General features: G+C 40.1%; 6 protein-coding genes and 1 long non-coding RNA gene across 10 annotated transcripts in view; 2 read left to right on the top strand and 5 right to left on the bottom strand.

Annotated features, from left to right (window-relative positions):
- Positions 1–20,049: 20,049 nt before the first annotated feature.
- On the bottom strand, positions 20,050–305,146 carry DNAH9 (dynein axonemal heavy chain 9). Of its 2 annotated transcripts, XM_070739679.1 has the most exons (69): positions 304,697–305,146; positions 293,017–293,213; positions 292,557–292,715; positions 291,762–291,892; positions 284,466–284,677; positions 278,747–278,980; positions 273,999–274,166; positions 273,737–273,853; positions 273,291–273,441; positions 272,639–272,753; positions 271,154–271,222; positions 269,122–269,248; positions 267,586–267,841; positions 266,599–266,840; positions 264,496–264,631; positions 263,647–263,843; positions 263,128–263,552; positions 258,933–259,155; positions 257,646–257,812; positions 255,376–256,246; positions 254,100–254,230; positions 251,863–251,989; positions 250,448–250,600; positions 247,829–247,954; positions 243,872–244,111; positions 243,360–243,520; positions 241,298–241,454; positions 240,377–240,481; positions 238,933–239,090; positions 235,820–235,958; positions 234,654–234,941; positions 232,607–232,817; positions 229,143–229,270; positions 228,124–228,232; positions 226,782–226,929; positions 218,997–219,171; positions 196,914–197,087; positions 192,994–193,201; positions 181,448–181,613; positions 180,506–180,608; positions 179,519–179,758; positions 171,453–171,614; positions 170,802–170,998; positions 161,595–161,757; positions 158,690–158,813; positions 157,292–157,434; positions 155,250–155,411; positions 154,377–154,610; positions 143,742–144,002; positions 123,713–124,138; positions 118,886–119,005; positions 114,484–114,672; positions 110,190–110,425; positions 108,871–108,993; positions 107,676–107,880; positions 99,340–99,504; positions 96,593–96,733; positions 90,358–90,528; positions 89,103–89,225; positions 74,929–75,122; positions 67,059–67,207; positions 63,459–63,586; positions 48,618–48,845; positions 46,124–46,315; positions 44,387–44,578; positions 43,346–43,516; positions 38,112–38,294; positions 36,189–36,578; positions 20,050–22,415 (listed from the first exon to the last, which is right to left on the bottom strand). In XM_070739679.1, the coding sequence occupies exons 1-69, from the start codon at positions 305,093–305,095 to the stop codon at positions 22,188–22,190; spliced, it is 13,443 nt and encodes a 4,480-aa protein (XP_070595780.1). In that variant the 5' UTR covers positions 305,096–305,146; the 3' UTR covers positions 20,050–22,187. The 2 variants fall into 2 exon arrangements, with proteins under 2 accessions (XP_070595780.1, XP_070595781.1); XM_070739680.1 differs by lacking the exons at positions 251,863–251,989; positions 254,100–254,230; positions 255,376–256,246; ... (17 more) ...; positions 293,017–293,213; positions 304,697–305,146 and adding an exon at positions 251,570–251,723.
- Positions 305,147–308,299: 3,153 nt separating this feature from the next.
- Positions 308,300–355,211, bottom strand: ELAC2 (elaC ribonuclease Z 2). Of its 2 annotated transcripts, none has more exons than XM_070739677.1 (24): positions 355,193–355,211; positions 341,865–341,915; positions 339,652–339,722; positions 337,288–337,352; positions 336,926–336,983; positions 336,506–336,574; positions 333,658–333,783; positions 332,948–333,006; positions 332,501–332,559; positions 332,344–332,416; positions 331,290–331,402; positions 328,285–328,383; positions 322,900–323,041; positions 322,704–322,789; positions 321,349–321,467; positions 319,486–319,582; positions 318,329–318,467; positions 317,402–317,440; positions 314,364–314,473; positions 313,369–313,468; positions 313,167–313,287; positions 312,982–313,060; positions 312,137–312,281; positions 308,300–309,072 (listed from the first exon to the last, which is right to left on the bottom strand). In XM_070739677.1, exons 2-24 carry the CDS (start codon positions 341,876–341,878, stop codon positions 308,836–308,838), a joined length of 2,220 nt encoding a protein of 739 aa, XP_070595778.1. In that variant the 5' UTR covers positions 341,879–341,915; positions 355,193–355,211; the 3' UTR covers positions 308,300–308,835. The 2 variants fall into 2 exon arrangements, with proteins under 2 accessions (XP_070595778.1, XP_070595777.1); XM_070739676.1 differs by lacking the exon at positions 355,193–355,211 and adding an exon at positions 343,779–344,246.
- On the bottom strand, positions 349,787–362,698 carry LOC139161051 (ketosamine-3-kinase-like). Its single transcript, XM_070739678.1, has 6 exons — positions 362,474–362,698; positions 358,824–358,975; positions 357,965–358,056; positions 357,435–357,511; positions 355,193–355,315; positions 349,787–353,695 (listed from the first exon to the last, which is right to left on the bottom strand). Exons 1-6 carry the CDS (start codon positions 362,612–362,614, stop codon positions 353,357–353,359), a joined length of 924 nt encoding a protein of 307 aa, XP_070595779.1. The 5' UTR covers positions 362,615–362,698; the 3' UTR covers positions 349,787–353,356.
- An 8,335-nt stretch (positions 362,699–371,033) lies between these two features.
- On the top strand, positions 371,034–399,834 carry RAB40B (RAB40B, member RAS oncogene family). The gene is made up of 6 exons (XM_070739671.1): positions 371,034–371,860; positions 389,930–389,990; positions 393,420–393,480; positions 394,755–394,832; positions 396,175–396,397; positions 398,780–399,834. Exons 1-6 carry the CDS (start codon positions 371,719–371,721, stop codon positions 399,049–399,051), a joined length of 837 nt encoding a protein of 278 aa, XP_070595772.1. The 5' UTR covers positions 371,034–371,718; the 3' UTR covers positions 399,052–399,834.
- A 3,971-nt stretch (positions 399,835–403,805) lies between these two features.
- On the top strand, positions 403,806–430,494 carry WDR45B (WD repeat domain 45B). The gene is made up of 10 exons (XM_070739675.1): positions 403,806–404,217; positions 412,365–412,439; positions 412,916–413,017; positions 416,047–416,134; positions 417,003–417,097; positions 420,109–420,299; positions 423,534–423,619; positions 423,920–424,021; positions 427,865–427,986; positions 429,296–430,494. Exons 1-10 carry the CDS (start codon positions 403,896–403,898, stop codon positions 429,400–429,402), a joined length of 1,290 nt encoding a protein of 429 aa, XP_070595776.1. The 5' UTR covers positions 403,806–403,895; the 3' UTR covers positions 429,403–430,494.
- Positions 430,495–435,563: 5,069 nt separating this feature from the next.
- On the bottom strand, positions 435,564–484,003 carry FOXK2 (forkhead box K2). 2 transcript variants are annotated; one of them, XM_070739670.1, is made up of 10 exons: positions 483,991–484,003; positions 483,431–483,717; positions 451,983–452,177; positions 447,719–447,866; positions 446,086–446,232; positions 444,800–444,993; positions 442,132–442,307; positions 439,798–440,094; positions 439,471–439,680; positions 435,564–437,644 (listed from the first exon to the last, which is right to left on the bottom strand). In XM_070739670.1, exons 2-10 carry the CDS (start codon positions 483,697–483,699, stop codon positions 437,448–437,450), a joined length of 1,833 nt encoding a protein of 610 aa, XP_070595771.1. In that variant the 5' UTR covers positions 483,700–483,717; positions 483,991–484,003; the 3' UTR covers positions 435,564–437,447. The 2 variants fall into 2 exon arrangements, with proteins under 2 accessions (XP_070595771.1, XP_070595770.1); XM_070739669.1 differs by lacking the exon at positions 483,991–484,003 and having other exon boundaries at positions 483,431–483,875.
- Positions 484,004–497,850: 13,847 nt separating this feature from the next.
- Positions 497,851–499,738, bottom strand: part of LOC139161045 (uncharacterized) — a 2,114-nt gene continuing 226 nt past the window's right edge. Inside the window, exons 1-2 of the long non-coding RNA XR_011558060.1 lie at positions 499,564–499,738; positions 497,851–499,185 (exon numbers count right to left, since the gene is read on the bottom strand). The exon at positions 499,564–499,738 is cut by the window's right edge and continues 226 nt beyond it. This is a non-coding gene — a long non-coding RNA (uncharacterized lncRNA). The remainder of the gene's footprint in view (positions 499,186–499,563) is intronic.

Genomic DNA, 499,738 nt, shown 5'->3' with positions numbered 1-499,738 from the left:
ACTTAATTCTGTTCTCGTCCCATTTCAATATGTTGAATGTTAAATGTTAGATAAATTTTAATATTTTAAATTTGATTCCTTGGGGCTATTGGAGCATTATGAGAGTGATTTTTAAGTTCAGTCAATCGAGCCATTATCTTGCGTAACTTAGGACTATCATTAAATAACAAGAAAACAAGTCCTCAGTCAGGGGCTGAGTGGAGTTTTCTTGTACTCTAAATACTTCTCCAACTTCCAGTTATTATTTGTTTGTTTGCTTGTTTGCTTGTTTGTTTGAATTAGTCAAACAAAAACAGGAACAAGAAAAATAGAATACAAATACAATGACAGGGATGATAGCAGAGGTGAGTTCCTTCCAGTTCAGACCAGTTCGACTGAACCGATAGCAACTCGCTGCTAACATCATGATGACATTATGGAACCAGTTCTGTCGGTGCCAGTCCATGGACGGCACCATGGTTTTTAAATATATATATGTTTTCTTTTGTGGGGGACTTTTTTCCATTTTTTTCCCTTCTGTGCAGAAGCCAAGTTTCTGACACTGTTTATGCATCACCATCTTGTTTTTGGCTCTTTTAAAAAAAAATTTTTTTTTCAGCACTGCGCATGAGACAGCCAATCAGCTGTTGAGAAAAGAGGGGGGAGGAAATGGGCCCCCTGCAACTCCTGACGGTGCTGGTCTCCCTGCCACTTTCCGAGGAGGAGGATGGGAGGGGGGGATGGTCAGCTGGAACTGGGCACACAGCTTCATTTCCGCTGGTGGAACTGTGTTCCGCCCCATCCTGCCTGATGCCCACCCCTGCCTACGTGTGAATGCAAGCGACACAAGTTATCTAAATCGAGAATGATTTAATGTCGAATTTCTATAGCTGCAATACTGCTAACACTGCCGCCCTGAGTCCACAGAGAGGGGTGGCATACAACTCCAATTAAAAACAAACATCAATCATGAAATATTTATGTATGTATTTATTTATTTATTTATTTATTTATTTATTTATTTATTTATTTATTTATTTATTTATTTATTTATTTATTTATTTAGATTTGTATGCCGCCCCCCTCCGTAGACTCGGGGACGCTCACAACATACAATAAAACAATTCATGACAAATCTAATAGATTTAAAAAGCATTTTAAAACCCCATTATTAAACCAGACATACACACAGACATACCTTTCATAAATTGTATAGGCCCGGGGGAGAGGGGGGGGATGCCTCAACTCCCCCATGCCTGATGGCAGAAGTGAGTTTTAAGGAGTTTACGGAAGGCAAGTAGCATGGGGTCAGTTCTAATCTCCGGGGGGAGCTGGTTCCAGAGAGCCAGGGCTGCCACAGAGAAGGCTCTTCCCCTGGGACTGCCAGACGACATAGCCAATTTGGATATTGTTGTGATTCCGTCTGAGGCCCCTCAGGGAACGGCTGATCCTCTGCCGGCTTCCTGCTCAGAGGGGGAGGATGAGGAACAGGAGGTTCAGGCAGACGGGGAGGAGGAATCTCAGGCTGAGGGAGAGGGAGGACAGCCAGAGTCCCCCAAGGGGGAGCTCTCCCCAGCAAGCAGCCTGGATTCCTTAGATGAAAATGCACAAGCAATCATCGATCTCCGGCAGAGAAGAGCAACACAACGAAGGGGACAATTAGCCAGGTACTTTCAACACTAAAGAGGCAACAGCTGGGTTTGGGTGTGGTGCTCTCTGGAAAGGCTGAAAAGGCAGACCCACCCTTCCTGGCTTGTGGAGTATTATCTTTGGGAGTCCTGGGACCTGGCTGTGATCTTTGGCGTCTTGGAATTCTGGTTTGTGACTTTGAATACTGAAACCTTGGGGGGAAAAGGTGTGGGTCTTATTCTCTACAGTGGTGGGTGTGCCAGAAAGAAGTCTGCTGTATTGTCTGGCCGTCAGGATTCTGCTGTGAAGTCTCATAGCCTGCCTGTTGGGAAGAACAGGTTTTTCTCTGTGTTTATTTTTCAAACTATAAAGTGCCTTTGTTTGTACCAGCGTGTCTGGCTGTTTTTTTCCAGTTGGTGTTGATTCCAGTTGGTGTTGAAGTCTGGGGGCACCCAGACAGAACAGATATACTCGTGGATATTCCTTAGAGGACAATGGTTTATGGCATAAGGCCCAGTACATTTGAAAGCTGCTATACAAAAATTTTCTCTCTCAAAAAGCATATGTCTTTGAACACTGATGGGTAATTTCAAAGAAAAGAATGTGTAAAATTCCTTTTAATTTAAATTGCCAAGTGATCATCACAATAATCAGCTCGGATATTATTCATCATCAGAAAGTCTGAAAATAACAATCCACCAGATTTGGAATTCAAAGCAATCATTGTTTTAAACAAGAGTTCTTCTACATTAATTTTAATCATGATTGTTTTGTGTTCTTGTAGAGTTCTGACATCAATAGCTATAATATATCTCTAAGGAGTAATGATATAATTTGAGCACTGAATGCTCACCAGATATTCTTTATAACTACATGCTGATAGCTATATAGAATAAACATAGAAATAATAGAAATACGGAGTAGAATGTAGTATGATATAGTGTAGTGTAGTGCATTGTAACAATAGTATAGTATAGTATAGTATAGTATACTGTAGTATAGCATAGTATAGCATAGCATAGTAATATATAATATAATATAGTACAATATTATAATGTAATGTAATGTAATGTTATGGTAATATAATGATGATTTGATATGATGATGGATATGATATACTTAAAATAATAAAAAGTACATAAAATAATAACAGGAAAAAGAGAAAAAGGAAATAATATAATAAAAAAGAAAAGATATGTAAAAGAATGACTTCCAATCTTCAATGCTACAAGTATAAATAAATGCAATAAATCTTCACCTCTTATAAAGTTATAAACAGAGAACTCTTCATCCCGTATCCTGTCATTCACCCATAAACAAATCCATAAAATATTAACTTTTCAATCCTGATAGCAGCAAAAAGTTCATAAAGGATTGTCAGAACTTTGCAAAAAAAGTTTTCTTTTAATCCTGATAAAATAAACCAACTTTTTTTTAAAAAAAGGGATTCCCCCCCCCCCTTTCACTTCTTTTAGTTATCTTTTGAATATATTCCATCCATAGAATCAGATATCATTACTGATAGTATCATATTTACTAATTTCTGGCTCCATTCTTCAAAGATTTCCTTTAATGTTTTTGATGACATAAATGACTTTATGTCATTTTTAAAAATCCCTGTATTAACTGACATCAAGAACAGGCTTTTTTATCTTTTCTGCTTAGGGTTGGGTTTAGTCACTCTAGTGTCCAGTTTCTAAAATCATAAAATGGATTATCTTTGTTATGATTTACAATAGCTAGGATAGCCAAAATAAGTCTGTTTCCCAGACTAATTATTAGCTAATCATTTTATAGTTCATTCAAAAACCTTATAGTATTCCAAATTAATCTGGATTCTTATTTCATTTATAATTGCCTTATATCAAAATCTTATTCAGCATTTTTTTCCTATTTATTTCAGTTTTTGTGTTCTTAAGCTAATCATTTGTCTTTTGTTTAAAGTTGAAAATAAACTCACCCCTGGCTTTTCAAATTTGTCCTAACTTTAAGATAGTTAATAGGTGATTGTTTTCCGCTTCTACTCATGCGCAAAAGCTCACTTTTTAGCACTGCGCATGTACGTGCCTGCCCACATGATGCCCACATGTGGCGTGAAACCCACATGCACCCACACAGCTAGGGGTGGGCTGCTGCCCTGATGGGGGGGATGCAGTGGGGTAGCAAAAATGGAGCTCCACCCCAAAGCACCCAATTTGCACTGAAAATTGAAAGAAAATGCAGGGCATCCTGCATAAGCCACGCCCACAGTGTGGTAGTAAAAATTTTGGTAGCCCTTCACTGCACACAGCTCATGAGGAAGTAACCCAGCAATGAGGTAAGTCAGAACTCATCCCTGCTATGTGGTCACTCAGAGTCAGTATGTCAACTGCCATCTCTTGCTTGTGCTTCACAACCAGTTGATAACAGCTGCCAGAAACTTGGAGGGGGGCTGAATGGGAGGATGCTTTGAGGAAAATGAAACTTAACTATATCTCACTGAGATGGGTTTCAAGGACATCTGGCTGGGAATGGAATGCAGCTGCATACCAAACTTATGTCTTAAATGCTCGTTCAAAAAACCATTTCATTTGAATTTGATTGGACAAGGGGCCCCAATTGTGGAGGTAACTAAGGAAGGACAAAGTTAGAGTTGAGGATTTTGGCACACAATTTCAGTTCTGGCTATATGTTACAGTAATTCAATTGACTTCTAGTAAACTATATCTTTCTCCATAAATGGAGGTAAGGATCATTCTTATTTAGGAGTTCAAGCTGAGGCAAGTCTGACCCAACACTGATTTGTTGGCATTTAATCAATCAATTAATATTCTAGCCTATTCTAAAATGAAGGAAATAAATTATGCAGGAGAAGGGAGTAATGGAATTGGAATTAGGAAAGGAGGCTGAAGGTTGACTTTGCTATCTGCAGGAAATCTTATGACAGTATGGGTTCCCCTGGAAATCTGATGGAGAAGAAATGAAATTGCGGCACCAGATTGCTTACGCTTAACACTCATGATATGTTCAGCCACAATATATGTAGGTATAAATAAGCCTTATATTGTAGAGCAGGGATCTTCAAACTTGACAACTTTAAGACTTGTGGACTTCAATTCCCAGAATTCTATAGCCAGCATACCTGGCTGGAGAATTCTGGGAGTTGAAGTCCACAAATCTTAAAGCTGCCAAGTTTGGGGATCCCTGTTGTAGAGGCTACATAAGCCCCTGTTTCCCTCTTCCCATGGAAATTACACCCTACACTGAGACACTTTATCTTAAACTCAGGTACATGTACATAAGAATGCTAACAGATTAATATGTCAATATATGATCAGTTTTGGTCAATTGTAAACTTGACATAACCCTACCTATTTTTTCATACTGTACAGTCACCAGTACTGGAGTTTCATATTAAACATCTCAAAAGCTGGACTTTATTATTAGGATTCACCCAATTCAATTGTTTGAGCAATTGAAAATGTCTGCAAACAGGAAGCTTTCAAAGCACAGCTCTTTCATGCAATTGGGAGACAAATGCCTACAGCCTACAACAAACAGCAGTTTGTTCCTTTATTGGATTTATATCCATCCTTCCCTCCAGTAGTTTCAGGAGGCACACATAGCATTTCTTCTCCCCCACACCCCAACACAGCAACATCCCTGCGAGAAAGCAAAAGCTGAAAAAGAGTGACCAACATCAAGAGCTTCTATACATGTTTCCAAGGATTCAGATGGCTCAATCTGATTATACTAGCCCTAATACAAATCATTGAGCAGCATAGTGGCTCAATATTTAAGTTTGGGCTTGTCTGCTGGAAAGCCAGCAGCCCAAGTTTGAGACTCAAGCATGATGGGGTGACCTTCCATCTTTGCCCTGGTTACTGCCAACCTAGCAGTTCAGAAGCATGCAAATGCAAGTAGATAAATAACTGGGAAGGTAACAGCGCTCCATGACATTATGCTGGCCACATGACTATGGAAATGTCTTTGCATAGCACCATCTCTATGGCCTTGAAACTGAGATGAGCACCGCACCCTAAAGTCAGCAAAGACTGGTGGTGTAAAATCCTATCACCATTCCTTAACCAATCCACTGCACTTTCCTAAGGTCTATCATGCAAAACAATCTTTGATTCAATAACATAGTCATCTTCTTCCTCCATATTCAGCGGTGATTATACGACTGATCCTGAACTACTAATTTGGGTGCAGCATCCGCAATGTTCTTGAAGGATGTCCCATTGATTTTGTGTCTGGCATCTGCCTGGACTCTCTTTATAAATTGTCTAATTTGGCACTGCTTGTTGCATATTTTCTTGGGGTATAACATGATGCAAATGTTTAGTACAGCATTTCTCCCAAAGATGCTGGCAAAGGAAGGAGGACTAGGAAAAATGAACAAAGAATTTATCCTTAAGTTACCTTGACGATCATTTAATACCAGGTGCAGCAAAACATTATTTAGTTCTTTTGGCTAGGAGAAGATGCCAGGAATATGAGCAGGGATAGGCTGTATTATATGAGGCCCCTTGGAAAGTTCTACAACAGTTGTTCTCTATCAGGCTCATGACTGTATTTCTTCTTCTGCCATGGAACAGACATTTTTGAGCCCCTCTTTCCAGATAAAATCTGCCTGCTAAATGTGGGTGAGCAGAGAATACCTTGCTTTCCGAATATCTGTTCTCCGAAGGCACAGAAGAAAACCATTTGGGAGGAAATTTCTGCAGTAGCTTGCCAAACAGTTGAGGGAAGTCCCTTCCCTCATGATTTTCTGGAAATATGTTAAAACCTGGTTGTTCTGGAAGGGGTTAGCTGTGCATTGTCATTGCAGCACTTGATTGTACTGTTCAGCATATCGTACATAACGCATACTCTATGCATGTAATTTTGAGTGAAGTGGTACAAAATATTAGTCCATTCATAGATACAGAGACAGAATAGACAGACAGAATTAGGATGATAACCGAAGGACAGGGAAAATGCTTCAATCAAATGCTTCCTCATTTCTGCCTGGAATATGACATGGGTGATACTTCTCAGCAACCTCCCAAAAATTATAATATCCAAGGATCTTACAATAATAATACAAAAAGATATGAAATAGTTCCCAGTTGCTTGTGTGGCAAAATTTAAAGGATTATACTAATTTTTAAAACCCTAAATAGTGGCAAAGCCTGAATATAGTAGAATATATTATATGTATTCAGGTCACCTCCCAATGACCTTGACCTGATAACTTATCACCAAGACCCATTACAAGACTTGCTGATGCCTCACTGATGACCCATCACTAGACCCTCACTTGGCATACCCATACCTGAAGCCTTATACACAGAACACTGACATCCCCTAAATTCCACTGAAGATGTTATCTAGCCCAGTAATGATATCTTCGGAAACCAACCCACAAGTTCAGAGAATGAACCCTCACCCTCATAATGGAATATATCTCCCATTGCTAACCCGTCTAGTTATTACAATATACGAACTGATTCTTCTGAAGATGGTCCTGCAGTTCCAGGCTGCAAAAGCATCAAGATCCTTCAGGACCATCTACTCTGTTCTCCATTCTCCTGACTCATCAAGTGAGGGATCCTCTTAGTGCCTCAGTTCTATGAGATAAGGCCAGAAAGCTCTGCTTTTCCATTGTGATGCCTATACTCTGAACCATCCTCTTTTGAAACTAGACTAGTCCCTAGTTTCTGGTCAACAGAGAAAATCAAATTCTCAGGGTCTTGGAGAACTGATTTACAGTATATTGCTATAATATATTGTTATTTATTAGTTACAGGTATTTCTATTGTATTTTAATGTATTATGGCTTTTTATGCTGAGGATATATGCTTTTTCTCGAGACATAATATAACATAACATCATAACAGAGTTGGAAGAGATCTTGCAGGTCTTATAGTCCAGCCCCTGCTTAGGCAGGAAACCCTATACCTTTTCAGACAATTGTCCAACCTCTTCTAAAAACCTTCAACATTGGAGCACCTACAACTTCTGGAGGCAAGTCATCCCACCAAGTAATTGTTCTGTCAGGAAATTTCTCCTTAGTTCTAGGTTTCTTCTCTCCTTGTCCTGATTTCAGGTGCTTTGGAGAATAAATTGACCATCTCTTCTTTATAGCAGCCCCTTAGATATTGGGACACTGCTATCATATCACCTATAGTCAGGTAGGAATATGGGGCATAAAGATTGATTAGTTGATTGATATTATTAGAAACATAGAAACATAGAAGACTGACAGCAGAAAAAGACCTCATGGTCCATCTAGTCTGCTCTTATACTATTTCTTGTATTTTATCTTAGGATGGATATATGCTTATCCCAGGCATGTTTAAATTCAGTTACTGTGGATTTACCAACCACGTCTGCTGGAAGTTTGTTCCAAGCATCTACTACTCTTTCAGTAAAATAATATTTTCTCATGTTGCTTTTTATCTTTCCCCCAACTAATTTCAGATTGTGTCCCCTTGTTCTTGTGTTCACTTATTATTGCTATTGCTTTTATTCTAGCCCAGGAAAGAGGAATTTCTGCAGCTTATAACTGTGTAATTCAGGAGCTGTCCAGAAATTTATGCCTGACTTTCTCTGTGCAACTAAGAAGCATTCATTCAACAGTTTTTCAGGTGTTAATGAAATTTGGTTCAGATTTTAATCCATGTCTTTAAATCCTCTCTGTTTGTAAGCTAATTGCTGTGAATTAAATTGAATTTAGATGAACTGTACTAAATAGTTGGAGATAAAATAATTGGATTTGAGAGGTACGATATAAATCTAGTAAATTGATAAATCATCACATTTCTTGGAAGAATAATGTCCATAAATGGCTTACAAAGATATAGACGAAGTACTGTTTTGCTCAATAGGGATTTAATTGAAATTGCAAAAGTTAGCTTGCCTACTTTCTATGCCTCCCTGCAAATGAGGTGCCCATGAAATAGGGACGAAGGGAAGCACCCAGTGATGAAACCGACTTTCCAGAAGGCTTTGCTTTGCATTCTATTTGCCGTTTGATAGACGATCTTTCAATTCCTGCTTTGAAACTTGTATTTGAGCTGGCTGTCTCCATTCCAAATTCCCTACTTCATGGGTGGCTTTGGATTTAATGCTGGGGTTTGTTTTAACTGTTTGATGTTATTGTCTAATTTTATATTTTCCTGTAAGCAGCCCAGAAAACAATTATTAGAAGAGGGATAGCTTTCTAAATATAAATGCAAATCAACCAATAGCACAAATCAGTGCTGGGGTGGGTGGGTGTCAAACCTGACAAGGCAGAATGCTCTTTTGTTTTACTTCATACCTCTCATTGCTTAAGATTTTCAGTCGTTCCATTGAGACTGTGAGCTTTTTTCTTCTGACACAACAACAGAAGAGCATGAGATCTGCTGCTCTGAACTGAGAAAAGCCTTACTCACTGAGTTTCTACCTGTCGTGTAGACAGAATGACCAACCTATAAATGGGGAAAGGAGAGGGATGTTTAGATTCTGTTCATTGTGTTACTTAACATGTCATAACAAAGAGGCTAACGGGGCTGGAAAATCCTCCCTGGGCTGTTTTCCATAACCTCAGACTATCCCTGGTAAGCTTTCCAGCAGGATTAAGTGATGTACAGCCATGCAAGCTGGTGTCTGCAATTTCAGGGAGATGAGAAGAAAACTAAACACAATAAAACTGGCAGCAATCAACAGACCCTTCAAAAACAAATTATATCAGCCTTTCCCAGCAATAACAATGAGCACAGTGATCATAGTACGGTATTGAAATACTGTCTGGTGTGGAAGATGTGCCACTATAGCTTGTTGTCTATTCCCCTTGGCTTTCTTCCCCAGATGTAAAGAGTGTCTTACCCAACATTTATGAGGAACAGAACTAGATGGGGCCCTGGAACAAGCTTGTCAGGTCCCACCCAATGCATCTGGTGGGGCTTTTTCCATCACACAGGCATGATATCTCACTGTAGCCCAGCGATGAAGGAAGAGAGACTGAAAGAAGAACTACAGATTGGACCATCTCCATGTAAATGATGTCTCAGCTCACATAAGGATGTCATTGTTGTGGTTGGCTCTTGTCCAGCTCCTTTGATCGTGGACTTTGAGGAGAATGAACCAGGTCCATCTGGTATCAAAAGCCAGTGTGTTTACCAGAGGAATTTGAAAGTGAGAGTGAGGGAAAGTTGGTGCCTGAGGACCCTCCAGAGACTGCAGAACCCCCAGGTGTGATAATGTTTGAGTCAGATGAGGAAGGGGATATTGTGGACCCAATATTATATGCTAGGGTAAGAAGAATGTGAGGGAGATGAGAATATCTCCAGCAACATAAATCTAGGCATTGAATACTTCTATGCACAACTTGTCATCACTGATAGCATAAAAAGGAGGATTGTGGGAAACCTTGCTGCAGAAGTTCAATGTTCCTATAGAGAGAGAGAGAGAACTAGCAGCTGAAGTGTCTCTCTTAAATCCTTCTGCAATCCTGAAATCCTGGTTTTTGAAGGCATTTGTGAGTACCTATCAATGTCGAAAACTAATGACTTGAATTTATTACCTTATGTTGGATGCTCATTATTAACTGTGCTGATAACGGTGGACTTTTGACAGTCGAGAATGACATTCCTATGATTTCATTGCTGTTTCCAGCACGTTTCTTTGTAAATAGACAAATATAAATAGTGACCTTGCTTTTGAGTCTTCATTGGGGATCATTTATTGATAACTGGCCCGAACAGAACAGTCATCAGATTGATATTAGTCCTTCCAAATAGTCCAGTCAAGAAACATAGTCATTTTCTTATTGTAAGGTTACTTTAACAGAATCTTGCAACACTGGAAGTATTTCTCTCCTCCTTTCCTTTTACTCTCCAAGTAAAACTAGGAAGTGAAGTGCTTTTCCTCTCCATTTCTATCTACCTATCCTTTTGTCTGGGATAATGAAAAATGGATACCCAACTCATTATGACATGGGTGTCAGGTGTTAATTCTACCTCTCTTTATATAAAGGTCAAACATTGTCTGCTTGTCAGCTCTCTCAGGTAAAACAGACAGGAAACATGATTAAATGAACTAATTACTTTATTGTAAGAATACGTTCACAGAATCTTGCAAGTCTCAAAGTACAAATTTCCCAATACCACTTTTAATAGAATAATAGAAGGGAATTTTTTATTGGGCAAGTGTGATTGGACGCACAAGGAATTTGTCTATGCTCTCAGTGTACATAAAAGAAAAGATATGTTCGTCAAGAACCATAAGGTACACGATACAAATAAGCAATCAAATCATATTAGGAATCAGTCAATATAAATCGTAAGAATACAAGCAACAAAGTTACAGTCATAGTCATTTGTGGGAGGAGATGGGTGGATGGGAACAATGGGAAGATTAATAGTAGTGCGGACTTAGTAAATAGTTTGACAATGTTGATGGAATTATTTGTTTAACAGAGGGATGGCAAGAAAAAAACTGTTCTTGTATCTAGTTGTCTTCATGTGCAGTGCTCTACAGCTTCGGTTTGAGGGTAGGAGTTGAAACAATTTATGTCCAGGATGCGAGGGATCAGTAAATATTTTCACTGTCCTCTTTTTGACTCATGCAGTATACAGGTCCTCAATGGAAGGCAGGTTGGTAGCAATTGTTTTTCCTGCAGTTCTAATTATCATCTTTATCTGCCTTGTTGGTTTCAGAACCAAACCAGACACTTATAGAGGTGCAGATGACAGGCTCTTAATTTAATTTAAACTATCTGATCAATTAGAGTGAGTCCATCCTAAATTCCTTCCTTTTGTAAAGCTGCTGGCATCTCCTGCCTCTCTTGTCTGATTGTTTTCTAGCAGCATTTCTTCCTCTCATTCCCCAAGGTCAGCCACACTTTCTTTTACAATGCTTGACCTTTAGTCTAAGCCCAGCATAGATAAATATTGGGAAGAAAGCTGCCAACGGACAAGATGATATTTGTTTCTTCTACAGGGAATCATATAAGTCTATTGACTGAGGATTCACACCTTATATTTGTTTGAGCCACTATTTTGACCAGTAGGGCATCAGCAGACTCTAACTGGAGAATGAGTTTAAGAACCAGTGAGAATTTTAAGCAAGGACTTCAGAAATCAGTCAAAACTACTTCTAGTGCAAGGATATCATTATAGACCCAGCATTTGTGGGTTATATACTGTTTGGGCTTTGAAAACTGTAATTGCTATAGGTACATAATTGTTTCCCTTAGATTTAATGATATCTGGGTATTTATAGGCCTTTATTCTGTTTGGATGTTTAATGGTTCAGATATGAGGTATTGTAGGTTTCTACTCCACTTAGTAAATACCATCATCCTCATTTGGCAGCATTTGGATCTGGCAATAAATGCTAGCATGTGAAGGCATCAATTTCACAACAGCATGAAAACATGCTCACATACATACCCAAATTATCAGTCTGGAAAGATTGCAGCAGTACTCACTGAGCCTAAGCCTTGATTTCAATTCTGTCATACTCTATGTCAAGAAAGATGCTCCATTAGCATGGATATAGAAGAGAATGAATAGAAAACTGTTCTGGGGATTTATGATCAAGATACAGCACTGATCATTTTGAAGTCTGTTATTGTCAGAGTTGCTCCATGTGAGATGAAGTTTCTATGCGCCTCATCCATTTCCTTTGGTGATATTTCATAAAAGTTGCTGCAAACAATATAACATGATATCCACAGAGATATTGGGGGGAGGGAGTACCAAAAACAATGGACAGTTGGTCTTTGAAGAAAATGCTACAGAGAACTGGAGCTTATGAGTTTGCTGCACCTCAGGGGCATAAACTAGAAAAGCAAGATGCTTCATGTGACCATTGACAAAGAGACTTTTTAATATTTTTCTCTTTCATGACAATGTGGATAAGGATAGAAGCTATACTTAAATATACATCTATAGAGTGTACCAAAAGTCAGCTCCCATAATGTTTTATTAATTTTTTTTCCCAGGGAAAATGTTACTGTACTAAGAGATGTTCAAAGGTCATGCAATAAAGTGTTTAGAAGAAAATGGCAAACTATTCAGACTTTTAATGTGATTAAAGACTTATAAATTCTCTATGGGGCCTAAATTCTTGGTATGGCCTATATATTGAAGCAAACTGTGTATTCAAAAAGGAAGGCACCCATTCTTTACTAGAAGTTGAAGGAAAAAATTCCATTTATGACTGATCGAATGACACCATAGTTATTTGAATCATGTATTAAAGTTCACCTAAAATGTGGCAAAGTTAGAGAGATTGAAAGACAGATTACAGAGAATATGATATTTCATTCATTTACCTTTGCTAAAACTACAGCAAGATAATATGGATAGAAAAACATCAAGGAGTGAGAAGAATATGAGAATAAACATGAGTTGAAGATTTATTTGTTACTGGAAGGATAACAGACCCAGAAACTAAAAAGAATCCCCCAAAGTTGTACAAAATGCTAAGGTAAAGAAACCCCCAAAGCAATTTAATAACTCATTTTGAATTCAATTATTTCTATTTTAAGAGCTGTGCATAATATCAGTTCTACACTTTCATTTTCTATGTTGACATTGCAAATTTTCTATCATGAGACGTTATACATCTTGAACAAGATCAGCTTATGGATTGTAATTTTAGTAGTATTGACAATGCATAATTGATAGACTGGATTTTATCATGGATTTCATCTGTTATTTATCATTTTATCCTACAACTTTTGATTGTGTATTGACTAAGTGTTTTTATTTGTTTTGGTCTATGACTGTAATAATAAATTTGATTTGATTTGATTTGAACAAGATCAGTGATGGTGGAAAAGCTGCTCAATTCAATTGAAAGGATTTAGGTGGTACCGATCCTACTCTACTGCAGGGCAATTCAGCAGAATGTATGGTTCTGTTTATACCCGATACCTAATCAATGCCAAATTGTCTGTTAGACTCTGTCCAATCAGTTGGGTTGGCAATATATAAACCAACAATGTATGTATGTAGAGTTAACTGTGTTATTCTGTTATTCTGACTATTATGTGTATGACCTGGACTGTTTATCGGACTGTGCTATTTCTAAAAGTAAACTTTAACTCAAGTTAGTGTATCTGTGTGTGGCTAAATAATTATTCATAAATACTCTCATGAACGTTTCTGTGTGCATATTTATTTATTTATTTATTTATTTATTTATTTATTTATTTAGTTAGTTAGTTAGTTAGTTAGTTAGTTATTTGTCTATCTATCTATCTATCTATCTATCTATCTATCTATTTATTGGATTTGTATGCCGCCCCTCTCCGTAGACTCGGGGCGGCTAACAACAATAATAAAAAACAGCATATAACAATCCAATAATAAAACTAAAAACCCTTATTATAAAACCAAACATACAGACAAACATACCATGCATAACTTGTAATGGCCTTTGGGGGAAGGAATATCTCAACTCCCCCATGCCTGGCTTGAGTAGTTTACGAAATATCCTTGTTATTCAAGGGTTACTTCGTGCATCCATTAACAGTCTATCTTTTGAGGATTGTTTCTTCTGCAATAGAATGGAACTCCTCAGTAGACACATAGTATAGATACAGTTCCTTAAAGGAAAGTTTGAAGCTTTCCAAACTGAGATGGTAAACCGAAACAGATATTTCAGTATGTAAATGCAGGTCCTCTATTTTTTCCACTGTTCTCTTTAAGGTAAAGCTATTGGATATTCTTAAACTTCTTGCCATGGTGATCTTCATCCAGGTGAAGCTGAAATCAGAGCTGCTGCCAAACTGTCATTAATCAGAGACTCAATTATCTCTTCAAAGCCAGGCAATCTTCAGAACATACTCAATAAGATCCCACAAACAGCAATTTATCTCTAATTATCTAATCATCCTTCTCTAAATCTGCCACTTCTTATCAATAATCTTATTACTGTAATTAATTGCAGAGTTCATTAAGTACACAGAGCACGGTAAAAGTATACACAACACCCAAATTCCTCCCACATCCAACAAGGAGCAAAATGCCTGAAAAAAATACCTTCGTTCCGGAAGAAAACCCAGTATGATCTCTTTAATATTAATAAAGGGGAGGAATAAAAATAGAATGGCAATTCTCCCAGGTCTCCATAACGACTCTGATACATAGTCCTTACCTTTAGTGAAATACATCACTATTCCAAAGCCACACAAAAATGTTTCAGTGTAGGTGGATTTTGGTAGCAGTTGTGTTCAGAGACCCTTATGGTCTCCAAAAATAGTAGAGATTAGTGATGGAATATAATTTAATTTCTGAATATGAAATAAAGAAGGCTACTAAATCATATTTAATTGGGTTGTCAAATGTCTATGGATTTGAAAACAAAGTGAGACCCTTTAAACATAAGACTACTTATACATATTCAGGATATCATTATGTAGATAGAAATGCATCAGAAGAAAACAAAAAATAATAAGAGTAAAAGCAACAATAGCAATAGATTTTGAAGTGGCTCTATGAACTTTTGCAACCTGTGGGTTTTCATTCAGGATATAAATAAATCAATTTTCTTGCTAAATTGGCAAATTTAGGAAGCTTCTAATCCCTTAATATTTCTAAGGATTCGTGTTATCTTGGGCACAACCATCATTAATGAACCTTTTCCACATTATTCATTAATCTGCATTATTGTCTAAAAAGACTCTGCTCAGTTCTCCATGAGAGGCCTCCATACATTTAGGAAACATTTTAAATTAAGGTCATTTATAAATGTGAGCACAGAATTATCTGGCCAATTACAGACATTTAATGAACTAATTGTAATAAATAAACCGTGTGAGTCCTAACCCAGTTTTGGCTATAAAAGCAGTATTGCCCCTATACTTGGTAGGAAAGATGTCCAGGATTGAGAGCTGTATTGCAAATTATATATGGATTTTATATATAACATTTATGCATCAATGAGTCAGATGGCAACCATAGTTATTTATTATGCAAGAGTGTCAAATATAAAATTAATAAATAAATTCTGTTTCTCCCTAAAGAAGCTCTCTTTCTCATAATTTAATTTAATTTAATTCAATTCAATTTAATTTAATTGACTTCTAGGCCGCCCAATCCCAAAGGGACTCAGGGCGGCTTACAACAATACATAGTACTGTACAATTCAAATAATCAGACAGTGCCAATTGTCAGCTTTCCTTAAATTGTTTGTTTAAAAGTGGTCCAGATTTCCCAATTCCTACGAGTGTGTTTTGTTGATTAGACTAAGAGTCCTTTCTGAACTTCAGCCCAATGGCAAATAAATCCCAAGGTGTTTAACATTACTTATCCCTCACTTTAATCGTTCAATTGGCTAAGAAAGATAAGGTACTTCTGGAAGTACAGTCATGCCCATCAAACCAGGACCTAAGGGCTGGTTTCCTCACTTTGATGTTCTGCAGCTACACAAAAACTAAAACCCCCACAGCCTGTGGTCAACATAACTACAGCCTTTGAACAGCGCCATTTATAAGCAAGTTTTTATAAGAAATAATAGTCCATGGCTGCCTTTTTATGTGGATTGTAAAAGCTTTATAGGTCACTTACTTTGGTGTCAGCTCAATGAACCATTAGCCTAAAATATGAGTATTTGTTGCTGAGACTGATAGCATTACATCCAGTGGTGTATACATCCAATGCATTAGGGTTTGTAATTGGCCTCTGGATTACACTGAAACTGAGATACCTCTTCAAACAGAATACCATGAAAGTGAACAGGCAGGATGGATTTTCCTATCATTTTTCAAGCCACTGTAATCACTTGATTTCTTTCCAAGGTAATACATAAGAAATCCTTAATGATTTTATCAACTTTGAAGCTCTCCTTGGAGTTTATCAGAAGATGGTATTGGAATGGAGGAAGATGTTATTTTAACATCAATACAGCCAAGGGCAGGGGTGAAATACTACTGGTTTGGCCTGGTTTGGGTGTACCGGTAGCAGCAGCCACCAGTGGTTTGGAGAACCAGTAGCGGCGGCTGTGTGAGGCTCCGTCCAACCACCCAGATGTCGCCATTTTCTTTTTTTAACCCTCTGTGCATGCGCAAAGCCTTCTGCACATGTGCAGAGTGAAAAAATGCATACGTTGGGGATGCACACAAAGCAGGTGTGCAAAGTGGGTGCAAAGCTAAAAGCACAAAGTATGCATTTCTGAACCAATAGAGAAGGTAAGTATCTTTCACAGCTGGATGAGGGACATTTAATTCCAATTGAATCAGAGATTGGGATATGGAAAGGAAGTAGTGCCATAGAATAAAGTTAGACCAAAATGTTTTCAGGTCCTATTTGTGCTAGAGTCAGGTGCAAGTTGGGAAAGGCCTAAATCCTCACTTCAGTATCAAGTTAGGGGTACCTTCTTCAGTCTTCTGCATCCACAAGTTGTCAACAAGAGAAGTCAAGATGGACCAGACAGAACCAGTCAACAATCATTGCTTTTTTACGAGGGTCGCCCAGAAAGTAATGCACCACATTTTTTTCTTCAACAATTATTTATTGAACACAATGAAACTTACACACAGGAAAGAATGATGTTTCTTCTACACTCCCTATTTTTCCATATCCCGTTCTATGGCCTTTCTCGAGCAAGATACAAGGGCAGTACCTTGTTCTGGTCATGAAGCCATTTCTGCACTGTGTGAATTACCTCTTCCTCATCCTCAAAATGTCTTCCACGAATGTCATCCTTTAATGGCCCAAACAAGTGGAAATCTGAGGGAGCCAAGTGAGGGCTGTAGGGTGGATAGGTTTAGGGATGTGACACACTGCTTGTAACGTACATCACTTACAGATGCCATTTTGAAACACTGCTGCAGCTATCTGTCTGAAGAAATGCAAAATTTACACACGCACTCCTGACAATTCAGATAATTTATATCTAAAATTTCACATTCTGACCATTGCTGTAGGCTGAGAAAAAAATGTGGTGCATTACTTTCTGGGCATTGAACATTGCAGTATTCATCACCTTAGAGCAGTGTTTCCCAACCTTTTTTGAGCCGCGGCACATTATTCATGTTTTCAAAATTCTGGGGAACACTGAAGGGGGGGCAGGGGGGGCTAAAGAAAAGTTTGGACAAAAAAAATATCTCTTCCTCCATTTCACTCTATTTCTCCCTCCCTCTTTCTCTCTCTTCCTTCCTTCCCTTCTTTCTCTCCATCCCTCTTTCTTTCTTCCTCTCTTTTTTGCTCTCTTTCTCTCTCCCTCCTTCCCTCCCTCTATGTCTTTCCCTCTCCCTCCTTCCCCCCTTTCTTTCTCTCTCTCTCTTGCTTTCTTTCCCTCTCTTTCTCTTTCTTTCTTTCTCTCATTCTCTCTCCCCTCCTTTTTCTCTCTCTCTCTTTCTCTCTCGTTCACCACGCCAGCAAAAGAGAGAAAAAGAAAGAGCGAGAGAGAGACGGAGAGAGAGTGGAGTGCGCAGCAGCCATCAGCCTCCTCGCCCTCCCAGACGTCCCCAGCGCCCGGCCTCGCGCCGCCTCCCGTTAGCCCGGCCGAAAGCCACACAGTCCCGGACTCCCGGATTGCTCGCTTCTCCGGCCAGCACGGCGCTTTCCTGGGCAGATGGCTTTGCTGACCAGAGAAACGAGCGATCCGGGAGTCCGGGACTGTGTGGCTTTGCGCCATGAAGAGAAAACGGCAGCAGGGAAAAGTCGACCGTTTTCTCTTCATGGCGCAAAGCCACACAGTCCCGGACTCCCGGATTCCTCGCCCCAAGGCAGGAGGCGGTGGCGGAGAAGAGTGGGCGGATCGGGCAGGCAATGGGGCAGGACGGAGAAGCCAGGGGCGCGTTTGGCCGGAGGCACCGTGGGGAGGCAGGGGCAGGGAGGTGCGGCAGTAGGAGTAAAGGGAGCCGCGGCTGCCCCTGCCTCCCCACGGTGCCTCCGGCCAAACGCGCCCCTGGCTTCTCCGTCCTACCCCATTGCCCGCCCGATCCGCCCACTCTTCTCCGCCACCGCCTCCTGCCTTGGGGCGAGGAATCCGGGAGTCCGGGACTGTGTGGCTTTGCGCCATGAAGAGAAAACGGGAGCAGGGAAAAGTCGGCCGTTTTCTCTTCATGGCGCAAAGCCACACAGTCCCGGACTCTCGGATTCCTCACCCCAAGGCAGGAGGCGGTGGCGGAGAAGAGTGGGTGGATCGGGCGGGCAATGGGGCAGGACGGAGAAGCCAGGGGCGCGTTTGGCCGGAGGCACCGTGGGGAGGCAGGGGCAGGGTGGTGCGGCAGTAGGAGTAAAGGGAGCCGCGGCTGCCCCTGCCTCCCCACGGTGCCTCTGGCCAAACGCGCCCCTGGCTTCTCCGCCCTGCCCCATTGCCCGCCCGATCCGCCCACTCTCCTCCGCCGCCTCTCGCCGCGGCACACCTGACGGTGTCTCGCGGCACACCAGTGTGCCGCGGCACACCGGTTGGGAAACGCTGCCTTAGAGCAGTGATGCCGAACCTTTTTTCCCTCAGGTGCTGAAATTATGGGTGCACATTACTATCATGCCTGTGTGAGTGCCCAGACCCATAATTCAATGCCTGGGGAGGGTGAAAATTGCCTTCTCTGCCCCCCCCCCATCCCGAGGCCTTCTGACGACTAGAAACGGCTCATTTCCCAAATTCTGGTGATCCAGTAGGTCTGTTTTTCACCCTCCCCAGGCTCCAGAGGCTTCCATGGAGCCTGGGGAGGGCAAAAAACACCCTCCCCCAGTGCCCAAGAGGCCCTCTGGAAGCCATAAATGCCTCCACAAAGCCTCCTTGTGAGCTGAAAATCAACTGACCAGCGTGCATATGTGTGCTGGAGCTGAGCTAGGGCAACAGCTCATGTGACGGCAGATATGGCTCTGTGTGCCACCTGTGGCACCCATGCCATAGGTTCACCATCACTGCCTTAGAGCCTATGTCTTCACATTTAAAATTTTGAGGTCACTTCATGCCTTTCCCCCTTCTTTGTGTGTTAAAATACAAGCACTTTAAGAACTATTTTTAAAAAAACCACCCAGGTCTTTAACCATGCAGTTTGTCAAGCTTTCAATTTTAGACTTACCATGGTTGGCCTTTAATATGCCATACCTTTCCCATTACAATTCTCTTTCAAGCCACTGTAATGGGGAATATAAGACAAGATTGTGCGGTGCCACTGAGACCAAATTGCTTCCACTGAGTATGGATGACCAATTCATCCACTGTGGCGGCAGCTTTTACCAGCCTTTTCATCATGCTGTTCTGTTGAATAAAGGGAGCTTGCATTTTAGAAGAGCCTGAAAATATTAAGATTCAGACAGTCAGGACTTGCCTTTAATACTCAAATCTCACTTTAATTCCCAGAAAGCTATATTATAGTGCTTGATATCTCGCTATGAAGAGTGGTAAGTGGAAATCTACACAGAGGGATAAAGACCGTACACTATTTCTTTGTAGAAATAAAGTGAGCACAGTGGGAAACTTTTAAAAATGAAACTAATAGTGTCATGATACCAGCAAAGGTTATTATTGAGTTCCTTTATTAATGACATTTAATTTTTCATCAAAGCAGTGAATTGCAAGAGAGTGCATTACATATCTAGTCGATGTAATTGCTCATATCTGTATCCTGCCTTTGCCATTCCATTAGATTATTTCTAAGAGGTGGAGAGGGGGGATCTGCTGCTTGGGTAACAATCTATCCTCCATACTAACTTACCCAGGTTCATGCTCTGGGGAGTCCAGAGCATGATACCATGGTCTTTCGAGACAGAAGGATGCCAACGCAAATCCTGCCATATTCCCTTATATATCCTTTTACAATTTTTTTTAAAAAAATAGAAAAGCAGAGGGAGCTACAAATAAGTTTCTCAAGCATGGATTTTAAAGTGTCAAGATTCCCCCCCCTGATATTTTCCCCTCAACAAATGCTTAAGCTTATCAAAATAAGAAGGCTGTGTTTGTGCTAGAGATTTAAGATTCTTGGTGCATTGTGTTTATGATGCAAAGCAATTCAGATTCTAACAAAGCATTTGTACTGCCAATAATCCCACACACTAAGTGCACACTGGTATTTTTTTGTCAGTAATCAAATACATTCCTTGGAGACAAATAGATCTGGCCTCTTGCCATGGATTTTGATAATAGTTTACCAGCCCCCATCTGAATCAGCTATTATAGTTGGAGAGTCTTTGGATGACAAAATATCTCCAGAAAAAAACATTTTCATCCATTTGGGAGGGGAATGTATGCTGTTGCTCTTCTGTCACCATTGTTGATATTTTATTAACAATAATTACAGTAGGCATTCTGATGACATTCTTATCTCATATTTTCACCTAATGGGGGAGCAGTATGTTTAACTATAGTGAAAGTGTAAAAAGAATCCTCATAGAAACTTCAAAAACAGCAAACAAGCAACTAGTGTTTTGAAATTATGGGATCACTCAAGGAAAATTACTGGAATTCTTTGTTAAGCTTTTAATATGAACTCTCTTCTATGGTTTTTTTCCCACTAAGTCAAAAAGCTGTAGCATGAACTTAACATGTGCAATCAGACACATATAATTTGAGCAATAATAAAACACAGTATCATTGCAAAGTTGGGGGCAGGAGAAGGCCATTGTTGACAACAGAGTAGATATATATATATCTTTTATAAACAAATTAGTTCCGTTCCAAACTCTTACATTTACCTTCTTCATTAGAGATTTCACCTTCATTTTCTCTGCATTGCTAGGACATGAATTGTCAATAATGAAACGTATTCATTTATGCCTGCCTCAAAGTGCACGAAAGACTCATTTTTAAGCCAATGCCAAAATTTGGCTCTGGAGGGGAAAAAAAATCCAGCACAACAGCACTTTCTCTTTACATCGTGCAACAGTAGTATTTTCTGCATTTGATGACTTGAAGCTTAATTAGCCAATACAATTATTCAGAAAATGGGTTTTGAACCGCTTGCTGTATGTTTTTATATGCAATTCAACACAGTGGTGTTGATCATCCAAGCTTCTCACGGTTTAGGACCATACACTCAAAAGACCATTCATTTCAAACACTTGCCCATCTGTTCCATTCTAAGTCTCCCCACCAAATGAACTGTGGCTGAAAGGAAACAGGGAAGAGAAGCTTTTTAGGATCTGGATCTCTGTTGATGGAAGGGTCTTTCCATTGAACCTTATACAATATTTATGTCACTATTTGAGAATGTTTTAACTGAAGCCAGTCTTTCTCATGCTGGCAGTATACACCAAGTACCCCAGGATTACAACTTCCTGAAATATCAATTAGCACAGCCATCCTAATTGGGAATTTTGAGAATTATAGTCCCAACATATCTGAAGACCTAAGACTGGCTTACATGAATTTCTATGCCTGTTTACCTATTATTTAAACATGTCCTGTTTTGTAAATTGGATAATAGTTATTACTTATTTATGGTACATAAACCAAGTAGGCACCTTTTATTTAAAAATGTAATAAACTTGAAGCCCTGTGGTGTGCTTGAAGATAATTCAACTCGTCTTTCTTTTTTTTTTTAAAAGATGTATGCAAGCATGAAACAACACTGGGCATTCATTCATTCTCTGAAGAAAATACCAAATAAGAAAATATGACTTCTCTTTTTTTTTGCAAGAAGAAGAGAAATGAACTGAAGTCTAAGCTTGCAGGAGGAGAGCAACCCCTGCTAAAATCCATTTGGATGGTTTCTCTTTAGTCTTCAAGTTAAATGTCCAAATATAGGTAGGACCCCGTTGGCAGGTTTTATATACCGGACAAGGATATACGTTGCGTGTATCTTGCTTGTCAACAAGGATGGCTTTGATGAAAATAATCGGCATGGGTGGAGTCAAGTCCTTCAGTCTGGCATCAGCAATTAATCCAGTCTGCAAAGAGTAAATTAAAAAAATGAGATATTCAATTCAATTTATTAGATTTATATGGAGCACAAATTGCTAGCTCTGCCTATTCTTCTTACAGAGATGAATCATTCTGAGCACAGAACTTCATGAAAACAACCTGTTTTGATTACACTACCAAAATATTCATAACAGCCAGCTTCACACTAGATGCATCAAAGCAAGACATTTCATGGTTACACACTTAGAAGTGATTCAAAGTAAAATATTTTGCACACCTTACCTTTAATGCGGTGTCCAAAACCCTCTGTGTGAAGTACTGTATATTAATTTGTGCAGAGCTTTGAAAATAATGGCGCCAACTATGTAATCACTTCTGCAGATATTTAACCGTTCTGAATTAGCTAAGTTTGAATTCCTTAAAATAGGTTAATCCTTGCAAACATAAGCCTGAACAATAAGTGGACCAGAAAGCAGAGCAATTACCAAATCACAGAAGTATTCAACAGTGTCTCATTAAATGCTACCTGATTCTCGGGAACAGAAATCCAACCAAATATGACTGAGATACTCAACACTAGATGGGAAGGTAAACAATACTTATGTTTGTTTTGTCGTTGTAAATGCTAATAGCAGCTTCAGAGAGTGCAACTTAGGTGAAGAAAATATGACGCACATGTACATGGATTAAGCTCCTCTCCTCCGCATGCTGCTGCTGTGATTAGATTTGGACTTTTCTGCAGTTGTTTTTAATCAGACATTAAAGCAGTGTGATATATTGCTTGAAAGGAAACTTTGCCTTTGCATGCAGCATTAAGAATACAAACTGGTCACTGAGTAGGCAAGCACAAAGCAAACAACAGACCTCAAGCTGGATTCAAAGAGCAGCACTATTAAGCACAGAGACTAGAATAAAAAGTGGAAAGGATCACAGAATTATAAGATTATATTATATTATGTTATATTTATTTATTTTATTTATTTTATTTATTTTATTTATTTTATTTATTTTATTTATTTTATTTATTTTATTTATTTTATTTATTTTATTTATTTTATTTATTTTATTTATTTTATTTATTTTATTTATTTTATTTATTTTATTTATTTTATTTATTTTATTTATTTTATTTATTTTATTTATTTTATTTATTTTATTTATTTTATTTATTTTATTTTATTTTTTAATTTAATTTTATTTGTTTGTTTGTTTGTTGATTAATTGATTGATTGATTGATTGATTGCCCACCTGTTGTGGCCTGTCAGCCGCTGGCCCCTCTAGCAGCTGAATCAGATGAGGAGGCAGCATGGGAGTCAGGGTCAGCATCAAGGCAACGTAAGAGCTCCATGGGGGAAGAGGGAATGGAGGTGTCAGAAAGAGAGAGAGTGAGACAGAGGCAGAACCTGGGCCATCCATTAGCCATCAGATCAGTAATGGGCAGCCAAAATTTTACTGCCACACTATGGGTGTGGCTTATTTTGTGGGTGTGGCTAATTGGTCATGTGACTGGGTAGGATTGGCTTGCCGGCCATGTGACCAGGTGGGAGTGGCTTGAATGATCATCATCGTTCAAGTAAACTGTTAAGTCCTCGACTTACAGTCTTCTCAGTGTCGCTTGCTGGGGTGACAATTTGCTTTGCGTTTCCCGCACTCTCCTTCCTGGGTCACCCCCTGCCTCAGGCTGGGTAGCTAGGTGAATGGGTGCTGCCAGAAGCATAAATGCTGCCAGCGCCGCTTCCATCCACCTGCCTCAGGTGAGAGGTGGTCACGTGAGGCTGGAGGGGAGCCGGGCAGGAGAGAGGGAAGCTCATCTGAGGCCAGGAAGGAGGAAAGAGGAAAAAAGCAAGGAGTGCAGACACAGCAGCAGCAGCAGAGAAAAAAAGGAGAGCTGAGCTGAGACCAATAATCCAGGAAGTGACAGCCGCCGACCAGCTGGAGCTGCACACACATCTTCATTTTCACCGGTGGAACTGAGTTCCACCCTGTTGTGCCTACTGCCCACCCCTGCACCTGATGGAGAGTCCCCAAGTCTGGAGGTGGCTGATGAGGAAGAGTAGGAACAGCTGGGTCCAGTGCCTGACAGGTGGATGCACAGAAGGGAGAGGAGAGCAGTGGAAATCCGTGGGCCAATCCTTGGGAAGAAAGAGTCACCACTGCTAGCAAAGCTTCACCCTAACTTTGGGGGGAAAGGCAGGGGGTGGAGATGAATAGATGTGGCAGACATTCATCTCCTTGCTGGATAGACTTGTTAGCCTGCAGTGAAAGAGAAACTTTTTGCGCTCCTAATAAAGGAATCATTGCTTCAGCTAGTCTCTCAAGAGTGGGCGGCCTATAAATTCAATCAGTCAATCAATAAACAAGCAAACTACGGAGGGTTTTTTGTGCTTGGAGAGCTGGGTTAGAACACCGCCCATTTTACCACTGGGTCATCCTGGGCAGCTTACGGTATGAAATTGTAATTATATTGCCCAGTCAAAATAGGTAGTCCTCAATTTATGATTGCAACTGAGCCCAAAATGTATGTTGCTAAGTGAGAAAATCATTAAGTGGATTTTGCCCCATTTCACAACTTGCTCTATTTATTAATGAACCCAGTTTCCACACTTATTTTCCTTGTCAAAAGGTTGCAAAAGGTGATCATATGACACTGCAACCTTAAAAGCTATGAATCCGTTGTCAAGCATCCAAATGTAAATAACGTGACCATGGGGATGCTGCAATGATTGTTAAGTGTGAAAAATGGTCGTAAGTCCCCTTTTTTTTCAGTGTCATTGTAATTTCGAATGGTTATTAAGCGTAATGTTGTAAGTTGAAGACTTTCTAAATAAAAACATGGAAAAGAGAGATGAACAAAGCTATTAAAATGATACCCCACAAATCAGTATCTAAACACCTCCACCTTTCCAACCAATGGTTAAAGATAGCTAATGAAGATGGAAGAGGAATCCCTGCACGGATAATTAATGGCAAAACAGGAAATTCACTAACATTCAATTCCTGCCTTTGCTTTAATTAAGGCAATGCTTATTCTTCGGAATATACCCTTCCATTAGCTAGAAGGCAAAGGCAACTTGATGATTAATTATCAATACAGATCAAAATGAAAGGGATGTTGTAGAAGACTTGGCTGAACTCAGTTGGTAAAGTCCCACCTGAGAATGATATTTACTCTAGGCTTTTGTGCTTTATAGTGTCTTGGAAATCTCTCCTTAAATCCTGTTTGAATAGTACAAATTTGCCTCCATAAAGTTTCTTTCATTCTCATTTAAATACATGAAACCAAAAAAATTAAAAAAATAATAATTCTGACAGCTGGCCAGGCCTAAACCTGGTGTAAAGGAATTCTAAACAATCCCTTTTGGGGAACAATTCCATTTTAGCAAGGCATTTCTTTTTAAAATGATGGCTACAATCAATGCTGACAGTTCTCCTAACATCCTTTCCAAAGATTAATTTCTAGTGGCTACGTATCCCAGAAAGATTGGCTACACATCGCAGAGTAACTAATTTTTAAACTGGCATCCATTTGATCCCCCACAGGAATACATATGTTGCTACTGGATGGAAATTCAGGTGGTTTACTTTAACACAGAAATGCTTTTATTCTCTCACTGTATACTGGTATGTCCCTAGTTGGAAAAAGACATGCTTAAGCACTAAGAAAGAACATAATTATTTTTATGTTGTGCTTCACAGCAAAACATATCCATAGGAAACAACTTTAAAATAGGTATTGTTTGTTATTGTCAAAGACCAGGTGAAGTCCCCACTGATTTTGCCTCAATTGCAGGGCCGATGAGCTCAAAGAGGAATTGTTTTTTGGGGGAAGGTGGGGAGAATTGATCCTGATATGTTTGAATAGTTTTGCTTGAGAAGTTTTGTGTGGCTGAGAAATTCTTCTTCAGTGAAGTAGCCAGGAACATCTTTCGAGATTTCTTTTCATGTCCCAGAATCAATCTATTTTATCCTTTCTTCTATTTTATTCCTATTTTATTTTATGCCCAAATGCACAAAACAGTTGCTCTTTTGAAACCTAGACGTTTCAAGTCACGTTTGGAGAGCTCATGAATTCTTGCATTGTAGAATTCAGTATACACAAATGGGAGTTTATCCTGCTGTTGCAAGAATTATCCATTTCCTGCTCAGATACTTAGGTTTTTTTCAGTGCTGCATTTCTTTTCTTTGTTTTCCTTAGACCCATGAGGGCGAACCTATGGCACGCATGGATACATGAGCTCTGTGTGTACATGAGCTGTTACCCTAACTCAGCTACAGCGTGCATGCATGTGCCAGCCAACTGATTTTTGGCTGGCCCTGCCCACACCACCCCTCCCCTTCCAGGAGTCTCCATACAGCCTGTTTTGAATGCCAGGTAAGGACAAGGCTCGTGCGGAGGCTCCAAGAGGGTTTGTCTGGAATCAGCTCCCCCGGAGATTAGGACTGCCCCCACCCTTCTTGCCTTTCGCAAACGTTTGAAAACTCATCTATGTCGCCAGGCATGGAGGAATTGATATATCCTTAGCTGCCTTTGATTTTATGTATGGTGTGTTTGGGCTGTATGACTGTTTTAATAGGGGGTTTTTTAAGACTGTTTTAACATTGGATTTATATATGATGTTTTATTGTTGTGAGCCACTCCGAGTCCTCGGAGAGGGGCGGCATACAAATCTAATAAATAATAATAATAATTATTATTATTATTATTATTGTTGTTGTTGTTGTTGTTATTATTGTTATTGTTGTCAGCCTCCAGAGGGTCTTAGGGGAAGAGAAGACCATTTTTGCTCTTTCCAGAACATAAGAACATAAGAAGAGCCATGCTGAATCAGGCCAAAGCCCATCAAGTCCAGCATTCTGTGTCACACCGTGGCCCACCAATTGTCCTTGGGAATCTTGAGCAGAAAGAGAAGTCAAGACCCTCCCTTTCCCCAGACCCCCAACAAATGGTACTCAAGGGAATCCTGCCTGCCTCAACCAACATAGAAGCAGCACATTCCAGGTTCCATGAAAGCCTCTCCAGCCCTCATTCCCAACATGGGGCCCACGCCCCACAGGGGTTCAATTTGATTTTTAATGGGGGCAATTGGGGCCTTGTTTAAACCAAGTTAATGGCCTTTTAGGCTTTCTCTGCGCTTGTAGAATTCATTTTTGGAATAGTAAGAATTATATGTCATGCAAGGGGAGGGGGAGGCAGCAGGATTTTAGAGATGCTTCTGTGGGGCATGGCCAAAAAAGATTGGGAACCACTACGTCTAGAGCCTGGGAAGGATGAAAACGCGCCTAGGTCTACCAGAAGTCTAGAAACGGGCAAATTCCAGCTATCAGAGGCTTCAAGGATGCCTGCTAGGCCCAAAATGGGGTGCGGGGGGGTCATGCATGCATGCACAGGAAGTTGTGCAAACATGGGGGTGAGGCACATGGAGGGCATTGAATTATGGATGTGGGCCTGCATGCGCACACTCATGCTTTCAGCACCCGAGGGAATAAAAGGGTTGCCATCCCTGCCTTTGACCATCCAAGGACATCTTGTATGCCCAGAGAGCAGGGTTTTTTCTTATAGCCTCCGACAGATTGATTGCCATCATGCAGTCCTTATTTTGGGGGGGTACCTTCCATGAATCAATAAACTTTTAACTTTGGGAAGCCTCGTATTGTGGTTCAGTCTGCTTCCAAATGATATTGTCTTGAGTCCCTTGGACATTCATTCATTCATTCATTCGATTTCTATACTGCCCAATCCAGAAGGACTCAGGGCGGCTTACAACAATATAAAATGCAAATACAGTGATCCCTCGATTATCGCGGGGGTTACGTTCCAAGACCTCCCGCGATAATCGATTTTCCGCAGTATAGTGGTACGGAAGTTAAAACACCATCTGCGCATGCGTGCCCTTTTTCCATGGCCGCGCATGCGCAGATGGTGGAGCCGGGGAGCGACGAAAGTGCGGAAGCCGACAAAGATTGCTTTGAATGTCGGCTGCCGCCGCCCTCCCAGCACCCACCTGCCCGCCCAGCTGCTCGCTCGCCTCTCGCCCGTTCACCCGCCCGCCCGCCTGGCCGCTCGCTCACCTCTCGCCCGTTCACCCGCCCGCCCGGCCGCTCGCTCGTCGCTCACCGCTCGCCCGTTCACCCACCCGCCTGCCCGCTCGCTCACCGTTCACCCACCTGCCCGGCCACTTGCTCGCCGCTCACCCCGTTCACCCGCCCACCCGGCCGCTCGCTCGCCCGTTCACCCCGCCCGCCCGGCCGCTCGCCCGTTCACCCGCCCGGACAGCCGCTCGCTCGCTCGCCGCTCGAGAGCAAGAGGGGGAGAGATAGAGAAAGAGAGAGAAGGAAAGAAAGAGATGAGAGAGGGAGGAAGAGAGTGTGAGAGAGGAAGAAGCAAGATAGAGACAGAGAGAGAGAAAGAAAGATGAGAAAGGAAGGAAGAGAGTGAGAGAGAGGAAGAAAGAGAGAGAGAGAAGAGTGGAAGGAAGAGAGAGAGAAATGATAGAAAAAAGGGGAGAAAAAAAGAGAAATGAGAAAATGATTGAAGCAGAGAATGACAGGAAAGAAAGAGAAAGAGACAGAGAAGTGACTCTTGGTGATGACGTATGACGTCATCGGGTGGGAAAAACCGTGGTATAGCAAAAAAACCGTGGAGTATTTTTTAATTAATACTTTTTGAAAAACCGTGGTATAGCGTTTCGCGAAAATCGAGACCGCGAAAATCGAGGGATCACTGTAGAGTAAAAAGAAGTCAAATGTACAATCTAAACTATAAAACCCTAATTAAAACCTATAATTACCTATAAAAAACCTATAAAAACCTAATTAAAACCTCCTTGCCTTTTGTAAACCCCTTAAAACCCACCTCTGCCGTCAGGCATGGGAGAATTGAGATATCTCCCCCAGGCCTATATAGTTTATGCATGTGTATGTCTTGCTTTTTAAATAAGGGGGTTTTAGTTACTTTTAAATGTTAGATTTGTTGTACATTCTTTCATTATTGCTGTGAGCCGCCCTGAGTCTACGGAGAGGGGCAGCAATCAAATCAAATCAAATCAAAAAACAAACAAACAAACAAACAAACAATTAAACAAACTATCCGGTCAGCATATATGCATACATTCATACTATTTGGCCATGACAGTTGTTAATTCATGGCCCCCAGGCCTGCTGGCAAAGCCAAGTCTTCATGGCCTTACAGAAGGCCAGAAGGTGGGAGCAGTACAGACATCGGGGGGGGGGGAGTTGATTCCATAGAACTGGGGTGGCAACAGGGAAGGCCCTCCCCTGCAGCCCCACCAACCTGCATTGCTTAGTCAGCAGGACCAGGAGGAGGCCAACTCTGTGTGCTTTTATTGGTTTCTGGGAGGTATGCGGCAAGAGACAGTCCCATAAATAGTCTGGCCCTGAGCCATGAAAGGCTTTATAGGTAATAACCAACACCTTGAATTGTGCCCGGAGACTAAGAGGAAGCCAGTGCAGCTTGCGGAAAGTAGGTATTATATGGGTGTACCGAGGTACACCCATGACAGGTCGTGCGGCTGCATTCATGGATGCATTTGGACATCCATGGACTGCCCAATTCTGGCAGATAGAAATAAAGCCTTGTAGGGGTTTACATGTGGAGAAGACAACAAAATACGATCTTGTCTCTTATACCATCACTTTACTTCCTTGCTGCTGCTTCCTCTTATTGTTTCCTTGGATTAGTCAGATTCCATTACTTTTTGGCTCTCCATTCCAAATTTATTGATAATGATTTACTCAGATATTTAATTTACTCAACTTAGTTTGTGTTTTATGGCCATGAGTATAACCCCTGTCCCTGCCAATATTGCCTTAGAATCTTCTCTGGATAGGTAATCATCCCATGCTGAATTAATAAACATTTTTTAAAATTCTCTGTTTGATCTCTATACATTACCAAATATTCATCATTCTGTAAAAAGGTACCCGTGTCACCTGATTTCTCTAAAGATCTCAGTTCTCCTTAATAAGGAGGAATAAGGAATAACTCTTAATTCTTTATCTTCATTTCTCTCTCTTGTATGTTGCTACCAGAAATATTTGCTGATCTCAATGCTAGAATTACTAACCCACTCCTTTCCTATTATGAAAAACTGGGCGAGGAGAAAAAAGAGAGAGAATGGAAGAGAGGGAGGGAGGGAGAGAGAGAGATGCCATTTCATGTAGTGCAATAACCGCTTATTGTTCCTGAGTTAATTTCATTATCGTTTGTCATTCTCAAATTAATTTTCTCCATCTGTTGAAATACAGTGCACACTCTGTTGTGTTTTGCCATACCTATAAAATATTATTACTGTTCTACAGTTCCAAATAGTTCTCAAACTACATATCAGTTCACGCACATGTGAAGGAGGAACATATGGTCACACAAATATTGTAATGCAATATTTGTTAACTTAGATTACCTTTTTTAAGAACATAAAGATTTTCTTTAAAAAAAATTAACAAATGGGGAAAAAACCCACAGAAATAAAAATGTACATAATTCTGGGATACATAGGCCCATATGCAAGCCAGTATAAAACAGTTTCTAATGTATACTTTTCTGACATTCAGCAAATTTCTTGTATATTTTGTTTTCCTCTTTCCAAAAGGGGTTGAACTGAGGGACCTAAATAGCCCATTCCCATTCTGTCATTTGATGATACTTCAAATAGAACTTAATAAGCGCTAATCTTCAGCAGATCTACCTTATTACTTTGGATAAATACTTCATTAATTTCCCCCAAATTTGACATTATGGCACCTGGAGCCTAATTCTCACTATCAGCCTACCACCAGAATCATAAATGCTTAATTTTTAAAAATCGTCAATATCTTCCAGTATTATATACCTTTGACTCCCAGCAGCCCACAGACATAAAAGTCCTGTCCAGTCTGCCACTTTTATAGGTACAATTTAAAGATATAAAAGGAACAGATACATATAGATAAAATATGTACAGAGGACAATCTAGACAAAAACACATAAAAAATAAAGAATTAACATCGTCTTTATTTTTAACTGGACTCCAAAAGGCTTGTTAGAATAATCAGCATAATCAGTTCTAAGATTTCTGGTACACATTTATGTTGTTAAAGTTAACAAGAATCAGATGATTATGAATAGCTAGTATAGTCTCTCAAATATTGCTTAAATTTTTGCTTTATTCAATTATACTTTTAGTGTATCACATATACCTTGGGGAAAACAGAGTCTATGGAGAATCTTTATATTATTACAAAATCTACCCATTCCCAAAATTTCATTCTATTGTTTTCATTGTTTATCTGTGTTCACTTTGGTGTTTGGATTTTGGCAGGAGGTGTGTACCTTAAGATTGCACTAAAAGGTGTGATGGCAGAATTTTAGGAACCCCTGTCCTAGAGAAATACAACATCTGAAGGGCAATTATTAACGGAAAGATATCCTAGGACAGTGATGGCAAACATCTTTTCCTTGGTTGCAAAAAGAGCATGTGTGCATGCTATCATGCATGCGTGCGTGCCCACACCCATGATTCAGTGCCTCGGGAGGGCGAAAACAGCTTCCCCAACCCTCCTGGAGGCCCTCTGGAGGCTGGAAACAGCCTGTTTCCCAACTTCTGGTGGGCCCAGCAGGCTCATGTTTCACCCTTCCCAAGCACCAAAGGCTTCACTGGAGCCAGGGCAGGATAAAAACGTCCTCCCCCGTCCCCCCCCGAGAACTCTCTGGAAGCCAAAAACATTCTCCCAGAGCCTCTGCACGGGCCAAAAATCAGCTGATCACACATGCATGTTGGAGCTGAGCTAGGGTAATGGCTCACGTGCCAGCAGGTATGGCTCTGCGTGTCACCTGTGGCACCCATGCCATAGATTTACCGTCACTGTCCTAGGAAAACAATCAAATACAGTAGTTAAAGGTCCTTGATCCTTCAGGAAGACTTTGAAGAGGAAAGTCTTGGGAGTTGGAGGAAACAGAGAGGACAGCTGCCTCTAGATGCAGCTCAGCAGAAACTGCTGAGTAGAAAGTGTGGCCATGTTTATGAAAAGTATTCCCAAGAATCACAACAGTCTGAAAAAGAGATTCGGAGAAGTCTGGTGTTTTTCCCAGCTTTTGTTACTCCTCTGAATTTTTAGTTATCGTCCAGGTTCTTTAATACTTTATTCTGATTGCTGGACAAGAGCATCACTCTTACTCTGCCATTCATTCAAATATCTTGTTCCTTTTTACAGGAAAATGATGAATGCCATCCTTCACTGTTCTACCTGCTCAGACCTAGCCTTTTTCAGCTTATGCTGACACCTTTTGGAAAGCTCCGTAGGGCCTCCAACTCCTAGCCTTGGTTCCTCTTGCTGGGGCACATGCAAGGTCAAAGAACTCAGCAATGAGATGGCTCTGACCTGACATTCTGAAAGGGACAAGGCTAAAGAATAAAAGACATTGATTGGAATGCTTCAGAAATGTGATAAGAGCCAAGGAGCTTTTCAGCTTCAAGGCTAGCAGCACCAGCTGTTCCTTTGGCAAGGGTTTTCTGTGTTTCCTGCCAAAAATAAAGAGCTGTGGAGTGGGAGGTAAAAGAGGTGTAACGCACAATATAATGCAGGTGTAGTGCCTGTGGAAATGCAAATTCTGATATCAGTAATTTTACCTTCTTCTCACTAAAGCATGGGATTTCAAAATAGGTTTTTCAAGATGTCTGGGTGGGAAGAGGATGGAAAAAACAAAAGTTCACTTTTGCAACAGAATGCAACAGTCAGAACAATATCAAAATAGTTTATATTAAGTACTATTTTATTGAAAAGTGTTTGGAGTGTAGCCATGTTTATGAAAATGATTCCCAAGAATCACAACAATCTGAAAAAGAGATTCGGAGAAGTCTGGTGTTAGTTAGTTAGTTAGTTAGTTAGTTAGTTAGTTAGTTAGTTAGTTAGTTAGTTAGTTAGTTAGTTGGTTATTTATTTATTTGTTTGTTTGTTTGTTTGTTTGTTTGATTTTTATGCCACCCTTCTCCTTAGACTCAGGGCGGCTTACAACATGTTAACAATAACACTTTTTTAACAGAGCTAGGCTATTGCCCCCACAATTTGGGTCCTCATTTTACCCACCTCGGAAGGATGGAAGGCTGAGTCAACCTTGAGCCGGTGATGAGATTTGAACCGCTGACCTTCAGATCTACAAGTCAGCTTCAGTGGCCTGCAGTACAGCACTCTACCTGCTGTGCCACCCCGGCACTTCCCAGCTTTTGTTACTCCTCTGAATTTTTAGTTATCATCCAAGTTCTTTAATACTTTATTCTGATTGCTGGACAAGAACATCACTCTTACTCACTCTTGGTTCCACCCATTACATGTTGACTGTATTACTGTAACTTGTTGCTTATATCCTAAGATTTTTATTAATATTGCTTCTTCATTGCTTATTTGATCCCTATGACAATCATTAAGTGTTGTACCACATGATTTTTGACAAATGTATATTTTATTTTATGTATGCTGAAAGCATATGCACCAAGACAAATTCCTTGTGTGTCCAATCACACTTGGCCAATAAAATTCTATTCTATCCTACATTAAATCTAGTTTTCATCCACACCCTGGATGATTGAAAGCAGCACCATCAAGCCCTGCAATTTATTTTTAAAATCCAAAATGCCTCCTGTGCTGCTTTCAAAAATACCTCCTGGGGAGAGCAGCTATGGAGAATCTAAGCTTCCTAGAATCAACCTTTGGATTGGTTCGATTCTGCAACCCGACAAGACAGACACAGACTTCAGAGGATAATTAGAACTGAAATAAAAACAATTACTGCCAACCGGCTTTTCATTGGGGACTGTATACTGCATGAATCAAAAAAAGAGCCGTGAAAATATTTACTGACTCATCGCACCCTGGAGATAAATTGTTTCAATGCCTATCCTCAAAATGACATTACAGAGCACTGCACACCAAGACAACTAGACACAAGAACAGTTTTTTCCCAAATGCCATCACTCTGCTAAACAAATAATTTCCTCACCATTGTCAAGCTATTCACTAAGGCTGTATTACTATTACTATTAGTCTTCTCCCCGTTCCTATCACCCATCTCCTCCCATTTATGATTATATGACTGTAACTTGTATCCTTATGATTTATATTAATATTGATTGTTTCCTGACTGCTTATTTGTACCCTATGAGTTAAGTACCCATTAAGTGTTGTACGTCATGATTCTTGACAAATGTATATTTTCCTTTATGTACACTAAATCTTATGCACCAAAGACAAATTCCTTGTGTGTCCAATCACACTTGGCCAATAAAGAATTGTACTGTATTGTGTTGTGTTGTGTTGCATTGTGTTGCATTGCATTGCATTGCATTGTACTCTACTGTACTCTACTCTACTCTATTCTAGAGGAATAGGACCCACAATTGCAAATGAAGATCCAGATTAGGCCTGCACCCTGGAAATGTCCTCTACCTGCTTTATAGGCTCCTTAGGCCTATAACTCTATGTAGGGTGACGGGCTGGACAGTGCATTGTGTCACAAACTAGTTGGCTACAAAGAGATTTCAGAGCAAACAAAAAAAAATATGGACACGGTTTTTTTCCAAGCTGCCATAAGTGTTTCACAAAGGAAAAACATAGAGGAATTCTTTTGAGGTCTCTGCTTCTTGTTTAGCTATTTGACATAAATTTCTTCCTCTCTGAACATGCAAGCCACAGCACAGAAATGAAAACCCTTTAAAAAGTGTAAAAGCAAAAGCCAGGTAAAACGAATTGGTAACGCCTTGAAGTTTATCCTCCCCGTCCACGTTACACCTACCACCTTCTGCTATTTGTTTTATTTGTCACTTGAAACAATGATCAGCTCTTCCCTGGCTTTAAAGATTGTGCCTGAAACGTTCCACACACTATGTTTTTAATGCAACCGCCCCAGTTCATGATTACAGTTTTTAACTTAATCCATCTACAGTATCTTAACATGATGAATTCCAGGAAAATACCAATTTTGTACTTGTAGAAGAAAGCTATGAGTATGCATGGCAGAATTCTTACCTCAAGCTTTTAGTGACAAAGGGCATACTTACTTACTTACTTACTTACTTACTTACTTACTTACTTACTTACTTACTTACTTACTTACTTACTTACTTATTGGATTTGTATGCCGCCCCTCTCCGTAGACTCGGGGCGGCTAACAACAGTAATAAAAAACATCATATAAATCCAATATTAAAACAACTAAAAAACCCTTATTGTAAAACCAAACATCCCTACAAACAAACATGACATGAATAAATTGTAAAGGCCTAGGGGGAAAGAATATCTCAGTTCCCCCATGCCTGACGGCAGAAGTGGGTTTTAAGGAGCTTACGAAAGGCAAGGAGGGTGGGGGCAATTCTAATCTCCAGGGGGAGTTGGTTCCAGAGGGCCGGGGCTGCCACAGAGAAGGCTTTTCCCCTGGGCCCCGCCAAACGACATTGTTTTGTTGACGGGACCCGGAGAAGGCCCACTCAGTGGGACCTAACCGGTCGCTGGGATTCATGCGGCAGAAGGCGGTCTCATAGATACCCTGGTCTGGTGCCATGAAGGGCTTTATAGGTGATGACCAACACTTTGAATTGTGTCTGGAAACTGATCGGCAACCAATGCAGACTGCCGGAAGTGAGTTTGAATTCTCCCCGGAGAAGTGGCATATCTAAGTTAATGGTGAGCCACAGCCTTGGCCATGAACAATCTAATTATTCTGGTATTTTTGTTTCACAATAAGGAATGCCCCCTTCCCTGATTTTGGTGACTTATCAAGTAGCAGCAACCCTTAAATCTTAGCATTTACCTGAGTATCCCAGCGTGCACCCTCCATGAACAAGCCATGAATATAGGCACCTTCCCGCGGAGGGCTGGTGAACTCTTCACGGTTTTTCTTAGTCACGTCACATTGCAGCGTCATTTTATCCAGAGGCCACTCATTTTTTCGGGCCATGGACTGCATGATGGCTGTCAAGAAAGACTGTGGGTTAAAGAATCCTGCGAGCCACACCACCGATGGTAGCACAAAGTCTCCTATCCATGTTTCAAACTCTCTGATGCGGTTGAGAAGGTCGGTGAACCAACTGCCTAAACCAGACATGGAAGGATAAGCTCTCCTGGTCCATGATTCAGGCACCATATCTAAGAAGATGGCGTTCTGCAAAGTCTCCATGTCATTGGTCATGGTTAACTCACCCTAAAACGTGTAAGAAAAAGGAGCATGACAGACAAATGTCAGCCAAAATGCACTCAACATGGGAAAATAGCACATTTGATAGAATTTGCAATACATCTGAAAATCATTTACCCTTCAGTTGCAAACAAAGGTATAGAAATAGAAAATCAGCTGTTTGTTTTTTTGTTTATTTACACATGCATGAGAATAACAGGTATAAGTATAAATATGAATATGAACACAGAAAATGGGTACGAACTAGTTTAACAACTTGAAAAACTCCTAAAATAACAGGAGATATTTGTGGAATAGTATAAATACTTCTGCTGTATCTCAAGCTTTTATCATTATTTGATTGAACTGGCACTTTCTAGCTTTTGCTTGGTTTTTTAAAATGGTGATAGGGGAAATTATTAACTTTTTTTGTGTTGTGTTTGGGCCTGGGCCAGCCGTTGCCCCCACAGATGGGAGAGACGTGGCACACACTGAATGCGAAAGCCTGGCTGACAGCCAGAAAGATGTGGCAGACAGCCAGGAGGACGAGGCCACTCGTACGCAGGAGTCAGCAGACAGCCCAGGGGATTTGACATACAGTCCCTCAGACAGTCTTTTGTCTCTGGATTCTTCTGCAGATCAATATATTGATCTGCATAGCCGAAGAGCTATGCAAAGAAGGGATCGCTTTAAGGAGTATTACAAGTCATTATAGGAGCACCTGGGCTGGGTGTGGTTCTTATACTGAGGGCTGGGTGTGGTTCCCTTAATGAGGGCTAAAGGTATAAAAGGGAACAACGGCCCAAGGCAAACTGTGGCTGTTTATCTGTGTTATTTTGTGGTTCCTGCTCTGAAGTTTCTCTTCCGTGCCGTTGGAGTTTTCAACCCAGCTTTTTCAGACAAGTGGGAGGTGAAAACTCTGGGACTTGCTGTTTCCTTCAAAGATTCAAAAGGACTCCTGAAACGTCTTTGCTCATTCCAGGTTGTCTTTGTTTGTTTTTTCCTGTGTTTTTGTATGCGGCTGAAGTAAGCCTTGCAATATTATTGTTTTTGGACACGAAGAACTGTTTTGAGTAACCCTTTTTTGTTTATTTAATATAAGTTTGCTGATTAGCAGAGCACGTGTGTGTTTGATTTCTTTTCCTTGGACTATTAAGCATTTCCTGAGCCAGTCAGGCAGAACATTTTGTATATTTTAATATATATTTATTCCACCTTTACTATTTTTATAAATAACTCAAGGCAGTGAACATTCATAATATTCTTTCTCTTCCTATTTTCCCCACGACAACAATTGTGTGACCTGGATTGAAAGAAAATGACTGGCCCAAAGTCACTCTTGTGGCTTTGTACCTGAGGCAGGACTAGAACTCACAATCTCCTAGTTTCTAGGCCAGCACCTTAACCTTTTTAATGACATTCATTTACATGGGTTTATAAGTTCTTTTTTTATAACATTAGGTTTCTAATGGTAGACTGCCCCTCATAAACTGAGTGTTTTCCTGTCATCTCTAAATTGTGTTCAAAATTGTACGAAAAGAGAAGGGAGGGGTTCTGTACCTTCAGTCCCAGGTCCAGCTCTCTCAGTGACCGCTTAATCTCACAAGTGAGAAAGTTCATGCGTTCACATTCTTGGAAGGCAACCACAATGTATGGTGTTCTCTCTTCTACTTTGGCCATCAGCTCAGGAATGTTAAACTCATCCGTTAATTTCTCCAGGATGTCATCCAGCAGCGCCTTCACCTACATGCCAGAGTGAGGGAATATTGCTGAAACTTAGCTATACAAGTTATTAACAATTTGAACTAGGCTTAGAGAAGTTAATTTTGTCGCGGTTTGTGAGTGATTAAAGTCCGTTAGAACCTTAACCCCGCGGAGTCGATGGATAAAAGCCTTAGTCATTTGTTCAAAACAAGATATATTTATTGTAAAAATAAAAAATAAAACATGTCTCAAGGGACAACTCAAATATAAGTCTTTACATAATGGAGGATAGAAAGAGAAGGGAGTGAGGAATGAAGAAGGAAGTGACTTGGCAGGATATTACATCATAATAGCAGGATCTTAATAAGGCACACATAGTTAACTATTTCATTACTGAATGTCTCTGAGAGGCTGTCAATATTCAGCGTGACAAATTTCCCCTTATTGAAGAAAAGCTGAGTAAGTCTAAGCTTGGCTCCTTTAATCAAGTCATTTGACAGACTATTTCATCTACAAGCATTCATAAGATTCCATGTACATAAATGGCTTTGAAAATGGCCACATAGTATGCATATATTCTCTCTCCCCCCCCCCTTTGATTCTCTTTGCCTGTGCCTCAATTTCAGTTCTAATCTGAATATAGCTGAAGTTATAAAAGGAAGGGGGGAAGAAACATTGGAGCACACCTCCTTAAGAATCATTTTATTCAGCAATTACCAAATGCAATTACCAAATGCAATAATTCAGAGACAGTGGTATTCTAGTTTTATTTTATTGTGGACCTTTCTTTTGCTTCAGGCTACAATTTGGCAGCATCAATTGTTGGCAGGATTTGAAACTTGGACTAGAAGATCACTGCTGAAAGAGAATGAGGAAAGACCAGGATGAACTGAAGATCCCCGGCACCAACCTACCTAGGTTAGGTCAATGGAGTTTGAATATCTGAGCAGTATTAAGACTTCATATACACCCTATGAAATGTTCAGTCTATCTGCAAATGATTCGAAGGAATGGCCTCAAAGGTGAGAGGTAGTTGATTAATAAACTTCCTTCAAGGTGAGAGGCAAATTGGGGTTGAAGCCCAAACCGCTCAGGTATAAATAACAAAGTCCCTGAAGACCCTGGAGGGTTACACCATGGTAACGTAGATGTAGGAGATAACCAGGCTGAGCTTGAAGAAGGGATCAAATAATCAATTTAGAGTTCCTTTGCATCCACAAAAGATCAAAGTCCAGCCTACCTGAAATTCTGTTAACTTTTATCCATCAACAATTTGCTTTGATCATTAGTAGTTCAGATTCTTGTAGGAAGCTTTAGCTTACAACAAACCTATACATTCATTTGAATCAGCCCAGATTCCTGATTTTCTACACTTGACAGTAGGAAGGGTGTGATAGCTGTACACAAATGGGATTGGTTGCAAGGGGAGGCTAAGCTAATACTCCAATAATTGGCCTGAGTTCTAGAGTTCTAGAAATCATCCTATACACATAAGCTCTCGCTTAATGATCAGCAAATTAAAAAATAAATTTGAAAAAAAATTGAATGGATGATTGAAACAATATACAGGGCAGACTAGATGGACCATGAGGTCTTTTTCTGCCGTCAGTCTTCTATGTTTCTATGTTTCTATATTTTTTCGGGAAAGCCAATGCAATAATAAACAACTATATCACAAGGCCATTCCAAATAATGAAAGGAGTCTGTTAGGGATGCCCACTGTCACCTCTACTTTTCATCTTGACCTTAGAAATATTATTAAATAAAATCAGATCAAATTCAAGTTCTATTAACAATAGAACTTACAGGACCAAAATATTCAGATTATTATGGAATATGGGGAAAGTGGTATGATTGGACCGAGGATAGAAAGTTGAAGAGAAAGTGTGGGATGAAGATGTAGAACTAGAAAATATTGTAAGATAACGTATAAACTGTATAAATACAAAAACAATATACAAAAGGCTGTAGATCTGCTTAAAGAATTATTGTGATATGTAAAATGTGAAAAACTAATAAAGATATATTTTTAAAAATAAAAATGGGCAGAGTCATATGGTGACCCACTTAATGACTTACAAACATAATTCTGGGCTCAATTATGATCATAAATCAAGGACTTTCTGTAGAGCATTTCAGAGGAGGAGAGACTTCCAATGTGGGAGCAGTGTCAACCTGCTTTCCCCAACCTGCAAACCAGATAACTGCACTAATGGTGTCCTTGGCCTCCAGATGCTGATGATTAATTCCAGATCTGTCTGTAATAAATAACTGTTTCAAAGAGCATTCTCTTAAGTTCATGCTCTACACCATCTGTTATTCTAGTTTAATATACAGTAGCTAAATTGTATGTTCGTTTTAAGGGTGTTATGACTGTTATTAAATCAATTATTTTAACCATAGCATAAATGTTTTATACATTTATCTAAATTATGGGATATAGGCCACCAAGAGTTGTTACATTGCCATGGGATACAAATGCAATCAATCAATTGTAACATGAAACATTGCATTACTGCTACTAACTGTACAAGAAATATAGCTTAACTGCCAGATTTTGGATGAGTTGGATGATAATGTAATTAGCATTCACTAAATGAGACAGAAGGAGCTTCAATCTTCTTCCTAATATACTTTGAAGCATTTCCTGCAACTACAGAAAATGTATCTCCATTTCTCAGCCCATCATTTCTAATCAGTCGGAACTAATAATTGCAAATCAGAAACTGAGTAAATCCATCTAAATTTTGGTTCCTACAATAAGGGTATGTAATTTTCCCTGGAAAGGCAACTAAAAGCAGCTTTTCAGTGACATCTCAAGAACTGCAATTCCAAAAATAGTAGGAGAAAGAGGAGACAGGACAAAAAAAATGAATTTGAAGGGAACCCCCATAAAGAAGTATGATGTAACAAAACCCTCATGTTCGTGCTAACAAGAATGAATATTGAAAAATAAACTCCTGATAACGGAAATAATATAGAGTAACTAAGAATTATTTATAGTTTTATTTTGTTTGACTGGGGAAAGCAACAATCAGTCTTCCCAAAGAAGTGAGTTTGTACATATTCTCCACAGTCCATGAAAAAAGTGTCCTATCAGACAGAATATCCAGATTAGAACTATTCCAATATTCCCTCTGATGGCAACTCTGAATTGTGCAGTAAAATCCAAGATCTTTTTAATTAACAAATTATTAATAACTGGGTTAACTAATCTGTTTACATAGCTTTTATTTAGAGTTCAATATATGGAGTTGTTACATTCTCTTAGTTTACTTGGAACACTTCCAACCATTGTTACAATGAAGACTGCATTTAATTTCTTTGTACGAGGTGTAATGACAATGAATTAAACTGAACTAAACACTGGTGACACAGGATCCTAATTTTGATCATGTGACCCTGGGGATGCTGAGATGCTGGTAAGTGCAAGGACCAGTTGTAAGTCACTTTTTTCAGGCCTATGATTAACTTTGAACAGTCACCTAGTGAATGGTTGCAAGTTGAAGATGACCTGCCCATTTTTTTAAATAAAGTCTTTATTGTTTTTCTCCACAATACAGTACATCCATACATATACCTAAATTCTTAACAAAATACACATAGTTATACATTTCTATTTAATGGTACATGGTTCAGTATTTTAATTTGCACCTTTTATACATTAAATTCCCAAATTTTTACTACGACACTGTGGGTGTGGCTTATGCAGGATGCCCTGCATTTTCTTTCAACATCTTTCAGTGCAAATTGGGTGCTCTGGGGTGGAGCTCCATTTTCACTACCCCCCCAAGCCCGGTTTGGGCAGTAGCCCAACCCTGCTCTCCTCCCTCTATCTCCCACTCTTCCCTCTACCTTCTTTCTTCTTCTCTCCCACTTCTTTACTTCCCTCCTCTCCCCTTCTTCCCTTCCTTCTCTATTTCCTTTTCTCCCTCTTAGCCTTTCTATGATTATATCTGTTGACAATACATCTTATAGTTTACAGACTATAACTCATGCCCCTACTCCTTATTGGTGCATCTCTTAAACATATTTTTTTCCCAGTATTCATATCTATGTTTAATTCTTATATTTTCCTAGGTATATTAACTGCTCACTTAATGCTGCCTCCTCAACTGCCAATTTTGGATCTACCACCTTCAATTTTTTTATTTTCCTCCAACTTAATCTATATTACTTTATCTTCTATACATACTCATTTTCTAACCAATCATAAAATTTCCTCCATACATTATAGTATTCAGAATCTTCCTTATCTTTAATTTTTATTGTCAGTCTATTCATTTCCGCACAATCCAATTTTTTTTATTACCTCCCTTTCCTTTTGTTGTTTTCCACTTTTGCGCAAATGCAATTCTCGCTTCTGTAATTATATGAATGCCCATCTTGCCTAGCTAAAATTCCTAACAATGTCCTAGTTCTCCATTAGAACTAGGCTCTCCACTTTCCCATATCAAATTTCCATTTTCCCCCTACACATTGAAGCAGAAGGCATGAAAGGAAAATCTTCTTCTTCCATCTCTGTAAATAAGTACAATTCATTGCATGTAAATATATACAACAAATTGTACTAGATTTTTTAAAGAGCTTCCTCTGCTATTTAGAATAACAAATCAGAAGAAGTCATAAAGCATAGTTATGTATTATGTCTGTTAGTGGATGGCAGCCTGATATAGAATGTAAAACTCCTAGAATCCCTGATGACCCCAGATTGTGGTTGTGGCTAACAATGAACTCTCTGTGTGGGCATCTCATGACCTGAACATCTTGGGGATGAAATTAAATCAGATAAAATAAAATAATCTACATGGAAAGGAAGCAAGTGTGGTGCAGTGGCCTATAGGTGGAGTTCTCATCTCACAATCAGGGGGGTCTGAGTTTGATCCTAGGTAGAGGCAGATATTTCTCTCTCTGGGCATGTTGAAATTATATCTGCTGAATATAACTCCACATTGGTGATAGGAAGGGCATCCAGCCAGTAAACACTAAGCTCTATTCAGCTGCTCAGACTCCACCCTGCAAGCAATTATGGAATCATTAAATGATGATGGTGGTGGTGGAAAGGACACAAGTATGTCCTCCTCACTCACCTTTTCTTCCCGAGTGGCTCCTGCACCTTCTCCAAGATTGGTGTCTCGGGGTTGTAGCTCCAAAACAGTACGAAAAAGCTTCTCTGATGTTTGGGTTAAGAAGCCAATTTCTGCATTGGGGTGGAGGCCATATAGATATGGAGATTCAGGAGGTAGAGCATCATCTATATACTACGCAGGAAAAGGATATGTACACTCAGCAAATGACAAGTACCACATATTCATTCATTCATTCAACTCACTCACTCACTCACTCACTCACTCATCATATTTATATAGCTGACGGTCTCATAGTTTAAGTGACTCTGAGTGGCATATAATGCCATCTGCAGTCATCTGCAGTTCTATTGAACCTCTAAGTTAAACTAAATCATCACGATGGTGCATTTGTAAGCAGATGAGCCAAATTAAAATTAATTGTAATTAATTACAATTAATAATTAGGCATTTTCAACTGAGATACATTTTTCAGTATATTTTGGTATGCATCAGTCACAGTCCTAATTAGAATACAGTTTTGATGACTAAATGTCCAAGGTGACACTAAAGAGTCAAAAGTATAAAATTTTCAAAAATATTCTAGTGAAGATGAAGACTCCTGCTAGGAAATTCCTATATATGTCTAAATATAGGTAGATGTACCTGTATATTGTATAGGTAAAATGACAGAGAAGTTAGCATCTTCCAGATATTTTGACCCAAATCCCTTTAGTTCCAGCCAGCATGGTCAGTAGCAAAGACCAATGAGAGCTGTGCCCAAAACATCTAGAGAAACTTCATACCCTGGATTGCAATTTGAAACTATTTTTGAGGTAACAGATAAAAATTGTCAATAGGACTCCTAAGGCTGGAGAAACACAAGTGTTTTCCCCCCTATCCTTTTATGACACGGATATGACCATCTGTCATTTTACAATCAGAAAGCATTATGAAGACAAAAACCAGCAGATCTTGCCTAAAGCTCTGAATCCCTAAATTGCTTCTTTGTATGGCTATGAACTCCAACACAAATCAGGGCAGGTTGAATAAATGCAAGACTACCTGATGATAACCATTGTAGTCCATGTTTCCTGGGAGGGGAAATCCAGAAGCCAATAAGAACTCTCCCTCCAGCATTTCAGACTTGATAAATTCTTCTAAGTAGGATTTACAGAGACGTCTATCCCAATCGTCTGTAATGTGACCCCCGTACATGATCTCTCCAAAGAGATACCGGAGGTCATCGTAGGGCACCTAAATGCCAAAAAGGAAAGTTAGTTGCGGCAGTTCCTTACAACGTAGCAGCAGGCAACTCTTTCTGCACAGCCTTTGGAAATCTTAAAGCAGAAGCTTGTTTTTGAAGGAAACTATATATATTTATATTTTTATTTATTTATTTATTTATTCATTCATTCATTTATTTATTTATTAGATTTGTATGCCGCCCCTTTCCGTAGACTCGGGGCGGCTCACAACACAATAAAAACAGTTTATAACAAATCTAATAATTTACAATATAAAATATTTAAAAAAAACCTTATTAAACAAAAATACACACAAGCATACCATACATAAATTGTATAGGCCCGGGGGAGATATCTAAGTTCACCCATGCCTGACGACAAAGGTGGGTTTTAAGGAGTTTGCGAAAGGCGAGGAGGGTAGGGGCAGTTCTAATCTCTGGGGGGAGCTGGTTCCAGAGAGTCGGGGCCGCCACAGAGAAGGCTCTTCCCCTGGGGCCCGCCAACCGACATTGTTTAGCTGACGGGACCCGGAGAAGACCCACTCTGTGGGACCTAATCGGTCGCTGGGATTCGTGCGGCAGAAGACGGTCTCGGAGATATTCTGGTCCGATGCCATGAAGGGCTTTAAAGGTCATAACCAACACTTTGAATTGTGACCGGAAATTGATCGGCAACCAATGCAGACTGCGGAGTGTTGGTGTGACATGGGCATACCTAGGGAAGCCCATGACTGCTCTATAAGATGGAGGACCCGGATTGTGGGGGCAAAATGCCGGCTGTGTTAAAAAGTGCTATTGCTAACATGTTGTAAGCCGCCCTGAGTCTAAGGAGAAGGGCGGCATAAAAATCGAATGAATAAATAAATTAAATAAATAAATATTATACAGCTCCAGGCATCACCACATAAATTTCATTTAGAGATGTCCCAGACTGTGGAACAGACTTTGTATGTGTGTATAGGTCGGGGCGGATTGCTCTTACCTACTGCTACCAATGAACTGTGCACACAACATGGGGATTCTTGCATGCATGCATCCACTACACATACATGTGTGTGTTATGCATGCATGCATGCATGCACGCATCCCCAGCATGATGTTGCTTCCACACATGCGCAGGAAGCAAAAGTGAGTCAAAATCTTGTGAGGGGACGCGCACACGAGAGGGATTTTGGCGTTTTTTTGCTTCTGCACATGCGCTGAAGGAAACAAACATGGAAATCTCACATGAGCACGTGTCCCCTCGCTTGATATTGCTTCTGCACATGCACAGGAAGCAAAAAAGACCAACAATTAAAGAAAAAAGATGGCAGCGTCTAAAGGACTGGCACTGGAACAGTAGTACGCAAATTGCACAATCTGGCAGCCTCTACCGGTGCTAGTTCGAGCATAACCAGGAACATTCACAGAAATAGGATGATTCAGTAAGAAACATATTCTTTTCTTAAGCCACAAACAGAAGAAGGGAAAGATGGCACATTGATAGAGGACGCTGCCCCTCCCCCTCAAGTGATTAGAATTTGTTGCACATGATTCTAGTATTTGATTCAGTTCACCTTAGAAGAGGCCTCCAAGTAATTGTATAGAACATTGACAGAAATGGTGAGGTCCCCAATATTAAATGGGTATGAACGATTCCAGCCCTGAGGGCCAAATTTGCGCCTTTCTGCTACCACAGCGTGGAAATAACAGAGGGCAAAAAGGATGCTCTTGAACTCATTCTCACGGGTGCACATCTCCAGTGTGTCCTGCAGAAAAAGAGAAGTTGGTTTTCATAATAAGTACGAACTAAGTGAGGTGTGTTCAGCTCACAGCCCTGGATAGCTATTAATTCATCCCTCACAAGATTGTAATAAAAATATTTTAAAATAAAGGAAGCTTGGTATTTATATACATTAACTATATTATATATTTCATATGGGGTCCAAGACAATTCCTCTTCAGTCAGTGCAGACCAGCCAAAATGTTGGACAACCATGATCTAAGTCTTCATGAAATGAAGAGGAATAATGACACACTGATTCATTCAAAAAATTGGATAACGGTATCTGGAAGTATGAAAATATCCAATCATCCTCATTACTTGCATTGATCTGAAAAGTTGTGAGAAAGCCAATGCTGATTTCCAGACTTACTCAATTTATTTTCTATCGATAATCCATTTTGGTACCTTTCGTGCTAATGTTTTTTTCACAAGTTATTAATGAATAAATTACTTGAAGATTTTTCTCTGTACTAATGTCACTTTAGAGTTGTCACAATGCTTTTAAAAAGTCACCTAAAAGCATGCTTTCTGAATATTTGCAGCTGAATAGACACTCTCTTATACAGCATGATATTTTATTTTGTTTGTTTGTTTGTTTGTTTGTCAAAATATGTACAAGATAATAGATATGGTATAAACATAAACAACAGCAAAGTAGGTTTAGGTAAATTTGGACAATAGGACGGAAGGGCAGGGACAGTAGGCACAATGGTGCACTTATTCACACCCCTTATAGATCTCTTAGGAAAGGAGTGAGGTCGACTGTAGACAGTCTAATCTTTTATGTTGCATAGGAATCTCTATTAGGCAATGGCTCTTCTTATAGTCTGTTTATAATGTGGTTTGAAGACTAGATGAATGATTGCAGTAGTGATTGCAATAGTGCAACAAAAAAGGGCTTGTTCTATTTCAACTGTTTAGAGAACTTTCTGCTCTAAATAAAGACACGGGAAAAGAATCTCCATGGACTGGAGTTGGGATCAATGAACATTATCAATTGATCAAATTTATGCTCCCCTATCTGCCATAATGATGTTCAAGTGCACTCTTGATTGTTTGTGACACATTAACTGAAAATCAAAGAGCTGTTAGATGGTTAACCAACACTCAAATATTATTTCCCCTGTAAGTTAGAAACAGTGCTTACAAGCCTTGGGAATAATTCTTTCCCACAAATGTGCTTAGCTTCCTGGATGAAAAGTGAGACAAAGACCTGAGTCATAATATTAGGACAAATATACCCTGTGCTTGTTTATCCTCACACATTTCTCTAGTTGCAAACTTGAAAGAACAACAGAATGATTATGCAAACTAGGTAGCATAACCTACCTTTTCTGTTTAAAAGGAATGTGGTAATAAACTCTTTGTAGCCCTGTTTGTTTGTTTGTTTGTTTGTTTGTTTGTTTGTTTATTTAAAACACTTAACATAGCCACCCATCATATAACTAGCTCTGGGCTGCTCCAATTATGTTTCAGCATCTCTAAGTCAATATGTTTTGTAGAGATGGAACTAGAAGCTCAAAGTAGTTAATAGAGGTACAGAGGTACCTTCATAGCAATATTGTAGGCTATGAAATGTTTTGTTTTTAAAAATCAGCCATTTTGAGATACTACCTGATTTGGAAAATCAAGAAAAGAAATATTCCATCCCATCTCTGTTTCTGGAATATAGAATTTGTTTGTTGGTTGGTTTCTTGCTTGCTTGTTTAATAATTCACTTTTAATTTTTATAAATTCCAAGGTGGTAAAATATGCCTAATACTCCTTCTTCCTCTTAATTTATGATGAATTATGAGTGATAGAAGATAGAATAAAAGAAGCATAATAGCATTAATCCCCATCCAGCCATGCCAACTCAGACATCTAATGCTTTTCCTGAAGAGTACTGAGTAGTAACTGTTAGAAAGCTAAAAAGCAGAGTCCTTTCCCCAAAAAAGCAAAAATGCCAATGCTTCAAACCTCCTACATTTTAGACTAGGCTGGCTGAGAGTCTTAAATTCAGAAAATTCATTCCCTTCTTCGCAGCAAGACTAGTTAACATATAAGAGAAAATGCTATGCTAGTTTAGACAAATAATGTTGGAAGGGACTTTGAGATGTGCACAATTCAGTACCTGAAATGAGGTTCCAATTATGAGAGCTGCCTCACTCCAACGAGCTAATACCTTGACTTACATTATAATAGGCCTAAATGGAGTTATCTAAATCCAGTTGCATAGCATTTCCTGTCCCTGATTCTGAAACAGCAAGAATCTCCCTGAGGTGGGAGCATGGGTAGAGGGATACCTGGTTGAAGTTGTCCAGAGCCTTGTGCAGGTTGGCATGCATCCCTGTTGGAGGTTCATTTGTGATTTTGATGGAATTCTCAAGGATTCCCTGTGGTATCAGATGGCTTTCAGCAGAAGCTGCAGGTTCTGCACTGATAAAGATCCGGAAATCAGGATGACTACCTTGGCTGTGTTGCTCCAATTTCTTCTCCAGAGAACTCAACCACTTGGCCACCAGGTGAATGTTCTAGGAGAGAGAAGCAAGGTTATTAGATACTTCTAATAATCAGATGCTGCATCCATATCTTCTGGAAGATGAGAAGCACTGTTTCTCTCTCTCTCTCTCTCTCACACACACACACTACAAGAAAAAACACCTTACCTAATAGCTCTGAGCACTATAATTCACTTCCCCAGGAATTATCTGCACATAAACAATGTGGATTTTCTACACTTTGAAATGCAAATAATCAAGACAAATAACTAGCAATTAAGGAAACAGTTCAGAGCGTTTGTTTTCTTAGGGGTGATGATGGTATTCTGTTTGTTAGAATAATGTACTATTACTGAAGTAACATTATTTCCTCCAGACAAAACAAATATCCCATAAACAGCTGAAATAAAATTGCTTGATTATTTTCAATGAAATAATCCAACCTTGAAATCTAAGCTAGTTACCAGAAAATCATATTTCACATCCTGCTCAGCTGAGGTCTTCAAATATTTGCAGTGCTGGTATTTTTGTTCATAATTACTCATTTCAGTTTTCCATCATTCCATCATAGATTAGGCTGCGAAAGACTGAGAAAATCACCCAGTGAGTTTTATATGACAAGTTGAGACTGAATCTTGTCACCAACTTTGATACCCACCCTACAGCATATTGTCTGATAGGTTGAAATGACATGAACTTTTGATGTTATCTGAGAAAAATTTAAACAAGACACCAGTATGGATGCTATAAAAGAAAACATTTTTCCCTGGTTCTTTGTATGAGTTATTCCATTATGGAAGGCAAAAGCAAAGATATATTTATTTGAATAAAGATAAGAAAAGATAAATAAGAAATAAATCTAAATTAAGGAACCTTTTATCAACATCTAAAATTTGATCTATGAGTGAAATGAAACGAAGGCTTAAATTATTCTAGCAAGATCGAGAAATCCAGAGCAGACATCTATCTCAAACAAGATATATTGACGCATAGAACCAAGGAGTAAGGATTTATAAAAGCAGGAGATTTCTAAACATCTTGCTTATTTCCAGCACACAGAAAAATGTAATTTCCGACACTGCCCAGATTTCAATAAATAGGCAATGCTCATAACAATGGCGGGACATTAGAGAAATATGAAACGGGACACATCCTCAGCAAGGCATATTATTTATCACAATCCACAGATCAGAGTGATAGCTTTAAGCTAGTAGAGAGCCATCAATTTAGATAATCAGGGTCTTTGTGTGAGGAAGAACAGCTGAAAAGTGTGAGGAAATTCTTATCTTAGAAATGGGAATGACTTTAAAAACCTTTCACTTCCAGAATAAAAAAAGGCTATTGTTTGGTAGCTTTCAGGTACAAATTAAAGCTTAGCTTCTGGGGATACATCTAAAAGACTTAAGAATACAACACAGCACAATCCTATGGCTAATAGTAGATAATGTTCCTTTTTTAAAAATGTTATGGCCTTTTGGGAATGAGTGCTATTTCAAAAGCCAACTGCATGCCAGTCCCTGGTAAGACCAAGTGCAGCAAGTCAAAGTGAAGCCATTCTAGGACAAGGAGAAAATATATATATTGGAATTTTCCCATTCACTCATATCAGAGAACAAGTCTGTCCTTGTGACATTCCCGGCGCTGCTGCTGCTCCTCAAAGGGAAACTGCCGCCACCGCCACTATCCTCTTGTCCTGGCAAGAGGGATGGAATCCACCAGGCCGTGGCAGCCCTATCCTTTGGGAGGGCGGGGCTGGAGCAGAGGGGCGGCTGCAAAGGTGCTGGCTCGGCAAAGTGCTCACAGCAAAGGGGCTGTGAGAAGGTTTTCTCCGAGTGCTTCGGGAACACCTGCAGCCGCTTCGCTGGGAGCACTTTCTGTGAGCGCTTCCAGAATGCCCACCCCACCTCATCTGCAGCCCCTTCACTGACAACCCTGGACGAAAGCGTTCCCAGCAAAGGGGCTGCAGGAGAGGTGGGGCAGGCATTCCCAAAGCACTCGGAGAAAGCGCTCTCACAACCGTTTCACTGGGAGCGCTTTCGCCAAGCGCTTCCAGAATGCCCACCCTGCCTCTCCTATAGCCCCTTCACTGGGAGCACTTTCATCCAGGGCTGTCAGTGAAGGGGCTGCAAGAGAGGCAGGGCAGGCATTCCAGAAGCGCTCAGAGAAAGCGCTCCCAGTAAAGCGGCTGCGAGAGAGCTTTCTCTGAGCACGGAATCCCGGTGGGGGCTGTAATCAAATGGGAAATCCTGGTGGTGACAGTCACAAGGCAGGGAAATCCCTGTGGCAGTCAGAGAACGCATGCGCAGTACGAGAGCGCACACGCAGTACAAGAGCACATGCATAGTAAGAGAGTCCACGCACTCGGGCTCGGGTTCATAAAACGAAAATGGTTCTTAAGGCAAGGTAAACAAATCGTAAACCCCGGGATCATATCTCGAAAAGTTCATATGAAGGGGCGTTCTTAAAACAAGATTTCACTGTATAACTTATCTGTGAACAGGACTAAAGCATAAAGTTATTATGATTTCTTCAGGTGAGTCTGGTATCCTCATTTTTAGGCAAACTTCACCAGGACCTTTTATTGGTAATATTGGTAGTATTTACACAATGGGGAAAAAAGTATTGAACAAGACACTCCATCCCAACAAAACAGCATTCCCATCCAGTCTAATATTTACTGTATGCTGCATTTCTGGAAGGCACATACTCTTTCTACACCAACTCAAAAAGCTAAAACCGCCCAAGGAGCTGCTGATACAGTTCTACAGAGGAATTATTGAATCTGTCATCTGTATGTCTGTAACTGTCTGGTTTGGTTCTGCAACCCAACAAGACTGACACAGACTTCAGAGGATAATTAGAACTGCAGAAAAAACAATTGCTGCCACCCCTGCCACCCATTGAGGACCTGTATACTGCACGAGTCAAAAAGAGGGCGGTGAAAATATTTACTGACCCCTCGCATCCTGGGTGCAAACTGTTTCAACCTCTTCTCCCAAAACAACACTATAGAGAACTGCACCTCAGAATAAGTAGACAGCAGAACAGTTTTTTCCCAAACACCATCACTCTGCTAAACAAATAATTCCCTCAACAGTGTCAAACTATTTACTAAGTCTCCACTGCTATTAATCTCATCGTTCCTATCACCTATCTCCTCCCACTTATGACTGCATGACTGTAATTTTGTTGTTTGTATCCTTATGATTTACTGTATATTGACTGTTCCCTAATGTGATTTGATTGGTTATTTATATCCTATGACTATCTTTAAGTGTGGTACCTTATGATTCCTGATTAATGTATCTTTTCTTTTATGTACAATGAGAGCATATGCACCAAGACAAATTCCTTGTGTGTCCAATCATACTTGGCCAATAAAAAATTCTATTCTATTCTGTTCTGTTCTATTCTATTCTGCTCACTTTCTAATTTGGAAAGCAAGGAGAGGGGCAGAGCATACATTTCTCTTGTCTTATCACCACAGAACAGATCTGAACTATGGGACATAACCAGACATAGTCAAATTCAATTTGTCTACCAGTGATGTTTCTGCCACTTCAGCTCCTGAAGTCATCAGAGAACCAAGGGCAAACTGGGATTGGCCAAAAAAGAGAGGCCATTCCAAAGTGACTTTGTCAAGGAACCAAGTCAGCAGTGAATCAGGTCCTCAAGATTATCAGAAGTGCAGAATGCAGCTGCGAGAGCAGTCATGGGCTTCCCAAGGTATGCCCATGTTACACCAACACTCCACAGTCTGCATTGGTTGCCGATCAATTTCCAGTCACAATTCAAAGTGTTGGTTATGACCTATAAAGCCCTTCATGGCATCGGACCAGAATATCTCCGAGACCGCCTTCTGCTACACAAATCCCAGCCACCGATTAGGTCCCACAGAGTGGGCCTTCTCCGGGTCCCATCAACTAAACAATGTCGGTTGGCGGGGGCCAGAGGAAGAGCCTTCTCTGTGGTGGCCCCGACTCTCTGGAACCAACTCCCCCCAGAGATTAGAACTTCCCCCACCCTCCTTGCCTTTCGTAAACTCCTCAAAACCCACTTTTGCCGTCAGGCATGGGGGAACTGAGATATCTCCCCCGGGCATATAAAATTTATGTATGGTATGTTTGTATGTATGTCTGCTTAATAATAGGGTTTTAAAAATATTTTAAATTGTAAATTATTAGATTTGTTATGAACTGTTTTATTCTGTTGTGAGCCGCCCCGAGTCTACGGAGAGGGGCGGCATACAAATCTAATTAATAATAATAATAATAATCATCATCATCATCATCAGGAAACTCCCTATGTGCATGCTGAAAACCAAGTAACTCCGTGAAGCATCTGAGACAGATTCTCTGAGTGGACATGGCCATGTGGAGGAAATGGGCAACAGTTGTATCCAAATCAGAAAGTATTCTGCTTCAGCAAAGGGCAGATGGTAATACTTTCTACATCCGGATCATCAAGCAACTACTCAGAGGAAAAGACATGCCCCTCAAGGCCATTCCTTCCATCCACTGCACAGGGATACATGCCAAATCAGCCCATTCATTGCCACCAAATTGTGGATGGATGGAGCTTTCTAATAAACAGACCTGGCATTAACCAGCACCAACTGAAGGCCAGGTGGTCCAACTAAACAGTCCCCAGATCTACCGATGGAGGAAATCAAAGAAGAAGCTACCAATAAATTTAGTAATTTTCTTCCTGTGAAATTAACTGGTCATTTGATATTATATATGTGTATATGGGTTAGACCAGGGAGAGGCAAAGTTGGCTCTTCTATGACATGTGGACTTCAACTCCCAGAATTCCTGAGCTAGCATGATTGGCTCAGGAGTTTTGGGAGTTGAAGTCCATAAGTCCTAGAAGAGCCAACTTTGCCTTCCCCTGGGTTAGACTATAAGTGCTTGTGATCAAATGATAAGAAAAAGAGTGAAATATATTCACCAACCAATAAACATAAGGGGGAGCCAATATCTCATTTTGAAAGAAAGTTCCGAAGGAGAATGCAAGCTAGAGTTTTGTGGAAAATAAGATAGAGAAACAAATGTAAGGTTTATTTATACTGCATATTCAGTTATTGTAAATAAATTACGTTATGAGCCGGGGTGGCAAAGCAGGTAGAGTGCTGTACTGCAGGCCACTGAAGTTGACTTGTAGATCTGAAGGTCAGTGGTTCAAATCTCATCACCGGCTCAAGGTTGACTCAGCCTTCCATCCTTCCGCGGTAGGTAAAATGAGGACCTGGATTGTGGGGGCAATGGCCTAGCTCTGTTAAAAAAGTGCTATTGCTAACATGTTGTAAGCCGCCCTGAGTCTAAGGAGAAGGGCGGCATAAAAATTGAATAGATAGATAGATAGATAGATAGATAGATAGATAGATAGATAGATAGATAGATAGATAGATAGATAGATAGATCGATCGATCGATCGATCGATCGATCGATCGATCGATAGATAGATAGATAGATAGATAGATAGATAGATAGATACATGGATGGATGGATGGATGGATGGATGGATGGATGGATGATAGATAGATAGATAGATAGATAGATAGATAGATAGATAGATAGATAGATAGATTACTGGTTTAACTAAAGTTTGGGACATTTTATTTTTTTTAAACCCACAGATTAAAGAAGAATGTAGTAACACTAGAAACATGAGTCCTAAATGCCCCAAAGGATATAATAGCAGAATTGAATCAAATACAGCATTAGGTTGATCATCATGGTAAACTGACTTAGAAAAAGATCAGGATTTGGATCCAGAGCGTTTCCAAGTGCTGCACTACAAATGCACTGTCTGGATGCATAGACATTTCATATGCTTGGATTGAAAGCCTGCGCCCAACACTGCGTGCACTGGATCAATTAATAATAAGTGGAACTGGAAGAACAGAATGTCTTTATGAGCCGCAACTGTGCACTCTGACAGTCAGCAAAATCTTTCTCATTTCAATTATAAGTTCAGAACAGCTCCTAGAGTTCCAAATTGCGAGAATAAGACAAGAAACAAGAGTGTGTGGGCACAAGCTGAAGAGTGCAAACAGTGCTCAGATTTCTGAGTGGAGGGGGAAAGGCAGGGGAAACCCTGACAGAACACAACAGGCACTTGTACACAGCATGATTAAGACAGCATAATTTAGGAACTTGGGCTTTTTACTGTGGTCTCCCAGGCAATCTCGGGAACGCAGCTTTCATCATAATGAACCAGGCATGGTGGCTGTTTTTCTTCTGTTGCATTATATTTCTGGAAGATTATTTGGTTCAGCTGCCTGGATGACATGTGACTGATTAAAACTGTCCAGACGCCAAGTTTTGTGTATCCCAAGACAGTTCTTGGAGCTTACTGGTGTTCAAAAAACAACAGACAACCACCCACACTCCCCTGAGTTATTTCTCACCAATCTGCTAAAGCCACTTTACTGTTGCACTTCAACATGTTGCAAAACCCACCCGTTCTTTCTGCTCAACTTGGAGCTTGGTGGAGTTTCTCTTGTTTATAACGAACTCTCCTTTTTCTGGATCATTTGCAGAAAACACAGAAAAAAAGAGATTCAATGGATGAATGACTCAGAAGTCAAAGGAAAGGTTGCCCTTGACTTACGATTGCAATTGAACCCACAGTTAGTGTCATCACGAGACCCCATCTTTTTAACAGTGGTCATTAAGCAAACACAAAGTTGTTAAACAAAGTCATTTTTTACTATGGACATTTTTTTTTTGCAAGAAACCAGAATTAAGAAGAAGGTTCTGGCAAAACGGCATAAATTTCAGCCACCTGACCATGGACATTGCAAACAGCTTTAAATCCAGGCCAGTTGCCAAGTGTTCACAATGCAATTATGTGAGCACAGAGCAGAGGCAGCTGTTGGGACTTTTGATTCCAGTCTTAAGAAGCTCCTGGAGGAATCCGTTGTAAGTTCAAATGATCACTAAATGATTGGTAGTATGTCAAGGACTACTTGTATCTATTGAACATGTTTTACAGATAGTTCTTGACTTATGGCTGGTTGCTTAATATCGGCTCAAAGTTATGATGAATCTCTCCAGGGGTTCTTATGATTTGCTTCTGAAGTTCCAATGGTCAGGATTTCCCTGCAGACCTGAGATTGCTTTTTTCATCCTCTGCCATCCCCTTCTCCTTTCACCTTCAATTCATACGGAGAATTAACTTCTTAATAAGGAATCAGTGTTTTGAACATTTTAAAACTTACATTTCACTAGTATGTTTTTCCTAATTCCATGGTTCTTTCAAAATGTTAATTTTTATGGTGTGATCATCAGCTATTCCTGACTTTTGATATAGAAAATTTCATAAAATGTACATGTACTTTCTCTTCGAAGATTAACTTTGCTATGTGGGAGAATTTGAGCATACGCAAGCTTGCTCCTCTTAGAAAGGCACCTACAGGGTAGCATTGAAAGGGAAGAAGCTGCTTGTCTAATTTACCAGGAAAATGTCTAGAGATAGAAAAGGGAAATGCACATACAATAGACATATATAGGTATTTATTTTAAAATATTATCTGAAAAAAAATTGGTGTTGCAATGGACTTCCATGCAAACCATGGTGGACAATTATTTGCTTTTTGTGGATCCGACAACATGGAGAACTCTAGATTATGGGGAGGAGCTGAGATCATCCATAGTGGTCCATATAGATGCCCCCTACAATGAGATTGTAAAACAACAATCTCTGTCAAGTCTTAGAGTTCTTGGAACCAAGAGCATCAGCTTTGAGTAAGCTGTACTTTGGAACCTTCAAAAGGACAGTGTGTTTGCCTTAATACCTTAATCGCTTTAAGGATTGTTTCTGAGTTTCTTTTATTGTTGTTTACTTGATATTAAGAACCTTCAGAAGAACAAGTTACATCACACCAGGTGATCCTCCTCTAATCCTTAGTGAAAGCAGCTTCATAGGAGCATTAAAAATATTCTGAATGTAAGCAGAAAAAGGATATTTAGAATGTTGATTTTAGAAAGGTTTGAACAGCCTAAGGCAGGGGTCTCAAACTCACGTCATCACAGCAGTGTCACATGATGTATTGGGATTTTTCCCCCTTTGCTAAACTGGGCATGGGCATGGTCAGCACGTGATGCAACCAGCCCATGGGCTGGGAGTTTGACAGCCCTGGTCTAAGGGGTCAGATGAATTTAAAATAAGACATTGATGTTGCTATGGTAACTATTAGAAATCCATTCCATCTTTTACAGCTCCCCCCCCCCCAAAAAAAACCTGGCACCGTTTAGATCAGTGATGGCAAACCTTTTTTCCCTCAGGTGCCGAAGGAGCATGTGTCCACACCCATAATTCAATGCCTGGGGAGGGTGATAGTTTGTTATCAATAATGATCAGTAATGATTGCTTACCATATCAGAGGGAATAAGCGTCACAACATTAGTTGCCAATTATTGGATCATGATCAGAATGACTCCCGCCATTACTGTGACCTTCCTGAACACTTTGATATATCACTGCAGCAAACAAGATGCCAGTTTAAGCTAATCCACCAGCTCTCTTCTATTTTGGGGAGACTTTCCCTACTTTGAACTAACTTTAGCATAAATATGTTTTCCAACATCTTTTGTCCTCTTGACTTCCATCTTTTCTCTAATATATACACCTAATAGACTACAGCTTTAAGTTTTCCTTAGGAGTTCCAGGGTTAAAGTGATGTTTTACCTCTTCAGCAAGCAACAAGCCATTGGAAATTAGTGTGGGTACAACCTCAGACCATTCTATTGGACCGAAGGGATGAAATAAGTCCAATACCTTCTCAAGAACAAATGTTATGCCAGTGTGATTTAGGGTGGGTATCTTTCAGTCAAAGAAATGGCTCATATACCTTTTATGGCATGGGTGTCAAACTTTATTTCATTGAGGGCCATGCTAGGGTTGTGTTTGACTTTGGGGGGCATGCCCAGGGTAAGAGTGTCCAGCTTGATGTGACTTGCTCTGTTTTCAGATGCAACAGTCTCTGGCAATCTCTGCCAAGGAAAATGTAGCCCGGGTAGCTAAGTGTGGTCCTCCTGGGCTTCATTTTTGCTGGTAGAGACACCACAGATCAATCTTTCACTGATTCCAGGGTGATCCCGTGGGCCAGATCTAAGCACTGCACAGGCCAGATCCAGCCCATGGACCTTGACTTTAATACTCTAGTTTTAGGGGATGAGATACACCAAACTCATGAGTTTTGAAGCCTCTTTTGTGCAGTCTCCCCTCCTAGAATCCTCCAAAATAAACTGGTGGGTTAAGGAGAATAAGTATGCTAAGCTTCCAAGCAGCTGCTGTAAGTCAAATTCCCCCTATCTTCATTCAAATATGGAAAAATAGGTCAAAAAGACTCTCATCAGCTCTTAGCTAATAAAATAATAATAATTTTAAAACTGCAGGTCCAACCAAAAATAATTGCATGCCTCTGTCTTAGTGGTATTTTTCCATTTTACTGATTATTATAAGGGAAAACTACAGCACTAAAGTATCCAAGTTACAGCATCCCCCCCACTAGGCAGCTCGCCCCCACACTCAAATAGACAATGCATTAAGTAAAAGCCTCAATAAAAGTATCCATAAATGAACATGTAAACTATTTCCTAACATGTCACACACCTGTATCAGATATCGATTGAGAGGGGAGCATCAACCTTACTTTTTGGTGCATGTCAACAATTCTCTCATGCTACATTTGAAAGACGGAAAGGAGTTTTCAAGTGCAACTAATAGTCTATCATTCCTAAGAGGTAAAAAGCAGTGCAAATTTCTCCCAAACCATTCTGTTTCCTATTTATATTTCCATTATATCACATAAGGTGTTTTCTGACAGGAAAGAAACCATCTCTGCAGAGTGCCCAAGTGCATTTTATTCTGGTGGCGGGAAAAATATATAGTTTATTCATGCCAAAATATATAGTTTATTCTGGTGGTGGGTAAAATATATAGTTTATTCATGCCAGAAGGCACATGGTGAGGTTTATTTATGTTAGGATGCTAACATGTTAGGTTTCTATTGGCAAAATAATACTAAGTTACCTTGTTTTGTTTCTTAAAACCTCTTTAGGGCTGCAAAGTTATCCTTAGAGGACGATGCCTAAAGAAGAGTCAGAAGCATGGTGTACTGTTGCTACCCTGATGGCTGGTGAAAGCCAAAGACATACAAAATAACCATATCCACCAAAATGCTTTCACATGTCCAATTTTAACATAGTCTGGAAATTCTGGAATGCAAATTTGGTTGACAAAGAACTGAAGGTTGAAAGTAATTGTTTCTTAAGGGAGGAGGGGTGTTTCGCTGGTTTCATATGCAAATAAGCCTTCCACTTCTAAATGCTTAACAAGTAAACCAATTATTTAACATGCAACAGGGAAATTTCTGCCAAGTCTTTTGATCAGTGCGCTGCTATGTTGAGCAGTTCATTGTGATTTAATTTAGTACACGAACCCAATTCAGTTTCCATATTAACGTATGAAAATGGGACAGAACATAGGAATTTTGTTAAGTAAATAGGGGAAGGAAGATGATGGTGTTCTGATTAATAAGCAAAGACTATGGTTAAGTTAAGAAAAGCTACAGTAGTGCCTATATTCTTTTCCCCAAAAATTCTGTCTTTCAGACAAAGATGTAGTTCACAAATTACCACAGGAAACAGGATTTAAAGAAAAAAAAGAAAATTTCAGATCAATGACAAACATATTCTATCCTATCCTATCCTATCCTATCCTACCCTACCCTACCCTACTCTATTCTGTCATCAGTTTCTTCACACACAAAATATCAGACAGAAAACAGCTTGCTGTCTCCAGACCCTTTGCATAAGAAATACAGACCAGAATAAATATTATTGCAGTTAAATTATTATGGAATAATAATATGAATGAAAATACACCGTGAACAGTAGTAGAGGGGATGTTTCCATCTCATTTACTATATCCTCTCAGTACTCTGGGCTAGAAGAGAAACATACTCTGAAAAGTGTATCATTGACTAAATTCTTCAAAAACAGCAAAAATTAGGTACATCAGATTTAGTGGACTTATTTAAACTTGAGTACCTGATTAATGAAAATATGTATATAGTTGGCATGGCTTTAATAGTTAATGAAATCATTGAAATTCCCACCCACTCATCAATCCATCCCCCATTTAAATGAGCCCACATTTGCATGATTAGTGATGGGCGAACTGAACTTTGCGGTGTTCGGTATGCTGAACACGATCACGAATTTTTTTGAAACTTTGGGCAAAGTTCGGGGTTGCGTTCGGTGTTCGGAGCTTTGACATCACCGGCAGGTTGCTAAGGATGCCAAGGTGATCACTTCCTGGATTCCGGGAATCCGGTATACGTGATGTCAAAGCTCCGCCCCCGGAGTCTCTTGGTGGGATTCCCCGTTTGGGTTCGGGTTTGGTCGAATTTTGCATAAAGTTCGTCTGAACTTGCCGAACCCGAACACAGTTGGGTTCGCACATCACTATGCATGATTAAATAGAAAGAGCCAATATATAAGCAATTGTGTGGCTCAGTGGTAGTTGCCATCCACGTTCTTGAAATGCTATCATCACAACCTCTTCCATTCTCCCTGGGACTGAGAACAAGAGTCTCAATAGCTTAGTGTCTAAACTAGGGGTTCCCAATGTGGGGCCCCACAGGAGGGCAATTTGATTTTTAATGGGGGCAACTGGAACCTTGTTTAAATAAAGTTAATGGCTTCCTCTGCATGAGTTCACATTTTGAATAGTAAGAATTATATGTCACAAGGGGTGGGGGGGAATCAGGATTTTAGAAAGGTTTAGGTGGAGCATGGTCAAAAAACTGTTGGGGACCACTGCTCTAAACACAGCTCAGCCTTGGCAAAGAATTAAACTTGCTGAGCATTTCTTACACATTTTCTTTGAAATTAATTTCTGTACCTTGAAACTATCATAGTAAATTGCAGTGAATAATGCCTGATGCTATGTCAAAACAACAAATGATTATAGGGAAAGGATTTTCAGGGATCAGAGGGCACAATTTCAGGGTACACTTGATATTGCTCTCTCTATCCTAGGCAGATGCCAGAAAAATGAAAAATATGCAGAATATGCACAGCTAATTTCAACTTTTCTTGGTGAAGAAATTGAAACTTATATTGGTATATCTTTTCTACACACATACACGCACACATTATGCATAATACAATAATATACATAGTCATATCTGTCATTAGAATGTAAATTTTACATTCAGCAATATACTGTATTTTTCGGAATATAAGATGTACTGTTTTTCATCCAAAATAGGGTAAAAACCTGATTGTGTCTTATACACCAAATGTAGCCCCAGTCAGCCACTCCTACCCTTTGGCCTCTGCAATTTACTTCCTTGCAGCAAACAGAACAGAGCATGTTAAGCCAAGCAACTGATTAACAACTTCCCAATCATCAGCTGATTGAAGCTGCAGGCAGGCCACATGCTAAAACTGAAAATAAAACTAAAGCTGCAAGGAGGCAAATTGCTGGGAGGTAGAGGAAGAAGCAGAATTTTATTTTCTTGTGCTAATCTGATTTCTGAAACTGGATGCAAGGAGGTAGGTCAGTAACTATAAATATCTGTAGAATGTTCAAATTATTAGACTTATTTTTAAAAGTTTATTTATTATTGTTTTATTATTGTTCTAGAAACTTTAAAAAATGAAGAAACTTTTTAAAATAAATGCTTGATCTGAAGAGGCCCATTGCTTTTGTATCTTCTTTTAAATAGTAGAGAATTATGTGTACTTCCAGAAAGCCACATCCATTTTAACAGCATCTTTAAAAGTGTAGTCAAAATGTAATAGTGTCCTGTTTTAATATTAAGATGGCAGTTGAATTAAACCCTGACTTAGTCATGTTTGAAGTAAATCTATTTAAATAATTGGAAGGAGTTAATATGACTATATTTAAGAAAACTTTCTGGAATTAATGTACTGCCATAATGTTTGATACCCAGCTTTACATCTCCACCCCATGTCCAGTCAGCGAAGCAGTGGAAGTGATGTGCCAGTGCCTGGAGGCTGTTGGGGCCTGGATGGGTGTCAACAAACTCAAACTCAACCCAGACAAGACGGAGTGGCTGTGGGTCTTGCCTCCCAAGGACAATTCCATCTGTCCGTCCATTACCCTGGGGGGGAGAATCATTGACCCCCTCAGAGAGGGTTCGCAACTTGGGCGTCCTCCTCGATCCACAGCTCACATTAGAGAAACATCTTTCAGCTGAGGCGAGGGGGGCGTTCGCCCAGGTTCGCCTGGGGCACCAGCTGCGACCCTATTTGGACCGGGAGTCACTGCTCACAGTCACTCATGCCCTCATCACCTCGAGGCTCGACTACTGTAACGCTCTCTACATGGGGCTACCTTTAAAAAGTGTTCGGAAACTTCAGATCGTGCAGAATGCAGCTGCGAGAGCAATCATGGGCTTCTCTAAATATGCCCATGTCACACCAACACTCCGCAGTCTGCATTGGTTGCCGATCAGTTTCTGGTCACAATTCAAAGTGTTGGTTATGACCTATAAAGCCCTTCATGGCATCGGACCAGATTATCTCAGGGACCGTCTTCTGCCACACGAATCCCAGCGACCAGTTAGGTCCCACAGAGTGGGTCTTCTCCGGGTCCCGTCAACTAAACAATGCCGCTTGGCGGGGCCCAGGGGAAGAGCCTTCTCTGTGGCGGCCCTGGCCCTCTGGAACCAACTCCCCCCAGAGATTAGAATTGCCCCCACCCTCCTTGCCTTTCGCAAGCTACTTTAAACCCACCTCTGTCGCCAGGCATGGGGGAATTAAAATTCCTTCTCCCCCTAGGCCTTTACAATTGTATATATGCTATGTTTGTATGTATGTTTGGGGTTTTTTTTTATATTAAGGGGTTTTTTAATTTGTTTTTAATATTGGATTATTACTGTATATTGTCTATGATTGCTGTTAGCTGCCCCGAGTTTTCGGAGAGGGGCGGCATATAAGTCCAATAAAAATAAAATAAAATAAATAAAAGTATATTTCTCATATTATTCGCTATTTCTATGGGTCAGGCACACATGCACAGAAATAAACAGCAAACAATGTATATCATCTGTACTTTTTGCTCTGAGGCAAATTGCTGTGAGGCAGATGCACAATTTTTCCCCTTGTTTTACTCCCTCAAAAATAAGGTGTGTCTTATACTCCGGTGCATCTTATTCTCTGAAAAATATGGTATGGGTAGAAATCCCACCTGTCATTTTGGAACAAAGAATATAAACCTTTAAATTCTTCTCAAGGTCACAATAGCAAAAGGAGAGTTAAACCAGTGGTTTTGTTTCCATGGGCTATGTGGCCCTTTCTGAAGAAATTAGCCATTACACCAATTTTTAAATTAAATGTACAAAGCTCAATGAACACCAGCTTTTCCCAAGATAACACCATCCAGATGGCTTTTTAGTCTGCAAACTCCACTATTCTTAGCTCCCAAAATAAGGGTCACAAAGGCTGGTACTTCTACCAGAGTTCTAAGCAGCAGAAGACTTGGAGATTTGTCAAAGAGTGATTTCTTCTACTCCCAATTGCTCCTGTTTTCACCTCTCTGGATAACAGATGGCCTGAAGGCAGGCAAGAGACCTCTTTTCCCAAATCAAAAGAGAACACAGACCTGCAAGATAACCCAGTGTCCTTCTGCTGCTGCCAGGTCGAGGGCTAGTTCTGCTACTATCTCTTGACCTTGCCCCAGTGAAACATTATGGAAATTCCGGTTGTTAAATGTGTAGCCAAGTTTCTTTCCTGAAAGGAAAAAGTAAGCATTTCAGTCCAAAGAAAAACAGTGCCAGCAATTCACAATACATTGGCAGCCACAGATTTAGCCTTCTACCAGATATTCTACCTTGATTAGCTATGCAGCCTGATCCAACTGGGATTGCAGTGCATAATAAATAGGGGTGCGTGGGTGTTAATCCTCACCCATGTCTCTTCCCATCTAAAGTCCCCTGATTAAGTCTCATGGCCAAATCTGCTGTTTAATTCCCCATGTACACTGTTGCACACAAATTCGCGCAGGAAAGAACGAGCGGCAGACACTCAGGAATCATTCAGCACCTTTATTTCTCCACAGCTGAAAACAATACAAACTGCCGGCAAGCTGCAGGAAAGCTTCTTTTAAGGGCTTCCCTGTAGCTTGCTGGCCATTGACAGTAGTTTATTTCTCCCACCACTAGATTAGCCAATCAGCAGCAGCTATGCAAATCTGTGCACCGTACGGCAATACGTAACAAATAGCACTTTATCTCTTCATAGACTGCAATGGTTTTTGGGAACAATACCACTCTACATCCTAAAATGATTGTCTCCCATAGTGCTCCTGTATGTTTCTTAATGCAACTGCAGTAATTGCAAACCAAATTGCTGTAAGCTAGCAATGGGGCCTGAATGGTTATCCCCTTGCTTCTTGATCCTTCCATCCATGCAAAGAAAGCAAGCCTCTTTAGATGACTCCCAGGTAGTCTTTTCTAACAGTTCCTGTCTTTAAGGACTGTTCCATCCTCACAAATCTCTTTGCCTTTCCTTTTTCCAGAAATTTGCACACGGATGCCTTCATACCACAGTTCCCACAGTATCTCCTTTTATACTTTTATACTACACAGACAATTTTTTTTTACTTTTTTCTTGCGCTTACTGTGCAATTATTGCTCAGATGCTACAGTAATTAAAGAAACAAGAAATGGGAAGTTCTTCTGCTCCTGAATTCTTTTGTAAGATAATGGCAACTTTCCAGCAAGGAGGTACTGTAGGAAAATGATGGGCTGGATGGGGAATGAATGTAAGGGGTGAAAAAAAGCACAGAAATAGGGTAATTTTTTTAGAGATATAAGTAAGGTTTTTAAAATATTTTTAAAAATAGTTATTAATTCTTGGCCATAGTGACCAGCCATTGGAGAGAAGAGGTACACCAAGCACCACAGCCAATTGGATCTGGAGTTGCCCCTAAAATGCTACAGGGTTTATCCATTAAGGGCTTAGGAGAGCTTGGGTCAGAAAGCAGAAGTTTTGGAGCAAAACTGGAAGACACTGGTGCTGATGCATTTGCAGTGAATTGGGATTGGAAGCCAAGCAGAAAGTGGGGATGAGCCTTTTGTCCAATGCTCCAATGGCAGTTCAACTTGCTATGAGTCAAATGGAGAACAAGTGAGACTGAGTTTAATGCAGTATGAACAAACTCTTAGGTGGAATGAAGACATTTTAGAACAACCCAATATGATTATTTTTTTGGGGGGGGAGGGTGTTGCAACTGACATTTCAGAATTGCCAGAAGGGTAAGAAAAGCAATGTTCTGTTGTGGTGAGGAACTAACACACCTTTTTGTGATTAACTGCTGCAGACATTTCTAATGAGCTTTTCTCTATTTAGACTCATGCTCTTTGGCGTTGCAGTGCAATCAGAGGTGCATTAGATCCTTCCAATTAAAAGGACAAAAAGCTCAATGTCTTTACTGCAGTTGAACAAACAATTCATACATCAAAACCAGACGTTGACATCTGGATCTGTCCAGAGAAAAATATGAGAATAAGCCATGGGATTCTTTCACACATCTGGAATATACAACTGCAAAGATTTATGGTGCAAATCCATCTGTATCCTGAGTACTCTGATTGGCATATAGTCCCATCTAACACAGCATGCCAACACCAGTGCTTGGTGTAAAAACTGTGATTATTTTCAGAAGTACAAGTTGTGAGTTCAACGAAAAATAAAGGGAAGGCTGTAACTCTTGTTGTGTGTTGCATATTAATGGATTATCATGACCCACAGGGTCTGCAAATAAAGATCCATTTGCCAAGTCTGCACAATAGATGCTAACTTCAAAAGGTATCCTTTTTATAACATGGATTGCATACAAGCACCCGGTTTTGCATTGAATCAAAATCCAGTAAGTTTCTCGGTGTCATATCTTTCATAGGAGTGTGATAAACGTATGATTGCACATACTGAATCAAACTGAAATCCAGGTGGATCTAGCCTATCTCAGCCAACATTTTGCAGCTCTTCACTTCATCCTTTTCTTTATGGGGATATATGATTTTGCTCAAATAACTTTCAAAACACCTTTGAGTCTTGATCTTTATTTTTTTTTTTAAAAAAAAGATTTCTATTATGTTGCAAATTTCCCCAAAAGAGAATGTAAGATATTCACATCATAGATCTTTCATCATTATCACATAGGTTAGCAAATATCATACTAGTAAATCATGTCTATCTGTATCTTGTACTCTTAGGATCAGAAAAAAAATTCCCTTTGGGATTATTCACTCAGTCTCTGGAGTTCCCAACACAATTGTACTTTATGTAAATCTTCATTATCAGCGGTCTTCTCAAACCTAGTCAAAACAGAGGTTGCAACAGGCTCTGTTTTATGCTGCTAGACACAATTCAAGAGTCAACAGAGAAATGTGAAAATAGGACTGCTGTGCCAGGGGTTTAGTGGAAGGGACAAAAAATGGAGGTGTAAATACCATATTTTTGGTATTTCTTCTCTAAAAGAGGCTGATAATTTGAGTGCGTGTTATACTCTGAATGTAGCTTTTTTTCCCCAGCCCTAACTATCCGCCAATGTTCTTTCCAGCTCTTGCCTTGCAGGTTATTTCATTGTTTCTCTCTGAAGAATGTTTTCCAAGCCCTAAGTCTTTGCAGGATTTTTTTCATTTCTCTAACTTGCTCTGAATAAGTTTCTTTCCAGCCCTAACTAGGTGCTAACAATGTTCCCAGCTCTTACTAGCTTGCAAGCTCTTTCATTGTTTCTCTCTGTGAAGAATGTTTTCCAAGCCCTAAGTCTTTGCAGGTTTTTTTTCATTGCTCTATTTGCTCTGAATGTTTCTTTCCAGATGCTAATGATGTCCCCAGCTCTTACTGACTTGTAAGCTCTTTCATTGTTACTCTCTCAAAATAAGTTTTTTTAAAGCTCTAACCAGGGGGTAAAATAATGTGCTGAAGCTGACCAGACTAAGGACGCTAGCCAGATGAATTCTGGTAAGCAGATTCTTTTCCCCATTTTCCTCCCAAAAAACTAAGATGTGTCTTATTCTACGGTGCATCTTATACTCCAAAAAATATGGTAAATTATAAAATGGTGGCTTTTATGGCAGTGTATTAAATTGCAAAGATGTCTCTTCCTGGGATCAACAAAGAAACAGGATTTTATTTGTTTTGACAATGCAAGTTTATAAGCAGTAGTGTCATTTGGTTTCTGATGAACTATATTTACCATGTTTCTCTACATCTTTCAACGGATCCACTCCAGGTGAAAGGATAAAGAACATGGGGGTCGCAGGTCCTGACTCTTCATAAGATGTTGCAAAATCCAGAGATCGTCCTGCCACATATTTGCTTCCAAGCTTTTCTTCCACAAAATCCCTGTTGAAATAGATTGGTAAAGAATTATATGTGGGCAATTGCAATGTGTTTATCAAATTAAAGAAACAAATTACTATATGGGAATTACGTATCCTAGACTGAAGATTCAATATCTCCACCTCCCAAATCCAATACCAGAAAAAAAAAATAAGATGTGGAAGAAGTACCAGCTTATTCACCTAATATGCCAGCTGGCAATACTGAAAGAGAATATTGACTTGAGGTCCCAGAGAGAAAAGTGAATGGCTTTTTTCTTAAGCATTGCTTTGACCAATTGTATGCTTTGCCCTTGAGAAAGGCTAGATTTCCAGAAAGCTCAAGGTTGCAATAAGAGCTATTTATCCATCTTATAAAAGCAATGGAAATGCATTTTAAGCAAGAAATATTTATGGTTTTAATAAGAGGTCTTAATATTGCCAATACTGTGGCACCAATATTGTTATTGCTTATTGCTACAAGCTACCCAAATTATTAAAACTATAAAAACATTAGATGCATTGAATGCAAGATATTTAAACTTTAAGAGTCACAGTGGCGCAATGGTTGGAATGCCCTACTGCGGACCAGTGTTCCCTCTAATTTTTTTTCGGGGTGAGCGGAAAAGTATAGTGTCTGAGCGGCAGTCCCTTTGGCACTGGGCGGCATATAAGTATAAATAAATAAAGTAAGTAAGTAAGTAAGTAAGTAAGTAAGTAAGTAAGTAAGTAAGTAAGTAAGTAAGTAAGTGTGGGCGTGCGCTATCACACATGAGCAAGTTCTTGCATCCATAATTCTATCCTTTCTATGTCTTCCTCCCTCTTTCCTCCCTCCCACTTTCCTTTCTATCTCTCCCTCCCTCTTTTCTTTCTATCTTTCCCTCCCTCTTTCCTCCCTCCCTCTTTCCTTTCTATCTCTCCCTCCCTCTTTTCTTTCTATCTTTCTTTCCCCCTGCCTTTCTCCAAGCCCTTCCTTTTCCCTCTCCCTAACTACCCCCTTCTCCCTCCTTTATATCTCTCCCTCCCCCTTCCTCTCTCCCTTCCTTCATCTTTCAATCCCTCTTTCTCTCCATCCCTCTTCCTTTCTCTCTTCCTTCCTTCCTCTCTTTTTTGCTCTTTCTCTCTCCCTCCTTCCCTCCCTCTATGTCTTTACCTCCCCCTCCTTCCCCCCCTCTTTCTTTCTTGCTTTCTTTCTTGCTTTCTTTCTTGCTTTCTTTCTCATTCTCTCTCCCCTCCTTTCTCTCTCTCTCTCTCTCTTTCTCTCTCGTTCACCACGCCGGCAACAGAGAGAAAAAGAGAGAGAGAGAGAGATGGAGAGAGAGTGGAGGGCGCCGTTGTCTTCGCCTCTGCCCGGCGGCTCTGCAGCGAAGAGGAAGCAGCCGCGCACCGCCTCCCGGGAGCCCGGCTGACTTTTGGAGCCGTTTTGTTTTGGGCCGGGCGGAGGTGGCGCGCGGAGGCGAAGACACGGCGCCCGGCCAAGCTCCGCCTCCCAGGAACCCAGCCGACTTTTGGAGCCATTTTGTTTTCAGCTGGGCTCCCGGGAGGCGGAGCATGGCCGGGCACCGTGTCTTCGCCTCCGCGTGCCGCCTCCGCCCGGCTGAAAGCAAAACGGCTCCAAAAGTCGGCCGGGCTCCTGGGAGGCAGAGTGTGGGCGGGCGCCGTGTCTTCGCCTCCGTGCGGCTCTGCAGCGAAGAGGAAGTAGCCGCGCACCGCCTTCCGGGAGCCCGGCCGACTTTTGGAGCCGTTTTGTTTTCAGCCGGGCGGAGGCGGCGTGCGGAGGCGAAGATACGGCCCCCAGCCATGCTCCGCCTCCCGGTATCCCAGCTGACTTTTGTATCCCAGCCGACTTTTGGAGCCCGCTCGCCGTTCGCCGCCCAGGCGGGGCGGCGGCGGGGCGGCGGGGCAGCGGCCAGGTGTTCGGGGGGCAGCCGGCGCGCGCTCCCCAAATCTCCCTGCCAGCCCACCCGCCCGGAACATTCAAAATAAGAAAACCCTTCGCCTTCGCTCTTACTTTGAATGTTCCAGGCGGGCGCGCAGGCAGGGAGATGGGAAGAGTGCGCGCCGGCCCGCGCGCCCGCCAGCCTCTGGAGAACGCCTGCCCCCCCTCTCTTGCAGCGGAGGAGAAAGAGAGGCCGGGCGGGTGGGGGGCAGGGCCGAGAGGCCTGGAGCGCGAGGGGGCCGGAGGCACCATGGAGAGGCAGGTGTGGCCGCAGCTCCCTTCTACTGCCCACGCCTCCCCCCCGCCCCCCCCCCCACGGGCTGGCAGGGGGATGGGGAGTGCGCGCCCAAGGAAAAGGGTGCGCGGGGGGGTGTTTTGGAGCACACGCGCGCTCACGTGCGCAGCTTACAGGGAACGGTGCTGCGGACTATCTCTGCTGATTGCTGACTGCCTGCAATTTGGCAGTTCAGATCTCATTAGGCTCAAGGCTGACTCAGCCTTCCATCCTTCCAAGGTCGGTAAAATGAGGACTCAGATTGTTGGGAGCAATATGTTGACTCTGTAAGAGAGGGCCATAAAGCACTATGAACTAGTATATAAGTCTAAGTGTCATAGCAATTGCTAAAATGGTATTTATTTTTAGAATTTTTTTCTGGTTTTTTTTTTTCCTGTGCATGTGGAGAAGATAAGTTTCTGGCACTGTGCATGCATCACCATCTTGTTATTGTCTTTTTTTGTTAATTTTTCAAGGGGTGGTTGCATTGCATATGTGCACACATGCAAAATATGCATTTGCCCATGAGGCATGGTCACACGGCACGGGAGCAAGCGAACCAGCAGTGAGGTAAGTACGAAGTCACCCCTGATTGAAAATGAATATCTTTTCCTTCATTGCTATTCTACCAAGTGCTGGTCTGTGTTGTATTTCTTGACTACTGTATTTAATCCATTATTTTGATATCTTCGTTGTCACTTTTAAGTCTGTTTGTTGCAGTTCTTCATATTTAATTTTATTTTCATTTCCCCCTATGCTTCTTGCATTTTATTATAATAGTTCCATGTCATTTGCATTTTCATCATTCAGAATAATGTCATCAGCATGGTGAATTTATTGTTACTTCTTCCTCCAGTTTTAAAACTACACTCATTTTCCACTCCTTATGTAAGAGGACAGGAGAAGAGGAATAAGTAAGGGGGGAATACTGTATACAGCTTTGTCTTATTCCTTTGCCAGTCTGGGGCCAACATGTTCAGTTAATATTGTGACTTCCCAATCTATCCATAAGTTTTACATTGGGATCATGAGATGTTCTGGGATTTCTATTTTTCCAAATGCATTTCAAAGCTTCATCATGAGCTACAAAAAATGCTGCTATTAACATGTCATAGAATTTCTTTTACTGCAGATGTCAAGGTTGGGAACTCACTGATAAATCCTCTACATTAGATGTGTTCAAATTTATTTAGAAGAAAACTGGGCAGACATTGCTTCTAATTCAGAAAGGAACACATGGAACATTGTTCTTACTCATGCTATTCCTTATAATTCTACTGGTCAAGCGATTGTGGAACAATCTAATCACACTTTCAAACAATATTTAGAAAAACAATTAAAAGGAGTGAAAATTTGTACGCAATGCCTTGCAAATATTCAACAAGTAAGTAAAGTCTTATTAACTCTTAATCAAATTAATATTTCTTTTCATAATTTGATGGCTTATGAGAGTCATTTTAGGCACCAAGAACTGTTGCCTAGACCATTGGTTTATTATCGAGCTCTACAGGATAAAACCTGGTTTATTGGATAAAGCTGTACCTATAATATGGGGATGGGGTTTATCTTGACATTATATTGACCAATCATCCTGTTCCTCTGTTCTATTTAAGTTTAAAGGCTACTTATTTACTTACTTATTTATTGGATTTATATGCCGCCCCTCTCCGAAGACTCTACTCTCTGTAATCTAAGATAAAGGTTACTACTTATTCAGCTCTTCTATTATTCCAAAAGGTTAAATTAGCAATCGTGTGCTCCCCTGCTTGGTTGATCTGTATGCTGTATATTAATCTGTTACTATATAACTATCTTTGGGGTAAGTTAATCATTGTAATTGTGTGCACAAAAAGTTTCTAAAAAAAATAAAGTTGTCCGAGCAAACAGATCTTCTGAACACAGAGGCTTCTCAACTCAGAGAGATTTCTTCCTATCTCGGAAAAGCTTTGTTCAGAAAACATGTCTCCATGTCTATGATTACTACACTTCAATTCATGAGCATAGGATTGTTTTTCTACAACAATCACGCAGCTGCTGAAAATCAAATTAGAATCTTTTGAGTCCGGGGATAAAATCAGATATCCAACAGATGACTAAACTGTTAAACCATTGTTAAACCAAACTTGGTGAAATTACCCAAAATGTCTAAAGGTAGTTTTTCTTCAGGTAACAGCACACAAAACCAATCACAACAGGGGCATTTAAATAAGGACCTTCTGATCATTGGTTTTGGGTAATGAAGGAAAATATTCTGGAAGCACTGTGTTAAACAATAAAGAAATCCTGGTGGAACAACAGCATTTTGCTCTTCTCAAATCACTTGTATCATTGTTGTGGGACTGCCTGTATACTGCTAAGCATGTTTCATTAAATAACTTATAACCACAACTGGCTTCTTCATATTATTACTTATTTATTTGTGGGTTTTTCCCCTATAGGGATAAATAATGCTACAAAACCTTGGAGAAATAACAGACTAAAATGTTACAATAAATTATAGAGCTTCCTTGTGCCAGAAGAGTTTATTTTTAACGTTTGAGAGATAGAAGGTATATGTCTTGCCCTCAGATGTGCAAGAATGCAGAAATGTGCTTGTCGTGAAGATGCCAGTACGGGCTATTCTTTTCCTTGCTGGCATTTTTTAATAACAGAAATTATTGTAGAAAGGCAATAATGTTTAATGAGAAGATATAAAGGAAACCTTTCTGTAAAAGCAGTTTCATTTTGCAATAAGCCAGGAGAGTGCAAGGAGGATTGCACAGGATAGTCCAATAATTATTACAATTGTTTCAACTGACATGCCGGGTTTTTTTTAACCTGATGCTTGACTTGCATGGAATGCCCCCAGGACAATTCCAAAACCTTACAAAAAGGCAAAACACTATGTATCAAGTAGGGTGTGTGTGTGTAACTTTGAAGTTATTGTTATGATTTAATTAAATGGTTGAAGAGAGGCCCATGTTAGCCAAATGTCAGGTTTATGTATATTTTATTGGGAGCTTTTCTGTAGAATTTATAATCCATTAGGGGAAAAGTCTGAAATTTTCTCATGATTCCTCTCCTACAAGTGGAATCTAGATTAACAGAGTTGGAAGGGACCTTGTAGGTCATCTAGCCCAGTGTTTTTCAACCAATGTGCCGCGGCACACTAGTGTGCCGCGAGGCATGGTCAGGTGTGCCGCGAAGCTCAGCAAGAGAGAGAAAGAGAGAGAGAGAAATAAAGCAAGAGAGAGAGAGAAAGAGAGGCAGGGAAGGAGGGAGAGAAAGAAAGAGCAAAAAAGAGAGGAAGGAAGGAAGAGAGAAAGAAAGAGGGATGGAGATTGGGAGGAAGGAAGGAAGAGAGAGAAAGAGGAATAGAGGAAAGGGAGGAAGAGAGAGAGAGAATTTTTTTTGTCCAAACTTTTTTAGCCCCCCCCACTCCCCACTCCCCCCCCCGCTCAATGTGCCCCATGATTTTATATATGTAAAAAATGTGCCGCAGCTCAAAAAAGGTTGAAAATCACTGATCTAGCCAACAGACACACACCCAACCAAGGAGGAAACCCTACATCATTTCTGACAGATGACAGTCCAGTCTCTTCTTGAAAGCTTCCAGTGATGAAGATCCCACAACTTCCAAAGGCAAGCTGTTCCATTGGTTGATTGCTTTCATTGTCAGGAAATTTTCTCCTTATTTCCTGGTTGAATCTCTCCTTGTTCAGTCTATAAGGATACTGTAAGATGGATGTTCCCCTCTTCTAGATTCCAGTTATTTAGCCACTGCTCCATTTCCTAAAAGCATGCTGATATGTGCCTATATTAGTGTTTCTGTGCCTTGGCCATTTTAAGAGAAGTGGACTTCAACTCGCAAAATTCTGCAGCCAGCTGACAGGGGAATTCTGGGAGTTGAAGTCCATTCCCTCTTAAAGTGACTAAGATTCAGAAACACTGGTCTATATCACAACTGTTGCATTATAAATAGTATTTTTTATTATGCGCAGGGCTCTTTTCTGACTGAAAGGTTTTTTAAGAATAAAATATACTGCTCAAAAAAATAAAGGGAGCACTCAAATAACACATCCTAGATCTGAATGAATGAAATATTCTCATTGAATGCTTTGTTCTGTACAAAGTTGAATGTGCACAACAGCATGTGAAATTGATTGTCAATCAGTGTTGCTTCCTAAGTGGACAGTTTGATTTCACAGAAGTTTGATTTACTTGGAGTTATATTGTGTTGTTTAAGTGTTCCTTTTATTTTTTTATTTTTGAGCAGTGTATAGGTTCCTTTATTAGGTATATAGGTTCCTTTATTCTAAAAGTAGTTGAAGAAATATCTGCTCAAGTGTTCCTGTTGTAATAGTTGTTTTTCTCTTAATGTAGTGGTTAATACAGCAGGCTGTATGTCATTGTAGATTTTAGTCTAATCCTAGGCTCAAATCAGCTGACTTTGGACCGGTCACTCTCAACTTTAGAAAGAACAAAGCGGTAAGCCACTTCTAAAAATGTTGCCAAGAAAATTGGAGGGAGTTGATCAGGCAGTTTCTAGGAATCAAAACTGACTTGAAAGTACACATTTTATTTTACGTTTTGCAAAGATATAAGTCCAAGAATTCTCAATAAAGTACTCAAACCCTAAAGCCATAGATCTAATTAATCAGGAGATCACCAAGTTGGGATCCTGCTGTATAAAGCTACCCAAAATTTTACTGTGTATGGAAAAATTATTTGCATGTATTTTTAAAAAATCAAATGGAAATTGGGCATTAGATAAATTCAGCATAATTTTCATGTAGTACAAAATACTTTCAAAGACAGTCACCATGAAAATAATACAATTGTTAGCATCAAGTATCAGTAACAAAAAACTGATGTGACTAGAATATATCCTTACTAGAATAAATCAGATCTTCATTGTTCCTTGCACCAGTCAAGACCTTAAGCTAGCTAAAATTTGGCTCACAAACTTTGAGCAAACTCTTATGGTCTGTGTTACCTGGAAACACAGAAATAATTTTCTGTATAAATCAGTCATTTTGAGAGAATGGAATTGAAGAGACCACATTTCCCCATATTATTTAAAAATATTCCTTTTAGGTGGAAAATAAACATTTAATCTGACATTCAGAAATGGTTTGAAATCTTTTTAACATTTCTATATAAAACCCTGCTGGCTGGCTTTTAAAAAATAATTATTTAATTTTGAGTTTTTGAAATGTTGGAAATTTTGTTTTTTAATTAGAAAACCATCCAGTGTTAATTTATTTGCGGGGGAAGAAAGACCGTGACAATAAATTTTGCATTATTCGCAGCATGTTCTGACATTCAAAGCTGAAAAGAGTAACAAATAAACGGACATTAAGCCTATTCTGATTAAATGGAATATGAGGAGGAAATCACAGTGCAGAATTAAAAATGATTCACAGTACGCCAGAAGTGGGGCTCTAGAAGGACAAGAGATATGATTCATCTGGCATTTCTTGGATACTTAGCATCAGAAGGTTAGAGCTTCACTCTATTGACTAAGGCATTGATCAGTACTTTATGAACTCACCAGACAGCATAAGTCATCCGATCAGGTCGTAGTGCTCTCATCATACACAGATGCTGTAAAGCTGACTTATTCTTCCACTCCTGAGGGAACTTCTCCTTTTCAGGGCATTCGGACTCCACAAACTTTTTCCAGCGCTTGGCAGAGCCTTCAATGTCACGATCCAGGTTCCGAAATTGTTCCATGGATGACAAGGCCTGGGAAAAGAGAAGTGCCCGTAAATGAAAACTGGTATGGCTTCGCTCAATGGTTTCTAAAGCCAATAAAAAGGAAACAACTGCTGGAAATTCAAGAATCAAGACTTAAAAGCATTTTGTAACACTGTCCCATGCCACACACCCCAAGATGGGAATTGTAGATTTCAGAATTGTTTGGTTTTAATCATCCAAATTTTAGGGACATCCATGCAAATTTTTCAGAACTTTTTCAAATTTTTCAGTTCCCTATCAGATACGGATAACTCCCATCCTGATAGCATTCCAAAGTACCTTAAAAATCTGGCTATAGTCCTAGGCACTGAGTTAGAATGGTTGGAGCCCTTATGAGTTTTGCTGATATAAATTCCTTGTGCTGTCAGCTAGATTTGCTATCTTATTATTTATTTTATTTTATTTTATTTTATTATTTTATTTTATTATTTTATTTTATTTTATTTTATTATTATTAATTAATTAATTAGATTTGTATGCCGCCCCTCTCCGGAGACTCAGAGCGGCTCACAACAACAAAATAGTACAAATCCAATAGTTAAAAACAATTTAAACCCTTAATATAAAAAAACCCCAAGCATACGTCTCATACAAACCATATGTAAAGTGGAAACGGCTCAGGGGAATCAATTTCCCCATGCCTGACGGCAGAGGTGGGTTTTAAGGAGTTTGCAAAAGGCACGGAGGGTGGGGGCAATCCTAATCTCTAGGGGGAGTTGGTTCCAGAGGGTCGGGCCACCACAGAGAAGGCTCTTCCCCTGGGTCGTGCTAGACAACATTGTTTCGTCTACGGGACCCGGAGAAGGCCAACTCTGTGGGACCTAACCGATTGCTGGGATTCGTGCGGCAGAAGGCGCTCTCAGAGTTATTCCAGTCTAATGCCATGAAGGGCTTTATAGGTCATAACCAACACTTTGAATTGTGACCAGAAACTGATCGGCAACCAATGCAGGCTGCGCTATCTTAGCAGACAAATGCTATCTTAGTTTTATCTTTATCTTATCTGTCTTTGTTGGGGGGAAATTTTCATCAAATGTTATTTTCATATAAATATTGTGTATGTAAAAAAGTACTTTAGAAGTGAAAATAGCTGAATGTCTAGATCTCAACTTGTTTCACTACAGGCAGGCTATGTCACTCAATATTGGCAGCTGGGACTTATCAATAATAATCTTATTCTTGTTGAAGTTTGTCAAGATAGGAAAAACCACCTGGATTTAACCAGCCCTGTGCAATATGGACAATGCTGAACTGAATTTGCACTGTCCATGACAGATGTATAAATGGGACAAAATACCATCGACCGAATTGTGACTGTGTGGTCGGAAAATGAACTATCCAACATATAGTGTCAGCCTGCCGGAACACAGCTTAAAATTGAAACTTTGCTGATTTCCTGGCTGTGACAAATAAAACAAAAAAATATACCTGTAATCTAGACATATGTATATAATATTTTAGATTTTATGCTTTGTGTGGTGTGCTCAGGGAAGGGTAGCACCTCTGCTGTAGGGGCATGTTGTGTCCTTTTATGGTAGCTCTAGCTATGCAGCCAAGCAAGTAGGATGCTTGGTTGTATAGCTAGAGGTATAACAAGCAGGAAGAGGGAGATTATGATCCCACTATATAGAGTGCTGGTGAGACCACATTTGGAATACTGTGTTCAGTTCTGGAGACCTCACCTACAAAAAGATATGGACAAAATTGAATGGGTCCAAAGACGGGCTACAAGAATGGTGGAAGATCTTAAGCATAAAACGTTTCAGGAAAGACTTAATGAACTCAATCTGTATAGTCTGGAGGACAGAAGGGAAAGGGGAGAGATGATCAAAACATTTAAATAGGTTAAAGGGTTAAATAAGGTCCAGGAGGGAAGTGTTTTTAATAGGAAAGTGAACACAAGAACAAGGGGACACAATCTGAAGTTAGTTGGGGGAAAGATCAAAAGCAACATGAGAAAATATTATTTTACTGAAAGAGTAGTAGATCCTTGGAACAAACTTCCAGCAGACATGGTAGATAAATCCACAGTAACTGAATTTAAACATGCCTGGGATAAACACATATCCATCCTAAGATAAAATACAGAAAATAGTATAAGGGCAAACTAGATGGACCATGAGGTCTTTTTCTGCCGTCAGACTTCTATGTTTCTATGTTTCTATTTTGGGACAGCTTTTAGGGCAGCTTGTTCACCTTTGGTCCCCTGCTGTCACTCAGCTCTCACCTGTAGCTTCTAGTAGCTGTAGCATGTGCAGCAGCCACACCCCAGGCAACAGCTTTGACAGGCTGGCCAAATCAGGTTGAGAGTATGCTAAGAGCACAGCAAGACATGAAAGACATTAACCACTAGGAGGAGGGAAACTCTGACTGCAAACCTCCACTGCCTTGTGGCTATATCCATCATTGGAAAAGGCTACAGGAGTAAACCTTGAGGCAAAATCCGGAGCTGGAGTCCCGGAAGGAGTTTGTTACCGTGTTCAGCCACGTTCTGATAACTCCTGCGACATATTTGGAACCAATCGTATTGGCCTTTGCCACCCCATTGGATTATTTCAGAGACATGAAGAGGGGTGAATCTGCTGCTTGGGTAACAGTCTATCCTCCATCCTAACCTATCCAGGCTTCATGCTCTGGGGAGTCCAGAGCGTGATATCATGGTCTTTTGGGACTGAAGTTGCCAATGTCATGCTTTGTGTTTTGTATTTTTATCTGTTATTAATGACATGTGATGTGAATGTGCCATATGATAAATAAATAATACAGTGGTACCTCATGATACGAACCCCTCGACATACGAACAACCTGAGATACGAACCTGGGGTTCAAAATTTTTTTGCCTCTTCTTAGATTTTATGAACGTTTTCCATCTTACGAACCCGCCACCGCCGAGAAGCCCCGCTGCCTGGCTGTCGCTTTTTGAAACAGCCGTGGGGCTTCTCAGCATCCTCCTGAACCCGAACGCCAAACCCAAACTTCTGGGTTCGGCGTTCGGGAGGCCGTCGAGAAGCCCCCCGGCTGTTTCAAAAGGTGACAGCCAGGCGGCGGGGCTTCTCAGCGGCCTCCGGAACCCGAACTTTTGCCGAACTTCCAGGTTCGGCGTTCGGGAGGCCGCCGAGAAGCCCCGCCGCCCGGCTGTCGTCTTTTGAAACAGCCGGGGAGGCTTCTCGGCGGCCTTCCGAATGCCGAACCCGGAAGTTTGGGTTTGGCGTTCAGGTTCAGGAGGACGCTGAGAAGCGCCCCCCCCCCCCGGCTGTTTCAAAAGGTGACAGCCAGGCGGCGGCGGTTTTTGGCGGTTTTTCCCCCTGCACGGATTAATTCATTTTACATTGTTTTCTATGGGAAACAATGTTTCGCCTTACGAACTTTTCGCCTTACGAACCTCCCCCGGGAACCAATTAGGTTCGTAAGACGAGGTATTACTGTATTTTTGTTGTTTTTTTCTTTTTGACTTGTATTGTATTGTATTTTATTCTCTTTATCACACTGTGAACTACCCAAAATCATACTGTATTCAAGCAACACCTATACCAAGTAATTAAAAAAGTAAAAGTAAATCATTAAGGCAAGTGAAACATCTCTTCTTTCTGAATAGTTTCCAGTGGACCACTGTGAAGTTTTCAAATAAAATATCTTAATGCAACAGTTCTATTCAGTTCCAAATCAGCAAAAATATTTACAGTATTTTCATGTGTGTGCTTTAACGTATCCCACTATGAAAGTTTGCTTTTAACAGCATATAGCTTGCCAGTCTGATAGAAAAGTGGATCCTGGCCTATAAGGGAATGACTTTTCTCTCCACTACAGTTCCTCTCTTTCCTTCCCCCAACCCACTTTCAGTTTTATTTTGTGTGGAGATTACTTGGATGTTTCTGTGTTCAAAGAAGTCATAAAAGCTTAATACTTACTTCTCATTTTACCTTCACTTTTGTTTGGACTAACAGAGGAAAGGGACAGATGGATTATTCAGCCACATCCATTCCTATTCATGTAACTTAATTTTTATTAAAACAAATTAAAAACTTTTAAGAAGGAAAATAATATACTCCAATGGCATTCCCAAAAGGAATCTTAAACAGAAATGCCATTTATTTATTTGTTTGTTTGTTTGTTTGTTTGTTTATTTTGTCCAATACACAATGAGGGTTTTAGGGGGTATATATCTATATACACATAGTAAAATACATGATGAAGGTTATAGAGGATATACTCATAGTAAAATATATCTATGAAAGAATAGAAAAGAAGGTATAGTAATAGAACATACCAATGAAAGAATAAAAGAAGAGATATAGGAATAGAAGAAAGGTATAGGAGATATAGGAGAGCAATAGGACAGGGGGTGGAAGGCACTCTAGTGCACTTGTACTTGCCCCTTACTGACCTCTTAGGAATCTGGATAGGTCAACCGTAGATAATCTAAGGGTAAAGTGTTGGGGGTTTGGGGATGACACTATGGAGTCTGGTAATGAGTTCCACGCTTCGACAACTCAGTTACTGAAGTCATATTTTTTACAGTCAAGTTTGGAGCGGTTAATATTAAGTTTAAATCTGTTATGTGCTCTTGTGTTGTTGTGGTTGAAGCTGAAGTAGTCGCCGACAGGCAGGACGTTGCAGCATATGATCTTGTGGGCAATACTTAGATCTTGTTTAAGGCGTCTTAGTTCTAAACTTTCTAGGCCCAGGATTGAAAGTCTAGTCTCATAGGGTATTCTATTTCTATTTTAAGAAAGGGAATCTAATCTTTCATTTTCTGATCTCCAGATGTTCAATCATATGGTCCAAATTCTCCTTTTTCTGAACTGCATAGAGATAATTTCAAGAGTTTTCATGCCGAGTGACCTATCTACTTTCACTATAAAACCATACAGAGAGAAAAGAAAAAGAAGAAGAAGCTCCAGGCATCTTTACATTAATCCAGGATTGTATTAATTTACTCATTGTGACACCTGCATTCCCTTCTAATGAAATTCCATGATTATTTTATGTAGCTGGGATACTGCCTGGTAATCATCCACTTGAAACTATCCTTAATACCTAAGATGTCACAATGCTCAAAGAAGGGGGTGGATGAGGCAGCAGAGAACAGATAAAGGTCAAGGAATTCATAATCGGTGCATTATATCAGAAAAGTTCTTCAAAAAAAATCAAGCAACAAAATGGAAAGATTAAATTATGACTCTGACATTCTAGAATGTTAATATTTTTTAACATAGCTGTTCAATAAAGCTATAGGCAGATTTTATCATGTAATCTTCATTTTAAAAACTGAAAGCATTAGCAAAATTCAGTGAGCATGCATACATGGAGCACTGAAGCAAAATTACTTTCCTCTACATTTATTACACAATACCTTTGCAGTAACTTTTTCATTTCTGCAAAATGATAGAAATGATTGGACTGATAGGGAAGAAGAAAATAATTCCAACTATCCAGGCATACTCAGCTTGTAATAAAGTGTTACCTAACTAATCTTAGTTTGGTTGGGAGGTTAAGGAATAGGCCTAACTAGGATTTGCAGAAGTGACCACCACAGAAGGCCAGGGTTTAGGATCCACTGGGAAAACAAAAGTGTAGCTAGGATGAGCAACACTATCTTGATGTGAGTATTTAAAAATAATCTTTACAACGAACAACCTTAACAGCACAGAGAAAGAACAATACATCCAAAATTCATCAAAGCAGAACACCTTGGCAGGAGTCGAAATATTATCCACCATGCACCATATTTCAACTACTTCTTTTCTTTCACTTATAATTCAACTCAAAATACTTTATTAATGAATACAGCAGTATAGTATATGCAATTACGAAGAAGGTTAAATAAGAGTAAAAAGGGATGTGATACAGTTATACAACTTCTCTTATGCTATCCAGATCCTGTAACTGAAATCTGAACATTTCTTTATAGCTGTCAATTTTTAATCCAATAGTTAACATCAGAGCCTCTTGCCAATTTTGTCATTCCTTCACCTTTCTGCAATCAATTCAGGGGTTTTCCCCACTAGAAACCCACTATCTAAAACTATGTACATTTCACATTTCTTACTTTTAGTAAGAACACCTTATTTTCCCATTAGGGGCACCCAGAAAAATCTCACTTGAATTAGACCTTTGCTGAGTTTCTCCATGAAAACTAAAGAAGTCTATAGCTTCCTTCTAATATTTTTTTTTTCATTTTCCTTGCTGAAGAAGCAAGAAGAAACACTGTAAAACCTCATTCATTTTAATCTCCCACAATTATTTAGTAAGTTAAAACTCCCCCCCCCTCCCACAAAGGCAGGAATTGTCCCTAATGGGAGATAAGCAACATGTTTGGCTAGGGGGACATTTGGAATTTGGAGACCATAGGGACTTTGTGTCAGCAAATGTGACACCAAACAAGGTGTAACAAATGGTACAACTTTGTTTTTCAAAGTTGCCCCAATTTATTGGTATCAACATAGAAAAGCAAAGTTCTCTACCTTTGTGCCTCCCATCAAGTCAGCTCTGCTAAGACTTTCTTTGCCTGGTTACATAACTCCAAAGGAGAATATACACTGTTGCAAGGTCAGCAAAATTGTCATTTCAACTTAAGAACCTAGAAGCAGGGGCATTGTTTTCCTCTGTGAAAGTATATCCAAATGGCACTTCATCAAAAGTCCAATAAAAGCAATGCATCTCTTGGAGGCATTTGACAAGCCCATTAAATCTACCTACCTACCTATGTATCTATCCTTTGCGTGCTCTCTCTCGTTCTCTCTCTATTTCTTTCTCTCTCTCTCATTCACACACGCACACGCGCGCGCGCACACACACACACACACACACAATCATATAGATCAGGGAACCTAGAGACATTATATCACCTACTTCTAGACTATAAGGATGGTCAGAATCTCTCTTGATAACAATCCAATGGCATTTTGCTCTTTCTGGAGGAAGTTTCCCTAAAGAACTTGGATGATGTCTAGTACACTTCCAGAAGGAACAGCATATATCAAACTTAAAGCATGCTTGGATTTAATTATTTTATAACAGAATGGTTAGTTAAAATTGTTTTGACTAAATAAAGTCATATTTCAATGTAGCCTGTATATTTCAGAAGTTTTCAAATGTCAAACTTATTCCTAACTTTTTTTGATCGGATAACAGCAGGTCTAGGTTATATTCAAATAAACACAATCTGCAAAGATAGCCCTGGATTTTATGACTATTCTAAGAGGTCAGAACATCCCTGATGAATAGTTTGAATTGAACCCATCTGAGCTACTCTCCCACTTTTACTTCTCTTATCTTTGATTGTCTTTGTTTCCAATCCATTCCAGCATTTGATGGATTGGATAAGAGATATGATGAGACCACATCTTTTTTATTTTTTTATTTGCCAATTCTATTCACTAACAATTTAAGGCTTGACCCTGAGTTGTTAGGTAGAGTCAAGCACTTTCCTGAAGTTGATGAAGCAGGAAAGTATTTCCTTCTCTTCTTAAAAGAACATGTAAGAATTTTGTATTGTAAAACTGATTGGTGCTATGAGACCAATTTAGTTTTCATGGATCATTTTTCTACTTTATTCTTTCATGGAAGACACTGCAACACTATTTGCTGATATTCCAGTTGTTCCTCTGGGGGCAAGCACCAGTGTTCCCTCTAATTTTTTGGGGGGGTGAGCGGAAAAGTATAGTGTCTGAGCGGCAGTCCCTTCGGGACTGGGCGGCACAGAAATTATAAATAAATAATTAAATAAACAAACAAACAAACAAACAAACAAATAAAAAACCCACCCTGTTTTGCCTTAGAGAATTTCAAAATAAAATAATGTACTGTGTGTCTATAACAGTGAGCTCATAATAGGGCAACTCTATCAATATCAAAATGCCACTTAAATAGTTGAGCTAGTTTCAAATTAGATTCTGATTTTCTTTCTCTCTTCCTTACTCCCATTCTTTTTCTTTCTCTTTCCCTTCCTCTCTTTTTTCTGTCTGTTTCTCTCTCTTCCTCTCTTCCCCTCTCTCTCCTTCCCTCTCACTCTTTCCCTCTCGGCTTCTGGGCAGGTTTGGAAAACTCTGAGTTGATGATGATTTTTAAGTGAGCGATTGCTCATTGCTCAGCTTAGAGGGAACTATGGCAAGCACTGACCCATTCCTACTTTACCATTAAAATATGAAAGGCTGTTGGTTGATGCGACCATGTATGTGTAAAATGCTGCGTTCCTATTGCAGATTACAGTTCAGAGGGAGGAGAAGGGAAGGAAGTTGTGATCTCTGGTTATCCAAAGTTTTTTTTAAAAGACAGTACCGTTCCTCTGTATTATAAGGCAAGAGCCAGTGATATGAGTCTTCATCAGAAAAGGCAGAAATATTGCTTTTTAGCAACCAAGAAATGTTTTATAAGGTGAAATAGAAAAAAGTAGGGAGAAGATTTCTGGGGTGACAGAAGAGAGAAGGACATGGTCATTATTAGAAAAGATGTTGGTTGCTCCACTACAACCTTTCAGGTTGCCATGATGACAGTCCCAAGATTCTGAAGCTGATGACTAAATTACAGAATTGGGAATCAGCCATTCAAGAATTCATCCTAAAAAGCATAACAAATTGTCTTCTATTGTGAAACCTAAATCATAGTTCCCTCTAAGCTGAGCAGTGAGCAATCGCTCACTTAAAAATCATCATCAACTCAGAGTTTTCCAAACCTGCCCAGAAGCCGAGAGGGAAAGAGTGAGAGGGAAGGAGAGAGAGAGGAAGAGAGAGAAACAGAAAAAAGAGAGGAAGGAAAAGAGAAAGAAAAAGAATGGGAGTAAGGAAGAGAGAAAGAAAATCAAAATCTAGTTTGAAACTAGCTCAACTATTTAAGTGGCATTTTGATATTGATAAGAGTTGCCCTATTATGAGCTCACTGTTATAGACACACAGTACAGTACAGTAGTCCCTCGCTATATCGCGCTTCACCTGCCGCGGCTTCACTTCATCGCGGGTTTTGAAGTCAGCTTCATTTGAATGATTTTGCCATACAAACAAGCGCTAGAATCCCCCAGCGGGACTCCCAAATGATGAGCGGGGCAGGGACTGAGCTCCGGCGGAGGCCCGTCCCCTCGTTCAATCCCCCTCGCCAGTGCCGAAAGGAAAAAAAAGAAAGGAACGCGACGCGGCGGGGATTTCCAGACTGGGCTCGAGGGCGGAAGAGGAAGTGCTCGAGGGCGGAAGAGAGAGAGAGAAAAAAAGAAACAGCCGGGGCAGCTCACCAGGGACTTTACAGCCGGGGCAAGGCAAAAAACACAACATTTGGCCGAACTGCTGCAAAGAACAGAGTAAGTAGTAGTGGGGGGGAAAGGTTAGCCGGCCGTTGCTCGCCTCCAGGCATCCGGAGCTGGTGGGAAGGAGGATAAATTCCCCATCGCGGATTTCACCTATCGCGGCAAGGTCTGGAACGTAACTCCCGCGATAGGTGAGGGATTACTGTATTTTATTTTGAAATTCTCTGAGGCAAAACAGGGTGGGTTTTTTATTTGTTTGTTTGTTTGTTTATTTATTTATTGATTAATTAATTATTTCTGTGCCGCCCAGTCCCGAAGGGACTGCCGCTCAGACACTATACTTTTCCGCCCCCCCCCCAAAAAAAAAAAATTAGAGGGAACACTGACCTAAATGCAATTGACTGAAATGTATCTGTCATGTCACACTCACTCTGCTTTGCTTGCCCAAACACTTGTGACTCTAGGTGACTAACATAAGGGTGTGGTTTTTTTAAAATAAAAAATGAATAGCAGAAAATAATGTAAACATGAATTGCATTCAAAACCCATAACCTGGGGGGGAGGGGTGCAGTGGGGTAGTGAAAATGGAGCTCCACCCCAGAGCACCCAATTTACACTGAAAGATGTTGAAAGAAAACGCAGGTCATCCTGTATAAGCCACACCCACAGCGTGGTAGTAAAAATTTTGTTAGCCTTTCACTGCCCGTACCCTAGGTCAGTGATGGTGAACCTTTTTTGATTCACATGCCAAAGGGGTGGGGGCATGGGGGTGGAGCATGTGTGTGTGTTCACATGCATAATTGCATACACCCCTCCCCACGCATGTGTGTGTGACTTACACATACCCTGCTCCCAGCATGCGATGGCACACCTGTTTTTCGCTCTCCCCAGGCTTCAGAACCTTTCTAGGAGCCTGGACAGGGTGAAAACAGCCTTCCCCACATACCCCTGAAGGACCTCTAGAGGTCAGAAATGGCCCATTTCCCAACTTGAAGAAGGAGGGACTCCAGGGGGGGAAGCCTTTTTTGTCCTCCCCAGGCTCCTAGAAAGGCTCTGAAAGATGGGGAGAGCAAAAAATTGCCCTTCCCCAGACCCCCTGAAGGCTGAAAAGAGGCTTTTCCCAACTCCCAATAGGCCCAGAATGCCCCAAATATCAACTAGCCAGCATGCACATGCACGCCAGATCTGAGCTCAGACCGGATGCCCACTGATATGGCTCCATGTGCCACTTGTGGCACGCATGCCATAAGTTTGCCATCATGGTCCTAGATCCAACAAACACATATATACACACCCACCAAACATGCTCATCTGATATTTAGCCTCATGAAAACACAGGTTTTTAACACTTTACCATCAAGATTTTAAAAATAAGAATCTCAGAGAGAATGAGTTCTAGAGAGCAGATATCACCACAGAGTGGGCATAGGTCCTGCCAGATAGCATTTTCAAGGATTTCATAATGGAAGAGGTCACCCTACAATGAATGGATCAAAACCTCAAGACCATCATGGCAAGCAGAGGTCTCTTCAAAGTCTTCACACTGAATGCTAGACATAGGTGGTCCTTGATTTAAGACCACAATTGGGACCAGAATTTCCATTGCTAAGTTGTGTGAGTTGCACCCAATTTTGTGACCTTTTTGTCATGGTTGTTAAGCAAGTCACTACAGGTTTAAGTGAAGAAGTAGTCACTAAACAAATCTGGCTTATGACTTTGCTTGTCATAAGTCAGTTGGAAAGGTCACAAACACGATCCTGGGACACTGCAATTGTCATAAATATATACTGGCTGATCACATGACTGTGGGGATGCCGCGATGATTGTAAGTATGAGGATGGGTTATAAATCAATTTTCCCTATTAATTTGCTATCAGGTTTTCTATAAATCTAGTTGACATCTGGAATGGAGATATAATTAACATGATGGTTTCTGGGTCCTATCTTAAGTATAACCAAATGAGTTTCCTGATTTTCAAATGTAATTTTGGTAGAAAACTCAAAATAAATCTAGCAAACAATTCAACTCATAGTGGCTATTTTGGGGAAGAAATTGATCTTCCATGTTACAATTATATCTGATTAAAATTGTCCAATTGAATCTCTTCAGAATATTACTGCATTTTACTCTACCCGATTATCAGTTGCAATTACTCAATTGCATCAACTGGGACCTACATTAACACTGCTTTTTTACAATAAGAAGCTATTTCATCATACTAGAACAAATAGTAACAATTCTGGTTTGTTGATTTTTAATCATCCAGATTCCCATGTTGTTTGATAGTTTCCAACCATACTAAGGCGAGATGCCCTAAGATGCTCTCTACATGGGGCTATCTTTGAAAAGTGTTCGGAAACTTCAGATCGTGCAGAATGCAGCTGCGAGAGCAATCATGGGCTTTCCAAGATATGCCCATGTCACACCAACACTCCACAGTCTGCATTGGTTGCCGATCAATTTCTGGGCACAATTCAAAGTGTTGGTTATGACCTATAAAGCCCTTCATGGCATCGGACCAGAATATCTAAGGGACCGCCTTCTGCCGCACGAATCCCAGTGACCAGTTAGGTCCCACAGAGTTGGCCTTCTCCGGGTCCCGGCGACTAAACAATGTTGTTTAGCGGGACCCAGGAGACGAGCCTTCTCTGTGGCAGCCCCGACCCTCTGGAACCAGCTCCCCCCGGAGATTAGAACTGCCCCCACCCTCCTTGCCTTTCGTAAAGTTCTTAAGACCCATCTCTGCCGTCAGGCATGGGGGAATTGAAACATCTCCCCCGGGCCTATACAGTTTATACATGGAATGTTTGTGTGTGTGTTTGCTTTTAATAATGGGGTTTTTAGTGTTTTTTAAATTATTAGATTTGTTTTTTACATTGTTCTTGTTATTGTTGTGAGCCGCCCCGAGTCTACGGAGAGGGGTGGCATACAAATCTAATAAATAAAATAATAAATAAATAAATGTCACTTGGACAATTGCAAAACATTTTTCAAGGGCTAGTCCTGAAAAATGTTCAGAAATTTCAACTAAAAGGTGCCACAAAGGCAGAGGTTAGTTATAAGAAGCACATTTTTTAAACTTCCTTGTTTAAAAAAGTTACACTGGCCATTAGTTTATTCCTTGACACTCTTATTAAATGGTTCCAAATAATGTAAGACTGACCTTAATAATCACATAGTCCTTGATGTTTTCATTCAAGAAAGCAAATGTATTATAGGTCAAGACAAGAAATCCTCCTCAGGGCAGTCAATTTATGTTTTAACCTTTTTTAATTTTCTTAATCAGTTCTTTGTTTATTGCTGAAGGACAACTTGAGCTCTTGTGATTAGCTGGCCATACAGATCATGCTTTTCCTCCCACTAAGGATGGTGAATGTAGCACAAATGTCTACATTCAATCACACCATGGCCTTATTTTGCTTTAATAATTTGACCTCAAACTGGAAGCAGTTAAGAGTAGTGGTGAAGGTGCTGGCCTAGAAACCAGGATGATTAGATTAGATTAGATTAGATTTATTGGATTTATATGCCGCCCTTCTCCGCAGACTCGGGGCGGCTCACAACAATGGCAAAAACAGTACATAGTAACAAATCTAATATTTAGCAATCTAATTTACAGTTTTAAGTTAAAAGGTCCATAAAAGCAACCCCAATATAAATAAAAAAACAAGCACACAATCAATCATAGACCAAAACTACATGGGCAAGGGGGAGATGTTTCAATTCCCCCATGCCTGACGGCAGAGGTGGGTTTTAAGGAGTTTACGAAAGGCAAGGAGGGTGGGGGCAATCCTAATCTCTGGGGGGGGGCTGGTTCCAGAGGGTTGGAGCCACCACAGAGAAGGCTCTTCCCCTGGGTCCCGCCAGATGACATTGTTTAGTCGATGGGACCCGGAGAAGGCCAACTCTGTGGGACCTAACCGGTCGCTGAGATTCGTGCGGCAGAAGGCGGTCCCGGAGATATTCTGGTCCAGTGCCATGAAGGGCTTTATAGGTCATAACCAACACTTTGAATTGTGACCGGAAACTGATTGGCAACCAATGCAGACTGCGGAGTGTTGGAGTAACATGGGCATACTTAGGATGACATGAAAGCCAGCTGATAATTTGGAGCCAGCCACTATCTCCCTACTCACCTCACCTCACAAGATTATTGTTGTGGAGAAAATAAGGAAGGCGTATTGGCACCCTTGCCACCTTAAGTTGTATATGAAAAAATGGCAGGATTTAAAGAAAAACCAGTTCTAGCAACTGGGTGTAAAATGGCTTAATAGCAGAAATGTTCTGTCATGAAATGTTTCTGTGCATATGTATACATACATATATACCCACATAGATACATGCATACTTATTCAATACAATCACTACATAAGTGGTTTGCAACTGGTTCGGAATGGTTTGCCCAAACTGGCAGCAAACTGCTGGTGATGCTACAATGACATCCGGAAACGATTCAGTTGATGCTGGTCTGTGGGTGCCACCAACTTTTTGGGGGGGGGTTCAATTTTTTTGGGGGGGAGGGAACCAAGTTTCTTGCACTGCACATGTGTCACCATCTTGGTTTTGGCTTTTAGGGAAGCAATTTTTTGCACCGCACGTGTGCACACACATGAATGACATGCGTGTCCATGAGGTGCACCCACGCGGCACTGGAGAAAGCAAACTGACAGAGGTAAGTTAGAACCCACTCCTGAATCATTAGTAATAAAGACATTTGGCATATAAATGTTACCTTGATGCCACCCCATGATTGATTTGCCAAAAAATCTACAGGACTGGTGACTCCTGTTTGGGCAGGATATCGCAGCAGGAAATTAAGTTCCATTGCACTGATTTCTTGGTTCTTCAGAAGTATCTGAAACAAAAAACCAGAATGAAATTTGCCAACATTTTATGGAGGCTACAAAAGCAGAAGCAAGATTCTGGATACTAAGAAATATCAAAATGCTAGCAAGTGAGTAGAATTGAAATCATTTCGTACTGAATTGTTTTGGTTCAATTTACTGAACTACAATACAATGAATGATCTAGAATAGTGGTGTCAAACTTGCGATTACATGTAGTCATGTGATGTGACATATCACAACTTTTTCACCCTTCACTAAAATGGGGGTAGGCGTGCCAGCATATGACACATCCGGACCACGGGCTGCGAGTTTAACAGCCTTGATCTAGACCAGTGTTTTTCAACCAGTGTGCCGTGGCACACTGGTGTGCCGCGAGACATGGTCAGGTGTGCCGCGAAGCTCAGAGAGAGAAAGAAAGGAAGAGAGAGAGAGAGAAAGAGAGAAAGAAAGCAAGAGAGAGAGAGAGAAAGAGAGGGAGGGAAGGAGAGAGAGAGAAACATAGAGGAAGAAAGCAAGAGAGAGAGAGAGAAAGAAAGAAAGAGAAAGAGCGAGAGAGAGAGAAAGAGAACAAGAGAGAAAGAAAGAAAGAGAGAGAGAAAGAGAACAAGAAAAAGAAAGAAAGAGAGAAAGAAAGAGAGAGAGAAAGAGAGAGAAAGAAAGCAAGAGAGAGAGAGAGAGAAAGAGAGGGAGGGAAGGAGAGAGAGAGAAACATAGAGGGAGGTAGGGAGGGAGAGAGAAAGGGAGCAAAAAAGAGAGGAAGGAAGGAAGAGAAAGAAAGAGGGATGGAGAGAGAGAGAAAGAAAGATGAAGAGAGAGAAAGAGGGAGGGAGAGAGAAATAGAGCGAAAGGAAGGAAGAGAGAGGGAGAGAATTTTTTTGTCCAAACTTTTTTTACCCCCCCCCCCCCCGTTCAATGTGCCCCAGGGTTTTGTAAATGTAAAAAATGTGCCACGGCTCAAGAAAGGTTGAAAATCACTGATCTAGACCACCAATTTAACCATTAAGCAGAGATCTACCACTGAAAATGTTACAGAATTTCTTATTTACAGTCCGGTATGTCCTAAGCAAAAAAGACCATTATATACTGGTGCATACCGCTTAGAAAGTAACTGGTGTGAGAGTTAACAAACCCACAAGATACCTGGAAAGTGACTTGGGCTGTGTAAGTCAGTTTGTCACATTCAAAGAGTCCACGAGTTGTATATTGGAATATTGAGAATGTGATGCTATCAATTAGATTGTTTACTCGCTCTTTCAGGATTTCATCTGCTGGAGCTCTTGAGACAGCTTTCTGGAAGACCACATTAAATGCCTAAATGTAGTGAGAAAGAAAAGACAGTGAGAATGAAACACTTCAAATATTTTTAGTAGATTTCCATTGCCCCCTGGCTTAATAACAGGATAACAGAGTTGGAACAGATTTACATAAAATGATTACATATTTGGACATTTTGGATGGGAAAGGAGAAATAAAAGAGATGCCAAAATTAATAAAACAAGGAGTCAAAATAGATTGGTGGCCCTACTACCAAATTAAATCAATGTTAAAAGATGAGAAAAATAAATTTGGAATCGTAAAAGAAAAATCAGAATTGGACAAAATTTTATTATTACAAGAGGGGAAAACAATAACAAAAGCTTATACATTTCTAATAAATTATAGAGGAAGAAATTGTCAATGGAAATATATTGTTGTTAGCCAACCCGAGTCTGCGGAGAGAGGCGGCATACAAATCCAATAAATAATAATAATTAGCTGGGCAAAATATTCTGGATATAATATAGAACTAGACCAATGGGACAGAATCTGCAACAAAAACTATAAATTACTGGTTACAAGGAAAACATTTATAAAATGCACTACAGATGGCATTTATCCCCAATGAGATTGGCCAAAATGTACTCTAATTTGACACCAAAATGTTGGAAATGTGGATATAGAAATGGGAGCTATTACCACATGGACCTGTCCAGTGATACAAAAATTATAGTATAAAATACAAATATGGCTAGAAGAAATAACTAAACAAAAAATTAAAAAGAAATCACAACCATTCCCCCTCGGGATACTAGATCCAAACATTAAAAAAATAATATCATTATATTATATTACACATTCTCATGGCAGTAAGAATTGTTTTGCACAATACTGGAAGCAAGGAAGGGTACTAACCGAAAATGCTATAATCAAAACGTTTTTGGATTGTGCAGAACTTGATAAATTGATGACAGAATTGAAAGAGAAAGAAGATTCGGAACATTATAAAACTTGGGATTTACTGTAAGAGTGGCTTGATAGAAGGAAATAAATGATATATTAATTATTAGGATATTGTTATTGAAATTCTAAGAACATTATAATACTTTAATATATTAATATTTAGAAATATATATATTAAGTAATGGTGTTACAATTAAGATCCTTAGAGATATATAAATTACAATGATAGTAGAAATAGTAAATAACCCTAAAATATTAGTTGATATATGAACCGCAAAATAACCGTAGAGGTATAAATGTGTGTATGTGGGGGGGGGGGGTTGGGGGGGGGTTGATTGTATTGTGCAATGTTTCATTTGTTTGTTTTTACCTTTATGTTTATAAACTTTATAAATCAATAAAAATTATTTTTTAAAAAAATGGTTGGAAGGGACATGGAAGGTCTTCTAGACTCTATACCAGTGATGTTGAACCTTTTTTGGCTTGTGTGCCAAAAGGAGTGGGTGTGGGTATGTTACCATGCATGCACACCCCCACAGCTCTTCCGCCCACCCCCAGGCATGTGCACAGGCATTTCTAAAGCCTGGTAGGTGAAAAAAATAGCCAAATGGGCGAACCAGAAGTTTGGGAAAACACACTTTTGGTTTGCCATTGTGCTGTTTTTTGCACTCTGGAGGGCTTCGGGAAAGCTTCCTGAAGCTCCAGAGTGCAAAATACAGTACAATGGGCAAACTGGAAGTTTGGAAACTGTACTTCCAGCTTGCCCATCGTGCTATTTTTTGCACTCCAGGGCTTCAGAAACCTTTCCTGAACCCTCCAGAGTGCAAAAAGCAGCACAATGGCAAACTGGAAGTGTGTTTTTCTGAACTTCCGGTTTGTCTTTTGGGTGGGGGTTGGGGTTTTTTTGCCTCCGGGCTTCAGGGAAGCTTCTTTGAAGCATCTGGAGGACAAAAAAATCAGCTGGTCAGTGCACACATGTGTGCTGGAGCTGAAACATGGCAAAGTCTTGTGTGCCCTCCAATGTGGCTCTCCGTGCCACCTGTGGCCCACATGCCATAGTTCGCCATCACAGCCGTATACCATTTCAGACAAATGGTTGTCCAATCTCTTCTTAAAAACTTCCAGTGTTGGAGCATTTCCAAGTTCTGGAGGCGAGTTTTTCCACAAATTAATTGTTACAACTGTCAGGAAATTTCTCCTTAGTTATTTTCTCCTTGATTAGTTTCCATCCTTTGCCTTCAGGTGCTTTGGAAAATAAGTTGATCCCATGTTGATTCCATTCTAGCCTTGGAAATTACAATTCAAACAATATAATTTATGACATAAAATATCGTTCTGGATCTTATTCAGAAAATTGAGAAGAAAGCAGTATATAGCACTAGGTAGTATTCAGGCAGTCTAAGAATACGTAATCTGCATATAAGGTTGCACCCATGCTTGGCTCACAAGATCTTTATGTAGAATGGAAGGATTCCAGTTTTCAATTTCTTGCAGACCAAAGATATAAACCTGTTATTCTACTGTCATAGGCATTAAGAAAAGAAGGGTTAAACAGAACTGGGCCACACCGTCTCCGTCTTTATTGTTCGCAATGATGTTATGCATTATAGAAAAACTGAGCTGCCCTCATAAGTTAGCAATCTCCTGTCAAACTCCATTGCAGCTGGGCCAAAGCAATCATTCTGCTTCAACTGCATGGCATATTTGACTCATTAGTTCAAATTTGTTCTGAGCTGAAATTCTGACTTAAAAGAAATAAAAGGAGAGGTGGGGCGGGGGCTAAGGAATCATTTAATTATTTCATCTTACTAGGAAATTTTGTCATGCATACGGTAGTAGAACTCCAAAGCTAATTTACATGGCATATCACATTTTCTGTGGTACCTGAGCTATGTTTTGCTCTGGGGATGCATTGTGATTTTTAGTTGCGTTGGCTGCTCTTTTCAACTGTCCATTTTTCTTTTCAGTCACCCTTACGATTTCCCCCAAAATAATTTAGTATCTCTTTCTTTTTCAATTCCTTGCAGCTTCACCTGTCAGCAAATCGTCATTTTCTTCTTTTCATATCTTTCAAATCCCAGGATTTTAGTCTATAACTAAAGCTTAACACTGGGGCAATTTTTATGGATCTCACCATGAATACATTTGGCATCCAACACTAAACTGTCATTCTTGGTGGCAGGGATTACTTTATGCAATATGTCACTGGTCTACTCCTTGCTGCAGATTGGAAGCGCTCTCAAAACATATTTATTCTCTCAGGCCTTTTATCACTGCTATTTGGCTTTTGTATTTTATGACAGTTATCTTCTACTGTTGTTGTTTTTTATATAAATCCCTTCACTGTTCTTTATGAGCCATCCAGAAATTATTTTCATAGGTTTCATGAATTTTCAAATTAAAGGCTTATAACAAACCTACCAATTATTAATCTATAGATTTCTGAAAAATATATGCACATCATGCATAGCATTCTATGTGTGTGCTATTAATTCGTGGAAAGCTGGCAGAAATAAGTTGGCTTGTAGGTTAATTATGAGATCCGAGGTCCAATTTGCATTGAATAGCATAAACATACATGAGAAGAAAATTGGGGAGTGATTACACATATGGCACACTGACCAAAATGTGCCAGAACTGGCCACTACTGTCCTTAATGTTAATCTGCAATGCTTCCTGTAACAAAGGTACCACAATGGGTTGTGACTTAGTGTTCATTTTATTTACATTATTAAAAAGTGTCAAGTGAAAGAATTGTTTGAATGAAGCCATAATGGGCCCCAGAGATCAACATCTATAGGCATATTATGTGACAATCATGATATAAGGAGTATGCATTAACACAAGATAAAGAAACTAGGAAGGCAAAAGGGCAAGCAAGCAAGATAATAAAGTAAAAAAATGCCAAAGAATGTAAGAGATTTAAATGAAGATCTCTTGGATCTTGATTAGTTGATGCCTAGATGCATGGAAGTGAATATGAATCTTAATTAGAATGAAAAGACTAAAATTAATATCAGAAAATGTAGACTGATACAACCTAGATTGTTATGAGTACTTATAAAGCAAGGAATCTATAAATTAGTTATAATTACATGTTAGGCTCCAATGAATGATGATAAGAGAAGAAGATGATTTTTCAAGAAAACTATACAGCATTTTAGGTGAATATGATCCAGGGGAAAATCTCTGTTAGGTGATTTAAATCTAAACCTGTTAGGTGATTGCTGGAATGGGTGGAAATGAAAAGATACAGAGGATATAGAGAAAGTGATTGGGCCATTCCAAAACCTACAAATGGATGAGCAGGTTGACTCATGGTGAACATATGCTTACAAAAGGGTCTACAGTAATGATTGCTGATTAGTGATTTAAGCAATATCTACTGAATTGTTAATATCCAGAAGGATCCAGAAGAAGAGCAGTTCTGCCATGAAACATTACAATTATTGTTCTAGTGTTTCATAGTGCATTTTAATTGAATGCCTCTAAGCTGCCTAGAGACACCTCTGGCGGGATGAGCAGCATACAAGAAGAATGGATGGATAGATGGATGAATGAATGGGATTTGATTACTGGTACTCTTCAATTCTTTTTTATCCCATTGCACAGATTTCTTGGAGGTTTTAACAAGCTTCTTTTGTGGATTCAATAAAAACATTTTCCAGATTCGTTCTCTTGATTATTTGTATTCCCCTTTTTGTTTTTAAAGCTTCAGCCAGTTTCTTTTGCATATCCAGCTCAGTAAAACAATACAAGTTTAGTCCATTTCTGCTGCACTTTTGTGATTAGTGGATTTTTTTTTATTCTAGTGAAGAAGCAGGACAATAAAGCCCAAAGAAAAAACACTCTATCCCAAGTAGCACATGCAAAAATCAGGATAGTACCCATTTGGGAGTGTTTCGGACCAGAAGCAACAGAAGCAAGATAAGGATTGGCAAAAGAAAAACAAATTTCATTCAGATATTCTTTCTGCCTATTGAAGGCTGGAGATCATATTATAGTAACTAAGAATTATGGAAAACTTACGCACACGCACACACAGTATCTATTTTCCCCAAGCAAAATAATTGTTTCCCTAAAATGATCTATAATAGGCAAATCACCTTGAATTATATTTCCTCAAGAGAAAACTAAGCTCACTAAAAAAAAAGCTGTTTTCATATAAAGTATCCTTATGTACTTACTGCAGTAGCTGAAATATTCAAAACCAGAAAAACAAAGAATTGGGGGGGGGGAACCTTGAGCAAAATAAAAACCATATGCAAAAGTCATCAGTTGCCATCAAATGGAATATACAATAGAGCAATTATGGATGGAAAGAAATTTAGACTGAATTTTAAATAGTCATATCTTGCTCTTAAGGTAAATGCCTGCCATATTAACCCTTGAAGAATGTTATTTCATAGGAATGAAAGTCTCAGCAAAAAATTAAAAAGTAATATTTTGTTTAGGCATGCAATATTGTTAAATTACTCATAGGACAGGATTTTTTTTCCACTGAATGTTCTTGGAGCTTTCTGTAACTTGAGCTATTGCAAATTGTAAAGAACTATTTAAATCTCTGGTGGGAACTTAATGCAATAACATTTGTTTCTCTAGTCTTCTATAAAGTGAAATTCAGCAGATTTCTACAAAAGTTTAAACTATTTAATCTGCTGCATTCAGAGTCTGAATATTATAAAAACATGAAGAATGGCACAAGCAAAGGCCAGGAACCTTTTGGTCATACATTTTTATAATGCACAAAAAGAACTGATTAAAGATGACATAATTCAGAGGCCTGAATATCCTTAAATGGCTATCTAAGACAGTGATGTGAGAGTATATGCACCAGAGACAAATTCCTTGTGTGTCCAATCACACTTGGCCAATAAAAGAATTATATTTCAACTTCAGGATGTACAGCTTAATGCAGTGTTTTTCAACCAGAGTTTCGCCAGAAATCTGACGACACCAAGGGGTTCCCCTGAAGAAAAAAGGTTGAAAAACACTGCTGTACACAATAATGTTTAAAGTACTGGCAAGATTTCCTGCCCCCTCCTGGTAGTGGGTCTCTTTAGTCAGAGACTAAAATTTAGAGAAGAATTGGAATGGAAAAAAGAAAGAAGGGGGGAAAGAGAGCCAACTCTTATTGTAGATGAAACTATTGTACCTTTAGAGAAAATTGGTACATGGGATTGATAGTGTTGAGATCATTCATGATGAAATACAACAGGGAAGCACGAGTTGCTGCAGGACGGTAATGCTCCCTTGCCTCATTAATCTTGGTTTCTGTTATCTTGGATTCCTGGACCTGAAAGGAAGTAACAATAAAATTATGAAGAGGCAAGATAGCCACACCTATTGTAGTTATCGATTTTCTTAGTTGGCATGGAGATGTTTTGGTTTTAGATAAATGTGTGTACATGTAGCACATGAAGTATATCTCTTGCCTGCTTCAAATCCGAGCATTTCTGGATGTAGAGCACAACATATATTCAACCATCACTTCACCTATAAATATATTAAAAAGTCCCTCTGGTGAAAAAACAAAGCAGGCTATGTAGCTAACTTCAAAAACTGCTACAAGGATATATGCCACCAAATAAAGACGGAATGCTCCAACTATCACAGCAAACAAGAGGAAAAATCTTCTGTGCACAAAATCCAACCATGCTTTCTACAACTTCGTAAATAACAAACTCAATGTCTTGAGACCCCTCCCACCACTAAAAGGATCCAACAACAAAATATGATAAGATGAAACAGTCAAAGCTAATCTCTTCAACACATTATTTGGCTCAGTCTTTGTAAACAGCAATGGCTCATGCCCAAAATTCCCTAGACGTACCACAAATACTCACAATGATTTAACACAAATTGACTTTACTGAAGACAACATTGAAAAAGCATTGTGAGGCCTAAAACCTTCTCTGTCAATTGGACTTGATGGACTATGTGCATGCTTCCTAAAAAAGCTCTCCACTGCCATAGCTGAACCACTAAGCATAATTTTTCAAAATCCTACAGGACCAATTCCCTACCAAACCTATGGTCACTAGCCATGGTCATCCCCATCTTCAAAAAGGGAGATCCCAGTCTAGTAGAAAACTACAAACCAATCTCTCTATGCTGTGTCACATGAAAAGTCATAGAATCAATCATAAACCAATCCATTACCCTCCACCTAGAAATTAACAACCTACTTTCAAACAAGCAAATCGGTTTCAGGAAAAAAAATATACTACAGTGGAAAAACATATGGACTTCAAAACTTGACCTGGGCAAAACAATAGACACAATTTATATAGACTTCTGTAAAGCCTTTGACTCAGTGATCCATGATAAACTATTTCTGCAACTGAAATCCTATGGTATCTCTGGACATCTACATGACTGGTGAATTCTGTTCCTGACAAAGAGACAAGTGGTCAAAATAGGGAGTGCCCTATCTAATCCCGTTCCTGTTAACAGCAGTATACCCCAAGGCAGTGTACTAGGACCAACACTCTTTATACTCTGTATGAATGACCTTTGCGATCACATTACAAGCGACTGCCTTCTCTTCGCTGATTAAGTAAACTTCTTCCACGCTACCGATAAAACTGCTACCCTCCAAAAAGACCTTAACTCTGTGTCAGAATGGTCAAATATCTGGCAACTCCAGATTTTAACCAACAAATGCTCTGTCCTGCACATTGACAAAAAGAATCAGAACACCAACTCCCTATCAGATTCTCCTCCTCTTTCCAAGGTCATTACTATGCCCATATTAAATTTTTACATATCTTAAAATTGAGGTGTTACATAACTTATTCAGGAAGGATGTCTGAGTCCTAGCTACCAAACCTTGAAAGTTCGCTCTGCACAAATAGTTCAGAAACATCTCTCATTTGTGCTGAAGGGCAAACCTGGCAATGCCCATTCCCATAGCAGTTCAGTCTAGTACAGGTGAAAGATGTCACCAGTATTTGCAAAACAAATCATCTACATCAGGTGAGTATTAAATAGATAATTTTCAAAGCCAAATTTTCACCCAGGGAGCAGCCAAGTTGCTGAATTCCAGCCAATTTAATACAGACCGCAGAAACTTCAGCAGATTCTGCCATACTGTGTAGCCTCCACTCAATTCCTAATTTAATTCAGTAAATGTAATACCGTGAATTAACTCAAGTAAAACCCTTTGGTATTAAACTTAAATGCTTTAAAACATCTTGTTAGAATGCTGCAGTTGTATGGTCTTTGCATCCAGTACTACTATTTCTCTTAAATTGCTCGTTAAAGGCATCTGAACTAAAACAAACATGCTTAGTAAATCTTGCCAGAATGTGGTTTTATTGTGATTTCTAGCCTCCAAGCTGCAGAACAAACAAGATGCATTTAACCAATTCATTTACTTTTAAATTTTGTTTACAAATTGCCAGAAAATTGACAAAATACCTAACTGTACCAACACAAACACCTACACAATTAACAAAACAGGGGGGGGGAATAAATTAAAAAAGATTAATAAAAAAACCCTAAACAAACTAAAAATGAGACAATAAGGAAAAAAATATTATATATTATACTTACCAACAGTGACTAACATGTGGGTTTTTTCCTTATACTCAATCATGTCCGATTCTCAAAGACTGCCTAAACAAGTTCCTGTAGGGTTATTTTGGCAAGGTTTTTCCAAAGTGGTTTACCATTGTCCCCTGCTTAGGATTGAGAGAAAGTGACTGGCCAAGATCTCCCTGCTGACTTTGTTCCTAAAACAGGAATCATTGATTCCTGGTTTCTAGTTTGATGCCTTAACCACTAAACAAAGCTGGCTATCAATAAATACCAACATTTAAACGATTCATATTCTGCCAGTGTCTCTTAACATAGATTTTTTTTCCCCAGTCACATACCAGACTCAATTTAGCATTTTACCTTATCTTCAATTTCCGCAGCTGTTTGTTTAGTGACTTCCAGATTCTCCACCAAGGCAGTATCTGCTAAAAAGTTCCCTGAGGCAGAGGAGAGACGGGACAGCAAGTTGTCCTCTAAAGTTTTCAAGGTAATTTTGTAACCATTCTGCTGCTTTGTGAGATCAGACTGTAAAAAGTTGAGATATAGAATATATATATAGTGCATTGTATCATTTTCAAAGCAAATCAAGGCAAAGATTTTGTTAAATCATGGATCTCCAGACTTAGCAACTTTAAGAATTGTGGACTTCAATTCCCAGAATTCCTCAGCCACCCATGATACTAGCTGTTGTAAAATTGTCAAGTTTGGGAAAATGAAATGCAATATGGCATAACCCTCTAAATTTAAATGGATGCTGTATGGGAAAATATTTATGCAGCATATAATGTACTACAGTTAAAAGTAAGAATTGCAGCTACCCTTCATTTCCATTCAAGGGATCAAAGATCTGTATTGGCATGATTGTTCCAGAGACAGTCCTATTTGATAGCTAGATCTGGCAAGAATTATAGAAAAAGGTATTATGAAGAAAAGCCACAAACAGAGAAAATTCAGCTGAATTTTAATTTTAATGACCTGTAATCCCTTGCATCCATGTGGAGTTGGGGCAACTGAATGGGGATGAGTGTTTACTGGCCAGATGACCTTCCTATTGCCAATGCAGAGTTCAGAGCTGATACTTACTCATTTACTGAACTCTCGCATCCTGGACATAAATTGTTTCAACTCTTACCCTCAAAACAATGCTGTAGAGCAGCGTTTCCCAACCTTGGCAACTTGAAGACATTTGGACTTCAACTCCCAGAATTCCCCAGCCAGCATTTGCTGGCTGCGGAATTCTGGGAGTTGAAGTCTGTTCTGTCTGGGTTTTCCCAGACCTCCACACCCACTGAAAAATAGCCAGACACTCTGGTAAAATCCAAAAGTAATTTATAGCAGGAAAAAATAAGCACAAAGGAAAACCTGTCTTCACAGCAGACAGGTTACAATACTTTACAACAGGGTCCTGATGTCCAGTCAATTCCAAAAGCTTCTTGCTGGCACCCCCCCCCAAGGTTTCAAGAGTCCAAGGCACAAACCAGGATTGTAGCCACCAAAGTTCACAAACAGGTCTCACGAATCTCCAAGATAAAACTCCACAAGCCAGGAAGGGTGGGGCCGCCTTTTATCCTTTCCCAAGCACCACACCCAAACCCAGCTGCGACCCCTAATGCTGGAAATATCTGGCCAATTGCGTTCTTCTCTCGTTAGCTCTCCTCTGTCGCATATCTATGAAGTCACTAGCATCTTCCCCCAGGGAATCCAGGCTGCTTGCTGGGGAGAGCTCCCCCTGGTGGAACTCTGGCTGTCCTTCATCTTCAGCCTGGGATTCAGCTTCTTCATCAGTCTGCCCCTCCTGGTCCTCAGCCTCTGAGCCGGACACCGACAGCAAATCAGCCATTCCCGGAGGGGTCCCAGGCTGAACCACAACAAAGTCCAAATATCTTCAAGTTGCCAAGGTTGGGAAAAAGTGCTATGGAGTACTGCACTCCAAGACAACTAGACACAAGAACAGTTTTTCCACAAATGCCATTATTCTGCTCCACAAATAATTCCTTCACCACTGTCAAACTATTCAATTAGGCTGCAATACTATTACTATTACTATTACTATTAGTCTTCTCATCTCCTCCTACTTATGACTGTATGACTGTAGCTTGTTGCTTGTATATTAATATTGGTTGTTTCTTGATTGCTTATTTGATCCCTATGACAATCATTAAGTGTTTTTAGCACATGATTCTTGACAAATGTATCTTTTCTTTTATGTACACTGAGAGCATGTGCACCAAGACAAATTCCTTGTGTGTCCAATCACACTTGATCAATAAAGAATTCTATTCTATCTATTAAAATCTAAATGTGCCCAGAGAGAGAAATACTTGCCGCTACCTAGGATCAAACTCAAAGCCTCCTGATTGTGAGGCAAGAGCTCCTCCTGTAGGCCACTGCACCACTAACACATTCTGCTGGATGAAAGTGGATAAAAATGTATAGTGTTTTAACTTAAACTAGAACATTATGGTCAAATTTTCCAGAATCTACAGGGGTTTTCTAGGTCCCAAATAAATGCCAAAGACTGAGCAGCACTGGAGATGAAACAAATGGAAAGAACATAGATCTCTCATAATCCCAAATATTTCTAATTCTAACTGGTCTAATGTCAATGTGTATTTACCCATGTAGTATGTCTGTAGTATTATTATTTATCCTTATTGTCTTTCTTATTACACACACACACACACTCAAATGTTATTGGGATGATGATGATTGTACATACTGTACCCTGAGAGTTTCTGTGTAGGACTTGAATTCATTGTGTGTCTAATTACACTTAGCCAAATAAAGTATTCAGTTCAATTCAATTTCTGTTGCAAGATCATGTGATTAATATAATCAACAATAGTTTGCTCATAATGATCATTCTGCTTTGAGAAGAGACCAACAATCACTGAATCTAAACCCCATTTGTTTCTATCATGGCATTTCACTCAAATGATAACTTGGTTTGTTCTCCTCTTTCCCTGCACTGCCCCCACCTCCCAACAAGTGTTTTTGGAGATGGAGGAGGTACCTCTCACTGCAATGTCCTTTCAACAAGAACTTCAGAAGAAAGAGATGTTTAGGATTAAACATTTACTGACTTCACAAACAAACATCTCCATGAACATCTGTTCTAAATTCCCCTCTTCCTCCTGTTACTCCTCCACTTCAAGTGCAAGTTCTCCATTCTTACCTAAACTCTAATTTACTGGTCAGGTTTGTTATTCTAACATTACAGATGGGAAGGGAAAAGTCTTGGATACGGGAAGAGTGGAAACAGGCTTGCCGAATGCTGGGATTTGTTTAAACCACAAATGTTTCCTTCTTTAGTTTTTGAAAACGTTGCTTTAATTAAAAAGAACTTTTCTTATAAAAGCTACTATGATGAAGTAATTAATAACTTTTTTACTCAGGCCATAGGCTAACCATAGATCTGTTTAGGAAAAAAAAGACAAAGCAAAACTACAAAGCTATTATTTTTCTTACTTCAAAGAAGTAATTAATTTAACTGAAAAGCATTGCTTCTTCAATAGATTTAATTATTTTTCACAACTGCTTAGCCCAATTTGGTTTTCTTTACATAGCCAGGTTGGGAATAGATATACGGGATAAGAAATTTAATATGTAACTTCAGAATGTTACTTTCTGTGTTTTTTTAATATACAAAAGAGCAATATGGAGAACTCAGCCTTTTCCAACTTTCTCCGTAGCAATACCAATTCTCTGAAATAAAAATTGGCAGCAATTAGAATAACCTAAAGTCCTGTTGTGCTGCTAAAATTAGGAGGCCTAAATCCTTAGTTTTTATGTTTTCCAACTGTACAGGCAGATTCTCACATTCCCATTAATGACCCATTTCTTCCCAAACTCCATATTCATTAATGTGAACTCTCTTCCCTGCACCTTCAATCCCTAGGAGAAACCAGCAGGTGGTGGGCAAACGATCCAGCAGGAAAATTTGTTTTTCAGTGCTATATATTAGGAAGCCTGATTCATTTTTAAACTCCTCCCCATTTCTCAAACCAAGGGCTTCCTTCTGTGCTTCTAAGCAAGATATGGGTTTTACACAGAGGTGTGACGGAATGTGTCCTCCTGCATTATGTGAGTTGAACTACAGTTTATAAGAGATCTGCCCTCCCTCAATTTGGCCATCCGAAAGGATCTGAAAATCTGGACATCTGATTTGGTTGGTAGATTTGGCTGGTAGATTAGGGTACCATTGCATTCAGTAGTGAGTTCTAAAACCCATCACTACCGTGTGCATACTCGCTCACAGGCACGACGCGTCTGTTCAAGCACACAAGCATCCTAGGTGGGTGGGCGAAGCTTCCTGCCACAGGCGTTACCAGTTCAAAGAACTGGACCAAACCAGGAGCAACCCACCGCTAATTATACTTTCATCCCATCTATACATTGGTTCTTTTTATCCACTTCATTGTCAATTTTAATATTTTACCTTTCAATGCCCAACGTTTTACTCTTTTTATCCTTTTAATTATTTAATACATGAAGAGGACTTACAACTGTTCCTTTAGAGAATGTTCAAAGTTACAATGGCACTGAAAGAAGTGAGTTACAACTGTTTTTTCAGTTATGACTGTTGCAACATCCCCATGGTCACATGACCAAATTTAGCCGCTTGGCCGCTGACTTATATTTATGACAATAGCAATGTCCCAGAATCATGTGGTCAATGTTTGAGACCGTCTGACAAGCAAAGTCAAGGGGGAGTCCAGATTCACTTAACAACTCTTTTATCTAACTTAATAAATGCAATAATTCTAGAGAAGTGATGGAGGAAGAGTAAGTCTGAATCCGATCGAACACTTGTAAGAGCTCATATTAAGACTTACAAAGTGGCGCTCAAGGCGGCAAGATGCGCATATCATGCCACCTTGATTGCATCAGCGGAATCTCACTCAGCCGCTCTGTTTAGGGTGACCCGCTCCCTTCTTAACCAGGGGGGAGTTAGGGAGCCCTTGCAGAGTAGTGCCGAGGATTTTAACACATTTTTCGCTGATAAAGTCGCTCAGATCCAAGCGAACCTCGACTCCGATTGGATAACAGAGTAACTGACAATGAGTCAGTCAAGATGACTGGGGCCCGTACTTGTCCATCTGTTTGGGAAGAGTTTTATCTGGTGATGAAGTGGACAAGGCCATTGGAGCTGTAAATTCCACCACCTGTTTACTGGATCTGTGTCCCTCATGGCTGGTTTCGGCCAGCAGGGAGGTGACACGGAGCTGGGTCCAGGAGATTGTCAATGCTTCTTTTGGGAGGGGGTCCTTCTCGGCTCCCTATAAGGAGGCACTTGTGCCCCCCCTCCTCAAGAAGCCTTCCCTCGACCCAGCCATTCTTAACAACTATCGTTCAGTCTCCAAACTTCCCTTTATGGGGAAGGTTGTTGAGAAGATAATGGTGCTCCAGCTCTAGCGGTCCTTGGAAGAAGCCGATTATCTAGGCCCTCAACAGTCAGGAATCAGGGCCGGCTACAGCACAGAAACTGCTTTGCTTGCGTTGATGGATGATCTCTGGTGGACCCAGGACAGGGGTTTATCCTCTGTCCTGGTGCTTCTTGACCTCTCAGCAGCTTTCAATACCATCGACCATGGTATCCTTCTGCGCCGGCTGGAGGGGTTGGGAGTGGGAGGCACTGTTCTTCAGTGGTTCTCCTCCTACCTCTCTGGTCGGTCGCAGTCGGTGTTAGTCAGGGGGTCAGAGGTCAACCTCTAGGCTTCTCCCTTGTGGGGTGCCTCAGGGTCAGTCCTCTCCCCCCTGCTATTTAATATCTACATGAAACCGCTGGGCGAGATCATCCAAGGGCATAGGTTAAAGTATCATCAATATGCTGATGATACCCAGTTGTACATCTCCACCCCATGTCCAGTCAACAAAGCAGTGGAAGTGATTTGCTGGTGCCTGGAGGCTGTTGGGGTCTGGATGGGTGTCAACAGACTCAAACTCAACCCTGATAAGACGGAGTGGCTGTGGGTTTTGCCTCCCAAGGACAATTCCATCTGTTCGTCCATTACCCTGGGGGGGGAATTATTGACCCCCTCAGAGAGGGTCCGCAACTTGGGCGTCCTCCTCAATCCGCAGCTTACATTAGAGAACCATCTTTCAGCTGTGGCGAGGGGGGCGTTTCCCCAGGTTCACCTGGTACACCGGTTGTGGCCCTACCTGGACCGGGACTCACTGCTCACAGTCACTCATGCCCTCATCACTTCGAGGTTCGACTACTGTAACGCTCTCTACATGGGGCTACCTTTGAAAAGTGTTCGGAAACTTCAGCTCGTGCAGAATGCAGCTGCGAGAGCAATCATGGGCTTCCCTAGGTATGCCCATGTTACACCAACACTTCGCAGTCTGCATTGGTTGCCGATCAGTTTCCGGTCACAATTCAAAGTGTTGGTTATGACCTATAAAGCCCTTCATGGCATCGGACCAGAATATCTCCGGGACCGCCTTCTGCCGCACAAATCCCAGTGACCAGTTAGGTCCCACAGAATTGACCTTCTCTGGGTCCCGTCGACTAAACAATGTCATCTGGCGGGACCCAGGGGAAGAGCCTTCTCTGTGGCGGCCCCGACCCTCTGGAACCAGCTCCCCCTGGAGATTAGGATTGCCCCCACCCTCCTTCTCTTTTGTAAACTCCTTAAAACCTACCTCTGCCATCAGGCATGGGGCAATTGAGACATCTCCCCCGGGCCTATATGTTTTATGCATGGTATGTTTGTGTTTATGTCTTGCTTTTTAAATAAGGGGTTTTTAGATGTTTTTATATATTAGATTTGTTGTACATTTATTTTTATTATTGCTGTGACGAGACCCGAGTCTACGGAGAGGGGTGGAATACAAATCTAATAAATAATAAATAATAATAATGCACTTAACAAATGTTTTACATAGCAACATAAATATTGGGCTCATTTGTGGTCATAACTCTAGGTACTACCTCTACTGTGTTCTTCTTCATTTCACAAATGTATAGTGATTCCTCCTGATTTCTCCATTACTGTTTCCATATGTCATAGAGTTTAATCTGAACTCCAAACACTGTAAGCATTAATTACAGAATTTCCCTATTTGTTTACCCAATGTCCTTTCTTTGATCCATTTGTATAGTTGCTCTCACTCAACAAGTTACTTTTGGATTTTTAAGGCTAATTTTACCAGCTTGTAGAAGGTTTCTACTTTTTCAAATATGCAAATTGTTAAGGGAGATTTTGGCTTTTCCTGGTTTTGCAATACAAAATGGACCTTATGATTAGTTATTTTTTAGCTGACAAAATATTCCCTGAGACGCCAGAGAATGGAGAGAGGAAAAGAGAAATGATTTGCTACATTGAATGGAAAATCTTTATTCCACCTTGAGTTCTTCTCTAGGGGTTATTGTCTGTGGCAGCAAGTTGCTCTAGTCTGCTGTTTAGCAGCTATATTATGACGAGCCACACACAAATTTATTGCAAGAGCTTCTTATCTGTCAATAGCAACATATTGTTCTGCTAGAAGAAAAAGGAGGAGGAGTTTCAGTGGAACCAAACATTCTTGGTAAACATGTCTCAATTTGCTAAAGTATTTAAAGGACGGTTCTAGTTTGTAATGTTTCATGCCCAGCTTGAGAATTAATTGAAGTAACCACTTTAGGACATTTTATGTTTAGGACATTTTATCCCCATTCTACTGCATCTCTCAGCATTATTACAACCAGGGCAATGGTATTAGCTGTTCATTGATTCAACATATGTATATTTATTTAGTCAAGGGGTAAAAAAAAATCACTAGCAAGAAAAGTTATAAAATGCCTGAACTATATAATTTTGTGTATCTCCTTTGGATCATAGAAACACTCCACAAAGCAGAATTAATGATGCTGCTACCAACGGTACCTAATTGAAGGAGTCATGTTGCCATCATCAAAAAAAAATTATCTGGTTTTCAAAATAAAATTAGTTCCAGTGATAGGAATTTTGAAAGCTATCGACCAAATAATATATGAAGGAATTTCCCGCTTTGGATAAAGCTATACTAATAATCTATTTAATGTTAATTGTCAAGTACTGGTACTAGATGTAGATTAAATGGCCAGATGTATGTTAAACATTTTTATAACTGGATACAAAATCTTTTTAACATGTTGTTCCTAAATTCTTCTACAGAGCACTGCACACCAGACAACTAGACACAAGAATAGTTTTTTCCCAAACTCCATCACTCTGCTAAACAAATAAATTCCACACCACTATCAAACTATTCACTAAGACTGCATTACTATTACTATTAGTCTTCTCATTGTTTCTATCATCCATCTCCTCCCACTAATGACCATGTGACTGTAACTTTATTGCTTGTATCCTTATAATTTATATTGATAGGTTTCTAATATGATTTGATTGCTTATTTGTACCTGGACTATTATTAAGTGTTCTACCTTATGATTCTTGATGAACTTATCTTTCCTTTTATATACACTGAGAGCATATGCGCCAAGACAAATTCCTTGTGTATCCAATCACACTTGGCCAATGAAGAATTCTGTTCTGTTCTGTTCTATTATATCCTTCTAGCTTCGTGACTGTTGGGAAGGCCAAACTGGCAGAAATACTACTTTAAGAATGTTTTCTTTTCTTATCTCTGATAAATAGATACAGATGGATAATGCTAAAAAGATCAAAAGGAAATTAATTCAGTCCATCTTGGATTCTGTTGGTTACCTTTAATTCTTCTAGGTCAGGCCTCTCCATGCTTACAACCGCTGCCAGAAGCTGATCTTCTAGCCCATCCCGAGTCACAGTAAAGTTGATGAGTGTGCACTGTGCTTGCATTTCTGGTTGGTAATGAGGATTGGCTAGTTTTGTATGAAGAATTAGTCGGAAGCTGGGGTTGTACTCACATTCCTTATCTCCAATTTTAATGAACCTGAGAGAAGATCAAGCATGATTACTCATGCCTGCTGCATCAATATGGCATTATAAGATAATTCATTAGATTCCAGAGGTGTGCATAATTTTACAGTGCAGTGAGAATTGATTATTCTAAATCAGCTTTCCATGATAAAAAATACCCTCCAGATATAATAGACTGACTCCCACAATCACCAAAGGCCCTGCTAGCTTTTGAAGTCCAACTTATTTGCAGGACACATTTACCATTGCAATGCATTCCTTGTCCTTTAGGAAAGGAACAAAATGTACTATGCAGCAGCTCCTATAATCGATGCCAATTAAGTTAAATCAAATACATCAGTGTCCCACACTGGTACTGGACTACAGGAGCTCACTGGGAGAGTTTGGGACAACCACAGTCTGTTAGCCCAAACTACCCAAACTCCAAAGGCTTGTGGCGTGAGCGACCTGAGCAATTGGGGGGAACCCGTCTTTGGGTCCCGCCCATTTAATTCCCCTTGTAGGGGTTAGCCGGCAGGACCTCCCACATGCAAGTGCATGGCAAGGTCTCAGGTGAGGGAGTGGTCCCTCACCTGGATTAGCATGGAGCTACGCCCATAAGTTGCCCCGGAAGTTTTTCTGACGTCATTTTCCGCCCCGGAAGCAATTGTTTGACCCCGCGAGTCCTTGTTAGGGTTATATGTTAATTATGCTAATTATGCTAATTTATTTAAATAAATTGTGCAAATTTAATTAATAAAAATGACCCAGTTTTAAATCCAGCTCTTGTGTCCATGTCGTTACTCCGCCTCTCCTGCAAAAGGTAGGATATAAATAGAATCGATAAATATTAAATCTGTCCATTAGACTGGTTGTGAACAGTAGTTTTACATCGATTTTGAGGGCTTAAGAAAAGTTTTTGAACCCTAACCACCGTATCATAGGTCTTTGGGGTGGGGGAATAGCAGATGTCATGAACATCTTTCAGAGGATAATGGTCACAGAACTTTGTCATTCATCTCACCTTCCTTTTTTTATTGTCTCTTGACCCAGCAATGGACTTAACACAGGATCGACGGATTCTTCCAAATTCTCAATCAGAACAACTTCCCCAGCAGCAAGAGCTTGTTCCACAATGTCCAGATACCTAGGAACATCGGGATGATACATGTTAAGGAAAATCCTGAGAAACTCCCAGAGTAAAGCGAAGGATGAAGTTATTGCTAAAGGTGTAGACAGGGAAGAGATAGTGATTGCAAAAGAGAGAGAACAATGATCTGCTCAAGATAATTATTGTTATATTCTTACTTAAGCAATGTGATTCACCAGTTAGAACAGTATTTCCTTAAAAAAATGGGTTTTGCCAAATTCTAGAGACTTAGAAATTAACTGAAGCCAAAAGCTTTTTTTTATAGAGAGAGGTGCCTTAGTCTTTTTCCATGCATTTTTTTAAAGAACACAGAAATCCAGGCTTCCATAACATGGTCCCCAGAGGAATTCCAGATGTTCTGGAATTCCATGATGGCTGGGAATTCTGAGGATAATAGTTTCAGTACTTTGGAGAATGCTAGGTTACATAAAATAGCTTTATCTTACTAGTGTATTCTCTCCCTCCAAACACCAAATTGAGTTTCCCTGAAATCTGATGGCCTAGGCATATAGTTATAAATAACAGAAGAATAACTGTTTAAATTAAACAAGGAAGCTGAAGAAAGAATTCTAATGTTATGTTTTTAAAAGTTCACCAATGACTGTGGATAGGCAGGCCTCTTCAACAGGACAGAACAAAACAGGAGATAAAATCAGCCACCCCTATGAGTTTGCTCTCTTTGAATTCCTTTTAAATCTTCTCAAAGATAATTTGTTAGGTGATCTTCTAAGCAGGGAACTAATGCATTTCTTCCGCCCTCACGCTAATAAACTTCCTTTTGAGAACTCACAAAAGCACAGCCTGGAAGACCCTTGTCTCTCAGAGGACTGGATCTCTATTCCTTTATCTGAATTACAGAAAGAATAGAACAGAGATTAAATCACTGGCACTTAAAACTTCACTCTGACGTACAGCGTGTTGGTACCTTCTTCTCATTCTTCATTCAGTTTCGGGTTTCTATAGCAACCATGACAAGTTCTACAAAGTTTCTCCCCATTTAATCAGAAATTTCTGTCATTTTGATAATAAACAAAACAGGTTAATGCCCCAAAGTATGATATAGCGTCAAATTGGAGAGCTTTTTTGTCCCCCCAAATCTGAACTACATACATCAAATGTGATACCCAGACATGAGGCTACTATTGAACACACCCATTATTTTCTTGCCGTTTTGTTTAATCATGCCTGCTCACCCCTTCTGGCCAATCCGAGTCACTCTGAGGTCTTCTCCATACTTGGCTTTTATCCACTTGATGCCCTGCAGCTGGGGGTCAACCATGAGTGGCCAGCGTTCACAGTTGGTGAGAATGGTAGCATTTTCAGCAGACATGCGGTCAGCTGGTAGGCCTTCATTTTGCCAAGCTGCTATGTCAGCATCATCAGTGAGCATCTTCAGGGGGTCCAAGGAGGGCGTGACAGGAATTGCAACCTGGGACAATCAAAACATGATCTTATTTTTAAAGGTTTTTAATTTTTATTTTCCTCCTCCATACATCAAATAGTCACATCACCATAAACAAAGCATAGTAAAAATCACTAAAAATACCTTGCTTTGGCTTCAATCTAAATCATTACTATCTGTGTCTGCCATCTGAACTTCTATTATCATTTCATTCAACCATCCTTTCCCTTCCTCTCCTCCTCAATCAAAACATGATCACCTTTAGTCAAGAGACAATAACTCTGCATTTCAACTGTTCTGCCGGCGTGTCCCAACCGCCCATAATTACAGGGTAATTAGTCCAAAAAGACACACACCACACAATAGAAGGAAAACCAAAAGTCCTTATCAACAGAAAAGCAGAAAAAACTCCCTTTTTAAATGTCAAAGGGATTTTCTGGTACATACAAGGCACAGGTTAAATGCAATCCAATTTCTCACCTAGTAACTGGGAAATTGAGTCCAATTCCAAAGTCCAGAAAGTCCACATACAGTCTTGAACAGGGAAACAGCTAAACCATGATCTTGATGAAACTATGAATCAGATAAACTTCCACAAGGCTAAACCAGCACGCTGCTCTTTTTATCTGTAGCACTAATTACAGCAGCCCCACCCAACCACAGGTGGCCTCACTTATCTCCTGTAATAATCCTTCAGTTGTTCTCTCCTATGCATCACTCTACGCATGTGTGGATCCGTCATAAGTTCTTGTTCAGAATCCAGGGATGATAAGGATGATTGATCTCTTCCTGGGCTGTCTGCCAAACTCCCCTCTTCCCTGCTACTCACGCTTCGTCAGAGGAGCCTTCATCGGGAGATTCTATCGGGAGCAAAACAGGCCTGTGGCATGTGGATGTTTCCCCCACATCCATCTCCACATTCCTTGGGGCAGGAGCTGGGCCAGAGCCAACCACAACATCAACTATGCACAAAAAACGACATGTGTCCTGGTTATAATGAAAACGGTAATCCAAGAAACCAAATTTTCAAGAGCAAGAACAATGTTCAAGTTCAAGAACAATATTCGCTTTAATGACTTTTATCTAAGAACAATAGTTTTTATTTTTTCCTTATTATTCCAAGGAAACAGAATAAGGCAGAAGCTTCCTTGCCATGACTTCTTCCTTCAAGAAATACTCATGCTTCTTCTTTTGAAAATGGTAAAGAATCTGAAATAGCTGGACTAAAATAGGTCCATCATATTGTCATTCCAACAACACAGATGACAATATTCCTTACTCTTAATAAGTTAATTGCAGCAATAGGATCAAATATACAATTTATGTACTGTCAGATTTATATTACCTGTCCTTGTACATAAGGTTCTAATTGCACCTCAGACCTTTTTTCCAGCTTTTGGCACCAATAATATATTTTAAAATGCCATCAACCAGCTTTGAGATCTGACATCGTAGGAGGGGAAACCTGTTACTTTATGGTAACCAAAAGTCAAGAAATTTGGTAGCACCTTTTCCAGCTAAAGAATTTTATTAAACCGCAAGTTTTCATGAGATGTAGGTTATTTATTCAGATTCATCATCAGATCTGATTTGGGGCTGAGGGAATGTATGCTTTCATTGGTTCGAAGAAGCACAGAATTCCCCTTGAACAATAGGAGAAATTTAGCAGCAATGGCTTCATGAAAGGGATTGACAGTTTGCCCTTGGATATTAAAAAAGAATTACGGTAGCTTACAAAAGGAAGTAATTAGATTATTTTTCTCTTACACCCATGGTATATTGTACTTTTCAATTTTAATTAAAATATATAGTAGATGAGCTGAAAGTTAGTATGTACTATATAGCTATACTAACTTTTTGCAGATAGCATATATCAAAAGTCAGTGGGCTGGAGGCAACCAACAACCTGTGTACCTTTATGTACACAGTTACCAGTCAATGACACAGAAATCTCAAAGAATGAAGCCTGGAGCAGACAAATCTGACAACTTGGTAAAGAAAGATCTGATTATGATTACAAATTGTTCTTTAGAAGAATGTAATTAACACATTCACACATCTGCTGTTCTGCTGCAAGGCAATATTCACAGTTCTGAGAAGATGCAAGTCCTACATGCCAGCCCACACTGAAGCCAATCAAGCACTGCTATAAGATTAGGGACTAGAGTCATTAATGACCTTTCATATCTTTTCAATCAAGATGTGATTTCGCATTGCAATAATAAAATATTAAAATAGTAAAAATTACAATTGCAAAGGTAAAAACTAATACATACTAAAACATATATTAAAGAATAAAAAATAGAAGAGGCAGGAAAGGAAAAAAATAGAAAAGAAAAAGAATATAGTAAAGAAAAAATAATATAGTAAAGAAAAAGAAAGGAAATAGATATGTTTTCCCCCTTCATCACCAAGTATATACAATTTTAGTAAGTTAACTTCTCTTAAAATACAACAAATGATCTCTTCTTCATATAACCTATCTGTTATCTATAAACAAATCCTTAAAACCTCATCATTTCATTCCTGACTAGCAAAAGTCTATTAAGGTTTGTTTGTTTGTTTGTTTGTTTGCTTGCTTGCTTGCTTGCTTGCTTGCTTGCTTGCTTGCTTGCTTGCTTGCTTGCTTGTTGTTTGCTTGCCTGCTTGCTTGTATGCTTGTTTGTTTGTTTATAAAAAAATATTAGCCACCCATATTACCACAGGATAACTCTGGGCAGGATTACCAGAGATAACAGTATATCAATTTTAACCTTGACCAAATAAACCAACTCTATATTCCTTTCTTGCACAGCACAGAGAATTAGCAGCCATATTGAATGCTATTTCTGTGTGCCGCAGCGCTTTCCAGATAGGACTTAGAGGAAAGTGGCGTCTCACAGCTGCTAAATTGCATAAGAGACACTCTCTCTCCCAGCAAGAGCAGCAGCAGAGAGAAGCAGCCACTGCCTCAGAAAGCAGAGATAGAGGAGAGCAGGCCCTGAAAGCCTGCTCAGTCAACCCTTACTGCATGGCGGAAGCCATGCACACGTGCATACACAGAAGTCATGCATGCTCATATGCACAGAAGCTGTGCATGCATGTACAGAAGCAATGTGCACATGCCTGCACACAAACTCACATTTTCAGCAAACCAGTTGTTAAATGGGTTGTTAAATGGGTTGAATCCCACCACTGCTTCCTTTTATTTTTAATTATTTTGTGCTTTTTTCCCCATCAAAAGAAAGTCGTTGTTTTTTCTATTTTTATTTGTCCCTTCTCATAACTTTTACAAAGTTTAAACAAGCCTATTTTGTAAATCCAAGATAGAAAAATTATCAAGTCCACTCTTTTGATTTGTTATTTCTTTATTCCATTTATTATTAAAAGATCAATCAGTTTCTTTCACATGTCCAGTGTAGGTTCTTTCTTCATATTATCCTTATACCCTATTATTTATAAAAGTACTTTCAGATCAGTCGCAATATTGTCATGTAAAACTGGGCCCTCTTTCATAACATATTTTAAACAAAGTCCCTCTATAAAGGCAGATGATCTGACACTATGAAAATTAACATATGAGTCCAAATCTGTCCCATATTAAAATATTCTGTATTAATGTTAATTTTCAATATTTCTGTTTTAATTGTAAGTTTTAGATCCTTCCTAAACCTGCCAGTCACCTGATGAGGAACAACTGTATGAAGCACTTGTGGGCTATCTCAATTCCTCTCCTTACCCTAGAGGGAAACTGCAAGGAGCCAGTATACTAGCCAGCATTTCATTCTGCTATTGTTGTCAGCTCCTCTTTTAGCAGAGCTGTCTTCAGTTCATCATGTCTTCCCCCGAAGAGCAACAACATATTACTTTTGGCATCAAGTCACAATATGAAGGATAGAAGCCAGAAAGAGAGAGAAAATAAGATGAGGAAATACCTTTCATTCCCACAGAAAACAACCTATGTAAAAAGGAAAGTCTCCCTAAATATTAATTCAAAACCAGTTTTGGCAACTAAAGAAGTATTTTCCAACACCGTCCTGGCCAACAGCAGCTAGGGCACATTCAAAGAGAGGCATGTGAAAATATAACATTTGCCTTCTGCTCACTTTTAGTTGGTTTAAGTATGGTTTCCATGCATGGTCCATCAGGTCTTGTCTATATTTCTTGCTGAAATAACCCAAGTAGGAGACAAAGGCAGTAATCAACAAGACATCACCACACAATGCATTTTCTTGCAGTTTGAAATCTCTTACTGAATCAGCCCATCTCACATTTTCAGAGGCCAGGCCCCCAACCTAAAAATAAATAAATAAACAAACCCAGAAAATTAGACTTCACCCTTAAGTATACAGGTAGCCAGTGATGGGCTCCTACAGGTATGGTAAGGAATGCAGAACCAGTAGAAAAAAATTGAATTGAATTGAATCCCCTAACCCCCAACATTTTACCTTTAGACTGTTCACGGTTGACCTCTCCAGATTCCTAAGAGGTCAGTAAGGGACGTGCATAAGTGCACTTCCGACTCCTGTCCTATTGTCTCTCCTATATCCCATATATCTTCTCTTCTATCCCTATATCTTTCTTCTATTCTCTCATTGATTTATTTTATCCTATATTCTCTCTTCTATTCTTTCTCTAATTCTATTTCCTCGAAGGTGTCCTCTAGTACCTTCATTGTGTATTATTGTCTATTGGACAAAATGAATGAATGAATGAATGAATGAATGAATGAATGAATGAATGAACGTATGAACGTATGAACGAACGAACAAACAAACAAACAAACAAATAAATAAATAAAAACATTCCATGCCTGACGTGTTGTAGAATTTCCACCACAAGAATCATTGTGGAAATGGTAGAGAAACAAAGAATTGCTTAAGAAGAGGGAAGATAGTTTTTGGTTTCAATTACCTTCTATTCCTAATCAACAGTAAGACAGCAATTTTAGAATATATGTGCCCCCTTAAATAGCCAAGACACTTGCTGGAAAGCTATGGAAACAGCTTGCATCTCCACTGGAACTCTCTGAATCTTCCTTAGGGAATCTACTTCACACTGTTATACAAGGAGATGAGCCAGGCCATTTAGGAACATGGTATATTTTAACTCCTGTACCTTTGACTCTTGGAAAACATGTTTCTTTTTTTTTTAAGCTGGACTTTATCCTTGAGTTAAATAAAAATCACAGCTGTTAGTACAGAACATTTAAAACTCAAAAGGAAGAAATAGTACAGCTTTTCCTCTTCCTAACCCTCAATGGGAAAAAAAGGTAGCATGTCTTTATCCATAACAATGACTGAGTAACAGATACAGTTGGACCATTAAAATTCTCTCTCTCTAGAAGGTGATTTGACCCAAAGGAGGCAGACTGTACCTCACCTTCATATGTTTACAGTCAGAATGGATATTCCTGATTGTGTCAATTTAGGGTGCCAAAATGCCAAGTTGGTCTTTTTTTCTCCTAACCAGTTATAATGAATCTTCTTACAAAAGGATAAGTGTATGGCCAAATAACCAAGGGACTTCAAATGACAGTTCTGAACCAGAAGGATAAGCATTTGTTAAAATGTAGACATTTCATCATAAATAAATTAAGATGTATAGTATAAGGGTCAAAATTGTCCATGTTTATACTTAACAGAAAGGCACATCTATAGCACACTGTGGCTCATGCTTAATCTCTGGTCTATCAGCATACCCAAATCACAGACATCCTGTAATTTTGTGTTTCTATATTTATAATTCTTTATATTTCTATTTTTGTTGCATTATATTGTAAGCCATCCAGTGTCACTCTGGATATTATTTTTATTTTTATTTTTATTTTTATTTTTATTTTTATTTTTATTTTTATTTTTATTTTTATTTATTTTATTTTATTTTATTTTATTTTATTATTTTATTTTATTATTTCATTTTATTTTATTTTATTTTATTATTTTATTTTATTTTATTTATTTTATTTTATTTTTATTTATTTATTTATTTTATTTTATTTTATTTTATTTTATTTTATTTTATTTTATTTTATTTTATTATTTATTTTATTTTATTTTATTTATTTTATTTTATTTTATTTTATTTTATTTATTTTATTTTATTTTATTTTATTTTATTATTTTATTTTATTTTATTTTATTTTATTTTATTATTTTATTTTATTTTATTTTATTTATTTTATTTATTTTATTTATTTTATTTATTTTATTTATTTTATTTATTTTATTTATTTTATTTATTTTATTTATTTTATTTATTTTATTTATTTTATTTATTTTATTTATTTTATTTATTTTATTTATTTTATTTTTTATTTTATTTATTTTATTTTATTTTATTTTATTTTATTTTATTATTTTATTTATTTTATTTATTTTATTTATTTTATTTATTTTATTTATTTTATTTATTTTATTTATTTTATTTATTTTATTTATTTTATTTATTTTATTTATTTTATTTATTTTATTTATTTATTTTATTTATTTATTTTATCTATTAATTTTATTTTATTTTTTTATTTTTTTTATTTTTTTTATTTTATTTAATTTTATTTTATTTATTTATTTTATTTTATTTTATTTTTTATTTTATTTATTTTATTTTATTTTATTTTTTATTATTATTATCATCATCATCATCATCATTATTTATTAGATTTGTGTGCCACCCCTCTCCAAACACTCAGTGCATATTGAGGTGGGCAGAATATAAATTGACTAAATAAATTATTTTCACAAGTACTACTGCCAAGTCAGGTACCACTTATTGTGTACCAAGGCATCTGGCTGTTCTTACCTAAGTGCCCTGTCATTTTGACAAAATTAATGGAAAAGGGTATCAATCATCTTCCCATGCCAGACTGTACAAAGAGTGAATATATGAAGTCTAAAACAGAAAGAAGGGTCCACAACCAGACTACAAAATGAAAGATTTAATTTTATCAGCTTCATCTTAATCATGTTCACTTTCCATGCTAATTAATTCTTATTGCTTTTTTTTCCTGATTTCAAATTTTAACTGGCTCTTCTGCGACTGACCTCTTCTGCAACAATTGTAGCCTAAACTTTCATTCCTTTCTAAATAAATGAAAACAAATATGGAAATCATTAGCTTGCTTGGCAAAAATGCATAATGGCCTAAGATTTTTACTAAAACTCATGATGGGAAAGATGTCATATATGGCGCTTGTTTTAATTATTCACAGGGTACTATTCAACTATATGACATTTTGTGTTCAACTTTTAATTAGGAAAATTATGAATGGATGTACCCAGTTTAAATTCGCCATGACATCCTTTATGGCAAAAAGCCAATCTGAGCTGTAGCGGCAGTTATATTCCATTGCATTAATAACACATTTTACCAGAATATCTTCAAGCGTCTTGAAGTATTTCAAAAATAATGAGGGAAATAAAGTACCTGGTAGAATACTCTTAAATCTCGTACAGTGAAATTCACAGACCACTTAAACCATCGCCCTTGCAGTTATACTGGCTTCATTTCATTAAAAAGCAATCCTTATGTTCAGACTGGAAAGAATTGGTACACTCCAGCAGTCGTTTTTATATGGCCTTGTAGCTATGAATTGTGATCCCAACCTCAATTACAGTTGGTTAGTAAATTTAGAGGACACCGCATTGTCAGTAGTTTGAGGGTTACAGACGTAGAAACTGAAAATCACCCGAAAGCCAGAGAAAACTGCCCATGCACTGGCAACAGTTTAAACTCTATTGCTTTTTCTTAATCAGGCAAATCTGATATTTTGCATAATATAAGGTTATAGCATTGTACACCTGAAAGAGATTTATTGCAAAGTTAAAAGGGAATGGTGGTTTTTTAAAATCCTGTATGCTCATTAAAAATACAAATTAAAACCTTCCTGTCATGCCAGCTGGAGCTGATGCGCGATTATCATGCTATTAAAAAGCATCACAAAATTAGCCATACATTTGTATAAATGATTAAATATGAGAAGAGTATTTACTGAAATTAATGCCTCTCACTTTGATGGTTAGGCAGGGTTCTATATTTGTGATCATAGTCAAGGAAGATCTCTCCATTGCTCTTGTATGATGCATGTGCCATCACTGAAGTACTGTTATGTTCCTATTAAATCCATTTCCACTATCTCTAATGCACTTTAAATAATTAGTGCTCTCTTTTTTTATGTACTCTCGTGAATTAGATCCCTATCATCTTTTTCTTGCTCTGCTGCATGCCAATTCATTGGAAAAGTAGGAAAACCTAGCAGTTCTTTATTTTTCTCTTTGCCAGCACTAAAGAATGAAATAATACACATTAAAAATAAAACAGTATAGAAATCCAGACTACTCCCTTGTGTAGATTTAATTTAGAAATATTTAGCTTAAATTTAGACTTGGAGTCCTAAAATTTTCTAGACTTGCAAACTCTTCTAGTTTTTTCTCCAGCCATTCCGACCAAGAAAAACATACTTCAAGAATATTTCTACCCCCACCCAAAGCTTCAGCCAATGATACTCACCAGGCGATTTGCAAGGGAAATCGTATGTGCAGTGGCTTCTGCATCTTGCTGACATTTCAGCTTTTCCACGGTGGCCTTCTCAAATTTGGCTGTCAGCTTTGCCAGATTTTCATTAAGGTGCTACAATTGAGGGTGTAGGGGAAAGGAGGAAGCCATATCAGACGACATAAATATCATAAAGAAATACAATCTCAATACAGGCATCGGCACATTGTAGCCTCTAATTTAGATAGCACTGGAATTTTTTGCTCAAGAGGCGATTCAATGAATAATTTCATTATTAATAAAATAAGTCAACCAAGTGGATTCACTTTATGGGGGGAGAGTGAGATAGGCAGCCTACAAGGCCATTCAGCTGTGAATAAATATTTAAAACCTAGAAATGCTAAGCCTTTAACAGCAGACAGCTAATACTTATCTGCCCTGTCAAGTTGCCCCATCATAAGTAAAGGCTAACAACTGTTTCTGAAAGACAGGAACACATAACATTGTCCTCAGCTTGCCCCCTGACCACCATAAATGTTTATTTCTGCCAGTGTTTTCTTGCTCTGCATTTGAAGTAGTATTTGTTGATTTAGGCCAGCTCAAATGTAGCTGTTGAGTTTCCCTTCTAATGAATGGACTGAAGGCGAATATGCAGTATATCTCCTAGGTTAATGTTGCAGAATCCAATCTGGGTTGGTGAGTGGGATAAGAGATTTCAGCAGGTTCTGACCAGTTCTGGAGAATCAATAGTGGAAATTTTGAGTGTTTCGGAGAACCAGTAGTGGAAATTAGTTCAGAGAACCAGAAATACCATCTCTGATAGGCCCTGCTCCCATTTATTCTCTGCTTCCCAATTCCCAGGAGGAAATGGGGATTTTGTAGTAACCATCCCCTGCCATACCCACCAAGCCATGCCCACAGAACTGGTAGAAGAAAATTTTGAATCCCACCACTGGACCAGAGGTTTGGTCTTCTGAACTTTCAGACTCATCCTTAAGTAACTTCTCTCTAGCAGTTTGTTTCCTTTCTGATTTTAATTTTCTTCTAAGCAAACATCTGTACTTTGGATCTGCACAAGGACAGCAACGCCCTCATCTCAGTTGCTCAGTTCACCTAAGTAAAGACTGCTGCAGCTTCTGCTATAGGCCTTTCCTAGTAACGCAGTGGTTATTACATCTGATTGACATGCAGAACTGCTCTTATTTGAAATCTATCATTTTATCATGATAAAAGGTTTATCGTTTTTCCTTCCACCTCAAAAAGGTTTATCTCTACCCCCCAAACAGTCCAAATGAATAAATAAAATCCATCTACCTCAACTGACTCGAAAAAATGATTGAACAGTACACTAGAGCAGGGGTCTCCAACCTTGGCAACTTTAAGACTTGTGGACTTCAACTCCCAGAGTTCCTCAGCCAGCAGCTGGCTGAGGAACTCTGGGAGTTGAAGTCCACAAGTCTTAAAGTTGCCAAGGTTGGAGACCCCTGCACTAGAGGACCTATTTAAAAAGCAGTACAGGGAGCCTTTGCTTACCAACTGATTTGCACAATGTCTGTTCAAAGCTATGAGGTGCTAAAAAATTTTTAAAAAACTTTGCAGCCAATCACAGCGACCCACACGCATATGATGACCATTCATGTTCTTTGCAATCAGCTTGCAAAGACAGAAATAAAACCATAAGTCATGATTTTCTGCTAAACAACTGCATCATTTAATGACTGAGTTGCAGGACTCAATTATGGTCACTGTAAAAGAGCTATCTGTAAATGGGTAGTTTAATGGGTAGTTAGTGAAATTCTAACTATAATCACTAAATACTAATGCTCTGGCAGACCTTATGGAGCACAGCTAGGAAAAGATAATCGTATTTTAAAATTGACTGCTGTGCCTGCGTTTAGGTACATTTTGATACTTCACCTTTATATGTATATCTTTAATGTAACTTTGCATATATTTGGCTGTGCATACATATTTATAAATTTATGCATGTCCAATAAAAATTGACCGGAAGAGGAAAGTGAGAAGCAATTGATTTCCTAGCATGGAAAATTTGGGGAGCACAGCAGCAGGAAGACTTCACTATGGAGCCAAAGTTGCTGCAAGTCTGCACTGAACATCTGGCAGCTTGTTGCCAAAATGTCCCCATCAGACAGAGTTTTCTTCAACTGATTTGGAATCTGGTGAAAATGTTTAATCTCTCTAGCTACTATTCACCAGTATGCATTCAACACAGCTTACTTTGTCTTTTTTTCTGTTCTTAACTTCATAATATTTCTACTTCCATTTCTATTCAAACTGCCCAAGGAGCTGCTGATACAGTTCTACAGAGGAATCATTGAGTCTGTCATCTGCACCTCTATAACCGTCTGGTTTGGTGCTGCAACCCAACAGGACGGACACAGACTTCAGAGGACAATCAGAACTGCATAAAAAACAATTGCTGCCAACCTGCCTTCTATTGAGGACCTGTATACTGCACGAGTCAAAAAGAATGTGAGGAAAATATTTACTGACCTCTCACATTCTGGGCACAAACTGTTTCACCTCCTACCCTCAAAACGTCGCTACAGAGCACTGCACACCAAGACAACTAGACACAAGAACAGTTTTTTTTTTCCGAACGCCATCACTCTACTAAACAAATAATTTCCTCAACACTGTCAGACTTTCTACTAAATCTGCACTTCTATTCTACTTTTTTTTCTCATCATTCCTATCACCCATTTCCTCCCATGTTGACTGTATGAATGTAACTTGTTGCTTATATCCTAAGATTTTTATTAATATTGCTTCTTCATTGCTTATTTGACCCCTATGACAATCATTAAGTGTTGTACCACATGATTCTTGACAAATGTATATTTTATTTTATGTACACTGAGAGCACATGCACCAAGACAAATTCCTTGTGTGTCCAATCACACTTGGCCAATAAAAATCTATCTATCTATCTATCTATCTATCTATCTATCTATCTATCTATCTATTGAGTTAGATACAAGGAAATTGTACAAGGATATCTTATAGCTTTAATAGCTGTACAGAAATAAAATATTGGCAGGTGTAGCTTGTTAAATTACATTGTCCTTTGCATCTTGTACTGATTTCTGGCCATTGATATAAAATTCCTGGCCTAAAAGTACTATTTATAGCCTGAGTGAACAAAACTGCTCATGGGAGTTATTTGGAAAGCAAAGCGGAAAGGCTCATGCAAAAATGGCTCCATTAGCTTTATTTCACGGGCTGAGAAGTGGCTTTCACAATGGGTCTCCCAATCTCTATCGCTCTAATTGATCATTTTTGCTACTTCGCCTTAAAACAAAAGCAGAATGTTCCCAAATTATTTTATTCCTGTGACAAAAGAAGTTAACAATTGATTTTTATCAGCCTTCACACCAATAACTTAAAGTTAAATGCCTCTAAATCATTTTAATACTGCTCAAACAATACTTGAAAAATAAACTTGAATTTGAAAAAGGTACGTACATGGTTAGTAGCGCTTGGAAGGACTAGATGTATGAACAGAATTGTCCCTAAAATCCCAAGGTACAATTTCTATAATTGAATGTCCTTCTTCCCTTTTTAAAAGTACATGTGTACACATGTCTATATGTGTGCTTGGCCTCTGTACAGTAACCATTTAAATTAAGCATACCATTTAAATTAGCTCTGTCTTCAAACTTGAGGAAGCTTCTGACTTCTTCAAGCAGGACTTTTATTTGTGAAAGTGGTGCTTTTGCACTACATGAATGTGTTGTTATACAAATGATGGACTTTCACTAACCTTTTCTCTGTACCCCATCACACCCCCCCCCCACCAGCTACTTCAGAGGAAATTCTAATCTACTGTACCAGATTTGGAGGATCTGGATGGAAGACTCAGTTGGGGAGGAGGAGGAGGATCTGTTCAACTAAGGATGTCAATTCTGCTGAAATTCAGTCACAAATGATTTGCTCAGCCTGGTTGACAAGTAAACACCCTAGTAGACAGCCTACTTTCAAACACAGTAGGAATAAGTATAATAGTTTCTGCCTATCATATAATTCTTAAGAGTCACCAGGTCTATGTTTATAATACATAGTTTTTTTAAAAGTCCCACTCCCCAAACTAACAAAAATACTGTGTTTCCCCAAAAATAAGACCCATGTCTTATATTTTTTTTTGAACCCTGAAATAAGCGCTTGGCCTTATTGCCTTGTACTCAAAAGCCTAATTGGGCTTATTATCAGGGAACGTCTTATTTTGGGAAAAACAGGGTGGTAGCCAACTCTGTGAAAATATTTCATGATTTCCCCCTTCTCTAATATACATCTTAACTACTAAATATTATAGTAATAATTTGCAAAATCCGTGCAGCAAAACCTTAAGTGTCATTAAATAATCAATCACCTAGACTTGGGATTGCTCACCAAATTGCTCTTTAGACTGCAAATAATTGGAACTTTCTCTATGGCTGATGCATTTGAAGAATTTAAAATGTTAAGTCCAAAAAAAAAGCAAAGCAATTTGGTGAGTGGTCAATCGCCACTGCTTTTCTGGTCATTTTATGCTGCATTTTAATTTCTCAGAAAACCCTTAACTTACATAATGATTACTGCATGATTTTTTTTTAAAAAAAAATTATTATTTAAATATTACTACTGTACAGGCACCACCCTGTTTTAAAATAAGCCATGGTACTTTCTTTAGGCAAAATGCAGAGTGGTTTCCTACAGCAGCTACGTATGCAAGAAGCCCATGTTTAAGGCTCTGTAGAGTAACAGATGCCAAGAATTTCAAGGTGCAATACTGATTTCAATTTACACTTGTTCCCCAGGTTGTTTTTTTGCATTCAGACTTACTGCAATTTTGGCCTTGATGTTAGCCAGCTTTTCCTGGGCATTAGCAAGCTCAGCATTGGCTTTGTTGAGAGCCTGACGCTTGGGCTCGACATCACAGTAAACATTGTAAAAGCGCACAATGTTGATGACCCAGGAGCAGAGTCCAGCAGCCGCATTGGACTTTGATGCCACCAGTTCTGGGTTGAAGTTTGTATCCTGAAGATACGGCTGCAATGCTCGGAGGTTGTTCTCGTGTATATTCTCTTTGTTGAAGTGAATCAAGGAATCTAGGAAGCTGTCAACCTTGGCCATGGTCACCTTAGCTGCTTTCCAGCTTCTGTCCTTGGGGACCTTACCATCCAAACCCATGAGTACCATTACGGCCGCAGTAACATTGCTGACAGCAGACGGTGGCGATCCAAATGACCTCAGTTCTGTCAGATTGGTCTGAAAGGGAGAAGAAAAAGACCAAGCCTGTGAGATGGAAATGAATGGTTTTCTTTTTTTTTGTTTTTCTGGTAATGGAGTAACCTCTGGAGCAATTAATCGGAGAGAGAAACTTTGAAGCCTGGGACGGCACTCTGAATTTTAAATATTATGACTCATGCTTTGTAAAGCAATGAATCCCTCTAGTGGCTTGGGGCCATTACCCGCTTGTTAAGTGTGAGAACCAAACACATTTCTTTGGCATTTCAGCCAAATTGCAGGACACTGAAAAAGCCCAATTAGATTTCAGATTTACATGATATGGAAAAATAAGCGTAACCAGGAAAAGATCAGCCTGGCCTGAAATGGACAGTGTATGTCTGCAGCTGCAGGAGGAGTTTAAACATGGGCCTTAATGGAAAATTCTCAAGGAAATGTCTGCTTTGTGAATCTTTAGCCAGCATCAGTTAAAATGATTTGGGTCATGAAGCACCATTACTGAACTCCGGGGCTGCAATCATACTGGGAATAACGCACCACAGCAGCAAACCCACAGAGTGGAAACTATTCCTATGTACTTTTGATAAGATCAGTCTTTCTGGCTGACCAGTCTCTGAGCACAATCCTTATGAGCACGGATCCTTATGTGAATGTAGGCAGCACATGGCAAGATAACAGAATACAGTGCTACTTCTACCTAAGAATGCCTCTACTTACGAACTTTTCTAGATATGAACTGGGTGTTCAAGGTATTTTTTGCCTCTTCTCAAGAACCATTTTCCACTTACAAACCTGAGCCTCCAAAACTGTAACCGGTAAAGGCAGGGAGAAGCCTCCGTGGGGCCTCTCTAGGAATCTCCTGGGAGGAAAGAGCGCCAGAAAAGGCAGGGGGAAGCCTCCGTGAGGCCTCTCTAGGAATCTCCTGGGAGGAAAGAGGGCCAGAAAAGGCAGGGAGAAGCCTCCGTGTGGCCTTTCTAGGAATCTCCTGGGAGGAAATAGGGCCGGAAAAGGCAGGGAGAAGCCTCCGTGGGGCCTCTCTAGGAATCTCCTGGGAGGAAAGAGGGCCAGAAAAGGTGAGGAGAAGCCTCCATGTGGCCTCTCTAGGGATCTCCTGGGAGGAAACAGGCCCTCCACCCTCCCTGTGGTTTCCCCAATCGCACACATTATTTGCTTTTACATTGATTCCTATGGGAAAAATTCTTCTTACAAACTTTTCTACTTAAGAACTTTGTCAGGAAACGAATTAAGTTCGTAAGTAGAGGTACCACTATATTTACTATGTCATGCTATGACTTCCGAATCCATTTTCATACAATCAAATGAGATATTATGATCTGACAAACTCAAAAGTATCTTAGGATTTCCTTACAAAATATTTTTGACTAACTAGTTTATATGAGGGGAATGCTGAGAACCTGGATACTGAGAAACTGCATTCTCCATGAGTGGCCAAGGCTAAAATATCACTGATTTCAGTGAAAGACACTAAAGCTCAGGCCTTCTGGTGAAACCTATAACAATTAAAAGTACTCAGACAGACTAAGTTCTCAAGTCCTTTGTAAATTCTTTTCTTGTTGAAGTTGTGGGTTTAGTTTCTTCCATTACAGAACAAACATAGAAACATAGAAGATTGACGGCAGAAAAAGACCTCATGATCCATCTAGTCTGCCCTATACTATTTCCTGTATTTTATCTTAGGATGGATCTATGTTTATCCCAGGCATGTTTAAATTCAGTTACTGTGGATTTACCAACCACGTCTGCTGGAAGTTTGTTTCAAGCATCTACTACTCTTTCAGTAAAATAATATTTTGTCACGTTGCTTCTGATCTTTCCCCCAACTAACCTCAGATTGTGCTCCCTTGTTCTTGTGTTCACTTTCCTATTAAAAACACTTCCCTCCTGGACCTTATTTAACCCTTTAACATATTTAAATGTTTCGATCATGTCCCCCTTTCCCTTCTGTCCTCCAGACTATACAGTTTGAGTTCATTAAGTCTTTCCTGATATGTTTTATGCTTAAGACCTTCCACCATTTTTGTGGAACGTTTGGCATATCATATATTCAAACACATATGTGGCCCTGTCTTAGCTGCATTATGCAACATACTGACAAAGAAGCCATTGTAAAAACTCTAATTTTACATCCATATCATGCAGTGGATTCCTGATTTTCATTAACTCCAGTCAAGTTATTAAAAAGAGCTTATCATTTCAATATTGGAATATGACACATAGTGTTTCCCTAAAGCAATTAAAAAGAAACATTCAGCTAGAAATGGTTTGTGTAAGGCCTCTTCTGTCACGCAATGGCAAGTTCCAAAGCAGAATCTTACCTACCACTCATCATGGGACTGACACCAAAGTTTGCTAAACAGCAAACTTAAGAAAATGCAGATTTTTAAAGCCAATGGAGGCATTAGTATGGACCGGCTATTATGAGCAAATGCTATCACATCAAACCAAGAAGAAATGTATATAACCTGCTGCCATTCAACAGACATAAGAAACCTGGCAGAACAAATGGCACTCTGCACATAGATTCTTACTCTGATAATCAATGGACGTTGACATTTTAAAAAACGAAATCCATTTTAAAAACTGCTTTTGACCTGAATGCCAGGATAGAGTTTAGAAGGAAATCAAAGTCACAGAATTGGAAGGAGCCACTGAAACACTGAAGGCCATCCTGTCCCTGTGTATTTAATTCCTATTTCTTAAGTACAGTATATCATTTGATTCAAATTTCTTCCTGCTTTTTTTCCAAGCCATTTTTACTAACTTACCAAGGCTTATTTCCATCTTCCAGGATATCAGCTATCCAACACTATCTAGTGTCATTTATAAATTTGATAATGATTTCCAGCACTTCTTTCATTCAAGCCATTAATAGAATTGTATAGAAGAACAAAAGATGCAGCATTGAATCTCAGTGCCTCCCATTAGTTTGATGAAGAACCTTTAGTGAGCATTCTTTGACTACAGTTTTCAGGTTAAGTATACATCAATTTCATAGTGATTCCAACCACTCTTAACTGTTTTGTTCATCAAATGCTGAAGTTGTCAAATATATGCATAGTACCCATATAGCCAGCTGGAGAATATAACAATCTCCATTCTGAGCTTGCTTGCTGGATTTGTTTGCCTGTTTAGTTATTTTATATTATTAATAACCTACCCCAATCTTAATGGAATCTGGGTAAGAACTGTAGGCAGTCACACATATTTGAATAGTATGGATACTGCAAGATACTGATTTGTAACAATTTGGACAAGCAGCAGCATGTTGTTTTCACTACAAACCTGATTGGTTGGGGTCAATGTCAGCATAAATCCTTTTCCCTGTTTTCATCTCATCAGCAATTTTCAATTTAAAAACACATGAGTGAACTTTTGATAGAAAAATGATATAAGCAGTGCATTGAACAATGTTTAAAATGGAAGACAATTCAATCACGATCCATCATTCTCAGCTAGGTTGCTAAATCTTTATGAATCTGAAGTCCCAGTATATCTACCGGGACACCATGGTGGAGAAGCCAGTTTCGGTAAATTAATTGCCTAAAAATTTGTCTAAATTATTTTAAAGAATCATGGTCAGAGCATTGGACCCAAGCTCTGATATTTCATCAACTCATGTGGATCTCTGGGTGATCCTGGGTTAATCCATTTCAGTTCTTTGTCAATAAAATGGAATAGTATTGAAAAATGCATTGAGACAGAAAATAATAGCATGTGTCATGATAACACATGCAAACTTTTTTTAAAAAAAAAACAGTTTAGAGGAACAACATTTTAAGTAAAAAATGGGCTGTTAGTTCAGGCTATTGGATGCATCATCCCTCATCCATCAAATTGTTCCTTCATGAAGCAGAATGGAGGAAGGATCTAATTTCCTTCTCTATTCTACTACTTCTCTGTACAGTATATAAAATATTTACATGCAGAACAAACAAAATCCAGTCCTTTGGGACTGTCCATACTAATTTCCCACACTATTGTTTTCAGTGGTTAGGAAAGTTCTGTAACTTTTGGTATATAGATAATACATGCATCGCTTGCTTATCATCTCTTGTTACTCTCATGTTTCCTCTCTCTCTCCCTCCCCCCCTTAATGTTTTCCTAATGTTTAATGAATAAAAATCAAGTTATAGTTTTGCTGGATGAACTGAGTGAAATCTATGCCTCCTCTGATCTGGATACAAGGATTGGCTAGAAATTACTAGAAGTAGAAATTGCCCACTGCAATTTTCCAAAACAGACAATAGCACACAATCAAGACTGAATACAGCACTTTACAGTGGGTGAATTCAATGCTCACCCAGAATTTTGTTGCACATGGACTGAAATCTGTGAGAAAATAAAGACCTCCATTCAGGTCCAGCTGCAGTGAGTATTCATTTAGTTTTCAAATGACTGTATGCTTAAAGTTACAGACATGTGTAAAGAACCGTCTGTCTCATATACAAAACTGAAAATGGATGCCACACTGCAATATGAAAGCTCTTCCTGTGATACGGCTGTTGCATAACTGCAGTTGGTACCAAAAGGTGTTGCAGCTAGCATGTACACATTCATATTGTTATTTCACCTGGATAATAGATTAACAAAAATCAGAAATACAGCAAACTGCTGTCTTTGTGGTCTTAACACAGATGCCACTGTTCCTTGCTAGGAAATAAATGAAAGTATTTCGGCTCCAGGTAGACTCCACTGTCAGATACTGTAAATCACCCCAACTTTTGTTTGAGAGTGGCATTGCCAGAAGGATTTAGCTGAGATACATTTCAACATGTTGTACTTGTAACCATTTCCCACCCACACAACTCTATTTCAGGCAGAGGAGTAATTTAGCAATGCTGCTCAAATGGCTTTCACTGTGGGACTTCCCATATTCATCAGACATGATATATGTACTAGAGCTCCACAGAATTAAGAGACCGGGCGATTTCGCCCGGTCGATAGTTGCGCCGGCGGGGAGGGGCGAGAACACCGCCTCCCAGCTGGGCGTGCCTGCGCAGAGCGCGGGCGCGCCCACGCGCTGCTTTAGGCAGCAAAACTGCTTGCCCGGCCAGCAGGGGGAAGAATCCCCCCGGCTGTAAGTCCGCCGCAGCTGGGAGGGGCAGGACGCCGCCTCCCAGCTGATTGGCGGGGCGCCAAGCATCTGAGCCACCACGAGCTGTGGTTGGCTCGCAGGGGCCGCCGGGAGCGAGGGGAGGGGTATTTCAGGGGCTGCACCCCTCGCCCTCGCCCCTTTGCTCCCGGCTCGCCCTCCAGATCGGTCAATTGTCCTCTGAGGTCCGGAGTCGCCTTTGGCCTTTTCGCGGGAAAGCAGGATCATCGGAGGACGTCTCGCCGCCATTGCTTGTGACCGCAAGTACTTGGGTGGTGTTGGGCTCTTGGTTTTCTTTTACTTTCTTTTAGAGTTTAATTAAGTTAAGCTACTGGGTTAACACTTGGGTTTGCATTTAAAAATTTTTCCTTGTGGTCCTTTAAGAAGTTTAATTGTGGTTATTAGCAGGATTAGCCTTTTAACCCGGATTGCCCTCGGAAGGTCCGGAACTGCCTGCAGCCTTTCGGATCGAAAAAGAGGAAGTCAGGATCACCGGAGGACGTCTCGTCGCCATTGCTCGTGGCTGCAAGTAGCTGGGGGGGGAGTGTTGACTCTCTGGTTTCTGTTTTGGCAGCTAATTTAATTTTGTAGTCAATTAGTCGGGACAAGCTAATTTGATTAGCCTTGTTTTCTTGTGTTTGAGTCGGCCTGGTGTTTTGTTTTGTTGGTGGAATTTGCATCTTCTGTGCTTTTCTACAAATACCTCTCCTTCCCCTAGAATTTGTTTGGTGATTATTAGCAGGCTCAGCCTGTTTATAGTTTTAATTGTATAATTTTGGAGGGGTCTTTTTACAAACCAAGCCGAAGTTACCTTTTGGAATTCGCATAATCTTAAGAGTTATTAAACTAAGTGAACTTTAAATTTATTATATATATATATATATATATTTAAACAATTATACTTTAATTGCTTAATTGAGGCAATAGTCTCCTCTGTGGGGCTAATTTAACCGAGGATAAGGCAAGTTTAAGCCAGTGCCAATTAGGCCGGAGTACTAGCTGAGACATAGCCTTTTATTACCGGCATTGTTAATTTTTCCAGTAATCCAACAGTTTGGTGCTTTCATTTGGGTGTTGCCTTGCATTACTTTCTCATTTATCGTGGACCACATCATTTTGGGTGCGTAAAGGGCAATTTACCGGTCGTTAGATATATACATTTAATTTTATTTTATTTTATTTTAAAAAAAAAAAAAAAAAAAGAAAGAAAGAAAGGGGGGGTGTTACCTGCCTAAGGCTTTGTTCTTGGATTTAGTTTTGAGGCATTGTTACTTAGGCTAAGTTGATTTATTACTTATTCAGAGACATTGGCTTTACGGTCACGGTTACTGTATTATAGGATACATTTTCAATTTAAGTAAGCGTTGATAGTATTGGCATTCATGGCTCCACGAAAGGATAAGAGAAAGAATGTGGAGCCTCAGGCCATATCCCGCCCCAAACGTAGAGCGGTTCCCACGCAAAAGGCTAAAGAAGCCAATGCAGCCAGAATGGCGACGGGTAGCAATAGTGGGAGAAACGAAGGTGAAGGTCTCAACAATAATTTACTTTCTAAGATATTAGACCACATGGAGGTGATGCAAAGTTGGATGCGAGCCGGAGGCAATCAAGCATCAGGAGGAGGTGCTGGGCCTACATCCCAGAATGTAGCCGGGACATCAGCGGGCACCAGTGGAACTTCAGAGCCTCCTGGGGTGTCAGGCGGGCTCCCAGGGAACCTGCAGGGAGAACAAGGCAGAGTCGCACTACCAGTGGGTGAGTATAGCAGCACCACACCGATCTCGAACACTGACTTGGTTTGCAACAGGGTTTGGTCTGGTGGGCAAGGCACAGGGGCACAGCCTGCAGGCATTTTTACTGGGGAGACAAACTTGGGGGCCCCCCAAGGCATCAGTACACCAGCCCCAACCCCGATCATGGCAATTCAGAGCGGGGCACAAGCAAACACCCAGTCAGGGGGGGAGGCAGAAACTTCTCCCTTGGCCTGGAACTACTCGCCCACGATGCTCGGGTTCCATCTTCACCCCACTGTGAAGGAGAGAATTTGGAGGGGGGAATACGTGGATGTGTTCTCTTTACTGAACAGGGAGGTCCCCAAAAAGGAAAAAGAGGAAGAGGGGGGCACAGAGAAACAAAAAAAGACAAGGGTGGACAGAAGCATTAGCTCCTGGTTATATGGGTTCATGACCTATTTTTATGTTAAATTGGAGAAAGAACCTAACCAGGCCAAAGCCATGCTGAAATACATGGACACGATTGTAAAGACCCACTACGAATATGATGGCCCGGCCTGGCTTCAATATGATGAGATGTTTCGTATGCGGGCCGCAATAGACAAAAGACTATCATGGGATGGGATGGTCAATGATTTATGGACTCATATAACGCATTCATGCCCCCCCCGCAAGGGCGAGCGCACAGAGAGTGGACATCTTATACTGGCAAAAAATAACACACCGGCAGCACCCCGCCACTGGGCGGGGCAGGGGGTTCGGACACCCCTGCTTTGTTATGAATTCAGCGCCAAAGGTGTGTGCAGCCGGAAACAATGCAAATACCGCCATGCGTGCTCCAACTGCGGGGGAAGGCATGCAACGCATGCATGTTCCAGACATAGGCCTGGGAAATTTAATCAGGACGGGTCAGCGGGGAACAGAGCCCACCCGCAAAATCAATGAAAAGGGACCCAGCCCAATTAAATTGTCACGCCTTGCACTCTGGCTGCGGGGGTATGGTGTGGCGGATCACGCAAATGAGTTAATTTTGGGTTTTAAAGAGGGGTTCAGGATACCATACCAGGGCCCCAGGAAAGTATTTGTGGCAAACAATTTAAGGTCTGTTAGAGGTTTGGAGCATGTTGTCCGCAATAAAATACGCAAGGAAGTAAAAGAGGGTCGAGTAATTGGCCCATTCCTGTCTCCCCCATTGAAGAATCTCAGAGTGTCCCCACTAGGGGTAGTGCCCAAGAAAGCCAAAGGCGAGTTCAGGCTGATTCATCATTTGTCATTCCCCCCGGGTGAGTCAGTAAATGACTTCATTCCAGAAGCAATGTCTTCGGTAAAATACACCTCGTTTGACGAGGCCATAAGAATGGTCCGTCGTTGTGGGATGGGTGCTTTGATGGGCAAATGTGACATCAAATCCGCTTTTCGGCTGTTACCCATCCACCCCGATGATTTTGAACTTCTGGGGTTTCGCTTCGAAGGTGGATACTATATTGATAGGGCCCTACCCATGGGATGTTCAATCTCATGTTCCCTCTTTGAGCGTTTCAGTTCATTTCTTGAATGGGCGCACAAGCAGTGGACGGGCTCTGATTCCATTGTCCACTACCTAGATGATTTTATGATGGCCGGCCCGGCTGAGAGCACCCAATGTAAATGGTTAATGGATGCTTTTAAGGCTCTGTGCGCTGATCTGGGCGTACCCCTCGCGGATGAAAAGACGGAGGGGCCCTCTCCTGTTATTACTTTCCTTGGTATTGAAATAGACTCTGTGGCCCAAACTTGCAGGCTTCCCCAAGATAAATTGATTAAGCTCAAGGATAGGATATCAAGAGTATTGACAGCTAGAAAAGTGACGTTGAAACAATTACAGGAGATCTCTGGCTTGTTGAATTTTGCGTGTAGGGTGGTAGCCCCGGGCAGGGCCTTTGCCAGGAGAATTTTTTCAGCAGCCAAGGGGCTTAAGAAGCCACACCATAGGACCAGAATCAGCCTGGGGGCCAAGAGAGATCTGCGTGTGTGGGAACAATTCCTTGACCAGCACAATGGGGTTTCCTTTTGGAGAGAGGAACGCAGGTTGGAGGCTGAACTACAGGTCCATTCAGATGCTGCAGGGGGGGTCGGTTTTGGGGTTGTCCTGTCCAACCAATGGTGCCAATCCCCCTGGCCTCTGGATTGGCGGGAAAAAGGCATTTGCAGGGATCTGACATTCCTAGAATTTTTCCCCATTGTAGTGGCTGTTGAGATCTGGGGGGAAGAGTTTAGGAATAAAACTGTCCTGTTCTGGTGTGACAACCTAGCCGTAGTACACGTCATTAACTCATTATCATCCAAGAGCGAACGCGTGATGCGTCTAGTTCGCCACTTTGTTAGCAGGTGCCTCGAAATCAATGTTTTATTCATGGCCCGTCACGTGCCGGGCGTGGAGAATGGCCTAGCTGACGCTCTATCACGGGGACAGCTGGCCAGGTTTCGGGAGATGGCGCCGGATGCGCAGCAGTCTTCACACAACGTCCCACCTCACCTGTGGCAGCTTGGGAACTTGAGGTCAACAGAGCGGTAAGCATGTCGGTGGCCCCTGGCACCAGACAAGCATACTTCAAAGCAGGTGAGGATTTCTGGGCTTTCAGGCAGGGCAGAGGATACACACAGAGCTGGCCCATTCCGGTAGAACACCTGCTGGAATTCTGTGTTGAGAAGCACCAAGCAGGGTGCGCTCCCAGGACAATACATGGCAAATTGGCTGGTTTGGCATTTCTAGCAAAAGCTAATGGCTTCCTAGACACAACCAGGGAGTTCAGAGTTAGAAAGATGCTGGAGGGATGGTCCAGGGAGCAGGTGCCAAGAAAGGTTGACCTAAGGAACCCGCTTTCTGTTGCCCAGTTAGCGAGGATCTCTCGGCAGTGGGAGTTGTTATGTTCCTCAGGTTACGAAACACACCTGTTTCGGGCGGTAGCTTCCATACTGTTTTTTGGGGCTTTTAGAGTCAGCGAGGCCCTCGCCTCTTCCCGCAATGATGCCTCCTTAAGAGCATTTCAGGCCAAAGACCTGTCTATGGCCAACGATAGGGTGTCGCTACACTTAAGATTCTCCAAGACAGACCAATTGGGTAAAGGCAAGGTGGTCCACCTCTCGGCAGCCGGAGTTAAGGAAATATGTCCTGTCTCGACTTTAATAAGTTTTTTAGAAGCAAGAGGAGACAAGGAAGGTTACCTTTTTTGTCACCAGAATATGGCACCTTTAACGATATATCAGTTCTGGACCATCACCAAAAAGGCCCTATCAGGTATTGGTTTGGACCCCCAGCTATTTGGGACACACTCATTCCGGATTGGGGCCGCATCAACAGCGGCTAGGTTGGGGCTCCCGGCGAGCCAGATCCAGGACATAGGCAGGTGGAAATCTTCGGCCTTCAAGGGATACATAAGGACAGCAGTGGAAGCATCCGCTTTGCCCGGTAATTAAACCTGCTTTGTTTTTGTTTTCTCATTGTTCTAGGTCCTGGCCCAGCTCCACGGTGTGTTGTACGACGGGTGAAGGAAATACCCATGAGGCCGCCCACAATACTGTTGTGTGGACACAGTATGATTTTCTGGGCTGGCAGAAGAGCAGCAACATCCCATTGGGGAACACAGTTGGCGTTAAGTCGCTATGCGAAGGTGGAGTGGCTGGGACGAAGAGGGCTGCGTTGGGATGGACTCCTCCCACTGCTGAGTGGCTTGAGCCGTGCAAGGGCTGAGCCTGGTGTTTTGGTGTTGCATTTGGGTGGCAACGACCTCGGACTGCTGAAGGGCTTGGCACTGGTGGCCCAAGCTGGTGAAGACCTTAAGGTCATAAGGAAGTGGTGGCCGAGCACGCGGCTGGTGTGGTCTTGGATCCTGCCTCGCAAGGTTTGGAGGTTTGCACAGCATCCAAGTGCGATCGACAAACAAAGGATTCAAGTTAATAAAGAAATTGGGAAACTAATTTTGGCAGAAGGGGGATTCATAATTAGGCACCCAGACATTCGCATTCATATTCCCGATCTTTACAGACCAGATGGGGTACACTTGACAGATGTTGGCAACGACATCTTCTTGACAGACCTGCAGAGGGGCCTGCTGGAGCTGGTGCAGGCTTAGGGAGGGAGCTGGGGGCCAAGATAGAGATCTGACCCCCAGCTGTGGCAAAAACGGGGTGGAAAGGGTGTCAGTTGCAACCGTGTGTTCTCCCTTGGGCATCTGTTAAAAGGTGATGGGCTCCTTCTTCTCACAACTCACGCCTCCTCCACGGACGGAGTTGTGGGAGGGAGGAGCACTTGGGGCTCATCTACGTCACTTCCGGTTCCGGGTCATGGAGGTGAGCCCTCCCACTCGCTGGGCGTGGCTTTCAATTTGGGTGAAGGCGGGGCTCGCTTCACCCTTACCAAGCTAGGAGTTCGCCCATTGGTTGCCCAAGTATGTTTTGTTCAGGGTTTTTCACCCCATTTAGCACCCTCTACAGGTCTATTACTGTAATCAATAAAGTGACCCATTTTCCATCCAGCTCTTGTGTTCGAGTTTCATTCCCTGTCCGGTGCAATTAAGAGACCGGGCGATTTCGCCCGGTCGATAGTTGCGCCGGCGGGGAGGGGCGAGAACACCGCCTCCCAGCTGGGCGTGCCTGCGCAGAGCGCGGGCGCGCCCACGCGCTGCTTTAGGCAGCAAAACTGCTTGCCCGGCCAGCAGGGGGAAGAATCCCCCCGGCTGTAAGTCCGCCGCAGCTGGGAGGGGCAGGACGCCGCCTCCCAGCTGATTGGCGGGGCGCCAAGCATCTGAGCCACCACGAGCTGTGGTTGGCTCGCAGGGGCCGCCGGGAGCGAGGGGAGGGGTATTTCAGGGGCTGCACCCCTCGCCCTCGCCCCTTTGCTCCCGGCTCGCCCTCCAGATCGGTCACCCACCCACCCTCCGCTCTATCCAGGGTGTCTGGCAGAGGTCGCCCTTTGGGGCCGAGAAGGAATTTTTGGCAGTCTGGAAGCTTTATTTCGGATTGTTTTTTCGCCTTCTCCATCCTGGTCAGGTGTGAGGTTTTTTATTGGGTTAGGGGGTGTATCGCTGTAAATAGGTTGATTGAATTTTCTTTATCTGGTCACTATTGGCAAAAACGGGGTGGAAAGGGTGTCAGTTGCAACCGTGTGTTCTCCCTTGGGCATCTGTTAAAAGGTGATGGGCTCCTTCTTCTCACAACTCACGCCTCCTCCACGGACGGAGTTGTGGGAGGGAGGAGCACTTGGGGCTCATCTACGTCACTTCCGGTTCCGGGTCATGGAGGTGAGCCCTCCCACTCGCTGGGCGTGGCTTTCAATTTGGGTGAAGGCGGGGCTCGCTTCACCCTTACCAAGCTAGGAGTTCGCCCATTGGTTGCCCAAGTATGTTTTGTTCAGGGTTTTTCACCCCATTTAGCACCCTCTACAGGTCTATTACTGTAATCAATAAAGTGACCCATTTTCCATCCAGCTCTTGTGTTCGAGTTTCATTCCCTGTCCGGTGCAATTGATTATTTAAGCCCAGGATCTTGGAATCTGCTGCCATTGCTTGATTCCTCTCACATGGTCCACTTCTGAAGATAGTAGGACTTGGAGCATCCTCTAAAACAGGGATGTCAAACTTGCATCATCATGGCGTTGTCATGTGACTTATCAGGACTTTTCCCCCCTTCACTGAACTGACCAAAACAGGCCGCAAATTTAACACCCCTGCTCTAAAACTGCTTTCATCCTTCAGTCAATCAGAAAATTCCTAGGAAGCCCATGAAGGCAACAGGCTTCTCTCACCTTTGAACTTGGAAGTTCCATTGATAGCTTCATCTACCATGAATGTGTCCATCCTCCTTTAAAACCTCTTAAAGAATAGCTCATCTGAAGCATTTCAAGCTGTTGCAGGTACAGAGAAGATGAAAATGTCTGCCCCCTTGGACTTATGTGCAACATCATGACTTAAGAAGATCAGGAGTGGGACTTGGTTTGATGCTACAATGCTGCTGTCATCATTCTGAATTCCCTTGTCTCTCTTTACACTTCCTCCCCATCAGATGCCACTGTAACTGACTGAGATGTGAATTTACATTCATTAACTTTCCTAAATCATAAAGCTAAAAAGATTTACATCTTACTCCATTATTATTATTATTATTATTATTATTATTATTATTATTATTTAGATTTGTATGCCGCCCCTCACCGTAGACCTATAAGAAGCATCATTTCTTTGTATTCTGTCTCTCTGATAATACTCTATTGCTTCTGTTTTCTGAAATACAAAATAAAACTAGGCTTGGGTAGAGCTTCTCCAATGATTGGTTTGATGCTTTGGTGCCCATTCAAAAGTACAGGAGGACAGACATATTTTTTGGGGGGGGAGTAGGAGAAGGAGGAACCACATTTTTGAATAGCATTTTTTGGACATTCAAGTTCTAGCTAGGAAACTAGAACTTAGTAAAGTTGGTTTATTATTAAAGTTAAGAGGTAACATGTGCAAGATGATTTTCTGTAAATCACACAAGCCAAGGGGACTGAATTGCTCTCTTACCAGTGAAAAAGCAAAAATAACGTCTCAAAAAAGAAACGGAATCCTAGAAATACACAATTGACTAGGCAAATTGTTAGGAAAACTCTTAAGTTCCAGACAATGGCCTATACTACCGTCATAAAAGACTCCAAGGAAGTGACTGGATATAGTACATCTCATAAAAACCAAACAGAGAAAATACTTAGCAAGCAGCCGGGTGAGATCAGACCATAACAAAAGGGACGAGGGGTTGGCAAAAGCCCAGAAACAAACAAGCAGTCAAGTGTTGGGGCCAAGAAAAGAGAACATGAAAGAGGAATGAGAAGACCTCATTGGGGACCAGACTTCTTCTGCACTTACAATCAAGGTGGCAATTGGGGGCATTCAGGTGTTCCTATGCCAACACCTAGAGTAGGGGAAGTAAACAACTAGAAATCCTACTTTGAGAAGACAAATACGAAGCCAGGTGTGATGGTATTCATGATTGGCACAAAGCAACAGAAGGCTGCACTAGGAACAAATCTAAAAGAAAAGGGCAGCGGAGTTGCATGTTTGCGTATAAATAAAAAACATACCTTCTATAGAAATACGTGAATCAGAGCATGGTGTGTATTTAGGTTAGAATAAAGGAGGGGGGGAGGCAATCCCATTGTGGGAATTTATTATAGACCACCTGGGCAGGCAGAAGAACAGATGAGGTCTTTCTGCATCAATTGGCCAATCTTTCAAAAAGGCATGCAGTATTGCTAATGGGAAGTTCAGTTATCCTGACATCTGCTGGGGATTTGCAAACAAATTATTCTCTTTCCTGACAACAACTTCATTTGTCAGAAGGTGGAAGGAAGAACAAAGGGTTCTGCTGCCCTGGATCTAAATCTCATCAACAGAGGGGAGAAAAATTGAACGAAGAAGTAAATGTGACTGCCATCCTGTGGGAAAGTATTATCCTCAAAGTTGTGACATCAGATTGGAGGAGGAAGTGAAGAGAGTCAGATCTGTATATTGGGTATTAGAACAGCAAATTCTGAAAATTCAGAGGGAAGCTATTTCAAATCCAGTGGCTTCAAATCCTGAAGGACAAAAGTATCCAGGAAGAATAGGACATATTCTAAGAAATCAGATCCTGATTTCCATTGCAAACAACTCCTATGTGAAGAAAAAATGGGGAAAATATAATAAGAACTCTCTAAAACAATGAAAAAAGCGGGAATTTCTAGGAAATGGGGGGAAAGCATATCATAAATAAAGAATACAAGAAAATCTCCAAAGCCTGTAGAAACTTTGTGAAAAACGTTAAAGCTCAGAATGGGCTGAGATTTGCAAGAGATACCAAAGATAGTAAAATTTAAAAAAAGGAAAGAAATAATTTGAGCTTGTTCAAAATAATAAATCAAAGTGGAGAAGATGCAATGGGGATGGTGCCACGTTTGTGAGTTCCTGCTTAGTGGATACCTTTCTGTAATCCAGGGCTGGCCAAATTCCTTGTCATTTCAATTAAATTTGCTAGCAAGGATTTGTGTTTGTTTTCTCCCTTAATATCATCCAGCTACGAATAAATAAACACAAGGGCTGAAAATTATGGAGTTGTGATCCCCATATCTAAAAGGCATATGCCTCGGTGGAAGCAACGGTATTCCAGTCCTAGAATGTCTAGCAGGCATTATCTTCTTGCCTTTATCTTGAATTTCTAAGAGCATCGTGTAGATGTCCAGTATGGGCCTAAAAAGAAGTTAGGCTGAAATCAGCCAATTTAATTTAATTTAATTTAATTTATTTGACTTTTATGCCGCCTAATCCCATAGGACTCAGGGCAGCTTGCAATAATACCGAACAATACAATAATACAATAATAAAAAGAAGTCAAATATTAATAACAATTATAAAAGCCCATTATAAACCCATACTAAAATAACCCCCTATAAAATCCCTAAATCCAATCTAAAAACAACATACAGTACATACCAATCAAATGTACATACCAATCAAACGTACATACCAATCAAACAATAACTCTAAAAGTCCAAAAACGTTTTCTATTTTGGCATTAATAATTTTAGCCTAGAAAGTATCTGTAGCAGGACACATATTCCCATAAAGCAGCAGGGCACCAAAGCCAGGTGAGAATAGGAGCATGGGGAATCCTTTTTTAAAAACTGTCTACCAAGTAACAGAGCATTAATGAGAAACTATTCCACACAGGTAGCAGTTGATTCCATTAGTTATGATTAAATTTATTAGATAGCAGTACAACTGCATGCTAAGCAATTGGAAGCTAAGTCCAAGCAATCCATTTCATTACCTCCTCCCCCTTCTCCTTTTCTGACAACCTGCATTTTTCATTACTTTTACTTAAAAAGCAATGCTGATAACATCCCCCTGGTGCTGCTTCATTAAAAAGCACAGGGATACGAGATCTGGATTAGTGGCTGAAACTTATGAATAAACACACATCCACAGCCAATCACTCATGTCAATTGATGGGCTAAACTCTCGGGTGCAGGTGAGAAGGAGCATGTGGTGTTTAGTGTCTGCAAATGCTGCCACCTTCGTCTCCAGGGAAGCTTTAGGCTTCCCATTAATCTTGCCTTAATGAGATGTTGTACAGAAGCAAATGGAAAATTGCCTCTGTTTTGTACTTTTGCTTAGTTGCCACCTCTTTTTGTTTGTGTATTTGTTTCTCAGCTCCCTGGGTTTTCAGGGAGGGGTAATTTAGCTGACTCATAACACAATCAAGAAACAATTCAGCTGATGAACAGCTAATGGAATATCAACATTGGCTTATTAAGGAACTTCCCCACACCAGCCCTATTAAGAACGCTATAAAGTACCAACTTTCAAATCACCTCCTCTCCTTATTGTTGGCTGAAGTTGTTCACTGATGTGAAATGATCCCCAAATCACCTTCTCAAGTACTATTTGTAAGATAAAATACAGGAAATAGTATAAGGGCAGACTAGATGGACCATGAGGTCTTTTTCTGCTGTCAGTCTTCTATGTTTCTATGTTTCTAAGAGTTATCTATCAGGGGTCCCCAACAACTGGGCTGTGGAAGTGGCAGCTGAGCACACATCTGCATCTCCACTCATATACGCAGCTCCATTTGTGCAAGCAGTGTGTATGCGTGTCCATCATTTGTGCAAATGGAGCTGCAGCAATAGTTGGTTTTCAATTCTTTTGCTACTGGTCCACGTGCATGCTTGCATGCACAGGCAAGACTTCTGCGCATTCACAGAAGTGTCCCGGGTGGGGAGGCAGAGTCTCCTGCCACAGCTACTGGTTCAGAGAACAGAGCTGAACCAGGAGCAACCCACACACCACTTGTGCAGAACCATCCTTCCCCCACTCCTGAAAGCTGAAAAGATGGAGACAGCTGATCTAGACCATTCCAATTTCTACAATGAGATGTCTCTGTACATGCCCACTAGATTACCTCAAACCAGTGGTTTTTCAGCTGTGGTCCAAAGAAATCTTCCAAGTGGCCCAGAGACAATTAGCTTTCTAAAACCTGCCCAGTCAATCAGCATTCCAGTATTTGAGGGGCTGCCACAAAGAAGAGGGGGTCAAATTATTCTCCAAAGCACCAGAGGCCGGGACAAAAAACAATGGTTGGAAACTAATTAAAGAGAGAAGCAGTGAGGACAATTAGCCCGTAGAAGAGTTTGCCTCCAGAACTAGTAGGCACTCCATCACTGGATGTTTTTAAGAAGAGTCTAGACAGTCACTTATCTAAAATGGTATAGATCAGTGATGGCGAACCTTTTGTTGTTCAGGTGCCAAAAGTGCGTGTGCTATCATGCATGTGAGGAGTGCCCACACCCATAATTCAAGGCCTGGGGATGGTGAAAATGGCCTCCCCTTCCCCCCGCCCAGAGGCCTTCTGGAGGCCTGAAACAGCCCATAACCCAAAATCTGGTAAGCCCAATAGGCCCATTTTTTGCCACCCCCAGGCTCCAGAGGCAAAAATGTCCTCCCCAATCCCCCTGGAGACTCTCCGGGTGAGCCGAAAATCAGCTGGCTGGCACACACATGCACATTGGAGCTGAGCTAGGGCAATGGCTCACGTGCAAACAGATATGGCTCCGTGTGCAACCTGTGACACCCATGCCATAGGTTCGCCATCACTGGTATAGGTTCTCCTGCTTCAGCAGGAGGCTGGACTAGAAGATCTCCAAGATCCCTTCCAACTCATTCTGTTCTGTTCTGTTCCTATCACATTCTATCCCAATCCATCCCATCCTATACTATTCTAGTATATTCCTGTCCCTGCTTGCCCTTCCTGTTCAACCCTTTGCCATTCAATTCCTTCGACATCTTACAGTTTCTCCAGCATGAGACTGGACTAGTAGATCTCCAAGGTCCCTTCCAACTCATTCTGTTCTATTTTGTTCTATTCTGTTCTATTCCATTCCATCCCACCCCATCCCACCTCATCCTATCCTATCCTATCCTATTCTAGCCTATTCCTCTCCCTGCTTGCCTTTCCCGTTCATCCCTTGGCCATTCAATTCCTTTGACATCTTACAGCTTCTCCAGCATGAGGCTGGACTAGTAGATCTCCAAGGTCCCTTCCAACTCATTCTGTTCTGTTCTATTCCATTCCATCCCATCCCACCTCATACTATCCTATCCTATCCTATTCTAGTCTATTCCTCTCCCTGCTTGCCTTTCCCGTTCATCCGTTGGCCATTCAATTCCTTTGACATCTTACAGCTTCTCCAGCTTGATGTCACACAACTTCCATTTCTAACAAGAGTTCGCTCTCAGCCCTCAATCATGCATCATGCCTCTCGTTGCCTGGAGCTCATGAGTCAGTCTTGCTAACAGGAAGGCGACGTAGGAGGCTGCAACTCTGCCCCCACCGCCTGCTTTCTGCAAAGTAAAGGTCACAGAAGCAGCTTGTGTTTTACAGAATTATTTCCTACATTCACTGAGTTCACTTTTGAGTTGCTTATCATGCTAAGTTGTCTTTACTGATTCAAGAAAAATGAATCCCTGGTTAAAAACAGGTTTGCTTAAGTGTACCATGTCAAGTCGAATCGTAAAGCTTAGCCTGGTGAACAGGTTTTGAGTTCAAGACTATGAATCCACGCCTAGCTATGCCATGTGGAACTAACATAACTTTCACTGACAACTCACAAAGAACGGTATGAATGAGAAACATAATCAACATCTAAAAAATTTCATTGGGATGGAGAAACATTCAACTCCAGCTCTGTGCATTTTATATTATGAAAATTTGCAAATGAGGCTACTGCTGCTACTGAATGTCACCAAGTATGTAAAACAATTCAAATGTACCGGTATATTGAAAAGTCTAGCTTTAAATGTTAAGTCAATGAGATTAAAGAAGTATATTTACAGAGAGACCTCAACTTCATTTAGCGACCATTTGAAGTTACCATTTAGCACTGGAAAAAAATAGCTTATAGCTGGCCCTGAGATACTTAAGGCCATTTGAGAGCTTGGCAACCGTCATGTATTCCTGTCAGTTGCAACATCCCAGTGTGTGTGTGGGTGTGGGTGTGGGTGTGTATGAGCAAAATTAATGGTGAAAGTTGGATTTGCTTCATGACTGCATGGCTCCCTCAAAAACTGTGTGTTTAACAACCACGGCAAGTATAGGTACATGGTGGACCACATTCAATTTGAAATTATGGATAAAAGGATGAGTTTGGTTAATGAAACTATCTTGAGACAACTGATGGAAAGGTGGGACAAGGTAAAACGATATATGGAGAGCAGAATCCGAGACCAAGCTACAAGAAATAATATGTAAATAGATATTTTGCTCTTGAGTTAAAATGGTTTTTACAAGAAACACCCCCGATTTGGTGGTGGGGTATGAATGTTTGTCGGGTGGTGGGCACTTTTCACTAAACACTCATTTTATGTTGTGTGTATCTTAAAATTGTAAAAAATCAATAAAAATATTATTTTTTTAAATAACAACCACGGCAAAAAAAAGGGTCTAAAATCAGGCATGACTCTCTTGTTAAGCACACTGCTTAGCAACAGAAGTGGTGATTGTAAGTTGAAGACTATCTGTATATAAAACCAACACAGGGTTGTTGTTTTCTTTCTGAACTAAGGACGAGCTCATAATTAAATAATAAAGAGAGGCATTTCCTTTCTTCATGCTTTCTTTTACATCAATTAGTCACCACAAGTGAAGGAAAACATACAATATGAAAGTATGGATCTCCCTATATGGGTGCAGAGATCTTCCTAGGTAAACAGGATATTAAGAAACCCTTCTTAAATACCCTATTCAACGTATTCAGGGCTTGCTGGGCAGCAGCAAGGGCAGGTTCAGCTTGTGCCAAATCTTTCTCACAGTCCTTCTGTTTCTGCTGGACCTCCTGGGTAATCAAGGCCACCTTCTGCTCCTCTTCATCAGCAATGGCCTTCTCCTTACTGACTTTCTCTGTCTCTGTGCCCACCACCTGAATCAGCTGGTCGGCATCTTCGTTCTTTTGCTTCAGCTCCACCTCCTGAGCTGCCAGTTTGGCCTTCAGATCATCTACCTGCAGCAAAAACCAAAGAAAGCCAGTCAGGAATCTTTACACAACACACACATACACAGAGGGGGGGGAGAGGGAGAGAGGAAGAGGGAGAGATAGAGTGAGTGAGAGAGAGGAAGAAATCAAGAGAGAGGGAGAGAAAGAAAGAGAGAGAGAGAGAGGGAGAGGGAGAGAGGGAGAGGGAGAGAGAGAGTTAGTGAGAGAGAGGAAGAAATCAAGAGAGAGAGAGGGAGAGAGAGAGAGAGAGGATGCAAGGTTCAAATGAAAAAGAATAGATGTTTCAAAACCAACAGAAGCGAATAAAATAATGCATTATAATACTGTAAAGGTAACTTATAAAATACTAATTACTACTTATAAAATCATTTTAACAAATAAACAGGGTTAGAAGAATATTTTGTGTGATTTTAAAAAATTATAATGTTTCTAAATATTACATTGTCTTGTGTGTGTGTATCTGTGTCTATGCGTCGGTGTATGCATATAAATCTTGTTAGCGTCAGTGACTGGTAAAACATAGCAGTGGACTAGAACAACCTGAAACACATTTTTTTAAAAAATTGAATGGCCCATTTTGCAGGGGTCCTCCTCCTTTCTTCATTGGTGATAATGACGTTATCTAGTTTGGGCAATGGAAGGTCTTCAAGACAACAACTAAAGCTCAGAGAGCACCAAGAAACTTAGAAGAAAAGTTTCTAGCATAAAATAATGGAAGTCAAAAAATATTTTCAAGTGCCTTAGAGATGTTATGATTCCTGCCCAATGGTAAGAAGCAAATGAAGTCATCCTCCCAACTGGTGAGGCTACTAGTAGAAAGTGGAGTTATAAGGATAGGATGCATCTTACTATAGAAAATTGATCTAAGAAAGGCATGAGCTTAAAAGTTTCAGGTTCTTCCAGGATCGGTTCGCTCTGCAAAAGGGTTATTAATAACACTTTCCCTCCAAGATTGCAAAGGGCAAGGCATTAAAATGAGCTAAGAAAAAAGCTTGTCAACATACTGGACAGGTAATATTGCATAGATAATTTGTGGCGTGAATGGTTTCCTATTTATATGTTGCCAGAGTCAGTGACCCAATTTGACCTGCTTTACTTGGAAGGCTACGTCAAATGCCTGTCGCCAAGTAGCATCTCTAGCTCTTGGAAACATCTCAGCCAAGAGAGCTGCACTTGAGCAACCGCACTGGCATAAATTTTTTCCAGGAAGAGGAAAATTTATCAAGTTGGCTCGTAGCAGTCAGAGAGTTACTAGAAAAGTGAAAATTGAGCCAAAAATAAATCAGCATATGCCAGCCTTGGATTCTAGGGAGATCATTTGGGTTTTTAAACTTGAGTGCTACTGTTGGAGACAGCAAAGTACTTGGAATAGTGCTTTTAGGAATCTGGACTAGGAAATGTCTAAGGACTTTAGGCTATTCTAAGAAGTAGAATTTTATTTTTTACTTGTGAAATTTATTTATTTTTACTTACCATATTTTACTTATTTCTCACATTTATATGGCCACCCATTTTGTTCTGAGCAGCTTATAATAAAGCCTACTATTAAAACCTACTACAAATCAATTAAAACCATGAGTCCTTAAAAACATTTCTTGGTGCTCTCTGAGCTTTAGTTGTTGTGAAGACCTTCCGTTGCCCAAACTAGATAACGTCATCATCACTAATGGAGAAAGAAGGAGGACCACTGCAAAACAATGCCTCCTACTACCAATCCCTGAAGTTGGACCAGAAGAATGCCATGTTCAATAGGAGGAGGCAACGTATGTGCCTGAAAGGGAGAGGAGTAGCAATGAGGGGGAGGGAGCTGGAAGAAATACCTCCAAAGCAATGCCTGATAGTTCTGCATTACCCCACCCCATCCACCCCGAGGAGGGAAAGAGGCAATACACAATAGGGAAGGAGGTAATAGAAATCGCATTGCCATCCGTCAGCATGACTAAGGTTAAAATAAGAGAGCTAATTACAAGAGGGAGGCAAGGGTGTGGACCTTTTGAGTGTGCAATGACTCGATTAAATAAAAGTAAGCATCTGTCCAATGGCATTTTACACTCTGACGATATTAGCAGAGGGGCTAACAAAAGCTTAGTATAATAAAAATATTCTAAACGTTCTGGAGATCATGATGTCTATCGTTTGTCTTAGACTCCATAGTGTCATGACTGAGGGATCCGGTGACACCACCTCCATTTTGAGCCCTCCAGCCAGTAGTGAGTCTGCGGAGAGGGGCGGCATACAAATCCAATCAATCAATCAATCAATCAACAAATAAATACCGTATTTTTCGCTCTATAAGACGCACCTGCTGATAAGACGCACCTAGATTTTAGAGGAGGAAAATAGAACAAAAATATTTTGAGCCAAAAAGTAGCTATCACACATGAGCAAGTTCTTGCATCCATAATTCTATCCTTTCTATGTCTTCCTCCCTCTTTCCTCCCTCCCACTTTCCTTTCTATCTCTCCCTCCCTCTTTTCTTTCTATCTCTCCCTCCCTCTTTCCTTTCTATCTCTCCCTCCCTCTTTCCTCCCTCCCTTTTTCCTTTCTATCTCTCCCTCCCTCTTTCCTTTCTATCTTTCTTTCCCCCTGCCTTTCTCCAAGCCCTTCCTTTTCCCTCTCCCTAACTACCCCCTTCTCCCTCCTTTCTATCTCTCCCTCCCCCTTTCTCTCTCCCTTCCTTCATCTTTCATTCCCTCTCTCTCCATCCCTCTTCCTTTCTCTCTTCCTTCCTCCCTTTTTTGTTCTTTCTCTCTCCCTCCTTCCCTCCCTCTATGTCTTTCCCTCCCCCTTCTTCCCCCCTCTCTTTCTCTTTCTCTTGCTTTCTTTCCCTGTCTTTCTCTCTTGCTTACTTTCTCGCTTTCTTTCTCATTCTTTCTCCCCTCCTTTCTTTCTCTCTCTCTTTCTCTCTCGTTCACCACGCCGGCAACAGAGAGAAAAAGAGAGAGAGAGAGAGGGAGAGAGAGTGGAGGGCGCCGTTGTCTTCGCCTCTTCCCGACAGCTCTGCAGCGAAGAGGAAACAGTCGCGCACCGCCTCCCGGGAGCCCAGCCGATTTTTGGAGCCGTTTTGTTTTCTGGGCTCCCGGGAGGCGGAGCGTGGCCGGGTACCGTGTCTTTGCCTCCGCGCGCTGCCTCCGCCCGGCCAAAAACAAAACGGCTCCAAACGTCGGCCGGGCTCCCGGGAGGTGGTGCGCGACTGTTTCCTCTTCGCTGCAGAGCCACACGGAGGCGAAGACACGGTGCCCGGCCACGCTCCGCCTCCCGGGAGCCCAGCTGAAAACAAAATGGCTCCAAAAATCGGCTGGGCTCCCGGGAGGCGGAGCGTGGCCGGGCACCGTGTCTTCGCCTCCGTGTGGCTCTGCAGCGAAGAGGAAACAGTCGCGCACCGCCTCCCGGGAGCCCGGCCGACTTTTGGAGCCGTTTTGTTTTCGGCCGGGCGGAGGCAGCGCGCGGAGGCGAAGACACGGTGAACGGTGCTTCGAGACCTCCCCGCCTCCTGAAGCGATTTCCGTAGCCTTCCCAAAGGCTCGGAACTGCCAACGCTCCTCCGGTGCCGCTCCGCCTCCTAAACCTGCGCGGTGGAGGCGTCCCCCGGCCGAGCACTCCCGGAGGCCGAAAGGCGCGGCTCTCTTCAGGGTTGGGAAGAGGAGAGGCGGCGACAGAGGCGGGACACTTTTGGTGAGTATATCGCCGCCCCCCCCCCCTCTGCTCCAGCACCTCCCCCCCCTCCCTGCCTGCAGCTTCGCTCCATAAGACGCCGCTGATTTTTCATCCTACTTTGGGAGGAAAAAAACTGCGTCTTATGGAGCGAAAAATACGGTACTTTTGCTACCAGTTCACGTTGTGTGGATAAGCATCCCAGATGGGTAGGCGGAGCCTCCCGCTGCCACCTCTACCGGTTAAGAGAACTGGGCTGAACTGGGAGCAACCCACCGCTGCTTCCAGCCACACAAATGTGTCTAATTCCGTATCTTCTGTAACCCACAAAAAATGTAAAAAGATGGACTGGATGGAGAGAGGGAAAATATATTACCAAGGCAACAAACAGATAAATGTGGTTTAAATCCATATGAAGGTAAAGATTTATGATAATGTCTAAGATATACATCCCCCACACCCACATACACATACACACACACACACAAAACTCTCATGAAGATAAAAGGGGGAAGAGGGGAGGAATATTCAGACTTGCAAGATTCTCTTACTGCAGGCGCCATTCCCATGATCTACAGCTTTGCTGAACAGTTAATCTGTTCTCCAGCCCCATTCTTCTGATAGGAGGCATATTTACTCTTTGTTTGGAGGAATGGGATAAGCACTTCAATCAGCAAAACTCTGTGGCAGCATTTCATTTATTTATAGATCTTTGGACAATTGAGGGGAAAAAATGAAGAAACACTTTTTCTTCCCATATTTCAGATACAGCTCATAACTTTTAGACTGAGTAGAATAACATTGTGGTGGTGAATATGTATATGAATAGAACATTTATCAGTTTTTAAATATTCTGATGAGGCATTGAGGTTTGATTTGTAAGGCTCTACCAAATCCATAGATCGGGTACATGAAAAGAGGGAATCTAAAGTTGCCATCATCCCTTTCTCTCCTTGTAAGAAGAAATAGAATATATAAAGAATACTGAGAGAAAATCATATTTTTAAAAGTTTCGCAAAGCTGCAGAGCATACAGTAGGATTTAACAACAAAAGGAGGCAGTCTGGCTATTAGAAAACATACAATTTTTCTATTCTGTTAAGAATGGATGTAAGAAAATGCAACAGAGCAAAAGTATTCTGTCTTATGGACAGAAACTCTAGGGGAAACTTTTTCAGAACAAAGCAAACCCCCACAATATTTATGCTCAAATAACATAGTACATGTCACAGTAGGTGACAATATTTGTCCAATATCTTTTTTAAAGAGATTATCCCAGTGGGGAGCAATTTGCGACTGTAGAAGCAGCAGGAGCAGTGGCACTTCTGCTTCTTGGCCTAACATTTTCCTCTTTCAATTCACTGAATAAGGCTGGTTTTTTTAACCCCCTGAGAAAGTTTCAAATGTGCATTTGTCTTTATAAGTGTGCGCTGAAGGCAGATGGTGACATTCAAGATACTGGGATTGAGAAATGGTGGGAGCAGAGGTGGTTTTAACTTAACTTTGCTGCCGGTTTCCGTCCTGCTGCGCCGTGTGGGCGTGCATGTATTTCATGCATGCGTGCATACACAGTGGCAAAAAATCCAAAACATTTTTTTTTAAAGCCAAAAACAGGATGGCGACTGCATGCACAGTACTGGAAACATGGCTTCTGTGCATGCACAGAAGAAGAAAAAAACCCTGGAAAAAATTCCAAAAAAAAAAAAAAGATGGCAGCAACCACAGGCGGGCACTGACCGAACCAGTTCCCTGACATTATCATGACGTCACCAGTGGGTCACTACCGGTTAGGCTAACCAGTCCAAACCAGGAGGAACCCAACTCTGGTTTGGAGTGAATATGAAAGTGCTCTTCCTCTACATCACCCCTCTGCTCCTCAAAATTGTATCTCTTGTTTGGAAAAAATATTATCAAAAGAAACGTATATCTATCGGCTGATTTAACACATTTCACTAAACCATAATGTGCCTTGTTTGGGACTTAATTGACACAAAAGCTGACACTGTGATGTATAAACCAAAGTTTATGGGGGAGTGAATTATGACCCCAGCTAACCAACCTAAGAGTTTGGAATAAATTCTGCTATCAATTATTTTAAAAAGTCTTCAGAAAGAGCTCTATCTTACAAAAAAAGGACTATGGGCTATCATTCCTAGGGCTGAAGAAGGAAGAATCTTCTGCTTTGGGGAAGATTTGGGCAAGTGTTCCTTTGGATCAATTTCTTTATATGCCAGAAAAAGCTTCAGTAGATACAAAGCAACTGATTCAGTCAGATCAACCCAATAGTTCTCTGACACAGAGCAATTCACTGAAATAACAACACACAAGATGAAGCATCTCATCAAGGGAGGCTGACTATTAGCTGCTCAGGTTTAGAACTTGTTAAAGAAAATAGTTGGTAAGTAAAAGGCAGGTGCTTGGCTTCTCTCATGTTATGGTTTTGGGTTAATCTGGTTAACAGCTCAACTTTGTCATCCCTGTTCAGAAGTTGATTTTTCTCCTGGGTTTAACAACACCTGCACACACAAAGAGGCTAACTAGTAACCAAGGCAACGCAAACCAAAACATTTTAAAGGCCAGAAATTATATACAAATCCAGAGATAATCCTCCCGCTAGCTTCCTCTGTACAGGCAGAACTGGGAGAACCGAAGCAAATCATCTCACTTGACTCAGTAGAGATGATTCGTAATAATCACCAAATTGTAACTAATTAATGGGTACAGATTGCTTTTTAGAAAAAAAAGGGGGAAGATCTGCCTGCTTTAAGAAACCTTAGATGGAAAGGAGAAGAAAAAGCGTGCTGCGTTTAAGCAAGCCTTGTAATTCAGTGTGTATAGAAAGAAAACCCATGCTCTAAATTAAGAACTTGAAGAATGTCAGCATGCCTTTTGATTCCAATTGTCTGTGTCAAACATCAGAAAGTTTGGCAGTTAATTGTTAAAGCAGGAGAGTGTGGAGCTTACAGTGCAATTTTATTTTATTTTTATTTTTTTTGTTTAAAGTAAAGCAGCACCAACAGGTTGCCACACATACAGAAAGACTAGTACAAGGCAACCTCTCTTTCACAGCAGGAAGCAGGCTTAAAAATAAAGTGATTGCCCAAAGAGTTCTCTTTCCCAGCACGTCTCATGTTCACAGGAGGAAGGAGGAATGAAACCTCAAACATTTCTGGAAATAAGGAAATAGTTTCAACAAGGGAGAAGGAAAAGAAGCAAAGGTTATTCCCCCAAAAAAGAAACCCAAAAACTCAGAACTATCCCAATTGGCCAAAAGTTTTTCAAGCTAAGCAGTAAATGGTTTAAAGTTGTAAATCAGAAGCTGGCAGCTTCCAAAGTAAAGCAGTATCTCACTCAAAGGAAATCATTCACCACAATTATGTTCAGCAAGAAACCAGAAAAGAATAAGACCAGGGAAGCTTAGTGATGCTTTCAGGCAAATTACAACTTATAAACTGCTCTGAAAGTGCTTTAAAATATGCCCTATTTGGGGGAGGGGGGGAAATCTTTGGGTATGCAGAATATATTTTTATTTTTCTCTGCCTTAAAAATAAAACATACATTGATACAAAGCACATAATCATTATATAGCAATGTACATATCTAAAATTTTCTTATCTAATACATCCTGATGGAGCATCTTGTGTTTCTATATTCAATTAAATTTTCATAAATTCATCTCTCCAACATTTTCATGTATTAAACGAAACTGAATATTTAAAAGCTAAACAAAAACATTTTAACACCTAGAAATTTGTCTCTAAATAAACTTTCTTAGCATCCCCTAACTCTCCAACACTTAAACTAAACAAATAGCATTAACTTTATTTATTTATTTATTTATTTATTTATTTTATCTATTTATCTATCTATTTATCTATTTATCTATTTATCTATTTATCTATTTATCTATTTATCTATTTATCTATTTATCTATTTATCTATTTATCTATTTATCTATTTATCTATTTATTTATTTAATGGATTTGTATGCCACCCCTCTCCGAGGACTAGGGGCAGCTCACAACATATCAAAAGTACAAAACAGTATACATCTCGAAAAAATCCAATTAATATGACTAAAAGAACTTAAAAACTGCAATATAATTTTTTTAAAAAAATTATCACCATTCACTCCATAAATACACTAAAACAGGTTTTCAAATCATATCTACTTTAAACATGTGTTAGCTCCTTAACTAGTGCTGCCATCAAATCTTTTCTTGTCATCTGGGTTATAAGTAGTCAATAGTAAATAGGGGGAGATCTTCATTTCTTCCTCCGTAATACAGTACCAGCAGGGGTAGTTTCCAGATTCTGCTACTGTCTGTTCATTCAGGGATGCTCCACGCAGGCACATCCTTGCATGCGCAATACTAAAAAAAAGCTTCTTTGCATGCAAAGAACAAGGTGGCGTCACCTATGGCGCTACCAAGAGAACTGGCTCAGGGGCATGGTAGGCCTGGGTTGCTGATGGTTCCAGCAACCCAGGCAGCCAAGTTACTAACAGTTCCATAGAACCAGTCTGAGCCAGTAGGAACCCACCTCTGAGTACCAGCATTCTTCTTCAAATTTCAACTAGGTTAATTCTTATTAATAGTGATGGGCGAACTGAACCCGCACAATTCGGGTCTGTACCGAATTTTGCGGTGTTCGGTATGCCAAACACGAATTTTTTTCAAACTTCAGGCAAAGTTCAGGGTTGTGTGCAGCGTTCATAGCTTTGACGTCACCGGCAGGTTGCTAAGGACGCCAAGGTGATCACTTCCTGGATTCCATGGAATCCAGGAAGTGATCACCTTGGCGTCCTTAGCAACCTGCCGGTGACGTCAAAGCTCCGCCCCCGGAATCTCTTCGTGGGAGGGATTCCCCAATCGGGTTCGGGTTCAGTTCGGGTTCGGCTGAATTTTGCGTAAAATTCGTCCGAACTTGCCGAGCCCGAACACCGTTGGGTTCGCCCATCACTACTTATTAACCCATCTATAAGAATATGAAAGCAATATTTGCCACAAATTTGAGGGGTGCTTTTAAAGGCCATATGGGTTTTAATTTGGAAATTATTATCCTGAAGATCCAATTTGAAAAAAGAGTGAAAGGTGATAGAGCCGGGATCTCATTTCACACTTCTTATATATTTTTGTTGTTCATGTGTCTTTACAACACTCCCTTGATCATAGATTTCCATATATCAGGTCAGGAATCAAACTATCTATAATACAAAATTGGCTGTGGGATTTCTGGCTGTTCATGTTGCGAGGCCTAAATCCAATGGAACTGGTTTAAAATCTCATGAACTACTGAACATAGAGAGAAGTAATCTTTAGATAGATACTTAAGGACTTACTCTGGGCTGATACACACTTTCTGCTTGGCCTTTTTCCAATTTAAACCACTCACTGCTTCCTGAATGCAGGAGTGGACAATCTTCCCACTCCCAGCCTATTGAAATGCATTCAGAGCATATGCTGCCCAGCTTTGAATCAGAACTGTATTTTCTGATCTGAGCAAGCTTGAGACTTTCAGAGTTGATGACCTCTGTTGATTAGTTCTACTCTGGTGGCAGCCCCAGGTCCAACTGGTGCCCTGCCAAACGTTTGTTTGTTTTCAATCTTGCAATTGAGGCAATGATGGACTTTTAAGTCCCTTTTTGACCCTAGAAACTTATGTCCGGTTCTACCCTTTCAACTCCCAAAAGACACCCCATTGATTTCTGCTCAGTTGAATGAAGCTGGCTCCTCTTGCTTTTTCACCCTCTGCCCACAATACTGCAAAACCTCTTTTCCTTTTAAAACCAACTTTAAGCTGAAATATTGCTACTTTATTGTTATACAATACAATACTTTTACCCCCTACAAATCAGTCCTTCCTTACAAAGTTTCCATAGACATATAAAGGAATGGAGGAACAAAAAGAGCAACCTGTTCCTCACTGATTATTGGGGCACTGAAGCAGCAAATACTATAAGAAAAAAAAGCAAAGGCTTGCATTGGTGTCAAAGCAAGTGTGTGTGTGTGTGTGTGTGTGTGTGTGTGTGTAAGCATTGTTAAGCAAATCACTGTAGGTCAAGGAAGCAAATAAAAATAAAGCAAAATACTGAGGCCATGTAAGATATGTCAACCCCCAACATTTTTCCCTTAGACTTTCCATGGTTGACTTCTCCAGATTCCTTAGAGGTCAGTAAGGGGTGAGCATAAGTACACTAGTGTGCCTTCCGTCCCCTGTCCAATTGTTTCTCCTATATTTATATATCTTTTCTCCCATCCATATATCCTTCCTCTACTCTTCATTGATGTATTCTATTCTCATATCTCTTCTTCTATCCCTTCCCTGATATTTACTACTACACGTTTTTATTCTCCTTAACTTTCAATTTGTATTGGACAAAATAAATAAATATTTTTTTTTAAAAAATGTCAACCAAGCCATATTTTTTCCCCTAAGAGCAAAACAACACATCTTCAATTCCTGTTGAGCAGAATAAGGAAACAACAAGACTGAAAATGGCAGGAAATAAAATGGCTTTCTAAATGTATTGTCCCTCCAATTGAAAAGGTTACCTGCTTATTAACATCTTACTACATCTCATGTGAGAGTACCATGAAATCCAACAAAAGCTCATGCAACTGAATGCAAATATCTCTCCGCTAGCATTGCACAGATCATTCTTTACTTCGTTTTAGAACGGTTGCATAAGTCTCCAACATTCCAGCTAAAACGGAAACCTTCTCACCTGTGTTGATGTACTGCTGAGCTTCTGTAGGCCATTTTCTAGTCGCTCCATCTTTGCTGTTAGTTCTTTTCTCTTTTTAAACAGCAAGTTCTGATACAATTTGATTTGCTCCAAGAACGACTTGGGGGTGGTGTAATTATAACGACGTTCATTAGTCAGGTAAGAATAAGACATCTCATTAACACTGGTATGAACGTAAGCCATGAACTTGCTGATAGATTCTTTCACAAGAGGCTTGTTCACGGTGATGATAATGATGATAATGAAGATGATGATGACAATGACAATGACAACAAGAACAATGTTAAAAGAGAAACTATTTCAAACTGAATAACAAAGTAGTTTGACTAAGGTTCAATGGATATGTCTTACATAAAGCACTGATTACCAAACTGAAATATATATAATATTCTAAAAAACACACATGAAACTCCTTTTCATGAATTTCCTGGTTTTGATATGACATGTGAAACTTGATTAGATTGCACCAAATTATTTGTAACTTCAAAATATCATTTTTATGCATGTATTTTTTTCCAATTAGTACCCCACTTCCTTTAGGAACTTTAGGTTACACTGCCCTTCCTCTTTTTATTCTTTTTCCCAAAATAACAATCTAGGAGCTTTCACAGTTGACGTTGGACTAGAACCTGAGTTTCTACAACCCTAGTCTAACACCTGAATCACTACATCACACTGCTGGAAAACATCTACACATAGTAAACACTACTTATGTAAAGATGGGGTGAGTTAGAATTTTCTCTTTGCCTGCAGCCATAAGGTGCCAGAAGCACCAGATTCTTACAAAATGAACAGCTGTTCAGCCTTGGCTGTTGTGAGAAAGCATTTGTCGTGCTCTTAATATTCACTTACCTCGATACCTCCTGTCCCTTGCAAGAAGCGCAGGCTGACTGACTCCAGAGCTTCCTTAGGCCATTCATGGAACCAGTCAATCGCTGTACAGTTCACAATGGCTGGAAACTTCCGGCTACGAACTCTCAGTTTGTTCCCCACTGGAGAAAAGCAAAGTGCCACCTGAGGAAAGTAGAACAAGCAATGAGGAAAATAATGTGAACAGAATTATGAAGGAAGAAGGTGTTTGCTTTATGACTTTCTGTTACATACTGTCGTACAGATTAAATTTGCTTAGCTGCCACTGACTGGCCAATATAGCACGTCAGAAATCAACAGTTGTCACTGGCTGGCTGGTTTCAGGGAAGCCCTTAAAAGCAGCTTCCCTGCAGCTCTCCAGCAATCCCAGTGGGATTGGGTGGCATAGAAGTCAAATAAATAAATAAGTAAATTCGAGCTGATTTCAATAAAAGGTGCTCAACTGTACGTCTCAACTCTTCATTGCCGCACAAATCTAACACGTTCAAAACTTTCAAGCTATTCTAAAGTTTTCCAAAGATGCATGGCCCAAAATTGTTGAAATAAAAACATTTACTTGTGCACGTGAACATTCTTGAACGTGACAATATTCCCTGAGCAATTATTAGTAAAGCAGGGTTTTACAATTGTAACAGAAAAGTGATGCACAAAATAGCGATAGGCAAAGCTTAGGCACTAACTAACTACATCCCACCGGGAAGAAAGTCAAAGAACAGGAGCTCCAATGCTTGCATATTTGGGGAAGACAAGCATTACTAAGATTAGTTTCGTATAGACAAAGAATGATACACAAAGTGGGAACACAAAGTAATCCCTCCTAATCTTGCAGATTGTCTTTCTAGTCATGGTCCCACAGCAATTGAAATGCAGTATTGCCAGATAACTTTGCCAGCTCAAGGCTGACTCAGTTTTCCATCCTTCTGAGTTCAGTAAAATGAGGACCCAGATTGTAGGTTCCCTAAAGAATATTGTTGTGGTGGTTAGCTCTGGCCCAGCTCCTGCCCCAAGGACTGTGGATGTGGGGGAGACATCCACATGCCGCAGGCCTGTTTTGCTCCCGGTGGAATCTGCTGATGAAGGCTCCTCTGACCAAGAAGACATGAGTGACAGGGAGGAGGAGAGTGTGGCAGACAGCTCACAAGGAGATCAATTATCTAGCTCCTCCTTGGATTTGGAACAAGAGTTAATGATACAGCCACGCATGCGGAGAGCGATGCATAGGCAACAACAACTGAGAGGTTATTATCAAAGAAAATGAGGCCACCTGTGTTTGGGTGGGGCTGTGGTAATTAGTGAGACTGCTATAAATAGCAGCCTGTGGGTTTTGGCCATTGTGGAGGATTATCTGATCATTGTGTTTCGTGACTGCCTTGCTGACTTCAACCTTTGTGTACTGATTTTTCCCCACTTTGAAACTAAACCAGAGCAAAGTGTGTTTCACTTTGTGAAGGAAGAAGGCCTGTGAATTGCCTCACAGCTGCAAGCTAAGTATCTCAGAACTGATAAGGGACTTGTACAAATTACCAGTTTGTTTGGAGACGAGTGCTCTTTGCGTTACAAAAAAAGTGCTTAGCTTATTTGAATTTTCGGTATAAAGAACATTGTTTTGAATTTTCTAACGTGTGTATGTCTGAAATTTGTATCTGAATTTTTGGGAGGATTCTACCAAAGAGCTCGACAGAACAATTGTAAAGCACTGCGAAGCAGTATCTAAGTGCTATTGCTACAGTCAGAAACTTGTTCAGAACAGTAGATGCCACTGAAGTCACCTTTCCAACAAAAAGAGCAAGCCAGAAACAGTAAGGCACAGCACCTCAGCCAAATTTCTATTATTTTTCTTGCATGAAAGTCTAGTTATTATTTTTGTGTTACCGAAGAAACTTGATATCTCTCTTCCTCCCCCCCCCCCTCCTCCCAAAAAAATACAGCATTGATTGGAGCAGCAATACTTCATTGATTGGAGATAAATTTTATAAAGATCATCTTCAGAAGAAACACACATGCACAGAAAAAGTAGTTCCTACCTTGAGTTGTCGTCTAACCCGATCAATGAAGAATTTCCAACAGGCCTCCCTCGTGTCCATCAGACCATGGGTTTTTACTTCATTCCTCATATTACTTATGATATTTTCTACTTCTTCATCAGGAAAAAGATCAGGAATTTCTCCTAGAAACGCAAGATAACATTTGATTCGTCACAAAATTCCTTACCTGCAGCAGTCCCTACCTTGCTGAGGATGAAGGAAAAGAATATTGAGAGAAGTAAACAAATTAATTTTTTTTAAATCGTTATTGATTGATATTTATTAGCTTATTGTCACGGGTGGCTCAATGTTGATGCCTATTGTTTTAGATCTCACAATAGATGTTTTATAGTTTAGATATAGAAGTTTTCAATTTTGTTACATGACTCTAAATGGAGTTGGCAGCCTATAAATAAACAATTATGTATTGGATTGTTTTTTCACTTGTTGTGAGCCGCCCCGAGTCTTCGGAGAGGGGCGGCATACAAATCCAAATAATAAATAAATAAATAAATAAATAAATAAATAAATAAATAAATAAGTAAATAAATAAATAAATAAATAAATAATAAATTAAGAAGTAAGGAATTGTTCCACTTTAGTATTAGTTAAACCCCGCCACACATTATTGCACCATATTTGAAGAAGAATTCAGACAAACTGGAATTTGTTTAAAGAAGCACAATGCTTAGAAATTAAGTTTTATGAAGAGAGAGACTGAAGAAGCTGGGAACGTTTAGCCTTTACACAAGAAAAGTGAACAAATGTATGTGATGCCTCTTTTAAATACATGAAAAGCTGTCATGTGGAAAATCAGGAACTATACTTTGTTGCACCAGAGGATAATGGATTTTAATTGCAGCAAGGCAGATTCCAGATTTTTGAAGAGCAGCTTGATATTAGAACTTATTACCAGAGAGGCAGATATTTGAGCAAGTCTAGCCACCCACTTGTCTATGGTGCTCTGATTTGGATTCTGCACTGACCAGGAAGTTGGAAATGATGCTCTAAACAAACTGTCCCAAATTTAGAATTCTAACTAGTAATGCATATGCATATAAACAGAGAAGGGGTGATGGAAATTGTTACATGGCAAATAATTCTGCTGAAATAGAAGCTGGAATGACATGTAAATTCATTGTATACATCTGCTAGCTTCATGGTATAGTCACAGAAGATGCTATGCCCTATCCTCAGTTACCTCAGCATAATACCTGGGGCATACAATATGTTAATCCAAAGGCCAGGTTCCCACAACGTGCTGTACCACAACCCAACCACCAACACCATTTCAATCTAACAAGCATGTTGTGTGACTCAGACATTCTGGGGCACGTTTTTCACAACTCGGGTTTCCTTTTTCCTATAAATGAAATTTAAATTATTATGAATACATACCTGAAGCTAGTAAGTCATTTACCAGAACTAAGAACCTTTCATCGGCCAGCTGAGTATCAGTCAGAAGAAAGACAGTGCCCACATTTTTCATTCCTGCTGTAATACATTGTGCTGCTAAGTCAGCCTGTAAGTACATGAATATTTCAGACTCCAATTTTTGGATAACAGCTGTAAAAGGAGACTCAAGTCATCTTGAGTACTATTAAATTGAAAATTTATTGATTTCTCAGAATCAAGTCCACATCTTTAAAATCACACTGCTGTTCATGAAGTTCATTGCTAGAGACATAACAATTATATTTGAAGGAAATACATAAATACATTCTGCATACCAACATGCTTAACTCTCATTAAAGTATTTGTATAAAGTCCTTTTCATTAGGAGGCCAATCCCTACTACTGTAATGGAATTTTCTCTCTCTCTTTCTCTTGGAACTTTCATGTGTTTCGTAAACACATCTTCATAACCTTGATTTTTAAAGAAAAAGGTGCTAAATTCAAATTCCCTTGCTATTTGCTATCATTCTGAGGTGAACTTAGAGCAGAATCGGGTATTCTGAATTAAACATTCAAGAAGGTTATCACCTTCTTAGATCACCTTCTTAGATCACCTTCTTAGATGGTCTTAAATCACCTCATAAAGCAAAAGAGAAAGAGACACTGTCATATGAAAATATCCTTCCTGAGAAAATTCTAGCTGAGCATTATTGCTCAAAAAGTTTAGTTTACCATTTACAGATTCTGACCCAGAATAACGTTCGAGTAAAGCACCCCTACATATTCTCTGAGATAACATAGTTATATATATTCCTGGATGGGAAGGAGAAGTAGGGGGGGGGGGATCATATTTTTGACTGATGTTCTTTGGAAATTCAAGTCCAGATAAGAAACTAGGAACTATTAAAGTGTTGTTAAGATGTAACATGTACAAGGTGCTTTTTTTGTAAATCTGCAGTTAATATAGTCAAAATATTTAGTTCCTATAAAACTGTATGTGTTTGTTATGCTGTCTAATGCACCCATAACTACAGGGATGATTATGCAAAATCTTTTCCATAATCTATTTTGATTGTTCACTTGCTAAATTCTGTAACTTTTCCCAATTCTTTTTGCTCAGTTCTGTTGTCCCTGCGTATTGCCACATCCACAAAAATTACTATTTTCTTTTCTTTTGATTATCCTTATACCTGCTGTGATGCATTCCAGGTGGCAAGTAGTTGTTATATGAATGTGACATAAAATGTTAATGTCATCATTTTCCACAACTGTATCAGTGTTGTGATTATACCACATTCTGAAAACTCAGAAATTATATTTTTTTCTACAGATACCAATGCATTATAGTAACTACTCTATCGTGGCATACACTATAGCAGGTGCAAGCAATTTTGTTTACAACGATGATTATGGTTATAGTTATAGTTATGGTACAGTATTTATTAATTTCACATTTACATGATGTCACAGAAACAGATCATCCATCAATTCATGATGAGGCATCTTCAGTATGATCATAGTACTCAACCATGCATCTCATACCTGGAATTGGCTAAGCTATATGGTTGACCTCTTGTCTCAATACCTGGAAGCAATAGAGTCTGTGGGTGTAGGAATGAGCTCAGACTCACTTTTAGCAAGACTGAAGGGTTGTGTGTGTTTAAGTCCCCTAATACTGAGAACTTTCTATCTTTGGCCCTGATTGGGCATCTACTTACATTTGGGTCTGTTGTGTTTGGGCCTGGGCCAGCCGTTGCTCCCACAGATGGGAGAGACGTGGCACAAAGTGAATGCGAAAGCCTGGCTGACAGCCAGGAAGATGTGGCAGACAGCCAGGAAGACGTGGCAGACAGCCAGGAAGACGTGGCAGACAGCCAGGAGGATGAGGCCACTGGGACGCAGGATTCAGCAGACAGCCCAGGGGATTTGACATGCAGTCCCTCAGACAGTCTTTCGTCCTTGGGTTCTTCTGCAGATCAACATATTGATCTGCATAGCCGAAGAGCTATGCAAAGAAGGGATCGCTTTAAGGAGTATTACAAGTCATTATAGGAGCACCTGGGCTGGGTGTGGTTCCCTTAATGAGGGCTAAAGGGATAAAAGGGAACAAAGGCCAAGGCAAACTGTGGCTGTTTATCTGTGTTATTTTGTGGTTCCTGCTCTGAAGTTTTTGTTCCGTGCCGTTGGAGTTTTCAATCCAGCTTTTTCAGACAAGTGGGAAGTGAAAACTCTGGGACTTGCTGTTTACTCCAAAGATTCAAAAGGACTCCTGAAACGTCTTTGCTCATTCCAAGTTGTCTCTGTTTGTTTTTTCCTGTGGTTTTGTATGCGGCTGAAGTAAGCCTTGCACTATCAATGTTTTCGGACACTAAGAACTGTTTTTGAGTAACCCTTTTTGTTTATCTAATACAAGTTTGCTGATTAGCAGAGCACGTGTGTGTTTGATTTCTTTTCCTTGGACTGTTACGCACTGCCTGAGCCAGTCAGGCAGAACAGGGTCTAGTGAACAATCTGGGTTGCTCTTGGAATTAGGGGTCCTGTTTGAAGGCAGCAGGTGAGAAGTATAGACAGGAGGGCTTTTGCACAGATTCACCTTGTGTACTATTGTATCTTTTCTGACTAGAAAGCCCTTCTCAAGTCGCTCATGCCTTAGTCACCTTTATAGTTGGACTACTGCAATGCATTCTACATTCTGCCATTGAAATCTATTCAGAAACTACTTTTTGTATAGAATGTAGTGGTACAATAAGTAAAAAGTCAATCACACCTTCTCAGGAAATGCCCAAGCTCTATGAATGCACTAATTCCAGTTGGCTTCCAGGTATAATTCAAAGAACTACTTGCCACATTTCAAACCCTACTAGCATAGAACCTGTGGTTAGGCTCTTTTTGGTTAGAAGCCTCTCACCTTCAGATCAGGAATCCCATAGCCTTTCCTCAAAGTGATTTGGAAAATTTCCAGAGAACTAATGAAAGCTGCCAATCTTGTCAGACTCTGCTTGCCACTTCCGCCAACACCCACCAGCAGAGCATTCCCTCTGGGAGATTCCAGGATACGGTTGATTCTGCAACTAAACAAAAAGATACACAATCCTTTCACATCTAATGTTGCTTCTGAGGAATAATATCAATATGTGACACATGGACTAGACCATTAGATTCCAACTTTGCAAAAGTCATTATGTGTCTTGATTAGCATAGAGAAGAACAAAGATAATCTGAAACAAGATATGCAAGAAATACCAATATCACTTAGATTTATGCTTCACGGTTCTTTACAGCCCACTCTAAGTGGTTCACAGAGTCAGCATATTGCCCCCAACAATCTGGGTCTTCATTTTACCGATCTCAAAAGGATGGAAGGCTAAGCCAACCTTGAGCTGCTCAGAATTGAACTCCTGGAGTGGGTTGTGGGTTAGCCCTGCAGAACTGTATTCTAGCCACTGCACCACCATGGCTCTTAAGTAATCTTCAACTTAGTCCTTGAAAAGATGATAGGATAAAAAAGAAATTCAAGATAACCCTGCCTTCATCCTGTTTGATATAAGAGGGGGTGGAGGAAACCTCTGACAGGCTTTTAAGATTCTGTTTATTACACCCTACAATAATAATATTTCTATAATCCTTGTGGGGTCTGACTTCTGACCTGTCCTCCTGAAGGGCTAACAATTAGAAACCTCATTATCAGTTGCAATACAGGGGCCTTGTGAATTTTGACTTCTTCTTTTTCTTCCCAAACTAATTCTTAATGCCCATTTAGCCATATCAATGAACGTTTGTCATGTTGTTGACATATACCAACCTAATTATGTTCATTTGAGTCTCCTTAAAATATCATTTTAATTTACACATATGCTAGATCTTCTCAAAAGAGTTTCAGTTAGCCAATGCCAAAAATATACTGCAAATGCAGTGGCACCTCTACCCACGAACGCCTCTACTTATGAACTTTTCTAGATAAGAACTGGATTTTTTTGCCTCTTCTCAAGAACCATTTTCCACTTACAAACTGTAACCTCCAAAACTATAACTGGAAAAGGCGGGGAGAAGCCTCCATGAGGCCTCTCTAGGAATCTCCTGGGAGGACACAAGGACAGAAAATGGGGGAGAAGCCTCCGTGGGGCCTCTCTAGGAATCTCCTGGGAGGAAACAGGGCTGGAAAAGGCGTGGAGAAACCTCCCTGTGGCCTCTCTAGGAATTTCCTGGGAGAAAAGAGGGCCTCCACCCTCCCTGTGGTTTCCCCAATCGCACACATTATTTGCTTTTATATTGATTCCTATGGGAAAAATTGCTTCTTCTTACAAACTTTTCTAAAGAACCTAATCACAGAACGAATTAAGTTCGTAAGTAGAGGTACCACTGTATCATTTTCATCTCGGAAGCCTCCTTGTTTGTTTATTTTTTAAGATTAGGAGGATATTTATTAATGGGTAGAGTCCTGACTTGGAAACAAGATAGCAGAATGAGAGAGTAACCTCCTGAGAGATGGCAATCACCCATTAATTCTCATTTTGTCCTTGTGTCAGGAATTCACAGCTGCTGTGAAGTCATCAGGTTCTGAGATGTTCCCCCCCCCCATTTTTTTGGCCTGTTGGCCGCCATGTGACATCTGTATTTATCACAATTATTTCAACTTGCTGCTTTGTCGTCCTGGAAAATGAAGGGCACTTGCCATACCCCACTTTTCAGAAAGAAGCTCATCTGGTTGGCTTATCTGATTCAGATACAAAACTAGTTAATATACCAATGCCTATCTTGTTTTTTTTCCCCAGGCAAAGATATATATCCAAGAGCAGAAAAATAGCTTGGGTTCATTGAAAAACCTTTGAATCCAACATGATTGCTCATTTATTTCTGTTTGTGAATTAGATAACCACACTTCCCTGATTCTGATCAGAGCTTAAAATAAGCTCTGAATAATCTACAAGTTTGTTTTCAGTGTTGCGGCAAAGATATTCACTTCAATTAGGAATCAAAGGGGTTAGAGATAAATGCAAACAAGTATCTTTTAGTGGCATGCACAAGTGTAGTGCTTGCTAGAATCCTCACTAAAGAATTGCAGAAGAGCCTGAAAAGAGAAAGGTTGTGTACTTTCGGTTTGTTACATAGGAATGATAAAGAAAATATTTTCAATCACAGTAAGAGCTCTAAACTGGAATGCCTCTCATAATACATTGGGGATGGCCTTATTGTAAGCGCCCCTGCGTTCCTCAATAGTATCTGAATTCCATTCATCTCAGATACTATTATTAAGTTCTCTAAATAATGGTACTTATTGTGCCCACGTATTGACCCTTTTCGCACCTTTCAGGTTGTTAAAAATGACAACAATCTGAGTTTCATGATCCATCTCCATTCCAGGGTCACAGATCCAGCCTCCTGCTTTATTTCAGGAATGATTTTATTCTTTCTGAAGCCCCTTTACTCATTGAATTAAACTGAATCAAATGAATTAAAATTCCCCATCAGAATCACTGGAATGTAACAGTGCATTCTGGCTGGCCACGCATTGTTCTTTCTATTAACCATATGTTTTCATTTTTCTTGAGAAGGCTGGGATGTGGGGGTTGGTATGAAAGGTAGCTGCTCTGACCTCTGTTTCCCCATGTTGACTGGGAAATGAAGACTATTTCTAATTAATGAAGTTGCAATATCTATGAGAACGGGAATCTGGTTTCCTGTAGATAGAAATCTTGTTATTGTGGTAAAGATGTGAATGCAGTCAAACTTCCTCTCACTTCAGATTATTCCCTTTGACAAGGAAATTTTCTATCTTAACTCCATGTCTTTTTCCTGATGCATGGAAAGAATTTGTCTCATAAGGAGTATGTGCGTGCGCACACACACACACACACACAAGAACGCCTCTACTTAAGAACTTTTCTAGATGAGAACCCGGTGTTCAAGATTTTTTTGCCTCTTCTTAAGAACCATTTTCTACTTAAGACCCCGAGCCCAGAAAAAGTTCCCAGGAAATTTTAAAACGGCACGAAGACCCGGCCAGTTTCCTGCCATTCCACCTTCAATCCTGGCCATCTCGGGCTTTTCTGGGCTGCCAGAGGAGCCTTTCAGTGGCGCTTAAGGAGGCTTTGGCAGACTAGAGCAAATGGAGCATTTTCCTTTCTCCAGGCGCTTGGAGAGGAAATAAACCACTTCACTGTGGTGACTCCCTCGCACTGCCTCCAATGCACCCGGCGCAAGGTTGCCTCCTAGAGCGTCTAGGTGCAGAAAGGCAAAAGGGGGCACTTCACCCCAGCCAGATCAACTCGGCTTCAGCCAAACCGAGGAGTCAATACAGTGAAGGAAAGCCGCCAGCTACAAAGTGAGCGAGCAAGAAGAGAGGGGAGGCCTTCAGCATAGGAAGGAAGAGGAAGCAGGTAGCAGCAGCAGCAGCCACCTTTCAGTCAAAGGAGTGGGAGGTTCCCCCCTCTCGCCCACCTGGGTTTCTCTCTCTGGTGCAGTGTATGGGAGGCAGCCTCACGCTGGGTGTATGGGAGGTGTGTGCTCCTTCTCGCCGCCTCAGAGTCCCTCTTTTTTTAAAAAAAAGCCTTAAAGTTTTGGATTTATTTGATTCCCCTCACTTCACCTTCTTCCTTCGGCAGCGACTGTCTTCCTCCTCTTCATCCTCCTCCTCCCACCCAAATTCCGAGCTTTTATTTCTTTCCTAATGGGTTTGCACACATTATTTGCTTTTACATTGATTCCTATGGGAAAAATTGCTTCTACTTAAGAACCTGGTCATGGAACAAATTAAGTTCTTAAATAGAGGTACCACTATATATAATATTACATATGTAAAATACACACACACACACACACACACACACACAAACTATTTCTTCCATCCCTGCCATTTTTGTGATACATAATATTGCTAATATCTGACTACCTACATACCAAGAAATTGTTCCTGAGCAATTCTGACAAAATCCAGTAGTTATTAAGGATGAGGAAGTGCAGAGCAATCTTTTGCTGTTTGGCAAAGATGGACATTTTTTTTAAATAATAATAATAATAATAATAATTATTATTATTATTATTATTATTATTATTATTATTATTATTATTAGAGTTGGATGGGACCTTGCAGGTCATATAGTCCAACCCCCTGCTGGTGCAGGAGACCCTACATCACACTAGTCCAATAGTAGTCCAGACTTTTCTTGAGGGTCACTAGTGTTGGAGCATTCACCACCTCTGTGGGCAAGCCATTTCACTGGTTGATCGCTCTCACAGTCAGAAAGTTTCTCCTTATTTCCAGGTTGAATCTCTCCTTGGGCAGCTTCCAACCGTTGTTCCTTGTCTGGCTCTCTGGTGCTTTGGAAAATAATGTGTTCCCCTCCTCGCTGTGGCAGCCTCTCAAGTATTTGTAGACTGCTATCATGTCCCCCCTGGACCTCCTCTTTGCTAGACTATCCATGCCCAATTCCTGCAACCTTTCCTTGTATGTTTTTGTTTCTCGTCCCTTTATCATTCTGGTTGCTCTCTTCTGCACTTTTTCTAGAGTATCAATGTCTCTTTTGTAGTGTGATGACCAAAACTAAATGCACAGTCTAACTAAGGCATTATAGCGTGGTATTAGCACCTCCCTTGTCTTGGAGTGTATTCCTCTATTTATGCAGCTTAAGATTGCGTTGGCTTTTTCAGCCACCGCTGCACATTGTTGGCTCATGTTTGGTTTGTTGTCCACTAAGACTCCAAGATCTCTCTCACATTCACTGCTGTTGAAAGTGTTTTCGCCCAGTTTGTATATGTGTTTTGGGGTTTTTTTTAACTAGGTTTAGGATCCTACTTTTGTCCGCATTAAATTTCCTTTTGTTTCTTTGGGCCCATTGTGCTACTCTGTCTAGATCCCTCTGTATCTTGAGCCTATCCTCAGGGATATTGGCCACTCCTGCCAGCTTGTTGTCATCTGCAAATTTGATTAGTTCCCCTTCTACTCCCTCATCAAGTCATTAATGAATATGTTGAAAAGTACTCGGCCTAGGACTGATCTTTGTGGTACCCCACTACTGACTTCTTTCCATGTGGACATGGACCCATTTAGGACTACTCGCTGGGTGTGGTTGACCAGCCATTTGCCAATCCATCTGGTAGTGTTGCTGTCTATCCCACTTTTCTCTAGATTGTGGAGTAACAGATTATGGTCAACCTTATCAAAAGCTTTGCTGAAATCGGAATATACTAGGTCCACTGCATTGCTCTGGTCAATTGATTTGGTCACAGTATTGAAGAATGAGATGAGGTTGGTTTGGCATGATTTGTTCCTGACAACACCATGTTGGCTGTTGATTATTAGGTTATTTGTCTCTAGGTGTTGGCAGATCTGTTTCTTGATTATTTTTTCTAGTATTTTCCCGGGTATTGACATAAGGCTGATCAGTCTGTAGTTTCCTGGGTCTGTTTTTTTGTCTTTTTTATACATGGGGGTCACGTCGGCTCATTTCCAATTGTCTCGTAGTTCTCTTGTGAGCCATGATCTTTGGAAGATGTGATAAAGTGGTTCGTCGATGACCTCTGCTAGTTCCTTTAGGACTCTGGGGAGTGGTCCATCTGGTCCTGGAGATTTATACATGTTGAGTTCTGACAGGTGGTCTCTTACTGCCTTTTTGCTGATGTGGAGTTGAGTTCCAATTCTATATCCTGCAGCTGTGTTATTTGTTTGTTGGTTTACAGCTTCTTTTTGAGTGAAGACAGATGCTAAGAATGTGTTCAATAGTTCTGCTTTGTCCATATTGTCTGTTATTTCTTTGCCATCTTCACCTTTTAGTGGACCAACAGTTTCTTTGGGGTTTTTCTTACTGTTTATGTGTTGAAAAAAACTTTTTTTATTGTCTTTGACTTTTGTTGCTAGGCTTAGTTCATACTGGGTCTTTGCGGTCCTGATTTTTTGTTTGCAGATTCTGGCTGTCTGATGGTATTCAGCTTTGGTTATGTGTCCTTCTTTCCATTTTTCTGTATTTGTCTTTTTTCATTCAGTTTGTCTCTGAGGTCTATGTAACCATGCTAGTTTCTTTTGGGATTATGTGTATTTCTTTTTCATTGGGATGGTGTTGTACTGGGCTTCAATAATCATGTTTTTTAAAGTCTCCCAAGCTCCTTGTGTGGTTTTGACTTTTGGGGCTTCTGTCCAAAGGACCGCTCTCAGGTTTTCTCTTTGGAGTCAATGATTCGAGGATTAAGAATTCTATCTTCTGGGTCTAACATTCAATTCATATCATATGAAGTTTGAAGGATTTTTTAAAATCAACAAACACTTCTATATCAGCATAAACCAATATTAAAAACAAAAGTCACACACAAACAATAAAATCAAATATTATAGATATGCTAATGCTATCAATGAGATAGAAATTGTGTCTGGGAAATACAAAAATGTGCGTTGTTGTTTTTACAGATTCATTAAACAAATGTGTTTTTAGAAGAGGAATAAGAAAGACTTACATATTCTGAAAATCTTATAAGGATAGATTTTGATGTGTTTCCTTAGGCTAAGAATGTTGGAGCATGAGGATGCCATCCAAAAGGCACCCGCTGTTTAAATAAATAATCTTTCCTAATGTAGAACCTATAAAAATATCATTGTGAACATTTTAAATGGATGGACATGCTCACAGTTGATTTTCCAGACTATGAACAGAGGCCAAATCGCTATGACTACTTCAGTGCCATTGCTTTTCAATCCAGGTACTATTTTGCCCTGCTTGTATTAAATGGATCTGCAAATAAATGCACAGCAGCTGACTTTGGTGGCTTGTTCCCTTCTGGAGAAGCAGAGATAAAAGAATCCCTTGTAGGGTTCTGGTGAGGATTAGACTCAAAGTTTGACAGATAAAGTCACTTTGATCCATTTTGGGTTGGACTTCAATTGGGATGCATTCTTGTTCTCTTATCTGGACTACATTTGACCCAATTACTTCTGAGGAAGTGGATGAAATTCTTCAAGTACTTATTTCTATTACTTATGTCAGAGGTCTTCCAAACTTGGCAACTTTAAGACTTGTGGACTTCAACTCCCAGAATTCTCATACCTGGCTGGAGAATTCTAGGAGCTAAAGTCCACAAGTCTTAAAATTGCCATGTTTGAGGACACCTGACTTATCCATGTCTCTCCCGGCTAGTTATGGTGACACATAAATGAATTCAAACAATGGAAAATGACTCTATAAAAATGGGTAGTTCTGCCCTCCTTGAAGATGATGGTCAGCCCTGTCCTCAAGAGAGGGATCCTTTTTAGGGAAGGCTGTTGAGAAGAGGAACCAACAGTTTCCAAGGGTACTGGAGAAACAGATTATCTGAACCCATTGCAGTTGGGGTTCAGTCCAAATTTCAACTGTGAGACAGCATTGATCATACTTATGAAGTACTTTTGGTATACTTAGGGCAGAACTAGGTACCCATTCTCTCCCTTTTTGATCCCTGAATAATTTTTGATACCACTGGTTATTATATCCTTCAGAGTCAACTGAAGAGGTTGGGAGTTGGTAGCATTGTTCTTCAGTGCTTCTCCTCCTTCTTTTGAGGCTACCATTCAATTGGTGTTAATGGAAGGACTGAGGTACAGCCCTAGGCTTCTGCAAAATTTGGTGCCACAAGTTTCAACTCTCTCCCCAGCCCTATTTAATATCTAAATGAAACTACTGGATACGTTACCTATTGGGTTAAGTTTTGTTGACATACCAATGACCTAATTGTACCTCTCTGCCCTGGACCATCCAAGTGATATTGTCAATGTGTTTTTGTAGTACCTGGAGACTCTGTGGGCACTGTATGGGGAGGCAGACAGACAGAGAGAGATACAGATAGATGGCAGACAGACAGAAAAACAAATAGATAGATCCCTGCCAAATAATTTTCAATTTGAGCAGATGAAAACTACAAGTCCTCTTTTGCCCAGATTGAAAATTTAGCTGTATAAAGCTGTGCAAATTGGTTCTTAGTCACATTGTCTGTTCTTCAAGGGAGAACAAGTGTATTATTAGAGAGAATAGAGCTGGTGCCTCGGCACTAGGCAGAGAGTCTCTGAAAGAATTTTTTATTTTATAAGCCTAGCATGCAAATTCACTGTGGGGACCTGCTTCTGAACATTAAACACCAGGTCCTAATATAACCTGGTTGACATTGAGCCACTGAAGATGTTTGCTGGTAACCAAATGGAATAAAACTTATATTGTTATTATTATAAGTTAAATTATAAAAGCCCCATAACACGCACAGCAGTGCAATTATATTAAATTGCAAGGCCCTCTAGCGTGGGAAGTGAAAGGATGCCTCACCTCCAACAGAAAAATATAAGCAGCAAAAATTAAGGACTGTGCTTATTGTTTGCTTTTGTGAGCATGACTGAATTTGCTACCTAGAGTTGGAGAAACAGGCAGCCTGCCCTTTGCACTTATTTCTAATGGAAGAAGTATTTGTAACAGCTGAGAGAAGGTAGTGAACTGTTCTAAAGTATATGTGCTCAAACACACCTAGATTATTTATTTCTTGGACAAAACCTACTTAAAACTGAAACAAAGTCCTTAAATTCTGGGATAATGATTGACAAGTAATACAACATTTCTCCCTTAGACTATCCACGATTGACCTCTCCAGGTTCCTAAGACGTCAGTAAGGGGCGTACATAAGTGCACTAGTGTGCCTTTTGTCCCCTGTCCAATTGTCTTTCCTTTATCTCATATATCATATATATTTTCTTCCTTTCATATATCTTCTCCTCTATTTTTACATATTATCTTTATATATATTACTTCATGTCTATTCTCTTCCATATGTATTGTGTATTGGACAAATGAATAAATAAAAATAAATAAATAAACAATTACATAAAATAATGTATTTCTTGGCCCTCGTTTATACTTGCAAGCATAAATCCCACCACTCCCTTTCTTAGAATGACAGTAATCAATGAAAGATGATTGGTATTCTGTTAAAACATGGACCCTTCCTTCTATATAGCTGAAAATTGAGAAAAATAGGTTAAGATCCTCTGTAGAGACAGTGAATTCAGGACTTCTTGATAGGTCATCCATTGTTCCTACTTCTGTGGATACCACCCAAGACCTACAGTACCTAAGGAAAATCACAATCATCTGAAAATCAAAACTCCCCTTACATGTGGAACATGGCATCTTCAAACAGCACCAGGTTCATGGCAGCATTAACTTCGTTGTGATTCTCCAAAGCTTCCCCAAGAATCTGGCTCAGTGATCCCCAACTCTGGACAGGCATGTATTTGGGGTCCCCTATCCCTTTTGCGAAATGGCAGTAGATATTCATCTTCTTGGTTTGTTCCAAAGTTTCCTCTATGTCCTAAAAGGGGAAAAAATACAACACAGTGTTCTGGATTAGCAGAGATAAACAAAAGTGTCACCAAGCATTAAGATTTAAGATTTAATTGGATTTGTATGCCGCTCCTCTCTGAGGCCATTGCAGTCTCTCAACTCTAGAGAGAAAGATGGATAAATGTAATATCTAGGATCTTCCCATCAGCCAAACTTCTTGCAGACCACATGTATCATATACTTCTCTTTTGCATTGATATGCAATGATTGTCAGCCATAGAAGACATATTTCAAAGGATTCAAAAGATAGAGAAGCAGGAAGCCCCACAACACCCATAACAGTTTAGAAAATACAAAAGGCTTCTAAATTGTGCAATATTTCTTCTTTACGATGAGGTGGAACTTTATAAGATTAATAAGTTTTGCTTTTTTGCAACACTCATATCAGTCATTTTGATTTTGGTGAGTGATTGAACACTTACATCATAGAACTTCTTCACTGCCTCTGCTTGCATTTTATCGAAAACAATCAAATCCTTGTCATCAACCATCTTGTCACGGTAAACACGACTGGATTCGTGTAAATATAGCTTTACCAAATCCTGAGGAGTCTTCAAACATTCAGGAGTTGAAAACAGAATACCCTGAGGAACAGAAATACAGAGGATGATGCAATCTGCTTGCTGGATGGATTTGCCATGCAAACACAACCGATGCATATGGTTGTTCTGCTATTGGGTAATGTTACTTCCAGTCTGCCATGCCACTTTTGATTTCTGCGACATACATTAAACTGGCATCCATCCATTTTAATTTGTCTCTGTATATGATAGCAAAATCCTAAGCAACCAAATATATAAGGCATAAGTACATGTACAAAAGTAGGTTTGACAAAAGTAATATACAAAGTTCTTAATCTTCACTTTCCTTACATAAATATTCAACCCAATTCTAACTTCATTGTCACAATGAGAATTGTCACTCCATAGTGAAAATGTAAAATGAGAGTTCATAATAAAACAAGACTAACCTAACATAAATGAATTGTTTTGAGAGTTACCAAGTCAATGTGAAGTAATTTAAATGTTTATTCTTTGCTCAGATTTAAGGGTAAATTGCTCCACAGTGGCTGATTTTACATTTCAACTAACACTCAGGAACAAACTGCAAATAAAAACAAAATAATAATGCATGGTAATCAGTGTTCCCTCTAATTTTTTTTCGGGGTGAGCGGAAAAGTATAGTGTCTGAGCGGCAGTCCCTTTGGCACTGGGCGGCATATAAGTATAAATAAATAAATAAATAAATAAATAAATAAATAAATAAAGTAAGTAAGTAAGTAAGTAAGTAAGTAAGTAAGTAAGTAAGTAAGTAAGTAAGTAAGTAAGTGTGGGCGTGCGCTATCACACATGAGCAAGTTCTTGCATCCATAATTCTATCCTTTCTATGTCTTCCTCCCTCTTTCCTCCCTCCCACTTTCCTTTCTATCTCTCCCTCCCTCTTTTCTTTCTATCTTTCCCTCCCTCTTTCCTTTCTATCTCTCCCTCCCTCTTTCCTTTCTATCTTTCTTTCCCCCTTTCTCCAAGCCCTTCCTTTTCCCTCTCCCTAACTACCCACTTCTCCATCCTTTCTATCTCTCCCTCCCCCTTTCTCTCTCCCTTCCTTCATCTTTCATTCCCTCTCTCTCCATCCCTCTTCCTTTCTCTCTTCCTTCCTTCCTCTCTTTTTTGTTCTTTCTCTCTCCCTCCTTCCCTCCCTCTATGTCTTTCCCTCCCCCTCCTTCCCCCCTCTCTTTCTCTCTCTCTTGCTTTCTTTCCCTGTCTTTCTCTCTTGCTTGCTTTCTCGCTTTCTTTCTCATTCTCTCTCCCCTCCTTTCTCTCTCTCTCTCTTTCTCTCTCGTTCACCACGCCGGCAACAGAGAGAAAAAGAGAGAGAGAGATGGAGAGAGAGTGGAGGGCACCGTTGTCTTCGCCTCTGCCCGGCGGCTCTGCAGTGAAGAGGAAGCAGCCGCGCACCGCCTCCCGGGAGCCCGGCCGACTTTTGGAGCCGTTTTGTTTTCGGCCGGGCGGCGACCGTGCGCGGAGGCGAATACATGGCGCCCGGCCAAGCTCCGCCTCCCGGGAGCCCAGCCGACTTTTGGAGCCGTTTTGTTTTCAGCTGGGCTCCCGGGAGGCGCCGCCTCCGCCCGGCCGAAAACAAAACGGCTCCAAAAGTCGGCCGGGTGCCGTGTCTTCGCCTCCGTGCGACTCTGCAGCGAAGAGGAAGTAGCTGCGCACCGCCTCCCGGGAGCCCGGCTGACTTTTGGAGCCGTTTTGTTTTCAGCTGGGCTCCCGGGAGGCGGAGCGTGGCCGGGCACCGTGTCTTCGCCTCTGCGCGCCGCCTCCGCCCGGCCGAAAACAAAACGGCTCCAAAAGTCGGCCAGGCGCCGTGTCTTCGCCTCCGTGCGGCTCTGCAGCGAAGAGGAAGTAGCCGCGCACCGCCTCCCGGGAGCCCGGACGACTTTTGGAGCCATTTTGTTTTCGGCCGGGCGGAGGCGGCGCGCGGAGGCAAAGACACGGCGCCCGGCCACGCTCCGCCTCCTGGTATCCCAGCCGACTTTTGGAGCTGTTTTGTTTTCAGCTGGGCTCCCGGGAGGAGGAGCGTGGCCGGGCGCCGTGTTGCAGCGGAGGAGAAAGAGAGGCGGAGTGGGCAGCGAGTGGCCGGCGGGCGGCCAGGTGTTCGGGGGGCAGCCGGCGCGCACTCCCCAAATCTCCCTGCCAGCCCACCCGCCTGGAACATTCAAAATAAGAAAACCCTTCGCTCTTACTTTGAATGTTCCGGGCGGGCGCGCAGGCAGGGAGATGGGAAGAGCGCGCGCCGGCCCGCGTGCCCGCCAGCTTCTGGAGAACGCCTGCCCCTCCACCCTCTCTTGCAGCGGAGGAGAAAGAGAGGCCGGGCGGGTGGGGGGCAGGGCCGAGAGGCCAGGAGTGCAAGGGGGCCGGAGGCACCATGGAGAGGCAGGTGTGGCCGCGGCTCCCTTCTAATGCCCGCGCCTCCCCCCCGCGGGCTGGCAGGGGGATGGGGACTGCGCGCCCGAGGAAAAAGGTGCGCGCGGGGGTATTTTGGAGCGCGCGCGCACACACATGCGCAGCTTACAGGGAACAGGGATGGTAATAACATGTTTCAACAAGGAAGAGAATAGCTTTTTTAGTTTAAAAAAAGCTTTCATTTTTGAAAGAGAAGAAGGAACTTGTTTTAGGAAGTTCAGTTTCAACAGAGACTGTAGCTCGCTCTCTGCGTGTGTATGTGTGTCTGTGTGTTATTTTTTGTCGATAATTGTGGCCCAGTAAGGGTAACGATTTCTGGAACATTTAAAAAATTATTTTAAAACTACTAAAACACTACTAAGCTTTCGTCAGTCCCTGTTGACTTCTTCAGAGTATAAAATCCCCATTGAAAAGATGCTTGCTTTTATGTAATGTCACTCAATTTAGTCCTTGCACACGTAATAGGCCCAGACACTTTCTTCCCTCCTGTAATTAACTTTGTTGTTTCTGCCTTAGTCATGCTGACAGATGACAATCCGGTTTCTATTGCCTCTTTCCCCCTTGTGTGTTGCCTCTTTCTCTCCCTAGGGAGTAAAGCAGGGCTATTAGGCATTGCTTTGAAGGTACTTCTCCCTGCTCCCTCCCCTTCATTGTTATTCCTCTCCCTTTTGGGCACACACATTGCGTCTTCTAAAATCTATCTTGTCCATGATCTTGGGATAGATCTTCATTGTTCTTCTTTGCACACACACACACATCTCTCTCATTCTGCTGCTCTTCTAGCGTACTCTCTTGCACTCAGTTAGGGTTTATCACACCTTCATTAGGCCCATCTCTATGCCTAAAGTGGGGGAATTGTCCCTGATCTCCATTCAACCATAGTGACCAGTCCCCCTTAAGTCCTTCTTGGTGTCTTAATGCCTGGTATACTGGCAATATATGAATATGTCTATTGAGAGAGTTGTCATTAGAGAACCAGGCTTCTTTCAAGAGGGCCTTCTTTTGTTTCATTGTAAGCCACAACTTCAGTCTCTTGGAAGTTGAACTCATGACCATGCTCCTCCATATGCATCCAAATCTGGGAGCGCTATTCCTTGCATCGGACTGCTAGTTTGTGTTCATGCACCCTAGTTTTAGTCGTTTTGCTGTTTCTCCTACAATTGATCAGGTTAATATCGTAGATTATTGAGGCAGTCTCCTCCTTCAATAGAGCTTCTTTCAGGCACATTACTCTCCCACAGCGTTTGGTCAGGTTTGTGTACCACTTTAACCCCATATTGTGCAAGAATGCATGCAGCAGTTTCAGACACACCCTTTACGCATGAGAGCGCCTTCGACACTGATGTTCCACTTGAGCCCTCAATGGGCTGCCGGGCCCTGGGCGTGATACATTGGTGGATAAATAATACCGTATTAACTGAAGCAATTGTGCAAAAAAGGAAGCAGTATGTTCCCCCCATATATGGGTATACCAGGGTGATTTGATGGGGAAAAAACATATAATTCTTCCCTAGTACAAGCTGAGAGGAGGAGAACCTGTAGTGCAGAGATTAAAGTTACTGCCTTACAGGCAGACTCCCCGGGTTCAAATCCCAGTAAGGGTATGGCTAGCTGTTGAAAGCAAAATAGCTTGAAATATATCTATACTAGTCTCCTTTCCTTTTCATTATCAGAAAAAATATGTTACACACACACACACACACGAAAATGGGTGCGCGCACACACACACACACACATAGGTACTTAACGTTTCAGATTGAAGTGGAATTATTCAATAATAATTAGGCCCAGGATTGCCCAAATGGTTTAGTGTCAACACCCGAACAAAAGATGACCTTGGACGCTAAGAAAGGAATTTGTTTTGGCTATCAACTTCTCTCCTACCCCTCCCAATTCCCTTATGCTGTGTTACTGTGGCAGGTCAAAGCCTCTAACTCCACATGATGGCTTTCGGCCTGACAAGTAGATTATGTAGGCTTGTTGTTTACTAAACTCTTTATCCTGTGCTGATTTAAACTGAAACCTGCAAAAATGGAGGCTACATAATTGCCTGAGATTCAATCTGTCCCTAGGTTAGCCACATTACTGAAGTTCCCAATCCTTTTGTAGAAAGAAAAAGAACCAACATATTACACTATGGTGATAACTTAAAAAAAGAAAGTGTAACAAGAAGGTTGCTGCCTAGAGCTTGCATTAATTATTTTCAGATAATTGTGACAAGTTTACAAGCATGCACAAGCAGATGTCTCTTTTAAAGAGAAATAAATTTCAACTGTATCTATTATTTATTATTTATTTATTTGTTTGTTTGTTTGTTTGTTTGTTTATATTTTGCCCAACTCCCCAAAGACTTTGGATGGCTTACAATAGGATATAAAATACATTTTAAAACATCATAAAAGGTTAAGAAAAAACAGTTAAAAATCACATACATACATATCATTCAAAACTGGACCTTGTAAAATTGCGAGATCAGTGGCCCCAAGCCTGCTGGAAAAGCCAGGTCTTCAATGCTTTCCAGAAGACCAATAAAGTGGGGGCAGAGAGCAGGGATAGCCAAAGAGAAGCCCCTTCCCTGCAGATCAACCAGCTGACACTGTTTAGCTGACGGGACCAGGAGGAGACCAGCTCTGTGGGATCTTACCGGTCACTGGGAACTATGAGGTAGAAGGCGGTCTCAAAGATAACCTGGCCCTAAGCCATGTAGGGCTTTAAAGGTAATAACCAGCACCATGAATTGAGCCCAGAGACCAATAGGGAGACAGTGCAGCTCACTAAGAATTGGTGAAATGTGAGTGCACCTAGGTGCACCCACAACCACTTGTGTGGCTGCATTCTGGACCAATTGTAGTCTCCGAACACTCTTTAGGGGTAGCCACATGTAGAATGTGTTGCAATAACCCAACCATGAGGTGATAAGGGCATAAGTGACTATGCAGAGAGTCTCCTGATCCAAGTAGGGTCGCAATTGGTGCACCAGACAAACCCATGAAAAGGTCCCCTCAGCCACAGCTGTTAGATGTTGGTCCAATCTTAGTTGTGAGTCTAGGAGGACACCAAAATTGCAAACCCATTCTGAGGGGGACAATTTTTTCCGCACACACACGCACACACCCCGAGCCAAGGATGGACAGTCAATACAGTCTTTAGGAGACAATGTACACAGCCACTCGGTCTTGTGTGAGTTAAGTCTGAGCCTGTTGACACTCATCCAGACCCTCACAACTTCCAGGCATCGGCACATCACATCCACTGCTTCACTGAACTGACGCTGATACCTCACCCCAAAACTTCCTCAGGAATCATAGGCTCAAATTCATCCCATATAATAGGACTAAGACCTGCCCCTGTCATCTCAGTCAGTACTGCCCAATCAGAGTCCAGGACCATCCAAATCTGAGTGATTTTATCCAATAGAAACTGAGCAAACTTCTCAGCTTTTACCCCATTCCCCCTACATTAAGAAGGAAACAAGTCACCCTAAATAGGGCAGCTGGGTGCAAATCAGCGGATGCAATAAGTGGGGGGAAATGTAAGCATTTTGCCACCCATATCATCATTAAATAAGTCCTAATAAAGGCTCTTAAGACTGTTCGGTCAGACTTATAGTTACTGATCCTCCAGCATCACTCTAGACATCTCTTTTGGTGCGTCATCTCCCCAGATGAAGCACCTGGATCCATCGCTGTAGAGAGGTTGCAAAGGTGCAATCCGGTCCAATGTCCTCGATGCTGCTCTATTCCATGCAGCCACCAAGGACTTGGCCGGATTGTGGACAAGGGAGTCTGGTATCACCCCAAGCTCCTTCTGGAACCCTTCAGGATCCATTAGGCATCTGGGGCAGAACCACTTAATCAGCTCCGCCTCCCTGTGGTGGGGAAGTAGCATCCTAAAATCTAACTTCAGTAGAAAATGATCTGGCCATGACAAGGGAAAAGAATCTATACCCTTAATTCCATATCATCTCTCCACTGCCCCGAGAGGAACACCAGGTCAAGTGTGTGTTCCCCCCATGAGTTGGACCCTGAACTACTTGGGTCAGGTCCATGGTTGTCATGGAAGCCATGAACTCCTACAGCTGCATCCAAGGGATCACCAAGTGATGGCAAATTGAAGTCCCCCAGTACCATAAATCTGGGGAACTCTACCACCAACCCGGCTACCACCTTTAGCAACACAGCTAGGGCTCTTGTAATGCAGTTGGAAGACAGGTACATTAACAACAAGCCCAACTGAACCCCTCAGTCCACCCTCAAAAGGAGAGACTCATACCCAACTATCTCCGGGGCAGGGATCGTATGAGGACAAAGGCTTTTCCGGACAATGACTGCCACTCCACCACCCCTTCCCTGGAATTGCGGCTGATGTAAAACCTGAAACCCATCCGGGCAGATTTCTGTGAGGGGAAACCCCCTCCCTCTTGGCCCAGCCAGGTCTCAGTTATGCATGCCATGTCAGCCCCCTCTTCCAGAATTAAATCCTGAGTGAGGGGGACTTTGTTGACAACAGATCTGGCATTAAGCAAAAGCAGCCTGAGGCCAGAGCCCTGACATCCCAAGTCACCAGGTATACAAGAGAGGCCAGAACAAGTAATTGTTTTGAAACAGCGAGTCCTAGTTTCCTGAGAGCAGCCTACCTCTTGCTCACTACATCTACCTTCTTTTGCCTGTATATTCAACAATATGATTTATAAGTATTCAACTGAAGGGTCATTCATTCTCAGGTATCATGTGTTTTAACTGTATCAATTAACAATACCTAATAACTATTAGCGTCCCCTATCAATTCCACTAGTACCATTGCTTCCCATCATTGACTGGTTGAAGCTAAGATTGTCACCTTCCTGTCATAATTGTAGGGACAGAAGTGGATCTTGCAAAGAAAGATAGAAGGCGCAGAGTTATCTGTCTCAACCAAATCCTATGGAATCAAATCATTTAACATGTTTAAATGCTGTAAGTGCTGATTTCTATTTGTTTCTGGTGATACATTAGAATCTAGTACAATTTAAGAGAATTAACTCCTGACTAGACACCCGCCTCACACATAGGGGGTTGGAAGTTCAATCCTAAGCAGCGACAGATGTTTCTCTACCAGGGCGCAAAGAGAAAGTATCTGCTGCAAACTCCACCTAGGTGGCAGGATGAGCATCCTTCTACTAAATGCTCAGTTCTATTCAATCACCCGACTCCATCTCAATAAAAGGAATTACAGCACGGGTCTCAAACATGCAACATTACGTTGCCATCACATGAGGTATAGTGACTTTTTTGCTCTTCACTAAACCGGCAAAAAAAACAACTGTCCCTTTTAGCAGGATATTGGTTTCTTCCTCTTGCTTTTATTTTTTACTGTTTTACTTATTTTTTATTATTATTATTTTGCCAAACTGCAAACTGTCTCTTGGAGAGAATATGGTTGTACATCGCCAACATAAATTTGACTTAATTGCAAAATCTACCCTCTTTAAGCAAATACACAGTCAAAATAATAAATAGTTCCCCAAAGAGAACGCAACCTACTTGGAAGACGTTAGAGAAATCCCTGAGATTGAAGTTGTAGTGAAATTTTATAGCTGTTGGGAGGAATGTGGCTGCTATTTTCAGGTGCAGAGCAAGAGCCAGATGTATTAACTGCTGAGATGACTTCTGTAAGGCTGCAGAGAAATTCTCCGATTTTAGATGCTGAGTTAGGATGGTACTGTAAATGGTGGAAAGAGCATCTGCCCCAGGAAATGAGAGAGCAAACACACAGAAGTGGCGCTGCAAGAACATAATATTTAAATAAAAAACCACAATCAGTAGGCATTATATAGAAGAGAAAGGGTATATGTACTATGTATATTATGGTCATATAACTGCAGTTCTGGCATTTGGCAACCATTGGACATTTACAACTATGCCACATGTACATAATTGCCATTTATTTGCAATCTTCCCGGCCAGCAAAGTCAATAGGAAGCTAGCAGGCAGTCACAAGTCATAGTGACATGATGTTCTTGCTTAATGACTACAGCTGATCTGCTTAATAACTGCACCTGAGACTGAGGGGACTGCTGTCACTAAGTAGGGAAATCACAATATTTTGCTTAATGACTACTTCACTTAGAGATGGAGTTGCAGTGATGAGGACTTTGCATTCATCACAAGAGTGGGAGTGGGGAAAACCTGTGGTGCTGCTGTCCAAAGTACTGAAATATTGTTGACTTACTCTTCTTTTGAACCTAAACTGGAGGCACAGAGATATGATGTATTAAAGAAATCCAGCAATATAGAAAATAATGAGTTAGTTCTATATAAAGGATGGCCGTTCCAGAAAACCACCAATTTCTGCTGACCACTCCATCCCACTCCTCTCCTATCAAGCCTTAAGTTTTGATTTGTGACAGATACATAAACTGTATTCCATTCCTGTAGCTTCTCTTTGCTTGAGTACAATCTAATCAAGCATGAAAAAAACCCTAAAGGTAATTAACAAAACCAGCAGTGTTCTAGATCAGCAAGCAATACCTGCAAACGTGGGTTGATAGTAAAGCTGCCTGCAGTGGGATTCATGCATGACACGTACTGCACATTTGTGATTTCCTTCAGGGACAGCTTGTTTCTGTCATACCTTTGCCAGAAAAAGAAAAAAAGAATGCATCAACCTAATCACAGATTATTAGTGACAACAGCAGTGTGCCTGCTAAACCTTGCCAAGACTGAAGCAGCATGTTGGAGGTGCACTAGGCACCTGCTGCATCCCAGCTGTTTTCAATTAATATTCCAACAAAGACTGTACAATTTGAGGGCAGGGGGGCTGGATGAGGTTAGAATTCACATATGTTTCCATTACATCAATGCATTCCATAATGATAGTGATTCCTCTAAAATCATGCATATCCATGATGGGACCAATTCTTTAAAGCCACAAGTTACATTCCATTCAAAAGGCAAAGCTGGGGGTTGGGGGGAGCTAAAAAGAAGCCAATACATACCAATAAAAAAGGATATATTGCACATTCTATAGTCTGAAGTGTTGAAATAAAAACAAGAAGTGTTCTTGGGAGTTTTGCAATAACTAAAGAACTTACCATGGGGATAAATGAAGAATTCAATCTTCATGAACAATGCCAAAGGACGTGACCACATCTCATGGATTAATGTACAGTTCAAATTTATCTAGAGTATCCATCAGATTTTATTAATGTCCAAAAATTGTGATGTGATTCTTACTCATGCATGTATATAGAGGGATAGAAAACAAACTGGAGCTATAAATAAACTCATATAACAGTGATTTAAATCATAACTAAGATGATCCATCCCAAACTTAGCCTCCTAACTAGTCTGAATATTTGTGTTTGTTTTTTATGTTTGTTTTTAATGTTGGTTGGGTGAAAACAAAATAAAGTTCAGTATACAATCATGATCTAGATCAAAAATAGATCAATTCATCCATCCCTAACCTACCAATGCCCATAGTCCAGATGTTGCCGGATCAGTGTGTGAGGTTGAACTGTTCCATAGGTATCAACTTCAGGCATATTCATATCATCTATGAAGTAGATGAGTTTCTTTTTTCCAGGAGGACCATAATTCCTTCCAGCCTTTTTTTCCAGTGGCTTCTCAAGAACAGCTATGAAAAAACAAAGGCTCAGAATTTTTAGAAAGCAAATTCTTAATATAAATACTGTATTGTCAGGCTGCCAGTTAATCTACTTGTGCTATAAGGGACCTATGTTAAAAGAAAAACCATGCCAGTATCAAGCCTAGTGATGACTGGATCACATCACATAAATTCTCACAAAGGAAGACTTGCAGCAGCAAAGAAGCCCATGAAAATAGAATAATAGATTAATAAATATTGGTTAATAGATTGCAATTGTATAGAAGAATTGCAGGGAATGCATAATAAATATCTAAAGATCTGTGGTTATGATGCTTAAGATCTTGGGAAGAACAAATACAGTAGCAGTAGGTTAATGGGGATATAGAGTGATCCAACAACCATATTTTTTACTAATACGTGGAGCAAATAAACTGGTTTCCTATCTTGTGAACACTTTCAAAAATTAGAAAAATGGCCTACCTATCTGTAATTTGGTGTCTTCTAATAGTCATCTATACATTCACAAACATGGAGTTAGCATCTGCATAGATGTTTTTATCATGAACATTTCATAGCTAAAGATATTTGGTGCAGGAAGGGCACCCTACATACAGGGGTGAAATCAGTGAAGGTCTACCAAAATTTTTACTACTACACTGTAGCCGTGGCTTATGCATTTTCTTTCAACAACTTTCAGTGCAAATTGGGTGCTCTGGGGTGGAGCTCCACTTTTGCTACCCACCACGTCGTCCCCCCTGGTCCAGGCAGCATCCCACTCCTGGGTGAAATGCTACTTGTTTGGGCCAGTAGCGGCGGCTGCCAGTAGCAGCGGCTGCCAGTGGTTCAGAGAATCAGTAGCGGCAGCAGTGCAAAGCTTCACCAAACCCCATGGATGCTGCCATTTTCTTTTTTCAACCTTCTGCACATGCGCAAAGCATTCTGCGCATGTGCAGAGGCTGGAGAAGCGAAGCATGCACTTCCGAATTGGTAGGAAAGGTAAGTAGATATCACCACTGCCTACATTGTATGACTAGAAGTCTTCTGCTCATTTTTCCTTCATTTCTAGAGTTCTGCAACAAACATAAGAATGCAACATATCTACCCAAGAAGGCATCTGCACAGTAGTGGGGGAATGAATGCACAGATAATGCAGATAACTGAATAACTAATTACAGGTAAACCACCTGTTATTCTTGCTACACACACTGGTAATAAGCTAGCTCAGGGGCAGGCAAAGTTGCTCTTCTATGACATGTGGACTTCAACTCCCAGAATTCCTAAGCTAGCATGATTATCTCAGGAATTCTGGGAATGGAAGTCCACAAGTCATAGAAGAGCCAACTTTGCCTACCGCTGAGCTAGCTTCCTTTATGCCAAAAAGAACATGATTAATCAATCAAACGAACTATTAAATCTAGCACAAACATAAATATAGAATAGAGTAGAGTAGAGTAGAGTAGAGTAGAATTTTATTGACCAAGTGTGATTGGACACACAAAGAATTTGTCGTTGGTGCATATGCTCTCAGTGTATTTAAAAGAAAAGATATATTTGTAAAAATTCATGAGGTACAAAGATGAGACCAAAGGCCACCCTTTGCTAATGGATATGATATTGTAATGGCTTCCACTAGCCACTTAGAAAATCACTGGGAGGAGAACAATACCACTACAATTTCAGCCCATTTGTTTGTTTTCAACTTAAGAGTGACTTAAATTGCATTTAGAGCAGGGGTCTCCATTCCCTGATCTATGAACCAGCACTAGGTCTCAGTATGCCAAAAACCAGGCTGTGCAAACAAGTTAAACTCCACCTGCGGGAGACAGGCAGCACATGAAACCATGCCCCCTTTGGTCCACAGAAAAATCTCTCTCCATGGAAACGGTCCCTGGTGTCCAAAAGGTTGGGGGCTCCTGCTTTAGAGGAAGATTTCTTCTTCTTTTTCTCCCCCTTCATCATCTAGACTTCTGTAAAGGGCCAGTGAAGGAATACAGGGATATTTGTCCAGTACAGAATTGACTAAGCTAAATTCTTCTATTTGTAACTGACATGAGAGCCACACAATGGGAGACAGTTCCCCAGCTACTGATTATAGCAGTGTTGCTCCCCTAAGGGAGCTTAAAAAGACACAAGCAATCTCTCCTCCCATGTTCACTAGATGTCTGAGAAGGGACACAGGCACTCCCGACCTGTCCTTCTTCTAGAAATAATAGATAGAATGACTGTCAACTGGTGGGAATTTACTGCCAACTAGGTGCATGTGCATATCTTTTATTATCCTAGTGAAATAAAAGAAATTCCTCTCCGAAAAGCAGAAAAATCAGTAATCAATACTGACTGAAATCAAATTAAGGAAAAAAGATAAGCCCTTAGCTTTGCTTTTTAGACAGCTCACTATAAGGTATGTAGTGAGTTGAAGAACTGAGAAAAAGTCTGTATGTTCTCCATAGACATTGAGAAAAAATGGTTTTTCTACCCATCAAAACACTCTGTATGGAAGGTTGCTAATACAAATTCTTTGCAGGAAGAAATTCCATAAAGACACATAAACCCCAGAAAAACACTGGTATGGGGGTTAAGGTCATTAGACTAGGACCTTGGAGACACGTATTTATTAATAATCAACTTTATATGCAGCTCATCTCACCAGGAGCTGTGGTGGCGCAGTGGTTAGAATGCAGTACTGCAGGCTACTTCTGCCAGCTGCCAGAAGTTTGGCAGTTCGAATCTCATAGCTCAAGGTTGACTCAAGCTTTCCATCCTTTCAAGGTCAGTAAAATGAGGACCCAGAGTATTGGGGCAATATGCTGACTTTGTAAACTGCTTAGAGAGGGCTGTAAAGCACTGTGAAGTGGTATATAAGTCTAAGTGCTATTGCTATTGGTATCTCACCAATGCAAGCCTACTCCTGGCCATGAAAACTCATGGAGTGATTTTGGTCAACTCGTGTTGACCAAAACTACTAAGTGGATATTGTGGCATGGAAAAATTAGAGGAGGAAACACCATGTATACATTTTCCTTAATGGAGAAACAGAGAAAGGACATGCCCTAATGGATCAAGCAGTTCAAAAAGGCGGTGAGAAGTTTTGAACTTTCAGACTTTCAAGATTCTGTTGATGTAGCTTTACAATAAAGTAGGTTTAGCATATGTAGTCATGTTTCCTATCTGGTTTACCTGGGAGAGCTGACATCTTTCTAAGTTTCTCTCTCTAGCTATTAAGCCATTGGGGAGTTCCTGCCTCTTGTATGATTATTTTCTTTTTTTAAAAAAAATATTTAAAATATTTTATTTTATATTATTTTCTAGGCAGCTTCTCTTCCTCTCCTCCTTCTTCAAGGTCATCCTAATACTCCACTGCAGTTCTTTGTGTAGCATTGCTATTTTGAGAAGCAGCCTTAAAAAATTAACATCATATTTAGCTCCACTCTTAGGCAGCATTCTTAAATGTAACTATTCTAAAATATGGTTTTAATTATCCAGGTTTGCTTTATATTCCCTCAATGGAACCAGAAAAGTAGTCTGTTCACCCATAAAAAAATTGAAGCAGCATTGGGATAGGGTAAGAATTAAACAGCAGAGAGGAATATTCAATTCTGAGTAAGTTAATTAGCAGAATGGTTACAATTATCAGTGAGGCAACAATTTTCAGATTTGTGTATAATTCATTCAATGTACAAATACTTTGATTTTGGCTGCTGAACAATATGTTGGCTTATCAGAATCATTGATAAATGGGAAAAGGCCTTGGAACTATTGGCAAACTGCCTATAGGTCTGTTGAGCAATTACTAGTGACAAGCTTCTGTAGTACAACTTTCAATTTCATTTCGGATATAGTGATGCATTCCAGGGACATGTTATTTCAATTTGACAAATGCTGCTCTGCCAAAACCTGAATAAGCATTCATTTTATCTGAATGGAAGTTTATCCTTCTCCAGGTTAAAGAAATCAATGGTTATAAAAACAGACTGCTACTTTGTTTTATTTTGCTTCAAAATTATTGAGTAAGAATCCAAGCTAAAAGTAGTGAAAATAATGAACTCCTGAATGTCTCTATCTAATCTATGGCTCCATGTCAGGAACGTTGCCTGGGAATGGACATAAATCCCTCTCTGGCAGGGCATAAATGCTCCCACAAGCTTATGAGAAAATCCAAAGAGGAGGTTTTGGATAAATACATTGCTTTATTGCAGATACCAAGCAGTCCTGATTAACTTGAAGTTATCTGACAATCTAACTCTATATGTCCCAAAATTTAAGCCTTGGGTTTCATTTGTCTTTCTGACCATACTTTTCTACATAGGAACTTGTGTTTATAAAATGGTTTAGCTTTGATGGCGCAGTGGTTAAAATGCAGTATTGCAGGCTATTTCTGCGCTGGCTGCCATTAGTTTGGAGTTTGAGTCTCACTAGCTCAAGGTTGATTCAAGCCTTCCATCCTCTATGAGGACCAAAATTGTTGGGGGCCATATGCTGACTCTGTAAACCACTCAGAGAGGGCTGTAAAGCACTATGAAGTAGTATGTAAGTCTAAGTGCTTATTGCTATTCCTCACTTTGATAGACAATATATCAAAGTCCTTTCAACTTTTTATGAATATTTATTTTATTTATTTATTTATTTTATTTATTTATTATTTAGATTTGTATGCCGCCCTCTCCGCAGACTCGGGGCGGCTCACAACAAAGTGAAACAATTTACAACAAATCTAAATTACAGTTTAAAAATATTTTTAAAAAACCCATTTTCTAATCAAACATACATACAGACATACCATTCATAAATTGTATATGCCCAGGGGAGATGTCTCAGTTCCCCCATGCCTGACAACAAAGGTGGGTCTTAAGGAGCTTACGAAAGGCAAGGAGAGTAGGGGCAGTTCTAATCTCCGGGAGGAGTTGGTTCCAGAGGGTCAGGGCTGGTTCCATGGGTATCATGCTGCTTTTTTAGATGGAATTCTGCTTCTGCTATTAATTATCTAAAGGTATCACTTTCCCATACATTTCACTGTTATTGCTGTTTTGATATTAACTCTGCTCCATGTAGCATATATTCATGTATGGATGACAATATAAATATACAGATTTTCAACATAGAGATATGCACTAGATTATATTATTTTCAATAAAATTACATCCTCCAAAAGGTTAATACAGTATATAGAGCCACTGCTATATATGTATATATAATAACCTGTGTGTTATATAATATAATAATATTATATAATATATATAATAACCTATATGTGCGTGTGTGTACACACACACATATACTTCATATACATAAACCAGCAAACAGTTTTAACCTACAATTCTATTCACATTTATTCAGCAGTAAGGTGTCCCATTTCCCAAGTAAGAGGAGGCAGAAGTGAAGACTATATTTTGTGCTATACTTCAGTAAAACACTAAAACTAAAAGCAATCCTGCAAGAATAAAATATCTTCAAATATCTGCATTTTAATTTCATGACGTAGGCAAACAATTAAAAAAGATTTATAATTTGCTTTTCACTACACTGATTATATATTTATGGGTTATTAAAGTGCTTTTTGCTTTGCATTTAGCAACCATGCAATGTATCTGATTTCTCAGGTTTTGACAGCTTGGGGCACAAAAGAATTTGAAACACTGGGTGAAAGCTGACACCTCTGTCTCTGCAGAATTTTCTCCTTTCAACAACCTAGCACCATGACAATTTTGAAATTTCTGGAAGTGAGATACGGTTTTCAAATAAGCATTTAATTAGAGCTTAATTAACATAGAAAACAACCCTTTTAGAGTCTTAACAAGTGTAGAAGAGATACATCAAATTGAAATGCAATTACTGAGAGATTAAATGACATGTTCGTGAAAACAGTGTTTTAATTTGAGAATGCGCCTCACAATAATATCATAAGCCACATGTCTAGTGCAGACACACAGATCCCAATTATACAGGAATAAACAGTCACTGTATTTAGAGTTATTAAGCATCTGCTGTGTTTCCTAGAGGCTGGTGGGCTGTGGAATTCTCCACGGGTAAATTCGATACATGAAGAAACTTTGCAAGGAGGCTCAATGGCCTTTTGCAGGATTTTCCCTGACTTACCTTATGCTTGGCAGCTAATTACATCTGGAAGTCTGCTGAGCATCATGCCCATCTTAGATAATATCAACATTCTGTAAAAACTCCTGAATGTCACACAAACTGTCCTCCCATGTTGCCTTTCCCAATACTTAGTTATTTGCATCTGTCCATCCATGCTTGCTTGCATGGGCTTAATACCCCTGTCACTTACATGTAGAGAATCAGTATGAATCCTTGTGCTGTTGCATAGATATAATAAGCATCATTTACTGCTGCTTATAAGAAAGGTGGAATGGAACAAGGACTTTCTTTAAAACACAAAAGTAAAAGAGATATTCTCAGCTACAGTCCTGTGAGTCGAACAGAATTTTAATAATTGAATCCTGAACCCAGTGGATGAAGAAGGTTGAAGGATGATACCAAATCTAGGAAAATTACAATTTCTATTCTTAGGCTACTGTGTTCTTTTTCCAAAAACGGCCATTTTTTCCCTAGCTGCTACCCCCGATGAATGTACAGTATTTCCATCCAGCATTCATGCATTTGAATCTCTCTCTTTTTTCACATTAATTTTAACAAAACATAATTGAATGCATTGGTCTGTGACAGAATGAAAGCATTTACAAGAGGATTGTTTACGGGTGAAGATAATACAATTTATAAAAAGAATACTGAAAAAAGATGATAAATTTAGAAACAAATTTCTGGTCCAAATATTAAACAAAAGTCAACTATTACTAATAAGATTTGAAGGAGTTGTTAACAAAAAAACCTTCCAAATATAAAAGTAAATGAAATGTATCTGAACTTCCAAAATGGCAAGCAAAAATTTTGTAACTTGTCAAATAAAAACTTGAAATACTGAAAAATAAGAACCTAATTTAGTACATTTTCTAAGAGCAATTTGATTTACAACAGTTAACAAAATTAGAAATCATCTGAAAAATATTTATATTACACTATAATGAGAAATTCAAAATTAGAAAATATTTAAATAAATTTAATATTATTCAAGATTATAATGATACTTTGAATGCCTTATGAGTTCAAATTAATATAGGGGAGTCATATAGGATGTAAAATCTGATACAACTCTGATGGTTGACAGTTACTGATGAAATGTTATTAGTTACTTTATTATATTTCAGTTCACTACTCTCTTTTGTCTTTTAATTATATTTTGAGAATACCAAAGTCATGAAAATAAACATGAATAATACTGTTATGCTAATTTAGAAGCAATAGATATAAATGTCCATTTTTTCACTAATCAGGACCGTAAATGTTTATAAGCATTTTAGCAAACAGATTTGCAAAACTCACTCCTGAACATATTAATGAATCCAAGCAGGTTTCATTATAGGTAGACATAAAATAGAACAAATATAAAGATTCATTTATTCAATTTGTTGATGTGAAAAATCAAAAAACCCTCCCATATTAGATATTGCCAAGGGTGACCTTAGAAAAAGATTAGTTTATTATTGAAGCATATTAATTTTTGAGCTAACTCCAAATCATTCATAATTTATATTAAACTAAAAAAGCTAGTTTACATTAAATTGTACAGATTCTCTCTTATTTAACACAAGGGACTTTGGACTTGCCTTATTATCAGCAACTGAGGATGGAAATAAAAAATTTCCACGTAAAGAACTGATAATAGCAATAGCAATAAACTTATATACCATTTTACAGTATTTTACAGCCCTCTCTAAGCAGTTTACAGAGTCAGCATATTGCCCCAACAATTTGGGTCCACCTTTTACCCACTTTGAAAGGATGGAATGCTCAGTCAACCTTGAGCCTGGTGAAATTGCAGGCAGCCGGCAGCCGGCAGACAGCAGAAGTAGCCTGCAGTACTGCACTCCAACCACTGCACATCAATGTCTCATAATATTTGTGTTTCTGAGTCCTGGATAACGTTTAAGTGATGCATGAAAGTCAGAGAATAATCTTTCAATGCCAGTTTGGACTAAGGATTTTTGCAAATAACCCTAATACTAACTATAGCTAACTTTTAAAAATGAGATAAAGACTTGATTTTAAATGTTTGGTACAATTTAATTGAGTATCTGCAAGGTAATACAAATTCATATACTCCTCCAAGCATATAAAGGCATCTCTGGTCAGGTTTTTCTTCATTTAAGAAGCACAACACAATATATTGCTCAGGGCTATTGTTAATTATTATACTTGATATATCAGGAAAGGGTGTTCTACAATTATCAAATTTCATCCTAGAGACAGTATCTAGGTTGTTGCTAAAGATGACACCAATTTGATGGCTCATAATAATTAAATCAATCACAAAATTGTCTGATTATATTATGCACTGTAAGAATTTAAACTGTAAAATTAAAACTCAGAAGCCCTAAACCAAAATATTATTAAAAGCACCCCCTTGGACATTTTGATTATCATCAAAATTCCATTCTCCAAAACTGATTTTGTTTTCTTAAATATATTTTGTCAGGGTTGTATTAATTGGGTTAATACTTAATTAACTGTCTTTTCTGGTCCATCATGCACAATATTTAAATCTGATGTCTACAGAGAAAATCACTTGGATCAATGTGTACTAAAAGTTGTGAAATGTCTCAAAGTTGTGAATTATCTACAAGTACAAATAGTGGAGGAATTCAAGAGGCCAAAAAAAGGGCTTCAAAGTAGGACAATATTACAAAATAAATTGCCAATCTGCGCGAAAGCCTAAATGAAGCATTTAGTTCAGAAACTGAACGGTAAAATGGTATACCTGTATTTATTCCTACAGGCCCCACATTTCTGGATAAACAACAAAGATCACTCTTTGTCTTACAGGCCTCTTTTTACAATCCTCATAATGACAGATTTCAACATGAAAATACTGGATGAAATTATGGAAATACAATGTATCTGGAGGGCATCAATTCAAGTAAGGTTAATTTATGACATTTATTCAGCTGTAACCAGATTGTAGCTGGGATGATTAAGGAATGCCAGAAACCGCAAGAACTGACAACTTGCCTGCAGCATTCTTCTTTGCAAAAAATATTCTAGGTAGAACTTTTTCTTCTGCTGCTGCTGCTGCAGTTGCATAAACTTTGAATTGCTCATGCTCAAATATTAAAGCAATTTCAATTATAGATAAAAGCCTCATATATATATATAGTATGTTCATTTTGAACATTATATTGATGAAATGATTGCCACAGAAAAGCTTATAAGGATCTTTCCCCATTTTGCCATGAGAAATCCTTTGTTCGAAACAATACAGTCTTGGTGCATTGTGTTACACTTTAAATACTCTGGCACTAAAATAGATAACAACAGATTTTCAGATTTAAAGGGCAAAAAAAAAATCACAGCAAAGTGGATTGAACTGACATGGCCTATGCTTGAATATTAAAGAACATGGAGAAGTCCTTTAAACACATTAAGAAACTGGCTGGTTCAGTCAAGGTCTGCTGAGCTACTACTGAAGAAGACAATACTGTACTCTGAATATTGATAAAATAGATGATGCACCATATTTTCTTGGAAGAAGTTCAAATGCATCACCTAATGACCTTAGCATCATGAAAGGTATAATTCGGATAGTTAAAACTTTTATCTGCTCTACTATCAAAACAGAATTGAAAAAGATATTTAGGCCATATTGATCTAAATGACCCAGATAATTCTTTGACACATCAAACATTATTTTAAAAGCTATAATTTTAGTTTGTTGCAATTTAAATTTTCTTTAGACTCAGAAAGCAACACAAGAGTCCCAAAAACCAAATGTCACATGTGCTGCATGAAGTTAATCAGCTTAAGGTTACAACACTGAAGCCTTTTCAAATAGTTTGCGAGTCCACGAGAAGGGCAGCCTATAAATCTAATTATAGAAACATAGAAGATTGACTACAGAAAAAGACCTCATGGTCCATCTGGTCTGCCCTATATTATTTCCTGTATTTTATCTTAAGATGGATATATGTTTATCCCAGGCATGTTTAAATTCAGTTACGGTGGATTTACCAACCACGTCTGCTGGAAGTTTGTTCCAAGCATCTACTACTCTTTCAGTAAAATAATATTTTCTCACGTTACATTAATTAATTAATACAGGCAGCCCACAACTTACAACAGTTCTTTAGTGATGTTCAAAGTTACAACAGTGACAAAAGTGACTTACAATCATTTTTCACACAACTGTTAATCTGCATGGTCATGTGATTAAAATTCAGGTGTTTGGTAACTGCCTCATATTTATGACTGTTGCAATGTCATGTGTCGGGTTATGGGATCACTTTTGTGACCCGACAAGCAAAGTCAATGGGGAAGTCAGCTTAACTTAACAATGATGTTGCTAACATAACAACTGCAGTGATTCGCTTAAAAACTGTGGCAAGAAAATTTGTAAAATGAGGAAAAGTTAATTTAATAACTGTCTCACTTAGCAACAGAAATTGTGGTTGTAAGTCAAGGACTATCTATATTGATACAAAAGTGTCTAGTGACACAAAAAATGAAGATGATAAAGAGCATCATAGTGTGCCATTAAACATAGGTTAATCAAATAAAATATTCTTACTGTAAAACAGAATTGCAAAACAAAGCCATTCGTTAGCTGACAGAATTTATGAATTTGAGTCTTTTGCTGTAGTGTCTGAATTATTACCTGATTGTTTGGCATTTCAATTAAATAATAGACTCCATTAGTTAGCTGACAGAATTATTAACCAGAAGATCTATATTTGGTTTAGTTATCAGGCTGACATGTATTCTTTTCCAAGATCAGTATTTACAAAGTATTGTTGCAATTTACTTGTAGTGCTACAAATGCCCATAATTTATGAATTTGAGTCTTTTGCTGTAGTATATTACCTGAATTATTACCTGATTGTTTGGCATTGCAATTAAATAATAGACTCCAAATTCTACTTTCTCGGTTCTGTAATTCTTTTAAAGTAGGTTCTATACTGTATTAGTGATAGCAATATCACTTAGACTTATATACTGCTTCACAGTGCTTTCCAACCCTCTCTTAAATGGTTTTAAGAAGTCGGCATATTGACCCCAACAATTTGGATCCCTGTTTTACCCACCTTAGAAGGATGGAAGGCTGAGTCAACCTTGAGCCTGGTGAGATTCGAACTGCCAAATTGCAGTCAGCAGGCAGTCAGCAGAAGTAGCCCGCAGTAATGCATTCTAACCACTGTGACTTTTATGCCACCCTGGATTTTTATTTTATTTTTTCCTTTGGCCTGCAGTATTCAACAACTCTTAGCACATTTCTATCCTAGCTAAATAATTGCCTTAGCAAATTTGTCCCCTTCTCCCTCTTGCCCTTCACCCGATAGTTTACCTTGCAACATGGCAGAGGTGGTATAGTAATTAAAAGGGACATTCTTCACCAGGTACTGCTCAGAATCCAAGGAAGACAGCTTATCTCCGACAATCACAGATTTTCCCGTGCCTGCGTTTCCCACCAGCATGACAGGCCTGTGTCTCTCCAAGAGATGATCCATGAAATAGCGCAGCCGGATGGTTTCATTGGTATGAACCAGACAGGCCTGAAAGGGATATTTATTTATTTTATTTATTGGATTTGTATGCTGCCCCTCTCCGGAGACTCGGAGCATCTTACCTTAACAATAAAACAGTGTACAACAGTAATCTAATACTAAAAACGATTAAAAAACCCATTAATATAAAAACCAAACATACATACATACATACCATGCATAGAATTGTAAAGGCCTAGGGGAAAAGAGGATCTCAATTCCCCCATGCCTGACGGCAGAGGTGGGTTTTAAGTAGCTTGTGAAAGGCAAGGAGGGTGGGGGCAATTCTAATCTCTGGGGGGAGTTGGTTCCGCCACAGAGAAGGCTCTTCCCCTGGGTCCCACCAAACAACATTGTTTAGTTGACGGGACCCGGAGGAGACCCACTCTGTGGGACCTAACTGGTCGCTGGGATTCGGGCAGCAGAAGGCAGTCCCTGAGATAATCTCTTCCGGTGCCATGAAGGGCTTTATAGGTCATAACCAACACTTTGAATTGTGACCGGAAACTGATCGGCAACCAATGCAGACTGCGGAGTGTTGGTGTAACATGGGCATATTTGGGAAAGCCCATGATTGCTCTCGCAGCTGCATTCTGCACGATCTGAAGTTTCCGAACATTTTTCAAAGGTAGCCCCATGTAGAGAGCATTACAGTAGTCGAGCCTCGAGGTGATGAGGGCATGAGTGACTGTGAGCAGTGACTCCCGGTCCAAATAGGGTCGCAACTGGTGCACAAGGCGAACCTGGGCAAACGCCCCCCTCGCCACAGTTGAAAGATGTTTCTCTAATGTGAGCTGTGGATCGAGGAGGACGCCCAAGTTGCGGACCCTCTCTGAGGGGGGCAGTGATTCTCCCCCCAGGGTAATGGACGGACAGATGGAATTGTCCTTGGGAGGCAAGACCCACAGCCACTCCGTCTTGTCTGGGTTGAGTTTGAGTTTGTTGACACCCATCCAGGCCCCAACATCCTCCAGACACCGGCACATCACTTCCACTGCTTCGTTGGCTGGACATGGGGTGGAGATGTATAACTGGTTATCATCGGCGTATTGATATGAAAGGCATTTGCTAGGAGACACAGAACATCCCAGCCTGAGAAGTGAGGTAAGTGTGCTCAGTAAGTGGCATTGCACGACAATGTCTCATAAGCTAGTATTCTTAGATTCCTTTTATCTTTAAATGGCTTCAGTCATATTCAAAGTGTGGAATACAGGTAGTCCTCAACTTGCAACCACAGCCGGTACTGGAATTTGTGTCGCCAAGGCCCAATTTTACAACTATTTTTACAGCAGTCAATAAACCAATCATGTGGCTGCTGAATGGATCACATGGTTGTTCAATGAAATTTTGTTTCCCAGTTGACTTCGCTTGTCAGAAGCTAGTTGGGAAAGTCACAGATCATGATCGCATGACCCCAAGATACTGCAACTATCATAAATGCAAGCTAGGTCACATGATTGAATTTCAATCATGTGGCCTAGCAGGTGGTGCAAAAGTCACAGCTTCAAGGACAGATCATCAGTCACTTTTTTCAAGGCTATCATAACTTTGAGCTGTTGTTAAAGGAATAGTCATAAGTCAAGGACTACTTCGATATGTGTGGGGGGTTCTTTTTTTGCAGTTCCACTGGTGTTGTTTGTTTGTTTGTTTGTTTGTGTTGGAAGGGACCTTGTAGATCATCTAGTCAACCCCTTGCTCAAGCAGGAGTTCCTACACCATTTGAGACAGGTGGCAGTCCAAACTCCCCTTGAAGGTTGCCAAGTGTTGGGGCATCTTCTCTATCATTTTGCAAAGACTGACCTAAGAATCAAGCACTCAGTTCCAGTGATGTAACGCCACTAGATAGCAAATTCAGAATTAGGATAAGGAACATAGGGGGTTTTTTTCTATCAATTTAGCAGTAGGTTTCTTCTACTTAGACTTTTTTTGTTTGATTGGCTCATGGCTAAGCTGCTTTACATTTTTAATATTTTGATTTACCAATATTCTCATCCAAATTAAATTGGGCAAATGATGTTCCATCTAACTCCAGGAAAAAGTATATATATTGCTTCCCAAACTAATTTTGATTTACCAATATTCTCATCCAAATTAAATTGGGCAAATGATGTTCCATCTAACTCCAGGAAAAAGTATATATATATTGCTTCCCAAACTATTTCCTTCATTACCCAAAACTGTTTGTCAGAAAGTCTTTGTTTAAATGTCCCTGTTGTGATTGAGTAATTTCATTACCCAAAGAAAACCCACTTTTATACAATTCTGGATATTTTACCCAGGTGTGGTAAGCACTGCTGTAAACGTTCTCTCACAATGGTAATTTTCAGCCAAATATTATGTAATGAAGGCATCTAACAGCATTTGCTTCCTGTCTTCTGTTACCAAAATCCACAATGACCCTCCCGAAAATGACTGGAGATGGGATCATTGCAGTTGCATTCCTACTGTCATAAAGACAACAAATGGAGACCCAAACAACTAACTGTAGAGTGGAATCAGACTATAATGCCTGTAAAGACTTTTCAGCTAAAACTGGTCAAATGACAAAGCCTCTTCCTCATTGTCAAGAAGGCCAAAATCAGGGTGAGGGGGGGGATTCTCAGAATGGCCTGGTTTGCTTTTTTTGCCTCCCTAAATCATGCCAGCATCATTCTTCTCCTGTCACCAGCTTGAGAGTTCAGCATTAACTTGTAGCAACTGCAGAGCCTCAAGCAGAAAAACAACAGTTCAAGATATCACTGCTACAGAGAGAAACAGATGATGCTGAACGGAGCATGGATGATGTATACACCCTTCTTGCCCAGTATTTTCTATAGCTTAAGAAACCGGTGTGCAAAAAAGGCAGAGGCCTCCCATATTTTTCCAGTTTAAGGCATGCAATTGTACTATAATTATACCGTATTTAAATAAATACATTATAAATACAAATAAATTATAACTTTGATTAATAATGATACTAATGTCGCATGGAAGGAGGTTAAACGTATCCTGATGACCCCTAGTGAGCAATCCAACCTTGAAAAGACCAAATCTAATGGAAATACATATAAATGAAGTCAAGTTTGGCAAGAAAACAGCAATTGCTTCATTATTATCATTATCTTTATTTGTGTGTTACATGGTACCAAAATGTGGATACCAATAAATGAATATGAGCAGAGGAGGAAAAGGAAGAGGAGGATGGATTTAAAAACTGGGCTAAAACTGGGTTTTCTTTGAAATAGCATTCCTGGAAAGAAGGACAAACACATTCCTTGCACTAATGTCGATAATAATGGAGCAATTGCTCTTTCCATGCCAAATTTGGCCCCTATTGCGTGTGTCTCCATTGGATTAAATCAGAACCTGTGATAAGAATTACATGTTGATACAATTAGGTAAAAGAATTACCTACATAAACATTAATAAAATCACATCACGCTAAATTCCAGGTTCTTCCAGGTACACTCTGTCTCCCTCTCTTATGACACAATTCAGATTAAGTTCTCATCAAATGGTTTCTGTATGAGTTTGCAATAAATAAACTGACAAATCCTAATAGCTTATCAGTATGTGTTCAAAAATAGACAAATATACTTCTCAGTGTAAAGATTGGCTTCAAAAAATAACGTGTAAATAACATAATTAATTTGGAAACTGATTTCTCACACATTCTTTTCTGACTACGTTTTTGCCTTTAAAACTCTCTGTCTCAAATACGTGCATAAAATATATTACTCACCTGTAATGGTATTTCTCGGTCAAATTCAAATTTGGGGATCAGCTTGGACCAAGGTTCAATTTTTTTTGTTTCTGGATCAATATAAAAGTCAAAAACTGTTCCTTGGGAAGGAAACTTGATGGTCTTGAATTCAGTCATCCACCATTTACTGAATTCCACTCTATAGTCTACAAGCTTCCAAAAAAATAGAAAAAACACGTTTTAATGAATATATAATTTCTGTTTGATATATTATTCTAATAAATGCTGCAAGGCAATCCAGTGAGTTATTATCTGAGAGTCAAATCCTATTTACAATTTGTTTGAGAAATATTGGATATTTACTTGTCCTAAATTTGGGGAGAGATCTTTTCAGGATCCCTTTGAGGTCTGATTTTTCTGACCTCTATGAGGATGCCCTAAAACAGTGGCTTTTAAAATCAGCCAAAAGAATAATATATAATGGAGGGCATTCTGTGGACATAAGAGGGAAACAGGAAGATCCAAGATGACAAAAGAAATGGGTGAAGATAACTTTCATTCCTGGTTGGGTGATGACCTATCTCCAAAGACTTATGCAAGGGTCTTCTTTGTAGACTTCAGCTCAGCATTCAATACCATCATTCCAGATATTCTTCTAACTAAACTAAATAGCCATCTGTACCTGACCACACTTGTAAGTGGATCATAAATTTCCTAAAAAATAGGAAGCAGCAGGTGAAGCTAGGCAAAAGCACATCAGATACTTGTACAATTAGCACAGGGCTGTGTGCTCTCTCCACTCCTCTTCTCTCTATATACCAATGACTGCATCTCCAAAGATGTACTGAAGTTTGCAGATGATACAACATTGATTTGTCTTATTCAAGTCATGGGAGGTTGTACAATTAGCCTTGTGGTGTGGCAGGAACTAAGCATACTCAAAACTACAGGAATGCTGTTAGGTTTTAGGAGAAACCGTCCTATACTATCCTCACTTACTATACTAGACCACACAGTATCAACAATAGAGACCCTCAAGTTTCTATGTTCCATCATATCTCAAGACTTAAAATAGACACCTAACATCAAAAACATAATCAAAAAAGCACAACAAAGAATGTTCTTTCTGCGCCAACTCAGAAAGCTCAGACTGCCCAAGGAGCTGCTGATTCAGTTCTACAGAGGAATCATTGAGTCTGTCATCTGCACCTCTATAACTGTCTGGTTTGGTTCTGCAACCCAACAAGATACAGACTTCAACAGATAATTAGAACTGCAGAAAAAACCATTGCTACCAACCTGCCTTCCATTGAGGACCTGTAGACTGCATGAGTCAAAAAGAGGGCTGTGAAAATACCCTTCACATCCTGGGCATACACTGTTTCAACTTCTACTCTCAAAATGACATTACAGAGTATTGCACACTAGATCAACTAGACATAAGGACAGGTTTTTTTCCCCATGCCATTACTCTGCTAAACAACTAATTTCCACAACACTGTCAAACTATTTACTTACTATTTACTAAGACTATATTCTCATCTCATCTTTCAAGACTGAAGGATGCCAATGCAATGCATATTCTCATCCTTCCTATTACCTATCTCCTTTCTGATTATAACTATAACGTTCTTGCTTGTATCTTTATGATTTATAGTTTTATTTAGTTTCTTAGTATTATTTAGTATCTTATGACTATTACTTAAATGTTGTATCTTATGATTCTTGATTAATTTATTTTTATGTACACCAAGAGCTTAAGCACCAAAGACAATTCTACAGTCCAATCACACTTGGCCAATAAAGAATTCTATTCCATTCTACTCTACTCTACTCCACTCCACTCCACTCCACTCCACTCCACTCCACTCTAGTCTATTCTATTCTATATAGGTGTATTTCTGTATTTGTCCCCAATTTTCTAATGGCAATTTTATAATTCCTAAACAAGCAGCCCTATATAAGGCATATAAATCCAATAAATAAATAATTCAAGAGTGCAAATCTAATTGAACATGTATAGAATTACCCTTTTGGTAAGATGGGTGGGTGGATAGAAAGAGAAAGAAAGAGACAGACAAACAGACAGACAGACAGACAGACAGACAGACAGACAATTCAGTCAGTGAATTCATTCAAATTTGATGAGTGAAGAAAGTCAAGGATTAACATTAAGCTATGCCAGCAAAATCTTCTTCCAACAATCAAGGCATATTTTCATTTCAGCAGGTAACCAAAAAACGTAGGTGCAGCCATATTTTTGTCCTTGTACATAGCTGTTATAAAATATCATGATCTATTGACAAATTGTACAGCAATGTGCAAATTAGAATGTGACTTCTGCATAGTAGATGGACATAATTTTCTACAAGTCATTCAGAGTAACGCACTGTACTAGAGATATCTTCACAAACACACAGGTTACAACTATGTGTAGTTCAAAAGTTAGCTACTTGCTACCTAGAATATTGTGGTTGTTCCTTTGGTATCCATAATGCTATGGAAGAGACATTAGTTGCCCTGTTGCTCTTTGGCTAGACTATATTCAAAAAAAGCTCTGCTACTTTAACTTGAAGACTTATTAAGTCACTATGTAATTGTTTTCTTGTTATTCATTGATTATCCAGATAGAGTTGAAAAGATTGGTTCACACATATAGTACATTATATACTATTTCTCTGTATTCGATGAACAAATGAACAGATTATATAAGGAAGCAACCTCCCAATGTGTGGACCTTAATTTCTATCATTCTTCAGCTAGCATGGTTATCTGAAGATTACCAGGTTAAGGAAGCTTGCTGTAAGAAATACTGGTGTTGGAGAAGATGTGAATTTGTATGGAGTCTTTTTTGTTATTACTCTACCCTCACATCCTGGACATAAACTGTTTCAACCTTCAAAATAACGATATAGAACACTGCACACCAGAACTGGACACAAGAACATTTTTTCCTGAATGCCATCGCTTTGCTAAACGAATAATTCCCTGAACACTGTCAAACTGTTTATTAAGTTTGCACCACTATTGATCTTATTGCTCCTATCACCCTTCTTCACTCACTTATGACTACATGATGTAACTTTGTTTGCATGCTTACAGTTTATACTGACTGTTTCCTAATGTGATTTGAATGCTATAACTATCATTGTGTTGTACTTTATGATTCCTGATGAATATATATTTTCTTTTATGTACATTGAGAGCATATTCACGAAGACAAATTTATTGTGCATCCAATCACACTTGGCCAATAAAGAATTCCATTCCATTTCATTCTATTCTATGATAGCCCATTTGCATATAAAATACAGTATACACTTTGTCTACATGTTTAGTTTAGTCTGTTATTACTGAGAAAAGTTAGTAGGATGGTTAGTAATCTATTCAGAGTAAGCGAACAGATCTAGAGTGAAGGTCGTATTGAAATGTGCCTGGTGAATATTACTGTGAACCAAATGTTCCTGCAAAGTCAACTTCAAACTCTTACTGGATTCTTTAGGAATTATTTTTCTTAGATATGTTGGCTTCAGACACTTTTCCAATACAGCCAGTAAGATGAAGCCACAAGTTCATTTCACTGAGGCTATGAAACATCCCCGCAGGGAATAGTGCTGCATTAAAAACAAATACAAATAATTGCAGCAACTTCAGACTTTTTCTATGGATATACTTAGCGGAGAAGGAGGAAGTCCTCTTACTAAAACCCAGCCATCAAGAAATCTGCAATATGTTGGCTTTTTTAACTTAAAATAGCATAATTCTGGCTTTTTTATGGCTGCAGTATATCTGAAAAGAGAACTGTGCTGTGAATATCAAGTCTCTCAATCTCCCTAACCAATTTCTAAGTTTTAACCTTTTTTTAAAAAAAATAGAACTGCTGCTTTTGCTTGGCTCCTTTCTCTACCCGCCTCATTTTCTGTTACCACTATTAAGTTCCATTATAGATTTATTAAAAATAAAAAAGAAGGAAATCATCCACATAATAATACATCCTTTCTCCCAACATGGTTTGCCTAAAAGGGGGGGGGGAGAAATCAGATCAATAGAGTAACAACAACTACTACTACTGCTACTACTACTACTACAAAACAAAACAACAACAGTAATTCTGTTATGAATCCCCCCCAAAAAAAATAATAGGACTGAGAAAACTGATTATCTTTAGCACTAAAATAATGTTAAATAGCAGGAAATCAAGCAACCCACACTATCAGATCAGTGATAAATTTTGGTTGTTTGTGTAATGGGGAGGAGAGCTTGCTGACTTTATGTTCTTCTTCCTACCCCTTTTCAGAGAAGGACCTTGCTGCCCACCTACCAGCCTGCAACAGTGGGAAAGCATTCATATTGTTTATTCTGACATTTCAGCTGCAAAAGGTCAGAGCTAAGGGCAATTTCTATAGCAAGCAATAAACAGATTTTATATTGGATCATTTTTCACCGGATCTTTGCTTGTTCTTATTCAGACTACAGCATTTTGGACTCTTCACGCTGACATTTACAGAGAAGCTAAGAAAGGGACACGGAGTTCACTGTCCAGAACTACATTGTAGAGGTACATTTTGTTGGGTCTAAATTACAAATGCAACTTGCAAAATGCTTTTATGTAGTATTGCAACAAAGATTAAGATTCTCAAGGACTTTAGTGCACACAGCAAATTTCATCGGAAGAGATTGAGAGAGGCTTCATGCTGAGTCCTAAAGCAGGGTCATATTCCTATTTTGAAAAGGGCCATAATCCAAATTAGGACCTTTTTCAGGACAGAGGTGCAAGGAATCCAAGCACAACATTTAAAATTAATTCCCCATTTGGAAGGACAGCAATGGATCCCCCCCAACAGTACTAAGGACTGCATGCATTCTTGAAGTTTCAAGTTGAGTATCTCTGCCCTTAATGAAAATGAGTGCTGTTAGCCACACCTCTTTTCCCGAAGGCCACACTTTTTGACATTGTTAAGAATGAGAAGCACTGATTTAGGAAACAGGGCAGGACCAAGACTAAGTGGAATAGAAATAGAATAAAATAGAAAACAAGGAGGACAAAGTCCTGACTTTTGAGTAGGTGAAGATTTTCCTGCTTGTCTCAGCCAGACTTTCTATTCCACTTAGTCTAGGTCCTGCCCTGTTTCCTAAATCAGTGCTTCTCATTCTTAACAATGTCAAAAAGTGTGGCCTTCGGGAAAAGAGGTGTGGCTAACACCATGATGAAATGGAGTTCCCTGCGCTCCACTGCAGCATCACGAAGCTTAGTACCGGGAATAATACATGCATTAATGGGAATAAGGAGATCGCTGACCATTTCAATAGCTACTTCTGTTCAGTTTTCTCAAAAGACACCTTACAAAATAATACTATAGAGGGATATAGCATTGCTTCCAGCTGTACAGATTCAGCTCCAGTGATCTTAGAAGCCGATGTCTTAGAAGAACTTGAACGATTAAAGATAAATAAGGCAATGGGTCCAGATGGCATCCACCCCAGAGTTCTTAAAGAACTCAGATCTGTCATTGCTACCCCCCTGACTGATTTGTTTAACCAATCCTTGTTAACAGGAGAAGTTCCTGAGGATTGGAGAATGGCCAGTGTTGTGCCTATTCACAAGAAGGGCAGTAGAGAAGAAGCTGGTAACTACAGGCCAGTTAGCTTGACATCAGTTGTAGTTAAAATGATGGAGACTCTACTCAAAAAGAGGATAAATCAGCACATAAAAAACAATAACTTATTAGACCCAAATCAGCATGGCTTTACTGAAGGCAAATCATGTCAGAGTAATCTCATTGATTTCTTTGACTATGTCACAAAGGTGTTGGATGAAGGTGGTGCCGTGGATATTGCCTACCTGGACTTCAGCAAAGCCTTTGATACGGTTCCACATAAAGAGCTGATAGATAAATTAGTGAAGATTGGACTTAATCCCTGGATAGTTCAATGGATTTGCAGCTGGCTGAAGCGTAGACATCAGAGAGTTATTGTTAATGGCGAGTATTCTGAGCAGAGTCAGGTTACAAGCGGTGTGCCACAAGGATCTGTTCTGGGTCCTATTCTTTTTAATATATTTGTGAGTGACATAGGGGAAGGTTTGGTAGGGAAGGTTTGCCTATTTGCCGATGACTCTAAAGTGTGCAATAGGGTTGATATTCCTGGAGGCGTCTGTAATATGGTAAATGATTTAGCTTTACTAGATAAATGGTCTAAGCAATGGAAACTGCAGTTTAATGTTTCCAAATGTAAAATAATGCACTTGGGGAAAAGGAATCCTCAATCTGAGTATTGTATTGGCAGTTCAGTGTTGGCAAATACTGAAAAAGAAAAGGATTTAGGGGTAGTGATTTCTGACAGTCTCAAAATGGGTGAACAGTGCAGTCAGGCGGTAGGGAAAGCAAGTAGGATGCTTGGCTGCATAGCTAGAGGTATAACAAGCAGGAAGAGGGAGATTATGATCCCGCTATATAGAATGCTGGTGAGACCACATTTGGAATACTGTGTTCAGTTCTGGAGACCTCACCTACAAAAAGATATTGACAAAATTGAACGGGTCCAAAGACGAGCTACAAGAATGGTGGAAGGTCTTAAGCATAAAACGTATCAGGAAAGACTTAATGAACTCAATCTGTATAGTCTGGAGGACAGAAGGAAAAGGGGGGACATGATCGAAACATTTAAATATATTAAAGGGTTAAATAAGGTCCAGGAGGGAAGTGTTTTTAATAGGAAAGTGAACACAAGAACAAGGGGACACAATCTGAAGTTAGTTGGGGGAAAGATCAAAAGCAACATGAGAAAATATTATTTTACTGAAAGAGTAGTAGATCCTTGGAACAAACTTCCAGCAGACGTGGTAGATAAATCCACAGTAACTGAATTTAAACATGCCTGGGATAAACATATATCCATCCTAAGATAAAATACAGAAAATAGTATAAGGGCAGACTAGATGGACCATGAGGTCTTTTTCTGCTGTCAGACTTCTATGTTTCTATGTTTCTAACCCTGATATCCTCATCGTTAGGAGGTCTGGCTCAACTACAACCAGAGCAGAACCATCCTGAAGGGGTAGGGGCAAAGAGAGGTGCCTGCCGGCAATCTGGGGGGCAACAAACCCCCTAGGGAGCTGACATAGTCCTCTCAGCCAGCAGTGACAGAAGACAACATTTAGAATGTTGTACTAGCTGCGGCAGCCACAAATGGTTTTTTGAAGAGTGAAATCACCCAGGAAGGAAGATACAAGGTAATGTTCTGGAGAACAAGGGGAATGTTGAAAATGTTCCACACTGGTGAGTGTGAATGCCAATAGAAGCTTTAAAAATTTCTAAGAACTTAAAAGGGAACAAAAGGACTGAAACTTCAGGAAGAGGCTAGTTAGCTTATAGAGAACCACGAAGTCTTTATAAGGGGGGGAAAGGAGACAGATGCTCAATTGATGTTCAATTTCTGAGAACTTGGATTTTAGCTAAAAAGCCATTTTTAAGAATCTGGCAAAGAAGATTATATGAGAATATTTTGTGGTCAAAACTGACTTAAGCATAGAGGAACATTACAGAACAAGAAAGAGGTTTTGGGAGCAGTGAGTGCCATCTATAGGCTGAAGGAATTACCGCAATGGTGGAAGATATCGGTGGACAATTTTACAGCTGTTGACCTTCAACAGGGAAACTATTTTGATATCTGGGAAGTACTGTGCAAGGAGTAATTCGTTATTGAATTGAAAGAGAGCTTGGACTTGTTTGAATTAGATTGAACTTTGAAGGAATTTTAATGCTGAAAGAATAAAAAGATTGGGACTTTGATTTGATTTGATTTGATTGGATTGGATTTGTATGCCGCCCCTCTCCGTAGACTCGGGGCGGCTAACAACAGTAGTAAACATCATATGACAATCCAATATAAACAGTTAAAAACAGTTAAAAACCCCTATTGTAAAACCAACATACATACAGACATACCATGCATAAAATTGTAAAGGCCTAGGGGGAAAGAGTATCTCAATTCCCCCATGCCTGGCAGCAGAGGTGGATTTTAAGAAGCTTATGAAAGGCAAGGAGGGTGGGAGGAATTCTAATCTCTGGGGGGAGTTGGTTCCAGAGGGTCGGGGCTGCCACAGAGAAGGCTCTTCCTCTGGGTCCCGCCAAGCGACATTGTTTAGTTGACAGGACCCGGAGAAGACCCACTCTGTGGGACCTAACTGGTCACTGGGATTTGTGCAGCAGAAGGTGGTCCCTGAGATAGTCTGGTCCAGTGCCATGAATGGCTTTATAGGTCATAACCAACATTTTGAATTGTGACCGGAAATTGATCGGCAACCAGTGCAGACTGCGGAGTGTTGGTGTAACATGGGTATATTTGGGAAAGCCCATGATTGCTCTTGCAGCTGCATTCTGCACGACCTGAAGTTTCTGAACACTTTTCAAAGGTAGCCCCATGTAGAGAGCATTACAGTAGTCGAGCCTCGAGGTGATGAGGGCATGAGTGACTGTGAACAGTGACTCCCGGTCCAAATAGGGCCACAACCCTGTGTACCAGGCGAACCTGGGCAAACGCCCCCCTCACCACAGCCGAAAGGTGTTTCTCCAATGTGAGCTGTGGATCGAGGAGGACGCCCAAGTTGCGGACCCTCTCTGAGGGGGTCAGTAGTTTCCCCCCCCCAGGGTGATGGACGGGCAGATGGAATTGTCCTTGGGAGGCAAAACCCACAGCCACTCTGTCTTATCAGGGTTGAGTTTGAGTCTGTTGACACCCATCCAGGCCCCAACAGCCTCCAGACACCGGCACATCACTTCCACTGCTTCGTTGACTGGACATGGGGTGGAGATGTAAAGCTGGGTATCATCAGCGTACTGATGATACCTCACCCCATGCCCTTTAAATGTAATAAACTGATATTAAATAGAATATATTAAAAAGGTTGTGGAAACAGATATCTGTTAGCAGCTGGACTGATTGTAACATTAATGAACTTTGATATTGATGACATGGGGAAAAGTGATTATGAAGAATCGGTGGCAATTTTAAAAATCTTTCATGAGGATATAAAAGACATACAAGAAGCTTTATGGGATTTTAAAAGATTCTTCTTTGATCTGAGAATTGGAAAAGAAAAGGGGAAAAGTGATTATGAAGAATTGGGGGCAATTTTAAAAATCTTTCATGAGGATATAAAAGACATACAAGAAGCTTTATGGGATTTTAAAAGATTCTTCTTTGATCTGAGAATTGGAAAAGAAAAGGGAAAATAACTAAAGGATAACAATGATTTTAATGATGAATTAGAGAATAATAACATCAGTTACAATGAAAGGAAAAATAAGACGACAAGGAAGAAAAGACGCATTTAAAAAAGAACAACCAGACAGAGGAATACATAGAGAGTTACAGTGATAAAAGGAAAAATGACATCGTAAGTGGAGAATTGATGATTATACTGAAATTTATGATGATTCCACTGGGTTTTACAGTGACCAAAAGAGAATGGGGAGAAAATACTGGTATTGGATGAAACAATTTAAAAAACAAGGAGGGAATATAGACAAGAGAGTAAGAAGAATTGAAGATAAAATTAGACAAATACTATTTTTAAAGAGGAGGGAAAAGGCTTGGAGGAAAAGAAGCTGGGAGCATAAACATAAAAAGAAGAAAAAGGAGGGGAAAGAGCTTAGAAAAGTGGGATGGAAACAAGAAAATGGATGATTGAATGAAGAAAGGAAATATATTTTCTTATTTGTTACTTTTTAATATTATGGTATTATACTGTTATAATTATTATGAATAGTGAATAAGATTTAATTAAAAGATTAATTACTTGAAATAACGGTAGGATTTGTATTTAAAAAATAGCATAATTATTGAATTTAGAAAGATCTCTTTTAAATATTACATTTCATATTAGATTAGCTGTACCAAATGAATTTACAAATTAACTAGTGGAAGAAAGTATAATCTTTAAAGCTATCACTGTTATGTAAAAGTCGTGTTGGTTATAATGTGAATAACTCACAAACTCGATATAATTTAATGAAAGAATTTTGATGATTACGGGTGTTAATTAAATATAATATGACTATTCATATATTTTCTTTTTTCTTTTCTTTTTCTTATATTTTAGTGTCATGATATATAATACTGTTGTAATTACTAGTAATAGTGAACAAGATTTAATTAAAAGACAAATGACTGGATGTAGGTTTAGATTAGATAAATAATATGATTATGGAATTAAAAAAAGATTGTTTATTCACACTTCATGTTAGATTGATGCAAGATTGGCTGTATTAAAGGAATTCATTATATAACTGTTGGAAGAAGGCATAAACTGTATAGTTACTATGCCTACACATAAGATATTCTTGATATAGGCTATGAATAACATATAAATTTGAGATAATCACAATGCAAGGATTATGATGATTACTGATCTTACTGATGTAAAATATGATATAAGAGAATAGTATTATTGTTAATATGAGACCACAGGATAAGTTGAAATTTACAATTTTGATTTTTCATTGGACGCTTAGAGATGGTTGAAAAAGAAAATAAAAGATGAGTTAAGATATTAAAGAAGGAGGGGAAGCAATGAGGCCTAAAATTAAGAAGCACAAGAAACAATACTTAGCTTGTAAAACCTAGTGATAGCAACTAATTTAGAATAAAAATTGAATTGATTGGCGGTAGACCTAGGAGACAAAATTGGGAATAAAGGAGGCAGAATGAGTTAAATAACATATACCGAAAGTAAAGATAAAAATAGAATGGATAGTAGACTAAGAAATAAGAGGGGTGATCATAAAAGATAAAGGGGTGATAAGAGGGGTGATCATAAAAGAAAGCTCCTGAAGACCCACCTATGTCGCCAGGCATGGGGAAACTTATACACCCCTAGCTATTATGGTTTTATGTATGGTCTGTTAGGTTGTGTGATTGTTTTTCTTTTTATAAGGGTTTTAAATTGTTTTTTTTTACATTAGATTTGTACATGGTCCTCAGAGAGGGGCGGCATAAAAATCTAATAAATTATTATTATGTCAGTACAACACAGCAAACGAGATCACTATGCTGGATTTCGTATTTCATCACCAGTCAGGCGCTTCCCAAGCACCTAGGACTGCGTGATGTAGCAGCGGATTATGTTTGCCGATCCCAGTAAAGCAGCCTTTTGCAATTGAAAGATGGAGATTTTGTCAATTCCGATGGTTTTCAAATGTCCGCTGAGATCCTTTGGTACTGCGCCCAGCGTGCCAAGTACCACTGGGACCACTTTCACTGGCTTATGCCAGAGTCGTTGCAGCTCGATTTTTAGATCTTTGTATTTCACTAATTTCTCTAGCTGCTTCTCCTCAATTCTGCTGTCTCCTGGGATTGCAATGTCGATGATCCATACTTTCTTTTTCTCCACGATCACAATGTCTGGTGTGTTATGCTTCAGAATTCGGTCAGTCTGAAGTTGGAAGTCCCACAGTAGTTTTGCTTGCTCATTTTCGACCACTTTTTCGGGCTTATGATCCCACCAGTTCTTTGCCACTGGTAAATGGTAGTTCCAGCACAAGTTCCAGTGGATTATCTGTGCCACAGCATCATGTCTATGCTTGTAGTCAGTCTGTGCAATCTTTTTGCAGCAGCTGAGTATGTGATCGTTTGTTTCATCTGTTTCTTTACAGAGTCTGCACTTTGGATCATCTGTTGATTTTTCAATTCTGGCTTTGACAGCATTTGTTCTAATGGCCTGTTCTTGTGCCACCAGTATTAGTCCTTCTGTCTCCTTTTTGAGTGTTCCACAGGTCTTTTCTTTATCCACTTTGCCTTCAATCTTCTCCAAGAACTGGCCATGCAATGCTTTGTTCCGCCAACTGTCCATACGACATTGAGTTACATTTTTTCAGGTTATTTTTTAAAAATAATAATAATAATAATAATAATAATAATAATAATTATTATTATTATTATTATTATTATTATTATTATTATTATGTAAGATGTAGAGAAGCCTTTCAGGCTATCATGTAAGCGTAATAGAACTATCCACTTAGGGAAGGATTTTAAGGGCAGATGGGGAAGTAGGAAGGAAGGAGAAAAAGCGGAGAGAGTAGAAGAAGTATAGGAGAAGGAAGAAGGAAGGAAGGAGAAGAGAATGGTAGTAGAAGGAGAGAGAAGGAGTAAGAAAGTAGGTAGTAGGGGTGGAATAGCCGCCTAAGATAGAAAGAGGGAAGTGGAGAGAGGAAAGATTGATACAGACTAAATAAGAAAAAGCAAAATTGGAATGTGATCTAGCTTATTGCACTTAAAGATGATATATGCTTATTAAATGGTATTGAAGATATACGTCATATGTATATTTTTTAAAAATATACATAAAATATAATTTTTTTAAAAAAAATTACGAAATGTGTAGCCTTCAATTCCCAGAACTCCCCAGCCAGCCAGCCAGCCAGTGGAAGTCAATGGTTTTTAAAATTGCCAAGATTGTGAAACACTGTCCTACATGTTTAAAATCCTATGTGCACCCCTTGAATCTAACCATGACACCCTAACTTAGGATCCATGTGGACTAGTTGCTGTGGATTCGGCAGATATTCAGTAGATTAATTTTGGCATGCTTACTCAGTCAATTTTCTTTTCTCTGTTATTTCGCTAAAAATTGCTCTGGCATGTGATTCTGCTCAGCTCTCTATTGTAACTAGTATCAAACTGTTAATTTGGTAATGTTATGTTCAGGGATTTTATTCAAAGAATCACTATTCTTTAGGAAAAAAGATTCTGTACCCTACACAGAAGAACTCAGAAGACATAATGTTCTCTAGTTCACGCCTTGAATGAAATGTCAAAGTAAGCAGTGCAGTAAATGTGAAACACTGAGATATAAGCCCCGGCTTACTTAATTTACTGAATAAATAATTAGAGTGGAATGTGGGGGGGGGGAGTAATCTACATGAGAAAGTTTTTCTATTCTCAGACTGAAAATATGTTGGTATATAGAAAGATCTAAGGACCGTCAATATGCTTTTCCATTGGTCATTTGGAACAATTATTCAGGTATATCTAGTAATCTTTACGTCGTTTTATTTATTTTCAGTATTTTTTGTATTTTTTTCATTTATTCCCTGAGAACACTGTTATGATCTTGAGCCTTTTATAATCAATAAATCAAAAACATACTTTAAAAAAAATCCATTGCCTTTTTCATTATCCAGCAAGAGTGCATCTGATGTTCCTAAAACTGGTACATTCTCGAATACCGCTCATCTGTCTGGAACCCGCACTACATATCAGACATTAATACAATTGAGAGAGTCCAGAGATATTTCACGAGAAGAGTCCTCCACTCAGAGGTGGGTTCCTACTGGTTCGGACTGGTTCTATAGAACCGTTGGTAACTTGGCAGCCTGGGTCACTGGAACCAGCAGCAAGCCTGGCCTGTCATGCCCCCAAACTGGTTCTCTTTTATTATTGTTATTATTATTTATTAGATTTGTATGCCGCCCCTCTCCGAAGACTCGGGGCGGCTCACAACAATAATAGAAACAATATAACAGGCATACAAATTGTTTGGTCGATGGGACCCGGAGAAAGCCAAATCTGTGGGACCTTATCGGCCGTTGGGATTCGTGCGGTAGAAGACGATTCCGGAGGTATTCTGGTCCAATGCTATGAAGGGTTTTAAAGGTCATTACCAACACTTTGAATTGTGACCGGAAACCGATCGGCAGCCAATGCAGGCCACGGAGTGTTGTAGAAACATGGGCAAATCTAGGTTCGGGCCACAAGTGCCACCATCTTGTTTTTTGCTTCTGTGCATGCACAGCTTTTTTTTAGTACTGCACATGTGCATGCAAAGTGCAAAGCACACTGGCCCACCCAACCGGTGCGTTCCTGAGCGAACCAGCAGTACCAGAATCCCAAATCCACTCCTGCCTCCACTCCTCTACTCACAACACAAATATACCTTATGCCACCAGACTTGAAATTTTGGGCTTAGACCATTTAGAACTATGCCACCTTCAGTCTGATCTAAGATAGTATATAAAATTATATACTACAATGTCTTACCTGTCAATGACTACTTCAGCTTCAACCGCAATACACAAGTGCACAACAGATACAAACCTAAGGTAAACCACATCAAACTCGATTCCCAATCACAATACCCTTATTGTGCATCTTGCAACAGCCATACCACATGTTGTCAGTGTCCTGTATTTCACTTGAAGTTATTTGTGGGTTTTTCTTTGCATCCCGAACAATTTTCCTGGCAGTTGTGGCTAAAAGTTTAGTTGGTCTACCTGGCCGTGGTTTGGTTTCAACACAACTCCTCAGTTTCCACTTCTTGAATAGAGTTTGAACACTGCTGATTGACATTCTCAATTCCTTTTTATTTCTCTTTCCTGTTTTATACAATTCAACTACCTTTTCCCACAGATCCTTTGACAATTTTTTTGCTTTCCCCATGACTCAGAACCCAAACACGTCAGGGCAACCCTAGATGAACGATGCAAGGCTCTGTCAGAAGGCCAGAAACTAATTGGCCTTTTATACATACACACTGATTACATACAAACAAATCACAGGTGAGGATGGTTACCTTTAATAGCCATTCACTTCCCTTTGTGTCACCCTGTGTGCATGTTATCACACCAACAGCACCAGGGTATGTAAACTATTTATCAGGGTCATTTGGGTAATTTCTGTTGTCATTATGACTGCAAATGAGTAAACCCAGTTGCCTGATAATAAATGGCTGCAGCCAAACACTAACCATGAGTGACAGAAAGGTTTTCGTGTTATCCTACATATTCTCTGAGAAATGACCAGGAAATCATAAATTCTACCAGGGTATGTAAACTTAGGGACACAAGTGTACATTACACACATATAGACGACATGCTATATACATACTTGCTATATACATACTTATGTATATAGCATACATACATACTTACATACAAATACATACAAATATTAATCACTCCCCATCTTGAATACCTAGGGGGAAATGGAAACTTGAGAGTTCACAAGCTTGATACTGTATGGAACAAAATTGTGACTGAATCTAGATGTTCTGCTTCGGGTACCATAAAGCCTCCTCCGAGAAGGTAACAAGAAAAGAGGATGTGTAGCATCCCAGACAATGCTTCAAACCCTGCTCAAGCAATGTTTAAGTGCCATGTCCTGGATAGAAGGGAGTGAACTGCCCATTATCTTTTCTGTTATCCTCACCACTCTCGGCACTGCTTTCCTGTCTAAAGCAAGTAATGCTTCCAACCAGACTGTAGTGCAATGTGACAGGATGCTCTGGATTGTCCCTCTATAGAAAGTGGTAAGGACAGGGGAAGGAAAATGTACTTTTCTCATGAGACACAGAAAATGCAGGTGCTGCTCTGTCTGCTTTACCAATGTCTTGCTGTTGAGCAATCAGGCCAGCCTATTAATTAGCTGCACACCCAGAAATCTGATGCTGCTAACCAACCAGCGGTGCGTGCAATTACAGATGTAGCAAGGTACGTCCATTTTACTCCATCTTTACGCAAGCTGCATTGGTTGCCAGTCATTCTCTGAACACTTCAAGGTGTTGGTTATTACCTTTCAAATCCTAAAAGGCCAGACTATTCACGGGACCACCTCCTCTCTCATTCCTCGCTGCGGTCAGTAATTATTATTATTATTATTTATTATTATTATTATTTATTCGATTTGTATGCCGCCCCTCTCCGAAGACTCGGGGCCCACAGAGTTGGCCTTCTCCAGGTCCCATCCACCAAACCACGTTGGTTGGCAGGACCTCGGAGAGGAGCCTTCTCTGTCACGGCTCTGACCCTGTGGAATCAACTGCCCGCAGAGATTCGCATTATCTCCTCCCTGCCGGTTTTCCGGAAAGCTGTCAAGACCTGGCTTTTCCGGCAGGCCTGGAATTAGGATTGACTATTAGTACGCATGGGTTTTTTTTTTTAATGATATAGTAATTTTTATGGTATTGTAGATTTTATCAATGCTTTTATTGCTCTTTTAACTTGTATTGTATTTATAACTGTTGTTAGGCGTTCAGAGTCCATTTCGGAGTGAGCAGCATATAAAAGCAATAAATAAAATCTCCACAGAGGAATCATTAATACACAGAGGTATGTGATTGTGCCTGCCTTTTTTGAAATCGACAATGCTCTCTTTAGTTTTCCCAATGTTTAAAACAAGGGTGCTTTTATTGCACCAGTCCACAAGGAAGGTCACTATCAATAAGACTCTGAAATTTTATTTTTCTATTTCTAAAACAATCCTGTTTTTTACCTTAGTTATCCCTGTCCTTCCCACAACTTTCTCCCCTTCCCTACAGCTATAATTGTGCGTACGCACCCAAAAAAAAGATATGTCAGGACTTTATCGCATATAACTTACCAAGTGGATTGAGAGCTATGAAAGCTTGGGTATTGAATAAAAATGGTAATTAATTCATTAGCAGTTTCTCCAAAACTCTAAAAACAAAAAAAATCTTTTTTTAAAAAAATTATCTTTCCTATAATAAATTCTTTGAAACAAGCAAGTAAACTTTGGAGCAACTGACATACCAATTAGTACAAGTTTTTGTAGTAAAAATCGAAAAAATAAACCCGGAAATAAGGAGAGAACTTCAGGCTCAGGGTAAAATGATATGAAATATAAATTGACAACAAAATAACAGCTGAAAAACAGGATTAAATAAATAATTGAATAATAAGGCTAATTTAGATGCAGCAAATAGGGACTTTCTCCCAGTCCTCTTTTCCCCCCCTTGTTTTAGAAGCACCACGGGGAGGGGGGGAGAGCTGTCTTATTATAGGAAAGAAAATCAGTGAAGGGGTGTTTCAGTGCCCCCACATGGATTAAAATGGAAGAGAAGAGAACAGTGTCTTTTGCCTCCCTTCCCACAAAGAATGCCCTGATGGCAAAGGATTTCAATTAAAACAAGGAGAAAATGGCTTAGTTCATTTTTTTCCCCAATACGCAGACGGAAGGAAAGAGTTGGAAATTTAGTTGTGGAGCATAGTCTTGAAAATATTTGAACATTTTATGTAATGCCTCAAAATCTCCCCAAAATCAGCTTTGACATTAACATTGCTTTCCTGACAACTATATGGAAGTGGTTTGTTTTTCTGGATATTCCTCAATATTTGGTCAATTTAACCTACAACCCTGGACCTATCCAAGTACTAACCAAATCCAATTCTGTTTAGGTTCTTTTGAGGTCATCCATGATCAGCTGGACACTACTTAAGAATTGCTTAAGATATTGCCTACCTGGACTTCAGCAAAGCCTTTGATACGGTTCCACATAAAGAGCTGATAGATAAATTAGTGAAGATTGGACTTAATCCCTGGATAGTTCAATGGATTTGCAGCTGGCTGAAGCGTAGACATCAGAGAGTTATTGTTAACGGCGAGTATTCTGAGCAGAGTCAGGTTACAAGCGGTGTGCCACAAGGGTCTGTTCTGGGTCCTATTCTTTTTAATATATTTGTGAGTGACATAGGGAAAGGTTTGGTAGGGAAGGTTTGCCTATTTGACGATGACTCTAAAGTGTGCAATAGGGTTGATATTCCTGGAGGCGTCTGTAATATGGTAAATGATTTAGCTTTACTAGATAAATGGTCAAAGCAATGGAAACTGCAGTTTAATGTTTCCAAATGTAAAATAATGCACTTGGGGAAAAGGAATCCTCAATCTGAGTATTGTATTGGCAGTTCTGTGTTAGCAAATACTTCAGAAGAAAAGGATTTAGGGGTAGTGATTTCTGACAGTCTCAAAATGGGTGAACAGTGCAGTCAGGCGGTAGGGAAAGCAAGTAGGATGCTTGGCTGCATAGCTAGAGTCTGGAGGACAGAAGGAAAAGGGGGGACATGATCGAAACATTTAAATATATTAAAGGGTTAAATAAGGTCCAGGAGGGAAGTGTTTTTAATAGGAAAGTGAACACAAGAACAAGGGGACACAATCTGAAGTTAGTTGGGGGAAAGATCAAAAGCAACATGAGAAAATATTATTTTACTGAAAGAGTAGTAGATCCTTGGAACAAACTTGCTAGATAAATCCACAGTAACTGAATTTAAACATGCCTGGGATAAACATATATCCATCCTAAGATAAAATACAGAAAATAGTATAAGGGCAGACTAGATGGACCAGGAGGTCTTTTTCTGCCGTCAGACTTCTATGTTTCTATGTTTCTATGCTTCAGGTTTTATTTATTTATTTATACAGTGGTACCTCTACTTAAGAACTTAATTCATTCAGTGACCAGGTTCTTAAGTAGAAAAGTTCTTAAGTACAAGCAATTTTTCCCATAGGAATCAATGTAAAAGCAAATAATGCATGCAAACCCATTAGGAAAGAAAGAAAAGCTCGGAATTTGGGTGGGAGGAGGAGGAGGAGGAAGAGGAGGAGGACAGTTGCTCCCAAAGGAAGAAGGTGAGATGAGGGGAATCAAAAAAATTCAAAACTTTAAGGCTTTAAAAAAAAAAGAGGGGCTCTGAGGCGGCGAGGATCACACGCCTCCCATACACCCGGTGCGAGGTTGCCTCCCATACACTGCCTCCCATACACTGGCTGCTGCTGCTGTTACCTGCTGCCTCTTCCTTCCCATGCTGAAGGGCTCCCCCCTCCTCTCGCTCGCTCGCTTTGTAGCCAGTGCTTTTCCATCGCTGTGGTGACTCCTCGGCTGCCCAGAGCGAAGGGAGCATTTCTTTTCTCTGGGCGCTGGCAGACGTTTATTCCTTGTCCAAGCGCCCAGAGATATGAAAATGCTTCATTCGCTCTGGACTGCCAAAGCCTCTTTAAACGCCACCGAAAGGCTGCTCTGGCAGCCTAGATGGCTGGGTTTAAAGAGGGAATGGCAGGAAACTGGCCGGGCCTTCGTGCCGCTTTCAAATTTCCTGGGAAATTTTTCTGGGCTCAGTTTCTTAAGTCGAAAATTGTTCTAAATTAGAGGCAAAAGAAATCTTGAACACCTGGTTCTTATCTAGAAAAGTTCTTAAATAAAGGCATTCTTAGGTAGAGGTACCACTGTATATTAATTGGATTTATATGCCACCCTTCTCTGAGGACACGGGGTGGCTTACAACATATAAAAGGAAACAGTGAAATACAATAAATAAATAAAATTAGTTAAAAATAGATAAACTATTCTAAAATCCCAATTTTGTTAAAAAATCAATCATAACTATTCAGACAACAATAACAAATAACATTCATCGGCCAGGGGGCTAATATCTAATCTCCCAAGCCTGGCAACATAAATGAGTCTTAAGTCTCTTGCAGAAGGCGAGGAGGGCGGGGGCAGTGTGAACATTGTAGAGTTGATGGGACCTGGAGAAGGCAGACTCTGTGGGACCTAACCAGTTGCTAGGACTCATACGGCAGATAATAATAATTATTATTATTATTATTATTATTATTATTATTATTATTATTATTATTTATTAGATTTGTATGCCGCCCCTCTCCAAAGACTCGAAGATAATATGGAACTCAAAGAAAAAAAAATATCTATAATAAATAGTATCTTCAACTAATTCAACATTATTAGGTCCCAGTTAGGTCCCACAGAGTGGGCCTTCTCCGGGTCCTGTCAACTAAACAATGTCGTTTGGCGGGACCCAGGGGAAGAGCCTTCTCTGTGGCGGCCCCGGCCCTCTGGAACCAACTCCCCCCAGAGATTAGAATTGCCCCTACCCTCCTTGCCTTTCGTAAGCTCCTTAAAACCCACCTCTCTCGTCAGGCATGGGGGAACTGAGATATTCTTTCCCCCTAGGCTTCTACAATTTATGCATGGTAAGTTTGCATGTATGATTGGTTTTATAACAAAGGTTTTTAGCTGTTTTAGTATTGGATTGTCACATGCTGTTTTTACCACTGTTGTTAGCCGCCCCGAGTTCACGGAGAGGGGCGGCATACAAATCCAATAAATCAATAAATCAATAAATAAATATAAAATCCCCAAAGTAAGAATTGAAAAATTGGATTTGCTCGTATGATTCAATCGTTGAGAGAGGGCTTATGGAATGGTGCAGTGGCCTAGAGATGGAGCTCTCACCTCCCAATCAGGAGACTATAAGTTAGATCCTAGGTAGCGGCAGATATTTCTCTCTCTGGGCACAATGAGAAAATATCTGCAGCGAATTCCACATTGGCAACAGGAAGGGCATCTGGACAGTAGACACTCAGCTCCCTTCAGTTGCCCCAACTCCACCCCAATGCAAGGGATTATGGGATGATTAAAAGACAAAAAAGGCTGAGAGAGGGCTTATGAAAATCCCCTTCTCTTAGTGAGGTGCATGGAGATAGTAGACTTCTCTGTATGGGGATATTTTTCCACAATGCAGAAAACTCTCCTCCCCGGACTATATACAGCCCCTGGTATGCTGTATCTGAAACCAGACCCATTAAAAAAAAACCTAGTATTCATCAGCCTCTGTTGAGAATCAGTGCTTGAATTCTGCTTTTAGTTTTCTGTCTTTTTAACTATCAAATAAGGACCGTTACAAATAGAATGTGCACTTGTAAGTCCCTGAAAAACCAGCTTGGCAGAATTAAACTAATAATGGATAGTTCATACCCTGTTTCCCCGATAGTAAGACACCCCCGATTGTAAGACGTATCGGGGGTTTCAGGGGGGTCGGCTAATATAAGCTGTACCCTGAAAGTAAGACATATGTCTTACTTTCAGGGAAACACGGGGGTATTGCCGGGGGGGAGCCTGATGACGTCGCTTCCAAGCTCCCCGTGTGCCCCTCGCCTTCGCCTCACCGCGGCGCCACCCCCTCTTCCCCGGCTTGGCAAAGCAAAGGACGGCGCTGGTCTGAAGCGAGCCGAGCGGGCGGCGGCTTGCAGCGAAGGCGCTCGTCCCAGCAACCGAGTCCTGCCGAGGCTCGGCTGCAAGCGGCCAGCGAGGCCGACGGCTCCGAGGCGAGCGGCCGGAGCTGCACCCTCCTTCGCCCGCCTCCTTTCCAGCAGGCAGGTGGGGCTGCCCAACTGCGCAGAGCGGCTCCTCCCCTCCAGACACACGCTTCCCCGACACGCGTCTGCGGCTCCACGTGTGCACGCCGCTTGGAGCCCTGAGGTTGAACTTGGAAAAGGGCTCACGAGGCTCCTGTCCCGCGGCTGCCCTTCTGGACTCTGGGGAGATGCCTTCAGGAACGCGACCCTTTCAATTTTTTTCCAATGTAAGACATACCCCGAAAGTAAGACGTAGTGGGGCTTTTGGGGGTAAAAAGAAAGTAAGACACTGTCTTACTTTCGGGGAAACACGGTAGCATCAACCATATGATTTGAACTAATATAGAAAAAATACAGTTCCATTCCAGCTAGCTCATCTATAACATTTTAAGAACTTCTTGTGTAAATCCCATGATACGTGGCATTCAACATCACCTGTAACTGACTTTAACAGAGGCGAAGGCACCATTATATTTTGGTTAGATTGCTTTTAGCAGTTCCAAGTGCATGATAGGACTGTGGTCATCAAGATTTGGAATGCCTTGCTAGGACAAAATAAAAACAACCTCTTGAAGGACTATGTAGGGCACAGAGAGTTTCAGTAATAGTAGACTCCAAATGACTACACATATTTCTTCTATAATAATATTCTTACAAATGGGTAGATTTTAATGCTTTGTTTTTTCTCCATAAGAATCTCTGGATGTTTATGGAGAGTCTCAGTCATCCAGGTCATGGTTGTCTCAAAGGTGCTTTTTCAAGAAGCAAATGGACTTTCTGGTTTAAACAGTTGCCTCTCGAAAAATCACCTTTGGGACAATCTCTGGATATATTTAAGTGGCTTGTGAAGCGGCTCTTGTCAAGAGATATGGCTTCATTCATCATATTAAGCTATCCTCTGGTTTAATTATGGCCAAATACCAAAGATAAACTGAGAGTTTGTGGTTTATAATAGCCAATCATTACTTAAAATGATCTGTCAACCAATTCATTGAGTGCCCAGTTTAATATATGAAGCTGTGGGATCTCTGGTGGAGCTTGGTGATTTTCTTGTAGACTTTTCATTACCAAACTAGATAACATTATCAGCACTCAGAGAGCACCAAATCCAGAAAGGACCCTGCAGTTTAACCCTGAGCTACAAATATTGATTCAGGGAATCACTTTTCTTACCTGATCTTGGAACAGAGCACCACCAAAGGCCCAAATAGCAGCAAATACAAAATAAAGTTCATAGAGATCTTTAGGGCAATCTGGAGGGGTATTCTCCTTGGTGAGGAGGCATTCAAGGAGATAACACAACATCTGAACCATGTTCTGCTCAGGAATGGGAATAATCTTCTTAAATCTATAGTAGAAGAATTGAACACTTGTGAAGTTTAATTGGATTTAGCATGACTGTCATAGAACAATGCAAGCAGATATCACATAAATCCTCTTTTCAACTGTTAACGTTTTTAAAATGTTCATTGTTTATAACTTCCTTATCCACTCCTACAGAGTGGAATAAAATACCATCAGCACATAGCCAAGTAATAACTGTAATCATATATTTGAGTCATTTTAAAATGTTGATCCTCTTAAAAGAATTGAAATGGAGGTCTTGCAAAGGCCTGATCTACCGCAAATGCAGTGAATTCAGAAGTGGTCAAATGAAAAGAATAATGAAACTGATCCTTTTATTTCATATTTTTAATAAGCTTTAGTTAGGTTTACAAGTACAGTGGTACCTCTACCTACAAATGCCTTTACTTATGAACTTTTCTAGATAAGAACTGGGTTTTCAAGATTTTTTTGCCTCTTCTCCAGAACCATTTTCCACTTACAAACCTGAGGTTCCGAAACTATAACTGGGAAAGGGAGAGAGAAGCCTCCAGGGGGCCTCTCTAGGAATCTCCTGGGGGAAAACAGGGCTGGAAAAGGCAGGGAGAAGCCTCTGTGGGGGCTCTCTAGGAATCTCCTGGGAGGAAACAGGGCCTCCACCCTCCCTGTGGTTTCCTCAATTGCACACATTATTTGCTTTTACATTGATTCCTATGGGAAAAATTGCTTCTTCTTACAAACTTTTCTACTTAAGAACCTGGTCACGGAACGAATTAAGTTTGTAAGTAGAGGTACTACTGTATTGTAATTCTATATTTTCCCAAATATATATAACAGATAAATCATTCAAATTTCCATCTCTCAAAGTCTTTAAAACATTAATTATAAATCAAAGGATTTAGGTATTGAGTCATTCTTTGGACTAGACACTCCGGTAAACTGTCTTCCACGCTTCTTTAAATTTGGATTATTGTACAACTTTACTTTTCATGTGATTCTGGTTCAAAATTCAAAAAATATGCCTAGCAACTTCGACTAATAACTCTGCAGCTAGTAAAATATTTATTCATATATTTGTCAAGTGTGTATAGCCACCTGTCTGGGTAGTACACAACAATTGAATAGAAACAACAAATATTAAAAAAAACAGACATAAAAGTAAACAGTAAAAAGTAAAATCTGCATTAAGGGAAAAAACAGGATAAAAAAGAAATATACAAACCCTTAGGAAAAGAGAGGATATAAATGGCCACCTCAATAATGGTGCCATCTAAGTGTGTCTCTGGTACCCTGGGAGCCCTAGTCCCGATAACATAACCAAGTTTTGAGGGACTTCTGGAATATCAAAAAAGATGAACTAATCTGATCTCAGGGCAATAATGTTCCATAAGGAAGGCAACACAATAGAAATGAGGTGTCTCCTGGGATTTGGCAATGTAGATCCCTATGATATACACAGCATGTCTTCTCTGCCAGACTTAATGGAGCAGGCTGATTGGGGGTAAGGCAGTTCCTCAGATATCCTGGTCCCATTCCATGAAAGGCATTAAAAGTTAAAACCAGCATCTTGAATTGGACCCAGAAGCAAACTGGCAACGGTGCAGCTCATAAAACAGGTGTAACACGCACTGCTCTAGGATTATACATAATTGCCCATGCTGCTATGTTGTGTAGTACTTGTATATTACTAATGTAATATCAGTAATAAAGAGAGTACTAAAGTAAGTAAAACTTCGATGATAGATAGAAGATAGAGATAGATAGATAGATAGATAGATAGATAGATAGATAGATAGATAGATAGATAGATGATAGACAGACAGACAGACAGACAGATAAAATACTAGCACTGATTATGTTACTTGATTGATTATGAAATGTCTGCAAGAAAGCAATCAAGCTTAGAAAGCATCAAAGGACCCCATAAATAAAATAAGCTTCTAAATACTCTTTGAAGGACAACCACGTGTAGAGCACAAATATTCCATATAATTCATCTGTGTCATTTTCAGCACTAAAAAAGGTTTTTAATTATCTTTTCTAACTGTACAAGATTAAAATATCTACGTATTTTGTTGTTGTTGTTGTTGTTGAAATAGTAGATCTGTGTCTTAAATGTGTCCCAAAAGGTTAACTTAGTAACTGTGAGAGGGATCTTGGAGTCCTAGTGGTCAACCATTTAAATATGAGCCAGCAGTGTGCAGCAGCTGCCAAAAAAGCCAACACAGTTCTAGGCTGCATCAACAGAGGGATAGAATCAAGATCACGTGAAGTGTTAATACCACTTTATAATGCCTTGGTAAGGCCACACTTGGAATACTGCATAAAGGTTTGGTCACCACAATGCAAAAAGGATGTTGAGATTCTAGAAAAAGTGCAGAGAAGAGTGACAAAGATGATTAGGGGAATGGAGGCTAAAACATATGAAGAACGGTTGCAAGTACTGGGCATGGCTAGTTTAATGAAAAGAAGGACCAGGGGAAACATGATAGCAGTGTTCCAATATCTCAGGGGTTGCCACAAAAAGAGGGATTCAACCTATTCTCCAAAGCACCTGAGGGTAGAACAAGAAGCAATGGGTGGAAACTAAACAAGGAGAGAAGTAAATTAGAACCAAGGAGAAATTTCCTGACAGTTAGAACAATTAATGAGTGGAATAACCTGCTTCCAGACGTTGTGAATGCCCCAACACTGGACGTTTTTAAGCAGATGTTGGATAACCATCTGTCTGAAATAGTGTAGGGTTTCCTGCTTAAGCAGGGGGTTGGACTAGAAGACCTCCAAGGTCCCTTCCAACTCTGTTGTTGTTGTTGTTGTTGTACTCTGGTATTTCTGGGATTAAGTTATGCATAGGTTTTAAACAGCAAAATTAAACTCATTGGGGAATCTCTGAATTAACTAACACCAACTTGACACTCTAAAGCAGGAGGATTTTTAAAAAATAAATAACTTAGTCTAGAATAGTTTTAGTACATTTCTATTGTTGGATTTAAAAAAAAAAATTGCATGTCTTAAATTCTGTAATGTATTACATTACTTCCAGTTTTTCTGTCTCACTGAGGATCCAGGTTTAGATTGAATTCACCAAAAAGAGTTAATGACAGAGGGGCAGCATACAAATCTAATAAATAAATAAAATAATTTTGAAAAAAATCTATGGACTATTTCAGAAGTGTTCTTAGTGGGGCCATAAAAAGCAATGTCACCAGCTATCTGCATTAAAAAAAGATTTTGTTTCCACAACAAAATACTCATCTTCCACATCAACTTTAGAGTCACTATTAAAGTTAACAGATATCCCACAACTTTTATTCGATACCTGCTAATAGAGGTTTATCCAGTTCAGTTCCCAGTTCTCAAGAAAAGCTGCTCATCTAGGATTTCCTATTTTTCCAGCTTGTTACAAATGTGTTTGTTCTGGGTTTTTTTAAAATCTAAGTCATTTTATATTCCAGTTGATTACTTAAGTGTCATGTCTCCATGTAAATAAAATATTTTTCAAGGTCAATCTCCCAACATTACAGACATACTGTATTAAGTTTGGTAAGCACCACATACATTAAAAGGAGAAGCTTTAAGTAATGAATATGGATCAAATTAAAAAAACATAAAACAAAAAGTGTCAAAATTAGGAAGATACCCTGCCCAACTATCATTAACGATTAAAAAGAAAAAAAACCATCTTAAACCTTTAGTTTGACTTGGGTATTGCTGATGCGTACACAAGCATGGGGGATGAGAGAGGAAGACAGAGAACGGGAGAAATACACATTCATCCTGCGTTGGTAATAAAGACATAGGAATGCAAGCTTCTATATTCATACAGCAGTAACAATTTTTGAAAGAAAGAAAAAGAAAACACAAGCTTGTTACTTATCAGACAAGTGCAGAGCCTCTAAAAAAATCCACAGCAGCAGATGGGCTTTTAAATCTTTTGATCTCTTCGGGAGAAAGGCAGAAGATTGCTGGGTACAAAAAAAGTATTTCGCATTCTTGTTCCTTGCTAATTACGTGCCAAAGCAAAGCCTCTTCTTAAATTTGACATTTATGATGGAAGGTACAGAGAATCATTATTTAATATTTATGATATTTCATAAATCTATTAAGTGGTTAGAAGGTGGTCTCTGGTGCCGGACTTCAGAAATTTAGCAATTAGAGGGGCAGATGTCCATGAGGGATTGTCTCTTGTTTTTCATCTGTAGGCAGCCAATATTTCAAGTTTAATGTCAGCTGGCAGTAAGATTTGCTGAAAACATTCTTCCAGGTAAAAGAACAATAGCTTATATTCCTCTACATCAGTGTTTTTCAACCAGTGTGCCGTGGCACACTAGTGTGCCGTGGCACACTAGTGTGCCGTGAGACATGGTCAGGTGTGCCGCGAAGCTCAGAGAGAGAAAGAAAACAAGAGAGAAAGAAAGAAAGAGAGAGAGAGAGAAAGAAAGCAAGAGAGAGAAAGAGAGAGAGAAAGCAAGAGAGAGAGAAAGCAAGAGAGAGAAAGAGAGAGAGAAAAAGAAAGAAAGAGAGGGAGGGAAGGTGGGAGAGAGAAAGACATGGAGGTAGGTAGGGAGAAAGAGAACAAAAAAGAGAGGAAGGAAGGAAGAGAGAAAGAAAGAGGGATGGAGAGAGAGAAAAAAGAAGAAGGGAGAGAAAGAGAGACGGAAAGAGAAATAGAGCGAAAGGGAGGAAGAGAGAGAGAAAAAATTGTCCAAACTTTTTTGAGGCCCCCCCCCCCCCCTCAATGTGCCCCGGGGTTTTGTAAATGTAAAAAATGTGCCATGGCTCAAAAAAGGTTGAAAATCACTGCTCTACATCTTGAGGTAGAGTATTTCTTTTTAAGATGCTTCTTATCAAATATCCTTGAGCTTTAAATCACAGAATTTGCAAATGTGCAATGAAATTTTTCCTTTACATCTAAAATGCTAAATCTGGTTTCATGAAAAGTAACAATTTTCTTCCAAAGCTTTGTCAAATTTAATAACTTGGGCTTTCATAGTTTTAAATTCCCCATGGATCTCTGATATACCAGAATCCAGGCTCATAAATTTATTTGTTTGTTTGTTTGTTTGTTTATTTGTTTATTTGTTTATTTGTTTATTTGTTTATTTGTTTATTTGTTTATTCAATTTTTATGCCACCCTTCTCCTTAGACTCAGGGCGGCTTACAACATGTTAGCAATAACACTTTTTAACAGAGCCAGCATATTGCCCCCACAATCCGGGTCCTGATTTTACCCATCTCAGAAGGATGGAAGGCTGAGTCAACCTGAGCCGGTGATGAGATTTGAACTGCTGACCTACAGATCTACAGTCAGCTTCAGTGGCCTGCAGTACAACATTCTACCTGCTGTGCCACCCCAGCTCATATACAATCCATCCATTTAGGAGTTAAACAAAGGTTCACTTTTTATTCAAAGCTCATTATTTCTTCTTGTGAAAGTAGTGGTACATTTGGGGTTAATATAGCTCTGTCTTATCCCACAATCAGGGGAAGCATTTATGATGCCATCCACTCTGTGAAGTGCAACAAATTGCATCACTCATTCAACTTTCTTCCCTCCCCATCATCAGTAGAGTTCTTTGGGATGATTGAGAGAGAGAGACCCATCTTCATCATTTTATGAGACACCAAAGAGTTGTAAGAATTTACCTATAGATTACTCACCAATGTGTGAGCAATTTTGTTGAAAGGATTGGAGCAAGATAAAACTGCTTAACTGCTTAAGCAACCATCAAAACCAAAAGTTCACAAAACAGCTTTTTTAATGTGAAGCAGAAGTACATACTTCATGAAGGTCCCCCCACATATTTGAGATCACAGAAATGAGAGAGGCATTTTTATGCTCTTGTCTCAGGCAGGAAAATATAATTTATCAGACCTGTCACTCCATCTTCAGAAGTTAGCTCAAGTTGTAAATTCCTGAGGATTACTCATTCCCCTATGAATAAGTCTTCAAACAAACAATAGGTGTGCTACTGTATGGGATTTCCATGGTATTACTTTATTACATGAATAGACTCTAAATAAGTGGTGCAATGCCTTTTTCTGTCTTAAGATGAGCACAGCTATAGAAAATTCTAACTCTTGTCTGCCATCTAGTGGCGTTCTCTCCCTCTCCCTCCCTCCCTCTCTTTCTCTCTCTGTCTCTCTGTCTCTCTCTGTGTCTCTTCCTCCCTCCCTATTTTCAACTCAGCTCTGATCACCCCGTTCCTTTTTGTTTTTACCAGAGGAAAGGAACAATCTCTCCAATCCATAAGGTTAACACTGAATTCAAACAAGAAATTAACTGCAGAAAATTATTAATGGTTAACCTCATTCATTCATTCATTCATTCATTGGATTTGTATGCCGCCCCTCTCTGAGGACTCGGGGCAGCTCACAACATAATAAAAACAGTATACAATATGAAGTCTAAAATCCAATTAATATAATTAACTACCGTATTTTTCGGTGTATAAGACGCACCTTTTTCCTCCCTAAAAGAGGCTGATAATTAGGGTGTGTCTTATACTCTGAATGTAGCTCTCCCTCCCTCCAACCCTAATTAGCTGCTAACGATATTCCCAGCTCTTACCTTGCAGGCTCTTTCATTGTTTCTCTCTGTGAAGAATGTTTTCCAAGCCCTAAGTCTTTGCAGGGTTTTTTCCATTACTCTAACTTGCTCCAAGAAATTTCTTTCCAGTCCTAACCAGGTGCTAACGATGTTCCCAGCTCTTACTGCTTGAAAGCTTTCCCACTGTTATTTCTGCAAAGAATGTTTTCCAAACCCTGTCTTTAATTTTTTCCCCCCATTCTCTATTTGCTCCAAATGTTTCTTTCCAGCCCTAACCAGGTGCTAACAATGTTCCCAGCTCTTACCGACTTGCAAGCTCTTTCATTGTTACTCTCTGCTAAAAATAATATTTTCCAAGCACTAAGTCTTTGCGGGGGGTTTTCCATTGCTTTACTTGCTTGGACTGTTTCTTTCCAGATGCTAATGATATTCCCAGCTCTTACTGGCTTGCAAGCTCTTTCATTGTTACTGTCTCAGAGTAAAGTTTTTTTTAAGCCCTTAACCAGGGGATAAAATAATGTGCTGAAGCTGACCAGACTAAGTACCCTAGCCAGATGAATACCTAATAAGCAGATACTTTTCCCTATTTTCCTCCCCAAAAACTAAGGTGCATCTTATATGGTACTCTAAAAACCCTGGAACATTAAAAAGCATTCATTCACTTTCAACAACAAGCATATTTCGCACTCGTCAGCCAGAAACTAGGATCTAGTAACCCCAAGCCTGGCAGCATAGATGGGTTTTCAAGTTCTTACGCAAGGCAAGGAGGGTGGGGGCAGTACGGATCTCTGGGGGGAGTGATTCCAGAGGGCCGGGGCCCCCACAGAAAAGGCTTTTCCTCTAGGCCCTGCCAAGTGACATTGTCTAGTTGACAGGACCTGGACAAGGCCAACTTTGTGAGACCTAACCAGTCTCTGGGACTCATGTGGCAGAAGGCAGTCCCGCAAGTAATCTGGTCCATGCCATGTAGGGCTATTAGGAAACATTTGCAAATATGTGCTTCTTAACACTTATCATCACTTAATAAAAGCTCATGCTAAATGCAAAGCATTTAGAACTCTGTCCTAATTCTGTTTTACCATACCTGGTTCGAAGTGTATCCAGACAAATTGGCAAATACTTGTCAAACAAAATGGTCAAGTTAGCTCGTTCTGACTGAGTTTCTCTTCTGTCAATCCAGCTACTCACTGGGGGATTCCAGCCTAGATCAGCTGGGTTGATATAAAGGATCCCTGAAGATGTAAAATAGTGGTGTTAGTCTAGAATTTCTACATCTAACTTACTGTAGAAAGTTCCCTACAAGTTAAACCTACTTCCTGGTGATTTCGTGCATATGTCCATGTTGTTTCTCTAACAAAACAATGGAAATGGGTAGCTAATGCCTACTTCTAGGATATATATTTTTCCAACCTTGTATATAGCCCTGAGATTTCACATGTACTTCCATCTGAATACTAACTGGCTTTGATCCTGTTTTAAAAAAGTCATCTAGATGCTACCGCATAAGAAGACAAAAAGACTAAAATGTAATACATTTTGTGCCAAACTCTTAACTCGTTTAAACCTAGTGCCTGCCCACTAGGTGGGTTTGAATATATAGTAATTACCATAATCTTACAGAGGGACTGCCTATGCGCAGGCATTGGCTTGTTTGGGAACTTGGATTTATGATCTAAAACTAAAGTAGGAACCTAGAGTTGGATACTAGGTAAAACATATCTGGGGTCACTTTTGCTTTAAACCAAGCAAATCTGAAAGGCGTAGATTTTAATACAAAGGCTCCCTTGGTACGGGTGCAGATACCTAGATAAGTGCTACAATTTGTGATAAAACTCACTAGGCAAGACTTGCAGTATTCAATCTTATCTACCATACCAAAAAGAAACATGTAGCCCAGAACAAGTACTGGAGGCAGCTGGGAGAGATCAGCAAAATCAAGATGGCAGCTACAATCACATAATCCACCCCACTTTTTTACATGCATCACCTCCTTGTGAATATCCTAACAAGTACATATACCAAAACAAAAACAAAAACCCCTAGACAAATCAGACTTGGCAATCACATTGTTGTTAAGTGTAATAAGCTTGGATAAAAAGCATTATATTCTTAAACACTGCATTCTTAAGCATGGCTCATAGTTTAATACAAAGCTCTAATTGCCTCTGGGCACAAATTTCTCTGAATGCAGTTCTAAAGAAAAATATATTCTTTAGTCTAACCTTCTCTTATCAGGTGACTAGCAATGGAGTTTAATCCATTGAGCAGCATATATACTACTCTATCATGACAGTGATTGATGCCTAGCATAGTCAGTTCCTATGTAAGATTATGGCAGTTATAACATTTCTAGATTTCCTAGAGTTAAGCCATATTTTGCCATGTTTAAGGATAAAGGTGCCTTCTTTCTTTCCTCTGTCAACTACCTGCTCGAGATACAGTGGCTGGAGTGGCAGTCCGTAGGTGACTGATCTCAAACAGAAGCCTCATGGTGGGGTTGAGCGGGATCCGTTCGTTGCTTGCTAGTGTTAATACCTGCAAAAGAAGGCATCCAGGTTGGAAATTCAATATACAATGTGACCCACAGAAAGCCCTTGGAAGAAAGAGTATAAAATGTACACCTCACATTTTATTTCTCCAAAAGAGGGCTCACTAAAATGTCTTATGAGCAAGGCAAAGCAATGTTAAATTAAATGAGGTATGAAATCAGTTTATTTAAAGGAATGTGCTCTTAAATTAGCAATGGAAGAAAACCTGACCCTTCAGCAGGGAAATCCCACTTTAGAAAACATTCTTACCACATATGCTTAAGAAGGAAATGGAACATGTTAAAGGGGCCAAAATAGCTGAGCTTCAAGGGAACGTTCCTACAATTTTCCCCAAATCTATCATAGTTTAAAAGGCATTGAATAGCAACTTGAATTCATTCAGAAAATGGCCAGGAAGTTATATCTGGTAGAATAAAGGGATGATCTAACCCTAGCAGCTCATAACATTTTAACAGCAACAATATTTTGTACTGATTCTCAAAGGCAGCTCAATATAGATAATAAATCAGAGGCATCTGCACTGGGAGTTGAAAAGAGACAAGATGGCAGCTTTGCTTAGAGAACTGAAGGCCTGCCCACATTGCACATTCCCTGTAGAAATCCTATTGACAACACTTCCATTGCTCTAGCAGTAAATGACAGAAGCAGAAACACTTCTGCTGTTTACAAGGGTCACAGAAAGAATATGTATCATTTTCAGAACTATTTCCCAAAGGAAAGGGGTACGTAACATTATTTCAGAATATTCTTCTGAAAAGTCAAGGTAGGTTTTTGAAAACTAAGATAAACATTATCTGGTTTAATCCATTGTGACAAAAATCGCTATAAAGATTATCCATAGCTACATATCCATCCTACATTTAAAAATATTTATTACCATTGAACTTGTCTTTTACCTTATTGTCATCCATGACAGTGTTGAGAGATTCAATCCACATTGGATCAATATCACCATCCAACACAATCCATTTGGTGCCATCATGTGTAACGTTGGCTAAATCTCGCATAATCGATGAGAACAATCCTAAAGACATCACAGGCATCTTTTCTACTCTTAATAGTAACTCACAAAGGTTTTAATCAACATACATGCATGCAAATGAGCAAAATAAAACCAGATGCAGCTAATTTAATCGGGTAATTAAAAACAACAGGGTATGGATAGAATTGCATTCAGAAGTAAATGAAGAATTATTATCAAATAAATAATAAATGATATCATTGAAAAAAATCTTACATTAATTTACACAGATGAAACATATAGAGCAATAAAAACTACCATAGACACTCTTATTAAGAAAAAAAAAGGAAAGTAAAAAAGAACTATGGTTTTGAAAAGGATTTTGCTAATACTTTACTCATTCTCCCTAATTTTTCAACTCAATATTATTTTCATGAAAAGAACATAAATACAGTCAAATGTTCACACATTCATAACTCTGAAAAATAACAATGTTATTAGCACACAATCGTATTTTTCTTTTCCACTGTGAGGGATTTCTCTGAAAAAATACTTTGTAAGTGCAGGTGTATTTTAAATACTCATACTTTAAAATATTGATTGATTGATTCAATTTGTATAGCCTACCATTTCAAACAAGTGACTCGGGGCAGTAAAAACACCTTAGTATCAGGATAGCCATGAAATATGTATATATAAAATCCTGTCCTCTAAACTGTTTCAGCATCTTAGGAACAAAGTACTGTATATTGACTTTTCAAAAATAAAGCCTTTGCTTAGAAAAAGATTTGAGGACATTGTTGTGGCCCATCCGCATCCCGCGCAGCTGGTCACGGATCCCAAGGATTGAGAGACGGGTGTGGACTGCTACCCTAAGCCCGTGTATCTGGCACCTGAGTCCGATAGTGAGGAGGTCCGAGAGGATGTGGTGTCAGAGGCTAAAAGCCAACCAGGGCCTTCTGCACCTCCTGAGATGCACATGAGTGACTCAGGAGAAGAGGAGGAGCATCTTATTGATGCTAAGGCATGCAGAGCTGCCAGAAGGCAGGAGTGGCTAAGCAAGAGGTGGTTTCTGTGTGAATAGATCTGTAGAACAATTGGCCACATCCTTAGATTATTTAAGGCTTAGCCATGTGACACTTCAGTGTGGAAGTCAACTTTCATTATATTCCAGCTGTTCGCTCAGATTTTTCTCTTTGGATATTATTGTTTCAATGATGAATTACCGTATTTTTTAGAATATAAGATGCACCAGAATATAAGACGCACCTAGATTTTAGAGGTGCAAAACAAGAAAAAAAGTATTCTGAACCAAATGGTGCAGTAATATATTATTTAGTATAATACCAGTGTAGCAGAATACTTTTTACAAACATGTATACTTTTTACAACCATGGACAATTTTTACAAACTTCAAACTTGACAGCTTTAAGACTTGAGGACCAACTCCCAAAAGTTGAAGTTCATTAGTCTTAAAGCTGTCAAGTTTGAAAACCCCTGGGTTAGGGATTAGGGGTTGAAGGGTCTTCAAACCTGGCAACTTTAAGACTTGTGGACTTCAATTCCCAGAATCCTCCAGTCATACTAGCTCAGGAATGGGAGTTGAAGTTCATTAGTCTTAAAGCTATCAAGTTTGAAAACCCCTGGGTTAGGGATTAGGGTGCACTGCAAGGGTATTCAAACTTCCTGAGCTAGTCCTCCTCTAACTGTGGCTACTTTGCTCTTTAAACTTTTTAGCTCTATTTACAAAGAGCCATAAAGATTATCACCAGAGGTTCAGGAAAGTGGGGAGGACAAATTTACAGTCTTTTGAGAAGGAGGGAAGGAAGGAAAGAGGACCTGCTTATCTCTCCCACCCCACCCCCCGCCCCTACTTGCAGAAAATATCGAAAATGATCTAACAGGAATAGTATCTCCTTCTGTAGTCAGGGCAAAGCTGGGGGTTGCTTTAGTCCGATCTCACTCTGGGAAAGAGAGACGGAAGTCCAGATCGCTTTAATACTAGAGAGGTTGGTGAAAGAAACAATGCTGAATTCAGGTTTCTTTCATTGTGATAATTTGAAAGGGAGGTGAAGTTTCTGTGCACATGCGTTGTGTCTCTCTTTTCATTCTACTTTGGGCAGCCAGTGACGTGGGCGGCGCTAGGCTACTCAGTGATAGAAATGAAGAAAATGTGCATTAGCTACCCTACAAGGAGGCTGCTTAGGAGGCTTTGCATAATGATACAAACCCTTCACCCTTCTGTCCTCTTTCTCTCTCTCTCCTCTCTCTCTCTCTCTTTCTCTCTCTCTCTCTCACACACACACACACACATACACAAACACACAAACACCCACGGCAGAGTCTGGCACTCGGACCATGCAGGGAAAGCGCAGGGAGAACAGCTTCTCCCGTCCTTTCCAGAAAGCGTCTCTGCTGATCGGGGGCATGGGGGGGTGAGCATTCCCCCAAAGCCTTTAGTTGCAGCTGAGTGTTTGCCCTTTGAAGCTGCCTGCTTTCCTTCTCTCCCACCCCCACGCCCCCACTGCTCCTCCATGTTGCTGTCCTCAAAGGCTGATTGGAGCACACTAACCTCCACCCCAGGCACTGGAAATTAAGCCTTGCATTTTCTCTGGTGAAGCTGCCTTTTCGATTGCTAACTTCACTATCTTCCCCTTCCTTTCCGATTGGCGGTTGGATCAATCTCCTGGAATACTGCCAATCAGCTGTCTGTTGCCACCAACTGCGGCTATTACCACTGTCCCGCCAACCTCCTTCTCCCTCCCCAGGTACAGCATTCGGTATGTAGGACGCAACCAGTTTTTGACCCTCTTTTGGCGGGGGGTATACTCAGTACAAACTGGCAAGTTGGACTAATTATCTGAGTGAGTCAGTGAATGAAATTTGTGTGATCAAAGAAATGGTTTGTTTTGGTTTCTGTTTGGACTCTGGTCTGTTGTGGGAACTCTAATTAGTAGCTGACACTGAAAAGACTTATTACCTGATTTTTGCTGAACTTTTCAATCCAACTCTCACTGCTCCTAAAATGTTAGAATTAAATACTTAAATTCTGCAAAATTAGTGAGGGGGTCTATTTCCTGGGGAGCTCATCACAGGGACAGAACAAACACCTTCTATGTATGCTTGGGAGGCTTCTGTGTTGTTATTATTTGTTCCTGACACAACAGATCTGAACACAGCAGAGACCATTTATAACATAACTGCATACCCTCTGTATGGCCATAGTTAATAACATGGACTATTTCCTAGATGTCTTTCAATCATACTTTGAAACTCTTCTGTTCTAAAACTTAAAGCAAACACTTAGAAGTCGGATTTTGGTAATTGTTTTTGTGATTTGGCAAGTTTAATGAACAAATAACCCTTTTATTGGATTTCAATGCACAGCCGTGACCTTACCATCTTTCCATTCTCTGGTAGTTGGATTGATGATGCCAAAGAGTTCATCATTGGTCACTGCTTTTGGATTGAGGTCTGCCCAAACAGGTCTCCGTTTCATGATATGGTAAGTCTTGTTCAGAGATTTCAGCACTTGTGACTTTCCTGTGCCTGCGTTGCCCACTACGAAGACAGAGTGTCGAACAGCAAGGAGCTCTTCAAGCTGTACTACCTTGAGTAAGAAGCCAATGAGAAAAAAACACCACATTGTGGTCACTTATTACTTGTTATGCAGACAAGCACAATGTGTACACTTCAAAAGAAACTGAACAGATAAATTCCACAAGACAAAAGCAGAGCAGGATGTAACAAAAATAGGTAAGAAAAACCATGCCAGAATAGTCGGAAGTGGGGGGACACGTCCACTATTTGGTGGGCCAATCACTAGCATTTTACTTATTCTCCATGAATGTGTCTAATTCCCTTTAAAGGTTTACTAAGCTGACAATAGAAAATTCTACAAGTTAACTCTGTGTTGCATAAATAACATCATTTTCTTTTTCCTGATTCTCTTAGTGCTTAAACTTTATATGAGATTTAGAATGCTGTCTTCATGTTTTAATTTTTATCATTTTCATATCCCCTTTTAGTTTCTTTTACTATGTTAAGGGATACAAAGCATTGGAATGGTTCCTTGAGAAGGAGTTCATTCTGTTTGCCATTTTCCAATATTTAGCAGACCTACCATAACCTCTTTGAGGAATAAAATTGGGAGATATTGAATTTAAATCCTGCCTTAGCCATGAAAGACAGCTGGATGATCTTGGGCCCATTATTTTATCTCAGTCCAACCAACTTCGCAGGTTGATGTTGTGGGCCAAATAGGAGGAGGAAGGAGTATTAGATATAGTGGCCTCCTCGAGTTATTTGTAATAAAGGAGGGATACAAATAAATAAACATTTCAACATTTTTACATTGCAGAATTCTAGAAAAAAAATAGAATTTGCTTTCAATTCTTTCCTAATGTTCATAAAGAAATAATATCATATCTCAAGACCTAAAATGGTCACCTAACATCAAAAACATCATTAAAAAAGCACAACAAAGAATGTTCTTTCTGCGCCAGCTCAAGAAGCTCAAACTGCCCAAGGAGCTGCTGATACAGTTCTAGAGAGGAATCATTGAGTCTGTCATCTGCACCTCTATAACTGTCTGGTTTGGTGCTGCAACCCAACAGGACTGACACAGACTTCAGAGGACAATCAGAACTGCAGAAAAAGCAATTGCTGCCAACCTGCCTTTCATTGAGGCATATGTATACTGCACGAGTCAAAAAGGGGGCGGGGAAAATATTTACTGACCCCTCACATCCTGGACACAAACTGTTTCAACTCCTACCCTCAAAACGTCGCTACAGAGCACTGCACACCAAGACAACTAGACACAAGAACAGTTTTTTTCCGAACGCCATCACTCTACTAAACAAATAATTCCCTCAACACTGTCAGACTTTCTACTAAATCTGCACTTCTATTCTACTAGTTAGTTTTCTCATCATTCCTATCACCCATTTCCTCCCATGTTGACTGTATGACTGTAACTTGTTGCTTATATCCTAAGATTTTTATTAATATTGCTTCTTCATTGCTTATTTGACCCCTATGACAATCATTAAGTGTTGTACCACATGATTCTTGACAAATGTATATTTTATTTTATGTATGCTGAGAGCATATGCACCAAGAGAAATTACTTGTGTGTCCAATCACACGTGGCCAATAAAATTCTATTCTATTCTAGTGAAACATTATGGGGCAAAAAGTGAAAAATCTGAAGAACTATCAATGCAAAATACTACATCAATGATTAATAATTAAATGCTTCCATTAAATGCATGCATGCATGCATGCATGCATACATACATACATACATACATACATACATACATACATACATACATTCCCTTTTAAAGTAGACAAAAGAAACTACTCTCTCTCAAAAAAGTAAGAAAATAAAGGCATTCTGCATACAGTCTGAAAGCTAAATGAATGAAAGTCACCGTCTTACTTTGAGTACAAAGTTGTCCTCCGGTTGAAGTTTGAGTTCCAGCACAGCTTGTTTTACAAAGGATTCAAAATTGAGGTCTCGTTTTCTTGGAACATCCAAAGCAGGAAACAGGTCTCCAATCAGACCCATGAATACTGGCATGTCATCGGTCACAATCTTTGGAATGTTAAAGTCCCGGAGAGAGCGCATCAGCACCTGATCTTCAGGACGGTCTGGGTCTCCTCTCTTGAGGGACCCAGCTACAACCAAGACTGATTTGATTGCACGTAATCCCCAGTCATAATGATCCTTATAAGGAGGAGAAAAGAGAGAAGAGGATAATTCATTTCAACTCATACACACACCATGCTTGAAGGTAAATATCTCTGCATATCTCCGCATCCAGAAACCAATACTGTAATATCCTTGCCTTGATCCTCAATTTCCTGTTGAAAGGACCTAAAACCCAAACTTTCTTGTAATCAGTCTGGAATTATCAAGGTTAAGGAAGTGATATCATGAGACAACTGGTATACAGTGTTCCCTCGATTTTCGCGAGTTCGAACTTCGCGAAAAGTCTATACCACGGTTTTTCAAAAATATTAATTAAAAAATACTTTGCGGTTTTTTTCCCCTATACCACGGTTTTAACTGCCCGATGATGTCATATGTCATCACCAAACTTTCGTCCACCTTTAATAAATATTTTTTTAAAATAAACTTTAATAAAGAAACATGGTGAGTAATAATCTAAATGGTTGCTAAGGGAATGGGAAATTGCAATTTAGGGGTTTAAAGTGTTAAGGGATGGCTTGTGATACTGTTCATAGTCAAAAATAGTGTATTTACTTCCGCATCTCTACTTTGTGGAAATTCAACTTTCGCGGGCGGTCTTGGAACGCATCCCCCGCGAAAATCAAGGGAACACTGTAATGGACTTGATAAGAAATGTCAAAAATTAATACTGTGCCTGGAAGATCCTAATTCCACAAACAGCAAGAGTAAAATCCACATCCCCTGCACCTTAGTTATTTGGTAAATTCAGATAGGACTAAAAACAAGGAGAACAATTGTTCCTACTTTATATTCCAGAATGCTAAACGTATTCATAATGTATCACTGAAGTCATTCTCAGAGCTAAAAATTTGTCTACATCTGATACGATGTAATTATTTAAATCTACTTACCTGCTTGGAAAGAAGTTCTTTACATAACTGATAAAGGGTAATGAACTTCCTAGCTAATAACCGGGCTTCAATAAATCCTTCAGCCACCAGCATGATTTCACAGATCAGCTCAAAATCTGGCACAACCATTGCACAGGGTCTAGAAGAAAAAGAGTCCATAAAATGCACCAGGAAAGTGCCTTATACAATTCCAAAATGTTTACCCATGCCCGAGTACTCACACCCATAATTCAGTGCCTGGGGAGGGCAAAATCAGTTTCCCTTGCCCCCCAGAGGCCCTCTGGAGGCCAGAAACAGCCTGTTTTCCAAATTCTGGTGGGCCCGGTAAGCTTGTGTTTCGCTCTCCCCAGGCTCAAAGGCTTCCTTAGACCTGAGGGAGGGTAAAATGCCCTCCCCATCCCCCAAAGGCTCTTTGGAAGCCAAAAACAACCTCCCAGAGCCTCTGTGCAAGCCAAAAACCAGCTGGCTAACACACACATACACATTGGACCTGAAGTAGGGCAACAGCTTGTGTGCCAGCAGATATGGCTTCGCGTGCCACCTGTGGCACCTGTGCCATAGGTTCACCATCACTGTTCTATAACTTTCTCCATGCAAATATTAAACAAACTAAACTTAAAGTAAGTCTTGACAAATTAACAATACTTCCCCAGACCTGCTGTAGTAGTATTTAAAACTATTCATCCAGTCTCACATATCTAGAGTTCAAATAACAGTATAATTTCTTCAAGGTTAAGTAAAGGTAAATACTATGTTCTATGATGTTATCACATAAAACTATCAGAGAAAATTGGAAGGGAACTTACAGATCTTTTTTTTTCCCTTACAGTCCTGGAGGGGAATGTATGCAATGGTGGACCAAAGAAGTATATAGAAGATATGCATATGCTGCAAAAGGCTGAGGGCTGTGTTGAGTTTTGGGGTACTCTTTGTATCACTGGATTCTGTGGAAGCAGTTTGCTATGACTATTTGGAGGTCACAATATGAAAGACCTCCAGGGATGAATTGTTCCAGTATGATGAAAAAGAACAGGATTTGGAGTTGGTTTCCTATCTTCATTTGCAAACCTTGCCTCTTTGCTGTCAGTATTGAAGGCCATCCCAATATTTCTCAATGAGAAAGGTGGCCAAGGAAAACTATACAGTAACCATTTTATGGACTTCTCCAACCAAATGATAGGACCACCTCTGAAGGTTAGTGATTGGAGATATAGTAACTGGCAGTGAGGCAATCTAAACAGTATTGGGTATAATATAATGACTATCTTTTAGAGGCTGGTTAATTCATTCTTGCCTCTTTCTACATTTTTAACTTTTATTTACTGTTTTTATATTTTAATATTTTTAGCCCTTCCATGAGAGAGTTGACTGAATAGGCTTTTCTTAAATAAACTGCTAAATCACACTGCTTTCTTATTTATTCACATTCAACTGGTTTATTATCACTCATATTCCTGTATCATGTTTCCAAGGCAAAATTCCCCAAAATCTGACCCTGTGCATTTGATTTTTTTCTTTAACAGAAACAGGATTTTTACAACTGTCACCAGTGGACATCAATCTGTTGGATATGACTAGCGGTGGGCTACAAGCCAGAAAACTAAATTGTGGTCGCCGCGGCGGCTTGTGAGTTCTTACGGAACCAGTGCGATTTTGCTGCTGCACCTGTGGAGGAAGCAAAATCGCGCACAGAGCCGCAAGTGTGCCCGTGTTTCAGCACGTGCGGAAGCAAAAAACCTCACCGAAACACAGGCACATCTGCGGTTCCGTGTGCGATTTTGCTTCCTCCACAGGTGCAGCAACAAAATTGTGCTGGTCCCGCAAAAACCTACGATCCGCGGCAGCAAGCACAATTTAGCATTCTGGCTCATAGTCCAGCGCTGGATATGACAGCGGTTTTGAATGGCACAGGTCAAGGAAGGATTCTAGGGATTCTGCTTTCCTTCAGGGCAAAGCAGAACAATGTCAGATAGTCATTTGGGTGAAGTTGTTATCAATCTGTTGCCTAACTTTGCTTTATCTTGAAAGAGATTAGTAAGGATTGAAACAAAGTGTCCTGATATATTTGGTTTTATTTGACCAGTTAAGAGCTCTTAATCATCAAATAACTCAAGGCAGGATAACCTAAGGAAAACCCAAAAATTGTACAAAATGGATTTGCTTTGGAGGTCACTGTCCCATGCTACATAACTAACAAATATTCTTTGCACATTCTCTGTGTCAGCATTCCAAATAGCACCTGAGAAATAAATCAAGTCCCAATCCAATTCTCTCAATCAGAGCTCAATTTATTAACCATGTTATGCTATAGCCATTCCGATTCTGAATACTTCCCAGAATCCCACCTAGGTTAAGGTTCATCTTACATCCTCACAACCACAAGTTCATCACGAGAGCCAGTCCATGTGCAGGGGTTTATCAACTTCCTCTTCTCTTCAGTTGAGGCAGAACATACGGTGACCTTGGCTCGGAGAAAGGAATCTTTGGTTGTGTCTAGTAATTTTCCCACTGACTACTCACTACCCCTCCCATCCCCCCTTATGCTGTGGCAAACTCCACATGATGGCTTCGGCCTGACACTCTGTCAATTCTTTATTCCGGCCTGGTGGAATTTATGGCCATCTTTGCTGCTAGAGATAAGATTTAACACATCTCTGCACAGGACAGAATCTCCTGTACTCACTTGAAGAAAAAGAATCAATAGCTCCTGTGTTTCCACACTGCCCCCTTTATACTGTATGTCAATTCGGTGTCATAAACCTCCCCTCACATGAACTTTGAGGAGCTAGTGCCCGCCCTCCTTTTAACTGACAGGTCACAAGATAGCTCCAGAAGTACACTAAATTTATAGCAATTGCCATCACTATTACACGCTCAATTGTTTAGCAATTCTGGAAACCTTAAAACATTTTCTGTAAGCATTTTGACTATTTATAATGTGTTTTGCTGTTTTCTGCTACATTTGTTTTTGGTCTTTGTCCATTAAAACAATTAAAGTACACTACACTAAATTATGCTGAATTAAGTTCCACTAACTGTTGCCGCGAGAAATGAGGTAAATACTTTTAATAAACCACAACTATAAATTTCACAAAATTAGGGCATTGGCTTACCTAAAAAGAGCCTTTAAATTCTCTGGAAGTTCTGTACGTCCTGCATAGCCTGGATTCATAGTTATGAATATACCGACAGAAGGAACTAATTTAATGTCTTCTCCAAGGAAATTAAAGTTCTGTTTTTTGTCTCTTATAGCATCCTGTATGCTTTTCACCTGACAGTAAGAGAAGATAGTTTGTTAACAAGCTTAGCTGATTTAATAAAATGTATCAATATTTTAGAAAAAGAGAAATAATGGTTCTATAGATTTTATTTGATTGAGTTACCTGCTTAAAAGCTAATGCTGGGACAGAAATGAGTTGGCCATTATCTGCCCAAAATAAATGAGAACTTTTTAAAAATTGCATTTAAAATCATTTGATAGGCTGCAACTTGAAAAATACATTAAAAATAATTAAAGTTGAGGAATTCTTCAATCCTGTTTTTCAATTTTAATTACTTATCTATCATTAAAGCATAACATCAAACATAACAGATCTAAACTAAATTTTTCCTTAAAGTATTCAATGCCTGAACCTTAACATATCCTGTAGCAAAGATTTATTTTAGAGATAGTATCTCTTGAATATCTCCTCTTATTAAAGCCTTAAGAAAAAGACAGCTCCTTTCATTTCTATGCATTTTTAATCAAGTTCTGAATAAGAAGAATAAACCAGATGGAAGCAATAACATTCTAAAATCAAATAGCATTTGCATATTTTTACCAAGTTATTTCACCCCTAATTATTACCTACTGTCCTATAAAGCCTGTCACAATTTCAGCGTTATTAAGATGAAAAATACAAAGACAGGTGTCCTTCAGGAAAATTAACTCTAATTATAACTTTGAGAAGATACTCCTAATTCAAAAATGGTAGAGCTATATATTATCAAGATTATTATAGGCAACTTTGTGTCAAGCTGCTTAATAGTTATAATTACTGAATATTTCTATCCATTAATCATTAAAGAGAAATTCAGAGAAGATTTTTGGCCACGTATTATAAAGTTCTATGACTCTTTGCATCTTAAACTCCTTATTTCAAAAGATTAGAAATGTGGAAGAGATTTTTTTGAGCATTTCACAAATTTCAAGAAATAAGTGCAATTACTATCCAGATCTGGCAATTTTTCTGTAGATGTTTAATTTAAAAAATTTCAGCAATCCAGAAATGAGTTCCCATGAATAAAATATTTGAAAGTATGTGACAATTTCCTTAGGGCAAGCAAAAATAGTAAATTCCAATATTGGCTTCTACCAGAGAGGAAAAATAGCTAGCATGACTAAGAAACCTCCCAGAAAATGATGTAGAGAAAGAATGGATCATTTAGAAAGATCACTTACATTGAAATCCGTACCCAGATTTGTGATCAACATGGTCAAATGGGTCCAGTCTTTCGACTGTCCTGCTCCTCTGATTTTTTTTTTTAAATTGCATTTAGGACATGCGTTTTACCTACCTGTACAGCTACAACTGAGAGGACTTCAACGGAGATTCTGTTAAACTCATCAAAACAGCCCCATGCCCCCGTCTGGGAAAGACCTTTATAAATGTTCCCACATGACTGCAAGAGAGAGAAAGGTAGTAGTGAAATTACCCATAGAATCTGTTTAGTGAACAGCATGTAATCCATTTCCAACTTCATAAACAATTTAGGAGGTTCAGTAGACAGTGATTACACAAGATGGAAAGGAACATAGAAGTTGCACTGATAAATATGAATCATATGTGTTTCTCAAGTGTACATCTTTATTACTTAGGGGAATATTTCTCTCAGGGATATTTTTTCTGGTCCTTTCCACATAGCAGAAAGTTACCCATTCAAAAGAAGTATTAAAATTTTTATATGGTTACAATAGAAGAATTAGATCATTTTTGTATTTTAGATCAGGGGTAGGCAATTAATTTTGCCATGGGGCCACATCAGAAATTGGGATGGTTTTAGAGGGCCGGACTAATATAATTAACTCAGTTCTACCCAATACTGTAAAGACCCAGACCCTGGCCTGACCTAAACACACAGACCCACTCTATAGACCCCTAATTGTTTGCTTTACAGCAACACGGTGCACCCCGATCACTGTGCTGGAGTGTCCGTGTGGTTTCTATGCTCAGCCGCTCTCAGTAGGAAGTCGGGGTCCACTCCAGTGAGAGGATGAAAGAGCTCACCGCATCTGCCGGGACTCCTCCGGTTCCTGCTTTCCTCATGATTTATCAGGAAAGCAGGAACCAGAGGAGTCCCGGCAGACACGGTGAGCTCTTTCATCCTCATACTGGAGCGGACCCTGACCTCCGCGAACCGGTCACAGATAGCGGGTGGGCTGGTCACAGGTCTGCTTTAGATTGACACATTCAGTATCAATCATTTTTCGATCATTACCTTATAGTCCATTTGCTCTGAACAGTTGAACACATATACCATGATGCCAAGAGCTCGGCCCAGGTCTTTGGTTGTCTCAGTTTTCCCAGTACCAGCTGGTCCTGCAGGCGCCCCACTCATTGTTAGATGCAATGACTGTGTGAGAGTGATATAACATCTTCCATGTACAAAGAGAAGGGAAAAATAAGAAACAGAAATGAATAAAGTTGGCTGCATACTATAGAACAGAAAAGAACAGAATAGAATAGAACAGAACAGAATAGAATAGAATAGAACAGAACAGAATAGAATAGAATAGAATAGAATAGAATAATAGAGGTGGAAGGGACCCTGCAGGTATTCTACTCCAAGCCTCTGCTTAGGCAGGAAACCCTACATCACTTCAGACAAATGGTTATCTAATATCTTCTTTAAAACTTCCATTGTTGGAGCATTCACAACTTCTGAAGGCAAGCTGTTCCACTGGTTAATTGTTCTGTCAGGAGATTTCTCCTTAGTTCTAGGATTTTCCTTAGTTCTAGGTTGCTTCTCTCCTTGATTACTTTCCACCCATTGTTGGAACACTGCTATCATGTTTCACCTAGTCCTTCTTTTATTATTATTATTATTATTATTATTATTATTATTATTATTATTATTTATTAGATTTGTATGCTGCCCCTCTCTGAGGACTTGGGGCAGCTCACAACAACATAAACAGTGTACAAATCCAATTTTAAAATACAATTTAAAACCCTTATAATAAAATAAAATAATCACACAACCAATCAAACCATACACCAGCCTTGACAATTGGGGGGGGGGGTGTTAGTTTCCCCATGCCTGGAGGCAAAGATGAGTTTTTAATAACTTACAAAAGGGGAGGAGGGTGTGGGCAGTCCTAATCTCTGGGGAGAGTTGATTCCAGAGGGCCAGGGCCGCTACACAGAAGGCTCTCCCCCTGGGTCCCGCCAGATGACATTATTTAGTCGACGGGACCCGGAGAAGGCCAACTCTGTGGGACCTAATCGGCCGCTGGGATTCGTGCAGCAGAAGGTGGTCTCGGAGATATTCTAGTTCATAGATAGTTCCTGCAACTTTCATTTACTTCCATTTTTACTGATAACCCACCAATGGCTCCTTTATAGTTTTAGGTAGAAATAAAATAAACGCCATAGAAAATTTGTGAAGTGGAGATGGATTTGAGTGGATTACAATGCTGGAATAACATCAAGCAAATCAGTCTACATCCATTGTAACCATTTAGAAACAAAGTGAGTTGGCTTCTCTCTGATTAAGTAGGCAAATTAGGAAACACTGTGAAGCCTACAGATAATTATGAAAAAGGACCCTTAAAAAAACAAATATTTGTATTAAAAGATTTTAAATATTTCATTATTTTTATTGAATAAAAAAGCAGAGAAGAAAGAAGATAAAGAAAAGAAAAAGAAAATGAAAAACAAAAAACATGAAATGCACATGAGACTTCCAATTAGCAGTCATACTGTATGTAAACTCTAACCAAACTACCTGCTCCATAATTTCATCATCATTCTGTTCTTTCTATAACCTATGCTTTCTAAAAAATACAAACCACAAAAGTCTATAAGGGGCTTCCAGTCATTGATAAATGTCAACAATGACCATTCTGATAAAAGCAGTGCTATTTGCTTCATAGGCAAGTTATTTAAACCAGGAGTCTCCAACCTTGGCAACTTTAAGTCTTGTGGTCTTCAACTCCCAGAATTCTGGGAGTTGAAGTCCACAAGTCTTAAAGTTGCCAAGGTTGGAGACCCCTGATTTAAAGCATTGCACTGGGACATAAAATCCTCACATTTGTTCAATATCTTTCTGTAGTTCTTCTTTCAGGTCCAAGAAGAGAAATGTCTTTAAGAAAGACAATAGGTGGATCTGAATTAAAGCTCTTCTAATCAAGACTTACATGCACAACTTCCTATTGGAAGCGAAAATAATCCCGCCCCCGCCCCCCCCCCCCCCCACAAAAATTATATAACAACCATCCAAGTTTCATGGTACTTTATCAATAGTGTTTTCTCTCCCATGAAGTCATATAGACCCTTACCTGTCTGTTAGAGGAGTGATAACTAGCCGTGGCGTGTTCCCAAGGTATTCATAAGAATACAAGAACTGGGCATCACAAATATTTGCGTAACAGTGCTTCTCTTCTTCTGCCCACCTGTGTCGGAGTTGTGATAACCATAGAAAGACCTGTGCATTGTCCACCTTTAAGTGCAAAAAATGAATAATGTGAAACAAAAGATTCAGCCTAAACACAGATGTAAATCACAACTTTGATATCTTCTACTCCTTCTACTCCTCTCCTACTCTACATTTAAATTAGAGAAGCTCACCAAGAGTAATTTTTAACTGTCAGAAAGAGACCATGAAATTTCCATGCATTTAAGATCAAGATCAGTGAAAATATCCCTTGAATATAATCCCATTGCCACTTTAATAACTTATCGTTTTTATTTGCAAAGCCCAACCTTAACAAAGCAAGAACTACTGTATAGTTATCCTACGATAAACAATGGGCAAAAGCATCGGTGCTGTTCCTCGGGTTGCAGGACAAACCTTTTGAGCAATCATCTTCGCTACCACATCCCGAGCGTGCACATCAATGGTGCAGATGGTCATGATCTTCTGCCTGTCACCCTTAGAGAGGTGTCCAATGAGCATTGTGATCAGGGTGTTGAGCTGTGTCACTTGTTTCTTATAACAGTCCTTCATGGCATTTTCATAGCCTTCTTCCAGCCTGGCAAAGGCAATCCCAACCTCTGTGGTCCACCAGATTTGGGTACAGGTCAGTGCCACCTTGAAAAAGAAAAGCAACTTAACCTCCTTCACAAAGTCACTAGCTGGACCGATTTCTGTGTGTGTGCATAGGTGTATTTTCATTTGCAGAAAAATAAAATGGGAAATCTATCAGGAAGTAAAAAGTATACTTAAAAACAATATCCGCAGAGGCCTGCAAGCTACAACGCGTGATCAATTCCCCCAAAAAGCCACATGGGATTTATCACTTGATAAGAGTGTTTTATTTATTTATTTATTGCTCTATAAATGGCGAGATGTTACAACTGTATTAGCAGGATTTCGGAATTTCTGGTTTAGGTTGGGACCCATGTATTTGTTGTTCTAGCCATTTCTATTCCCTTTTGTATCATAACTTTTCCTAACTTTATGGAAAATATAAACAGGAAGGGGTGGAAACTCATTAAATAAAAAATTATAAAAGGAAGAAAATCAAGTCAAAGACCATGATAGATCAATTTTACATTCACATAAAGACTAAATAGTCAGGGTATAATCTAAAAGCTGAGATTAAATATTTCTGATTTTAAAGATATTTCTCGTTACCACCTGCTTTAGGTAATCTATGAGAAGCCAGTAAAAAAAGCTCATAAGAAGCATGAAATATAGAGCTTAATGTCTGTAAATGTCATGGGATAAAAACAGGGTGTTAATAAGTGTGAAGTAAACCATTAGGAGGGCATAATTATTTTTAAACGGCAACAGATAGAAAAGCTTGCACTGCGGACTTATGCAGAGAACTATGGGAAAGCTCTGAGATATCTACACTATTTCTTTTAAAAATGAGAAATAAATCAACCAGACTGTTCAATGTCCGGTATCTAAATCAAGTTTAGACTAGAAAAGCAACCTTTGCCCAGTATATTATAAAAAGAAAACTATTTTCCCTGAGCCCTTATTTATTAGATGCTTGGAGGAAATGGCTTTTCTTTGCTTTTTAAAGCAAAGCAAAAACTTCTGAGCTGTAAAGCCATTTGATAATCTTTCGTGGCTGGCAGCCTGATTCTTGTTGCACTGATCTGGCTCAAGAGCTATTAAAGTGGAAACAATGTTTATAGAGGGAGCAAAAAGGTTAAACATTTAACAGTTAAACTTTTACTGGTGGCCTTGGCTGTTGTTGTTTTTTTCCCAAGGTTTGGCGCTGATATTTTTTTTCCCCCACTGACTTAACACAAAAGCAAGGCTGCTGGCCCTGTAATAGAAACTTCATTTCCCATTATTTTTACAACAGTGCCTTTGACAATGACCCTTTAGGTTGTTCTTAATCTCTGAACTCTGATACATAAACCAGAGTCAAGCAAGATATCTGCAGGGTTCCTAATCCAGTGGTAGGATTCAATTATTTGTTTGTTTGTTTGTTTTGTCAATTACGTATTAGAGGTATACAAAGATATAACAGTGTTTATATACACAATACTAGTAAGAGAGAACCATTAGGACAGGGGACGGAAGGCACTCTGGTGCACATATGCATGCCCCTTACTGACCTCTTAGGAATTGGGAGAGGTCAACACTGGATAGTGTAAGGGTAAAGTTTTGGAGCTTAGGTGATGATACTACAGAGTCTGGAAGTGAGTTCCGTGCATCAACTAATCCGTTAGTTCAAAAAATTATTCAAAATAAAATTCAAAAAAATCTCTATTTTCTCCCAGGTGGGACCAGTCAGAGGTGGTATTTACCAGTTTTCCAAACTACTGCTGCTACCGCTACTGCTACCACTTCTACAACTGGTCAAAATCTGCTGAAACCCACCTCTGGTTCCTATGTTGTCATAAGCCATGACATGCTTGTTTGCTTTTGGCTCAACATGTTAATGTTAAAAAAATCATGGCTTAATGCAATGTGTAAATGGTAAAGGTCATATTTATTTAAATATCTTCTCTTAACCAACAAACTTGCTGAGCTCTAGAGAAAAGATGGACAATCTTTTGTTCAGGCCTGCTCTTAACATCTGGAAGGGATTGGAGTCATAGATTTGACTACACCATCTATTGCAGTGTTTCCCAACCATGGCAACTTGAAGATATCTGGACTTCAACTCCCAGAATTCCCCAGCCAGCATTTGCTGGCTGAGAAATTCTGGGGGTTGAAGTCCAAATATCTTCAAGTTGCCAAGGTTGAGAAACACTGATCTACTGTGATGATTTGAGGCAATTGAGAAATAACACAGGCAGCGGGCAGTTCAAACAGCCCCTTTATTGCTCCAGATTGCCCCATACACTCCCACATTTCTGGCAAGTCCCAGTGTAAAGTGATGACAAACACCCACACAGACCTCAAGCAGCCTCTGGCTGCAAATAGTCCAACCCAGGGCTGCACAGCAATAAATCCAGCAGGGCAAATCAAGGATTTCAGGAAGCAAAGGATCCAGGCAATTAGTCCAGAAAGCCAGAAAGAATACAAGGACTCTTGTAAAGTTCAAACATCGGCACTCAACACTTCAGGAATTCAGTATTTGTTCCCAACATATGCCCTTCCCCACAGCATCTCCTTAAGGTATCATTCCCCAGGTGTGCCTTGTGAAGACGGGCGGGGCATTCTTCTCCAGAGTAGTCTGCTCAGTCTGTGCTGTTCTTGCCTTCTGTGCTCTTGGATCGCAAGGGGGTGGTCCTCGCTCATCGCCTGAGCTTTGTCTCTCGTGTTCACTGCTTAGCCTCTCTTGGTCTTCCTGTCCCTGTTCCTCTCTGCCTACAAGCTGTCCTAATCCTGAAAGGCCCTGGCCTGACTGGTCCTGCCCTTCCCCATTTTTCTCTGAAGCCAAGGAAGCCTCCTCCCCAATCTCTGGCAGCTCCAGTTCCAGCTCAACTTCTCCCACAGTCAGGTTTATATTATTTTATTTATTTGTTTATTAGATTTGTATGCAACCCCCTCCGAGGACTCGGAGCGGCTTCCAACAAACAATACAGTCTACAAATCCAATATTAAAACTGAACATATTAAGAAACCCTTATTAAAAACAATCACACAACTCAACAACCATGCATAAAACGGGACAGCCGGGGGAATCAATTTCCCCACGCCTGGCAACATAGGTGGGATTTAAGAGTTTGCAGAAGGCAAGGAGGGTGGGGGCAGTTCTAATCTATGGTGGAAGCTGATTCCAGAGGGCCGGGGCTGCCACAGAGAAGGCTCTTTCCCTGGGTCCCGCCAAACGACATTGTTTTGTCGACGGAACCCAACGAGGTTCCAACAGGGGCATAGCAACCTACTAGGCTAAGATAGTAATTTACGAATAGATGGAAGAATTCCAGGAATTTTAACACAGAAATATGAATTACAGATTTTATATTACATACACATTATTCTTCTTCTTTTTTCTTTTGCAACACAGAATGCTACCAGTTTTCAGCAGTGGTGCTCCCGGGGAAGGGAGGGGGGGCACTGAGTATTAACGGGAAATTATTCAATATCTTCAAATAGAAGCTAAAGTGACTTTAAACTATGACTGATAGGCTGACCATATACAGTAGAGATGAAAAATGTTCCATATTAGAGAGTGTATCTGTCTATTCCATCAGTCTTCCATATATGCTGGACTTGCAGCAGCTGGCATTTTCAATCCACCGTGGCAAGCAACTGGCTGGGAAATCCAAAACTAACAATCCTATTTATCAGGACTGGAGGTGGCTTCTTGGGGAAAATTGGAGCAAGTATCATTTGCTCAAAAAAAAAAAAAACCCTGCATATTGTTCCTCAGAAGGAGAAGCAAAGCAATACCTGGGCAGGATAATCAAACAGCCACTGTTCCCTGGCCTTTTCCTCATAAGCCACCACAGCCTCTGTCATCTCATGCCTTACAGTGGCCCGCATGTGGTCCAACACACGGTTCAGCCAGCATTCCACCTAGAGAAGAAAATGGAAAAGTAAGTCAGTGGCCATTTATCTATCTATCTATCTATCTATCTATCTATCCATCCATCCATCCATCCATCAATCTAATCTATCTTATATATCATATCTTTATCTATCTATCTATCTATCTATCTATCTATCTATCTATCTATCTATCTATCTATCTATCCATACATACATCCATCCATACATCCATCAATCTAATCTATCTTATATATCATCTATCTATCTATCTATCTATCTATCCATCCATCCATCCATCTATCCATCCATCCATCCATCCACCCATCTATCTATTTATCTATCTATTTGATTGGCTGCCTTTCTTGTGGACGCAGGGCGGCTTATGGGATGAAATAAAAACAATAAGAATTGTACAATACAGTTAAAACGTTTTAAAAAGTAGTAATAAAAACCCAATTTAAAACAATCAATCATCCCTCATTCCTACTACTGGCTGGAGTGGAACTATCGCTCACAGTCCCAGGCCTGCCGGCATAGATGTGTTTTTTCACTGTATAATTTTTTTTATTTTTTTTCCTTCATACACTTTAGTACAATGTCAAATAGCTTCTATTTCCAGTACAATAAAATGCAGTAAGTGTATTTTGTTAGTAACTCTTGTATAATCCCACAAAAAAAATCATAATACAAAATTATTATCTTTTGTCCCTTATTGCAAAAAAATATATATTTATCTAATCTTGTCATCCAGCAATCACAATCATCATGTATTACCTCTCTTCATTAATGTTCCCTCAAATATATACTGACAAATAATATTTCTAACATTCTAATTAACTGATAGGCCACAGTGCCTCCTAATTCTCTTTACACATTTTACTTAAATCTAAAAAAACCCTATATCAAATCACAAAATTGAAAATACGGAACATTGAAAATACGGAAGGTAAGGAGATTGGGGGCGGTATGAATCTCTAGGTGGAGTTGCTTCCAGAGGACCGGGGCCGCAACAGAGAAGGCTCTTCCTCACAGACCCACTAGTCAGCATTGTGTGGCCGACAGGACCTGGAGATGGCTGACTCTGTGCGACCTAACCAGTCCCTGGGACATCTACAATGGGTCCTTCTCTGGAAATACCAAAGAATGTTGCTAGACACCAGATGTGGGTACCTCCCAGTTCAAACCAGTTTGCCTGAACCGGTAGCAAACCACTGGTGACATCACAGAGCCGGTATGGTCAGTGTCGGTCCATGGATGACGCCATCTTTTTTTTAGATTTCCTTGAGGATTTTCCTTTCTTCTGTGCATGTACAGAAACTGAGTTTCGGGCACTGTGCATGCATGGCCATCTTGTTGAGCTTTAGGGGGGGATTTTTTTTCTAAAAGTGTGCATGCACCTACGAGGCAAGGCCACGCGGCACAGGAGGAAACGAACCAGTGGCGAGGTAAGTTAGAACCCACCCCTGCTGGATACCCACCCTGGAACAGATCCCAATGGTTGCACCACCTGGAACTGGCCCTCTTGTTATCAAACTCCTTGTACCATAACCTCATATTGGGGTGAGAAGAAGTAGCTGAGAAGTAATATATATGTTTACTTCTTTATTTACAGAAGCAGAATTGCGTAGGTTTTTTCCAACTGAGAGCTATAATGTATCTTTCCAGAGGCCATGCTCCAAATGAGGTCAGAACAAAAATTAAATTAGACTCCATTTCCATTTCTTTAAAACTAAGTACTGTATTGTAAATATAATTATGCTCCAGACTCTCATTACATGTGGTATTATCAACTTTTGGGGGTGTCTAGTGTCCATTTCTAGGGCTTTTATGAGCCATAGATGAGGCAACTCTCCTTGATTAGCATTTTCTGTAGAAAATGTTGTAACTATTCATATTCCACCACAATTTATGAAAAGGATAATTCTATATTATTCTGAGCATCATCATCCTCATTATCATTATTATTAATTGGACTTTTATGTCGCCCCTCTCCAAGGTCAAATCAGTGAGGAAGCCTCCTATGGCTATTTGACTTCGACTCAAGAATTGAAACTAAACTTCATGATCAATTAAAGATAAAGCTGGACTCTAAATAACCATTGGTGGTGTGATGTTTCAAGTTGCCCATATGATCATTGCTTTGAAAGGCCATTTTTAAGCAAATACTTATTTAAAGCATTTTAGTTTATCCCCACTTGCCCCCTCCCACATCTCCAAATGTGGTTTTATAAAATATTAGCCTCAGAACAGATCTACATCTTAAAAGATCTAATACATAAAATTATTAAATTAGAAAGAAAAATACAGCCCTAGTGATAAAAACACAACCCTTCACATCACAACCAGCTCAGAAAGCATATTGGAAAGTCTGCCCTACATGACAAAGAAGGATGCTGACCACTCAGCACAATTTCTTTTCTTTCACTTTGTTTTCCAGGCTGCAGGAATAGTTGTCACAGGTGGCTTACTGTTCTCGCTCTCTCCCAAAAGCAATTTGTTTCTTGACACTCACTTACTTACCTGCCCACTGCAATCACATGGCTCACTAAAATCAACATATTCTTCCTCTTTACTGTACATCCCTAAACCCAGCTTGGTTGGGTTTTGCCCAGAATCCACATCAAACTTCATTTTGGCCATGTTATCAAAAAGTTTTGAGAGATGGCGTTGAACCTGCAAAATGAATTAGGATAAGTTGCTCATATTTCAAGGAACACTGAACTTTCCTACATTAGGCCCAAACGAGGACTTAAAGAAATATCAGCTTCCATCCACTGCTGGTGTATTCACTAAGACTACTCTTGTCAGGCTTTGAAACTAAGAGAAACACAACTTACACTTTTCTTAGTTAATTTTCATTTTCAGAGATCTAAATTTTAAAGAACGACCATCAACTATAATTGATATTTAACAGCTTATAAAAAGAATTTGGCAATCTTAAAATATATTTATGCAAAAAGCATCTCTCCCACCATATGATAAATTGTGTTTAAACATTCTTACCTGCCACAACTAAATCTTTCAATTGCTCTTAAAGCTTTGCTAGTTTAATATAAGGGACACTAAAATGAAATCACTGAACAGTTAATCCTCTCCGAGAATCAGTAGACAAAACTCCAAGACAACAATGGAAAACTGATATATAATATTTATTTTGATTTTACACCACATTTCTTTAAATAGGAATAAAATACAGAATTCAAAATGTTCCAGCTTCTACCAGAGAACATTTTAAGGCATTATTCTTCACTGAGTTTCTCTCTCCTTCTGATGCATTTAAACCTGCATCAGATAAAAAGGTTCTGGTGAATCCAAGGTAAAACTGAAGACCATCCTACTTTCTTTCTTCTCTCCTTTACTTTTATATATGCAAAAATAATTATATCCAGAAGGCAACAGTGGCCTGATATTAAAAGCTATTGTCCCTTGGCTACCACTATATTCGCACTTCTGATATCAGTGGATATGAATGCTTAAAGAAATAGCTTCAATTCATTTTCCACCTTATTCTTTCTCCACTACAAATGATACTTTTTCCAATGTGTCTTAACAAACTTCTCAATATCTATAGTCAACTGGAAAAGTCAGGCATAGTACAAAATATACAGCAAAATGTGGTGTTCCGCAATTTACTTGGCATACCTATTCTTCATCTCCAATGGTTTGCATAGGGAAACTTTTCACCTCTTTGCTCTCTCCTATTACAAACCAATGTTGACTTTATTGGAGTTTTGGGGAAAGAAAAGTTCTAGATGTACAGGCTGCCATCTAGTGGGAATTCAAAAATCCAACATGCCTTGAAAGGGAAGATTTATGGACAATGTCACAGAAATGAAAGAACAGGCTCTTTACAGCCAGTGTTGAGGAACTGAATCCAGCATATTTCCCAAAATGCCATGTTTACAACTGGGGAGGGGGGAATGGAAGTGACTTACCAGCTGTGGATTGGTGCCATTCGAAAGAATATCAAGTAAATCAGCAGAAGAAATAAAGTAAAACCTAGGGAAGGCCAATCTTTTGGTGTCTAAATATTCAGCCAAAGCTTTTTCACACAAAGACAATCTGACAAAATCAAACATAAAACAGTATAACTGTATGGAATAAACAGGAAATATAGCAATCTAAGTGAACCTGACATGCTGATACACATTTATCCAATTGCGCCCTCCTCCTAGGCTGTATATCTTAATATATTCACATTTATTGAAGTAATGTTTTATCCACTTGCATTGCACACTATATCTGATAATACATTTCATTTTTTAAAACAAGATTCTATTATTTTTTCCAACTCAAGAACTACTTTTGAATAGTTGGTCTGCATTGGGAGAAGTACATGCAAAGATCAAAGAAAAAGGAAGCCAGTACAAGAACTACAGGTGGTCCTTGACTTACAATTTGTCAATTAGAAATCATTTGAAGTTACGATATAGCTACGTGGGGGGTTCTTACAATACAAATGTGAAGGCAGTGCACCCACCTTCATCAAGATCATATGATGCTGCAAATTGTCAGGATTTGCAATCTGAGGTAATATTCTAGTTGGATTAGATTAGATTACATTTATTAGATTTATTGGATTTATATGCCGCCCCTCTCCGCAGACTCGGGGCGGTTACAGTGTTACAGTGGAAGGAATGCTGAGTCATGGTGGATCAGCAGAATATGCTACGACTTGATTGGTCAATACTTGTATATATTGTAATGCACCTTTGCATAGGTGTGGTCTGTTGTGGTTGGTTGGTTAGTGGTTGGTCTGTTCTGTGCGGTTTGTTATAATTTGTGGTTAGTAGTTATAGAGTCCTCTAGTGTAATAGTTTGATTAGGTGTTCTGTAATATAGTAAAGACTAAATAGTTTTGATACTAAGAAGAAGTAAAAGTCTTCTGAAGGAAGAACTCCTGCTGTAGTGTCTTATTCTGGAAACTTTCCAGTGCCTGATATCCTTCCCACTTCCAAAGCAATTTCTAAAATTAACTCTGACACAAATGGCCATAAATGTGACCCAGTTGCAGAGCAACCAAAGTGTAGTCACGTGAGCAGATTTTAAACTGGTTTTGCAAAAAAAAGGAGAGGGACATTTTTTTAAAGAATAAAATGGCTTTTAACAAAAGCATACCTATACAGTAGTCCCTCACTATACCGCGCTTCACCTACTGCGGCTTCACTTCATCGCGGGTTTCTGAGGAAGTCGATCGGCAGATTTAAACAGCCCGCCGAACTCGATCGGCAGGTTTTTTTTTAAAAAAAAAAAATCTAAAATTGTAAATACTGTATTTAAATACTGTATCTAAAATAAATACTGTGTGGGAAGGGTTTATAAACACTTAAAACAATGAAAACTACCAAACAATTACAATATAAATACTTAAATAAGTACTATCAGTTGATAAATTCCCCATCGCGGATTTCACCTATCGCGGCCAGGTCTGGAACGTAACACCAGCGATAGGTGAGGGACTACTGTAGAGCATAATTGTTTGGCTCAACAACCTTGATTTGTTTAACGACCATCACTAAAAGGATTATAAACTCTGCTTTGTTATATGACCAACCCTTTTTATGACCAGCATGAGTTACATGATTGGTAGGTTCCATTATGGCCATAATTGTGAGGACTATCTGTACATCTATTGTGCTTTAAGTTGAACATTAATTAATGAAAAGGGATTATTCTTCATGTTCAGAGAATAATAATAAAGCAGAGATAATAATGATGTTGGACTAAGAACTAGGAGGCCCAGGTTCCAATCCATAGCCAGTCACAGATACTGACCAAGTGATGCTGGGCCTGTCACTCTCCCTTAGCCCAATCTCCCACACAGGGTTGTTGTGGAGAAAATAGGTGGAGGGAGCACTGCCTTGATCTCCTGTAGAAAAAGGTGGGATTTTAAATCTAATAGACAAATGAATACTATCCTTTACAAAATGTTGGAATTTTAGGAGTTCTACTCATTTGGGGCATTCCAGAGCCCATGGACACAGGGCACCCACCTCTGTTTGTAAATGAAGAACTTAACTAATTTTGCATATTATCAGAAGAACAGTTCAAGTGACTGAAAAGTTATTTTAAAGCCAGATTTAATGGCTTTAACTCAGAAAAGGAAACTGTAAATAGGGCCATCTTTACCTACCTAGGGAAGCACACAATTCAGGTATGTGTATCAACGCACCTGTTTTGAATATTTTCTAGTTGCTCGTATAGCTGTGGCTTCTTAGTTGCCTCTATTACATTTGGAGTTTTCTCAGCATCATAAGCCAGTTCTTTAAAGTCAGCATCAATTCCCTCAAAACGTTTGGAATCCTATAAATGAAAAGACATGAATCTTGCCGATTTCTTGCACCTGTCTCTCAAATGTGTTTTTTATTATTACATATTCAAATCTTTTGAGCAGTGCCTTATCCCAAATATGCAACAGGATGCAAATCAAGATGAGGAATTCCTCTCCAAACATAACCCAGCCACACATTTAGTTACAGAAAACATAAATTCTAGTCTGGAAATTACAAGATAAGCAATGACCGTTTATTTAGCAAAGTCTGTGCATCAGCCATTTTATCCTTTGCAAGAACTCCAGCAACTTTTTATCACGGTATATTTGCATCCTTTACTTCTGCCCTCTTATGCAGCAGAGCTGCCTACATTAAATATTTAAAATCACTCATGTTGCTTTCACTGTCACAGTTTCCCCTAAAGAATTGTAATCCTGGGACTTGAATTGCTTTACTTGGTTTGGTACTGCACAGATTTATTAACACCACAATTCTAAGATTTCTAATACAGTGGTACCTCATCATACGAACTTAATTGGTTCCAGGAGGAGGTTCGTAAGGTGAAAAGTTCGTAAGATGAAACAATGTTTCCCATAGGAATCAATGTAAAAGCACATAATGCGTGCAAATCCTTCAGGAAAATCCCAAACTTTAGAAGGGAGGCGAACAGAGGGCAGGGAGGAGCAGCTAAAGAGGGCGGGTGGAAGACGCAAGGCTAGGCTAAAGGGTGAGTGGGAAGGAAGAAAGGCAAGGGGGGCGCCCCTCCCTTTTCTTTCTTCAAAAGACACCGTTTCAGTGCCTTTGCAACCACGTTGTTCTCTGCAAAAAATTTCCTCCCCCAAGTTGCCCCTCCCTCCTCCCTTTTCTTTCATAAAAAGACACCCTTTCAGTGCCTTTGCAAGCACGTTGTTCTCTGCAAAATCTTCCCTACTCCAAGCAAGCCCTCCCTTTTCTTTCTTCAAAAAAGGGGAAAAAAAGAAACCCCTTCATCCCAGCAGCAGCTGCTTGGGTTCGTAAGGTGAAAATAGTTCGGAAGAAGAGGCAAAAAAATCTTAAACACCGGGTTCGTATCTTGAAAAGTTCGTTAGAAGAGGCGTTCGTAAGATGAGGTACCACTGTAATTGCTCTCTGACAGCTACGTAGTATTTCCCATAAAAAGGGAATGATGATTTTTACCTCAGGAAGTTGCGCTCGGATATCTTCTGACCCAATGAATATGCTTTCTAGGTGAGACCAGCTCCGTTGAACTTCAAACCAGATGGAAATGACCGAGTCTGCTGTAGACAACTTCCTCTGCCAGGAAGACACTTCCTCTAAGAAAAAAGCAATGTATTTGGATGTCATTAAGTTTTGTAACTGCACCTGGTTGTCTTCAAGAGTCTCAATGAGCTCTTCATCTGATTTCAACAACGGGACATTTGTGCGTGAATGAGGTTCATACTGGAACTCCATGCTAGCCCAGGTTGTTTTCAGTTCTTTCACAACTTTCTCCATGCTCATTTCTTTCATGGCTTTGTCAACGATGCTCCGAACTTCATCTTCGAAATTGTGCAAGTTGAGTTTGAGCAGGTCTGCCAAGGTGGTGTCGGCATCCATTGTGAAGTACACGCCTGTCGCTTGCATCAATTGATTCCAATGCCTCTCCCGGATGGCAGGATTTTGCAGTTCCGACACTGCCCTCAAGGAGGTCAGGGTGTTTTTCACCCTGTTATCCAACCCTGAGAAAGCATCCCAAGCTCTCATTTCTTTATCCAAGTTCCGGATGCTTTTGGCAAACTTTTTGCATTCCAGTTCCATATTTTCAACATTAATGTCAACCCATTTTGTGGCTTCCCATTCATTCATGCTAGAGATCACTATGGAGATCATATCCCAGAGTTCTTTAAGAATGCACATTTCCTTTCGGCACTGTTTGAGCTGCTTGTAGTCTGGAACATTGACTTCAAATAAATCTCCTGACTTATAAATTGAGGTCATGGTGTGTTCCATTTGCTGCAGCCCTGCATGGGAGGCATCTAGCATTTCATAAGGGTTTGTTGCATCAAATCTAGGAAGCAAGTTTTAACTCAGTTTAATCATTTTTGTGTGCTTTTCTTCCTTAAAAATGCAATGAAATGCTAAACATTAATGACTAGTGTGTAAAATTAGAACAAGTGGAAATTAAAGAATATGGTATGTCCAACTGCATAGGGATGAAATATAAACCAGTGTTTCCTAACCTTGGCAACTTGAAGATATCTGGACTTCAACTCCCAGAATCCCCCAGCCAGCATTCGCTGGCTGGGGAATTCTGGGAGTTGAAGTCCAAATATCTTCAAGTTGCTAAGGTTGGGAAACACTGATATAAACAACTGTCATTTGTCTCCACCTCACAATTTCCTCTGACTTGTTATGCCTGCTCCTATCTTTCCTGAATGTTGATTCGAAACAATTTCGGAACCATAGACTTTGCACCTGGGGGGAGGGGGACTAATAAAAGACAACAACACAACATATTAAATTTAAACCCCAGAAAGCTGTCTATAAAAATTACAGGCTAGACTCTCTTTCAGAATTATGCATCCTGAAGTAAGATTAACTGTGCAGCAAAAGCCAGAGGACAAAGGTCAGAAGAGTGGCTTTTTAGCAATTAACTGACCAGAAAATTTCAGGAGAGAGTTGGGTCAAACTGAGGTGCCAACATCATTTAAGTATTTCACACCAAGCAAGGAAAAGGCCAAGACCAATGCATTAGAACTGCAAGCATAACGTAATGGCAAATAAAAGGTAAGATATCAGCAATTACCCATGCCAGGAGCAAAAAGACGCCACATGCCTATCTTTCAATGATAGGTAAGGTAAAGGTTCCCCTTGCACATATATGCTAGTCATTCCTGACTCTAGGGGGCAGTGTTCATCTCCATTTCAAAGTCCAAGAGCCAGCACTGTCCGAAGACATCTCCATGGTCATTTGGCCGGCACGACTAAATGCCGAAGGTGCACGGAACGGTGCTACCTTTCCATCAAAAGTGGTCCCTATTTTTCTACTTGCTTTTTTTTTTACGTGCTTTCAAACTGCTAGGTTGGCAGAAGCTGGGATAAGTAAAGGGAGCTCACTCCGTTATGCAGCGCTAGGGATTTGAACTACCAAATTGCCGATCTTTCTGATCAATAAGCTCAGCATCTTAGACACTGAACCACCACATCCCTCTCTATTACAGATATGGAAAGATGCTTTTTTTAAAAAAAGTAACTGTTTTAACCTTTTCTTGCTACTGTATTTGGCATTGAGAACACAAGAACTGCAATAACAGGATAATGATTCCGGTGCAAAGAACAAGCCAAATAAATGTGCCGCCCCATTATACAGATGATTTAATCTCTTTATATTATCATCAGACAAATATATGTTACCTTCAGTAAACCCACAAGACTTCCATTGCTTCACAGCAGTGATTTTCCCTCACCTGAAAGGCGCCTCTTTACAAAAACTTTCACGGAATTTATTCTGCTCCACATCAAACAGAGCACACTTCCTGCGAAGAATGGCCACTTCATTTGCCTGCAAGGGAGCCACCTGCTGTTTCATATTTATGGCCAACTTCTTCACGTTGTTCCATTTTTCTGGCAGTTCCTGGAAGCAAAAAAATAAATAAATAGAATTATGGTGGTCGCTAAAAAAAAATTTATTTTGTTTCTAACAGAGGAACCATGCTGTTTAGGTACTTTGCTAGTTACAAGTTTTCCTCAATAAACATTGTTTCCCCTGCTTTTTTTAATTAGAGAAAATCTACATCTTGCATCCCATTAAGAAGCAGGGAATAATTTTTCATGGTCCTCAGTACCCCTCACTGTCTTCCTATTTATCCTACAATTCATATTTCTGTATCATGATCTTAATGCATGTTATTAGATTAGTAACAAGCAAAGAAGAGGTCTTTAAATAGAATAAATGTGGCATGTTTTTAAAGAATTATGTCAACAAAAATTAACTTTGAGCTACCATTTCAACAGAAGAAAAGCAGTTAAGGGGCTCAAGATCTTGATGTTTTCTAGCTTTCTAGCTTTCTCTCTCTCAATTCAATAGAAAGGCTATGTAATACAGATATATCTGGGCTGCAGGATCCATTGGTAATATTTCTACCACCTTCTACCGCACGAATCCCAGAGGCCGATAAGGTCCCACAGAGTTGGCCTTCTCTGGGTCCCATCGACCAAACAATGTCGTTTGGGGGGCTCCAGGGGAAGAGCCTTCTATGTGGCAGCCCCAGCCCTCTGGAATCAACTCCCCCCAGAGGTTAGAACGGCCCCCACCCTCCTTGTCTTTCGCAAATTACTCAAGACCCACCTTTGTCGCCAGGCATGGGGGAGTTAGGATATTCCTTCCCCTAAGCCATTACAAGTTATGTATGGTATGTTTGTGTGTGTGTATGTTTGGTTTTTATAATAAGGGTTTTTAGTTGATTTATTAAATTGGATTGTTACATGTTGTTTTTTATCATTGTTGTTAGCCGCCCCGAGTCTGCGGAGAGAGGCAGCATACAAATCCAATAAATAATAATAATAATAATAATAATAATAATAATAATAATAATAATAATATAATAATAATAATAATTTGCTAAGAATTTAAAACACCAGTCCTAACTCACATTGTGAGAACTTGTTCGGAATAGGTAAAAAAGAGAATGGTGTCCATAAATCAATCAGTGAGCTTTTGCTGGATTTAGGATTCCATCTAGGATTTCACTCACCTCCAGTTGCCTATAGACATCCCCAGGCAATTCTTGCTCATAATTCTTCAATAATTCAATAGTTTGTTTCAAGGGCTCAAACATCTCATCGGTGCTGGACTGTCTATCTTTAACAGCCATCAGTTGACCCATCACTTCCACCAAACCTTCATAATCTCCTTTCTCCAACTTTTTGTTCAAACCTTTCTCAGCAACCTTTGCAAACTCCTCAAGGTCAGACAAACTAAAGGCAGAGCAGAGGAAACAATCACAGAAAAAAAACCCCAATATGTTGAGAACAATAAATGTGATAACAAATTATATCATCCTTCAAGCAAATAACTGGAGGAAATGTTTACCTTAGCAAAATAAAAGTGGGGGAGGGGGGAGAAGAACCATCCTGGCTGCCAAATTATAACGGCTCCTACTTAGCAAATCACCTGAACCAAAAAAAAGGGTAGCAATGCAATCCTAAATCTTGGAGTGGGGGGGGGGGGAGAGAGACCATGCATGAAAAATGAGCTGTTAATTAACAAAGCCCAGGTGCCTAATAAGGGCTAGGACAAACAAGGGAGGCAGGTTACCCACAGCATCTTTTCTCTTTTTTGAAATTGAAACTTTTTGTATGTTTTTCATCACAACCTTAGGGAAAACATGGAGAAAGAAATGGGTGCAGTCCTTGGATCTTAGAGTAATTGAAAGAAGTGTATAATTATTGGATTGATTGATTGATTGATTGATTGATTGGTTGATTGGTTGCTTGGTTTGGTTGCTTGATTTATTTATTTGTTTATTTATTTATTTATTTATTTATTTATTTCTTAGATTTGTATGCGGCCCCTCTCCGGAGACTCGGAGCGGCTCACAACAGCAAAACAGTACAAACCCAATATTTAAAACAATTTAAAACCCTCAATATAAAAAGCAATCATACATCTCATATAAACCATACATAAAGCAGAAACGGTCCAGGGGAATCAATTTCCCCACGCCTGATGGCAGAGGTGGATTTTAAGGAGTTTGTGAAAGGCAAGCCTCTGGAGCCTGGGGAGGGCAAAACATGAGCCTACTGGGCCCACCAGAAGTTGGGAAAGAGGCTATTTCTGGCCTCCAGTGGGCCTCTGGGGGGTAGGGAAAGTTGTTTTCACCCTCCCCAATCATTGAATTATGGGTGTGGGCACTCACGCGGGCACGATAGCAAGCACACTCTCTCTTTTGGCACCCAAGGAAAAAAGGTTTGCCATCACCGGTCTATCCCTAATAAGAGCAGATAAGATGCACCTTTTTTTTGCAAGGCTCTTCATTATTAAATAATGGGGGGTTTTGGGTAGTAACTAAGGCATGTGAAACTCATGGCCCGCGGGCTGGATGCATCACGTTCTGGCTCCGCCCCCACCCAGTTTAGCGAAGGGGGGGAAGTGCCAATATGTCAAGTGATGCCATCGTGGTGATGTGAGTTAGGCACCAAACTAGAAACTGGGAGACTGTAAATACTAGTCCAGGCACAAAACCTTGGACCAGGCACTTTCTCCCAGCTCTAGGAAGGAGCTAGTGGCAAACCACTTTGAAAAAACCTTGTCTGCAGGGATTTTTCCGCGGAGTTTCTGAGAATTGGACACAATTGAATGGATGAAGAAAAATACATTATTTATTTTAATTGAGATCTTTCCTGAAAAGTAGAAAAGTGGGCTATAAAATATATAAATTGGCACCATAGATACTAGGCATGCCCATGAATCTTTTGAAAAACATATGTCCTCACCAACACCGAATGCCTATCAACCAGCAAGATAGTCTTAAAAATGGATTGGCCCTGAAATAAATCTGAATTCAAACTCCATTTGAAATGAAGAGGTGGATCCAGGAGATATTGATCTACTCTTTTAGTAAGGTATGTGAGAACTGGTTTTCTAATGTTAAGTGTTAAACAAAGGTCACTATTATGCCATCTAAACATAATTTTAAAAGCTATATATGATCCTTTTGGGGGGGGGAGGTTAAACTTAACTCAACAACCCTTGGCCAGGCTAGAGGTGGAGTCCCAGCCTCCAATTCACAGTAATACATCATGAAATGCCCACTACTGGAAAGCCACAGCAGCAAATCGTTCTCTCTTTAAACCACATGGTCGAAAAAGGACTATATGGCTTTTTTCCCATTCTAAAGAAAGAATAGCAGCTTAATCTTCTTCTTTTTTGCACTGAAGGAACTGAATAATTGATTTGACAAAATGAATCCCTTCTACTCAGAAAAAAGATCCCATTTTTAGAAAACATATTTGATATGTTTATTTTTCTTTCCACTAAAAGAAATGGCCAATTGCTTACAATATTCCTTGAGCTCATTCTTTTCCACTCTTGAAGGAAGCTGAAATCCAAAACATGTTAAATGTATGTATTCAATGTTAATATAAGTAGGACAAAATGCCAGTAACTCTACATAACTCCTGAAGTTCCTAATTACTTGAAAAACGATGACACGATCTTCTCTTGGGAATAATCAGGCATTCTCATTTAGCATTTTTTTTGACGATTCTATGCTCATAATTTGGAAATATAATTAGTGTCCCTCACTTTCTCCAAGAATAAACTACAATTACGGCATGATATTTCCAGCTATATCCCGCAAGACCTCTCAGAGATTGCTGTACTATAATCCCTTTAACAAGGATTCAGTCATTGTCATTTGATTATTGTTTTGCTGGAACAATTAGTCATGACATTTAAAGCATAGCCATGGGAGTACACAAAAATAGAAAGGACTTTAAGCCAGCATTGAAGACATTTAATGATGACATTGCTTATCCCTTCAGATCATGAAATTATGCATAGGATGAGGCAATTACAAGAAAGAAAGAAAAGAAAAAACTAGCAAAGAATCCATCAAGCTAATGGTTCTCAGATCATTAGATTACAGAGTAAGATTACAATTTCCATAATCAGACCTAACTTTAGGAAGTGCTCCAGCTGGCATAGTTTAGAAAATATGAGATTCAATTAAATACACAGTAGCACTTAGTAATTACTGTGATTCTGGAGGTGAAGGGCCTGCAAAACTGTGACAAACAATGGCTAATCGATTCCAAAGATTTGAACTTTCCTATCTTGATCTAAAGGTAGTTTGTATGCATCAGGTCCAATCTACTGTTACTGCCTGCTGTTTAAAGCAACTTGGGAATAAATTCTTTTATACTGTCTTCTTTGAAAAAAAAGTAATGATCAACTGATACTGCTCTACTTTTCTATTTAACATTTCAATTTTACCACTAATAAAACATTTCCTAGTCTGCCTAATCATCTCAGTCTTTGACGCTTCCTTAATAAAATCTTTGAAACAATAATTAGTACACGTTATATTCCCTTCTTTATTTTTGTTAAAATTAAAAGCTTTTAATATTTAGAATATTTAGAATCAGCATGCTATCCATGTATTAGGCATTGGTCATGCTAATTAAACAGTTTTTCCCCCTTTGGAAAATGTGTAATTGTTTCCCCGTAGTTTCTTTTTTCTCATGTCTATAACTTTGGAATTGTAATAATTGCAATTGCCTGAACTAATTCTTCTCATTATTTGTTAGTGTGGGTATTAATTGTGCTAATTATTCCAATCATATGTGAATTTTAATTCCCCCCAAGTAGAAATTACTCCAGCAAATAGGCATTTGCTATATATACAATGTTCACTTAAAAGATCACTGAAGTAAAATCTCTGAAACTGACTCAAAGACAAATAAGCACAGGTCATTCCATGTGGGAATAGAAGAGCTGGTTTAAAGAAGTCTGATTGAGAACATTACACCCACAGTAATTTTAAATCAAGTTCAGGAAACATGACATTCAACAGAATCCTAAAGAAGAAAAACACTGTGATTCACAGAACATCAAACCAATCTACCCTGGGTCAGGTTTTATAACACACGCATGAAAAATCAGTGGTGTTACGATGAGAGGAAATGGGCCAAACTACAAGATATTCTTGGACTTTTTCTTAAAAACCACTATTCTTTTGTACAATTTACATCTACTGGACCTATTTGTCTCCTGACTGAAAATAAAAAGAAGGAAACCACAATGGCAGCTAATTAAAAAATTTGTTGATGTACACTGGGGTGCCACACAAAAAAAGCTATGGGTCTGGATATTCATCCATTCCTTTTTTTAACCACATTTTCTACTTAACACAAGGGACCTAAGAGGAGCAAGAAAAGTAGTGGTACCTGTGGGTTACGTGATCAATGAGATGCTGCTTGAACATGAAACTCCATTTTTTAATTACACCCAGAAGAGATGCTTTGAAGTAACGGGCATCCACTTTCATCCAGCCGTCAAGCACGCAGACTGGTTCCAGTTGGCTCACTTCTTCATAGACCCTCTCATATGAGTCTATTTGCCCTCTGAACTGCTGAAGTGTTGGAGGGGTCTCTGGGACTCCTTCCTCCGCATGGACTTCTATCTCCTCTGCAGTGAGAACGTGACCATATAAGAGGAACTGCCGTAAGAATTCCTTTCTGTCGTCCACATAAAGATAGGAGTAGTGGTCAAAGGAACTGCGGTAGTCACAACAAGCTGAGATCATCTTCTGGACACGCTCCATTAAGCTTTGGCGCATGTCAGTAAGGTCAGACATCTCCTCCATGTCAGCCTGTCCGGAGATAGAAATATAACCCTGAATTAAACAGAAGCGTGGAGGCATAAATTCACACATAATATGAGATTATGGCCACCAAGGATCAAACCTGATAATGAGGAAATGTGCAGTGATCTGCAAGCCTTGGTACCAGGGAAGAGACCCGGTAGATCTTATTGATGAGCCCTTCAATGATATCATAGAAACCATCGCTGGCACCAGCATCCAGAGAAGGACGAAATAGCATCTCAGGGACAGACAACTCCAGCTGCACTTTGAAAAGAGGAGCATGGCCTGCCTTGGAGTCTGCAGGATAAGAAGGCAGGTGTGAATGGTCTACTGACAGTTCATTCCCACTTCTGCAGTGAAACACTACTACCATTTTTCACAGTTTGGCACGCTTCATATAGCTTGGATTACTATTTTGAATGTTCTCAGCCAGTCCAACCTAAGGCCGTGCTGGCTATAAAGTCTAGGAACTCTATCCTAACACAGATGAAGCAACCAGCATGTCAGCAGTACAACCAGTCTATGGTCCCCAAGGCCATGTAAGTCAGGACTATTTTTATTGTAATAGCTACAATAACAGAGGTCTGAATGTTTACTTTATCTTCACGGAAACTAGGATGAGTCTTGTCTCGGATGCTTTTCAAGTTAGTTTCTTAAATAAATAGGCATAGATATCAGCATAATTTTGTGTGCAGGGGGTGAAATATACCTTCAACTTTAAACTCTTGTTTCTAATCACAACAGCTATAAAGGGAATAAATCTTGTTATCACAGCCCAGGTCTCTTGTAATCCTAATTCTGCACATTGCATCTGGATTAGAACATGAAGTTCCAATATTCTCTCCATCTCCGTTATGTTCACAATAGAAACAACAATAATGAATTAAACCACCCCACCACCACCCAAAACAAATGAGAAACGAATCTGGTCCACAAAGGACAAGTTCACCTGTATTTTCCAAAAGGTATTTAAGTGAACATTCAATGACATTAAAGAATCCATCCAGAATGATCTCATCTATATGCTCCAAATAAGCTTTCCATACATCTGAAGATGGATCTGCTTCAAAGAGTCTTAAATTTTCCTAAATACAAAGAAATCATAATCAAAAGATGTGTGCTTTGATCTTGTCTCAGCACTAATTGGAAAGGTACAAACAGCGCTACCTAGCATTACTTTTTCAATATATTTCTTTTAATCTAGCAGATACTGCTTGAGGAAATCATACATTCCGGCCTGACTGTAGATATCATATGTCCTGCAAGTGCCACATTTAGTGGCCTGAAAAGTGTTTGAGGATGATGTCTCAGTTTACATAAAGTAAAGGATAGGAACTATTAATCCAAATCATCATTAACTGTGTCTAATACCAATACTCAAATATTTCAATACATTCCTTCATCGCTTGCTATCTAATCTTTTATCTGAAGATGTTAAGTGGATCTCAGATATTTTTCCTATGAATCTTTTTGCCATCATGCCACCACCATCTTTCCAGAGCTTCTACTGACTTATCTTTTGAAAATCTGGCTCAATGTTATTTAGAATTTCATTATCTTCTAAACCAGGAGTGGGCAATTAATTTTGCCATGGGGCCACATGAGAAATTGGGATGGTTTTAGAGGGCCGGACTAATATAATTAACTCAGTTCTACCCAATACTGTAAAGACCCAGACCCTGGCCTGACCTAAACATCCAGACGCACTCTACAGACCCCTAATTGTTTGCTTTACGGCAACACGGTGCACCACAGTCACTGCGCTGGAGTGTTTGTGCAGTTTCTGTGCTCAGCCGCCTCAGTAGGAAGTCGGGGTCTGCTCCAGTACAAGGATGATAGAGCTCACCGCGTTCATCAGGAAAGCAGGAACCGGAGGTGTCCTGGCAGACGCGGTGAGCTCTTTCATCCTCACACTGGAGTGGACCCCGACCTCCGTGGACCAGTCACAGATAGCGGGTGGCCGGTCAAAGACAGCAGGTGGGCCAGATACGGCCCACGGGCTGCTCCTTGCCCAGGTCTGTTCTAAACGTTAAGGGCAGCAAGACATATTTGGATGTTTGTGAGGAGAAGATTTTAAGTTTGACCCTTGTTCCCACAATCAACTGATTATGCTGGTCTTTGACCATAATAAAGATTCTATTTGAGTAGATTTTCTGGAATAATATAATTTAACAATAGTGGAGAAAAATGTTTTTGGTTTATGTTTGGCTCAAAAAGGAAGTTATTAGTAATAACACTTGGAAGACTTTTGAGGAGTCTTAATAACATTGCCTAAAACCTCGCTTAATGTTTTTAATTGATCTTGTCCCAACTTGGACCTAATGTTTTGGCAACCCCTACAATTCTGAATATAATTGAAGAAGTATTTGGGAGGCTAAACCAATGATCAATTGACAAATGAAAAATCTTACTAAGATAATTTTTTTACAATTTACAAGAAATATGGAATAAAGAATTGGAGTCAGGTAACTTATAAATTCTGGTAATAAAATAATAAAATAAAAATTTAACAAGTCAGTCTCGGGTTTTAAAGAATATTTTTTCATGGTCTTAAGATGAGACTATTTCAGTAAAAAGAGTCATATACAAAAAAGAGAGAAAATACAAAAAGTATTTACCAGCTTTTTCCCCCCTCTTCATTCTGACTTTTTGTTGTCTCTTCTAAGTTTATGTTTTTGGTAGGGGTTTTTTCTACTTCAGTGTTTTATATAATTTGTTTTCAATGCATGCAATAAAATCAGTCTACACAGAATAATGAAACATCTATACCAGGTACAATTTCGGAATCTTTCTATTTAATCAGAAACATCTTGATTTGTAGATGTGGTTTATATCCCAACCTGCTCTAAATGAAAACAGTGATATATGATGAAAGTAGCTAGCAGTTTCTGACCTGGCACTCCTAGTATAATGTTAATATAAATGCATATTAAAGTGAAAGCACAGATGATACATTTCATGTGCATAACTAATACTTTTAGTCATGGGAACAAAATAATTGCAGATGACCTTTTCTAACAGATTAGTTATGTTCATATATGCATTGCCGTACCTTAATCAGAAAATGAATTTTATGGCCTGAATCTGTAATGAGCTGATAGTGCTTGTTCAATCGCTCATGCTGATTATCCAAGAATAGTAGAGTTTCTTTTTTGCCATCTTTTCTTTCAAAAACTGGAAAGACCCAAGATTTCATAGTATTCTGAATTTCCACGATGTTGTCTTTGGTTTTCTGGATCGTTTGCTCAAGATTTCGAACACTGTTAACCATGTGTGAAATGCGATCCCAAAGGCCTTCCAATAAAAGCAACAATGGAGAACATTTTAAGAAGCTAACAATGACAAGTCATCCAATCTATAAAACTGAGGGGGGAAATCATTTCTTGCTGTGCTCTTACTGAAAGGCCAGATGGCGTTCCCTTCGGAAACAAATGAATTGCGAGAAAATGTTACTGAACATGAGCTGTTTTCCTCTACATAAATATAGCTTTTGCATGACTGCAGTGTAATTTTGCCAAAGCAAAAATAATCTAATACAGAAGGCCAAAAACATAACTCTCATTATTACACAACCTTCAGCATTGAATGTCAGCAACCAATACTGTTTTTTTAAAGTTTTGGAAGAGAATCTCACCCATATATTCCAGCCACTTGGAAATGAATCAGCACCAACATGACTACCCATCCTACAAATATTTATTCATTATTTTTACTCTTTGTACGCTGTTAGGTTCTTTTCAAATGAGTCAAATTCCCTGACTATTAAAAGTGGAAAAGAAATGCCCCAACGTTCAAGCTAAGTTTACCCTTTATACTGGGTTCAAATAGGCGTAGCACTGTAGGCACTAGATGACTGCAATGGACAGAGAACACTAGGAAGAAGGAAATAGATATTTTTTTCACCCAATTTGGTACTGTCACATTCATCAGCCAAGGAGAAAAGGTGAGCAAGGAGAGCTTTTTGAAGAAGATCTGGCTTGGCTGAAAAATCAGAAATAGCTTTATTCCTACCACATGTGGCTCTACAAGTGGAACTTACCTTTTGTTTTCCAATTTAATGTTTCTTCTGCTTCTTTCAGCTGACTATCAATTTCATGCAGCTGATTCTCTATGAGTGGATATTCTACCTCCAGGACAGTGCACAATGTTTTGTTGTACCAAGTAACCATTAAATCCAAGTTGGCCACTAATTGCCTGAAGGATTCCCTAGAAGAATATAATTCTGCTGCTGTTTCTGGGATCTTCCCAATCTGATCTTCTCCAAGGTAGCTCACTTCTCTTAGAACGGACACCAGCTAGAAAATCACAAAGTAAAATAAAATCTTAGAAACATAGAAATATAGAAGACTGATGGCAGAAAAAGACCTCATGATCCATTATACTATTTTTTGTATTTTATCTTAGGATGGATATATGTTTATCCCAGGCATGTTCAAATTCAGTTACTGTGGATTTACCAACCACGTCTGCTGGAAGTTTGTTCCAAGGATCTACTACTCTTTCAGTAAAATAATATTTTCTCATGTTGCTTTTGATCTTTCCCCCAACTAACTTCAGATTGTGTCCCCTTGTTCTTGTGTTCACTTTCCTATTAAAAACACTTCCCTCCTGAACCTTGTTTAATCTTTTGACATATTTAAATGTTTCTATCATGTCCCCCCTTTTCCTTCTGTCCTCCAGACTATACAGATTGAGTTCATTAAGTCTTTCCTGATATGTTTTATGCTTAAGACCTTCCACCATTCTTGTAGCCCATCTTTGGACCCGTTCAATTTCTTTGAAACCTTTTCACTGATGTCCTTTTTTATTCTGTTAAAAAGTTGTACTTTTTCTCTCCTCTCTTTGTATATCTGTTTTGAGATTCAATTATGGAACTTTCTGAATACAGGTAATCAAATAGGAATACAGGAAGAAAGTTTCCTTCTCAACTCAAAAATATTAATTAGGATTGTCATCCCGCCACCAACATGGGATATTTCTAAAATTCAACCACAAGTGTTTCTACATACAGCAATTCCAGTTTTAAACTCACAAATGTTTATATAAATTACTAGGAAATATGGAGAGCATTGCTTTTACAGTCAAATTCATAAAGGTTTATCAGTTAACTCTATGGTGGTTTACAGAAACTCCACTGAAAAAACAACATGCTTCTGAATATTAACTGGTCATATTCAGTGACTTTAAACAAAGATGTCTTCTTTCATACATGCATATGACTGATCTATGATAACGGGCAGAAAATTATGCTGGGCTTTTGTTTTAATTCAGCATTTTTTTTTGTTGGATAAAATATTTAATTTGGAATATGTGTACTACAGTACATTCAAGCTCCACTGAATAACATGGTGCAAATCATCAGGTCTCAAGATGCTGCTATTCTATCGGAGGTGTGGGTGTGGGTGTGGGTGATTTATTTATTTATGTTAAGCCATGTAATTCTCTATCTCCTCGAGCAGTAGCAGAGATTGAGCCATTCTTGGCTCTAAGCATCCTCACTTTGCAAAACTTTATCTGTTTCTGCCAAAAAGAAGAGGGAGAAGTCTTCCAGAAGATTAATATTCTTTCATCTTACCTGAGGGTCAAAATTGACCGTAATCAGTTTACTCTCTGGATCTCTTTGGATAAGTGGTTGGGTGAGATTATACTGAGCTTTCACAGAGACAGTCTGGAACCATTCTTCATACAGCTTCTCTTGGTATCTGCCAGAAGACCAAACAATAATATCAACACTCTCTACACACTGTCAATAATGTTATTGGAAGAGATTCCCCTGGCTATGTTGCAAGCAAAGCTGAAGTGAAAAATTGTAGGTGGAAGTTCTTGCCCCTCTGTCTTTTCCGTCAAGAAAACTACTTGGCTCCTTCCTACAAAGTCATTCCTCCACAAAACTACTGCTCCTAGTAGATTCCAAGGTTGTTGCTCAATCAACTTTCAACTATTTTTCACTTACAACATATAAACACAATCCAATTTGCAAAATGAATCACAAGAAACCTGGCTCAAAAACATTAACTGCGAAAGGGACCTTGGAGTCCTAGTGGATGATCATTTGAACCAGCAGTGGTGCAGCAGCAGCCCAAAAAGCTAATACAATACTTGGTTGTATTTTTAAAAAGGCATAAAATCAAAATTACATGAAGTATTAGTACCACTTTATAAAGCCTTAGTAAGGCCACACTTGGAATATTGCATTCAATTTTGGTCACCAGACAACAAAAACCATTTTGAAATTTTGGGGAAAGTACAGAATAAAGCAACTAAGAGTCCTGGAGACTAAAACATATGAAGAATGTTGGGTTTGGCTAATCTAGAGAAAAGAAGTACTAGAAGTAACAGGACAGTAGCATTCTAGTATTTAAGGGGCTGCCACAAAGAGGAGGGGGTCAACTTATCTTCCAAAACATCAGAGGGCAGGACAAGAAGCAGTGGATGGAAACTAATCAAGGAGAGCTGCAACCTGGAGAAACTTCCAAACAGCAAGAACAATTAACCAGTGGAACAGCTTGCCTTCAGAAGTAGTAGGTAATTCATCACTGGAGGTTTTTAAGAGAAGACTGGATGGCCACTTGTCTAAAATGGTATATGCTGTTAGTACAAGATACATGGTTGTTAGGGTTTGCCATTGTAAGCTACCTATTGTAGTCTCTTGTACTATCACTTTAAATATTTTGGGCTGGTTTGCCATAAGAGAGCGTCAGTACTCCTTCCCTCAATGATGCTTTAACGCTCATTCGCTTTTGCTTTGCCTTGAGGGGGGAGTGTATTTGTTTAGTGCTTGTTATGGATTGTTTCTGTTTTGTATATATGTAAATAGTACTTATTAAGCATAACTAAGTCTGTGTCTTTTACTTTGGCTTTACCACACATCCACATTCTGTTAAAATTCTCTGCTCAGTGTATGTCAAATATCTCATAGCCTAGCTATACCGAGACATACCAACATATGGTCTCCTGCTTCAGCAGGGGACTGGACTAGAAGATTTCTCCTTCAACTCTATTCTATTCTACATAGCAATAGCACTTAGACTTATATACCACTTCACAGTGCTTTACAGCCCTCTCTAAGCAGTTTTACAGTGTCAGCATATTGGCCCCAACAATCTGGGTCCACATTTAAACCACCTCGGAAGGATGGAAAGCTGCGTCAACCTTGATCCTATGAGAATTGAATTGCCAAACAGCTAGCAGCCGGCAATCAGCAGAAGTACTTTGCAATACTGCATTCTAACCACTGTGCCACCACGACCGATTGCTCGTTGCTATTGCTATTTATTAATAAAGGAGAATATTTGTAGCTCAGGGTTGAAATGATGGGCCCTTTCCGATCTCTGAGTGTGTTTTTTTGCAGACGTTTCATTACCCAAAATAGGAAGCAACATTAGTGCTTTTATTTATTCTTCCCAAAGGACCCTATTTACCATGTTGATATCACATTGAATACAAAACATTTCTAAAATACTGAATTTAGTTAATTAAGCAACTTTAAAAAGTTGGATAAAATAAACTCCCCAACCCCTTTTAGCTACATATTGCACCAAACCAATAAAAATAATTTAGCAAAGGCAAATCTATTCTTACAATATTCTCTAATGAAACACATTTACCTTTCTAATAACTGGATCAAATCTTCATACTTTTGCACCACTTTTTTGCCTTCTGTAGAATCTAAGGAACTAGAAATAAAATACATCAAACATTATGACTTGATAATTTGACTGAAATTATGTGCTGGTCAATATTTTAAATAACTTTGTAGATAATGTTTACATGTAGATGCGATACAGTGGGAATATATACACTCAAACACCCATACCTTTCCTATGAAGTATTTTTCTTCCCGAGAGCTGAGATACATGTGATATTAATCATGGCTTGCTATTCCAAAGAATTTGGTGGGTTTTTTTTCAAAAGGTTCACATATGTTCATCCATATCAATGAATACATCCCAATAGTTTAGTCTACAGGGATCTATATAATAGTCTTCAATTGTCCTATCTTTCCTTTCTGGTACTAAAGAATATGAACCTATCTGAAATATCTTTAAGTATCCATTTCATAAAAATTGACTCCCAATTACATAACCGTGATATGTATATGTATTGTATGTATATATGCAATAGTTATCATTGAATAATGTTGAATTTTATCATTAAAATTCAAATCTATATATAAGCTATTATTCAAATCTATATAGAGAGCTGAGATGGCACCGTGGTTAGAGTGCAGTACCTGCAGTTCAGCAGTTCAAATTTCACTGGCTCAAGATTGACTCAGCCTTCCATAACCCTAACCCTAATCCTTCCATCCTTCCAAGGTGGGTAAAATGAGGAGCCAAATTGTTGGGGGCAATATGTTGACTCTGTAAACTTAGAGAGGGCTATAAAAGCACCATGAAAGGGTATATATAGTGCTGTTGCTATTGCTAATTACAATTCAAATCTGTATATAATTTTTTCTTATATCTTTTTCCAAAAGATATGACAAAAATAGAGAGAGAAATATTCACCACTCTAATATAGAGATGGGATTTGATTTTCTCAACAATCCACAACCACAAAGGCCTAACAAAATCCTGCAAGGTAAATCAGACTAGAACAAGGGAAAGAAGCCATGAAGAGTACTTTCTAGCCATTCCATTCTGGGTCACATAACCATAGGCAACCCCAGCATATTTTTAATAATGTTTGCTGTTGTTGACTTCTCTAGTCATACCAACATTGTTCTTATTCTGTTTTGTTTGGGATTTGGGGACTTAGCCTACTGAAAGATAAGACAGATGGACCAAGTGTCAAATCATGTAGATCAGGGCTCTCCAACCTTGGCAACTTTAAGACTTGTGGACTTCAACTCCCAGAATTCCTTAGCCAGCTTTGCGCAATTCTGGGAGCTGAAGTCCACAAGTCTTAAAGTTGTCAAGGTTGGAGATCCCTGGTTTAGGTAATCATTTTCCAAGATTCCATGAGGTTGGCAAAAATTAAAAGTATAGACTAAACCAAAAGCCCCTTTTCAAATTGATTTTGTAATGACAGAACACTGATATGGAAAGTCTGATAAAATAAATATTTATCTTTGAAGAAAACATACTCACCAACAACTGAGCTGTCTGAACTTATTAAATGGAATTTTGATCCTGAGTTTTAGTTCCTGAGCCCACTGAACCCCTCCAGCCACCAAAGGCATATTCTTATGCACTGGTGAATATCCTAAGAAACAAAATTCCGTCTGAAACTCAAAACATACCAACATTTTAAGTTGGGTTAATATTAATAACGTAGGTTATTAAAATACTAAAAAGAATCCTAAATTCCAACAAAAATCTCAGTCAGGGAAAAGGCTGTCCCTGGTTAAATAGGTGATGTTGACACCTTCCCTGACACCATCCTTGCAAGGATCAGTTTCTCAAAAAAAAAGTTAACTATCAACTAAAGTCAATTTTAAAAACCCTGATATTATAACACTTGAAAATATATTTTTCCTACCGAAAGTGAAAAATTAACATTAAATGAAGCCCGGTTGAATAACCCAATATTGGGTAACACATAGTATGTTGCTATTTTTACACCATCTTAACTTTTCTTGGCTGTTTGTTACATCTTTAATCTAAAACAGAAAATTACCTATAATGACAATTAGATAAGATAGTTGACCCTCATGGCAATTTTAAAAAAATGAAACTGCTCAGACCAAGTTATTATGAATACTTTCTGTTAACTGAATATGAAGACTTTCTAAACACATACTTATGTCTGTCTCCTCCTCAATATATTTCAGGTAGATCAACTTAGCATCATCAAGGTCTTTGTCGAACATTGCGATGAGAAAATTATATTTATCATAGGCTTCTGCTGCTATCATTGGTCGATCCAGGAGGCTTCCAAAAATGTCTATCAGCTATCACACAGGAAAAAAAGGAAAGAAACTGAACGTGCCTGTAATCATCATTTACAAACAAGAATCCTTGTCCTTGCTCACATATTTTCCTTAATGAGCTAGCTGTCAAAGTCCATAAAATTGTAATTATTTTAATGCTGTAGCCAACATAAAACCGATAATGAAGTATGCATCTATTGAAATATAAAAATCCATAAAACTAGTACCTCGATATAATGAGCATTTGTTGTTATTTAAAAATAACTAGGGCACTTTTCCTAGGTTCTGCAGTAGCTCAGTATAACAAATTGCAAACCTTGAATGCATGCTCCACACTAGCTGCATCATCAAAGGCTTGGCCAAAGAGAGTCCCCAACCGCCGATCAATATCTTCCATTTTGCTCTTAAAGTCACATACATCATTCTCAAACTCCTAAAGAAATCAAATAAATATTTTAATGAATAAAAGCCATTTCTGATTGAGCAGGATTTTCAACACCAGATACTTTTTACTTTATGTTGGATCCCTGAAGTCCTCTTTAGCAAAGATACAGAGCTTCTAATCCAAAATCACCTACCATATTAGCCACATCCAGACAGTCATACGTCCGGTCTGAAAATACTTTATACATTTCCTGAAATTCTTCATGCATACTCAGGACTTGCTGACTCAGAGACCTGCCTTTGATGCCACTAAACTCCAGCTTCTCCAGTTTCTCTATGTCCAGAACTGTCATCAGAAGATCCTACAGAAATCAACAATTCACAATTCATATGCTTGAAATTGAGGCTGGCTTTTGGACTTTAACAATATTACATACTGGTTATCCAGCCAAAAGCAAAACAAAAAATTAAAAATTCCAAAACTTTTTTCAGATAATTTATTTCTCATCCCTAATTGTATCACACAGTTTTCTGAGCAAGATAATTTGTATTTATCAACTTATAGACAGATTCTTTGACAGAGTGAAGAAGACAGCATAAGTCATAGGTGCTATGGCTCTGAGTTCTGATACACAATCATATTGATCAAGGACATTTAAAAAATTATTACTGCTGGATCTTGTTCTGAGGCTGTTCAAAAGAAACATCTTCTGTAACCAAACAGAAATACTCTAATTTGTTGCTTTCCTCTTTAATGGCTCCCTGCATTTAAGATCGGATTTTGTCTCTTCTGGAAACAAATACAATATAAGCATAAAAATATAATAAATAAATAAATGACACAAATATTTTACGAGTACACTAGAACACGTTGTAAGCCACCCTGAGTCTAAGGAAAGGGCGGCATAAAATTGAAATAGATAGATGATAGATAGATGATAGATAGATAGATGATAGATAGATAGATAGATGATAGATGATAGATAGATGATAGATAGATAGATAGATAGATAGATAGATGATAGATGATAGATAGATAGATAGATAGATAGATAGATAGATAGATAGATAGATAGATAGATAGATGATAGATGATAGATGATAGATAGATAGATAGACAGACAGACAGACAGACAGACAGACAGACAGATAGATAACACTGCTAACAAGGTCAAATTTTCTCAGAATAAAACAAGCAGGTCCAACTCTAAATATGGATTTCTATATATGTTTTATTGTTTGTTTCCTCTGCCTCTAATACTTTGATATGATAGTAGATATGTTGCCATGAGGTAGGAAGAACGGAGGCATAAACAAAAATTTGAATAAATAAATAAATAAATTACAAAAACTTCCTACAGGTGCATTGTATTGGGACTCAATGACTAGACGTAAGTACTAAATATAAAGTACTACATAAAAGTAAATATAACCTAAGTAGCACTAGCGGTGGAAGTGATGTGCCGGTGCCTGAAGGCTGTTGGGACTGTTGGGGCCTGGATGGATGTCAACAGACTCAAGCTCAACCCGGATAAGACGGAGTGGCTGTGGGTTTTGCCTCCCAAGGACAATCCCATCTGTCCGTCCATTATCCTGGGGGGGGAATTATTGACCCCCTCAGAGAGGGTCCGCAACTTGGGCGTCCTCCTCGATCCACAGCTCACATTAGAGAACCATCTTTCAGCTGTGGCGAGGGGGGCGTTTGCCCAGGTTCGCCTGGTGCACCAGTTGCGGCCCTATCTGGACCGGGACTCATTGCTCACAGTCACTCATGCCCTCATCACCTCGAGGTTCGACTACTGTAATGCTCTCTACATGGGGCTACCTTTGAAAAGTGTTCGGAAACTTCAGATCGTGCAGAATGCAGCTGCGAGAGCAGTCATGGGCTTACCTAGGTATGCCCATGTTTCACCATCACTCTGCAGTCTGCATTGGCTGCCGATCAGTTTCCGGTCACAATTCAAAGTGTTGGTTATGACCTTTAAAGCCCTTCATGGCATTGGACCAGAATATCTCTAAGACCGCCTCCTGCCGCACGAATCCCAGCGACCGATTAGGTCCCACAGAGTGGGCCTTCTCCGGGTCCCGTCAACTAAACAATGTCGGTTGGCGGGCCCCAGGGGAAGAACCTTCTCTGTGGCGGCCCCGACCCTCTGGAACCAACTCCCCCCGGAGATTAGAACTGCCCCTACTCTTCCTGCCTTCCATAAACTCCTTAAAACCCACCTTTGCCGTCAGGCATGGGGGAACTGAAACATCTTCCCCTGGGCATGTTTAATTTATATATGGTATGCTTGTGTCTATGTCTGTTAGTATATGGGGTCTTTTTAAATCTTTAAAATTTTAAATTTAGATTATTTATGATTTGTTTCCACGTGTTGTGAGCCGCCCCGAGGCTTCGGAGAGGGGCGGCATACAAATCTAAGTAATAAATAAATAAATAAATAAATGTTGACTCTGCAGGCTAAAATCTATGCATTAAGTATATTTATTCTATTATGCTTGCAAAGGGTATTTGCACATAATGGAGCTTTTAATATGTTGATCTAAAAGTTGGGAAAATATTGTTCTCTTTAAAACCCCACAGTGGTCTTTCTACCTCATCCTCTAGAATTTTGAATAGCAATCGGGAAACATAGTTTCTTTCCATCTGGATCAGAAAAGGTAATAGAAGTGCCTAGATCTGTAATGGATTAGATAAGGGCCAATAAACTAAACTTCAAAACAAGTAACCGCTGCTAGTAAGTGTGGGGGGGGGGTTGGAAAGTAGTGTACAACCAATTAAAAACAGACTTACATTCTAATAAGTAAGAATATGGTGGAGACCTTATATTAAGCAGAAGCCCTTATTGGACAAGTAACGTGACATAATTTGCTGTACATTTTTTAAATGTTATATTTGATTCTGCATACAAAACTAAATAATCTAATGCCTATCAACACTGACATTTTTGAATCATCATTAATACTGATACAAAAACCTTCTTTTTTGTCTTTTTAATTGTCTATTAGTATTTAAATATTAGACTACTAAGAATTTTTAATCAATATTGTACAAATGCCATAGTATCAGAAAAAAACATATAGTATGTTTTACAACAGGAGTGTCAAACTCGATTTCATTGAGGGCCACCATCAGGGTTGTGTTTGACCTCGGGGTGCAGGAGTGGGCATGGCCAGGTGGGCGTGACCAGCTCACTGTCACTCATGTCAGGGGTGCCTATGGTGGCCTATGCTCTCTGCCAGAGAAAACGGGCTCCTGAGCTCCATTTTTGGCTGCAACAGCCTCCTGCAACTTCTGCCAGCAAAAACAGAGTTCCGTATGGCTGCACACGGCCCTCCCAAGCTCCTTTTTCACAGGCAGAGGCACCATGGGTCAATAGTCCTTCTCTTTTTCCAGGGTGGCAACACAGGCCAGATCTAAGCACCTCACAGGCCGAATCTGGCTCCCAGGCGTTGAGTTTGAAAGCTCTGTTTTACAACAATATTATAAGACTTATTTTGTTAAAAAAAAATGATGCCTGCATTTCCCTTATAGAATAATGCTACCATTACCACATTTTTTTAACCACCCAGACTATCAAATGCAACACCTCTCAGGCCAAAATTGCTCAGCCCATTACTTATAACTTTTTAACACCAAAGCAGATTAGCACACTATTTTGTAACTAGGCTCTCTCATGAAACATCACCAAACTATTGCCGAACATAAATTTTTTCTCTATTTGTGTCCATTTTCCTATATCAGCAGGTGCACAAACACAATAGTTTGCTGCCCAGCAATAAAAATTTAATGAATTATTATTAGAAAATATCATAATTTTTAAAAGAAATAGATGATTCCTGTGTTCTTTGCAAGGATAATTAAAGAGATATACAAAACTTTGTAACTTCCAATTAATAATAATTTGTATTTTTGTCTAAAGTTAGTACTTTAAGAAAAGAGAGCAAAATATTCTAGATGAGGGTTTTTTTTCCAGAAATGGGGCTGGTAACAAGAGTTGGTGTTATAATTAGAGATGACCTTGATGAGGATATGCAAGCTCTGTTACCAAGGCAACAAGGAGTAAACCATGTTTGAAGACTGTCCAGATAACTTTTGGAAGTGGCTCCCTTTCTCCTTCCTATAACCAGTGAATCAAGGAGGAATAGTGAAAATGACCCACACCCACTCAAAAGCACCTCACATTTTGGTAGCATCTCCTTGTCTCCAATGCATATTCTCCTGGAGTTGTGCAACTACTATATGACTCCAGGAAAAGATATAACTTGTTTCAAGGTTCCCCCAGTCTATCAAAATGTACAGCATTTTAATGCATTCAAGAAGAACCCAATGGACAGTTGACCAGTGAAGAGAGAAGGAGCAAAAGAAAGCCAGCAATCTTTCTGTGCTTCACCATGGAGCTGACTTCTATTAGTTCAACTCCTTTTGAAGAAAAGGATTAGTTTTCAGCAGAGGGTTAAATGCTTATTTAAAAAGTATCTAAGCAACAAGTAACCAATGCAAGAGAGGGGTTGCAGTATGAAACATTGGAAAATCAACGTACTCTAACCTCCTTCACTATGTAAACTTTCCCAATCAAGTCTTCATTGGGCTTATCCTTCTTTTAAAGCCATGTTGCTAAATCAGATTTCAGTTTGGAGACATAAAAGGGAGAATTCTGGTTTGAACGTCCCTGATGCTCAAACCAGAATAGTCCTGAAGGTCATACCCAAAGACTTTATGGGAGGGAGCATCATTGAGCCAGTCTAAATGAGCAACAGACATTCGGGGGTCACGCTTGTTCCATACTCAGATGCAATTGTGGAAAGACTAAATCCACAGTTTAAGCCATGAAAGCAGAGGGTCAAAAAAAAATGTTGGAAATTGGTTGCAGGAAACAAAATACATTGCTTCTGTAGAAATGATTCATTGTTCTATTTTTCATAGCAAAGTACTTACATGTACTACGTGAAGCCTCTCTAGGAAATTATTCAGTTGTGCAAAAACCATTACAGGAGGAAAATCCCATTGCTTTACTTCTTGTTCTGGCTGAAAATAATTGTTAAGATTTTCTCTTCTTTCTTCAAAAATCTGTTTAAAGTAGTCAAAAACATTAAAAGCTTTCTGAACTTTATTCAGACTTTCTTCTGTTTCTCCTTTAAGTAGATCTTCGGGACTGAGAAAATTCTTGGCCTGGTTGGACAGAACAGAAAAACAAATTAAATATTTGCAAGTTTTACAAGGAACAAGCATAGTAAAAGATGTGCTGCTTTGCTTTGTCCGTCTCCTAACACATACCTCCCAGAGACCAATTAGAGCACACAGATTTGGCCTCCTCCATGTCCCGTCAGTCAAGCAATATAGGCTGGCGGGACCTCGGGGGAGAGCCTTCTCTGTTGCCGCCCCAACTCTTTGGAATAAAATCCCACCTGATGTCCACACTGCTCCCATTCTACTGGCTTTCCGTAAAGCCACAAAGACATGGCTATGCCGGCAGGCTTGGGGATCCTAAATTAACACCAACTTGACCACCTGTATGAACATGATTACGTGAATGGTATGTATGTGTGTCATGAACCGTCTTGTTATGAGTTTTAATTAGGGTTTTAGAACTACAGTGGTCCCCCGATTATCGTGAGGGTTCCGTTCCAGAACCCCTCGCAATGATCGGTTTTTCGCGAAGTAGCGGTGCGGAAGTAAAAACACCATCTGCGCATGCGCAGATGGTGTTTTTACTTCCGCCGCAGCAGCGAGAAGCCGAAGATTGGGGTTTCCACGCCGCCCACGCAAACTCCTCGCTGCTGCCGCGCCCGCCGCTTGTCTGCCCGCCGCTTGTCCGCCGCCTGCCTGCCCGCGCACCCGCCCTTCGCCCGCACCCGCCCTTCGCCCGCCCACGCCGTTCGCTCGCACCGCTTCCCAGCTGAGTCCTGAAGCGAACTTCCGGAAGTTCGCCTTTGACGTTTGGCTTCGGGACTCAGTTGGGAAGCCGCGCGGCTGTTTTAAAATGTCGCCGCCGGCATGGGGGGCTTCCTAGCAGCCCCCCAAACCCGGGTTGGGGGTCCGGGGGGTGCTGGCAAGCCCCCCATGCTGGTGGCGACGTTTTAAAACAGCCGCGCGGCTTCCCAACTGAGTCCCGAAGCCAAACGCGGAAGTTCGCCTTTGACATTTGGCTTCGGGACTCAGTTGGGAAGCCGCGCGGCTGTTTTAAAACGTCGCCGCCAGCATGGGGGGCTTCCTAGCAGCCCCCCAAACCCGGGTTGGGGGTCCAGGGGGTGCTGGCAAGCCCCCCATGCCGGCGGCGACGTTTTAAAACAGCCGCGCGGCTTCCCAACTGAGTCCCGAAGTCAAACGCGGAAGTTCGCCTTTGACGTTTGGCTTCGGGACTCAGTTGGGAAGCCGCGCGGCTGTTTTAAAACGTCGCCGCCGGCATGGGGGGCTTCCTAGCAGCTCCCCAAACCCGGGTTGGGGGTCCGGGGGGTGCTGGCAAGCCCCCCATGCCGGCGGCGACATTTTAAAACAGCCGCGCGGCTTCCCAACTGAGTCCTGAAGCCAAACGCGGAAGTTCGCCTTTGACGTTTGGCTTCGGGACTCAGTTGGGAAGCCGCGCGGCTGTTTTAAAACGTCACCGCCAGCATGGGGGGCTTCCTAGCAGCCCCCCAAACCCGGGTTGGGGGTCCGGGGGTGCTGGCAAGCCCCCCATGCCGGCGGCGACGTTTTAAAACAGCCGCATGGCTTCCCAACTGAGTCCCGAAGCCAAACGCGGAAGTTCGCCTTTGACGTTTGGCTTCGGGACTCAATTGGGAAGCCGCGCGGCTGTTTTAAAACGTCGCCGCCGGCATGGGGGGCTTCCTAGCAGCCCCCCAAACCCGAGTTGGGGGGCCGGGGGTGCTGGCAAGCCCCCCATGCCGGTGGCGACGTTTTAAAACAGCCGCATGGCTTCCCAACTGAGTCCCGAAGCCAAACGCGGAAGTTCGCCTTTGACGTTTGGCTTCGGGACTCAGTTGGGAAGCCGCGCGGCTGTTTTAAAACGTCGCCGCCGGCATGGGGGGCTTCCTAGCACCCCCCCGAACCCGGGTGGCCGGGCGAGCAGCGAGCGAACGGCGGGTGGCCGGGCGAAGGGCGGGCGAGCGGCGAACGGCGGGCGAGCGGGTGCTGGGGGGGCTTCTCGCCCTCCCGCCAGCAAGAGGGGGAAGACCCAGGGAAGCCGCCCAGCAGCTGATCTGCCCGGCGCCATCTACGCATGCGTGGCCATAGAAAAAAGGGTGCGCATGCGCAGATGGTGTTTTTACTTCCGGGTTGAAAAATCGCGATATAGCGTTTCGCAATGATCGAGATCGCGAAACGCGGGGGACCACTGTATAGTTTTTTTTCTTGACTTCTTCTTATTGTATAACACAGCAAATGAGATCACTATGCTGGATTTCGTATTTCATCACCAGTCGGGCGCTTCCCAAGCACCTAGGACTGTGTGATGTAGCGGCGAATTATGTTTGCCGATCCCAGTAAAGTGGCCTTCTGCTATTGACAGATGGAGATTTTGTTAATTCCAATGATTTTCAAATGTCCACTGAGATCCTTTGGCACTGCACCCTTGGGATTGGGCGGGACAGAAGAATGAATGAATGAATGAATGAATGAATGAATGAATGAATGAATGAATGAATGAATAAATAAACAAACAAACAAACGAAACACTCACATTGATTTGATAATTAGCAAAATGGAAGTTCAGTAGATTTGGACACAGATGTGTTATTTATTTATTTATTAATTATTGGGTTAGTATCACAACATAACAAACAATATACAATCTAAAAATCCAATTAATTTTACTAGAAAAACTTTAAAACTCTAAGTTAGGTTTATAACAATTGCATAAGTGAGTTCCTTATCTACCAACCAAAAGGTATTGCACATGCGTTCCGTTTCCTCCCTTTTAATTAATTTTTTGTTTGATAAGAAAAGAAATTAAAACAACAGTGGAAAAAGAGAAGGAGGCTAAAATTCCATGTGAACTTCCAAGAATAAAGGAGACTGAATGTACAATAGCAGCTTCCTGCTAGCAGCATCCCATGTTCTTAAAGTATCTTATTTAGTGAATCATCATTATGTCATCAATGTTGTGAATATGAGATGCTCAGAATCTCTTTGCAATGCAACTGCAGCACTGAGAGATTCACCCACCATTGATTTCAGGGGCTTAATAGGTAAGCAAACTTTAAGTCTTTCAACTCTTTTTGATATCACAGGTGGCAAGAATCAACTATTTCAGATGTGCTGGCAAAATAAGTATTTTTCTAAAATAGATTCATAATATGGGGTTCTCTGAGGTTCAAGGTTCCTTCTCAAAGAAAAGGGCAGTTGTGGCTAGGAGGGCCTTTACTCAAATGTGTGTTGTGCGCTAGCTACACTCTTTCTTGGATAGAGAGACTTTTCCGTTGGACTTTCATGCCCTGACCATCTCTTGTCTGCACTACTGCAATATGCTTTACATGGAGCTACCATTTAAAAGTATCCAGAAGGTTCATCTGGTACAGGGGTAGGAAAAGTTGGCTCTTCTATGACATGTGGACTTCAACTCCCAAAATTCTTGGGCTAACATGATTGGCTCAGGAATTCTGGGAGTTGAAGTCCATAAGTCATAAAAGAGCCAACTTTGCCTACCCCTGATCTGGTACATCCCCATGTACAATTGGTGGGTCACTGTGTGACACAGAATGCTGGACTCGATGGGCTTTGGCCTGATTCAGCATGGTTCTTCTTATGTTCTTATATGTTGTTAGCCGCCCCGGGTCTACGGAGAGGAGCGGTATATATATATATATATGTATGTAGATTGTTCTGAGTTCGGGTTTTGCCCTGTGTAATATTTTGCATGTTTATGCGACGTTTCGGCAAAATCACATTCACCATCATCAGGCTGAAGTTTCCAAGCTTCATGCTGTTGTAAAATGGAATGTTTGCAACTGTCATTTCTTCCTAGTATATAGTGTGGGGGTGGAGATTTGGTTTGAATGTAACAAATAGATTGGGTGATTATGTTTCAGTGATCTGATTGGTTGTTGTAGTCATAATTATTAGAAGGATTGACATGGTGATTTTTATGAAGTGTTTTTGTTTAAGGCTGGTTTCCAAATTTCAAAATTCCAAATTCATAATTATTAGAAGGATTGACATGGTGATTTTTATGAGGTGTTTTTTTGTTTAAGGCTGGTTTCCAAATTTCTGGTAGGCGGGACGTGTCATCTCTTTTATTTATGCAAAGGGGGCTCCTCTCAATTTCTATGGCTTCTAGAGCAATTCTTCTATATAAATTCTCTGTTTTGTGAAGTAATTTAGTTTTTTCAAAGTCAATTTCGTGCCCTGTTTTTTTAATGTGCTGGACAAGGGAGGAAGTCTTTTCTTCTTTTTTAACTGCATTCACATGTTCTGCAAGGCGTGCACTTACTCTTCGGTTGGTTTGTCCAATGTATGTGGCTGCACATGTTTTGCAAGGGATTTCATAGATTCCTTGGTATTCCAATTGGATTTTATCTTTCGGGCTCCTTAGGATATTAGATATTTTTTGGTTGGTGCAAAATGAAGTTTTGATGTTATGTTTGTGCAGAATTTTACTAATTTTGTCTGTGGTGCCCTTGATGTAAGGGAGGATGGTGGTACCATTGTCCTGTTCTTGATCTTGTTTTTTGGGGGGTGTCTCTTTTTTGATTAGGTTTGTGATTGTTTTCTCTTCGAATCCATTAGAAATTAATACATCTTTGAGTTTGTTCAATTCAGTTTTTAAGTGCTCATGGTCAGCTAAGCGTTTGGTTCTGGTGATGAGAGTTTTGGCCACTGAGGTGATTTGTTTATTTATTTATTAATAAATAAATAAATAAATAAATAAATAAATAAATACATACATACATACATACATACATACATACATACATACATACATAACTGTGCAAGCCATCTTGGGTGTCCCAAGGGCAACATATGTAACACCTCTGTCACATGCGCTATATTCGGTATTGGTTTGCTTTTGGGTCCAACACAAGGTGTTGCTTATGACCTTTAAAACCCTACATAGTATGAGGTCAGATTACCTGTGGAATCATCTTTGCCCTATTATATTAGCCCATCCCACCCAGTCAGGCAGGAAAGGAGGTCAGGGTGGGGGGATACCTCATCTCTGGAAGGAGGACTTCCAGATGGTGGAGGCAATGGCACATGTGGTGGACCACATGTGCAATGGCAATGGCACATGTGGTGGACCACATGTGCAATGGCAATGGCACATGTGGTGGACCATGTGACTCCAGGAGGAGAGCTTTCTCTGCCATTGTTTCCACCATCTGGAAGTCCTCCTTCCAGAGATGAGGTACCCCACCACCCTGACCTCCTGGTCTTTTGAAAATGTCTAAAAACTTGGCTCTGTCATTTTGCTTGAGGCGTGAAGAACAACATTCAGTCATAGGGCTAGTTAGCACCTTGAAGGCCTGGCCCTGCCTTTTTAATTTTTAATTTGATTGTTCTACTTTTGTTTGCATCCTAACGTAATATTTATATGCAGCTTTTATGTTTTTATGCCTTGCTTGTACACTGTCCAGAGTTGCCCCGTGCAGGAGAGAGATGGTTTCCAAACATGATAAGCAAGCAAACAAACAGACAGGATTAGAACTGCTTCAGGTCTTACCTGCTGAATAAGAAGATTGCAGATTTCTTGAAGAAGCACAATTATCCTAGCAGGTGAACAGTAATATTTTGAAGTGCCCCATATTAAGCACACTGTATGAAGCATGCAATTTAATAATGGTTTCACCTCATTAAATTCCACATTTTCTATTTCTTCCAGTGGGCGCTGAAGAGGTTTTAGGTGCAAATTTATATCCCGAGCTTCAATCAAAGCTGTGATTTTTGAAAACAAAGAAGTTTTTAAAAAGAAGAAATACTTATCTTTGTGTGATTCTTCTAAGACAATATAAGAATAACATTCCTTGAAAATAAATCATTTTATATTCAAAGGGATTTATCCCCAAGTATTCATATTGTGAATTAGAGTGCCAACAAATTTATCTTGGCTTTATGTTGCATGCAGTCAGATAACATGGGATATTAAAATTAATGCAATCTCTTCTTAAAATTGCGGAGAAAAAGAAAGGCAAAGAAAATACATCACCCAAAAGTAACAACATACTATATAACTCAAATTTCCTGCAGATAAGATAAGTATGTTGTAGGATTCAGCTGTTCCTTAACGAAAAAAAATTAATGCATGAATGATATACAGGTAGTCCTCAACCACAATTAAGCCGCAAATCTTTGTTGCTAAGCAAGACAGTTGTTAAGTCCAGTTTCCCGATTTTATTACCTGGCTTGCCACAGCTGTTAGGTCAATCACTGTAGTTAGCAACATAGTTATTAAGTGAATCTGGACTCTCCCCTCCCCTGCTGACTTTGCTCCTAGGAAGTTTGCAAACAGTGATCACATAACCCCGGGACACTACACCTATCATAAATATATAACAACTGCCCACAGATTAGTCATTTACAAATTGTATCAATGGACAAGAATGAAATCAAGCATTTGGTTCCACCCTACCTATTATTATTTTTATTCTACTGAATACTTCTAAGCTTAATGTGGGAGACCAGTTTCCCTTTTAAGCATCCCAGCTGCCTCAATTAAAAAAAAACAGTTTTAAATCAGCCTTACTGATTTAGGGTCAAAGATAGCCATTAAGGAAGAATAGACATAGCAGGGAGCAAATGATGGGAACATAAACCAGGAAGAGGAAGAATTAAAAGTCAAAGTTCACATTGGTATAAATAGACTAATTGTGTTCTTGGCATCGATGTGATAAACATATGCACTTATTCAATATTTAGTGTATTACTATTGTTTACCTATTAGAAAGGCAATTATGCAAAACTTAGTTACTTCATTAGATAGTTCCATATAGGCATAGCAAAAGGAAGATGAGTTTTCTCTACATTGGACCAGAACAATTCAATAGCAAAAGGGTTATTAAGCCATAATGCCAAACAATATAAAAAGGGCAGTGCAATAAAAAAAATGCAGATTTACTATTCTCCTGTTATCATGGGCCTAATTATGCTTGTGTTAGGATACTGTTAAATCTCCCTTCTACTAGTTTAGATGACAAACTATTAAAGTTCACCAGAGAGAAAGCACACATAGGATGAATAAATGGTATTTTACTCAGCCCATTCAGAAAGTATTCTCCCAATTTCTAAATCTTAAAAATTTAGGTTGGTTCCATAGTCCAAGGTGTTTCAAAGGACAAATGAGGGCTAATCATTTTTATTTTAACAGCAATTAGGGCAGTAGGCCTCTACTATCTATGAAATAATTTTTCGCTTTTAATTATTTCCTCCAGGCAAAGAGGATTAAAAAGTAATTCCCAGATACTTAAATACTTTGATGTGTTACACAGCAATAAGCATCAACCTTTCAGTGACCAGTTTTTCAATATTTTTTACATTTGCAATGATTTTACTGCCTACTTACTTATATAGTATATTGTTATTGCTATTAATTTTTTAGATTTTAATACTATTACTGGTAATCCTTTTTTTAACTTTTAAACTCAAATATAAATGGAACATCAATTTTCATTCAAATAAAATGTATTAATTATTCATAAAAATATACCCATAAAATTATCTCATTTTATTAATATGTTACTTAGTTTTGCTTAATTTATAATGCAAGATTGTCTTAGTGTCTTCTATCTATCTGTATTTCATAATTTAATTGATATAGTCAGAAAAAGAGCTTGTTTTTCTATTATATCCACACAATTTGTTTCTTTTATGGGAAAATGATTGTCCGCATTGAATTTCTAATTCAACTAGATAGAAAATTGGGGAAGCTATAGTATTAGTATTGATTAACATTTGCTCTACGATTATGAATAAATTGAGGGCATCTTCTCTTTCTGCAATTTTCTGTGTTGTTTAACATTGATTTTACATCCATTATCATGGTATAATCTACCATATCATCCTGACAAAAAGTATCTACATCATACATATTTCTTTGAAATGATTTATCATCCACACATCAGTATTCAGTTTGTTAAATCACTGTATGAACTCATTATGTTAACTCTCAGAAAATATAAAGATTCTTAAAATTTCTCCAAAATTTGTAGAATGCTTTTGGCAAGCTGTATTATGCAAATAGAGCCAATTTCTCAGTAAACTTAGAGATAGCATCCTCAACATCAATCAGGATCATTAGCTTAGTCGAAATTTCAGACGATCTAATTAAAGTTCCACTCTAAAGTCACACAATTTTCTTTAGAAAGCCATTAACCCTCCACATGTAACAACAAACAGGCAAACAAATGAATTGTTCATTGTTATGTCAATAAACATGTTGAAACAACTGCTCATTTTTGGAATTGGTCATAATCTTAATTTATTGCATTCACTGTGATATTTAATGAATTGTGTAAACTTGGACTTAAACATTGACAAGATGTTACCTGAGAATGATACAATAAATATTAGAAAAACTTCTAGAATTTCCATCTTTGAATATCACATATATCCACCATGTCTTCCTGCCATAACTTGAGCTCCACCAAATATACAAGCAATAATATTTGTCAATAAAATACAGGCCTTTTTAAAGTATGTTGTATGTATATGTTCTGTGTATGTCTTTTTTGTTATATTTGAAAAAAAACAAATAAATTTTATAAAAATAAAATAAAGTAAGTAATGCAGTAAAAATTGGTTTTCCTTTTGTACCAGCTATAAGATTTTTTTTGCAAATTTTTCTTCTTGTACATGACATTTTCATCAATATATGATACACAGACAATTAATAAAAGGTTGCTGTCCATACTTTGACTGTACTGAAAATGTCTGCATTTTCAGTAGCTTGGAATCTAATCTCAATATTCTTACCCATTTTATCAGTGCACCTTTATACAGGTATATCATTAATTAGTATGGATCTCAGTGAAATAAAGCTCAACATCAAGATAAGATGGTGTCGGTCCCAAAGTCGTGCAGAATGCAGCTGCGAGAGCAATCATGGGCTTCCCTAAATATGCCCATGTTTCACCAACACTCCGCAGTCTGCATTGGTTGCCGATCAGTTTCCAGTCACAATTCAAAGTGTTGGTTATGACCTATAAAGCCCTTCATGGCACCGGACCAGATTATCTCAGGGACCGCCTTCTGCTGCACGAATCCCAGCGACCATTTAGGTCCCACAGAGTGGGTCTTCTCCGGGTCCCGTCAACTAAATAATGTCGCTTGGCGGGACCCAGGGGAAGAGCCTTCTCTGTGGCGGCCCCGGCCCTCTGGAATCAACTCCCCCCAGAGATTAGAATTGCCCCCACCCTCCTTGCCTTTCGTAAGCTTCTTAAAACCCACCTCTGCCGCCAGGCATGGGGGAACTGAGATACTCTTTCCCCCTAGGCCTTCACAATTTTATGCATGGTATGTCTGTATGTATGTTTGGTTTTATAATAAGGATTTTTAACTGTTTTAATATTGGATTGTTATATGCTGTTTTTATTACTGTTGTTAGCCACCCCAAGTCTACAGAGAGGGGCGGCATACAAATCCAATAAATAAATAAATAAATAAATAAAAGTCATTATGTAAAGTCAAAGGTTGGCCTGACACAGTTTGGTAGTGATAGAGGAACGGTGAGGGGGGGAGTGAGAGAGAGAGAGAGATGCCACCACACATTCCTTTCTGCAGATGCCATAGTAATGAACACAGGAAGGAATTAGGAATCCTGCATAGGATTGGTCTTCATGACTGCACTTGTGGGTGTGGGGATATGAGATGGGGGTTTTGACCCAAATGTAATCTAAGGGACTCAGAGTTGGAATGATTCAAGTCGAATCCAGATAATAAATCGTACCTTGCGGAGCGATGCCGGGGGGGGGGGCATGTGACCACGGAGAACGTGCTTTTTTGCCGCAGGGAGTAGGTGGGGTTGAACCAAACAATAGCACACAGCACAAGTAGGAGATATGAAGTACAGATAACAACCCCTTAAGAGACACCATGGAAAAATATTTAACAGGGATAAAAAGAAAGGAGGAGAGAGACGGAGATAATGTGACAAACGTAAGTCTCCCGAAAGCAAACATGAGGAAATATGATGAAGTGTATGTAGCGCTTGGCTCCACTGTGACTACGGCGGGAGACGAGAAAAGACCAGTATGTTTACTGTGTCTAAAAATGTTGGCAGTGGAAAGCATGAAGCCAAATAAATTAGGGCATCACTTAAACACATTACACCCCAATCAGACTGATAAGCCGCTTGATTTTTTTCAGTGAAAACATGCTGAATATTGCGAACAATCATCCCAGCAGAGAGTTGGGGAGTGCAAAATGTTTACAGAAAATAATGGAAAAACACTGGTTTAAGGTGAAAATTTTTGTTGATATAATAAATTCATAATAATATTTTTTTAGTAGAGAACTAAATAAACTCATAAGTGGTCACAAATCTATGGGATTCAGTGTCCCAAAATGACAGCATGTTCTGACACATACATTAGCAAAAAAAAAAATTATAGCCTGTTGTGCCTACTTAAATTGTTATTTCTTTCATTTCTTTAACATCCCCTGGAAGGCGGTATTAAATTGAAGTATTACTTTTGTAATGATAATATTTATTTTCCTGCAATGAATGCTGCTGAATAGTCTTTGAATTAAGACTATGTTTGTGGTAAGATTATTTAATCTGAGTTTCTTCTCTCTACTATATGGGCTAAAACAGAGGTCCCCAACCTTTTTTGCACCAGGGACCGGCTTTAAGCTAGACCAGTTTTCCATGGCCCGGTGGGGGTGGGGAGAGCTAGCTGTCAGTGGCGCCGTAAAAGGGGCGATCAAGAGAGGAATGGGTGAATGAATGGACGGAGGGTGGGAAGGAAGGAAGGAAAGAGGGAAGGTACAGGAAGAAGAAGGGTGCAAAGAAGCAAAGAAAGGTGTGAAAGGGGAGAGTAAGAGAGGAAGGAGTGAAAGACGGGAATGAGGGAGGAAAGAAGGGAGGAAGGAAAAGGAAAGCAAGAAATGGAGGGAGGAAAGGAAGGAAGGAAAGAAAGAAGGAAAGAGGGAAGGGACAGGAACAGAGGAAGGAAGCAAGGAAACGTATGAAAGGGGAGAGTAAGAGAGGAAGGACTGGAGGGAGGGAGGGAAGAAGGTAGGAAGGAGAAAGAAAAGAAATAGAGGAAGTGAAGGGAAGAGAGAGAAAGAAAAAGAGCAAGAAAGAAAGCAAGAAAGAGAAAGAAAGAAAGAAAGAAAGGCAACTTCAAAGAAAGGCTCACTGAGCATCTCTCACTCTCTCTCTCTTTCTATCCCTCTTTCTTTCTTTCTCTTCCTTTCTCTCTCTCCTCTTCCTTTATCTCCTCTCTCTCTCTTCCTCTCTCTTTCTCTCCCCCCTCTCTCCCCCTTTCCCTCTCTCTTTCTCTCTCTCTCCCTCTCTTGCTATCTCTCCCCCCTTTCCCTCTCTTTCTCCCTCTCTTTCTGCTTGCGGACAGGCTGGCGAGGAGGCCAGCCTGTCCGCAAGCAGCCCGAGGAACTCAGAGGTCTGGAGGCGCCGGCGGAGCGGAGAGAAGCCCCCGCTAGGCTGCGCGCTCCGGTCTTTCCTCGGCCCTTCGGAAGGATCGCGCGCCTCTTCTTCCTCCTCGTTTCTTGGTCCCCATCCTCCTTTCTACTTTCTCCCCCTTCTCTTCCTAGCCCACTCGGAATATTCAAAATAAGAAAAGCCTTTGCCGGCGAAGGTTTTTCTTATTTTGAATATTCCGAGTGGGCTAGCAGGGAGATAGGGAGCGCGCGAACCGCCCGTGCGCCCCCGACATTCAATATCACCTTCCGCCGGCCCCGCCTCTCCTGCAAACCCCCTTGCTGAGAGCCCGGGGCGAAAGTGCTCTCGGCAAATGTGAGGCGGGCAGGGCGTGCGTTCCGGGTGCGGGAGGAGCTGCGGTGAAAGGCAGGAGGTGGCAGAGGAGCAGAGGGGGCAAATCGGGCGAGCGGTGGGCAGCGCGGAAAGGCCGAGGGGGCCCTGGCACCGCGGACCGGCTGAAAAACCCCAACGGCCCGGTCCTGGTCCGCGGACCGGCGGTTGGAGACCCCTGGGCTAAAAGACTCAAACCCACCTGCATTGTGATGAAGGCAGATGCATCATCATCATCACCATCATCCTAAGGAATGACTGGACTAGATTTAGTAGCCAGTTTAATAAGATAAAATCCACCAATTTAAACTTGTGTTATGGAATTAATAACAATTACAGGAGTAAAATCAACCATACTTCATTCTTTTTTGTACCTCAATCATTATAGAGAGACACCATAGGACTCTTAATTTGCACTTAAGTGTTTTCAGAAGTTTTAGAATCAGAAGTAAGAAGTTACTCAATTCTGGGAATTAGTTCAAATTCAGTTTTAAACTTATAAAAGTGACATGATGTTCCTCATGATAGCAAATGTTTTTTCCCACACTGATTTTCCATTAATTACATTTAACTGTAAACAACAATATTTTGTGTTTTTTTTTTTTCAAAAGTTAGTTATATTTTAGCCACACAAATTTATCTCTAATTTGTTTTGTGATTGGCTATACTCTCCATTTTGTTACAACTAGTAAAATAAATTGATTGATTGCCCTCAATAGTTTTGTCAACATATACCCATATAATAATTTGGGGGTGAAGGACATGACCTTTCTAAAAAAGTCCAAATGTACCTTTGTCCATGAAGTCATGATCTTTATTAATTGAGATTTAGTGCTATGCATCACTATCTCTAGAAATCATGAAACAAGACTCTTGTTTCATGCTTTATACAAGAAAAAAAGTAAACCTTACAGCTTTTGTAGAGATTGACTTTTACGCAGAGTACTGATGAATACAATAATAATCTTAATTGATGAATTACAATAATAATCTTTGTTTAATCACAATAATCCAACATTTCAGAGAGAGCCTTACCTGCTTCGACATCACTGAAGATGGATTTGAATGCTGGGAAGTAAGTGCTTTGCACCTTATCTAGTAGCTCTAACATAGTCAAAATTCTTCTGGCTTTTAGTTGGCTATAAATACACTGTAAATCCTCATATCTGTAACATATAATGAAGAAGATATGAGCATGCTCTCTTGCAGCAAAGAGGCTTATAATCTATCTAGGACAAATTAATTTAACAGAGAAATTTTATTCTTTGTGTCAGCCAAAAAATAAGAAACTGTACAACTAAGTTTTTCTTTTATAAATGGATACTTCTCAGGTTTTTCCTCCAGATCAGTTAGAGTCTAGGGCAGTGATGGCGAACCTTTTTTTCCTCTGCCGAAAAAGCGTTGGTGAGAGGTATCACGCATGCACGAGTGCCCACATCCATAATTCAAACGGCCTGTTTCCTAACTTCTGGTGGGCCCAGTTGGCTCATATTTCGCCCTCCCCAGGCTTCCCTGCAGCCGGGAGAGGGTAAAAACGCCCTCCCCCATCCCCCTGGAGGCTCTCTGGAAGCCAAAAACGCCCTCCCAGAACATCTGTGCAAGCCAAAAATCTTCTGACTAGCACACACATGCACATTGGAGCTGAGCTAGGGTAACAGCTCGCGTGCCAGCAAATATGGCTCCACGTGCCACCTATGGCACCCCTGTCATAGGTTCGCATCACTGGGCTGGGGCAAATGACCTGGTTCTGCAATTGGCAGCCACAAACCCCTATCACTTCCTAATCAATTTAGATTCCATTATAGAATGAGTTTAGCAATTATATAGTACCTATTTTTCCAGAAATCCAACTCCACATTTGGATGGGGATCTTTGCCTTGCAAAAGCGGTTCCGAAGACTGTCTTTTAAGAACATTCTGGATCTGGTGGGTCCATTCAATAACAGAAGACTCAATTGCATGGATAATAGATTTATCTACCAGTTCAGCACTGCAAAAAACAAAAGCATCGACAGATCAGCTTTATTTCTCTTTTGAAAGTGGTTCTTTAGAAACCAAATATATAAGGTAAAAACATACATTCTCCCTTTCAATCAAATAATAGGAAATTTGTCACAAAACAAATTTATTATTGTTGGCTCATGTTATTTGCACAACATGATTACATTTCTACGATTCTGTTTCTACTTGTTCAACAATTTATAGCTTAAAGCAAAACATGAAAAGCTTTCAATTCATTCAGTATCTTGAAAATGACCACTTAATCCAATAATGAAAGCATTGCAACTTACTTTTTCTCATTGTCAGAGTTAATGTATCTCTCTTTCTCAGGTTCAATAGGAAGCGATAGCAACGTTTTTCCTCTAATTTGACCAACCATCACAAAAACATTCCTTTTCAGAGAGCAGACATGATTAATGATATCTTGGGATACTACATTGGGCCAACTGTGATGGTTTCTCTGGTTCACCAAGAGAGGCATCATTACCTGGAAGCATTCAAATACACCCCATTATTAAACTGATATAGGAGAAGCAACAGAAAATATTGTATCAAATCTTCTGGTCTCCTGATTTTCTTACATCTAGCAAAAAAACCAAATGACCATTTTATAGACTTGAGAGCTTTCTTCACTAAGCCTTCCTGAGTTTCCAGTCAAAACAGACATAAAGAAATAGCTACTTCTCAGAGGCCAATTAAGGCCCACAGGGTTGGCCTTCTCTGGGTCCCGTCAGACAAATAGCGCTTACTAGCAGGACCATGGGGGAGAGCCTTCTCCATGGCAGCCCCGTCGCTCTGGAACCAATTACTCCCAGAGACGCGTATTGCCCCCACCCTCCTGGCCTCCAGAAAGCCTTAAAACATGGCTTTACAGAAGGCCTGAAGCCATTGAGCTACAGCATGCTATTCCGGCCTAGAAGTGATGGTTGCTTTTATTGATTGTTTTATTGGGACTTTAATTGTGGGGGTTTTTTTATTGTATAGAGTCCGTCAGGAGTTGGGGGGGGGCTATAAATCCAATAAAACTTAAACTTTGGGGGTTAGGTGACAAAGCCACAGAGTCAGGTAGTGAGTTCCAGGCACTTTCTAATGTTGTGAGCCGCCCCGAGTCTGCGGAGAGGGGCGGCATACAAATCTAATAAATGAATGAATGAATGAATGAATGAATGAATGAATGAATGAATGAATGAATAAATAAATAAATAAATAAATAAATAAATCACTCTGTTACTAAAGTTGTATTTTCTACCGTCAAGGTTGGAGCGGTTTATTTTGAGTTTGTATCTGTTGTGTGATCGTATATTGTTGTGGTTAAAGCTGAAAAAGTTGTTGACAGGAAGCAAGCTGTAGCAGATAATTTTATGAGTTATGCTTAGGTCGTTCTGAAGGCAACATAGTTCTAAGCTTTTTAAACACAGGATTTCAAGTCTGGTTGCGTAAGTATACTGTTGCGGATAGAGGAGTGAAGGGCTCTTCTCGTATAGTATCTCTGGACACTTTCTAATGTACCGTAGTTATGTCTGATATGCAGTGTGGGTTCCAAACAGATGAGTTGTATTCAAGGATTGCTCTGGCAAATTTTTGTATGCTCTGGTTAGTAGTGTGATATTACCAGAGAAGAAGCTACATAAGATTAGATTAACAGCTCTTGAAGCCTTTTTGACAACCTTGCTACAGTGGGCTTTGGCACTTAGGTCATTTGATATGAGTATTGCAAGGTCTTTGACAGAATGAGGGTTGTCTGCTAGGTTTTGTTTATTCAGCTTGTATAAATTATTTTTGACAACGTGTAGGACAGAGCATTTGTTGGTTTAAATTTGGAGTTGTCAGATGTTTGACCATTCTGACACAAAGTCAAGGTCTTTTTGGAGGGTAGCAGTATTGTCGGTGGTGAAGTTTTTTACATTATCAGCAAAGAGAATGCAGTCACTTGTAAGTGGTCACAAAGTTAATAGAGTATAAAGAGCGTTGCTCCTAGTACGTTGCCTTGGGGTACACCACTGTCAACAAAGAGTACATTTCTTTAAACTAATCATGTTTGAAACTGGTTTGTAATTTTCATTATAAAAAAGTTTCAAGTTTCAAGTTTTATTGGATTTATATGCCGCCCCTCTCCGAAAACTCGGGGCGGCTAACAACAATCATGAAAATATACAATAAAATCCAATACTAAAAGCAAATTAAAACCCCTTAATATATAAAAACCAAACATACATACAAACATACCATGTATACAGTTGTAACGGCCTAGGGGGAGAAAAAAGTCTTAATTCCCCCATGCCTGGCGGCAGAGGAAAATGAAATCACCAAGCCATCCCTTTTGGCAAGTCTTCAATTTGATTATAATAATTATTATTATTCTTTACTTATTTATATTTTAGGGGATTTTTTTAAAAAAAATATTTGCTTGTTCATTTATTTTTAATGTACATAATCATTATCAATATTATCTTCTTTTTTTCCTTTTAAATATAGATTCCACACATATACCTATGGAGTGATATTTCAATGTTAAATTCAAACTTTATGAAGGCTTTACAGCTATAACCAATGCTAGAAAACATTATTATTAGCTATTTCTCAAATGGTTTTTGCCATAAAATCAATTGGAATTGGTATTAATAAATGGGCCAATATAAAATGGACTAAGTTAGTCTTAATGTAAAAGGGTTACATGAACTAAAAGCACAAAATATAAATTTAGCTTATTTATAATTATTAAGGACAGATTTTGCTTATCTTTAGAAAACTGATTTAATGGAAGAGGATACGTAATGATGGATTATATGGGACAGTTTATCTCACAGATACTTCAGCTAAAGCTAAAGGCACGGCCATTTTAATTTGTAAAGGCTTTCCAATTGATGTACAAATTGATATAAATGAACATTATTTAATTTTATGTGCTAAAACAGCAGATACTGAGAAAAATGTCTAATGTTTATGGACCAAATTTACATTTTTCCTGTTATGTTTTATGAATGTTTTCAGGATTGGAATACATGTATTTATGATAAATTGATAATAGAAAAGGATAAGAGCCTCAGTGGTGCAGTGGTTAGAGTGCAGTACTGCAAGCTACTTCTGCTGATCACCAGCTGCCAGCAGTTTGGCAGATCGAATCTCAGTAGGCTCAAGATTGACTCAGTCTTCCATCCTTCCAAGGTCGGTAAAATGAGGCCCCAGATTGTTGGGGGCAATATGCTTACTCTCTGTAAAAGAGGGCTTAAAGAGGGTTGTAAAGCACTGTGAAGCGGTATATAAGTTTTAAAAATTAAAAAAATCAGTGAAATATTGGATCATGAGTTTTGATAGAATTACACTGGCAAAAAACATTAGTGAGAAAAACAACTAAGATTTATACAGGAGAACTGAATTTACTAAACCCCTATCACTTGATGTATCCAACCAAAAGAAAATACACATTCTATATAAGTGTGCGTGAGAACATTTTTAGGCTTGAGCATTTTTAACATTATAGATCTTATACTATCAAATTCAAGAGTGTAATATTGATCTTTGTTATATATCTGATCATAATGTAATTACTTTGAATTAGGTGTTTCAGAAATTGGTTAAGGTATTAAGAAATTGGAGTTTTAATGTTTTATTGAATAAAGAATTTGTACAACAAATGCAGGTAAAGAACTTAAAATATTTTGATATGAATTCAGAAATATAAATTTTTAATGGGAAGCATATAAGGCAGTGAAGGGCTACCAAAATTTTTACTACCACACTGTGGGCATGGCTTATGCTGGAAGCCTTGCATTTTCTTTCAACATCTTTCAGTGCAAATTGGGTGCTCTGGGGTGGAGCTCCAATTTCACTTCCCCACTGCTCCCCCCCCCCAAATCCTGGCAGTAGCCCATCCCTGATATAAGGCTTATATTTCAAGGTAAAATTACTGCTTATGCATCATAAAAAATAATTAAAAATAAAAGGGAAAGAAATTGAATAATTAATTGAAATATTTATGTACACAGATGGTTAGAGCCCCATCTATAGTTTGTATAAAGAAATTACAGAAAAAGAAATATGAACTAACTACAATTACATTTCAGCCAACAGAATTTTATGATAGTGATCCTGGGAAAATAGTGAAATGTCTAGTAAGATTTAGGCTAATTGTTTTTTTAAAAAAAAATGAACAGCACAATGCTTCCATTACCATAGGTGAACGAGATTCTATGAATAAAAGTTGAATGCTATGAATTGTCATTTTTTAACATTTTATTCAGAATTATATAGTAATCCAGAAAATTTATCAAATGAAGATATACAAGACTTTAAAAAAATAATTACCACATTTAGCTAAATCAGAAAAACAACTTTTATTTGCTTCATTAACTGAAATAAGTTTTGAAATAGCAAGTGGTAAAACACCAGGATTAGATAGGTTCCCTATTGAGTGGTATAAAATATTTATAGACCTTTTGGTACTAATACTTTGTCAAGTGCATGAAGAGATATTTGATAAATGAATTTTATCATCAGTATTTAATCAGGTTTATATTACAGTTATACCAAAACCAGGTAAAGATCACATCCAGTGCACTAATTATCATCTAATCTCATAGATTAATGTTTATAGAAATGTTTTAACAACAATGTTAGCAAATATATTACAGCAAGCAATAGCGTGTGTTATTAAAAATGTTAGCAATTAAGCAGAGTTAGCAAACTTTGTTATTAAAATGAAATCAAGCAGGGTTAATAAAAACTAGGCGACCAGAAGATAACAACAGATTGGATGTAGATGTCATAGAATTGAATAATCTTATTTTTATAAACTGAAAAGACCTTTGATAAAATAGAGAAACATACATGTTTGCAGTATTTAAATTTGGATTTCCTTAAGAATTAATCAAATGGATTAAGATATTATATGAGTCACATCTAAAAGAAAAGTTAATGGCATTTTTTTCTCCAGGTTTTGAATTATTCAGAGCAACTAAACAAAAATGTTCACTTTCACCCTTGCCTTTTAATACCTGTGTGGTGGGACATTTGGCTTGTGCTATTAGACAACATAAGAGACCCACAGAATACATAACACAGTTGGATATACATTGGCTTTATTTACAGACAATGTTCTTCTGTGTATTTCTAAATATCACACTACTCTTCCAGTCTTAATTGAAAACATCAATGCCCGTAGTAAAGTAGCAGCATACTATATTAACGGGTACAAAACTGATGTATATACGTCAAGATTTGGTAACACATCAATTTAAGGAATATCAGTTCTATAGTCATACCTACTCCGTTAAATATTTAGGAGTATACAGTGTTCCCTCAATTTTCGCGGGGGATGCATTTCGAGACCGCCCGCGAAAGTTGAATTTCCACAAAGTAGAGATGCGGAAGTAAATACACTATTTTTGGCTATGAACAGTATCACAAGCCTTCCCTTAACACTTTAAACCCCTAAATTACAATCTCCCATTCCCTTAGCAACCATCTAGATTACTACTCACCATGTTAATTTATTAAAGTTTATTAAAAAAAAATATTAAAAGTGGACAAAAGTTTGGCGATGACATATGATGTAATCGGGCGGGAAAACCTGTGGTATAGGGGGGGAAACCCTCGAAGTATTTTTTTAATTAATATTTTTGAAAACCCGTGGTATAGACTTTTCGTGAAGTTCGAACCCACGAAAATCGAGGGAACACTGTATAGTATATACTAAATGATATAATGCACTTAATAGTAATATGCAACAATTGAAAAGGTTTTTCCATATATCGATGGATGGGAATTATTAAAACTCACTCTTTGACTTTAAAATGATCTTAAAATGAATATATTCCCAGACGAATTTATATTTTGAAAGAAATACCAATTTATATACAATTTATATAGTGTATACCTGGAAAATACTTTCAGGAAATAAATTCTTTATTTAGAAAATTTCTGTCAGGTTTTTCGATTCTGAGAATATCTTTACAGAAAATGCAAATAGCAATCAATGAGGGAAGATTCGGTTCTTTGAAACTGGAAGATTATCATCATTACCTATTGACAGATATTAAATACTAAATCTGAAAATCCACCTGCTTCCAAAATTAATATTAGGCCATTAATGTTGCTCTATTCACATGAATATATGCAAATATGCAATTCCAATATCTCCTCCATTCATACAGAAGAACCAGTGAAGTGTAAACATAAAGCAGAGGAAAGAAAGTATGTTGTAAAGATAACATAGAGACATATGAGGTAAACAGAGTAATAATAAGTAGGAAAGCAGGGAAATTTAAATGACTTCCATGGTGACGTCTACTCAGAAATACAGTGGTACCTTGTGATACGAACCCCCCGTGATACGAACATTTCGAGATACGAACCTGGGCACGTTTCGGCCAACCAGGAAGGACGTCTTCGTGACGTCAAAGCTCCGCCCATGGACTTCCCTATTGGAATTCCCCACCTCCATTTCAGCCTCCAGATCGGCCGAAAACGCCACCGCCGATCACAAAAACGGTGCTCTGCCAGGCGGCGGCACCCAGCTGTAACCTCCTGAAACAGCCGGGCGCTTCTCAGCAGCCTCCAGAACCCGAACCCGAACTTTTGCCGAACTTCCGGGTTCGGTATTCAGGAGAATGCCGAGAAGCCCCCCGGCTGTTTCAGAAGGTGACAGATGGGCAGCGGCGCTTCTCGGCGGCCTCCCAAACCCAAACCCGAAAAGTTCGGCAAAAGTTCGGGTTCAGGTTTGGGTAAATGCCGAGAAGCCCCCTGGCTGTTTTAAAAGGTGACAGCCGGGCGGCGGCACCCAGTGGAGCGCCATTTTGTGATTTTTTTCCTCCTTGCATGCATTAATCGCTTTTACATTGTTTCCTATGGGAAACATTGTTTCGTGTTACGAACTTTTCACCTTACGAACCTCCTTCCGGAACCAATTAGGTTTGTAAGACGAGGTATTACTGTACATATCATTGTTATTCCGCAATGATAAATGCATAGATGTCTACTCCAGGGGTCTCCAACCTTGGCAACTTTAAGCCAATGTTGGAGACCCCTGATCTACTCTACAGTAATGAAATGATAAACTATCAGACTAAGCAGAACTGTGGGGTCATGATGACATACTTTGGAATGAGTGGGATAATTTAGTAGCAGTTGGTCAGCAATTATTTAAAGCAGCTGTGCTTCTTCTAGGGGTGAAATGATACCGATTTGGGCTGGTTTGCCCAAATCGTAAGTAACAAATACTTCCGGTTCCGAAGTGGCAGCAAAAATGCTTTTAAAAAGTTTTTTTTAAACTTTTTCATGATCACATACAGGGGGTGGACAAAGAAATGGAAACATCTTGAAAAATCATCAAAATATCTTTTAATATGGAGTTGGTCCACCTGTTGCGGCAAATACACCCTTAATTCTAGGAGGTATTGATTCATACAAATTGTGAATTGTTTCCAAAGGAATTTTAGCCCATTCTTCAGTTAAAGCACCCTCCAGTTCTTTTAGAGACAATGGTGGTGGAAATCGACTTCTTACTTGAATCTCTAAAATCGACCATAAATGCTCAATAATATTGAGGTCTGGTGATGGTGGTGGCCAGATGAGATGCTGAACTTCATTAGAATGTTCCTCGTCCCATTCTTTAACAATTCTTGCTCTATGGATTGGTGCATTATCATCTTGAAAGATGGCATTCCCCTCCGGGAACAGTTCTTGAACCATAGGATGAATTTGGTCGGCCCAAATTCCTAAATAGTGATGGCTGTTAATTCTTCCATGAAGGGAAATCATTGGCCTGGCAGATTTCCAAGAAATAGCACCCCAGATCATCACTGCCATGTTTGACGGTTGGGAGAAGGCAGTCTGGATGAAATGATTCTTTTTGCACAGCCGGAGGTCGTCAGAGAAAATCACATTTTGCCACTGCTCAAGGGACCATATCTGGTGGTTTCTACACCACTCTAAACGCTTTGAAACATTTGTCTTTAAGAGCAGAGGTTTTCTAATTGCAGCTCTTCTGTGGAATCCAGATTTGTGAAGCTCCCTTCGAACAGTTTTTCTGGAAACTGGGTTCTGTACGGGTCTATTGAGCTCTGCAGTGATTTTAGGAGCTGTGGTCTTGCTCTAACAATTCGCTTTAGAGTCTGACAGTCTCTCTCAGACAACTTCGACTTTCGACCAGACCTATGCTTGGCTGAGGACGTTTTCTCTTCTCTTCCAAAAGCAGTCATTACTTTTGAGATATTACCTCTTGAAACGCCAAACATTTGGGCACTTTCTGTTACACTAGCGCCTGCCATTCAAGCACCAACAATTTGGCCTCTTTGAAAGTCTGAGAGGTCTGCCATTTCTAGAAGGTTATAACCAATTTCCCTAAGTTTCTGTAAAAAAACCCGTAGTTTAAAAAAACATATCAAATAACAGAATTTTAAAAAAACACAAAAAACATTAAAATATGTCAAGTTTTGATTGATTTGAACATGTTCAAACATTATGATGCCAAAAGGTCAAGTGTTTTCATTTTTTTTGTCCACCCCTGTAGCTCAGCTGATTGTCACAACTTATGAACTTTTTTTACTTTTTTAAAAGAACTTTTGTGTGGGCCATTTTGTGTGAAGTCCAGCTGCTTCCGCATTGTGTGTGAGTCAGTTGTGTAGGAGTCAGTAGTATAGCTTTTATGTTATTTTTGTGTAAAGTTTGAAAGTTGGTTTTTGAGCTCTTTATGGCTCTGTGAGGTTCCTACTTGTTGTTGCACAGGCCATTTTGTGTGCTTTTGCATTGTGTGTAAGTCAGTTGTGTGGCTTTTGTGTTATTTTTGTACAAAGTCTGATATTGGTTTTTGAGCTCCTGCTTGTTGTTGCAGGGCCCATTTTGTCTGAAGTCCAGCTGCTTCTGCATTATGTGTGAGTCAGTTGTGTGGCTTTTGTTTGTGTGAAAGTTAGTTTTTGAGCTCACCTCATCACATGACCATGACCACCAAACTGCACCCACCTAGTCACATGACCACCATGCCATGCCCACAGAACTGATAGGGATATTTTTTAGATTGCACCACTGGTTTCCTCCCAGAATCACAAAGCTCCTCACTGCAGCTCTAGTGCAATCCTTTGAAAATAAGTGATTGATTTGGTCCGGCATTTCTGTCTATATGTGAGCCATGTATATTCCAGACCCTTTTTCTCATTCCAAATCTAAAGAATTGCAGGCTACAAAGTGCAAATTCCAAGACTTAAGAATGATCCCCTAGCAAGACAAGAAAACTAAAACAACTAAAACTAAACAGTGATCAGTGAGCTCTTAACGTTCTTGTCCTCTGCTTCTCTGACCAGTCTCTGTAAACCATCTGAGATGCTATCAATTACTAGTAAAAGAACTTTCAATAAATTCCTCACATATGCATTTCACATATGCATTTCATTAAGGAAGATAACTGATAAATAACCATATCGTCTGAATGCATATTCTTGGTTCTCAATCATTTGATGTATCCCAAACAAAATTGTGATGCCTGAAAAGGCTCACAACACTGTAACGTTTACTTTTATCATATTAGATATAGAGCAGCTATTATAGGAGGCCTAATAAAGTTAATTTGTCACTAGAAAATGAAATGGGGAAAGCGTGAAACACATTGTCACCTTGCATTAATAAAGAGTGTAATCATTCACTTGAAGGAAAGTACACATTGCATCCATCACAGAGATGCCCATCAATCAACGTCTTTCTTTCACAAAGAATCAGCATGAATTGGCTCGGATATAAAGGAGGAGGGGGAGGAGGGGGAGGGCAGGGGGAAAAGAAGAAGAAGAAGAAGAAGAAGAAGAAGAAGAAGAAGAAGAAGAAGAAGAAGAAGAAGAAGGAAAAAGAGGAGGAGGAGGAGAGGAAGAAGAAGAAGGAGGAGGAGGAGGAGGAGGAGGAGGAGGAGGAGGAGGAGAAGAAGAAGAAGAAGAAGAAAGAGGAAGAGGAAGAGGAGGAGAGGAAGAAGGAGGAGGAGGAGGAGAAGAAGGAAAAAGAGGAGGAGGAGGAGAGGAAGAAGAAGAAGGAGGAGGAGGAGAAGAAGAAGAAGAAGAAAGAGGAAGAGGAGGAGAGGAAGGAGGAGGAGGAGAAGAAGAAGAAGGAAAAAGAGGAGGAGGAGGAGGAGAGGAAGAAGAAGAAGGAGGAGGAGGAGAGGAAGAAGAAGAAGGAGGAGGAGGAGGAGAAGGAGGAGGAGGAGAAGGAGGAGGAGAAGGAGGAGGAGGAGGAGGAGGAGAAGGAGGAGAAGAAGAAGAAGGAAAAAGAGGAGGAGGAGGAGAGGAAGAAGAAGGAGGAGGAGGAGAGGAAGAAGAAGGAGAAGGAGAAGAAGAAGAAGGAGAAGGAGAAGGAGAAGGAGAAGGAGAAGTAGTAGTAGTAGTAGTAGTTGTTGTTGTTGTTCCCAAATGTCCAAATTTGGAGAGGGGTGTAAAAAAGAGAAAAAGACAAGTTGCTGCTATGATCATGCAGTTGAAGTCCTGTCCCTTTTATACATGCATTGATAGATGTGGGTTTTTTTAAAGGTCAATGCTTCAATTATACTATTGGGATCATCATCTTAGCTTTTTTTGACACACATATACTGGATGTCCCTAGCTACCGGTATCTACTATTATCTACTGATTTTGACTAGCATTCTTGGTAGGCCAAGACAGAGTTCTTTTGCATCAGCCGATTCAGCAATAGGCACCTGTTGATTTGAGTAAGCAGCCTAATTTCAAAAGCCCTTGGCAAGCAAGCCAATCTTCTATGAAAAATAATCTGTCTCTTTTCTGGCAGCTGGAAATGGATTGTTTCACCACTGTTGACATGTCACATGCTTTCCAGCAGGATATACCTGTAGGAATTCAGCTCTTAACAGACACACACAAAAATTATATTCTTCTGTCTTAACAAGCAGTTCCAGGAAATGCATCTATACCTGGCCCCACTCTTCCTTTTTTGTTTTGTGATCTAAAGTTGTGTATTCTTGTTCATCAGCAATTATTCGCAGAAAACACCACCACCACCAAATTCCTGTCCCCTTCCCCCTTCTTTCTCTCTTTCTAAAAAAAAACCCTGTGGCCAGTTACCATGTGTAGTTAATAAAATGTATTATTAGCATCAATTTAGAAAAGTACTGCAGAAAAAACAAAAAAATTATTACTGCCAACCTGCCTTCCATTGAGGACTTGTATATTGCATGAATCAAAAAGAGGGCTGTGAAAATATTTACTGACCCATCACATCCTGGACATAAGTTGTTTCAACTCCTACCCTCAAAACAACACTATAGAGCACTGCACACCAAGACAACTAGACATAAGAACAGTTTTTTCCCGAATGCCATCACTCTGCTAAACAAATAATTCCCTCACCATTGTTTAATAAGTCTGCACTACTATTACTATTAGTTTTCATCATTCCTATCACCCATCTCCTCTCACTTATGACTGCATGACTGTAACTTGTTGCTTATATCCTTATGATTTATATTAATTGTTTCCTGATTGCTTATTTGTACCCTATGCCAATCATTAAGTGTTGCACCTTATGATTCTTGCCAAATGTATATTTTCTTTTATGTACACTGAGAGCATATGCACCAAAGACAAATTCCTTGTGTGTCCCATAAAGAATTCTATTCTATTCTATTCTATTCTATTCTATTTCTATTCTATTTCTATTCTATTTCTATTCTATTTCTATTCTATTTCTATTCTGTTCTGTGCTGTTCTGTGCTGTTCTGTGCTGTGCTGTACTATGCTGTGCTATGCTATTTTATTCTGTTCTGTTCTATTCTAAACCGGCCCTTCCTCCCTTTGCCCAGGGCCGCGGTCACTTTGAACGGTCACTAAATGAACAGTCGAGGGCTACCTGTGTTTGAGAAGCTTTACGCGTTTTTTCTTTATGAGCGCCATCTAGCGGCCGCTCGAACTTTCGCAGACCGTATCCCGAGAGCTAAAAGTATTCCAAAGCCAGAAGCCCCCGAAGTCAGCCTGCCCCGCTGCCTACCTTTTCCACCAGCGTGGCCAGCTGGTCAAGGGCGGCTGCCGACAGGTCTCCATAAAGCAGCTGCCGGGGGTCGGGAGGCGAGCGCAGGGGTCCGGAGGCGAGGCGCAGCAGGAAGACCCCTTTGGAAGAGCGGGCGGCGGTGGGCGTCAAAACCAGCTCGTCGGCCAGCGCCAGCTGCCCCGCCGTCCCTTGAGTGACAAAAAGAAGCCGCCCGGCCGGCTCGGTCTCCAGGAACGCGCGCAGCAGCAGCCGCGCTTCGGGAGATTCCAGGCAGCGCGCCCAGCGCTCCGGCTCTACTCGCAAACTGCGCGCCACCCGCTCCCCAAGCAGCCGAGCGCGGGGATTGGCTTCCGGGGAGCCCTCCTGGTCCGGGTCCTGTTCCTCCTCTTTGCCCCCCATGTCCGCCGGCTCTGCCTTCTCCACGAGTGTTTTGGTCGGCGCCGCCGTTGCTCGGGCGACCAGGACGCTCCTGAGCGGGAGTGGGAGGGACCGGCTGCAAAAAAAAGGGGGGGAGCTCTGACAGGCCGCCCCGCCTTTTCCTTCGGAGACGGACAAGAAGCCCAGAGGAGAGAAACCCGCAGCTTTCCTCAGGGATGGATGGATTCTGGGCTCTTTCCCTGATACGGCCTAGGCCAAGGGTCTCCAACCTGGGCAACTTTAAGCCTGGCGGACTTCAACTCCCAGAATTCCCCAGCCAGCAAAGTTTTTGGAGAATATTCACGTCTATAATAATAATAATAATTTATTAGATTTGTATGCCGCCCCTCTCTGAGCATCTCTATATACAGGAATGGGCAATTAATTTTGCCATAGGGCCGCATGAGAAATTGGGATGGTTTTAGAGGGCCAGACTAATATAATTAACTCAGTTCTACCCAATACTGTAAAGACCCTGGCATGACCTGAACACCCAGACCCACTCTATAGGCCCCTAATTGTTTGCTTTACAGCAACACGGTGCACCACAGTCACTGTGTTGGAGTGTTTGCATGGTTTCTGTGCTCGGCTGCTCTCAGTAGGAGGTCAGGGTCTGCTCCAGTGCGAGGATGAAAGCTCACCACGTCTGCCGGGATTCCTCCGGTTCCTGCTTTCCTCATGATTCATCAGAAAAGCAGGAACCGGAGGAGTTCCGGTAGACACAGTGAGCTCTTTCATCCTTGCACTGGAGCAGACCCCAACCTCCACGAACCAGTCACAGACAGTGGGTGGGCTGGTCACAGACAGCGGGCGAGCCAGATGTGGCCGGCGGGCCGCCCTTTGCCCAGGTCTGTCTATATAGTACAGGCAGCCCCCGACCTAAGGGCAAGAATTGAGCCCAAAATTTCTGTTGCTAAGTGAGACGTTGGTTAAGTGATTTCTGCCTCATTTGACAACCTTTATTGCCAAAGTTGTTAAGTGAAGCGGCTGTTAAGTGAGTCACACGGTTTTTAAGTGAGTCTGGCTTCCCTATTGACTTTGCTTGTCAGGAGGTTACAAAACTGGATTGCATGACTCCAGGATACTGCGACAGTCATAAATATCAGTTGCCATTGTGTCTGAATTGTGACCGCATGACCATGGGGATGCTGCAACAGTTGTAACTGTGAAAAATGGTCCTAAATTTCTCCTAAATGTGAAAAACAGTCCTAAATCCCCAGCAAAGCTGGCTGGGGAATTCTGGCAGTTGAAGTCCACCAGGCTTAAAGTTACTAAGGTTGGTGACCCCTGGTCTAGGCAGAAATGATTGGAAAACAAGCCAGGAACTCCCTGGAGAACTCGAGCCCAGCAATTTGTTGCTTTCTGGCTTAATAGAATAACAGAGTTGGAAGGGATCTTATAGGTCATCTAAGGATTGTTCTGTCAGAAAATTTCTTATTTTTAGGCTGAGTCTCTCCTTGGTCGGTTTCCATCTATTATTCCTTGTCTGGCCTTAGAGTGCTTGGAAAATAACTTCACCCCTTCCTCTCTGTGCCAGCCCTCAAATATTGGAACACTGCTATTATGTCTTTCCCAGTACTGTACTTCTCTTTTTAACCATGCCTAGTTCCTGTAAATGTAGTCCAACACACACACACACACAGCCCAAGCAGCAGACATTTGTGAACTAAGTTTCGCTCCATTTTAAGACCTTTCTTGCCAGAGTTGTGAAGTGAACCATTGCAGTTGATATAGTTTGCATAGCATGATGGTTAAGTGAATCTGGCTTCCCGGTTCATTTTGCTTGTCAGAAGCGTGCAAAAGGCGATCACATCATCTTAGGACACAGCTATGGTCGTAAGTAGGAACCAGTTGGCAAATAGTATCTGAATTTTGATCACATGATCATGGGGATGTTGCAGTGTGTGAAAAATGGTCACAAGTCCCTTTTTTCAGTGCCATTGTAACTTTGGTCACTAGATGAACTATTGTAAGTTGAGGATCACTTATACTTGGGTTCTCCAAAATAATCAGTCATTGCTTTAAGGCAAGGGGGGTTTCCTTTCAGTATCTTGTGGCTAGATAGATCTGTTTGGGGCCTACGAACTAATCACACAACCAATCTCTGCCTGCCTGTCACTGTTGACTCCTTGTGACTGCCTGGATAACCTGGACTAGAACTTAAGAGTCTATTTGCAGCCCGGTGCCTTAACCACCACAGTAAACGAAACTAGCTCTTAGGTTCATACAACCAAAGGTAAAACTAAAGGAAATTGGTGAACAGCTTCTGCTTCAATTCCTCACTTTCAGAAGCAAGGATCAATTGCTCAGCATATGCATAGGGCACTAGACTGGGCAAAGGGGTAGCACTCGCCCCCTCCCCAAAATAGAGTCCAGGGCATATAATTCATGCCTAGCAATAATTACATTGTTATTGTTGCAAAGAAGGGAAATATTACAACAGCTCCACTATAACGTTGTTTTCTTGGAGTAATTTTATTTTTTTATTTATGATGTGGCTTGTCTCTCCTATAAAGTGACTCTGGGCAGCATAAAATGCTGCTGTTACCTAGTTTGGGTAACGAAACATCTGCAGGAAAACAACCATGCTCGGAGAACACCAAGGAACTCTAATTTTATACCCTGAGCTACAAATATTTTCCTCTTTAGGAAGGACACTTTTTCACTCTGCTCTGTTCATTTTAATTGAGTCCATGGAGAGGAGCGGCATATAAGTCCAATTAATAAATTGCTCCACCAGCCTGAGGCATCCCATGCTCCACTTAATGACCATAATGGAGAGTAGGAATTGAAGTCATTAAGTGAGGTGAACGTGAGTGCCTCCATTAACATCACAACTTGTGAGGTAACAGGCAAGTTCCAATAAGGTCAAAAGTCAAGGCCCACTGAAGGAGAATGGAGAACCAAAATTCTCAAACTGGTGGGATACCAATTTAATGAATTGTTCTGTTTCTAATCATGCCTGTTCCTTTTAAAGACCTAGTAAGTGGTGATGGGCCTATAGCCACCCGTTTCTTGAACGGTACTCTAATCATTTTTTTTTGCTTTTGGTGGCTGACCTGATAAAGAATTTGAGTTTCTTTTGGAGGGAAATAATGAAAATAGTTTGTACTTATTTAGGTGGTTAGTACTGTGAAATATCTAACTTGCAATAATGTGGCTGAATAAAGTTTAGGACAAGGTGCATAAAATGTATCCATGCTGTACATTTTATTTACTCAGTCCTTGAATTCAAAAATATGAGCACTTAAAATGTTATGCTATAAACAGCCTCCTAGGAAGAATTCTGCAAAATTAATTTTTGATAAGCAGTGACAACTCCAAAAGTGTGTAAGATCATAACACTACAAGCTTATCCAGCCTAAATGTCTTTTTAAAAAAAGAAATTAACCATTATTTTGAGACTCAAATAATAAGTTGCAGATCCCTTCTTTTCTCAATGACCATATAATAAAATATTTCCAGCAGACAGGCCAATGAGCCATTGGACCAGCGTGCCTCCAGATAATGCAGTGGGAAGTATGTTTTGTTAGCTGTGCTATTAACATGTCCAGCAGGAACTCTGCTTTGTAGAGGCAACACAGGCAATTTATCCAGAGCCAACCGTCTGGCAAAAAGTTCAATGCGCTGATACCTCTTAGAGTCTTCAGCATCACACATATCAGATGTCATATGCTAAAGTCACTCTCCCTGATAGAACAGCAGCTACTTTGCTGCTTTGTTTAATTGGTAGTTTTGAGTTTTTTATTTGGTGCTCCAACAGAATCCTCTGTGTGTTCTAATTTCATTTTGGCTGGTGATCTCTTCCCCGCGACAGTCTGGGAAACTTTGAACGCTTCTTTCAAGAGGCGCAATTCTCGCTTCTCCCGGCGCTCCTCCATCTCTTCAATCTCATCTGCAAACAAGGCCTTCAGAGGAAGGATCAGCTTTGGAATGGCATCGAAATCTTCAAAACGAACCTGACAAAGAAAACCAATAATATATAGCAAAAAACTATACAGAATTTGTATGAAATTAACAGCCTTTAATTTTCTGTAAAGGAAATGCAGCTTGTACCTTAATACTTGTTTTTTTTTAACTGTGGTAGCAGACTGAGGAAAAACCTGATGAACAACTAATCTAGTGCTGAATCGATTTTTCAAGTTCACTTTACAGATTTAAATTGTTCTGATCTCTAGGAAAAACCATCTCAGAATTCTAAAAGCAGAGTTCTTCCGCTCTATCATGCCATCATTTCTGATTTCTGTTGGAAAAGCCATCTGGGAACAGAACATGAATTGGCCAATAGGTCACTAGATCTGACCCTCACCAGACTGATGTCACACCTACAAAAAATGACTTATTCCTCTCTCTTTCTAAACCTATAATCAGAAAGAGAATTCTTCTTAAAGTTTGTAGCAAATATTACTATATTGTTCAAGAGAATTGTGTAAATGTGGGTGTGTGCACGAATGTAAGTGTGTGTCTGTGTCTGTGTAAGAGGAATATGTGGCTATAACTTCAAAGCATGATCTGGAGAGAGAATGGCAGCAGGCAAAAACTCCTAAGAAACTAAAACAAAGAACCAGACCTAACTTAATACTGTAGACCACAGAATATTCAATTACAAGCAGTTATAGCATAAAGAGATAAAATAAAAATAAACTAAAAATGGATATGATTTTTAAAATAAAGGAAAATGATTTGGGAAATAAGAATACCAGGGTATTATCAAAATTTGAACCTTCAAATACAATATACTCTCTCAATCCCAAATGTGTATTTGTATCATCCCTTCCTCCAAAGTGCCTCAACAGAGGCCAGAACAATGGGTGTTTAGTGAGACTTTCAAGTAAATATCCTAAAGAACATTTACCTGGTTTACTAAAAAAATAATAATAACAACATACCATAAATTACATTATCTGCTCAATCACCATCACTCCTACATAAACTATTTTTAAAACCCTTTCTGGTTCAAATAGAGATAAGTGGCAACAATTTGGGAAATAAATTATAAAATGTCAATGTCAACAGCGTATAAGGAGAATATATATATAAGATATTTTATAGATGGTATATGACACCAGAAAGATTAGCAAAAATGTTTAAGAATAGATCAATGAAATGCTGGAAATGTAATCAGTTACTGTTGTGGTTCAGCCTGAGGCAGATCAAAGGCCAGCTGCGTCTCTGCTGGCTCCATGCCCGGAGGAGGCTGACAGCGAAGAGGAGGGAGCTGAGCAGTCGGACGGGGGAGGGTCCAGTCAGGAATGTGATGAGGAAGAACAGCATGGGAGCCCCGGGGAGGGGCTCTCCCCTGCCAGTAGCTTGGAGTCATTAGGTGACGAGGCACAAGCTGTCATTGACATGCGACAGAGACGTTTAGATCAAAGGAAGGATCAATTGAGGAAATATTATCAGCATTGAATAAGGAACACCAGGGCTTGGGTGTGGTCCTCATTAGCAGGGAAGGGTTTATAAGGCAGGCAAGCTATTGAAGCCATGTGGAGTGTTATCAGTTTGGAGTTCCTGTAACCTGCATTGTTTCTCGGCGTCTCTGTTCCTGGCTTGTGGCCCAGCAGTCTTGAAGAACCGTGGGAGGTGTATGTCTGTTATCTACAGCCTCGTCTTGGCAGCAAGAATCCTATATTGATGTATGGACAATTACCTTCGTGTATATATTTGGAGTTCCAGTGTTTTCCTGCTTTGTAAGGACATTTTCTGTTAACTTCGTTTTCTTTGAACATTATAAAACTGTATTTGAATTTTACCGGTGTGTCTGGCTTATCTTTTTGGGTTGGTTATAGCTTCCGGAGTGACCCAGACAGAACAGTTACCAGGCTCTTTTTATCATATGTGGTGGACATGCACAGAAGTTAATAAATTTTAGAAAGAGATTCAGCAATGGATACAAAAGATTTTGAAAGGACTATTGAATTTAAACCAGTATTTTACCAGATAATTTTAATAAAGAAGAAACATATTTGATTATACATATTTTAACAGCAGCTAGAATAGCATATGCTCAAATTTGGAAGCAGAATAAAATTCCAGACGAAAGAGAAATATTACGTAAGATTTTAGATTGTGCTGAAACACTTCGTAGAATTATTAATGGCTTTGTGAGAAAGTAAAATTTACAGAAGGGCTGCTCAATCTTCAAAAAATGAAAATGCACTATATAGAGGGCTTTAAAAGGTGACATATGAAGAAGGAAAACTAAGATGATTCTAATTCTGAATTGAGCAGCTAAAAACTCTTTTAAGAAGAAAGACAAAACTTTCTGATTTGGAAAAGGAACACTCAGATATTTATCATTCCTTCCTACTTTTCAATCTCTGACAATTCAAGGTAGTTATTCTCAAGTCCCACTTTCCCTCAAGGGGAAATACTGAAAAACTTTGGAACGAAGGTACACAATGGAGAGATGAAAATACATTCTGAAGAGGAACTGAGAGACTTGAACCAGTGACTTCCTATCAGACCTGACAGCCCAAATGGATAGTGAGAAGACACTACTCTCAGCTCACTAGATAAAGCCTAGTCCAGTGAAATTCCTATCTATTAAAAGTTCTTTAAAAGGACTGCTAGATTAAATTATTTTAAATCATATCACTCTAGAAGTACAATCATTCTCTTGTGAATGGGAAAATAAAGGGAAGCATCTCCAAATAATGCAATTCGAGATGCTTCAAAGAAATAAATAAAAATTAATGCACAGAAAAAATAATTAACTTGGAATCAAGAAGCAATTGGAGACAAAGCAAGAAAGGAGTGCTGACAAAAACAACAGAAACCATACATGTTTGTATAGTATTATAAGGTGCGAGTTGTGAATCCACTTCAGTAGGACAGAGTCATCGATTTGGATAATTTGAGACACTGGAACAAAGATCCCCCTAATTTAATCTATGATACTATTTTTTTAAGGAAAGAAAACTGGATCAATATTTTCAGGCTATTTAGAAAAAATAGTCACTATCCAAAATAAGCACATGAAAATGTGGAGCTCTCTTAGCTTAAGATACAATTTTAACTGACCTGCATGTGATCAAATGCAATTCCAACTTTTTCACTGAAGTCTTCACTGAAAAGAGGAATCTTAGCATAGCGTTGACTGAAGTGATTGAGCATGATGAATTTTGCATTCATTTTCATTCCGACTTCAACAGCCTGTGAAGTAGTGCTATGGAAAGGAAACAAGAAGAAAACACCGTATGAAACAAAGAAGTCTTCCCAGAACCCTTCATAGCAAATTATGTAAGGGAGGGAAAAGCAAATTGGAAGTTTAGTTAGTATAGGAACATAAAAGCATTTATGGAGAATTCCAGCTGCTATTCCTTGCCCAATAAATCAGCAAGTAGGCCTGCTTCAAAATGCCAAGCCATTTATTTGATCCACAGAAAACTAAATCATCTAATATTGCTCCTATCAGAATCCTGATCTGAAAAGTATTAGAATCTTAAACTGCTGACTCAATTTTTTTCTTGGAATACTAAAGTTAAACCTTTAAATGTGGAGATGGGTCACATTTATTCCCTATATATAATTCATTGTTTCATGTCAAAATATACATTCTTAGCATATTAATATAATGGGTGGAGATTTTAAAACAAATAACCTTATGAAACAAAAAGGGTTCACCTAAAATCAACACTAAATTGGACTTAATTACAACAGATAAATATGCAAACACTGGAAGTGATTAACATTTGCTCCAATCTTACATAGGTATTCAAGGAACATAAATTATAACTCTAGATGCTTTATGTTACTGTTTAGATTTTTTTTTTAAATCTAAAAAATCTTTTTTAAAAATATCCTTTATTTCATTTCACTCTTACATGAAAAAATGACGATGTCACCCTTTGGTAGAAATTCTTTACCTGTGTGTCTTCTCTATAGCTTCCTCTTCCATTCCATCCTCCAGGGTTGCTTCATGAATCAACAAAGAAGCATCTCTTCCTATAAAAACCATATTTGTGACATTTCAAGAGCAGTGTAAGAAAATGTTCGAACATGTGGTTTGACCCAAACTATATAGTAATGCAGAACTCAATGCATAGCTCACCCATGTCAACTAAAGCAGCACATGGCATGGTGTCACCAGAATAGACCACTTTCCAACCAGATTTATGGACCATGGAACAGCCAAAGGCATTCTTACAATGCCGGACTTCACATGTCTGAAACTAAACATCATAACACATTAGCCACTTGGAATCTGTGTATGCTTTTTCCTATCCCAGTCTACCCCATGCCTTTTCTTTTACCTCTCTGAAGTCACATTTCTCCATAAGCGATTGAATGTACATCTTTGCATTGGGTTTGAACACATCAGCCTGTTCTTTTAAAAACTGGGCAGGTATCATTCTGAAAAGGGAAAAAGAGAGACTCACAATTACAGTAAAAGCATGTATGGTTTTGTTTTGCGAAAGAACAAGAAGTTTTCATAGCAGGGAAAAGGTGGGAAGATAATAGCGCTTCTCGCACCTTTGGCGTTTAGTCATGCTAGCCATGTGGCCGCGGAGATATCTTCGGACAGCGTTGGCTCTTTGGCTTAGAAACAGAGATGAGCATCAGAGCCGGAAACGCCTAGCAAGCATGTGCAAGGGAACCTTTACATTACTGCTGCTTGCTAGGTCAATGGGAGAAGAGCTAATGTTATTATGAAATTTTCCTGGCACCCACGTTAATTAGACCATAACCCCTCCTGGAAAAAATGGGTTCCAAGATCATCAGCAGTCTAACTGGGTTAATGGCCAACTGGATTAAGTGAATTGGAACAGGGCCATGATTACAACAAGAATAGAAGTGGTAAATCATGCACACTGCTCTGAGTTGCTTTGATGAAAGTTGGAAAACAAACTAATACAAAAAAGACAAGTTCATGTATGTATGTATGTATGTATGTATGTATGTATGTATTTATTTATTTATTTGATTTATATGCCGCCCCTCTCCGTGGACTAGGGGCGGCTTACAACATTTCAATAAAAATACAATAAATAAAACATTCTAGGCCAATTAATAAGATAATAACTTTTAAAAATTTCTTAAAACTAAACATTTAAAATGAAAAGTCACACATATACTATTACAGTAATGCTGTAATTTCTGGAGCAACAGCAAGGTATGATCATTTGAAAGTCTCAAATGACCCCTCTTTGAGTGTCATCTTAGAGTCAAAAGTAACTAATGATAAAGAAACATCGCTGTGACACATTGCTAAAATATACTTAAATGTCTCACATAAGTATCTACTTACTTGATGTGATCCAGGATCTCTTGACAGTTATCATGGTATTGATGCAGCCATGTCATAAGTATCGTGGGTGCAACTAATAACAGTGGGTCATGAGACTCACCCTGGGATACCTGAGTGAAAGCAAACAAGTAATGCATGAGAGATCTTGCAAGAACCAGTAAGCCATGAGGTCACAATACAAACAAGGCAATAATTAATCTCTGTTTATTCTTCTGGTAGTTTGGTATTCTTAATGAAGGAGATTCTTTCTCAATGTCTGGGAAATGTCAGCCTGAATTGCGTAGAACAGGCTTTGGCTCAACTGACACCTTCAGCCCTAGCAAGAATGACATAGTTTGACCATGTAAGACTGGACTCACTGCTCAAAGAGCAAGTGACAGCTGTGGCCAGGGGAACGGTTTGCAGAGTTTGTTTTGTGTACTAGTGACACCATTCATGAATTAGAGGCCTTGCTTGTAACTTAGTAACCTCCTCTTTGGATTACTGCAAAGCACTCCAGATGGGCCTGCCCTTTGAAGACCATTCAAAAGCTGTAACTGGCCCAGAACACCACAGCATGCAATTATATAACATGAGTGCTCTGTGAACTGCATTGGCTCTCAGATTCAATTCCAGGTACTGGCTGCCACCTATAAAACACTATGTGGTACAGAACCAGATTATTTGCAGGACAACCTGCCCTTCATCGTTTCTTTATCCCTGACTGTTACTGCTCATTCCATCTGGTATAATAGGAAGACCATGCTTCAGGTCCCTCCATTAAACAATGCTCTATATTGTTGGAGCCAGGAAAGGTGCTTTTCTCTGGCGGGTGCCGGTCCTGTGAAAAATTTCCTCAGAGATCGAGTTAGCTCCAGTACTGTTAGCCTTCATAAAGGCTCTGAAGACAGGGCTATTCCTTCAGGTATTTAGGCCAGGCAGTTGGGTGACCTCTACTGGGAATATTAGAAACATAGAAGACTGACGGCAGAAAAAGACCTCGTGGTCCATCTAGTCTGCCCTTATACTATTTACTGTATTTTATCTTACAATGGATATATGTTTATCCCAGGCATGTTTCAATTCAGTTACTGTGGATTTACCTACCACGTCTGCTGGAAGTTTGTTCCAAGAATCTACTACTCTTTCAGTGAAATAATATTTTCTCACGTTGCTTTTGATCTCTCCCCCAACTAACTTCAGATTGTGTCCCCTTGTTCTTGTGTTCACTTTCCTATTAAAAACACTTCCTTCCTGAACCTTATTTAACCCTTTAACATATGTTAATGTTTCGATCATGTCCCCCCTTTTCCTTCTGTCCTCCAGACTATACAGATTGAGTTCATTAAGTCTTTCCTGATATTGTTTTTATTTTGAGAATTATTGTTTCTCTTGGGCATCGTGATGTTTATTATGATGGTTTTAATCTTTGTATAGGTAATCTTTGGCTTATAATGGGTCATTTGTCCCTCAGTCGCAATTCCAAGATCATACCACACAGCCCAACGACATATTGGTCCATTTGTAGCACTGGGAAACTTCATTTGGATGTAAAATGGAGTGATTTGTCTCATGGCATAAATGGGCGAGGCAAAATGATGGTCATTTCTGGGTCACCCCCTGCAGCCCTTCAAGGTAAATTAGTCATGAGATAAACCACTCCCTGGTTAAGGCAGCAAAAGAGTGGTTTGTGCCATGGCGGCCTGAAGCAACAACGATATCAGAATGCAATTCAGCCAGTGGAAGCATGGCGGCTGCTTCCAAAATCGTGCATTGCATCTGAGGGACAAAGTGACCTATCCTTCTTTTTAACAGTTCACATACCATTTCAGATACCTTAGGCCCTGGAGGTTTCTGACACCACATTAGCAAAGCAGAAAAGGTCACTTTCGCCCTTGGCTGCATGGTGCAATTCCAAACGCCAAACTGCATTCTGTTAAGCCATTGTCTCCCAACCTTGGCAACTTGAAGATATCTGGACTTCAACTCCCAGAATTCCCCAGCCAGCGTTTGCTGGCTGGGGAATTCTGGGAGTTGAAGTCCAAATATCTCCAAGTTGCCAAGGTTGGGAAACACTGTGTTAAGCTATTAAATATTACTGCCATTTCTAGAATCAAGCCGCATGATGAGGTAATCCATTCCAGTGCACTGGAAGGCCTTAGAATGCTTCAAAAAGTAATGAGGAGGAGGAGGAGTGGATCGGTGGGATGAGAATCAACCCTAAGGCTTGGGGGTATCTGAAGGGAATGGGGAAAGATTTATGGCAGTGATGGCAACCCTTTTTTTTTCCTTGTGTGCATGCACACAATAGCACACACCCACGTAGCCACACCCATAATTCAATGCCTCCACACAACCCATGCACATGACCCACCATGCTGCCACAGTCCCATGCATGCACACGTTTTGGGCCTAGTAGGTCTCCCTTAAGCCTCCAGAGGCTGGAAATATCCCATTTCCTGACTTACTTTGGCACCAGTAGGCCCGTTTTTTGCCCTCCCTAAGCTCCAAAGGCTTTCTTAAAGCCTGGGGAGGGCGAAAACAGTCTTCCGCCCCCAAGTCCCTCCGGAGGTCAAAAACGCCCTGTCAGGGCCTCAGTGCGAGCCCTGGCATCCAAAACAAGCCATGTGAGGATTCCTGGGAGGGGCAGCATGGTACACATATGCACACTGGAGCTAAGTTAGGACAACGGGTCACGTGTCCACAGATATGGCTCCATGTGCTATCTGTGGCAAGTGTGCCATAGGCTCGCCATCACGTGTCTATGGGGATCTAAAGGGCAGGAAGTAAGGGATGGGTATCTCAGGAGTGGGGGAAATCTTGAGAGGGCTGGAGTGGTGGGACTGGACCAGGCTTCCAAGGACCTCCATTCACCCTCAGGTGCTCCACTTAACAACCGTTTAACTATTGCATTGGGGATAGCAGGAGTGGAGGGATCATTAAATCAGACCGTTTTTTTGATACGCGAGCATAATGGGTAGGTTTTAAGATAATCATATGTCAAGAGTCATTGCTATAAGAAGCTTTATAATTCTATAAATTAATTAACAAATGCTTACAAGTGCCCGATGTCTCTGCAGCAAGATATTTAACAAGCCCTAGAAGGAAGAAAGTTGGCAAATATGAATTGATGAAAAAATATTTCTTATATACCCATCTTTACACTTAGCCAATAATATTCTATTCTATTCTATAAATATTTCTTCTTAAAGCGAGCTGATTGTAAAAAGGCAAAAAAAATTACATATATAGATGTCCTTTCAATACATAGAAGGCAACATAGTTGTACTTAATGCTAGAAAAAAGCATTATGAGTAAGTTTTGAAATACTGTTCATACTGATGCTAACAAATTTAGCTCAGTTTAATCAATCAACATTAACACCATTACACAGTTGTTTGCAAATGAGAAAATTAGCGACCTAAATGGATTTTCTACAGTTTGATAGAAAAACTTAGAACAATGAAATCCAGAGCCACTGATTATATTCAACAAACAGACAGTCCTCACTGAAAAAAATCATTCAATAACCATTCAAAATTAAGATGAAATTGAATGAGAGGTACTTACACAGGTCACCATAGCTATGACCATAGCAGCATTTAATCACACGGTTGCAATTTTAGTACTTGCCAATCAGTTTGCAATTTATTTATTATTAAATTTGTTTGCTACCCATCTCGTCTACGGGCAACTCTGTTACAATGCTGCAGCATCCAGCAGTCACATGATTGCTATTTTTGATCTTCATCACCAGTTTTCAACGAACAAGATTAATTCCAACAAGCTGACAGGTCATGTGATTGCAGGGCATTGTAACCATTGGGACTTGCCCTAACAGTGCAAATCAGGACTGCTGCAACTGATACTAAGTAGCTCAGTCACATGATATTGTGCTTTATGACCATGTCACTTAGCAGTGGAATTGCTAGCGCCCATTACCATCATTAAGGGAAGACTACTGGTAACAAGAAAATACCACTCACTGTATGATGGTCAGCATGTATATGTGAAATGAATACTGCTACAATGCTGCGTAGTATTTTGTCAATTTCATCTCCATAGTGGCGGCAAAGTTGGCCAAAGGTTCCTTCCCCACAATCCAGAAGAACAGATTGAGTAGGACTAGCAAACGAGAATGTATGCACAATTATCAACAGATTAAAAAACTGCATTTACAGAAATCATGATCCTGACATGCTACATCTTCCCACACAACATTTCATGTGACAGCAGAGTTAAAGATAGTTGTTCTGCTGCATGTCTTTTCACCATCTACGCATGGTTAATGCAAAAGTATATTTAAAAATTCTATTTTGCATTTCTACTCTAGGACCATGATGGCAAACCCATGGCACACATGCCACAGATGGCACACCGAACCATATCAGAGAGCACGTGAGTGCTAGCCATCCAATTTTCGGCCTTAAGAAAGGCTGTTTCACCCTCCGGAGGCTTCCCTGAAGCCCCAGAGTGCAAAAAACCCATCCAACGGAAGTTCAGAAAAATGGGCTTCTGGTTTGTCCGTTGTGCTGTTTTTTGCTTGAGGTTTTTCCGAATTTCCGGTTTACCCATTTGGCCATTTTTTTCATGGTCCCAGGCTTCAGTGAAGCCTGTGCATATGCATGGGGACAGCAGGGGTTGTGAGCATGCACAGGGACAGGAGGGAATGGATGTGGGCACGCAAACCGAAAAAGGTTCGCCATCATTGCTCTAGGACCTAGGACAATGATGGCTAATCTTTTTGTTGTTGCGTGCCAAAAGTGCGACTAGCACACACAATAGCTTAGGCACGCGCATCTGCAGCCTGTGCATATGACCCCCTGCACTCCCCCCACATGCCATTTTGCACCTAGTATGATGGTTCTGCATGCCACTTGTGGCACATGTGCCATAGTTTCGCCATCATAGCCCTAGGACAATTTAGATTCACCCTTCATTTTAATAGGGAAGATTCTATTTCTATGACCCTTGCTTATTTGCTTTAATTTTAGCTCTCAAATATATGATTAAAATAACAATCATTTCAACTTGAATGTGATTGAAATCAGAATCAATAATGAAGGCAAACATTTCCTGCTGGAGACATTATGAATCAGGTTTTTTATCCACTGCCCACCACTTTCCTCAAAACTGAACCTACCTAATATTTACCAGGGTAGAGCTAACATTCCGTATTTTCATTGGTACTGCAGAGCCAGTTCCTAAGAACACAATGTCTGGATAGCAATCTTGGGTTTCTAGAAATAAGAAAAAGGCAGATAAATGCATGCAACATAGATATAGGTCTCATCTTAAAAAACAACACATCCCTGGTGGTTAGTAAAGCCCAACAGAGATTACAGTTCCTTAGAGTCCTGCAGAAAAATCAGGTGGAACAATGGCTGGAGATCTCTTTCAATTGATCCACGATAGAAAGTGTCCTCCCATACTGTATAATAGTATGGCATGCTGGTTTAACAGCTGCAGACAGGAAGGCACTACAGAGAGTGATCAATTCGGCACAAGAAGCCATTGGTTGCTTTCTAACACCACTGGATGACATCACCAGGTCTTGCTGTTTCAGCAGAGTAGAGAAGATACTTAAGAATGATTCACACCCTGGCCAGTGTCTCCTTTCACTTTTACAATTGGGCAGAAGACACTGAAGTACAGCCAGCCAGACAAATTTAAAAACAGTTTCTATCCATGGGCTGTCAGACTCCTAAACACAATCACAATCATTCCATGTACATATGAAAATGACTAGTTTATTCTTTCCCCAATTACTTGTATAAATTGGGAATTGTATTGCCTTGTATTTTCTGTTATGGATTGCACCAGTAGAGGCTAAACCAGTTTCATTGTATACATGATGTACAATGATAATAAAGGCTGCTAATATTATTGTTGTTGTTATGCAAACCAAAGATATGGATTGCTACTGAAAAATGAAATACTTGTGCAAAATAGGAAGTCTGTAATATAAACATAAAGAGAAATTTCCTGACAGTGAGAACAATTAACCAGAGAATAGAATAGAGTAGAATAGAATAGAATAGAACAGAACAGAGCAGGATATAATTCTTTATTGGCCAAGTGTGATTGCACACACAAGGAATTTGTCTTTGAAATGAAATGGCTTGCCTCCAGAACTGAAGGTTTTTAAGAAGATATTGGATAGCCATTTTTCCCAGAATGGTATAAGGTCTCCTGACTAGAAGTCCTCCAAGGTCCCTTAACACACTGTTAATCTGAACTCTATATTCTACTATAAGCATCTGACCATTCGCCAAGGCCAGCTTACAAATAAGCAGCTCTAAATTTATAAGAAAATACTTTTTTTATAATGTTCTAAAAATCGTTTTTCCTCCCTCAGCTTCAAGATACAAGTTACCTGCATGGAAAGTTGATAACCTGTTTTTTAACCATTGACTTTTAGAGATTATCAAATTGTCTTGTTTATAGAGGTTTATATCTATTCAATGAATTTATCAAACTGTATAAGAAATAACAAATGTATAGTATGCTTTTCCACAATCAGCTGTTTGTTAGTTTAGTTTAGTTTAGTTTAGTTTAGTTTAGTTTAGTTTAGTCTATTTACATTTGTATGCCGTCCCTCTCCGAAGACTCGGGGCGGCTAACAACAATAAAAAACAATGTAACAAATCTAATATTAAAAAGTAATCTAAAAAACCCAATTTAAGAAACCAATCATACCAACAAACATACCATGTATAAATTCTATAAGCCTAGGGGGAAGGGAGAGAAAATTTTCAATTCCCCCATGCCTGACCACAGAGGTGGGTTTTAAGGAGCTTGCGAAAGGCAAGGAGGGTGGGGGCAACTCTGATATCTGGGGGGAGCTGGTTCCAGAGGGTCGGGGCCGCCACAGAGAAGGCTCTTCTCCTGGGTCCCGCCAAATGACATTGATTAGTTGACGGGACCCGGAGAAGGCCAACTCTGTGGGACCTAACCGGTTGCTGGGATTGGATATGTTGATAAATTCTGCAAATAGCTTATTGACCTGATGATGCTGGTTTTGCTGGCAAGCTCTCATGGCATGTCTGTACCGACTCCTGGAAGTCAGGGAGTTGCAAGGCTTCGGCTACACATTCAGCATGATTATAGTTAAAAACAGCATCCCTAAAAAACACAAGAGACAATGAGCAGCAATTAATAAGCATTTTATTTCCTAAGAGCAAGGGTTATTTTATTATTCTTAACCATTTTGATACTTTTATCAACAAAGAAAAACCAATCAACTTTGGGAAACATTTACTCATTTACCATGTACATTTACCATTCTAGAGACTGCCAGAAAATGCATACATTTTTGCTCTCCCACTTCCTAGCACTTCACTGACCAAGCATTCCTGAGGTCAACTGGCCAGCAGGCCAGCCAATCTATTTCCTTGTTTGTCTAACTGTTGTGTTTAAATGGCCACACAATTCAAACAAATCTGAGATCTCTAAACAAAGGCCACAGATCTGTTAAAAAAAATGCATTGCCCTTAATTTATAAATTTAATTCAAGACACTATAAAAGGGAACGACTGTTTGAAATGCAGTTCTGTTTTTAAATTATTTGCTCACTTGTTCATACTTCCAAGTTCTATGTAGCTTTCTGGACTCAGAAACAACTGTTCCCTACTCCCACTAAAAAGCAACTCAGCAACTAAATTCACAAGTTCTATTATGAAAAGAAAAGGTGTTTGGTGACTTCTATCTAAACTTAGTACTGTACATGGCTTTTCTCTTCTCCTTTTATCATTTATAATATCAAATTTAACAGCAACATTACAAATAAGAAAGAGACTTTTAAGTAATCTTAGATTTTTCTGGAATTGCTTTTTATGTGATAAGTTTATGAGCATTTTTTCTTGCATATCGTATTTCAATTGTTTAATAATAATAGTAATTTATTAAACCTGTATATCATATTAGACATGAAATACAGCACTCTGTATGGATTGCTATAGCATTCTGGAAATGATTCCGAATAATTTCCTTTATAATCAGCTGCTTATGCTCAAAATGGGGCACCTCTGATTCAGAAGAGGGCATCTGAAGCTCAAATATTGTGCTTCGAACTATTTTATGCATCCATATGCATTTTATTTAGTAAGCACATTTTTAAATAAATATCACTCTGGCATACTCTCCAAGGTTATGGAGCAAAACATTGAGCTTAAAACATATTGGTGTTTTGCCAAAAGATATTTCATTTTGTTAATATTAAAATAATGTCTAGTTGAAGAGGAAAAGGATAGAAAGGTTTTTTTAAAAAACTGCAGAAATTATATGTTCGTTGTCAAGGAGGTTAAGTCTTTGGCCATGATTGAATTTATACTATGAAGGCAAACTGAAATGGCTACCAACTTCTGCCATTCTCTTTTGGGTCTCAGCTGGTATTTGAGGAGGCATTCTCCTTGAGTCACAGGCACACTGAACTCAGACTCTTCTTCCTGATGGGTAGACAGAAAAACATAAAAGCATGCTACCAAACTGGCTGAAACAGAGCATGTACCCTTCCAGTTATTCCAAAACTAATATTTTACTACTATCATCTTCTTACCTTGCATGGGTGGTGGTTTTTAAGCAACGGAAAGATGTTTGGATGTATGTAATTGAGCTGACTTTGAATTCTGTAGCTGTGAAGATGATGTATTGACTTGCAATTTTCATTGAGTATCAAGTGTTGAGTATTTTCACCAAAGCTAGAGGGCAAGAAAAAATCAGGCATATTTTAAAATTTGATATTCTAAATAGGACAATGAAATTCTATTTTATATTTCACCGTCATTGTCTATCCAAGCAAAATAGAAACTATTTGAAGCCTAATGCCTTGACTATTAGATGGAAATTATTTACAGCCTAATGTCTGTTCTTCTAGGTGCTTCTTATGAAAGTTTTAGTACAATCAGAGGTCAGGTATATTATGAGGACAATCTGGCTGCAATGTCTATCACCCCACTAATGGTCAAAGAGTTATCTTGGCTGCTCTCCCCTACTGGATCTCTCATTTGTATTTTTCACCTGGACCTATGTATACAAATGCAATATGCCTATCACTCATAACATGAAGATGAGACTTCCTCACCTTGCATGTCAAACTCCCATATAAGGAAGTTTTAAAAATAGAACACAAGGTATTCTATCACAAGTGTTCAACACAGGGATAGAACAGTATCAGGGGGAAAAAAAGAACAATTGAGAAAAAAGCAAAAAAATATTCTCGCCTGTGAAACACATTAAAACAAATGCTGACACATTGTCAAGACAGTGAATGAAGCTCCCTTTTTTACAGACCGAGATATTCTTTTAGATACAAACCTAACTTTTTCTGGACTCTGTTTATATTTTATTTATTTATTACTTAGATTTGTATGCCGCCCCTCTCCGAAGACTCGGGGCGGCTCACAACACGTGGAAACAAATCATAAATAATCTAAATTTAAAATTTTAAAGATTTAAAAAGACCCCATATACTAACAGACATAGACACAAGCATACCATATATAAATTAAACATGCCCAGGGGAAGATGTTTCAGTTCCCCCATGCCTGACGGCAATGGTGGGTTTTAAGGAGTTTACGGAAGGCAGGAAGAGTAGGGGCAGTTCTAATCTCCAGGGGGAGTTGGTTCCAGAGGGACGGTGCCGCCACAGAGAAGGCTCTTCCCATGGGGCCCGCCAACCGACATTGTTTAGTTGATGGGACCCGGAGAAGGCCCACTCTGTGGGACCTAATCGGTCGCTGGGATTCGTGCGGCAGGAGGCGGTCTCGGAGATATTCTGGTCCAATGCCATGAAGGGCTTTAAAGGTCATAACCAACACTTTGAATTGTGACCGGAAACTGATCGGCAGCCAATGCAGACTGCGGAGTGATGGTGAAACATGGGCATACCTAGGTAAGCCCGTGACTGCTCTCGCAGCTGCATTCTGCACGATCTGAAGTTTCCGAACACTTTTCAAAGGTAGCCCCATGTAGAGAGCATTACAGTAGTCGAACCTCGAGGTGATGAGGGCATGAGTGACTGTGAGCAATGAGTCCCGGTCCAGATAGGGCCGCAACTGGTGCACCAGGCGAACCTGGGCAAACGCCCCCCTCGCCACAGCTGAAAGATGTTTTTCTAATGTGAGCTGTGGATCGAGGAGGACGCCCAAGTTGCGGACCCTCTCTGAGGGGGTCAATAATTCCCCCCCCAGGGTAATGGACGGACAGATGGGATTGTCCTTGGGAGGCAAAACCCACAGCCACTCCGTCTTATCCGGGTTGAGCTTGAGTCTGTTGACACCCATCCAGGCCCCAACAGCCTCCAGGCACCGGCACATCACTTCCACCGCTTCGTTGACTGGGCATGGGGTGGAGATGTAAAGCTGGGTATCATCTGCATATTGATGATACCTCACCCCATGTCCTTGGATGATCTCGCCCAGTGGTTTCATGTAGATGTTGAATAGCAGGGGGGAGAGGACCGACCCCTGAGGCACCCCACAAGGGAGAAACCTAGGAGTCGACCTCTGACCCCCCACTAACACCGACTGCGACCGGCCAGAGAGGTAGGAGGAGAACCACTGAAGAACAGTGCCTCCCACCCCCAACCCCTCCAGCCGGTGCAGAAGGATACCATGGTCGATGGTATCGACCAAGGAGCACCAGGACAGAGGATAAACCCCTGTCCCGGGCCCGCCAGAGATCATCCATCAACGTGACCAAAGCGGTTTCCGTGCTGTAACCGGGCCTGAAACCCGACTGCTGGGGACCTAGATAATCGGCTTCTTCCAAGGACCGCTGGAGCTGGAGTGCCACCACCTTCTCGACAACCTTCCCCATAAAGGGAAGGTTGGAGACTGGACAATAGTTGTTAAGGACAGCTGGGTCCAGGGAGGGCTTCTTGAGGAGGGGGCGCACGAGCGCTTCTTTATAGAGTGATGGAAAAACTCCCCTCCCCAAGGAAGCGTTGGTAATCTCCTGGGCCCAGCTCCGTGTCACCTCCCTGCTGGCCGAAACCAACCAGGAGGGACACGGATCCAGTAGACAGGTGGCGGAACTCACAGCTCCAATGGCCTTGTCCACTTCATCAGGTGTCACCAGATCAAACTCTTCCCAGACAGGTGGACAAGTACGTGCCCCAGTCACCTCGACTGACTCATTGTCAGTCGACTCTGTTTTACAATTGGAGTCGAGCTCGGCCCGGATCTGAGCGACTTTATCAGCGAAAAACGTGTTAAAATCCTCAGCACTACTCTGCAAGGGCTCCCCAACTCCCCCCTGGTTAAGAAGGGAGCGGGTCACCCTAAACAGAGCGGCCGGGCGGGATTCCGCTGATGCAATCAAGGCGGCATGGTACGCGCATCTTGCCGCCTTGAGCGCCACTTTGTAAGTCTTAATAAAAGCTCTTACAAGTGTTCGATCAGATTCAGACCTACTCTTCCTCCATCGCTTCTCTAGACGTCTCTTTTGGCGTTTCAACTCCCGGAGCTCCTCGTTGAACCATGGGGCTCTACGGGGTCTAGCGCCACGGAGAGGTCGCAAAGGCGCAATCCGGTCGAGAGCCTCCGCAGCAGCCGTATTCCAGGCCTCCGCAAGAGACTCCGCCGAACTGTGGATGAGTGCCTCTGGAATAACCCCAAGCGCCGTCTGAAAGCCCTCTGGGTCCATCAGGCGTCTGGGGCGGAACATCTTCATTGGTTCCGCCTCCCTGCGGGGAAGGATTGGAGCCAGGAAGTCAAGCTGTAGTAGAAAATGGTCTGACCATGACAAAGGCAATGCTTCTAAGCCCCTTAGTCTCAGACCATTTCTCAATTGCTCGGAAAGGAATACCATGTCAGGTGCGTGCCCTCCCTCGTGAGTCGGACCCTGTACTACTTGAGTCAGGTCCATGGCTGTCATGGTGGCCATGAACTCCTGTGCCATCCCAGAGGTTTCGCCGAGCGACGGCAGATTGAAGTCCCCCAGGACAATGAGTCCGGGGAACTCCACCGCCAACCCGGCTACCTCCTCGAGTAGCACAGGCAGGGCTTTTGACACGCAGCTGGGAGGCAGGTACGTGAGAAATAAGCCCACCTGGACCCCTAAGTCCAACTTCAACAAGAGAGACTCGCAACCCGCAATTTCCGGAGCAATGAGTCTACGCAGGCAAAGGCTCTCCCTGGCTATAATAGCCACTCCTCCCCCCCTTCCCTGGGGTCGAGGTTGATGCCATATCTGAAACCCGGCTGGGCAAATTTCAGAGAGAGGAACACCTCCCTCCGGGCCCAGCCAGGTTTCAGTAATACACGCCAAGTCGGCCTCCTCATCCAGGATCAGATCCCGGATGAGGAGAGCTTTATTTACCACCGACCTGGCGTTAAGCAGCAGCAACCTGAGCCCAGGGCCAGAGTTACACTCATCAACAGTACCCAAGATTGGGCTCACGGAGCCAGAACAAGGGACCGTTATTAAGCAACGGTCCCTCGTTCCCCTGGAACGGCTAGCTCTATGGCCCCCACCATATCTGCCTCTTCCCAGCAACACAGGAATATTCCGACCCTCTGCCACCCCAGAGATCGGTGCCCCTCCCTCTCCTGTCTCCCGAGCGTCAGGTGGGCCAAATCTATCATTCACACTACTATCAATCAACTCATCCATACCATAACCCCACCCACCCCCACCACCCCAATCATACCAATCATTCCATTCATACCCACACATATATGTACCCCAGTCACTCATTATAAAGAACCCCAATTATGTTAAAAAGTAATTAAATTAGTAGGAGTATAAAAATAGCAATTAATAACAATATTAATATTAAAAACACTATTAAAACTGAATAAAAATAACAATAAAATACAGAAAATACAAACATAGGCAATAATGAATAATTCAATTCATTTAGGAAATCCGGTCAGCAGCAATTAACAAAAGTGCTAAAGTTCTCAAAGTGCCAAGTTTCCCAAAGTGCCAAGTTTTTCAAAGTGCCAGGTTTTTCAAAGTGCCAAGTTTCTCAAAAGTGCCAATTTTCTCAAAGTGCCAAGTTCTCAGGGGCAGAGGTTATTCAAAAGTCAAGGATCATTCAGCATCTCTCTCTCTCCCCCCCCCCAGACTAGGGAGGGGGGCGTCCATGTCTGTAAAAACTCTCCCACCACCAGACCTTGATCTACCAGTCCTCCTCCCTTGGTCTCCTTTCAGTCTCTTCTCTCCTATCGCAATGGTCGGTCCTCCGTCCGCCAGGTCTCCTCCAGCGCCGAGCGCACCCACCGCACAGCTGCTCGGCGTCTCGGTCTGCCTGGCTGTCAAGTTCGCTCGCTCCACAGCGGCCGCCATCTTCCGAGCCCCAGCTGATCGGGGCTCCCAGCTCTCAACTCTCCCACGTCAAAACCAAGGAGAGGACGCTAAACAGGAACCGGACACCGAGACAAGGAACTTTCGGCTCACTGAACATGCACACTGGCGTTCAAACTAATTCAAAATTACCTATATTGTTGTTGTTATCACCGTAGTCCAGCGGAGCAGCGGCATCCCTCCTTCCTTCCCGCTGCTCCGCTGGAACCGGAAAGGAAAAACCGCCAGCAGCCCCCTCCGGTCCTCAGCTGGGCTGGACTCCTCGGGAGACGCCCAGGTCGCAGCGGCTCTCACCCGCCCCCACGCTGAGCGTCTCGGATGTTCCTCGGTGTTTCTGGCAACTTGGGGGTCTTAAATAGCCGCCAGCAGCACCCTCCGGTCCTCAGCTGGGCTGGACTCCTCGGGAGACGCCCAGGTCGCAGCGGCTCTCACCCGCCCCCATGCCCCCATAATGTTCCAAGTTATAGGTTAAATTGCAAACGTGTGGGTAGCACTTCAAAAATAGCGTAAGTGCCAAGTATTAAACAATGCTAATTATCATTCTAATGGTAAACAATTGATGAGGATGACTTAAATATCATTATTATGTCAAAGTTAAGCAACAGAAAACCAATTAACACTAGACACAAACCTTTCTAACCACCGCTTATACCGACTATCCTTGAGAACAGAATCTGGGGTGATATGGACAATTAAAGCCACAGAATTTTCCGGATTCTCTTGCTGATACCTGCAACAAAAGATTTGTTATAAAAACAGAAACTCTCAAGGTGGCAGATTATGTTTCTAAAATATACTGCAACCACATGTCAGAATAATTACAGGGTGTCCAGGGGGAAAGCATTTTGAAATTCCCTGATATTTCCCTAACATTTCCCTGTAACTTGCGATCTAGTTAAGGCACAGTCGTAGATGACGTCATTTATTTATTTATTTATTTATTGTATTAATTTATTTTATTTATTTATTTATTTATTTATTGGATTTGTATGCCACCCCTCTCCGAAGACTCGGGGCGGCTAACAGCAATAATAAGATAGCATATAATAATAATCCAATATTAAAAACAATTAAAAACCCATTATAATAAAAACCAAACAGACATACAGACATACCATGCATAAAATTGTAACGGCCTAGGGGGAAAGAGTATCTCAGTTCCCCCATGCCTGGCGGCAGAGATGGGTTTTAAGTAGCTTACGAAAGGCAAGGATGGTGGGGGCAATTCTAATCTCTGGGGGGAGGTGGTTCCAGAGGGCCAAACGGCTAAGCTGAGGAAGCAAGTTGTTGCCACAGTTATGCTCATTTTGCTTGACTCTTCCAGGCAGCGCGATCTGGGGTTTTTTTACATGCTTTTTCCCTGACTTTTAAACATTTTAATACAGTTCGTTTATTTCCCTGATTTATTCGGTTTTTTCATGAATTCCCTGATTTTCCTGTTTTCCAGATTTGCTGGACACCCTGAATTAGTATCTCAGTATCTATAGGATCCAACTACTAAGGCCTGGGCATATTGATTCCTCAAGTGACCAGACTTTAGCAAAAGATGCAGCCTTATATCTCTACATGCCAGTCTAACTTTCATAGAAGAGAGTTCAACACTGGACCCAGAGATAAAAAATTCAGTTCTGACTTTAAAATTACTGAATACTATAAATAAAACTATCAAATATATAGTTTTGTGGCTGAAAGAAAAAGCTCATATTTGCATGCTTGTACATACAAGCATGCCTGCACTATTTTTAAATACTCTATTAAGTTTCAAACTACTGGTACTCCTCAACATAAAACCACAATGGAGCCTTAAATTTCTGTTGCTGAGACAGTTCTTAAGTGAGTTTTGCCCCATTGTAATCCAGTGAGGATCCATGGGGATGCTGGACCAGTCATAAGTGCAAAAAATGGTCATAAGCTACATTTTCACTGCCATTGTAACTTCAAATGGTCATGAAATGAATGGTTGTAAGTCAAAGACTTTCTGTACTTGTACACCCACTGAAGGAATCAATCCTATATGCAGTACAAATAATTTTCTCAATTACTAATACTTTGCAGCATCTTATTGACCTAGTGTAGAGGATGGCAATCTAAAACACTCAAAGAGCCATTTGGATCCATTTCCCACAGAAAAGAAAACACCGGGAGTCACAAAACCCTTCCCATGCCTGACTCTTTTCTGAGCAGCCACAAAACTAGCATATGTAGTTGAATTAAACATTTTGTTTTCTTCTGAAACTTTTGTTTCCTTGGATTTATCCATGGTTGGCCTACCAGGCTGAAAAACTCAACAAATCGTGTACCAGCAGGTGGGTATGTATGTATGTATGTATGTATGTATGTATGTATGTATGTATGTATGTATGTATGTATGTATTTATTCATTCATTCATTCATTCATTCATTCATTCATTCATTCATTTATTAGATTTGTATGCCACCCCTCTCCGTAGACTCGGGGCGGCTCACAACAATAACAAGAACAATGTAAGAACAAATCTAATAATTTAAAAACACTAAAAAACCCATTATTAAAAGCAATCAAACACACAAACATACCACATATAAACTGTATAGGCCCGGGGGAGATATGTCAGTTCCCCCATGCCTGACGGCAGAGATGGGTCTTAAGAACTTTACAAAAGGCAAGGAGGGTGGGGGAAGTTCTAATCTCCGGAGGGAGCTGGTTCCAGAGGGTCGGGGCCGCCACAGAGAAGGCTCTTCTCCCGGGTCCCATCAAACGACATTGTTTAGTCGACAGGACCCGGAGAAGGCCAACTCTGTGGGACCTAACCGGTCGCTGGGATTCGTGCGGCAGAAGGCGGTCCCGGAGGTATTCTGGTCCGATGCCATGAAGAGCTTTATAGGTCATAACCAACACTTTGAATTGTGACCGGAAATTGATCGGCAACCAATGCAGACTGCGGAGTGTTGGTGTAACATGGGCATACCTAGGTAGGCCCATGATTGCTCTCGCAGCTGCATTCTGCACGTTCTGAAGTTTCCAAACACTTTTCAAAGGTAGCCCCATGTAGAGAGCATTACAGTAGTCGAACCTCGAGGTGATGAGGGCATGAGTGACTGTGAGCAGTGACTCCCGGTCCAGATAGGGCCGCAACTGGTGCACCAGGCGAACCTGGGCAAACGCCCCCCTCGCCACAGCTGAAAGATGTTTCTCTAATGTGAGCTGTGGTTCGAGGAGGACGCCCAAGTTGCGGACCCTCTCTGAGGGGGTCAATAATTCCCCCCCCCCCAGGGTTATGGATGGACAGATGGAATTGTCCCTGGGAGGCAGGACCCACAGCCACTCCGTCTTATCCGGGTTGAGTTTGAGTCTGTTGACACCCATCCAGACCCCAACAGCCTCCAGGCACCGGCACATCATTTCCACTGCTTCGTATTGTACATTGGTGTTTGTGACATGTATTTTGAATGACAGGGAGCCACAACATAGGGATAAAAGAGCCACATGCGGCTCCAGAGCCACAGGTTGCTGACCCCTGACCTAGTGTTAACAAGTTGTTGACATGGACTACAAGTATGAAAACGAACTCATATTTCCAAAAGACATGGTGACAAATAAACAAGTGATTCCTTAATACGAAATACGAAAACAGCTGAGATTTTGCTTAATCATACCTTAGCAGCGTATTGTTTTCACAGACTGCATCTATAAAACCTTCATGAGGGCACTCCAATACAATGAACACTATATTTGGCTCTGGAGGCGTACAAAGTTCTTCAGCCAAGATCTGTAATAAGATACACAGGTCAATACACACCATCAATACACATATTTTATTAAAGTTTCCCCCCATCCACATTTCAACAGGGAGAGGAACCTTACTGGGAAACATTTCCCATAATGACCAAGAAGTAGGGATCACGGAGCTGGAAGGGTTTGGTTGTTATTGTTTGTCAAACTGTTCCATCAAATTATATGAACTTTTAAGCTCACAAAACTGTTCACCTCAGCCCACAATGATGAACAGGTTCAACTTGAAAGTTTTCATTTGGATAAGTGAGGAACCTCATGTGCCTTTTCATATTATTATTATTATTATTATTATTATTATTATTATTATTATTACTATTACTATTATTTATTGGATTTGTATGCCGCCCCTCTCCGCAGACTCGGGGCAGCTAACAACAGTAACAAAACAGTAAAATCCAATATTAAAAACAGTTAAAATCCATTATATAAAAACCAATCATACATACAGACATACCATGCATAAAATTTTAAAGGCCTAGGGGGAAAGTGTATCTCAGTTCCCCCATGCCTGGCGGCAGAGGTGGGTTTTAAGCAGCTTACGAAAGGCAAGGATGGTGGGGGCAATTCTAATCTCTGGGGAGAGTTGGTTCCAGAGGGCCGAGGCCGCCACAGAGAAGGCTCTTCCCCTAGGTCCCGCCAAGCGATATTGTTTGGTTGACGGGACCCGGAGAAGACCCACTCTATGGGACCTAACTGGTCGCTGGGATTCGTGCAGCAGAAGGCGGTCCCTGAATTGTGGACTCAATTCATTTAAATATTCCCACTGATTGAAGCTAAAGCCAAACAAGAATGTTAGGTTGTAAACTAAACAATAAACAAAAAAAAACATGGTTACATTCATAAGACAGTGATGTCAGCTAATTTCACATACAAAATGTCCTAAATAAAAGGACCCTAAAGAAGAGAAAGTTCTACCTCTTTTCCTTCAAACATGATATTCTCTCCATTTTTCACAGCTGTTATTATGGGTGCAATTGCTGCATTGCCACTAAAACAAAACAAAAAAAGTTAGCCAGTGTCTGAAAATTGATGACATTCCACATATAAGCATTCACTAGAATTTCATACTTACATAGGCAAGCCAAGTTCCTTTGCTTTTAAAACTAAGAAGGTTCCTTTCTTTGGATGGACCTATGGACAAATATTTATTATTTCACCATGTATTCCTAGCAGTGTGTTCAATCATCTAAAATAATAGTTGACATATCATAAAATGCATTTAGTTAATGCAACACTAGCATTAGAAATACTAAGAGGACAGAAAGACATATTTGGCTTGCTGCCAAACAAAAAGGAATGTACATGCAACCCAGATGTAGTGAAATCCTTAAAATGCATACTTAGGAGGATTGAAATCTTAGCATTTCTTTCGCCCAGAGTAAGAAAAGCATCTGGGTCATATCTATTTCATATCAAGTGTTCTCCTAGCTCAGAATTACTATAGTATGACCGTATCTTGATACCATGGCAGAAACCCCAACAGTGACAAGGTAACATCAATGTGCAGAAAAGCTCTTACCTTACAAACATAGGCAACAACAAGTGATGGGTCCCTTTCAAGTATTTGTCTCCTGCTGCCTTAAAAAAAAACCCACAAGTCAAATAAATCTTGTGTTTCAAAATCAAAATATACATAACACTATATATATATATATATACTGTATATATATATATATATATATATATATATAATGTATATAATATATATATAAATGTATATTAATAAAATTATATGTGTGTGCGTGCGTGCGTGTGTGTTATTTTACCAGTGAGAAAATCTAAGGTTCCTGAATTTCTATCCTTTTTATTTAGTTGTGGGGGGGTTGTAATAATGGTGGTGGGGAGGGAAATAATGTCACCCAAGAATAATACCATATGCCAAAAGATTAGACATACCCTCAATAGTATTTAAGTATTTTGTGTAAACCAGCTTGGGCATTATAGACCCGAAAACATCAAGATAAATATTAACTTATGTATATCAAATTAATATGACCAAAGATTAATAAAAACTTAATATTTTAAAAATATTAAGACATTGTTAGGGCACACATTCCTAAATTTATTCAGTTTCTATGGCAGTTCCCTTTGTGAAATATAGATGGACACGATTTTCAACTTCATGCAGTAATTCAAATTATAATTGGTTATCTGGAAAATTCCCCCTCACCAACCATGAAAACTTCCTGGTGAATCCCATTTCATTAACCAAGAGCAAGGCTTCCTCACCTATTGTATCAGGTGACTGTTTATTCATGTCAGAGGGCGATTCTGGACTTGAGATATTTTTTTGATCATCCTCATCTATTAGCGATTTAGAGTCTGGATGTATCCTTTGCTCACAGTTAGATTTTGCTTGTTTCAAATAAATGATGGAAAGAGAAAAGGGACAAGAATAATGTTAGAATATGTACATCTCTTTGTTTTGCAGACATTGACTACATTCATATATAGTACAGAACTGCTTTTCATTAATTAGGCCACAATTGCCTCTATTGACACAACACTGTCCAAAAATGAGCCCAAAACATACAAACCATTTTTATGGTTTTGTATGAAACAGTATGTCACAGAAGTGAGTACACCCCATCACATTTTGTAAATATTTCAGTACTGTATATCTTTTCATGTGACAACATTGATGAAATGACACTTGGCTACAATGTAAGGGAGTGAGTATACAGCTTATATAACAGTGTAATGCAACACACCCAACTAATGTTAACAAGGAAAAAGAACAATTGTAATTGTATGTATACAAAATAACAGTCTGGTGTTTATTTTATTTTAGTAAAAGATTGAAAAAAGATATATACGAAAACCAACCTATCTATTTAAAATTTTTCTGCTATTTCATACTCAACTTTATCTCTTATTTATATACAATGTAATTATTTAACTATACTATATCGGGATATTGAGAATATTCATAGCACAACTTATTATCATAGATCTGCCATTCACCAGTCCAACCTTTTAAATGTATTTTCCGTTGTTATTGTATATTGTCTATTGATGTTTATATGTTGTTATGTTTTTTGTATATAGTCTTGTAAATAAAAAAATATTTTTTTAAAAAAGGAAAAAGAACGGAATAGAGCAACTGTGGAAAAAGAGCAGCAGCCTCACTCCTTGGCAAAATGAGAAGCAGGCCAGCAACATGCCTTGTGATCCATGGCACATGGGCACAAGGCACATCATTGGCCTGCCTCTCTTGTAATACACTCCTTGCCATGACAGCATGAGCAACAGATCAGTGACGTGCCTCACAATCTACTTTTTGTTGTGAAGTAAAAAACGTTGTTAAAAAAAAAAAACCTGTCTGTGCTTCCCTGGACACAGCAACAAGGAACATGACAGGGCTGCAAGTCTCAGGTCCATATGATGTACATCTTGCTTGTCCCCTCCCCACCTGCCACCCTTCTCGATAAAGAGATGGTGGGGAAGGGAAGCAGCCAGGTTGCTGTTGCCATTGGGTAGGGGTGGAGGATATTGGTCCTCAAGATGTGTATCTAGAGGCCCGGCCCATCCCCCACCCACCCTGCCACCCCCAAATTGCACCCCACCACGAGATGTGCATCTTATGTGAGTCTGGCAGCTCCGTGCCATCTCTCAGCCAGTCTGCAGTGAGAAACACCTTCAAAGTACAGAAAAACGTCTCATGAGGGTGAGAAATTAACAGCTTCTCGGAGCGAGAAGTTTTTCTGAACTTTGGAGGTGTTTCTCACCGCAGACTGGCTGAGATGCCACAGAACTGCCAGACTCAGGTAAGATGCACATCTCGCAGCCTGGTCGGCCTCCTGTACCCCAAAAATAATAAGACACACAGACCCCGATAATAAGCCCAAGGCCATATTTCGGGGGTCAAAAAATATAAGACTTGTTTTTGGGGAAACATGGTATGATATCTGTAAACTGTGAATTCGGTTCAAGTAGTTACATGCTTCAAGAAGTATATATTTTACACCTCTGCTTGAAAGCAGCACTGGTTGCCACGATGCTTCCAGGTCCAATTCAAGGTGCCGGTTATGATTTTAAAGCATGGGACCAGATTATTTGAGGGACTACTTCTCACCAGTTACATGAACCTATCCCATCAGGTGTGGCAAAAAGGAAATGCTGCAGGACCCATTGGCCCAGGAGCTTCATTTGCCAGGACCCAGAAATACAGTTTTTTCTGCCATGGCACCCACCCCCTAGAATAACATTCCCTTGATCTGAGGTTTTCCCCATCCTTGCTGGCCTTCTGAAAGGCCCTTAAAGCTTGCGAATCCCATGGGAGTGTGCAGCCACTAAAATGGCTGCACCGTGTATAAGTTTATACTGCACTATCCTTTTTTGTTATTGTGTTTTTTAACTGTAGTGTTTAAGCATTTAAGTTGATTATAATGATTAAATGTTGTGATTTAATTGTGTATGCTGCCCAGAGTCATATGCAAGTGAGATGAGCAGCTGCATAAGTTCAATCAATCAATAGATTTTAGTGTACAGTAGTCCCTCGCTATACCGCGCTTCACCTACTGCGGCTTCACTTCATCGCGGGTTGCTGAGGAAGTCGATCGGCAGATTTAAACAGCCCGCCGAACTCGATCGGCAGGTTTTTCCAAAAAAAATATATCTAAAATTGTAAATACTGTATTTAAATACTGTATCTAAAATAAATACTGTGTGGGAAGGGTTTATAAACACTTAAAACAATGAAAACTTACCAAACAATTACAATATAAATACTTAAATAAGTACTATCAGTCGATAAATTCCCCATCGCGGATTTCACCTATTGCGGCCAGGTCTGGAACGTAACACCAGCGATAGGTGAGGGACTACTGTATATTGTTCTCCAGTATAAAAGCCACCAACCACCAGAAAAAGAAAGTTATGAGACAATGGGTTAAAGTTACGGAACAGCAAAATTACAGCAAAACTAGGACAGGCTCTCTGTCTCATAATCAACCACAAGTTCCTTATTGCTATACCCCAATATTTCAGAATCAGAAGTGACAGAATTGTTAGATCTCTAAAGGACGGAATTTAGTGTGTTCTATACACCAATTTAAAATTAGGATACCTTACTCACCTACCAGAGGGACCTGTTGCACTATCATTGTTTCATCTTCATATTCTGGAGCCAAAAAAGACTGCACAACTAATAACAACATAGATGGAAAATGAATGTTAAGTTATCTGAGCTACTGCTTTATATAAAATTGTAATTATGTTTAGGTCTATTGTACATCAAACACATTTTTGAATTCTTATATATAATTGAAATATAATTGAAATATAATTCTTATATTTCAAGCTTTAAGATGGCTTTTAAAGAAAAGTTGTAACCAGTAACCTTAAAAACTGGCAGCACAGCATGAAATCAAGGAAAAACATGAAAAGAGGTAGAGCAATTCTCTTTTCTTGATCAGTCTGCCATAGAGCCAGTGTGCAAAACAGCACACCGCCAGCAACTGAGAATTTGAAATACAATTTGAAAGATAGCACTTACCTATCTCCATTCCTTTCATTGAACCAGCAAATATTCTGATTGCTTCTAAATATTTTTGCTGAAATATACACAATAAGAACAACAACTATTATTTCCTAGAAAATTAGTAACATTGATTACTCTTACATATTATGAGGTTTGGCTAATAGGATAAAACACTTTTTATATTTTATTATACTTTTAAGCATTCAAAATATGTCATATACAGTATGTTGTTGTTGATGCATGCACTGTCTTATTACATACTTAATTCTTAATGCTATTAATCTTAAAACATAATCACTGCTGAGAGAGAGAGACAGAGAGAGAGACAGAGAGAGGAGGGAGAGGGAGAGAGAGAGAACGAGAACAACACAACTCACCAGTTGTGGTGGTCCAGAAAGAATACATTTGGGGACTCTTGTTTCTTTTAAGGTAAGAATCATTCCTGGATGAAAGGATAAATAGTGTGTTACAATTTACTTTAGATAAAATTGCAGAAAACCTTTGAAAAAAGATTCCTGCCATAAGCAACATAGAAAGAAAAAGATTATGGTTGACTGTATCATTTAGTGACAACAATACTTGCAGTTCCAATTGTCACCATTAATGGGATGGTTAGATGAGACAACTTCCTGCTGACACTCAAGGCCAGTGGAAAAGCCAGCAGGAAGTTTCTAATTCCAGGCTTAGAAGGTGGTAAGTGCCAGGTGGGGGACGCAGCAAGGGGAAGCACAATGGTGGATGGACAAAGGTGAAGGGGTGTATGAGAGGCATGGTAATTTGGAGAGAGGCTGGGAGGATGTACGAGGTTCATTGATCAGGGAAGAGAGTGCAGAGGTGTGTGAGAGGCTGGGAGAAGGTGCCCCAAGCAAGGGAGGCTTACCCCAAGACTTGAAACCTTTCCTGCTGGCTTCCCCATTGATGTTCTCTAAGCAGCAAGGGAAGGTTGAAAATGGAAATCCTATAATCACAAGGTGCTTGGCAATTGGTTGTAAGCGCCACTAGATTGCCAAGCACCTAGATCAGTGATGGTGGACATTTTTTGGTTCACATGCCAAAAAGGGGTGTGGGTGTGTGCTAGCATTCACGCATGTGCCCACATCCATTGCCTTCACCCACACGCATGCACCCACCCCCCTGTGCTGCCCCTCTGCATGCGTACAACTCTCCATCCCCACTCATGCGCACAGGGCTCACTGAAGCCTGGGATGGTGAAAAAATGGCCAAACGGCCAAATCAGAACTTTGGAAAAACAGATTTCCGGTTTGCCCATTGTTCTCTTTTTCTCACACTGGACCCTTCAGGCAAGCTTCCCTGAAACTTCCAGAGTGCAAAAAACAACACAATGGGCAAGCCAAAAGTTCATTTTTCCAAACTTCCAGTTTGCCTGTTTGGTGGTTTTTTGTACTCCCCAGGGTCGAAAATCAGCTGGCTAGCACATGCATGTACGCTGGAGCTGACATAGGGCAACGCCTCGCATGCCCTCTAATATGGCTCCACAGGACACCTGTGGCATGCTTGACATAGGTTCCCCATCACAGACCTAGATCATGATAATGTAACCTTTGGGGTGTTGGGAGGGTTGCAATTTTAAAGATTAATCTAACCACTATTGGCCCAGCACCATCATAAATTTGAATGATCACTGATCAAATGGTTATAGGTCGAGAACTACATGTAGTTTTACAGTAGTTTATATTGATAAATTAAACATATAGTTCATAGATATCAATATCTATTATATAATATTAATATTATATTATATTATTGTATTGTATTAATTATATTATATTATAATATATTATATTAATTATATTAATTACATTACATATTATATTACATTATATTACATTATATTATAACACGGTTCTCCTGGAGCTTAGATTGTTTCCAATTTTACTGGCCTTCAGGAAAGTTTTATATCCTTGTAATTAACAAAATCAAAACCAATCAAAATCATTTTCCGCAAAAAGTCCATGAAGGATTTTTAATCTTTTATGACAGTATTATTTTACTTCTGTTCAAACAAGCTGATTTTCTTTTCTTTTTTTCCCTTGCAAGAATCTTTAAGGTTGGTGTTTCTTTGGATAAAATTAACTTGGTGCTGAAGTACTGTTGTATAACTTGATCTCTTTGTCATTTTCCTGACAAACATTTTTCATATTTAAATACCAGTATGTTGTATTGCTTTTGTGCATTCTATTCATTTCTGTATCTACATCTTTTTCTCATTCTGTACATTGTGTTAAAACGCTGGCAGCTCTTTACTCAATGCCTTCCACAGGTTGTTCCAAAATTAATCTGTCTCTGATTAATTTCTTCCTTTCTTATACCAACTATGTCACATCCAGGACCATTCATTTCTCTGCTTACTATTTTCATCATATTTTCTGGGAAATCAATTTTTTCCTCAATTTTTAACTTCTCCAATTATGTGTACTGCAGATTATTCCAATTTTCTCTTCCATATTTGCAATTCTTTTGGTCAAATTTTCCTTAACAAATTAAGCCATGCAGTTGTCACTGATTTTAGAATATTATTTCCCAATTTCTCAAACATCTTTTGTAATATCCCTAGTATAATCCATTTTCCTGGTAGTTGCTGTGTTAGTAATCCTCTCCCTTCTTTCAGTGCATTCCTGATAATTGCTTTTTAAAAATATATATAAACTGAAAAAGGAAAGCATGAGGCAAAGGAGGTAGCACAATTTTGAATATAGAATATATTTATCTACTGAACTCACCAGACAAGCCACCAACATTTGCCCAATTCATCCTAGTCAGGAAGATATTGTCTAAATGAGCCACCTTTAATCTGCAATAAAGACAATACTTTTAATGGAATTTACTGAAATAATACTTTGCATGCTTCTGTCCATCATCACATCCAATATCATCCTCAATGCCTCTTTTACTGATTGATATGTTCATTAATTCATTCCATTTATAAGTCTCTTCAATTGTCCAAGCAACTTTAGGTTACACATTAAAATAAAACCAAATTCTGTAATAAGTAACCACAAAACTCCGTGTTTCTATTTTAGGAAATGAAAGTTCAAAGAACAAATTTCAAAATCAGCACAGGATTTATTTATTTTTATTTTAATTATTTATTTCATTTATATGCCACACATCTCACAGAAATGTGATTCTGGGTGGAGTACATCTTCTAAGTTTCTATGAGTATAATAAAGTCATATAAACCCTAATTACAAATTACTCTAAAAGTAATACTTGTTACATTTCATATTGTTTATGAAAAAATTGCTCTCATACCATTAACAGCTTTAAAGTCCTTGGAGAGGGGCGGCATACAAATCCAATTAAATCTTAAATCTTAAATGAACGGGAGGAGGGGGAAGTACCTTGATTTGAACCTGGAAGCAAACTAATAGTTAATGAAGCTCGATGAATAGAGGTGCAAGTGTGCCATTTTAGGGGCAATGAACCTGCCCAAGTGCCCATGCCACCGCATTTTGCACCAGCTCAACCTTCAAGATACTTTTCAAGGGCAGACCCATGTAGAGAGCATTCCAATAATACACCAGGGAGGAGACCAAGGCATGAGCTATTATGAGCAGAGCGTCCTGATCTAGGAATGAGCAACACTGATGCACAATTTTTAAAGTCCTCTAAGGCAGTGATTTTCAAACTTTTTTGAGCCACGGCACATTTTTTACATTTACAAAACCCTGGGGCATATTGAATGGGGGGGGGGCCCTAAAAAAAGTTTGGAGAAAATTTTTCTCTCTCTCCATCTCTTTCTTTCTCTCTCCCTTCCTTCCTCTCTTTTTTGCTCTTTCTCCCTACCTCCCTCTGTCTTTCTCTCTCCCACCTTCCCTCCCTCTTTCTCTCTCTCTCTTGCTTTCTTGCTCTCTCTCTTGCTCTCTCTTTGCTTTCTTTTTCTCTCTTGTTCTTTCTCTCTTGCTTTCTTTCTCTCTCTCTCTCTCTTGCTTTCTTTCTCTCTCTCTCGTTTTCTTTCTTTCTCTTTCTCTCTCTCTCTTTCTCTCTCTCTTTCTTTATCTCTCTCTTGTTTTCTTTCTCTCTCTGAGCTTCGCGGCACACCTGACCATGTCTCACGGCACACTAGTGTGTCGCGGCACACTGGTTGAAAAATACTGCTCTAAGGCATAATTGCCACATGCTCTTTAAGCAGGAGTCACAAGTCCAAGAGGACACTCTCAAGTTGCATACCTGATCTGACTAGAGCACAGCAATCCCATTCATATGGAAGATGGTTCAGTCTCGGAATGAGAAGGCTCCAAAACCCGGAGCCATTCAATCTTACCAGGATTCAAGTGAATCCTATTGTTCCCTATCCATATTCCTACAGCCTTCAGGAACAAAGACAGGACATCAGTAGCATGCTTGATTTGCCAGCGGTAGAGATATATAATAATCAGTGTAATTATAATATTTCACTCCATGGCAATGAATAGATCAGCTTATCCAGCAGCTTCATGTAGATATTTGAATCCCCAAAAAGTAACCCTGGAAAAAAGAGGGGAAACAGAACAATACTGTGGGTCCCTCCCCAATCCCTGGAGGTGGCCCAGAATGATACCATGATTCATGGTATTAAAGAATGGACTTTATATGCCTTTTTTCTCCCTGCCAACTAAAATTAGTCCTGTGTGCTTTCTGAATTAAAGCATCAACTGGGGCACTTTTTAATTCTTCCACACATTGAAACAGCACTGACTATAATTCACAACAGCCTTACTGGGATTTAATAACAGAAGCTGAAGATGGTACCTGCAACCATATAATATTTCAAGGTGACATTCCTATTTCCTCTCCTATTTTGATCCCGGTTAACCACCACACCTTTGAGGCACTCCACTTTGTTGCCTTGGTTCTCTTTCCCACTCCAACTGTGTGTACTGTGCACATCAACAAATGATTTGAAAATATTTGACACACCTCAAGATATTTATTCTATTTTTGGTTCTCTTACTTGTGTTCTTGCATAAGGCGCTGTATTCCTTCTCCACAATTAAAAAGATATCTGAAACAGAAGAATAATTAGAATTATAATAACCCTATCTCTAATAGGACAGTGAGAGCATCTGAAACCACTAAAACACAGTTGGTATAGGTTTAACAAAAAAAGGAAAAGGGTTGCTTTGTTTTATAAATCCATGGAAGAGAAATGATTTTGTGCCATTTTAGGACTAGCATAGATTTCTCCCTGTAGTGTATCAGGGACATAGTTGTTAAAATGTTGGGAAACCTCAACCATATACCAACTTCTACTGTTGCTGAACAGAGTAAACAATTAAAAATGTTAAAAGAAAAATGTAAGATAGTTATGTTTGATTTTTCTCTACAATATTCACCTTCTTGGGAGGACTCTGTCTAGTAATCGTGGGATTATGGTTCAAATTAACAAAGACTTAATTAGAAGTGACACTAAATATGTATTGGTGAAAAATACTTAAAGTTGCTCTATAGTTTAGGGAGGAGAAAGTGCATTTGGCAAAGAGAAAAATAACACCTGAAATAGCTATCTCTTATTTTGAATTCTCTTCAAAACATAGTTGAGAAAAAATAAGTAAGCATTGGCACTTCTGTTAAAGTTGGCCAGTTCAGGAAGCAGATAAAGAGGAGACTGAACAAGGAGGAACCATTAGGAGCTGCTCCTATCTCATTCTCTTATACCAGCTCAGGAACCAAAGCAAGGAATACTGCCTAGAGAGAAAACATCAGTGTATGACTTCTTAGGGTATTTCCTTCTGTCTTTAAGCAGCACAGATATAAACCTAGTTACCAAAGAAGCAGCCATTTCATCCTCTCTGAACGAACAGACGGTGAGAACAGGAGCAAACTAGTCCAGTCATCATATCATTCAAAGGAAGGATGAGTAAGCACTTATGTTTATCCTGGAAAAAAATCAGCCAACCTGTACTCACTCTCTTTGAGTGACTAAGGTCTAATCCTCCAACCTTTTCCCCCGACAAGCTGCTTTGTCCTTCAACATAAAGCAGGGGACCTTGGGTTCAAGTCCCCCATAGCCATGAAAGCCACCTGGGTGATCTTGCACCGGTCAGTCCCTCTAGTCCAATTCACCTCACAGGGTTGTTGTTGTGGGGAAAATAGGAAGGCAAAGGTGTATTGGATGTGTTCACCACCTCGAGGTTTTTGCAAAAACAATAAAGGTGGGATACAAATAAATACATAAAATATGACATGATAAAGTAAGTTTTTCAAAGATATATTTAATGCCAACTGTGAGTTTTCTTCCATCATGGAAACAACCCTATTCTCACACACATGCACAAGGATACGCCTCCTAGCAAAAAGATAATTAGTCCTGCAGATTATTACACCGTCATTAACAGAATGAAGGCTGTAGGTGGTCCTCGACTTAGGACCACCATTGAGCCCAAATTTCTGTTGTTAAGTGAGACATTTCTTAAATAGGTTTAATTTTACGACCTTTCTTGCCACAGTTGTAAAGCGAATCATTGCAGCCGATAAGTTATTAACATGGCTGTTAACATACACAGATGCACCAGGTGATGCTCCCGATCCTGAATCTGGTTAGCCCATGGACTTTTGCTTGTCAGGTCGCAAAAAGTGACCACATGACTCTTGGACACTGCAATGGTCATGAATATGAAGCAGTTGCGAAGGGTCTGAATTTTGATCCCGGGTGGGGATGCTGCAAAGGTCGTTAACTCCTGAGAAAGAGGTCGTTGAGTCAACTGTTTTCCAGTGCTGCTGTAACTTTGAAAGGTCCCTAAGCGAGCCGTCGTAAGTCGAGGACTCTCTGTACCACAGTGAACAGCAAGGAGGAAATTTCGACGCCTCCTTGCACCTGCCCTGAGGGAAGCGGGAAGAGAGGGCGGGCATCCAGGCGGAGACTAACCGGTTGTACTCGGAGAAGACGTAGACAGCCGCTCCCATGTCCCGCGATCCTCCCGCCACCACCTGCACGTAAACGGTGTTGGGGCCCTTGCAGTCTATGGCCCCGTGGCGCTTCTCCCGCGTGCGAAGGTGCCGCAGCGGGTCCTTGAGGGGGCGCTGAAGACGGGCTCCCACTCCAGACATGGCTCTGGCCGTCACTCCCAGCAGATGCTTCCACATGTAGCTGGAGAGCGAAGGGCGCCGCATCCAGCCCAAAGACCGGCATGCGCTTCCTCGCCGACCTCCCCACGTGACCGAAGTCGAGACCAATCCTACTTCAGAGTAAAGCGTTCTCCTCTCGTCTCCCCCCCATCCCCAATCCCCACCCCCCACCCGGCCGCCAATCACAGGACAGAATGTGATCTTAGAGACTTCGGAGTGGAGGTGAGCTTTCCGATTTCAACTTCCTACGTTTCCGACGTTTGTTTGCGTAGGACCATAGAGAGGGTATAAAGCATTTCAGAGCGGCGGCTCGTCTTCGTGCGATTGCGTAGGACCATAGAGACGGCAAAGCATTTCAGAGCGGCCACTCATTTTCGTGCGTCGCCTTAGAAAATGTGCAGAGTTCGAATTGAAAGATGGGGTGGCATCCAGCTTGCCAAACCGATTTATTAAATTAACTGTCTTGTCCTCGAGTTCAGCTAATCAGTTATTATAGCCCTTCTTGCATTCTAGAAGGGCCCTGTTGCATTGTAGCCCGAGCAGTACTTCAAATTTAATAATAACAACAACAGAGTTGGAAGGGACCTTGGAGGTCTTCTAGTCCAACCCCTGCTTAGGCAGGAAATCCTACATTACTTCAGACAGATGGTTATCCAACATCTGCTTAAAAACTTCCAGTGTTGGGGCATTTACAACTTCTGGAGGCAAGCTGTTCCACTGGTCAACCTTCTGACTGACAGGAAATTTCTCCTTAGTTCTAAGTTACTTCTCTCCTTGTTTAGTTTCCACCGATTGCTTCTTGTTCTATCCTCAGGTGCTTTGGTGTATCGGTTGCCTCCTTCTTTGTGGCAACCCCTGAGATACTGGAACATTGCTATCATGTGCCCCCTGGACCTTCTTTTCATTAAATTAGCCATGCCCAGTTCCTATTTACATTATTCTGCTGTATAAAACTGTGAAATTGTCTTATTTGTCAATTGCAAACACAAAACCGTAGGACATGGTTGTTCTTCTCCAGAAGAAACAGAATAGGAACGAGCCATTAGAGCTTCTGTTTCCAAGCGAAACCCTGGAAAGAAGTACAAGGAAGAATCCCCTGGTAGGGTGGATTGCACAGACTGAGAAAGTGAAATTCATTTGTGTCTTTTGCAGCAAAAGAGCAATTTAGCACCTTAAAGACTAGTGTTGATTGTAACTAAAGTTTGGATGGAACAATACATTTAAATAGGGCTCCAGAAAACAAATTCATTGAATATGACTGCCCAGAAAAATCTAGATTCCAAAACTTTGACTAACATCTGCAAAGGGAGTAAATTATTGACAGTCTTTAACAAACTACGCTTTTAGAGCTAATTATATGATCACTGAAACAAAAATGTCCAAAAAGCAAGAGAATTGTTTGGCAACCCCAATTCAGTAACTGTGCTCATTTGGAGTGTAATTGAAGTATAAGGGAGGCAAAATCTACCAGTACTACTACTATTACAAGACATATATTTAAAAATACTATTACTACTCTGAGAAATATATTGAAGGACATTGTATTTCAGTGAATGCCAGAACATAAAAAGACATTCAAATAAAAAGTAATATTTGATATTGATTTAATGGTATTTTGCTGCATCTAATCAGCTGACTTATGGTTAAGCACCAAAAGATAAAGTAAAGGTAGATCTATTAGATCCTTGGGCTTTCAATATTGCAGAACAAAATTATAGTCACAGAAAGTAACTATTGGATATAGTTTGTGCTTTATTATTAAATTTCCATCAGTATATACTGAAAGACCAGCTAGGGTACAGGAGTGCAAATTACTGAAACCAATTTTTAAAAAAGCCAATTAAGTTAGTACATCCACATAAAGGTAAAGTTTCACCTATCCAGTTGTTTCCAACTCCAGGGGGCAGTACTCATCTTTGTTTCTTAGTGGAAGGAGCCACTAAGAGAGAGAGAGAGAGATGGTTTTGTTTTATTATTAATTTCTTTTAATAAAAGATATTTCCATGGTCATGGAGCCAACATGACTACACACCAAGATGCATGGAACTTTATCTACTCATTTATCTATCTATCTATCTATCTATCTCTATCTATCTATCTACTCATTTGCAAGCTTTTGAACTGCTATGTAGGCAGGAGCTGGGGAGAACAACAGCTCACTCTGTCGTGTGGCACTTGGGTCATGAAATCGGGCTGTTGGCTTTCAAGCTGACAAGCTCACCGTCTTTAACCACTGAGGTATTGCGCTATCAGTATGTCTAAAAACATATTCAAATGAAAGCGGTAAAAATTATTCTTGGAGGTGAGATGCAGCAGATAAATTTTAACTAAATCTTCCCATCAGTTAAAGCAAGTCTGGTAGAACAGCAATGTGTTCAAGGATTGGATTTGTATGCCGCCTCTCTCCGAGGACTCAGGGTGGCTCACTACATGTACAAAACTAGAACAATAATATGAATCCAATTAATAGTACATTAAAACAATCATTAAAATTCTAATTAAAAGAGAACCTATGAAACCAATCATTCAACAATTATACAGAAAACATTCATTGGTCAGGGGGGAAGATCTAAAGACCCCAAGCCTGGTGGCAAAGATGAGTTTTTAAACTCTTTTGGAAGGCAATGCAAATCTCCGGGGGGGCTCTTCCCCTAGGTCCCGGCCAGCCGACATTGTTTGGTCGATGGGACCCTAAGGAGGCCAACTCTGTGGGACCCCATCGGTCGCTGGGATTCATGAGGCAGAAGGTGGTCTCAGAGATAGTCTGGTCCTATGCCATGTAGGGCTTTATAGGTCATAACCAACACTTTGAATTGTGCAAGAAACAGATCAGTAGCTAATGCAGTCCGCGGAGTGATGGTGAGATATGGGCATTTCTTGGAAGGTCCAAGACTGTTCACGTGGCTGCATTGTGGACGAGTGAAGTTTCCGAACACTCTTCAAGGGTAGCCCCATTAGAACACATTACATCAATATATAAAGAGCAAATGCAGGCACTAAGGACTTTGTGACTTGGCCAAATGTGCAATCAGATACTGAGCAAAGGGAAAAGAGGTGGGGTTGTTTTGCATTCTTTGTACTCATTAATCAAAAAGTGTTATCACCATCACACATGACTCCAATTATAGAACAGGTTGATTTTTGAATGATACAGAGCAAAGCACCAAAGTGAAGGTTGCTTTATTCCTATATGGATCTCTTTATTTTTGTAACATACAAAAATACAAAATTAAAGCACTAATCCCAACTTTGTCTCTTATTCCTCATGCTTATTCTTAATAATCTTTTTATTGTTACCAAAGAGAACAAAATACCTGATTCCAATGTTATTTCTAAGTGTAGAAGAAAAGCACCATGTCACTTTTACTCTGCTTCTTAACTGACCTTCCAATGAACCCTGGGGCTGAGAATGCTTTGTTCTAGGATTGATCTAGACCCGTGATGGCAACTATGACACGCGTGCCACAGGTGGCATGCAAAACCATATCTGAGGTGTTGCCCTATGTCAGTTCCAGCACACAAGTCCATGCTGACCAGCTGATTTTTTACCTTTGTCAGGGCAGGGGAGGCCATTTTTGCCTCCCCCAGGCTTCAGGATAGCCTCCAGAGCCCATGGATGGTGAAAATTTGACCCAATGGGCCTACCTGTTGGGTCCATTTTTCACCATCCACAGGCTCCGGAGGCTTTTCTAAAACCTGGGGAGGGCAAAAAAACTGGTCCAACTGGCCTATTAAAAGTCCATAGGCTTCAGTCAGGCCTGTGTGTATGCACAGGGACAGCATGGGAGGAGGGTTGTGGGTGCATGCGCAGGGGGAAAGCATTGCATTATGGATATAGGTGCACACGTGTGCTATTGTACACAAGTCCTTTTGGCACCTGGGGAAAAAAAGGTTTGCCACCACTGATTTATACAGTTACATAAGGAGCTGTATTCTTTTAAATATAGCAATAGCACTTAAGACTTATATGCCGCTTCACAATCATTTACAGCTCTCTCTAAACAGTTGATTCAGTAGTACACAGAAAACTACTGTTAAAACAACTCTTATGGCATTTCCAGATCCCTGCATAAGTGAATAGCTGCGTCTGTCAACAGGCAACAAGTAATCAAAATAGGGAACGCCTTATCAGACCCTGCACCATTTTACAGCGCTGTCCCCCAAGGCAGCATTTTAGGACTCGCACGGTCTACTTTACATAAATTACCTTTGCAATCATATTATAAGCAGCTGCATCCTCTTCACTGATTATGTAAAACTATTCAACCCCACTGATAATACTGTTGCCCTACAAAGCGACCTTGACTATTTGTCAGAGTGGTCAAATGATTGGCAATTCCAATTCTCAACCAACAAATTCTCTGTCTTACAGACTGGCAAAAAAGATCAGAACATGAAATACAAGCTGGGTGGATATGACTTCGTAGACAACTGTCACTCTATCAAGGATTCCCAGCAGTGCAAGGCAAAAGGGGTGACTTTTGGGATGGGGTTGCACACAGTCAAGAAGAAACGAGCAATTACTAAAATCCTAATTAAAATTTAAAAAACGATTCAACAACATGTATTAATCATTCATACCAAATTCATATATATGGACAAGCTAGTGGATTGATTTAGGGTCCCCAGGCCTTGCAGCAAAAGCTATGTCTTTTTAACGTATTATTAATTGGATTCATATTATTGTTCTGTTTTTGTACTTGCTGTGAGCCGCCCCGAGTCCTCAGAGAGGGGTGGCATACAAATCCAATAAAATAAAATAAATAAATAAATAAATAATAAATTATTTGCTTTTGCATTGATTCCTATGGGGAAAATTGCTTCTTCTTACAAACATTTTTACTTACAAACCTGGTCACGGAACGAATTAAGTTCGTAAGAAGAGGTACCACTGTACTTTCAAATCATAACATGACATGACCCTCAACAATCACAATTCAGCCCAAAATTATTGTTGCTAAGCAAAACATTTGTTAAGTGAGTTTTGCTTCATTTTATCTTCCTTGCCATAGTTGTTAAGTGAATCACTGTTACTAACACAATTGTTAAGTGAATCTGGTTTCCCCACTGACTTTGCTCGTCAGAAGGTTGCAAAAGTTGAACACATGACACTGCAACCGGGGACAACGCAATCATCATGCATGCAGATCACATGGCCATGCGGATGCTGCAATGGTCATAAGTGTAAAGAACAGAAGTAAGTCACTTTTTCAGTGTAACTTTGAACAGTCTGTTTAGAGGTGGATACTTAAAATTCATTTCTAGACCATTGTTCAACAATATATCTCAATATATCAAATGTTAAAATATTTTGCTTCATTCTATAATTGTGAATATGAGTGTTCTCCTTTAATTATAAGTTAAATCCTCTTTTTAAAAAAACATTTTTTAAAGTCTTACTATTTTGTATGAATTTTTAAAAAATCATTTTTCAGGGGAACTTCTTCAGAATTCTTTCAAAATCTTATTTCAATTATACCCAGACTTTTAGTTCATTTGTCACTTTCTAAAATCAAAGTTTTCAATTACCTTTTGCTGTTTATTCTGTGGGGGAGGGAGACCCCTTTTAAGTCCTTAAATTTGCATTTAAAACTTCACTAAGAATTGAAGGAAACTCACCCAGTACTGTAACTCTTGTCAATCCAAAGGTTCCTAAATAGCTGAAAAGCAGTTAATAAGCAACTTCTGAAACTGATTAGAAAAGGAAATACAGTATGTGAATTTAAGTGTTGTTTCAAAGGTACTGTAAGGTCCCACAAGTTTTTCCCAGCCACAGAGATGCCAAAGAGAGTGAGATTCAAGACGAGGTTTGCAAAAAAATAACAGCTTTTTTATTTATGGTCAAAGTAAAAAGGTTAAGTGACAAAACTAAATCCAAAACATAGACAAAATGCATGTAAGGAATAGCCACACCCATGTGAGAGTGGCTCAGAGTATTATACATACTTTTTACTACAATAAAAACAAAGAAACAATGTGATCTTTAAGGAGTTCTTTGTTCAGGCCCCCTTATCTCTGTCCATCTTATCTATGGAGTATTCCTATAGCCTTGTGTAAGGGCAGCTCCATCTCCCCCTTGGCCAAGTTGTTTATTTGGCAGAATGCTTTCAGGATTCAGAATTTATGAGGCAGGAATACTCTCTATTCTGGTTCCTTTATCTATAGGGCCTGATATTCCTGAGTAACAGATTCTTCTATATTTTCAAGGATGTCCCCTAGCTTTGAAGCCAGGAATAGAAGAAAGACACAGAAGCCAATAACAAACTTTGCACTAATGCCAATTAGTATTAAGGTTACAATTGACTAAGCTAGAATTAGTTCCTAACAACTAATTTCTGACTGCATACAATAACAGAAACCAATTACAAAGCTCAATTCCTAATAAATGATTTCTAGCAGTATATTGTATCAGAAGCAAAGAAGCAAATATTGGTTCAATCAGTAACAATAATAAAGTAGCATAAGCAATTCACAATAAAAGCAAATACCCAATGTTAGTTTGATTCATATACTAAGCACAGGCTCTGCTTGTAATAGAGCTGGTTTATGTCTACCATTTCTTCAGCAGAATATTTTTGTAGCAATTTTTTAGCATTTATAATAAATTTAGCATTTATAATACTGTATTTATAATATTATAACCATTATAATAGTTTGGGGAAAAACTTTGAGCATTATCAAGAAATTTAGCTCTTGCTTTTAATTTTTTACTAATCCTTTTTGCTCAAGTCAAAAGTAACCACATTGGACATTTTTGGTAAATGTCCAGCTATTTGCATATCAAAGATTACTCTTATTTTACTGCTGAATTACTCCATATTATAATAAAATAAATAAATAAAGGGAACATTAGCTTTATTTTAAGTTACAAACCATTAAGGTAGAATTTCTCCATGACAATTTCAAGAAATTCACAATATTGTAATTACAAATACTGTACTAGATAAAAAGGTTGAAAAATATTGGCAAGGTAAGCCTGGCTTCTTAATGCCTACAACATACAAGTGGGTACAATTTGAATTATTCTAGGTTGTGTAACGTTTGTCCAAATAATTTAATAAAATGGACAATGGTGAATTTATAATACCAAACAGGAAAAAAAATAAAAAGTGAAATGCTCAGGAATATATTTTATTTGAGCTATTACAAAGGATGAGAAATAGCAACTCAGAAAACTAGTGGTATTGTTATGCAAAATAAAAAAAGCAGGGAAACACAGAGGATTGGAATTTCTAAAATTTATATTTTTTCCATAATGTAAGCCAAATAATGTTAATTCAAAGAATCAAAAACATTCCAAAGGTCTGTATGAGCATAATAATAATCATGCCTCTCTACCAGTACCTACCTGGTAATTTAGAATGGACAACAACCAAAAAGCAACATCTGAGAGCAAAACCCATATTCTAATTGTTTGCCATAGATAAATTATATTCTGCAGTACATCAAATACAATCTTTTGGTATTATTTATAAAAATAAATGTATTTTCATATGTATCCTTTCATACAGATTTATATATTATTTTGTTTTCAAATGTTTAAGGGGTTCTGGATGTATTCAGTACTCTCTAGAAAACTCTTCATCAGCACTTCACAATTGTTGTAAATCATGTTGGTTATTTCCAGTATACTTTTTCAAGTATTAGATATACTGATTCAGCATTCTTGCTGCTGCACTCTAGAAATAAGCGGTAGCAGATTCACCCTTTAGTTTTTACATTTTACGCAAATGTAAAAACTTAAGGGAATTAGTAATGCAATAATAAAACTTTTACTTCTCTTTCTAATCTAATCCACACAGAGGAAGCTGATGCTGGACACATAATTATAGCTAAAATTAATTATCTAATCAACTGCCCAGAAAAGTAAGCCCTTGTCTGACTAAGGCAGAAGCAACATAAATACTTTCACTGAACAATTCAATAGAATGAATATGTTATCACAATCTGGATTAGAATTATTTTTGCCACTTTAGTTAGATTTTATACTTAACTGACAGATAAAATCAACAATGATTTTTTTTTTCCTAGCAGGAAATAACCATATATTTTAGCTCAGCAGTAGTGAATCAAAAACATTCTCTGGAAAAATAGTTTTGTGAGCCTAACTGGTTGTAAGATACTATAGTCAACCAAAGTATTAAAATGGGGGAAGATATGTGTATATGTGGAAGTGGAAGGTCAATCGGGTATTGATTCCTTCCTCATAATCTAATCTAAACCTATCATATTAATTTTAAGTAGTATTTAGCATTTTATCAGCCGAAATATTGCTTCGTTTTTATGAATACTCAAAGCAGTTTAGAACAAGCTACAAAATCACTGACAGACTATTTTTAACCTCAGTCTTGCACACAATCCCAAGATTTATGAGCCAAAGCAGCAATGGCTGGGTAGAGTTTCTGGAACCTACAATGTCAGTCCAGTTCAATGGTTGCAAAGAGAAATGATTCCATCAAAAAGAAAGTAACTCTGAAATAGATACAGCTGCCTATAAATAAACTGAATCACTGTAGAACACAAGATTGGGTCAAGTTTTTTGGCAATTAGGAACATACAGTATCTGGAGCCCTACAGAAGGTAAACAGACCTGATCATCATGGAAATTGTACTGTGCTTGGAAGGTTCAGGCAGAGTCCTGAATTTTGACAACCAGAGCCATGCTAATAACACTAAAGCTAGAAAGAATAAGTCACCTGGGCAGCATCCTAATATTCCAATTTCAGCTTAGAACATGCATCTAATGCAGCTATAATGATAATATTGAAATGCAAATAATATAAATACTGACAGTAATCGTAGTTTCATAGCAAGTAAGGAAATTCCCAATATATTTATATGTACCATACTATGAAAAAAGTTCCAATTATATATTTATCATATTATTGTTGCTTTTGGTCTCTTCCACCTTGCTGGCAAAACATGTGTCTAAACTATTGTTTCTCTACTGCAACTAAATCAATTTATTAGGGTCATCTTAACAGCAGAAAGACTTTTATGCAAATCTTGGATTATTTCTCCCCCTCAGACATCTCTTTAATAAACTGTAGTTACCAGGATACCAAACTCGATACATAGAGGGATTGATCTTCAATTATGGAAAGGGAGTAATAATTTAAATTATAACCAGTGGAATATAATCATTAAGATGTTGGATGAGGAAATTTACCCATAGAGGCTCACTGGGTTCCAGTTGATCATTATCTTTCTCTTTCTGTCTCTCTCCTGGGTAAAAATTAGAAGCAGAGCTACGTGTACCACCTGGGGCTCCTGGATGAAAGACTGGGTATAACTCTTAATAAATTAAGTATCACAGATCACTGCAGCTGAAACCCTGTGTATTTTTCCCAAACAGAATTAATACAATTTCACAATAAATCATTTCACCAAATTTTTCATAATATTTATAGATGACCCTCTGTAGCCTCCCCCAAAATGATTCCAATGGTTCATGTAGTGAAATAGTTGGTAAAGCTTGAGCCGTTTATCAAAGCCTGGTGCTTTGGGGATTTTACCATGGTAAGCAGAATAAAATGAACCACTGAAACCACCAAACATCCCAGCAATTGCCAACTCATACTCGGAGTGACCATAGAAAGAAGCAGGATCAAAGATAATAGGCCCAGAATCATCTTCAGCTACATTTCCTCCCCACAGATCCCCATGTAAGAGAGCAGGGATTATTTTCAGATCACCAAACAAACTGGGTATCTTCACCTAGCAAAGAAAGAGAAACAAACAATAAGCATGGCTTATTGGAAACCATCTATTATCTAAGTAGTCATTTAACTGTACAGTACCTTTAAAGGGGGGGCCCCTCTAGGGCACACTAATTGCAGTATTCCTAATTGTACCATTAAAAAGTGCATTAGTTTTACTGTTGTTTTTTTAATTTCCTTTGACAAGAAAAACAATGGATGTAGCATTAAGAACAGATAAGATGGTTCAAAAATCAAAGGTGAACTGCCCTTAAAACCTAGTAAATAAGGCAGAGAATTGCACACCAAAGTCCTGCTCCAGAATCACTAAGTATAAATAGACCTGGATTGCATTCACATATCGTGCTATGATCTTATAAGCAGAGTTTATTAAATGTTGATCAGCTAAATTCACACAATCATGATTTGCAACCCAGACTAGATATGTTCACAAAACATGCTAAGATCCAAACAAGCAACCTGAGTTTCTGACTTTACATCTGGTTAACTCTTATCTTAAAATGGCAGAATAACTTGAATTTTTAAATTTAATATGTATAAAAGACTTAACATTCAAGCCAGAGCAAGAACACAGTAGGGCCAAACATTTTCTTTCTTATTTATATATTATTAATGCAGTAGCAGCTATGTATTGGTTTACTACAAAATTCACATACACACACAGAGTTGGAAAGCACCTTGTAGGTCATCTAGTCCAACCCGCCACCCATACATATGATTTTAAATTGAAATAAATATATATTAATTATTTATCCACTGACTGTAATAAAAAAACAGTACTGTATTACTAAACTGAAAGGCAGAATTTCAAGCATATAAATGGAATATGGTAATTAACAGAATAAGCAAGAAATAAACAAGAATCTTTACAAAACATTATAATTTTGGGGTTAGCTAATAATATAATTTTTGGATTAGCTAATTTTTGGGTTAGACTTGTCAGCCTTTTTAATACTGAAATTATTTTTATATACTGCTATTGTAAAAGCAAAAAATAATTTCAGACTGCTGTTTCAAAAAGTAAGAAATTAGAAAACAGCATTATATGGATTCATAGAAAATGGGAAAAAATGATTACGAAAAGGGCCTACTAAGAAAGGAATATTATGCTGCAAACCAAAATCTGCTTATCTCTAAATAAGTCACACAGAATTCCACAGAAGTTGCTCTTAACTACGGTAGATTCTACAGAATGTGTTATGAATGTCCTTCCCTGCAATAAAAAATTTGGTAAGAACCCACAAGTGGCATCTTTACCAGTTTGACACACTGAAATGGTTCATAATTGATTTGAGAGACTAAATCTTTAAAAAGAAATGGTTTTCATGTTTCACTTCTTATAAATTTAAGATAACTGATAGATAAAGATGCTCTCATCAATCAGTTTGAGTAGAAGCCCCATTGTTTTACACCAGTAGAGTAGAATGGAAATTACATTGCTTTGCAAATGCCATATAATGAGGATGCCATTTCAAATTTCCATAGAGATCACTACCTGGAGTTGAGCCCAAAGCTCTCTTGCTTCTCTGTCTCCTGAATTCTTCTCAATCAAATCCATTTGAGGCTGAATTCGTTGTCTAGCAAAGAAATTTATCCAGTCTTGTTGCCAGTCATTAACCTGCAAATAAAGTTTTTTGTTGTTGTCTTTGCTATGTTTGTCCAACAAATGAACATAATCATTTCCACTACATGATCTATTTTAATCACATTTTTGCAGGCTTTATAGATTTGTATCATTTATAATATTAATCAATGAATATGAACCTATCTCCCCAATTTGAGTATGCTTTTGGGAATAAATTCCAAGAATAAATCATTTCTTCTCTTACATACCATCCAAGTAATTCCTAATACAGTGGTACCTCGAGATACGAGTTTAATTCGTTCCGGACCTGGGCTCTTAAGTCGAGCAGCTCTTATCTCGAACGACTTTTCCCCATAGGAATTAATGTAAATAATTTTAATTGGTTCCAGCCCTCAAAAAACTCACAAAGTTAGTCTAAATTATGCAGAAAGACATGTTTTTAATGAAGAAATGTACATGTACATATAAATGAATAATGAAGTTTCTTTCACTTAACTTGTAAACTTTCTTAAACTTTTAAATTTACATATGTTCAACTTCTCTGCCACCCAATCCTGTAGGACAGAGGTCCCCAACCCTTTTTGCACCAGGGACCGGCTTTAAGCGATCAAGAGAGGAATGGGTGAATGAATGGACGGAGGGTGGGAAGGAAGGAAGGAAAGAGGGAAGGGACAGGAACAGAGGAAGGAAGCAAGGAAACTTATGAAAGGGGAGAGTAAGAGAGGAATGAGTGAAGGGAGGGAGGGAGGGAAGAAGGTGGGAAGGAGAAAGAAAAGAAGAAATAGAGGAAGGGAAGGTAAAAGAGAGAAAGAAAAAGAGCAAGAAAGAAAGAAAGAAAGGGGAAAGGGACAGGAACAGAGGAAGGAAGCAAGGAAACTTATGAAAGGGGAGAGTAAGAGAGGAATGAGTGAAGGGAGGGAGGGAGGGAAGAAGGTGGGAAGGAGAAAGAAAAGAAGAAATAGAGGAAGGGAAGGTAAAAGAGAGAAAGAAAAAGAGCAAGAAAGAAAGCTGCAAGCACCCCCCCGAGCCCCCCAGGCCGGCTGCAACCTTTCAAAACACGCGCGCCGCTTCGCAGCTGTCTCCTGAAGCCGAACGCGGAAGTTAGCGTTTGGCTTCAGGAGACAGCTCCTTGGCGCTTGTATCTCGAATTTGGGCTTGTAAGTAGAACAAAAATATCTCTCCCCTCCCAGCTCTTATCTCGAGTTGCTCTTAAGTAGAGCAGCTCTTATGTCGGGGTTCCACTGTACTTTAAATAATCATTTTCTAAGTTTTTACATTGTTGTCATTGAGCTGCACTATTAAGTAACATCTTAAGTAGCATCTAAACTTGCTTAATTTCAAGGAGGTGATCAACTCTTTTCCAAAATACTGTTTTTAAGAAAAAAATCCTGGCACAGTAGAATCACATTGAAACCACATTTTGGACTCTACTGCATAAAATAGCTATTGCTACCATCATCCGCTTAATTGCAAAGTCTATTTTTCAGGGAAGTAGTAGCAATGACATCTGCCATTCTAAAATGAAGATCAGACAAGGTATTAATGATTTAATATTGTATTGGACTCTTTATACCAAATCGTACTTCCTAAATTATCTCTTAAATTATTCATTCACACAAAAAATATACACTGCCTCAAAGCGGGCAGGACACAGTAGTACAGTATACCTGTCAATATATCTTTCAAAAAAAATCTGCATTTCTTTTCTGTGCTCATTTAACAGCCAATCGTGTTGAGAAGCCATGCTGGAAAAAGTGTGGATGAATGCTCAGCACTTCCTCAACTCAAACATATTTTCCTAGCATCACAAAACTACCATGTGCACCTAAGAAAATATAGCTTTTTTAAGGTCTCATTTACAAGTGTGCTGTGCAGACCCATACTATTCAGAAACACTTTTTCTTATTTGGAATCAAAGTACCACACATCCCTAAAATATGCATATATTAGTGCTATGCAGCACATGTAAGTGAGGGTGTGAACACTGCTCTTCTCTGCAACTCTTTGAATCAAATATTCCCTTTTCACGTTTATGCAGCAGCTGCAGAAGTGGTCACACAATCCTTGGAAAAGGCAGGACTGCTTTAACGATTTGCAAACAAATAAGTATGTATGAAGATTTTGCAAAGAAAACAAATCAATGAAAGCCTACCTGTGGAAGATAACCACAACAAGTGACAGAATGAAACCCAAACTCTTCCACAAACTGAGTATCCATCTCACTTTTACCTTAAACAGGAAAAAATATATATTGGTAATTTACTACTACAATAGATAAGTACCTTAAACACTACATTATTTTGCTCTTCTAAATGAATATAAATCTTTTAAATGGATGCAGAAATAACTAAGATTATATATGTGAGTTCAGGGTACATATTTTCATATTTCAAGAATTATATAAATACTGCTCTTCAATTTCCATCATTCATTTTAACAACAAAATAAGATATCGAATATTGAGAAATACTGAACATTTTAAAGATGATTATTATGAAAATCCTATTGACGAAGAACAACCTTGTTGCTATTGACCAACTTTCTATTCAATTAAAAGGAATTTTCTAGGCCTATACAACCAGGTTTTTTAAGAAGTAAAGCAAAGCTTTTAGAAGCATTAACAATTTGACATACAATAAATTTCTGGGCTTTAGAAATTCTTCAAAGAGTTAAACCATTTACCAACAGTGTTTGCATCTTTCTTCAATTTTTCCCCAAGCTTTTGATTTTGAAGATGAAGCTCAGCCAACTGAATCCCAAGTTTTTCTGCATGTCTAAAAAAATCAAAATAAATTATTCTTATCAGCAAGTGTCAAATTAACAACTGAACAAAAATTGGTTCTGGTTGAAATGACAATAGCTATTGTTAGATACTCGTTGGATCTTACACTGATTATTTGTATCTTAATCTGACCATAGTGTTGCTTCAGTTTTCAATATTTTTAATAAAATGTGATATATTTTCATTTTTAATAGCAAGCTAGTAATTCATTATTTTATGAATTTACTACCAATATTTTCTATGCTGTATAACAGCTTTTAAAATGCTGGTAGAACTTTAGTACAGACCACCCCATATATGGTGGTCCTTAATATTGCTCTCTTTTAGATCATATTTCAAAAACTTCAATGGATCAAATCTAATGATTAGTGACTTGGGGCTGCTGGCCTTCCATAACAGTGAATTGCCAAAGCTCAGGCTATATGACTTCAGCAGTCACACTTCTCTGCCCCTTATTTATTTTTTATTCTAATATGAAAACCTCCTGAGAATCTAGAATATGTCCAATATTTGGTTACTTTTCTACTAACTACTGAACTAAGGCTGTATACAGTACTCCCAAGTTTAACTTAGCTTTGGTTTAACCAATTAACTCAATTTTATTTGTTTCCACAATGAACTGTAAATTTACAGAAAAAAATCTGTCCCAAGGTAAACTAAATTGTAGGAGTCTAATCTGTGACTCATGGAGTCATACAAGCAAAGTCTAAAGCTGGTTTAGTACTGTACCATGTTATTTTTTAAATATCGTAACTTTACCTATTGAGACTTCTCATGTCCAAGTGTTCCATCACAAATAAAGCACCACCTTCTGGCAAATCAATAACTTTGATAGGTTTAGGAACTTTCACAGTCTCTGTTTGCAGAATAGCAGCTAAACTTGCCATTTCTCCATCAAACATTCTTCTGGCCTATTGAACAAAATAAGAAAAAGCTATTCAAATATTTCTCCTGCACTGAATAGTAGCCCTTTTCAATGGTCTACATTAAAAAAATAATAACAGTAACTTCCTCACCAATTATTTGATTCAGAACAAATATAAATGTCATACTCTTCAGTTGCCAGATTAAGAACAGAGGGAGTTTTAAAACCAAATAATTATTTATTTATTAGATAAGACATTTCTAATAAAGGAGAATACTGTATTTGTTGCTCAGGGTTGACATGAGAGGTCCTTGGTGCTCTCTGAGCATGATTGTTTTATTGTAGACAATTCATTACCCAAACTAGGTAACCTCATCAGTGCTAGTCAAGCATTGATGATGTTAGGAGCACTGATGATGTTACCTAGTTGGGTAATGAAAAGTCTGCAAGATAACAAGCAAAAACAGAGAGCAGCAAGGACCCCTGACGAGACATTTCTGTATAACACAGAAGAAGACAACTTTGTAGAAACATAAACACTTACAATAGGCAGCTTCTAACAAACCAAGAATATCCCACCATTATTATTTGTGAGTCATTGCCATATACCATATTAAAATGACATTTGTACCTGTTTTATACAAGTATCCTTAGTTACCATAGTATAATATTATATCCTGTTCAGTGTGAGACTTCAAGTTGAAAAAATACTCCAAAAGCTATTAAAAAGGTAGACAAATTAATGCTGTTAATGCAGTTTTTAGACATGCTCACATCTTGAAAGCTGAAATTTCTCATGTTATTTAATTAATGTAACCAGATCTCTATTATTATTATATTTGCTGTATTCATTTTACATGCTAATCGACAAGTACTGTATAGGAACTTTATTAAATTATTCCCCAATGAATCTCTTTTATTAAATGCTATCATGATCAGATTTTACTCAATAGATGATATACAGTAGGAAAACCTAGGGTATTCCCAATTCCTTAGGACTACCATACTACTATAATAGAATGTTAACATTCTATTCCTATCCTTATAAGCCAAAAGAAATATTATTTTTAATTTAAGAGGATACCTTACAAAAGGAAGTGTAGACAAAATAAACACAGACAGAAGTCGCCTAATGCCTTGAAAATCTTCAGAGGGCAGCTTCAAAAAATTACAGCTAGAGATTTCTCCCCATCTTATTAACATGTGCAATAATTTTACTTATATATCTGTGTGTGTATGCCCGTACATACACCAATGTCTAATACTAGAAAGAACTAGTTTGGTATATAATTAAGGCACCAAGCTAGAAACCAGGAGATTGTGATTGCTAGTCCTGCCTTAGGAACAAAGCCAACTGAGTGACCTCAGGAAGAAGACAATAGCAAAGCATTTCTGAAAAACCTTGTCTGACTGTTTAGTCAGACAGTCAACAAGATTCAAAACTTGACTCAAAGGATTGCATAAATAAATGTCAGAAGCTACACTCAAAAACTAAGGAAATAATAAATCATATACACAGGAATGGAATAACTATTCATTAAAAGTAATTGCTTATAAAATGAAGTATCTGATTTATAAAATTAGCTGATTCCCTTTGCACATGCAAACCACTTACACAGAGATACATGCAAGCTACATACACATATTCCGCTCCTTCTTTCCAGAAAAAAAGATAAAGAAAACAGGATGGAGATGGGTTAGGAAATATAACAGCTGCCCTGGGAAGAAGGAAAAAAAGGAACAAAGACAGAAATAATAGAATGAAACAAAAAGAAACCCATGTACAGTAGGTACAAAAGGGACTGAGTTCATCAGGCATGAAATCTGACAGGCAGCAGATAAATATTTAGGCTAATCTACTAGTTCAAATGACCCAGGGCATCTGTAGATCTGCAAGCTACCAGTCCAGAAACATTAACTACCGTAATCCATCCCCGTTTTAACCCATATAATTGAAATTCAAATGTCTCAGCTTTTGCATTTTTGCAGCCTGTGCAGATGAGATGTCTTCACAGTGGCTACTATTCCCAGGAAGTACCATACACTCCCCTTGCTTCCTCTCTTCATGTAATATTCTTTGATGAATTTATAGTTCCTACAGGCTACAGCTAACCATCTTTCTCAAAGTCCTACTATTCAACAGCACTTATCCTAGGGCTGCATCTCATTCTAGAGCTGAGAGTGACTGGTCCAAAGTCAGCCTGATTTGAGCCTAAGATTAGACTAAACCCTACAGTCACCTGTTTTACAGCCTGCTATATTAACCACTACATTAAGAGGAAAACAACTATGCACAACAAGAACACCTGAGCAGATATTTCTTCAACTACTTTAAGAATAAAGGAACCTCAATCAATATATTTTATTCTTAACCTTTCAGTTAGAAAAGAGCCCTATACATAATAGAAAATACTGTTTATAAGGCAACAGTTGTGATATAGACCAGTGTTTCTGAATCTTAGTTACTTTAAGAGGAGTGGACTTCAACTCCCAGAATTCCACAGTCAGCTGGCTGAAGAGTTCTGGGAGTTGAAGTCCACTCCTCTTAAAATGGCCAAGGCACAGACACACTAATACAGGCACATAACAGCATGCTTTTACTAAACAACTGGAATCTAGAAGAGGGAACATCCATCTTACAGTATTCTTATAGACTGAACAAAGAGATTCAACCTGGAAATAAGGAGAAATTTCTTGACAGTGAGAGCAAGCAACCAATGGAACAGCTTGCCTCCAGACATTGTGGGAGCTTCATCACAGGAAGCTTTCAAGAAGAAAGTGTTATGTCAGAAATTGTGTAGGGCAGTGATGGTGAATCTATGGCACAGGTGCCAGAGGGGGCACACGGAGCCATAACTGCTGGCATGTGAACCATTGCCATAGCTCAGCTGCAATGTGCATGTGTGTGCCAACCAGCTGGTTTTTGGCTCATAGAGAGGCTCTAGGAGGGCGTTTTTGGCTTGCTGAGAGTCTGGGGGGAGGGGTTACCCTCCCCCAGCTCCAGAGAAGCCTTTGGAGGGTGAAATATGAACCTACTGGGCCCACCAGAAGTGAGGAAATAGGCTGTTTCCGGCCTTCAGAGGGCCTGAGGGGGAAAGCTGTTCTCGCCCTCCCCAGGCATTGAATTATGGGTAGGGGCACTTGCACAAGCAGATAGCGCGTGTGCACACTCTTTCAGCACCTGAGAGGAAAAAAGGTTCGCTATCACTGCCGCAGGGTCTCCTGCTTGGGATGGGGGTTGGACTAGATGACCTACAAGGTCCCTTCCAACGCTGTTAATCTGTCTATCCAACCTCAGAAGAATGCCTCTCTGCAGTGCTCTTCCCATGGCTTAAGGAAGCTTTCAAAACCACGCAACATTTCCACTCACCACCCAGCCGCGTTTTCCCCGTTGCAAGGAAAAAGCCTCGTTTGGTGCAGGGAAATCCAGAAGGAGTGTACCTGCACCATGCACATTCACAGCCAACCAATGAACCACCCGGGAGAAGGCGCTCCTTCTCCCAGCCCTAAGATTCCCGCCATGCCCCAGTCTGTGTCCTCCCACCTCGGCCTTGTCGTTGCGTTTCACGTAGACCTTCCCGTGGTCCGTGTGGAAACTCTCGCCGTGGCTGATGCAGCCTCCCCCCGAATAGCCTGCAGGCCGCAGCACCGAGGTGCCAAGTTCTCGCCGCAAAGCCGCCTCCATCGCTGGAGGTCCTGTGGCAAAGCTGGGCCGCGCACAAACCCGTCGCTCTTCTGCGGATCCTGAGGTACCCGGGAACCACAATCCTCGCTAGCCAAGCCACCCGCTCCCCCCCCCCATCCCACCCGCCAACTGAAGCGCAACGGCGTCCGGAAGAGGAAAAAAAGCCGGCTCGGAGGAAGGCAGCGCCTCCAAAGGATCCCGCGGCTGCCTGCATTGCTGCAATGGAAAGAAAAGCTGGCCCTGAAACCGTTTGCTCCTTGTTTGGATTCGCACTAGGAACCCAGTTTGGATAATTATAATTCGGAAGAAGGCAGGATCTTGAAGTAAACCCAGAAGCCACGGTTAATTTCATCGGGGGAGGGGGGGATCTTTTATTTCTTTATTGTATTTATATGCCGCTCATTTCACAGCGGACTTTTGGGACTATAAGTGTTTACACGCACACACCCTGCTAAGTGTGAATAACTCATAAATATCAGCTCTAACAAGATTTCTTTGATTTTGACACTGCATGTGAATCAAGTCTGAACCAAAGCAAAGCTTCACTGGGAGGTTTTTTTTAATGTATTGTGTGGAGTCAGTTTTCCCTTGTAATTTGGAGTAGGCCATCATAGCCCTGTCTTTTGTATTAACACAGAATATTTAAAATTTGGTTTTACCCTACTAGTCTACATTATAGAAATACCAGTTATTCTTAAATGTAATCTTAGGACTCAAAGGGTCCTCTAAGTATTTCTCAGGGTCTGAACTATCGATATTATTTGCCAGCCTATGCAGAAAAATAATACAATATTAAAATCCCATCAAACAATCATGAGAAGCAGTAAAGGCAGCAAATTTGTATTGGTTTTAATTTTGAATATGGTCAATATCAATAAATATAACCCATACGAACAAAATCTCTTTTGGGGTCAAAAATGTGAGAAAGGGTCCTGAGCGGGGGAAAAGTTTAAGAAACATTGGTTTATACAAACCTACCTTTCTGTTCATTTGTTGCAAGAAATTAAATCTTTTAAATCCCTGAAAATATACATGCAAGGAACTTAATGGATGTAAGAGTTGTTTTAAATATTTAAGTTGTGTATTGACAATACTGCTTTACAAAACAGTAACAGAACCATTAGTGTTCAATGCTTGGAACAAATACAGTAAACAGTTTTCTAAAGACTTTTATCCCCCAATTTTTTTTTCATGTCCTCTAACCTGAACCTTTCCTTCTCTCTATGGATCAAAGTCCATCAGATATATAGGCTCCAGCCTCTAACTTTATTTAGACTCTCTCAATCTATACCTCTTTGTATACAGAACAGAAAAGAAACCAAAACACAATAACTTAACATGATGTGAAGCCTGCTATACTTGTTGAGTCAGTCTTGCAACAATGAATTACCATAATATATGAATCTAGAGCAAATTTTTACCCAAAATTTTAATTTTAAAACTTTTTTTACTGAAAAGGACAAAGAAACTTGAATTTGTAACAGTTCATTGAATATGATTGAATAACATTTTTCCATGGTTAACCCAATTTGCATGTCACACCTAACAACAAAGTAATACACAGGCTATATTTATACAATATACCAGTGCAAATTTTTCTTGGATAGTTTGTGGTTCAGGTTATGCTGAGAACACAACCAGTGCAATGATGACAACAGGCTTTATATCATTACAGCAATGGCTGAGAGATTAAATTGGATGTTCACATTGAAAACCCAGTCATGTCTCTATTTCCTTTCCCTTGTCATTGAAGTCACCTACCTTCTTATCACAGAAGGTTCAACAGATTTTGTACAATATTGAAATAACTCCTCTAACACTAATATACTAACACTAATATAACTAAGAGCAATTTAAGTCTGTTTGTCTCATGGTCTAGGGACAAGAGTAAATCAGTTAGAAAGCCTATTAGCCAGGATAAGATTAGGTACAACAATAGAGTAGAGTAGAATTAGAATAGAATAGAATAGAATAGAATTTTTTTTTATTGGCCAAGTATGATTGGACTCACAAGGAATTTGTCTTGGTGCATATGCTCTCAGTGTACATAAAAGAATTGTTTGTTAAGAATCATAACATACAACGCTTAATGATAGTCTGGGTACAAATAAGCATAATCAAATATATGATTATATCAAATGTAATCAAATGATATTAGGAACCAGTCAATATAAATTGTAAGCAGTAAAGTTATAGTCATACAATTATTAGTGAGGTCAAGGCTCAGAGGAATGTGGGGAGAAGCAGGACAAGGCAGCCCAGGGTCCCTCAAGCCTGGAATGGCTTGCCAGCAGGGAAGAATAGGAGTAGAAAGATTGAGAGAGGAGGGAAGAGAGGGTAGGCAGTGGAGAGGAGGGACGGAGCTCTGGTGACGAGCAAGCAAGGGTGGGCTACTGCCTGGACAGTGGGGGGGAATGCAGTGGGGTAGCGAAAATGGAGCACCCAATTTGCACTGAAAGATGTTGAAAGAAAATGCAAGGCATCCTGCATAAACTACGCCCACAGTGTGGTAGTAAAAACATTGGTAGCCCTTCGCTGCGAGCAAGGACTGATCCACGAGCATGGAGAGTTGAGAGGAAGTGTAGGCCAACCTGATGACTTGGGAGGAAAGCGTCCTGCCCCTCTTCACAAGGCACACCTGGGGACTGAGACTTAAGGAGATACTGTGGGGAGGGGCACTTGTCAGGAACAAGCATTGAATTGGTGGAGTTACATGTGCCCCATTGCCAATGTCTGCAGTTTGCTGGACTTCTTGCTTTATTGCTGCCTTGTTCCCTTTGCCTCGCTGGACTTCTTGCCTTGAAGCTAACAGCGTTTTGCTTAACTATTCACAGTCAGAGGCTGCTGGAGGTGTGCGCGAGCAATTTGCTCCAGGATTTGCCATAAACTTGCGAGCGTTTGGGGAGAAACATGGGGCAATAAAGGGGAATTCGAAATATCAGCTGGTTGTGTTGCCTCCGTGCCTTGCCCCGGGTCATCACACCCTTTGTGTGCTTATAACATTACATACTAGCAATATCTTTGTAGTGTTGGTAATTGTCCAGAAGAGACTGTCATGTGAAAATTAGTAAATGAACATAAATACATCAGTTAGGATATTAAAAAAATCTGGAAATCAACCTAAATGACATCTTTGACAAGGGAAAATGTTAATTCTGGATAATTGGACATCAACTATCAACAACTCAAGCATGAACAGTGAATGGTTATTATACGGGCAGTCCTCAACTTACAAATACAACTGAGCCCAAAGTTTATGTTGTTATGTGAGAAATTTGTTAATTTTTTTACCAGTTTTCTTTCCCCATTTGTTAAGAGACTCACTGCTGAATCGGTAAAATGGTTGTTAAGTGAATCTGGTTTTCCTTATTGACTTTGTTTGTCAGAAGGTGGCAAAAGGTGATCACATGACCTCATGACAGTGCAATTGTCATAACTGAGTCAGTTGTCAAGCATCTAAATATCAATCACATGACCATGGGGATGCTGCAATGGTAATAAGTGGAAATCCCAGAAATTCAGTGCCGTTGTAATTTTGAATGGTCACTAAGTGAACTATTGTTAAGTCAAGGACTAGCTGTATTTGCATGTGTCTAAATTAAGTAATTGTGTCTTCTAAATAATTACTAAGCAAGAAATATAGTATTGAATCACATATGTTTAATAAATTAACTTATAAAATCCTACTGTGATGTATGAGGATATGTAAGAAGTTAATAGCAATTGCACATGACCAAGTGCAGTCCACAGAATATCAGGTAATGCAAACACATTTCTCAGATATTTAGAGAACGTAATAAGGGATAAACATACCTGTGTGCTTTTTTATCAACCATTTATTATATCTACATAATTCATGAAATAAATAACTCAGTATACTGAACTTCAGACTATTATTTGGAATATATTTGTACATTGCTTTCTCTTCCTAATAAGGATGTATTTCTAGTGCACAGTAATGTTCCAAAGATATCCTAATTGGTCAACCTGCTGTTTAATTAGAGTTTATTTCTGTACAACAGCTGATTTCCTAGGCTGAAGTTATTTGTGACTCACAAGTTAATATATACATAGCATCTTTAAAAAGAGACAGCAGCTGAGAATTGAAGAAAAGGTAATTGGTATCTGCTGGCTTTAATTTGCTGGTTTTAGATGAGTAAACAGAAAAGTATCTCTTAAGATGCCTCTTGGTATATGTTTATTCTCAAATATTTTAATATTTTCTTTGGTGTTTCTGTATCGTTGAAGGCTAGCTCAGGGGTTGTTTTTCAAATGTTTTTATTTCATTTCTAATTAAAGTTTGTTAAGAAATGGATTTCACTATTATTTAATTGTATAAAAAAGCTTATTTTTAATATGTAGGTAAGTTTTTTAGACTGCAGGTAATCCTTGACTTGCTACCAGAATTGAGCCCAAATTTTCGTTGCTAATCAGATCAAGTGAGTTTTGCCCCATTTTATTACCTTTCTTGGCACAGTTAAATGAATCACTAAAGTTGTTACCTTAATAGCATAGTTTGTTTGTTTATTTATTCATTCATTCATTCATTCATTCATTTATTCATTCATTCATTTGATTTATATGCCACCCCTCTCTGAGTACTTGGGGCAACTTACAACATATAAAAAACAATAAAAAGTGTCCTGAATCCAGTTAAATTTAAAAACTAGCTAATTTAAAAACCACAATTTTATTAAAAATCAATCATTCCCATTCTAAACGAACAAACATATATTTCCATTAATCGGCCAGGAGTCTAGAGTCTAATGGCCCCAGGCCTGGCATCACAAGTGAGTCTTCAGACTTGTGGAAGGTGAGGATGGTTGGGGCAGTGCGCATCTCTGGGGGCTGCTGATTCCAGAGGGCCGGGGCCCCCACAGAGAAGGCTCTTCCCCTAGGCCCCGCCAAATGACATTGTCCAGTTGATGGGACCTGGATAAGGCCAACTCTGTGGGACCTGACCAGTCGCTGGGGCTCATGCGGCAGGAGGCGGTCCCGTAAGTAATCTGGTCTGATGCCATGTAGGGCTTTATAGGTCAGTACCAACACTTTTAATTGCGTCCAGAAACCAATCGGCAGCCAGCGGAGTGCTGGAGAGACATGGGTATACCTAGAAAGGCCCATGACCGCTCGCGCAACTGCATTTTGCACGACCAGTAGTTTCCGAACACTCTTCAAAATAGTCCGATAGTTGCTAACGTAATCTGTGAAGTTCCTATTGACTTTGCTTGTCAGAAGCGCAGAAAAGCTGATCACATGACCCCAGGATATTGCAGTTGTCAAAAATACATGCATGTTGCCAATTTTGATCACATGACTATGGGGATGCTGCAATGGGCATAAAGCGTGAAAAATGAACAGTTGCTATATGAATGAATGTGAATCGAGCGGTCAGTTAAAATAGATCAGCTAATTTATGTAAATGAATTTTCTCATAAATCCTAAACTCAAAATAGTTAGAGCTGCAATCTTTCTCTTCCAGTCTGAATTTCATCTGGAAGTTTTAATGCTGTCTATATCCACAAGTGCCTTTCCCTTTTGATCTCTTACCATATCCGGACATTTCAACCTGTTAATATATAGCAAGGGGTCCTCAAACTTGATAATATTAAGACATGTGGACTGCCAGAATTCTCCAGGCAGCATAGTACCTTTGGGACAATTATGAATTCTGGGAGTTGAAGTCCACAAGTCTTAAAATTGCCAAGTTTGAAGATCTCTGATATATAACAAAGATTTGGTGTCTTTTACTATTTCTCATTTGCTCCCCAACTTCTTTCAATTATACCTAGCTGCTGTTTTACTATACTGAAAGTACTTCTGTCATGTACCAGTTCTGGCTGCAGTACTGACTAATGCTGCTGGATCATTATCTTGTGTTTTGACTACTGCAATGTTCTCTCTGTTCCTCCTATAATGCCCTGGCTCATCATTACAGTTCATTTTGTATCAGCCTAGAGCTGGACTAGGCAAAGTTTGCTCTTCTATGACTTGTGCACTTTAGTTCCCAGGATTCCTGAGTCAATCATGCTAGCTCAGGAATTCTGGGAGTTGAAGACCATATGTCATAGAAGAGCCAACTTTACCTACCCCTGGCCTAGTCTATGGAGATTCTTAACCATTCAGGTCATGATTGTTCAAAATATGCTTTTTCCAAAGACAATTGGACTTGCTTTGTTTTTGTTGAGGAAGTGTTGCTTCTCGCCCAAGAAAATTACTATTCCATTCTGAAGAAGATTCAATTGCTTTGGGGGGGGGGGGGGGGACACCTTCGAAATACCAATCTAGTATATTAACCCAATAAATGAAATACCACCAGTCATCATTCCATGCACCATTTTATGAAGTCTCCCTATTACACACAAATTATTTTTAAAATCTATATTATGGTATTGTGGGGAGAAATATCCATCTGGTTCACTTCCAAGTGGGAGAAAGACTCTGGAAACGTGGGAGGCTGATTGGAAAGATTGTTTAATGATGAAGCAGAACCACATGGGTTCCACAGGGAGTTGAGAGTGAGTAGCTTTTATACTTTCTCTTAAACATTGATTTTGAACTTCCAGTTTCCATGCAAGCTGTTGTCAGACTCCGAGGTGCCATGTTATATTTGCCTGAGCTAAATTTGGTTGAGGTTTCTGAGGGAGATGCAATGAAGAGGTTGTGTTCTAAAAGGGTGTTATGTGTTAATGACTTTCCTCCTGTTTTGGCTCTTTGGTGAGGACATTTGCTTATGAATAAAGCTGTCTACCTCTTTATTTTTCAATGCTGATATCTTCTGAGGGTTATTAAGAAAGGTGGGGGCTGCTTTCTCCCTCTAAAAATACATTTTTTCATTTCTCATCCAGGAAAATATAATATTTTGCATTTTTAATATTTCTCAAAATAGTCCATTCTTTTAGGAGAGGGTGCCTTCCTACAGAATACACATAAGTAAGTGTTCAGTTCATCCAAGGTGAAGAATCTAAATTGTTTATTATTTTATTTTGTTAAGTACATTTTGGTAATATACATAGATATAACGCTGTTTACATACATGAGATGGGCGCTAATAAGAGGGAAACATTAGGACAGGGACGGTAGGCACACTGGTGCATTTATGCATGCCACTTACTGACTTCTTAGGAATCAGGTGAGGTCATAGATTGAGGCAATAGTGGGTTGCTACTGGAACTGTAAAGGATGCCGCACCGGTAGCAAACGTTGAGCTGCGTGCGCAGCTTAGCTTCTTTTGCATGTACGCGTGCGTGTCCCAGCATTGTTTTGCTTCTGTGCATGCTCAGGAAGTGAAATCTGGCCAGGGGATGCATGCAAGATTATTTCAGCTATTTTTTTGCTTCTGCACATGCATGGAAGAAAAAAAATTGCTGAAATCTTACACAAGTGCACGTCCCCTCGAGGTTTTGCTTCCTGCGCAGAAGCATAAACATGGTGGGATGCGTGTGTGCCCACACAGAAGCAAAGCTGCACACACAACACATCAGTAGTGGCGGGAATGGGAATCTGCCCTGGTCTAAGACAGTGTTTCCCAACCTTGGTAACTTGAAGATATCTGGACTTCAACTCCCAGAATTCCCCAGCCAGTGAATGTTGGCTGGGGACTTCTGGGAGTTGAAGTCCAGATACCTTCAAGTTGCCAAGGTTGGGAAACACTGGTGTAAAGGTAAAGTTTTGGGGGTTTGGTAATGAAACTACAGAGTCAAGTAGTGAGTTCCAGGCATTAACTACTCAGTTGCTGAGGTCGTATTTTCTACAGTCAAGTTTGGAGCGGTTTACTTTGAGTTTACATCTGTTGTGTGCTTATGTATTGTTGTGCTTGAAGTTGAAGTATCCAGTAACTATTAAATAACACTGTTAAATGACATATGACTTCACTCAGAACCGTCCTTACTCAATATAATAAAAATGTGGTTTTTCCTTGTTTCTGGCTTCATGAAGCATGCAGGTCTCGACGGTTATAAAACAAGATTTACAGTTCACAATTGCTAATCTTAATAAATAATAATAATAATAATAATAATAATAATAATAATTTATTAGATTTGTATGCCGCCCTCTCCGAGTAGAATCTCGGTAGGATCGATTCATCGTGCTCTTTATTATGTGAATCCGGAGGCAGGACACACATATTTAATAAAACCTTGAAGTTCGAATCGGAGGGAGCCAGAAACCACGTTCCTGTATACCTTTCTGACAACACACATGCTGCCTCGTCCTCCCAAGTGTAAACTCCCCCTGTTCCGCATCTCTCGCCCTGTGACAGATAGACGCGCCGCCCAATCCTGAGTAAGAGGTACCCCAGCAACTGAACTGTGAGGCCTCGAGGGGGTGGGTCCGCGCTCACCAATAGCAACAGGATTCGGAATTCTGGGCTTCCGCTACGCCAATAGCAGAAATAGTGGGCGCGGCCTGGGAACCCGCGGCCCAATGGCAGCGAGGGGTGCAAATTGGTCGGGACAGTCTGACAGAGCTGTGCTCAGGTTGTAGCAACAACAACAGCCAGAGCTACTGCGACAGCAGGCGGGGGAGCCAGCTGCCGTCTTGGGGGAACACGACAGCGCCCCGCACGAAAGGCTTTCCGAGTCTCCCTCGGTGGCGGCTTGTCCCAGCGCTGACACGAGCGGCTTTTCCCGCCTTCTTCCATTTCGGTGCGCCTAGAGCAGCAGTGCGGCGGGTTCTGGCCACGACTCCCGTCGGGTCCTGCTTCGCTGCGGGGCAGCGGGAGTCAAACCCGCGCAGCCAATTCGGGCGAACTCTTTCCACCCCACCCCGCCCCATGGCGCCGCTGGAAATTCGCCCTTCCTAGCCTTCGGCCCCCGAGGACGCCCGTGGAAACTCCGGGTCTTGTCTCCGCCGTGAGAAGACGCCTCGTCCAGTTCTCCTCCTCCGCCACTTCTTATCCCGAAAGCTTGAGAGGTCTTGCTATTGGCAGCAGCCCGTCGGGGACTCCTCCGCAAGGGTGGGCTCGAACATGCCTTTGCTCGCGAGCCGCTGCTGCTGCTCGTCCTCCTCAGTCCTCGGTGGCACAAGTGGCGGCTCGGTGCCCCTCGTGGGCGCTGGGAGCTGATTCTCCGCAGAGACGTGGTGGTGGCGGGGTCGGGAAGATGAACCACGTGGGCAGCCCTGTGAAAGCTTATGACTTTTTGCTAAAATTCCTCCTGGTGGGGGACAGTGACGTGGGCAAAGGAGAGATCCTAGCTAGCCTGGAGGATGGGGCCACTGAATCCCCATATGGATACAACATGGGTAAGTGAGAACACGCGGGTTGCACAGGTGCCCGCCGCCACAGAGCCTGAATCCCGAGGGGGGGGGGGGGGAACGCCTTTCCTTGTTACCTTTCTCCCAACCCCACCCCAATTTACACCTGTAGGTTACATAGCAAGGAAGGCAGTGCTCTGGTAGGGACCGTCTTGATACCTGACTCACCCATAGCTAACTCCCACTCCTAGCTTGACAGTCAGCTTAAAACTCGCATGGTTTAAAAAAAACAACAACCCTTCCCAGTTGCCTTGATACCTTTGCTTTCAGAAATAAAAAATGTTACCCTCTGGATTTCTTGCTGGCTAATCTGCCCGTTTACTTTTGCTACTGGCATTCTTTATATTTTAAAGCCGTCACATATTTCCCTTGTATTTCCATCATCAGGATTTATAAACTGATGGTACTAAAAAAAACCACGGAATCCTTGTCTTTTCCTCCATCTTAAGCTTACTCTTCTGGTGCTTTCTTTCCTCCCTGACTTGGCAACAGTAAAGGCAATAGGGAACAATATGTTTGGGGTCTTTTTTAATAAAAACAAAAATGATTTAAACTATTTGTAGAAACTTATTTGTCAAGGGAAGGCTCTGGACTTGGGAATTCAGGGAGGAAAAAATAGATTGTTTCAAACCATAACATTATGTAATTGGAATGCACTATTTTCAATCCAATCCAAAGGAAAACATTTCTTACAAATGGCTGTATAGTCTTTACTTGAATACATCTACTAAAGGGGAATGCACTACCTTTCAGAGCAATTGGTTGCATTATTAAATTGTTTTTACAATCAAAAAGTCCCCCCTCCCCCCAAAAAAATCAGTTGTAATATGCCATCCTGTAATTTAAATCCATTATTCTGTATTCTGGAAATATATAGAATAGATCTTCATCTTCCTTAGTAAGATCTGTTTCCAGCATATTCTGGTTTCCCTTTGGATTGTATAAATCTTTTGCTCCTTTTCAGCTATTTAAAGATTGTTATCTACTTTTAGTCTTGTTTTCTCAAAACTAATCAGTTCCAATTCCTTCGATCTCTCTTCCCATGATTAAGTTTGTAGTTGCCTGATCTTCCTTATTGCCTTATAAACCTGTTCCATTTCGTTTGCATCCTTCTTATACTGTGCCTAGAATGCAATACTTGATCAATTTATTTTAAATTGGAGGAATTGCTTCCTGTGATTTGGAAACTACTTCATTTGAAGCCATCTAAAATTGTATTTGCATTTTTTGGTAGCCATATCATTCTGTTGACAAATAATTTAGCTTTAAAAAATTACTACTCCAAGATCATTTTCACAAATACACTATAACCAAGCTCAGTAATTATTAATTAATTAAAATACATTGGTATTATATACTAATAATATATAATAATATAAATCAATCAATCAGTATCTTCTCCTTTCATCTTCTTTACAATTTCCTACATAACCTGTTTTTGGAGAACTTTGTTCCAGACTACTAGTTCAATAGTTGTGTCCTTTTTTTGGTACCTTGTGCATTTTGTTGCTTTGTCTGAGCAGGTGATATATATTTATTTGAACTTCCTTCAAATAATCCATAATTGTTGTTCTTCCCATCCTTCATTATCCTCATCTAATTCTGAGCTTTAACTTCTTGATTTCATGTATGTCATATATAGGTTCCAATATGACCCCTTTGTACTTTTTCTTGGTGATTTATTCTTTTTTCCACATTTTGTTTCTTTTTTTATTTTCAGACCTTCACCAAGCTTTTTTAAAATCACCTTTTCTTCTTTCATTGTCCTCCAATTCTTTTTTGTACTGCGATTGTTTGTACTTGTACTTTTTTAAAAATAAAACCCATCTATCTATTCATGCCCCCAAATCCCAGTTTATTATCTGTTTGAGAGATGCCCTTGAAGACAGTCATAAGTTACAACTAGTCTATAATGCAACAGGGCTCCCAGTATAGGGCTACCATAAGTTCATGCCATATCTTATTGTGCAAGCCGCACTAGCTCCATTTTCTTCCGGGTGAAATTCAGGATACTGGTTGTTACATGACACAGAATCTGGTTATTAGTGCAACTGCTTCTCACTAAGACTATCTGCTCATCAAATGGGTCCTCCAGGTGCTCTCCCTGAAATCTTGCCACTTAATAGTACTTTCAAAGCATAAATCTACCTCTACCTACCTACCTACCTATCTATCTGTCTATCTATCTATCTATCTATCTATCTATCTATCTATCTATCTATCTATCTATCTATCTATCATCTATCTATCTATCTATCTATCTATCTATCTATCTATCTATCTATCTATCTATCTATATCTAGCTGCCCAAATCTTGTAGAATACCCTATTGCCAAGCTGTATGTAGGACATCTAGCCTTCTAACTTTTCCAAAGGCCATTAAGACCTGCTTTTTACTGAATGTTGGGATTACATAGGTAGAGAGTATGGAGGGAGGCCAGTTAAGCATGCTGTGGAGCATTCCAAGGGGGCCAATTACAGCACAGGTTTTTTGTTTCATTTTTTCAATGTTTTTTATATTGTTTTATCATTGTTTCATTTATTGGTTTTATTATTGTGAGTTACCCGGAGTTGCTTAAGATGTGTGGCCATATAAATCTTATAACTAGATGAATAAATAAATCAGAATCCAGTTTCCTTTATAGTCTAGCTCAGTAATGGTGAACCTTTTTTCCTCGGATGCCGAAAGAGCATGCATGTGCACTATTGTATATGTGCAAGTGCGCACACCCATAATTCAATGGCTGGGGAGGGCAAAAACAGCTTCCCCCACCCTCTGGAGGCCGGAAATGGCCTGTTTCTCAACTTCTGGTGGGCCCGTGTTTTGCCCTCCCCAGGCTCCAAAGGCTTCCCTGGAGCCAAGGAGGGTAAAAACGCCCTCCCCTATCCCCCTGGAGGCACTCTGGAAGCCAAAAACGCCCTCCCAGAGCATCTGTGTGAGCCAAAAATCTGCTGACCAGCACACACAAGCACATTGGAGCTGAGCTACGGCAACAACTCACGTGTCAGCAGATATGGCTCAATGTGCTACCTGTGGCACCCGTGCCATAGGTTCACCATCACTGGTCTAGCTATATGTTTGCTCAACTTTGTTTTCCTTTAAAATTGGCAACTCGAGTACTATATTATCACTTTCCCCCAAATTTCCCATTAATTAAAGGCTTTTCCAATTTAAAGTGCTATCCATCTATCCTTGAATTGGCAGAAAATTAGAAAAACATGAAAACTGTAGCCCCCACAGCTTATCTCTATCGCCTGATTCACTGCACAACGTTGCCATCTTTATTGTGAAAGTCGTGTCGCATAAGCAAAGCCACTGATTTTACTGTTCTTCCTCTTATGCACGTAACCAGCTAGGAAGAAATCACTCCCTAATCACAGCACAGAGCTGGAAGAGGTTTGTTTGCTAGATTCTGCCTGCTCATCTCTAGATTCCATCTTCTTGTCTTATCTCCATTCTGTTGTAATTCCAGCTGAATACATTTTAAAGCAGTTGAATTCAGGGAACTGAATCCCATGCAATGTTTCTCTTCTCTATCTTTCTTTACGTGGGTAACAAAAGCCATTTCCAGGTTCCACTGTATTCTAGCCAGGAAATAACTGGAGGATAGGCCCATCTTCATTACTCTAGTTCAGTGTTTCACTAACCTGGTGAAGCTGTAGAATCATTTACAGCACTGTTGGCTGGTTAGATATTGAACAATTTCAATAGCCACTGGCACAAAATTGCTATGTTTAGCACTTTGGAAAGACAACAACAAAATCAGGCTAACCAGGGCTTGGGAGAAAAGGTGACATAGTCAGAAATGGCTGGTAAGCACCATTATTGGCCATGCGACTTAGCCCCAGGGAGGGGCTACTGCCCGGATGGTGGGGGGAGGAGAAACGCAGTGGGGTAGCGAAAATGGAGCTCCACCCCAGAGCACTCAATTTGCATGGAAAGATGCTGAAAGAAAATGCAGGGCGTCCTGCATAAGCCACGCCCACAGTGTGATAGTTAACCTTTTGGTAGCCCTTCACTGCTTAGCCCTGAGTGTAATGAGTGGAGAAGCTTAAGAGTTATCATACAGCTTGCAGCTGTTACTGTATACTGTCAATTCCAAATGCAAACATTGCTTTTTAACCCCTGTACAGTTAACTTATACCTGTCCCTGTTCATGGGCTGATGTGAGAGCAGTGTCATTTAGGTCAGAGCAGAAAGACAATACAGGGCATCTTTGTGGCATGTGAGCTGCAAGTAAAGAGACTGTGTAAGTCTTCCCAACTGATAAAAGTAAATGTCACCAAGACAAATTAGGACTTTCCTATAAGGTTCATGCTTTATAGAGTTTGCCTATGTTACACTAAATACATATTACCAGATTACTTACGGGACTGTCTCCTGCCTCATGTATCCCAGCAGCCGGTCAGATCCCCCAGAGTTGGCTTTCTCCAGGTTCCGTCAGCCAAGCAATGCCAGTTGGCGGGGCCAAGAGGAAGAGACTTCTCTGTGGCATCTCCGGGCCTTTGGCATCAACTCCCCTCCAGAGATCTGCACTGCCTCCACCCTCCTGGCCTTTCGAAATGTTTTAAAAACACACCTTTGCAGCAAGCCTGGGGCCATTGAACCTTGACATTCTTCCCCAGCTGATAGTATGTCTCTGATATGGGATGAATCTAGTTGAATGGTTTTTTAATGTTTGGGATTTTAGACTGGGTTTTTTTAATGTCTGGGATTTTATGATTTTGTATCTTGAATTTGTTTTATCTTGTGCGCCACCCTGAATCCGCTGGAGAAGGGTGGATTAGAGGGAGAGAGATTATAGTTTCCTTTGCCAGTAAATCAAGTTTATTCCCCCTGCACTTATTATTAGTGCTTAGACAATAAAGCCAATGAAGCCAATATTCTTTCTGCTTTTCTCTAAGAGGTTAACAGACAACTTTACAACCACATTCCCTAACCCTTCTACGGTATAAAAATCTATATGTGAAGTTCTTAGTCCAGTGATTTTATTTCCAGCTCCCCTAGAATTCAATTTAAAGCCCTCCTGATCAAGTTCAGAATGTTTTCCCCAGGAGTAAAATCTCTCCTAACATCATCATTAAACCCAGTCATTCTCCACCATGGCTAGCATTCTGGATGGCTGGTCCTCATCCACTCAAAATGTCAATTATGAGAAGATCCACCTTGCCAGTACTTTGACTTGGTCCTCAGACTGGACGGACATGGCTTAATTTCGCTCCTTTCCTGAAATGCTAGTTTCACCAGATTGACATCATCATAGTTGCTTCTAAGTGTGAGTTGCTCTACAGCCAGTGGCCAGCGGATACCCACCACAAGTGGCATTTGGCTTTGGAAGCTATTAGGGGTCTTTTGGGGGAAGCGCTGAACCCTATTTTTAATAGGAAAGTGAACACAAAAACAAGGGGACACAATCTGAAGTTAGTTGGGGGAAAGATCAAAAGCAACATGAGAAAATATTATTTTACTGAAAGAGTAGTAGATCCTTGGAACAAACTTCCAGCAGACGTGGTAGATAAATCCACAGTAACTGAATTTAAACGTGCCTGGGATAAACATATATCCATTGTAAGATAAAATACAGAAAATAGTATAAGGGCAGACTAGATGGACCAGGAGGTCTTTTTCTGCTGTCAGACTTCTATGTTTCTATGTTTCTATTTTGGTTGAGACACCTGACAGGAGAAAGATTCTGCCATCCATCTCTAGGAAGGGCAACTTCCATCAGTCCCCCTATTCCTGGGGGCTCTTTCGGGCACTTCACCAGGGTCTCAACTTCTCCCAACCCCAAGGTCAATACGGATCTTGGCAATGCCAACCCCAAGATAGGTCTGGAAGGGGAAGGCAGTTTAAGTGATTATTTCAAGGGATCAGAAAGCATAGAGGATCAATGCCGTCTGAGGAGGTTGGCCGCCAGGCCTCCCTCCCCATCCTGCCACAGGTCATTCAGAAGGTGCTGGAGGAGCACGCAGGTGATTCTGTTGGCGCCTCACTGGCCAAGGCAGGCTTGGTTCACAGACCTGAAGGCCCTGTCAGTGTCCACACCATGACGAGTCATCAAGGGGGTGTTGGTATACCAGGATCTCCAGTGGTTCCAACTGACTACCTGACAATTGAGTGGCACGATCTGAGACAACAGAATTACAATCCCAACATCATTCTGATGATCCAAGCATCTCGGAGGCCTTCAGCCAAGTGCATCTATTCTGCGACATAGAAATCCTTCTGCGCTTCGTGTGATTTCAAAGGCTGTTCGCCCATGCGGGCTCCGCTTCCGAACCTCGTCAAGTTTGTCCAACGGGGCCTGGACGAGGGCCTATCCCCAAACATGATTCATAGACAATTGTGGCTCTGTCGGTCCTGTTGTGTAATCAGTTCAAAAGCCTTATTCAATTCTCTATGTATGTCGGTTTCTGAGAGTGGCTTCCAATCTTTACCCTATAGTGGTCTAACGTTATCCAACTTAGTACCTCCCAAAATACTAAAGTCCTTGATGCCCCCCCCCCTATGAACCCCTGAGGTCAGTTAGTCTCAGGTCTACCACATCGCCTTCCTATTGGCAGTGACTTCGGCCTGTAGGATCTTGGAGCTATCCACTCTCTCGATTAGAAAGGACCTGTGTGTGTTCCACTCTGACAGGGTAGTGCTCCGTTTAGATCTGTCTTTTATTCCCAAGGCACCTTCCACCTTCCATGGGGCACAGGAACTCTTCCTTCTGAATTTCTGTCCAAATCTGGCCCATCCTTTGGAAAAAAAACTATGGCATACTCTGGATATTCAGAGGGCTCTTTGAGTATACATAGACCAAACACACTCGTTTCGTAAATCTGAGGTCCAGCTGGTGGCCTTCCAACTGCAGGCCATGGGGCTCAAGGTTTCTCCTTTGACCATTGACCGGTGGAACTGTGATATAATAGTGAAGATTTATGATTTTTCTTCAATGTACAGACCAGTGGGCATCACAGCCCACGTTATGCAAAGTGTGGTGACCTCTGAGACCTGAGTGACCCAGGCATCCCTGGAGGAGATTCGTTGGGCAACCACCTGGTCATCATCCTCTCAATTAGTCCGTCATTACAAAATTGACACCTATGCATTGGTAGATGCAGCATTTGATCCAAGGGGTCCATGAGGAGGATAACAAGACGGACCACAACTACTCCCATCTGAGGAATGTTTTAGCTTTGGTATGTCCCATCCTGAATGCTAGCTCCACCCACAATGGAGAAGGGGCATTGGTCTTACCTAACATGCCTCTTCTCATAGAGTGGAGCTAGCATTCAGCCCCATACATATGAGGTCCATCTCTTCCTGCACTGTGCTCCTCATGAAGGGGTCCCAATGACTGTTTCTAGATAGCGGCCATGTCGCATCTGTCAAAGCTGGGAGGTAATGGCAAGATGGATCTTCTCATAAATGACAGGCTCAGTCCTCATTCTGAGTGGATGAGGACAACCTATCCTGAATGCTAGCTCCACCCTATGAGAAGAGGCGTGTCAGGTAAGACCAATGCCGCTTTTATCTGAAATGTATATATTGTTTTCTCTAAGTAAAATATAGCTATATTGTTAGGGATTCTTTGCGTATATATTTCTGATTGTTACGAGTCTTCGGAGAGGGGCGGCATACAAATCTAATAAACTATTATAATGCTTGTGTCCCTAAAATAAATACATTTTACACGTACACTAAGTAGTAAGGACAGGGGAGATACAGCATCCTGCTCTACATTCAGTCCTGAAAAAATGAATTATTTATCTATTCTGTTTCCCTAACAGCAAACCTCTGCCAAAGACCGTTTTAGAAAGTTGCTTTTATTAAGCAAGGATAAATTTCAAATATATTACAAAAGCTTGAAGACTTTTCCATTCAATAATGTGGCTTTGGCTTATTAACTAAGCTGTACTGTGATATTTGAAACCAGACATAATTTGTACAGTATGCTTATAATGACAGGGACAGCCAACCACTCTGCAGCTGGGGAATTTTTTTTTTCTTACATTTGATGTTGAGTGGACATAGTGAGGTAATGTTATTATGCCTCTATGTAGAAGGCTTTTTTAGATTGCTTTCTTAAGTTTATGAATTAGCCGTTTAAGGTATAATAAGTTTATCCAAGGACTATAGGATTGTTTTCATTTCCATTGAAAATTGTATTACCAAAATTGTATTACCAGTGGCTGTTCAGTTTTGGTAGCAGAGCCCCAATGGCTCAGGAATTGGATGTTAGTACTGTCTGCAAACAAATCAGTATGGTTAGTTCCCCAAAGCACGTTAAAACTTTGTGAATTTAATATAATACAGATCTTTAAATTATCTGATTTGTTTTAATCAGAGTGAAGAATTTACCACAAGCATATTTTTTTCCGGTTTTGTTCTGTACAACTAATCAGAATGCTTTTAAAGCAAGTGTAAAGATAAGTATAGTACAAGACAGTAAAATTTATATCAAGTGTTTCTGAAACACGGATATCAATTGGATGGATATTTTTGGCATTAGCACTGGAATGTTTATTTTTAGTCCCTTCATTTAACCTGTTAAAAGTGTGAGAGGTACAAATACGTCAGATGCAGAAAACCAGAACATTTACAGAGTTTGATTCAGAATAAAAATATATTTGATTGCACTTCCAGGTTCTATTCAGCTGAGTTTTTGCCCCTGGTTGCACCCATCAAAACTAGCCCGAGGTAGTTCGCTGACTTCAATTTTAAAAGGATTGTACCTTTGTACAGGATTGTGCAGTTGAAAGATATTATGCCATATATACACCTCGATTTAAAAGGATAAAAACAGGATGCTACTTCCTTTTCTGACCAATTTCCCACAATATTCTTATTTTTTAATAATATAAATCCAGCTTCCTCTTTATCCATTTAGCTATTTGTTTCTTTAATTACAGTCTGCCTTTCTGTCAGTGAATAGCTTTTATGGACTTAGATTGATCTGTTGCCCACATAAATAAATTGGTGCTAAAAAGGACTTTATGTGGCATTGACTTGGTTATCTCAGGCATAACATGGAAAAATAAAATACTAATCCAATACTCCACATAGGATTCTGCAAACATTTAACAGTTCTGAAGATGGTATAGGGATAGCTACCAGCCTAGAAGACTTTAAAACATGACCAGATAAATTTTGGAAGATAAGGCCACCCATGTTTCTGAATTATAATAGCCATAGTTCATTTTCAGTAGCCGAACAGTCTGCTTTATGATATCAGTTATGAGGAATGTGGTTATTAGAACATCCTGCCCCCAGGCTTCCTTAGTCAAAGTAGAACTAGACCAGTATTTCCATCTTCTATGTTCTTGTGTTCTTACATTCCAAGAGAAAAGCAAATGTTAATTTGGCTGTTACTTTAATTTTCTTTCAAAGGGAAACTTTTCATTTACTTTGGACTTGGAGGTTAAATGCTTTCTGTATAATTAACAAGTGAATTGAATATTTAATGTTTTCTATTTAAGGGAAAGGTATTATTTTATGTAATTTACTCCTACTACATTCCAGAGACCTGTAGCATATGGAACAATTGTAAAGGGGAATAGAAAAGATGGCACATCAAGAATTGTACCTCCCTTTTCTTGCCATGAGAATAGCAAATATGTTCCTCAAAGACGGACAACTTGTAATTTGGAGGTTTTGAACTTCAGTCCCATAAGCGCTGAAAAGCTTGGCAAGGGATCAGAAATGTATCACAAGATGAAATTGTTGTATTTTTTTAAATTAGGGCACACTGGATTAAACTAATTAAAATCAAATGTTTGATTTATGGTACTTTAATATTTTTTACAAACTTGCATCTTTCTTTCTTAACTGATGAGCGTATATAATAAAAATTTAAGACAGATGAGAAATAGCAGCAAAATAATCTTCTCTGCTTGTGGCACACCATATTGTACCTTAAGCACTGGAGGGAAGTTGCATAATTATACCATGAATGGCAAAATGAAGTTGGGTTTGCATTACAATGGCCCTTGGTAAGAAGAGTGGGAGGGATAAAATAACCAAGCACCATTAAACCAAGGCTTTGCAATGTTTAATATGGAAAAAGTATTTGCAATCTAGCTGCTTGATTGCTTTCTTTACCATGACTTGCTTTTAAACTTACGTAAGATGTGTAATAATCTCTGACCGTTATCACGATTTGTGTCTGCAGTGCACTGTCATCAAATGTTAGACTGCTTTACCAAGTTTTTCAGGTTTAACTTCCAAGTAATATGGCAGAGTGGATGGGAAATTCATTTTTTCATAATAAGCATATTCCTTCCTTGATATGTAGTGAAATTACACAGATATTTTATAATTACACTGCTTGGGCAATTCTATACATGTCTACTCAAAAATACTTCACAGAAAGAACGTTTGGAAGGGTGCAACTGGGGGAAGGCAAAAATACCACCACTTTTGCAAAAAAAACTAGGCAAAAAAGGGACCATTATTTGCAAAAATAGGTGCATTTTTGCTTGTCTCCAGGAGCACTCTGCAGGTCTCCCAAAACAGGGCCTGCGGGGGAGGGCCTTCTGTGTGGCTGCCCCGCCCCCAGTGTTCCCTCTAATTTTTTTGGGGGGGGGCGGAAAAGTATAGTGTCTGAGCGGCAGTCCCTTCGGGACTGGGCGGCACAGAAATATTAAATAAATAAATAAATAAATAAACAAACAAACAAATAAATTAAAAACCCACCCTGTTTTGCCTCAGAGAATTTCAAAATAAAATACTGTACTGTGTGTCTATAACAGTGAGCTCATAATAGGGCAACTCTATCAATATCAAAATGCTACTTAAATAGTTGAGCTAGTTTCAAACTAGATTTTGATTTTCTTTCTCTCTTCCTTACTCCCATTTTTTTTTCTCTTTTCCTTCCTCTCTTTTTTCTATCTTTCTCTATCTTCCTCTCTTCCTCTCTCTCTCCTTCCCTCTCACTCTTTCCCTCTCGGCTTCTGGGCAGGTTTAGAAAACTCTGAGTTGATGATGATTTTTAAGTGAGCGATTGCTCACTGCTCAGCTTAGAGGAAACTATGCCCGGCCCTATGGAACCAATTACCCCCGATCAGGGCCGCCGATAGACGGGTATTACAGGGAGCGCGCTACCGGGCCCCGGGCAAATTGGGGCCCGCAGTCAGCGGCTCCTTGCACTGAGCTCCCGCTCGCAGCTGTCCCCTGGCTCCTGCTCGATGCCACGGTTTTCGGCGCTGTCCTGCTGGGCCCCAAAGACGGAAGGCAGGAAGAAGGAGAGCTCCATTCTTCTCGCCTTTTTCCCGCCTTCCGTCTTTGGGGCACAGCAGGACAGCGCCGAAAACCGCGGCATCGAGCAGAAGCCGGGGGACAGCTGCGAGCGGGAGCCCCAGGAGGGAAGTACCGGCAGCACCCCGCCCAGCTGAAGCTTCACTGGCGTCGGCGGCAAATGTCCTTTGTGGCCCGGTGGGAGGGGGGGGCTGCAGCGGCCGCAGGCAGTCGCAGGGAGATGGCGGCGGCGAGAGGGAGCTCCAGCTGGGCTGGGAGTTCGGGGGGGGGGGCCATGAACGCCGCCCGGAGCCAATGGCTTCTTTTGGGCTTACTTGAATTCCTGCTGCTGGTAAGCGCGCGCGGGTGGCCGGGTGGGAAGGGCGAGGCGCGAGGGGGAGGCAAGTGGAGAAGCGGAGAGAGAGAGAAGTGGACCAAAAGAAAGAAAAGGGAAAGAGAGGGAGGGAAAGAGAAATGGAGAGGAAGGAGGGAGGGAGGGAGGGGAGGGAGGGAGAGAAGGAAGGAAGAGAAAGGAGGGTAGAAAGAGAGGGAGAGAGAGAGGAGAGAGAAAGGAAGAGGAAAGATAGAAAGGAAGAGAGAGAAAGAAAGAGGGATAGAAAGAGAGAGAGAGTGAGAGATGCTCAGTGAGCCTTTCTTTGAAGTTGCCTTTCTTTCTTTCTTTCTTTCTTTCTTTCTTTCTCTCTTTCTCTCTTTCTCTCTTGCTCTTTCATTCTTTTTTCTTTCTCTTGCTTTCTTTCTTTCTCTTGCTTTCTCTCCTTCCTTCCCTCCTTCCATTTCTTTCATTCCCCCTCTCTATTTTTATTTCTCTTTCATTCTTTCTTTCTCTCTTTCTTGCTTTCTTTCTTGCTCTTTTTCTTTCTCTCTTTTACCTTCTCTTCCTCTATTTCTTATTTTCTTTCTCCTTCCTATCTTTTTCCCTCCCTCCCTCCCTTCCTTCAGTCCTTCCTCTCTTACTCTCCCCTTTCATAAGTTTCCTTGCTTCCTTCCTCTGTTCCTGTCCCTTCCCCCTTTCTTTCTTTCTTTCTTTCTTTCTTTCCTTCCTTCCTTCCTTCCCTCCCTCCATTTCTTGCTTTCCTTCCTCCCTTGTTTCCTCCCTCATTCCCTTCTTTCACTCCTTCTTCTCTTACTCTCCCCTTTCACACCTTTCCTTGCTTTCTTTGCACCCTTCCTCTGTTCCTGTCCCTTCCCTCTTTCCTTCCTTCCTTCCCACCCTCCGTCCATTCATTCACCCATTCCTCTCTTGATCGCCCCTTTTACCATTCCTTCCTTCCTTCCGATGTGGGCCTGGGCCAGCAGAGTAGTTTGCTTTTGCACCCCGTCTCGAGCTCCCTTGGTGCCAACCCGGCCCTCCCCACTTCAGAGAGAAGGGGGAGAAAGAGAGAGAGAGAAAGAGAAAGAGAGAGATAAAAAGAGAAAGATAGAGGGAGGGAGAGAAAGAGATAGAAAGAGACAAAGAGAGGGGGAGAGAAAGAGAGAGAGAAAGGGAGATAAAAGAGAAAAAAGAGAGAAAGAGAGATAAAAAGAGGAAGAGAAAGAGAGAGGGGGAGGGAGAGAAAGAGAAAGAAAGAGAGAAGGGGAGAGAGGGAGAGAGAGAGGTAGAGAAAGTGAAAGAGAGAGGGAGGGAGAGAAAGAGATAGGAAGAGAAAGAGAGAGGTTGGGAGAGAGAAAAAAGAGAGAAAGATATAAAGAGAAAGAGAGAGAAAGGGAGAGAAAAAGAGAGAGAAAGGGAGAGAAAAAGAGAAAAAGAAAAGTAGAGAGAGAAAGAGAGACAAAAAGAGAAGGAGAGAAAGAGAGAGAGAGAGATAGAAAAGCAGGTGGGGGGGGCACACCTATTTTGCCAGCCCTCGGATGGGCCATAGGGATCCAGTGTATGTGGAGGGAGAGGTCCCCAGCTTCTGTTCTGCAGAGGGGAAGCCAAAGCCCCCGCATGGGTTATGCAGAGTGCCAGTGTTTGGGGCAAGGTGGGGGGTGGGGTCTTCCTTAACCCCCATTTCTTTGGTGGGGCTAAGAGGCCTGCCCAGCAGGGCTGATGTGTTGCGGAAGGTCTTGTCGAGAGAGACCAGTGGAGCCCCCCCCCCCCGCTCCCATCCCCAGGGAAGGGGGTTCTGGCATCACTGCCACTGGCTTTGGAAAGAAGCCCCCGGCCTCTTCAGGGGGTGGAGGGAGGGGTCCATAGCACAGGGCTGGACAATGGCTGAAGACAGTTGACTGCAGCTTTCAGAATTCCTCAGCCAGGAATATGAAGAAGACAGTTTGAAAATTTAAAAGGGAAGGAAGGAAGGAAGGAAGGGAGGGGGGAGGAGGGAGGAGGGAGGGAAAAGAAAAAGAAGAGAAAAAAGGAAAGAAATAAAAAGAAGAAAGAAAGAAAGAGGAAGGAAGGAAGGAAGGAAGGGAAAAAAAACCAAGAGAAAAAAGAAAGAAAAAGGGAAGGAAGGAAGGAAGAAGGGAGGGGGGCCCCAGACACTTAGGCTGTATGGGGCCCCAAAATTCCTGATGGCGGCCCTGCCCCCGATGTCCGCACTGTTCCTACCCTACTGGTCTTCCGAAAGGCCGTGAAGATCTGGCTTTGCCGGCAGGCTTGTGGGCTGTGAATGTTAACATCCAGTCACGGCCAAATTGTGATTGACTTGTATGTATGTATTTGATTAAATATTTATAATGGGGTTTTTTATTGTTTTATTATTTAATATTTGACTTTTTGAAATCAATATATTGTATCATTTATTGTTGTAAGCCACCCTGAGTCCCATGGGATGGGGTGGCATAGAAGTCAAATAAATTAAATTAAACTGAAAACAGAACAATGCAGTACAGCAGCAGTCAATGAAGATGATTATCCTCCTTAAATCAAAGGCATACTTGATTCTGATGGTTTTAAACCTTTGCAAAGCACAGAAATAGTCAGGGCCAAATATACATCCAGAGGGTAGTATAGAGAAGATTTGCCTCCTGGGTCATACCTTGCAAACCTCTTGTAAAAGAGTCCACCAATAAGCTGTCTCTCAATGTTCAGATGGACAAACAAAATTTATTTATTTATTTATTCATTTTTATTTATTTATTGCCGGTTGGCGGGCCCCAGGGGAAGAGCCTTCTCTGTGGCGGCCCCGACCCTCTGGAACCAACTCCCCCCGGAGATTAGAACTGCCCCTACTCTCCTTGCCTTTCGTAAGCTCCTTAAGACCCACCTGTGTCGTCAGGCATGGGGGAACTGAGACATCTCCCCCGGGCATATACAATTTATGAATGGTATGTGTGTTTAGAAAATGGGGTTTTTAAAATGTTTTTTAGTAGAAATTTAGATTTGTTATAAATTGTTTTCCACTTTGTTGTGAGCCGCCCCGAGTCTGCGGAGAGGGGCGGCATACAAATCTAAATAAATAAATAAATAAACAAACAAACAAACAAACAAACAAACAAAATGGGAAACAAGTACCTAATACAATTATATTTCCATATATTACTATTGGTTATTCGGTTATTTATGCATTCTCCTAGCTGCAGCCACATGATACCAGGAATATACGCATTTAAGGAGATACTAACAGATGCAGTATGCTTGCCAATGAGCTCTCTGAATCACCATTTTTCTCTGCAAAACACTAGCTTTTCTTGTCACACAATATGTGTAATTGAACCTAAGAGCTTGTGTAACAGAACACACAGTAATACCACAAATTCTTGATGGGATCTGTAAGACGTCCTTGGGGCAGTTATTTATACCTAAGCCCCAATATTCAGTCAATGATAATGGGCAAATCTATATTTACAGTAATTTTACAGCAGGGTAGGGTTTTAACGATGCTCTCATTCCATTGCAGACCCTGGTATTTTTCAATGCTTTGAAATTTAGAAACCTTGCAATATCATCTTAAGAATGACTTGAAAGAAAGCCCCAATGCAGCTAACCAGGGATGTCAAACTCATGTCGGCATGTTGTCTTCCTGTGACATGACATTTTCCCCTTCACTAAAAAGGGGGTGGGAGACATCTGCCCCATGGGCTGTGAGTTTGACATTCCTGCTGTTAACTGAATCAGGGTAAATGTCCAAGGTTGGCGGGTCTTAAAACTCTTTAAAGGTGTTTTTTACCTTTACAGGTAGTCTTAAAAGGTGTTAGTCTTAAAAGGTGTTTTTAACCCTACATCACAGGTAGGTAATTTGTGGTCTGTAGGTTGTAAATATGCACACAGAGCCATTTATAAAATTCCATAGTGTGCATAATCAATATTTAGTATCAAAATAACCATTTTGGGCAATGTAAAAATAGTTGGTCTCCTGTCATATTTGTATATCAACTGAATATGTTTTCTAAAAAAGTGTACTTAAAGAGACATCACTATCAAGCTTACTGGCAAAGAAAATTAAATGCATCCTGTAGCACAAAATGTAGCATCTTCATTAATACATTAAATTATGGCCATGCTTCATGCAGTAGTTCTTTTATAAAATTAGTGATTGTGTTGGCTAACCATATTTCTAATACAGCTATGTTTTAATAGTTAATTGTGCACAGAGGCTTTTTTTGTCATGTTATCTTTTCAGAATCATGGTGGGTGGTACAGCTACAACAGAGAAAGCGATGACATTTAAAAGGGAACTGTATGTGATCCCAGTAATTTTTACTTAAGAAAAAAAAAACAACCCTGTTTAAAGCATGCTCCACAAATCAAATAATTTAGATTGCAATTCTGTTGTTCTTGGTGGGAGTGTCTTACTTAGTCATAGCTTAATAATGCATCCTGTTCAACAACAGGTGCTTTACATGCTGTCCTATGGACTACTTAATGGTAGGCTTGGGATTTAAAAAAAAAATACAGTAGAATTTATCATATTATGTAAAGACAACAATTCTGGATTATAGAAAGCAGTTGCTTTGCCTCCGATCACATCTATTATGATTTTCATGGAAGATTTTGTACAGAATTCCATGAGAGATTACCACCCACTTATAAAGGGTGATAATGACTAAATATTGTATTAATTTCGTAAATGATATTTCTCAATTTTAAAATGTATTTCTGGCTGTAAGGCATAGGTTTGGGCATGCTATTTTAAATAGAAAAAAATTATGCTAGTTATAGCATGACTCAAACATCTACTGGCTCCTCATTTGTTATTACAAACAATTACAGATGCAAATTGTCTCAGACGTGGTATAACTGGTGAGTGTGCAGAATTCTGAATGTGAGCCGTTCATATGTTAATGTAACCATGGATAATACCTTACTTGTCGTAGTGCTTGACCTACGACCGCAATTGGGCGATCTACTGTTGTGTCTACTGATCTCCTTTAGCCCCAGAGAAAATGTCCCTTTCTAAGAGTAAGTCTGAGTCTGAGCAACAGAATTGTGTCTATATGGGTGTGAGGATACTAAAAACAACTCTGTGGACAGAAGTCTTAGAATTCCTGATTTGCCCTCTTATGACTCAGGGGACCCAGCACTTTCTGCAAACATAAATATTTGTTCAGGTTGAAGAAAGCTGAGGCTATAAGCTAAGGGAGACGATTTTAGTGCTATACTACCACTTAAATACAACCTGGAATATTAACCCAGGAGAGTTTACGCTGTTTTTCTTCTCCTTCCATTCAGTTGTGTCCCATTCTCGGAGACTGCCTGCACAATTATTTGCAGTTTTCTTGGCAAGGTTTTTTTCAAAGAAGTGATTTGCCTCTTGCCTAGGGTTCAGAGAAAGTGACTGGCCCAAACTCACACAGGTGGTTTCGCATGCTCAAGGTGGGACTAGAACTTACAACCTGATACCCTAACCTGGTATTGGGTGTGTGTGTGTGTGTGTGTTGCAGAGCTGTTAGTTCACCCCCATTCTACTACAGTATAAGCAGAACAAAAATATGGAATATTGAAATATGTGTCCAGGAGACAGGCAGCATCAGCTTTCATCAAATCCTAGCACAGCCCTTAGTGTCTTAGTGGCACCTCTTTACAGTGCATTATTTTAATAGAAATGTATTTATAGAATTAGTCCCTTCCATTGATACCATGAACACATATTAAGAGCTATAATTAAATGCATCTTATGTATAGCAAGTTTAAACCGAGGTGCCGCAGTGGGTAGAGTGCAGTACTGCAGGCCACTAAAGCTGGCTGTAGATCTGTAGGTCAGCAGTTCAAATCTCATCACCGGCTCAAGGTTGATTCAGCCTTCCATCCTTCTGATGTGGGTAAAATGAGGACCGGATTGTGGGGGCAATATGCTGGCTCTGTTAAAAAGTGCTATTGCTAACATGCTGTTATGCCCTTTGTTAAAAGGGCACTATAAATAAACTTTTTAAAAAACCCATAAGAGAGCAAACTCTTTAATTTGATACTATATTTCCAAAGATCCTGGAATCTTTTTCTTTCCTCAATAGAGATTTGTTTACTTGCCTGGAGACTGCCTTAATGTGGTGAAAAGATAATATTAAAAATGGGGGGAAACCCAACCCTAGAATATAGCTTTTTTGTCATCTTTGTATGTGTGTGTGTGTGTGTGTATTCAGCATATGTATATGTATGCATATGTATGTATGTATATACACACACACTCATGCACATACACACGCACACACTTGAGAGCATGCATCAAAATTTCATTTATAATGTGTGCCAGTGAATTCACAGAAAAAGTGACAATAAAAGTATCTTATCTTTTGACTCTGCAATGTTTTAACAGAGCTTGAAAACCGGGAAGACTCATCTATAGCATAGAACTGGATTTTTTAATTTAAGCATCTGATATTATACAACATATTAAAAGATTTTGCGCAAAATTTGCACTATTTCAACATAATACTTCACTCTTTTTCTTCAGGTATTGATTACAAAACAACAACAATACTTCTGGATGGTCGGCGGATAAAGTTGCAACTCTGGTAACTATGTTCTGTGTTGTGGAAACTATTTAGATGCGAAACAATTGCACTTGGAGTATAAGATCACATGAGTTATTTAAAAATTCACTAGATAGGTCTCATCCTAACCAAAGTTAAGTAAGGGTTACTTCTAGAAACTGATAGGATGTCTAAGGAAGGATGAGAGCAATAAACCTTTACTTAATGATAACAGTATTTTGCCTGCACTGAACTACGGTCACAACAGGAGGGCACTTTTATCCTAACTAAATATACAGGTACTGCTCAAACACTCAAAGAACACATCCTAGATCTGAATGAATGAAATATTCTCATTGAATACTTTGTTCTGTACAAAGTTGAATGTGCACAACAGCATGTGAAATTGACTGTCCATCAGTGTTGCTTCCTAAGTGGACAGTTTGATTTCACAGAAGTTTGATTTACTTGGAGTTATATTGTGTTGTTTAAGTGTTCCCTTTATTTTTTTTGAGCAGTGTATTATTCTAAATCACATCAAATTATTTCATAAACTTAATCAGATATATTTGTTCTGAATATTTCCTAAACAATCGAGTGAGTGGGGCTTTGTGCTGAGCATTAGACAGACCAAGGACAGGATCACTCAGAGCTCTGTCAGATGATTGTCTTCAAATGCTACTCATGTCTTTTAAAAGCCCAGCATAAATTGGGCTGCCTCCTTTACTAACCTCCATTCCACCCCAACAAGCCTTGGAAATGGGGCTGACCTTAATTAATTAATGTCATCCTATAACAGTGATGGGCAACCTTTTGAGCTTGGTGTGTCAAAATTCGCCAAAAAACCGAGCATAACTCGGGTGGTGTGTCACCTTGAGAAAAAAACACTCTTACTCTCTCTCACTCTCTTCCTTCCTCTCTCACTCTTTCTTTCTTGCTCTCTCTCACTCTCACTCTCTCTCCTTTCTTTCCTTCTCTCTTCCTTCCACTTTTTTCTCTTTCTCTTTTCCTTCCTTCCCCTCTTCCCCTCCCTCTCACTCTCTCCTACTCTTCTCCTACTCTTCCTCTCCTGCTTTTCTTTCTCCTCCTCCTTCTCTTCCTCCTCCTCTTTTTTTCTCCTCCTCTTCCTCTCCTCTTCCTCCTCCTCTGCTTTTTCTCCTACTCTTCCTCTCCTGCTTTTCTTTCTCCTTCTCTTCCTCCTCCTCTTCCTCTCCTTTTCCTCTTCCTCTTCTCCTTTTCTTTCTCCTCCTCCTCTCCTTTTCCTCCTCCTCTTCATCTCCTCTTCCTCCTCCTCTCCTTTTTCTCCTCCTCTTCCTCTCCTTTTCCTCCTCCTCTCATTTTTCCTCTTCCTCTTCTCCTTTTCTTTCTCCTCCTCCTTCTCTTCCTCCTCCTCTCCTCTTCCTCTCCTTTTCCTCTTCTTCCTCTCCTTTTCCTCCTCTTCCTCCTCTTCCTCCTCCTCTCCTTTTTCTCTTCATCTCCTCCATTTCCTTCTGGTTCTCCTTCTCCTGCTCTTCCTTCTCCTTCTCCTCTTCCGCTTTCTCCTCCTCTCCTTTTCCTCCTCTTCCTCTCCTTTTCCTCCTCTTCCTCCTCCTCTCATTTTTCCTCTTCCTCTTCTCCTTTATCTCTTCCTTCCTTCCTCTCTTCCTCCCTTTCTCTCTCCCTCTCATTCACTTTTCTCTCCCTTCCCTCCCTATCTCCTTCTTTCCTCTCCTCTTTCCTTTCCTCTTTTCCCCTTCTTTCTCTCCACGTCTCCGGCGGGCAGACGGCTTTGCTAACCGGCACAAGGCTCAAGCCAGCTGCCCGGGAAAGCCCTGTGCCAGCCAGGAAAGCCGGCTTTACGGGAAAGTAGCGCACTTTTCAAATGCGCTGCTTTCCTGCTGCAACTCTTTCCTGGGCAGGGGGGGGGCGCCCGAACAGAGGCGGCGGCGGCGGGTTCAAGGGACTAACAGCCGGTCCTTTTCGGGGCTGCGTTGTTGCAGCGTCTGAGGCCGCCGCTGCCTCCACCTCCAGGCGAAGGGATCTCCTCGGTGGGCGGCCTCAGATGCTGCAACAACGCAGCCCCGAAAAGGACCGGCTGTTGGTCCCTTGAACCCGCCGCCGCCGCCTCTGTTCGGGCGAAGGGATCTCCGCAGTGGGCAGCAGCAGCTTGAAGAGACCAACAGCCGATCCTCATTGAGCTGAGTTTCCTTTGGCTTCCTTCGAGGCAGCAGGTGAGCTTTGCAGTTTTGCCTCGAAGGAAGCCAAAGGAAGCTCAGCTCGGGGGCGGACCTGAAGCAGCCGCCGCCTACTCCGCCCCACGCTTCGGCCGCGCCGGGGCCAAGTAAGCTGAGGCTAGGCCCGTCGCCCCGGCTCCAAGTGCGGGGCCTGGGCGGGCAAGCATTGGGAGGGCCTCGCCGTCGCTTGGCGGGAGAAGAGCTCCCCTCCCCGCGATCCGGGATGGCATGGCCGTCAACAAGTTAGTGCGCGGGGGTCCTGATGGCTTGCTTACGGCCCCCTCCAGCCGCTCTTGCAGGGCTTCCAGGCTTCCCGCGGGGCGGCGAAGAAGCAAAAAAGCGGCACTGGAGGGACCAAGACGGTCTGCAGCTTAGCGTCTGGAGGAGGAGGAGGAGGAAAGCCAGGGGGCGGGGAGGAAAGCGGGCCTGCAATTGGCCAATTTCTTTCTCGCCTTCAGGGAGAGGAACTGCTGTTGCTCTGCCATAGAGTGCTTTCCTCCCCGCCCCCTGGCTTTCTTCCTTGCTGCCGCCAGACGCTCAGCAGCAGAGTGGAGGGGAGATTCGGGAGCTTATGGTAAAATCTCTTACGTTGCCGGGGGCCGGGTAAATGGCCTCAGCGGGCCGTAGTATGGGGACCGCTGCCCTAAAGCTCCCCGTTTCTCCAGCCGTGTGTCACCAAAAATGGCTACGCGTGTCAGTGCTGACACGCGTGTCATAGGTTCGCCATCACTGTCCTATAATGTAAAGAAGGGGGAGGTGGATTTACCTGGCTTTAATTCCTGTTACACCCAGCATCATAGGAAAATTAGCTACCAATCATTCCCTTTAATGTTTAGCATGGTAGGGCAGGTTTGGGTGACTATTTTTAAAAATGGGTTTAGTGCTGTGATCAATAGGTGATCAATAGGTGGCACCAGGCACGTGGTAAAGCATCTTCTGCACTAGTGACCTGTTCATAGATTTTCTCTGATGATAAAGTGAAAGGGAGTGATTGACAGTGAGTGAGCTCTGTCCTCAACTAAGGTTGCACACAGAACAATCTATAATGTATGCACAGATCTATATTCAAGTATCCTGTTTTCAGTTTTGGTAAATCGTTAAATATTAATAATAAATGTAAAATAATACATGAAGATAAAGGCAAATTTGGGAAATCGTTAATTTGCAATCAGGCAGCTTAGTCAGACAACTGTTTATAGTACTTCACTCTTAGAATGAAAATGACTATATTTTTAATCCTATGCTGTGTCATTTTCAGGGACACATCTGGACAAGGCAGATTCTGTACCATATTTCGTTCCTATTCCAGAGGTGCTCAGGTAAGCTGATCTTTGAACTGTATCAGTGAGGAAGAGAGAAATGATAAAAATTGCCAAGGGAAGCAAAGTGATAAATGTATTGTCCTACTTTTCAAAATGTGTATACAGTGATCCCTCGATTAGCACGGTCTCGATTAGCGCGAAACACTGCAACGCGGTTTTTCAAAAAATATTAATTAAAAAATAATTAATAATAAAATAATCAAAATAATAATCAGTCTTCTATGTTTCTATGTTTCTATGTTTCTATAAGTCCGCGCTAGTTCTCTCTCTCTTTCTCTCCCTGTTGCCGGCGTGGTATATGAGAGAGAAAGAGAGAGGCAGAGGTCGGGCGCATTACCGGGAGGTGGAGGCGGCGTGGGGACGCTGGGTGCCGGGGACACCGAGGAGGGGGTGGACGTGGCCTCTCAGCTGCAGAGCCGAACAAGGGCGGAGGCAACGGCGGAGTCCGGCGCTGGGGCCATGCGGGGCCGCTCATCCAGGGGGGCGTGGACTGGCAAGTCGCCCTCCTTTCTCTTTCTTTCTCTCTCTTATACCACACCGGTAACAGGGAGAGAAAGAGAGAGAGCGGAGGGCACCTTGCCGGTCCACGCCCCCCTAGATGAGCGGCTCCGCATGGCCCCAGCGCCGCCCAGGCAAAGGGGAAACCCCAAGATCGCTTGCCGCTTGCCGTATTGCAGCAAAGGAGGCGAAGCAAGGCTCCAAGCTGCAATACGGCAAGCGGCAAGCGGCAAGCGATCTTGGGGTTTCCCCTTTGCCTGGGCGGCGGGAAGACCAAGGGAAGGTTCCTTCAGCCGCCCAACACCTGAACCGCTCCGCAGCGCGGCAGCAGCGAGGAGCCGAAGATGGGGTTTCCCCTTTGCCTTTACCCCATCTTCGGCTCCTCGCTGCTTCCGCGCTGCGGAGCAGATCAGCTGTTGGGCGGCTGAAGGAACCTTCCCTTGGTCTTCCCCGCCGCCCACACGCAAACTCCACCATCTGCGCATGTGCGGCCATGAAAAAAATGGCGCGCATGCGTAGATGGTGTTTTTTACTTCCGCACCACTATAACGCGGAAATCGATTAGCGCGGGAGGTCTTGGAACGTAACCCCCGCGCTAATCGAGAGATCACTGTACATTTGTGCTAAATATAGGTAACGTTTTGCAGAAAAGTTCAGATCTGTTCAACACTACTTCTTATAATGTCATCAAATGCCATTGCACAAGATTGTACAATGAATATTTAAACCTGCCCATATGTCAGACTAATTATAAATGGATTTCATTCACCCAGGGCGTGATACTTGTATATGATATAACAAATCGCTGGTCATTTGATGGCATTGATCGGTGGATAAAGGAGATAGATGAGGTAAGATATTGAATACTGAATATAAATTATTACCTGAATGGAAAAGAGTTCTGAATTTTAGGATACAACCTAAATTACAGTAATTTTAATTAAAGTAAAATGCAAGTGACCTTGGGCAATTATGTCTTAGTCAACAAAAGATGCCTTTTAATTTTTTATATATTTGGTTGTATGGATGGACAACTTCATAAATCACTGTGGGTGGAGAAGAATAGAAATTTAATAAGAAGAAAACTAAGAAGCTTTGGGACAATACTACGGTCATAGAAAGAGTCCTAAGGCTGTACAATGAAGCAGAATTTTATTTTCACTCCTAGAAGTGGTCTTTCTTCAAAGATTTTTCCATACAGTGGCTTGATGCTAAATCATTTTTGTCAGCATTAATTTCCTCCCTTTTTCTTCAAAGTTTCTTCTGATTTGTAGGCTAGTGTTTCAAAAGCAGTGGTGCTAGACTTCCTTTCAGGGAAGGAAAAAATAAAAAGATGGCATTCATGTAGTAGGCGATAATTGGATCCGGATTCTAAATGCTTCTATTTTTTCTACATTCAGGGAATAAGAAGTGGTAATTTCCTACCTGTTCTCTTTTGTGCAACTCTTTTGATTTTTCTACCCTTGATTGTAGCCTGGACTATGTATTACATTAAGCCATGCTTAATTTTATTATTGGTTGGTGAATAAATCACAAATTGGCCAGAATAATATTACACATTTATTTATTTATTTATTTATTATTTTTGATTGATTGATTGATTGGGTGGCTAACAACAGTAATAAAAACAGCATATAACAATCCAATATTAAAATAGTTAAAAACCCTTATTATAAAACGAAACATACATACAGACATACCATGCATAAAATTGTAAAGGCCTAGGGGGAAAGAGTATCTCAGTTCCCCCATGCGTGGCGGCAGAGGTGGGTTTTAAGAAGCTTACGAAAGGCAAGGAGGGTGGGGGCAATTCTAATCTCTGGGGGGAGTTGGTTCCAGAGGGCTGGGGCCACCACAGAGAAGGCTCTTCTTCTGGGTCCCGCCAAGCGACATTGTTTAGTTGACGGGACACGGAGAAGACCCACTCTGTGGGACCTAACTGGTCGCTGGGATTCATGCAGCAGAAGGTACCAATCACGTTTTAAAATCAGACATCTGCGTTCATATAATATTTAAGATAACCCCAAATAACAACCTTATGATTTTGCATGTTAATGAACACAGTCCACATACTATAGTTAGACAAAGTCAGAAAATAGAGCTAGCCTGAATAAGTGATGTGCAGTTAGTTAATTTGATGAGGAAAATGGGTATAGATTTTGAAATTAACATTGTTCTGTTTCTCTTTCTCAGCATGCTCCTGGTGTACCCAAAATCCTGGTTGGCAACCGCCTGCATCTAGCCTTCAAAAGGCAAGTGTCTACTGAGCAGGCACAGGCTTATGCTGAAAGATTAGGCATGACGTTCTTTGAAGTAAGCCCACTCTGCAATTTCAATATCACAGAGTCCTTTACAGAACTTGCAAGAATAGTGTTAATGAGACACGGAATGGACCGGCTGTGGAGGCCAAACAAGGGTAAGCAACAGAAATGTACTTACTTCTTTCCTATGTATGCTAGTTATATATTTAATGAGGATGAAAAAAAAATTACAAAAAAATGTTGGTACTTACTTGTGATTTAATGTTATATAAAAAACAGCACCTAGTAAATATTTCCCATTTTAAGTTGAATAACCAGAAACTACCCTACACATTTCCCAATTAAAATTGCTATACAGTGTTCCCTCGATTTTCGCAGGTTCGAACTTCGCGAATAGCCTATACAGTGGAACCCCGACATAAGAGCTGCTCTACTTAAGAGCAACTCGAGATAAGAGCTGGGAGGGGAGAGATATTTTTGTTCTACTTACAAGCCCAAATTCGAGATACAAGTGCCAAGGAGCTGTCTCCTGAAGCCAAACGCTAACTTCCGCGTTCGGCTTCAGGAGACAGCTGCGAAGCGGTGCGCGTGTTTTAAAAGGTTGCAGCCGGCCTGGGGGGCTCGGGGGGGGTGATTGCAGCTTTCTTTCTTGCTCTTTTTCTTTCTCTCTTTTACCTTCCCTTCCTCTATTTCTTCTTTTCTTTCTCCTTCCCACCTTCTTCCCTCCCTCCCTCCTTTCACTCATTCCTCTCTTACTCTCCCCTTTCATAAGTTTCCTTGCTTCCTTCCTCTGTTCCTGTCCCTTCCCCCTTTCTTTCTTTCTTTCTTTCTTTCTTTCTTTCTTTCTTTCTTTCTTTCTTGCTCTTTTTCTTTCTCTTTTACCTTCCCTTCCTCTATTTCTTCTTTTCTTTCTCCTTCCCACCTTCTTCCCTCCCTCCCTCCCTCCCTTCACTCATTCCTCTCTTACTCTCCCCTTTCATAAGTTTCCTTGCTTCCTTCCTCTGTTCCTGTCCCTTCCCTCTTTCCTTCCTTCCTTCCCACCCTCCATCCATTCATTCACCCATTCCTCTCTTGATCGCTTAAAGCCGGTCCCTGGTGCAAAAAGGGTTGGGGACCTCTGTCCTACAGGATTGGGTGGCAGAGAAGTTGAACATATGTAAATTTAAAAGTTTAAGAAAGTTTACAAGTTAAGTGAAAGAAACTTCATTATTCATTTATATGTACATGTACATTTCTTCATTAAAAACATGTCTTTCTGCATAATTTAGACTAACTTTGTGAGTTTTTGAGGGCTGGAACCAATTAAAATTATTTACATTAATTCCTATGGGGAAAAGTCGTTCGAGATAAGAGCTGCTCGACTTAAGAGCCCAGGTCCGGAACGAATTAAACTCGTATCTCGAGGTACCACTGTACCACGGTTTTTCAAAAAATATTAATTAAAAAATACTTCGCAGTTTTTTTCCTTTACCACGGTTCTTCCCATCCGATGACGTCATAGCCAAACTAATAATTTTTGCAAATAAATAACAAAAAAAATAATTATTGTTAATAATTATGTTTATAAATATCAGGATCACTAAATGCCTTATTCAATGGTGAGTACCAGTAATAATGGTGAGTAAATGGTTGTTAAGGGAATGGAAAATGGTAATTTAGGGGTTTAAAGTGTTAAGGGATGGCTTGTGATACTGTCCACAGCCAAAAATAGTGCATTTACTTCCGCATCTCTACTTTGCGGAAATTCAACTTTCACGGGCGGTCTCGGAACGCATCCCCCTCAGAAATCGAGGGAACACTGTACAGCAATTCCTGGTAATCCTGCTGAGTTCATCATGCCAGTAACTTTGCAGAAACATCACCAGAAGGAACTCCTAATCCTTCGTGTCCCATCCTACTTGAAAATAAAAGGCAGACCAGAGCCAAAGCCAACAGGGGCATCAGCAAACTAGCTCAGTTTCATTTAAACTTCACTTTTCCTTCAAAAGGAAAAGGCAAGAGCGATGTGGAACAGCAGAACTATTAACCATTCCACTGTCATCTTCCCTAAATGAGGAAGGATGTGGTCAGTGGTGTATTAACCATTAAGCAGACTAAGCACATGGTTAGGGCACCAGGTCCAAAAGAAACACCACAAAGTTGAGGGGGGAAAGTATGTACAACAGTATATTCAAAGGAGGGGGGGGCACCAAGATTTGTCAGTGCTTAGGGCACCAGTGAGCCTTAATCCGCCATTGCATGTGGTATAGATAAAAGAAGAAGCAAACCAGGTTTTCAGAAATACAGTTGTACTATTTTTATCATTTTAGCTTTGGGAGCTTTTCTATGGGACTACGAAAACAATCTGCAAGGTTATATCAAAGAAAGAAAGCCACAGTAATGGGAAGAATCAGTGCAGGATTAGGGTGGTGCTTCAAGAATAATGAAATAAATAAAGATAGGACTGTTTAAATTTATACGAAGTTCTAGTTGTGTACTGCCACCGTGTGGCTGTTAAGATTTTTCTAATGTTTTATGTTCCTTGTTTTATGTTTCAGTCCTGAGTCTGCAAGATCTTTGTTGCCGTGCCATAGTTTCCTGCACACCTGTGCACCTGGTTGACAAACTTCCACTCCCTGTTGCCTTAAGAAGCCATCTCAAGTCATTCTCCATGGCCAATGGCCTCAATGCTAGAATGATGCACGGTCGTTCTTACTCTCTCACCGCCAGCAACAACAACAAAAGGAACAGCCTGAAAAAAGCCAAAATCATCCGCCCACTTCAGAGCCCTCCAAAGCCTTGTGTCAGAAAGAGTTGTAAAATCTCCTAAGCTATCTTTGGAAATCTTTTCCCAGCATTGTAAACACAAGGACTAATTCAGTAGCCAAATCTATTGTATGTACACATTGCTTTGCAGGAACAAGACAAAAGAAAAAAATATTTTAGAATATTTGTTTTTAATAATGCTGCTTCCAGATATATGATACACTCTGTGCTAACAGAGGAATGTGAAACTTTAATGTTGGATTTTATATATATATATATCAATTTTTTGATGTGCATGAAATCTTTGTGTATTTTATAAAGGGAATAATTTATCACAGTACATAGCTTTTGTGTCACTGAATCTCAAAAGTGACTAATTTTTAATATTGCTCAATTACTACATTTTATTTGCGATTAGAATGAAAGTCAATTGTAGATTCACTTAGTTTTAAACAACAATGTATTGTATACATTGTAAAAGATGAGTAGTAACATTATTCTAGTATTGTTTCAGTAGAGCATCTGATTCTGGTTTTGTACAGTTCATTGAGTGATTCTGAAGCACGACCTTTGAGCTACTAATGTAATATGCACAAGAAATTGTCTCATCCATGTATAAAACATTTGATAAAGTTTTTTGCTATGTTTCAGAATTAAATTGTGGATTATATGCTTATTTTTCTGGTAAATCTACATTTTTGTATTAGATATTCTAGTGATCATTATATAGTGAAAAAGCCAAAGACATCAAGACATATTTGCTATAGCCTAAGAAAATGTAATTTGAAAAGCTGCTTTATCAGGAAAGGACACTATTATTTTAAAAATAAAAATAAATCCTGCAAAATATATGTGTGTTTTTCCAACTGAAATATTTTATCATCTCCCAGCTTTTGAATGCTTTCTCAAATCTCTATTCCTCTACCAAGGCAGATGTTTACTATAATTTGTTTGCAGTAAAGGCCAGTTTCCTTCCATTTTCAAGACAGCTAGTTTATTTGTTTGCAATAAAGGCCAGTTTCCTTCCATTTAAACGTAAGTGATCAGAAAGAATTGAAATAGCCTGAATTATGTCATAAAGTGAATTTATTCATGTTTTTAAAATAATGGTGTTTTCAGTCAGTATTTTGTTTTCACTCAGTACTTTATATTGCTATTGGTGAACAAATGCAACTATCATGTTTTCCCTCTCTAATAAATTTTATGGTAAGTAAAAATAGTGCTAAGAAAATATGACCTACAAATGACTTATTTACAAATGAAATACTGTACAGTACATTTGAATAGCTTTGGATGGTTTAGAAATTTATGAAAGGAAATGCCCTGATCTTACTGCAGATAGGGGTTTTTTTCCTGTTGAATTTTTTTATTTTAAATGGATTGGTTTTTCATATAGTTTTGCTTCGATTTTCACTTTGATTTCCTTTGGGGTCTAATTTATAATACTATACCATAGCTGCAATTGCTATTGTTGCTTAGTTTATAATATCTTTACTGAGGAGAGATTTCTCTAATCTATATATGCTATATTTCAGTTGTCTGCCATCATTACCATTTTTCATAACACAATTCTTACATGGCATATCAGTAGCAACTAGCATTCTTGTTCTTGTCACAGCAAAATCACCTCATTATATTAAATGTTTTATCAGTTTTGATTAGCCTCAAGTCCTGCCGTGCTGCCTCATTGTAGTAGTGGTGGTGAAAATAATCCATAGAGGTGAATGAAGGACAAGGGTAGCATATAGGTAATCTTTATGTTACAACCACTTCTTGGTTAACAGTTCAAAATTATGACTCCACTGAGCAGAGCATTTAAGACCAGTCCATGAACTTGTGTCTTGCAGTCTTATAGTCACGATAGCAATCCAGGTACTCATTTATCCATCTTATTATTATTAAATTGCAACAAGTCATGGTTGAGTGTTGGCCATTTGCAACTTTCCCTGTCAGCGTCCCATAAATAAAATCAATGGAAAGCTGACAGCAAGGGTTGTAAATCATCCATAAGTCACTTTTGCTTTTCCTCCCATTAGCCCTCTATGGCAGTGTTTCCCAACCTTGGCAACTTGAAGATATTTGGACTTCAACTCCCAGAATTCCCCAGCCAGCATTCACTGGCTGGGGAATTCTGGGAGTTGAAGTTCAAATATCTTCAAGTTGCCAAGGTTGGGAAACACTGCTCTATGGTGTACAAGATTACTGGGATTCTGTACCTGGTGGCACAGTTGGAATGCAGAATCACAGGCTGACTGCTCACTGCCAGGAGTTTGATCCTGGAGACACTCAAGGTTGGTTGACTCAAACTTCCACCCTTCTGAGGTCTGTAAAATGAGGAGCCTGATTGTTTGGGGCATATGCTGACTCTAAAACCACTTAGATATTGCTTTAAAGCACCATGAAAGGGCACATATGTCTTAAGTGCTATTGCTATTTCATAGCACATGGCCACTGCTTCATGCCACATATGCTCACCTGCATTCAGAAGTGCTTGCTGTAGCCTTTGCTAACCCCAAGCAAAAAAATAATACCTCTATTATATACCCACACTAGCAAGGTATTGTTACTTACTAAGCTAGTAGAATTTCCAGTCAATAGAAGCCAATGTAGTTATATTATTGCATTCTACTTATTTATTTGTTTGTTTGTTTATTCTATTTATCCCATTTGGCGCTGTCCACTCTCTGTGATTGGGAAAGAGATCTGGGTGTGGTTCAATAGCAATAACTTAGGTTGTTAGGTATGACTGATACATTAGGTGATTTTGAGGGATTGGAGTAAAAAAAAAAATCAGGCTACCCCCCTCATTATAACTGATTTTCTCACAAATTCTTGCCATTTATACTGAATCTAAATCAGCATATTTTAATCCCGCCTCCAATACTTGAGATTTTATCTAATTAAGAGTCCCGTGTATTATTAGACCAGTTGTTAGACCAATTTTGAAATACAGCTCACCTGTCTGGGACCTGCATTGCATATCAGACATTAATACAATCAAGAGAGTCCAGAAATATTTCACAAGAAGAATCCTTCACTCCTCCGCTCGCAACAAAATACTGTACCTTATTCCACCGGACTTGAAATACTGGGATTAGACAATTTACAACCACGTCGCCTCCGATCTGATCTAAATGTAGTTTATAAAATCATATACCAAAATCTCCTCCCTGTTAATGACTACTTCACCTTCAAACTCAATGTAAACCGCTCCAGACTCGACTGCAGAAAATACGACTTCAGCAACTGAGTGATCAATGCCTGGAATGTACTGTAGTTTCCTCCCCAAACCCCAAAAACTTTAACCTTAGACTGTCTACAGACGACCTCTCACCCTTTCTAAGAGGTCTGTAAGGGGCGTGCATAAGTGCACCATTGTGCCTACCGTCCCTATCCTATCGTCCTCTTTTATCGTTACATTTTACTTATGTTTATACAAACGACTACTATCCTATAAATGTTTGATAAATAAAAGATAATAAATAATAAACAAATATATTCCTCCCCAAAGTGCACTAGAGTGCCTTCCATCCCCTGTCCTATTGCTCTCCTATATCTCCTATACCTTTCTTCCATTCCTATATCTCTTCTTCTATTCTTTCATTGATATGTTCTATTACTTTATCTTCTTTTCTATTATTTCTTAGATATATTTTACTATGAGTATCTCTTCTATAACCTTCATCATGTATTTTACTATGTGTATATAGATATATACCCACTAAAACCCTCATTGTGTATTGCAGTGTTTTTCAACCAGTGTGCCGTGGCACACTAGTGTGCCGCGAGACATGGTCAGGTGTGCCACGAAGCTCAGAGAGAGAAATTTATTTATTTATTCATTCATTCATTCATTCATTCATTTATTAGATTTGTATGCCGCCCCTCTCTGTAGACTTGGGGCGGCTAACAACAATAATGAAACAACATATAACAAATCTAATATTTAAAATAATTAAAAGACCCTTATTTAAAAAACCGAACATACACACAAACATACCATGCATAAATGGTAGAGGCCTAGGGGGAAGGGAATATCTCAATTCCTCCATGCCTGACGACAGAGGTGGGTTTTAAGAAGCTTACGAAAGGCAAGGAGGGTGGGGGCAACTCTGATCTCTGGGGGGAGTTGGTTCCAGAAAGAAAGCAAGAGAGAGAGAGAAAGAAAGCAAGAGAGAGAAAGAGAGAGAGCGAGAGAAAGAGAACAAGAGGGAGAGAAAGAGAACAAGAGAAAGAAAGCAAGAGAGAGAGAGCAAGAGAGAGCAAGACATAGAGGGAGGGAGAGAGAAAGAGCAAAAAAGAGAGGAAGGAAGAGAAAGAAAGAGGGATGGAGAGAGAGAGAAAGAAAGAGGAAGGGAGAGAAAGAGGGAGAGAGAAATAGAGCGAAAGGGAGGAAGAGAGAGAGAGAGAGAATTTTTTGGTCCAAACTTTTTTTAACACTCCCACACTCTTCCCCCCCCCCCCCCGCTCAATGTGCCCCAGGGTTTCATAAATGTAAAAAATATGCCACGGCTCAAGAAAGGTTGAAAATCACTGGTGTATTGGACTAACTAACTAAATCAATCAATCAATCTATTAATCACCTCTGTTGATCGCCAGTGTCACCGTATTGAACTGGCGGGGGGTCTTACCGCCCACTCCTCGCTGTCCAAAGTAGTTGCCTTACCTCTTTGGTAAGGAGTGCGGAGGAACACAAAACCGATGTAAGGAAAGCGACAGTTACTACGACCTGGGTTTTCCCAAGCAGCTTTACTCAAAAAGTACTCCATTCTAAGTAGCTTTACTCAAAAGTAGGAACGTTGTATCGGGCGGGCTCCACCGCCACGAAAAGCCAAGCCCGCCCTCCACACCCGAAAACAAGCGGAGCGCTCGAACTCGGCGCTCAGCCGGGTGGGTTCCCCTCGATCGATGCGCTCTGCAATCCCAAGCAGCGCCTGCAAATCGCCCGGAGGACTACAGTTCTGTATGGTACCGATTTGGGTTGGAAACCGCTGTTCGGCCGCTTCCAAGCCGAGACGAGGAAAGCGGTTCGATGCGCTCTGCGCTCGGGGTGCTCCTGATCTAATCCGGAAGGCATCGTGGCGCCTCCGCCGCCGCCGATCCGCCGCTGATGGTGTGAGCGACCCTCTTCCCAGGCCGCGGCCGTCCCCGTCGTCCGGCGCCATGAACCTGCTCCCCGTTAATCCGCACGGGAACGGGTTGCTCTTCGCCGGCTTCAACCAGGACCACGGTAGGGACCTCATTGGGGGGGGGGGGGGAGATGGGAGGGGAAGGGAGGATGATCGCCTGCTTGCCAGCCTTCCCTTCCCGCTGCTCCAATTCAGACGTTTGCGGGCACGGAAACGCGGGCCTGGCTTGTTTCCCTTCCCTGGTTCTTCGCTTCAGCCGCTTTTGGGAAGAGCGTCGGTTGCTAGCCAGCTTTCCCCACTTGGAGGTTAAGGCGAGAGGCCGGGAAGCGGAGTTATGGGCGCTGGGGATCCAGGCGGAGAATCCACGCAGCTTTTCCTTTGGGATCCGCTTTGGATCTTCTTCGGCACTTACGTCCTGCGGGCGTCTTTTCATTTGCCGTCCAGATATATGTGCCTTTTATTTGCCGCTGCTCCTCCCGCTCTCTTTTCCGTTTGGGGGCAGCGGTGATGGCCGGACGGCACACGGCCTTAGATTCAACTACGAAAGGATGCAGTCCAGTTTTCTAAACACGCGAGGCTGAAAAGAGGAGTCTGCGTGTTTCGGTGACTACTGAGAATAGACTTGGAAAGTTTTACGGGGCAGGAGATCCCAGTTCCCCCACCGGCTAGTTCTAAGTAAGCCCAGTCAGCAGGAAGACAGCCAGAGGTTAGAATAGAGTAGAAGTCTTTATGGGCCAAGTGTGAGTGGACACACAAGGAATGTGTCTTTGGTGCAGATGCTCTCAGTGTACATAAAAGAAAAAAAGACACATTTGTCAAGAATCATGAGGCACAACACTTAATGATTGTCACAGGGGTCAAATAAGCAATGACGAAACAATCAATATTAATAAAAATCTTAAGGATACAAGCAACAAGTTACAGTCATACAGTCCTAAAGTATGAAAGAAAAAGGGTGATAGGAATGGTGAGACAAAAACTAGTAGAAATAGAAGTGCAGACTTAGTGAAAAGTTTGACAGTGTTGGGGGAAGTGTTAAGTGTGTTAAGTCAGGGTTAAGCCAGAGGTTAGCAGCACTGTTCGGATTTTTATGGTGAAGAACACACCCATCCCATGCCTATATAAGTTGTATTAGATGGAAATCCTGTGGAGTTTTGTGCCCTCCCAAGATAAATAGGCTTTTATGAGATGGAAATACTGGCACAGGCAAGGCCTGGACCTTTGCTGTTTAAGACATTATATTAAGTTAAGACATACATGTGAGCCCAACATGGGGCAGAACATTTCGTGCCCGTATAGGCCTTACCAGTCACCTGCAGGCACATTGCATACAGCCCACAAATCATTAGATATCAAGGTTATCTTCGGACACGATGAACGAATATCACATATACCGTGTTTCCCTGTAAATAGAAACATAGAAGATTGACAGCAGAAAAAGACCTCATGGTCATAAGTCTGCCCTTATACTATTTCCTGTATTTTATATTAGGATGGATATTATTATTATTTATTAGATTTGTATATATGTTTATCCGAGGTATGTTAAAAATTAAGTTACTGTGGATTTACCAACCACGTCTGCTGGAAGTTTGTTCCAAGCATCTACTACTCTTTCAGTAAAATAATATTTTCTCACGTTGCTTCTGATCTTTCCCCAACTAACCTCAGATTGTGACTCCTTGTTCTTGTGTTCACTTTTTTTTATTAAAGACACTTCCCTCCTGAACCTTATTTAACTCTTTAACTTATTTAAATGTTTTGATCATGTCCCCCTTTTCCCTTCTGTCCTCCAGACTATACAGATTGAGTTCAGTAAGTCTTTCCTGATAAGTTTTATGCTTAAGACCCTCCACCATTTTTGTAGCCCATCTTTGGACCCATTCAATTTTATCAATAGGTGACCCTGTCTTATATTTTTTTGAACCCTGAAATAAGTGCTTGGCCTTATTGCCATGCACTCAAAAACCTGATTGGGCTTATTATCAGGGGATGTCTTTTTTTTTGGGGGGGGGGGGGGCAGGGCATATGGAACTCTTTATTTGTTACATGTTTGGGCTTACTTGGTCCTCTTTTTTTCCCCCTATAGCAGATAGGCAATTTAATTGTTCTTTGTAAATAGGTACCAATTTTGACCTGCAGCGCTTTCTGAATAGAGGTCCTAGTCTCTTCCTCATGGCCAAATTAAAATGTTATTCATTGATTCTTTCTTTTTCGAAAAGAATATTTTATTACATTATAGTTTTTCCCCGAATGCCATCACTCTACTAAACAAATAATTCCCTCAACACTGTTAGACTTTTTACTAAATCTGCACTTCTATTTCTACTAGTTTTTCTCATCATTCCTATCATCCTTTTTCTCCCACTTAGGACTGTATGACTGTAACTTGTTGCTTGTATCCTAGATTTTTATTAATATTGATTGTTTCTTCATTGCTTATTTGACCCCTATGACAATCATTAATTGTTGTACCACATGATTCTTGACAAATGTATCTTTTTCTTTTATGTACACTGAGAGCATATGCACCAAGACAAATTCCTTGTGTGTCCAATCACACTTGGCCAATAAAGAATTCTATTCTATTCTGTTCTATTCTATTCTATACTATTCTATAACATACAAAAATACAAAAGTGAATAGTGAGACACAGTGTGGAGAAGAGGGAGAAAATGGGGGTGGGGGGGGGGAAGTGTTGGTTCCTCTATTGCTGTAGAATAAGACCTTAACATTGAACTTCAGCTTTTTACTTTTCCACAGTAATATAAACCAGTCATTTCTATAACAACAAATCAATCTAATCAGTAAGTACAAAGTCTGCCACACTAATAGAGATAGTGAATGGTGTTTAACTTACTGCAGGGTAAGTTAAAAAAAGGATTGATGGATCCCCAGGTTTAGTTTCTCCTCCAAGATTTACCTGCTGATGGAAAATAACCATAACTGACCCTTATATGAGTTAGGTGAGTTTTACACATGCTTTGAATGATGGGTTTAGCCACCATCTATCAAATTGTCCAACTAACAAGCACTAAGGGTGTACTGTATCTGGGATTAAGCAGGAGAGAGTTTTTCAGTTCTACTGCACTTTTTCTGAATATTGATATTGCATTTTCTGAAAGAATATTAAATAAACCCTTTGCTAAAGAGCCTGGCTAGCAGATAACAGCGAAGGAGAAAGTGGAGAAAGTAATTGATTGATGATGAGTAAGCTCCTTCTTGACTAGGACTGCTGGGGAACCAAAGAGAAGCAGAATAACCAAAGAGTTCAGTTTGTTTTATTTGTAATGCTGCCTATTCTACAAAACATTCAAGGTAGCATAGAGCAGTGTTTCCCAACCTTGGCAACTTGAAGATATCTGGACTTCAACTCCCAGAATTCCCCAGCCAGCATTTGCTGGCTGGGGAATTCTGGGAGTTGAAGTCTAAATATCTTCGAGTTGCCATGTTTGAAAACATTGGCATAGAGGACAAATTAAAAACACATTGTAACAGTAAATATACTAATAACCATAAGGCCCAAATGCCAGAAAACAACCATGGAGAAACACAAGTCTTAGGGCTGATTTTGATTTGTTTACTTTGAAAATGACAATAACCACTGGGGATCTACAAAATGTTCTATGTACAAACCATTTCATTCAAAGAAGGAACTGATTTCAGGTCCACCATACCTGAGTGAAATACAAAGTTTTGGATGGTTTAGCCCAGAGGTCCCCAACCCTTTTTTGCACCAGGGACCGGCTTTCAGCTAGACCAGTTTTCCATGGCCCGGTGGGGGGGGGGAGCTAGCTGTCAGCGGCGCCGTAAAAGGGGCGATCAAGAGAGGAATGGGTGAATGAATGGACGGAGGGTGGGAAGGAAGGAAGGAAAGAGGGAAGGTACAGGAACAGAAGAAGGGTGCAAAGAAGCAAAGAAAGGTGTGAAAGGGGAGAGTAAGAGAGGAAGGAGTGAAAGAAGGGAATGAGGGAGGAAAGAAGGAGGAAGGAAAAGGAAAGCAAGAAATGGAGGGAGGAAAGGAAGGGAGGAAAGGAAGGAAGGAAGGAAGAAAGAAGGAAAGAGGGAAGGTACAGGAACAGAGGAAGGAAGCAAGGAAACTTATGAAAGGGGAGAGTAAGAGAGGAAGGACTGGAGGGAGGGAGGGAAGAAGGTAGGAAGGAGAAAGAAAAGAAATAGAGGAAGGAAAGGTAAAAGAGAGAAAGAAAAAGAGCAAGAAAGAAAGAAAGAGAAAGAAAAAAAGAAAGGCAACTTCAAAGAAAGGCTCACTGAGCATCTCTCACTCTCTCTTTCTATCCCTCTTTCCTTTCTTTCTCTTCCTTTCTCTCTCTCCTCTTCCTTTCTCTCCTCTTTCTCTCCCCCCTCTCTCCCCCTTTCCCTCTCTCTTTCTCTCTCCCTCTCTTGCTATCTCTCCCCCCTTTCCCTCTCTTTCTCCCTCTCTTTCTCTCTCTCCCTCCTCTCTCTTTCTCTCTCTCTCCCCCTCTTTCTCTCTCTTCTTCTCACTTTCTCTCTCTTGTTTTCTTTCTGTCTCTTTTGCTTTCTCTCTCTCTCACTCTTTCTCTCTTGTTTTGTTTCTCACGCTCTTTCTCTCTCTTGTTCTCTCTCTCTTGCTATCTCTTTCTCCCCCCCCCTTTCTCTCACTCTCTCTTTCCTCACTTTCTCTCTATCTTGCTGTCTGTTGCTTTCACTCACTCTCGTTCTCTCTCCGTTCTTCTCAGCGGTGACGCGCGCACGCCCTGCCCGCCTCACATTTGCCGAGAGGACTTTCGCCCCGGGCTCTCAGCAAGGGGGGTTTGCATGAGAGGCGGGGCCGGCGGAAGGTGATATTCAATGTCGGGGGCGCACGGGCGGTTTTGCGCGCGCTCCCTATCTCCCTGCTAGCCCACTCGGAATACGTATTCAAAATAAGAAAAGCCTTTGCCGGCGAAGGCTTTTCTTATTTTGAATACAGTATTCCGAGTGGGCTAGCAGGGAGATAGGGAGCGCGCGCAAAACCGCCCGTGCGCCCCCGACATTGAATATCACCTTCCGCCGGCCCCGCCTCTCATGCAGCCCCCTTGCTGAGAGCCCGGGGCGAAAGTCCTCTCGGCAAATGTGAGGCGGGCAGGGCGTGCGTTCCGGGTGCGGGAGGAGCTGCGGTGAAAGGCAGGAGGTGGCAGAGGAGCAGAGGGGGCAAATCGGGCGGGCGGTGGGCGGCGCGGAAAGGCCCGAGGGGGGCCCTGGCGCCGCGGACCGGCTGAAAACCCCCAACGGCCCGGTCCCGGTCCGCGGACCGGCGGTTGGAGACCCCTGGTTTAGCCTGTACATGAAATCAAACAAGGTTGTTTTGTCCTGATGTAGACCAAAGCATGATTGTTCTGGGCAGATTGAGTTGGGAGGAGAACTTTTAGTTACAAGAAGCAGGAAGGAAGACACTAAGAAGATAGTCAGTCAGTCTGTTGCAATATCTATATTAGGAGCGACAGCTGAGACGTATTCCAGTAAAGAACAGAAATACAGTTGTTGCAAAGGCTGAGGGAAGGAAAGAAAGGTCCTGCAAAGACTGAAGAAGGCATAGGCCGGCCAGATGTGCTGGGAATTTATTCCTCTGTTCGTTTGTTAGATTTTTTATGCTGCCCTTCTCCTTAGACTCAGGGCGGCTCACAACAAAGGTTAATACAAAACATGTAAGAAATCTAAATTAAAATACACTCCTAAAAACTCCGATACTTAAAAATTAATCAGCCCATTCATCATGGACCGTACATTCAATCATGGGTCGGCGCTAGATATTAAACATCAATGACCTCAAGCCTGTTGACAGGGGTGGGTTTTTTAAAACCTTGCGTAAAGTGGAGAGAGTGGGGGCAGTGCGAATCTCCTCAGGGAGTTTATTCCAAAAGGCCAGGGTCACCACAAAGAAGTCTCTTTCCCTAGACCCCGCCAGACGGCATTGTCTGGCTGACGGGACCTGGAGGAGGCCCCACTCTGTGGGACTTGACCGGCCGCTGGGATACGTGAGGCAGAAGGCGGTCCTGTAAGTAATGTGGTCCGAGGCTATGTAGGGCTTTATAGGTCATAACCAGCACTTTCAATTGCGTTCGGAGACGAATCTGTGGCGGTAGGTACTAAAGTGTGTGTGTGTGTAGAGCTGCTAAAAGTGGTGACATACATCAGCCATGCCTTATAACCCCTAAAGTCAGAGGCATTCCTCCATATTTTATATCATTTATATCGGGTGGGCTCCACTTATCTTCCCTACCGGTTCTCATCACGACGGAAATGCGCGTCATCTCACGCAAATGACCCGTCTGCACATGCATAGAAGCCTCTGGAGCAATGGTTCTCAAACTGGGGGTTTGGACCCCTTTGGAGGTCGAACGACCATTTCACAGGCGTCGCCTAAGACCATAGGAAAAGACAAGGTTCCTATGGTGTTAGGAACTAAAGCTTCTATTCTGGTGCCTTGGAACATATTTTTACAATCCAACCAATCAGGCGTTTACAGTGGGGATGTCCCTTTGATCTTTCTGCCAATCAGCTTAAAGCTCTGTTGGGAGAATAGGCACTAGACTTATGGTTGGGGTCACCCCAACATGAGGAACTGTATTAAGGGATCGCGGCATTAGAAAGGTTGAGAACCACTGCTATGGAAGGTTCTTTGCCAGTTGCGGCGATCTGAGAACCAGTTCAGGGGCATGGACAGCCGGCCATTGCTGCCGGTTTGATGAGCGGGTGTGGAAATTTCCACCACCGTACATGAGAACAGTCCTAACCGGCAGCAATCCATCACTGATCCGCATATCAAAACAACCAAACTATTTATTTTATTTTATTTTATTTTATTTTATTTATTTGTCAAGTACATATCGGTAGTATACAAAGATATAACAAAGTTTATATACATGATATTAGTAAGAGAGAAACATTAGGACAGGGGACGGAAGGCACACTGGTGCACTTATGCACACCCCTTACTGACCTCTTAGGAATTGGGAGAGGTCAACAATGGATAGTCTAAAGGTAAAGTTTTGGGGGTTAGGTCAGAGTCTGAGAGTGAGTTCCAGGTATTAACTACTCGATTGCTAAAGTTGTATTTCCTACAGTAGAGTTGGAGCAGTTTACTTTGAGTTTGTATCTGTTGTGTACCCGTGTATTGTTGTGGTTAAAGCTGAAGTAGTCATTGACAGGAAGGACATCGTAACAGATGGTTTTATGGGCTATGCTTAGGTCGTGTTTAAGATGACATAGTTCTAAGCTTTCTAAACCTAGGATTGTAGTAGTAGTAGTAGTAATAATAATAATAATAATAATAATAATAATAATAATAATAATAATAATAATAATAATTTATTAGATTGGTATGCCGCCCCTCTCCGAGGACTCTAGTGTAAGTCTAGTTGCGTAGTATATTCTGTTGCAAGTGGAGGAGTGGAGGGCTCTTCTGGTAAAGTATCTCTGGACATTTTCTAGAGTGTTTATGTCCGAAATGCGATGTGGGTTCCAGACAGATGAGCTGTATTTAAGGATCGGTCTAGTGAAAGATTTGTATGTTATGGTTAGTGTGAGATTTCCAGAGCAAAAGCTATGTAGGATTAGGTTAACAACTCTTGAAACCTTTTTGGTGATGTTGTTGCGGTGGGCTTTGGCACTTAGGTCATTTGATATGAGTATTCCAAGGTCTTTTACAGAGTTTGAGTTGTCTGTAAGGTCTTATTTATTCAGCTTAAATTTGATGTTCTGATTCTTTTTCCCAATGTGTAGGGCAGAGCATTTTTAGTTGAGATTTGGAGTTGCCAGATATTTGACAATTCAGACACAAAGTCCAGGTCTTTTTTGAGTTTTTATTCTGCAGGCAATCTGAAAGGATTCGGCTGTACCTTCAGAATCCAATGGTTTCTTCTGGGTTGGATATAAAACATATTTCTAATTTTGTATGTATCCATAATCACCATAGTTATCTATGCAATAGGCAAAATAGTACCACATGAATTAAAGGAGAGAGAATACATAACCATGGTGGTCCTATTTCCTATCGTCAGTTGTACAGCACTGAACTGGAGCTCTTTCAAAGGAGTACAAGATCAATGTTTGAAATGCTCCCCAGCTTTATGTCTGGAGATCTTGCTTCCCACCTGCTTTATTATGAAAATTACCAGTATCAAACCAGCATTTTTCTGTGTGCAAAGTACACTTTAGCATGCTTTGTTCTTTCTCCATTGTTAACATAAAGCATTTATACCTATTTTGGCAATTATTTTTTTTTTAGGATGCTTTGCATGTGGAATGGAAAATGGATTTAGAGTGTTTAATGCAGATCCACTCAAAGAAAAGGAGAAACAAGGTGAGATGATTCCTCAATATCCATTACTGCTTTTCAATTTTAAATAATCCATTGGCATTGTAATCTTGTGCCTGGAAACTTTGAAGAAAATCCAAATAAATGTATTATATTTTGTTCCCAAGGAACTTTGCATAGGATTATAGCCTTGAAATAAAATGTTTGATTGTCAGGGAATTCTAAAACTGGAGGGCAGTTCTCATTAACTATTCATGACAGTATTGCTTCCTGACTTACAATAGTTATCCATAATGTATAATCAGGGAAAAAAACCTCTGAGCACACTTAGAGAAAGAGTAATGTAATGTTAAGTCTGAAGAGAAGCTCCCTTTATTCTACACATATATTCTGACATTAGTAAATTTTGCATTGAATGTTTTATTTCATATCTCTCTCTCTCTCCCCCCCCCTCCCTCTGTCTCTCTCCCACCTACCTACCTACCTACCTATCCATCTATGCTTCCTACTCTGGCCCTTAGAATTCCTAGAAGGAGGTGTCGGCCATGTTGAAATGTTGTTTCGCTGCAATTATTTAGCTTTGGTTGGTGGAGGGAAAAAGCCAAAGTATCCTCCTAATAAAGGTACAGTATTCAATATTAAATAGTATTTTTACTCTTGGGTTCAGTCTCAAAACTTCCACAATGCTCTAACCGAATTCTATACCTCTCCTGAAGAGTTACAAATGTGAGGGCAGTTCTAGCCTTTTCAGAAGGAGACAATGAAACCAGTTATTTGTTAGAGCAGACACCCCACTCCAGGACATTGTTAAGTGCAATTATAGCTCTGGGATAAAAAATATTCCGAAAACGTGTGGTTTAAGTTTTAATTGTTCTGTGTCTTCTGCCAGAAGGCAGCAGTACAAAAAGATTGTAAGCAGGATGAGAAGAGTCTCTGAGAATGTTGTGCACCTTTTTAAAACAGTGAGCCCAATGATATTCTGGGAAGTTCTAATGATTCTCTCCAAAGCTTTTTTATCCGCTACCGAGCTGCTCCCATACCATGCGAGAATGCCGTATGTTAGGACACGCTCAATGGTGCTGCAATAGTAGGGCAACAGTAGATTCTGGGATAGGTTTATCTTCCTTAGCATTCTTAGGAAGTACAACCTCTTTTGTGCCTTCTTCACACGCATGTTAACATGCATAGTCCATGAGATGGCCATCCCCATGAGATGAGATGAATACCCCGAAATTTAAAACTACCAACCCTCTCAACCTCTTTGCCATTTATGTACAATGGTAAATGAACATCTTTCTTCTTCCTGAAGTCAATTATAATAAATGCTGCATTGCTTTAAAAGAGTATACAGTGATCCCTCGAGTTTCGCGATCTCGAGTTTCGCGAAACGCTATATCGCGAGTTTTCAACCCGGAAGTAAACAACACCATCTGCGCATGCGTGCCTTTTTTCTATGGCCACGCATGCGTAGATGGTGGAGTTTCCCGCCGGGCAGATAAGCTGCTGGGCGGCTTCCCTGGGTCTTCCCCCTCTTGCCCCGGTAAGACCCCAGCGGCGGCGCGAGCAACGGCGTGGGCGGGCGGGCGTCACGCGCGGGGACACCCCAGCTCCGCTTCCCAGCTGGGAAGCGGCCCCAGCAACGACGTGGGCGGGCGGGCGGTGCGCGGGCGCTTGGGGAAACCCCAGCTCCGCTTCCCAGCTGGGAAGCAGCCCCAGCAACGACGTGGGCGGGCGGTGCGCGGGCGCTTGGGGAAACCCCAGCTCCGCTTCCCAGCTGGGAAGCCGCCCCAGCAAAGCGCGCGCGCTTGGGGACATCCCAGCTCCGCTTCCCAGCTGGGAAGCGGCCCCAGCAACGGCGTGGGCGGGCGGAAACCCCAGCTCCGCTTCCCAGCTGGGAAGCCGCCCCAGCAACGCGCGCGCGCTTGGGGACATCCCAGCTCCGCTTCCCAGCTGGGAAGCAGCCCCAGCAACGGCGTGGGCGGGCGGGCGGTGCGCGCGCGGGGAAACCCCAGGCGCGAGCAACGGGGTGGGCGGGCGAACGGCGGGCGGCGGTGGAAGTAAAAACACCATCTGCGCATGCGCAGATGGTGTTTTTACTTCTGCACCGCTACTTCGCGAAAAATCGATTATCGCAAGGGGTCCTGGAATGGAACCCTCGCGATAATAGAGGGATCACTGTACAGTATTACAGTAAAAAGGCAACAATCCAGTTAGAGAAATGGATTGGACACAAGAGGAAAGATGGGGAAAGGTTTAAGAATAGGATCTGTAAAATTGAATGTAGGAATAGCTCAAAGAAATTTAGGGTATTAAGGCTGGGGAATTTTGAATTTTGCAAGAATTGTTATAAGTGATAGAAGTTGCAATTTGTTTCTCTTCTGTTCTGTCGGGCTCTCTAGTAGAATCCTCCCAAAAATGCACAGATATAATTTCAGACACATTGTTTGAAAATTCAAAACAATGTTCTTTATACCGAAAATTCAAATAAACTAAGCGCTCTTTTTGTATAGCAAAGAGCACTGGTCTCCAATCAAACTGGTAATTTGTACAAGTCCCTTATCAGTTCTGTGATACTTAACTTGCAGCTGTGAGGCAATTCACAGTCCTTCTTCTTTCACAAAGTGAAACACACTTTGCTCTGGTTTAGTTTCAAAGTGGGGGAAAATCAGCACACAAAGGTCAAAGTCAGCAAAGCAGGCACGAAACACAACAATCAGATAATCCTCCACAATGGCCAAACCCACAGGCTGCTATTTATAGCAGCCTCACTAATCACCACAGCCCCACCTAACCACAGGTGTCCTCATTTTCTTTGATAATAATCTCTCAGTTGTTGCTGCCTATGCATCGCTCTCCGCATGCGTGGCTGTATTATTAACTCTTGTTCTGAATCCAAGGAGGGGCTAGATAATTGATCTCCTTCTGAGCTGTCTGCCACACTCTCCTCCTCCCTGTCACTCATGTCTTCTTGGTCAGAGGAACCTTCATCATCAGATTCCACCGGGAGCAAAACAGGCCTGCAGTATGTGGATGTCTCCCCCACATCCACAGTCCTTGGGGCAGGAGCTGGGCCAGAGCTAACCACAACACCTTCTGATTGGATCTCACAAAACTTAGAATCCAACATTTTTGGGAAATATCCCAGAATTAAAAATACATTTCTGCAAATTTGGAATATGAATCTTTTGCTTTATCTATATAATGAGGTAATCTCTCTGTATATAAAAGCGAAAACCACTCATGCCACAATCATGAAACTTCCAAAATCGCAAAGCCTACAAACCTGAAATTTGGCACGTAGGTTCCTCTTGGCTTCTAGGTGCAAAGTAAGAAAGGATTTTTCGAAATAATAACATTAGTATTTCTTATACTATTATTAACATGTTCTAATGCTGATTAGACGTTTTACCCCCCCTTCCCAGCCTGAAGATAGCTCTGGAGAGAACGAGATAGCATAGGAGAGGCTTCTGTAGGACAAGGGGAAAGGGGAGACCGATGGTAACCATTCATTCATTTTCAAGATGTAAGTGTTGCTTTTTCAAGCCTGATCACATAGTTTCGTAGGGCAGCACGGGTATTCAACTTCCTACTGCAGCTAATCTGTCAGTGTTGAAGATGCTTGTTTTAAAATTAATAAGATCCTTCTCTGCAGTGATGATCTGGGATGATTTGAAAAAGAAGACAGTTATTGAAATAGAATTTTCCACAGAAGTCAAAGCTGTTAAGCTGCGAAGAGACAGGTAAGTGCTCAGTTTGTGCAACAGAAGCTTCCTTTTATTTGTTTTGTTCCATTAGTTAGATATTTTTAAAGAAGGAAAAGGCTGTGAATGTTCATTATTTATTAACACACTGAACTGTTTTGAGTATGATGGAACAAAAGAAGGGATACTGTACTGATATGCTTCAGAAAACACAAATCATTCTCAATTCAGTTCAATTCAATTTATTAGATTTGTATGCCGCCCCTCTCCAAAGACTCGGCGCGGCTCACAACAATGATAAAAACAATATTATAATGGCACAAATCTAATATTAAAAATAACTAAAAACCCTATCATAATTAAAAAACCAAACAGCACATACATACCAAACATAAATTATAAGGAGCCTGGGGGAAAGGTGTCTCAAATCCCCCATGCCTGGCGGTATAGGTGGGTCTTGAGTAGTTTACGGAAGACAAGGAGGGTGGGAGCAGTTCTGATCTCTGGGTGGAGTTGATTCCATAGGGCCGGGGCCGCCACAGAGAAGGCTCTTCCCCTGGGGCCCGCCAGACGACATTGTTTAGTCAATGGGATCCGGAGAAGGCCAACTCTGTGGGACCTTATCGGTCGCTGGGATTCGTGCGGTAGCAGGCGGTTCTGGAGGTACTCTGGTCCAATGCCAACCTTACAGAACCTCTCTGGTCCAATCTCAACCTTACAGAACCTCTCTGGCAGAAAGATGCATGAGCTCCTGCTTTATGACAACTTCTGATACACTTTTAAATAATTTTGGAAGCTTTGCTTGTAATAGCCTAAAGCAAATAGAGGAAAATTAGTCTAAGGTTGGCATAATGCTTTCTAGTGCAATCTGAGAACTGTATCTATGTCAGTCCTTTTTTCCTTCCAGAATTGTCGTAGTTTTGGACTCCATGATTAAAGTTTTCACATTCACACACAATCCTCACCAGTTACATGTCTTTGAAACGTGCTACAACCCTAAAGGTACGTGGTATCCATTTCAGAGAAGACTTACTGGTTCATGTTTTGGTGGCATTATGCTATTGTAGGTTGGGGGGTGGGGGTGTCAATTGATGTTGCTTATTTGACATATAGACACTGTTCCTAAGACAACTGGGCATTTTTCAATTGGAAAGCAAATGCTCTATTACTGAACTCAGTAAAATATGTCATCCCCATTGCGTGGGATGGTGCAGCTTAGCAACCATTTTTCTTTACCTTGGGTTTTGAGAAGAATTCATTGGCAAGGTTCCACTATCATATGACATTAAATGTAATGCTGAGGTTTTATTACTGCCAGGATGCAAGAACCAACAAAGACACAAGGAATTGCTTTTGGGCAGCTTCCTTTATTGCTCCTCGTCTATAGAGAGAAATCTTGCCAAACTAAAGCAGCTCTCCGCATCACTGTGGATACACTCTGGGAATCATTAAGGGAGGACTCTCCTTGATTCTCTTTCTCTCGACCAAACTTTCCATACTTCACTACCTCTTTGCCCCCTGGAATGCAGCCCTTCCCTCCTGGAAATCCAGACTACATTCCACCACAATTTTACAGATACGGTGGTACCTGTACCTAAGAACGCCTCTACTTACGAACTTTTCTAGATAAGAACTGGGTGTTCAAGATTTTTTCGCCTCTTCTCAAGAACCATTTTCCACTTACAAACCCGAGCCTTCGAAACTGTAACTGAAAAAGGCAGGGAGAAGCCTCCATGGGGCCTCTCTAGGAATCTTCTGGGAGAAAACAGGGCCAGAAAAGGCAGGGAGAAGCCTCTGTGGGACCTCTCTAGGAATCTTCTGGGAGAAAACAGGGCCAGAAAAGGCGGGGAGAAGCCTCTGTGGGACCTCTCTAGGAATCTCTTGGGAGGTAACAGGGCCGGAAAAGGTGGGGAGAAGCCTCCGTGGGGCCTCTCTAGGAATCTCTTGGGAGGAAACAGGGCCGGAAAAGGTGGGGAGAAGCCTCCGTGGGGCCTCTCTAGGAATCTCTTGGGAGGAAACAGGGCTGGAAAAGGTGGGGAGAAGCCTCTGTTGGGCCTCTCTAGGAATCTTTTGGGAGGAAACAGGGCCGGAAAAGATGGGGAGAAGCCTCTGTCTGGCCTCTCTACGAATCTCCTGGGGGGAAACAGGGCCAGAAAAGGTGGGGAGAAGCCTCTGTGGGGCCTCTCTAGGAATCTCTTGGGAGGAAACAGGGCCGAAAAAGGTGGGGAGAAGCCTCTGTGGAGCCTCTCTAGGAATCTTCTGGGAGGAAACAGGGCCGGAAAAGATGGGGAGAAGCCTCTGTCTGGCCTCTCTACGAATCTCCTGGGGGGAAACAGGGCCAGAAAAGGCGGGGAGAAGCCTCTGTGGGGCCTCTCTAGGAATGTCTTGGGAGGAAGCAGGGACGAAAAGGGTGGGGAGAAGCCTCTGTGGGACCTCTGTAGGAATCTCCTGGGTGGAAACAGGGCCTCCACTCTTCCTGTGGTTGGCACACATTATTTACTTTTACATTGATTCCTATTTCTTACAAACTTTTCTACTTAAGAACCTGGTCACGGAATGAATTAAGTTTGTAAGTAGAGGTACCACTGTATTAAAGTTTCATAATGGCTATACAGTGATCCCTCGATTAGCACGGTCTCGATTAGCGCGAAACGCTGCAACGCGGTTTTTCAAAAAATATTAATTAAAAAATAAGTCCGCGCTAGTTCTCTCTCTCTTTCTCTCCCTGTTGCCGGCGTGGTATATGAGAGAGAAAGAGAGAGGCAGAGGTCGGGCGCATTACCGGGAGGTGGAGGCGGCATGGGGACGCTGGGTGCCGGGGACACCGAGGAGGGGGTGGACGTGGCCTCTCAGCTGCAGAGCCGAACAAGGGCGGAGGCAACGGCGGAGTCCGGCGCTGGGGCCATGCGGGGCCGCTCATCCAGGGGGGCGTGGACTGGCAAGTCGCCCTCCTTTCTCTTTCTTTCTCTCTCTTATACCACACCGGTAACAGGGAGAGAAAGAGAGAGAGCGGAGGGCACCTTGCCGGTCCACGCCCCCCTAGATGAGCGGCTCCGCATGGCCCCAGCGCCGCCCAGGCAAAGGGGAAACCCCAAGATCGCTTGCCGCTTGCCGTATTGCAGCGAAGGAGGCGAAGCAAGGCTCCAAGCTGCAATACGGCAAGCGGCAAGCGATCTTGGGGTTTCCCCTTTGCCTGGGCGGCGGGAAGACCAAGGGAAGGTTCCTTCAGCCGCCCAACACCTGATCCGCTCCGCAGCGCGGCAGCAGCGAGGAGCCGAAGATGGGGTTTCCCCTTTGCCTTTACCCCATCTTCGGCTCCTCGCTGCTTCCGCGCTGCGGAGCAGATCAGCTGTTGGGCGGCTGAAGGAACCTTCCCTTGGTCTTCCCCGCCGCCCACACGCAAACTCCACCATCTGCGCATGTGCGGCCATGAAAAAAATGGCGCGCATGCGTAGATGGTGTTTTTTACTTCCGCACCACTATAACGCGGAAATCGATTAGCGCGGGAGGTCTTGGAACGTAACCCCCGCGCTAATCGAGAGATCACTGTATAATGTTAATATATATTATACTTGTAGAAGTATCTTTCTCCATAGTGGTTGGAGTTATCGTCCAGGATAGGTTGACATTTTTCAGTCATCTGAGGACCGAGTCTGTTAATATTAAAGACATACCTATATTTGTAATTCAGGGTTGAACTGTGGGGTCCTTGGTGCTCCCTCATCTTGCTGGTTTTTCTTGCAGCCATTTCATTACCAAATGAAGTAGCAAGTGCATTGATGATGTTACCAAGTTTGGTAATGAAATATCTGCAAGGAAAGCCTCAAGCTCAGAGAGGACCAAGGGCCCCACAGTAAATCTAAAGCGTAGCTTACTCTGAAATGGCTCATTAGTCTGCAGTGAAAACATGAATTTCTAGGCCAGTGACATAAAAACATCTTTAGGTGAGATGGTCTGCGAGATACTGTAGTAAAAATAGCTGTTCTTTAACACTTGCAAATTATTTATTTTAGGTCTTTGTGTTCTGTGTCCAAATAGTAATAATTCCTTACTTGCATTCCCTGGAACACATACTGGACATGTTCAAATAGTAGATCTAGCAAACACTGAAAAACCTCCAGTAGATATACCTGCTCATGAAGGAATCTTGAGTTGTATAGCCCTAAATTTGCAGGGAACAAGAATCGCAACAGCATCGGAAAAAGTAAGCAAAATGTTTTGTTACATAGTTTAACTAGGAAGCCACCCAACAATCTTGAACGTGTTCATATAACTTTTGAATAGTGTCTTGATAAGAGCCTGCATGTCATTCTTAGATTTATTGATGTGTGTGTTTGTTATTTATAACATACATAGGCTGCCCATCTTAACTCAAAGTGACTTTGGGTGGCTTACAATAATAAAATATAAATATATAAACTAAAAAAATACGGCCCAATTAAAAGCCGGGGAGGGCCAGGAGCAAGATGGTGGTGGGAGAGGGGAGGTGAGATCCATTCTTAATCAACCACCTCCACGGTGATACTTCCCCATTGGGGCCCCAACCCAACTGGCAGAGTCAGGTCTTCAGGCTCTTCCAGAAAATCAGGAGGGTTGGAGCTGGGGGTTGAAAAGCAAGTTGTTGCACAGGACAGGTGGAATAACAGAGAAGCCCCTTCTCGTGGATCCCACCAGTTAGAATAACCAGTGGGACCACCTTAAATTCTAGGTTGTCATCAAGGCTTCAGCAGTTTTTATTTATAGCATTGGAGAAATGGGAAATTAATGTCTAAGATCTCTGGATTATGATAAACTGACAAAGAGTGCCATACTCTCAAGTGAGTAGACATTGTTAGATCTAAATTAAATTGAAATTGATCTGGAGTGGCTTCCTTATATTCTTTGTGCATATTAGTCATCCTAGTGATTTCATTACAAGTTATGCATGGTATGTTTGTGTGTATGTTTGGTTTTATAATAGGGGTTTTTAGTTGTTTTTTATTATTGGATTGTACATGTTGTGTTTATTATTGTTGTTAGCCGCCCCGAGTCTGCGGAGAGGGGCGGCATACAAATCCAATAAATTATTATTAATTATTATTATCCTTATCAAACTAAAATTTGGTTGGTTGTTTTTTTAATAACACGTATCCTTTATCTTAAGCAAGCGTAAAGCTATATTAATTTAAAACTTCCTTTTAGAAAAACCTTTACTTTGAAAGCCAGTTTCACCTATGTCACCCAGGTAGCAATTCCTGCACACTCCTTTGTTAAGTGAGAGTTGTCATTCGTTAGGCAAGCACCTGTTCACAGCTTCCAACAACCAAAGTCAGTGGGGAAGCTGGCAAGAACTTGCAAGTCCCAGTGGGTCTACAAACAGGCGTATAAGTGGTTGCTGCCAGGTGGTGGGGCTCTGTGGCGCTGCTGCCAGGGAGAGGAGCTGCGGCACAGGTGCCCTCGGGCTGGAGTAGGGAGTAGGAATGGCGGGAGAGGATGAACAGTGCAGTAGGACTTGGAGTGGCTACTACAGGGGAGGAACAGGTACACAAGTGATCAGGGAGACACAGTGGAGAAACAACAAGGCTTGGGAAGGCGTGTGGGTGGCCAGCTAGGAGCGGCACAAGATTAAAAGAGTTAGGGGAGGTGCACGGGTAGGTGACACTTACCCAAGGAACTTGTAACTTTCCCTTGACTTTGCTTGGGGAAAGTCAACAAGAAAGATTGCAAATTATGGCCCCGGAATGCTGCAACTGTCATAAATGCAACCTGAGTCCAGATTGCAATCATGTGACTGCAGGTGTGCAGGTATGGTTGAAACTTTGAATACCGGTCGTAACCAGTGCCATAGTATCTTTGAATATCCACTGAACAAGTGGTTGTTAACAATTGCCTGTTTAAACTGGAAAGGAGTTTTAAGAATATTGAACTGGAGTGTAACTAAGAGTACCAACATTTAATTTCCCAATTGAGTGTTAAATTCATTAAATGACTTTAGGTCAGTGATGGGCTCCTACGGGTACGGTCAGATATGCAGAACCAGTAGAAAAAAATTGATTTTTTTTCCTTTTTTTCCCTTCTGGGCTCTGGGTATGTTTTTCCTATCACAATAAATGAGGTTGAATGGGTATAATGTTAGAAGAGGTGTGTGTGTGTGTGTACATACACATACAATTTATATAGTAGATAATGTATATTTTTGTGTGCTATATGTATGTACACATGTGGCATATATACATAGAATTAACTAGCATATTTTGGATATTCAGTAATAGTAAATAGAAAGGGAAATTGTATCTCTTTGAGGCCAGAAGAGGCCAGGCACCCTAACCTTAACCCAAACCTTTGACATGAGTGATGTCAAGTTGGCTACCTTTAAGCCAGTCACATGAACTTTAAGCCACCGTGTCACATGATTGGTCAAGCCACTCCTACCTGGTCACATGGCTGGCAAGCCATACCCACAAAATAAGCCACGCCCACGGTGTGGGAGTACAAATTTGTGCATCCCTTCACTGTTTTAGGTCACTATTTGTCAGCCCAGACTCCCCTGCAGAGTTGTTACGAAAATTATAATGGAGATTAGCCCTGTATATAGAAGTCACATTCAGATTTATATACCTCCCCATCGCACTTTACAGCACTCTGTGTGCAGTTTACAGTATACACATTATTTGCATATTTTCTCCGAACAATTTGGGAGACAGAAGGCTGAGTCAGCCTTGAGCCCTGTTCAAGATTAAACTCCAAAGTATGTGCCGAGTTTGCCTGCATTACTGCACTTAACCAATGTGTCACCAGGGCTCTGGATATAATACTGAAATCTTCAGAGGAAACACATTATAAATATAAAAGGCAAATGCAGTTAAACATCAGGTCTGTTTTTATCAGTTTGACTAGATCAGCTGGTCACTAAATTTTGTGGTGATAGGTGGACTTGGCATAGGGGTCCCCAAATCTGGCAACTTTAAGACTTGTGGACTTCAACTTCCAGAATTCCTGAGCCAGCATAGCTGCCTTGAGAATTCTGGGAGTTGAAGTCCACAAGTCTTAAAGTTGCCAAGTTTGAGAATGTTGGAACCAAATTGATGGTGTCCCTCACAGATGTTAACAAAGGTGTTTGTTAAGATGTTGCCTGAACATAGGTGTCTGTTCTGAGAGTTTCTGATCAGTAACAGCATCAGTTTTCCTTAAAGGCAAAAGCAAAAATCACTCATCACCTAAATATTCCCCCGAAATGGGCCTGAGCTCTGATATGTTTGTGAACTCAATCTTCTTTTCCCACATCCATTTCATTGAAGGTCAAACTGTCAGTAAATAGAAATGCAGGCAAAGATGTATTTTTTGGGTGCAGAGGCAATATGTGGCTATCAGGAAGTGTATGTAAGAGTTAAAAAGACTGAAGAATCTATTGGTTTAGTATCCCTTTCCACAACTTCAAACATTGTTATTCCTTTTCAAGGGGACCCTTATAAGAATATTTGATACGTCATCTGGGCATTTAATTCAAGAGTTGCGAAGAGGATCTCAGGCTGCCAATATATACTGGTAAGTTTTGCTTTGCTGAGTAATCACTACAGAATTAGAGAATATAAGAGTGATGGAGAATTTTTAACGGCACATGGAGACGATAGGTCCTGTGACATTGAACGCAAACTATTTAAATATCATGCCACACCCATTTAATATTGGTTAACATTTAAAATCATTTATTGATTTAGATTTGTCCTAGCTGCCCAATTCCAACAGATCAATAGTTAAGTGAGAAATAGGATGCCTTTAAAAAGCAACTAGTTCCATGACAAAGATGGATTAAAGAGATATGTTGCTTCTGATCTCTCCCACTAGTATAAATTTCAACCAAGATGCATCTCTTATCTGCGTGTCAAGTGACCATGCCACAGTACACATTTTTGCTGCAGAAGATCCCAAAAGAAATAAACAATCAAGGTATGGGGGCTGGGGCTGGGTTTAGCAGGATTTATGTCTAGTTAAAAACGACCAAGGAAGTTTGGTAGAGATTATTTGACATGACAATGAAAGGAAATCTTTATGCATGTGAAAACTGTCTCCTACCAGCTCACAAGAAACTAAAAACATTTCTAGAAAGGAAGGCGATTCCCTTCCACCTCTCATTTTTTATATATTTGTTTCCGTAGATTTTCACAGGTACAGGTATGGCGGTCTTGGTATATTCAGGTTTCTTCCCATGTAGGAATTGGAAATTTCTGGCGATGTTTCGACGAGATCCCACTCGTCATCTTCAGGCTGGTGCTTCTGTCCTTGTTCTAGGGCAGTGATGGGCAACCTTTTGAGCTTGGTGTGTCAAAATTCGCCAAAAAACTGAGCATAACTCGGGTGGTGTGTCACCTTGAGAAAAAAACTGGGCGGCATAGAAGTACATATAGGTAGGTAGGTAGGTAGACAGATAAACAAACAAAAAATAAATATAAATATAAATAAATAATAAATCCCTTCTTTTTTATTAAAAGAAATTAATAATAAAACAAAACAAAACTCTATTACTATTAAAACTAAAACAACCAGCAAATTCAAAAACATAACTATTAATAAAAACAGGTGAGGGTTGGGGGTTTTTTTCTCTGTTATTATTTAAGTGCTTTTTCCATATGCTTTAAATCAAGAGTCACTTCTCTCTCTCTTTCTCTTTCCTTTCATTCTCTGCCTCAATCATTTTCTCATTTCTCTTTTTTTTCTCCCCTTTATTCTATCATTTCTCTCTCTCTCTCTCTCTCTTCCTATCTTCTCTCTCTCACTCTTTCTCTCTCTCTCCCTTCCTTTCTTTCCTTCTCTCTTCCTTCCACTTTTTTCTCTTTCTCTCTCCCTTCCTTTCTTTCTCTTCCTTCCACTTTTTTCTCTTTCTCTCTCTCTCCCTTCCTTTCTTTCTCTTCCTTCCACTTTTTTCTCTTTCTCTCTCTCTTTTCCTTCCTTCCCCTCTTCCCCTCCCTCTCTTTCTCCCTCTCTCCCTTTATATTTATCTCTTCCTTCCTTCCTCTCTTCCTCCCTTTCTCTCTCCCTCTCGTTCACTTTTCTCTCTTCCTCCCTTTCTCTCTCCCTCTCGTTCACTTTTCTCTCTTTGGCGAACCCCCAAACTGTTCAGATTCAAGAAAAAGCTTATCAAGGGGGGTGGGGGGTTGTAAAAATCTAGTTATGAGCTGCCAAAGGAGGAAGCAAATGGTGCGACGTCCACGCAGGTTTTTTTTTCAGACTCTCTTTTTTGCGAGCCCGGCATGATTTTTTTAAATTACAAATTAATAACCCGGTAAGGGTTTACCTTAGCACCGTCTCCTGTAACACCGTTCTGGAAGGCGAGCAGGGAGCAGAGGGGCGAGGGCGAGGGGTGCAGACCCTGAAATAGGCCTGCAACCCCTCCCCTCGCTCCCAGCGGCCCCTGTGAGCCAACCACCATTCGTGGTGGGCTCCGACGCTTGGCGCCGCGCCAATCAGCTGGGAAGCGGTGCCCCCCCCCCCCCAGCTGAAACTGACGTCCAGCCGGGGCGATTCTTCCCCTGGCCGGACAGGCATGCTTGTGCTGCCAAAGGCAGCGTGTGGGCGAGCCTGCGCTCTGCGCAGACGCGCCCAGCTGGGAGGCGGTGTTCTCGCCCCTCCCAGCCATCGCAAATATCGGCCGGGCGGAAATCGCCCGGCCTCTTAATTAAGGGGAGAGGAAAAATAATAATAATAATTGCGGTTGCAATTGCACTCCCTAAAGCTCCGTTTCTCCGGCGGCCGCGTGTCACCGAAAATGGCTACGCGTGTCAGTGCTGACACGCGTGTCATAGGTTCGCCATCACTGAACTAGGTGCTAACAATCTTCCCAGCTCTTATCTTGCAGGTTCTTTCATTGTTACTGTCTGCAAAGAATGTTTTCCAAGCTCTAAGTCTTTGCAGAGGTTTTTTTCATTACTCTAACTTGCTCCAAGTAAGTTTCTTTCCAGCCCTAACCAGGTGCTAATGATATTCCCAGCTCTTACCGCATGCAAGATCTCATTGTTACTCTCTGCTAAGAATGTTTTCCAAGCCCTGTCTTTGCAGGGTTTTTTTTCATTGCTCTAATTTGCTCCAAATGTTTCTTTCCAGCCCTAACCAGGTGCTAATGATATTCCCAGCTCTTACCCGCTTGCAAGCTCTTTCACTGTGAATAATGTTTTCCAAACCCTGTCTTGGTAGGTTTTTTTTTTTATTGTTCTACTTGCCGGGAATGTTTCTTTCCAACCCTAACCAGGTGCTAACAATATTCCCAGCTCTTACCGGCTTGCAAGTTCATTGTTACTCTCTGCAAATAATAATAATAATAATAATAATTATTATTATTATTATTATTATTATTATTATTATTATTATTTATTAGATTTGTATGCTGCCCCTCTCCGAGGACTCGGAGTGGCTCACAACAATAAAACATCATATACAAATCCAATGTTAAAACAGTCTTTAAAAACCCCCTATTAAAACAGTCATACAGCCCAAACATACCATCCATAAAATCAAAGGCAGCTAAGGATATATCAATTCCTCCATGCCTGGCGACATAGGTGAGTTTTGGAAAGGAAAGGAGGGTGGGGGCAGTCCTAATCTCCGGGGGGAGCTGATTCCAGAGGGCTGGGGCCACCACAGAGAAGGCTCTTCCCCTGGGGCCTGCCAGACGGCATTGTTTCGTCAATGGGACCCGGAGAAGGCCAACTCTGTGGGACCTAATCGGTTGCTGGGATTCGTGCGGCAGCAGGTGGTCCCAGAGGTATTCTGGTCCGATGCTATGTAGGGCTTTATAGATCATAACCAACACTTTGAATTGTGACTGGAAACTGATTGGCAGCCAGTGCAGGCTGCGGAGTGATGACGAAACATGGGCATATGTGGGAATGCCCATGATAGCTCTCACAGCCGCATTCTGCACGATCTGAAGTTTCCGAATACTTTTCAAAGGTAGCCCCATGTAGATATTAAATAGCAGGGGGGAGAGGACCGACCCCTGAGGCACCCCACAAGGGAGAGACCTAGAGGTTGACCTCTGACCCCCCACTAACACCGACTGCGACCGGACGGAGAGGTAGGAGAATCACTGAAGGTCAGTGCCTCCTACTCCCAACTCCTGCAGGCGGCGCAGAAGGATACCATGGTCGATAGTATCGAAAGCCGCTGAGAGGTCGAGAAGCACCAGGACAGAGGACAAGCCCCAGTCCCGGGCCCGCCAAAGATCATCCATCAATGTTTTCCAAGCCCCAAGTCTTTGCAGTTTTTTTTCCATTGCTCTACTTGTTCAGAATTTTTCTTTCCAACCCTAACCAGGTTCTAACAAATGTTCCCAGCTTGTACTGGCTTGAAAGCTTTTTCATTGTTACTCTCTCCAAATAAGGTTTTTTTAAAGCCCTAACCAGGGGATAAAATAAGGTACTGAAACTGACCAGACTAAGGATGCTAGCCAGATGAATATCTGGTAAGCAGATTCTTTTCCCTATTTTCCTCCCCCAAAACTAAGGTGTATCTTATACTCCGGTGCATATTATACAGTACTTCGAATAGTACAGTAGTTAATTTGCTGAAAGTAACTACTGTTTTTTACCCTTGATACATTAACTGTATTCTTAATGTGGTTTTCTTTGTTTGTCAGCCAACTTTAGCTATTTATACATAAAAGTTGGGGTGGTAATTAAATAAGTTATGTAACCAATAAATAACAAACAATTGCAACTGTCAGCAGCTGCTAGCATCTATTTTATTTCTGTGCCTGACTTCAATAGGTACTCAAGGATTTTTTTTTTAATCTCTTAGCTTAGCATCAGCCAGCTTCCTGCCCAAATATTTCAGTTCCAAATGGAGTTTTTCCAAATTTCAAGTTCCCTCGGGCTCTCCCTGCGTCTGTGCCTTTGGAACAGAGCCGAATTCTGTCTTAGGTAAGTGTCCAGATTTAATAATGTTACTCATGTATATATTTACTATCTGTATATTTATTACACATCTATTGAAGTCCTCAGACTTCAGAGTAGTCTGAGATTCCAATTTAAAAAGTGATATGAATTATGAAGCTGTTAAAGATAGAGCATGCTGTGCAATAAAATGGAGGCCAGTATAAATAATCCTGAGAATTTAACTTGATGCTCAATGCTGACATCTTCCTCTTCTTTAGAATAGAATAGAATAGAATAGAATTTTTATTGGCCAAGTATGATTGGACACACAAGGAATTTGTCTTGATGCATATGCTCTCAACATACATAAAATAAAATATACATTTGTCAAGAATCATGTGATACAACACTTAATGATTGTCATAGGGGTCAAATAAGCAATGAAGAAGCAATATTAATAAAAATCTTAGGATATACGCAACAAGTTACAGTCATACAGTCAACATGGGAGGAAATGGGTGATAGGAATAATGAGAAAAACTAGTAGAATAGAAGTGCAGATTTAGTAGAAAGTCTGACAGTTTTGAGGGAATTATTTGTTTAGTAGAGTGATGGCGTTCGGGAAAAAACTGTTCTTGTGTCTAGTTGTCTTGGTGTGCAGTACTCTGTAGCGACGTTTTGAGGGTAGGAGTTGAAACAATTTGTGTCCAGGATGCGAGGGGTCAGTAAATATTTTACCCGCCCTCTTTTTGGCTCGTGCAGTATACAGGTCCTCAATGGAAGGCAGATTGGCAGCAATTGTTTTTTCTGCAATTCTGATTATCCTCTGAAGTCTGTGTCGGTCCTGTTGGGTTGCAGCACCAAACCAGACAGTTATAGAGGTGCAGATGACAGACTCAATGATTCCTCTGTAGAACTGAATCAGCAGCTCCTTGGGCAGTTTGAGCTTCCTGAGCTGGCGCAGAAAGAACATTCTTTGTTGTGCTTTTTTGATGATGTTTTTGATGTTAGGTGACCATTTTAGGTCTTGAGATATGATAGAACCTAGAAATTTGAAGGTCTCTACTGTTGATACTGTGTTGTCTAGTATTGTGAGAGGTGGAAGGGTGGAAGGGTTTCTCTTAAAGTCTACCACCATTTCTACGGTTTTGAGTGTGTTCAGTTCTAGATTGTTCTGGTCACAGCACAAGGATAGTTGTTCAACTTCCCGTCTGTATGCGGATTCATCATTGTCTCGAATGAGTCCGATCACTGTTGTACCATCTGCAAACTTCAGTAGTTTACCTTACATTGCAAACGTGTGACTTCTAAAATTGTTTTCAATGACTTGAAAAGCCTCTGTCTCTTTTCCTAGCAATCTGTGCAGATGGCAGCTACTACAAATTTTTATTCAATCAAAAAGGGGAATGCGCCAGAGATGTCTACGCTCAGTTTCTAGAAATGACTGATGACAAACTTTGACTGGACTGTTGAGAAGTATGGTTTGGCGGGGCAAGTTATCAGAATCCCCATCCCAATTCTTCTCCTGTTGAAGAGACAACTTCTGACTTGCTAATTTGATGGCACTCTTCAAGATGGGACTGACCTGGTCAACAATTGGAACAAGGGCAAAGGACTGATGTTAGCTCTCCACAGTTGGTTTTAAATGTTACTTTGGCAGCTGCTGTTCTTTTCCTCTTCAAGTTTCAAATAGGAGGGTTCTCCCTGTTAGGTATCATGAAACCGAGTACCTGCCACATTATAAAGCTGGAAAGAAAAGTTACTGGAGTTTTGATCAGTTGAAGACTCTTCAGATTAGATTCAGCAGGCAGATCAATTGGAAATGGCGTCCCAGTCATTTATAGCAGCAGCTTTTGCCTTGTTTCCTCCTAATTCCCAGAAAGAAACTGTAGCAAAGTTGCTCTGAGTTGCAATGGCTCAAAAATAGAACAATCAAGTCTCTTTCCATATTGCTGTGAATAGGTATTCATATTATGTATCAGAGGTGCCAAATATTCTATAGCAACCAACATCAAGTGCTGTTAACTCAGTGATTCTGCCAGGTAACAAGTGTCAACGAAGAGGACTTACAAGCTGTGTTGTCTCCATCTAGAATGTAATCATTCCATATTATTAAAATGTAGTCCTTTGTGTTTTGGTACTTACGTTGGGAAAGGAAAAAGGTAATAATAAAGCTCTGTGATTGGCAGCAGATGCCCGGCTCTGCTTCTATAGCCTCAAAGACTTCAGTATTCAGAGCACATTAATTTGTAAACTAGGTGATAAAGGGACATGCCTAATTTTTCAAAACACTTGGAACACATGTATGTGACCACTTAATTTTAAATTATCACCACCTTACAGCAGTTACAATTAATTTCATTTGCACACATGCTTCAAAAATTTATTGTAGGCTTAATGCATTCAGCTGTAAAGCATCCAAACTTTTCACTTAATTAAAACCTATACTCAAATGTGGGTTTGCATGTTGCTTTTCAATGTGTACTTAATCATGAAAGTTATTTTGCACATCTTTTGTAATATTCTTTAATTAAAAGTGACTAATTTACTGTATTCAGTTAATAGCAAAGTTGATGCTAATTTGTCTAAAATGTATTATATTATCTGAGATTCAACTCCCACCATCCATATCCAGCTCTCACTTAGTGCCCGATTCAGACCTCCCAAAATGTTTAGGAAGAACCACTTTCTCATTCATTAACATATGAAGTTCTTTCTTCCAAGATTGACAAAAATTCAAGAAATACAAATCTCAACTTTTTACACATAGGAATTTTATTTTATGAATTTGCAAATTCATCTTGAAAGTACCGTAATAATTTGCTCATACTTTGAAGGGATGTAGTAGAAATGCTGTTTACAATCAAAGTAATGTGTTGAACTTGGATATTCCGTTTTCAAAGGGAAAAACTGTTGAGGTAAACAAGTGTTAATGTGCTGCACTGAAAGCTGCCTGAAGTTCAACTTCAAGTTACTAATTTCCATTCACACTGCAATCAGTACTGTAAATAAACCCTATTTATAAATAGGGTATTCATGATGTGCTAAGACACAGCCGGCTCCACAGCTCTTTTTAAAAGGGGGGAGGGACACTGTGCAGGATCAGAGCTACTCCACAGGAGCTGAGAATGAGCCTTTCCCAATCTTGGTCTCCCCAGCTTAGCAATAGCATCTAGACTTATACACCGCTTCGCAGTGCATTACAGCCCTCCCTAAGCACTTTACAGAGAGCAAGCATATTGCCCCCAACAATCTGGGTCCTCATTTTACCAACCTTGGAAGGATGGAAGGCTGAGTCAACTTTGAGCCTACTGAGATTCGATCTGCCAAACTGCTGGCAGCCGGTGATCAGCAGAAGTAGCTTACAGTACTGCACTCTAACCACTGCACCACTGAGGCTCTTATTTACCCCTGCCTTCTAGGAACTGGAATACAAAGAAACCTGCAGTGTTTTCTCCCTGCAGCCACTATTGCTTCTCTGTTCAGAGGCCCAAGGCTAAACAATTAGAGTTATTACTTTTCATTGTATTTGGAACTGTTTGCATTCCAGAATCCATATTGAAGGGAAATATTGAAGGGGTTTTTAAACATTAAATACTGCTAAGCAGATAACAGAGCCATCATTCAATTATCTACATTTAAACCAAGAAATCATTAATTTATTCATACCAAATATTAAAATAATGAAATGTAACTATAATCTGTTTGCCAGGGTTTGATGTCACACTAAATACATGTTTTAAATTTTGAAATTACATTTGCCACTTATTTCTGCATTTTTGTTAAAATTTACACATCCAATTTAAATAATTTTTTGTCAAATATATATATAAAGCATAGAAGTCATTCATGACTGCTTATGTTTATGTGGCCTTAAGATTCCTAAGAGCCAGACCAACTTAGGGCTGCTTTAAGACCAACAACGTTCAAACAATCGAGCCATTCTGCCTGCTTCATAATAATTCACAGTAACATTTCCCAGCTCTTTAAGGAACATAATATATGAGACTCACATTACATGCAAGGCAAGATAATTCAAAATCGTCAAAATTGTGATGATTACGGGGTACAGCTCATGAAATCCACCATATCAGAAAATTAGAATATTACATGCAATCAATAAAACAAGGGTTGTACATGGAATAATATCGGACCTCTGAAAAGTATAAGCGTGCATATGTACTTGGTACTTTGGCCCCTTTTGCAGCAGTTACTGCCTCAATGCGGTGTGGCATGGAAGCTATCAGCCTGCGGCATTGCTGAAGTGTTATAGCAGACCAGGATGCTTCAATAATGGCATTCAGGTCTTCTGCATTGTTCGGTCTCTTGTCTCTCATCTTTCTCTTGGCAATGCCCCATAGATTCTCTATGGGGTTCAGGTCAGGTGAGCTTGTTGGTCAATCAAGCACAGTAATCCCATGGTTATTGAACCAGGTTTTGGTGCTTCTGGCAGTGCGGGCAGGTGACAAGTCTTGCTGGAAAATTGAAGTCAGCATCCCCATAAAGTTCGGCTACGGAAGGAAGCATGAAGGGCTCCAAAATCTCCCAGTAGATGGCTGCATTTACCCTGGACTTAAGGAAGCACAGTGGACCAACAACAGCATTTTATTTGGAAAGGACCCAGAGTATGGAGGAAGAATAGAGAGGCACACACACACAGCAAGATGCTTATAGTGTGAAGTTTCCAGAGTGTGTTGATTTGAGGAGCTATGTCATCTGCTGGTGTTGGTCCACTGTACTTCATTAAGTCCAGGGACAACACAGCCATCTACCAGGAGATTTTGGAGCCCTTCATGCTTCCTTCTACAGGCAAGCTTTATGGGGATAGTGACTTCAATTTTCCAGCAGAACTTGGCACCTGCCCACACTGCCAAAAGCATCAAAACCTGGTTCAATGACCATGGGATTACTGTCCTTGATAGGCCAGCAAACTCAATAATCTGATCTGACAATCTATGGGGCATTGCCAAGAGAAAGATGAGAAACATGAAACAGAACAATGCAGAAGAGCTGAATGCCATTATTGAAGCATCCTGGTCTGCCATAACACTTCAGCAGGGCCACAGGCTGATAGCTTCCATGCCATGCCACATTGAGTCAGTAATTGCTGCAAAAGGGGTCCAAGCCAAGTACCGAGTACATATGCATGCTTCTACTTTTCAGAGGTCTGATATTGTTCTATGTACAATCCTTGTTTTATTGATCGCATGTAATATTCTAATTTACTGAGATGGTGGATTTGCGGTTTTTATTAGGTGTACCCCATAATCATCACAATTATGACAAATCGCAGCTTGAACTATCTTGCCTTGCATGATAGTTTTTCGAGTTTCACCTGTATGTAGTTGGCTTTGCAGTTTAACAATGATTTACATTAAGTAGCATGTTTATTTATGGGCAGCCTCCAATTTGTGTTGTATCAGGACTTATAGTATATAAGGGACTATCCTCAGATAAACACCAAGATGAGATTTTTTCAGAATCAAAAACATAATCGTGATGTGATTATATCACCTATTGCTAAGGACATTGTTAGATTGGATTCATGCATTGTAGTAATTCATAATAATGGAATTTTATTTGACTTTAGCTTATACAAACCCAACTGCTAGCTCCTTGGCTGCTTAAAGGGGAAAATGGTTATAAGTACATAGGGTAAAATGTAAATTCAGCAATTCCATCAAGATTGTATTTTTGTTCCTTTGTGTCTTTGAATGTCTTGACTTCTGGTAACTGCCTATACAATTCCTTGCAGTTTTCCTGGCAATATTTTCGGAAGTGATTGCTATTGCTGTCTTTTTTCCTAGGGCTGTGAGGGCTTGCTTGGCCCAGTCACCCAGCTTGCTTCATGCCAAAAGTGGGATCAAGAGTCATATTCCCCCAGTTTCTAGCCTAATGACAAACTCGCTCTTGTAATAAAATTCAGCACGCTGCAATTTTAAATATTGTAATTTTCACGTGCTATTAGTTATATGTGTTAAGAAATTCAATTGACCTACATTATTTTTTTCATATCAGAGGCAATTTAACTGTATTTATGAATTACAGCTGTTAAAGAGATAAGCTAAACTCAACTCTTAGTTACCGCACAGCCAGGTTAATGCAGTTTTGTTGACAAAAACAAGTGGTTTGCCATCAATTTCCATGGGATATCTTCTTTTTTTTGGATACCTCAGTGGAGTCTATAATTTTGGCATTAAAAAAAAAATTCTCATCCAAGTATAAGCGCTGACATTGCTTAACCTTTTATGAAATCATCATCTAAAAATCTAATACTGTATTTTCCCCAAAATAAGACCCTATCTTATATTTTTTTTGAACTCTGAAATAAGTGCTTGGCCTTACTGCCATCCATTCAAAAGCCCAGTTGGGCTTATTATCAGGGGATGTCTTGTTTGGGGAAAACAGGGTTGCTGATGCTACTATGCCTGCTGTTTCCTAACATTAAACAACTTTAAAGTTGTTTAGATTATCTGGAAACCAATACAAAGCAACAAGTTCAGTAATTCAGTACAATCAGCTGTTAATACAATTACTTTAAAAATGTTTGATCTAATTACCTTTTCCATTCTCAAATAAGACCATTACTCCCACAAAACCGTCAAACAGTTGTCTTACAAAAATATTTGGCAGCAGCAGTTCCAAACTGGCTTCTCAACTCACAAACAAGCTATTACAAATTGCTCCATTACCCAAAAGATATATCCAAATCATTAAAGACGCCACTGTGGAAATATTTACTGATACTATATTCTGATTTTCTATTTATTATTTTAAGAATTACGTATATTTTTTCACTGTACCACTAGTTAATTTTAAATCTTGTGCTTTTGGGAAAAAACCTTCAGCAATAATTCCCCTCATTATAAGTAGATGATAAGCAATATTACTAGCCCTACATTCTACAATTGTACATCTTAGTTCTCGCTTTGTATGTGTATTTATCCTACAATGCAACACGAATAACAGTTATAACATTAAACTAAGATTTATCCAGTGTTTTATTTTTATACAAACTCTTAGGTTATAGAACCTGGAGTGTTAAAATTTTGGTAAGAAAAAAAAGCAATATTTGTAGAAAAAGTTCCAAAGTATGGCTGTTTTTTTTCCTGTCTGCTAGGCAGATGGAATTATTTATAAATAAAGCTAAGACAAGTATCTCAAACATCCATCATAAAAATAATTTGGAGATCATAGCATTGTGTTTACATCCACTGCTTGACTCCTTGCCCTGAATGAAGGCTATTTTCACGTCTCCCAATGTGCCCTCAAAATCTGAAACATAGGTTTTTCTAAACTTCTGGAACAGATTTGGACAGCTTGAGGGGAAAGGAAAAGTATCAGAGGAGATAGTAAATCTGCCCTATAATTTACTCTTTAGCATTCAAATATTCTAAGAGTGAAATAATAGGAAAAAGCAACAATTTCTGAAACATCTTGCTCAGGTTTAAAATAGCCATGAAAGCAGAGAAAGAAAGGTTAGCAATAGGAAAGAGCAATAGATTTAACAATGTCTTCAAATTAAATTCTTTGTTTTAACTTCTTTACCTAGTTCATAAACTACAAAGACTACAGTAACATGAGAGAACTTCCAAAACTAAATCATTTGATTGTCTTAAACATTTTACCAAATTTTTTTTATTCAAAAACTTGCATTTTCCTAATTATTCATTAAATAGTAATTTTATAACCTAATATTTTATTAATAATGCAATATCATTACTTCTGAATTAGATGACCACAGCATAAAAAGTAGAATGCTGCATATACAGAAAATGTTTTTCTTCACCCAGCCTATAGTGGCTGTTATAAATTCAGCTAGTGTACATCAATTTTTCATAATCTGTTTAATATGTATTATCTTCATTGACAGTGTAACAGCAGCTCTACCGTGTGGGATAACATGATACTTGGTACATATTTCTCATATTTGGTCTTCTGATAAAACATTTCAAAAAACTGACTAAAATTGTAAGCCATTCCAAGCCATTTCAGTCCATCATCAAAATACAGATTCTTCTTGAAATGATAAAAACATATAAATTATAGCCCAAAAAGAAAACAAAGCAAAAGACAAATCAAAGGTTAAATCCCAGTCTTCACCTTTAACTCACCTTAAATATGTGAAAGGGACAAACTATGTGAATTGGACAAAAGAACAGTCTGAGCTGTTGGTTTAGTTCACTAATAAAACATGAATTCTTTCACAATTCGGAGAAGAAACCTTTAAAATATTCCAACTGTCAAACACATATAAAAGAAAACTATTTCATTATACTATAGTAACCGCTGTTAAAAAAACCTATAGTGGCCACTCTTTAATGAAGACCCCAGAAGGGCTCTGTAGGACATCAAAAGTTAAACTCATTAAGTTATATTTCTATTGGTGGATGCTTAGATTAAAAATATTTAATATATCTCTGACAAGATATTTTTATCTTTTTAAAAGGACATGTGATAAAGATTTTCTTTTCCTAAATGAACAGTCTGTCATTTTAAACATACACAATATTATGCGAGACTCTTTTTACTTTAGACTGGAAAAATTTGCCAGGGACAAAGTCAACACAAAGTAACAAACAGCAAAAGATAGCAAGAAAGAGAAACAGATAAGTGCAGCTCTGGTCAAATTCATAGCAGTTCTTTACGTCAGTTAACAGTTCATTTACACTGTATTTCTAATCAGTAACATGCAAGCCCAAAGAAGCATTTGATCACTACACAAGGTAATAAAATTTGATTAAGTTTATCAGGCAACTGCTAAAATATGAAAATTTGCAGATGTAACAAATTAGCTTTATCTGAACTTTAACAGGACAAAATTAAATCATTCCATTGGTTAAAAAAACCCTACATTCGGTTTTACCAAACAAAATTTCACATGAAAAGTAGTATGTGATTCCAAAGTTTCTGGAGTAGAAATGGAGTGATCTGAAATGTCAAAGACCCCATTATTTTGAAAAAAAAAAATGAAAATACACATCAAAAATTTCTAATTCCACATGTGAACAACAAAATACTGCATATCTACCAACAACTGCATTGGGTAGGTCATTATGAAAGGCTAGCTGCCAAGATGTTGGAAATGGCTCCTTGCCTCTGTTCCCTTTGAGGAATATACAATCATTTGAAATCCAATCACGCGAAGAAGAACTTATCATGCTGGGATATATTCCAATCTTCAATCTTTAAAATAAGTCTTTAAAGTTGCTATCTTCCCCAACTTTTTCCTCTCAATGTATATGTATGTATAAAGAGTCTCTTCGGAACAGCAAGGAGAAATGGAAGGGGGAGGGGTCACAGCCTCCGGACTAGGATCTTTTAGACTTTTATTTTTTTTTTAAATTAAGGAGTTCTAAGGCCACCTGTGTTTCTCAGTGCTGAAAGATGAAGTCACAGGGCCCCTTTCCCCGCCATGAGAGAACATGTTCAAGAGTTTAGATGTTTAAAGGTCTCATTTTGGCACCAAGGACCATTGTTTTTAAAACGCGTATTCCTCCACATTCCTAGTTCTTGTTGCTTTGTTCGCTCACTGCCACAGATGGGGTTTCAACATTCACGGCTATGACTATTTTCTCCCCATCCTCTGTTTTGATCCGTTTTAAGTCTTGCTGTTCAGACTGATCTCCATTCTGACGTTTCGTTGGAAGAGAGGCGGATGCAGATGCATGAGTTGCTAACATGTGTAATGGACTTGCAGCAGCTGAAAAAAATTGAAGGGAAGAGAGAGAATATATTAAACCCAGGCAAATCACCACTAACCCTTAGCCTGAAACCAAGTATTACATTACCTAAAATACACAAATACACAAATAAAACTTGTCCTAAGCTCTTCTAATAAACTTTAATTTGTATGAATACTTGTAGCACTTGAACTTACTTAATTAAATAATTATGGTTAAAGATGAAAATGGTACTTAATCATATGAGAAACTAAAAGCAATAGCAGATCAGCAGTAAATTTCCAAAGATGACTTGGGCTACTATCAATACACCAAGCCATGAAAGAACTAAGTGTTCCATATTCAAGGGACCATATCTACGCAGATAACTTCATCCTCTTTAATGCTATGGCAATGAGGAACCTTTACTCATTTTAAGTCATCTGAATCTTTAAGATTAATGTTAAATTATTGAAAAGCCAGCAAATTATATCAGACTTTGTTAACTTTGTACATGCACATTTCAAACAATCTAAAGTTCCCCAGTATCTTATGACATTGTAGGACGCAGGACATAAGTTGAAGACCTATTCGTGTAAGATTAAATGATAGCACAGCACTTCACACACCTATTAACAGATTTCAAAATAATATTATAAGTATTTCTAAAGATACAATCTTTCGTTGCATTTTTTCATATTTTCATTATATGCATTACAATAGTACCTCGTGATACGAACCCCTCGTCATACGAACTTTTCAAGATACAAACCTGGGGTTCGGAAAATTTTTGCCTCTTCTTACGAACCTTTTTCGCCTTACGAACCCGCCACCCGAACCCCGAACCCGGAAGTTTGGCAAAAGTTCAGGTTCGCAAGGCCGCCGAGAAGCGCCGCCACCCGGCTGTCGCCTTTTGAAACAGCCAATGGGCTTCTCGGCATTCTACTGAACTCCGAACCTAGAAGTTCGGCAAAAGTTTGGGTTCAGGAGGCCGCCGAGAAGCCCTGCCGCCCGACTGTCACCTTGTCAGAAGAGCCGTGGAGCTGTCGGCCAGTCGGGAGGCTGAAACGGAGGTGGGGAATCCCAATAGGGAATTCCATGGGTGGAGCTTTGACGTCACGGAGACGTCCTTCCTGGAGTCCACGTTTCGGCTGGCCAGGAAGGACGTCTTTGTGACGTCAAAGCTCCGCCCATGGAATTCCCCATTGAGATTCCCCACCTCTGTTTGAGCCTCCCAACCAGCCGACAGCTCCATGGCTCTTCTGGCAAGGTGACAGCCGGGCGGCGGGGCTTCTCGGCGGTCTCCTGAACCCAAACGTCAAACCCGAACTTTTGCCAAACTTCCGGGTTCGGCGTTCGGAAGAACGCTGAGAAGCACACGGCTGTTTCAAAAGGTGACAGCCAGGCAGCGGCGCCCAGCGAAGCGCCGTTTTTGCGATTTTTTTTTTGCTTGCACGCATTAATTGATTTTACATTATTTCCTATTGGAAACATTGTTTCATCTTACGAACTTTTCACCTTACGAACCTCTTCCCGGAACCAATTAAGTTCGTAAGACGAGGTATCACTGTACTTCAATTTCAAAAGCAATTTCATATAACATTGACATCTAGTCTTCAAGAAGTACATTACCCAGAGATGTACTTTTTTTTTTAACCAATCAGAACTACTTATTCCAGTTGCTAATTTACTATGGAATAAAAACAAGATAGGCAAAAATGATTATGAAAAACGTATTTAGATTTAGACTACAAATAACACCCAAATAGAAGTTCAACAATATGAGGAAACAGCAATGAATTTATTTTGGATATTATTTTTATAATAGGTAATTTGTGGCGCTTAACACTCAATTTTAAATGCTTACCGGTGTTAGCCTGACTCTGCATTGCTGTGGTGATAGGTACTATGTGTGTTCCATTTTGCGTTACGGTTTTTATTGGTAGCTGGTGTTGACCTAGAGGTGCTTGTTGTACTAGAGTAACCGTTTGTAACGGTGTAGTCTGAGATGTCTGAATAATGCGACTGGCAGCTCCTAGAGTTGTATGGCTAACTGCGGGTACAGGTTCCACTTTAACTAGAGAAAAAAAATAGATAAATGTTTGAAATGATAAAGGCAGCAAATAAACATCCAAGTCAGCATATCATTAAAAAATCAGCATGAAATTTCAATAAATCATTATATTATTTTTACCTTTCATTTCATTGTGATCTCCATTCTCTTGAGGTTCTCCTTTAGGCTGGGCCATCACTGCAGCTTGTGTAACCACTGCTTGCCCAGCTACAGTATAAGTATTTGCTGGTGCTAATCCAGTCACATTTGTGACAGATACAGCTGGGATTTGATGAACAACATGAACCGTCTGTACTACAGGCTGCTGGGACGTTGATGTTGTCACAGGAGTTGCAACAGTGTATGTGACAGGTTTCATAGTTTGTGGCAGCTGCCTCTGTACAGTAATTAAAACAGGTTGGCTAGATAAGGGAGATCCTGTAAAGAAAGGTAGAAAGAAATGTGTTACATCCTTTTGAAAAGAGCCATGTTCCCACCTTCCCACCCCACTTCAAGTAATCTAACTATTCAGATATTAATCCAATGGGGTTAGAAATTATTATCTCTACAGCAGTCATATCAGGTCAAAATTCACTGCTATGTCACTATTAGTACTACTAGCATATTATAACCTGATTTTTCTTTTTAAAAAACCTTACACATAAAATGTTGTACTGCTATATTTCAGCGACAGAGTACATCCACTGAAAGTGGAACATATATTATTCATTTTCTAGCACTTCTAGGTATGTCTCAGAAAGTTATTAGCTTTTCCCTTTCTGTAGACTTCAATCTCACCTCTACCATACATTCATCCATGGGGGTGGGGGAAGATTGATAGTAATGAGGTAGGATATCTAGAGCTCTCTAGAGCCAAGGGCCACTTTATAGACTCCCATCCCTCTGCAGGCTATCAGAAAAATTAACCCTTTCTCCTTTGACGTTTACATGAACTGGCCAGGATGTTAGTAATCTAATAAAATGGGGTTGTTTGGGGTTACCTGGGGAGAGGGAGAACCAGATGGCGTAAGTGGCAGGCTGGTGCATATGAGTACTAGCACAGTTCAAATTATGAGCCGCAAGCTGGTGTGCATGAGTATGCATGCACACCAGCCCGCTGCTCGTACAAGTCAAGCTGGGTAGGCACAAGTGCCAGTCTGCTGCTCACATGGCCCAGTTCCAAATAGGCCATGGCCAGTAGTGAACTGTGGCCTGGGTGTTGGGAACCCCTGGCTATACATAGTCCAGAATTGCTGCGGTAATCCAGCAATGTGAAAATGTGATAAGCTACAGAACTGTGCTATTTAGAATTGGAAAGCAAGAGCATTCATCACAGCGTATTTCACTATGAATTTATCAGCCATAATTTAGTATGAGCAAAAATATATGATATATCCTATATCTTACATATTTATCCAATCTTTATCTCTAATAGCTGAAAGGGGTATAATCCAGGGATGGGCCACCAGCTGAAACGGCAGGAACGCAGTTCTGGTGGCGGAAAGGAGCGTGTAGCTTTGCTCCATTGCATGAACGCGTCGTGCATGTGCAATGGGCATGATTGTGGTAAAAATTACTGGGGGGGTTTTGCTTCCCCACATGTGCAGAAGCAAAGAAAATTGGCAATTTTCCCCCAATCTCCGGCCGCATGTCTTGTTTTGCTTTCCCGCACTGCAGGCAAATGCCTGCGGCACGGAGAGAACAGAACAAGCTGCACGGTTGGAGCTCAGGGCCGCATGGCCTCCTCCCCGCGCTGCATGCAAGCACCAGAGAGAAAGGTAAGGCACACAGTGGGTGGGGAGGCGCTGCTCGTGATAGGGGAGGCGGCTGGCAAAGGAGCGCTTGGGCTGCTCGTGACAGGGGAGGTGGCTGGGGAAGGAGCACTTGGGCCGCTCATGGCAGGGGAGGCGGCTGGCAGAGGAGCGCTTGGGCTGCTCGAGGCAGGGGAGGTAGCTGGCGGAGCAGCGCTCGGGCCATGAGCAGCAGAGCCGCTGTGAGTGACAAGGGAAGCAGCGGGAGGGCAAACAGGCAGGGCAGGCCTGGGGGGGTGTTACTTACCTCCTTTTCCTTGTTTACGGCTTTTTTGTTTCTGCGCATTCACGGAAGCAAAAAGCCAAAAATCACGTATCCTCGCGTGAGATTCTGCACAAAAGCTGAATCCTTCACCATGTGCGCGCTCCTGGCCCCATTCTGGTGTCGCCGGGAATGGTGGCCCATCACTAGTATAAACCTTGATTTTATAGATTGAGCCAAATGTGTGATTGGCACCGTCACCCAATGAATTTTCATGAATAAAGTTGGACTTGCATCTGGCTCTCACCCATCCTAGTGCAACATTTTAATACTACATAAAATTGCCACCACTAGGGTAATATTTTTTTTCCCCTGTAAATTTTTTAGAATTCTTGTATTTTAAATCATCCACAGTATATTCTAGTGTAATTTTAGTACGTAAGCATTGCGTGAAGATTTCACCTGGGGCACTCTGTGCAAATCGTGCTTCTTGTATTACTGCTAATTTTGGCTGGATACTGCTTGGCTCAGGCTCCATTGGGACAGGTGACCCTTCTCTTGACAGGCTTTCTGGGGTTTGCACACCACTCGAATGAGCAGATAATACTCCAGAATGATTAGGAGAAGCTGGAGCACTTCTGCAAATAAAGAACAGAAATGGCCACTTTTAGATACAAAATTAACGGTTAACATATCCCACAAAAAATATCTGATCCATGCACTTTCCACAAAGAGGATTTTTTGGTGTTTAAAAAGCAGATTATAGAAGTTTTATAGAGGTAACTTAAAAGCAGGCAAAGTGTTTATTCAGAAGTACAGAAAGAAAAAGTGGTATAGATAGGCCAGAAATTAATGAGAATTTAATAATAGAAACACATGTCCTACATTCTATATTTAAAGTGAAATACTTTAATCTTAGTTTTTCCACTCAATTTACTTTCATATCTTCTCTAACACACAAGGCTTATTTTAAATTAACAGTTCTTCACCAACACACGTTTCAGACAATGCCTAAGTAATAAATTGCAGTTTAAACAAAATTTAAATATAATTCAATTGAAACAAGAAATGAAAATAAAATGCTATATGTGCTCCTCACCTTAAAGCTATAAATTCCATCTGTTACTCACTTCTAATTCAAGTCTTTTTTTATTCTTTAAACTATTAATTTAGCAAATTATTAAATTACTTGAAATACTGAACAGGATAAACTACTTATCAATTTGTAGTTTCCAAGCATGTCTTTTTCTGCAAGAACATGAATGTATTCAAAGTTTCAGAGAATATGCTGCTTGGGAATTATAATTTGGGGCAGAAAAGTAACGTTTCACTGGAAAAGTTTAAATACTATATATTACTGTCTTTTCTCTCTGCTGTTTTCTTCAGTCCTGAGCACTTTTTCTTCTTCTTCTTTTTAAATGGCTGAGACTATGAGTAAATATCAAGTGATTTGTTTGCTAAAAATAAAGTCTTTCTTTCATTAAGATTGATTTTTGGTGACTATATTGATACAGTCTGAAACCGAATGTGTTTCTTGGCAACAATATAGCATTTGCTTGTTACTGCCTTTTTCGGGAATTTCATTTTCTATTTTCCAATATAGTCTAGAGCAGTGTTTCCCAACCTTTTTTGAGCCACGGCACATTATTCACATTTTCAAAATCCTGGGGAACATTGAGGAAGGGGGGGGGGGCTGAAAAAACGTTTGGACAAAAAAAACCTCTCTTCCTCCCTTTCACTCTATTTCTCTCTCCCTCCCTATTTCTCTCTCTTCCTTCCTTCCTCCCTCTTTCTCTCTCTCTCCATCCCTTTTTCTTTCTCCCTTCCTTCCTCTCTTTTTTGCTCTCTTTCTCTCTCCCTCCTTTCCTCCCTCTGTCTTTTTCTCTCCCTCCTTCCCCCCCTCTTGCTCTCTCTCTTGCTTTCTCTCTGTCTCTCTTTCTTTCTTTCTCTCTCTCTTTCTCTGTTTCTCTTACTATCTCTTTCTTTCTTTCTCTCTCTCTCTGTCTCTCTTGCTATCTCTCTCTTTCAAAGGATATATGTCACCGCCCCTGCCAGGGAAGCTCCAGCTGGGCGGTGCAGTGCCGGTGCCTCCGACCTGGAGCTCCTGCTCGCAGCCGCCGCCCCCGGCTACTGTATGAAGCCGCTACTGCCGGCACTCTCCCGTTGGGCCCCAAAGCTCATCTGCCAGAAGAAGGAAGGCGCGAGAAAGGAGGCACAAAGAATGAAGCTCAGCTTCCGGTCTCGGAAGCTGAGCTTCACGGCACACCTGACCATGTCTCACTGGTTGAAAAACACTGGTCTAGAGGCTGAGAATCTTTTTATAGTTTCCCACTAAAATACTAACCAGGGCTTTCTGCAATCAGCTCAAGTTGACTAGGTGATTCTATAGGTTTCAATAAGTGTTTGTCGATAACACCCAATTGCAAGCAGGCTGATTACAAAGGAGTCTCCACTCATGAACCAACTAACTACATGTGTAAAGAGCACTATACGTACACTAAAAAAATTAACCCCACTATTCTCAATTATTGCTTCTATGATTCCTGCACTGGACAGTGGGCTAGAATGTAGTATCTCCAAGGCTCATAATCAACTTATTATTTTAAGATAAGAAATGAAACATGCTGCTTTTATAAAAACAACAAATGGCAAAGAAATTAGCATGACTAGAACAGTGAAGATGTTCATACAACAAGAATTAAACAGTTTTTTCTTCCAGTTAATAGAACAAAGTCTAGGTTTGCATAATAGGCTAAAGCACAAGAAAATCTAACCAAGGTTAATATTAAGTTATTTATTCATATAAACTAACTAACTAAATAAATCAATAATTATGCTTAATATATTATGCAAATACATTTGCTACATCTTTAAAAGTGTGAATATATCAGTAACAACTCCAGGGAACATTTCTTCCTTAGTACTGCAGATGTAATCATAAAAGCACCATCAAACCTTCTCAAGGAGAAAATGTTAATAATTTCCTTTGTGCCCCAATCATTTCTTAATTTGATAAACATCTCGTTTGTTTAGACAAGCAATGATCATCCTTCAGTCAATAGACCCTGAAGTGCACTTAAAAGAAAGCCTCTGGACTGCTATGCTTAAGTTGTCGTCCTCAATACCTTACCTAGAAGAAAGAGGTCCCAGTGGGGTTCTAAAGCAAGGTACTCCCCTTGGCCGCCTTTTTCTAAAAGCCTGTTCTATTAATTTGCTTTCAGAGGCAGGATCTATCCTCCAGAAGGAACCCTTGCCTGGTTCTTCCTGGGAACGTGGTACTTTGATGAAATAACGATTCAGAGAGAGATTGTGACGTATTGAATTCTGTGAGTCATAAAAGAAAACAAAGAAATCATCCATCTCAGTATGAAGTTGGAATACATTCTAATTTAAAAAAAAATCCCACTTAGAACTGCTCATATTCTTAAACTGCTTTCTTGTTAGGTCCTTGATTAGGACTTGAAAAATTAAGCTGTCATCATTAGACTGAGCGTGTTTAACTGTAGACAATCTACATATAACAACAAAGATCTGCAGACAGAAGTAAAATAACCGTGGCAAAAAACCAAAGACAGTAAAAATAGTAATAAGCATCTTGGGTACAATCCCAAAACATCTGGTGTACCACTTGGAAAACCATCAGCATTGACAAAATCACCATCAGTCAATTGCAAAAGGCAGCTTTGAACAGCTTACATTCTACAACAATACCTTTACCATCATCAAATAACAAATCCGCTTAACCCAGATCCTTGGGAACAACTCATCAGGTGGATTAAAATATCAAATCCAGTTTAAATAACAGGTTGATTGCATGATCAACCATAATAATAACAACAACAAAAACTTCAAAATATTCAGTCAACATGTTAATGTGAGCAAACAAGATAACCATAGAGGGTTTTTTTTTTCAGAGTTCAGGCATCCAAAGGCAATAGGAATTAGGATGAATCTAGAGTAATATAAAGTTATTGAAATTGGAATGAATGTTATTTGGTTTGATAAACGTAAGCATCCAGTATTATGAACATATTGCACAAAACAATGCACATATAATGAAATTCTATACATCATTAATATGAAGCTGTTTATTTTTAATATATTTCTGCTATATGTAAAAATATCTCGACATCAAATTTCACCATCAAGACTAGATTGTATAGAAATATAAATGGCACAATTTGCAACTAAAAATTAAAATTTGTGAAGTAAACTATTTTATGAAGAAATTCTATGGGAAAGGAAATATTAGACCATTCCTGAAGTAACTAGATTGATGTGATCTTAAGGAAGAAATAGCTCTCCAGAATTATCTCTCCCCAAAATAATCTCCCCAAATGATAAATTTTGCAGATGCCTAACTTTAATCCACCATAATTTGTTCATTTCATTTAAAACAATATTAATAATTTTTACCTGCCAGCCCTTGTCTGCTGTCCTGTAGTAAGGATAATTTTTAGTTATGTGCGTATAAATTCCATTTAGTGTAAGTTGCTTATCAGGAGCCATTGTAATTGCTTGTACAATTAGTTGTGCATAGGAATAAGGTGGCTTTGAATCATCCTAAATATTAAAAATAATATTGTCATGAAAATATCTCATCCCTCCAAGAACATTAGAAATATAACACCAACTTTATAATTTAATACAAAGGACATTATCTTTTGAGAGATACCATCATGCAATTGAACAACTTTTTCATTTTAATTACTTATTTGCACTGTCAATTTTAAGACATGCCTGCTACAATTCATTCCAAGTGTAAAATACCTCTAATGTGCTTTACTGTTACCATGCCCTTTTTCTCTTAGCATATTCACCCTGCAACTCCTAAGCATATTGTTTGTCATGTAGAGACTAATTTCAGCCTAAAATAACTAAAGAACAGTAGTTTGGCCTACCTGAGAACTTCAACTAATCAGCACTCACTTTCTTTGCTCAAACATGCTGCTTCTTGAGTATACAGCTCTCTACTTGCCAATCCACCCATTTCTATGAATTTATAAATAGCAAAAAAAGGTCTTTTAAAAAAGCACAAAAAAGTATAATGTAGTGCATGATTTTTTTTCCTGTATTTGTGGCCATTTATCTTTGGGTTCACAACTCATTAACTGAGCTAGTCTGCTGTTCAGGTAGGGGCAATTAACAGATTGGAAAATTACAGCAAAAGTACAATAGCCAAAAATGCTTCTCTTTTTGGCAGAACAGCATTTTTGTTTATGCCACCTTTACTGCAGGATCTCAAGACACTTTTTACCTAAATATCCCCTTTCAGAATATCGCTGCAAGAAGAATACTATGAGATAGGCTAAATAGAGAAGCTGCAAGTGGTAGAATCTAAATGTTTCTCCTTCTAAATCTTGCAAGTATTGCCTGGTTTCTGGTAATTATGCTAGCTTAATAATATTCAACAGCTTATCACCTGTCTAGAAGAGAAATGAGATATGATCCAGAGCAGAAAGCATACCCATTAAAAACACAGACATCTTTGACATAAGATGTTCTTCTGTAGCAGAAGAAGAGGAGAAACAAGAAGGGCGGGGGGAGAATCCTCATATTCTTTCTAAAAAATGGCACATTACCACTGCCTTGTAGCCAGATATATGCAACATGTTTGGGACACCATCACAATTTACAATCATGATTGACATGCTCCAATAAATCAAAGATTACCAATTAATCCAAAAATATTTTCAGAATCTTCACCTGAAGTCTTAGGTTCATGTATAAATCTAATACACATGTATTACCAATAAATATATCATTAAAAACTATTAAATTTGAATATGCTTTTCTCAATTTTGAATGTGGTAAAATAAGAGTGCCTTATTTTCTTTGCGTTCTATGCTATCGGAATTTCAGGCATATGATTATGTATCTTTAAGTTCAATTTGAATATCATAGGATCTACTTTAGTTTTCAGTCTGAACTGCTAACTACACATAAACATTATTTCTGTTTACATTTCAAAGTAATGTTTTTCAATTAACTTCCAATATATTACTCAGAAACTGATTTTACAAATGGATTCTAATCAACAGAATCTCACCTTTGGGCTATCTCCACCAGATGCTTCTTTATCATTTTCTGACTGCGAATTGTCAGCCATAAGATGTAAATCAGATGGTATTACACGGCCCATTTTGTACCCTGAAGAACCTGCACCACGAGGACTAGATGGGCAGGAATTTGCAGCACTGTAAAACAGTATGAAAAGAGTTGTCTATTTCATCACAGAATATATATCATTGTAATCAGTAATTTCCTTCAGCTAAATGTAATTTCCTGAAAAAAACATTCTCCAGCTGTCTGGGTTATACTGACATTAGTGGGGAATGACAATTAAAAGGACACAGATTTTCTTTCTGTATTATCATCAGAATATATATTTATAGAAACATCTTTGCAAATATTGCCTCTATTCCAAAAACAATCCTTTGAGAAATTAAAAACAGGTTTAATTCTCAATTTTCGGTGATAGGCAAATCTATCTGTCTTTACTATAAAACACTTGCCCTTATTGCCCTCTTCCTCTTACAACTATTAGCTTAGTGTACTGTTTGGAAAATCAGATTATAATAATTATGCCAGAATAAGTGTTATTAAAAAGTATAAAATTAAATCTAGAGACTTGATATTAATAAAATACGTAAATTATTATAAACCAAATATTAAGTTTCAAGAAGGACTACCATATTTGGACTCCAATAATAACATGAAACCATTTTTTTCAATGAGTTATAACTTCTGGTATCTCTTTGTTATTTTCATAGTGATCATTTAGATTTTTGCAGCCTAGATATGGTGGCCCTAGTTTTAAAACTAGGATATATAGAATGTCCTAGAATGAATAGGCCCATACATATAAATATACAAAGTCTTTTATCTTATGATCACAACTGTGACCAGAATCTACAGTCACCAAACGAAGCAAACATTAAGTGAGATGTCATGTCACTGCTTCAGTCAACAACTACAATGCTGACACTACTGGATGTGATCATTAAACAATCTCTCACTAAGCAGACAGACTGAAAGAGCTGTCTGCTGGACTTAGCTCTGTGTGGGGTTGAATCCCTGAGGCAGGCATCTCTTTCACACTCAAAGAGGGAGACTGAAAAACATCAATCCCAAAATCAAAGGAGGATTTTAGCATGGAGTGTTTGCCGTGCAAGGCACTGGACTCCCTCATTTCTGGTGGCTAACTGCAAAAGCTGCATGCTGCTTCTGTCCAAAAGTCCAAACAGGGTTTTGGCACAGAATATTCGCAACATGGGGCATTTGCAGCTAGTCCACAGAGACAAGAGGGAGTCCTTTCAAGGTGACAGCAGCAGCTTCCAATCCCCGTCACCTTCCCCATTATTTACTGGGAAAGCCAGCAAGGAAGACTGCAAATAGTGATCATATGATTGCAGGGCACTTGGCAACCAGTTGTATTAGTTTGCAAAGTGCTCAGATCACAATCACATAATTGCACGGGTGCTGCAACAATGTTCATTCAAAAGTCCTTCATTCAGCTCTATTATAATTTTGAATAGTCATTGAGCAAGCAAATATTAACCAAGGGCTACCTTTAATGAAAATTCTGGGAAATGAAACAGAAAGTGCAGTTTAAAGGAAATGGGAGATATAATAGAAATATGAAACAAAGCTACGACTTTAAACTATGGCTTACTGCAAATACATAATTAGAGGAAACATTGTTGAAACTGATATATTATGTGAAGAAACAGAACATAATTATGGTATCACATGGTCATTACTATTGCTAGCAGAATTATAATTCCCCAACAGAATTTTGTCATTTTTAATCAATTCATTTAGAAAATTTTGTACCAAAACAAGGTCGTAAATAGGATATTTATTAACAGGAGATTCTAAAATAATTTTATTGTAATATCTAAGAATTGTTTTTGAAATTTATCAAATTTAGCTGAAGAAATCTGTCTGCATTTTAGGTTAATTAAAACAGAGAAAATGTTCCTGTTTCAGAATGTTTTTGAAAACACAGTCACAATATCTTTGATTGACAGGGGTTCATATAAACACATTTAATAAAATAAATGAAAATATTTTAAATAATGCACTTCACTGAGTTATAAAGATGTTGCTAACAATATTTTAATGCTAACAATATTGCAGTTATATTAACTTAAAACTTAGTGCATTTTGGAATGGCATGTTTTAAGATCCAGTAAAATATTTTTAATAGCATATTTTGAAGACTGAATTCCACTTAAAAGTTAGTATTTGGAATTTTTATTTTTCTTAAGAAACGTTTTAAGTATGTCATGCTTATATATGAATGCTATAAATAACAGAGTAACATAATATATAAATGTAATTTATGAACACAGATGTTCCATAGGAAAAAAGCCATTTCCAAGTTCTTTCGTATCTGAGCACTCAGTGTTTATTATCAGAGCAACCTGGTCTACCCAAATTTGAGACAAAGATACTTCTTCCCCTTTATTTCTTTGTTGGTAATTATACATTTAACATCTGAACATTGGTTAACGTAAAATTCTAGTCTCTTCCCCCATGAGAAAGATGAATATGATCACAATTATCTCTCCTGGGGCATGTTGTTTATGTTTTATTCAGACTGAAAACGATGGTTTTGGTTTTACACGAAATAATATTTTTTTTCCTGATATTAAGAATCATGACTGATACTCTCAGAACTTTGGCATATTTTTAAATTAAATTAAGTAGGTTTTTTTAAAAAAATCATACAATATACTGATCTGGTTCACATGTAACACCAAGTCATTGCGCCAGATGCCCCATTGACAACATATTCCCTTCTAGTTGCACACTTTGCCTTATATTGCTACACGGTGACTACAATTTTCTGCAATAGTTTTTAAAGAATGCAAGGGATATATTAAGAATGATACATAATAAAATATTTGCACATAATGATGCACCAATACTTTTTGTTCTTAGTTAAAACATTTCTCAAATATTTTAGAGACAAATACTTATCTGTTTTAATTTTATAGTTTTAATACACATACTTGTGTACATAAGGCAATTAATTATGATCTATCATGGAAGATTAGGTTAATGTTAGTTTGAACAAACATTATAACAAAACAACACACTTTCATAAAGCAACTGCTGCATGCAAAAATTATCCCAAATGCTATTTTCACATTTCATGTTAAATTATGAGCCCATTTAAAGAAATCAGAAGACCAGAGAAAGATTATACTCTTCTGCCCTCAGCATTATTTCTCTCAGTAAGGCTAGTCGGTAGTTAAGCACTATCATTACGTGGAACTGCCCACTCAGAAGCCAGAGTTAGTCCACAATGCAGCAGCCTTGCTCTGTCTATGTAACACTTCTGCTTCATGAACTGCAGAAAATCTTTAGATGAAATTCAAGATGCTAACTACTATCTATAAAACTCTGTGTGAACTAGGACCAAGTTATTTGGAGAACATTTGTCTCTAATATCTGCCTACTCTCTATGATCAAATAGAATGGTTTACTTCAGGTCCTAACAATTAAACAATGACATCTACCCTGTTTCCTCCAAAATAAGGCATCCGCTGATAATAAGCCCAATCAGGCATTGGAGTGCATGGCAATAAGGCCAAGCGCTTATTTCAGGTTTCAAAATAATATAAGACAGGGTCTTATTTTGGGGGGAACACGGTAGTGAGTTAGAATGCCTGGTGGGTTCCTCTAGTTTGGGAACACATGAAATATTTTCACATGAATTTTTTTCAAGATTCTCCGAGTCTTCGGAGAGGGGCGGCATACAAATCTAATACATTATTATTATTATTATTATTATTATTATTATTATTATTATTATTACAATGGTTTCCTCAGGACAATTTTTAATATTACATTACTTTTTTAATTATGTGAAGTTACCCATAGGTTGCTTCTGGACTTGGGCAATTCACAATCAGATGAATACATAATAATTAAATAACAATACATAACAGATACATATTAAGTTCTCGTATGTATACATTTATTTCTCTACAAGTAAACCCCCACATATGTACACTCCTTATGTCTAAATAGGTCAAGCCCACAATGAAATTAATGAGACTTTTAGCACCATCTCTAATTTAACCAAGAATAATTGCTGGAGTTATATCTAATGCCAATAAACATGATTACCGTAAGTGGCAATAGAAAATAATCAAAATTAATTTGCTCCAAGGATAAGTTAAATGTAATTGCAGAAATTAAAATTAATAATTAATAAAATAACAGATTAATATTACATTTTTATAATATTTATGATTTTTATAATATTTACGATAAACCTAAATGCAGCAACACAATACCTGATGGTTCCTGTGGGAGAGGGAAGAGGGCTGATCAAGTGAGCCATGTTGTCTGGAATGTTTATTGTTAGGGGAGAAATCTGGGGTTGTACAGGTTTCACTGGGGACTGTGGGGACTCCTGTTTTTCTCTCTTTTCATTGGATAAAGCTGTAAATGTTATCTTGATGTTTGTGCTGGGAAACCTGAATGTACATCTGAAAAGTAAAAAACAAAAGGTGTTAACTAACTGAAATTACAGTGTCCTCTATTTGCATAATTTTAACAGATTCATATTAATAAAAATAGTGAAAAAGAAAATATGTTCAACTGTTATAAAGCTACATAATGAATATTTGTAGTAAGTATCAATGGTAAGTAAATACAATCACATTCCTTTAGAAATTTGGTTTTTTGTGGATTTTACTTTTAATTTTTATATACCAAAACTTCAACTGATAATCATTTAAGAAATTCTGAAGAAGCATAAAAACGAAGTTATCTGATGATGTTTCAAGGTCTTAAATCATGAAACTATGATGCTAATGTTTTTACAGACATTCTCAAAACAATGTTGTACAATGTTTCACAAAAATCAGGTGATTCAGAATAGTACAAAGACAATGTGGAGCATCCTTGCAGATCTTGCCCATCCATCCATATCCACCCTTCCTCTCTTATCCGGATTCGTGTTTTAAAAAAAATAAAAAATGAAAGTGCCGTCCTGAGTCCTTTTTGGAGTGGGCGGCATATAATACAAACAAACAAACATATTAAGGGAATTTTTTTGGAACCTATTTTTGAAAATGTTAATAACAGTTCTATACTGACATATGGGTCTAGTATACGAGCTCATCCCACCAAAATTGGCCAGCCCTACCCATGCTGACAGAGGAGTCACAGTGTAGGCCCCATCAGCCAGGGAATTCTGGCTGGTGGGGTCCAAGAGAAAAGCTTTCTCTGCCATTGCACCTGTCCTTTAGAATATTTTGTGTCCATAGAGTGAGGTCGGCTTCAAACTCCTTACCTTTGGTAACAACTTAAAAGATCTGGCTCTGCCAGTTGGTTTGGGGCTCAACATTAGGGGTGGTTGAATAGGTTAACAAAATTCCATTCCCTTCCCTTCTCATCATACTCCTTCCCTCCATCTTTTTAGCTAGGCTGATTTTATAGAATTGTGTTTACATTATTATAAATTATACAATTTTCACTTTTAATATTGTAAGCCACCCAGATTTACTCTGTGGCAATATAAGCAGCTAATAAATGTTAAAATTGAATAAATATTGACATATAGGTCATTCTGAACATATGTATAAGGATTTCCTCAAAACATAGTATGAAATTAAGATAAAGTCAACTGATGGAATCTTAAGGGAGCCCACCCTATTGACTAAGGCTAAAATATCTGAAATCTCCTTACTTTCTTTTTTTAGGCCAAAATGGTTGGCAAATAAATCCTATTTAAACAGAAAAAAAAATCACTCTCACAATTATTAAAGCCTTATAATGATATAGACAGACTTAGCATTGCCTGATATATAATTATTTATAAAAATGTTACCTCCATATCAATTTGGCCCATTATATCCTTAAGTTAATTTCCTTTCCAAACATTTCAGGTTTTTCTAGAAAAGAAAAACTAATTACAATTATACGTGGCCAACAGTACTTTTAAACGATGTCTTAACCTACAACAACAGCATTGCTTATCTACAAGAAACTCGTCTAATGGAACATGACAAATCTTTATTAATGAAGGAGTGGGTGGGAGAGGTTTGCTTTGACAAAAACTAAAAATGTGATCATTCTGATTCAAAAAGATATTCAATTCATGTACATTATTTGATGTAATAGCAGGGATTCTAATAACTGTGGTTAATATTTATAGGTTTTAGATGTCTCCTATTATGATTTATGTTTTCAATATTGAATGAGTGAATTTAATGATTAAAGTGGTAATAGGTGGAGTTTTTAATAAAATATTGGGATCCCCAGCTTAGGGGAGAAAAGGGTGCTGGTCTTACCTGATATGCTTCTTTTCAGAAAGGTAAATACAGCATCCAGGCATGGGATATTTCTATCTGCTCTCTGATTGGACTGAGTCTGCCAAAGCTGTTCAGGTCATGCCTTTGTTGCTATACTTGACAGCTTGAAACGAAGTGATAGACTCTGTTGTGCCATATACATTTAATATATTGTTCCTGACCGAAGCTAATAGTCCACGCTGACTATACTGAGTGAGGCTGGATGCTATAGCCACCTTTCCAGGAAGAGGCATATCAGGTAAGACCAATGCCCCTTCCCCCTCATGGTGGATATAGCATCCAGGACGGACATACCAAAGCTGACTTAAAGCAGCCTCCCTCAGGGGCTCATACAGAGAGAGTATCCATGAGGGATCGCAAGACCTTTGGAAGATTGCATGTTGGATGATAGGTGGTGCAATGTTAGATGCTCCACGCAAGAAACAGCGTATATTAGGATGAGCTGTCAAAGAGTCATTATGGCCGCAAGACAAGACGGACAACAATGCTGTCACTTGACGGCGTAAAGTGTTTGGTTTGAGCTCCCTGTCCAACCCGGCTTGAAAGAACACAAGAACATTATGTTGTTTAAGCCTGGGATGCTATGATGCCTGCCTTATTACATCAGCCACAAAAGAAGCCCCAAACGACGTCGTAGATGCGTGTGGTAGAAGGTCTATGTGATGCTTGTATCATGTCAATGACCCTGGCTGGTAGATCATCCTGCCTTACAGCAATCCGCTCAACTGCCAGGCAGTCAACTTGAACCACTGTACAGTAGATCCGAATATAACAATGACCCCTGGATGAGGGACGTTTTGTTTGGAAGAATCTTCTAGAGTGCAGATCAGTGCAGATCTCCACTGAGGAGATCTGCAAACCATGGCCTGCATGGCCAGTACAGTGCGATGAGTATTAATTCCACCTTCTCCTCCAATAACTTTCTGATCATGCGAGGGATTAGTGGAACTGGCTGATATGTATATAAAAAACCCTTGGGCCCTGGAATCTGGAGTAGGTTGGTTATGAGAGTTTAGTTTAGTTTAGTTTAGTTTAATCAGATTTGTATGCCGCCCCTCTCCGCAGACTCGGGGCGGCTCACAGCAACAGCAATACAAGACAAATCCAATATTAAATTAATTTTAAGAACACCACAAGTTAAAAACCAATCATACACACTAGCATACCATACACAAATTTTATAAGCCTAGGGGGAAGGAACATGTCAATTCCCCCATGCCTGACGACAGAGGTGGGTTTTAAGGAGCTTACGAAAGGCTAGGAGGGTGGGGGCAACTCTGATATCTGGGGGGAGTTGATTCCAAAGGGTCGGGGCCGCCACAGAGAAGGCTCTTCCCCTGGGTCCCGCCAAACGACATTGTTTAGTTGACGGGACCCGGAGAAGGCCAACTCTGTGGGACCTAACTGGTCGCTGGGATTCGTGCAGCAGAAGGCGGTCCCGGAGATATTCTGGTCCGGTGCCATGAAGGGCTTTATAGGTCATAACCAACACTTGGAATTGTGACCGGAAACTGATCGGCAACCAATGCAGACTGCGGAGTGTTGGTGTGACATGGGCAAATTTAGGAAAGCCCATGATAGCTCTCGCAGCTGCATTCTGCACGATCTGAAGTTTCCGAACACTTTTCAAAGGTAGCCCCATGTAGAGAGCGTTACAGTAGTCAAGCCTCGAGGTGATGAGGGCATGAGTGACTGTGAGCAGTGACTCCCGGTCCAAATAGGGCCGCAACTGGTGCACCAGACGAACCTGGGCAAACGCCCCCCTCGCCACAGCTGAAAGATGTTTCTCTAATGTGAGCTGTGGATCGAGGAGGACGCCCAAGTTGCGGACCCTCTCTGAGGGGGTTAGTGACTCCCCCCCCAGGGTGATGGATGGACAGATGGAATTGTCCTTGGGAGGCAAAACCCACAGCCACTCCGTCTTATCCGGGTTGAGTTTGAGTCTGTTGACACCCATCCAGACCCCAACAGCCTCCAAGCACCGGCACATCACTTCCACTGCTTCGCCGACTGGACAAGGGGTGGAGATGTAAAGCTGGGTATCATCTGCATACTGATGATACCTCACCCCATGCCCTTGGATGATCTCACCCAGCGGTTTCATGTAGATATTAAATAGTAGGGGGGAGAGGACCGACCCCTGAGGCACCCCACAAGGGAGTAACCTAGAGGTCGACCTCTGACCCCCCACTAACACCGACTGCGACCGGCCAGAGAGGTAGGAAGAGAACCACTGAAGGACAGTGCCTCCCACTCCCAACCCCTCCAGCCGGTGCAGAAGGATACCATGGTCGATGGTATCGAAAGCCGCTGAGAGGTCAAGAAGCACCAGGACAGAGGATAAACCCCTGTCCCGGGTCCGCCAGAGATCATCCATCAGCGCGACCAAAGCAGTTTCCGTGCTGTAGCCGGGCCTGAATCCTGACTGCTGAGGACCTAGATAATCGGCTTCTTCCAAGGACCGCTGGAGCTGGAGCGCCACCACCTTCTCAACAACCTTCCCCATAAAGGGAAGGTTGGAGATTGGTCGATAGTTGTTGAGAATGGCTGGGTCCAGGGAAGGCTTCTTGAGGAGGGGGCGCACAAGTGCCTCCTTGTAGGGATCCGGGAAGGACCCCCTCCCCAAAGAAGCGTTGACAATCTCCTGGACCCAGCTCCGTGTCACCTCCCTGCTGGCCGAAACCAGCCAGGAGGGACACGGATCCAGTAAACAGGTGGCGGAACTCACAGCTCCAATGGCCTTGTCCACTTCATCAGGTGTCACCAGATCAAACTCTTCCCAGACAGGTGGACAAGTACGTGCCCCAGTCACCTCAACTGACTCGTTGTCAGTCCACTCTGTATTCCAATTGGAGTCGAGGTCCGCTCGGATCCGAGCGATTTTATCAGCGAAAAACGTGTTAAAATCCTCGGCGCTACTCTGCAAGGGCTCCCCAACTCCCCCCTGATTAAGCAGGGAGCGGGTCACCCTAAACAGAGCGGCCGGGCGGGATTCCGCTGATGCAATCAAGGCGGAATGATACGCGCATCTTGCCGCCTTGAGCGCCACTTTGTAAGTCTTAACATGTGCTCTTACAAGTGTTCGATCGCATTCGGACTTACTCTTCCTCCATCGCTTCTCTAGACGTCTCTTCTGGCGTTTCAACTCCAGGAGCTCCTCGTTGAACCATGGAGCTCTACGGGGTCTAGTGCCGCGGAGAGGTCGCAACGGCGCAATTCGGTCAAGAGCCTCCGCTGCAGCCTTGTTCCAGGCCTCAGCCAGAGACTCTGCCGAACTGTGTACGAGTGTATCTGGAATAACCCCAAGCGCCTTCTGAAAGCCCTCTGGATCCATCAGGCGTCTGAGTGACATACTGGTCAAATTGTGCATTGTTCGCTGTTGCAAAAAGATCTAGCAGCGACAGGCTGGAAATATACATCAGCTCGCGGAATAGATCCGGGTGAAAGCTCCACCCAGCCTGATCCACCGTTTCCCAGCTGTTTGAACACTGGCAGCATCTGAAATGTGGTCTGCTTGAAGAGATAGAAATGACGCTCTGTCCAAAATATTATTTGATGAGCCTCCATCATCAAGGTTTTTGATCTCGTTCCACCCTGGCGGTTCACATGCATCTTGGAAGCAATATTGTCCGTCATCACCAATACGTGATGATCTGCCAGTATTGAATGGAAGTGGTGAAGGGCTAGGTGTACTGGCTGAAGCTCCAGCCAATTTATACTGTTTGAAGTCTTGGAGATTCCACTTACCTTGAACCATGTAGAACGAAGTGTGAGGCGCCCCAGCCCAACAAACTGGCATCTGTTGTCATGATCATCTGTTCTGGCTCCCAAAACAGGCCGTTCTAAGATAGAGCCGGAGATCCCCACCATGTGAGTGATTTGACGACTGTCAGTGGAAGGTGCACCCAGACTGGAGAGGTGCCCCTGACATAGCCCCTGGAAGATGCACCCAGACTGAAGAGGTGCCCCTGAAAAGGCAAGAGAAACCATTGGTTTCTCAGGGGACTATGGCAAAGGTGGACACCATTTTGCCAAGTAGCTTTGCTAAGTTTTGTGGCCCACGAGCAGCCTGTGCAGCTGTTAGCTGATTTCGGCAATGCAGAGGCTGATGTGGTGGTGCAGCAACAGTCCGTGCAGCTGGCACTCAGTGAGGAGGCTGGAGAGGACTAGGTGCCAGAGGCAGAGATTCAACCAGGGCCTTCAGAACCTCCAGAAGCTCCCATCAGTAATGAGGAAGAAGAGAAGCCTATTCTTAATGCATGGGCGTGCAGAGCTGCCAAAAGGAAGGAATGGTTCCTCAGGAGGAGGTCTCTCAGGAGTAAGGCTTGGGGCTAATTATTATTATTATTATTATTATTATTATTATTATTATTATTATATTTGTATGTCGCCCTAATTGGCCACTCCCCTAGCCTATTTAAGGAATGCCGATGAAGGCAGCAATTTGCAGGAAACAACTTGATTCATATTTCTTTGTGTCTTGACTCCAGAAATGTCTAATCGCTCTTGTTCTCTTTCTTGGCATTTTTCCTGCAAATTGCTTCTGGGCATTTTGCCAACCACTGTAAGATTGCTGATATCTATAAGACTGTTTACTGAACATTGAGTTATTATTTCGTGGACTTGTGCTGGCTGTTAACAAAGTTCAATTAACAGCCGGTGTTCAGAAAAGACTGCTTTAAACTGTATTTGTGTGTGATGACTACTAAGAAAGCTCATTAGTAGTCCTTAATTAATAAACTACAGTTTGTATACAGACTTTGTGTGTGCTGCATTCTTTCTGATCCATAGCTGGGGCAGAACACTAAAACAACTATTGGTGATGATCGATCTTTCCGAATGGTGATAACCATTTGCTGAGTGCTAGACTGACGTTCTGGGGAGAGATAAACCCTCCTGTCAAGCCCAAAGTCATTATGTGAAATTAGAGGTTTTGCCTGACACAATTAGCAGAGACAGAGAAACAGGAGGGGAGAGATAGAGATAGAGATAGAGATAGAGATAGAGAGAGAGAGAGAGAGAGAGAGAGATTGATTTATACCACCACACATTCTTTTAAGCAGAGTCCAAGGTCAACTGAACTAATGAAGGAACCAGAAATCCCTGCACCGAATTGGTCCACATGTTTCCACTTGTGGGTGTGGGGATGTGAAATGAATTTTAACCTGGATGGGAACTGAATGGAATTCCAGAGTTGGAATGACTGTGCTGAATCCAAAATGGCTTCAGTAATAAATCGAACCGTGTGTGAAAGCACAGGAGTGGAAATTGATTTATTTCTCAGATGCTGGAAGCCTGAGTTGGTTGAGGCAGGCAAGATTCCCTTGAGTACCATTTGTACTCAAATGGTACAGGGGAAAGGGAGGGTCTTGCCTTCTCTTTCTGCTCAAGATCCCCATGGACAATTGGAGGGCCACTGTGAGACACCGAATGCTGGACTCAATGGGCTTTGGCCTGATTCAGCATAGCTCTTCTTATGTTCTTATGAGTCAACCTTGAGCCGGTGATGAGATTTGAACCACTGACCTGAGGATCTACAGTCAGCTTTAGTAGCCTGCAATACTGCATTCTACCTGCTGTGCCACCTTGGCTCTTTAGCACCTTGTCCTATGCAAGAGCTTGGCGGAGCCTGCACCCTCTATGCCATGCCCTGGTGGGGGTGTAGCAATTTTGAGGGCATAATAGCTCCTCACTGAGACCTTTTGTTTAAATTGGCTACTGAACTAGGGTAGCTTTGGGGTGATGGAACACGCCCGGTCCTTGAAACACAGCGATTTACAAGGTTTGGAGTGATAAACCACTCCCAGAGTCTATTAATCTGCTGTCAGGCTTTGTAACTGCAGGGAAAGTTTCGGCAAAATGACTTGTGTGGAAATTTCAGTCTTCCAAAATGGCAGATGAAAAGTTTAAAATGGCCACCGCAACTGCCAATGTCATCCACAGCACGAATGTGAGGGAAAAATGACTGTTGGATGGGCAGAAACCTTAGGTCGAGCTTTAAACTGCAATTAAGGTATCTGAAGCGATAAAACGAGCTGCAATGGTAATCGTCAATACAGAGCAAAATTACAATCCACGAAATTTAAAATGCTTGAATCCAAGCCGGGAATGGCTCTCCGAGGCCAGCAGCGATGACAGGTTGCCTGAGGGGGCAAGAACCACCCTTAAAAGTCTCTAATTAAATCGCAAGACTTACAATTTGTAGTCTGCAGAGTGTAATGGTGTTTTTATAGAAATTTAAAACTGCACAGGAATTATATCTTCCAGTCACCGGTCAATTGCTATAGGAGGAATCAAAAGCACAACCGCCCTCACTGAGGGACTGAGTGAAAAAGTTGTCAAGCATAGCAACAAGGGTTTGACCTGAACAGCTTTGACAGACTCAGTCCAGTCAGAGCAGATAGAAATATCCCATGCCTGGATCTATATCCACCATGAGGGAGAACAACTGGCGAGGGAAATAATTATGAAGAATAATTCTACTCAGAATTGTATAACAAATGTATTGAATGGAGATATATACCAGAATGTGTTTTCTAAATAAAAACAACTTTTATTTTCCACATTACTTGAGATAGAGATTAAACCAATAATTTTAAAACAGGTAATGGTAAAACACCAAGATTGGATGGATACCCTAAAAGTGGTATAAAAACTTTAGAGACCTTTTAGTGCCAAAAGGTTGTCAATTATATGATGTGATCTTTGATAAGGGAATCGCATTTGCAGCATTCAATCAGCTTATATTAGTTATACCAAAAGTAGGTGAAGCCTACACTTTGGATGCTAATTATCACCCAATCTCATTAATCAATGTTGATACAAAGATCATTAACAGCAAAGTTAGTAAATATTGTTTGTTATTAAGAGTTGAGTGTATAAAAAACTAGGCAATCAACCAACATTAGATAGTTGTAACTTTAACTGATTTGAATAGAAACAAAGATCAACTTGTAATTTTATTAGATGCTGAATAGTTTTTTACAGAATATAAAATCAATACATGTTGTTGTATTAAAATACTTTGGATTTCCTCTGTAATACATAATATGGATTATTAAATATCACTCACATTTAAAATAAAGGCTAATGGTATATTCTCTGTTACTTTTCCACTATTTAGAGGAACTAGACAAATACAGTGATCCCTCGATTATCGCGAGGGTTCCGTTCCAAGACCCCTCACGATAATCGATTTTTCGCGATGTAGGGTTGCGGAAGTAAAAACACCATCTGCGCATGCGCGCCCCTTTTTCATGGCCGCGCATGCGCAGATGGTGGAATTTGCGTGGGCGGCGGGGAAGACCCAGGGAAGGTTCCTTCGGCCGCCCAGCAGCTGATCTGCTCAGCAGCGCAGCAGCAGCGAGCAGACGAAGATCGGGGTTTCCCCTTTGCGTGGGCGGCGGGGAAACCCCGATCTTCGTCTGCTCGCTGCTGCTGCGGCCGCCCAGCAGCTGATCTGCTCGGCAGCGCAGCAGCAGCGAGCAGACGAAGATCGGGGTTTCCCCGCCGCCCACGCAAAGGGGAAACCCCGATTCGGCTCCTCGCTGCTGCCGCGCTGCCGAGCAGATCAGCTGCTGGGCGGCCGAAGGAACCTTCCCTAGGTCTTCCTCGCTGATGCCCCCGCTCGCCCGCCCGCCCGCCGCCCGCCAGCAAGAGGGGGAGAGATAGAGAAAGAGAGAGAAGGAAAGAAAGAGATGAGAGAGGGAGGAAGAGAGTGTGAGAGAGGAAGAAGCAAGAGAGAGAAAGAGAGAGAGAAAGAAAGATGAGAAAGGAAGGAAGAGAGTGACGGGTGGGAAAAATCGCGATACTGTATAGCGTTTCGCGAAGAACTAGATCGCGAAAATCGAGGGATCACTGTACACCCATTTTCACCCTTATTTTTTAATATCTGTATGGAACCTTTGGCTTACGAAAACAGCCTCCTCTTTCCACTGAATCTGGGAGTTTTCATTCATTGTGTCAATGATACTATCTAACTATATCATCAATCTTTGCCACCCCTTCTACTTTTGCCTTTTCTAATGAGTCTTCTCATTAGTTGGCCAAAGTATTTGAGCTTCAGCTTCAATATCTGTCCTTCAAAAGAATAATCAGGGTAGATTTCCTTTGGAATTTACTGATTTTTTAAATTTAGTTTTGTATTTTGTATTTTAATCTTTCTGAATAAAATAAAATATTTTTTAAAGAATTGATTGATTTGATCTTCTTGCAGTCCAAGGGGTTTTTGAGACTCTTTTTCAGTATCACAATTTGAAAGCATCAATTCAGCAGCGCTCAGCCTTCTTTATGTTACAACTCTCATAACCATACATTACTATTAGGCGAACCATAGTTCTGACTATATGGATCTTTTGTTGGCAATGTCTCTGCTTTTCAATACAGGTAGTGCTCAACTTATGACCACAATTGAGTCAAAAATGTATGTTGTTAAATGAGACATTTGTGATGTGAATTTTGCCCCATTTTACAATCTTTCTTTCCACATTTGTTAACTGAATACATTACATTACTAACAGTCTGTTAATTCAGTTGTTAACTGAGTACGTTACATTATTAACACGGCTGTATCTCACTTCCTCATTGACTTTGTTTATTGGGGTGGTTTTCATTGCGGCTTCCTGTACAATGTTACGAACCTCCATCCATAGTTCTTCAGGAACTCTGTCTACCAGAACTTGTCCCTTAAATTCATCACCTCCACTGTATATTCAGGGATGTGATTTGGGTCATATCTATTTTTCCCCTACTTTCTTCAATTTAAGGCTGAATTCTGCAATTAGCAGCTCTTGATTTGAGCCAGTCAGTTCCGAGTCCTGTTTTTACAAATAGAGCTTCTCCATCTTTGGCTACAAAGTACAGTATATACAGTATAATCTGATTTCAGTATTAACCATCTGATGAAATCCATTTGCAGAGTCATCTCTTGGATTGTTGGATAAAAATATTTGCTATAAACAGCATGTTCTCTTGACAAACTCTGTTAGCCTTTGCCCTGCTTCAGTCTGTATTCCAAGGCCAAACTTGCCTGTTATTCCAGTTACTCTATGACTTATTTTAGCATTCCAATCGCCTACGATGAAAAGCACATTTTCTTTTGGCATTAATTCTAGAAAATGTTGTAGGTCTTCATAGAACCAGTCAACCTCAGCCTCTTCTGCATCAGTGGTTGGGGCACAGACCTGGATTACTGTAATGATGAATGGTTTGCCTTGGATTTGAGTGGGGATCATTCTATTATTTTTTTAGATGGTTCCAAGTACTGCGTTTCTCACTTTTTTTTAATTGACTATGAGGGCTACTAAAGGATTTTAAGAAATTCTTGCCCACAGTAGTAGTTATAAAGCTCATCTGAATTAAATTTTCCCATTCCTATCAACTTTAGTTGACGGATTCCCAAGATGCCAATGCAATATATACAGGTAGTCCTGGACTTCAACCACAATTGAGTCCAAATTTTTTGTTGCTTAAGTGAAACATTTGTTAAGTGAGTTTACCACTATTCTTGCTGCAGTTGTTAAATGAATCACTGTAATTGTTAAATTAGTCAAACTGTTGTTAAGTGAATCTGGCATCTCCATTGACTTTGCTTGTCAGAAGGTCGCAAAGGAGGACCACGTGGTCCCCGGGACACAGCAACCCCCACAAATATGACTGAATTGCCAAATGTCTGAATTTTGATCACATGACCATGGAAATGCTACAACAGTCATAATTGTAAAAGCTGGTCATGTCATTTCTTTTAGTGACGCTGTAACTTTGAACAGTTACTAAGTAAATTGTTGTTTAGTTGAGGACTATTGTACATACTTGAATATTTACATTATACACACACACACATACATCCACACAGAGGTGGGCTACTGCCCGGATGGGGTAGCGGGGGGACTCAGAGTAGAGTAGCAACAATGGAGCTCCACCCCAAAGCACCCACTTTGCACTGAAAGATGCTGAAAGAAAATGCATATGCCACGTCTTCAGTGTGGTAGTAAAAATTTTGGTAGCCCTTCACTGTATATATAGCATTCTTTACTGTTGACTGCTATAAAAATATATTTTAACTTCATTCCCTTTTCTTGTTTTCTTTTTTCATTTTTGAAGTCCTTTATATCCTATTATTTTTTGAGAATGTATGTATTTGCATTGTAATTTTCTTTGTGCTGTTTTTTTCTTCTATTATCATTAAGCATATTTTTTTTAAAAAAAATACCATCTGGATTAAAAGCACTTTGCTCACATGTATAAATTTCACCCTCCTTTACAGCTTTAAACCATGAAAAATTTAAAGCACCAGATTAACAGAAAAAAAGATTCTAAAGAAACAAAATACATTGCATTTTGCAGTCTAAAAAGAATACTTTTTTAAAAAATTGCCTGCAGGCTGTAGTTACTGTAGAAACCAAGCTCTTCATCATTTTCTCCAAGCTGAATACACAAAAGAGTTGGAAAGGAGGGATCAATGGGTAGTAGCTTATAAAGTTCCTTGTCACATCAGCTGCAGGGAAATCAGACATTAATTCATTAAACTTACCATGTAATGCTTCTGGAATTTGAGGCTCCTCTGTACAAATACAAAAGGAACTCTGCCTATAGTAACACTATGGTATTGGTGATTCTAAAGACCAAGACTAAATACAAGCTTGTAGTATGCTGGTTAAATTTTATCTTCAACCTAAGATCATGAGCAAATATAATTTGATAGAAAGAAGACAGCATGTCTACACTTGCTTCAGGTTTCAAAAAGCTTCTTTCAACAAGTTATACAAGTTACTCAAGTCATTTATCATAAGCCCTAACCGAACTTTTTTCTTTTCATTTTATAATTCTTACTATTTTAATACAACAAAAAGATGCATTATTTTTCCTATTTACAGAATTTGTAGGGCTTCCAAACAAAACTGGTATTATAGAGTGTAAAAAAGTAAAGAAACAGAAAGCTTCTGAGATGAAGAAAGGGCAAGAGAGGTTCATATTCAGATCTCTATAGATGTAATAATCTTCAGGAAACTGACATAGCAAAAAACTAGATACATGCTGTGAGAAGTGTATTTCTTTGCAAGAATGCCTCCAGATTTTGTATATGCTCCACATGTATTATAACAAAATAAAAATATAAGCCTGCAGTTTATTTGGAAGTTTGCACATAAATCCAGGGGGGGGGGGGGGCAAGTTGGAACAGTATGAAGCATCCAAAAGAACAAGACAATTATGTATAATCTCATCAGTGCTTTATGGTAAATGATTGCTGTAAATGCCATTCTTAACACAGCAGCCATGTATGAATAGGCCAGGCAATATAATGATGGGCATTCTGTGAAAACACTCACAGTATAAACTCAGAACTCCAAATGTGGCCATCAGCCCATGGTCTAAACATGTTAACATTTCTTTGTTAGCTGCATTTAAGCCAGTGATTGCATTAACCACATTTCCAGCAGCCAACTATAAATGTCCTCTGAATATTAATATAATCACTTCCATTAACTAAACAGAAGCCAACAGCCAAGTGTTTCTAAAACACGTAAGATGGTGTTTTCCTCTAGAAATAAATCTCAGATTATGCAGTGTATATCTGATTGTCTTATGTTATTGAAAATTTTGATAAAGCCAACACTTCAAGGCCAATTCTCAGTGTTCATGAAGCCTCCTTGGGTACTTCTTGGCTTGCTTTCCAAAGCGTTATATGCTATTGTCTGGTCACTTGGCCATTACTGCAACTTTTGGCTGTACAGTATATGTAAAAGGGATAGAGGGATAGAGCTTTCATCTGCTCTAACTCTTTTTTCTTCCCCAATTTACACTTCCTGAGATTTTCTGTACTATACTTTGCCCTCTTGCTTCCTTCTGTTCCATGGTTCCTATTATATCCATGCACACATAATTGTCTATCATCGCTTCCAGGCTTGGTCTTCCTCATCCTATTGCTCCTTTACAACTCTTGTGGCCCAAGTCCTCACAGTCATCACCTTTTCTCATACCTTCAGCGATTTTGACCAGAGAGTACAGGGTGGGGAAGGGTCCTCAATTCTTGCTGGGCGGCTTTTGTGTTTTAGAAGAGAAAACGTGCTGGTGCTGCTGCTTCTGGTGCCTTGTTTTCCCCAGTGCTGCTACCTCCACTAAATTCTCCTCTCCTCTGTCCTGAAGCTCACATATTAATAAGTCTGAGTCTCACTCTCACAGATAGATGTTCCTGTTCTTCACCAAATTCCCAATTAAAAAAAGATACCTCCTACCTCAGCCCTGCCCACTTTAAAAAAATAATTTCCAATTGAAAATACCCCAATCCAGGTGTGGAAGTTTGTCCCTTCACGTCCAAAAAGACCTGAGACTGTAATTGTTTGCCAATGGTGCTTCAACCAAATACTGAGTACTTATCCCATCATGATATTTCAGGGTTTTTTTCTTTTCAATAAATTTACAGACCTTTCTAAAATTCTGTTTCCACTTTGTCATTATGGCATACTGACTGTAGATTAAAGAGAAAAAATTAATTTCAACAACTGTAGAATCAGGCTGCAGCATAACAAAATTGGCAAAAGTGAAGGGAGTCTGAATACTTTCTGAATAAACTGAATTCTAATTTGAATTACACCCATTCTCTCAGACAGGTATATGAACATTTCCATTGGATCCAGACTAAGCTTACCTACACATAGCACTAGTGAAATAACCATCACCACATTTTCCATTCCCCCCCCCAATTCACTGGAACTTCTATGTTGCCTGTTACCATTTAGATAACAATATTCACTGTAAATTATTTTTTTAATACCCAATGTATTGACTTTGATTGATTGATTTTGAGCCCTTTTACACAATGATTGCAATGCAGACTGACTCTGCTCTTTGGCAGTTCAATCTTGACTTAATCAAGACTGACTCAACCTTCCATCCTTTGAACTCAGTAATCTGAGGATCCAGATTTTTGGGACCAATGCAAACAGCCCAGAGTGCTGCAAAAACAACAATCCTCAATCTTTCTGATGGTGAACCTATGGCACACGTGCCAGAGGTGGCGCATGGAGCCATATCTGAGGGCAGGTGAGGAATTGCCCTAGGTCAGCTCCACTGCACATGTGTGCGCTGATTTTCAGCCTTCCGGAGGGCGGGGGAAGCTGTTTTCACCTTCCCCAGGCTTCAGAAAACCCCCCGGAGCCTGTGGATGGCAAAAAACAGGCTCAATGGGTTTCCAAATTTCCAGTAGGCCCATTGGGTTCCTTTTTCGCCATTCATAGGCTTTGGAGGCTTTCCTAAGGCCTAAGGAGGATGAAAAATGACCTAACGGGCCTACTGGAAGTCTGGAGGCTTGAGTGCAGCCTGCACACATGCATGTGGGGAGGCAGCGTGGAGGGGGGGGCTGTGCGCAATTGCATGGGGAGGGCATTGCAAACACCTCCAGAAGAATTCTGTCTTGAGCTGTTTCCACTAGGCTAGGGAAATAAAACTGGGGCTAGTCTAACTTCCAACAAGTGGCCATTCTAGAATGCCAGAGCTGTTACGTGAAAGCAGTGGCTTTGGGTTATGGCCCCTACATCTCTCCCCTAACCACTAATTGCTTTTCTTCACAAGATCAAATAAATTAGGCCAATTCAGTGAAAGTGATTCTGAAGGTAGCAAGATGCCAAGCCACAAAGATTGTATAAATTAATATTTGCAGTTTAAATTGCAGCTAGAACCTAATATAAGGCTCATTCGAAAGTTAATGAGCTCTGATTGATGAATGATGGGTAATACATGAGCTGCTGCATTTTGGGCCAAATAAAATCTCCAGATGGTCTGTAAAAGCAGCCCCATTTATAACATGTGGCAGTAGTCTCATGGAACTATAACAATGGCATGAATAGCAAGGACCTCATGCCCTAGATAGGGTTACATGACCATGCAGTTAATAGAATCTTCAGACATTTGTGATAGACAGCAAGACCTAAGACCAAGTCATAAAGGACAATAAAATAAAGCAGGAATGGATGGAAGGGAATGGGACACTCTTACCATTATCTGATCCATCTACAGTGATCATGCCATTCTGATTTTTTAAACAAAAAATTAAAAGCACATAAGTTCACTATGGAAGGGGGCATATTTTAAAAGTCAGAAACGTGCTTGATATCAGCTAAAAAGACTGAAAACTGTGATAATTAATCAATTAAACTGTACTAGTATAACACTGGCACATGGTAAGAATCAATTAACTAAGGGTAGATAACTCAGTCAAGACTGTCATGTGAATATTACCAACTATTCACATGACAGTGACTAGAGGACCAACTAGAGGAGCAGCTACATAAAGTTTCCCTGCCAGATGGAACATTCAGTTCCTACCAACTTGAAAAGTGAAGAGGAGCATACCTTGGCTCCAATCGTTCCCTCCAGTAATTCTGGCCAACAGCTAAAGAAACAAGAGCTACGAATTACTATTCAAGCAAGTGTTCCAGCATGAAACATCAGGCCAACCTGATCTGTATGCCAGCATGTAAATGCCAACATACTACTCATCGCTTCTCTCTGGTCTTCAGAAACTGATCTCTCTCCTCTCATTTACTTATGAAGACTTTTTAAGCATATATGTGTCTGTGTTGATATATAATTTGGGAAAGCAATTATCTAGTATTAAAATATTAGTTAGTTAGTAAGTTAGTAAGCAAGTCAATCCATACAGTATTATTGACTATATAAGGTTGATTGATTAAACATTTCTGACAATTGAGATTTTTGTCTGAATTTCTTTTTAGTTAAATACAGGTAGTCCTTATAAAAGCCCTCGACTTATGAACACACTTCAGCACAGAATTACTGTTAATAAGGGAGACGTGTGTTAAGTGTGTTTTGCCCCATGTTACGACCTTTCTTGCTACAATTGTTATCACTGCAATTGTGAAGTTAGCATCACAGTTGTTATGCGAGCCTGGCTTCCCCATTGACTTTGCTCAGTAAGTCACAAAATTGGATCACATGACACTGGGACACTGCGACTGTCATAAAGATGAGTCAGTGGCCAAGCATTTGAATTTTGATCACGTGATCATAGAGATGCTGCAATGGTCATAAGTATGCAAAACAATCATAAGTGACTTTTTAGTGCAGTCGTGGCTTTCAATGGTCACTAAATGAACTGTTATAACTACTGTAATAACTTTATTTTAAAGAAGGTAAAATATAGTTTAGCTACCCATACAGGCTACATTTAGAAAAATCAAACTAACTTAACAGTTTAAAAAACAAAGGCAAATTCTTTCATGACACTGAAGAGGAAGCTTATCTCAAAGGAAAACAGTCCGTACAGAAATAACTACAGATAGCCTTGAACTTACTATTATTCGGTTAGTATGGAACCACCCATGACCCAAGTTAAGGTCATTGCATGGTCATGTCATCATGAGCATTTGGCCGAGTAACAACCACCCTAGTCCCTAGTATTTCAAACTCTTCCACCCATCTATCTTCTGCCATCTGCACTCTACCGCCTCACCATTGTCTTCTCGCTGACACTGATGACAAAGTGTGCTTAGTAGCCCAGAGGTGTAGCACAACAAAAAGCCCCTTTGCAAAAAGTCCCTTTTGTTGGATGCAAAGACGCAAGAACCAGATTGATAGATCAATAGATAGATTGACAAGTCGACAGACAGATCAGTTACAACTGACTGGCCAGAGACTGGGTTGTAATTTTTTTGGCTATGCCTCTTCTGCTCAGCTGAGCTCACGTTTTTCAACTTAGTCAGCCCAGAGAGACACAAAATTATTTTTTCCATGTTGCAATTTGGCTAAATGATCAGAGGCTTGGATTTTCCAGCAATCTTATGCGGAGATTAGCAATCCAGTGCCTTTTTGCTGGAGTGCCGCAACAGGCACAGCTTGGAGTTCCATGCTGGCATCGGCCAAGAGGTTTAAGGATATTCATCAGCCAATGGCAAGAGATAACTACCAATGCCTGGGCATTACAAACAGTGAGGCTCGGGCTCACTCTAAAGTTCTGCTCCAACCCCAAGAAGGTTCAACCGATGCTCAGTTCTCAGGATGGCTACAAAGAGGTCTCTGATGGAGGCCGAGATCCAGTACCTTCTGGACATACAGGTCATTGAGCCGGTGGCAGTGTGGCAGCAGGGTCTCAGTTTCTATTCAATCCTCTTTCTGGTCCCAGAGTTGGGGGGAGGATGTGGAGACCCTCCTAGATTTGAAGAAGCTCGATGTACACTTAATGTATAAACACTTCAAAATGCTATCCCTGCATTCCATCCTGGGTTGCATCAGACAGGGAGATCTCTTAACATCAACAGATCTCAAGGAGGCTTATGTTCATGTACCAATCAGACTGTCTCACAAAAGGTTCCTCAGGTTCTCCTATGCAGGACTCTCCCCTTCGGCCTTTCTTCAGCCCCCAGAACCTTCACCAAACTATTAGATGTGGTGGCATCTCATCTTCGGGTGAGATACGTCAGACTGCAATGTTATCTGGACATTTTAATCCAGTTGTCGTCTCTGCTTCAGGTGAGACAGGGTCTTCACATCACGGTCCAAACCCTACAAGACCACGTTTTTTCCGTGAACCTGGAGATAAGTCAAATTATGTCCTCTACTATTTGATCCATTTAAGAGCAGTGATCAATACTGAGACCTGTCAAGTTTTCCTCTCCCAGGAGCGCCAATCCAGCAAAAGAGCCATGGTTGATCAGGTCAAATCTCTACTAGTGCCATTGGTTCTTCTTTCCAGTTATTAGGAACGATGATCTCCTGACTGGCGATCATTGCATGCCCAGGCCCTACAATAGCTCCTGCTGCCAATTCAAACTTCAAGGCTCAGCAATTCCAATACATAAATCTGGATTCCTCAGAGGGTGCTCTGATCCTTAGACTGGTGGACGTCAGCAGCATGAAAAAAAGGCTATCTATTCAAAGAGCCCACCTGTATAGTTGTAACCTTGGATTCCAGCCTTTTCGGCTGGGGCATTCACCTGCAATCCCGAATGACAAAAGTCAGTGGTTCTCTGAAGAACTTCAAAACGACATCAATTGGTTGGAACTAAGAGCGGCACATCTGGCGCTATGTCATTTTCGAGAGATGTGGTCATGTCACAACATTTTATTGTTGATAGACAATTTGATAACCAAAGCACATGTGAACCAACAGTACATGTTCCAAAGTTCTGAGCAGAGAGGCACTTACTTTCCTTACAAGCAGAGCACATCTCCAAAGTCTCCATCACACAGGACAACCATTGACCAGTCTGAATAGTGCCTGCACCCAGATCTGTTTCTACAACTATCAGAGAAATTTGACCATCCATGTGTAGACTATTTGCCAGCCCAATGAACTCTGAACTTCTCAGGTTCTTTTCCGGATTCCAGACACAAGGGGCTGAGGGGACCAACACCCTCCACTGCCCATGGCCTCCCAGCCTGTTATATGCCTTCCCTCTGACCACTCTCATTCCAAGGGTCATCAGAAAGATCTTGGATGAGGAAGTCTTTCTCGTGGCACCCCAATAGCCCAGGCATCCATGGTTTGTGGACCTGGTGAACCTATCCATCTCTCGTCCCTGGAGGATACACCTGGACAGGATCTCCCTCAGCCAGGGGGCCGTGAACCACCCAGCTCCAGAGTTGCTCAGTTAGTCATCTGATGCTTAAAAGGGAGATCCTGAGAAGGGGCCATTTCTATAGGAGAGTAATTTTAACTATTCAGGCTTCTCGACATCCATCAACAAACAGGATATACAAAGTCACCTGGACAGCTTTTTGCCGTTGGTGTGCCAAGAAGAAGTTAGTTCCCAAAATTGACATCAGTTCCAAATGTTTTAGACTTCCTTGAGGCGGGGCTTGATAAAGGATTGTCTACTAATATTCTCCGCAGGCAGGTGGCTCTCTTAGCCACAATCTTGAACCGCAATGGAATGAGCCGCCTCTCCCAACACCTGAGGCTGCATAGTTTTTTGAAAGGAGTGTCCAATCTACAACCCCCAACTGTCCATAGATATCCTATTTGGGACCTATCATTAGTTCTACAGGCACTCCCGTCTCCTCTGCTCGAGCCATTAAGGTCTCCCAGCCTCAAACTGATGACTTTTAAGGTTGCCTTTCTTATAACAATCGCATCTGCTAGGTGAAATTTCTGAGCTAGTGGTCCTTTCTGTGTGAAAAGATTTGTGCATCTTCCACTCAAATAGGATCGTTCTATGACTGGAGGTGGCATTCAGAAGATGAGTACTACAGAGGGTTCTTCTGTCAAGGCGATCCTGGACCAGTCTGTTTCCCTGCCCTACAGATATTTAGCTTGGGTATTTCCCATGCTTGAACTCGCCAAGCAGCACACAGGAGAAAGACTGTTGGACTTACTTGAATGTTTGTTCTATGTACACTGCAGGAGAATCCAATCCCACCCTGGTTCCTTAAGAGTCCAGTATCTAGGAGTGGTCAATTTCATCATACTGACTACGTCCTCTCCAGATCCAAGTCTTTGTTAAAAAACTGGAGCTCAGCCAGGTGGAAGAAGTGTGGCCAAAGAAATTGCAACTCAGTCTCTGGCCAATTAGATGAAATTAACCCATGCTTGGACTCTCCTGCAGCGCACATAGAACAAACGTTTGGGTAAATCCAATATTCTTTTCCCCTGCAAGCAAGAAAGTTAAGTTTTGCCCAACTTTATGATCCTTTTTCCAGCTGTTAAGTGAATCATGAAATCATAAATGAATTTGGATTCCTCCACTGAGTTTTCTTGTCAGAAGCAGTTGTAAAGGTTGCAAATGATCGGGGAAAGCGCAACTGTCATAAATACATGACAATTGTCAAGCCTCCAATTTTTGATCATATCACCAAGGAGATGATGCAACTGTCGTAAGTGAAAAAACAGTCATAGGTCACTTTTTTCAGTGCTTTTGTAACTTCAAATGGTCACTAAAGAAATTGTTGTAAGTCAAGGACTACCTGTAGTTTTTTTATTGCTGTTCGCCCATAGGCAGAAATTTAGCCAGATTAAGGCATATTCATCTATCCAATAAACCTTGTGAAGCTTTAGAGATAGTCCCTTCTGGGTCTTTTTCTGCATACCAAGAACTCAAGGCTGATTTAACTCTTAGTTTCTTGCAAAAAAGCCCTGCCTCTTGCAGTTCTGTGCCAGACTTCACCACACCTTTGCCAGACTGACACTGGACTTTTAAAATTATAATGTTTAAAACATTAACTATTTAAAAACTAAAATATTAAAAGTTAACAACTACTGAATTTAAAAAGGGAACTGGATAAAAATGTGGCGGTTAATTTATAGCTAGGACAGATCGTAAGAATTTATCATTTATAGATTAACTGTAGATAAGGAAGCTGATTTGGCTTCCATAAATAAGAGACAAAATCAAATGGTTTTAATTTAATCCAGTCTGTTTATAAGCATCAACACAGATGAGCTTATAAATTTTATTATGCTACCATGAGACCTCTTAGCAAGGATTCTAGGTCTTTTGAGAGCACATCTGATCACAGATTGTAGAGATAGATGAAACTATTGCATTGGTCAAAGCATATCAGTGTTGTAGAACATTAAAGCAATGGTCTTAAGGTACATTAGTATTGTATTTGGGATTTCACAGCATCCATGGGCATATTCCATTTTATAATTATTGTGCGTGTGTGTGTGAATGAAATGAATGACAAGTCATATAATCTAGTTCTATCCATACATGTGATATGAATGATACGTAGGTAACAGAGGTAATCTCGGATAATCCTTTGGTGGAAAGTGTGAGTCTACAGCATTCATTATGTCTTCAGGGCTATGATGGACATATTTACTTCCAGGTATTTATGGAATCAATTAAATTCTAGAATGATCTGAAAGACACTTCTATATTTAGAAATGATCTGTTCAGTATTGGAATGGTAAGGACCGGGACATAATTACTGAATATTCTAATTACTTATATGCAGGGGTACTGCACAAAATGAAAAATGGCTTAACAGCAAATGGCCAGGAATTCATCAAAACATACATAAAAGCATTCATTCGGCTTCCTTCACTACTTCCTCAGCAGAACTCTTCCACTTAATGTTGAAAGTAACATTTGACACAATGCTATGCCTTCTTTGACATATTTTCAAAGCCTTCTGAAGATAAATTTGTCCTACTCTATTTCAGAAAAACTAAAGTAAAATATCTATCACAATTCTGAGAAATGTTTCAGGTGCACTCTGAAAGCATAGGAAAGTTTGATTTAAACCATAAGCATTCTCAATTTTGTTGTATCGTACCTGATCATAATCAATTGAGTCAGAGCGTATGTGCATGAGATGATGCCTCAGTTGATCTTCTTCTAAAAAAAGAATACAAATACTAGTAATAGTTGTTAAATATTTATGGCCATAGGATAGATTTCTTTCTGCAAAGTCACAAGCTAGTTATTTATGAACGGCTGGCATCACACTTCAGACAAAGTTCCTTCATTCTGATAGACTGCAAATACTACATAATAATGGTCCGGTGCCAGAAATTATGTAACAAGAAATATTTTCTCAAGTATCTCTTTGGTGGTTTTGGGAGAAAATTATCTTGGTTGCTTGACTGGATGTTCCTTATCATAACAGACTGTAATCTCTGCCTGATCCTGCAATGGTATTGAGCTTGACTACAATTTTATACTTTCTCTACTTCTCGTCATAGTTGATCGCATTGAGTTACCACAAAATACCATTTTGTCCCCAGTGCTATTTTACGTTTGATATTAGACAGTGAAGATGACGGCCATGTTCTTATCAATATGCTAATGAAACTGAGTTGCACTGATCTGTGAAAACTGAATTATAATGGCTATATAAATCTTATTTCGGTGTCTTGTTCAAGACCGGTACCTTAGATTTCATTCTGGTAAAACAGTCTTCTCTTACTATTCCTTTTTTTTAAAAAAACCTTTATTCCTTTGATTTGGATGGAATCTACACTCCCTCAAAAGCATGGAAGAATTCAGTAAAACATCAGAATTACTGGTTGTCTAAGTTGCTACACTGATAAAAGAGACACAGCTTAATCAAATGCATTAGAAGTAGATCCCACTTAACAACTGCCCTGTTTAGCACTTGTTCAAAACTACAGCATTTTGAAAAAAGTACAGTAACTTTATGGCCAGTACTTGAATTTATGACCATAACAGCATTCCTGCGGCCACAATTAGATTATCATTCAGGCAATTTCAGGCATTTATATCTGTGTTTGCATCCCATGGTCACATGATCACTACTGAGAGCTTCACAATCAGCTTTTGAAAAACAGAATCAATGAAGAAGCTGACACAAAAGTGCAAGTCACAGTCATGGGATATTTTGCTTAACTACAGCATTTCTTAGTGATGGAGTTTTTAGACCCCACTGTGGTTGTTAAGTGAGAACTACCTGTAATTATCTTACATACTGATTACTATAATACATCCCTCAGGATCAACTTTTACCTGAGGTCTTGAAAGTGAAACAAGTACATTATTAAATAGCAAAATGATCATGCAGTATCAGTTTTGGTATTAGCACCCAAACACTGCTATGATCACCAGATATTCAGGTGCATCTTACTAATTTTTATTTGCAGCAGTCAAAAAAGGGTATTTTCTATTACAGCATCCTCTCAGTCACAATCTAAGCATATACTGAAAATTAATCTAATCATGCTATTTAATAGCCATATATCATTTACTTGTATCTACATAAGTATTTTTCCAACTGTAATGTATATTTCAATGTACTTTTATGCTGATAAAAAGTACATTGAAATATATACATTAAGTAAAAAACCAAACAAAGTTATACTGTTTAATAAAATTATATAAATTATAATTATATATATTCTATAATTTTGCTCTGGGTATGGGATTCGTTTGTCTATGAAGAATTGCCACATCTGGCCTTGGATGGGGTAGCACTGAGGTTTCTCCTGGACTTACAACTCGATTAAGCCCTTTCTTGGACCAATGATCCCTGATCACAATAGTCAAGATGAGAGGCTAGTCACCTCCCATCCTGACTATTGCAAGGCACTCTAAATGGAGCTGCCCTTAAAAAGTGTCCAAAACCTTCAATAAGTTCAAAATGTGGCAGTTCACATGGTTTTATGCAATCTAGATTTTCACGTTATCTTTACTAGGGAGCAATATTGGCTGCCAGTTTGCTTGCAGGTCAAATTCAAGACGCTAGTTGTCACCATCAAGCCCTACATGCCTTGGGACCAGGTTGTTTGAAGAACCATTTTTTCCAGTCATATCTATCCAACACACTAGAATGGAGAGGTAGGAATGCTATGCTCCATTTCCTCAGAAAGTCTAACTTAGTGGGACAAGAAGAAGGGCTTTATCCATAGTACTCCTTTCCTGTGGAACATCGGGATCTGCAAAAATAGAATTGGCCCCCACTTTGACACTCAAAGGCCCTAAAAATATAGTTCTGCCAATGGGGACCCCAGAATGATATGTAACCCACCAAGTAGCTCCTCTGATAATTATCACCATGAATAATGTGGGCTTGTTGTATGGGTATTGAGATTTTCTCCTTCTAAGCAGCCCAGGGTGAATTGGGCAATCATAAAATTTCTTAATTTATACCAGGGTGTCAAACTGGCCTGCAGGCCAGATGCGTCATGCTGGCTACTCCTACCCCCATTTTAGCAAAGGGGGGAAAAGTCATGATATGTCACATGACAACAACATGAGGCCACAAGTTTGACACACCTGATTTATACCAACCATTCATTTAAAATTCCCTGGGACTACACAGAAAAAATAATTTAAAATAGAAAAAAAAGGTAACTTTTTTTTAATAGTCTGAAAAATATTTTTAAATTAGTATAAAGTACAGTGGTACCTCGAGATACGAGTTTAATTTGTTCCGGACCTGGGCTCTTAAGTCGAGCAGCTCTTATCTCGAACGACTTTTCCCCATAGGAATTAATGTAAATAATTTTAATTGGTTCCAGCCCTCAAAAAACTCACAAAGTTAGTCTAAATTATGCAGAAAGACATGTTTTTAATGAAGAAATGTACATGTACATATAAATGAATAATGAAGTTTCTTTCACTTAACTTGTAAACTTTCTTAAACTTTTAAATTTACATATGTTCAACTTCTCTGCCACCCAATCCTGTAGGACAGAGGTCCCCAACCCTTTTTGCACCAGGGACCGGCTTTAAGCGATCAAGAGAGGAATGGGTGAATGAATGGACGGAGGGTGGGAAGGAAGGAAGGAAAGAGGGAAGGGACAGGAACAGAGGAAGGAAGCAAGGAAACTTATGAAAGGGGAGAGTAAGAGAGGAATGAGTGAAGGGAGGGAGGGAGGGAGGGAAGAAGGTGGGAAGGAGAAAGAAAAGAAGAAATAGAGGAAGGGAAGGTAAAAGAGAGAAAGAAAAAGAGCAAGAAAGAAAGCAAGAAAGAAAGCAAGAAAGAAAGAAAGGGGGAAGGGACAGGAACAGAGAAAGGAAGCAAGGAAACTTATGAAAGGGGAGAGTAAGAGAGGAATGAGTGAAGGGAGGGAGGGAGGGAAGAAGGTGGGAAGGAGAAAGAAAAGAAGAAATAGAGGAAGGGAAGGTAAAAGAGAGAAAGAAAAAGAGCAAGAAAGAAAGCTGCAAGCACCCCCCCGAGCCCCCCAGGCCGGCTGCAACCTTTTAAAACGCCCGCCGCTTCGCAGCTGTCTCCTGAAGCCGAACGCGGAAGTTAGCGTTTGGCTTCAGGAGACAGCTCCTTGGCGCTTGTATCTCGAATTTGGGCTTGTAAGTAGAACAAAAATATCTCTCCCCTCCCAGCTCTTATCTCGAGTTGCTCTTAAGTAGAGCAGCTCTTATGTCGGGGTTCCACTGTACTTAACATATGATTACAATTGAGCCCAAAATTTGTTGCTAAAAAAGGCAGTTCTTTAACTGATTTTTGCTTCATTTACAACATTTTTGTCATCATTCTTAAATAAACCTTTGCAGTTGTTAAGTGAATCATGTAAGCATTAAGCAAATATGGATTCCCCCATTGACTTTGTTTGTCAAAAGCTGGCTGGGAATGATACAAATGGTAAACACATGACCCGGAACAGGATAACTGTCATGTCAGTTATAAAATTTTGATCACGTGTCCACAACGATGCTGCAAATGGTCGTAAGTATGAAAACCGGTCTTAAATTACTTTTTTCAATGCTGCTGCGAATTCAATCTCAAAATGAATGGTTGTAAGTTGAGAACTACCTGTACAGAAAAGATCACAAAGCTGATATCAGGCAAACTTCTATTTAAGTTAGGATCTGGATAAAAAAGAAACTGAAGGAAGAATTATTCCTTGTAATCAAGAGTACAAAATTCCAAAATGTACAGTTAATGTTCTCTAGTAGTGCACAACATTATTTTATCAATGTATTTTTCATTTTAGATGAAGCACAGTATTAATGTCCAGGATTTTCAACCAATTACTTGCCTAATCGTGGTCTGTTAAAACCTAACTCTATACATTCAGGAAGTCCTTGACTTACTACTGTAATTGAGTATAGAATTACAGTTGTAAATCATGCTAATCATTAAGCAAGTCAACATGTGATCACACCTGATTTTATTATTCTTTTTACTGAAATCATTCATGGCCATAAATACGAGCCAGCTGCCAAGCATTCAAAATATGATCATGTGATTGTGGGTGGCCATTGGTCACTGTAAGTTTGAATCTCAATCATAAATAGCCCAGGGAAATTCCATCCTAACTTAAATGGTCGCTAAGTGAGTGATTTTAAGTTGAGGACAACCTATACAAATGTTTTGAGGTTAATAATGTAGGCTAAGAAATCTTGCATAGAGTTACTTTACTGTGATGTCCCTGTTAATTTCCAAGTTGGAAGCACAAAATGATAAAAGGGAAGAGAAATCTAATGTAAGAAATTACTGGCTAATCAGTGCTTATTTTTAAGACAACTCAAAATTATTTTCAGTTTTTGCAATGCTAGATATTACAAGCCTGTAAACTGGAAAAAAACAAATGTCATAGCTAAAAATGGAGGGAAACAGCTTAATAAATTTATATTTTTAAATCTCTGGATTTTGTGACCTCATCTGAATATTGTTAAGTACTGAGCAGAATTACCAATCCCAATCTTCTTAAATAAAAGTTCCAGTTAAACCCACTTTGTTAATTAGGGATTTCTTAACAAGCCAAATGTTTGCTCAAGATGAAACATCACAGGTTGAACAGCTAAGATTTGAAAGTTCTCAATTTACAAAAACTGCATACTATTCTCAAACCCAATTGACCTCAGCTGTAGAATTCTACAAAAATTGTGGCAGATCAAAGCTCCACATATAACCAGTACATAGCAGCCTTTATTTTTTTAAAAAAAATCCTGCTATTATATTAATCTGACTATAATCTATATTAGTATAAATTTCTTATAATTAATATAAATGGCATATACCCATAATGTCAAACCTATGACACGCGTGCCTAGAGTGGCATGTCGCCTATTGTCGCTCATTCCTCTTGTTGGTATCAGCTGCACATGTTTACGTACTCACTCCCTTTTCAACACTTTGTGCCAAAAAGGTTCACTTTCACTGACATATACAAATCACCAATCTGGTTCACAATTTTACATGATTTTTCATATGGAAAAATTTTAAAGTAGCAGAAGGTTTAACAGGATTATTTTAACTTTTATTATCCACAAAACAAGTCTAACTCCAGGTTCTATATTTCAAGACATTACTTTCCATCACACAGAAGATAAAAAATAATTTGATAATGGCATGCAGGTATGTATATATGCATGTACACAAACACACAGAGGGAAATAACTTTTCAATTAAATCATATATATTTTCATTTACTGGCTCTTGCGTGCAATATATTCCCTGATGTTATTTCTGCATTCTATTTTTCTGAATAAATAAATCAATTTGGCTTTTTGCCAAATAAAAATATTAATGGTATTAAACCCTATTAAATCTGAATGCAATATGTGTAAACTGTTAAACAGGGCATTTTCAAAGCACAAATAAACGTGAGAGATGAAATCTTGGCAAAGATCTTAAGTGAATGGAATTTCAAGTTCCTAAGTAAAATCTCAAAATTACCTAAGCCTTCATCCTAAAATTAAACAAGATTAGGATTCTTTATTATAAAAGGTATCATGCTACTTATGTTATTTGACTATCATCAACAATTGAAACTAGAGAAATGCCAATCCACAAAATGTTTTGTTCATGTGTATACTAATTTCCCCCCCAAATAACTTGTCTTTAAATGGAAGTATTGTCTTCGGTTCACTAGAACAGCGGTCACCAACCGGTGGTCTGTGGACCACTTGTGGTCCATGAGAAAATTCTGGTGGTCTGCAAAAAAATTATTGGCATTTTTTATATTGCACTAAATCAAGGATCCTCAAACTACAGCCCCTGGAACAGATACATGCAATGGACGTTTGTGTTGCTGCAGAGTCACCCCCTTGATTTCATTTTTTGAGGCTTGGAGGGGGAAGAAATTCCGACTTGGGCGGTTGCTTCAGCCTCCTGATGCAGGGCTTTGCACAAAGGCTAGAAGGAAGCAGTGCTGGTGGCAAACAATTAGAGAGCGTTGTTCCAGTGGGACTGCATCATGGCCTGGAATATACACGCATGCATGCCATTATCAAATTCTTGGCCAGATCCAATTTGAACTGAACCAGCTGTTTTGCTGACTCTTTCTCATAATGGCCACTTAGATTCAACAACTGCTTCCTGTTGGTGTCCTAAGGAACCTGGGTGGGGAGGCGAGGAGTAGCTAGGGGGGAGGGGCAAATAGAGCAAGGAGCCCCTCTATGTGAGTGACATTGAATTGGACACGCCCACCCAGTCACGTATGTACCTACCCACGCCCACCCAGCTGGTCATAAGGAAGAGCCTATTAGTGGTCCATAAGTTTTAAAATTATGAATTTAGTGGTCCCAGAGGTCTGAAAGATTGGGGACCTGCACATTAGAATACAATAACTAAATGACACAAATGAAATTTTTCTGTTTAATTTTCCTTTGGAGAATTGTCATAAGTTCAGAAGATTTCTTCTGGATAACATTGGGATAACAAAGATAGATTATAAATGTAAGCACGATTGAAATGTCTATTGAAATTATAAGGTTTACCTTCAAAATCTATGTTTTCAGTATGCATCAGCTTCACTTTGAATAGAACTGCATTACATAAATTAGCAACTATGTCTTTAGCTAACAATAATATTTCAAAAAGATATATGTTAACAAAACTGTGGTTAAATTATCCAAAGCCATCTTTCCAAAAAGAATTGCAGCGCAGGAACATATTATCAATATCCCAATATTCAGCAGGTAAATACGATTTTATAACTGTATACTTTTGGGGGTGGGGGATCTTGCAAGCAAATTTGGAATGGGAGGAAAGACAAATGAACTATTATTAAGAGTTATATCTTTCTGTGAAATATTATGTGCAATAGGACAAATAATAATCAAAGATAATCATATAATAGTTTGTTTCATACTACGCCTTATATAGGTACATCCAAAATGCACTCAAATAATAAAAGACTTTTGCTATCTGTTGTTATCTGTAAGACAACAGGATTTAATGGACAAGTTGTTCAAAACAGCTACACAGGAAAGTCCAAAAATCACTAGAACCACAAGGGATTTTTTTTCTCAAAGATATCTGGTCAGAGTAACTCTGATCAATCTGAACAGTAGTAAAAACACATTTAAAGTTTCAACATTGAGATTTCATGCATTTATCCCTGAATAGTTGGATTTGTAATTTTTTTTTACATTACAGCATTATCCCTTATTGCAATATTGTAAGATATGCTCTTTTTCCAGCTGTAGAGTAGGCAAAGCAAGTACAGTGAGAGGCTGTAGATTTCTGCCTATTAATTTGTTTTCAATTAATCCAAGTGAAAACAAAACAGAATATCTGGCTTTTCCAATAAATGACATCCCCTGCATAAGGAAAGTTGCAAAAGTCAAGTAACACATTGAGCCACACTAGTAATATGACAGCAAATTACTAGTGTAGAGTAAGATGTGACATCATATTACCACAGTTCTCTGGGAATAGGGCGGCATATAAATCTAAACAAACAGACAAATAAATAAATAAAACATCACTAATCCACTTTTCATAAGCAAGGTCCATTGTAAGATAAAATACAGGAAATAGTATAAGGGTAGATGGACCATGAGGTCTTTTTCTGCCATCAGTCTTCAATGTTTCTATGTTTCTAAGGTGTACCTAGTGTCCTCACTAGAGTAAGCACCTACAAATACACTGCACAAAAAAATAAAGGGAATACTTAAACAACACAATATAGCTCTAAGTAAATCAAACTTCTGTGAAATCAAACTGTCCACTTAGGAAGCAACACTGATTGACAATCAATTCGACATGCTGTTGTTCACATTCAACTTTGTACAGAACAAAGTATTCAATGAGAATATTTCTTTCATTCATTCAGATCTAGAATGTGTTGTTTGAGTGTTCCCTTTATTTTTTTGAGTATATTTTCTCATCAACAGAAAACCTTCAAAAGCAGACCCTTTTCTAAGCAGTCCATTGTCCTTCCCCCCCCCTTTTTTTTTCAAATTAAAGCCCACAATCTTTTTAAACCACAAGATAAACTCTCAGTGTGGAGATACTTGTTTGAATACTGAAAGTACATCTGCGTTTTTCTCCTGAAAACACCAGGCCTCTCATACTCCCCACCACCACCCATCCAAAAGTACAGCAGAGTGCATGCATCGTGTGTGCAGTCTGGAAGGCAACTTGGAAGCCCAAATCTAATAATTGGGGGGGGGGGGTTATTTATCTAATAAGTGCAGCCATAAGGGGGGGGGTTAAATCCAAAAGGAGTTTTATTTGTCCCTACACAATAAATAGCTTGTGATTCCATCACAAACTGATGTCCATGTGCCGCCTCTATGTTGGTTGAGGCAGGCAGGATTCCCTTGAGCACCATTTGTTGGGAGTCAAGGGAAAGGGAAGGTTTTGCCTCCTCTTTCTGCTCAAGATCCCCAATTGATGGGCCACAGAGTGCTGAACTCGATGGGCTTTGGCCCGATTCAGCACGGCTCTTCTTATGTTCTTATGTTCAGAGCTGGACAAAACAGAGAGCAACGAAGCGCCAGCTTGAGCGAAGAAGCTCGTGTGCTGCTGCTGCTGCGGACACCCTTCAAACCCCCTTGTGTGGGTTTGCCGCCGCCAGTACAGCGAGGCTCCCTCCACCACGAGCGGGGTTCCCCGGCCTTGGAGCCTCTCACGCCTCGGTCTCGCCTCTCACGCCCCCCACAGTCACCTCGCCCGCCGGCCGAACACACCGGGAAGGCGGGAACGGCGACCGGCGGGGCAAAGAGAAAAGGTCCCGGCCGGAACGCGTGTCTCGTATTCGCCCCCACCTCACCCGCCGGCAGTCCCTCCCTCCCTCCGCCTCACACACTCACACGCGGGGCAGCTGCAACGGTGGCGCCCCCCGGCGCTGGAACACTCCGTCCACGAAGACGCCGTTCTTGCCCAGGCAACGCAGGTAGAAATCACCACCGCCGGGCGAAGGACTGGCGGCAACAGGCGGCGGCGATGGCTGAGTCCCGGTCCCGTCGCCGGCGAGGGTCGAGGCGGGGCCGCTACCGCTGTTGGCAGGGGCCTGGGCCTGAGCGGGCGGGGCGGTGAAAATCTCCAGGTGCCGCCGGGAGATGAAACTGGAGTGGCCCATGCTGACGTCCACCGAGCCCTGCGAGGAGTTGCGGCCGATGGTTACTGAGCGCTTTTTCATGAGGTATTCGAACTCCCGGCCCTCTAACCGGGCCACGGCCGCCGATGCCGTCCCCGCCGCCATCTTGGCCGAGGCAGCGCGCGGGACCAAAGGGCCCCCCCGTTTCCCACCCCCCCGCGCGCGTGCGCGCCCTCCCCCCTCCCTCCCCGATTCCCTACACCGCCTGCCGGGTCGGCCCCAGACACCGACAGACACAAGCGACAGAGCGCTTACGGTGCAACCCACACTCACGCTAGTCCCCCTTCTACTAGACAGGCTGCCGGCTTAGCCAATGAGCGTGCCGCACGCTCTTTGGAGCTCCGAGGTGTCCGCCACTCACAAGCGTCACCGGGATCGACGCAAGGCAACGAGGGTAGATTGTGCCCGCACTGGAGACAGGCAGGCAACGAGGTAGAATGAAACTGTGGCTTGGATTTTGTAATCATTTGGAGTGGGACGGTGGTAGAAGCGGTCGCTGCTGTAACACGATGGCAAAAACTTAAGAACTAGCCTTAAAAAATGCTGGAAAACTCCATAAATAAATTGTAAGGAATTTCAAAACATCTTAATGTAATGCTCTCAGTTCATTCCTCTATTAGATACACACATGCATTCTCTCATGACAGAGGAAGTAGATTCTGGGTTGCTTAAGCCAAAAGAATCAATACTCCTTATTTTGCTTTTTTATAATTCTTTATTCTAAATAAATTCCTTTACACAAGTAATTCAGATATAATACTGAATTTGTTCTATAATAGTAGAACAGTAACAGTAGCAATCCTTTTCATACTGTATACCACACTAAGGAGAAAGCTGCTTATGCAATGTAATGCATATATTTAGTAAGATTGTTAAGTACAGTATATCTTTTTATTGTCCAATGTATCTGTTGCTAATTCTTGCTTTTGATTAAAAATGTTGAAAATATTCCGTTTTAACATTTAACATTAATGTAAAAAAAGGATGCTATTTACACTCGCTGTTACTGTCACAGATACTGAGGTACTTAAACTGATCCATAAAGTTTTCTGCATCTAAAAAAAGGAACTGCATGTATTGACATATTTATTTTGTTACCGTATGTTCACATTTTTTGTATGAAATTTTCTCTTATATATATTTGTGCAGTATTGTATCATTATCCCTTAACTTTGACTTTTAAATTTTTAATTCCTTCTGAACAGTATAAACTTTTTATGCGCATTATACCTATTCAAGCATGTGTTCATATTTATGTATCTTTGTCCAATATATATTGTTCTAGTTCTAAGAATGGGTTGATAGTCCTAAAAGTATGATTTGGTTTATCAAATGAAATGTTCTATTTGGCAGATCAAAGCAAATAATACTTTTATGATATTACAACAAGGGATTGATTGTCTTCAGAACTAGCAGAAATAACAAAGATGATAAAACTCAGCTTTTATTATAGCTCTCACAGTCCAGGATTCCCTTGGCATTTACAGGATGATTTGAAAAAGATAACTGCATAAGATCTTGTAAATCCTCTTCTTAGACACCTTAACAAAAACAGAACAATGACATTAAGTTTTCACTTTTTCAGTCAAGGTTAGCATATGCGGGTTTTTTGAAAATCAGAGGTTAGTACAATACAGTATACCAGATCTGCTGTTTACTTCAAAACATTTGTATTTATTTACCTTTACCATTTTTAAAGGGGCACACAATATGGTTTACAGAAAGGTTAAGCAACAAGTTATTTTAAAAAGAAAGTCTGAAAATAGTACTGTACTGAAAATATTATCGTTGATTTCAAGGGAATATTTTGAAGCAAAAACAGAAACCAAAGGCATGGCAGATCTTATCCTTGGTTTGTCTTTGGTGAAGGACAAATCCACAGAAAGACCTTTGATAGTAAAGACAAGGTTGATTTGTGTGGTGGGGAAAGGGGAAGAGGTGGGAAGAAGATAGTCTGGTCCTTTGATTTGATCAACCACATTCATTTCATTTAAGCTTATAGTCCACTATTCTATGAATCTAAAAAAGGGAAACATAGAAAGAATTTTCCCTTTTTTCTCCTCACAGCGTGTGCTTCCGAACTGATAGAGAAGGTAAATAGATTCCACCGTTTTCAAGGTTCTGTTTTTGCATCTCATACAGTAAGGTGGAATTCCAGTGCAAGAGGACTTGTACTTATTGTGGATTCTATTTTCTTACTGGATCTACCTCAATGTGGTGACAGCCAGGTACTAACTCTGAGAGCTGATACTTTTATATATCACAGGCATTTTACCCTGAAGGTTTGAAAATTCCTGTTTTAGATCTTTGCCCTGGATTCCAGCAGAATGGAACTTCAATTCAGAGTTGAATTATACCTCTCCCCCCCCCCTTTTTTTCCCCCCCTTTGCAAACTCCGTTTTATCTTTTGAAGAAAAGGAATGGGAATATTCAGAAAGGCAATTACATAATGTTGGCCCTTGTCAGTATGATTTGCAGCACTGTAATAAGATTCAAGTAACAGATGGATTTCAGTGATCGTGGTATTTTGCTAAATTTAAACTGCTAACATTGGGACATGCTGAGAATGGAGCCTAGTAAAACAGAACGCTGATGTATTGAGGTATTAGGTAGCAATTTTTATTAAGGTTTCATGTTTCAATATTTTTATTGATTTTTTAATTACTTGGGATTATGGTTTATAAGATGAGCAGCAATATAGGTCTTTTAAATAAATAAATAGATAAATATTTAATTACATCTTTCCTTTATTAATATGCAGGTATTTATGCATTCCAAGACAAAGCTTTGTTTGATTTCCTGCCAACCTTCCTTTATTCTGGAAACAAATGAGCAAATGTTAACAGTTTTGATAGTAGCATCTGTATGTAAATAAGTTTTAAAATCATTTTAAAGTTCATTCTAAAAGCATTACTGTGATAGAAAACAGGACAATCATCTGAAGTTCCAGAAATCAATTCATTACTTAATAAAATAAATTGGTGAACAATTCCAGGAAAATAAATTGCACACAATAACCAAAACAGCCCCGTTCGAAAATAAATTTTTCCTCCTAAAATACATACTGGTTCACTGAAGTTAGCTGAAGTCACATGTCTATGGAGATTCTCAGTCATCCAGGTCACAATTGGCCCAAAAGTGCATTTCAAAAAACAACTGGCTTTTCTTTATTTTTTCCTTGAAGACATTTCGCTTCTTATCTAAGAAGGTTCTTCAGTTCAGAAGTGGACTTCTTCAGAACTGAAGAAGCTTCTTGGATGAAAAGTGAAATGTCTTCAAGGAAAAAACAAAGAAAGTTCAGTTGCCCTTTGAAAAGCACCCTTGTGTCTGAAGTCACATATTTTCTCTGAACTGAAGCAGAACATGTTAATGTGCCATAATTCAGTTGGGAGATGCAATATAAAGTTTCTGGATAAAACAACCGTTCACAACAAACACTTCAAGCTTCACTAAAGGTAAGGTGGGTTTTGGAGAGTGCAGGCATATAATGACTATATAACTGCTGATGAACTGTTGCATGTGGTTAAATCTTTACCTGTTCCAGGATTTAAATGGCAATTGTTGCTCAGCTACTGCATGTCACCAGGACTGCTACAGTAATTATCACCATGAAAATTTTTTTTTTTCTAATCATGTTTGACAAACATATTTGAAATATTGTGATAGATACCTGCCAAATATGCTCTGCAAAATGCCAACGTTTTAAAACAGTGGAATCGATATCAATTTAATACTATTTTGCATAAAATAAAATTCTCCTTTTAAAAATATAGGATTTTACTTCATCTGGATTGTGCTTTTCTAAACAGCCTTTTAAAATCCTTTGTAATAAAATATATCATAGTTTATAGTGTTTCTTTCATAATGTTCTGGACTAAATACGGTACTTCATTTCACACCTACTAATTCTGGAAAATTCCAATCCAGTCATTTGAAAAAATCCTTGCCTGTTATTTAATCCGACACAAATGTCTGCAGTTGGTTTACAAACCATGCTTCCCATAATGCTCTAAACTGCTTATGGAGGTCATAACGTGCAGAGCAGCAATAGCCGATTAACAAAAATCACATTGTTTTGGTGCGCTGAATAATAATCCGTAACATATATAGACTATCAGATTACTATCTCCATTGTTTCATGTTCAGTCGGCGTTTTTAACAGAGGCCTGTCCCGGAAGGAATTAACAATCCTCCATGCTGCAACAAGACATGTGCTTTTTCAGATGACATCATCCTCCTCAGTATCTAGGCAGTGGCCTAGTCTGAGTGTTTGTAAATACTGAAAAAGAACTCTGGAGGTGTGGCAATCACATCAATCACGTATGGAGAAGACAATAGTTATATCTATGCACTGAAATTTGCAATTGTTCAGAACATTTCTTTGAATTAGTAAATGTTTCAAAGACAACAGCAATAATATAAAAGGGACTAATTGTTTTAAATAATATAAAAGTTGAAATCCTATGGCATAAAGTGACAGTGGTGGTCTGCGGTTATTGGGACACTGGGTACCATTCCAAAAAATCCTTAGTGTGATATTTTTAAAAATCTGAACTTTAACAAAATGTCCATCTGTCAAAAAGTTACCTGCTTGGATCTGCAACTTGTGAGTTGCCCCAAGTTTTCAGAGAAGGGCAGCATACAAATCTAAATAATAATAATAATAATAATAATAATAATAATAATAATAATAATAATAATAATAATAAAAAATAAAAAAAATAATTTATTTGATTGATTGAATTTATGTTGCCGCTTATTCACCCATGGCAACTCAAAGTCGCTCACAGAATATAAAACCACATTTAAAACAATAAAAACTTACAAAAAGAATCAAATAAATTAATATAGTATAATATAACAAAATCAGCTCCCACCCCCTGCCCCGACAGCAGAAGACCACACAAGCCATTTAATGGGCTCCATCCTACTCTGGGTTCCCAAGGCCTGCTAGCAGAATCAGGTCTTCAGCGCCTTCCGGAAGAGTATTAGAGTTGGAGCCATTCTAATGTCTGTGGCAATGATCAGTAGTGGATTGTAAATCCTGTCTCTACTGGTTTATTTATTTTATTTTATTTTATTATTTAGATTTGTATGCCGCCCCTCTCCGCAGACTCGGGGCGGCTCACAACAGAATAAAACAATTCATAACAAATCTAAATTGTAGTTTAAAATATTTAAAAAACCCCATTTACTAAACAAACATACATACAAACATACCATTCATAAATTGTATATGCCCGGGGGAAATGTCTCAGTTCCCCCATGCCTGACGACAAAGGTGGGTTTTAAGGAGCTTACGAAAGGCAAGGAGAGTAGGGGCAGTTCTAATCTCTGGGGGGAGTTGGTTCCAGAGGGTCGGGGCTGCCACAGAGAAGGCTCTTCCCCTGGGGCCCGCCAACCGACATTGTTTAGTTGACGGGACCCGGAGAAGGCCCACTCTGGGACCTGATCGGTCGCTGGGATTCGTGCGGCAGAAGGCGGTCTCGGAGATATTCTGGTCCAATGCCATGAAGGGCTTTAAAGGTCATAACCAACACTTTGAATTGTGACCAGAAATTGATCGGCAACCAATGCAGACTGCGGAGTGTTGGTGAAACATGGGCATACCTAGGTAAGCCCATGACTGCTCTCGCAGCTGCATTCTGCACGATCTGAAGTTTCCGAACACTTTTCAAAGGTAGCCCCATGTAGAGAGCATTACAGTAGTCGAACCTCGAGGTGATGACGGCATGAGTGACTGTGAGCAGTGAGTCCCGGTCCAGATAGGGCCGCAACTGGTGCACCAGGCGAACCTGCGCAAACGCCCCCCTCGCCACAGCTGAAAGATGGTTCTCTAATGTGAGCTGTGGATCGAGGAGGACGCCCAAGTTGCGGACCCTCTCCGAGGGGGTCAATAATTCTTCCCCCCCCCCCAGGGTAGTGGAAGGACAGATGGAATTGTCCTTGGGAGGCAAAACCCACAGCCACTCCGTCTTATCCGGGTTGAGTTTGAGTCTGTTGACACCCATCCAGGCCCCAACAGCCTCCAGACACCGGCACATCACTTCCACTGCTTCGTTGACTTGTTCTTGCATCTGTGCACTTGCAATGTTTCTGCACATGTGCAGAAGTGTCTTGGGTGGTTGGGCAGAGCCTCTTATCATTGCCACTACTGGTTCTCCAAATCGGGAACAATCCACCACTAGCAATGATGTTCCAGAGAGAGGGAGCCACCACGGATAAGACCCTCTCTGGGATGGGAGCCACAACATTCCCTCCCTCCCTGCTCTGATTGATCGGGTAGAAGTGAAGGGCAAGAGACAGTCCCTCAGATAACTTTTTTATTTATGCCGGTATATCATGATATGTTAGCTTCTTGGTAACTGTGATTTTACATTTTTGTTAATAACAACAACAATAACAACAATATGTCTTGACAAAGGTGAACTTAGGAAACTGTTATCTTTAAAATTAGTTAATAAATATTAGATGAAACATCATGCTATAATTTATTAATAATGTAAAAAAAAGCTGTCTAGGCCTGATGTGAAAGCAGTGATTTAAAAACATAATCTGTTTGTGTCTCATTTTAATTGGCCAATGTTATGACATTAATATTTTGACAGAAATATAAAATCATATTTTAATATTTAAAATACTTCTATTTAGAAAATTAGTTTATTAAATTAAAACATTTAATAGCATATTGCACATATGTGCATTAGCTAAAACAACAGCATTAACATTGTAACATAAATCAAACAAAAATTACTGTCAAGAAAAAAATCAGTGCTCAAATTAATTTTTATTTCCCACTCTTATGATTAAAAATGCCTACCAGTCGAAACAGAATACAAAATACATAAGATATAGAGTGATACCTCGTCTTACAAACTTAATTCGTTCCATGACGAGGTTCGTAAGTAGAAAAGTTCGTAAGATGAAACAATGTTTCCCATAGGAATCAACGTAAAAGCAAATAATACATGCAAACCCATTTGGAAAATCCAAACTTTAAGGCTTAAAAAAAAAGTGGGGGCGGACAAAGTGAAGGCTAACGGAGTGGAGACGGACAGCAAGGAGAAGCGAGGAATGGAGGTCTTAACGAACGCTAATGTTACCCCAAATTGCTCCCAAAATCACCCCTCCAAAAGCTTCTTACGCCAGGTGATTTTGGAGGTAATTTGGGATGGCGTAGGAAGCTTTTGGAGAGGTGATTTTGGCAGTGATTTGGGGCAGTGTAGGAAGCTTTTGGAGGGATGATTTGGCAGTGAGATGGGGCAAAGGAAGCGGTAGGCTTGGGGGGATTTTGGCAATGGGATGGGGCGGCTGCAGGGAGCAGAAGAACTGGAAGGCTAGAGGAGAAAGTGGCAGGGAAATGGGGCAGCTCCAGCGTTCCCCGCCTCGGGACTGCAGGTGCAAGCAAAAGGAGGCGGGGAATCCCGGGCGGGGGCGGCAAGCAAATGGGATATCCCGGCGGTGGCAGTCACAAGGCAGGGGAATCCCTGCAGCAGTAAGAGAGCCCACATACCCGGGCTCGGGTTCGTAAGGTGAAAATGGTTCTTAAGAAGAGACAAACAAATCTTAAACACCGGGTTCGTATCTCGAAAAGTTCGTATGAAGAGGCGTTCGTAAGACGAGGTATCACTACATTGTATTTCTTAGCACTGTATCTGACTATGTATAGGATCTGAAGGACAGGGTACAGTTTATGACACAGTTTCACAGAAGAACACTAAAAGCATTAAGTAGCAAAATACAGTGGTACCTCGGTTTTCGAACGCTTCCTTTCTCGTACATTTCGGATACCGAACAAAATTTTCTGCAAAAATTTGCTTCAGTATCCGAACAAAAATTCGGATACTGAACAGAAAATTTTGTTTTCTATCCGAAATGTAAGATCTGAGGGACGAGGTGAGAGGGAATGGGAGTCGGAACGCCCCTCCTGGCCGCCCTCTTAATAGCCTTCCAGTCTCTACCTTGTAACTTCTCCACGCAGCAGGAAGGGTAGGGCTGGCTACAATACCGGCAGCTTCGTGGGGGCTACTTTCCTCAGCGTTCAGTCGGTTACCTACAAGCAGCTGCACCAATTTTTTTTCCCCGGCGGTGGCGGCTCCGTCGGCTTCCCTTCGAGGAGCAACAGCAGCGTCAGGAACGTCACGTGAAGGGAAGCCGCCGGAGCCGCCACGGGGAAAGAAAAAGTTGGTGCAACTGCCTGGAGGTAACCAACTGAACCGCGCGACATTCCCGACGCTGCTGCTGCGTGGTAGAGACTGGAAGGCTATTAAGAGGGCGGCCAGGAGGGGCGTTCCGACTCCCATTCCCTCTCATCCCATTCCCTGAGATCTTTATCCCATAGGGAATAGAGGAAATACTGTAGATTTAATTGGTTCCCAGCAAGTCAATGGGCTGGGAACCAATTAAATACATTTCCATTATTTCCTATGGGATAAATTAATTCAGTTCTCGACCAAATCGGTGCTCAACCACAGTTCTAGAACGGATTATGGTCGAGAACCGAGGTACCACTGTACTGATAAATGTAGTTGTACGTCTCTATTTGACTACTGTGCAATCCCCATAAAGAACTGCACTCTGCTTGATTTGTCTTGTACAACAGTTACGCCCAAGAGTGCAATCTTCAGAGGATTGCAAACACTCTAGTCACCTTATAACGATGCTACCCTCGAGGATTCTTTGGAAACTCCAGTTTGTCCAGGAGTATAAGTAGCAATGGACGCTTCCTGTTATTCCTGTGTGTCATGGCTGCTCCACAAACCACATTGGCTACCAGATGCCTTCCAGTTACAATTCAAGAAGTTAGTTGTTATCTATAAAACCCTTCATGTATTGGGTTTTATTATTTGAGGGACCATCTGTCTTCAGTTGTTTCTGCCTGTCCAGTACATTCAGACAGAATCCTCTCATTTAAATCTTAAATTGTTAGGTAACCAAGGATACTATCTCTGTTTCAATTTGGAACAATAACCCATTGGGGATACATGGCTTTTACTGTCCAAGAGTTTTGGAAGTCCCTTAAGACCTGGCTCTGTTCCCAGATTAAGATTTAGAGTGCCGGGGGACTTTTGTCAAATATTTTTTCTGATTGTTGGGAATGTTTTACCCTGGGCAGTTACTGGTATGTTGTTTTAATGGTGAACAGCAATTCATTGGAGAGTCTGATAACTAGCCTGCCTTCTTGCATTATTTTTCTGCATCAGTATATTCCCAAAGATGCTTTTTGCTTCACTGAAAAAATAATAGTACCTGACAGATTGTTTTACCAAGCAATACTTTGTCAGCTGGACTGGGAATCTGTTATCTGTTTGCAGGTCTGTCTTTTACATCAGATATTAATCAGTTCCTCAAATTTTGATAAAACATACTATATTATGGAAGTGTGTAGCTTAATACATGTAGAAGATAATAATCAGCACAATTTCTATGAATTTACAAATTTAGTTTGAGGGATATGTTAACAAACCTGCTCACACTGTGTCTAAGATATTTCAAAACCTTCACACAAGGAGCTCCAATATATATGAAATAGCTTAAATTTGTTGTACATTTATGTATCACTCTTTATCACTGGAACATATTAGTTCCCTAGTTAACAGATTGAGCAGATTGTTGCTGTACACTGTTGCTGCGATGCAAATGGCTCAGTGCTTAGAATGTAGTATTGCCGGCTAATGCTGCCAGTTGTTCAATTCTCAGCGGCTCAAGGCTGACTCAAATTTCTATCCTTCTGAAGTCTGTAAAATGAAGACCCAGCTTGTTGGGGGCTAGATACTGACTCTGTAAACCGCTTAGAGCTGTAAAGCATTATGAAACAGTATATGCTAATGCTATGCTAATGCTCTGAATATGACATGCAGCAGTGTTTCCCAACTTTGGCTACTTGAAGATATCTGGACTTTAACTCCCAGAATTCCCCAGCCAGAATTCTGAGAGTTGAAGTCCAGATATCTTCAAGTAGCCAAGGTTGGGAAACTCTGACATACAGTAATATACTATACAATATATATTTTATATTATAATTTAATAATTCACTTTGTAGTGTCAGTTGCAGCACAGATGGATCTTTTGATCCTTATATTCTTGTTTTTGGGATACACAGTGGACTCATCTTTAATTATTTAAACATATCTGGAAGTGGTTGTCACATCAGAACAAATTATTCTGAAAAAAAGCTCTAAGCATTGCAGTTTCTCTTCAGATAATATCAAGGTAGGCATATACTTGATTGACAAAATGAAAAGCAAAATAAAACAGATATACTTTTCGTTTCAGTACCATCGCTGATCTACAGATAAAAATTCTCTGAGAAGTCACTTGGTGGCAGTATTACTGTGCTTACTCTTTCAAGGTTGGGCAAAGAGCTATACTGTAGTTGCCTTATTTGCATTTGAATTTAGATGACTAATAAAACTATATGATCAAATATTTATCATACTGTTATTTTTAAAGTCATATTTTTTCATTTTCTATATTTCATATTGTTTTAAGTATAATATACACAAATAGAGTCTGTTCTGTTATAGTTTGCTATATTGTTGATGTATGCCAAAGCACTATCACTTGACACTAGCACATTATGCTGGGTTTGTTTGGACTACGGTTCTTGAAATTTGAGATATTTTAATTATATTAATGTTTTATGGGTACAACTTTTACCAACTAAAGAGCAGTTGTTAATTATCCTGTTGTAGATAGGTTTCTATTATCCAATAGCTGTCTTGACCCTACTGTTCATCTGTACTTAAATTTAGACATAAAAAAGACCTTGAAAATTGCAGTCGCAATGTTATTAGTCAAGTCACCGATACAACATATTGTTATAATTCAGTACTTGATTCAATATTTTGATATATAAGAAATTTTAATTTTCTTACATTGAAAATCTTCTGTCCTCATTCTGTATTACAAATATTATTAAAAAATAATTTACCTTGTGTTACACTATGCGTTGTTTTATTTACAATCAATAGTTTCTGTGGTTTCCATACTATTGCATATTTTGATCTAAATAAATTACACTTTTACAAATGTAAAAAGAGTAGAATCATTTGTGCTATGTAAGGCAGTCTTTTACTGGGATAAATCTGATTTTTATTACTCAAATAATTATAATTATATAACACTAGTGTATAAATTACTTTTTTCTAAAGACTAAAACCCCTTTCTCAAAGAAATTATACAATTAAATATAAAGTTTTGGGGGAGGGGGATCAAGTTTTCTGAAAATAAAACTTTGCAGACAAACGATGACTCTTCTCCACAGTCTCTTCACAGTAGATTTGGGTGGGTTGTGAAAATTAGAGGATTGCGCCTCAATGTTACTAAGACAGCTGTTAAGTTTCGCCCTGTTTTATGACCATTCTTGTCAATTGTTAAATGAAACACTGCAGTTGTTAAGTTAGCAACATGGCTGTTGTGTGTTTCTGGCTTCCCCATTGACCTTTTGCATGTCAGAGGGTTGCAAAGGGTAATCCCATGATCCCATGACCCTTCAACCATCATAAAAGTATCCAAATTTTGATAATGTGATTATGGGGACACTGCTATGGTCATAAGTGTGAAAAACAATCATAAATCACTTTTTTCAGTGGCCATTGTAACTTTGAATGGTCACTAAATGAATGGTTCTACATCAAGGAATGCATGTACTGCAGATGAAAATCATTCTGTTAGTGAAACAATTAGATTCTGCTTTTAGATATTATTTAAAGGTGTAGCTTTTGTTCTGTATAAGAAAATTCCAAATTTATTATTTCTTCGCTCTTACTTTGTATAAAAGAGGATCTGAATTATTTTCAATCTCATGCTATGTGGATGCAGATTGGCCATTTAGTTGAATGGAGATGGTCCTTTGTAGGGAGTCTTTAATAATTAGCACATTCCTTCCTTGTCTTAGCTAGTCTGGGTAGAAGCCTGTTCCTAGCAGCTGATTCATCTGTGTTGCTAATCCTTTGTGTATTGCTGTTAGTTTGTTTAGCCAGTAACATAGATCATGTCCGGGCCAGGTGCTATCCAGCTCTTCATGTTCTTGACTCACTGTTGAATGTCTCCCACTGGGATAGAAATGGTCAGGTCCTTCAGCCACTTTGCACTGATGTTGTTTTTCTTCTCTTTTTCCCATATGTTCTTCCAGTACTGTTCTGTTTTTGCTAATGCCGTTTGTGCTCTTATTGTGTTGTTGCAAATATACATCCTGGATGGTTTTCTGGAGAACAGGCAACAAAATTTATCTTCTTGGCCTCTGCTTCTCTGTTGTATCTTCTTATTATGGTAGACAGTGCTGTCAGTCTTTGTTTAGCAATCTCTACTATTTCAGAGCCCCTTGTGTTTTTTCAGTAGCTGGGTCTTATCCTTAATCTCTACTCCCTTCTGTAGTTGCACTAGTTGGCTAACTTCTCTTTGAGTTGACTTGATCTTAGGGTCTAACCTCACTCTCTGGGAAGAGAGTATGTAGATAGTACTGATTCTGTAGTCAAGCATCTCCAGCATTATGGTGGCTTTAATGTATACTAGTTTATTTGCTTGAGTTGTAGTGTTAATAGTGATTGTCACGAGGGCTCTGCAGACCTCTTGTAGCATACTATCAGATGGTACTTTCCCACCGAGCCTGAGCAATGAGGTAGCTAGTTCGCATTGCATTGTGCTTCCACATTGAAAGGACTAGCCTCTGACATCGCTATTGCTTGGGGGATGGCCAGTTGGGGGCTCCTCTCATGTTCCTGGCAGGAAGTTGAAGTGAGCAATCAGGTCTCAAATGTGGGCTTGCTGCTCATCAACTCAACATCCTAACCACATGAGCCACTATGCTCCTTCTGTAGCTAGTTTATCCATGCACGATGTGCTCTTTAATGGAGAGGATGGTAGTGATGTTCTAGTGTTGGCTGCATATCCAATGCTTCTGGGTCTTCTGAATAGGACATGTAATTGTAATTAGTTTATCTCAAGTTGTGAAAGCAACTTCCTCTTCGCTATGTTGAAGCATTAGTTAACTAGCTCTTTCTCAGTTACTTAGAGGCGAATCCATCTATACTTTCTTTATACATTCCATACATTCCTTCACATTAGATGTCCTATTGTTGTAGCATTCCATCAATTCCAGACTCTCTTCCAGTAGCCCATTTGTCAGATTGTCCTGGCTCCCAAATATATGTGACACATCTTGTTAATCCAAGTGATAGCCAAATTGGTATGATCCTGCTAGTTTGTGTCATATTTGAGGTAAGCAAGTGAAGCATTATGGGGACTTTGTCCAAGAACCTCTACTGATAATGTAGGTTCCAACTAGGATTGGAACTCTAGTTTCCAACATCAAAGGTGGCACTCTAATCATTATGAGATCCAGCTGCATATATAGAGGTACGCTGATGACATACTGTAAACAGGCATGCAGAAATAATCTTGACAAAGATGTGCAGAAACCCTTATCTTTAAGGGAAAATAAAAGAAACTTTGTCTTGATTGGTATAAAAGAGGGCAGAAGAAAACTCTGATAGACCTTTAAGATTCTATGTTTATATGCTTCAATAATAAAGTAATAAAGGATCCTTCCAATCTTTAGTATCTGTTTATTGATCAGATATTTATTTTAGTTTATTATTTCAAAGGACTGACATGTTGAAATGTGTTAAGTTCATCATGCCTACTAAAACTCAATAAATATTTAACCACACAGAGCTTCCTTTTTCTTCCAAAGGGTTCGAAATAATTGTGTCTCCTCTTCCTTCCTTTTTATTTTAAAAATATTAAATTAGAAATGGTGAGTTTGCCAGAGTTTTTGTAATGATCTATTACTAATATAGACTAATATGTCTACTCCAATTGAATGAAATGTGCTAGAGGAATACAAGATAAGAAATGTAAGGTTGGATGAGAAAAGAAAGCTAATCTCTGATTATACAGGTAGTCTTCCTTGACTTCTAACCATTTGTCTAGTGACTATTCAAATTTACAACAGTAAATTGAGAAAGTGATTTATGACACACACAAGTATTGAAATGTCCTGCCGGTCACATGATAAAAATTCAGCCCCTCGGCAAATCATAGATTTATGGTGTTTGTAGTGCCCCATGATTATCATTTCTGACCTTCCCAGATGGTTTCTGATAAGCAAAAGCAATGGAGGAAAACAGATTTGCTTAATCAATATTATGTTTCATTTAATGACCATGGTGCTTAGCAACTATGGCAAAAAATGTAGTACAATTGAGTGTGATTCACTTAACCACCACCTCACTTAACAATGAAAGTTTCATTCTGAATTGTGGCCATAATGCAGTCTCGTGGTGGCAGCTGCAGTTTGTCTGAACTTGAGTTTTGAAAACCAAAATTGCAAACCTAAGTGTATGAGTTATGGAGTATTCCCCGGTTTACTCTTTGAGGTTTGTTTGTTTGTTTGTTTGTTTGTTTGTTTGTTTGTTCGTTCGTTCGTTCGTTCGTTCGTTCGTTCGTTCGTTCATTCATTCATTCATTCATTCATTCTTCTATGCCGCCCTTTCCCAAAGGATTCCCGGCGGCTTACAACAGTAGAAATTACAAATAGCAATAAAAAGAAGTCAAGAGAAAAACAAACTAATTTCTAAAATCTTAATTAAACCTCAAAAAACAATTCAGCAGCACACGTACTAGTCATTCATACCGATTCATACACAAGAATAAGTTTATTTATTTATTAGGTTTGTATGCCGCCCCTCCCCGTAGACTCGGGGCGGCTTAGTTAGTGGTTGATTTAGGCCCCCCCAGGCCTGCCAGCATAGCCAAGTCTTTGTGGCCTTATGAAAAGCCAGCAGGATGGGGGCCATACAGACTTCAGTGGGGGAGTTGATTCCCTAAAGCTGGGGCAGCCACAGAGAAGGCCCTCCCCCATCGTCCCGCCAACCTGCATTCTTTAGCTGACGGGACCTAGAGGAGGCCAACCCTGTGTGCTCTTATTGGTCTCTGAGAGGTTTGTGGCAGGAGATGGTCCTGTACACTGAAATATACTCATTGGGATGCATATATAGACACACATTGAATTGGGATGCACAGTCCCAATATCTACATCCCATTCCATGTAGTAACATCTTTTAAACAAGGGAGATAATGTAACTTTGGGATGAGGTGGTGGTGGGGGAACCAATATCTCCAACCTCTTCGGAAAGTTTCCAATTCCGTTATAAATGAGAAGAAAAGGCCTTTCTTGATCATTAGCAGCACTAATGGCAGAAGGGGTTGCGAAGAAGTCCTGCCCGAGTGATTTCTAAGCCTATATACTTGTGCTGGGGGGAAAAGAAAAAGCTAGGGGGACGCGTCAATCATCTCAACCCGCGTGTATTGTTCTTGAAGGCGGCTTCCTCGAGGGGATCGCTCCTCCGAAAAAAGGCACAAATCAGCAGCCGACAGTTCTCCTGTCTTCTTCTCTTTCCTGCCTGGATTGTGGCATCTTCAGCGGTGCTTTCTGGTTCCAGATAGGCGAGCGACGGAGCACCGCTGAGGTGAAAAGACGGAGTAAGTAGCCGCGGGAATAACTTCCAACAATACCTTGATTCCCTTCGCTCAAGCGCAGGTTAAGCATAAACTTGCGCCACGGAGTAAACGCGAGTCAGGCTGGAGATTCCGCTCCCGTATATAAAGCGGCCGCCTCGTCCAGGTGTGTGGAGGCGGAGGAGTCCGGACACCTGCCCGGTCCCTTCCCTTCCTCTCGATGACCACCTGCCTTTTGCATACAGCGTCGGGATGAGGGGGGTGGGGTGTTTGGCTTGCAAAGAAGCCACGTTGCCACCGGCGAGGAGCCTCGGCTTGCTTTCCGCGACGCTGACAGCCGGCTCAGGGAACCTCCCGTCGAATGCAGCCCGAGGAGGCCCTTACCTTGCCCCGGCCTGTGACGTCACCCGCCAGCCCGAGGGGAGCGTCTCGCCTCGCTTCTCCCAACATGGCGCCGCGGCCGTTGTGTTGCTATAGACGCTCTGTGCCTGCGACTCTAAGGAAGAAGGGTGGAGAGGCGGTCGGATCAGCCCAGGCAACTGGGCTGGCCGGGTAGGGA

This window comes from Erythrolamprus reginae, chromosome 2 (genome assembly GCF_031021105.1).
Source record: "Erythrolamprus reginae isolate rEryReg1 chromosome 2, rEryReg1.hap1, whole genome shotgun sequence".
Classification (NCBI taxonomy): Eukaryota; Metazoa; Chordata; class Lepidosauria; order Squamata; family Dipsadidae; genus Erythrolamprus; species Erythrolamprus reginae.
This window is presented reverse-complemented; position numbering and strand designations above follow the sequence as displayed.

Bases quoted from the DNA above. Each gene is read 5' to 3' on its own strand.
- DNAH9 (XM_070739679.1), bottom strand. From the start codon at position 305,095: ATGGGGGGCAAAGAGGAGGAACAGGACCCGGACCAGGAGGGCTCCCCG. The intron at 271,223-272,638 runs GTGAGTATGTTT...TTTTATTTCTAG, and splicing joins TTCAGACAGCTCAGTTGTTG to TTCCTTAGATTCTACAGAAG. The intron at 154,611-155,249 runs GTAAGTGAATAT...ACCGTGAACAAG, and splicing joins AAGGGACAGGAGGTATCGAG to CCTCTTGTGAAAGAATCTAT.
- ELAC2 (XM_070739676.1), bottom strand. From the start codon at position 344,023: ATGCGGCGCCCTTCGCTCTCCAGCTACATGTGGAAGCATCTGCTGGGA. The intron at 323,042-328,284 runs GTTTGTGTCTAG...CTTGCCCTCTAG, and splicing joins TATAAGCGGTGGTTAGAAAG to CTTTGGTGAAAATACTCAAC. The intron at 319,583-321,348 runs GTCAATAAGCTA...TCTTATTTCTAG, and splicing joins AGCAAAACCAGCATCATCAG to AAACCCAAGATTGCTATCCA.
- LOC139161051 (XM_070739678.1), bottom strand. From the start codon at position 362,614: ATGGAGGCGGCTTTGCGGCGAGAACTTGGCACCTCGGTGCTGCGGCCT. The intron at 358,976-362,473 runs GTGGGAGGACAC...TTTGTTCAATAG, and splicing joins AACGCAACGACAAGGCCGAG to GCCAGAAGAATGTTTGATGG. The intron at 353,696-355,192 runs GTAGTGATCTCT...TTTCTTTGCTAG, and splicing joins AGCTTTGGGCTCAACTCCAG to GTGAAGATACCCAGTTTGTT.
- RAB40B (XM_070739671.1), top strand. From the start codon at position 371,719: ATGAACCACGTGGGCAGCCCTGTGAAAGCTTATGACTTTTTGCTAAAA. The intron at 393,481-394,754 runs GTAAGCTGATCT...TCATTCACCCAG, and splicing joins CCTATTCCAGAGGTGCTCAG to GGCGTGATACTTGTATATGA. The intron at 394,833-396,174 runs GTAAGATATTGA...TCTCTTTCTCAG, and splicing joins GGATAAAGGAGATAGATGAG to CATGCTCCTGGTGTACCCAA.
- WDR45B (XM_070739675.1), top strand. From the start codon at position 403,896: ATGCGCTCTGCAATCCCAAGCAGCGCCTGCAAATCGCCCGGAGGACTA. The intron at 404,218-412,364 runs GTAGGGACCTCA...TTTTTTTTTTAG, and splicing joins CGGCTTCAACCAGGACCACG to GATGCTTTGCATGTGGAATG. The intron at 417,098-420,108 runs GTACGTGGTATC...TATTTATTTTAG, and splicing joins AACGTGCTACAACCCTAAAG to GTCTTTGTGTTCTGTGTCCA.
- FOXK2 (XM_070739669.1), bottom strand. From the start codon at position 483,822: ATGGCGGCGGGGACGGCATCGGCGGCCGTGGCCCGGTTAGAGGGCCGG. The intron at 446,233-447,718 runs GTGAGATTCTGT...TTTAATATTTAG, and splicing joins CTGGTGGAGATAGCCCAAAG to GATGATTCAAAGCCACCTTA. The intron at 439,681-439,797 runs GTAAAAATAATA...TTTTTTCTCTAG, and splicing joins AGATCACAATGAAATGAAAG to TTAAAGTGGAACCTGTACCC.